We start from the raw sequence: 563322 nt of genomic DNA, 5'->3' as shown, positions 1-563322 counted from the left end.
TTTTAGGTCTTTTCCAACCTTGGTGATTCTATGATTCTATGATTCTACGATAAGGTGCGTTGCTGCCTGCAGCAGGAGCAGTTCACACCGACCCAAACGTAGAGCAGAAGTGTAAAGCATAAGGATGAGAAAGGGAAAAACAAAAACAAATGAACAAAACATACCGACACACAGAGCAACCCAACCTCTCCTTAGCAGGACAAATGGCTGTAAAAGCAGATGGGAACCTCTAAGAAGGTCCACCAACAGGTAAGCGACAGAGCCTTTGTCAAAGCAGTGACACTGGCTTGTCACATGTGAACACAAGCTCACAAATGTTTGCCTAATTTTAGAATAACTATTTCTTTTTTAAACACACCAAACCCAAAAACGAGCAACTGAAGTGGAACATGTGGTGTTCAGCTCTAACCGCAAAGGAAACAACACATCTGCTACGTATTCTCACTTGGATTTAACCCTCACCACTTTTAATGAGATGTAAAAGCAAAGAAACGTCAAGCAAAGCATTTATGAGAATCAACCACCTCACTGTTTCCTGCACTCCTTTGTATCACTTATCTTTGTTTTTGAATAAAAACACCACTTTCATATACCATATTTCAAAGCAAAACTTGTGCTATACTTTACACCCTCTCACACAGTTAAGAGACAGAAACAATCACAATACTGATAGTTCATCTCCAAGAATGAACTGTTTGAAAGCCAAATAAAAGCAAAACAATATTTCAACTGCTGTAGCACCATTTCCAGTGGTTAAGTTTAAACAGTGGTATGTTTAGGTCCCTAAGAACTAGACACGAGGTCTGGGGCATCCAATCTCATCCGCCTATGGACATTGTACAAATACAATTTACTAGCAGTTTATTACTTCAGCTTACTAGCAGCTAACTCAGGGCCAAGACAGAAGCAGATGCACAGAAGTGGAAAACATCAGCCTAATTAAAGTCTTAAGTAAGTAACTACAGTATTTCTAAACCACTGGCTGAGCTGAACAGTGCTGGTATTCCCTTCTTCCAGCTTTCACAGGACATAGCCACAACACCATATGCAAGGAGAGATGTGATCTGGACTGACAGGCAGCAAAGCATCTGCCATGTAAAACAAGGAGGTTTAAAAGAAGTCAGCCTAATGCAGTTTTGAAACACAGCTGAAGAAAAACACCAGTGGCATGGGATGCAAAGGGATGATTAAGCAGCTCTCCAAGGAAAGAACAAAAAATGACCTCACCAACTTTGTAGTGTACACAGCCTTCCAGGTCACCCACAGACACCCAGCCTTGTCGCTTCTCCACCTCTGGATCATTGCGCAGAATCTTATTTCTCAGCCATGACAGGTAATACACTCTCAACTTATTCTTCTTCCCTGGGGTTTGAAAATAAACACATAAAATGAATAAAGACATAACGACTCAATGAGGCACAAAATCTCCTCCGCATTAAAAAAAGAACAACAAACAAAGCACCTGGAGTTTTGTGACCTGAGTACAGCAGTTTGTCGTGCCCTGCCATGGTGAGAGAAGAGCCCAGCAGAACAAAAGAAAAGCCTGGTGTCAGTAGGATCCTGAGTTTTCGGCCCTCAGGAGCAAACTGGTATACAAGTAATGCCATAGCATGTGGCACATGTGCACCTGTGACTCACACTTCATGTAAGATTTTAATATCTGACTAAAATCCTTCCCCCAGGCCAAAGAAGAGGTCTCTGTAGACACATGTATTATCAGAGATAATCACATTGCCTGGCACTGGCTCTCTGATGTGAAGGAAGGAATACAGACATGACATGGGTATTTTGAATCAGTAACAAAGTTCTAATTAACTGACAATCTTCTTTACAGGTAACTGTTCTCCTTTGGATGACTTTCAGGGTGAGAATTACTTTGTCATCTTTTATCTCAGTCCTTCTATTGCTTTGGTTTGTAAGTAAGATCAACAGCAGTCTGGGATCGCAGGTCAGTCTAGAGAACCACGTCACAAGTCACTGAAATGGCCATGCAGGACAAACAGCTCTCACCATCACCTACTGCAGTGAGCCTGGCCTGTAGAAAAGTGGCAGCCATCCCCTGTTGGACTTCTGGCTTTGTTCTGTACTCTTTTAAGGCTGCTCTCAACTGGAGGCAATAAAGGCCTAGGTACTTTGCAGGGCTAAGTCCGAGCTCTCCACCAGGCTGAAGGTGCTACTCCCTTTACTGTTACCAATGCTTTCACAGTATCTACCACTCTTCTGTTAGTGTTCACACATTGCACTGGCCACAGAAGGAGGTTATTTAATTACATTCTAACAGAACTGCACTTAGATGTTTGCAAACATGTGAAAGGACTAATAGACTATAACTTGTTGAGAACCAGTTCATTTTAAGAAGATGAAACACTACGTAACCTCCCAGAAACCATTTTACACATTAAACAGGTAATGAAATATCCCAGAGACTCGTGCGAATCTGAAATGAGAATGTAAGTATTAAAAATTCAAGAGAGTTTTCCTATTAACACGAATAACTATCTTGTGATTTTCCGTAAGAGGAAATTCCTCAACCTAGTTTATAACCTAGTTCTTCTCTAATTGCTTCCAACCCCAACGTAGGTCAGATACTTTTAGACACGGAACCAACCCGATATAGTAATTAGCACATTGAGTCCTTCCAGAACATCCATTTGCTGGAATCTTCTCCTTGTAATCAGTGAATAAACTCTTCCTTGCCCACTTCTGTCCAGAAGCCACAATCCGTTTTCTGTCCCCACCAGTAGATTTACTCCTGTTGATACAGAAAAAAACACTGCCTAGATCACCCACTGATTCAGAAACCAAGTGTTAATTGTTTTTCAGAATTGATTTTTACTTAGTCCTCTTAATGGTAGCTTAATATTTCTCCCTTGCTCTGTGAATGACCTCCTAGAAAAATGAAAGGAAAAAAAAACCAGTCTCACCATTACGATTTTTACCCAGTAGAACATTTACATGCCCATGTTATCTGAAGCATGAGCAGTTCCACTGAAATCAATATTGATTTAAAAATAAATTATAACATATTAAAAAAATACAACTCAACTGGACTTCTCGGCACTGTAAGAGAGTCTAGCACCATTCTATTGCCAACACAGGAGGTCTAAGTGAAGGATCTAAGGATTTCTTCCAATTTCAAAAATCATACAATCCTTCTTTCCCCCAAACACAAATTGCAGGAGGAGGGCTAGACTCGTTGGAAGAAAGATGAGCAGAATATCTGTTTGAAAATTGTTTTTTGCAAGAATGCTTTCATATGCTTAATTAAAGGAATGAATCTATCTGAAATTCAATTGCTCCCAGGGAAGTGAAGGCTCCAGTGGGTTGCTAACATCAGAGGATGCACCCTGTACAACTGCTTCACACGGCAGCCATTCCTAATCAGCAGGTTCTAAAGAAATGACACACATTTCCTGCTGTAGCAAGCAAGCTTCTCCATTGGCTGTGCTTTGATGAGTACCCGATACTCTTCAACCTCAATGCACAGTCATTTACAGACCACGTTACATAAATCTGTTCCTAATTTAAAATCTTGGACTGCAAACCTACACTATGCAAAACTCGTGAAGCTATGAACTCGACATCTACATTTCTGCTGCATAATGTTTCACCTCCTTCATTTTCCATTCTGGAGTCAAAGTGATGACGAGTGGAAGTCTGGGTGAGACCTATAGAATGCATCTGTTCTTCACAGGTAGACAGATGGCTGAAACAACTTGAGAGCTTAGCCACAGGGAGAGTGGGAGTAGGTCAACAGTTGCTGAAAAATGATCTGACTACACTGATCTTGGTTTCATGCTATGTTGTGTTGGCCCTGTAAAAATGGACATTTAGCAAGGTTCTAAGTCCTGACTGTAGAAACCAGTGAAGTCAGGCTTTCGGGAAGGCTGATGCCAGACCTGCTTCAGTCTGCGGCGGTTAAAATTTGGAGAAGTTCTTGGAATCCCTGGTTTGGATAACTTCCACTGGTGAGGCTGCATGATTAGCTGTACTGACATGCAGATAAGACAGTATCATGAGCCTTTTTTTGCTTCACGCTACCAAAACATTTGCAACTTCTGGCTCTTCCAGCAAACACACTTTCGGTTTGGTGCTTGATCAAAACATTTTCTCATTCTGATGCACAAAATTCCTTGCAACTGAAACTCATCTGTTTGCCATCTCCCATCAGGAACGCAGCGCCATCTGAGTGATGCAGGCATGTTCTCAGTGAGCTGTGCTAGGATTTTCTGACAGGGAAGGTGCAAAACAACTGTGAAATCTAACTGGTATATACCTCCAGCCACTCCTGCTGCTGCCTTCCCTCTACACACCTGCCCAAGCACTTCTGAGCTTACCCCACAAAGCAGCACAAAGGACCTCTGAGTTGAACTTCTTCTTGTATTTACGAATTTCTGGACTGTCGCTCTGTGGGCGGATATTTGTTGGGTTAACATTGACAACAGAACCCTTCCTTGCATTCTCTCTCCTGACAGGCTCGGGTTTTGCACTCGATGCTGGAAAAGAAGACATGTGGAATCATAAAAAATGCAAATGTTTGGCTACATCCCACATTTGACCTGTTCATGGCAGAATGAAACAAATCCAGAGAGGTAAGAAAACAATTTGGGGAGCATTACATAACCAGAGAGAAGACCACACATACGGAAAACTCGTACATTCCTGAGCGAGTGAGGTGGAGCAGAGCAAGCCACATCTGGGAGAAGGGCAGAAGCAAGACACTGAAATTCATAGTAATGTGGAGTGTGAGTTTCTGTAGGTGTTATTAACAGTTTTACTGTTGCCAAGCAATCATGTTCTTCCCACCCTTCACTCCATTTCCCTCCCCTCAAAAAAACAAAGTCAGGAAGGAGATTTTGTAAAGCATACTCACAAGAACTACAGGGAGGTCCTACCGGACTGGTAGGAGGGGTGATTGGCAGAAGTCGAGGATCTATGAATGACGTGAAGGATGTTGTAGATGATGTGCTGCTCTTTGAAGGTGTACTTTCAGTGGATGGGGTCTGCAATGAAACACAAGAGCTGCTTCAGGAAGATGTCACTAGGGAGCAGACCACACACAGCAATGCAGGTGCCTCTGAGGCTCAGATGAAATGGCACGTGACATAAGTAGATGTGATGAGCGTGCTTAGAGCAGTGGATAAATGGCACAAATCAAGTGACAAGAGGAGGCCTGGGCTGGGAGTTCTGTCAGCATTTTGATCTGGCACGGCACTGCAACGAAGTAACTGGTCCCCAAAAGAACCTCCACACACATTTATCACTCCCTGTTGTCTCATCTGCAAAAGGGAGCTGCTTAAACCTCTGTGCAGCAAAGAGCAAGCTGTTGCCTCAGATAAGACAGCCCAGGGTGTGCATCATGACAGAGCTGTGAACTGCTTCCAGTGCCACACATCTGCCCAGCAGAGTGCTCACAGAGACAATATCAGTATCAGAGCTCTTCTCAAGGCATGCTGCTCTGGTCTGTGCCTTGTGCAGTCACCTGACACTGGGATGGAAAGCAACCCACAGACATGGCATGGCTGTGCTACTCATGTAGGCAGGGTGTATGGGAACTGTTGAGTCACAGCCTGAACCCCTGATTGATCACCTGAGGCAAGGACTGGGTCAGCTGTGGGAGCACAGGTGAAAGCAATTCAGATGTGTGACCTCCTAGGCCCCATTTCCACCACGATAATCTTTCTTACTGTAAGATACCATCCTAATGGTGCTACTCTTCCAACTGTACATTTGTTAACTGTACACAGGGAAGGGAGCACAGGGTACAGTGCTAGCTTGTGGAAAGGGGGAAAGTGGAAAAAGGGACAAAAACGCTGAAAGCAAAGGTTGGTGTGGAAATCAGGATTTCCTATCGGTCCCCTAACCAAAACTCTTAAAGAAAAGAAGGGTTGTGGTGACAATATCGCTGTAGAAAGATACAGGAGAGATAAATGTAAATGGCACTCAACGACTCCTGTGGGCCAGAGGGAAATGGTGGCACAATTCGTTCATTCTATAAATGTATCTCATACCTTACTCAGAGATTTGTTCTGAGGTTCCTGGTTAGTCAGTGGCACTTTTGGTGGGTTCACGGCAGCGTTTGAAATTTGGCTTTGCTGGAGGAGATCTGGCAGGAGATAGTTCTGGTTGTTTATGCTCCAGAGGCCTTCTTGGGTGCTTGAAATTTGTTTCCCTAAAACCTGATCCTGCACATGAGAAAACACAGGTGAAGTCCACATTTGGTACTCTTTGACTGCTCTGTGCACCTCCTGTCAATCAGGACAACAAATAATGAGAATAGGAGTGCTCAGCATGATGCACTGGGCAAACACAAACCCTACAGAAGGATTTAATAGGGGGTAATATAAAAGCATGTGGCAAACACCTGAGATAAGAATATTGGTTTCCAGTTCTGAATTGCTCCACAAACACCAGTCATTTACTTTACCTCAAGGAAAGAACTTCATCCTCAGAGACACCTGACACAGATCAAATGGCTTGTCTTAGCATCACAGACTTGACCTCTACTGTGGTCAAAAGTAGGTACTTCTCAGCTCAGGATCTGTGTGTAGTTTACAGTAAAGATCTTTATCATTATTATTCGCTTTACTGCTACTCTACTTACTGAATCTGGAGACCTTATTTTGGAGTGACCACATTTAGTAGGATCCAGTACCAGCATTTCCAGTACAAGCAGTTTGTGTACCGTGGCACTCCTTGAAGGACCCCAGTAGCTTCAAGGAAATACTATGCAGGCTGTGAGGCAGTGCTCAATCACTATCCCTACTAAAACTGGAACACTGCAAGTTTCTGGGAAAGCATGACCAGAAGCTTTGAGAAGAAAAAAGATGGGATTTGTAAAATCAGCAGTGTCCCAAATGGGTGAGGCAGTGCACAGCAACCTACCCCTGTCTGTGGAAGGTCAGAGTACCTAAACACCACTGGCACTGGAACACAGTGAGAGGAGCAAAGTGCTACGAAAGAAAGCACCATCAAACTCAATCAGCTTCTGGCTGGCTGAATCCAGGGCACATCTGTCCACTGCACTGACTGACAAAAAACCTACTGAAATCAGCTCAGCTTTTTTGAATGTTGGCCAGTATGTTAAAAAAATAGTACATAACTCTGAATGAAAGACATTTGCCTTTTAAAAGCCAACTAATCGACTAGAAGTATAATTGATGGTGTCAGCATTTTTACGTTTTAATTCTCATATTTTCCTGTTGCTTTTTTAAATATATGTCAGTATTTGAGTTCAGGGTATCAAACCAGTACGGTGCTTTTAAATTCAGCTCTGAGTCAGGTTCAGCTGAACTGAGACAAACCTCAGTTTGAATCACTTGGGAAGGATGGTACACCCAAATCACTTCACAGTGGGCCAGGAAAAGGGATGCTGGAGACTTGTGGTGGCTGTGGTTGGGGACACAGAGGTGGGAGGAATGGACAGGATGCTCCAGGAAAATCACAGAATGGCTTAGGACCTTAAGGATCGTCTAAATCCAACTCTTGTCAACTTGTGTCTTGGTCAGGTGGCAGGCAGTAGATCTCAGCCACCAGTTGTCTGTTATTGGTCTGGTCCCTAATATTAATCCACGAGTTCTCAACCTGGTTATGGCTGTTTCTCAGAGGCAGCTTTTCACAATCAATATATATGTTAACATAGAGGGCGACTTCTCCACCCCTCCTATCTATCTGTCCTTCCAGGGTCATTTCCCCCAGGCCCACTGGAAAACATGACCTCTCCACTCTACTCCATCCTTCTTCACTCTCAACCTGAGTCTCTTTCACTTCACCTTCAAGAAGCCTATGCCCAGCACCCAGGAGGAGGAGGAAAAGTTGGGCTGTTTCTGCCATGAGAAAACATAGGGAAGCTGAAGCTGAGAAGTCAGGGAAGAGCTCTGGCACTGCACAAGGGAGTTGGAGATGGCCTGGGGCTGGTAATGTTTTTCCTTCATCCCCACACAGATGAAGATGGAGGTTTGGTGAGAGGAAAAATATTAAATGCAGTACAACCTTTCCCATCATGCGACTACTCTGAAATGATAATCAGGATTATTCTCATCTCTAGTACAGAACAATAAGCATTAAAATTAGTGGGTTAGGCTAATATCAGGTTTGAGGAAGATGAACAGCATGGGCTGCTAAGATCCTGGCTCAGCATGGTGCCCTGTTTATAATTTCTTCTCCAAAGCAGGGCCCTTCCTCCTTGAGGACAATGGGATGCTGGTGAAGTGGAACTCCTTCTCCAGCCTGGATGGATTTCACTCTGATCTGAAGCTTTCCTGCACCAAAGGTGCAGGAAACAACTTTTCCTTCCTAGCTCTGTTGCAGCTCACACAAGCAGCTCTGTGGAAAATACCAGTTTCATGGCAATTTACTTTCCCTATCTGTGAAATGAGAATACACCCAGAAATATGTGGGAAATGCTCTGAGGTTGAGATCAAATCTTATTACTGTAATTTTTTTTTTTCAACCACAAAGAACAGTGTTTTGCTTTGTCTGTCTTCATCTTTCCTGCACCATTTATCATGGGAAAATTCACATAACTTAAGGTCTCTGCTACAAACTACAGACAGGAAAAAAACTAAACATGGCATATGAGAGGATGTGTATTTTTGCTAAGCCTATGGGGAGGGATGAAGGGTTTTTCCCCCTTTTCAGCAGTATTTTAAGAAGAGGTACTTCTCTTTAAATTGGGATAAAGAAGGCCCAGATTTTCACTAACAGCAACAAAGCACACTGGCTGTCATCAACAGTATTGCTTTCTGCAACCTACCCAGCACCTTTCACAAAACATGTTGACATCAGAAACTATGACCAGGTCAATAACAAGGACAAATAAAGAGGCACAATTTTGTACTGAGATGTAAGTGTGTTTGTAGGAAGCACAAAATCTGAAGCGGTACACAATTTTTCAAGGCTCATAGCTATAATTTAAAATGACAGAGTAGGATTTCAGAGCAAAAGTGCTGCCAAGGAGAAATGGATGCCGTGCTTATCACATACATTAACGATGTGACTCTCCTCACACTGCACCCACCCATTACAAATGGCCAAATTACCTTCTGTTCTGCGACGGTGCTTTGGGGTTTCAGTTCAATCCCATCTGGTACTGCCGTCCTTGAGAAATCTGCCACTCTGCTGCTCAGCAGTTGCCTGGTAACAAACTCCAATTAATGAACAGAACTTCGGGGAAAAACAAAAGAAAAAAAGAAAAGCAAAACAGAAATGACACACACACACACAGTGATAAAACAAATGCACAAAACCCTTCCGTATATACAAGTTCAAAACTCGAGCTACCTTGCTCTCTGAAAACCCAGCACTGGTCACACACGGGGCAAGCACTGCCAGAGCCTGCTGCCTCTGCTTCACTCTGCATCCCCACTGCACAGGGAAAGGAGCAGGAGCACAGAGACAGAATGGGGGCCACAAGCCCATGGAGTCCAGTACCTTCCACAGCAACCAGAAGCAGGTACTGATAGAATAGAAACAGTGAGACCACAGCGAGCACCTCCTGTGACACGCTCTGCGCATGCAGTGTATCTGTGTTCAAAGCTTTTTCACCCAGGTGGAAAAGCCTCAAAGCCTCTGGCCATGCCTCTGTGCTTTTCCATCCCACAGCTTATTCATTCCACTTATTAATGTACATTCCTTTATTTATTTATCACGGTGATGCATTGAAGTGCAGTAGGTTTCTGCCCAGCACAGTAGCAGAGAAGGTTTGGTGAGAGAGCTGCTGTCCAAGACAAACGTGAAGGAGTAGGAGAGTCATTTGTTTTGTTTTGTTTTTCTTATGGGAGTTGTAAACATTTGCATAGGGAGCATAAGAGGAACGGCAGCACGTGGAGTAGGATCAAGGATGGGCCTGATCCTAAACAACCTCCATCTCCCATTTGTTGGTGGGACGAAGTACTTACCTGGAAAGCACACATCTGCAGCCACCTTATTTACATTTGGCAGTGTACAAAGAGCAGCAGAAGAAACTGAACTATACAAAATGAACCACAGGAAAAGTGTTTTTAAGGCGGATGGTGTGAAAGCTGCAGGCATTGGAGAAGAACTCTTGGAAGAGTGGGAGAAATGAGTGCTAATGTAGAATACCTGCTACACAGGCAGGTAGGATGCTGGCTCACTGATACCTGTCTTACATCAGAACACTCGTGTGGATGTGGAGGAGTTCAGTGTCATCTCATTGCCATGTCTCAGTCAAAGCCCCCACAGAAACACTCCTACACAATTCTAAGGGCTTCAGCCCTGGTGGCATGCACTGCTGAACATAGTAAGAAAAACAAAAAGGTTTTGACCTGATCACGACAGTGAGACCTTTGTCTAGAATAGAGGAAGTTTCAGTGCTGGCTGCTGTTTTCATTTTGACTACTACCCTTTTTGTTTTTCACTTTGTAGCAATCAGGATAAATTTCCCAAACTATCTTTCAATGTAAACGATGCTCAGCTGAGGTGAAAGGACTTGGAGCTGGATTGGGCTGGTCTGGGGAAGTGGTAGAGTCACTGTCCTTGGAGGTGCTCCAGAAAAGTGGAGATGTGGTATGAGGGGACATGGTTTAGTGGGGAAATATTGGTGGTAGGTGGATGGTTGGACTGAATGATCTTGAAGGCCTTTTTCAACCTTGGTGATTCTATGATTCTATGTCTTTGCTAATAGGCAAGACTGTACTTCAGTTTGACTGCAGTTCTTGTGGTGACTCTTTGCATAGAAGGTAAACCTGGCAGGGATCAGCCTGCTGACCCCATTTCTTTAAGGGACTGCAAAGAAGAGATGCAAAAAACACATGCAGATTTCCAAAGGCAGCAAGACACCTTCAAATCATTACTGCATACAGGGATATAAAAACCAAACACTTATGCAGCAGAAGTCGTTGCTGCAAGGCAAATCTATATTTTTATGTATCTTTCTAAGGTCTAGGATGAGTTCTATGACCTACAGTGAATAAAACTTTTCATGAAGCAGTAAAAAAGTGGTTAAGAAGAGGAGCAGTAAGAAAATAAGGCATTGTAACAAAAATACAGATTTTTCAGGTGTCCTGCAATATTTCTTCTCCTTCCTCATTCCTCAGTTTTGAAAATGCACTTCAGAAAGGCAAATCAGGAGCAACACGTGGGTGCAAAAACTCTGCCTTCTTCAGAGCAGTTCAGTGGTGAGGTCTGGTGTCAGGCCAATGCTGCAGCTTGCCAACAGCACTACAGATCTGTGCATCTCCTCCAGAAGGATGACAAAACTGCATGTGCAATTATGTCCCATCCTAGAGAGCTCTCTGGGGCAGCAATGCACTTTGAAGTAAATCCTAGAACTCTTTAAACTGAAGTCCCTTTGCAAGGAAATTAGAAATTCTGTTCATTAATACAAAAAAAGTAATTGTGTGTGCTGTTCTAGACAGTAGGATTGACTGACTGGTCACCTTGGTCTAGCAAGAGATTTACAGTCCATTATTTCACAGCAGAATATATATTTTGCATGACAGGTAAAACACCACAAGATGTCAGTCACAAAATTGTCAAGAGAAACTGGAAAACTAGAAACAGTTCATGTGAGATCAGCTGGGTGGAAGCCACAGCATACATACGATAACTGCAGCCATTGCACAGAATAACATAAAAAACACAGCAGATTTTACAGCAGCCCTCTTTATAAGTAGTCCAGGTGAAATTATCAGCTTTTTGGTGGTAATTATTTCCACTGGAGTGAACAGGGTCTGAATAAAAGGATCACGCTTGCCTTGCTTTTTGTCCTGCAATCTGTATTTAGCACGAAGGTATATGATTTTCCCTTTTTTCTTTAAAAAATCCATTTAAATGTAGATCAATGTGAAGTAATCTCCAAAGAAGCATTGCCTATTGATACTCAGTTAAAACGAGACATCTCCTCATTGTCCCAGGGCAGCAAGTCATCAAAGCTTATTACATTGCACACATTTGACGGAGGAAACATTTACCCTCGGGAGTTCACTACAGGGAGATTAAACTACTTAATTACAGCTGACAGAAGTGACTGATAGCAACTTCAGAGGGGAGGTATTTACGCATGCCAACTTTTTCCAGTTATTTTTAAGCGTGTAATAAAAAGGAAGAAAGAGAAGATAAATGACACCAACCTGGCGTGGTTCGTGTCGTCTTCGTCACTGCTGCTGGCTTCGTCACTTGACGAGGAATAGTCTGCTGCTTTCAGGAACAAATTGGCACTGTCCTTCCCCTTGGCAAAGGAACATGGGCTCTGAATAGAGAAAACCTAGATCAGTTTTTCTCAAGCAAGAACACATCACTAAACAGCACATGCAAGATCGTACTGTCCCGGCAAATTTAGCTGTAATAATTCCCACACCAAAAGCTTTCTTCAGATGCTGATGCTTTTCTTGGTCTATCACTACCGTGTTATTTCACACAGGAGAATGTTCTAAGCTTGTACGGCTTGCAATGCAGCCCCCTCCCCTGCCCTGCTCCATTGTGGCAGCGGCCAGAGTGAATCCATCGCTCAGCATTGACCAACCAGTGGTGGGCTGTTAACCCTACCTGGGCTGAAACCAGGACAAGGAGAGGGCAGAGAGCAGTGCTAACTCAAGTTACAGCAGGTGCTGTGATAAAGGGATTTGAGACTAAGTTTCAAGATTACAAAAAAATCACCATTTTCTGGCGTATGTGCGACTCCATTTTCAGACAGCATAAATACACCACCTGCACATTTCCAAATGGAAAGGACAGAGCTGCCATCAGACAATCAACTCAAAAATCTGATCACGTCTCTCTGTCAGACTTTCATAAGCCCTGTCTTAGCAAAGAGAAACAGCCCTCGCTTCACAGTCCTGCTTTATTCACATCATTGCTTTTTGGCACTCTGTACATCTGTGAACAGCCGTTTCCAAGGATGAAGCACAGGAAAAACGAAATTTAACCAAAATTCTCTTATGAGCACCTTGTGACCTCACTAAAATTGGAACCACAACCATCAAACCAGAGCAATCCATTAGTTTCACAAAAGCAAGGTCAAATATCCCACTATTTTCATGGTCTTGTCACTCTCCTTTTTTATGTTTTCACAACAAATATCAAAAATTAAAATGTTTTTAGCCATGTAGTATGTTTTATGAGGCCTGCTCCAAAGTCACGCCTCCTATGTCATGATGTTGCCCCACACCAGAGGCGGATGTTGGTAGGAAGGCAGTAGGCAGCTCACACCAACAGAAGAGCTGTCTGCCTAAGTGTGCCCTTAGTCAAAACCAAGAGTAAATCAGAAAAAGCAGTTACACAAGAACCTACTGCCATCTGGCCCGGATGAGAAACTTGTTCAGGCTTCTTATGCAGCTGCAAGTGGTTCTGTGACAAAGCATTCTCTCCCTTGGCAGGTCCTGGATTCCCTGAAAAGAAACCACCTCTCATAAATGTGTGTGAAGAAGAGAGTGAGAGAAAGGATCCGTAAGACAAGCGTATGGAGTTATCACCCAAGGCAGGCAAGACTATCTGCTAACAAACTTTTTTTTCCTCTTTTTTTCTGTTTGTTGCAGAGTGAAGCCTTTTTGTGTTTCCTGGTGGTTCTGGATGCCACAGTGCTATAAATCGGTACAGGTCCAGATTCATGCTGCACAAGTAGGACAAACAGAACGAAACTGTGGCAGCACTCTCACTGCATACCAACAGCATTTCTATAGACTAGAAGAAGGCTTAGAAGGGCAAAGGGTGAAGGCACACAAATGCCTTCCTCTGATCCCTGCACTGAGGGGCAGCTCATCACACAGCAGCAGCTGCACACATCCTCACGCTGAGGTGCCACCAGCTGCATCCCCGTGCCTGCAGACAGAGGCTAAAGCCCAGGGTTTGGGGCAAACAGCTGCACTGAACTCCCCTCTTCTCAACACATATCGGGCTAAAAGCAGAAGAGGATTCACCGCTTCCCACAGCAGCACATGGAGAGCCCTGCTTCCCCTACACATCTTGGACTCAAGGCTCCCACTTCCACTCAGCCCCATGGAGAAGTGGGCAGTGAGAGCCTGCACCCATGCAGCACCTCGTGACACCGCCGAGGTCAGGCCCTGGTGAAGGGGAAGCTGTGGCATTGCTCTTCCCCCCAGGTGCAGCACCGTGCCTGCATGGCCTCTGAACACCCACGTAATGGAGGCAGGAGGAGCCAAGGCTCCTGCATGTGCTGCTGCCATCTGAGGAGGGGTTCCTGCAAGTGATCAAGTGAAACTTCCCTTTCAGTACCCCAACAGAGCTATGTGGGAAGAGAGAACACAGCCCTGGAGGGATGCTGCCTTCTGCACGCAAATCATGAGACAAGAGAAGAGCAGGAGGGCAGATGAGCCCCTGCCCTCCCAGTGGGACACACGTGCCTCGTTCAGCAGTTTCTTCCAAGGCCATTCCACTGCTACCGACAGGACTCCTTCCCAGACTGGAAGAGAAAATCCAGGCTCCCACAAATTAAGATTGGTATTTGGTAATTTAGCTAGTTTTATCACGGCAGCTTCATGCATTTGTGCATTTTGCAAAGCTTTTAAAATTCAGAATTCCTTATTGGTCAATGAGTACCTAAGCAACTCAGAGGCAATATTAAAGTATTTATAGGCCTTTCCTGCACATTTCACTGTCCCTGTGGGTTTGGGAAAGCAACAAACTCTGGAACACCATATGCCAGAACTGGCTGTAATTTCATGACACTTAAGAACCCAAGGAGACAGTTTAAACCACAAGGGAGGTTTACTATTCTTTCCAAGGCTAGTGAGGTTTTCATTTACCCATGCCAAAATAGCACAGGAGTTACACATCATGCAGACGCTGCAAAGTTGAGCTGGGCTGCTGCTCATTGCTCATCATCATGCTATTATTCAAACATAAAATGACATAAGAGCAAAAAGAAACAAACCCCAAGCAGTTTAAACTGTGCTCCAGTTTTCAGTTGAAGCAACGCTTCCTACCCTGTATGGTTAGGGAAAGCAAAATTGGCTTGGTTGTGTAAATTTAATAAATAAGCAATTTGTTCTGCATTTATCAAGGGTTTGCAAATTAACAATGTGAGCCTCAGTTTAAAAATAAATGACCTCAGCAACTCGCTGCTGTGGTTTCAGAACATTTTTAGCATCCACCCTGCCTTGAACTGGGCGTGATTCCCCATGTCACCCATGTGCATCAACCCGGATGCAAAGTACTCTAAAATACAGTTTTGCAAAGAGCTACACAAGAAATTGTCCTACAGCTGACCCACAGAAAAGGCATCAGAGGAATAGCAATGGAGGAACAAAGCTTTCCATTTCTGTTTCACGTCTCCCTCTGCCCCAGTTTCAGCTCAGGATTCAGGAACCAGAGCCTGTACCACAAAAAATCTGTACAACCATCAGCAAACCCTGTGCCTTCTTCCATTGCTACCACTGATATTGAGATATCTTACAATGCTGCACCGTGCTTACACTGGATGAGGTTATCTCCACCTTTTAACTTCCTGTGCCTTTTTTTTCAGTTCCACTTTCTTTCTGCAGATTAGAGGAAGAATGTTCCACAAGATGCTGAAAGGAGAGTCTTGTGCTTCCTAAGGCTTCTATCAGGCAGCACAATGTTGAAGTGCAGAAATATAGGTGTGCAACAACTGCTCATCTGTATCATCTTAGTAGTGGGCAATGCAAAAAATGGCAATGGGTGAGCATTAGCACTGAATTAGATCTGTGTATCTGCAAGGTCAGCTCTGTTAGTTTCAGTAGTGTCAGTATGTACAAGAGAACTATTTTTTTCCACTTCTTAATTGAAGTTAACTAAGTTCTTTTTTTGTATGCAAATATGTTTGTAGTCACTTATTGACTCCAAAAAATTTGAGGTGGTATTTATATTTATATCACCTCATTTACACAAACAAACCAATCCACAAAAGCATAACACCCAGCACTCCAGAGAAGCCCATTTTATGTGAAGGAACTTTGCTTGTTTTGACTGACGAACCATTGACTTGGGAATCACCTGAGGTGGGTCGGCTGTTCTGATGAGATGCCATTTCCCATGGTGTGCTGCCAGCAGTGCTGCTGCTGCTGTTGACCTTCAGAGCCTGTCCCCCAGGGGACAGCTGATGGCTGTTACTGAACAGAGAAACAGACAGAATGTCAGGCTATTTGTATTCAGGAACACAACCAAAACGTAGCTCCTAGGCCATGGAACCAGGTTCTCTGCTGTCAATGTATGATAAAGTACTTTCTATACAAAAACTGCTTCCTTGGTGCTCTAGGCAGGGCCACCCAGTAGCCAGACAAGATGGAGGGGGCAAGTTCCCTCTGGGAATCTGGGAGAATGCAGTGCCCCAAGCCACTGTTAAATACCCTACTCCATGTAATTCTCCCTTGGCCTCTACAGATCAGCCTCTCTCCTAATTCCAAATCTCATGGTTTTCACAAATAGTGAAACCTGCTCCACCCCCCTCCTGCAGGATACATCATCACCTACTTACCAGTGGAATAAGGAATGCATAAGGCAGTAAAACAAGCTGCCAAACTTGCAAATCAAAAGTGAGGCATACCCAACAACTCCAGGCTGAGAAGCCCCTCACTCGTAGCACTGTGTCTTACCTACATGTTTCTTTTCTGTTTTGCCTCCTATAATTTTTAAGCAGAATCTATTACAGGTTTGGCTTCACTTGAAGTTTATTTCAGGTGATGTTTCTGACTTTGGCTCATCAGAAGTAACCATTCCAAAGCACTGCACATTACTTGGTTATGTCAGCTGAAACTTCCACCCTTCCAGATCTCTCCAATGCCAGTCCCTCAAGTTTTCCCTGGTCAGCCATCCTGTGGCAGCTGCCCTATGCTGCTGAGCTCTCTTCCTCCCTGGTTCTTTCTCCCGGGATGTAGAGTGCACTCACCTGATGGGCATGCTGCCAGAATATTCAAGATACATCTACAGACAGCATATGTGCCTGCATAAGCTACTATCGAGCAGGTCAAGGCTGCACCCACCAGCTGTAACTACAGTGCCTAGATAGGGAGCTGGGGACAGGGCCACCCTTAGCAAAGTATCCAGGCACAGAATTCCTCCAAAACAACAGTGCAGGTGCAAATGTGCCACAGAGCATCTGCAAAAGCATCCTGACCAAGCCACCAGCAGCACCACTCCCGCCACCCCCAGGTGCCAACAGGCAGGCATCTCACAGAATCTGCATTCTCAGCAGTCACTTTCCCTGACGGGAAGGAAAAGTAAAACATTATCAGATGATAAGCAGCTGCTAAATGGCTGCACTACAGAACTGGCAAACGGATGAAGAACTTGTGTAGAAACCACTCTGTCAATCTGAGCAGGCTGAAACAAATGAAACAACTCATGGCATGATGCAGAGCAGCCTTTATATATTAGAAATATTGCTTTCCATTAGAGAACAAAATTGCCTTATGAGAAAAGGAGGAGATCTACAACAGGTTTGTTTGTCTTTAAATCGGGTCCATCTGTCATTAAAAGGAAGCTTGCTCAGATGCTTCTGTCAGGTTCAATATCAGGGAGTTTGAATAGTTCAGTGGGCAAACTGACACAAAAGGTAAAATAACTGTAACTGTCATCAAATAAGGCACGAACCCATGTTAGTTTTACTATTACTGAGTTTATCCCTTTGGTTTTAAATAAATTGGCTACAGTTTTCCTATTGGCAATAAATCAGCATTAGTGTAAGTATCAAATTCTTCGGAGCTTACCTTGAATGGCTTCTCTGTTGGCCAGGTTGATCCCTGCTGTAAAATTTGGAGGTTGTCCTTTCTGGAACCTTAAGGATTTAATCAAGTATTTTAGTGCCACTGATGGACTCAATTAATAATCTTAATATTTAACTCCATCAATACAGAAATGAGACTAACCAACACAAAAGAACAGTGCTTCAGTGGGACCTGTAGAGCTGTCTTTCATATAAACCTGGAAGGTGCAAACTAGCAGCAGGTCCTTCCAATTTGCACTGCAATCTGTCAGGGTGCAGCCTGTGAGTAGTTTGCACCTTTCCCTGGAGTCAGCACTATTCTTGGTCAATATTTAAAGCAGACAGGAAAACACATCTGCAGTCACTTAATGCAGCTTTTTGTAGGTGGTGGATTACCCTGCATTGCTATCTAACTGTGCATATCAAAAGGGGTGTGGAAAGTGGGGAGGAGAAAAAGGACATGCATACATCCCACCTGCAAAGTATTAGAAAGAATACATACATGCATGCACATACACACATCCCAGACAAACACCCCTGTTTATAGGAATTGTTTAAAAAAAAAAAAAAAACAAGAACCAAAAAACTTTCACCTGAATTGTATATATTAATGTGCTTTTCTGAAACAAACCAGTGTGCACAGAAATGGAAGTAAATCCTTACCTACAGAGTCTTCTTTTTAGATTAGTGAGACCCAATTACTGTACAAGCGATGGGATTCATGAAGTGAAGCACATGGGTAGCACAGAGTGCAGGGGAACTGAGCTGAGTGCTATCAGCTGTGCACGGGGCTGAACACCTGAGTTCTACACACCTTTGGGGGCTGTTCTCCACTCTGACTCCCACTCCAGAATACGTCATCCTGTCCAAGGCCGACCAGTGTGGTCACCATGTCTGACAGCGAGCTGCTGTGGTACACATCTCTACTGGCCTGGAAATTGTCACACTTAAAACAAACAAAAAATTGAATTGCACTTCTCCATTCTGTACAACACGTCCCAGTGCCAACAGTTATCGATGAGATCTAACTTTTAGTAAATGCATAACAAGCACTGTGATTCGATACAGCCCTACTCACCTTGTTTGGTGCAAAGTTATTCATTTACAGCTGGTTAGGCACAAACATTTCAAGGTGAAGGGCCCAATATATTAAAAACATCTGTGCAGTACATGCATCTTGTGCTGTTTTACCTGTGGAGGAGCTAACACGTCATTGGCGATGCACAGAGAACCGTTTAACCGAGTGACACAAAAATTACAGCTATGCAGACTTCAGCCTTTCTACAGTCAGTAGACAAACTGCCAAGTGGAAGTGCTTCCAACTCTCCAGCAGTTACAGGGTGCCCTGGTTCCCCTCCGTAACAGATGTACAAGTGTCCAAAAGGAAGAAAACTTGAGACTGCACTAAGAAAGAAATCAGAAACTGCCCACACTACACCTCATGCAACAGCAGGACTAGGGGAAATGGATCCAAGTTGAAGGAGGGAAGATTTAGGTTGGATGTTAGGGGGAAGTTCTTTACAAGGAGAGTGGTTAGGCCCTGGAACGGGCTGCCCAGGGAGGTTGTGGATGCCCCGTCCTTGGACGTGTTCAAGGCCAGGTTGGATGGGGTCCTGGGCAACCTGATCTGAATGTGTGTGTTTGGTGGCCCTGCTAGGCAGGGGGGTTGGAACTACATGATCCTTGAGGTCCCTTCCAACCCGGGTGATTCTGTGATTCTGTAACATCCGGGTGCCCCCACTGAGATCACCTTTGTTTAAAAGCTGCCTTCAGTGCTATCAGGTTGGGTAACAGAATAGCAAATGCCCTAATTTGGGTGAAGGGAGGAGCAAATGTGGCGTTCGTTCCAATGGAACAGAAGGTAAGCAGCGTACACTCGATCTAAAATACTCCAGAGTTGTTTGGCTAACTTTCTGTATTAAAATAAATAAATAAGGAAAGTTCCCTTGAATTCAACACATTAATAATCTATCACCTGCGAGTCTTCCAAAGGGGAAGAAAGGAAAAGAGCTAAAAATGTCAACTGAATGCACTGATCCTCCCTGAAATGAGAAATCTTCTTGGACACAAGACTGAGGCAGAAAACATGGAAATGGAGTGAGATGGGTCCATCCGGTGGGACTACAATGCCAGAACCAAAGGAATGTGACAGAAATAGACAGGCAGCAGAGCAGTGCCTGAAGCCATGCCACGCGGTGCTTCCCCTTGGCATGCAAAGAGGGAGCAGGGATCCCCATGGACCCCCCCAGCTCGGCTGACCCAGCTCTGCACACCAGCACGGGAGCCCCTGGCCTCAGATGCACTGCACACCAGCAGCCTTGCAGCCCCCAGGACAAAGAAAGAGGCCGGAAATTTTTGTCTGCATCCAAGTTTAAATGCATGAGAATTAGTTCCCCGGTATGAAGCTCACTTTTAAGAGAAGTTATTCATGCTATTAAAAAACAGCACAGAGTAACAGAACCATAATGTGAAATACGAACTCCCCGTGACTCTAAAACCATTTAAATACTAAAATTCTAAAATTCTAACACTCTTTCAAGATGTCAAATAACCATTCAAATGTTCCGTCACAACCTTTGAGTCCAGCAAGGACAAATCAGCTGCAGAAAGACACTTCTGAGGAGTTTGCCTGGTTAAATATTCAGGTGCTTCTGCTGCCTTTTGGGGATAACACGTTCTGTGGGCTTTCTTTAAAGAAAACAGCTTTTTCAGCAGTTACAACATCTCATAATCCATGTCCTTGCATTTTGTCAAAATCCTCTTTTTTGTCCGACATGATTGTCACTAATAATAGTTTTTAGTTAACCAGAATTATTTTAACAGCAAAGTGTTCCCCTGAAGTGACTCATCTTAGGGGCAGGAACAGCATTTATAGCAAGTATATTATTATCAGAATATAGGAAGATTTTTTTCCTGGCCAGTTTTTCAACAAGATACTTAAATTTCTTCCTAAATTCCAGCTTTGGAGTCCTGCAGCGTACCAGAAAACTGTTCCTGCTTATAAGTGGGGATGAGCTTTGCTGAATCACAATTTAAGTGACCGAGAAACTCTAAAACACAAATATTCCCTCTGCAGATGGTACCCACGTACCTTCTTTGGCAGGGACAGTCCAGTTCCCCAGCTCCATGTAAAACTGAGACAGGCTGCCTGTTTCTGGGATGATTTTCTAGGCTGGACGGGGCTGTGAGCAACCTGGTCTGGAGGGAGGCATCCCTGCCTACAGCAGGGGGCAGGAACTGAATGATCTTAAAGGTCCCTTCCAACCCAAACCATTCTATGATTCTGTAGGACTTAAAAGATCGTACGACTCCAAAGCAAAGTGAAAATGTCTCAGATAACAACATTACCTACCAGGTGCCTTCAAACCACAAAGGCACACCTCACAGAGCTAAGGCAAAAGACCGACTGCTTCCTAACAACCACAAGGCTATGCAGGACCACAGACCAATTAGATCAAGAAGATTTAGGAACAAGACATTTTAAAAAGAAAGTCTATGCTCTCTTTTTTGGGGGACATCCAAGTGATGAATTTGAGTTGAATCTTCATGTGGGAGTAGGCATGTGCAACTGCTGTTACAGAACAGCATAAGGAAAAAGATTGCATTAAACTTATGAATAGATCTGGGATACTGCATCAGTCAATGACCTAATGCACAGCTAATTATTCTAATACCATTAGCTTTCTTGTTCTATTTTTGCTGCATTACTCCAGACAGTAGAGAACTAGATAGCAAATCCTACAGGACGAACAAAAGAGACGATTAAAAAAAGGAGTTCCTTTCAGATGTGGGCTAAATCTCTCCTCTACTCAGACACTGGGAGACGCTGGGCAGACAGACAGACACAGTGACTCTATTCACAGCCTGTGAATCCCACGGGCTGCCCAGAATGGCTCATCTCACTGCCAGAAAGCCCCACTGCCCACCGTGCTGCAGCTCACCAGAGGCAGAACTGGTACAAAGCAATGGAAATGGGATATTCTGAGCTGGGAATATCTCACATTTCCCTCACCAGACAGAGTACAAGACACTGAGAAATCATGCTTGCTGTCTCTCAGGAACTGCGTTAAGATTTCCAGTGAGATTGCTGCGAGAGAGGCTTGGGGACCTGGGAGGTGCCATACAATCTTATAGGATGGGATCATTTAGAATAAGAAGTCTTCTTGCCTGAGCAGAGCAGTGATGACAGATGATTGCTTCCTCTCAAACATGGCTGAAAGTTCTTCAGTGTAGACATCTGTGATAAAGTCAGCTTGCATTTTTAACTCTGCGGTTCACTTTTACTTTAAATCAACAAGGCAGCCACGTACTGAACTCTGCAAGTATATTGCTGCAAGTCTTTTCATCTCCAGGTGACTAACTGGAGCATCACTCATATTGCCTTCTCACTTTATGAAGTTAACACAGGCAGCGTTTCCCAGCACAGCTATTAGCATCAACAGCTGCTGCCAGCCAGCAGAACGAAACACAACCCTTAAGAAGATTTATAAATTGCCCATCGAAGTTCATCTGGTTTCCATGCTAACACAGCAGGAAAGACCACGGACTGGCTTCTCCCTGTCCACATGGTCCCTACCTGCTGGATCACCAACCTGTGTGTGGGTAACAGGGCAGTTCCCACCAGGGAGTGAAATCACACAGTAATGACTATAAATCGCTGCCTGCTATTACCCCTAAGTAACACTATCATTTAACATAGCATTAAACTTTTATTATGTAGTTTCAATCAAGGAATGTGAAAGAGGATGACAAAATCCACTTTGTTCCTTACCACTCCCTGAACAGCTGGGAGAAGTGCTCCCAAACAGAGAAGCCCCAGCAAGGTGCAAAGGGACAAAGTGACATATCCTGGGCAATGTGGGAGGCATGGTCATAGCCATGCTAGGATGCAGCTCCTCTCACCCATAAAGTGACACCATAACAGGGCAGGACTCCCCTCCGTACAGCTAATGTGCTTCTGCAGAATTCCTGAAGTATGTGCTCTATAGCTTCTATTACAGGGCCAAAATATTCACCTGAAGGGAGCTGCCCAAGGCTGAGATATAAGCACCTTACTTTTAGACCTCGCAGCAGCTCTCCAGGGAGTCAACGCTACAGCTGTCAATTTAGACCAGTCACAAAACCTGTGACTTAAGCTGCCAAATGTGCCACGGAAAAAAAAGGATGTGAAAAGATACACAAATATTTTCTCAAGATAATGCTATTGGGTGAAACTGGGCCTTTCCTTTCCCGACAGCTGCCCATGTTGATTTTGCCTTCACCAGCAGGACCTGAGGAGGCTATCAGCCACCTATTACCTGCCTCATGCAGACTCATGCCAGGGCATGTGCAGAAGCAGGGCAGTAGAGCACTGGGCCTGGAAGCCTGCCCTGGGGGAACCCTGGCACTGGGAGCAGGAGGAGGCACAGCAGTTTATTTGTTTTCTGCTTGCTGTCTTGCTTTGCTTTTGTTTATACATACTTCTGAAAGAAAAAAAGTAACTGCAGTCTAAGCTACTCATTTCAAATGCTGTCAAAAAAATAGGATGCTGAAAGGAAGTTGAGTTTTTGGGCACAGTGGGTACTCTGAATTTGCAGTCCTGGAGCTGGTAGGAGCTAAAATGCTTCGAGGAGGATTCTAATGCAGGACTTCCCCAGGGTGTTCTCACTGTATGCGTAGAGGGATCTGCTTAGGCACCACTTTAGGTACCGTTTAACTCTGAAATTTTTGAAGTGATGTAACAGATTCAAGTGACAGATGTTGGGTGAGTTCTGTCAAGCTGATAAAAGTATACAGAAGCTGCAGAGCTAAGCACAGAAAACAAGGAGAAAACATTTAGAAGCACCCTGGAACAAGGGAGGAGTGAAAAGCTCAGTCTGGGAGGTGGAACAACATGAAAGTATGTAAAATACTTTGTATCTCAACAAGAAAGTAAGCACATAACCACATGTACAAACAAGAGAGATCATCTCAGCCCGTAGGCCCATCATAGGACAGTGTATTTGTTGGGGTACCGTGGATGTGCACAACACAGGACACAGAAGACATCTGTTTTTGCACTCAGGAGTCCCTTATGCACGTTTTGAAGTATTCACTCTTATTCACAGATGTGGGCTAGAAGATCTAGAAAATGCTGATGCAGAAATTGAAGACTAGAAACAGGACTTCACAGGCCTGCCATGCCCTACCCATAGGCAAAACCAGACTCTGCATTGGTAACTAGTCCTTATTCCATCTCCTTATACTTTTAGATTATTTCATAAGACCTCTAACAGTCTTGCTTGTGTACCTAGTCTTCAGGGATACAAATTTTGACTTTAGAGTTGTTTTGTAAACTGCCACATATATTTATGGCACCATATAAATAATACATCATCCAGGGGCTATAACAGCACAGTCATTCAGGCTTTTTATGAAACAGTGAAGAGTAATATCAGAGAGTCAGCAGTCAGGCATCAAGCATATTAAAGTAACTGTTATCTAAACCTACGCTGCAACGCATAAGTAAAACTCCACTTGTAACTTAGCAGCACAAGGTGGCACTGAAAATCGGAGGCAAGCTCTCATGGGCCTCCATCGGTTACGGCAGGAGTGAAGGGAACCAGGCACCTTCCTGCTCAGGCACCTTCCTCCCCGTGTCAGGGCAGTGATACCACACTGGTACTCACACCATACCTGCACTAAGACGGCTCTCTGCAGCGCAGGGGTGCAGGGGCTGGAGCTGCTGCCAGAGCCCACCCTCGCCTGAGGCATGGCATCGTGCCCCAGCGCCGCAGGCCACTGCAGGGCAGGCTGGATGCCATCACTTCTCTTTCTTCGGTCCTCGGCCTGCAAAGGAGAAAGGAAGAGGCGTGTCGTGCACTCAGCTTCACGGCCTGGATGCTCTCCGGTGGCAGCGCAGAACCGCACAGACTCTACGGACCTCCCTGAGGAGAGGTCAGCCCTGGCACGATACAAAGCAGCACTGCCTCTCCATTTGCAACTCCATCCTTCTCATTAAGTTTCCAAGCCACAGCAGGACAAGGGGCAGCTGACATGCCTGAGCTGCAGTCTGCTTTATTCAAGGCTATCCTGCTTGCTGCAGGCTAGGATTTTAGCTGGGAGGAACCATCTTTCTGCATTTATTTACCTTCGACAGCACGCAACCTGTTTTGCTCTGAATTTATTACCCTCTTCTACAGCACTGACTTTACTGCAAGCAGCTTTCTATGTTGAGACACTTCTAATGCTCTGTTGTTTGGTATGCTAACTGCCCTATGGAAAGGACTGAGAGACACTATCGAGGTCCAACCGAAAGACAGGAAAGGTCCTTCTATGTCCCGAGGGCACTGCTTATTACAAAATCTCCAACCCACAGTTTTGACCCTGCTGCTCTTCCCAGTTTGATTCCCATTCTCTAGCATAAATCTTTAGCTCATCCTCTGATTTAGCAGCCTAGGAACTCTAACTTTAGCAGCTCTACTCTGCAAACAAGAGATTAATGCCATCTTGTACCCAGTTGTCTTTGTCTGGATAGATGTTCTTAACGGTGCCTCTCAATATATCTGGGTGTTTGTGCCTACAGCAAGGGAGAGAGCATATTCTGAATCCAGTTTAGGACCTGCTGAGAAGGTGGAAATGATTCCCCTTAGTCTCACAGATCTTAACTGGGGGCAGAAAGCAGCTTTAAAACATATTAGACAAGCAACCACAGCCAAATACTGAGGAATTCTAGTGGTGAACTGAGAAGTTACGTTACTCTTGAGGCCAGATCTTCATTACTTGCAACTCCTAACAATGAAAGGCAAATTTTACCAAGCATATTATGATCCAGATGCAAGCTCAAGAAGACGCTCCAGGCTTCCAGCACAGGCACTGAGCACTAAACTTCATGATCCAGCACCAAACCCGAGCTCAGAGTCCTTTCCCCAGCTCACCAGCTGCGGTGCCACTGGGATCAGATACAGCACAGGGACAGAGCTCACATCTGCACACAGAAGGGAAATCTGCCCTGACCTGCCTGCCACAGGATGAGCGAGATGACAGAGATGAGAAACTCCCAAGGAAAAGTTCCATGGCTCCATATGTTAAACTTGAGGTTTTGGAAGGCTGTAGGATATTTTTTGATGGTTTTTAATGCTTCAGCTCAACAGTAATTCTGGAGGTCGTTAGTTGCCTGTATCAATAGCTGGTCCTGGAAATGCCACTGAGAACCAAAAACCATGGGAAAAAAAGAACTCACTCTACATTTATGTTGCATCTAACCCTGTGCAGACCGCTCCCAGTGCAGGAACAGGCATAGTTTTGTCTAGTAAACTGCTAAAGACCAATATTTACAGGAACAAATTCACTGAATTATCACTGTTACAAACAGTCAAAGCTTTAAAGCATTTCTGACTCCTAAACAGTTACGTCCGCTGACATCACTGTAAAGCATCACATTTCAACAACAACAAAAGCAACCTTGTTGCATTAATTAGGATTCAATAGAAGGATCTGCATCTTCCAAGAAGTTTTGAGATTAATCAGTATTGTGAAAGAGTTTGCCCTCAAAACCAGAGTACACGATGGTACCCAACCACTGTCATCAATACCAGCATCACGCTATGAACCTCAAGGGCAGATCTGTGGATGCGATTTTTGTTTTCCTACTGTTTTCCTTCCACGTGTTCTTAACTCACCTGCAATTAGTAATATTATATTTCACCATTACAATAAAAGTTAACAGTGACTGCCTACACTAAATTCCACAGTACATTTCATTCTGCTACAAAGGGGTCATTTAGAAAATGCATGACAAAACTACAGAGTGTGCTGACATTTTACAGCTCTTTTGACTTCTAGCTATAGCAAAATGGAAAAGAAAGTTAAATGAATTAAACAGAGTTGCATTTTCTTCCCCCCCCCGCCAAAACCTAGCAAAGGCAAAGTATTTCAATGACTTAGATGTCACGTATTTAGTGAAAACTGCTCACTGCTCTGTCCACACCCAACTTTCTCTCCAGCCAGAACAACATCCCACCCTCTGTCACTACATAAACAGTGATTTCCAAAAGAGCTCATTCAAATTTCAATAATGATATGTTTAATCAGTCAATGCAATAAAGCCTTAGGATCTTGGGCATTTTTTTGACAGTTAAGTTTTACTTCAAACACAATTAGACATTCTATCGTTTTCACAAACTGCTGCTCTAACAAGGGACTTAATATCCTTTGTTTTGTTGATTTCACACTGCAGATTAGCTGTTTGCATACTCCATCCAGTTACTGAAATTCATCATGTCAATAATCCTACCAAAAAGTGTTTCATTTAACTGCTTATCATCATAGAAGATTTCACCTCAGGGAGCCAGCTGCATGCAGACAGAGGTGACATCAAAGAGGGCACCTGCTTAAAAGCTGCAGCAAAAAGTTAATAAGCAGCACTCTGCATTCCTTCTACAAACTTATGCATGTGCTTGGTTTGGGTATTTATGAAAGATGCTTTGCTGCCACCCCCAAGGAAAGATGTGTAAGCTGCTGAGGATTTTGACACTGACCAAGCCAAGTTCTTTGCTCTGGTAATGTGAAATCTTACCAGCTTATAGAAACAGGTTCACAGACCTGTGAAAAATAAATACCAGGAATGGTGAGATAACATATGTGAAACGGACTTGAAGCTTTTAAGTAGAACAAGCTGCAATACAGAATATTTCGGAGTTAAAAAAAAAAAGGAATGAAACAGACAAGAATTCTTACTGAGGACTCAATGTGTACCTCTTATCCACCAAATCTAATCTACCTAAAATCTGAGGAGAAAAAGAAGATGAAAAGGCATCACAATCTGACATCAGGGACACAGAGACCCATGCCTGGGAGGCACAACACTATTCTGTGTCTGCCTCAGTTTTGTGAACCCAAAAGTCAGGCAAAGACATCTCTTAAAACCTCAGATGACACTACCTTCATTCTTAATCGGGGATTCCCAAATCTTAATTTGGGAAACAAGAGAATGACAGCTAGCTGACCAGAGGGATCATGATTCCTGGTTCACCACAGCTAAAGACTTCTTTCAATCTGAGTAGAACTGACAGAGACTTAACCATTCCTTTTCCTTATTCTCTACATTAATGGAGACAAAAGGACTTACTGCAGCCTAAATGTGTAGGAAGACATAAGTCAAGCTGTAAGTTTAAAGATCAGACTGTACTCTAGCATCTCCACAGCATAATAAACTGCACCAAAACACTACACTGGCTGAGCTGGTACCTCTTTGGTTGTGTTGCTTGATGGAAGATGTGCTGCTGAATTTGAACTCTTGGAAGGCTCCTTCTTCTTCTGCTTGTGGTCATGCTGGAGAGACAGCAGCTGTGTCTGATCTTTGGGGAGAGTTCGATGCCCCTTCCTGTTGTGCTGCACCTCTTCCACCTTTTTCTGAAAGCAGAGTGATGAACATCAGAGAGAATGATGCCTCGGAGGACAACTGAGGTGACTGCTGAAAATCCTGGCTTTTCAAAAGAGCAAAGTGAGCACAGCTGCAAGGCTGACAGAAAAGCCACAACTCTGGGGAAAAGAAAGCAAAAAACAACTCCAAATGCTCAATGTTTGGCTTTTGAAACAGCGCAACAGAAAACTGCATTTTTTCTTTTTACTTTTCCTAAAAACAGGGCTTTAATTAAACACTCGAGTGCCTCTTGTTGGTTATGAGTCGGCTCATCTGCTGCAACTTTAGCATAACATTGCAGTCAAGGTGCCAGTCTTGACAGTGAGACCTCAGCATTAAAGTAACCTCAATTTCATTTTTACTTTGTGAGTAAGAGACTATCCTTTGTACAATCCAAAGTGAAACTGTAGACTCTGGAGATTTAAGCTTAAGTTGAGCTTGTGCTGGAATCTTTCAGGGTAAAGGTACCTTAAATCAGATGGAAGTGACTGAAGATAACTTCAGCAAGGAGAAACAGCAGTGACAGAACTGCCACCCTCAAGGAGAGGAAGTGTCATTGCTGTAGCTCAAGGGGGTAACTCAGTAAGTAATTTGCATGTTGCATCCAGAAAAGGTTGTATTCGAGAACAAGAGGCAGTAAAAGCATTAAAAAGTCATTCTCTGATCCGTGACTCAGAGGATGGCAGCAACCCCAAGGGGACTGAGAAAGACATCCACAGGAACAGGGAGCTGCAAATTGCTGCCAGCAAACCCTTTCATACCTGCTTCTTTTCTGGTTTCCTCTGCCCATCTGCTATGAACCGTTCATCATCTTCCACGGCCCTTTTGTCTTCCTTACACCTCTCCTCTCTCCTCTGAGCATCCTTAGCCTCAGCCCACCTCTGCTCGCACTCCTGCTGCCTTCGGAGCTCTTGCTCTCGCCTCTGATGCTGGAAGAGAGCCAGGGAATAACACCGCTTATTTTGTTTCCCTTTTGTACCCACCAATTATTTGTGCCAGTAGTCATTAATCACAAGGCTCATTTCCTGAGGTGCAGGCAGTAATACGGGATGCCCGATCACAGCACAGCAGGAGCAGCCAGCCACAGATTGCCACCACAGTAACTATCAAATTCAAAATGAAACCTTTGCCCTTTTGGCAGCTGAGGGCTGATGTGCCATTCATTTAGACAAATACGTGAACTTCTTTTTTGTGGTTGACAGCTAATCGTTCTGTCATTTTGAGAAGGAAGGGTTTTCTGAGAGTTTTCCCCCAGTTTTGCTGGAACAGCATCATGCTTCACAAATGCCATTGCTTGCACAATGCCTGAATTTCATCAGATGCTCCCAAGAAGAGACCCATTGATGATTTAGCAATACCTGCCACACCATAATGTGTAAGACAGCTGAAAAGGCATCTTGTCTTGTAACATCTTAAAAAGAAGCAGAGCCAGAAACTCTGGATCAGGAAAAGAGACTCAGTATGAATAACGCACAACAGAAAGAAAACAGGACCTCTCTCCCCACCTGCCTGGGCTTCTACAGCCAAGCTCAAGAGAAGAGTCCTGCATCTTCAGCTCCCAAAGCTCAGGGCAGGTTGTCAGCAGGAAAAGAACAAAGCCCTTTTTATATCACTTCATATCATTATGTTCAAAAGCGATACATTCTCCCAGTGTGAAAGACTGCATGACAGGTTGTGCTGACAACTTAGCACAGCCTTCTTGCCTTTCATAGCCTACTCTCTACAGGCATATTTTTCATTTGTGAGGGGATGTGGAATAACAATGCAAGCCAGTCCCTACATCCTCCAGCCTCCTCCTCTGCTCTTTCTGCTGCTCGATGCGTTTCTGCCGCTCTGTCAGCAGCTGCTTCTTGTATTTCTCCTGGTCCTTCAGCTGCTGCTGCTGGCGTTGAGGGTCAGAACGGTTTTTGTTCTCCTGCTGCAGCCTCAGAAACTCACGGCGGAGAGTTGACTCCCCAGGGAGATTTACTATGGAGCTGAAACGAAGTACAAGTTTCAATATGACTAAACATAGCATTAAAGCAGGGAGAATACAAGGAACTGCTTGTTGTCCCGTGTCAGCAAACGAAAATGACTTGATACATCTCTGCCATGTTGACTATGCATCCGAATGCAGCAGCTTGTTATGCTCAGCATTTATATTCGATAGCTACGAAACAGTTCAAGTATCAGAGTGGATACGGTAGATGGGGGATTTAGAGTAAGGTAAAAAAGCAAATCTGCGCGAGGAGAGCTGCCTTCAGTGAGAACAGGTTGGCCAGTCAAATTTTATATTCTAATCATAAAATTAACCTTGGTTCTCCTTCATCTTCATTCAGCTCATCGTCTTCCTCCTCACTTCCACTGTAATCATAGTCTGTTTCCTCTGTCAAAAAAAGAGAGAGAGACCAATAAATGCCAGTGGAGGATATTGTTATTTAAGATGTTATCTTGAACTTGGCTTCTGAGCACTAAAACTGAACTACATGGAGCTCATCAGGAATTTAAAAGCCCTAGGTTGCACTAAGAGGCTGAGTGGATGCAGCAGAAGATATTCAAGTATGCAACACAAAGTCTACTTCAGACCATGGGTCAAAGGGCCCCTTTACGTGTTTCCACTTTTTCCCCTCACTAACTACATAGATTTTGCAAAACTAACTTGCTTTTACAATCTGCAATATAATAAGCTAAGCCTACTGCAATAGCCAACCCTCCCAACAACATAAGCAGCAGGGTCATTTCATGTATAAATTTAGATATGGTATGAAAGACTTATGCTGACCTTTTCTGCTATTGCATGTCTGCTGCGTAACTAAACTGAGGCTTTTAGTGAATCTGTGTTTCTTTTTGTACTAAAATGAACAATTTTAATGGGGATAATCAAGCAATGCTAGTTTTGACATTGCAGTTCAGGAGAAGATGACCCACATTTTTCAAGTTCTCTTCAAGAGTACCATGGAGGTAACCCATAAGGGAAGACTTCAAATTAGCATGCCACAAAGCTAAAATACAGAGCAGGACCAAAGTGGGACTCAGTTAACTTTTTTTGGCATCAGTATTTTGAAGTGTATTGTCTGGCAGTTTCACATTGTTCCTTCAGGGGAATTTTAATTAAAACCAGCACTTTCCAGGTCCAACTGTAACTAGTTATCAACACGTGATTGTTATCACCACATCTTTACTCCTTCAAGTGCATTCATGAAAACCTTTTAACAGGATGTTTTTCCATTTGAAAGTGCCCACAGCTGGAAGAGATGACAGAATTTTCTACAATGGAGTGACAGTAGGTGTGGACACAGGAAGGGCAACTGATACAGCCTATCTGGACACGTGCAAGGCTTTTGATATGGTCCTGCACCACATCCTTATCTCAACATTGGAGAGATATGGATTTGAAGGCTGGATAAAGAATGGGTTGGATGGCTGCTGCCAGAGAGCTGTGGTCAATGGCTCTATGTCCAAGTGGAGGCTGGTGACAAGTGGTGTGAAGGCCATGGGGGTCCTGGTAGACAAAGAGTTGGGCATGAGCCAGCAGTGTGCGCTCACAGCCCAAGAGGCCAACAGTGTCCTGGGCAGCATCAGCAGAGGGCTGGCAGTGGGCAGGGAGGGGATTGTCCCCCTCTGTTCTGCTCTCATGAAGCCCCATCTGCAGAACAGCATCCAGGCCTGGCCCCAGCACAAGGAAGATGTGGGGCTGTTGGAGTGGGTCCAGAGGAGGCCGTGAAGATGCTCACAGGGCTGGAGCACCTCTCCTGTGTGAAGGAAGGCTGGGGGGGCTGGGCTCATTCTGCCTGGAGAATAGAGGGCTCCAGGGAGACTGCACTGCGACCTTCCAGTACATGAAGGGAGCTTACAAAGGGAACCAGCTTTTTACCTGGTTTGATTGTGACAGGACAAGGGAAAATGGCTTTAAACTAAAAGAGGAGAAATTCAAGTTTGATATTAGGAAGAAAAGCTCTACTCAGGGTGGTGAGGTGCTAGAACAGGTTGCCCATAGAAGTTGTGGATGCCCCATTCCTGCAGGTATTCAAGGACATGCTGGATGGGGCCCTGGGTAGCTTGAACTATTGGGTGCCAACCAGGGCACAGTTGGGGGATGGAACTGAATGATCTTTAAGGTCTCTTCCAACCCAAGCCCTTCTATAGTGCTACGATTCCATGACTACTGGAGTCAGTAAATTTACACTGCAACATCAATTTCATTTTAGGCACAAATATTCCTATTGTCAAATCAATACTTAAGAGTTTAAAAATTAATTTATCATCTTTACAGCACTTTGTGAGTTTGCCCTCACAGTCACTAATCTCCACTGTGCCCCTCCCATTGGAAAACACACAAGAGAATGAGAGGTGAGAGAGTAGGGAAAATAACAGGTCAGCAGGCTACTTTACTCTCTGCTGCACATCAAACTGTGCACTGACATATGGACCATTCTCACTCCAACACTGCTTCTTCCAAGTTTTGCTCTGAAGGATAAGGAACCAGCTCAATTTCTCTCTTTTACTTCATGCATTTGGTATAAAAGCCAACCAATTATATCCGTGTGCGTGTCACTGGATCTTGGAAGCCTTTTCAAGGACTTGTACACTCCACTACAAAATGCTTCTGCCTCCAAAGAACTCACAGGCTGTAATTATTTTACTTGCTGCATCACCATATAAAGGTATCAGGAACCAAGAGATGAGCTGAGACTAGGAAAGGCTCAAGGATTACAGTTTAGATACTCTATTTAGAAAATAGAGGCCTAAGCATTACTTGGACTCTGATCACATTAGCATTTGGGTTGTGTTCAGTGAAGCAGCATCAGTCAACTCCTGAAGACTTTAGCATTACACACCACTGTGGATCAAGGCTGTTGCAGAGATTTGCACAATGACCCCACTGCCACCAGCAACAAAACTTTCTCAGTTTTTTGTGGTACCATATTTCAGGTGGATCCACTTTTTACTCCACCATCAAAAATCAGAAAAGGAGCTGCTATTTGCAGTATCTTTTATTTTCCTCTCCCTTTTTGTTTCTTTTTGCCACGTTACCCTTTTCTCCTTTCTTCTTCCTGGTCCTATCCAGGTGGTCTTTCAGCATGATGCGCACTTGCCGTTCATTCTGCATGTCTCGGATAAAAGAGTGCTTAAGCAAGGTTTCAGTGGACGGACGATGCAAATAATTTTTTACAAGGCAGCTTTCAACAAAATTAAGGAATTTCTTTGACCTTAAAAAGACAGAAAAACAGGGTAAAATAATAAACCTTTCCAATTGGTTTGCCAAGCATTACCCCAGAGTGCCATAAAGCACTACATTTGCAAGGCTTCATCTTGCCCTGGGACTAAAACTGCAGTCACTCATGTCAGCCTTCAGTGACTGCAATGGATGCTGCAGATCATCCAGAGATCAGAAGGACAGGGTTGGTTCCCAAAGGTAAACTACTTCTGCACCCATGGCTCACCCCACACTATAGACAGTGGAGGACAGACAACACAGATCACTGCAGGATTTAACAACATTGTGATTTCTTGGACAAGAGCGCTAAAAATCATCAGAAATGACACTCTGCACGGCTTTTTACCATTTTCTGGATTTCAGCTTTGGGGGCGGGTTCCGCGGGATGAGGAAGAGTGCTCTCATTGGGTGCATGTCACACAGGGCTGCAAAGGAGACCACAGAGTTCAGCACACATCCCACGTCCAACCTCTGCCACCCAGGCAGACCCAACCACTTCTCCCACTGCCTACAGCACAGCACCTGCTGCAGGACCTCACTGTTAGTCAGTGCAATTCATGCTACAGCCAAAAAATGAAGTCTCAGAGTACAAAGAAAGCTTTCACAATGATGCACTGCTATTTTACTGGTTGCACGAGATTCAGTTGAAAGAAAGGCTGCGTGGTAACAACTTTATTCTGATTTTTATACGTAAGGCTTCAAAAGGACATTATAAAAACTCACAACTCTAGTATATCAAGAGGTAATTTTTCATAAACAGAAGTTAAATTTAATATTGAAATATATATAATTTAATATGCTTTGTTTATGGTTCAAATAAACAATAAGATACGTTTTCATCAGACTCTTAGCTGTATCATTCATGGCATAAAAGAAAATGTAGGATGAAGAAATGTGATGCAAATTGGAGAGCTCACGAACCGTGTCAGTGGAGCAGAGCATAATGGCTGAGCACATATTTCATCTATTTTGTGTTTCGGGAGCAGGAGCACCATGATTAGGCAATTTGCCATAGATCCTACCAATGCATTCAGATGCTGGTTTCTTTCCAGCCCACTGTACTTCTGCTCAGTGCTACTGTTACAGAAATGTAAAACTACAAATAACTCTGCAAAAAAGAAAATACCATAATATCTCATATACCAGAGACATTTTGTGTGGAATTACAAACAAGTCCCTGTCTGTCACAAAGAAATATTGAGGGTCAGAGGTCTTTCTTCACAAAACAGAGCTACTGAATGGCAACTGAGAGGCTCTATATGGAGGCTGATCTCCCATGACATGCAGGTGTTCAGAAGTGATTCTCTTAATAGAAACAGATTTGCAGCGTTGCAGAAATAGTAAAAGCAAGACTATGGCCTGGGTATGCCATTACTGCCTCCTATTTCTTTCCGTGCCTGTAGCTGCCTGCCATCACTTCTCACATCTGAGTTGACTTTTTGTCTTTTGCCTCTGTATTTTCAACAGCTTGTGATATAGTGGGGGTGGCAGTTCAAAGAAGTCTGGTTTCTGGATAGGGGTCCTATCACCTCACGTAAAACAAGAAGAAAAACACAACACAATGCAATAGAATATAATCTATTACATTCTCCTGCCAAAAACAGTGATCACATCAATTACAAATGGAGTGAGGAATTAGCATGTGAAGCCACAAGTCTCTCTCAAAGGAAACTGCACAGAGCCCCGTCTCAGGACGAAGCTGGGCTGCAGCACAGTTTCTGAAAGTGCTTCTCAACTCCAGCTGGATTCGGACCATTGCTAAAACCAAGCTGGACAGGAAAACAGCCAAAAGTGTTTCTTAAACACAGCCTACGTGCTCTTGAGCTCAGGCCAGGGTATAATTTATTTCATCTCCTGTGCTCCCGGCAGTGACCACGTACACCCTCACAACACAGCTGTTCCTTGGGTGCAGGGATGAAACAAGCAGGGTTCTGCAGAAACAAAAGATGCACAAAAGAGGTCTGTGCGACCACCCTGCAGCCATTGATTGCTGCCCACTGCCTGTGAGACACTAACCAGAGTAGTGAGGGGACAGCAAAGGTCTCCCAGCACACTCCTGCTGCTTGGCGTCACAGACGGAAGCAATTACAAGACACAAAATTTACCTAAAGCTAGTAAGAAATCAGGATTGAAATCGAGGAGGGGAAACAGGGACTTAGATGTGGGAAGGGCACAGCAAGAGAGCTGAAATGAGAAAAATTCAGAGATTATTTCTAAGGATCCAGACAGAACCAGAGCTTTGTACATCTGTGCATTAGTCAAGCGCGAGTTATTTTAATACAGAACATGTTCAGAAAGCATAGAGCCCCCTCCCTGAACCAAACCACTTACGAGGAGCTCCTTCAGCCATTTCAATAGCAGTGATTCCCAAAGACCAGAGGTCACTCTGCAGGAAAAAAAACACTGAACGTTGCAACTTGAAACACTCATGCATTTTTTCAGTTTTCCTTTGCTTCCCTAGAACTCGCTTGGATCAAGTCATTTTCGTGTGAGAGCAATATACATTCTGCTCCCTCCCCTCCCCTCCTGAGCTTTTAGGAAAGAAACGTGCTAGTAGCCAGAAGCTTCCCATTCCCCACGCAGTTGTGAGTAGCTGAATCATCATTTAAGCAGCCAGCTCTAAAATGCAAACCTTTTGCATTCGTAAAACCCAAAAGAATTGGAGTACAGCAGACACCATTTAACTACACAGCTTACATCTTTAACCTATTGCTGCGAGGCAGTGAGACACAGCACTGGATGATCTTGAAGGTCTTCTCCAACCTTGGTGATTCTATAAACAGTGCCTCGTGCTCTGTTCAAGGCCAAAAAAATCTTTGTCTTAATGCTTGTATCACAGTAGTCATTGCTGAGTTTCTACACTGACAAAGCTTAAATTATAATCTGACTTTCTGTCCACAAAGTCTCTAGTCACATATTTTTGGGCACACGAAAGGAAATTCAGGCTGGAGATTTCATTATCAGCTTATCTGAATGCTAAATGATTTTGATCATGAAAGATTAATTGTGATCATGACCAGTGACTGTAAAAAAATACGTCACAGGCTTCTGCTTGATTAATCAAGTACAGTATTTACTACTTTTTGGTGTCCAAAAGCAGTTAGATGAGAGGCATGTGACCAAACTAACCTGCAGGGTTTATTTAAAAGCAGATTTTGTAAGGGTGCAAGAGAAGACAAAACTTCAAAGATTAGCAGCTCATATCCATCTTGGCACTCTGTCTAAACCTGACTTTACCAACAGAACCTTCTCAACTCAGCTGCTCTGAACTGCTTCATGCAAGCTGGAGGCTGTTTGTGTTACAGTTTGTAGAGACATCTGAGAATATAAATAATGGGACCCTGACTTGCTATGAAATAGATGACAGAAAGTTAGAAAAGTCTTCTAGAGGTAGCATTGCAGGCTCTGGGGATAATGGGAAAAAGAACCAGGCTGCAAAGTACTGTGGTTTCTTGTTTCAAAGTGTGAGAGGCAGACAGCTGCAGTGGAAAATGGTAGCAGTGTTTGAAAGACTGATGTGTATAGGTACACATGCATATATTTTTTCACTGATTTGTTATAATTTTAACCACTTTTTCATAGAACAAGAAGTTACAGGTACTACAGAATGGCTTCCTGCTACTTTCTCCATCGTATCAGCCATAAATCTCTGTAGAAAAATCAGTCCTGTGCCACCTTCTGAGTCACAGCAGTTTGTGTGGCTGTTTGTTAGTGAAGGCAAGGAAAGTAGATATGCACGTCCCTAACACTTATATCTTCCAAAAAGAAAATCAAGTGGTTTCAGAAAATGAAGACAACCTCATTTTCTGAGGTTTCAGAATGAAATTTACATGGTATGAAAAATAACATCCAAGAACATTCTTTGGTCATGACTGCCACTCACAACATGACTTCACAGTGCAGTGAAGAAGGTCTCAGCAAGTGAGAATCATAGCTCCTGAAACAGGAGAAAACAGAGGTAATAGCAGGCTCTTCTAATAAAATTTCTCTAGCCACAGTCAGAGCAGCCAAGTGGCAACCAGGAGAACACCAGGACCAAGGGAGTGACCAGGGGAAAGGCTGCTCAGGAAGCCATCCCTGGAGAACACCTGGAAGTCTAAGTGTAGGCAAACAAACAACAACACTGCTGGAAATAATTCAGAGGACAAAGAATCACAAGTCTCTTCAGAACAGCATCAGTCCATTAACAAAGGAGAACCAGAAACAGCATATGAACAGCTGTTGTCGGTATCCAAAACGCAGAGCATGCTGGTCATCTCAAAAGATAAATTCTTCTTTCAATGAGTAAGTTATCATTAGATGCTTGCTTAAGAGCAAAAATGATGTCAGGGACCACTGAACTAGTGCATATAACAAGAGCAGATAAGGCCTCTGTATTCACTCAGTCATTTCTGTTGAGAAATTGGTGGTGAGTAATCAGCCACATTAGGAGGGCACTGCTATGGGTCTGGAGAGCTAACAATTCCCACCTCCTTAGCACTGGTGAAGTCACCTGTGACCAAATCTGCACTGCATGTGTGCAGCAGAGGCCACAAAGATTATAAGGGGCTTAGAGCTGGGAGGCTTCAGATTGAGAATGCCTGGACCATTCAGGGGATCTTAGCACAAATTCCTCATGGGAAAAGAATAAAGAAGATCAAACCAGTCGCTTCTCTTTTCATTGTGGCCAAGTAAGGGAGAAGAGGCACCTAGGTACAAACTGAAATTCAGGAAATTCTGTTCAAACCTAAATCTTATTTACTGTGACTTTTGCAAACACAGGCACAGGTTGCCTGGAGATGCTGTGATCTCTAATGTTGAATATATTCAAAACCTGAGTGGACATAAGCCACAAGTGGGCAGCCTGCTCTGGCTGACTCTGCTTCAGTAAGAGTTTCAGCGGACAACCTCCAGAGTTGCCCTCACCTCTCAGCCATCCCATGAACAGCCAGAAATCATTCTGGGACGGAAAACCACTTGCAGTTGCATGTTTATAAATGAGCAACAAGTTATGGTAATTATTACCAACTAAATCAGGATTTACAACTAAGTACAGAGTAAAATAGCTCTTTTACAGAAGAGAGTAATACCTGGCCACATTAGCATTACATTGTTTGTCAAGCATTCCTTACAAATTTACCTCTTTCTTTCTTTTTCCATCCTGACCTGTAACCTCCACATATATCTATCAGTATTTTGTTGCACAGATTAATGAACATGTATTACAGATACAAACAATTTAGAAAGAAACCCCACTCATAGTGAAACTCCACGCTCAAAAAGAGCCACCACCCACATACTACAAGTATTCTACTTGTACAGTTACAACATTATTGTGGTTTAAAAGAAAGGAAGATTGAACTTTTCAAGAGTTCTTCTCTCAATTTGAGAAGGATTTCAGCAGCTCATGTGTTTTGCGATCTGATATTAAGTTGTAACACTTACTCTGTAATCATAGGTAGAATCTGGGTTCTCCTCACAGGCAATGACTTCAGGTGCCATCCAATATGGTGTTCCAATAAAAGTGTTTCTTCTCCCAATGGTTCTATCCAGTTGGGCGCTTACACCAAAATCCACTGAAAAGCCAAGCAAGGGTAAAGTATTTACTAAAGGGTTGCATTCATATGGCAGAGCACTTGCTTAACTACATACATACTTTTTGGATACCAAACTTTTGGGCTAGAATGTGTATCAAACCTGATACAAGTTCTCATAGTACATCTTGTCCAGTAACTGAAATTAAGTGGAAAAACTGAAGTTTAAGCCTGAGTAGGACCTGAGATCTTTTAACTAGTACTGGAAAGGAAAAAATAGTACCTATGTATGAAGCACGCTTAGATGTATCTTATATATTTGTTTATATATCACTTTGAGTTATTTCAAAGAACTCCTTCCCTGCATTCAAAGACTAGCTTACAACAGGCTGGAGAATACACTGGTTTATTCTGATCTTAGCCTCATTATAATGAGAGAATTGTGCCCTGCTCTTTGTGCTGAAAGGATATTACTTTCCTTGGGACTGTACAGCAACACAGTGTTGCTCAGATACAAAGAAGGGTCCATAAAACCAACTGTTACATGATTGTATTTTTCTTTCAATAAACCTCTAAACCACTAATTGGATCTACTAGGCACAGCATCTAGTGCTATTCACAGAGAAGACTGGGAAACAAAAAATAACAACAATCAAAATAGACTAGCAAGGAAAAGAACTGGAAGGAAGCAGTCCTCTCGTATCATCAAGGAGAAGATTTTCACAGCTGTGTTTCCTCAGTACAGAACATCTGCATACCATTACTACATACTACCATTACTGGTTGTCCCTGTTCAGCAAAATGTCTTCAACAGAAATCTGGACCTGACTTTTGGGTTCATCATACCTTCTGTGCTTCTGATGGGAAATGTGAAAAGTGCTTTTACATAACATGCTGAGATGGAATGGAACCGGACTGAGGATCTCTTGGTTTTCTAGCTTCCCCGCTTTAATTGGCACTCAATTTAAAACCCTCTGGCAATACTTCTTTTTTGGATTAAAAAAAATGTCCTTATTTTGGCTTGCTCCAGTCAAGCACCTTATCCCATACTGATAGGCTACGTATATCCTTCTTCTCCATCTCTGTAGTGATTTCTTTCAAATGAAGACAAGACAGGATAAACAAAGAATCATCCCAAATAAGAAAAGAGTTCTCAAGACTGCTCCTTTAAATCACCGCCATGCATCCTCTGTGAAATCTTCCAAAAACACCAAAGACATCCTCCTCAAGAGAGATAATTACTTGAGTTTAATCTTAGGAAGCTGGAAGTCGTTAACAGTTGACACATCATAGCTAGAAAAGGAAATGAGTAAACAGGCTGACATTGTTGAGAGATGAGTATTAGTATGATCTATTCGTGTGAGAGGGCTACCACTGAAGAGTAATTTCACCTATCCTCAGATTTACGAAAATCTCTAAGCCTGTTTCCCTTAGAGAAATGGATCAGTTTAACTTACTCTTGGTGTGAGGGTTTTTGTTGTTGGCTTTTTTTTTGGATGCCTTTGTACACTGGGAGCCTGCTGTGAAGACCTGGTGGCGATTTGACTGACTACAAGGTTATCTGTGTGACTGTCTAGAAGTAGCTGCATTTCCCACAGGCTGTGAGTGACACTGCTGTGGAATATATCACGTTTTCACCTTCTTCTAGCTGACAGACATTTTGTAAACCAGAGCATTAACAGTATTTGATACATCTTGGGTTCCTGAAAGTTCTTTCCAAGGTAAGACAGAAATTTTAAACAAACAGGTTTGTAGCACACATTTACAGAAACATACCCAGTTTTACTTCTGCATTTTCTGTGAGAAGAACATTCTGTCCTTTAATATCTCGATGGATGACATGATGAGCGTGAAGGTGTGCCAAGCCCTAAAAATAAAGCAAAACAAAAGCAAGACTTCCCTTATTCTCATTATCATGAACTTGGCATTGTTGCCTTTTTACACTTTTATCCTTCTCAGACTTCACAGAGAAAGTCCTTCACGTGTGATCAGCAACATCAAGTCCCCAGGTTTGGCAAGGAGAGAAGACGACAACCAGAAGGCACAACTGTAGTGTAGCATCTCTAAAGTAAAGTGTGAATAAAATGAGGTACCAGTATTTTTTACTTCTCTCTCAGAATCAACACCACATATTAAAAGCAAAAAAAATATTAAAAAAAAATAATTGGTGAAGAACATTGCAGAATGCTCTCAATGAGGTGCAGAGACAGGATGTATCTGGCTGCACTGGGCCAAATTTTACTTTCAACAGAACAGCAAAACTCTGAATTCAATGAAAAATTGATCACAGAGAGCTCAAAATACCATGTCAGATTATTGTTGAATGCAACAAATATTGAATAGTTGTCATTCAGCTAATATTTGCAATATTCTGTCTCCTTCTTTCCCAAACTGTTCATGGATAAGCTAGCAGAGATATAACAATGAAATAATACACTATAATAAGACGAGGGATACTCTGCTGAAATACTTGGATTCTGTAATACAGTATTAGTGACTTCAAATGCAGCTTCCACCCAACTCCTAAGTTTTCCAGAAGGAAACATTTTCAACCCAGACGCAACGAGTTATTCTCTGTTTTAACATGAAGATGATTCAATGCAATTGCTTGTTTCAGGCAAACTTGATGTTATTACTTTCTGCTGCAAGAGCGTAAATCAAAGGTTTTAATATCAACTGATTTAACAGAGATATTACAGCCACACAACCACAAGAACTTAACCAGACCATCATGATTTTCTTTTTCTTTTTTTGCATAAGAGCTCTCCCCACAATCTCCAGCTATAGTTACTGCAGTATGCAGCCTAATGCCAAATCCAGGTGAGATGGCTGATGCTCTCCACTGAACATACTTATCAATAACACCTGCAGAAGCAGAGACTTACTCCTGCTCAAGCATTACCTTGGCACACTATCTGAATTCTAGTTCCTGGAATATGCAGTTATCTTAACATTATTTAGAAAAGAAGTAAAACTCCATTACATGGAAGATGGATCAGTAAGTCTGTAATGGGTTTTGAATTTACAATGATGGGTTTCAACCATGGTTGTTTTTTTTTTTTCCAGCCCAGTTCACCAGATTACACTTTGGAACTGTTTTATCCTCTCTACTTTCTAGGAGCACATACACAAAAATAATTTAAAAAAGAATCCCAAAGCACACACAGAATGAAATATAGTTGCAAGGATTATCTTGGGGAATATTTCTGCAGCAGGGCTGCCTTTACAATTTTGAGATGATATTTAGCCAACACTGCTTTTAATAGTGCAGAAAAAAGGTCCCCTACTGTGTGCAGGAAAAGGAATTGTGAGCAGACTGACCTTACACAGCAAGAACAGTCAAAGCAGTGAGCAGTAGTAATATCACAAGATATGGAGGAGGATGGTATTTGTCACAGAAGACAATAATCAATGTGCTCTTCATACAGAAAATGGGATTAACTGGAGTACTGCAAGATGTTAAGTAGCCATCATGCAGGCTGATGGACATTTTGGCTCTTCTGAACTCAAGGACCACAGCTCACAAGCCCCATGGATCAAATTCTTGAAAAACTGTTGCTTTACATTAACGACCAAGGGCCAGGAAAGGCTTTTTTGTTTCAAATGAGCAACAAAGTTCTGGTCCACAACTCACCCTGAGAACCTCTCTGCAGATGTATGCAATCCAGTCTTCCTTAAAACAGTTCCCTTTTGTCTTTTTCACCAGATCAGTGACAGAGCCAGCACCACAGTACTCCATCACCAGCTGCAGGAAGACAAATGCAACACATCGTTACCACAGCATCAGCAGAGATAGCAAAGTGATGCCTGCTGTACCACTAACAAGGTGAAGTGAACTATGTGCCACCCTCCTGGGTGCCAAATGATGCAAAATCTCATTTCCTGAGCAATGCACACCACTGAATAAATAAATAACAAACAAGAACACAGGAGTGCACCTCTCCTATTACAGGTCAAGGGTAAACATTTTCTTTCTAGTAAAAACGTGAATCAGAAGAAAACCAAGAACAAAAATAGCACTAACAAAGGTGGGATTTTTTTTCAAAATTTAAAATATCTCATCTTGCTGCAGATCTCTTGCAGACAAAAAAAAATTGAGAAATTATTTTTCTTTGCTTCATCGCCAGCTCCTCTGTTTGCTTTTTTATTTTTCAACTGGAAAAGAATGTAGAAAGTGACAAGGAAAAAGAGGGGAGAGGAAAAGACAAGTTCTATTTCATCACTGTTAAAAAAAGACGGAAACATTTAATTTGGGAAAGGAAAGTTCTAACAACAAATCTGATCAACAACCTAAGTCACAGCTATTATACTTTATGCTCTTCCTCTTAAGGGAGGTGGGAAGCAAATGGATGAGGCCAGCCTCGTCTCGGTTGTGTGCAGTGAAAGGACAGGGAGCAGCGGCCTAAAACTTGATCATAGGAAGTTCCATACAAACATGTGGAAGAATTTCTTTACGGTAAGGGTGATGCAGTACTGGAATGGGCTGCCCAGAACGTGCTGGAGTCTCCTATGGAGATATTCAAGACTCGTCTCAACGCCCACCTGTGCAATTTATTGTAGGGAACCTGCTTTAGCAGGGGGGTTGGATTCAATCTCTTGAGGTCCCTCCCAAACCTTGTGATTCTGTGATTCTGTGTGTAAAGGAAGAGGGATGTTTCTTTTTTATTACTTCTCAGAACGATGACTTCAACATTCCACCAAGACAAGGTCTGAGGCAAGTACATTGGAGCTCTAAAGAAAGGAGCTGGACATGCAATGAACACAACACAAAGCACTTACCCAGAGCTGATCATCTTGGCCTGCAGGACTCTTCTTTACAAACGCACCATAATATGTAGCAATATTCCGATGATGGGAATATTTTTTTAGCATATTTATCTCCAACTTGATTTCCTCCTCTTCATTCTGTGTCAGAAGAGAACAGAAGGCTCTTGAAGTGCAGAGAGGCCACCAAGGCTATGCACACTCCAGCTTTGGCAACGTTTGGGACCCCAATGAAACAAGCCCCAAGCAACCCACCCTGCTTTGGGCAGGAGTTTGGGCTGGAGTCCTGAGGCCTCTCCAACAAGAATTGTTCTATCAGACTGCAGTCCAAAGACAGCTCATAACTGAGCATGGAATCATTCGGATCCTTTTGCCTAGGATTGAGCTAGAGAATCAAAAATATCCCCATATGGTTATAAGAAAATCACATCATCCCCTCATGGGACTAGACAGGATAAATAAGCCAGGATCCCGTTCGCAGTTCCAGTATGCAGTAATTTAGTCTTGGAGAAATGAACTGGACTTAAACAGATAAAAATATTTCTAACACTCCATTATGTGAATACTCAGAAAGTACTTGAGAGCACACATCAACCAATTCATCTTCCCACTGCCACCAAGGGCCCAGCTGAGAGGAAACTACAGCAGAACAACTCACGGCCACACGTTGGCCTCCAGGGCCAGGGCTTGCCCCCTTTCCAGCAGCCCCACACCCCACACAGTCACAGTGTGCCCCACATCAAGCCATTGGCCGAGTGCTGGGGAGTGGAGCCTGGTGCTGTCAGTCCAGCCAACGCTGTGGGTGCTAATGGGAATAGTTTTACAACCGCCCTATAAGGAAACAGCATTTTTCAGTGAGGTCTTTTTTCAAGAGGTCCTCTCAGAGCAGCCTGTTTGTTTTACTGTCCCTGAGAGAAATGGTGCACAACACTCTGTGAAATGTCTGTAGATTTTGCTGTCTCATTTGCTTTATTAGGAAACGCATAGCACTGCCAGGTATCCATGCATCAGTTAAAGGGAGTAAGACCAAGTTGAAAATTAATTTACCTTGCTGCAAAACATTCCAGTCAGCACTTACTAGCTGAAGGGAAAAAAAGGAAGCAGCAAGAATAGTTCAGACCCACAGGACATTCTTCTGCACTTTCTCACTGTTTTCCAGTCACTTTGCCATTGAAGCTTTCTTTTAGCCATCACAACAGAGTGCTTACAAAACTGGCTGCACTGTCCCCTCAACCTGTACCAAAACACTGAAGCCTGGCAGGCTGAAACCAAATTCCCTCAAACATCTTATTAAATCTGACCTGAAAAAAGCATTCCCAGCAGGAATAGACAAGAACTTCCCTAATAGCTTCAATACACAGGAGATGTGCTGCCAAACCAAAGCCCAACTTTCTTAAGTTTTAGGAAAAGGGAAATGTGAAATAACTCAACTTGAAGCAAAAGCAGCTATTTCTGGTTTCAGAAGAGCCTCTCTGCTGAACAAAGACTCTCAAGACACACTTATTACACCAGGTACTTAATTTGTCTTGTTTGCAATTAAGGACAAAGGAAAACCTTTAATCTTCGGCTTAATAGGACCCTGGGTGTCATACAACTTAGAAAGGGTAAGGACAAGGCTGGAGTAGCATCTGGAGCATCCAAGAGAAATCAGAGCTGTCTCCCAGACAGCATGCAGGAAACCCAGGAAATACGCAAGGTCGTATTTCTGTCTGTGTGTAGCCAGGCCCAGATCAAAGGGAGCTTGTGCTCTTGCCTTCTGGAGGGAAAACAAAGCCCTGCTCCCTCTGAGACTCCAAACTGTGCATGTGAAAAATTGAAATAGGCAGGTGAGGACAGAGCGACTGGAGACAAAGGCACCCTTCAGCTTTTCAGTGCACAAAGGTATTCGGGAATTCCACTTTCCACCACCCCGTCTGTTAGTGCCACATAAGCCACATCTCCCAGGGGTCTGGAACCTGCTCGTGACTCATGTGCTTAAGAGAAGAAACAAGCTCACAGATGTGCAGGTGCAAAAAGCTGCTGGCTTTCAAAACCGATGCAGTTCTGGGTGCAGATGACTGCAGGCACAAAGATGACAAGCTCACAATCAAAGGCAATGACACTAAGAAGCAACAAATGAGAAAGCACATGCCTCTGACCTCAGGCAGAAACAAAATCATCAGCTGGTAAGTACTCCACCAAAAGATCCCTCGGTGCTGGGGGTACTAATGACAGGTTTCTCTTCACACATTATTTCACTATCAGCAAAGCCTGAAAACAACGGCAGGGAACGGCCTGCTGCAGAAGAGCCCCTTGACCAGCTGCACTGACACCCGAAGAGAAAAGCAGCAAGGATCATCAAGGATCCCATCTCTCCATGCATCCTCTGTTTACTTGGCACAGCCAGCAAGCAGGAAGCTCAGCCTGCGCAGAGACCCAGGAAAGCACACCGCCATCAGCTCCACTCAACGATTTCAAAGGCTCTCCACCCTGCAACTTCCCCCAGCAAAATGTGACACTGCAGCACTTCCTGACAGATGTCCATAAGATCCCACAGTGACCACAGCATCCTGCTGCTCCTCTTCAGAAAGCAGCCCGGGGCTAGAACTTGCAGCAGCAAAGGGCAGATTTGCTCAGCTCCTGATAAGCCTCAGATCTCAGAGCTGAATAATCACAGCTGAAGCTGGGCAGTGGTTTTCTGATGAAATAGTTTATTGCCAGAAAAAAAAAAAAAAAACAACCAAACAACAAACAACGCAGATTTGGTGAAACATCTGGCTGAGATGTACCAGTTATGATGAAGCATGAGCTGGAAGACTCCTTGGGTTGGATTTTGTAGTGAAAACAGAATGCTGGGGGAGAAAAATCCACTGCAGAACATCGAAGAGGTGTAGAAGTGCCCCAGGCTCTCTTGATATGATTGATATCCTTGTTCAACACCCTTCTCTCTCATGTCAGATAACAACGACCAATTGCTGAGCAGTGCTGTGGGCTGCTGATCAAACTGCCACCAATCTACACTGACAAGTGTAGACCTGGTGACTGGAACTGCCCTAAGAGAGATGTCTCCTGGAGGCTTGAAATGAAGAGTCTTGAAAGCAGGCATTCAAATCTCCAGGCTGTTACAGGCATTCAGCTCTTCTCCACTTTTAGCTTTTGGACAGAGATGAAGGTAAAAAGACTGCATTTGTCCAGGTTTCTTTAAACATCTACCTGTCTTCCATTACATGAAATTTTGCTCCACAAGAAAGCTGCTCCCAGTGAAGCACATTCAGTCACTACCCAAAGATGAAAATGACCAGAGGGGCTAGAAGCCTCCCAACTCACTCAGGCAGGATTACTATGACAGCTTCCATTTCTCACAAACCAAACTGTGAGATGTTGCTCTCAGGTGCAATTTATATGCAGGACACTGAAGATGAGGATTTCAATATTTTAAAGGCTTTATTTAATGCCTCAAGCCAGCTTTTCAAGCCCAAAGGAACAGAAAATAATTTCAACCTGAGCAGACTAACAACACAAGAGAAACACTGAATCTTTGGCAGGCTCTGAATTGATCACACTGGATTTCTGCATTACAGTTCAGTCTATTGCCTCAGTGCCCACACACTGTGAAGCAGAGGAAGGCTATTCCTATTTTAGAGGCAGAGAAGTGAGGTTCAGAGATGCTGTGGACTCATTTAGCACCAGCCTCAGCCATGCTGCACCCATGCTCCTACTGCCTGCAGCAGCAGAGCAGGCACCAGCTTCAGCCAATCTGCAGTACAGAGGGCCAGAAGCACGGACCCTGATCAGACAGACCAGCTCAGAAGGCAAGCAGTGAACCAGAGCAGCCTTAGTTTATCAGCACGCTCACTATTAAGCTCTTAAACTGTCACAACTGCTTTTGTGTTAAGTGATTCAACGTGAAAACAGCACGAGCTGTCACTGCTGTTAAGCCCCTCTTGCAATGGGACAGATTCCCCAGGGAGGTGCTGACTTTCCAGCCCACAGAGAAGTAGCAAATCAAACCTGAGCAGCTGTGTTTTGTCCCCAGAATCATGCAATGTGAATTCCTGAAGCTTTCCAAGGCTTTCTTCCATCTAAATTTTGTGTCCATGCACGTAGGCACTACTGGATGCTGCATTGCGTTGCTTACATACAAAGGAGACTGTTATGTACAGCAAAGGAAATCTTCCCAAGGTTCCCTTCCTGAAGTTTTTGCTTCATTTGTTACATCAAGGAAGGGACTGTCACTGGTGTGAACATGACAGCCTACAAGTGACATCTGTGACTAGCCTTCAAACAATGCTGGCTGACCCAGCAAGGCGTGAAAGCCATCTGCACAGAAGCTCTGGCTCACTTCTGAGTCCCACATAGGATCTGTTCTGTGGATTCCTTTGTCCAACCACACGTTTCTTTTTACAAGGTAGTAGTCATAGACAAACCAGCCCTTGGACATTCCTCATAGCAGTGCTACAGCACATCAACCAGCATGCAATTCAGACCACTCGCTGTTCAGGGCTGGATTCCCATTCCATCAGCAGAGACACCTGGCCTGGACCTGCTCTACGTGACAATGCTCACATGGACTAACTTGCTCTGTTGCCTTCCAAGACAGGCAGAAGACATAAAAACATAGACAGAGCTTGTTGATGCTTGCTCAAAATGCTCCACATAGTTGTACCACTGGCAGACTTGGCCCAGAGGACCTATTTCTTATCTTGGGCTATGACCCTTCCACAACTTCCCAAGAAGACCAACTTTATCTTGGAGTTTTATGCACCACGTTCGCGCTGCCAGAGCAAGAAAATGGGGAGCTGGTCATCCATGCAAACGGGTGTACTCCATGGAACCAACATTCCAGCACACTTTGAGGAGAGGGTGCAGGCTCATTCCAGTCCTTCTGGGGCACAGGAGCGTAAGATTTCAAGAAGGCAAGCTGCTTCACTACTAGCTGTGCTCAGAAACAAAAATCAATACTTAGCTAATTTTTTTGACACCTTGTTCCAGCACTGACACCACTTTATAAATGTGAGCAGGGACAGTGCCAATTACGCTGTCTGCTTCTCTCATCTGTCAGATAACAATAAAGAAGTGCTACATTTGCATTTCTAACATGTTCTTACTTGCTTGCTGTCACGGTAGCTACACTGAGGAATGGCTGGCATGTGAAGGGAGAGGATGTGATAAAACACAATAGGGGCATTGCACAGCTACAGGAAATCTTTTACGTGCTGTCTTGGGAAGACAGCTCTCTTCATTACTTTAGAGCAAAAAAACATACAGAAATGTATTCCTTATTGCTTTGTCCCCACTGGACAGGTACAATTGAAATTCTGGTTGCACTAACACCTCAGAACTTCAAAAAACAAACTACTGCTCAGCGACCATAATTTATACCACCAGATTATCTTTCATAAGCTATCCACATTCTCACGATCTGATTCTTTATTTTCTCTTACACCTTGATAATTGCTTTTTGATTTTTGGTTCTCTACTCACCTCAGTAACATTCATCACTTTGATTGCAGCTAGTTGCCCAGTCTTAACATGGCGGCCCTGTTAAAATAACAAAATACTGTAAGCAAAACAGGCATGCAAACTAAATACACAATAGCTAATGATGCATTTAACAGGGCTGTTGGAGCATAATATCAGAGGAGTTTATGGCTCTTCATCCAACTGCAATGGAGGAGGTGCAGCCACTAAAGCTGTATGCACTTTCTGGCTTCTTAAAACAAAAGTTTTTTGAAGACCGTGAGGAAAAGGAAGGAATAAAGCTATAAAAAGAGCAAACTCAATACGAAGACTGACAACCATTGGTTCACAAGAACGTGTACTAGAAATGCAATCAGGCATCTTGCTACAAAGTGCACAGTTTCTTGGCTAGGCAAGAACAAGTTACTCCATACATGCAAAGCATAGTGCTTTCTCCTGATAACCAGCACTAATCTCACACTGAAGGATGGTATCAAAAGATTTGCATGGGCAGAGGACTGGCTATGCATCCTAATTTCTCCCTTACATTAAACGTTCAGAAATGAGTCTGAAGCTTTAAGACTGCAATTTTGTTCTTTAAATAGTGGTGCCTGAAAAGCTGTGCATTAAAACATCTAACAGGCATCAGCTAAGTAAGCAAGCCATAGGAAATCAGATATGAACGGCTGCAATTTGGAGACTAAATGATTTGCAGGTCCAATTTACACCTGCAAAATTAAAAGCTCAGTTGATGTAACTTTACAACTCAGGTCCTGCCTGTACACAACTGCACACAAGTATTATTTCAACGACTAAGCAATTCTGCATCAAAGAAAAGTGATGCCTCGTTTCTGAGTGATCTGTCACAGTCATGTTTTCTTTTACAGACAACTGAACCCTGCTGAATTTTGTTTATTTGCAAGTGCCCTCGATCTCCGGGAACACCCTGGGACTGCAAAGCTTTTTCTCAAAAAGCAGAGCGCGGGGATTTCTGCACCATCAGACGCCGGGAGGAAGGCGAATGGCAGCCTGCTTCCTCCACACTGCCACAGCCACCGCTGCAGGCCACTGTGAGCACTTCCAGGCACTGTGTGCATGGCAATACAGCGAGGGGCTTGCCACAGAACACAGGCACACACACCATGCTGGCACCACAAGGTGCCTCCAGGAGCAGGTGAGCAGGCTGCTGGGTGCCCTCAGATCGCTCTGCATCCTGCAGAGGGCCATGACAAGAATCGACTGATTTTTGTAATTACAATGCTGCATTGAGACAAATTTCTTTACTAAAAAAAAAATAAAAATCAATACCACTGCACTTCATACAGAGCATTCAGAGTCCAGTTTTCATGGCATTCAGTTTTATTTCAGTGTAGAAGACCTACTCAGATTGCCCCTCTCCATTAAGCTCCCAGGTCTGCAATGGTGCTGACTGGTGGACGAGAGGAGCTCAGCCCTTGCAGAACCTTGTCTCAGGGCAACATCTGCCCTGTACCATGCAAAGTTTCCTTTCCAGTGTGCAAAACCCATTGGCCCATACGCCACCACTCGCATGCACAAGCTCATCTGCAATAAATGCTTCCTGACCAAGTAAAGCAGCATGCTATGGTAACTATGTGCACATATGTGGAGAGTAAAGGAGCAATGAAGACACGTTCTTGTTGGTTCAATCCAGCTCTCAACTTGCTTCAAGTTACTTCCAATAACTGTTATCACATCTTTGTAAAAGAGTTTCCACGTTTCTTGGCTGCATTAAGCTAGAGAGCCTCATCCTCCACACAAAAGCTGGTGTGCAGTCACACTAAGGGCTGAAGGCTTACCCTCACAAAAAGGTTATCTAAACCTAAAGGAAATGATGTAAGAGGAATTAATTTACATGTACTTCGAGACTAAGGGAAAAAAGAAACTTGGAAAGCATAGCTAAATGCTTATCTATAGATATATATCTCAATGTTGAGATCATTTTACTGCTATTTTTTGGGACATTTAATTTCAATTACAATGCAATTTCCTTAAAAAAAAAAAAAGATTCATTATTATTGTAGAGTGATAGATGTCTCAAAAGCCCCTGTACCAAAAAATGTGTCAGAATTAGATAGCACACAGCATCATTTACACAGCACACAGCATCATTTCCGTCTGTCTGACATCATCTCAACATGCACAACTCAAACCCTTCCTTCAAAATCTGCCAAAGGAAAACGCTCAGCTTGTCACCGCCACCCAAAATGGCAGAGCACACATACAGATGCTCACACAAAGTGCCATTAATGCCCGGGCAGACTGACTGAGCAGGGCAACAGGCTGCACACTGTGCTTGCTTTAATGCACAAACCACAACGGTTCTGGCAGTCAGAGTGAAAACCTCAGGTTTCTCCCCCTTTTCTTTTTTTTTTTTTTTTTTTTAACTGTTTCAAGTACATTTTCCTAGAAATCTCTAAAAGTGGTAAACATCCTGAGCTCAGCCCTGGGGTTCTCGCTAACACACCAATATTAGTGCCTAAGTAAGGGTTTCAGGGCCCGGCCCCATACTTTTTCAGTTATCAATAAATCTCAGAGGTTAGGCAGGGTTCATGGGAACTCTTACACTGCTGCTTCTGCTGAAGCCATAAGGTTGACCATGTCTGAATTGTTTTTAGAAAGGCGGTGTTTTGATTTTTTTATTTTTTATTTATTTATTTATTTATTTGCATAAAGCTCCCCAGCAGCAATTGGCTGCTTTAACTTTTACCCAACTAAACAAGGTCAACAGATGCACTTACTTCTGGGGCCAGACATATTAATGTATCCCTCACGATTCACTCAGAGGGAGGTGAGGCACTGGAACAGGTTGCCCAAGCAGGCTGTGGATGCGCCATCCCTGGAGACATTCAATGCCAGGCTGGACATGGCTCTGGTCAGAACAGGGACTGTCTGATGATAAGAGTTTAAATGTGACTGTTCTGGAGCAAATAATCACTTTGGAGACCCAGAGCTATTTTCTGCAGGATATTGATTGTATTAAAACTAGAACTACGCAAAATGGCACCAGAGAGTGATTTGTACCACCTCTAATTACAGGACACCTCGGCTGGGTGTCAAGATTTAGTTTTTGATCATGACAGTGCAGGAAATGGTTTCTCAAGGTGGGCTTTCCAGCTTGGGGCGGTGCGGATGGGGAGCCTGCTCTTTCAGCAGAAACAGCTTTGTGAACTTCTTTGAGTTGCGCTCCCGTGATTTTAACCAAAAATGATAACGATGCAAACAGAGAGGCATTCCCTTGTTGTAAGCTGGGGGTCACCAGGAGTGGATTCAGAAGAAGGGAGCAGGAGGCAGAGAGCAGGAGGGGAGAGGAGACGCGGGCAGTGCCTGAGGGCTGTGCAGTCGGGCAACAGCAGTGACTTGCTTGAGAGTGGCCCCTCTGCTCCGCTTCTGCTCACAAAACACACCAGAACCTTGATGAGGCTGCGTTTGCTAGGACTTTCCTGTGCTTCTAACCAGCCACTGAAGAAGACGTCCTCTGCCTGCTTTTGGCACAAATGCTCTGCTGCTAATGGCAGAGGCAATTTCCAGGTCTGCATGGGAGCTAAACTACACGCCGACGGTTGCCAGGAACTCCACTATTTATGGGTGTGTATTTCCTCCGTGGGAAGACAGCAGCTAATCTGTGGGTGCCCAGCCTTTTGGCTTGCCCGGGCTGCCCCCACAGAAGAGGGGCTGCCTCGGTTTCCCACAAACCAAGGTGTCACTCGGGCTTGATGGCCATCTCAGCAGCTCTCAGGGAGCTCTCGAGGTGCTGCTCAGAGAGTTTAGATCAAGTTTTACTCCTGCTGTGCTTCACCCTTGAGAGCAGCTGCTCACGCATGCACGTCCTGCCAAGCAGCCATGGCATGAGTGAGGCGTGATGTGGAGCGGGGGATGTTTTTCTCCGGTACAAGAGACCTGATCAAGTTTTTGAGTAGAACACCTGACTGCAGCTCCATGCGCTCTGCTCACAGGTATTGCATTTCTGTCGACTGGGCACTGAGAACCAGAGACAGGCTGTAGGTACCACCTTCCAGGGTGCACACAGAAAGGGAGGGCGGGCACTGTGATGACCAGAGGGCTGAAGCAGCTCTCCCCTGAAGAAAGGCTGAAGGAACAGAGCTTGTTTAGCTTGGAGAAGGATCCAGGGAGACTTTATTGTGGCTTTCCAGTACTCGAAGGGAGCGTACAAACAGGAGGGAGAATGGCTGTTTATGGGGTGGATAGTGACAGGACAAGGAGTGGTTTTCAACTGACACAGGGGAGGTTTAGCTTGGATCTGAGGAGGAAGTTTGTCACACAGAGGGAGGTGAGGCACTGGAACAGGTTGCCCAAGCAGGCTGTGGATGCCCCATCCCTGGAGGCATTCAAGGCCAGGCTGGACGTGGCTCTGGGCAGCCTGGTCTGCTGGTTGGCGACCCTGCACACAGCAGGGGGTTGAAAGCAGATGATCACTGTGGGCCTTTCCAACCCAGGCCATTCTATGATTCTTTAGCAAGAGATGGCTTGAGAAGGTGGATGCTAGTCCAGACATGGGGGCAGACCCCCCCTGTGGGACAGTGGGAACCAGCAGCTCCAAAAACAGGAATGGAGTGCGACTGGAAGGGCACTGCTGGACGAGGGCAGCACCCTGGTGATACAGGACATGCTTTAGGTGGAAAGACTTCACCAGCACGGGCGGCCTTGAGAGAGCTGTGCCCAGTCTCGGGTGCCCAGCACATGGGAGTGTCGGAGGTACGGCAGAGCCCACAGAGGAGCACGGGGCTGAGCAAAGGGAGGCATGGCAGAAGAACACAGGGGACCCTGCTGACCCGGGCCTCCCTGTGGGCACGCCAGCTGCCATCCCTAGGGCAGCTGCGAGCAATTGGGCCTCTGTGGGCCCACAGCCACAGCCAGGCCTTTGTGATGGCTGGGCAGCACAGAGGCCATTGTGATGTGGACGGGTAACCGCAGCAACAACACCCCTGGCAGGGCCAGAGCCCTCAGGTGCTCACTCCGAGGAGAGCAGCTCTGTCAGCAGGCAGCAGCTCGACTTGGTGCTTTTCTCTGGTCTCCAGACATGGAGATGCTGAAGGAAGAGGAGCCTAAGGCTCACTCTCAGCCCAACCAAGGGCTGCCGAGCGGACAGAAGCAAGACGAGGTGAGGCTCAGGGAGTGAGGGAGAGACCAGCAGCATGACGGGATGGTGTGGAGAGCAGCAGGAGGAGGGACGTGGTGCTGGGGAGAGCCGGCCAGCTGGCCCTGAGCACCTTACAGCCTGAGCACTGCGCTTCCTGACACCTGGGAGCATCTCCACACAGAGCCAACGATGCCTGGGAAGGCCAAGGCCCACGTGGCCCTGGAAGCTTGGAGACAAGGGGCAGAGAGCAGCTTGGCCAAGCTCAGCTCTGCCATCCATGGGGCACGCAAAGCCCAGGCCCAGGCCCAGTGGGCCCAGTGGGCCCGGTGGCACAGCGGGTGCTGTCGGGCCAGAGTGGGCGCTCAATCCCTCTCCTTCTGTTCCCCGCAGGTGATCCGCAGGCCACCTCACACAACGACAGCGGGCAGCCAGGAGCTTTGCACAACTACTCTGGACAGCTTGAGCAAACAGGACGAAGCAGAGGAGAACACTGTGCAATCCCCCGTGCCACAAGTCCCGACAGAAACTGTGGCTGTACGCAACACACAGCAGGACCTGACACAAGCTCAGCAAGCAGCGGGAGCAGCAAAAGCAGACGAGGCCCAGGAGGCCGCAAACAGAGTGCACGTCACTCCTCAATCAGGGCCTCATCCCCAAGAGCTTACAGCAGCAATAGCTGCCCACAGAGAAGTTGTGCACACTTCCTCAAGCTGGGGCAACAAGTCACGGCACCATGGAGGGCCATGGGCCGATCGGAACCCAGCCGTCCTGAAGCCGTGCATCCGGTGCCAAGTGATGGGCGCTAGGCTGTGGCTGCACCATGAGACTCGAAGGTCATGCCTAAAGATCTTGTCAGAGAACACAGAGCTTCTGACAAAGATGGCTAAAAGTTGTGCAGCCTGTACTGGGCACAGCCTAAACGAATTGTGGGAAATAAAAAGGCAGGCGAGGAACACCAGGAAGCAGAGAGCAGGGCAGAAACTCCCGTGCGTTCCAGAGCACGAGCCACAGGGCACGGCAAAGGAGGATGAGCTGGGAGAAGCTGATGATGAAGAGCCAAAGATCATAAGCCACTGGGTCAACCCCAGGATCGCAGCCTTCATCCGGGACCCGCAGGCTTCTCCTCAGCAAACGCCCGGCTCTTCCAGCATCACGGACACAGAGGTTTCGGGAGAGTCAGATGGCCAGGCACAGAGCACGGCTCTTCCTGCCTCAAGGCACGCAGATGCCAAGGCTGGAAGTGATACGCACGATGGCCACGGGATGCCAGCATCCACACCAACAGCGGAAGAGGAGAACGCTCCAGCTTCATCTCTCCTGAGCGAACAGAGCCCAGCGGCGAGGGATGAGAGCCAGAGGCCGTGTCTGCATGAGCCAACAGCCTGTGCCATTCCTCTGCAGGACACAGCCCAGGCCATGGTGAGTCCAGGCGTCGGGAAGTGCTGGAGGAGACAGGTGGGCCGACCCCCTGTCAGACTGAGCCGCACCGAGCGTGGTCAGCTGTCGGGGCATGGCGGGGGCTGCTGCAGGGAGCCCCCAGGCCCAGCAGGTGCCACATGAGGAGCTGCTCTCTTCCCAGCCAGCTCTGTGGAGCAGGGTGGCAGCGGCCCATGCGGCTGCGCCACCAGGACAGGTTGCAGGAGCATTTGCAGCAGAGCCATGGAGGGCAACACAGGGAAATGTCCCAACTCACTTCTTCCTTCTTGCCTTCTCTTGCAGGCGAACAGGCTGGAAGAGAATGAGACACTGCCTGGCAATGGGGTCCCGCAGGGAGACACGGCCAGCGTGCCCACCTTGCCACCAGAGCAGGCAGAATCTCTCCCGTCTTCTGGCGCGAGTCGCGGTGAGCGCCGGCCACGGCGCAATCTGCTCAGGAGGGCACTTGGGCGTCTGTTCAGGGTTTGCTGCTGCTGCTGCATCACAAGGCAGGAAGAGTAGCGGTGTCGGGCCACCAGTACCAGGCGACTTTTCAGAGCTGGCCCTCAAGGAACTGTGCAGCACCCTGAGCGATCATCACAAGACATAGCAGGACAACACACAGTACCACAGTGAGGTGCCAGAAGAGACACCGGGCAAGAGTCCCACTCAGGAAGGGAAATATCCCATTCCTAAAGATCCCTGGTATACAGCTGGGCCCAGCAAGGGCAACCCGAGCAAGTGAAAAGCAGTGGCCTACCATCTCTCCACCGAAACAGTCTGGGTTGAAGATGGGGATGGACAGAGCAGGCTACGGGCAGAACTGCGAGCTGTGTGGATGGTTACAACCAAGGAACCCGGTGATGCTATCCTATCTGCACAGAGAGTCGGGCTGTGCAGCAGGGGCTCACCCCTTGGATTGCACAGTGGGCCACCCAACAATGGATTACTCATGCCTGACCAGTGTGGGACGGAGATATGTGGCTAGACATGTGGAATGCGGTGAAACACAGGACCATACATGTCCACCATCTTTCTGGTCACCATCCTCTACCTGTGTGCCGGACAAAAGACAACATGGGCAGCTGCTAAAGCTGATCTCGCCCAGGCATGCCGAGACTGCAACGCTGGCTCCAAGATGAGACCAAGACCTTGGCCTGAGACAACAGCCCATCTTGCTAGAGGACACAATCCTCTCCACCCATGGCAGGTCGATTTAACTGGGCCCCTCCCTCCGCCTGAGGGGGTGAGATATGCCCTCACCTGCGTCAGTCAGGTCCCTTCCAACCCAAGCCATTCTGTAATCCTACCTGATTCTACAACTGTGCTTTACAACTTCTCTGGTTTTCAGACCTTCAATCAGATTGTAGCTCTTGCTTGATAATAAATCCACCAACATTTAACACCCCAGAAAGACGTTTGAATTCTCTCGCCAACTCCTTATCTCACGAATTCACAAGACCTGGGCATAAGAACATAAAAAAGCAGGAGGCTCTTTCCCAGCTCTGAATAAGGGATCCAAATTGCCTAACTACATTCAACACAGATCAGAGGGCACTCACACCCCATGACATGGTTGCCCCCATCAGCTGTGCTAGCTCCACTCCTGCAGATTTCCAGCTTTCCTCCAGGCAAAATCCCAAGCAAGCCCCAAGTGCCACGGCTGCTCCCACAGCTGGCTCTGCCTGGACAAGGAACCTTGGGCTCCCAAGACGACAGCTGTTCAGGCATTCAAGGCCAGGCTGGATGTGGCTCTGGGCGGCCTGATCTGGTGGTTGGCGACCCTGCACACAGCAGGGGGTTGAAAACAGATGAGCACTGTGGACCTTTCCAACCCAGGCCATTCTATGATTCTATGATTCTCCCTGAATGATAGGAGGAACAATGGGCACAGCACTTCCAGTCTGCCATGCAATGCGCAGTGCTCATCGTCTGCAGACCACCAAAGGGAATCAATCTGCTGTGATTGAAGATCCAGCATTCCATATTTCCCCGGAAACTGGGCTGAGGACAGTGTGGTCCATGGGCTCTTATTTCACGAATAGAAGGTTTCATCTTTCATCCAAATCCTTGCTTTGAGAGTACCTTTCAACTCTTGAGAATGCAGCCAACACACTCAGTTGCTATCTGCAAATCACCCATATCTCCATCCAGGATTAGAGCATTAAATGTTATCAATCCCATACACAGCTCAGACTTGAATAATTCTGAAGCTCAAGGACTCTGACATCGAAGTTCCTGCCTGCATTTTGGTGAAGTATCCAAGCTGGAAGAAATTATCCCATTAGCTTTGAGTCCAACTAAATTTCTCACCCAGAAAACACTTCCGTGTAAAATCTTCCGCAATTGCCAGTTAGTTACTACAGTAACATTCTGCAAACCCGGGGCCAGCACTCAAATTTTTCAAATCTGAATGTTAGTCATTGCAGCCACATTTGCAGGTGGTGCTCTGTGCCAAAGATCTGTTTCTGATGAGGTCCAACTGTGCGTTATCTCTGCAGGGAGAGCTATGGGGAATGGGATAGATCACCAGGTGCTTTGAATACGCATTTATCTTCTTAGTTCAGATAGATAAAGGCACCAGTTATTTATGTGCTCTTCTGAGGGCCAGGACATACACTTTCCTATTTGGATGAAACAAGAATGTCAGCATTAGCAGGTAAGTTATTAGCTGATAAGGGAGCTTAACTTGCATTAAGTGTATTTACATGAAAACATGCTCAACTATGTACAACGCCTTTTCCTTTTAAATCCAAACTAATTCCTGAGGCCTTGCATTGGGCCACGTATCTCTGGAGATCAGAGGGGCCAGCCCCCCGTGACAAGGTCCTGGTCTGACAGGGTCACCTCTGCCATCACCCATGCATGTGGGATAGTAGCATACTTAATGTTGTTGGTCAGAACACGGGCAGAAAGCCGTGGGACTCCAGAGTGACCCTTCACAAAACTGTCTACTTGCTTACAATCCAGATACCACACCCTGAACTATTAGGACAGCCTCTGTGCCTTCTTTGTACTTGAAAGGCAGCCTGGCTGTCAGAGCTGGAGGACCTTGCTATGGGATGACCTCTGCAGCCGGCTGCCAGCCACCCGTGCAGAGCGGGGTGAAGGCTCAGCTGCTCAGCTGCAGGCTCTTCCTGAAAGTGAATTCAGCGAGCAGATTTCCCGTTCAAAACCTACATACGAACTTTGAAGTCTGAGCCCATCTTGGGTGAGCCAGTGCGAGGCTCTGCGGTTGCTGGTGCGCTGCCAGCTGGGCTGTCTGCACCAGGGCGGATCCCCACCCTCTCGCCCCTCTCCTCTCCACCCTTTCCACCCTGGTCAGGCAAGGAAAGCCTTTAGGAGACTACACAGCAAGCAAACAATGCTCCACAAGGGGATTCAGGAAACCCCACATTCTGTTCCACATGACCTCGATGAAGTCATGATCCTTCTGTTTCCCTTTCCACCTACACAGGGCTTCTCCACTCAGACTCAGCAATTCAGATCAGTCGAGCAATGCCTGCTGTTGCCAGCCTGCTGACAACATGAGAGCAGCCTCCTGTGCAGCTCAGCCAGGAGGGTGCCCAGGGCATAAGACCTGCTCTCAGACTGCTCGACAGAAGGCACTGCTTGGAGCCAATGCTGCCTTCAGATCTTCCTAGAGAAGTATTTTGCACTCACCCAAACTGAAAAATAATATTTTGTAGCTTTTTTTTTTTTAAATATAGTTAAAAAAAAATCACTGGAACTCATTTCACTGCAGAAGGCAACTAAGCTGGCATTTGTGTAAGACTTCCCTTAAACTAAAACAGCAACTCATTAGCCAGAGAAGAAATCAGAAGACACATCATTCACTTAAATTTCTACTCAAGTCCACACTGGCTAGAGGGGAGGCACGGACATGGGTCATTTCTATGGCACCAGATACTGCAACCTTCATCCCTGGAGGACAAGGACATTCCTTCATCCCTGCAGCAAATGTCTGTGCCACAGTTCTCATGAACAACAAAAACCCAAAAACCACCAGATGCAGTTTTTCTGTCCAGTTCTTTTTTTTTTTTAAAAAAAAAAAAAAAACACTCCTGCTGTTCCTATTTCCTCCCATTGTACAAGTGGAAATGCAGAGTGTTTGCTTTGCTTAATGTTTGTCTGTGTTTGACTGCAGACCAGTGGGAAAACAAAACGAAACAAAGAATTGAATTCAAGCCCTTGTGCAAACACGTATTTGAGTATCTACACTTCTGCAGTATCTATGTTACTCACTTGATCAGATTACTGTCCTGAAGCAAAACATGAACCACTGAAGGCTACTCCATTCTTGTGTAAGATTGGACTAGAGATTTATCTCTAGGGATTTTGAAATCTGCCTCTAAAGAGGTCATTTGTGTTGCAATTAGCAAGATCAAGGCACGCACTAAGAAACAGCAACCTGAGAAAATTCCTTGCTAGACATAACATGACAACAGAACTTATCTGTTGTCTTATCTGGGACTTACTTGAAACCAAGGGGCAGAGGAACATCTATTGTCACCTTCACCTCATTTAGAGGAGTCTGGGAGGGCAGGCATGAAGAGCTGCCTGTCCACTTCTCCTCTTTTCCTCACACTTCACTTACTAGGACAAAAATCCTGAATTCCCTGCGTCTAAACATCAATATTTACACAAATAGTGGTTCCAGCAGCCTTGCCATTCACTCTGGGTTGAACCAATTGTCAAATCTCCTGACACCTGCTGAAGCCCACCACCATTCCAGTCCTGTGTTGGGAGACAGGGATGTCATCCTGCTGAGGATGCAGCCTTGTGCCCATGAAGCTCTGGCCAGAAGCCAGTCCCTCTCAACACCTGCAGCACCCAGCAGGTCCACCATGCCAAAAATCTGTACGATCAGAAAAATAAACAGAGAAAGAAAGAAAGAAAAAAAAAAAGGATCTCACTTTGCTGACAGGCCTGTTGAGAAGCTGACTGCAGGGAGAGGTACAAATCCCTCCACCTCAGCGACTCACATCCATCCACTACAGAACTGCGGGACACTAGAGAAAACCTCCATGCTACACATCCCTGCTACATGATGTCATGGGCAGTTGGAGGTGTCCCATGGCCCCATCCTGCAGAAAGAAGGTCGTGGCAGGGCTGCAGGTTGGCTGATAGGTGGCCAGGTTTTGGAGCAGGCAGCCAAAGGCGGGACTTTTGGCTCACCACCACTGCGAAGCTCTGAAGGTCAAGCTGTGCAAAGCAATTACAGACTTTGTGCACAAGATTCATGTTTTAAGCCTGTAACACAGACTTCCCAAACACACGCCAGTAAGCAAGGCTTTAACTCTGCATGTACGTAAGACCTGTTACTACGTGACTGAACTCTTAACAATTATGATTAAAAAGTCCTTCAGCACTCTCATGAACAATAAGAGTAACTTAGTTGAATTTTATGTTCTGTACAGTGTACAGCATGGACAAGGTTATGTGTGGGTTTAAAATGCACTGCAGGTTTCTGTTTCTCTGTGGAAAGGACAGTAAGGAGGGGAGCACAGAGGGCTCCAGCCTATAGGATGAGAGCTGTAACAAATTTAAAGGTGATTTACTTTTGCACTCCAGTTCTGCTGGTACTTTTCTTACATGGGTTGCAGTGTGTGTGTCTTCACTGATTTTCGCATGAGCCTGCATTCTGCAAAAGACAGTCAGCCCAATGCTAAAACCTGTTACATGGGGGTTTTTGTAGTCTGAGCCTTTCCTCCAGTAGGACAAATCATGACCTACAGTTCCCTTTACCTAAAGTGAATCCTGAAAGCCAAATACTGCATGGAGAACCATTGTTGAGCTCAGGTCTAAGATCTGCCTAAGGAAAGGGTGCTATTTCAAACAAGTGAAAATTAAAAAGCAAGGTCTACTCCTGGGGTCTTCTCATTAGCTTCTATTTCATGCACCATCTTCACTATAAAGGTACTTAATGGGCACGATTAGTCTGTGAGAAAACACACCAGCCATTAGATTTCTCAATGAGTGTTTCAAGAGATAACTGTAAAGCACTGATCTTTCAGGCAGCTGGTTCCATTCCCTCCAAAATCCTATTGGCCAGATGGCCCACAGTTCTCAATGGAGAATGAGTTACAAATTTGAAAAGATTTTCAGCATCAAATTGTCTCCAGAATGAAACTTGACTATCTTTCTAATTATTCTTAAAAGCAAAGTACACTTGGCTTTTCTAATTAACTAAGAAAGAACAGCGCTTCCAAGTTCACTTTCCTAAAGAAAAATTTGGATTTGAGAAGAGTCCTGATGTTATTTTTTCTAAACTGACCTAATTAGCTATATAAAGCAGAAGCCTGTGCCTGGTTAAGCTGTAAGGCAAGCTGTAGGTCAGATGTGCAGCAGTAGTTCCTCCACAGCTATGAGCTGCTGCTTTCCAACACTGTGTCTTCCAATTTTCTGTAGAGAAGCATAATTTCACAAAAATAGCTAAACACATTATAGCTGAAGAACCACAGAACTTTAAGCAACGCAGATGGCAATTACCGGTACGTACAAAAAAATAAAGCAGAAGCTAACTGTAGGAAGAGCTGTTTGCAAAAGGGACCGAGAGTTTCCTGTACCAACCACAGGAGAGCTTTACCAGCGCTCTGAGCTGTGACCTGAGCTTTGCCCCGTGTGAAGGATCTGCCAGCAGTGCTCAGGGCACAGGAAGCCCTGGATGCACAGCTGCAGTCCCAGCAGGCAGGGCCGGCCCCACGCTGCACAGCCCCGGCCCAAGGCCTGCACTCCTGTGCGTGCTGCTGCCTCCGCTGAAGCCAACAGAATATTCACTGCTGGATTCACTGCATCTGGATTTACACTGTAACAGCCAAATTTCTTTAAGCGAATCCCACTTTGCGCCAAGTTTTACTACCCAAAGCTACTGCCCATTGGAAATTAGTGTCCTTGTATGGCTGTGGATGTAGGGCAGATGGAAACAGAAAGCATTTGCTATCCTGACTGACTGTAGACAGGCATGTGCTCACTGTCATATGCATAAGGGCATGTAGTGATAGGACGAGTGGAAATGGCTTTAAACTGGCAGAGGGCAGATTTAGACCAAATATTAGGAAGAAATTCTTTGCTGTGAGGGTGGTGAGACACTGGAACAGGTTGCCCAGAGGCTGTGGATGCCCCATCCCTCGAAACGTTCCAGGCCAGGCTGGATGGGGCTGTGAGCAGCCTGCTGTCGTGGGAGGTGTCCCTGCCTATAGCAGGGGGTTGGAACGAGATGATCTTAAAGGTCTCTTCCAACTCAAACCACTCCATGATTCTACGATTCTTTTTCCCTCACTCAGGATGTCATATCAAACTTTCCCAGTCAGGAAACATTGCTAACTTGTATGACAGCAAACACTACAAAGTCCAAGGTGCTGTAGATAAATGTGCACACAGACCCACATTTTCCAAACTGAAATGCATGGGCTCAGTCCCTGAAGCTACAAGCGTCAGTGAAGCTGCACCACAATCTTTCTTGTGACTCAGTTCCAAACCCAGTTCTTCATTTTCTCAGCTCTGAACACTATCTACTCATTTGGAGATTCGAATGGCAATAGGCTGTCCAGACAGCTGCAGCCCATCACAAAGCAGCTGTCATGAAAGAAAAAAACCCCAACAAAACAGAACAGCAAAACAACCTAAACATTCCACGAAGCATCCAGTGAATGCAGGCAGCTGAGGGGAGAAATGCCTCTATCAGTAGCAGCATGTGTCTGTAACCTGGTTTATGTGTGTAAGATAAACTTCCCAAAGTGGCACTCCTGCCTAAACGCCTTCCTCTAATTGTATTCACATTAGACTTCACTCTAAAAGTTTAACCTTCCATCAGTTTAAAAATAATTTCCTTTTGCAGCTTCCTTGCACGTGCTGTCATCCACACCCAGATGCAAAAATGCACCACCAACAACTCGTTGCTCCTTAGGATAAATTTGGTACTAAGCACAGAAGGAAAACTGCGCAGGGCCAGCTAGAACTCTACAGCACTGGCAGTGCACGTATTTAGATATCACAAATACCAGGTTTCCACGAACAACAAAAATGTCTTTCAAAAAAATAAATCAAAGAGCATACAGAACCAACACATGAGCAAATCTATTTCCTGAGTGCTTTCTACTGCCTTCTAGTTTCTGAACCTTTGGGGGCAGAGAGGGATATGGAATTACAAAGATCTGCAGGCTTTCCTCCTGTATCAAAGCCAGACGCTTAGCCAAGTTTCTTGCTCTCCCGAGAAAACTAGGTTTAGAGGACTGCACTGCCCTTGCGTCCACCCGTGCTTTAACCCGTCAACACATTTCAACCCCAACTGACAGACAGAAGCCACAAAGACAAGCGAAATGCACTGTACTCTGTGAGAAGTGCAGATGAGCCTCTCACCCTCCGAAGAGGAGGGCTGCAGCACGGCAGCACAGCTCCCTGCCCCACTCTGCCTGCTGGCTGCCTGCAGCCAGTCCAGCCCACCCTGCCCGCAGCACAGAGGCACACATGCAGCCCAAGCTGCAGCAGCGCCAGGCCGTGCCCGTGGGCTAGCACAGACCACGAAGGACTCAGCAAAGGAACTGGACTGTCGAGGTTAGGAGTGAACAGGGTAAGGAAGGACAAACTTCCAAGCAACTGCATTTCCCCACCTCCCCCTCCCCCCAAAAAGTATAAACTTCAGGACTTCCTTCAATGTAAAAGCTGATATATCGTCAGCACTTGCAGGCTTCTCACCCTTAGTCTTAGCAGTAACACTATGAAAGTGCTATCATGTTTGCACCACTGTAGGTTATAGAACATACGTATTTTTGACATCTGCTTGCCCAAGAAAACAACTACATACCATAACAGAAGCATTAAAGAAACCCAAATACCAGCAGGGAAGGGGTTCTGAAATCAGGCAGGAAATGGCTCATCAGCACCGATTTTCATTTGCCACTTATCTGCCCGATGAGTGCAAGGTGAGCAACCTCCCGTCACTGCTAGCATTTTACATCCACTTGGAAGAAATAAAACAAATGACATCACCGGAAAAGGACTGGAAAAAAACAAAGTTCCAAATAATTATTTTTAAAGACTTGGCTCGCAGACGTGGTTGACCCAGTTAAATCAGAAATGTATTTCCAGCTCAGTTTTGTTAAGTGTGGACATGCTCACTGCCTTGCATCACTTTTGTTTGCCACTTCCTTTTTGCTGATCCATCCAGACATCATTTTCCAAAGTGCTCTGCATAACTTTGACCCTGCAGTTTCACAGTGGCTTTAACAAATGAAGAAATGAAGAGAGAGATTAACGCTGAGTTCTTCTACCTGGGCGACCTATGGTATGGAATCTGCCTTAGCAAGGAGGTTGGACTCAATGATCTCCTGGGGTCCCTTCCATCCTCTGTAATTCTGTGATTCTGAATTTTTCCTTTACCAGGTTTGAAGATTTGTGTAGTTATTGTTATTTTTAAATAAAGAATTTGGTTTAAGAAAGTCGGCAGTTAACAGTGGTGAAAAGCCTGACTGGTGCTAGGCTATCCACACTAACAACCCCAGGCCAGAGCTGGGGGTGGATGCAGTTGGTGGCTTTGCCCTTGCAGCAGCCATACACAAGGGCATGTTTCTGTGGCAAGGCAACAACATTCTACCTGCTAATGCTTCCTATTGTTTTTGCCAAGCAAGTCAAGAATAATAACGCACGAAGCTATTTTCTGCCAAACCACAGGAGCGCTGCTGTTCTGCTTCATCACCAGCTCCATGCACACACCCAGTTATGTAAAAGCAGCAGCAGAGATTGTACAAATCAGCCCTGAGCAAGTGGGTTAGAAATGCCAGGCCTTAGAAGCACATCTGCAGCAGTGAATGGCTACACTGATGGTAAGCACAGATACGGTAAACAGAACAACGGGGAAAAAATAAAAAATCCAGGGGCAAAAAGCTCCACATCATCTCTTATACTTCATACCCTGCTCACCAATGAAGCTTCCTTCAGTGGGTGATGAACCACAAACGTAGGCATCTGCAGCCAGGCCACGAGCCAGACTTAGCTTATGAGATCCCAGCCAACCCTAGGAACACCTAGAGAAGAGCACAGTCAGCAGCCTGCTGGGGGGTGAAAAGTGCAGAAGCAGCCAGCTTCCCCGTTTCTCTTTCTGACCATGCTCCCTGCTCTATAAAGAGGTCTCTGGAAATGGAAATGCTTCAAGCAGTCTCTGGGGACTTTTTATAAAGCACAATGACTACAGAAAGCAGACAGTTTAGATAAGAAGGGCACTGTATAATGCCATTACTTGCTTGGCAGGAAAGGAAGCCAGAGAGGAAGGAAAACCCACTGCTGGCATAACATACAGCAGTAATCAGAGAGAACAACCCCTCTGGAAGTTCCAGGAGTTTATACACAGTGAGATTCTACCAGCCAGGCTTAATAATCAATAATCACAGCTTATTTTGCACAGTGACATATCCATCCCCACCTCCTCCAGGCCAACAATCCCAGCCTTGCCCCAGCCCAGAGCTGGGGACAGCCCAGCGCCACTGCAGTGTCTGTCAGAGTTGCACCAGGAGCCCGTCTCAACAATATAAAGCATTCTATACTAATAACATCAAAAAGGTGAGGCCTGCCAGAATTCTGTGCTAAATAATACAGCAACCCCAAAAGCTCAGAGAGCCAAGCTGCCTTTAATCTGCTCGTGGTGACACCCAAAGCCCATCTGTGCGGCAGGCAGGATCAGCGCCATGCGCGCTCCAGGCATCACCCTGGGCTGACAGGGTAACAGACACTTTCTTTCCTGGTCAGAGATCTGTGAATTTGAAAGTAGTCAAATGACATCAGACGAGTTAAACAGGAATTTGTTGCGCCTCTGAGCAGTGTAATGAATGCATCAGGTGTTTTGTGAACACGTCTAAATGCCCGCTCCCCAGCTGACATCACATGCACAGCTGTGTGTGCAGATTCCTGTGCAACAGGAAAACACTAATTTCAACATGCAAGCCATGGCTACATATCATGCAGAGTCTTTTACCAGGTGGGCAGCTAAAACCGATGTGAAGCAAAGAAAGGAAATCAGGAAGAGAAGGAAGGGTGAATCCTGAATCCTCTCTCTCCAACCCTTATTCTCCAGCACGCAGGATGAGAGACCTGAGTTTCCAGCTTTTGTTTTGCAACTTCCTTTATTCCAAACATTCCCGACTGAAGTCTTCCAAGTGTCCAAGAGAGAGGAAAGCTGGTGCTTCTCTTCATTCCTTCACCCTTTCTCCATGTTCAGTTGGCTACAAGACATTTCGTTTCTTCAGACCCTATCTATTTTGGCCAAGGAAACTTGGGCAGCCAGAAATCCCCTGCATCCTGTGCACATGCACACCTCCTCACCACCATGTGAGCTGGGAGCTCAATGCATCTGGGGAATGTCAGGTGTACTTAGGCTGACGTGCACGTGTACAGCAAGCCCAGCGCTGCCCACATGTACTCCACTACAGCACGTTCTGCCATGCCCAAGCTGCCCAGGACTCATAGCTTCTGGGAGCACCCCACACACCCAGTGTCTGTGCTGTCATCCCAGAGCAGCCTGGCAGCCTTCCACCAGAAGAGCTGGCAAAACAAATTCCATGGCTGAGGGAAAAAATCACCCCTCACTGTGTGGAGCAAACGGTCTGGTGCACCCACCTCACGTTTTGGTGTTGCTCGTCCCCTCCTCTGGACCAAAAAGCACAGGCAGCAGGGCACGCAGGATGGAAACCCTTCACCTCAGCAGTGGGACACCTCAGTCCCCAATACACACCCCTGCCCCCTAATACTGATATAAGGGAACCAGGCATCTGCTGATGTTATTTGGCTTCTGAATGCAGAGCATTTGCAAAGAAGCCTCTCACGATAAATATTTCATGTTAGATGGGAAAACGCAAATATTAAAGCACAGAATTTTTCTCTTGGTTCTTCTCTTTTTCCATGCTACAAGACAACATCACGGACAATCTGTGTTAATAATACACTACAGAGTCCATTACCTAAACCATAGGCATATTTATTTTATATTGTTTTTGTTGCATATTTTAGTATAATTGTTCACATGTTTTAAGCAAAGAAAAAAGAGTAGAGACAATACTCTAGCAGAAATAATCAGTATATTGGTTACTTTTTTGCCTTTATTTTTAAATATGGAAAAAAAATCATGCCAAAATGTAGTATAAACAAGAAAGCTAGAAAGTTCCTCAAGTTCAGTAACATATATTTCCTGAAGACAATATTGTGTTTCTCTTATGCTCTTTTCCTCCAAAATTTCCCATTTGTAACAAAAGAAATAAATAGAAGAAAACCCACCCAGCATCGAAACTGCTGATGACAAATGTAGCAAGTGAGTAACTGTAGTCAGATAATGGGATTTCATCAGCCCCAGTATTCAGCAAACTCAACAAAACGTCCATGTGCTGCCAATGTTCTCACATTCGGCTGTAAACAATCCGCACAAAACGGAAATTCAGCAATGTAGGAGCTCATTAATATTTACATACATCTCACGGCGATGCCAAAGTACTCCAGTGCGACAGCGCCTCCTTTTAGAGCACGCGGCACTGAAGACAACCTATGAAATATTAAACACCCCGCTACATTAAAATGCACATTCAGACAAAGGAAACAAACAAAATGCAATATTTGGATGTTTCTGAAGCAAAGTTTCCAAATGAAAGCCAACACGTCTCATAAAACGATGCCACCAACGCTCCTGCTGAGCTCAGTGTGTTCCGACTCAGACGCGGCTGTTTCTGAGCAGCGTGCTGCTCGATAAGCGGCTGCTCACCACTCCACAGCCAGCTCCCATGTATACCAACTCCTTTCAAACAGAATCACGAGACGCTTCACAAAATAAGGACTGCTCCATCAGAACAGCTGCAGTCACGTGGACAGCCCAGGTCCTCAGGACTTTTTGAGCACCCAGAGTTCCAAGGAAGCTCAGAGCCCTGGCTGATCCTTTGGAAGCCTAGACAAGTACCAGCACAGGAGGAGTTGCTCTGTGCTCGTCCTCACCTCCAAAGCCTGGCCTTCCATCAGGGCAGCAGGGCCTTTGCAGAAACACTGCCGAGACAGAGCAGGAGACAGGCAGAGGGAGGAAGGAAAGCTCCATCGTCTGATCTGCGACTGCCCACGTCAAACCTCTCCCTGACCTCCAAGAAGTACTTCTCTCACACAGCGGGAGTGCCTAACAGGACGGGCTCAGACCACAGGCTGGCTGCACATCAGCTAACACAGTCACGTGTGCAGGGGACTGGGAAGGTCACTAAGTTTGCTACGAAGAACGTCTGCTGGATCATCCATTCCCTGAGATCTCAGAAGTTTGTAAGGCTTTCTGCTTTGCTGAGGGAAAAGGAGATGAGGCGGGAATGGCCTTTGAAAATGTGCTTCTAAAACAAATCTCAAAACCTTTCAGGGATTTCACGACGCCAGTAGGGTTCCAAGGGCAGGATCAGAACACAGCAGGCTTTAAAAAATAAAATTAAAAAAAAAGCCTACTACAAGCAGCTGAAAAATAGTTTCTTTTTCAGTTTTATTCCTAAGACCTGTATTTGCAGCTCTGCACAGGCCGGAAAAATTAGCACTGGCCAGCAGACTGAGGGCAGCTGAACACCAGATAAGGTTTTTATCACATTTACGTATGTTATAATTTAAGATCACTTACTGAAAATTGCATTACAATAGAACAAGGGCCAGCCTACACTTGTGCCCATTGCCTCAGCAAGCTGTCCAACCCAGCTGGCAAAGAAAGCCAGCTTTCTGCCCCACTTCCTCACCCCCCCTCAGAAGGGCAGGATTACTGTCTGTCCCGCCAGGTTCCACTGCTGTCCACCCAGGCAGCTGCAGCCTGAATAGCTGTGCTGTGGCCAGACACTGCCCCACCTGGCTCAGAACCCAGCAGGAAGACAAATGCTGCTTTCTGCTGGGTGCTGGAACTGCAGCATCCCAGGGAACCCCCAGAAAAGCCACACAACAAAGGGGTTGCTGCTGCTGCAAATCAGCTGCGGCCCCATCCTGAGAGCAAGGATTGACCACAAAGCTTCCTGACACAAGTGCTTCTATCTGCTGCTGGATGGCCATCAGAAGGCAAAATTACATCTCTACAGTTACAAGGAGGCAGCTGGTAACACAAGTGCTTGTGGAGCACGTCCAGGGATGGGCAATGAAGCCGTGAGGGCTCTGGAGCACAAGTGTGACGGGGAGCGGCTGAGGGAGCTGGGATGGGTCAGTCTGAAGCAGAGGAGGCTCAGGGGAGATCTTAAAGCACAGCTCCCCGAAGGGAGGCTGTGGTGAGGTGGGGGTCGGCCCCTGCTCCCAGGTAACAGAGGTAGGGTGAGAGGTGACAGCCTTAAGTTGCTCCAGGGGAGGTTCAGGCTGGATGTTAGGAAAAGTGATAACGCAGTGGCACAGGCTGCCCTGGGGGTGGTGCAGGCACCATCCCTGGAGGTGTTCCAGAGCCGTGAGATGTGGCACTGAGGGACGTGGTCAGTGGGCAGGCTGGGATGGGTTGGACAAGATGATCTTAGTGGTCTTTTCCAGCCTTAGTGATTCTGCGTTTCCATGATTCTGTGGCATGCCTGCTCCACTCGAGGACAAGCTGGGTGTGAATGTGCCTCACCTCTGCAGAGAAGGCACAACAAACCACAAGGTGTGTTCCGCAGCTCGAGCAACCCCACGTCCATCCTAAAGGCGTGTGACATTCAAAAAGGTACAGTTACTAAAGCTAGCCTGAACCAGGACTTAACACCTGAAACAACACATTGACTTTCTGCTGTTTAAAATCAAGAGACATTGTCTCACTTATTCAGCCACTAGCTGATTACATGCCCAGAGGTTTTTTGGGCTCCATGTGGTCTGTTTGCCATAAATCTTCCCTTAACCCTGCCAATTCTCTTTAAGGAAGTGATAACAATAAAACATTTCACAGTAGCTAAGACACAGTAAAACCTCCATGCAAACTGCTGGCCACTGACCCATACCTTCGCGTGGGCACAAACCTGCTGAGCACTCATCTAATCATTGGGGCTCAAAGGGTCCTTAAGGCCCGCCCGGTTCCAACCTCAGTTCAGGATGGGATACGTCCACCAGCTCGGGCTGCCCAGGGCCCCATCCAACCCGACCTCTAACGCCTCCAGTCAGAAGTACTGAGACCACTGCACCAGTAGGGACTAACAGCGCAGCTGTGTGCAGGACTGGGGAAATTAAGAGGCTGAACTCGTTTTCTACCACGCTTAAATTATCACCAGTGCTTTTTTATTTTTTCTTCTTCTTTTTTTTTCTTTCTAGGATATTCTCTTAGCCTCACAGCAGCATGTCCCAGCGCCGACATCTGAGCTCAAAACGCCTCCAGTCTGTGACAGAATGCACTGCGCTCTCCCATGTGGACATTCAAGTTGAAAACATGGAGGAGCTGGAAGTGGCAGGCCTGACAACAAATTATTTGCAAGGATTTTACTATCCTCTAATGGCTGATATGGCACATCTAATCATTGTACACTGCTCTGCTCAGTCAAAGAGCATTTACTGTATTAGAAGCACACCACAGCTGAGAGGCCTTTTTTTCACATTCTTACTCTTCTATTTTTGATAAACTAGCCCTATACTTAAGAATCTTAATTGAATTCCTCTAAAATATTCACTAACTAGAACCAGGACTTCATGACTTGCTAATTAATTCCACATGTATGAGCCATTATTTTAAATTCCCATGCTGAATATTGTTTAACATTACCATGCAATTAAGCAGAGATAGCAGAGAAGCCAAGATTTAAAAAAAAACAACACAAACCCTAAAAAAAAAACTGGACTCAGGTTCTGACAACTGAATACACAAGCTATGTTACTTTTTTTAAAATATATGTTCATAAATAAAAGATATTTTCACTACTGCTTTGCTTATTCTTCAAGTCACTTACACACTACCTGGTGACACTGATGTTGGGCATGATGTATCCATTAAGATTAACAAGTCCCACACAGCACCCAGGTGTAAAAAGCCATCAGGAATGTAAGATACAGAGTACTTCAAGTCTAGAGAAAACTCCCTTCCAGAAACACAAGGGTGATCTAAAGAAATTAATTTTAGGTAAGCTCCAGCTGCTCTTCAACTCCAGCACATCTCCCCTCAAGGTCTGGAAGCATAAGCAAACCTTACTGACCTGTTACACAAGCATGGGCTTTGACAAAGCTGAGGATTGAGGAAATAAGATCCCAAATTGTTCACGATGGACAATGATGCCTTGAGAACTGGCCACACTGGAGTCACTCATGAGAAACAGTTTGAGTTGATGCCTTTAAGTAGCTTCTCAGATGGTTTAATGGGAAGTCCAAGACAGAAAATTCCAGCACTGGCATGTACCAAGCGATACCAAGTGGGATGGCAACCCCTCTAGGCACACTCAGCCTCTGAGATGCGCTCACAAGCCCCACAGCACGTCAGGTCTCATCACGATGGCACTAGCACATATCAAGGTCAGACTTTTTCCTTAACAAAGCCCCTGCTGCCAGGATGAGCAGCTCAAATCCACCGGCTGCTCACACTGCTGAGCCCAGGACACGCACACCTACCTGCTGACTTCACCGGTACGCTGCTGCAGTACTTTCTTATTCGCTGCTCTCTGCCATTAACTCATTGTGCACGATCATAGAGTCACAGAATCATAGAATGGCCTGGGTTGATAATCAACAACGCCACTAAAAACCCAAGGATAGAAATGAATAGACAAACACTGCTACCAACTGTTTGTGAAGCAGAAGCAGTGTTCTGTCATCTCTATAAAGAACAACCACTTGTCTGACCAAAATCTCAGTGCCTTGAAGGCTGAGATTGGCTTTAAAAGCATAACTGACCACAAATGTTAACAAGATGCCCTGAGATGATATGACATCTGTAATCTCTCTTGGCAGCAGTCTGGAGACTGTTTCATTTCCGCTGCGAGAGGCATCCATCATGTGGCTGCTCCTGACTGCCCCAAAGAGAGCTCTTGGGAGTTTTCAGCCTATTCACGTTCACCTTCTGGACTGCAATGGGCATAACGGTAACATCCCTTAACTTGAGCCTTCCCTTAACTGCCTGAGGCACTGCCATCACACTTTGCAATTTAGCATGGTCTTGTGATCTTCCCATGGAGTATCAGATCTTCCTGAAAAACCACACTGCTTTTCCCCTTCCCCCTGCTCTCAATTACTTCAGCCATTCAATGAAAATTAATATGAAGAGCTCAGCAGACAGACAGCAAATTAAGACAAACTGGAAAGTTGTATTTGTGCCTCACAACACCCCTGCCACCATAGCTCAACAGCAGAGTAACTCATCACTCACATCAACCACTGAAGTATGGTTCAATGCCAAGAAGCAGCCGTATTAAAAAACAAAAAGGCACTTCCTTACGCAGACCTGCTTCTTTTACATATCCAGCATCTTATCTGACTATATAGAAATAAAGGCACTGGTTGTGCAGAGAGACTGCAGGGTAGTTCTGTTGCTTCTCATCTTTGCTAATCCCCAGCAAGAACACTGCTTTGTCTCCATCAGTTGCATTACGGGGAATCCACATCTTCCTTTTTTAATTTCACAGCCCCAAAACAGCACTCCTCTCAAGTTCTCCATGCCTTCAGACTCTGTGACAAACACAACCATTCTGCATGCCAAACAGCTGCAGATCTGTCATGGTTTTCCAGCAGTCTTCAAGACCGTACTCCAAAAAGTCAGCCCCTGGATCATGGCAAAGCCACCGGCCTCTCATTCCCCATTCTGCCCAAAGATGCTGGCCCCAGAAGAGGGATAATCCACCTCGTTATGATGAAGGGAAGTCAGACACCCCAGCCTCTCCACACCAGCAAATGACCAGTGTGTACAGTTGCTGACTTCATTCAACTCATGAAAGCCTTCTCAGAAGGCTGAGGACTGCCACAGTCCAGCTGAACCAGTAGGATTAGGAGAAATTCATCTTGTTAACTCTACCTTGATGACTGAAAAAAACCAAAACAATATGGAAGCTATAAACAGAATCCTAAACATCTCTTCCAGAGTTGGACCACATGCTCAAGAACAGTGTCTGACTCAAACAACACATCCATGTCAGGTGCCCAGCTCTCCCTTTCCCTACTCACCCACCAGAAAACTGACCCTGCAATTAAAGTAGAGCACTGAAAATTAAAAGACAGAAAAGACATTAACAGGCTTCTGTGGAAGCCACATACAATGAAACTCAGAGCTGAAATCTTTGCAAAAAGTAGTATTTCATACACATGCACAAAATTACAGTTCAGTTACTACTAAACACACAAGAACAGACAGAGGCTAGAGCTGAGACTGCTCTACATCAAGGCTGACACACAATCACCATTCGGTTCTTCACAGTAGTAGAGTACAACTGTGAAAGGAAAACAAGAGCATCCCTATAATTAAAGTCCTGGAGTGGGAGTGGGCAAAGGGTTATCCAGGAGGATACACTGCTAGCCCTCCAGTGCAAGACAGAGCCTTGGGCACTGGTGAAGACCAGTCTGCTCCCCCACAGTGCTTGCAAAGGCACTCCCTCTAACAGCACACTGCTGCGTCACCATAATGCAGCAACTTCTAGCAAATGAAAAAGATGCTATTGTCTCCTACATTGCTTCCCACAGCTCCACTGCTGCCCCAGAGGACAGCAGCTTCTCTTCTGAGCTGCTCTGGGAAGCAGTCACAGGGCGAGGGGGCTGCAGCTCAGAAGGGAAGCGAAACCCCAGAGTTTGCGGGTGACACAAATCTCACTTCCTTCCAGAGGACAGCGCCAAGCTCACCGCGGAGCATGCAAAGCCCAGGAACTTCTCTTTGCAATCAATGGAGATGGTGCAGGGCCTGGATGCTACCCGACCTGCACTTCAAGCCTCAGGAAGCGGGGGCATGAAAGAGCAAATATGCATACTTCTCCAGCTGCCCCAAATGCCTCCACTAAAACAGCCACCGCCTGCCTTCCCTGGTCTCACCCAGAACTGCTCCGTGCATGGCTCTGTTCTTCAGACTTTGTCACCTGGAAGCAAGTAATTAGCTGAAAAACTCATTCGTCATGTCAAGAGATAATGAAGCCCAAGTCTCATGACTTCTAAGCACTATCAGCACTTTTAATATCTAATTCATACTTTTCCAGAGGCTGAAGTTGCCAATGCTGGCATGGTTACACCCCACTACTGCGTGAGTTGTCAACAAACCCTCTAGCTTTCAGGCAGTTATTATTCGCAAATCCTGACTTTATGACATTTGTAGACAGCTCAGCGTTATCACCGGTGCATTTATCCCCCTTCCATTTCATTTAGAGGACACTGAACTGGAACTGGTCCGGAACAATTCACTACAAACAACATCCTCCTCCAGCAAATCTGTTAAACATTGTTTTTTAAATCCAACGATAAATCTCCTAAGTTTTATTTTCATTTTTATGCAGCTGCATTTATTAAAGCGCAGAGCCTTCTGAGTCATCTTCAGAGCCAAGCAAACAGTTTAGTAATCTTGAACATACTTTATTTAGCTTGAAATACACTTTACTTTGATACTATGTGTATCTATTTCTGAACGCACGGAAGAATCCGATGCCTCCAAAACATGAAAACATGCACTAGTGACATGACATGACAATTTATGGACAACCAGCACTGCTTCATAAATTATGGTCTCAAGCTTACACTCTAACTAGATAAAGTGAAAAATAATTACAATATGCTCCGTCAGTCCTAGCAGTGAAAAAGCAAAGGGAAAATCAGTGCCCAGCTTCTTATGGTCCTTTCAGAAGCTGTGGTACTGCAGGTCAGGCCCTCGTGCTGCTGCCACGTTCCCAGACCCAGATCTCCTCATCCAGAGAGCAGACCTTGCTCTCACATGTCCAGTGGAGAGCAGCCTTCGGTACAGTTTTTAATCTTTACTGTCAATATTCCTTACTTGTTTTTCCAGTGGATGTCTAAGAGATCCACACGGTCACACAGAACATTTTCTTTGGCAGCAGAGGAGTGAGCTGCGCTGCTCCTTCCTGCTCCTGCCATGATTAAGCAGCTGATTCACTCTCGACATCCTTACAAGATGACCAGATGGAGTTTTTTTTTTCTCCTAGTATAAAATAAATCTAGGCAAAGACATAAAGGCCTCTTTCAGAGGCCACTTGGGAGTTTTCAGACCTTTTACAAGAACAGGTGTCAATGGTTCCACCAACACAGCATCCCTACATGCCTCCTGGCTTCACACAAACTATACAAACCCCCCAAGTTTCCATCTTTAATGTCATAATGTTCAGTATCTGAATGATAATCTCACAAATGATGCAGACAAACAGTTACACAAGAAAAATTCTGTTTTCTGACAGAAAAATAGAATAAAAACATATATGGGAAGGCAGAAACTTCCCCAGAAGGTCTTTCAGGTCTTTTTAGAAAGTGTCTATACTTTCACGTGGGAACCGAAAGGTGATCACAGCAGATTGCAGCCAGGAGATGGACTCTGAGATGCAATGTGTGGCCATGTGCTGGGGGCCCGGTGCTGGAGCAGCCTGCCCAATGCTGAGGCTCACGGCACAGCAGTCTGGAGCAGCAGGACTCGAGGGAAAACAGCACCAGACAGCTTCCTCCCGTGCCGCTGCTCTTCCCTCCTGCCGCCACCCCGATCCAGCAGCATGGCCCTTTCCTTCCTTCCTGTCTTATTTCTCCAAATCAGAGCAACACAGACCCAGTGCACTATTTTATCCCTTAGATTGTCTTGAACGCTTCCTTCAGGCAAGTTCTTACACCTCAAAGCATGCACAGAGCATGTAACATATTATGGCAGACAAGGTTTAATTGCTGCAGTTTCGTGGCCAGTAGGCCTGCTTTGGCACCAACATGACAAAGGTAACACAAAGCAAACACCTGGCAGCCTGGCTACTTCACACCTCTGTGCTGGAGAGCAGTGCTGCAGCAGCGTGTGCAGGGCTCTCACACACCCCAGGCCAAGTTCAGCCATCGCCAATTTCAGTTGTGCCTGTCAAACAGTTGTGAAGAAGAAAAAAATAACCACAGGACAGAAGAAGGGCAAAGGGAGTAGCAGAGCCAGCAGCCAAATGATCTGCGGCAGGACTGAAGGCAGGCCGGGAGGAAGGGCACAGCTGATGGAGACCGACAGACAAACCAGGCTGCTAACGGGACAACACAGCTCCCAGCAGAGCTCATTTCTGCTTTAGGAAACACGGCTTTATAGAGATCGCCATCATAAAATAAAGAGAAGCCCAAACCTTATAGACTTGTCCATACGTCCCATTGCCAACAACCTGCACCAGTTCAAATATTCCCGCAGGGTCCTGCAAAAAGCAGAAAGAAAAGAACATCACTTGCAGCAAAGCAAACACATCGTAATGGAGTGCAACTATTCACAATCAAAATGAAAATGTCTGTGGCATGTCTCTTAATGGTGTGTATTATACACTAAATAGGGAAGTAACTGGTAAGTAAGGGTTCAAGAAATACATTTCTATCAAAGTTTCCAGTCAGATTGCTCGAGATAACTCAGAAGATTCAAAGCACGGCAATAGAGCAGATGGAACAAACAAATGGGAATGCAGGAGGAATACGAGCATTCAATTGATTCAGGTTAGCAGTAGAGCAAGCTTCAAAACACAAAGCTAGTCTGGAGGCTGAGCTGCTGTCCTCTGCTATGAAATGCTTGGCATCAGCAAGGCAACGATGGAAAGAACCTCTGTAACGGAATAGAAAGGTGCTACACAAAGCTCAGGCCTGACTGCCTTTCAGAAAGGAGATGGAGCATCCCAAGCAACACAGCAACACCACACAGGCTGAAAATGCTCAGCTGGCTGTTCTGCAAACATAACACGGTGAAGTTGAGCAATGTACTGAACTCTTGGTTTTGAACTCAAACCAGATTGCTGTTTGTTTTCATGAAAGATCCACGTGCCAGCAGTCAGTGTGCCACATGAGCCAGTGCACGTCCTGCTGGTTTAGCACCAGTTACCCCAACACCAGCTGGTTATGAGATCCCACAGCTTTGCAGATGGAGGAGGAACATCCCATTGCAAGGCACGGGCAAGGAACTGTTTGCTCCTGCATGAGTGAGCACAGTAATAAATCTGTACCTTCAGCTGAAACTCACTTGAGATCTATATAAAAACATTAAGAAACCAGTTTCCTGGTTTCTGAGCCATTTTATCAGTCCTGCTCATTTCTTGGGACGATTTCATTGCGAGATGTATATAAAGTATTATTAGTTCCATGTGTCAGTTTTACCACATCTGTTTCAGCAATCTGTCATGCCAGTCAACGCATATCAGTACCGCTGAGGGATGCGATACAAAAAAAACAACCTTTACTTCAATTTTTGTGACACTACATGAAAACTTTTTTTTTTTAATTGCAGCAAGCTACTTCTCCACTCCACTTACATGTCATTCTTTTAATATAAATATTGCCTTCGTCATATCTCACGTGGAAATTTTTACTTACAGAATATCCCAGAGGAAATACGTGGGCGTTTTTCTGAGCAGAATCTGCCCCCCCTGGCACGACTATCATGATAAATGGCAGCAGCTTCCACTGCCAGGGCAGCACAACAGGGACTTCCACAAGCCGGGGAACCCATGACTGTCAACTTCACAAAACATTTTTTTGTACCAGGGCGTCCTGGTGCATGACATCCCTGTGCACGACATCCCGCTGCTCACACCTCTCCCCTGGGAAGCTTGCTCTCTGCTCCTGTCCCTCTCCTGCAGAAAGCAGTGCTGCTGAATTGCAGTGCATGCATGGGACACAAAGCCTGGAAGGAGCTACAGTGCATTTTTCAACTCAAAGGACGTTACCACCCCTCTCATTTAACTGACTGCCCTGCCCTGACGCTTCTCCTCTGCATTTGTTTATTATGCAAATACAATCATTTCACGTGCCTCAGAATCAGCTTCCCACTCTCCCTCCACTCAATTTCATTCTGATTTAGCATCCTAGTAGCTCATTTCAGGAGCCTTCAGACACTCCAGGAAAAACCCAAACAATTACCTAAAATAAATGACAGCATTAACTTGAATATAGCTGAAATCCTCCCCATCCTCGCAGGCCAATGGAGCACTAAAGCTGTTAGCCTCCGCAGCTCTGTGCACAGCCAAAATACTTGGCCATTTCCTTTTTAATGAAGATGCAGGAGTGAACTGAGCCTAAGAATCATAAAAGATATTAATTTGGGCTCTCACTTTGGTCCTTGGATTGTCCTTGTTTGCTTGGCCATCAGCATAGCATCCTCTGCTGGCAGAGCCCCCACAACCAGCTAGCTTCCTAATTACCTGGGAGCCAGCACCATCGCTGCTGCAGTGCTTCCTCACAGCTAGAATCTGGGACCCTTGATCCACCTAACCCTTCCCAGCCAGCCCCTGCACGTCACCAGCTTCACTTTGACAGATGCCAACACCTTGGCCTGGACATCCATCACTCTGAGGTTAATTACTGTAAGGCACAGCACCATATGGTGAGCTTCTTGCCTTCCTGCAAGTTCATGGCAGAGTGCTCCAAAGGCAGCAACGCAACTGCTGGCACAGAGGCAACACAGCCATATCCACTTCCACTGCAAGGTAGAACGAAAGCCCACGTGCGCAGCAGGAGCCTGCCCAAATGCACTACCTTGCAGGTAATGACAGGTGCCTGAAGCCCAGGTTTCTGTGCTGGGCACCTCTGCCATCAGCAGTTTTTTAACCACCTGACTGCCCCAGTGAACCCACACCTGGAAAGTCTGCAATTGCCACTGTCACAGCAGGGCAGGGCTGCACCAGGATGCTCCTTCAGCATCTGCAACTGCAACCCAAAGCGCCTTGGTCCAGGAACAGGGACAGGACACAGCAAGCAACTCTGGGGCAGGGCTAGCTGGTGCTGGAGAATGGCCTGGCTGCAGCTGGCCAGACTCCCCCAGGAACCAAGGGTGAGTGGAAAGGAAGCGGCCATCCCTGCTTGGTGTGCGTGGGCCTGGCCCCCCTGTGCACTGAGCACAGTCCAGCACAGATCCCCCCCCCAGACCTTTGCCCCTTCTGCTGAGGACCAGGCCCACACTGCACAGCCTCAGTGAGGCTTCTCCTCGTGCAGGGCTTTACACGAAGCCTGCAGGCTACCTGCAGGACATTGCGAGCTTAAACTGCTTTCTTATCGCTTACTAAAGGAGATCAGATTCAGCTGCTATGCTCAGAGACTCGCGCTGCTCCGAGCACAGCTGGGCTAAAGCCCTACTCCCAGCCGGCAGCTCCGTGCCAACCCCGCGGCCGCTCCCGACCCTGCTGCTGCCTTTCTCCCTCTGCCTCCTCTCTAGAGCACTCTCCCTACCATGTGATTTTGTGCAAAGCCTTTTCCCAACCCTCTTTCTTCGATATTTTTAGCCAGCAGCTCTCTGCGCTCCCTCCGGCCGCGTTCCGTCCCAACCCAACGCTTCCCCGCGCGGTGCCCGGAGCAGCGCGGGGCCGTCACACACCGCCGGGGCGGCTGCCAACGCGGGCAGACTTCGGGCGACATGAAAAGACAACGAGAAGCGCACGATCACAATGAGAAAAACAGAGTAAAGCGGTCGCGGGCTGACTCGTTAGCTCCATGACCTCCCTCCCGGCGCTATTTTCTCCGGCACCCCTCACGTCCCGCTCGCCGCCCCGCCCCGCCGCCCTTACCCGCAGCGCGGCCAGGTCGATGCCGTCCAGGCTGCGGGCGGCGCACTGCCGCTCCATGGCGCGCCGCGGCTAACGGTCCGCTCCGGTCCGCCCGCCTCGCCTCAACCCGCGCCCCGCGGGCGGCCCGCGGCGGCCCGGCCGTGCTCCGGCGAGCGCAGGGAGGCGGGCATGCCCGAGCCGGAACGCCCTCCCCGCTCAGCGGGCCGGGAGGCAGCCCCGGGGCCGGACGGCCGCGGGCAACTTTCGCGGAGACATTTCCTCGGGCCAACTTTGCGAGGAAGTGACGCGGCTCGGCGTGCCGCGCCGGGGGCCACCTGCACGCCACGAGCGGCCCCCGCCCCGAGGGGGGTGCGCACGCGCCGCCCCACGCCCTGTGCCGGGGAGAGGCGAGGCGAGGCGAAGCGCGCTCGGGGTCCGGCCGTGCCTCCCTCCCCTCGGAGCGCGGCTGTACGGCAGCCCCGGCACCCCGCCGCCCGCGGGCCCAGGTGCGCGCTGCCCCTCAGGCAGGGCTTTGCGCCACGCGTCCCGCAGTTCGCCGTGCGGGAGGCGGCCGCCCCACCGCGCCGCCGGGCCCTGCAGCCACGGCACTCCGGCAGCAGTTCTGACTTTTCATTAAAATTGGATACATCTCGATATGGAATAGTCACGCCTGGATCCCATCCCGGGGGCCTGAGAAGCCGCTGGCAATGTCCAAGAGCCCCATGGCTCAGCCCCCCCGGGACAGCAAGACAGCGTAAAGAAGGGCAACGAGCAAAACTTAAAAATGCTAAATGAATAATAGAGAAATCGGAGCAATAGCAGGGTAGAAGAGGGAAAAAGCAGTGCTTGCAAAGTAAAACTCAAGCTAAGGGTCACTGCTGTGCAGACACGGCCCTGCATGCAGCGGGTGTCTGGCGTGGAAAGGGAAGTGCAGTACATGAAGACTGAGCTTCCTTTACTTCCCCCAAGGAAACTCTGTGCCCAGGGCTGCAGAGGCTCCCCAGCCCGCTGCAGACTACAGAAGCTCAGCCAGCATGCTGCCTGCTTCCTCTGGTGTTGTTTGTGCCCTCGCTACAGGTGTGAGGTTGGCAGGAAAAGGAAAAAATAGATAACCCCTAACGGAGCAGGATTTCCTGTCTGCAGGAAGTAAACAGCTTCTTGAACGTTAGTTTTAGCCTGCATTGGGCAAACTGACTCCTTTCAGCATTTCTCAGTCCTCTGAACTGCTCTGAAAATTCAGAGTAACAGTTATTCAGCAGAGCTGGACACCAGGGCTGCTCCCTGGCTACAACCCACAGCTCTGCACTGGGAGGCTGGGAATCCCAGCACTCAGCTGGGGACAAACCCTGCTCCAAGCCCCATGCCTGCACTCCCCAAGCCCAGGCAGAATGGGATCCCTGCAGGCCCCAGCACCAAGCACTTCCCTTCCAGCTTTGCTGGAAGCTCTCTGACTTCCTGAGGAGAAATCACATCCTGCCCGTGCCAGAGGTGCTGCAGGCTCTAGGGGTCAGGGATCAGCACCTTCCTTTCAGAGCACAGATCCTTCACAAAATTCCCTGCAACTTCTTCTGTATAACCTGGAGATTTTGGACATATCTTCAGAGCATAGCCCTTAGCTGAGAGGTGCTAAAGTGATTCCAAAGCACACAGAACGTCTGGACTGCACTTCCTTCTTTCCCAGGAGCTCTGTGCATTGCTTAGGAAGGAAGGCCAATGCTTTCCCATCTCACACTCTCACAGACTGCTCTGCCCTCCCTTGGTAGCCCCCAAGTTGCCCAGTGCTGACCACAGGAGCTCCACATCCCCCCACCTGCAGGGCTCCTGCCTGCCCTCTGCATTCATGGTGATCTACAGCATCATTCTGGAATGGATTTATTGGTACTAACAGCCTCTGTGAACTGGAGTACAACATCTCTGCTGACAGAAATCCTGATTCAGTAGACCAGCCACTAATTTAGAAACCAATCCCTTCCATTTCATTTGTTGTGTGATTTCTTGCCATGGCTGGCTGTGGAAGGAGGTCAGGAGCAAGACTACACATCAAAACCAGTACAGGGTGGTGCACAGCCTGGGACTGGCTATGTGGTATCTGAGCGCTGTGTCTGCACTGTGTGTGGAGCCTCACTGCGTCGTGCCTTGGAAAACACCTTCATGGCTCAGCCAAGCTGCACCACATCCCTGAGATGGCTGGGGAAGGTCTGAGCTTCATGCTGGGGGCACCCGCTTGCTTATGTCTCTGTTTAAAGGGCGTTGAAGTAAATGTTCCTCCTGCCCAGCCCACTTTGTAGCTTTGCGCTTTCCAGGACCCAGCCCTGCTTTGAAACCACAGCAAGATGTCTTTGTTTGCAATGGATTTTTGGATCAGGCTCTGATGGCTCTGATGGCTGTTGGATTTTTAGATGAGGCTCATGCTTTCTCCTGTTTGAACTAAAGAAAATTCCTCTTCTTTCCAAACGTGGCCAGCTCATGCAAAACTGGCTCTGCCCTCAGCCCTGTGCTTTGCAAGTTGCTGCGCTAGGACTGAGGGACAGGGCCACTGCTGCTGGGGAGCCAGCAATGCAGAAACCCAGACAAACCGAGCAGCCACTTCCCACGCGGCAGCACATGCAGTAGTTTGCAGCCCTTTAAAAATTAAACAGCGTTGTCAGTTCCTGGCAGCCGCACTAGTTTAGCCACACAGGATATCCAAAAGGAGACCAAGCAGCTTCCTTCCCCGGTGATTCCTGAATGGATGGGGCGAGGTGGAAAGATTGCCTCTCGCTGTTGGCCTGCGGCCAGGACACCCACCACACTCCCACAGAACCCAAACGCCACTCACTGGGACTCCTGCAGAAATTCACATCCTTTCTAGTGGCAAGCAGAGGCCTGCTGGCAGCACACCCCACACATCAGGAGCCCCTTCTCCAGCTTTTCCCTGCTGGCAGCGCAGCCCACAGCACTGTCCAACCTCAGCAGTTCCAGGGCAGCAGTGCTCCTGCAGGCAGTGCTGGTTTTTATAGGCGAGCACACGTCCCTGTCACTCTGGCAGCACCAACCCCTCCAGCTAGGAGAGCTGGAGCTTTGGGAATGGCGACATTCTGCATTTTTGGCTTTTGAATTTTCCGTTTCAGAGCCAACTGAATCCCTGACTCGGTGTCGTAACACACAGATCACACCTATGGCCATGTCCTTGTGTAAGAGCTATTTCTACTGCGCTGCCTCTCCATTAGAGGTTTTTCTGCTCCTGTTTTCTTTCCTTCTCCACTGGGTATTTCACCTCGACTATATGCCTGAACACTAACACAGATCTGCACGCTATGGCAACACCAGTGCATGCAGCCTGGCTTGCAGATTTGCAACATTAAGAACATGATGATTTATGGAAATAAACTGAACTCATACATTTTACACTGCTGCCGTCTGCTGAGCCAGGGGTTATTCCCTCCTTTCATCTGCAAAGTTCTCTCTTCAGTCAAGTGGCAACTGCTGTAACTGCTTTGCAAGGAACGGTAGCTATATGTTACTGGGTCATCAGATCCCAATGGGTTTTATGAATACCATAATGAATTTCAGCCCAACATCTGTCTGCTCTCTGAAACAGATGCAATTATGGGAAAAAATAGCTGCTGCCGCTTTGCAGGCAGATTTCTGAGAAGGAGAAAAAAAAAAAAAGAAGAAACAAAATACAAAGCAAACTGACATCTCACAGTTTAATGACTACCACATTAAACTTAATCAGTAAAAATATAATGTAGCATACACCCAACTCCTTTTGTGGAAGGAGAAGACGAGATGTGACAACTTCTCTGACACACAGAGGGTTTTTTGACATTTAGAAAATCTCGTAGGCACAACTTGGATTTTGCCAAACAAATGCTGACCTCAGCTGACTCAGTCCGGGGTTCCCTTTTATCCAAGCCACTGAAGTTTGGTGGTTAGCTAAGAGGGAACTTGTCTCTGAATCACCCTTCGTTTGAGGGAACTGTCAGATTACAAAAAATCAATAAAAACAGAAAAAATGGACACGGGGCCTTGGGCTTCAGGGCAGGATGTTTGATTTTGGTTTGTCTCCTTCCATCCCAGAGGGAAGGAAAATCCACCAACTTGAGGTAGAAATGACATTCATGTACTGACAAAAAAACCCAAACCCTTAACTTTGTCCTATCTTCTTAAACTTCTCTGTGCCACATGTCAGCCTGAGTGCATTCTCAGCAAATTGAGCAATTCAACAGAGTTTTTTTTTCTGTCATGGTGCAAGCCTAACTTATGCGTAAAATTGTGTAATTTTGTGAGGCACATCTTCAACTACAAAAGAAATGCTTACATCATTGCTCAAGTACAGCCACACATCTGGAGCCCCCTGCTTCTCCTTTCTTAGAGGAAAGAAGGAAAAAAGTGTAGAAGAGGAACTGTACTTTAGGAGGCCTCCTCCAGCCCTTCGCAATAGAACCTGCCCTTTGTGACCCATCAGACATCTCCAGGAACGTCTCTCTATTTTCACTTCAAATTCCATTCAGTTCCAAGCTGCTTTTCATCTTGGTACTTTGGCAACTTTGAATATTGCAAACACGCTCGGATGCCCCAGTGCAGTGCTGGAGCCCTTTAAATCCTTTTATTTTCCTCAAGGGAAATGCATTCCCATCCCTGGGACGTTGCCTAATTTTGTATTAGAGTGTGAGTGAGACTGCTGGATAGGGAAGCTCATATGATCCTTGAGCAACAGTGTCCTTTTCCAACACTAACTCATGAATAAGAAGTCCGTGCATTTTGCTGCCAGCCCTATCTGCACGTTTGCTATCTTTGTGCATTAGCAGCCAGTGCACAGCCCCCAGCCAAGTTTCATTTCTGCCCGCAGCACAGTGCTCAGCCTGGAGCAGGCAGCGCCGATGCTTCGCTGCGCCCCACGGCGCATGGGGCGGCAGTGGGTGGCTGCAGCCACCTTGCTGCTGTGTACTGCAGCTGTCAGATGAGCCTGTAAACATTTTAAAAATTAAAAGTAACAGGTTGTTCAGCGGCTTGGGAAGCACACTGAGTCTCTGTTCATCTGCCAGTCATTTACCAATATCAAGTCCTGGATGCACTGTGGGGAAGGAACGCAATCGTGACAGCAGTTTGAGGCTGGCTGTGTTCACCGTTTTCAGTTGATGACCTGGAAGCAAACACTCAATAATCGCTGCTTCGTTCCCAGAGGGCACAAAGGAAGTGAATGCCTTGGTGCAACACTGTGCTGGGAGTTGTGGCAGTGTGAGCAGAAAAGTCAGATGCTCCCACTTGGCTTTGGTGAGATGATGCTCCAGATCCACTCTGTCCATTGTGAGAAAGGTGCTGCAGGCTTGGACTCCGTGCAAGGAAGTGGTACAAACATTAACAACCAAGGACAAAAGAGCTTATTGTGCCCTGCGCTGAAGCTCTTACCTTATTAACAGAGCAGTGACTTGATATTTTCTTCCAAGGAGAAAATGGTGGGCACTTCAATTACAAAAGACACAATGAGAACCAGGAGTTGAAGCAGAAACCAGACAAAGAACCAAAGCAGAAACAAAGGCTGCATATGCAGGCAGACCTGTTGGTTCCCATTTCTGAGCCTCTGGTTCCAGCGAGGGCAAGGAGGAGTGCTCAGAGCCCCCAAGGACAGTGGCTCCCAGCAACTGCCCAGGCTGCTCCCAAGCTTCCAACAGGGAGAGCTGTGGATTTCAGCCATCACAGCAGCTTAAGGTCTTTATGGAGTTTAGCTCCATAAACCAATTAAGCATCTTTAAGTCCTTGAGCCCTCATACCTTCTCTGAGCAGTTTGCGTGCCAACCCTGCTCCAAGGAGTGAGAACCGAGTTCTCCTCTCTGGGACCTGATCTCTGATGGGGCCATGGGCAGCAGCCTCCAGCGCAGCCCAGAACTCTCCAGACCCACTCGAGGCACTTTTTTCCAACAGCCTCATTTCTGCTGGCGGATGCTTACAAGTTTGGAAAACCACATTGTAAGGTCCTATGGGAATACCCATCACCAGCCCCTTTGGTTTCCTGTAGGACAGATCTTGCAAAAGTATATGCAATTGCATAGGAAATGCATAGGTTTGCGTGATAAGCATATAAATAAAATCACTGCACATCTCCTGCTGTGGCTTTCATAGACACTTTTTATGCAGTTACCCTACACCGTTACCTCATACTAAGACACAGTTGTAACTCCTGCACAGGCTGAGCAGCAAGCTGTGATCGCGGTGTGGCTCTGTGGGTGGTTGTGGATTAGCAGTCAGTGACCACTGAACCTTCACCGTGACTGAAACCCCCACTGACCGCCTAACCTGCCTCTGTCAGTGCCTTCCCACGATGGGCCCCGGCCCAGCACAGCACTGGGTGCGGTGTTTCACGAGGTCTAACCTCAGCCCTAACCATGACACCTTCGGCCTCACATCCCTCCCAAAAGAGGAGTGCCCTCAGCAGTTGCTCCCCGCAAATGCAGAGGACATTTTGGACAGTGAGCTCGCCTTCCATCCAAAGCTCCCCAAGGCCATGCAGCTCCCGCTGAAGCCCTCTCCACGCCCCTGCCTGCAGCCCAGCCCGCGCACACCCATCACTTGTGCCACCCTGCAGAGATCAATCGTTCTCCCGGCCCAGACATGCCTTACGCCATTTGCTGCATTCTGTGGGCTGGGGATGGTCGTGCTTCTGTGAACAATGCAGCACAGTCACATGTTTGTATTCCCACTTGCTTTTCTCCTTTTGGCTCATTTGATGGCTCTCCCATACTGATGCTAGCTGTTTCTTCAGCCATATTTAATCCCTCCCGAGGCCTCCTACACTTTTTCAGTGCATATACTGGCATTAAATTGTCTGTTATCCTGTCCCAGTTTCCACGTTACAACTGCAGGAAGGATAATCATCACTTACCTTTTTTTCTTTTTTTTTTCTTCCTCCTTTTTGCTGCGTCCCTTTCCATTGTTTATTCTGCATCTAGACTGGGAGGGCCTACAAGTCTTTTCATGACTATTATTTTTTCCACATGTCCAAGCTCAAACTGAGAATGAGAGAGCTTCCAAGGCTGATCCTGACTTGGCCGGCATTTCTGTTGCATTTTTCTTTTTAACCTTTTGAGAGCATTTTCTGTCGTCCCTCCTCACTTAGCAGCTGTGAAGCTGGAGGTGCCAGGGGTGGGTTGGGACCAGGTGCTGAGACCTACTGGTGTCCAGGTGCAGGGACATGGCTCAGCAGAGGGGCTCCTGAATTTCACTTAGGCTGGAACCTGCCTGCAGCTGGGTCCAGGGAGGTGCTAGTCATCACCCTGTCACTTCTGTGATCTTCGGTGCAGCTCAGCTGGGGCCCTTTTGGTTGACTTCAAAAATACCGGATACCTGCTTGAAATCCAGGTGGAACGCTTGGTTTTCTTCTTTGGATAGCAAACTAAAACTACACCTGGTAAGAACTAGTATGGGTACCAAACCTGTGGAGTGCAGGTGTTTTTTTGTCCTTGGTAGAAGCTGCTGGATCACCAGAAGCCAAGCGCTTGGTGAAAATGCCATCTTTTAAGCTGCTCAGATTAGTGGGAAAATCCTTATTCAGAGGAATTGGGTACAGATCCCCAGTGCCTGCACTACCTTGACTCTGGCTGTAGAGTAGTACAAATTACAGCAGAATATCATCATTAATTTCAGCTGTCCTGTTCTGGTAAATTATCATTCATCTCCCGAAATGGATATCTCAGCAGGAGACCTTTATTTTATTGCCTCAGTGTAAAAGATCCCCACCGGTACCTCCCTCTCAATTAGCAGCCTCTGATTTCTCTGGGGAAGTCAATCTTAGGCGTAGTGCTGTGACTTATGCCTGACTAACAGCACCAAGACCAGACACAGCACCAGGATACTTTCACCTTCCAACACATACCTGCAATCTCTCACCAGGGCCTTGTCTGCCTGCTCAGGAGTTAGTCACTTCCTCCAGCCTGTGGGGAAAAGAGCAAAATTAAAGAGGTTTTGCTGTGTTCCCACAAAGCCCACGGCCAGTGCGCCAGATCTCTGCTGTTCTGTATGCAAAGCCCCCAGGAGTGTGAGCTCACACCTGATCTCAGTATCATTACTGCCTTCACCTGACTGGGGGCTTCACCAGCGCCTTACCTGGGATTATGTCCCTGAATTAGCTGAATAGTATAAAATGTAATTTGCAATTGTTACGGTGAGCTCTGCTGTGGTGTGTGGCTGTTCAGCTGAGCTTGGCTTGCCTCAATTGCTTTGTGGAAAAATGCCTCCCACATTACCATTTGTGAGTGCTATTTAAGAAGCTCGTAACTTGCTACAAATTAAAATAGTTGAGGAGGTTACTTAGGGATGCTTTAGACTAATTTTGATGCGCAGCTTTGCCATTACTGCCAGTGCTGTGGTGTCTGATGGTTCTGGGTTGAGAAACAGAAACAGGAAAGACCCTGTTGTGGACTTCCAATACTTAAAAGGAGCTTATAAGCAGGAGAGAAAGTGACTTTTTACACAGGTAGATAGTGATAGGACAATGGACAATTAGCTTTAAACTAAAAGATGGGAAATTTAGGTTTGCTACTGGGGAAATTTTTCCCTGAGAGGGCAGTGAGGCCCTGGTTCTGCTGCCAGAGCTGTGGGTGCCATCCCTGGAGGTGCCCCAGGCTGAGCTGGGTGGGATGCAGGTAGCCTGAGCTGGTGCCTAGTTCAGTGGTTGACAACCTTGTCTTTGTCAGGGGTTGGAGCTGGGTGATGGTCCCTTCTAAACCAAGCTGTGCTATGATTCTATAAAATCGTACAGCTTGGTGAGGTTCTGGGGCCAGCATGGCCTCATGGAGCGGTGTTTAAGTGCCACTGCATCTCCTTTAGGGCAGGTGCCCAGGACGCCAGCCCCAGGCAATGTCCCCATGCCACCAATTGTGAGCAGATCCCTCCGCTGCTGAACTGGGACAAAAATTCAGTCTCAGGGCTTGCACTCACCTCTTGCTGAGTGAAGGGAAAAGGCAGCCAAAGGAGAAGCCCAGACCTGGCACTGCCACACCAGGAGCAGCCATCACACGGTGCAGCCGGGCACTGCCTGAGGTGAGCGTGGCCATTCCATGGGGCCATGTGGCTTCATCCCCTCCTACCCATGCCTACCTCGGCTTCTGCTACAGCCCACCCAAACCACTGCTCCTTCCTTGAGCTCTCCTGGGGACAGATTGTGCTTTACAGTCTTACTGTAAAATAACAAGAACCGGGCTTCTAAAATCAGGAAGTTTCTCCGAAAGTCTTCTGTGCTTTTACTGTAATTGCTCCATGTGCTCCTCTGACAATTCCTGTGACCTCACCTCCACCCTCCAAAAAACCAAAAAGAAAGAAAGAGAAGGCAATTCCCACCATGCCTGAGACTCAGCAGAGCTCTCTGCACATTAAAGAAGTAGAGGCTGCCAGCTCTGAGTCTGGAACTCTTCTCATACAAGATTGTTAACCCTCAGGGTACACTGGATGAGAATTACTCTCTTGCAACATTTGCTTGGCTGCCAAAATGGAAAAATGATTAGCAGCTCAAAGGTTGCACTGCTGTATTTTGCAAGAGAAGTCCTTGTCATAGTCTGCCACCATTCTGCTGCCTGGAGGCAACATTGCACAGTCCTGGCACTTGTGGTCACAGGGAGTTCCTCTGTTGCCCTGTGGACACATGCCTTCTCTTTCTCCCATGGAAGGAGTCTCTCATCTCACCCAATGTCTGCACCCAGCCCTGTGCTGCACATAGGCCCCCTGCTACAGCAATGCTGTTTCAATACCTCCTCAAGGACTTTGGCACCTGAGTGAGAAGGAGGATGATGAGTTTGGAACATACAGCTGCTGGCTTAGCAAAGGGATTTGAAACAGATTTCTGAATTGTTGTATAACTGTTCTCACGATTAGCCACTTCAGCCTCTGGTTGCTCCTCACAGCCAGCTGGGAGCAGAGCAGTGTGGGTAGCTGTCTTTGGACCCTGTGGAGCACAGGAGTTGGGTACTTGCATTTTGGAAGCCATGTCATAGAATCACAGACTGACAGAATGGCCTGGGTTGGAAAGGCCCACAGTGATCATCTGCTTTCAACCCCCTGCTGTGTGCAGGGTCGCCAACCAGCAGACCAGGCTGCCCAGAGCCACGTCCAGCCTGGCCTTGAATGCCTCCAGGGATGGGGCATCCACAGCCTGCTTGGGCAACCTGTTCCAGTGCCTCACCTCCCTCTGTGTGACAAACTTCCTCCTAAGATCTAACCTAAACCTGTCTCAGCTTAAAATCATTCCCCCTTGTCCTATCACTATCCACACTTGTTAACAGTCATTTTCCCTCCTGTTTATAAACTCCCTTCAAGTGCTGGAAGGCCACAATGAGGACTCCCCGCAGTCTTCTCTTCTCCAAGCCAAACAAGCCCAGTTCCCTCAACCCTTCCTCATAGGAGAGCTGCTCCAGCCCTCTGATCACCTCAGTGCCCTCCTCTGGACACACTCCAAGAAGTCCAGTCCTTCTTGTGCTGGGGGCCCCAGGTCTGGACGCAGAACTCGCACAACCCTTGAGACATCTGTGTGCCTCAGAGCATGCTGCAGTTACTACTGAAGTGCATTCCCACCCGTGACTGATCTTCCACGCACACAACTTCAACAGTGAGTGCTGCTTTGAGCCATGGACCCAGACATACCCATACCTGTGCTGGTGTAAGCATTTATTAAGCAGAAATTATTCAGAAAGGTGACTGAAAACTTCCGGCCCTGGACTGAAGCCTTCCCCTCAGGCTGGCAGTACCGTATCACAGATGCTGACTCTGTTCATTGTGTTGATGGGTGTCAGCAATAAAGTTTGAACTCTGTTCAGATTTTCCCTGAGATTGGCAGTGAGGAGCCAGAGTTTTGAGCTGGGTTCAGGCTGGTTGTTAGGTATAAATTATCTGTCAGTTCCATTTTTTCCCCACCATCTCCGTTTGCCAATAATTTGCTACAACAGAGATTTCCTGTCATCTCATCTTCTCGTCAGCCTGTGTTCTTCCAAAACCACTTTGTTGCCAGTGATTAGCTTCTGTCTTGTCATCTCTCTGCAGTGAGCTGCTGATCCCAAAGGAAGCGTCCCACTCAGCTCCGGGAGAGCCCTTCTGTGTTCTCCAAAACGTGCAACCCATGTACAGGACATTTGGAGGCTGCTCACGCAGACTGGAATAATCTTTTCTTTTGGTTGAGAGAAGATGTGGCCCCCGATCCAGGCTGGGGCAATTCGCAGTCTAATCACCAACCTTGTCCTGGGAATGTGCAGAGCTTGGGACTGGGTGATGGAGCATGACCCCACCTCTGCCTATGGCTTTTGTTTAGATCTTGGGCAAAATGGATCCTGACCCTGTTTTTCATTTCCTAAAGAGAGGATGAAAAGATTTCCCTAGCCCAGTTAGGTGTTAGATTGATTCATGATCATAAAGCCTTTGATATCTTTTAATCAAGGAGCTGTTAAGGGCTTTAAAAGTTGTTTTTATTTGTGGAGTAGATGCTAATTTTCTCTGCACAGTCTACAAGGAATTCAGACTAATGCTATCTGGGGTGTAGGTATTCAGTGCTCCCTCCTATGTGCTGGCAGAAGTTACCTTTAAGCCATATACACATACCGATCAGAGTACATTGTACTTTAAAAGCTTCTTCACATCTCATTAGAGCTTCTCTTCTCGAGTTCTCTCATAAGAGGCAAATTTACATTAAGTCTAGGCTATGTCAGGGTCTGGATTTCTCAGGAAAATGTCTTGGTAGTAAAGACAAAGCCCCTGACACTACCAGCATGAGAATTGTTAGTGCTCTCCTCCACATAAATCCCAGAGCCATGATCAGAATCTCAAATAATTTGAATTTAAATAGAAATGAGAAGCAATGTTCTCCCTCTGACAACTCTTACTTTCACCTTGCCTTGCCTACACTGCTCCACTAAAAGAGGTCACAAGAGACTTTGTAAATCCCTCCATATAGCACAGTCTTTACTCGTGTGTTATTCTCTAGTCATCAGCCAGCACATCAGCAGCCAACAGCCAACACCTGAGCCCATCTGTCACGCGTGAGCGCGGTGCCTACTGGCTACCCCACTGAACTCCAGCCCTGTTGGCCCTTTCGTTCTGGTGGATTCAGCTCACGCTTTGGCCATCCACTTGCAGCCAGGAAAATATTTATCACTCACTGCTTTGTAAAAAGGAATTATTTTACAGAATTGAAAGAAATAGTGAAACTCATCTAATACAAAATACGTTGTTTTCTCTTTGTGTTTGTCCTGAAGAGAAAGCTCTTAAAATCTTGCAAAGCCTATTACACTCTATCAAAATGAATTACAAAGGGTGTTTATGGAATACCTACCATAATAATCTGGCTCAGCTTGACAAACTGTATTTTTATTATTTATTTGTTTTTCTGCTTGGCCTATAGCTGTGCAATGATATTGTAATGAAGCAAAAATGCTGACAAGTCATGTTCTGCTTCTATTGGCAGTGCTGCTGTTTTAGATTTAAATGACAACAATCCTGGCAAAGCTCGGTAACTTTTGCTTCATAGTTCTTTCTTTCAGACCTTGTATGCCTTTCTGAAGCAGCCTTATTAGCCTCTGGATTTCTCCAGCAGCACTGAAATGATGAAATGTCTTTTTGCAGTAAGCAACGTAAGCAATGCAAAGCTGTCCCCCACTCACCACCCCAAACATATCATGTCATTTCTTTAGGGAAGCAAAGTACATTTCAACAACAAGAAAGTGCAAATCAACATTGTTCTCTGTGTTTCCCCAGACGTGACATGCCCTCGCTATCCATTTTCAAATTTTTATTTCCTCCTGTAAAATACAGCTTATTTCAGATTCCCATGTTTTTAACATATGCTGTGCTAACTGGAGTCAAAAAGGAACAATTTGAGCCACTGTTGCTTACGAAGTTTAAAAACCTTAAATACTTTCAAGACACAGGGCATGGTACTTTTATATGTTGGGAGTACAGACTCCCCAGCGATAGGAGCCATGGCACAGCACAACCTGTGCCCCTTGTGCTGCTTACCAGAGGTTGGCATCACACTGCTGGCATCGCGTGTGAGCTCCAAACCCACAGGACCAGCAGGAAGCACAGATTTCTACTTTGTGGGGCATTTCCACACACATAAAACAGAAGGGTTTTTTTGTGTGTGCGTATGGAATACGCCAAGAAAATTTTCTGTCCGATGGGAAACGACAGTTTAATTTTAAAAGGATCAAAACAAGAGTTCTGAAGCAAGTGAGCTGGCAAAAAATGGTATTGTTCAGGGGAACTTTGCCCAGCGACCACTGAATAGTGGACAAACATGAAGTGTTCGTGCAAGGGTCGTCACTGTGCTGTGCTGAATCGGCATTTCTGCCTGCAAAACACTTGGACTCTGTGACAACTCTTTTCTTCCTCTCCTTTCTTCACGCTCCACACTCTCTTTGCCTTCCAATAACTCTGCGGCCCCAGCACGAACCTTCAAGTGGGACAAGATGCACAAAATGCTGCACGGTGGAAGAGGCTTCCTGCATTGTGCTGCTCATCAAGGTCACAGGGAAAGCCCTCGGATGGCCCAGTGGGACACAAGAGACATTGCTCCCCACTCTGGCACTGAGCTTCCAGGGCAATGTCACTGCCAAGCTGGTGAGCACCAAGGACTGCCTGTCCTGTACCCATGATGGCAAGACTTGCCAGCTGCTCTGCCACAGCACAGCATCTATGCAGGAACCAAAATCAGACAAGCTGCTCTGAGGATCTGCATAAGGGCATAATTCTTAAAGTGCTTAAATACCGTTATTTCAGGCACTGGTCTATGAACCAGTCTTCTAAACCCCACACAGGAAAGTATTTCTCACCCAATTAAGGGGAATTTAAGTATGTCCTTATGAATTTGCATGAATTAAGTCTGTTGAATCAAAAGAAGCTGCTGAGAGTGGAGTAGAAGTCCTTAAAAACCACATGGGTTTTGTTCTAAAAGTATCTGTTATTTATTCTCAAGTCCTTATCTTGTTTATAAGAAATAAATGAACAGAATTCCTTTCCCAATGCTGGACAGTGCTGGAGCACATCCGCACCAAACAGAGACAAAAATAAGCTTGATTCAAGACAGAGTAAATAATCAAATGCTTATTAGTCTCTAGACTTACTTCTTTCTGGCCCTTTGGTCTTCTCTTTATTCCCCTGAACACAGTAAAAGTACTGCTTGGCTTTATAGCTTTATTCTAGGTCTACTGCATTTGATGGAACTATTTTTGTTAGACTGGAGGGTTTTTGCAGCAGGCTTTGCAGACAGAAGATGGCAATATGTTAATACAGCTTTCTCATTCAGTGTCTACAGAAAGGATTACTAGAACACTGGCTAAGCACGCAGTCCCATTCCCACACCCCCCTCCACAAGTGCCCATCTTCACTCTGCCTTGTTACTAACATCAAAATTACCCTGCCCTCTCTCTGAATGTTCTTTAGGAGTGTAAAATCTGTAGAGTGAATAGGTTTTCAATTTCTATCCAATTTCTATATACAACCTTCAAACCATAATTGCTTCTGAAGCACATCACACACAAAGGTAAATATCCAAAGAAACATTACAACCAAAGCACTTAAGATGGACGTGCCCCAGATCAGAAGCTGTGCATGGCTGCAGGAAGGATCTTTACTGCCTGTGAGCTTGTCAGGCTGTTGTACAGGTTGTCATACGGGTTGTCATGCAGACATACAGGCTGCATACAGGCCTACAGTCTGTTATACAGGCTGTCATAGAGGCCTGCAGGCTGTTATATAGACTGTTACACAAGCCATCACATAGGCTGTCACAGAGGCCCACAGGCTGCCATAGAGGCCTGCAGGCTGTTATACAGACTGTTACACAAGCCATCACATAGGCTGTCATAGAGGCCCACAGGCTGCCATAGAGGCCTGCAGGCTGTTATACAGGCCACTACACACGTTGCCATACGTCACTGTGGGTGGCAGGGGCTGCACAGCAGTGCAGCCATAAGCACTGCCAAGGGAGAGCCCTGTCTTCATCCCCAGTATCTCCAGCTGAATAAGTACGAGGCTTTGGTGAGACAGAGGAACGCAGAGTGCCCTTCTATTTCAGCTAATGAAGTTTGTATGAACGAGCAAAATGTTTTGGCATCCCTGGCCCCGATCCGGCTGCAGGGCAGCTACAGCACGACGCCCATGGCTGCACACTGGGAAGGCCCCCAGCCTCGGTGCCACCCAGGTCCCACTCACACATGCGTTTCACTGCTTGGCAGGACTTTTCCAGGCCCTTCATCACTACCTACAGTGATGTCTGACCTCCGGCACATCACAGCAGTGCTACACGAAGCTGAGACAGCAGAGGCCTCCTGAGCTCAAGTCCCTTCCCCGCACTGAAAGCAGAGGGGTACAGGCAGTTCTGATTCATGTATATATTGTCATCGTACTCAATACACACTCTGAAATCTTAAAGCAGATTGTGACTTGTCATCTATAACTAAAATATATCGATACACGGACACGCAGTGTGCTTTGCAAAATGACAGAAAAACTGTTCTTTTCATGTTACTTCAATACAAACATGACTGCATTTTGCTTTTGAATAGCTACTGCTCTAAGAGTAAGCCGTCAAGTAAATGAATTTGCTATCCAAATCTAATCATTGTAAGTAAAAGAAGCAGACCAATCTGTATGTGGATTTTTCTTTTTCTTTTTTTTTTTTTTTTGCAGTTTGCATGCTTAATACAGAACAAGTAGGTTTGAAATCTCACTGAACATTCTATGTGAATTAACCGGATTCTAAAGTAAAGTGGAAAGGAAAATAATGAAAAGTACAGCTTTTCATTTAAACATACGCAGCTCTCTTCATGCAGGGTTTTCTTTACTTTTTTTTGTTCTTTTTCAAAATTACATTTTGCATTAAAGGACACAGCCAGTGTAAACACAGTCCGTAACACTTATAAAACAGTGCAAATTTCATAGATTTCTGGGAGGAGGTTGAGATACATATATTTATAATGGAGGTAAAATCACTCTCTCAGTAGAAAAATATGTATATTAAACACCTATCGATATGTTCTGAACTTAACTTCACAAAAGAGCAAGTTATAGTCCTACACTGTGTAATAAATTAGTATCTTTCCTAGAGAACTGTTGTGTTGTTAGTGTCAAATGCATAATGACAATACTGGAAAAAGCAACAGGAGAAATGTATTTTTTTAGAACCTAAGGAGAAGTTTACAGATAAAAATGATGTAAGAGGGCACAGAATAAAGTACTGGGGAAAGAAGCAATGGAAAAGTATTGACCTCTATGAATTATTGCATGTGTGAGATCGTTCTCATGGCCTTTGGGCCAATTCTGGATACTTCTAAGTCTTATGTCAGTGTTTGTTTTCACTTTGACCGTAGGGTACAATTTAGGAACCACTACTAAACATTAAAGATTTACTGAGCTTGTTTGCTGATGGAACCACAGGCAGCTGAGTGCAGAATGCTAACTTTTATCCATGCAATCAAAGAGGACAATGCAAAAAACATACTGAAATACAGGCGAGATTGCCTGCCTTACAAACATTTTTGGGGACTTGCTCCAGCAGATCTTACCGAGACAAAACTCTCATGCCTACTATGTTTTCAGTGAAGCTGTGCCAAAGGCTTCTGCCTTTGTTATTACAGCTTTTTCCATGAGTACGGCTGTCTTCATGGTCTGACTGGAACCTGTGATCAGCTGGGTCTGGAAATCCTTATGAAACATACTTGTCTGAACAAAACTCAGATTCAGTGCTTTCCACGGAAGATAAATGAGAGTGTCCTCGTTTGACTGATGGGAGTGTGTACAGAAGAAATGGAAGAAATGCAAGCCTTTACCAGCTTCTTAAAAATATCACTTTTCACCAGTTGCACGGAGTGGAAATATTCCTGCTTCAGCCATATTTTAAGAGGACGTAAATTGTCAGGTAGATAGAGAACTGCCTCAGGTGATTATCACTGCATTTGAAGTCAGTTTACTAGTAAACCTGGATAATTCAGCACTTCATCTCTGAATATTGCTGCAGTAATGATTTTCTATTGCTGATGTTTTCAGAAAAAAAAGGTTAATTTGAAATTTTAACTGTTCATTTTGGAGGAAAAAAATACCGTGTAAAGTTACACTGCCTTTTTACAAACCTTAACACAGCTCTGGAGATCTTAGGAAATTTCAAATCAATGCATTCACCAACAGACAAATTCATACTTCAGTCAGTTTTAAAAATGTCATTAAAAACCTGCAAAAATAAGTCTGAAATAATCTATTAATCACAGAAAAGTTGTTTTAAATCCCGCCAAACACCTTCCAGTACCCTAATAAGCTGTTTAACAAAACCATATTGCTAACCAGCCACTGGGAATGCAACATGTCTCAACAAACAAATGAAGAGGTGCTGATGCAAGCAGGTGATTTATTCTTTAGGAAGTGTTACTGTGCACTTTATTGATAAAGCTTCATCTGCATTGTTTCAGCTCGTCATCTTCTAAAATGCATCTGAGAGACAACGATACTGGGAGGAGTTCCTCCTCCTTCCTATTGAATGATTAACCCCTCGTGGTCTGTGCAGGAGATAATTTCTGTAGCATGATACGATACTGGAATTTCAAACTGTACTGAAGTTCACACGAAAAAGCCAACAACTTCAGTGTATTTGAAATACTGTTACTTAGATACAAATGCTGGAGATCATATACAGCAAACTGCTATCTATCCCTAAGTGCAGAATGACGGGATGTGCTTTTTCTCTCCCCCTTTTTTAAAGAAGCAATCAAGCTGTACATTAAAAGACAGGAAGGACATTGCTGACTTACAAAAGAATGCCCTCTTTGTCAGTAATTTGTAAATGTAAACAAAAAAGTTCAAGTAGAAAAGCAAATAAGTGTGCCGCTGCTTCAAATATGATTTGATGCCCCGTGGGGTTTGGGCAAAGTTCTTTAAAAATGTGTCTTCATGGCAGTCATGAAGCATCTCAAAAGTCTCCTGATCTTCACTACCAAATATCACTGGTGAAGCTAAGCTCCCTTGCTGATAAAGGTAGCAATGGGTTGTTCCTGTGAAACTCCTGGGAGTCCTTCATGGTATTGTTAAGAGGTAGCTGTCCATTTAGGAGTGTCAGAGGTATGTTACAGTATGTATGATGGTTGCTTATGGAAGCTATTGGCAATGTTGCTGCTGACACATCATATTCGTATCCTCTGCAATAATGTCTCATTTGCACAGAATCTGCTCGATGGCAATCAGTTAGATCAGCCCGCGACTCTACCAGCGTGGCAGAAGTGCCTGTGACGGCAAGAGAGGGTACAGTCTGGAGGTCTCCAAAAAGGCCCTGCTCCGCAGAATCCAGGACCTGACGCCGAGACACCACCTCCTTTTTCTTCCCTGGCATTTCAAAGACTAGGCGCTTCCAAAACTTAGAATTCAGTTTGCTGCTTTTTGGTCCTTTCCACTTGACCACTGAGAGAAGTTTGATGGTGTGCTTTAAAGATTCCACTTCATGATAATTCACTTTCCCTTTTAATTCAGTACACTCAATCAAAATAACTTTGATTTCTCCACTGACTAGCATGTTATGGAGTCTGTTTTCCATCTCAAAAATACTCCATCCTCTCCTGAGAATATAGTCTGGAGTTAACACGATAATGAGTCTTCTGCTTTGCTCAACACATCTTGTGAGATCTTCAATGTAGGCTACAAATTATAGAAAGAGAGAAAGAGTAAAGAATAAAGAAGACTATTGTATCAAAACATCAGGCTTGCAATTAAGTTTAACAAAATCCTACGGCTCACTGATCCACCCCACTTAAGACAAGGGGCACTTCATTACATACTCCAACAGAAATAGGATTGTGTATCACAACACATTTCTATTAATAGGATATATAGAGAAAATGCCTTCATAACATCCTCAATCCTCAACTGTTTTTGTCTGCTCATCTCAACACGATGACATTTCCGTAATCTCCTCGCTGTGCAGATGCATTAGTGCCTAAAAATACACAGTTCACTTACTGAGAAATTCTAGGTCAAGATCAATGTAGTACTTGTGTAAATTTTAACATTAACACTGCTTATGATTAAAGTCACACTGAGGGAAGCACACTCTGGGAAGCAGTTCTTGTGTTTCGGATGGAAGGACATGAGGATGCTGTGGGGTGTGAAACTGTAACTAGCAAGAGCTTAAAAAGAAATCAACCCTGAACACATGCAGAAATTGTGCTATTGCATAGAAGCAGCAAGGCAGCTCTTTCTTCTTCGGGTACTGGCCACAAAATCACAAGAGTGTTCTTTGTAGCCCAACAGTCTGTTTTAATATTGCAACCTGTGCTTCTATGTACCCTAAGGTATTAACAGAAACTTCACAAGTGATGGGAACAAATGGAAAATTTAAGCATATTGGATGTGTTTATTTGCTCAAACATCAGTGACAAGGAAAATAATAGTAGTCTTCTTTTATTCATGCACACCAAGTAGTTGTGAATGATCAGTGTAAACAGAAATACCAGCCCATGGTGTCAGCTTACTGATCTAGAAAATAATCTTGAAGTTGGACTCAGGGTTTTGATCCAGAGTTTTATTTGTCCAGGGAGGGTAGGAAGAGATGCCAATTGTATTCTTGACATGGAACAGGATGGGAAAGAGATCTACTTACAGACCTGATCCAAAACCCATATAAATGACCAAACTTCACCACATTTTGAAGGGTTTTGGGTCAAGACCAGAGAAATAAAAATAATTAAAAAAAAAAAAAAACAAAACAGCTAGGATCAGAAAAGTGCTCACTGGTTGCACAGCGCTGTGACTGCAGGCTTAGAGACATGATATAACCACTGTTTTTTCTTTATAACTATGTGACCCTCTTGATCATGCTACTCAGAATGTGCTGCTGACAACAGAGGAGAAGCATGTGTTATAAATGAAGACTTGGACACAAGAGCTGCACAGAACAGATCTTTACTCAGCACAGGGCAGGGCCTCTCTTACACACACTGCCCTCTAGCAGGAACAATGATTACAAATAACATCATTAATCAACATCTGTTACTGCAAGACTCATTTTTATAGAGACTCATTTTTATAGCCTCAGGCACCATACCACAGCATGCTTATTCACACCACTTCCAGTAAAGCAAATAGCTACAAAATCGGCCAACAGGAACACATTCTAAAATAGCTTAGAGATTGAAGGCGTAGTTAGCATCAAATCTGCCTTTACTAATGCTTTATTTCACCACCTAGCAGCAAGAGGAATTTCTTTCACAAACGGGAAAAAAGAGGCAATTGCAAACATCCCACAGACAAACAAAAATTCAAGACATACACATACATTACAAATCTCTGCGCAACAATCCTGACTTTTAATTAACGTTTTAAGACTCTTAAATCATGCAGCAATTACAGTTATTTGATTTTTTTTTCTTGAAATGTTTTATGAAGAAAAACCCCACATTGCTCTGTGTAAGATGGCTACTCATTAATGAAAAAACACCAACATTAGGATCCACGGGAGAGGCAGCGGAGAGGGGAGAGAATCAGCAACAATAAGAAAATGATAAGCAGAACTGGTGAAACAAAACTTAAGGAAAGGTAGAAATGTTCAATACAATGGAAAGAGATTATCCCAATGTATCAACAGCTCAGACTCTTCATTTTCTTCCTTTCTTTCTGCTCCCAAAAAGAAAGAATTTAGGTGGGAAGCTTCATCATTAGAGGTTGAATCTGCAAGATACAGTAAAACAACATGCTATCATGCATCTTTCCTGAGACATATTTACCCCTCCTCCAAAAAACTCAGAACACTGCAATGTACAAGACATTCTCAGCAGGACACAATACCATTCAGTACCACGTATCCAGGTTAGAGCTAAGCACAGCCATGCACATCCTATATGCAACAAACTAAAAAGAAAAAAAAAGTCACTTCCCTTTCACATCTCCAAATATCCAGCAGTAATAATTTCAATAGAAACAATCCCTCTGTTACTCATTACATCATTTCAATCAAAAAAACTCACCAAACTTTGCTTTAGTTGAAATTAGGAGGGAAGATGACAGGAAAAATTCCCTATTTACGGGTGGACACTTCTCCCCTCTGTGCCTCTCCCCTGCTATGCCCAGCTTACTTGATGGACACTGCAACAATTTAGAGCTCTTCCTACAGACAACTGAATAGAAACCTTCACAAAGGAGCGCTCCTGCAAAGTCCAGCAGCTGGTTCAATGACAGACACAGCAAATGTACAGGAGCCTACTGGTGCACTGAAGATGAAATACGCTGTATTACAGAAAAATGGAGACCCAGATGAAAAATAAATACATTTTCCATCCATCTGCCCCAGCAGCGTTGTATACTCTCAAAAACTTCAGCCTGAGACTACTACTAAGGTCAAGTGACAGCTTCTCTGGAACGTGTGGTTCCATTGGGCAAGCTCTACAGCACGTCCAACACGTACATCAAACATTTCTGCATGGAAGAGCAAAGAAAGACTGATTCTTGTCTTAGTAAGGCCTGTGGAAATCCACACCTTATTTTCTTCAGTGGAACAAAACTGATTGTATAAATCGTGGAGTTGCTAAATCATCCTTCACTTCCAAATTAGACACTGCTCCAAAAACTGTAGGTTGAGCTATGCTGCAGTGTGGGACGGAGAAAGAGAGTTGATTCTTCCTTCCAGAGAGCTAAAAAGTAATTGTTAAGCAATGGCTGTTTCACTTTCATGAAGAAGTTAAAAAAAGACTTCAGGATTCACATCACCGACCATCATCAACTGCAAGACTCCACACAAACATATTTCCACCAGGTAAATCTCATCTCATTAAGACTTCATTTCTTTTCAAAAGAAGAGTCAACTTCAATGACATTTCATTGTGAGGGGAGAAAAAAAAATCTTCAAAACCATTGGTATGGAATAGTTAGCTTTTCTTCCCCAGAAGTATATTTTATCATAAACTTTAATACAAAAATAAAACACCAGAATCAGAATTAACCCACATGATTTTAATGAAGAACACCTAAATCATTTTAACCTTTTTTAAACCTTTTTTTTTCTTTTTCTCCTTTCCTTAAAATACCATTTTGCAATATGTTGTCAAACCAGTTTCACGTTAGCATTTCTCACAGGTCAAAAAAACTTGCACTTTAGGTAGCTGTATCAGTAACTTACTTACATCACGTACAGTGTGATGTCCAAGGAAGTATGAACAAGAAATTCCACACCCATGAACAATCATGGTTTTTTGCATGATTACCCTCATTAATGAAGATAAACGACCTGACAGCAAATACACACACACTCGATACTCAGCGTGAAGTGATGCTGAACTGCAGTTTGGAGCACAGAAGTCCAAGATACGCATCCTATTTGGAAGAATGTAATTATGCATAATTGCCTATTGAATCTTGAATGAGCTACATTAACCACAGGCTAAAAGTAAACCCAGACAACCAAATATGCAAACAATCCAAGATCAAGAAAACTAATAAGCACCATGGACACAGAGTTGCTTACACAAAGCCTGACTAACTAGACTCAGATGATCTTCAGAAGCAGTTGCGAGATAAAGAAAAGCAATTATGTCATGTTTTATGTATGTTTTTAACCAGGGTAGTCTGCAGCACCACAAAGACCAAAGAGTATGCACCATCAACCATGCTGGTTCCTAGTGCCCTGAGAACAACCATGCATTCGGCAACATGACTATTACTTGAGGGTGAATTATTTATAGAACTATAATTCAGTCCTTCCTTCTTAACTGAATATTCACCAAACCCTAACTTAGGTTACTTCCATACAACAAAAATAATTACATCTTGCTATTCCTATTTCAAACAAATTTTATATTTGTTTGTTGTTTATGTTAGCCTCAGTCAGAACAGCAACACAGTTGGTACTGCTGGAACACAGATAAGAGTGACAGCCCTGCCCCAAAGACAGCATAATCTCATATAAGCTAAGGGTCAGCTCATGAATACAATGGAAAGAAGCAAATAACACAGATCAGCTTGACACGCAACCCTCTCAGTGCTAAGGATGAGGAACAGCAGAACAGCTCCGGCAATGTCTCCTTGCAGACTGAGGTGAAGTTGATGATTTTGATGACACTGATATGGTGGTGGATGTTGGAATCAAAATTCTGGATATCTGGAATCAAAAGTTTGTAGAATCACACAAGACAGAAGTGGGATCTGGGGGTCTCTGGGTCAATCCTCTGCCCAAACCAGGAACAGATAAGATTGCTCACGGCCTTGTTCAGTAAAACTTTGAAGATCTCCAAGGATGGAAGTTTCTCCTCCAGTGATTTTGGGTATTGTTCTGGTGTCTGAACACCCTCATGGCAAGGAAATATTTACAAATGATTAATTGGAATTTTCATTGTTTTCTCTTATTTAGCAACTGTGCATCTCTGAGAAGAGCCTGGCTCCATCTTCTCTGTGTGTTCCATCAGAAAGAGAACAGTAAGATTCCCCCTTGGTTTTATCTTTGTTGGTCTTTTCTTCAAGAAACACAGCTCTTTTGGCCTCTCCTCTTATGCTGTGTGCTCCAGTTTCCTGATCATCTTGATGGCCTTCAGAAAACCAGGGTGGCCAGTCTGTCTTGGCTGACTCTAAAGACGGGTGGGAGTTTGTTCATATTTGTTTCGTTTTTAACTGCCGTTCCTCTGTATTTCATTTTTACATGCTTGTCATTAACTGTAAGATTCATATTGAGCAGACAATGAGGGACTTGTGAAAGGACTTTGTGGTGCTGAGCACTCTATTTCCATTCCACATAAATGGTGTCACATACCTGATGAACGCTCCTTGGGAACCCCAGGCACACTGTCCATGTGTCCATCTTCATCCAGGAATCCAAAAAGTTGGAATCACCAGGTAAAAAAAAATATCAAAACCCACAAGAACAACAACCCCCACACACACAAAAAAAGAAAAAAAAAACAACAACCAATAAAAGAAAACCAAACCAAACAAAAAAGAAACCCATCACACATAGGCAGACAAAACTACAAAAAACTAGAACTGTAACATTGACTGATGGGTGCTTTTTATCACATGCCTGAGGTGCTCTCTTGTTGTGCTGCCAACATCTCATTTTCCAGTAAAAGTGGATTTTCATTTTCAGTGCCTGATCTCTATACCCTGGGCTGAGCTGGAGCAAATTGCTGGTGTGTTTCCAATCCTGCCAACATCAGATATAAGTATGTTTGGAAAGCAACTAGATGATGTTCTAAGAGATTTGTGTTGGTGGAATTAAAAACAGATTGACAGTCTTGACCTCTTTACTTTCTGAGTTTAAAATAATTTGTAGAAACGACGGGAAAAAAGTATCTTTCTCTGGTGTGGACCCAGTTTTAGAAGAGCCAAGTGCAAATATATTATTCTCTTTGTAGAAACATCATCCTTAGTGAGACAGAAAATGGCTCAGGTAAAAATTTAAGTATTTCCATTTTTTTTCTTTCAACAATTCAGGCTCCTCAGGTCTTCTAACATTGAATTAAAAAGCTCAAGGGGTTCAAGAGTCTGCTTGGTTGTGGGAAAGGGTTTGTTGAAACAAAGCCCTGAAAATGAATAGTGTGGAAAAAATGATAACAGCTAAGAAATTCATAGCTACTGCAACTGTTTGTTAGTGATCACAGTGTCCTTATGGAGGTCCAACACATTCAGTTATGCCTCAGGTGCCTAAGCAGAAAGCTCCATGTGCTGTCAGCTTCGAGGGAATGAAGAGTGCTCTCTACTAAGAGCAAAGAAAACTCTTTAAGAAAAGCTGCAATGAATGTCAAACTTGGTCTTTCTGCTTACAAAACACACTGCATCTATGTCTCGTTGCCCTCTTGCTTCTTCTCCAGCCTCCATGGTCATGTGGGCTTCTGCATGAACCGGAGCAGAGGAGTAGTGGCTGTCTGAGCCCTGCTTACACCTCGCCAGCTCAGGAGCTGGATCCTTTTTCTCAGACAACACCAAGAGTGACTTCAAAGGTCCTGGCTGGCCATTGCAAGGTGGGCAACACTGAGACCCTCAGTGCCCTTCCCAGCAGTTCTGAACTGCTGAACAAAACTGCTCTGCAGGAATAGTAATTGTATTCCAGCTTTGAAGGACTCAGAAACGAATGCCTACTGCAAATGTGATGCATTTCCAAGAGTGAAGAGGTGGCCTTGGCCTCCACAGCCATCATCTTTGTCCTTGAGTTGGCAACAGCTGCTCCATATGCACCTTGAAACAGTCTCAGCACTGAGCCAGAGTGCCGAGCTAGGCTACGCAGTGGGGACACTGCCAGGGTCTCCCTTTGGCAGAGCAGCAGTCTGATGGGTGAGTGAGTCCCTGCTCAGGCACATCTGGATCTGATCTGTCCTTCATCTGCAGAGGGACATGCATAACCTATCATGGCTTTTCCCCAGAGGTTAGAGATGAACCAGCTGGCAAAAGCATAATCAAGCTTGTCCCTGAATTTTCTGAAGTCAGCTTTTCAGTTTGTTCAGGGAAGAGTCCAAGAAAGATAAATGAAATACTATTTAACAAATCTATTTTTTGCTAGCTCTCAAATCCGAATAGCAGCTGAATGTACTGCTTCATGCCAAGAAGCAAGCCCAATAATGCACACCCTCCTGTGGCAGCACCTTAACATTGCAGAGACTGTACAAAACAACCCGTCTTATAAAACACATCTGATTTGCTGGAATCACACATTTAAGTATTCAGAAAAGGTACATAAGGAATCATCAGGGCGGAGAGTGGAAAAATATAACATCACAAAGTCATTTACACGAAAAGACAGTGAAATGCAATGCATGTGAGAAATATTTCCTAAAATCAAAAAAGGTCACTAGGATCAAAACCTCATTCTGTACAAACCTGTCCTGAAGCGCCACATATTTTGTCACATTGGAATACGTTATGTTCAGCTCTAAAATTTCTGGGAGGTCAGTGCCATCCCATGATGCCTGATCTCTTCACTATGCACTCCAAGCCCTTGTAAGACTGGTGAGTATTGCATAGAGCACAAGAAACAGCCACGTTCCACCTCTCACAGGCACACAGAGAGTTTACAAACAACTGAGTCCGACTCCTCCATCCTTCTCCATCACCTCTCAAAATAAAATGTCATCCCCACATCTTTTTCAAAGCCAAGGCATGCAAATCACACTCATTTCAGATCCACATTTTATTCTGCATTGCCATTATGTCTGATTAAGCACACTTGAAGCTTCACATGCTGGTGTCAGGCCCCTTTATAACACTGGAGAAGTGAGTTTGAGAGGAAACAAGAAGTATTAAGTCTGTGAATGCTCATAAATGAGAATTGACATTTTAAGGTATCCTACATTTTCAGGAGAGTTTTAATGAAGACCCAAAGTGATGACAAGTATTTGCTGAGTGTCTGACTGACAAAAATAGACAAGAATACAACATCATGCTGGATAGTATGCCAACTGGAAAGATGAAGCTCATTTCAGATGAATTTGTGCTTCAGTGCAGTTATCCCCGAAAGACCAGATTTAAACTGCTTAATAACTTGTATAATTGCAATATATAACTGCTTCGTTGCTGGATATAAAACAACCATTTACTATAGTTCTGTGATTTTTAACACAAAAAGACGTACTTTTCCCTAATTATCCAATAATTCAGTACCGCTTGCTTGGGCTGCCTTAAATAAAAAGGCTACTTTTTCTATAACCTGTCTTTTGTTTCTGGGGACTAATGGAGTAAAACTCATACTTTGCAGGGCATGACTTTCCTCACAGAGCAAAGGAACAGAGGAAGCAGCTCCAGCCTAGGAGCTGCAAAAGCACAAGGTCTGTACAAGCCCCTACAGAGGACTGTGCCTGACCTCAGACTAGGCTCTGACTTCTCCCACTGGGACTGGAGTCAGAAATCTGCTTCCAGCTCCCTCAAACAGAGAAGAAATAGGCTCCAACTTCTAGGGCAGGCACTGGGGTTTGGCAGCAGCTTCAAGTCTTTGGCAAGCAAGCTGCTAAAGCAGTCGTGTTGTAGCTGTTTCATGTTTGGGGACATCTGCTCCAGCACTGTCACTGCTTTGTTCTCTTGTGCATATTTCCTATCCAGCAGTACATGCAGAGAGAAGAACTCTCTTTTAGCATTTTTCATTGAAATGATTTTCAGACAGCATTAGTTAAAACAATAAAGTAAGGAAAGGGATGGGTAGAATTTCAGTATTTCAGAGGAATAAATAGATACTAAACAAACCTACTATGCATTCATCGACATAGTGCATTTGATTTATCCAAAAATGAATCAGGAAGATGAGATGCTATAAACACAGCTAAGAAAGCATTAAGTGTTGATTAAGTGTTAAGGACGCCGCTGAATGTTCAGACATGCCAGTGAAACTGATTGAAATGGACATCTGTATTACACTGTCAGAGTGGAAGATGGCCATCAGGTTGCAGGACTGTACAGAGTTGTCTGAAGAATAACAATCCTGCTCAGAAATGCAACATTTGGTCAAAACTCTAATGAAAAACTGCATGTATGGCATTGATAGGGAAATTAATGTAGCTATTTACGAGACTTCAAAGTAAGGGAAAAAAGACAGACAAAAAAGAAATTACTTAAAAAAAAATCCATTTTCAATGATTATACAGAGACTACAAAATCTTTCTGGGGAGTTGCATTTTTAGGTGACTGAGTCTGACAGAAATTTTAGATTACAGCATTGCTTGCAGCACTACAAATTCCTCTGTAGAAAGGTCTGGCTTCTGCCTCCACTGAAATCAATAACAGCTCCCTCTGCTTTCAGTGGTGCAGGAACTGCCTCTAACCTAGAGTTCAAATCTGTAGCAGCAGGGAGACTTATCCACTCCCTAAAACTGCTTCACAGAGAGAAGTTTTTGTACCAAGCCCTTGTTGCACAGACTAGGCATTCGTAAAGCATCAGAAATTACATTAAAACTTGAAGGTCAGAAATACTTACTTCCACTAGGGATCAGGTCCCTATCTGGAATGAAGAGCTTATATCCATAGTGCTTTTCTAGAACATCCGGCAGAATTTCTAGTGCAAACTGCTCCTCTTCATTATTATCACAATCCAGTGCATCAGGATCCACTTTGGTGTATGAAAGATACGCATCATATTCCTTGTTATCTGTAAGGAAACAAACTCACACTCAGCCTGCTGTCTGCAAGAACACTACAAAAAGCACACAGCAGTTCTAGAAAACTGCATTATTCCTATTAATGATCATGGAATCACAGAGTATCCTGAGTTGGAAGAGACACAAGCCGAGCTCAGCCCCTGTCTCCCAGCCCACAGAGCCCACAGAGCACCGACTCAAACCCAACCCTGCTGCTGACAGCAGTGCCCCAGGGCTCTGGAGAGCTGCTCCATGTGCACAACCCTCTGGTGCAGAACCTGTCCCTTGCCCTCAGCCAGCCCTCCCCTCACACAGCTCCATGCCGTCCCCTCAGCCCATCCCTGCGGCACAGAGCAGAGCTCGGCGCTGCCCTCCGCTCCCTGTGAGGAGCTGCAGCCGCCATCAGGCTCCCCTCAGCTCCTCTGCTCTGGGCCCAACAAATCCAGGGGCCTCAGCTGCTCCTCACCCCTCTTGCCTTCCCAATATTCCAGTCCCTCCTCTGGATGCTCTGTAAGAGTTTTATGTCTTTCTTATGTTGTGGCACCCAAACCTACACGGAAATTTCTCTTTTAACTCCTAAGTGCTATGATTATGGGAAAGTTCTGAGCTCTCACGGGAGTAAATGTAAGAAATGCATGACTTAAGTGAATACTCACTGTGCAGAAAACAGTGTCAAGCACTAACAACCTAAAGCACTGTTTCAGATCTCTTTTCCCTGTTTTTAAAACTGATATAATTTTAGAGGTCACTTAACCCAGAATGATTTACATACATGGGGCTTACAACATCAGAACTAGGAATAACTCCAGGAGCAGGAGGGATTGCTCCTGCACTGTGGTACCTGCAGCTGTGGGGTGCAGGGAAAGCTTTGCTGCTTCATCAAAAGGCAGAGGCAGGAAGTGGGTGACAGAAGGGACCCCGAGCAATGCCTTGCAAGCATAGCAAGGCTGTGAACAGAGGTTTGGCTAGAAGGGACAACATAATTACTTCCTCCTGCAGAGCACTGCGGTAATCTTCAGCTCTCTGCATCTGACACACAGAGCTGAGAGCTTGGCCAAGCGTACTGAGAACAGAAGTGGCACCGCTACTGAGCCTGGGATCAAACTGTCTTAGCAACATTTGCCTTTGTTACTGCCCTGTGGTAATGGAAAATAGTGCACTGAAAGTCAACCTGGAGCAATTCAGTCTTGGGCAAAGAGCACAGCTGCCATTATTTACAGAAAATGAAAAATCAAATACTTAATGTTGTGAGGACAAAACTGAATAAATGGAGGATCGCTGAGCACCAATTATGTGTAAAGAATTGTGCACATCAAATATAATGAAAGCAGTTAAAACTCACCAACATTTTCCAATAAGAAGAAAAAATAGCTAATCATAACGCAAAACATTTGATGACTTTAAAATTATGGTTCTTTCTTATGATTGTTGACGCAAAGCCAGACTCACGAGGGTCAGAGCTACAGACTAAGCAAGTGAATAACTGTATGTCTGTAAAAGGCAATTTCCCTAGTGCCACTGGAGCTGTATGGGAGGAGGTCCACCTGGCTTGCTCATATTTCTCTGAAATCAACAGTTTACAAAAATAGTAATTGCTGAAGGAAAGATGACAGAAGAATAAACAGCAAACAAAAAAAGGCCAGTCAGCTTTGGAGGCCCGTCCAAAACACGCTATCCTGTCCATCATGAAACTTGTTGAAAGCTTTCAAGAGAAGCCAGCGACCACGAGATACAGGGGGCAGACATCCCTGAAAATACTTGAAAGCTCTGCAAGGCAGCAAAGCAAACCCTGGAGCACTGATGTGCTTGGTTACAAAGCAGCCTGGAAACTCTGCACACACAGACAGGAAGGTATGGGCTGGGAATGGTGTGCGTGCAGACTCTGAGCTGAGTCCTGCTCCTTCCAGCTGCGTGGGAGCGCTCCCTCGTCTCCTCTATTCACAATGCAAACAAGCAAGAGGAGTTCCCCAGGGCCTCCTGTGAGCCCATATGCTTGTGTTATATCTCCGCAGCCTTGGCTCCCTCCTCACAAGCTTCACATACACTGGATTTTAGCAGAAGGACCTATGCTTGCCCACTGCTTCCTCTGTGTGCTTTGGAAGCAGTGTTGTTGAGGTTATTTTCTAAATGGCTTCCCTTAATCTTCACTATTGCCAGAATGTTTTGTCTAAAAACAAAGCTATGTACAACACAGGAAGTAAATGCATCCAGCATAGCCTACATGGCTATTTTTAGAAATAGGGTTAAAAAATCTGTTAGGTTTCATGTCTTTTGTTTTAAAGAAATGCACATACAAGTGGGATATATGCAATTGCACCTACACAGATGATGGCTCACAGAACCTCTGTAGGCTCACTCCGTAGCGAGAAGAAGTAGAATGAATCACCGAAACACCCTTATATACACTTTGACTTCAGCAGCATTCTGCCTTCATCTTTCATAGTGCAGGATCAGAATAAGACGCACGGCTGCAATAGTTCTAAAATGATGTACGAAAAGCAAGAGATCGATCCCAGAACTAACATGCACACAGAATCCTCTAAGTATCACGGGGTTGGTCTAAACAAGTGAAAAATAGCAATGTTTCATAAATTAAACAGTAACAGAAGAAAAAAAGCTACATCAACAAAAATGTGGCAGCTTAACTTTGGAAAAAAAGGGAGCAGAATACTTTCATTCTGGGGGAAAGTTACTACTTTGGGTCATTTTTGGTTGGTGTCAAACAGGGAAATCACATTGGTATAATCCCAAAGTATTAGATACAAGTCACCTCTAAAACCATTCAGTCTTACTCTTTGTTTTCTCCTCTCTATCAATATAAATATTTCCCTGCATTGTACGAAAAAAGAGCACAACAATTTCAGGTTTTCCCACTCACACAAAGCTTGAGAAAGGAAGTTTCCTGACCTCTGTTCCTGCTATTTATCATACCATGTTCTATAATCCGTTGGATGTCATTCCACCCATCCTCCAACACTACTATGGATTTCATTGTAGCCAACTTTTTCACGGCTTATCCACCCAGTGCTTAACAGAACGCTTCATTATTTTGATAGTGGTGATGCTGGCCGCAGAAAGCAAAAGGCCTGTGCAAACGCACATTGTTTTTGCACAATGGGGGTAATGTGATTCCTGCTCCTTTTTCAAATATGTTATTGTTTCTGAAGATACCATTACAGACTGTCTACGTGACTTGTAAGTGCTGCAGTAGCTTTATTTGATCACTACACCTGGGATCTTCAGCAGGTACTATTTTTAATACATAATATACAATCAGTGTGCACATTATAAACACTAAGAATATGATGATATGATTTAAAGCACTTGGACTGAGTTCACCAATGCTTATTCAAGCTTCATAGGAGCAGGGAATGTTCTATATTCAGAGGAATTAAAGCTTCAATTTGAAAAACAGCTTTAGCTTTAAGCATTAAAGAAACCACCTGCCTACTGAAGCGGGGGATGGAGGGAGGAAGTGCAAAACACCCCTTGCTATTCTTAAACATACTCTACAGGCAAGCTATGCAGCTGTGTATTTCCATTATGTTTCATATTCTCAATTAACAGAGGTAACTAATTAACCTCAATAACAATTGACTCACTAACTCCTGGAGGTAGTTGGCTGATAACAGTGTAACAGAAAAGTTCAGTGGAAGATACCTGGTGAATTTATGTCAACATACAGTACGGATAGCAAAAGAAGAGATGCTGGGCACTGGGACATGCAAACACAGAGTTTTCCTGAGAGATCAGTTCAAAAATGACATTCAAACCTCTATTATACACTCCAGAAGAATTCTTCCTATTCCTCTTCATACGGAATAGACCTGTGACACTTCAGTGAACAGATTCATTGATTTAAGCAGGCTTAGCGAGAAAGTGTTAGAGATTTACACTGTTGAGTGCTTAGCAGTTTGAACTTAAACTAGAAATTTCATCACTTTGGACCTCTGAAGTATTTCCATTGTAAATATTCCATTGTATGTATAAGCAACTTCTTACCGTCTGCTGCTTCATCTCCTCCAAAGTTTTGTCTGTAGAACAGCATTAACTCTATGTTGTAGCACTTATAGATGGTCACAAGCAAAATAAGCAGAAGAAGGATGGCTCCCAATCCTCCAGCAAGTTCTATTTTGTAGATCAAATCTAAAATTAGCAAGGAAAGACAGAAAGGTTATGATCTTTCGAAGCTCTAATTGCTGTAATCCACTGTACAATTCCACACGGAATTGCACAGCTTCCTGTTATAACCACTGTAACATTAAGGATGTCTTATTTTTGTTCTTAGCCCATTATTTAACTTCAATCATTTTACTGTCTGTCCGAAATTTCAGACAGAATGCATTTGAGGCTATAGTGATAATTCTAGAAGGGAATTAGGCAGTGATTTGATACTGAGGATTAATCAACCTTTAATGAACTTGTTTGAAACTTCCACTTTGTAGGAGAGCATCAAATGTTGTATGCTGCATGTGAGAATAGGCTTACTAGGCATGTTGTGCCCCATTGGGGACCCCAGCTCTCCAAATAACATTAACTTTAGCTTTATGGCTGTGGTGCCAGTGGATGAGCTGATGTCTGTTGCTCAGCCAAAGCTTCAGCTGAGTCACTGGTAGATGAATCAGCATCCAGAATGCCCAAAACAATGTGAGAAGCAGAAAGCACACATCAGGCTGCTAAGAGCCACTTTGATTGAGCTGTGACTAACAGAGGTCTTACATGATTGCTTAGTACACATTGTACTGTAATGGAAACTAGCACTAGCTCAGATTTCTGACTGGGATACTTTTGTTAGGAAACATCACAAGCAGGCTATCTCAAAGTACTTCACAAATTCATTGAAATGCAATTATCCATCTTTTACAGCTGAGGAAACAGGCATGGAAAAGCGAAGCAGCATGTCCAATGCCATTTAGCAAGCCAACGCCAGAGCAAGATAAAAAATCTTGGGTAGCACTCCAGTGCTTCACCTGACGTAAGATGCTAGATTTAACAGTGTTGTACCTTAGCCTGAAATATCCTCAGAATGCAATATTGCTCATGCCACCTCTTGGCGTATTACATCACCATAAAGGACAAAGCACAGAAATTTGACAATAGCTACCCCCAACAATCTGTATCAGTTCAGATAAGATGACATGAAGATACCCTGTGATAAACACAGTACAAAGATATGCTGCTATAAATACAATAGGATGATCCTAAATGCAGGAGGGAAAAAGTTTTTGAGATCTTTAAGCTTCTAAAACACACGTCAGAAGAAATTACTGGTATGTCATTCGTGTCATTTTCAAGATAGAAAGCAAATTAGTTGGGTGTCTTTTGGGGTTAGTCTTGCCTTTCCATGCCTTGTATTTCAATAATTAACATCGGATGACAAGTTATTCCCAGTCTGCAGTACCTCTGATGTCTGGTGAGAAGTCCTGAGCTAATAGAAGGAAGAAGCCTATTACAATAGCTATTTAATCTCTCTGAGAACAGGGAATTTCTGGGACTTTTATTACACTGCAAAATAAAGTTGGCATGTGCTTGGGGATAAATCTGGTCAAATGAAGAAAAGAGTTGGTTAAAATTACTTTTCAGTGAAAAAAAAAAATAACCTTTCTTATTGTACTGAAACTTTTCTACCAGGAAATTGGGATGATGGCAAAACTGCCAGGTTGGAAGGAGAGAAATTGCTGAAGGCCATTCAGTTCTGATAACTGAAGTTGATCTGTGCTACCTTGCAGAATAAAGTCCCTATACTAAGCCTGTTGTGTTCTCTGATCCATACTGCAGCTGTATCCCAATTGCTGGACAATGAAAGCCTGTAGGAAAGCACTTGACAAATCCTTCAGCACCTTATGCTGCACAGCATCAGACTTTTTTTGGTTTTACCTGCTTGCTTCAACAGCATTTGAAGCTGCTGCATGGTAGAGAACTGAATAAACAGCCCATCCATGGCAGTGGCCTGCCTACACCACCAGAAGAGCTAGGCTTGTTGGCCATGCTGCGTCCTGAAGATCACGTGCAGCTCAGACTTGCACACATGTGCCAGGGCGAGGGCAGGATACTGAGCAAAAACACAACCTGCAACTCAAAACGCAAATCAATCTGCTTTTGCATCTCCTTTACCTCTCCTAGGCTCCAAACTTACCTTTTGGTCTCCTTATCTGCATTCCAAGGCAGAGGTAATGGAGGAAACCCCCAAAAGCTCAGTTTTCTTGCCTACTCCAGCTCTTACTCTTTGCCCCTGAGTTGTCCTCACTGAGACTGGTGGGAAAGGCAGTTGAGTAAACACAATACCAGGAAAGTCACAGAAGCTGAACTTTTGCGTTAACAGCGACTGAAACCTAGTGAATAATAATATTCAGGTGGGTTCTAACATAAAATAATACAGAAAGACTGAGGCACAGCCTATGACGCAGTGGATTATAATCTTTAAAATAATTTGAATCTTTACTACACCTCGTGAGTGGCTTGAGACCAAGACACTTCAGAAGGTCCTTCAGCATTTAATACTACATCAATATAAAAAGAGCACTCACTTGTTCCTGTATGTCTTGAACAAACGCAGTCTCCTGGAAAGTAAAAGCTGAGCCAACATAGCTGTAATATTTACTTTTACCTAAATTCACAGCTTCTTTCACTAGGAGTGCTGCTTGATTTTGCACTGCATTTCCTGATAACTTATTCTCTTTCCAAGACAGCTGTTCTATAGTGCATTGTGACTTCAATTAGGAAAACATGCTTTTCAAATTAATTTGAAGGGAATCCCAAGCTATTTCCACATCTAAGGATCAAGTGAATGTATACTGTTACTGCAGGTAATTCAAACATGGGAAAAAAAAAAACCAAAAACAAAGCCAGGACTGCCCAGAATTTATATGTGAATTTATATTTGAGCTACTTGAAAGTGAAGAACAATGTGTCTCAAATGAAGTCAGTGAAGAAGAACGTAACAACAGAAAGTGGTATCCAGGTCTCAGCAGCATGCCTAATTCTGCCTTTTCTCTGTTAGGTCTAGGGGTCTGAAGCTGGATTTGGTTCCTTTTTCAGTCAAAAATGAAAATCTCAAGTGGTGATAGACGCTGCGAGGTTATCAAAACACAATGTTGTACAGAAGGCACTCCTGCATTCTAAGAAAGCATTTGTGAGGTCTGTCCCACTAGTTAGCAAAAGACTTCAACATTTGTACCTTAAATATTTGTGCAATTCCTTTTTCTTCCTCAAAGAACTCCAGAGCTTTAACTTGGATCTGGCTTTCTGGCTTTTATCCCTGTTTTTAGTTAGGTTTTTTTTTTTTTTAATTCCAACCTCCCTCATTTAGCAGTACTCACAACCAATGCCATCTCGGGTACCCCTGATGTGCTGCAGTCACTCCTTAGAACTGATAAAACCTGTAGTACTGTGGCAAGCTGGAGACAAAACCGCACTACAAACACCTCCTGTTGAACAGGGATAAGGCAGCCCCAAGCAGGTTGGACTGTGGGGGAGGTGTGTTTCTCTGAAAGAGATCTGTGCTTCTCTCGTTGTTCCCAAATGTTGTTCCCAGCTTCTGAAAAACTGAGGCACATTATAATAGGAATCCATGATCCTCTGACACACATACAGGGTACTGGTAAACAGCCTTCTACCAGTCCTGGCCTAACTCTTGCCACAGGTGAGTAATGATGTAGTGCTGCCTAGCTTATGAATGCTCTACAACCAAATCCAAGCAGGAGAAAGCTAGAATAAGAAGTATTATATCAAGGTGCAGAAGGGAAAAGTTTGGTCAAGTGCTAGTAAGAATTTAATAAAACCATGACAACAGGATATGTAGTCAAAGCACAAAGTGAAAATACTGGGGGTATTTTAAATGACACTTTAATAGCTTCAAAACAAACCACTTAAAATGCCTGAGGGGAATGGAGAAATGAAATAGCAGCTGAGAAGTGATTCTGTCCACCTCCGAATTCAGTATTCAGCAGTGCTTCTTCCATAATTTCAGCAGAGGTCTGAAATGTCTGCATTTTCTTGTTATAAATAAACCCAGCTTGTTATTCTAATATATGCAACACAGCTGAACATTTAACAGTGTCAACAAAGATATCAGTTGTATATTTATTAGGTTCAGTGGATGGGAAGGTAGAATGCTTTCTGCACTAACGAGACTAATCCTTCATCATGATGACCAGTTTCCTTAATTAAAGTTGTGACATTCCGTCAATTGAGATGTTGAATAAACATTTGTGCGCGTTCTGCATCACAGCAGCAGGCCCCTGTTTTTCAGAATGGTTTTGCAGCTCATGTATTTCTATCCTGAGCATAAAGCACAGCCAGTGAGAGGCAGTGGAGTCTCCTTCCCTGAAGATCTTAAAAACCTGCCTGCATGCTTTCTGGGCAACTGCTGGAAGGGACTGCTTTCATATAGGGTTGGGCTAGGGTAGCTTCAGAGGTCTCTTCCAAGCCCTATGATTTGATGACTCTATGTTACACTCTTCTTTCTGGGAGGGCATAAACTCCTGCATGAACAGGAAACGGTTTAAGCAGAATTGATCCAGTTTTGTCAGGACTCAGTAATGTACTTTCATACGTACAACCTGTGGGTCACAGGAAAGAATAGTAAAAATAGGACAGTGACTCCAACATTTCTTCTTCCCACTAGACCTTTTTTGAAGCTATACCACTTCTCCCTCACTGTTGATTTTATACAAATTATCTGAAGGCATAAATTATGGCCATGAAGCACAGCAGTTAGCATTCAGCACGGCTCTAGGTGAACCCAGTGGCTAGGGTTGTCTTCTGGAACCAAGGTGCTGGTGGACCTGGTCACAACCCCACCTACCTTGGCTGGTCTTCCTATTCAGTCAACTGCTCTTAGTTCATTAGTGCCATGGTGGCCTCTAACCCTAAATTCAGCCTGCAGCATGCTCACATAACAATGGTCTATTTAAACCTTCTTGAAAAGGGGATATCTGTGCAGATATCCCTGCTAGGGTGATGATGGAGAGCACTGCTTTTTTTAACTGCACTAACATGCAATATTTCCTTGCTCCCTCAACAGCTTTTGTACTCACTCTGCCTTAAAGAGACCACAAACAAGTTCAAATATCACTGTACGAACAGTTAGAGGAGGTAACTGAACTAAGCAGGTAAGAACTGTAATGAGATACTGTTGCATGCCTTATAATAAAGACTACAAATGGAAGAGAATAGTAGTACCTTGTAGTATGGAGCATTCAAACTCAAAGGGTTCCTATTCTACAGACAAATTGTCAGTAGTAGTCCCAGTTCTAGGCACAATCTCAGGACAGGTAACATGAAAAGAAGTAATGATTCTCCATCCATCTATAGCTCCCACTGCAAAGTCTTCATTCCTCTTTGCATTTAGGAATCAAAATGTATGGCAATATTTAAAGATTTCAGTTTAAACACAGCTAGGAAGTGGAAAAGTATGACAAAATCTTGAGGTACCTAATCTAACAAATGCACATTTTAACTCTATTAACACTCTTACCTCTAGTCTAATCTGTCTACTCTCGGTCAGTTTCATGAATTGTTTGCCCAAAACACATGCACTGAATTTTGTAGGGCTTTACAGGTAGCTGTGTCCCAGGCAAGTGCATCAACCGTGAGGCCGATTCGCTAGTGGTAGTTTGTGACTTTTTCCCCCATAAATAGTAAACTGAAGCCATAACACAACCATACTTCCGCTCCAGCAAGCACAGAGCTCAGCTTGGCTCAGCCAGATTAGCAGGACCCCTACTGCTGGCTCACCCATGGCTGCAGAGGCAAGAGGGAGCGTGGCTAATAAAATTAAGGGTATTACCTTTCTTGCGCAGAAGGATGCTGGCATGTTTCCGTCCGTTTCTGTTTTCCACATGACATGTATAGTTAGCCAGATCTGCCTCCTCGACAGCATCAAAGATCAATGTCAATTCAACTTCTTTTTCTCCAAGATGTTCTCTGAGGAGTCTGAAAGGAAAGATGCAACCTTCTGGAATTTTCCTCTTTGTTTTTTTGGTGCAGATCCTAACTTTTAAAGGTGACAGTATCAAGAACAAGAACTCGAAAAGACAGAATGAACAAACAAAATCTCAACAAAGGAAAAAGAAAGTTGTAGTGATGCCAGAGGTACAGCCTTTTCATGTCATTGTTCTAACATGAACATGACAAATAATGCAACATAAATGCAAGTTTTTCTCGGTGACGCCATAAGTCTAAAAATAAAATGCCCTTCTTTTTGTGAAAGGTTTCTTATCAGTTGCTCAAGAAAGTGACTGGCCCTTTGAACAAGGAAATGTAACGTCATGTGTAGTCTGCCAGGTTTATTTGATCCTGTTAGTATTCTGCTGCAAAATACAGCAGGGGATAAACATAGCATGCACGATGCCCTCACGTCCGAAGCCTGTGAACTCAACCTTGCACATAGCTCTGCTGGCAGTCTGACGTGGCTTTACAGATACAACTATTTCGTTTTTATTTAATTTAATTTAGTTTTATTCTATTTACCAAAATGAAATCTCTTCTCCAGAGACAGGTGGGAGGCACAAAGGAAAACAGGTAATTAACCAGCATGCTGCTTGTGCTGGATGGAAATTGCCTCTTCCGGAGACCTTCACACTTTACATTAACAGCAACAGACACCAAAATTCTCTATAAGCCAAAGTTGTTTTGGGTTTTTAACAAGAGATGTTTCAGCTACTGCCAGGGGAACGTGGTGACAGATTTTCGGGCACCTAAGTAGCTCTTTTGTCTTAAAAGTTTATTTGCTGGAGAGAGTGTATCTCACACTGCCCTGCCTCCAAGTCATTTATCAGTCTTTAGATGCAGAACTGTTTCCAATTCCAATTACAAATGTGTTCTGAAAACAAACCACAGACAGGCTTTTGGGACGTACCACATTTCTAAAACTAAGCACTCCAAAAAGTACCTGATTTCACCTTCTCTAATGTGACCTTCTAATTCTTCTATGAATTTTTCCCCTTTCATCCAGTAGATCATGGGGCCAGATTCACCACTGAACCCAAAGAAAGCTTTGCAGGCCACAGTCAGTGGGTTGCCTGAGGACCACAAGAAGAGAGATGGTTAGAGGCATTGACACAGCTGCTGTGTGAGAAAACCCAGCACTTGATGAATCTCTCCACCTAAAACTGGGGGGGAGGGGGGGGAAAGTGTGCAACTATAAAATGGAGGAAAAACACCAATGTGGATTTGCAGCTAGGAGGAAATTGCTGTGAAAGGAAACTTTGAGGTTATGCTTCATTTCATTTTTCCCAGAAAGATACTATGCGAGCAATGAGAAGGTATGGAAACTGTGACAACGTACAGACTTGTCAAATTGGTTATTAAGGAAAAGAAAGAAAAGAAAAAGATGACTTTGTCAGACTCCTGGAATTCCTACAAGGACTGGAGAGCGTGCCCTAAAAGGCAGGTAAATCACCAAAGCTGCTCACTGCTGCCTACCCACCTGCAAAGAAAGGACAGTGGTAATTTTTTCCTCGCTTGGATAGAAATCAAATGTTAATGAAGGCTTGGAAAGCTGCTCAGAGGGCTTTTAAACATCCCCAGGTGATATGTGCCAGTAAGCACCAACAACACTTCAACAGGCTTTTGGCAAAGTAATACAGGAAAGAACTCTCCCTTTCAGCTCTTCAAGAACACTTTCAAAAGGAAGAAAATAACACTTGGAAATTAATCATTTTCCTTTTCTTTCCAAGAATTCAACATTTACATGGCTTTCTGTCTGGCTATGGCTTTAGCTGTACTAGCTAGTCAAAGACTGCAGTGTTTATGCCAGGACAGATGGTTGTCTGCCTGAAGAAGACAAAGGAAAAAAAATAAGCCAGGAAATTCAAGACAACCACCCCATTTCCTAGCGTGCAAATACAGCTGCTTCTGCATCCACTTTTTCTTTTTACCCAGCATAGGTAGTTTGGGTCACAAAAGCAGCTGTAGTGTCACCACCCTACATGGGAGCACAGGCTTCATCTCATGTCAATGGAGACTACTGTTGAACCTTCCAGGACTCGTATAAAATGGGGAAAACCCAAGTAATGCATTTTACTGTAGTTAGAAGGAATGTTTTATCATGCCACTCATTCTTAGTGCCAGCAGGAGACTCTTCTGACACTCAAAGAAGAACAGACTTACACTTTCCAAAGAGGGCTGCCCATCTGGAGCGCATCACTTGGCTGAACATGGGCTAATGGTCTCACATGCCAGACTTTCTGTGCCTTAATCAGGGCCTCTTGTCTGCTCAGCAATGATAACTGGCTGCGTGCATATCAGAGCATATCAGAGCTGTGTGTTTAAGCATCTTTGCCTAAACCCCCACGGAGCTAAGTCAACTTCTTGTATCTGCCTATCCATTACTCCAGTGCCCAATTTAAGATGCGTCAAAAGAGCCTGATTATTCAGGAAGAGCAGCATTCCCAGCCACTGAAAATCAGATGCCTTCACATTGTTTCCAAGAGCCAAAATTACAAGTCCTTTTGAAACATCAGGACACGGCAAGAAAAAGTTTAAGGGCTGTACTTGTGTCTGCGTTTCTCAACTACCAAAAGACAAAAATGGAAAGAAAATCAGTATGTTTATCCTGAAGACGTTCCACAGAAGCTTTCATTATCCTGGCATTCTCTATGATCTCGGGTCCCACAGCTGGCCACTGAGCACGTGCTGACGCTTACAGATTACGCACAGCCAGCTCGAACATCCAGAAGATGAGGAGCAGTGGATATCCACAGCAATCTGTGCATCCCAGGGCACTGATCGTCATCTCTAGGAAGCTTCAGACTCCACCAGTGAGTGACGCGTCAGACGGCTCCAGGCCCGTGATAAGGGCTCCAGGGCTCCAGGCCCAGGTGTGATAAGTGTCTATTTAAACACCGCTTAACGATTCCCAGCATGGAGCTGCTCGGTCCATGCTTGATTTTAATGGAAAAAGACAATTTTAGCAGTGTGAAAAAGGAAGAAAGGCTAGACGTGGCCTATCAGCATTGATGGTATATGCCCTTTACTTGGCACACTGTGACGGGCACGAAGCCTTACAGGCAAGATATATCACAGGGTGTGCTTCTTCTCAAACCAGCAGTTTTTTCACTTTAAAAAAAGCACCGCAAAGCCCTGAGGAAATGGAAATATTCCAAGGTGAACCTAAAAATTCTATACTCGCAGAGCAAATATCCTGAGGTAATATGCCAGTTCTGAAACAAAAAGTGTTCTATACAAATTGCAAAAATGACTAGAACATCTGTTGGTACACAGCTCCCATAATAAACCCAGTACGAGAGGCCAGTAGCCCTTCCTGTGACAGCCTCTGTGCTCTGAATGTGCTCAGGTGGATTTGTTTCCCAGCTCTGCTGCCAGGGAAAGCCCTTAAAATAAACTGACACGGCCAATGGCAACCTTTGTTAGAGGGAATTAGTATGTTCAACTCTGAGCCTGGGACTGGTCACACCTAAATCTCCCCATCCCATGCCATCCCATGCCATCCCAAGCCATCCCATCCCATTCCTTGGAGGGAAGGTTTAGATTGGATGTCAGGGGGAAGCCCTTCACAGAGAGAGTGGTGAGGTGCTCGAACAGACTGCCTAGAAAGGTTGTGGATGCCCCATCCCTGGAAGTGTTCAAGATCCAGACTGGATGGGGCCCTGGGCAGCCTGGGCTGGTACTGAATGTGGAGGTTGGTGGCCCTGCCTGTGGTGGGGCATTGGATCTTGATGATTGTTGAGGTCCCTTCCAACCCAAGCCATTCTGTGATTCTGTGATCCCATCCCATCCTATCAGAACAGCCATCACTTGGCAGAAGAAGGTGGAAGCAGCTGCCTCATAGAAACAAGTTACTTCCCTCTCAATGGCAGCATGACACACATCATCTGGGTCCAGCTGATCAGTCCTGAGATGGAAGGAGCTGGAGGCCTGATGACCTGTCCAGGTCCCACCCAAATCCCAGCTTTCCCACACCACTCCTCTCATTCCCAGGCAGACAGGGACATCCCACTCTTCTGCAGCTTCTGAAGCAGAGTATGGATTGCAGCTCTGTCATTCTTCTCTGCATCCACAAGTAGCCAGCAGGACAAAGTCAGGAAACACAACATGGGCTCCTCCTTGCAGCAGCTCTGTACCTCCTCAGACAAGTTCCTGTAAGGACAGCTAGGGGCATGTCCCTCTCTGGCCTCACTAAGATACAGCTGGTGACAGCAGCAACCTGTTTTCACTGTTTTTCTGGGAATTCCATGCAATTCCCATCTAGAAGAGGACAGGGTGTGCCTCACTGCACCACAGCCCAAGAAGTGGAATTCTAACACTGCAGCCAAATTCCCCCGTTCTTAATTGTAGAATATAGAGAGAAACACTGAGCCCAGAAAGTGCTTGTTACAGGTCCTGATTTTGGCTCCCAGAACAGAGGGGCACAGCTAGAGGCAAGAAGAATGGGCAGGCAACCTGCAACTCCAACAGCACTGCATGCAAGGCCCCATGCTTCCGGACAACATTCTGTACCACTGAAGAGCTCCACTACTGACTATTCTTATTAAAGTAGAATTCCCCCTGGCATCACCTAATTAACCACACCAGAGTTCCTAGAATGACTAGTATCCTGAAAGTTTTCCACTTATAAACTGTTTCTGTTTAAGTCAGATTGACATTTCAGCTGCAATTTCAATTAATAAAACAAATTGCTGAGAAAGAGAAAATGACTAGAGAGGTTTCTAATGAATCAGCACTGAAAGAATGTTTTAAGAAACAAGGGGAGGAATCAGAAAAGTCTGCTGCTCACAGACAGCACGGGCTCTCATGCTTTGCTGGGTCACCTTGCGACAGAAAGCCGCAGGTTCCAGCACTCTGCTAAGCCTGAGCTTTGTTCCCTCCTCTGCCCATCATGCAGACTTGTTGCAAGCTCCCAGCTGACAACACACAACTGCTGGCAATGAGAATTACTTACACTGCTGAATCTTGTTGTGTATTTTTCACCTGATCATTTTCCTAATAAATCTGTGGAACTCTGCTACACGCTTTTTTTTTTTTTTTTTTTTTTTTTTTCTTTTTCCCCTCTGAAAAAGAGAATTCTGCAGAAATGCAATTATTCAAGCAAAACAGCTGCCTGATGGGGGCAGGGGTTTTGGTTAAGGATGGAAAAGGAATCTGCAAAATAATTTAGCCAGGCATGATTCTGGGTGTGCTTACTGCAGGTCTGACATGCTTTGAAAGAGAATGACAAATACTGCAGCCCAGGCTTTCTGAAACAAGTCATGCTCCAAGCATCAGAGAAATGAAGCTTAAAATACCTAAAGTTCTTCAGCCCTCTAAAAACTTAAATGCCAAGGCTAGATGACTGACCAGCACAGAAAACAAAAGCTTTTCACAGACCATGACAAACTTTCAGTGATTTTTTTTCCCCACAAGACAGTGTATTTATCTTTTTATTTATTTTTGCTAATATGCCAGCATCCAGTCAGGGTTGCAGGGCAGTTCACACACTCTGATGTACACATTCTGCTGCTCCTCCATTCTTGCAACACATCAGGCTTTCGCTCCCGGAGCAAATCACCCCATCTAACAGCAAAAGCCATTTGTGAATCCTTTGGCTTTTCACTACAGCATGAAACGTTTGGGTTTTCTTCCAACCCTTTTGTGGTTCTGCATCAGACACAGCACCACTCACAACAATCCTGATCTGCGCTTCAGCACCCACAGCAGTGGGAGGCTGTTCATCAATCACAGCCCCAAACAGCTGCCACTCCTCTGAGAAACAGAAAGAAGCAACGACAGAAATGAAAGCCAGAGGTGACATCACTGCAGCCTCTTCTCTCACAATTCTGATTGTTGAAATTAAATACTGACTGTTGGAGCACTGCACAATTACTCTCAAAAGGAGAGAGCCTGTGCCCAGCACTGCCCTTCGGCGCTGCTTTATCATGAACTAAGTAGAGCAGGTTAGAAAGGAAGTAACTGTAGGGTGATAACCACAGAAAGGTGTGTCAATCCTCTGGGAGAAATCAGATGGCTGAGCTGGATTTCACTGCTGGGCCGAGGGGCAGAGGTGCTGGCAGAGTCCCAGGCCCCACCTGTACCTCCGGGACACAGAAAGTGGCAGACAGGGACCCTCCTCTTGAACCAAACAACAGCATTGCTGCCCACAGAGCTAGCTGGATTTCCATCAGCAGCTCCACCAGGGTAGACCAATGTATCGCTGCTTTGGTCCAACATTACCTGCAGCAGGGTTGGATGATGTACACACACAGAAAGGAAGACAACCACACTGCTGCCGCCACAGAAAAACTTATCCCATCGCTCCAAGCCTCTGCCATCAAAGCATATGCACTGTGCAGGTCCTCTGCTACCGCTGCTGTGTCTTTTTCCCTACAAGGCCGACAGAGGTGTCTGCAAAGCAGCTGCCTTAGCTCCCCATCCTGCACAAACAGATGGAACACAGGCTCTTTGCTGGCTTTGTTCTCTCACTTTGCTGAGGCAGAGGGCGAGGAAGTCAGGCCGCTTATCACAGCTCTGTGAGTGCACTCTGCAGGCTGTCAGCAGGATCGGCTCTGACTCTAGGCTGTGAGGCTTGTAAGGCAAATCACCATGTCACTGACAAGAACATTATTGCTCTAATGTGTTTTACAAGTGCTAGAAACTGGCCAAAGAGCAGCAGAGTGATTTAAATTCCTCTGGTAAGGCAGCCTGGGTTGTATACAACCACAAATAAAGAACACATTTCCTTTTCCTTCAGAAGGATGCCCTGGACAAGAAGATATGGGAGACAGAGCTTCTGCCTGCAATTTATCCACAAAACAAATGCCCGGGGCACCACAGACCTTGACTCATGAAAAATAATCTCTCTGTGTGTGGTGGCTTCTATTTGCTTTGCAGAGAACTTCTATTTTCTCCCAGTCCTTTGCAAGGACATCCTCTTCACCATTCCAAAAGATGGGAGGAAGCCAATGGCACGCCGCTGTGGCATCTCATGGGATACGTCTGCCATGGTTCACTATTGTGTTTGATCAAAAAACTGCTGCTTGTCCACTTATCCTCAACTGACATGGTAAGCAATGAATGCTGATATTGCAAAGTTTGGAGATAAGCTGCAGACTCTGGAAACGAGGGAACAAGACTGCCCTGATTCAGTATTCAAATTCTGTTTCTGGATGTTCTGAAGACCAGCACTTACAAAGAAGCCCATCTTCCACGGTTCAGAGCTGGTCTGCACGTCCCAATAGAGCACCTCCACGTACCATTTAAACTCACAACCCCTGAAGTATGACTGCAGTCCCATTCACGAGAATGAGTAACACAATTAAAAACGTATTTTCAATTGTCCTTGCTGGTTGCTCCATCCACAATCTTATGCCTATCCAGAAGCTCTATGATTAGATGAGCAGCTCTGAGCCCCACTGACCTGTTCAAGGTCTGAATTCTTTTTTTGCTTCATCATCCCGCGCTGCCCAGCTGGCTCCACACAGAAGAGGATGCTGCTATGCCTCATCCATGACCCAGCTGGGATGCCTTCCTAAAGAGGTCTTTATATTTTTCAAGACAGTAAGATTTATAAAGTCTGTGCTAATTACTATACCTGGGCTTATTCTACCTCCTCTTTCACTTGGTTATTCTACAGAACACAAGCCTAGCTGTGTGCTAAAAGGTCATCCTTTTTAGATACCATGCTCGTGGAAGCCAGTGGCTATCTTGAGCATTACTGAATCAAATGAATGTAACGTACATTCAAAACGAATTAATTTATCTGACAAAAAAACAAAAACAAAAACAAAAACAAAAAAACCCACACACAACAAAAGATCAAAACAAACCAGAAAATCCTGTGGTGTTTCAAAGCTCTATTTCAGCAGCCAGGAAATTTATGACTGAAAGTGACCCTTACAAACATTTGCATAATTAAAGATCAGCTAGAAATTAATGAACTGAAAACATTTTAAATAAAATTAATACAGAAAGAAACCTGCTTTGTGCAGTGATAATAATTGACTTAATTAGAGAAATTTATTGTGAAATCAAATCTACCTAGCCTCCAGACATTTCAAATCAGTTTACCAGAATTTAAAAACATTTGTACAGAATTGTAGAATCATTTGAGTTGAAAGGGATCCTTAAAAGCCATCTGGTGCAACTCCCTGCAATAAGTAGGGACACCCACAGCTCCACCAGGTGCTCAGAGCCCCGTCCAGCCTGACCTTGGGTGTCTCCAGGGACAGGGCATCACCACCACCTCTGGGCAACCTGTATCAGTGCTTAACCATGAAGAACTTTTTCTTATGTTCAGTCCAGATCTCCCCTCTTTTAGTTCAAAACCATTTCCCCGGGTCCTGTCACAGCAGACCCTGCTCAATAATCTGTTCCCTTCCATCTCACAGCCCCCCTAGATACCCACAGGCCGCTCTCAGCTCTCCCCACAGCCTTCCCTTCCCCGTGCTGCACAGCCCAGCTCTCAGCCTGTCCTCGCAGGGAGGTGTTCCATCCCTCACACCGTTTTTGCTCCAACAGCTCCGTGTCTCTCCTGTGCTGAGCACTCCCCATCTGGACGCAGCGCTCCAGGTGAGGTCTCACAGCACGGAGCAGAAGGGCAGATCCCCTCCTCGCCCTGCTTGACCTCACCCCAGAGCTTGGCGCCATCTGCAAACTGCTGAGTGCATTCATTTTCACTGCTGATGTCACTGACAAAGATGTTAGAGAGCACTGGTCCCAGCACTGACCCCTGATCTGCACCCAGACATTGAGCCACTGATCTCCATTCTTGGGAACGATCTCACAACCAGTTCATCACCCATCAAGCAGTTCACCCACCAAATCCACATCTTTCCAATATGGAAAGAAGGATGTTATGGGGGACTGTGTCACAGGGCTTACTGAAGTCCTGATAGGTGACATCAGTGGCTCTTCCCTTGTCTATTATTCTCTGAGTTTGTATGAAGAAACAGTCCAGTGCTTCTCCCCCTCCCCTGTTATGAACAGCATACACTAGCCACTAAAATGATATTCTCTGTCAGCTGTACTGATATATAGGAAAAAATAAATGGCAATACATGGCATACAATTGGCTGTTCACTCAAATAAAAGCTCCTTCTCTAAGGTAAAGTCTTCAGCGAGAAGAAATAGCCAAGGAAAAACTCTGACAGGAAACGTGCAAAAGCTCTTTAGGTCTCGTTTTGTCCCCTGCAATTTACGATCTTAATTCTAACCTGCTTTGGTACCCTGTTCTTATTTCTTATGCCCTGAGACATCACAGAACGCACAGCCACCAGATGTTTGTGCTCTTCTGCCTCGCTCAAGTAAGCAAATGGCATATATAAAAAGCAGCATAAAAACAGCACTAACAGCAAGTAGCAAAACCCCAAACATGAAACAAACCCAACTCAATCTCTAGACAGCTTGTTGCCAGAAAAACAAGTCAGCACATTTGCTGACTTCCATTACATTCCATACAGCCACAACCATTCTTAATTTAAACACCACAAGCATGACCCAGCGCAAGGGCTGCTTGTAGGCTTGACTGTGGCTCTCACAGAAAGAGCAAAACAAAACTAAAGCATACTCAGGGCTGAAATTCTGCTGATATAAATTCATCAGATGTTCCTCGAGCCTTTAGGAAAACAAAGCGAAAAAAACCCAAATCAATCAAGGCAAAAAAATCTCCTAGAGCAATCTTCTCTCAGAAAGACGTCCACAAACAGCTCCCCAGCTCCCCAAAGCTCACCTGAACCATCTAAAATCCTTTATCTCCTTTTCAAAACTGTCCTAAGGGCAGCTTTAGAAGGTCTTGGTCATTGAGAGCTCAGGTATAAATGATAGCCAAGGATTTTTGCTTGTCAGTTATTTGCCTGCAATGTAGATAGATGTTAAGTGGGATTTCCAGAAGCAGCTTGACAGCTGCCTTGTACTGACGACCCCGTGCTCAACGTTGAGATCCCTTTGAGAATCTCATTTCTGTGCATTTTTAGGCATAGGGATATGATTTAAGAAAAGCGCTGTGATGAAGGTCCTCTGTGAAAGCAGCGCAGGAGCCAGAACACAGTCCTGCACAGTTTGCACATGGCAAAAGCAGGCACTGTGTTTGGCTCTGCCAACTTCCAAGATGCAGTGCTGAGTGACAGGCCAGGTGGGGAGCTTTGATTTCAGATTGTCACTACCTGTCGCTGGCATCCAGAACCAGAGCGCTCTTCTCCCATGGCCATGGCCTAATGTAAGCTCTCAGTGAGCTGATTCAGAATTGCCCCACACGGATGTGCTTTCATTCAGCGTAGCAATGAATGTGAGAATGGGCTGCAGATTTCTGGCTCGTTTCTTCTCTGTTTGAAATAAAATCTGTTTTCCTTTCATTAATTGCATTCTGTGGAAGACTAGGTCTTGTATTCCCATCTGACACCTGGAAGGAAAACTGTCTAAAGACTGTTTGCTAATGACTTGACTTCTTTTTCTAATAGAAATGTATCTTCCATTTTTGCCTATTCTTGTCTCCTTTTGCTCCAGACAAGAGCTGTCCTTCATCCCTGTGCAGTCATTCTCCTTTACTCTTCTGAAAAAGCACAAAAAAGCATCAGCAATCAGCAGAAGGTCCTCCAGCATAAATGCTTTAGGAGATGAAGTCAGTGGAACAGAAGAGAAGTTCACCTTCGAGCCTTCAGGCGCACTGCTTCGGGGGAAGAGCAGGAAGGGAAAAAGTGTTTGGCAGGATGGTGAGAAGGGGAAAGAGACGAATGTTTGTTTCAGCCTCAAAGATATGGGCCAAAGAGATGCTCCTGTCTCCTCCCAGCAGTCTGCTGGCTCAAGGAGAAGGCAAGGACCTGTCCCACAGCCTGCTGTGTTTAGCCAGCCTTGGGACTCTCCTGCTCTCCAACTTGCCCCCCGTTTTTTTCCTACAGAATTCCATTCCTTTCCTCAGCAAGTATATCTTAACCTTTTCTTTCAGACATGAAATCCAGCCTCTCTTTCTGAAGGGCAGTTTAGCTTCATTAGAAGAAAGAAGTGCACGGAAAAACCAATCCAACCAAGATAGGCCACCACTGGTATGGACACATCCTCTGCTTTACTCACGAGAGTGTGAGCTGTGGGCTGCATCAGGCTGAAGAAATGACCCTAAAGCTCTCCCAGCTTGTTCTCAGAGCTGACTGATGTGCTTAAAATTCTACAAATGCTCCAGCATTTTGCTGAACAGGAGAGGTTTCCTTGCTCTTTAGATTTAAGCATGTATTTAAGTGCTGCACTGAGTCAGGGCAACAGTCAATGTTCAATACTGTATTTACTAAAACACTGCAAAAAGAAAAGTAACAGCCCCACACATTGGCATTTTCTCCAGGTTAACTCCGGTAAATGATTTCCATTTGTTGTTTGCTTAAGTTCAGACATAACATTCAGGGAGAGGAGGAATGTCATGCAGTTCAATAAATACAACTTGCATTTTGCTCCTTGAGCGAATCAATGCTGCTCATCAGTTACCCAATAAAGAATTTACAAGGAAATTAAATCTCTTTAATTTGTCAAAATTAAAGGAAACACTGTTTATTTGCCCTTCTTATTGTTAAAAGGAAAGTACTGATAAAAACCACAACAACATTAAGGTCAGCAGTATTTTTCACAGAATCACAGAATCACAGAATCACCCGGGTTGGAAGGGACCTCAAGGATCATGTAGTTCCAACCCCCCTGCCTAGCAGGGCCACCAAACACACACATTCAGATCAGGTTGCCCAGGACCCCGTCCAACCTGGCCTTAAACACATCCAAGGACGGGGCATCCACAACCTCCCTGGGCAGCCCGTTCCAGGGCCTAACCACTCTCCTTGTATAGAACTTCCCCCTAACATCCAACCTAAATCTTCCCTCCTTCAACTTCGATCCATTTCCCCTAGTCCTGCTGTTGTCAGCCCTTTTGAAGAGTTTTACTTTTTTTTTAGAAAAAAATAAACAGAATCTCAATAAAGTAGGAATAGTTTCATGTTGTTTTTTCTTTTTCCCCCTTAGAATCTCGGGTTAAGAATCTTCTCATCAAGACACAAGACAAGCCAGGGTCTTGTACCTTGGGCACAAGAATTCTGCAAGCACATAAAGATGGAAAGAGTAGTAAGAAATTTTATAAACTCAGACAACTTCCCAGTGTTCAAAGCACTCCTCAAAGAGATACAGTGACATCCCCATGTGCTCAGTGACTCGAGCCATAATCTGTCAGCCCAGGTAAGTGCCACTGAGAACGACCTTGTTTTTCTCACTGACAGATGTGATTTACAGGAGTCAGTAGACCAATTGCCCTAAACCTGTTAGTGGTGAGGACTCAGAATTACTCCAAGCCTCATGCCTTGTGTGCAGTTGATAGCCCTCACATTAACCACACATTAAATGTAATTTTAGTTGCACAGGAGTCTAATAACCCCAGATTTCCCTAGGTGACCACCAGATTAGAAGCCTTACTCAGAATTGTGTTCTGCCACACTGCTTTCTTCCCTGGCTCTCTACACACAGGGAAGGCAATGTCCCAGATCCATAACTCACCCTTCCCTCTACACTACTGAGCAATGATGAATAAACACTAAAAATCAAAGAATATTCTGCTGGCCTAAGTAGGGACCCCACAAGGGGGAACTGCTCTATTCAAATTCATGGTGATTTGTGCCCCAGAACCCCAGGCACAGAGCCTGTGTGGTAGAGAGAAAATTCTCACTAACTATCCCATCCCACAAATACCTCCTGGAGAGACAGGTGTTGGGTCCTTTTCAAGTCCTTCAAGTCCTTAAAAGATGCTCTGAATTTGAATCGGAAATATACTGAGGAGGGGGAAGCTCCCCATCCCTGCTGTGGAGAACTCCATGACCTTGTTCCATTTGGAAGAGCCTATTAATCTGAGTGACCTCCTGAGAATTTAGTCCGTGCTTATGTGGTTGATCTTAAAAAGGCAGCTCACTATTCTAAAATACAGGGCATGGAGAGCCCTGTCCCTCAGCCTGCAGCTTTCCTTTCCTACAGTCCCGGAGCCTCAGATTGCTCTCCTCATGTCTTGCTCACGGTGCCACTGGGATATAAGGCAGTACCTTAGAAGCTCAGAGAGGGATCTTAAAAACCCTTTCTGAGAGAGCAAAGTTTTGCTCTTCTTTATTGCTTATCTCTTTTTGTTGGTTGATAGTGCCAAGAAAGAAATTAAGCTGCAAAATCTAATGTGAAACCATGGGCACTTGGGTTTCAAGACAGCTATTTTAGCTCTTTTCTCGGGCCAGAAATGCATTTGCATTAACCAGGCATGTTTGCAGACCTGCTCACTCGGGAGAGCTCAAAATGGAGCGAGGACTCAGGTAACAGCGATGGTCTGGCAGCACAATGTTCCCATCACACAGGGACATGCAAGGCAGAACTGGAGGACTGTCTCCCAGAGCTGTGCTTCTGCTCCCTGCCGGAGCGCTGCACAGAGCTGTGCCTCAGCCTAGGATGGATTTTTTGGCTCAGAAAAGCCACTAATGCTTCATGCACAGGGCAATGTGAAACGCTGGCAGTGCTTTGAGGTTATTCCTCCCTCCAGATCTCTGAAGTACAGCTCTGGGATACAGAGTCTGAAGTCAGAGAGGTTCTTCTCCAGCTCTCCTCTGCTGAGTACTGGAGACAGAACATGCTGCCTACCGTGATCCCACTGGTCGAGTACCTTCTGTTGCATCACACTGAAAACTAATTTGTCTGAACTGATTTTCTCCATTTCTCTGTCAAAAATATCATAATTTCCTTACCCACTCAATTCTTCCTTGGGCTGGAGCTCAGACAAGGACACAGATTCAATTCTGTTTGGCAGGAATTGGCACAACTAAACTCAGCTCCAGAGCCAGACCTCCCAAAACCTGAATCTCCACCAGTGCCACTGTGCTGACTGATGGATAGAAATATTCTTTTCTTGGGTCTGGTTCATATCCTCTGGGACTGCACTGGAGGCCCTAACTGGAGGGTTGCTCTGAAAGTAAGGCCTCCTATTTTATGGTGGCATGGCAGTAGGGGCTGAATCTTCCCACCAACGTCCTATTACATTTTACAGCTGTGTGAAAAATGGCAGCAGAGGGGCACTGTGACAGAACGACATTTTGAAATGGAAGTGTGTATGGAGCCAAGATGTGTCGCTGAATTCCTCCATGCACCCACTGCATTCACTGATGCTTGCTGAACGTTGATGGAGACCAAAGAGTGGATGTGAGCACAGTGAGGCAGAGCGTGGTGAGTTTCAGCAGTGGTGACAGTGACAGTGAGGTGCCTCTGCTGGTGCAGATTTGTACAAGCATATCATGCAGGCTCTTCCTCAACACTGGTGAAAGTGCAGAGTTAATAGTGATGATTATATTGAAAAGCAGTGCTTTGTAGCTGGGAATTTGCCCTATTTGGTAGTGTTACTGTGCGCTGTGTATCTGTTTTAATTTCCATGGACATAAACAGGAGCCATTACTTTTGTAGCAACCTATGTATCTATATGTGCTAACAAATAAATAACAAAAATAAGTTAGCTTTTTTTTTTTCTTCTTTTCCAGTGCTTTTTCAATTCCAGTGTTTCTTATTTTCCCAACACCCCAAAAAGGCTTCAGAGAGATTGCTTCAAGGTAGGTAGTAAAAGGGGACTTCAGGGAAAGGAGGAATTAAACCTCAGAAGAGGAAACACCTCCCACATGTCTGGCAGGGGGATGTGCTGGGATAGGGAATGAGCCTTCAGGGCATGAAAGCCTCAGCTGGCTGAATGCAAGGACCCATGTGGAGATCCTCACCTGAGCCTTATCAAAGCCATCTCAGCAGCCCAAGAGTTAGCTCAAACAGAGGCTCGAACTCCCCAAAGATGTTGATGGGAGCAGGTTGCCTTTCAGCTGCTGGAGAAAGGTCTGTTCTCCCATTTCAAAGGAGACCAGAGAAGAACTTGCCCTGCGTGCCAATGGAAAATGCCAAGACATGTCTGGGGAGTGAGGGATGACACAGCCCCTGGAGCAACTGCCTGGAGGAGCAGCCACAGAGCATGTCCCCATGGGGCTGACAGCCCAGATCTGGTGCTCAGAGCAGCCAGGGAGATGCATAGTACTTCTCATCCCCTGGTTCTCTGTCCTGCCTCCATCTTCTGCCTCTCATCTTCACAGCTTGCCTTGCCTGACCCTCAGACAGTGCCACCCAAGGTGCCATCACACTTAGAGCTAGCACAGCTTTTCTCAGAGAGTTAAAGGAGATGCAGTCTCACCGTGCACAACCACCAGCACAGCGGAGCTGGAGGGCTCTGTGCTCTCCCAGGTCCCAAACAGCCTTGCTCTCTGGCACCATCTGGCCACACTTTGCCTGGCTTCAGATGCACAGCAGAGGACAATGTGACAGCCAGGCTGTAGGAGCTCCTGCTTGCTGGCACCCCACACTTTGCTTTTGTCATGTTGAGTCATCTGCAAGCTGCTCCAAGCCTGTGCCACGGTGCTTTTTGCTTGCTCAAATGGAAATGAAGTCAGAGCCAGAGTGACATTCATTACTGTGCAGAGAGACAAACACAGAGCCACAGAGTGGCACTTCCACCCGGTGTGAGGCCATCAGCCTCCCTGGTGCCTGAGGAGAGGATATTTCACAGAGAGGAATTTCACATGGAACTAAAGGAAGACAAGGTTTATGTAACCTCAAATGCAAAAGCAATCAGAGGAGCATCCGTGCTGCCTGCAGAAGCTGGCTGCTCCGCTTTTGGCTGTGCCTTCCCTTCCGTGGTCTCTGTGAAGGGCTTCACAGTGGCTGTTCACCATGCAGAGCTGTCCAACCTTGCAGTCACCTTTTGTGTGACCAGCCCTGGGCCAGGGGCTCTGCTCCCGTGCAGAGAAATCTGAGCACCAGGCAGGAATGCAAGGAAGTCACCCTCAGCTGCAAGTGTGTACCATGGCCCTGCTGGTTTGCAGCGATCCATACAGACAGCCTCTCTCCTCTGTCTCCTCCTCTCTTTGTATGAAGAGAAAGTGGCTTCTTGCACAACTCTTTTAATGCATCCTGCAACCTATTTTCTCAATAAACTGAAAACATATGCTTATTCCCCAGCATCAAGAACACTTTTTTTTTACTTTTTTTTTTTTGCATTTTGCATTTTGGGACCACAGCTAAACAGAGAGGAGAAACCATTACTGAATAGTAAAGCAACAATGCTTCTGCTTGCTCTGAATGGTAAGTCTACTGTCGCAGTGGATTTGATTCCCCATGGAAACCTGAGCAGTGAGGCCTGACATGACCACAGATGACAGCAGTGGACCAGCCAGGAGCCAGTGGTGGCAGTTCCTGTCCCATGTGCAGATGTGTAAGTGTGGGTGGCAGTGTATACTGTGCCCTCCCCAACGAAAACATGCTCAGATGCCTTCAACTGCAGAAAGAAGACCATAGTTGTCTCCTAAATACCCTCATCTGGCACAGAAATAGTTTAATTTTCTGTTGTTTCACACCAGCTATGCTCCAGATGTGCCAGCCTGGTCTCTGAGGGCTTCCCTGCCTATCGCAGTCTCCTCTTCCAATTTCTCATCAAAGCACACTGGGTACAGATTTCCTGTGCACCTCTATGCTCACTGTGACCCTGTCATTTCAATTTCTCACAACTTTTATTTCCCTCTTCCTATCTCCCTGCAAAGTCTCATCTCTCCTGCTTATTGCCATTGGCTACAAGCGTTGAACAAAGCCCTATCAATTTCATAATTTCAAACATAATGAAAAGAAAAATCAGTAACACAAAAGAGAAGATTAACCACGGAAACCACTCTCCCAGGGCCATGCCTGTTCTTCAGGTTCAGCTCCTGAACCGGCCCGGCAGCAGCACAGAGCTGCAGCGCTGCTGTTGCCCCTTTTCTCCAAGGCTGCCCCACCAATGGCTGCTGCTGGCAAGGAGGAACAGCACTCAGAGATGCTGAGAGCCCCCATGCCCTGCTGAGCAGCACAAAGGCAGTGTCGTGCTCCTGTACACCTTCCACGGGCATGCACGCAGGACCACGCATCCCCTGCAGCAGCCCAAGATCTGTTTTTAGCAAGCAGCAGTTAAGAGGCACTTAGGAACCATTCTCTCAATTTTTTTGAGATATGCAAACCCTTCCTACATTCCTGGTGGGGTTCAGGCAATGTTCACATACCAAACTTTCACTTTAATGAGCAATTTGTCATCACAAAGGGACACCTGAATGTTACATATGGTTTGTGCTGTGATTTAGAGTCAGACAATACACAGCAAAGCTGCCTTCTTCAACTGGGGGTTGCTAGCCAAAACTCTGTGCTAATTGCCACTGTTTAAACTTTTAAAGGACTTAACATCAACAATGGCTTCTCAGAAGTCAGGAGGGGAGGGGTGGACCTGAAGACACAGCCTGCACTGTGGCTGTGCTGATAAAAGCACCACAAGCAGGCTTTCTCACAGGACACTGTCTCCACATTACCCAGCGCTTCTCATCTCCTCGTTTTTCACCAGACACCTCCCAGCTGCTGAGAAAGTTCTGGAGGGGCTCCAGCAGCATCCCAGCAGACAGCCAGGGTGCTGCTTCCAAGCCACAGCCTGGGGAAGTGATTCCTGAGGGACTGCAAGGAGCTGTTCCCAACCCGTGGAAAAAGCAGATCCCACAGCCAGGACACGGCCAGGATGGAAGCATACAGCGAACGCTCCTAACAGGATGTTACGGTGAACAGACCGAGGGTCACAATCACAGATCAACGATTCCTCTTTACCAGTTCTATCGAGCAGGAGGAAAGGAGGCCAAGGTACAGCAGAAAAGGGGCAGTAAGAGCTGTGGGAAACCAGAGACCGTCCTGCAGCTACTGAAGCTCTGCTGTATGACCCCACTACTGGCTCACCTTGCTGCACTGCTTGCTGCCCACCTATGGGCTGGCAAAGGCTTGCACAGCCAACTGTATTGGCAGTCCCACAGGGCCACCAGCTGCAGGCACACTTGTGCTTTTATCCCAAAGCATTACACAATTAATAGATTTAGTTAATAAATTCCTTCAATTACTTTAATGATGCCTTGCAGGAAATTACCTTTTGATTAAAAAAAGACAAAATTACATGAAATAAGTCTCACTCCAGCTGACACAAAGTGGGTGCTACACATTGCATAGGTCTTGAAGATTATATGCAGAAGTAATAAGCAAGAACAGCTAAAGGTGGTACACATCACAATTACAATAGTGCTGACCTGAACAGAATAGGAAAAGCAGATGGACACAGCAAGGCACGTGCAACACACACAAACATGACTGGGAGCACAGAGGATGTGACAGACAGCTTGCTTTTAACTGCAGCCTTCCCTAAAAAGCTGTACAACAGGCACAGTTGAGCCTCTTAAGATAATGAGCCTGAAAATGTGGTGGAAATACAGTTTCACACGTGTCATTAGCTATGTACCTTCAGAGCAACCAGCAAAGAGAATCAATGTGTAAATTACTCAGAAAATGCTTTCCCAAGAACACGTGAGGTTTGCACTGCATGCTCAGTGACCATCAGCCCCTTTCCCTTATGCACTTGGAGGCCAGCCCTCCCAAAGCTAATGCATTTAAGCAGTTCAGAACATGTGTATAATCCTGCTGAGGACGTTAAGTATACATACATGCATTTTCAGATTAGGATCTTAGATACTACACTGCTTTATGACTTTGAAGAATGACTTAGTGATTTATTTATTTACCTTGCATTTTGCAAGAAAACACAAATTTGAACTTTATTCTTGTCCACAATGGCCTACTGTGAGAATTCTCAGTACTGGGATACACACTGACACTGCATGTTTGCTTTGTGCATCTCCTTAAATAACCCTAGATGGAATAGCCCCCTGTTGCTGCTGCACTGTGAGATGCAGACCCAAATTTTCCACACATTGTGGTGTAAAACAGGAGAAACAGCGACAGTCCATGCAGTTACACAATGGCTAGAGAAGAATTGAGTGCACCAATGCTCAGGTTGATGTAAAAAAGAGGTCCTGGAAATCCACCTGAGCCCACCATGCAGCACATCGCCTCCCAAGCCATCACGATTACGCAGAACATTGAAGCTCTCTCCTGCTGTTTAATTGGTGTTGTTTTAGTAACAGCCAGGACTCACTTGGCTAACATTGCTTTGCTCCCCCGGTAGCTGCAGGCTTTCTGCAGGCATCATGGATTTTTAAGGCCAGAATGGGCAATGAAGACCAGCTCTCCCTGTCGCTGCTCATAATGCTGTTCTTACTGACCCTCATGTTGTGCCCATTAATTTGTGCTTTGGCAAGAGCACGTCTGGAAAGAGGCTGAGTCTCTGTTTTTGGGAATGGGAACTGCTTTGTAATCTCTGATTCAGTACTCAGAAAAGCTGTGGGGTGAAGCTGGCTGGCAGGTCTGCTCGGGAGAGAGCTTAGCTGTGACAGGACGCCTTCTGTCAGGATCCATTTGCTTGGGCACAATGTGTTCAAGAAGCCTTGCAAAAATATTGCCCTCTTATAGATAGCTCTGGCTACGCCAGAAAGCCTCTTGCGTGCACTTCCCCAAGGCAAGGGTTTATAGCTTCTTTGTCCTCAGCAAGATAAAAATCATACCGAATCATCCGTTTTCTCCTTCAGCACCCCTCCTTGTCTACGCTGCTCCGACCCACCTTAAAAAAAAACTGGCAAAGAGCCATCATTCACTTGGAATATAAGAGCAGATATTTCATGAAACTTAATAAAAGTAATACCCATATTCTTCACCCAGACATAAAACATGATAGATATGGATCGGTTGCCATTTTTTATGAATCTGTTTAGAGCGTTAGTGGATAAATTATGGCACAGGGCAAACTGCAAGTTCTACATGAGTTGGCTTGTAGTAATGAGAAACCAATCCTGCACGCAGCATGTCACCAGATGACATAGTTTTTCTGTACTTATCGTTAGTATCCATCGACTTCTTGCTGGGGGAATTTTCCACATACTTAGCTGTTCCTCTGTGTCAGCGCCCTTGATAACAATTGAGCAGGTTTGGCTGCTTAACCAGAACTGAAGACCAGTGACCAGTTGTAAAGACCCTTGTTTTTCAAAACCAAATTTACTTTTAAGACATAAAGCCAAGGGGAAAATAGAAGTATCTTACTGCTTTTGAAGCAAGCCTGATCTCTATCATTACAGCATCTCCCAGAGGTAGGTTTTCAAATCCAGGTATCTTTGTGTTGAGGCATTTATGTCTTTTATTACACATAGCAACACGAGGGGACAGAACATCAGGCTATGATCCTGTAAATACTTATTGGTGTGAGATGCCCAGATCCCGAATACAACGTGATCTGCTGGGAGTAGTGGTGGAGAGGAAGAAGAAAAAAGATTCTCACTGAGACAGAACACGGCCTATGGCAAAGCACCAGTGCTTTGATAGTTCCTTCTCAACACACAAAATTGAGGAAAACAAGCTATTTCAATGTGCTTTGACCCACGTTCGTCTTATCTTTCTGTCATGAGTACATGGCTTTATTTAACCACCTCAGGAAGCCAGCAGAATCCTTGATACATGGTACCATGTTGCTCAGAGTCAGTGCAAAATTTTCACATAGACCTTTCTCAGTAGAGTCCTTCCATCTGAGGGCAGGAGAAGCATTCCAGCGTCTGTTTGGATTTGCAATTCTTACTCTCCCATCAGGAGAAAACCAAACCATTGCATCCAAAGCAGCAAATGAGAGGAGGAAACAGGCTGGGACAGCACTGTGCCTTGACCTCCCTCAGCACTCCTAGGTACCTCAGATATGCACCCTCTCCTTTACCCGCCTTGCTGACAGAGTCCGAGCAAGAGACAAGTGAGCAGAAACAGCTCTGCTTTAAATCACATTCTCTGTTGAGCATCCAATGATGCTGAAGTTTCAGAAGAGCAAAAAGAATTCCTGCGACTGCACTGTGCATAGACATGTACTCTGGTGCTCTGTCTCCTTTAGGCACAGACCCAGAGGAGAATGTTAGGTTTTATCCTGATGGTTACGGGGAAATCTGAAGCTCAGTGATCTAATTGAAATATGAAGAAGTGCCCAGCAATGCCTGAAGACCATTCAGGCATTTATGTATTTTTTCAAACTATCTCATGCATTCTTTTGAGCCTTTTTTTTTTTTTTTTTTAACTCTTTGAGATACCCATAGTAGAAAAGACTAATGTGACCTTTCAGCTCCCTGCAAGGAAGCACAGTTGACAGAGAATCAGCCACAGGGCTAGGGAATGGATTTATGGAAGGAATCATGACTGATCCCTCTCCTCTCCACTGCCGGAGTGGATGGCTGTGGATGAAGAAGTCCCAGTAGAATTCATGCCAACATGGTGTTGGTTGAGAAAATTGCCACAAGCAACCCACAGTGAACTGTAACCCAATTTACTACCTAGTCCAAGTCCCAGCATTCCCTTTTTGAAGATATACAGGTCACTTCAAAAGTAATGCCATTTATTTATTTCTTTGGAAACTGCAACAGACACAAAGAGCACAATAAGAATAATGGATAGAGCAAATTTTCAGATACAAAGCACTGCTTTTCAATACAGTCACCATCATTAGCTGTGCATTTTCACCAGTGAACAGCAGCCTGCATGATGTGCTCATACAAATCTGCACCAGGCAGGAGACCACTCTTGCCATCACCACTGCTGAAACACACCACACTCTGCCTCGCTGTGCTCACATCCACTGTTTGGTCTCCACCAACATTCAGCAGGCATCAGTGGATGTCAGTGGGTGCTGGTTTTTCCTCATGGAGAAATTCAATTCCACCCCTTTGTTTCATCTGTACTTTCATATCATGCACCACTCTACCACAGTGCCCCTCTGCTGCCATCTGTCACACGGCCGCACAATGTAATGGGACACTGGTGGGAAGGTTCAACCTCTACTGCCATGCCATCAACATCCACCTCTGCTATTGTGGGCCAGCAGAATAAAACAGGAGGCATTACTTTCCAAGCAGCCCTCATATTTCAAGAGAATCCATATCAAACTCTTCTCCTACAATGCTCAGTTTTTAAATACAGCTGCTGCATATTTCTTTATACTATTATTACTTTTTTTTTTTAACAGACCCTGGCAATGCAATGACTCTGCAGAGACTGGATGGATACATGTGAGCAGAAAGGAAGGAAAAGAGGCTCTCCTCATCCTGCACTTTCGAAAGAACTCCTGCAGGGCTTAAAGCTTCTATGAGACAAACAGCTTTTCCCAAGAGGTACCACTGAAACACTATTTGGTGATGTATTGATCAGTGGACATTCACAACGTTGTCAGTTTCAGGCAAGATAACCTAAGATCAGGTATTATATTGGGTATTGCTAACAAATGTCAGAAGCATTACTCAGGAAATTGATCTTGACTTTATGCAATTTAAAGATTGATAGAAACCAGCAAACAATTAGCAGGCTATTAGTAAGGGTGCACTGATACTGCTATTGACAGTTCCCCTGGAACTTCTGCACTCACCGATACACACACTGTGTTTACACACCCATCAGCCACAGGTTATCTGTACCCTCAGCACACACACAAAGCTCGTGCTTGACTTTCAGAGCTGCTCCAGAGGCTTATCCCTTCTGTGATTTGGACTTATTATTATTATTATCAGTATTTCATTTCCACTGTAATGCCTGTACATATTTTTCTTGGCATAGGCAATGAAATTCTGGCTGTACTCAGCAGGTTTGGGATTCTACACAAGCACTTCAGGAGCCCATTTATTAAGGAAGCTGATAAAGCCCATCACTGGGGGATTAGAGAAATCTAGATGGCTGTTTTTACAAAATCCGAAATTATAGTTTGCATTACTGTTCTGATAGAATATTTCTGAAGTATTAAGATGTCCAGGAACGCACAGCATTTCTCATCCACTTGTTCCTGCATCTTCAGGACTGACCCTAGCAATCAGAGCCCTACCACCCATATGAAAGAAGATGACCTGCTGCCTCTCTGATCAGAAGGGTGTGAGTAGGCACAGAAGCTGTCTGTGAGATTGCCCTTTATTTTCTTCCAATCTGGCTACTTGTTGGATTACCCTGTTTTCCTGTTCCTAAGCTGCCAACAGTCAGAAAATTCCACATTTTTCATCAGGGACTTTGAAAGGATTTAAGAATGTAGAAAATGCAGCTTGATTTCCTTTTCTTCTCTGAAAAAAGAGGCTCATTAGCCGAGCTGCCAGTGTTTTGAAAGCAGATAATGACTGTCCAGTTGCAGGTGAACAGAAATCTGATACACAAATCTCTCAGCTATGTTCACAGTCCCATGGTTTCATTTTGGTTGTTAAAAAAAAATCCTTAAGCACCAGTGTAAGGAACAAGATAAAAGATCTCCTATGATTCCTTATTGCCATGTTGAATCACACCTGCTCGTTCACCTCATTCACTTCTGGCCCTTTTCCATTCCCTTCCCATCCTCTTCCACGATCCAGAATACTGAAGACCATTAGAAGATTTGCCTGCAGATGCAAATGCTCTGGGTGGCTCAGATGAGACTGATTTGAAGCGATAAAGACAGGATTTTGGGAAGCTTCTTCAATGCCTTTCAACCTGACAGCAAAGATCACAAAGAATCTGCTTCTTCAGACAGGCCTATTCTCACCTTCCAGGGTGATGATTTAGAGGCTATCAAAAAGAACGAACAGAAGTACTGGTGAGAATCTCTTCGTGGAGTCAAAAGAGGCTAAGGGGAAGAACAGGAACGGATTTTTGGACAGATCCTCTGAAAAACAAATGTCAAATCAAGTGACTGAAGCAAAAATATCACTGATGCCTTACAGGCTTGTCTTCCCATTTCCTTGCTGATTTGTCAGAAAAAGCATTAACATTGAAGGGCAGACAATGACCCTCTAATGTACATGACCCAACTACACAAAGACATTCTGTCTTCAGCTCAGCGCTCCTTGGAGTAGTGCAGAGACCAGACCATTCAAAACTCAACGAGGGCTTTGGCTTTCTCAGTTCCAACTCATTTTCGCAAAGCTACAGCCACTCGTTCTGTTTCCTTGTCACTGACATTGCAACTGTCAAATGAATAGTGATGCTTCAAAGGAACATCACACATAGAGAAGAGGGCACTAAGGAAATCAGGACGCTGAGCTGGAGCCCAGCTGTCACAGGAGGCACGTTAGGGACCGACTTTGTAACTGCCTGAGAATGCAGCTGTGCGGTCAGTAAATACTGGCACAGCCTTTTCATTTTATTCCTACCGGCACAGCTGCCAAAGGAAGAGCTGCTAATTTAATAGATTCCTGCCAACTACACTAAGGGGAATGGGTGCATTTGCAGCATCTGAGGGTTTTGTTAGATGGCACCATGTTTTAAAGCTCCCAAAGATCTGTCTAACAACGAAGCGCACAAACTCAGATGCTGCTATTGGCAGGTTCTCTGATTTAAGTGTGCTCGTCCCTTTGTTGCGCTAAAGAAAACAAGTTGTGCTTTTGCATTTTTGATGTGTTTGTAAAAGCAATGTGATATGACATCAAAGCAACTCCCATAGCATTGCCCACAATCTCTCTCGCAAGAGAAGCAGAAGGCATTATCAGCACCTGGGAATAAACAAGAAAGAATCCTGCTGATGTGCTCTACCCTGTGTCGAAAAAGTTAACTTTCCTAGAGATTAAGCACTCAATGATGTGACTCAGTGATTACATTTCAGCAAGTTGTGTGCAATTTCTTTGTATGCCAAATGTGGACTGGCTGACTGTAGCAAATTTAACTAAACTGCTTGGCAGCATCCAGTGCTGAACAACGCTTCTTCTCTTTACTCGCCTGTGAAGAGGCACAGTCCGGCTCCCACTGCATCTGATAGCAATTCACACCACTCCACCTACTGAGCCAAGTCCTTGATTTACCATTTGGTCATGATTCTGTGAAAATTTCCTTAATGAAGCAGCGAGATTTGTTATGGTCACCAAGTCCTGAGATGTTGGTGCGGCTCCTGCAAGGGCTGGGGAGAGGCCTTGTGGGAGGAGGCATTCAGTACCAGTGTGGTCAGGTTGTCAAAAGGAGGATCAGGGGGTGCTGCACAATGGCGTACAAGGATTTCACTGAGAGGAAACACAAGAGATTGGAAGTACAGCAGGGAAGGCATTTGGAGAACTGAAAGGTGAAGCAAGTAGTCCTCACTGCAAAGAAAGCACCAAGGTGGGACGGCGAACACGAAGAGCAATTAGAACAGGTTACTGAGAAATAGTGGATTCTCCAGCCCTCAACAGCCTCAGACTAAAGCCTGTGGTCTTTCTGAACAATACCATTTCTTTTAACACATTCTGTTGGGCTCAATGCAGGGAGTTACTGAAAATTCAATTGCCTGTAATGAAAAAAAAGGAAAAAGAAGTCGAGTGAACTAACAATACTGTTTTTCCTTAAGCTCTGAAAATCTATGGACTAACGTTGACAGGATTAATGGCACGGAAAATATTCAGATAAAGGAGAATTTGTATGACTGCGTCATGTTCTACTGGTAACTGCTCCCAGTTTATATCATCTGTGTGATATACTCCATCTAAACAATGCAAGATGACCTATGCCTTAATTAGCAAAACCTATGAAGAATTTTAGCAAAAATACTTTTTTTTTTTTTTTTAATGCCTTTGTTTTCACAGGATTTTTTGTTACTGTTTTCTGCAGACTTGGCTACTGAAGTGCTGTTGCCCAAATCTAATCTCACCACATTTCTTATCTTGGAATTTCACACATCTAATGAAATCTTCTTTCTCATGACTCTACACACATTGTTTGATTTTTTTCCCATTTTACAGATAGGAAGAAACACTATTACCCTTTAAATGCAGAGGTCACTAATAGGATTTGGGGAAAGGTCATTTTAGTAATTTATCTGCAATAGAAAAGTTATTCAAAATACAAAACATGAAATGTCCTAAATTAGTTTTAGGTTAAGTAGAGGAACAAACAAATACAAAAGAGGTCCCCAGGCTTGAATGAAAATCCTCTTATCAGTAAATCAATCCTTTTTCAGAGTTCTCTTGGCAGTTCTGGCCTGAGGGAAGGTCTAGAATGGTATGGCTGCTTTCTTAGTGGAAGAATAAGATAAATTAGACAGATTCCCATTTGCTGTAAACAGACAGCTCTCTGGAACTGGGCTGAAGATGTAGCCCAATCAAATCATACGTACAAGGATTTCAGACAGATGAGCCAATTCTTAAAGGAGACATTAGAATTTCAGAAAGCCATACAAATATGAAAACATCACTTTGGCTGGTAATGCTAAAAATGGACTCTTTCCTGTCCTCCTCCAAGCAGCAGAGGGTAGTGGACCTTCTGTGACTCATTTCTGATTTTTCTGTTCATCTGAGTCTGCGGTGCTGCTCTGAGAATGCCTGCCCAACAGACACTGGCAATTATTCTGAACCAAGAGGATGTCTCAACGAGCTAGAACTCTGTTGCTGCCCTGTTTCCAGCTCATTAATGCTTCTAAAGTCTTTGCCATCTTTCACTTCCACATCAAGCTCTTCACAGATGCACTTACCAGTACACGTGGCACTTTGCTAACAGATGACACGGGGCACTGCTCTCAGTCTGGACGAGATCTTACACTGAAATTAAAGCCACACTTTAAAAGTATGTTTGGAATGACAGGGGACATGACCAGGCCTTGACTGCTTATTAAATCCACAGCACCTGTGCAGTTGTCTGAGTTTACCATAATTTTTCACTGATGCTGTACTATTCTAAAGAATATCTTCTATGTTCTTGAATAATTAACAGTATCCTTGAAACATAAAAACAGCCATACTAGATTGGGCCAAAAGTTCATCCATCCTCCTATCTTTTCTCTGACAGTAACTGGGACAGATGCCAAAGGAAAACAGCCTTCCCCTGAAGTGCAATCCATCCCTTCAGCAGTCAGCACGAGGAGGCAGCAGGCCACACTGCATCCCAGCATTGCTGCTGGTGAACCCCATCTGGGAACAGAATCACTTTATCACCTGAGATTTTGATCAACTGTACACAAACATCAGCAGTGTACAAAAATCAATTGCAATTGCTCTGTTAATGATCATTCTCCTTGCAGATACATAATCATTACCGGAAGTCACACACAAAAGTTAGCTTGTGACAAAGACCAACAGTCTGGCTTCCTGTTTCCCAGTTTCCTGTTGGTTTCAAATGCATCACATAAATTTTTCCATTGTTATTACCTGTGTAGTAACCTCTTAGGCTCAGTACACTTGGACAGAGACCCAGAGTTGTTCTTTCTCCCACTGAGGTATCTTTGATGTGCGTTCTGTTGCCTGAAAGAACACCAAGCATTCATTTGATGCTTTTCCTACATTTTATAAGGTAGACACCTTAAGCCTTCTGCGAGACAGGCACTCCTGGGGCTGTAAGCTTTTACACAGCCAGTAGTGCCTGGACTAGGCCAATGGTGACAGTGCACTGACACCAGCACCCCTCTGCCAGCTGCTGAGCGGGAGCTGCTGGAGCTCTGCTGCTGTGGGAGCCCAGGGTAGGTACAAATTGCTTAGGCTTGATTCTCCATAGCTGTACAGTACATTAGGTTGTGTCCTGCCTGAACAGACTACAGTGCTCTAGAAATCATACCTCCTTTGAGAAATAGATGCCACAAAGTCCATTCTGAAGGATGGAGCATCCCAGGCAGCCTTGTGGGAGAGACGGGGCTGGTTGAGGACTGAACTCTGGGGAGAATGGAGCTAGGTTATCCTGATAGGGTCCTGCATTTCCTCCAAGTCATGCTGTGAACCTGGGATGCTCCCTTCGTGAGCCAGGGGTGAGGGTGCAAGTGTGAGGCTGCTTCCTGATGCTGCCTGCTCAGCAGAGCATGAGAGATGGAGAGGTGCCTGAGTGATGAAAGAATAACACAGCGGCAGCTCTTCCCTGGGGTCTGAAGAGATTATATATAAACAGGGTGCTAAAGCTGTCACAAAGCAAATGTGCTGCGTTGGTTAAGATGTAAATTGTCTGCAGAGTTACTTACAAATACAATAACAATAACTCACTGAGTAGGTAGCTGAAGCTGGAGGTGGAAGCCATGCTAGCAGCACAGCTCGCTTGTCTTTCAGAGCTTTTACTGCTTGGATTTTAATGTTATTCCTCTTCAGACATGTCTCATGTTCTACAACAGCAACGTGCTTTGCAAGAAGATTAATGACACATTTATCCAAGAAGTGTGCTCCCAGACCTCGCAGCCATCAGCAGTGAGCCTCTCACTCATTGCACTGTCCCCTATCATAAGGAGGAGTTCATCCATTCCACAATATATTCCCATAAACTAATAGTACTTTAAGTGCGTGCTCTACCTATTGGAAATCATCAGTGGAAGACACATCTGTTGCCTTTTGCCTCCATCAGCAGAGAGCTGCCATCACTTGCATTCAAGTTAATCTACTAGTCATCCACAATGCTCTGAGCCTTCGCAGCTGAGGACAGAGCAGTTCCCACAGTGGAACATGTTCCTGCTGCCCTAATGCCTAAAATTCATACAAAGGATGCAACGCCCCCAGCTGAACATTTCCCACTATTAGATAGAAAGGGGGGCATCCAGTTTGCATGAGGTCAGAGTGCTGTTCAGTCTACAAAGCCAAAAGCTGCCCACCACCTTCCCAGAAAAAAATAGAATAATAATTTTTAAAAAAGCCTTGAATGCTGAAAATGTTTTCACCGATGCTGTCTGTACAGTGCTTCACATCACTTCTATTTCATACAAGAACAACTTCCTTTGAAGCCCCCATTCACCAGAATACTTAAAAGCATGCAAATTTGAGTGTGAATACCAGGGCCAGGTACCTGCATGCTTAAAAAACCTAAATGGACATCTTGGGCTATATCACATTGAAAAAATGGGTCCTGTCTACATTAGGACAACAGCCAACAGAAGTGCTGTGAGAAGAAGGTGCTGTAATTCTCACACTATTTTAATGAACTGAGATTACCCTTTTATGGATATGGCCTACTCTGCAACTTCTCAGGTTGGATATTAGGTAAAACTTCTTCGAAAGAGTGGTCAGGTGCTGGAACGGGCTGCCCAGGGAGGTGGTGGAGCCACCATCCATTCAGCTGTGCAAGAAATGTGTAGACTAAGGGACGTGGTTTAGTGGGTAACATCGGTGGTAGGTGAATGGTTGGACTGGATGGTCCTAGAGGTCCTTTCCAACTTTAATGATTCCATAATTCTGTGATTATCTGGACTGAGGTAAGAGAAATCACTGACTCCAGACACCACTACAACAGGACAGATCCCAGCAGGACTGCAGTGTATCGTGAGGTCCTATAGTGAGAATGGCACTGACAGAGAAAGCAGATTGATAAAACTGCCCCACTGATTGTACGAGGGAAGAAGCGTGCCACAATCATGAGTTTGTCAGAACATTTCTTCTACAGAAATAAGAAATTAAAAACTACATCATCAGGAGATTTCTGTTGGCGACAGGGAAGTACATTTTCTGAAGTTTGCTTGCCACAAGCAGAGAGCTCTCAAGGCTTCTTTTTGTAGGGTGGTCCCGTGTTCTCTATTTCAAAGTCTGTAGAAGTGGCTACAGTCCACACTGGGGATTGTTTGGGATTTGTAACCATCACTGTAGTCAGCACAGTTTTAAACACAGGATAAACGTGGTGCAAAATAGGATTTTTAAGGAACGGTTGCTATTCGGGATGAATGTTACAGACAAGCTTCTTGGCAGGGTCATTTTATAACCTCGCTGCAGAAACCATTTACAGTGCTTGATATATTTATACATGGAACCTCAGAGAACATTTTTTAGTGTCAGTGAAGAAAATCTTTTGCAGAGGGCTCAAGATACTGGTCAAACCTTGTTAATTAGTCAGGCTGTCAGCCTGTCAGATGAATTATGGGGATTTGCAGGTAATAGCTCATTAACAAGAAATAGCTACTGCTAATTATAACAAGGTCATGGAAGCAATATCATTCCAAATTTATGATGGAATTAAAAATAATAAGGCAAATGTCTTTTCATCTGAATGCAGATTAAATGAGTAGTAAATTCCTTTTCTCAGCCTATGGTAGAAAGTTCTGGTAGCTGGTGGTATAGCTGGATCTCTCTTTTACTGCAAGATGAGATTAAATTAGAGAAGCCCTGCTAATTTAACCTCACCCCATTATTCTGCTATTCACATCTATTCATAACAAGTGCTACTCAGCCTTTACTCGTTTTCCTCCTATTTTCTATGCCAAGGCCCTTGTAAACAACCACGTGTGCAATTACAAAATTTTGCTCTCCAGATCAGCTTGTAAATGAGTTTAACTGCCACTGAATATCATGTTTGTAATAAATTGCTCTACTCTGCAATTTGGTTTAGCCTAAGGTAATGACACATGTAACTTTCCCTGAACGGTTTGCTGTTTTCACACAGGCAAATGTTTGTGTACTGAAATGTTCCTCAAGGCAGTTGTCTGATGCTCTGGAACCGGCAATGCTGGCTTAGCACAGAGGATGAAGTCCTGAGTAGAGGAAGACTGTGCTTCTTCCAGGCTGGAATAGATTAACTTCAAGGTCTTTTCCAACCTTGGTGATTCTATGATTCTCGGGGGTTGGAAGCAGAGTCATCCAAGTGCCCCCATCCTCCCTCACTACACGCTGCTGCTGAACTCCTCTGAAGCACAATGCCCAACCAACGCTCGTTTCTGTACAACAAAACTCTGCAACTTATTTGATTCCATGGGAAATTTGCTGTTGATTCCAGAAGGGCACTAACATCTAATTGCATGAATGTATTTCATATCCTGCTGTGGCCAGAATCATAGATACCCTGCTAAAATCCACAACTCCAGAGTAGGTGAGGAGGTTACCTGGGCTTTGGGCACCATCACTGCTCTGGTGATAGAATGGTGGCAGGTCTATTCTGCTCTGTTATGTGTTACAGCCTGGCAGATGACTTCACTTGCCATCGGTTTCCAAGCACTTCAGTAGCACAGCTTGTGAAGTGCATGGGCTGTTCTGTCACCATTTGCTGGGGCTCTAACCTCCAGCACCAGGAACCTGGAGATTACATTTGGAACAGCCAAAATGAACAATTCAACAGAGCTCTAACACTCACAAACCGAGGAGGAAATCATAGCCTGGCCATGCCTGCTGGTAGAAGAGAAGCAGGGCAGTGAACTAGAAAGACTGATACACAGCACAGAAAATTTCAGCCATTACCATTTTCTTTTCTACCAGACAATATGGGCAGTGGTTTCTTCCAGATGGCTGTTATGGGCAGCAAGGACAGTGATGAGGCATTTTCAGAAGCAGTTTGCAGTGGTGTCTCAGCGGCCAATTCCATCAGAATTAGCACAACAAAAGACAGCTGCTGTATATATTTGCACCACTGAACTTAACAAAACGTCAAGAAGCAAATCAGGATTTTCCTTTTGCATCCAATTTAAGGATTTTTCACTTTGATCTCCTGTACCTGAAGGTCTTCCATTATATCGCCAAAACCCAGAGACAACACATTCCCTCTTTGAAATGAAAACATGAAGTCTGGCCTTACATTCCAATCCATAGCATCTGAACACAGAACTGTTTCCCTGCCAGGGAGCTTTGAAGGGCAACAAATCTAAGGCATAGCCTGTTTTGTATGGAAATGGTAACGGTTTTAGAGCATGGAACCCTACCAGATGATTCTCCATGAGGAAACAAGTCTGTTTGGAGCACACAAAATGTTTCCCACAGTAGTTGAGATAATCGCTCATTTCTGTTCCTGTGGTGGGAAGTACTCCCATGGCTCTGGTGGGTGAACTGAGTCTTAAATGCCGAAATAAAGAAGTAAAATAAGCCCACGAGAAAAGCAGGCAGTGACTGAATTTCAAAAAGACAAAAACACATACAGAAAACCAACAACAATGAAACAAACAAACAAAAACCAACAAAAAATTCTTTAACTCTTAGGAAAAGCTTATGAACATCTGCCAAAGCATGTAATAAAGCCAGAGCCAGCAGCCAAGGAAGCCTCATTACTTTCAAAGACGGAAAGACGGAGTCAATTCCAAATTCCACTTCTCTCAGTGTAACATATAAAACACTCAAGTAATAAGAAAAAGCAAAGGATTGAATTAATTACTGGACACCACACGTTTTTAGCTTGGAACACTGCATTTCTAAAGTGCTCCTGTGTGCACAGCAAAACATTCTCCTGTTATCCAGCTGCAGGTTGTTTGAAGGTCTACCTGGTTTTCTAAGTTCTTTACATGGACAGTTAGCAGAAATGTTCTCTGCCAGTGATCTCCAATGCTACAGGGCTCCCAAATCCAACTGGGGAATCACTGCTCCTCCATGCCATCCATCATGCCTCTTAAAGAGATTCAGCACTTTGCTTACAAAGCTTTCTATCTCATCTGAAGAATGAATCTCGGGGTAGGTTCTTCCATCACCACATACCACATGAGCTCACGTAACTGCAGGCAACACCAATGAAACGAGCAGGGTGTTCCCTCAGTGCCCTGCAGAGGTCCACAGGATTTGCCTATAAAGGCACATCTCTGTTCCCCCAAAAAGAAGCTTAAGGAGAGAGGCTTCCTGTACTGAAAGTCAGGTTAGGGCTGTGCTCCTGGTTTTTTTAATCTGATCACTTCGATGGTAAAAATAGTAACACATTTATTACTGCTTTTATCACAGTCTGTCAAACTACCCTGTGTCTCCTCCAAGCCTGCAGGAGCACGGTGAAGTATGAGTAGAAATAATTCTAGGTTTATTACTGAAGTCAGGGTGCGGTTTACACTTAGAGGCTCAGTCTCAATTTCCTAACAGGCAGGAGCCTGAGGCCATCAAACACCTGGCAGTCAAACATTTTGGGGAAAGAAGATGTGTGTGACTTGGGGATTCAAGGAGACATTTGCAGAAAACCTTGTGAGTTCCTCAGGGTCTCTACGTGCTGAGGAAATTTTCATCTCAGCAGGATTATAAGCACCAAAAGTTTTAACGAACGTTAACAAAGTATAATTCATGTCTCTATGATATCTGTACCATCCTACTTCACGGGAGATTTGGCATCCGAGTCCCAGACTTGGCACCAAGCTATCGCATGCTCTCTGCTCACCACGCTGCTCATCATCTGTCTGTCAGCAGCTGGAGAAGTTCCCCTGCTGCAGTCCTCGGGCACTGTGCATGATGCATGCTGCTGGCAGCTCCCAGCACACTGCGGCGCAACCAGGCCAGCAGCAACCGGACCTCGCAGCTGGAACGTGCTGGGACCCCACAGTGCTTCATTTAGTGCCTGACTGCTTATAGTGCAGCTTAAAGTGATGAAGGGAGGACCTGTGCAGAGGAAATGGGATGCAGGAATTGCAGTGAGGTTATGATGAACATTCCCAGCTTTCAGAAATCCCTAATTAAGCATTTAATGTCGCATCCTGGGAAATACAACCTCTCTGGCAATTTGATGTTTCCTTTAGTTTACAGCTCTGTTTTGTTCTGATATTTTGGTGTGCTGGTATACCTGCACAAATAAATAAGACAGACTTGGGTGGGTGTACACTAATAGTCAAGGGCCAGGGAGAAGGAGGGAAACCTGATCATGGCAGTTACAACCAACTGCCAAGGAAATCACTGATGTATAAACTAAATTAGCAGTACAGAGTTATCTGAAGTGGCTCTGTTTGTGAAAGGTGTGATAAGTAACAGACATCTAAGTGTGTGTGAGTTGGAATGAGCTCTGTGTCCTAGGGACTAATGGATAAAGCAAGACATCAGAGTGCTGGAAATCTGGGTTTTACTCCTAGCTCTGTCACCAACCCGCAGCGTGTCCTTGGACACATGTGTGGGTGCCAGTTTGCCCATCTGCACAGCACTGGGCTTCTTGCTATCATGCTCTGAGCTGCAGAGACTGGAGCAGACTCGACCTGAGCCAGCCCGTCTCCAGCACAGCTAGTGCTGAGCTGGAACGTCGACCTCCATCTGGATTCTTTTTGCCTTTGCAGAATGGCTTCACTAGCCCTGAGCCCTGCCCTGCAAGGCTCCCGGCAGAAGGCTTGGTATTTTCTGGGCTGCACAACACAGAAATACAGGAGGAGCTTGAATCTGGTGCTGCTTCCAAGCTAGCAAGCTCTTCTGAAGCCCAGGAATTGGGTGAGCAAATATAAGGGCTTTATTAATTCCTCCTCCATAGGCACCATCCCGAACCCACATCCTTGGCTCTGTGCTGCCCAGAAGCAGTAAGCTGCATGCTGCCCGGGCAAATCAGAGAGCCAGTGCTGCTCCTTGGCCTCCTCACCATACAGATAAATGGTAATGAGTGTGTCATTATTTACCTTCTCCTGCTGAGCCCTACAAACACCACTAGAGAGAAGACACACAGGTCTGAATTATTATGTTGGAGAAAGGAATCTTTTTGGAGTCAGAATCTGAGTTTCGCCCATTGAATCCAAATGCACCGGCAAGGCCTTTTTGCTTATCCAAACCAGCAGCTCCACTGCAGTCACTACATCAGACAACTGGCTACTGCTATCACGTTAACAGCAAAGAGAATGTCACTTTCAAGGACTGCAGTTACTGACTTCAACATATTAGTCCACACTGAACCTGCGTACATTTGGGTATTTTGTTTTAGTGATGGCTTTAGAAGTTTTTAAACACCTAGCTCTCTCAAGCAAAATGAGTTTAAAAAAGACTATTCATGGAGCACCATAAGTGCTCGTACAGATGAGCATGGCCTTGCTGGGCTAGCTGAGTAAAAGTCTGAGCACTCACAGAACTTAACTGCACACCTTCCCCTGGCTTCAGAGCTTAAACCTGCAGGGATACAACACAAAAACCCAGCATGGCTTTACCTACCAAGTTTTTAATCTCTTAATTTCTTCTTTCTGCCTGAAGAAGAGAGCCCTTCACCAAATTTTCAGCTTATACTTTGCACATGCTCATTTCCTACTTGGTTTCTATCCTTGTTATCACCAACAAAAGTAATACCAATAGAGATGGATAGATTTGAAAGAAAAACGTAAGATGTGCTCATTGAACACTTGATTTCTAACTGATTTTCATCTGATTTATATTTAAGTGAGCTCTGAGAACACACACATCAACCCTTCCTTAAGATCCATCATAGCTTACCATCATGTCTTTTAGATGCTTTGAACTTTGACACTCAGATCTTCATTTTAAGTTTTCAGTAGCTTGTGCCAAGGAACACTTTTCATTTGGTTCTACTAACACTGCGACAAATGAATGCAATAATGAGATTAACAGTCCAGCTGTGGAACAAAGCTCTCTGATTTTGTAGTTTTGCCAGGACAGTTACATTTTGGGAGGTGTGATCAACTGATTTGCTTTCTCCGGTATCCTCCTGAGTGAGAAAGATGAGGGCTTTTCAAACACAAGGGTTGTCTGCACGTCCATTTTGCTGTGAAGTGTCTGTGTCTCAAACTTATGAGCCCCTGAAGAGGTGGACGTTCTATTTCCTCCCTTTCAGTAAAATGCCAAAGCACGGAACAAAACTTTGAAGACAAAAGGACTCTTGATCGGCCTGAAGCGTGAAGACACAGCTGGACAAACAGGGCACAGCGATGTCAGCTGTGGGTATGAACGCTCTGTCTGCCAGGACTGTGCCCCACAGGAGGGGTTGCACCAACAGGCACAGGCACTACTGCATGCAGGGGGGCTCTCCGACACCCTGGAAGCAACCACAAGATCACTTACACTCATTTGCAGGTGACTAAGTGGTTCGGGGATGCATGGTGAGGAGATTGTCAGCAAGCTGGGTCTTGTCCAATGAAGTACAAGGCCTTTAGAGACGATAAATGCAAATCTATCTGTAGGAAGGGCAGTGTGCTTGTGACTCCAGAGAGGATCTGCACTATTGTAAAGCACTTTATACAGGTGTTTACATATACACACAAGCTCCCATTCTGATCTCAGCCAGATGAAAATGCTAATTTATTCCTTAACTGTGAATACCAGAGGGCAACAAAAAGAAACGGAGAAGTGCATACAGTACTTGTGAGACCTCTGTTAGCAAAGAGTGTGTTCTTGTCTCAGAAAAGCTGGGGAGAACGTAGAAAACAGACCCAAAACCTTGGCTATGGTGAGACTACAGAAATCTCAGTACCTTTTATTTTGTGAAAAGAAAACTGACAAGTGACAAGTTTATGCAATGTAAGCCCTTTCCCAGGGAGAAAACAAACACTGGGTACTTAAGGCTCCTGGGTTGAGCAGGGAAATTACACAAGAAGAACCAGTGGTTGGGAACTGAAGCCTGACAAATTCGTTTGGGAAACAAGGCATTACATTTAACACTGAGCAAAACAACGCAGTGTGTTTCCTGTTTCTTGAGTTTTCAGTTGGCAGATGCCTTTGCAGAATAATCGCTGCACAGACGCGAGTCTGTGGGCTTAGTTTGAGAGTATAAGGGTAAATTCGGATGTAATGGTGCTTCGTTTTATCTGACCTTAAAGTAAATACATTTGTCCATGCACATGAACTTTTTTTCTACTTTCAAAGAGATGTAAAAGCTTATTTTAATCATCAAACACTGCAGGGCAGCAATGAGGGAACTACTGGCTCGAATGAAAAATCTGCTTCTATCAGGTAGCAGCACCTTTCACAGTCACAGGTATTAAAGCAGTATTGCCACTGCTCCTGCTGTAACACTACTAAACCACATCTTTAACACTGTTCTGCAAAGGACAGCTCATCCATTACTACAGCTCCTCTCTGGTGATATTTCCCACCAAAATTCACAGGTATTTCATATGCTACCTAGAACTGAGCCTAGCTCTGTCCCACAGCCCTTATGTGGCATCCCAAGGTGCTTCTGTTCAAGTTTAGCTCACCAGCACTGCTACTCTAGGTTGGCTCCATCATCAACAAACAACAGACATTACACTGACAAGCATAGACAAAATCTACAGATTGCCACTGTAGTAAAGAAAACAGAATCCTAAGCCTAGAAATTGTACAAATTATACTGGGAAAACCTTTTCTTGTACTTCAGACAGCTAGTCTGTGGTGAACACTATAGAAGACCCAGAAGGAAAGACCTGTGGCAGCAAATACACAAGGCAGCACCTCACTGTGAATCCCTCTATACTCTGATGCATGTGGCTTTCTTCAGCAGTCAGGGATTTCCCTATATCACCTCTCTTCCACAACTGTCATCTCTCCAAAAAAAACCCCAAAAGGCCACATGAGTGAAAAACCCAGGCACATTTTAGAACAGGCCTTGAAGTAGGAAGTATTCACTTGCAAAAAGAGAAGTGAGATGAACTGTAAGCATTCCTACCACATTAAACACAAACATTCTAATGTTCCAGCCTTGGTCAAGCCTCTGAAGTCTCTTGTTAGCTGATTTCACTTCAATTAGCTCCATTTGCAAAAAAAAAAAAAAACAACCAACAAACAAACAAAAAAACATTAAAAAAAAAAAAAAGCTGGCATGAGAGATCTGTAAAACAAGAGGAGAGTTTGCTTATCCATTTTGCCTTCTTATTATGCATGAAGCCCTAAGAGTGGAACTACTCAAACATGCCTTCGACATTCTTGTCTGCATCAGCTGCTGACACACTAACAGTGGTGCTGCTCACATTCTCATGCCAGAAGCACATGTTTTACTGCAGGTTTGTGAGGAGTGTTTACATTCCCTGCTGTAGAGCTCCTGAACAGATATCCCACAGCACCTCCCCACATCGCACTGCAGCTACACATGGGGTCTGCCAGGTAAGCAGCAGCGGGCAGGTGCAATCCCTCCCACCTGCAGGTGCACGGGATGGCTGTCACAGAGGCCCCTGCTGCAGGACTTCTCACTGTGACACCTGAGAGCGATGCTGAACTCTACTCTTACTCCTGGCTGCAGCCAGGTACAATTCTGCACAGTCCTGGAGATCAGAAAGTGCTTACAGCCTGCTAGACGATTAACAGGTGGACATGCACAGGGCCAAAGCCCCACAGGAGACAGCTGTGTTTGTGCTCCAGGCTCCACATTACCTCTCCAGCTCTATGTGGCAAAACATACACAGGTTGCAATAGAAAGAAGCTCCAGGTTTGATGCCCACCAGGGTATACAAGCAAATGCTCAAGTGTTCAGTGATGGACTTCAGCACAAGCTTTGCTTAACTGAGCCTTGAAATTTCAGGTTTTAATACCTCTGATGTCACAGCAAAGAGCAAGCAAATGCATGGCACACACAGTCAGCCAGCCCCTCCTCAGCTCTGCATGCTCTCTCCCATAAACCTGTGCATCTACACACACCAAGGCAGTGGGAAATTATCAGGGCCTACTGCTGATGGAGAGGAAAAAGGACTGTATCTGAGAAGAGATGGCAAGCAGAGCCAGTGCTCCAGCTGGTTTTAGCAGAACAGAATGAAAAGATTTAACCTGAGCTGCTCTACTGGCAGTAACTCACAGAGAGGACCTGAAGTGGGAGATTTCCCCGTGGAACTACAGAAAGGATGGTGCTTCCACTGAGAGGATGTCATGGTTCCTCTCCAGGAATTAGGGTGGCAAACCAGCACCCACATGGTTCAAAAAGGAGCTGGACTAGATAAATTCCTGGAGCAGGCAGGAACTTAGCAACTACAATTCATAGAACCACTGATTTCAGCAGGATGACTATGGAGCTCCCTGGTCACTGCCCTCGTATTTTCCCCAACATTTTCCCTGCCCTGTAAAAACTGAGCTCTGTGATGTGTGCAATGGCCAGGGCAACAGCAACAGGGCTGGTGCAGCCCCAGGCACTCAAGGGGAGGGCCCACATTGGCCGTGGCCCCGTGGGAAGGTGAAGCAGGTATTTCTTGGATCACTAAAGCAGTATGGTATCACTGGCTTCAGAGCTAGCTGAGAACTATCTGTTAGATTGAATGCAGCTCTTTCATCTACTTAATGGTGCCAGTATGATGTCTCAACCCATTTTGTGACCCGAATTCTTATTTAGGCTTGTAAATCTGTGTTTAACATTTCCCATTATTATAGAAATAAGCTTCTTTAAACATTCTGTTGTTTTTTATTCATTTTGATTAGAACATTTAAATCCTCACGGGCTTAGTTCCCAAGTACACACGTCATCTCCCAACCCCTTTTTGCTTCTGAAATAATGGTTTTATCGTTCGTGACATTCTGCAAGCTGTTTCTCTCTTGCAGCCTGTTCTTTTTGGGTTACTTGTAAAGTAACATCTCAGACTGCTTCACTGCTCACCCAAAAAGATGAATTCAACAACTAAAGGGCTCATCTTTAGAGGACTGAGGCACTTCTGAACCACCTCCTTAATGACATACCAGCTACCAGGGCTCTGCTCAGGATGCCCAGGGGGGTGGTGGAGTCACTGTCCCTGGAGGTGCTCAGGAACCACGGAGATGTGGCACTGAGGGACGTGGCCATGGACATAGTGGAGATAAGCTGGGGTTGGACTGGATGATCTTAGTGTTCTTTTCCAACCTTAATGATTCTATGATTCTACAATTTATCACAACTGCCTTCATCAGGATGAGAGCAAGCACTCTAAAGTCTGTCTTTGAGTCACCTTGTCATCTTAGTCCCACACACGGTTCTTTTTTCCCCAGGAATATACTGATGCTAACACACTAGTTCTTGAAAACACTGCACTCAAAACTATTCTTGTTTTCAGCAACTTCTCAATCAAACAGGATTTTTTCATTTCTTCCTTGAGCTCTGGCAGCATGCTTTATCATCTCTGAAGAGACGATTTCTATATACCTTAAAACTACTCTTCTTTCAGTCTCCCTTCCTCTGAATAGCAAACTGTGGTTCACGTCTATGTAAGAAATAATAGTTCACTTTTTCTTATACCTGCTGATGACTGCACTCTTTCCCAGTAGTCCTTATTTAGCATCTCTCTCCCACCTACAGGTTTCTTCTGTTGTTTTTTTTTTTAATGATTATTCATATTTCTCTGTAAGGCAGTCATTTCAGAGCTGTTGTGGACAGAAGAAGTGTTTAAGCCTTGAACCCATTACTCTTATGTCCCTTCTAAGAAAGAGAATTCACTGTCATCTTTTGTACAGCAAGAACATAACCTGACTTCCAAAAAGTGGGAAGATGTTGGAAAGCAAGAATAACCCAGGACTGACACTTTTTCCTCTCTAGTCTTATTTATGTGACTGCAGTGCATCTCAAAGCTTTTGAGTTCCATTTTGGCAGCATCCAAACTCGAGGCCCCAGAATCCCTGATCTGTAAAACAGTGACAGGGTAATGGGTAAACTGGCATTATGGAGTGCCAGCAGCCAGCATGGTGGGAGTTCATTTACCCACTTTAACGGGAATTTAAATTAAGAAAGATCTGATTGTGCACATCAGTATGCAATATTAATACAGCACTATTAGTAACTCCAAGGTTTGGGCCTGCCAAATCCTAAAATTCATCATAAGAAAACACAGCACACTGAACAACGCCAGGGTAGACTTGTCACAATACAAAGCTGAATCACAACTTGGTGTTCCATTGATTTTTCCCACAGATATCTAAATTTCTACCATATATTACCAAACACCATGTGGCTTAAACATGTCATCACTGAATAAAACACCAGGCACTCCATCAGTCCTTCCAATCTGAGTAGCCGATAGCGCTCTGTTTTAAATCTGCGCAGGGAGAGATGCTGAGCAGGTGTTGACCACCACTGTCCAGCTGGGCAGAACTTTCCTGACTGAGTGTCAGGGAGTTCCACTGGGTACATCCAAACAAGCATGTAACATGTCCGGTCTTATTTAATCAGTGAGCTTTTTCACTTACTACAAACCAACTACAACATGTTTTGGACACAATACCACTTCCTTTTATTACAACAGTGAAGAGAGTGCCCTTCAAAGCCTCTTCGTATCAGCAGTTGTGTCAGTCTGTGTAGATTTTATTCCCCTAGTCGACTGCCAGCACTAGAGAGAATTACTCAGCAAAGCTGGCATTCGTTTGTTAGAGCTGACAGGTGCAACACAAAATTCTTAGGGGTGCAAAGAAGACACCTCAAAGGATGGTGCACCCTAATAATCAAATTAATTGTGTGTTTCCTGTTCACAGAATCACAGAACCTCACCAGAACATCACCAGAGGAGATTCCCCCACCTCTCCAAACAGCTGTGCCCAGGCTCTGTCACTCTCACAGGAAAGGATTTCTTCCTTATGTTCACATGAAACTTTCTATGTTCCAGTTTGCGCCTGCTGTCCTTGTCCTGTAGCTAGGTACCACTAAAAAGAGCCTGGCCCCGTCCACCTAACTCCCACCCATTAGATATGTATAAGCACTGATAAGATCCCTCCCAGCCTTCTCTCCAGGAAAAACAGCCCGACGGCTCTCAGCTTTTCCTCATACTGAAGACACTACAGGACCCAACCATCTTTGTAGCCCTTTCCCAGCTGTCTGTAGGCTTTTTCCTTTGCTAGTATTGCATCTGACAGCTAACTGACAGCAATCAGACGCAGCTCACAATTAAAGCTACGTAAGCACTGTAAGGACCACGGTTCATCTGATGTCTATCTCTTGCTCTCTGAGGTTGTAATCAGAAGTCCACTGCTGTAGGAGTTTAATAAGTTACAGCTATCTTGGCAATGGTGTCAGCTTACTGAGAGCTTCACGATGGTATCTACCATAAGATGAAAGTCAGAAAGTGAAAAGGTTCAGATCCTCCTCTACTGCGCTTTACAAAATATTTAATGCTCTTTATGTGCATGTGCATCTTGACTCTGAGGGCCTACAGCTCACTCAGCTGCTTTGCTGCACATCCTTGCATTAGAAGGGGTTGCAGGGTACCAGCAGGACAGGGCAGAGACCCCACGAAGCCAAGCAGCAGCCTGGGGCTGAGTCAAGTGAGGCAATACACAGCTCATCCATGAGAGACTGATTCTACTATTCTCTGAAAACTGGAAGACTGCAAGGGTGCATTTGCTCTTGTTACTGAGTTTTGTGGCAGTAGCAGTTGTGGTTTTCCATCATTTTTCAGAATCCAATCACTCTGATTCTGAGTGGCATGCAACCTCTCCAAACCAGCACAGCAGCACTATCATGGGGAAGAGTAATCTTCATGTGAAAGTGGGGAAAGAACATGAGGTGCAGAGCTCCCAGCATGACCACAGAGCTAGAGGCAGGCTTGCGGAGAATGAAGACGAGCAGGGATGAAGCAGGGCTCTGGTCTGCACCTATGCAATCCTGGATCTGCTTCTTCCATCACCATCATCAAGGACAGGATCTAGCAGGGCAAGTGAAGAATGGAGCATTGTGAAACTGGCTTGAAAAACTCCAATTTGCACTGTATCCTTATTTGCCGTGTTTCAGCTATGTTTTATTAGTCACCCTCAAATGACACATCAAATTCTATTTTATCTTACGATTCTCTGGGCATGACCTAATCACACAAAAAATAGCAAAGTCATTCATGTCTAATCAGATGGCCATGTGATTAACTCATCCACAAGCATTTTAAAGGCAATTTTATAAATGGATGTAAAGGCCTTTGTCTCCAAACTCGAAAAGTCTATTTCAGAGTATGTACACAGCCAGTCTGAGTCACTCCCTTTCTACCAGTCAGCGAAAAGACACGCTATTTTGGGACACCAAACTCCTCTATTTGCTGGTTACATTTATAGCTCAGAAGGACTCCAGTTATTTCTTTATTTTTGCCCATTACATGCAGCTGGCGCCTGGGGACAAGCGAGCTAGGTGACACCAGAGTCAAACTCGCCCATAACCTATTTTTGAAAACCAGATCATTTCAGCCCAACTTCCCCCCTGCAAAGAGAAGGCAGCAGCCATCCCCCAGTGATGCTGTCATTGGGAAGGCCTTATTCCAGCACGTTGGAGCCTGGGAAAAACAGATGCAGAGTGCAGTTATCCTCCTATTCAGAAATTCTGGGCCTCTTCTAGAAACTGGACTCCGCACTTGCAAGTGGGGCTTTTGGGAAGCTAGTAGCACAGAACAAAAAACAGACAGAGCAAGGCAACAGCCCCTTCTCTGGTGCTCCACTGAGGTTCACACTGCGGCTAAGAGTGCGGGCGAGCAGCAGCGCTCAGCTCCAGAGCAATGGCTCATGGAGCTCAGGAACAAATCAGTCTGATTAAGAGAAGAGCAGAAGCACTTCCGGAGTAAAGAGCTCTGAGCAAAGTAAAGCAAATACAAGGTAGAATTCTGCCCCAGGCTGAGATTAATTCTGTCATAAGAGAGAAGACAAAACTTACAGTCAGAGAGTCAAAGTGCTATAACAAAACTTGACACTTAGCAGATTTAATTAAAGCACAGATTTCCTAAATCTGTTTTCCATGATTATTGTTATTATTCTTTGGAAGTTGATTAGGCAATAGCAGATGTCACAACTGTGCAAATCGAAATTCACATGCACAAATATCATCCTTAGAAGATTTCTGAGGTCTTGCCAGAAGTTGTCTGTTGAGGAGCTGAAGTTGTTGTTGAGGAGTAAAAAAGAAAGTTTGATCCAAATATTTCCCAACATTTATTCCAAAACCAAACCAAGCTACTACCAGAATCAAACTGTAGCTCTCTACCGCAGGGATTATCTGCCTGACCCGCTCAGATGGAGGGACGTGGTGGGCCAGCTGCTCCATGCAGCACAGCAGCACACAGAGATAAGTGAAGCACCATACAGGTAGACTGAAATGGAAACAGCCCGACTGTCCCCATTTGGCTGCTTATCTCAGCTGTGTGGTTGCCCAGGTTCAGCCCTGCCCCTTGAGCTGGTGTTTAGGAAGAGGTGTATGAAGTCTGTGCTTGATTAACGCACTGCAAGAGGTCCTGTGGACATCAGACAGGGCAGACCCATGCATGAAGTAGGAATAGGGGCGTACGGAACCAGGGCTTGTACTGCTAGCCCCTCAGAGATGCCACGTCCAAAGTCCATTGAGCTCAATGGAAGGATCTCATGTTTTTAACAGGCACCTAATGAGCTAGCAATGGCACTAGGCCATGTTAGCTCCTGTCACAGCACTTGTACATGAGGGTGTGCGTGTACTTCTATATAAACATATATTTCAGTTGTATTTGCATCAGTGGTGTATGCGTTTTGCAATAAATAGAAATTCATGCAGAAACCAGTAAAAAGTCAAAGTGTCTTCCCTCTATTAAATAAATATAAATTCCTCTAGTGCTAGTGAAGTGCAGTTTGTATTATCTGCATGTCTGAGAATACGGAACAATTTTAAGACCTTTCCTTATAATATTAAATCACAACACACAAACTGAAAAGCAGATCTCCTTATTTGTGGGGAAAAAAATCCCATCAAACTCATAACAGGATAACAGAGCAACAGAACATAGTTTGATGGAAACATGCTTTGTGTCCTATGTAAATGTCTTCTAAGAGGATTTTCAAAAAACTACCCATGCAGTCTGAATACTCCTTGGTTTCCATTGAAAGACGGGGCACATTTGTACTTCTATAGGAATGGGATTTGTGTTGAAAGTTCACTCCTCTCAGCCTGCAAGTACTTCAGATAACAGCCTGCTTCATTTTTTTCGCCTTTCCTTTTACCATCATTAGCTTTAAGCAATTCCTGCCAAGTAATGCACTATCTCTGACTACTGATACACGAGCTGAATCAGTTCCTGGACAGCAACAGCTATTTTCTTTTTTAAATTTCCCTTCTCTTTTTGCTGAACTGCTTCATGCTGTTGCTCTCTTCAACAATGAGGTGGAGCTCTCTGCATCAATAGGTTTGTTGCAAAAATAAACAGTCTTCTCAAGACAGCCCATCTTCATTCAAATGAAAGACATCCACTTTGGAAAGAGAAAAGCCAAAGGTGATTATTACTAGACTTTAAAACAATAAAAAGATGAGAAACACAAAGCTCCCACGGGATACAACCGATATTTAAAAGGTAAAATTGCAGGACTGTGAATGTCATTTAAAGGAATGTCTTCTAGAATTTGACTGGTTCTGAATGAAGTCTTAGATGTTTAAATTGCACAGTGCATTTGTACGCAGGAAGTATCCAAGATTAATAACATGATGAAGACATCAGCTCTTGCCGTAGCAATAAAAGGAACAGTTTCAAATGCAAACCACTGAACGACACTGTAAGTGGAGAAATTATAACTGCATAGCAAATATCCTGACATTTACAGGCAACTCTAATCCATGGTAATGGTTAGTGTTTGCTAGGATGGGACCTGGGCTGCCAAGACTGTGTCCTTCCCACTGCAGGAGATGCTTCCCACTCAGTGCAGGGGGTGGGAACCAGGTTCAGGATGCAGCTGTGGGCAGAAGCCACCAAGGGGTGCTTTAGAAAATACACAAAACGCAGCTCAGGATTAACAACCACCCCTGTATCTATGGAATTTTTTCAGCTACATACAGGGCTGTTTGCCCTCCACCCAGCTTTCAATTCTCTCCCCCTTAAGGAAGACAAGTTCATTTCCTCACTGAAAAAGCCTTATTTGCAAGGCCAATGGGAACCCTCTGCAAACCTTCTTAGTGCTACACCAACATCCCAGAGGCTCATGGGATCCAGCAAATTCACACAGGCAGGGAAAGCACATCCCCAAGTCTGTCCTTCTGGGAGCATCAAGTCTTCTTAAGAGATACCTTGACTGGGCTCCAGACAACAGATCCACTGGTGAGATAAACCACAGCTACCACTAGCTGCTTTTGTCCTCTTCACAGGGCAGGTGTTAGGATAAAGTGCTCTTCTTCTTTGCATAGACAGAGTGAAGGTAAAAGTTCAAAGTTCAAAGCAGTTCTTTCCAACAGATCTCCTCTGGATGGCCAGATCCGACACAGAGGTTGGATCCAACTGCATTTGTCCATGTAGGCAAGCCCAAAATAAGGACAGAAAATACGAAAGCTGCAAGAGTCTGGATGTTTACGTGCATAGCTTGGTCACATTGGGCAGGTTTTCAAGTGAAATGTTCCTTAAGTTCATGTTTGCTTTCATCTCCAAACTAGCAAGCTTTGGTTTGCAAAGCTGCCGTTAAACAGAATATTTTCTTCTGCTGTGTTCCTAGATGCATTTGAATTGCTTCAATTTCAGTTAATTGTTTGCTTGCTTAGGCACACCCTCAGAATGGAAAACATCATTTCAAAGGTTACATTTTACCCACAGTAAATGAAGATTAAGAAAAATAGTGTCTTACAGTGGAAAGCATCCAGTAATCTTAACCAGACAATGATACAAGTGCTGCTATCACTGCTGAAAGTCTACAAGTACTTTCCAGCACCATTTAGTGAGGGTGAGCACCCACAGAGTGCAAGGCAAACATGTTGTTACACCAACTATCCACACCACATTTGCAGATACGAGGAAAAAAAAACAACAAAGCCATAGAACAGGAAGGAAACCTAGAAGTCACTGCCATTTCTATCAACAGCATTTGAACCTGCACCCTAGAATTGGGTTTTAGCGCACAAAAAGAAACAGGGCTGTGGTGATTATGTTTCATTTTGTACTGTTGCCTGACAGCACAAGCTATATTCCATTTTCAGTTTTCAGATAAGGGAAGATATAAGGGATAAAACACTGCATTCACGTGACCATCAGCTGAATTAGTGTTCTGGGAGTAGACACTGGGGCTCTAGATCAGGCAGCCTCCATATTTCTGAGCAGTGACTTTGAAACTTTCAAGGTCTGAAGATATTCTTTAGCTATAGCATTGCCAGCGATATTGCAATACGTGGAAATTGAGTGCCTCTGCTGTGTGGGACTTCAGAACAATGGCAGCTTTTCAAGTTCAGTCTGGATTAAGCACACCAATGTTTCCTGTAACAGCCCTGGTATCACCCACAAGAGAGCAGAAGAGGAACTGCTACAGCTCTGCACGAAAGCAAACATACTGATTGCATTGGACCATGAATGAGATCTACTTTCTGGAAAAAAACACCCAGAGGCTTGATTTATCCACAGGATTCCATCCTCAGGACTCTTTCAACATTAGCCATACAACCCTTTGCTTTTTTTTTTTTTTTTAACTGAGAATAAGCTCACACACTTACGGGTTGGTTAAATATCGGCTCATCCATAAGCAGTGATTAGATTTGTGAATCCAACTCGCAGCATCTAAATCACGAGGGTAAATGATTTGAAAAACAAGCAGACTATTAATGCTGTAAACCATTTAGCTGACTGGCACATTGTGAGAGCATTCTGCATAACTAATTCTTTGAAAGCAGTTGCTCCTACAAGCAGCTACCACTTGGCACAATGTTAAACCCTTCTGCTTTGCCCTGGGCTGTTAGCTGACTGAATGATCATTAATTCTTTGGAAATAACAAATACCTCAGAGATTACCACTTTAATGATGAAGGAAAATCTATTTTAGTACAAGGAATGCAGAGAAATACTATGCCAGCTTCCTGCAGTGTATTAATATTTCTAGTTATCTTAAATACACATTTTAATGTGGTAGACAAGGCCACAGTTTTAAAAATCAGGAATATCTATTCAGGTTTCAACACATTTACTCAGGCACCTGCTATGGCAAGAGCAGCTTCTTAACTTGGGTCATCAGTTCTCACCATGTGCGACAGCCCCAACACGCACAGCTCATCCCACACACCCTTAAAAGGTCCCACAGAGCTCCAGGAAGCCAGGGGAGCTCCATATGAGCCCTGTAGTGCACCGTGCACTATTTAAGGAGAAGCATCTCCTCTTGGCCAGACATCCAGGAGAGATTTCATAGCTTTGAGTATCCAGACTTCAGCTCTTGGGATGCACAACTAATTCACCTGGCAGGCTTTGCTCGGGGCAGAGGCAGAGCAGAACGCAGGCAGACTGCCTTTCTCCCAGCCTCCCATTCCGAGGAGGGTCAGGATACAGCCCCTCTCAATTTCAATGCAGATCTCAAATATCAAACATCAAAATCCCTTTCTGGTTTAAATTAAATAGAAACCTCCAGCTTTCTCAACAAATCGTCCTGATGACTTACATGAATTTCACAGGAAAATAAATACTTAGATATTCGGTGTCAAATCTGCAAGCATTTTGCACCTTGTTAAAAAGAGACTGAAAGGACTCACCAGTAGTTTGCCTTTGTCTTTTCTCATTACAGCCAAAACTTCTTGCTACTTGTCAGCGCAGCTCAGCGGGACATCAGTGCCGCCAGGAGCTAACACTTTCTACAACTGGTTCCTTGAAAGTCATTTGGTGTTTGTCAGCCTTCTCCGTTCCTTTGGGCTAATAAAATATGGCAGCTGAGACACAGCCATAATTATCCCATGAGCTGGCTTTTAAATTCATATAGTCTTCCTGCATCTTTTCCAAGTGCTCTCGGTCAAATGTCACAGGTGGTTGAAAGACACTTTGAGAAAGACATCCTCATTTTCCCCATGGAATCGTAGTGCCTGTGGCACAGGCCTGGCAGGTCTCAGCTCTACCAGCCCACCCTTGACAGCACTGGTGTTACATCCCAGTTCTGATAACATGCTATCAATACAGATCCAGAGGTTTCCTTATGGGCACCGAAACCATGTCCAAGTGAAGGAAGCCACAGCTGCAGGTGCTCTACAGCTGACAAACAGGAGCTCCTTTTTTCAGTGTGACACCACTGATGCCTTACAGCATATTTAGCATCAAGGAGAAAATAATCAGAACCATGAAACAATTGTTCCTGCCCCCAAAACAACTCAGAGTTTGCAAAGGACTATTAGAAATTCAACGCTTGCATGAAACCTGCAGCAATTTACTATGGAAGCGTAACAACTATTTTTACCAACGTCATAAACTATTCAAAACAACATGGATTACCACCAAATCCCTTTACAGCTCCATTCTCTGAAGTGCCAAATCTCCAAGGAGACACACACACCGTATTATCTACCACTTTCATGCAAAACACTGGAAAATAGATGCCAGAGAGGAGAACAGGAACTCTGTAATTAACAACCACTGTGAAGGAAATGGGAAAAGAAAATAAATGAGGGGCTGTTGGTGGGAAAAGTCAAAGTCGCCAGCTTGATTTGAAATGAAGGATGAGCCTTAGGATGACATTCTGACTCACGTTGTGCTAACCTGAGGGTTGTGGCTAGCCCCACTGATACCAGATACCAGCCTTTCCTTCAGCAAGTGGCCTAACTTGCAAAGTAGAGAGGTGCCTGTGAGAAATGCATCACAGCTGAGCAGGCAAGGCACCAGAGGAGTCAGCAGGCCGTTCCACAGAGGCACACACTGCACTCGTCTGCTCCCTGAAGCTATCTGCCTTTTTTGGTGTGCATGTGGTCTTCGTAAGCCTAACGCTGGGAGATTCTGCTGAAGTAGCACAGACAGAATCTAGATTATACGGCAAAGTAAGGAACCTTAAAATATATATATATATATGCAAATTAGGGTACCACCAAATAACTAAAGCCCAAGACTCACTTTGGTAATAAATAAATTTATTACCAAAACCACTAAACAGAAGCAAAATTCCACGTGTGTTCAACACTTCCTTGCCATTACTATCCAGAAAAGTAAGTCAGACTAGAAAAGGAGTTTACCCTAAATTATGATGGTATGAGATATCTCTCTTTCATATGTCAGAGTGTAATATACATGACAAATGATACTGTGTCCATTTGTAAAGGGTTTAGAAAAGAGTTAGTGGCTAAGATTATACTCAGGGATTCTAACTTCTGCCTTTATGGAGCATAACAGGGTTAGGCACCATGGCATCTCAGCCTCTCACAGCTATGACAGCCTTACAATGTACAGGATGGCATCAAATTGGAAGATTTTCAGACTGAATCAAAGTGGGACAACAGAAACAAAAGCAAAATACCAGCAAACACCTGCAGAAAAGCTGCCTAACAGAATTCTAAACCGCATGAAGCAGATGTGATGAGATTTGCTTTTAAAAGTATTTGCAGCAAAGGCTTCTACATTTAAGAACAAAAGAAGTCTTTCATGCAACAAGCAGCCTATAATAACAGTTCTTAGGCATGCAAGAGAATATCTGCTACAAGCACCACTACTCACCAGCCCAGAAGAGGAGGGCAGATTTATTTTCCAGCCATTACCTGGAACAGGATTATCTGCAGCAGCCCCTCCCGGGCTGCCCTTCCCTGAGGGAGGCCTGAATAGATGAACTTTGAAGGATATGGGATGAGCAGCAAGGTGCAGCAGGCAGGCAAGCACCAGTCAGCAGCACGGCTGCAAGGGGAAAAAGTTCCCCAACGCTGCTGCTTTGCCTGCAGGCGAGGGAAAAGCAGGCAGCAAGGTGTGGGAGCTGATATGGAGTGTTTCCTGGATGGATAGATGGATGGATACCACCTTTGGGATTAACTGAAACTCTGCCCTTCTGATGAAAAGTCTGGGCTAGGAGTCACAGCACTTAAGGTCCAAAATGAGCAGAGTGTTCTTGGTCTTTTCCTCTGCTCCTTCTTGAATGTGCTCCTGTTGGCTATCAGCTGCTCTGCTTGTCTCTCTATATCATGTCTGTCACAGAACTACCCAGGAAGCAAGAGCCCACAAAGGAGCATCCTGTTCCCCAGCCTTTCTCAACTCCCACAGCTCCACGCAGAATGGGAACCAGACTCTGCTTTCCCCACATCATCACCTTTGGAAACGTCCCACAAAAGCTCACTTCCAACTTTTTTACTGCACAACGGAAGGAGGGCAAATCATCTCCAGAATTTTTCATCTCCTTGAACATTACTGTCATTGGAGAATTACCACGCATTCCCAGTGCACGATCCCTGCCTGCTATCTGCCCCATAGTTAAGCAAAAGATTGGCACTTTCCACTTATAAAATATCGTGCGAGCTGGCTGGAAGCTGCACAAAGGGGAACTTTCCGATTACTTCTGACTAAGGATTATACAGATGAGACTGTAAATAATATCAGAGCTATTGAAATGACCTGACAGGACAGAAAGATTTATTTCACAGTTTATGTGAACACTTTTGTGAGTGAGAAGATGGAACGAAGCTTGAGCGTTCCATTTAATCTCTCCCTCCCTTTTTTATTGAGTCAGGAGATGTTTAAAGGAATTTATGTAGCTGTTTGAAAGTCAGAATTTTTAATAAGTGACACAGAAAAAGAGATTACAGTGAGCAGGAGATGCAGGTAATACAATACTGTACCTCAGAATGAAATGGCTTTGCAATGACTTTCCCTATGAGGGCAGAGGGACAGAAGATGTTATTTTTTGTGATTTATCCATTCTGTTCCCTTAACCACCAACTAGAGGAGATAAAGCAAAAAAAAAAAAAAAAAAAAAAAAAGAACTGGTTGGCTTCTTCATTGCAGAAATGCATCACATGGGTGCAGAACTTTCCAGGAGGACAGCATACATACAGGAATATACATATGTGAGGCAGTGATCACATTGAGCATTGTGACTTACTGTCTGCTCAAAAGCAGAGCTCAGCTATCCTCAGGAATATGTGGACAGTGAAGGAAACCATTTCTTTCATTTGTAGCAGCTTTGTCCTCAGCTCCTCTGGAGCCATTTCACCTCTCAGACTGAATTCTGAGCCGAAACAAAAAGGAGAGCAGCTGAGAGAGCTGCACGAGCCCTTATGCAAGATGCTTTCAGGGTTATGGGCACCCCAACTTAGCACTATGTTCTCACTATGAATGTAGATGTTTTCTCCAGTGTACGAGATGCTTCCAAAGCAGATAAAATTGCACACTATCCTCCTCCCTCACCTCAGATTTAATGTTGATATCCTAATTAAAGATTCATCTCAGATTCAAACAAGTAGAGAATAATTTGGATTTATATCTCACGTAACTGTAGTTTTAAACCCTCACTTGCAAGCAAAATATAATATTTATGCAGAAATCTGTTTCCAAGCTTCTGTGTGAAGCAGAAGCAGCAATAATTCATCTCTAAAGGACAGCTGAAATATGCACTGCTTTGAATTGTTCTAATACTGCGCACAAGGGATTGGTGAAGAGAATTAAGTGCCTTATGTTGCCTGATTGTATGTATCCGATGGATAACAATAAAATAGAAAACAAAATCATTTAGAACCCTTTCAGGACCATATGCTCAACTTCACAGGCAATAATCAACAATAACTATAATACTGTATGATTCATGGCAAAGAACCAGAGAGATGATCTGTGCTCATTACAAAGAGAGCTGCAGAACCCAGCACACAAACTCTTGCTGCCCTGTTTGCGGCACAACTCTGGGCAGCCCTGAAGATAAACACACGTGTCTGGGCTCATCCATCTACATGCGTCCAGTGTGAATTCTTTTAGCAGTCACACATACTGCCAACAGATACTTAATAGAAAAAGCATCAGGATGTGCTGTGATTTTCAAAGTAATTCCGGCAGGTTTCAGGGAGTGGGCAGCACGGATGCCAGGGTTTGAACACAGCTGCTGGACATTAATCAAACTGCATTAAACAAACAGGCATCTTATTAAACAGCCAAGCAAAGTGAAGTATCCTATTTACCTCTTTTCCTATTAGGACAGCTCTCCAGAGGCTGGATGGTATGGAAAGACATTTTACAATTCTTAAACGAAAACAAACAAAAGAACTCTCATTCATCAATCTTCTCATTTTGTCTTTCTTCCCACTGATGAATGACGATTATTTCTCTCTTCCTACCACTCTGCCACTCTTCCCCACAATGGCTTTTTCCTTCCTTCCCTCCAGCTCCCACCCTGGTTCATGTTTTATCTCCTAACATCTCTCATTTTCTTTCTCTCCTGCTGTTACCTCATCCTCAATTCACTACCTTTCACAGGCCATTCATCTCCAAATAGGGAAAACGTATTAAAGAGACCTTGTGCATAAACTTTCTTAGAGAAAAGGAGAAATTCCCCACCTCACTCATCACTGTCGCCATTTTTAAAACATCAACACCATTTTTGGGACATTTGGAAGTTTTAACACATAGCACTGGTAATTCTTCCTGCAAACCAGAGCTTATTTCTTCTCCATGGAAATGCTGACAAGTATCATAGTCAAACAAAGAGAAGTCCTAAAAGAAAGAAACAGAACCACAGTTACGGAGATCCTTGAAGAACAAAGGCATGGCTGACTGGCCTTTGTCTTTATGGTTGCAGCTACAGGTTATGTTCAAATTAAATCCTTTTCAAGATTATTAAACATTTGATTGTACATAATTATGAAGCTTTAATTCCTCGTCGCTCGTGCCTCCTTTCTTGGACAGGGAGGCTTCCATTAAACCACGTAATGCACGGACATGACAGCAACGGATGGAGGATGTTCTGCATCTCTGTAACAGTGTAATTGTTCTAATTTATAATCCTATAAACAACAACCTGGTCGTAATGAATCATCCCTTTTGTCTGAATAGCCAGTGATGACACACTGCAGGCAAAGGGATGAGTTGTCTGAATCAGGCAGTAACTGCTAAAGTTTGCATCATTCTATCCAACAGAAGGGAATGGTTGGAATTGGTAGAAGCCACTGAAACTGAGTCATTAGCAACGCTGGCCCAGACACAACAGTTTCCCTGGGAGTTTGCCATACGTTTAAAGTTTTTGACCCTTTATTTCTGAGAAATTAGTAAACAGCATTTCACCTTCAGAAACACAGAAAATGCAACGTTACTATACCTTTAAGAAAGCCACAGCCTAAAATCAAACAATTAGAAGTCAAGAAATCAAATGAGGAAAAAGCAGGTAAAAACCTCTGAGCATCTGTTTTGGTTTCATCAGGGTACCTCAGCAACTGAAGTTGCAGGCCACAGTAAAACCATCAGACAGTGTGAACACATCCATTCCTGGTATAGCTATTTACAAACTCATCTTTCAGGTATTGCAGACCAGACCCCAGATTTACTAAAAAGGAAAATGCTTGATATGTTCCTAAGTAAACCAGGGGATTTAGATATTACTTTTTCCTTGTAAGAGGCAGAATCATTCCACGCACCCCTATTTCCTTGGGAATAGCTCCAACAAATTTCTAGACTCCTTTCTTCATAAAAAAAAAACAGAACTCAGGAAAGAAGGTGGTTATTCTGACCAGTAGAAGAAGCAAACTTCCACAGTCTATTTTCCTCTCCTGTGTTGAAATGATTCAAAATAGAATTTGCTAGCAGAAAAATCAGATCTAACAGCCTTACAAGAACAACTTCTGGAATTAAATCTCTCTTTGCAGGCATTTAGGCATATGTAACTAGATGTGAGCTCTTTATTTATAGGGAAATAAAAACAGAAATAGAGTTGGCACATAAAAAGCAAGCATAATCTGGTATTTGTTTTGGGTAAATGCAAACCATCAAAGGGGGTTATTAAAACTATATGTTACTTCAGAAGCACAGAATCAATACTAAGAACAAAAAACTATTAGTATAACTGTACAGCCAGGAATGCAGTGATGTAACTATTCAATTTAAAAAAAAAAAAAAGTTTAAAAAAAAAAACCTTATTAGTTCCAATTTTCTACACAGGTGCATCTCTCAGATTTCCATCTACCACAAGAGAGTTTGCATCAAACAAGGCTGGATGGTGTAGGAGGTGTTTCAGGATGTGAGTCCCATGGTGCATGAGCCCCATTTTGTTCTGGGGAGGGACAACTACTCAGCCTCCAAGGCCTACATCTACAACAGACCTTGGATTGATCAGCAGATACAAACAAGATGTTTTAGGCTGAATTAGATTATTTTCTCTCATGCACTGTTCTTCCATAGAGCTTATATGTAAACAATGGGGCATTCCAGCACAAGGAACAATTGTAGAGCAGGAATTTCACTCCATGTATTGAATCCCAGCGGTCAAAGGGTCTGAACTCTTGCCGAGGCTGTTGACTTTGGAAGGGCTACAGATGGATTTTCAAACATTTTGAAAATGAAGTCACTGATATAACCTCAGGCTCAAGAGCTTAACGATGGACATTCAGCTTCTTTGCAGACAGCAAAGGTAGAAGTGCCCTCTGAACTCCCATTTTCAGATCCCCTTATACCAACCAAGAGGGGAGGCTCAGACTGCAGCATATCAGATCTGGCAAAGCCAGGTTCTTGGGCAGGATTCAGTGCTGATGGAGAGCCATTACTTCCCTTGATAAAAGTATGGGCTGTAAGTCTAGCATACAGTCATCAAGGATCAACACATAGTAATCAGATCTTGTTATACACTTCAGCCTAATAGATACAAGAGCTTTCCACGGGTACATTATTCCACTATTGGTCTCTTATGCTTTTCATAAAGTATTCTCTAACTTTTAGCAACTCTTATCCACAGTTTTTCTCACCTTCAAACTCATCTACCACAGCACTTCTGTCAATGCTGTGTGTGTCTTCTTTAAGGCTCTTTTAAGTCATTTTAGTTCTGCCACAGGCAATGTAAGCAGAACCTCTCAACAAAACTGATACCAGAAAGAGTATCTGAATGCAACAAAACACCCGACTGCTACAAACCTTTTGGGATGACTACAGTTTTGGAAGAATAGGAACAAGAGCAGCCACTTCAGCTTCTCTTTGCAGAACTGACAGAATAAAGTGGGGAAAACACAAAATAGCACTGGATGCTGCTGTGGAGTTGAGATCTTCCTGTGGCCAGGCCAAAAGGAAAAGGAAGCAGCAACTACTGAAACAGAGCTGGCAAACACTGACACCATTCAGATGTTGCAGGGTGATAAGATCAGACAATGGAGACTTACAATACACTGAGCTCTCTGGGCAAGGGGAGCAGAGCGTGAAAGGACCATGGTTATGTTTAGAAGGCTTTTCCACCAGTCTGGGCCCTACACACATCACGTGGAAACAAGACTGCCAAGTCATAGGTCTTCTGTGCCTGCTTAAACTCAACTAGCATTTACTGCACTGGTCTATTTCTCTTCGCCTGTCAGGATGAAGCTAACACATAAATCCCCTGCTAAGGATGTCGTACTCTGGGAGGTGTTTTATTGCTGACAAAGTGTGATTTCCAGCTCTCTGTGATGGGAATGAAATTCAACACTCTGGAACAGCTCCCCCAGCCCACAACTAGTAGAGGAAGGCTTTGCAACATGTTCTCCTTCTGCTGCAAAGTCATGGTCTGGTTTGCAGACTGCCGCCCCTTCTCCATCCTGCCTTTTCACAGCTACACTACTGATTCAAACACATGTAGCAATCAGAAACTGCTTCCAGGTTCTCAGAAGCAGCAAACCAACTTCTGACAGCTCTTAAATAGGTTATAAACAAGGATTTTAACATTCCCATTGTGCAAATCATTCCCATCAGATTTCTGTTCTATCGACTGGCTTGAATTCATACTGATTCATTAGCATTCCCTCTCTTGTTGCTCATTACCCAGGTTTCTTGCAAAGGTATAGAAAGATTTTTTCTTTTTAAGCTTACATCCTTTGGTAGTATGATTGATTTTGTTGTTCACATCTTGATTTTTGTCAAATAAGTGCTCGTATGTTCCCTTTTCACCCTCCTTTTCAGTTGCTACTTTAATGCATGCTGGACTCCTTAATTCACTCATTTTGGACTGGAACTTACAAAGCCTCCAGATACAAGAAGCTGCAGAATCTCAAATTTTTACAAAGCTCAGCTTCATTACAGCGAAGAACCTGTCTGAAATCCAAAGGATTCTATACACTAAAGTTCACTGAAAATCTCTAGAAATGGCTCAGGGGATATGAAGTCCCCCTGCACACAAAAAGGAAGAGGTCAAACCCACAAATGAGGTCTGGAATCACAGGACAGGCTGGGGGTTCAACAGCCTCTACCAAAAAAGCCTGCCAAGGTCAGGTAATACCAAAAGGCATGGAGCCATGAAGGAAAAAAATATATATCCAGACCTTGTTTCTCAAGGTTAAATGTACTAAGATCAGTTGAAATGCAGAACAAGAATGAGCAAACCTCAATGAAAAAAAAAAATCACAAAGATTTTGATGGTACAATTGTGTTTTCTCTTTGTGATCATCTGAGAGAAGCATTCATTCATATTCTAAATGGGAAAAGGCAACTGAAACAGGTGGTGTATTACTAGATCCATTAAACAAGAGATTTATGCATTACATATCCATCTTGAGGCAATTAGGCTGATCTTTTTTCTCCTCTTTTATGGCTTCATTGAAAACTTCTAGCAATAAAACAATTAAAAAGTAACTATCCAAGCATTTATCTATGATATCAAAGACAACCGGCCTTTCTTTCATCAGAAGAAGCTGCTTCACGTTCCGTCCATAGAATGAACAAATTTAGAAGCAACATTCATTGTTAAGACAGTGATATAATGCTGCCATTGTCCAACGTCTGAATGGTGAATGACAGGATATGGATCTGAGAGATCATTGTTTGCTTTCTTTCTTGGAAAATGATTCTTTGAATTGTGACTTCAATCTCACGAGGCCAGGGAGCTGCAAGCAGAGAAATGAAGCCACTGTGCAACTCACCTTGGGGTAACCTCCCTGCTGCTTGTGCTGCAAGGGCACCTGTGGCTTTCTGCTTCAGAGACACCGTCCTCGCAGGTGAACACACGGTCTGCAAGGAGCAGTGAATTCGAAGCCTGGCTTAATGTAACATGTGGAACTACTCAGAGAGGAAAACAAAAAAGGAGGGCTCCGACAAAAAGATGCAGGGTCACAAAGCTGTCCCCCAACTGGGGGAATCCAGCCTTGGATGATGGCCCAAACGCCCCACAGTCTCCTCTTCCTCATGAAGAAATGACAAAAATTTGTACTAAAGCAGAAAAACGGTAGTCTTCTTCATGCTCCCCTAAGAAATCTAAGTCTGTGCATTCTCTCCTAAACTTAACCACTGAACAAAATGATGTTCACCCTTTCTGATAGTAATTTAGATGATCCAGACACTGGGCACCTGCGGACAGAGCTGACTACAGAGACTGACACAGTTAATTCAATTCTAAGTACCTGCTACAGCTGCAAGATTGCACCTGAGCACGGCCCCAGAGCAACTCTTTGGGAGTCATGGGATGATACGATTATTTCCTCATCCTCTGTAGCACCAACTCAATCTACTTTCTGAAAGTGAAAAGGAGACCCTGGTGCCCCTGATGACTGCAGCTACAGCTCAGTGCCTTCTCAGAACGTGGCAAGCAAAGAAGGAAAAAAGCCACATTCAAAGAAGAGTGAAACAAAGAGACGCTTGCTTGGGTGAGCTCCTCCTTCCCCTAGGAGCTGCCCTTTCCCTGCCCTCCTGCACCGTGAGAGAAATGCTTTGTAAGGCAGGAGCTCTAAAAATCAGGCCAGAAGCAGTCTGAGATCAACAGTCTGATTATCACAGCAACCGTAAGGTAATTGGTTGCAGGCCTTTAGTTCACTGCAGTTAAAAGCTTCACAATGTCAGCAGTGTCCACTGGGCTCAAGCAACAAATGCAAACACCCAAACCAACAAACTCAACCAGCTACACGCACCTGTCAGCTCTGTCTGAGCACAAGCATATCTTTCTCTTTTAGGCCACTGAGCAATCATATCCTTCTGTTTGCCTTCCCTGCCTCTGATGCTTGTGACTGTATTGTTGGAAACAGCAGGTATCATCCTATGAAAGGCGTTAAGCTCAAACCCAAATTCCCAAAGCCAAGCTCTATGAAACAAGAAACTACACCTGGCACTGCCTGTGGTCCAGCTGTGTCACTGCTTGAGTCACTTGTGATTCACAGAGCTCCAGTTTATGACTTCTGAGATCCAGTAACTTCACCTACCCTACAAAGCAGTGCACAGAGCCACACAGCGTTCTGTAGGATTAACAACGCTACTGAAAGCGGCAATTGGAAACCAACTCAGTGTTCAGTTCAGGAGTAGAGTTGCATAGGTTACAAACAGAACGGTCTCATTCCACCCTACGTTAGATATGCTTAGTAAAGTTCTGGAAGCACTGCAGCAGGCTCTGAATGATGGATGAAATGAAAAATCTCTGCTCAGTACTCACAGAGTAGCCAGCTCCCCTCCATGCTTTGTCACTTGCTTTCCAGGTATTTGTGAGTGTTGGTGAGAGACACTCAGAAAATTCCAGTGCGTTCATCAAATGCCCCAAAAATAAAACCAGAAGATTGCAATTTTGTCCCAGGGTTTCACTTGTATTTATTCAATTTAAATTTTATTGTTGCCTACTGAATTCAGTGACCTCCCTTGTCAGGGTGCATTACAGACTCAAAACAACCTACCACTGCTGATCGCTCAGATGAGGCTTAAGGGTTGCTTCCTCTCTCACTGAGCAGACAGAGCTTAGACTGCATGAATATTTCTTTTTAAAGACAGAATGTAAGAAGAAATAATGTGAATAATCCCACTTTTCAACCAGGGGCCACAGAAGCACCTCTTGTTTTCTCAGCACTTCGTGCAGATCAGCTTCTATAGAATGTAAATCAAACCACAGGCAGCTTGGATTGGTTTCCACTGACCTGACTTATCACCAATGCCATTTGTTGGGCAGAATTATCACGGAGGATGAAAGATTTGGGTATTGTTATCTTGTTAAAAAGCGGCACAGGCTGGTGTACAAAAATCTGCTGCAAGGCCTAGGTGACAGTTTTACTTTCAGTAGGTTAGAGATGTGCTTCTTGCTGGCTGTACTGTACTATTTTGAGTTACTGGATTCAGAAGATGGTCAGCTGTTTTATTGCTCCTGAAAGGTTAAAACTGCATAAATCTCACTGTGTGATTGCTCTGACTTGTGAGCCCCTCAGTCCTACCTGCTTGTTTGTATCATCAATTCATTGTTACAGGTGAAAATTCCACGGCAGGCAAAACATTATTTATTACATTTTTGGCCAGAGGTCAAAAGCAGCTGTTCACTTGTAGATGTAAGGTACGATGGTAATGCCATTAGGAATGTTTAGTAAGAAAAGCAATAAATAACTGAATTCGCTTCAGTAGTGGATCATGAGAAGAAAACAAAAGAATTGGCTCTATCACCACTAAAAAACACAACAGACTGTTATCTGCAAAGGAAAAGGCAGAATGTTACTTAGAGATTACACAGTGCAATAGCTTTATTTACTTCTTAACTAGCACCAGAAGGATGGATCAGCTGCCCAGGCTCTTCTAGCTGGCAAGCTGTTTGGGACTGCCTGCTGTCAGGAGGATGTTGCTGTTAAGACAAAAGCTCCTCTAAAGCACATTATCAGCTTCCCACCCATTAAAAAGGTTTGGGCACCTTTCTGGATTGCGGAGCTTGAGGCAACATTAAAGCCAGATTCACTGTGGGAACGTCTGTAGTGTTACACTGATCCATCATCATTTCTCAGTGAGTCTATGCTGTGTTTTACTAATATCCCACTCAAAAAATGTGCTTATTTGTATGTATCCAAAGCTCTAAGAGCTCTACCTGCCCAGGAGGATGCAGACTTCCTATTTTCTATCAGTTCTCTCAAGAAGGATATTCAAGGTAGAGAGGACAACCTCCATCTCCAGATAAAAATAACTCAGACCAGTTATGCAACAGAGGCTTTCACTGATGAAGAAAGATACTGTATTCAGGTAGACAACTGGCCAGCAACAGATGTTATTTACAGGCATAAGCAAACATGAGCAAATTGGCTGTTCATTAAAACAGGTGTTTGTGGGGACTGAAGTGTCTGACTCTGCAGATGTGTCATTCCGCTGAGATCACGTCAGAGAACACTGGGTTCCTTCCCACTTACACTTCTGCTTCAGCTGAGTTGATGCAGGAAGTAAGTTAGATTTAACAGTCAAAACCAGCTTTGAAAACCAGTGATGTCAATCATGAACAAAGCAAAGAAACAACAGTCTTTACTCACCTCAGCTGTTTTGTTGCCCGATTTTGATCTCATACTCATTTCATATTGTTTGGTTAAAAAGAAATAAAATGCAACAACACAAAGTGATTTAATTCTTTTCTCTAGCTTCCATTACAAAAAGAAAAAAATATATATTCCCAGATTTTCCAAAGATTCAGAACAAACATAACCTGTCGGTACACAGAATGGCTTAGTTCAGAAGAGACCTCAAGGATCATCGAGTTCCAACCTCCTTGCTACAAGACAGGGCCACCAACTTCCAGATCTGGTGCAACCAGAAGCAGAATCACAAGGAGAGTAATGGCTTCAAAGGCAGTTGATGCTAACACTGCCTCCATTTAGGCAGTGCCAGAACAGAAACTCTGCACGTGTCGCTAAGGGACGATGGTTAGCATGCCACAGGACCGCATACCTGTTCATATCCAAGTACCTGTGCCCCAGGTCTATTTAAAGCTTACATCATTTTGAGGACATTGGCAGCAGATGAGGTTTATCAGAAATCCTGAGTTTAAATTAATTGTTTTCCATTCAGAGTCAAAATATTCTTGAGTTTCCAGTGACAAGACGCCAGCCTCTCTTACAGACACACTTCCACCCCAAATCAATTACTCTAAAAATCTTCACTTCTGAAGTTCTCATTATGGCTTTTCTTCCCCTAAAAAATCCTTCTGTTTAAAGCGATGCACTTTTGAGATGTCTAAACACAATCACAGTATTCCACTTGAAAATACTGATTATCACAGAAAATCCCCAAAGCTTTCTCAGTCATGAGATTTTGGTAAGTTTCATGAATTTGGTCAGAAACCAGATGAGTAAACTCTGAAGGGGATTTCACTGCTAGACAGATGGATCAGGCATTAGAGGAAACAATTGCAATACATACCTACAGGTTAGTTACAGACAAACTTTACATCGCACAGGAGAGAAAACCAGGATGTCTATGGGTGCACGGCAAGGAGCACTGCACACTGAAAGCAACTCAATGCACAGCTGGCAAAGGGCGTTGGGTAAGATGGGTGAAAATGAAGGACCTGATAGAACAATAGAACAGAAAAGAAGATGCTTGCAAATTCCCAGTGAGGACTGTTGGTGTCTCTTTCAAAAAAACCTACTCTAAAATAATCCAAGACGCTCATGTCTGCTGTTACATGTGACACATTGTAATTCACCTGTGGATTCCTACTTATTTTCCAAGCAAAACTACAGCCTATAAGCCCCAAATGCTTGCTGAAATTTTCTATGTTTGAGATCACAAGTTTGCTTGAGAATTGTCTATGATAAGAGGCTTTTCACATCATAAAAACTGGTCAGGCTGCAAAGGAACGCGTGGGGCTGGGAGATGCTGCAATCCCAAATTCCACAACCAAGAGAAGCCCACCTGGCTGCTGCATCTGAGCGACTGCCAGAATGCAACCAGGAGCAAGGTGCCACAGTGGGAGTAACAAGTCACTATCTACAAACCACTTGTTGTGCCAGATGGTATTTAGAAAAGCTAAATTACACTCCTAAACAGAAGTGCTTCACCACCGATGCTCAGTAATGCAGGTTTCTCATTGCAAACGGGGTGGCCTCTGGAACCTGAGCACAAAAGCCAGATGAATTCAGATCAAAATGAACCACAAACAGCCACTGCACTTACCAATAAAACCCTCTGCTTCCTCCAGCTCTTCATGCATTCACCTTACCTGATAAAACAATAGATCGCACAAGTGCTCAAATGCTCCAGCAAAGCAGCAGTCTGACTGGAGCGTTCATTAGCATCAACGATTTGAATGATAGGCTGCAGAATATGATCTATAAATTTGATTTTGAATTCATCAGTGCAGATCAGGAAATTATTAAAAAGAGTTAATGGTAATGTAATCAGGAAACAGAAAGCTTCATTTGCCGAGCCAGCCCAATCAAACCAGATTTACTTTTCAATCCTGCATATTCGGGACTTAGCAGAAAAAAAAAAAAAATCTATTTGAAAGAGTCCATCAAGTTCAGATGTATTTATGAAATGTGCTTGGATGACTGGGGAGGGCAGATCTGTGTAACACTTGAGAAGCAAAGCATCTAGCACCACTTGCACACTTTGGAACTGAGTTTCTAGCAGCGCCAATGTGCAGATCATTTAGATTTAAGATTCTGCTAGATGTAAAATTAGATTTACTTATGTCTTCTAATTAATGCCACATACTAGTACGTCAGTAAGATTTGTATTTGAGCAATATAAAGCATTGCTCAGTGACTTACATGCTTACTCCTATGCTCCTCTGGGCTGGAGGAATACACATCTGACTAAGCTCTAAACTGAAGAAATCTCATGGGATATTTTCCTGACTAATCATATTAATTTGTTCATGGGACTAGAGCCAAGCATGTTAAAATTAATAAGCTGCCCACAGTAGAAGCAGATAACAACAGCACAGTCAGTAGTAGAAAGATACAGTCTTCTACTGTGAAACCAGTTTGCCAAACTACAAACATGCTGTAGCAATCAGCGTGCCTTTAACACCTTTCCACAGCTCACTGCTTTCTATAGTTTTACTTTCAGTCTGATTATGAGCACTGAGAATTCGTTTACCACATGTTCTCAGTAGGTTGTAAAAGCATCTTTTCACTTCTAGACAAATTCTGCATTGACTCTTTCTCATTTGGCCTTTGTTGGTCTCATCTACGAACAGCAAATTGACCCAGCTTTAACACTCAGGCTTTCATTTCCTAAAACAAGCTATTTGCTTCTGTAGGACAGAAACAAAGGGATGAAGCTAAAAGCAGAAGCTGTACAACAGATTAAATGAAGCAGAGATTTGGTGAGTGGAATTTCTCCTCATTTCTTTGGGACTATGACAGCTTTGATTTTCATGACCTCCACAATCATGACGTTACAATTCTGAAATTTCAAGAAAGAAAGATTACGCCATCACTCTTCATTTTCTGTGCCACTGCCTTTGGAACAGATTATGAAGTACAATTTTATGTTATTCTTCAGTGAAAAAAGAGAAATTATAAGAATGGTTAGCCAAGATTTTAATCTCTCCTGTGCACTGAACAGCAGCATTGTGATGCATGACCCTGACCTTTTGCAGCCCTGTGTATTTTGACTGTTTGCCCACTCAGCTCCATCCCTACATTTTAGTGAGTCCATAAACATGAGATGTGGAATGGCATGCCCAGCAAATCGCAGAATGCTGAAAAGGTCAAAATAGTACTGCTGAATGCTTCTACCCTGTAATTTACAGAATATATGAGGCATTCACAGCCTAATAACTCATTCATATGACAAACACTGGAGAGGGAATGTTAAAATGGCAGAACATGAATCCCTTCCAGTGACAGTGTTTCTAACAAGCATGGAAATGGTGCAAACTTTGCCCTGTGGTTCTCTCCTCTGGAACATTAATACCGCCTGACACTCAATGCACAGCAGCATATGTCTGAGGACTGCAGAGTCAAATATCTCAGTGTTTGCAATTGTGCTCAGAAACAGAAGGGCAATAAACCCAAGGAGAAAGCTCTGGTCAAAGCCAGGCCAGTTCCCCAGGGCAGTGCACAAGGCCTCGAGATGCTGGAGCTCAGGGAGCATCTGGACACTGCTCTCACTCACAGGGGCTGCGTAGACCCTGGGGAGCCAGGTTGGTGATCCTTGTGAGTCCCTTCCAACTCAATCTCTATAGCCTGCCCCTAGTACTCCTTGCTCTTAACAAAGCACTTCTCTGATACCTCCTGATTTTATTGTTGCAACATTCCTGGAAAATAGATGAGTACTATCCTCACTGCTAAACAGGACAAACTCCAGAGCAAAGTTGGGAGAACTCTGGCAGAACAAATAATTGCTGCTATCATCAACAGCTGTAATCCTATGTTCTCCAGTGAGAACGTCTGTTCTAATTTCTGCTCCCCAAACTGAGCTTCATTTCTGCAGGAATGATCTGGTGCCTGCTTTTCAGACCCGAGCCAAATGCCACACATCCAGAAAGCAAACAGGAGCTCTGTTAGTGAAGCCCAGCAGAACAGCACGCCCGTGATGGTTTAATTGATGGCTGTATTTGTTAATGACAGCTTAGACCCAGTGAAGTGCTAAAGATGAACATCCTGACACTCACACAAACCTGCCCCCACCTGCAGAGAAGCTTTTACTGGAGATGTTCTGAGTCATTCCTCAAACTGACCTTGCACAAATGCCACTGAAGATGTGCAAACCAGTACACACTGGGGTGCTCCCTCTTTACTGTTTTTTCAATAAAAGAAACACAACAGATTTATCTGAAGTACTGCAATTGTGATGGTAGCTGCAATCACATCGATTCATCAGTATTTTCCATAAAGGTGGTGCTATTTTGTTCTCAGAGCAAATTCTTCATATAAGACAGGTTAATGACCATTGAAAACTATGGACCAGCAGCCAGAATTTGGTACTATCTTTACAAGCTAACTAAAGTGAAAGGAAAAATGTGAAACAGCACTCTGCTTCCCAGGTAGAAATCTGGATTAACCACACGGGAGGTAAAACAACGGAGGATTTATGGCAGCTGAACAACAGAACCCAGCCCCAACTCTCTGAAGTACAGCATTTTCCCATTATCCCTGAGAGAAGCAGGGATACTAACAACGCACCAAATTAGCATCAAAGCATTAGCAGTAATACACTTACAGTATTTAGGGAACTACTTCTAAACCTAAATGTCAGACAATTTGTCTCTAATATTCCCTGCAGATCAGTACAAAATGACTGTAATAGATGCAAATCCTGCATCCCTTCACACGGGCACACATGGCTGGAATAGCTGCAGAGCTGCATCCCTTGTGATGTGGATGCAGGCAGCTCTTCAAAAATATACACTGGTTTTTCTTCATTCCCTAGTGAAAACTGCTCCTTCATGTATTTCTGTACAGGTACACAAAGCTTTTGGCATTACAGCCTGCACCACTGAAAGGGAGGGATTTTTCCAGCACAGAGTCTGGTTCATTTACATAGCACATCCATAACCACTCAAGGGAAAGGAACAGAGCATGGGGTTTGCTCTCCTGTGGGAAGAAAAGGGATGTCCCAGCTCAGCTGGGGGAGAAGGGGAGTGCTGCAGACAGCAGAAAGGTCCTGGCTTGCTTCTGCAGACAGCAGGGTGCACAGAGAATGTGGGGATATGGCTGTGATATGAGGACACAGTATAGGGACAATCGCAGATGGAGGGAATTGATATTTGGCTGGGGTTGGGGTGCAGGAGATAGCACCCACATGCCTCTGCTCTCAGCCTCACCTCTTCCTGGCCACCCAGTGCACACAGACCTGTGTCCCCAGCCTGGGGTGCTGTGTCATCTCACCACACAGAGCAAGGTGGCAGGGCATGGACTGAGACAAGACTTCATAGAATTATCTGAGTTGGAAGAGACCCTTACCAGTCATCTAATCCAAGTTCCACACACTGAACAGGGACTTGCCCATCCCATACTCGGGCACCAAGCAAGGAAAAGCAACTGAGTCTCTATGGACAGCTTTCAGTCTTCTCTTTGCAGGGCACCTAATGTACATGATGTAACCACTTGGACAGAAAACACAGCCCAGTACACCATGTACAGCACCATTACTGATAGTAATATTTACAGACTATATACAGCACTAATATTTGTAGGCTGTTCTGACAGGAAAAGGAGTCATATCTTGAGAGGCTGATTTAAACAGCTACAGCAGAATTGCTGATTGCTACTTTATTTCCCACTAGAAGAGATATTGCCTACATGTTTGCTGTATCTCATGTCGAGGCTCTGGTTTCATATGGTTATGATTTTGTATTGATTGATGTATCTCAAGAAATCAAAGGCGAGAAGAAGTCAGTTACCTTAATAAGACCTTTTTTAAGCTGGGAAGACATGAAGGGGGAGTGACCTACATCTAACACCTCAAAGCTTCTTTCCTTACAGAATAGGTGAAGTAAATGAGGAAAGAATGCTATATCGCCCATATTGTTGCCATCTAAGTGATGTTCAATTTGAAGATCAGACAAATGCCTTTTCCATTCCCAAGAAAATCCTTCCAAGCCTGATGCAGTTACAAGCTCTCAGAAGAAGTACCTGCAGCAGCTCCATGCACTTAAGCAGCAGACCTGGCAGCCTGGCATGCTCCTGTGCCCATCCTCACTCCACTGGGGCCAAGAACACCTTGCAGCTGCACCTGGGCTGCCCCACCATTTCAGACAGTGGCAAGAGCTCCAGTCTCACCAGAAGAGCACGGAGCCAGCGCTTCATACAAAAAGGACCATCCACTATTATTTTTTTTTATATACTATTTTTATTCTCTTCCATACCTGCCAGCAGATACAGTAACTCTGCATGTTCCCTCATGCTTGGTTCACACTCGTACTATTGATCTTCTTAATAACTAGTCCCAAGGAATTGCACTGTTAAATCTTTTAGAAACAAAACAGGTCAGCTATCAGGAAAAATGAGAATCCTCATAAAATGCATGTCTGCTTCCCTCAGCATCTTTAGACACAGCAAATACCATGAAGTCAGTGAGGTAAATCCCCGGATATTTTCCTTGTTCAGAAAATTAACATAGATGTTTGTTGGTTTGCTTTCTTCCACTACGCTTCTTAAGTAAAGGTCTGAAAACCAAGCCAGTTCCCAATTTAAAAGTAGATGATACAACCACGCTAAATACAGACATGAACATTCATTGCAGTCTCACCTAGATCTCACTAGATATTCACAAGGAAAGACCAACTTCACATTACAATCACTGTGTAACATTATAGAATTAACACAACAGAAAGCCTTAGTTTGTAGCTAGTAACCATGTAATCAAAATCAAAGGGCTGCTCATCTTTCTTTCCACATTCACAAAGTACTAAGGGGGAACAAAGTTAGCCAGAAATGAGTTTAAAATTTAAATTAAGAAATTAGCAGAGTGTACTTACTGTACCACAGCCTGAAGACTTCTGATATAGAAAAGATCAAAATCCCAGTCGTACCAGGGTTTCCCTAGCCTCTCTGATTTAGTACGAACAATCCATGCACGTAGTTAGCTTTATATGGCCAAAGCAACAGAATAAATACAAAAATAAGTCTTAGAACAACTACTTTGAATCACACTGACATAAGCATTACTAAGTTCAAATTCAGACCAAAGGAGACAGTCACATTCTGAAAACAGAAAAGTAAGGATTTATGGCAAAAAAAACCCCAAAACTTACACAATGCTGTCTCCAGAGCCTTCTGTTGAAGTCACACTATTTCCTGCCTCAGATAATCACATTAGTTTTTGATCTACGGAAGTAACTCAGGAATATAGAATCACAGAATCATTATTAAGGTTGGAAAAGACAGCTATGATCATTTAGTCCAATCGTCCACCTACCACCAATACCACCCTGTAAACAATGTCCTCAAGTACCACAGCTCCGTGGTTCTTGAACACCTCCAGTGACAGTGACTCCAGCACCTCCCTGGGCAGTTGTAGAGAGGGAATGTCCTTCTCATGAAGCAGATGATATTATATTAGATTAACCTCATATTTGAAAAAGCATTCATTCAAGATACAAGATTCAACCTGCTGTATTATCGTGCAATAAAGTACTATTGCTACACTACCATCCCATTGCCAGAAGCTATAAAACAAACAATTCAGTGGTATTGTTTGATTCCCCCTTCTTGTATGTAACAAATGAACAATAAACAAATAAACAGTTGTTATTTTCTAGGTTTGCCCAGAGTTAGGTAATTATCTAACCTGCTCACACATCCAAGACAGTGAAATTGTTTTGGACTCTTTCTCTGGTCCTCTGGGATTCTCTTTTGTGTTCATCTCTCTTCTCTCCCCATTTCTCCAATGCAAGCAAGTACAGAAAACAAGACACACACAAACGCTAGCTTCTGCTTCTCTATAACCTTGACAAGGTTTTGATCTTTGTCAAATTCCAAAGGAAAAAGGAACAAGCAAGAAGTACATGCATGCTTCTTAAGAAGAACGAGGCAGGCTCTGGGGCACGTTTGAAGCCCAAAGAAATTCTTTTATCCACTGTTGATAAGAATTGCGTATAACTAGTTCCATTTGAATCTTCTTACAAAATGTGAAAGCCAAAAGGTGAGTTCTGAAGTCTGCAATCAGGTCAAATAAGCTGCTGAATAGTCAGGCTGCTGTTCTGAGTTCTAGGAAGATTCTGTGTGGCATTGCGCTCATCGTTTAGAATAATGCTACAATAACTATAAATCTCATAAGGCAAAGACAGCCATTTCTTTAGAGATTAGCTTTCCAATAGAAATCTAAAATAATCTCTGCAGAGCAAGCAGATGAATTAAACTCCATTTCTGTTGTAGTTTAGAGGTGTATTCGTACTTGCAGGACCTCGGGTAGAGCAAGCACATTGGGTGCCGCAACCCCGAGGTCTGCAGGCCCTCTGAAACACACATCCTTTCAAACAAACTTTGTTTTCATGCCGAATGCAGCCCACAAGAACAACACTTGTTCGAAACTCCAAGAAGCTTAGCAGGGTTTCAAAAGAGTATGCCAGCAGATGATCTTACAGAGAACTCCATCCTGTTACTTTACTGCAGCCAAATGATTCTCTTTCCTACAAAGCCCGGCGCTCGGAGTGGGGCAGCAGCACACAGCAGAGGTCAGCGTGGCTCCAGGGCCACCCACAAGCTGAAGTGTTCGCTGAGAACCTTCCAGCTCCATCTATCGGCCATTTAAAATCAGGGGCATACGGTGAATTTCACGGTATATCACAGAAATCATTTCAGGTTCTTCCACAAACATTAAACTTTTGCAGCATAATATGGTTTACTGGCAATAACCAAATGCATTATCCTGTCAGAATAAAAGCAGCATATGTAAATTCCCTGATCTTAGAGGACAACTAATGGAATACATTTCAGCACATAATGATGCAAGATTTATATTTCGCTCTGGAGATATTGCCAAATCCTGTTTTGGAGCCATATCTCCAAGGAGAGAAAGGGTTTTGTTTGTTTCCATCTTACTTATTTTAATCAAACCCTTTTTAATCAGTCAGAACAAAATGTTTTCACGTAGGAAGAAAGAAGAAACTCGGTACAAAATCAACAGAGTCCTGATGAAACTTGGAGCAGGAAATGAAGATGCAATGAAAGTGCAGGAAGCAAAGACGTGCGCTCGGAGTGCCTCTATCACACAGCTGCATGCAGGGACAGCGTGCTCCCAGGGGAAATCATTAGCAAGCTGACTTTAAAGAAGCTGCACCTGGGGACCATATTCAGCCTTTGGGGCTGATCCAAACCTTGATGACTGCTCTGCTGTTAGTTTTGGTGAGTTTCTGACTGTGGCCTCAGACCCACCATGTAGTATCTCCTCATTTTAGGGTCACTTTGTGCTCAGCTACACACAAGTCCTGAGGAAGGGCACCTGAGCGTGCAGCACTCAGCCAGCAGGCACTGGCTGCAGCCCAGATCCACTGCTACCTTCCTTGTGCAAGTCCTGCCTGCCTCCCAAGCCCATTCAGGTATGTGAGAGTAAGTTTAGGAAAGGGCACAAATTATTCACACTCTTGCCGCAATTCAACCATCACCTTCAGGAAGTCCAGCCTTGTTCTTAAATATTCCATGGCGTCTCCAGTGTTATGCTGAAAATGTTAGGCACCTAGCTTAAAAAAACTGATGTCAGAAAACCAGACAAAAGGCTTTACCACACTTACCAGCCACCTTACACGTTCCATTCTGACCCTGCTTGCCTTTAAGCACCATTCCACCATTGAATCCTAACCAATTTTTGGTGTAACAGAGGAAGAGAATCAAGCTTTAGAGGAAGGAAAACACTGCACCTTCAGCATGCAGTGAATAACCCATGCCTACAGAACATCTCTTGTAGTTCAAATTCATGGTACCACAGCCCTCAATAGCAACTCCACTTATGCTGCTTAAAATTAGAAATCTGTGTTCAGGACATTAAAAAAAAACTCTGAAGCTTCAAAGCCAAGCAACTCAGCAACAAGATACCTTGAGTTCCCCAAAGTTTGCAGAACTTTCTTACAGTCTTTCAACACAAGAGAAAATACAGGCTGCCAGCTGAGAGTCAAGGATATGCAATCACACAAGAAAATACAACAGGAGTGAGAAAAGCATACAAGCATCTTTGTCAAAAGTCCCTTCTTCAGAACAACCTGAAAATGCACTGTTTTCCATTAACTTTTAGAGGAATCAGCATTTCTTTTATGAGACTATTTGTCTTAGGGAGAACATCAGCTGATCAATACGACTCCAGTGTAGACATATGTTAGCCTATCAATCATACATTAAAGAGAACAGCAGAACTTCACATTTAGTACCCTGTGTAACCAATTAGTACTGCCATTCCCTGATGTTACACAAGTTCATTCCTTCAAATTGCAATGGCAGTGAAGTCTACAGTTATAAATGAGAAGCTGCAAATTGATTTGCATGTAATAACAGCACCGCTAAACCTTTCTTAGCACTTTCAATTTCCCCTATCTGCTACCAGAGTGGAAGCGTAGGATCTATTATTCCCAGAAGGGGACTTACCCAGCTGGACATCTATAACAGTTGGCTGATTCTCCATGGGGAACAATGGCTTTGGAGGCTTGTCTGTGAGTAAAGCTAGAAAACAAAATGAGAAAATGTAATGGAAAAATTGAGACAAATAACTGGACAAGAAAACCTCTGTCATGTAAGCAATCAAATGTTTGTAGGCTTGGTGGTACGTAAACATTTATTACACGGCATTGCTGCTTTGGTGCTAGGCTGCCAAAGCAGTACTGAACTCTTAGTGGCCGCCGATTCAGTGGGAATGAATGATTTCAAGTCACATCCTTAAACAAAGCACGAAACGAAGCTCCATTTCTAATTCTTAAACTACATATAATGTCTAGATCAAATATTTTGCAGTTAACACGCTTAACTCATTTGCAATGTCCACGTAATCATTTCAGTGTGACCAATCCCAACACGTCTTCAAGTTCTCTCAAAGTGATATTTAGATTCTTAAAGAAAACTTGCCCAGAATGTTGCACATTGAGTCCCAACAGCTTTACACCTCACCTATACTCCCACCCAAATAGGATGAGGCATCAGATGCTCATTTCAAAGCATAAGTGTCTTAGTTTCAGCTGGCTCTGAGCTGCTTTTCTTCATAATGACTGGCATGACACTGTATCTTGGTTTTAGGAGAAAAACAATACTGATAGCCCAAGTGCTTTCACATTTCTTCTGCAGACCAATGTTTCTAGTTGTTGCTGTGCTGTAGCAGCTGTATGGAGCCAAAGACAGTTCGGTTTCTCTACTTCTTGCACTGTCCAGCCAGTGAAGGGGATGAGGGGACAAAAGGAGCTGGGAGGGGACAGAACCAGAACAGACGACCTAAACTGGCCAAAAGGATATTTCATTCCATGTGACATTCTGCAGAAAGGAAAGCTGAAAAACCCCTGAGTCTGGGGGGGGTGCAGCCAGCGGACAGGCTGGGCACTGATCAACAGGTGGAAAGCAATTGCTTGTACATCACTTGTTATTCACATACACAAATATAGCACAGCTCTGAGCACCATCTTTGTGACGCAGTTTAAGAGCTCAGTGCAAGACCATGCAGCTAAGTTTTATAAGCCTGGGCTACCTTGAAATAAAAGACTGAGTATTCCTGGAGAAGTTTGTTGTTGTTGTTGCTTGTTTGTTTTTAAATAAATACGACATCTTGCATCACAGAAATCAAACACTTCAAGTTTACTAGAAAGCTTTTTCTGTTAAAAATTCATCACTATAATTTATTTGATCTGAGTTTATACACTAAATTTGAGTTTTTCTGTAAAAGACTAGGGCAAAACTGCCCTCATCTCCTCAGAAGTCTCAGCACTTACTAATTTGATAGGAAATGAGCCTGCCCAGAGCTTTGTTAGATCAAACTGACAGCTGCCATTAGCTCAGGCAGCAGCTATTTCATCAACCCAAACTTGTAATAGGAGATGGCTGTGACTTTAGGGTTGTGCCATACATAGATCATCTGCAGAGGGACCATGTTAGTGGTACACCATGGCTTGCAAGGTTCTGGTCATCCCTGTATCTCTGCTAGGTCCCTCCTGTTACAGCTCCTCCAATCCATAGCTGTGCTGCCCTTGCCCCAAGATGAACTGGGTAGGATGGCAGCTGAGATACAGGTCTTCATGATACAAGGGCACAGCATGCCTGCCAGCTGCTTGGTGTCTACCAAAAGTGCTCCCACTACTAGCAGCCCAAAATACCAACCTGCCCCCACCCTTTCTGGCCAACTTGGCTCCTCCAACCAGGGGGCGACCAGTGCCCCACTCTGCTGCCTGGCAGCATCAGCCCAGGGGCAGAAAATTCTAACATGGCATGTGGTTGATAATGGCATCCCACTCGCACGTCCTGGGGTCACTGCCTTGCAGGATCATGCCACCCATGGACGTGGAAACAGTTCCTGGAGGAGTCCATAGCTGGCAGAAGCAGGAGGGCACTTATGGGTGCACATGGAAAACCTGACAGTGCCCTCCCACCTGCTGATGTTCATGACTGCTCTCCCCATGGGGAGCCTACAGCTCCCAGTTTGACCGTATGAGTGGCACCCCAGAGCACTGGAGGAGCATCTCCTACGAGGACACGAAGGAAGTGAGGGGCTGGAGCTGATGGTGGAGCCAGGGCTGAGCACAGGCCCATGCCCCAGGCTCCCCACTGGGAGCCCATCAAGGTGGCTCAGTTCCTGGGGTGGGAGCTGATGGTGGCAGTGCTGGAGGCCATTGCCTGCCACATGTCCTTCGTGGCCATGTGTATCAACCCCAACACCAAGTACAACATGGTGCCCTCCCACCTCATGGACCAGGGCATCCCCCCTTCACGTGTGAAGGACTTCCGGACCCCCTAACCCTTCTGCTCCTGCTCAGCACCCTCACAACTCCCCACGCATCACCAGTAAAAGAGGAACCACTTCACTGCAACCCAGAGCATGTGTGTCAATCAGCATTAGGTACAGAAGATGCTGGGCACTGACCTGCACTTCTGCACACACATCTGAGGCCCACGTACATGCAGATTTCTACTTCTGCAAAAATAGAGGAGCTGGATTTCTGCCTTCCCCCACCTCCCCAGCACACCTCACACCTGCTTGACAGCTGCTGCATCACAGCATCACACATCACCCACTGGGACACACGTTCAGCTGCATTGACACTGCTTTTTGGGGGAGGAATAAAGAAATAAGGACGTATTTCCAGCACATGACAAACAAATTTTGTTTTGTAGCCCCTGTGCCACCTCTGACCTCACCAGGGGAAGGGGCGAGGTGAGTGGGATGGGGCTGAATGCATCCCTGGGGCAGCCAGGAGAGGGCTGGAGTTCCAACCTTTCCACTGCCCCAAAGCAGTGATTGCAAAAGGAGAAATTTGGAGGTCACTTAATGCTGTTGGGCTGTCAGGGACTAGCCCAGCCCCAGCTACAGCCCTTCAGCAGCTGCTAGTGCCTGGCCAACAGGATGAGGAGCCAGCCAAGTGCCAGGAACATGCTGCACCCATGTAAGCAGAAAAAATAATCCCTCTGGTAATTCTGCCAGGGCAGAGGTGGGCTCTGCTCTGCTTCCAGATTTCTAATGCAGACCAAAGAGCCAGCAGGTAAATATAGATTAACATCAGGGATAGGTAGAATTGGTGGATTCAGTAAAAAATGAACAGGGACCTCAACTTCTTTTTCATTCCCCCATGGAACTACAATGGATGTACAAATACTTTATAAGACAGAAAAAAATGTTACTGAGGGTTTAGAAATAAAAGCTTACACATTTCCACAGTGTGTTTCGACTGACTTCAGCTGCATTACTGGTGGATATAAAACTGGATTTGAGCAGCAGCGCGTGCCTGCAACCTGGAAAGTGGCCGCCTGGTGCATTGCTTCAGAAGCACTGCCAGCAGGGCAGGAAGGGGATCATGAAATCCCATCTGCTGTGGTAGCCCAAGGCTGGGCTGTGTGGGCTCTGGGCAGCCTGAGGTTGTGGGAAGGGGACAAGGGGGGGGGGGGGGGCCCCCCCCCGCGGGGGGGGGGACTGGGGGCTTTAAGGTCCCTTCCAACCCATTCTGTGATTTTGAGATCACGGTGAAACTGCTGGCTGCAAGGGCAGTTACAACATGCTAGTATTATCACCTCAAACTGAAGGTTTGGTAAGTTTGAATATTATGAACAAAATTTAAAAAACAGAGCTGTATCTTCAGACTTCTGTAGTTCCAAGTCACTGAACACTTGCCTTTATGGAGTCAAGTGCCATGCACAGAACGTTAACAGCAAGGCCTGTCCTATCATTTGCAAGACTGTTTTCTGGAGCTACCAGGGACAATAAGCCACCTACTACAGCAGGCTCTTAGGCAAGCCGTTGCTACATTGCTTCTCATGGTGCAGCCTCCTGTGTGATGGGCCACAGAGCTGGGAGCCCGGCAGGGGGCAAAGGCAAGGTCTGGAGACAGGGGGCAATCAACAAAGTCATTTTTTCAGCAGTCATTTTTTCATTATGCCCCCAGGTGGGAAAGGGAGCAAGCCTCAGCTCAGTTTCTCAAAGCCTGATCTCTACCACCGCTTTACTTTCACGCTGGATAGGATGCTCTGGACAGCATGGGAACCACAGCAAAAGCCCTGCCCAACACCATGATTTGGAAAACAGTGAGCAACAGCTAGGCAGGAGCCCAGCAATCATCATTTTTGGCACAGTGAAACACACTCGCATCATTTCTTACTGACAAATCAGAAGCGTGGCCATCAGTGAAGCAGTTTAGCTTCTGGTCCCGCTTACAGCACATTATTGGCACCTAGTGGCAGACAGGACAGCCCAAGCCTCGCTCCAAGCATGTTCTGGAGGAGGAAAGCTCACATGAAGACAGCCTTATTCTGACACAGGAGTCGCTCACTTTCCCATGCCTGCATCACTGAGCTAAGTGCACTGCTAACAGACACTCAGTGGATCTATAAAGCAAAAAGATACCCACACAGGGGTGAACGTCTCTGCTGTGAATCCAGTTGCACTTGGAACAAATCCACCTCTCATACCAAAAATAACAGACTGTAGTTAGGTAAGCACAGAAGGCAGGACAGCAAACAGGACACAAACCACACAGCTCTCCCCCCTGCTCCAGAGGAAACCCCTTCCATCTCTAGCTAGCCACTGATCACCAGATGGAGCCAGCTGGTCCCAGCCACCTTTTCCCCAGGAAAACACATCATTACCCAAGCTAGACTTTGCACCAGCTACCCTGCTTCTCACCTGCAGTGCCATGCAGGCCCACCCCAGCTTGGCTTGCCTTACTGCTCCAAGGGAAAGAAGGCCATGGGGACATTGCAAAGCACGGTAGATCATGGCTGGGGAGAGATGGCCATGCTGCAGCTGCTGGCCAAGCTGTGCTCTGGGCCTGGTAGGAAGATATTTGTCTGGGTGGTTGACAGCTGCCACTGGCTCAACACAGAGCAAGTTCTGCAGGAACTTGTGGACAAGGACATCTGCCTGGGATGTCTGTGTAGCAGACCCACTGCTGCCCAGCAGGGAGCTGCCTGTGGAGAAGCTGTGTATCCTTTTTGTGTACACCATCCGGTTACCCATGGAAAACACAGCGGAGTGGCTCTGAGGGGGCTCCCAGCACCTCCTTCCTATGTGCCAGATTGACACCACAGAGATGCTTTAGGCTCCTCTGACTTCCAGAGATGACACCTACCCTGCACATAGGACTACAAACCCAGGGCCTTGATGCTAAGGTGCAAGTTAGAGCCAAGGCAGTCCTGAATTCCTTTCCTTCCTTTAAAATCTTTTACAATTACAACGATCTGGCAGCCAGTCAGAGCTCTTCATGGAGGATGTGAAATGGCCCAAAGGGATTTTGAGTCTAAAAGGCAATTAACTGGGTCTTTAATGTTTATGAAAAACAAAAGCCATCCTTATTTTGGAGGTCAGAATTAAGATTCCTTATTCACCTCATGAAATGCACTATTGCTGTTTCTTAAGCAGTAAGAAGTGAGATATTCTCAGCTGCAAGGAATTCTAATCTAAAACAATCTGTGTACTCAACAGAAGTCCATAAACAACCTTCATTCAAATGCAAATTCCTCTCAGAGAAATTCCTTTAAGTTCTCTGTACAATTTTATAGATCATAGAGGCACTGAGTTCCAGCCTTGCTGAAGGTAAAGCTAGAACAAAAAACTAATGCTATTACTATATCAACCTCCTTCATAAACCTAGCAGCATTACGTGCTCTCACCCAACTCTTGCTTCATTTACAACTCTAAACTGTAACAAATAAATGCCTGCATACATTCTTCCTATTATTGAATCATAGAGCAGTACTTCTGCAAAGTATGAATATACCTCATTAACTGCCACAGGAAGAGCTGGGATAGAGCTGTCAATAAGTTTTTCTGATCCCTTGGAATATGACATGCTCCTGGGCTGCTGTGAGCAGCCATGCTTCTATGGCAAAGACACTGGAACAAGGATGAGATTGCTCCCCAAACATCAGCGCCCAGGGCCACACAGCCAGAGGCACCTTCAGAGGCACTGGGCCTGACAACGCAGCACTCCAGGGGGTTCTTTGCTTTCACTTTCCTTCCCAAGAAGGAAAATCCCACAAAAGCTGGGCTGGCTTTGGTTATGTTTACACACGTGTCAGCTCTATGACTCTCAATTAAGTCTGCAGGGTGCCACGCAGGGTTGCATGCTTTGCCCTCAGTAACAGCTGGCATGCTACCTTGGGCATCACTTGGAGCCACAGATCTGGGATGACAGCCTGGAGAGGCATTTGGATATGCAGGTGCCTTCTTCACATGCTTGGTGGACATGGCCAGAAGCTGTTTGAGAGCACCTGCTCAAAGGGCTGGTCCTTCCTAGGCCTATTTTCACCCCACTGGAAAGTCGAGAATAATTACTGAGTTGCTGTGATTTCAACAGCTCTCATCAGGAGGTGGTTCCTTCAAGAGGTTTCACAGCACAGCATCTTATGAATTAGTGCACTGATGCTCTGCAGTTCTCATCCTCGTGCATTCTCTTTCCCATAATACATGATACTTTCATTCTTTCTTCTCCATGGACACAGGAAATATGTTGTGCCAGGTGAAGTGCCTCAGAAAAACAGAGACCCGAGATCTGCAGCCAAGTGCCAGTGCAGCACAAGAGACTAGCAGCTCACTTCTTCACTACCATTTCAAAGATACCTCATTCCATAACCAAACATAGCTGACATGCTAATAACCTCTCCTAAAAAAATAAGGAAGCTGCTGCAGAGAAGCAGTGATGCTTCTAAGTGATGGGAATTAGCTAGAGAAACTGCCATGTACCTTTGCAAGCACCACCTCCCTCACAGTCACTTACCTGACACATCTCTATTTCCCTACATTATTTCCTACTTCCAACTGGTTTCCAGACCACGTAAAAAGCTCTTCTCAGAGTGCTGAAGGCAGAAGTGTAAAAACATACATTCATATGTCTAAGAAGTAGTTAAATACTGGGGAAAGGTTTTCTTCTTCCTTGGTGTGGATAATGACTTTTTCTCTGGTTGTGATGTACCCAAAGTACGTTAGCTAATTCTATGATTTTGCTATGAATGTACCTCCTGGACATTGGTTCATGTAATTTGCAGTGATGAAAGGAACAATTATCCCAATACGAAGCAGAATGCAGGGAATTAACAAAATTGTTTCAAATCTTCTATGAGGCAATTTGCATGCCAACCTACTTCCTTCAATCAAAGGACCTGGCATCCTCCCACCAGTAATTAACACAGAGCCTCCAGTATCATTCCAACAAGAATCTGGCTAACCTTTTGACAGCAGAACTGATGTGTTTGAATAGCATCCTCTGGGGCAAATAACAGCATGCCAAGTCTTTAATCTGAAACTAGCTCATACCCCAAGTTAAGCTTTTGTTCACTCCTAGTTCAAATACACATGCTTCCAGGCATGGCTTACATCTACTTTGGCAGCTAAAAATCTTGGCGGTGACGCTGTAACTTTCACACCATAGATGAAGCCGGAACTGCGTGCAAAATGCGAAATCAATATGTTAACCAGAGGGCACGTGCTGCCACGGGAGGTGCAGCATTACACCATTTGGAAAAGATGTACCTAACTCCCTTTGGCTCATCTGAAATTGCAGCTCGTGCCAGCAGATTTTTCAACAGCTGACAGCAAATGCTTCGGGCCTGACCTGCTACTGCTCTATCTGTTATGTTGCTGCTTACACCTATGCAAATGTGTGAGCCAACTGTGCAGATGTAAGTGTGACAGCTATAGTCTTGGCTGCCAGGGGCTGAACTGCACACTTGCAGAGTTAGAACCTTGCCTAAAGAGGCAGAGGTTCCCACTTGGGCTTGTAATGAGTATCCTCTGTGGGCTGAGGCTCTAACACATCTTCCTCAGCAAATCCCACTACCAGATCACAGCAATCGCTCCTCATTTTGTTGGCGCAGCAGTAAATTACCACACAAGGTGACAAGCAGCAGAGAACCACAAACAGCAATTCATTCATAAAAATGCCGCTTTCCGAGGCCGTGTTTACATGGGGGCAGTGTTCCCTGATTAGCCATATTGTAGTGTGTGCCACCAGTCAAAGCACTCTTCAGCATTCAGCTATTGAGCAGCCTTTCCTGCACCACAGCAGTATCAAGCTGACAAAATGATTGCACCTTCATCTGTCACTTGCTGTAACAGAAATAAAGCCACCGCAACAAAATGTTGGCAAAGGATAAATGTCTCCACCTTTGAAAATAAACGCTGAGCACTTATTCTCAATAAACTCAAACTCAATAAACTCAGAACTTGCACAGAAGCCAGCAGCCATTACCCAGTGACAAAGAGTTTTTCTCTATTTATTACTATTCAAGCAGGAAATACATCTTCTGGGACAGCAGGGTGAAATGATACAGCAACTGGCTGCCTCCCCTCTGCCACCAGCACCACAAACATCACTGTTTGCAAATTCCACCCAGGATCAAGAGCGCTTTAAGGCACCGCTTGGCCTGCCTCTGTGGGACAATTTTCTGCAAGAATGAGTTTAGCATCTCTGTATTAGCAGAAAATAATTAGCATTCATCACATGAACTCTTTTTATGATATAACACAATCACAGTTTTAAGGAACAGCCTGAAACACAGCTCTCAATGCAAATGAATCTTGAAGCACTCAGATGCTCCTGAGTCATGACTGGTGGTGTTGATTCTAACCCACTAAGCCCTCAGAGCCTTGGAACAGACCTGTGTTGGAGAGGTGATGCTACCAGCATCAAGAAGCTGGCCCTGACTGCAGCCCCTTTGACCTTGAGAGCAGGCACATCCTTAATGACCAGCTGTATTGGTCTGTCCCACCCTTACGATCTGTTCCAACAGCTCCTGCCACAAGGCACGACCTTGTAGCACAGGGTCCCTGTTTAAAACACATAATGGCAAGTGGCACTTCCAAGTGCAAAATCATCTCTGAGCAGAAAGTCTTGCTGCCAGCCTCTTCAACTGAGGTGCTTTCAGCTACTGCACACAGGATGCTCTTCGAGCACATGTAAACGATAGACTGCTAAGCAGAGAGGCACAGGAGCATCATATGCTACACAATCTTTACTGATTTTATGAAATTATTAATGAGAAAGGAACTTCATTTTTGACCTTCTGGCTCCTCCAGTTTGCAGATTTGTGGAAGACCATCTGCCCCCTTCTTACAAGGCAGTCAATTTGCAAAGGGCTGTAGGAAGTGAAATGGTGGGATTCTGCTGGCACTTACACAACAGAACACGACTTAGGAGGACTCTGGTGAAGTGGAATAGAAACAGCAGCATAGATTGCACCTTAATGAAGTACAGATGACAAAAATCCACAAGGTGCCTATCACAAAGTAATTACAACAGCACTGAACAATTAACACCACTGCAACACCCATGCCAAACACCAGTGGCAGCTGATTGTAGTGCATCTCTTGATATGAAACATTACTTGTGCTTCACAGCATTGATGAGATGGTTACTGCCAGTGCTGCCACTGCAGGTTGGGTGCGGGAATAGAAGAATTCTGTGCTCACAGGGCTCTCACTGATGATAGCAAATAACCATGCTCCTATATTTGCCAATACACCTTTGTTTCCCCTGCATTTATAAATTTCAAAGACTAGACAAGATTATACACGACCATTTTATTCACTTCCTAAATGTGGGTCTTGTATCCTCTTTTTATAAAACAAACATGAGCTTCCTGAGAAATAGAGAAAAAAGTGTAATAACTTGTTCCTAAGCTCAAATTGCATTTTCTTGCAATATAATGCATGAAAATCTCAACTGGAGTGTACTTTATGTAATGAATGGAGCATGCTGAACACAAAGAATACCTGCACTCATACTGTTTCTCTTGGACTTTGGGCAGAAATCAGATGCTTGAAGCAACCCTCCATTTCAAGGAGATCCACAGAGAACATTTTGTGACATTTTAAATCTTGGGTTTCTTAACTCTTTTCTCCTTTTCTTACAAAAAAGAAAAGAAATGGTAATGGAGAATGCCAGATCTCATCATTCATCTCTGAGGGACAGCAGGAGACTTTGCATGCAAATGAAGGCTATCATTCTTGTCAACCTGAAGTCAGATACCATAAGCCTGCAGTCCACAACCAATTAGTACCCCATGATCAATGCGACCACTTGTGTGCACAGGACTGCTGCACCATGGCACCATGGCACCCCAACAACATGAACTATCACAGAGTGGATGTTAGCTGCTACTTTATTAGGACTCAAAGTAATTCACTATTTTCTTAAACTAAAAACCCAGTATTAGAAATGATTTATCAAAGGAGAATTATTGCGGATGATGAACGCTAGCAAAATATTAAGTCACCTAATGTACTGTATCCAGGCAAAGCTGTGGCTGCTCTCTCAGAAGTCAGGAGAAGCCTCCTTCGGGCTCCCCAGCAGCTCCAGCCACACACGTCCCAACCTGGCAAAGCAGGAGCCGCTGCATCTTCCCCTCTCTTGGTTTGCTGTCTCAGGTAACCACAAGCCTCCCTGAGCTCAGGGTCAAAAGCTTTTCAAATACAAGGACAGAGCTACTGAAGATATTTTACCTGAAGTCTTGAATGCGGTAGAGAACATCTAGAACTTGTGCTTTGGACATAATGAGATGTTACATGGTGAAACAGCACAGCCTTCTTTGATGTTCAGCAGGAGCGTCACGATTTCAAAGCTGCCATACTGCCAACAGTTTTTAAATGGAATGTCATAGAATCACAGAATCACCAAGGCTGTAGAAAGACCTCTGGATCATCCAGTCCAACCTCCACCTACCACCAAACCCCACTGAACATCTGTAGCGCTGTCAGAAAAAACACTGGGCAGAATCGTATCATTATTGTACAGAGTAGAGGAAAAAAGAATAACAGCAGGCAGAATATAAGCACGTAAAAATCACTAGAGATGCACTTGTTACTACTTATCCTCCTAATGACCAAAGACTGAAAAAATGTAAAGCAGCCAATGAAAGACCATGCTTTAAGAAATGAAGGAGATAGTTCAGGTATGGAATTTACTGCCTTATTTGGGCCAAAGTACTTAAAAGAATTTTAAAAAGTAACATTCATAGAAATCTCTGATGGGAAGTGCATTTACAGAGTCAGTGGTACTGCTTTCACTGCTTCCATCAGAATACTAGCTAATGGGAAGCAGAACAACCCCCTGGTGATCGGTGTGGGACCAGAGTCTTTCATATCAGCTTCTATCAAACACAAGGTGGTTTTCTCATCTGATACTTTTCACTGAAATGCCCCAAACACAAGCAAAGCACTGCCTCTAAGATGCTGTGTGAAACATCAGAGCTTTGATAAAAAAAGCTCCAGATAAATGGTACGCATCCAAAGTCAGCAGGCACGCTCGTGACCCACATGCATCAGGAGGCAACTATGCGGCAATAATCGCAATATTTTAAGACCAACATATTACTTGAAAATGTTTAATGGTCAGTGGAGATTCGAAGAATGGCAAGCAAACCTCCAAGGGAAACGTGCCTAATGGCTGCACAGAGCTCTGTGTATGAAAAGCACAAGCACAAGTGTCACTCCAGTGCGCGCTGGTGCGGCTCGGCAGAGCCCCATTAACAAACCCAGTGACACGCTGCACAGCCAAGAGGAGCAAATACAGTTCCTGGTGACAACACAAAGGCACGGTGGCAACACTAAAAGCAATGGCAAAGCATGAAGATTACCACAAAAATGTGTTTGGGACTGTACTTGTTTGCAATTGGCGTGATCGCTGCTAAGCGGGCAGTTACAGAGGAGCAAAATCTAACCCTGCCAGCTGGATGAGCAGTGGACTGCACCTGTCCCACGGCCAGCTCAGGCACGGGTTATAATGCATGCTGCAGGAATGGGGGGGACCTAGCTGCCACACCCCCTGAAATGTGTGATAAAACAGTCCTGCAGGTGCTTTGAACGCCAGTGGTCAAGGACTTCAATATATTTCATCCATCCTTTCTTAACAGATGGAGATCATTTGTACATCAAAGGAAAAAAAAAAAAAAAAAGAGACGTAAAGCAAAAGCAACATCAAACCAAAAAAAAAAACCTCCTAAAATAAAGCAAGCACCCCATTTTTTATTAACAAGCCAGCAGTGAGTTTCCCCTCAGGCAGAGCCATGCACAGTGTGCAGAAGGCAAGTCACCTCCCCAGCCACAGCAGATAAGGCATAACGAACCAGTGAGCACAGCCTGCACAGTGATGGGCTCCCAAACACCAGCCCCTGCCCACCTCAGCCTCAGCTCCTGGTAAGCACGCAGGCTCCTGGAGTGGGGCTCTCTGTTCTCCTGCCATTTCTCCAGCTGATTGCCAGGGCAGAAATCAGCACCACTCCCACCCGTCAGCCAACAGGATCATGAAATCAGAATCACCAAGGTTGGAAAAGATCACCCAGTCCAACTGCCCACCTGCCACCAATGCTTCCTACTAGACCACATCCCTCAGTACAACAGCTACACATCTCCTGAACATCTCCAGGGACGCTGACTCCACCTCCCTGGGCAGCCCATTCCAGCACACTGCTGTTCACAGCATTGCAGACCACGCACAGTGTTGGTCAAGGAGCTCAAAGCAGAGGTTGCTCTCCCCAGCATCGGTGACCTCAGTGCTGGATGCAGGGACCATCCATTACCCAGCTTTGTGTCCCCTTTGACTTCTCCAGCAGCAGACAGACATTTTGCAGCAGGAATGTAACTTCTGAGAAATTTTTCACACAGCTGTGTCTTCTTGTTGTAACGAACCTGCCTGACACTTCGTTTTCCTGCTGAAAGTGTCTTCCGTTTGTCATGTGTTGAAGCAATTTGAGATTCTGCTTTGACATTTTCAACAAGAGAACAAGATGATTCAATCTGTTCTAAGTAGTAAATGCCACTACATTTAAACTGCATGACTCAAACAAAACTCAACATACTATTTGACTGCCATTTTCTATCTTACCTGATACATAATTATGGAGTACTCCTGCTCACAGAATGCTCAGTAAAGTGCATTGTGCCTTGTTCATCCACAGTTTTTTTTTTTTTTACTTCAGTTCTATTTTCCAGAATTAGGTGGCCACATTTTCAACTGACAAAGACATAAGAGGCACTGCTAAAGAGCATGACAGTTTCTCAGGAGATGAACACTGTCTGGATTAATAATTACAGAGCAAGTTTTTTTAACAGTGCAATACGGAGACACTATAAATACAGGATTACAGGTCTTCTTCTCCAAGATTGTAACTAATAATTAAATAAAATTCTTCTGCGTCAGCACATCGATAATTAGGCACCATACAAAGATCCACCACTTACCTACAAACCAGATGATATCTCTGCTTCACACAGAACCGCTAGGTGAAACAGAGAAAGGAAGGCTTGGGTTTGTCTGTTTGATTTTAAGTAATAAATTCACAGTGGCTCTTTAAAAGGATTGGGTAACAAAAGCAAAACCACTGTGCAGTAGTAATGTTTAATACACTTCTAAGGTAGAACATCTATCCTAATCCGTTAACTCTCAAACTGTTCCTAAAAATCACATTTTGCATACGCTTTTGTGGACTACTACCCACCCAGGGACAGGTCCTCAGAGGTGCACTACTGGCATCACAACAAAAAGGAGTGTTTAACCAAAAATGGTTAGGCTCCGTTTCAGCTAACATGCAAAATCAGAGACTTCTCCCAGCTCTTGATATTACTCTGCAACAACGTGCTCCCTACCTACATGCCATAAAGGCATCTAATACGCTGTGCTGTAAATAGGTTATTCTGGCTGAATATGTACTAGCATTGTTTTTTAACTGCTCCAGAGCTGGCATTCAGGTAATTCTGAGTTGGGGATGGAATGCTTCTTTTCTTCTCCTGAATACTCTCAAGGTAGCGTAACTCCTTCTGTGAGTAAATAAGCAATTTTTTGTTCAAAGGAAGTCTAATCTGGAACTGCTGAAAGCAGTTAAATTATCATTAACAGCATATACTGATCTTCCTAGGAATGGAAAACTCCATCGCAATTTCATATTGAAGCAATGTAGCCTTAAGCCTCTGTGTCTATGAATGATGAGCAACATTACTTCAAATGACATATTTTGTCAGAGTTGCTTGAGCTAAAGACAGAGTGAATCCATTTGTATAAATTGTGGCTTCGCTGCTGAAAGATTACAAAAATATATGGTGCTATCCTTAAGTCTCAAACCATTAATATAGTTAAAATATGCCATCTTTTCCCGGGAAGACATAGCAAGTCCTTAAAACACTATCATCAATCATGACTAATTCACTAAATATACAATTCAAACAGCAATAGAAGAAGAAAATGCAGTATAGTATATTATCTGTCACTGCATCAAACATCTCCATTTTTCAACGGAAGCTGCAAGTCAAGATTTTCAAGGTTTGTGATATACATGCTTCATAACTGAATTCCTGTTCCACTGAGAATGGCCTTTTCTTTGTTTTCAATTTGCCTGATAGATCTAAAGCTATGTATTTCTACCTGAAGAAGCAAGCCAATGAGAATTCCCCCTCCTAGCAAAATATCTGTCTGGAAGCTACAATGTAATTATTTTTAAAATATCAACAATCAACTGGATCTTATTAAAATTACTTTGATTTCTCAAATCTGTACATTAACGATGTATTAAAATTACACAGCATTTATATGGACAGGGTGCCAAAGCCACTCCAAGGCGTAGGCCAGGAACCCGCTGTATTAGACCAAGTTCCTGCCCACTGGTGCCATCTTGTTTGCTTCAGATGACTGCCTTGTAAGTTGTATTCTCATCGATGTTGCATCATGGTTTGGAGCAATTGATATTTGACTCTGCAAGACCGAAGGTCATAGTAACAAAAAGGAACATGACAGGAAGAAAATGAATATCACGACGATAACAGGTGATTCTTGGAGTCCTGTTTAATTGACCATCTTGTAGCTGCCCTTGCTTCCATGGAAGTCAATAGCAAAACTTCCGCTTCTGTGGACATGGACAGGATTGGACTCCTTAAAGCACAGTACATTTTATGAATGTTTAAAGTATTCTTAGTTACATCTTAACACAAAACTTCACCAAAAGCACCAAACTGCTACATAAAAGCACCCTATGATGTACAGTCCATTTATTTAAAACATGATACTTTCTCCTGCTAGTAATACCAAATCTAAGCCACTTTCATGTAGTGGTATCAAACAGCAAGTTTTCTCTCCCTCCATCTCTTCCTCTGTATTTTCCCCCCAGACTTTACAAACACTTCTATCAGAAATTACCATATCTCCCTTGTTGACTAGCTTACGTTGATGTTTCCTTTAATAACACTACATTTCAGGCAATTACCATCCCCCCGAGAACCCAGCCCTGAGCCTACAGCTCTAGAACAGATGACTTAGCAATAGGATTTACGTGTACTTGATATGGAAATGAATGAATTAGGATTACTTTGCAGCTGTATTTTTTAGGTTTAAGAACCTCGCTCAATGGAGCCCGATGTGTGTCACGAGGGGAACACGCAGCTCCATGCTCACTGTGACCAGGCTGAGGCCCTCTGGGCAGGAAGGTGAGACTTACGCCAGGGGCTCTGACAAGGTGCCCTGATGGAAGAGCCTGCCATCAACAGTTTTTATTCACAGCATAGCTGCAGGCCTGGTCTTGCATTACTCAGTTCATTTTAGACTGCTGCAGGGAGAACACAGCTTTAAGAGCAGGGAAAACCTTCTGATCAGGAAGCTTTCCAGTCAGAATCCCCACAGTGAAGTACGTCTCCTCCTAAGACGTTTCCATTGAGAGATGAGGCTGCAGTCTCACATGCTAGCACCGCCAGGGCAAGCAGAAGCACTAGCAGCATAGTGATAACCATCCTATGTACCTTGTTCTTTGGCATCTTTGCTCTTTCTCCATGACTTTTAGTACTACTGGGATGACTCTGAGGATCAAAAACAAAACAGCCATATCCAAGTTGCCAGATTTTGGGTGCAGTAGCTTGACAGTAGGGTGCCTGGTTCTTAGCATTCATTCACACTGCTGGGTTTGGTAAGTACGTTCTTCATCCACCCATTTCATTGTCAGATCTCACCAGGTTTTCTTTTCTTTGGTTTGTTTCTTTTTAAGTGCTTCTACATGGCTTTGTTCTATTCGAAATATAATGAGAAGGAACAGAAGCTAGGAGACTCCAATTCTATTTCAACACTGTTTGAGGATGGAGCAGTTCTCAAGTATTCAAGGCAGGGGCGTAGTTAATTTTTTCAGACAAATTAGTTTACAGAGGAGAAGAAATTGAGTTATTGGTTGTCTGAAACAATTTGTAAACTCACCTCAAATTCAGTTTTAGGTGAAAAGAGTAATAAACCTCTTATACCCAAACAGGAACACCTCGTCTCAATGCTTTTCCCTACATGAAATACACGGCTGTGCATTTTTGTTCAGAAAATTAAGGTGGCCAGTCTCTGAAACGTATTATTTTCTTCAACCTAAATCAAATGGGTTCAGGCTGTTTGAGAAGAAAGAAGTCATACTCAGTACTTTCCCCCAAATATTCCATTAAATTACTGAAGAAAGTGCCAAACAGCAGTTGCCAGAAAGCAAGAAGGTTTCTAGTGGAAGCTCCACAAGAAAGGTCCATTTCCTACAGGCAGCTCCTCTGCAGAGCCACTGCCCAGGAATCACCAAGCTCACTCTCTCTCTCCTGACCATTTCCTAACCCTAAACCCCAGGCTTCGGCTGAGCAGCTCAGAGACCTGCAGCCACTGCGTATTTGCCACGTTAAGCATGAACCATCCCTGTTCTGCAAAGGGCTGGATGTGCACACCGCCTACTGCTGAAGTGCATGGGGCACACCAATGGTTTCTCCTTTTCTCTCTTAATTTTGCACCCTCAACGTCTACACATCACCAACTTCAAGCACATGGGTAAGCAAACGACTGCTCTCAGACTGAAACACACAAGTGCCAAACCTGAGGCCCAGCCGTTCAGAGCAGCACATATATAACAAACCCCTGCCCAGCACTTTCTGCTTTAACATATCTACCCTGACTGATCCAGATAATGCTCTGAATGTTTAATAAGGCAAGGCTTATTTTGATCAATTGGTGATCCAAGAAAACAGGATAATAAATACAGGGAATTTAATTTTTAATAGCCGTAGTTATTATTATAAGTCTTATTTTAAAGTCTTTGTTGTCTTGGGAATTTTTAATAATTCTTGCCCATATAACAGATCTGCAACTCGCTCTTCAGTTTTCACATGATTTAACCTCTACTATTTTGGGAGTATGTTAGAAAGACCCCGCAGTACCTTTGGAAAGCTGACAGTACATTTAATATTATCTACTTAGGCGCACAATGCCCTGACCCACTTTCAGATCCCCACCAAGGAAAGGGCTGCCCATACAGCGCCACACAAGGGAACATCTGGAAGGAAGGGCTACGGCCAAAAATCCTATTTGGGAAGTCAACTTCACTTAAGAGAATAATATTTCAGCTAAGGGACATTACTGGCACTGGAACAAGTGGCTATAATTGACCATGAATTCATTTAAGCTATGAAGATGTATTTTAACCACCAGAAGAGTGAACATTTAGAATAAGCTTTGATTAAAAAAAGCAGGGGCAAAGAAAAAAAAAAAAAAAAAAGCAATTGAATTTAAAACAAGACTAACTAGCTTATAATATGAAATGCTTGGTGTGTTACAAACAAAAAGACCAGAACAGAGGACCTGAGAAATCCCTTATTTGTAAAAATAAACAGGAAGAGGTTCACTACAGGGATAGAAGGAATCTGCAAACACTGGGAAGCAGCATTTCCTACCTTCACCATGCCGTAATCTGAAAGCAGACAGAACTTCTCACTAAGTGGTAATTTTATGTTTCCCCACTACAGCGGTAACAGGAAGGTTAAGCTCAACTTTAAAAACATTGTAAAGAAGCAGCACAAGCAAAATAATTTTGCTTAAGGTTATGTTTTATAAAAGCAAGCTTAAGCTAAATGGGATTTCCATTGAGAAAGAAACCTCAAACAGGAAAAAAAATTAAAACAGTGAGGAGCAGCTCTAACACTTACATTCACTTCTGTGACACAGCCACAGGTTAGTGTTTTCCTGTAAGAAACACAAATTCTGTGGCAAAAAGCAGCAACTCCCTCCAGTGGGGAAGCACATCACACAGCGGCTGTTGGTTACGCTGAGGTTTATCCATCCCCACGATGTGAAGAGGGCAGTGCCTGTCCTGATTTATATGGGCAGGTGGAGACAGAGCCCACAGGTGTAGGAGCTGGCAGCACAGAGGTTTGCAGAAGGCTTTATGCACATTGCACAGCATCTCCGAGGTACAGTCAAACTCTGTGCTGGTACACCAGTATAGGAGAGAAGTGCAAATCAACCTTCATTCTTTCAGCTGAGAACTGGGGCTCTTATTTCACACTTCATTACACTGATGCACATTTTCAGCACATGGGAAAGGCGCAGGCCAGTGACTATTCTGACTTACCCAAAATTCAGCTATGATGACCAATGATCACAATGTCCTTCGATGCTGTTGACAGACTCAAGAGCTCCTGTCACACGGACAGCTTCATCCAGATCAGCATGTACCCTCTTGCCCCTCTGACAACAACGTGCATTTCCATGGCTGTTAGGGCTTAGACCTGGGAGCCTCTAACTGCACAGGGTGCACAGGCTGCTGCAGTTCTAATTAACAGCAAACTCCAGACCTGAATATGGTCAAGGGACAAAAGGAAGAGAAGGTGGAAGGAGGAAAACATTCTTAATAAATTGCCACTACGTGGCCCTGAGTCATGCTGGTTACATAGACAGTGGTTTCCATTCTCACTTCATGAGCAATCAAATACACATCAAAGCTATGCAAAAACTTGTTGGTTTTTTTTTTTCCTCCTCAGCAAAGCCCAGCCAGCCACCTCCAATGTTCTGTAAGTTTACACAAAATCTGAAGCCTGCCTGTCATGTGAGCTCGGTTTATTTCCATTTTACCCTGAGATCCCTTCTAGATTCTGTTTTTGTTACAACACTAACTATATGAATGGAGAACAGATTTCTTTGGAAAAACTGTACTCAGCACTGCACTGCTTTCTATGCCGTTCCAGGAATGGAGGTATCTGCATTTGTTGTTGCTAATTCTACCCTGAAGAATCTGTTCTTTCTAAGCAAACCAAGTGGTAAAAGATTATTCAAATTGGAAGAGAAGATGCACTAATCTATACCAGGGCTGAAAAGCCCGAGCCAAAGCAGGGAACAGTGAAAATGACCGTGGCACATTCAGATCTGTGAGAGAAAGCCACTGAGTCCTGAACAAACGTTTTCTATAGGAGAGTCCTTGTAAGGATGCAGCACAACCTCCCTTCAGCTCAAAGTACTCCATGCAGGGAGAGGGCAAGAACAGCATATCATCGGTATGAATGCTACAAAACCAAAAGCTGAGGCTGAAAGGAAAGCACCTGTCCTGTTTTCCTTCCCATCTTTGGGTGGCAGCTACATGAAAGGCCAGCTCTTCATTTTGACACCTCAATAAGTGTTATATCATGGCATACGATATAACTGTGGAGTTAGATGTTCTTCAGCTCCACTGCTGAGAAAAATTACTTCCTGAACTGAGGAAAATCATGTATTTCAAATGTATGTATTTTAACTCAAAGCATAAGACAAACATGAATTCTGTCAGCATCTTTGTTTCAGTGTGACATGAGAAGTGGGAAATAAAAAAAAATCTAATAGCCAGTAACAGATGCCATGTTAGTTACAGCAGTGTGCAGAGCTGCATCAGCTCACAGTGTGATCTTTCCAACCATTTATTTAAATGCTGTATGACGAATCAGCATAAGCCTAAGCATAATAAGGCATTGTCATGGACACAGGACAAAACCCAGAATGAAAAAAAAAAAAAAAAAAGAATTTCAGGATTGCTTTCTGAATGCATTGTCCCATAATGGAACTGCAAACAAAGAAAGAAATCCCCCCTTTGAACATGTTTCTACCTTCTGAAGCACTACCCTGCATACTGGAATTAAGCAATGATTTCCCCATGGTGATTAACGAGTTACCCAGCCAAACCTGGACTCAAGTCCTTTGGTTTTGTTTTGAAGGCTCAAGCAGAGCCTGTCTGTATCCATGAACTTTTTAATACATCAAGATTGTCTACAGGACTGCACATTTTCTGCAGTTCTAAGTCTTATAATTTTCCAGAGCCTGAAATCAAGACAGTAATGCAACACAAAATGTTTTGGGTTTTCTTTTTTTTAATTTTCTGTAATACTTTAGGCAGAGGGTGCTTATACAATCTGAAATTTAATATTTTCACATCTTCTGCTTGCTTGAGAACAACACGCAGGGTGACGTTATTGACTCTCAAAACAAACTGCACACTCAAAAGTTATTCCTGTTAGTAAGAGTTTTGTAGGAGGTAAAAGAACCTGCAACTTTTTTTTCAAAGGATCCCATTTTAAACAACCAAGAGCACATCAAAGCCAATGGTACACCTGTTGGTCACAATTCTAACTCCCAAATAGCTGGGTGACTCAGTTCAGTCAATTCCACAAAAAACTACAGCAGGTCACACATCGCCGTTCTTCAGTACTTGGAAGGGCCTCAGCACTAGAACTGATGGCAGACAGAAAAGCAGTTTGAAATATCATTGCTACGTTTTACTGAGGGCTGAGAAATCCCTTGAACAGAAAACAGCAAGGTACCCATGGAGATCTGCTTTACAATTTCCTAATCCAAAGGAGGATCAGCTCCAACACTCCTCCGCTACCGCTGCTATCTTGACAAGCGTTGATCCAGGCTTTTCTTCATCAGTATGGCAGAATACCGAAGGTGGCTGGCCATTCTTCAATAACCCATACATTTCATTCAAGCAAAGCTCAAGTGTTCTCTAACTCAGGTATTTAGCTCCAGCTAAGTACTGCAGGTGAGCTAATGCAGATAAACACACCCAGAATCAGATATAATACACACATTCGTACTCAAAACAAAAAAATCATTACGGCAACACTGATTCTCCCAGAACAAGAACAAAGCCAGAATGGACATAACTGTCTTCTTTCCCTATCTGCTGACTTCACCCCTCCCAGTGCATGTATGTGGTTTGCCTTATTTGCTATGGACCACACTGTAGTCTCATCTTCAGCCCCACTGTAACCACCAGGCCCCTTCCTGCAGTGCTCTGTGCAGGCGTAAGTGATGAAACTGTTCACACAAGGCTAAGCACTTCCAGCTCCCACTGGCATGAAACTTCCTCAGTTTTGTTGTGAGAGGAAGGTATCAGATTCCTGCATGTCTGGGTTCACTGCAAATCAGATGTTACCTGCCTTCCCTCAGGCATCTCACTGCAGCATCTCAATGCACTGAAACCTGCTTCCCCCTTCAAATGCCATCAATGCACAACTGGGAATGGGAGGTTCCTATCTAAGTGTCTTATTTTCATTTCAAAAGTTTGAGAAAGGACTTCAGCTGAAATTTTCCACTTAGCTATGATGGGAAAGAGCTGAAACTTCTCAAATTACTGAATTTCCAGAAAGGTACCTGAGGGATGGGAGGCAGCAGCTACCTCATACCTGGTGATTAAATGCAATAGCTGGGTCAAATTGCAATGGCAAAAGAGAAGGCTGGCTCCAGGCTTTCAAGTCTCTCTACTGTGGTCTTATGCCCAAGGCCTACTTTCCAGGTCTTATTAAAAGAAATCCCCTACAGCATTTCTCAGAAGGCTGAATTTCTGTCTTATTCACGACAGTCTTAAGTTCAGAATTCATCATTTTTTTTAAATGACAGGTGCTAACATATTCTTTTATAACCTTTTTTTAATTATTATTTAACAAGACTGTGACTTTGTCCTGCACCGCGCTTAATTCTTTAGATTCACTTTAAAGAGGTTCGTAACTCGTTAGATAGGCAATCATTAAGATGAAGAGTCTTCCTTTGACAGGAATGGTCCCTTGATGGCACCTTTACTTCCAATGTTAGACTATAATATTCATTTCACGCATATTCTTCTATGTCCAGAACAGAGAATAGACTCCAAATGGATACACAGGACCGGCTGTCAGCCACTCTGCGCATTCTGCTACTCAGGAGCGGTCAATCCTGCATTAAGGGCTCAACTGAAGGTGACACTGCCTATTGAACACTGCAGCAAGTTATATTTATGTACAATCACCAGAAGGACATAAAGAGAAGAGAGGCAGGACGCAGCCCCAGCTTGGTTGGGCTGCACAGCACTCTCCAGGTTCAGCTGAATCAGCCAGTGCAAGACATGTACCACTCTTCGGACACCAGGTTACTGAAGGCTTCTCGAGTTTCAAAGGGGAGCTGAAAATTATACATACAGTTCTCCAAGGGGCTGACTACACACACAATAATTTTCCCATTTTCTTCTCATTTTATGGGGAAATCTGTGAGTAGTGCAATTGGAATACTCAGTACTGGAAAGAGTTCATCCACACTGGTTCTTCCTTCTTCAGTTAGGGTCTTCCAGCTTCTAGTACATAAATAGTCTGAGCAGTTGCCATAAATTGTCTTATTAATAAAATATTCAAGGCCATAAGACAACTGTGTTGGTTATCACTATGGGCTAGAGAGTAAGCTAGAGCTAAGCAGCTTATTTCACCGGGATGCAAAGCAAGCGATGCAGACTTTTATCAGCATATTTTAAGATAATGACTGAAACACAGCTATTCAGCTGAGATAAAGGAGCACATGCACTTGCATACATGTGAGCATTTATAAGCACTGTACCAAGCCACTCTAATTTATGAGTTCTTTTGCACTAAGGGTAGAAATGCATTATTCTGACTACTGAGGCTCAAGCTCATAACTCACATTTTCCTCCTTTCTTAAAAAAATATTTCATTGTCAAAATATCTTATGCACTATTTAAATCTACAACATTCTGCATGCAGGGTCTTAAAAGCAAAAAATGAGTTCTGATAACTACTGTTATCTTTCAGTAACTTAAATACTGGAACTATTTTAGACTTTGGTACATATCCTTGAGAAATAACACAGCATTATTTTTCAGATGAGAGCTCAGACCACCACACAGTAAAATAGAATGCCCAGAGATTGGCCTATTTATAAGCATTCGATCTCTTGTTGTTGTTTTTTGTTTGTTGGCTTTTTAATTTTGTTTTGGTTTTAATTTGCTGCTTGAAATAAGTGGTAAAACTTCCAAACTCTGATGTAAAGCTTTGTGATAAGAGCACAGTTTAGTAAGTAGCCAGAGCAGCATAAAACAGGGTATGCACTTTGCAATGGAACAATCTAATTTGATGATTAAATTTAGGACAGGTTTTGTATTAGAAGACTCTACAGATTCGTGCGCAGCCCACAAAGCAGCTGATGTAAGAGTGTCAGCAATGCCTGGTGCAAGTCACGGGGATGTACTGGAGAAATGAGTGAAGTGTAGCACAGAATGGGGATATCAGAGCAGCAACACAGAGGCATCATACCCTGTGGGCACTTGAGGATGGCACATCTTTGAATTCCAGTATTTACTTACATCAGTCTCCTTGCTAAAGAACAAGCAGCTGGGGGTAAACACGCAGAACTGAGCTGTGAAGGTAGGAGCACCATTGGATTTTAGTAAGATGGAGGATTTGACCTTTCTGCAAAATTAAAAGGTCCAGCTATATGACTTAGTAGAGGTAACCTGCTTCAGGATGCACCCACACCATTCCAAAGCAATCTTTAAGTCTGATTCTAGAGAGAGCCACAGCAACGACTTTTCTAGGGGGATTATTAGAAAAGTACTTCTGTTAGTATTGTGAAATGAATGCTGTTGGACAACAAAAAGCAAATTATATATCTGTATATATTTATGGGTGAAATCTCTAGGCTACGTCCACAATGCAAGAAAATAGAAAACAAGCAATAAAGCCAATAAACTACTGGAGAACTTATCACTGGGACTAAATTCACAGATCCACTTTTCTGCTCTGCAAAATGCATGGTCATGATACACAACACGTTACCATTCTTGAGAAGAACGTACAACCCAAGGATTTCTTAAACACGTACTGCTCAGACTGACACTTCTCATCTTTACTTCCCCGCCCCCCCCTCCATTTTCAAAATTTTTGCCTTCTTTTCCATACAGCAAAGCACCCACAACAAAAGGCTCCACAGACTATGATCTCCACGTTGCCTCTTGGGAAAGGAGCGTGTCAAAGCTGTCACCCGCTGTGCATCTCCCAAGTCAGGATGCTCCTATCAGAAACATCCCCAACCCTTCTGCAAAGCAATAATTCATGTAGTTTTGAGGAGTCCTACTGAAACAAGTGCCTATGGAGAGGCAGAACGCTGCAAGAGGAAATCTCACCCTGTTACAGCAGTGAGCCCTGTATATTATAAAGAAGATACAAGCATTTAGGCTACAAACGGAATAAAAAAATAACGCAGAAGCTACACCTACATTCCCCCACCCTGCTTATTCCTGTTGCTTGGTTCAGCCATCACACCACAAGGGCCCCAGTGCCCAGCTGTAAGGGACCCTGTCACCTGAGGCAGCTCCTCACTAGCACTGGCCCACATACTGAGACCCAGCTGCACTCTAGAGCTGTCCATCACTACCCTCAGGGATATTGATATTCCCATCTTGCTGAGGAGAAAGCAAAGCACAGAGCACTACCTAGTTCAACACATCAGAGTGGGGTAGGAATGGAGGTAAATCAAGACGCTTGGTTCCTAAAGTTCTGTTTTGGTATGGATTGATACAATAAACATCTCCTCCTGCCTTCCTGTGCCAGCAATGCCAGGCAAAAGGGTTCATTTGCTTTCAGGCTCATTTCCCAGGGCCACATCCCCAGGCTCTGGGCACTCAGTATCCACAGGTTCCCCTCCTGAGCCAGCAGCAGCACATCCAGGTGAGCTGAGTGACACTGTGACGTGAGACCTTGGTCATCACCAGTGGGACCAGGTACAGAGCAACAGCTCCAATCCCCCTCCCCCCAAGTGTGCATGTGTGTGAAATCTGCATCAGCTTGAGCCAAGCAAAACTCCTACTGGCTTAAAACAGTGCTATGATTTTGTGCTTTGTTTCCTATTATCAGTTCTCCAGAAAACATTTCGGGCATTAATGCTCTCCAAAGACCCTGTAATATCCCATCTTATGACACAGCACCAAACAGCACAGAATGAAGACGAGTGTGAAAAGCAATACAAGTGTTTCCCACCAATTACAGAAGACAATTTCCTGAATGAAAAACTTTCTAGAAACAAGGCAAAGAAACCACAGAATGTAACCTGAAGATAAATATCTTGTGAAGGCAGACTATACCCAAACAAGAAACACAACTACAGGACAGAAATCTTTGCTCTTCCAGCTGCTGTTCCCAAGAAGTACTGTAGCAAACACAGGAAAACACATAAAATATTAAAGTATCATCACTTACACTGACACGATTTCACACTAAGAAATCCTTGGCAGCCAATTATTTATCATAAGAAATACAGCTCACTTCTTGTGCTACAAATCTCAATTGACTCAATAAGGAACTAATTAACAAAGATTCGCTCCCCTTTTGTGTAACAAGCCACAAAGCCAATCAAGACAAGATGATAACAAGATACAATCAAGAGGTATTAAAGACAACAAACTAATGCTTAAGATTTGGGAGAGAAATGCTGCAAGAAAGTAAATGCACACAGGAGTCTTTTTTCTAATTAACTGGTTGCTTCACATTTTTCAATTTCACTCTAAGTGTTACAGAGAGGGCAAAGTTTACTCAGATAATCAAGAGCTGTATTAACAAGATTCCTGGATTTCAGTGAAACCTTTGTCCTCTTGTCCCCTGACACCGGAGAGAGACTTACTAGTTCATTTGCCATGGGATGTAGCACAGCTGTCTGGCTCTGCCTTGCTCCAGGACACTCACCGCAGCCCCTGGGGCACGATGCACTGCACAGCAAAAGGCATCCATCCCTTTCCACACTGAGGAGCACCCAGCCCAGAGCAGGAGTGGCACAAAGCAGCTCCCCTTTTGCTGCTGAGCAAGTAGTGAAATTGCAGTGGGAAGATGATCATGATGTTTATCACCTGTGACAACAGCATGAAGTGGAATGATCCTCAGACCTTGAAGCTGTTTGTGCTGTGACACCAGGGGAGGCCTATGGACCAATCTGCACAGTGTGCACACAAAGGCTGAGTTTGGGCCAAACCCAATCCATGCCTATTTTCCTTTCCTTACAACAGCAATGAATTAGGAATAATCAGATGACAGCAATCCAAAAGCAGAACGACATACGGTTTTCTAAAGCTGTGCCCAATCAAGAAGCAAATACTGATCTTTCATTCCAAATCAATGAAGGCTAGAAGAGGAGGCACTGGAACAGACGCACCAGGTAGGAAGGGCAGTCTCATGGGAGGTTAGGTCTTAAGCTACAGCTTCCCTTCCTTCCTCCACCATACGGGGCTATGAAGTCAGTCCTGCTCTGGCCAAGGATAACTCAATTTAATAACATTGCAGTTCTCTAATAAAGGAGCTTGAGAGAGACAGGGGCAGGTCATTCGCATACAGAGTGAAAGTCCCAACTTCAAATCCCATCTTCAAATACTTTCAATTATTTACAAGGAATAGAACAGCCCCGGTGGACTCAGCTCAAAAGAGAGAGCAGTGCTTTCTGTCGTGCCTTTGCAAACAGCTAATTGGAGAGAAGAGCCGTGGTGTCTCCGGGGTGCATGCATGCATGCTCAGCTGCTCCTGTAGAGCATTCCCTTTCTCAGTGCTCCGGCATTTCTGGTATCCATGCACACCCACCAGCAGGTCCACACTGATGAGACAGCATTTCACAAACCAAAGTAAAGAAATTTCACTGAAGAGATGTATTTACAATTTACCTGTCAATTAAATACCTATCTTTCAACATAACTGTCTGCTTACCTTGTGGAGTTGTTTGAGGCATATTACAATGTAGCTGCTAATGTTGAAAGTTAGAACTCTTAAGTCCTGTTGAGTGATACCCAAAGCTTCTGTAAAAAGCAATGCTTCCATTTCATTATAAATTATACCTTACTATTTAAATGCAGATACAATAAAAAATGGGATACCTTCATAACATGCCTGTATGAAAATCTAAATCACTACAGAATTTGCATATGAATCTGAAAGTGATTTAATTACTTCTAAATGGAAATAAGAGGGGAGTGAAAAGGCACTGCATGCACTGAATGGTCAATGATCAGATCTACTCGCACCAGAACATCTCAATCTTTGAAGTACTTGCCCCGTAACAACATTAAGATTCAAATTCACAGGATGTGTTTTATCATCTCCCTTGGTTTAACCAAAAAGATGTTTCACATTCCCATTCACCTGTCAAAACAAATGCCTCAATTCTGTATTGACTTCCACAGCGATCTGCTTGCTAAACCTGTATGAAACCACTGCTGCTGTACTGGGCTGTTTACCTGGGCTATTTTTCATGTGTACATTCTCTGATTGTATGGGACAGCACAGCTGTACCTGCCCTGGGTGCAGGAGGGGCAGTGGGCAGCAGTGCCTTGTGCTGTACTGCACACAGAGGCGGATGGTGCTGGAAGGAGCTCCGTGCAGGAAGGAACACAGGGTGCAACAAACCCACAGAGGTCACACGGATGGTGCATGGCCTGCAGCACTGAGCTGCACTCTTGCCAGGAAAATGCAGCCCTTCACCTGTTCTGCAGTACCTCCCTCTCACCCTTCTGAAGGAAAATGGCTTCCCTAGAGAAAGCAGCAGCTATGGGTTTTATCACAGGGCCGTCTCAACGAATGAATAAATTACACACTGTAATTTCATAATTATGCATACACCAAATTGCATAATGAGAGATCACTTCAGTAGCTCTGTAACTACAGAGATAGCCAATGGTCATAAAAGTTCATTAAAATAAATTCAAAGGATAAAACCACCTGAAGGGACCACACCACAAATGGGAACACAGAGCCATTACAGCACATAGCTCCACCACAGCAGAACGAGGGTACAGAGCCCTTCCCAGGGTGCCAGTGCCTAGCAAAACTCATGTTAAAGTTAGTGTTAAAAGCACTATTCCTGAGTTCGAAAGCCTCTGATCCTTATGGCAACTAATGAAGTATTTTGTATGGGTGCAGTGAGGCAGCTTGTGTCTGTTGGAACATCGCACTGCAGGCGCCCAACTCTGAGCCCACACCATTTCATTACCAGGCTTTTGCAGGCTGATGGCCGTGTGTCTGTCTGGATGTGTACATGAAGCTTCACTTCTGCATGAATACTGAGCATGCAAAGCAATTGCACGTCCACTAACCTCGCTCACATGAGGGCAGAGAGCATCCAGGGAAATGGAGAACACAAAACAAATTCCAGAATTGTTACAAATGCCCAGAAATAAATGTGTGTAAATAGCATCAAGTGAAATCACTTAGAAAGACAATGAAGAAAACATGCTCTGCTCTTCCTATGTGCTCTGCCTCCCTGTGTCATTCCTTTTGCTGTGTATATGTGTAGATATCCCTGCACATAGCAGGGGGTTGGAACCAGGTCTTTAAGGTCCTTTCCAACCCAAACCATTCTATGGTAGACTGTGAAGAACAAAAAAACAACAACAAAATAAACAAACCCTGTAGTAGCCAGGGAAGTGCAGAGGGGGAGGCTGCAAGACAGCAGGACCGCATTGCTGCCATTTCCAGCACTGAGGAGAGAAAGAAAGAAAGAGGATTTTCTTCACTAAAGACTGAAAAAATAGGTTAATATAAAATCCAAAAGGCCAGAGGCAAATTTCATATTTCTTGCAGGTTGAAGAGGTAAGTGTGCTCTGCCCAGACAATAACAAATAACAGTGAGTAAACAGCAGATATTACCTGGGAATGTCTCACTGAATGCAACAGTGCTTTCATCAGGAGAAGAGAAGGGGAACTGACTTCCCATAAGCTTTGGCCTCTTAACTGTGTCTAAGCAAGGAGAAACCTTTAATTTCACAGATCATTCTTCTCAGTTTCTGCAAGTGAAAATAATCCAAACGGAACCATAGGGGTCAGGGGTGCCTTGCTGAGATTTGGGATGGCTCTCTTTCATTTTGTGCAATCAAGATTAACATGAAATGTTCCCAAAATGAAGATCATGCAGATGACCAGTGCTATACACATCTTAAAGCCTTCTACACTCCATCTCTGACACATGGGTTAAACAGACCTACTTCAATTGTGTACACTTATAAATGACATTTTTAAACAGTTGTAAAAGCACTCTTACCCCCACAACCTGAAGGAAGCAGGCACGAATGCAACTCCAACACCACTTCTTCCATTGAAAAAAAAAAAAAAAAAAGAATCCAAACAACGAAAATCTCTTAACACAAAGGTAGCTCTTAAAGAGGTTTCTCCCAGCAACTATTTCCCTGATACCTTTCTCATTATTTGAAATTTCTTGAAGTTAATAAACAGATAAACAGCAAACCAACACTTTCTCGTCCTGCATGCTGCTGACCAAGGGTTTCAAGGAGCTGGAGCATGTGGAATTTCTGAACTCATTTAGAGGAGCTGCCAACTCTGCACCAACTAAAGAATGAGCATGACAGAAACACAGCAGCCTTCATAATTCCTTGGTGTTTCCAGAAAACAAATTACACGCACAAAATACAATAAGCTCACATTCCCTCCCAGTAGCACTCCAGGTATCTACTGGGTAACAAATACACGAACAGTAGGCAGTAGGTACACAGAAAGTAAACTACATCAAACACATTGCTGTTTGGCAGAACTACAACAGGGGAGGACAGGACTCTGCAGGCAGCCCATCCAACCCACCACACCACCTAGTGAAGCAAGCAAGCCTCCATCAGGATGAGGGCTTGGCTGCTGAACAGCCAGAGGAAAGATGTCCCTGAGCTAACCCCAAAACCAGAGCAGGGTGCCACCACAAAGGGTGCTGTAAGAGAGAACGTCCTCACCAGCACTGCTGTGCTTAACGTGCTCCTTCAAGAGGGAATTATTATGCCTTTCAATGTATGAGCGTGGGCACACAAATCATTGGGATTGGATTTGCAAACTCTTAACAGGTGAGGTAAGTGCTAAAGCTCCTAGCAATGAGAACCTTGAGCCATATAAAATCTTCTCAAAAGACCTATTTTTAAACGTATTTCCTATAAATTAATATTTTAACTCAGGAACTGCTTATGTGAGAATTATTTCCTATCTCAAGGCCCTTCAGCATGTCCAAATGGACAAATCCCTTTTGTCAGCTGAGCTCCATTACTCTCTTCTGAATGAACGCCTCTGGGATGGATATAATAGATATAATTTTTAACAGCATATCTTGTCTGCTAATAAAATGATGTCAGACACCATCTGCACAGAGATTTAATACCAGCAGGACTCCAGCAAATTTTTACTCCTGTTGTGGTAGGTAACTTTTGATTCACATGGTTCCCATCCAAACCTTTTTATTCATTAGCAAGAAAAATAGCTTATATGGAACTACCTGAATAGAGAAGCCTTCCTAGTAGGAGCGCTAATGTCACAGGCACTGTGAGGAGCAGACTCCTGGCTGCTATTTACTGCAGTTTAAGCTTTCTGTGTTCCCACCAACAGAGCTGGGGGGGCCCAGCATCAGGCGCTGCACAGAACTCTGGCTGTCACTGCTGAGCCCTAAATGACAGGCCAAAACTGCTCCTGGGTGATTAACTTCCCTGAACCCTGATTTCAGGACACACTTCATTTTGGTAGGATCTACCTTTAACTCGCTCAGATGCAGGACAAACACTGCAGACTCAACAAAAGCACACTGCCTCTTTTCCTCCCCAGCTTCTGTATCTTAGGACTGGCATGAATTTAAGCTAGTCAAATACTGCCCTGCATTACCTAATAGCAACTGAATCAGAGTTATCTGCTGGGATTTGGGCTTCCTTACAACCACCTCTATACTCCCAGCTAAAACACCCTGTGAGATTACCTTACTCAAACAAGGGAAAACTTAGCCAAGTCAAGTACAGAAAGTAAGGAAGAATTAGGTAACAAGTATTATTTTTGCTTCTACCCCTCCACATACAGAACAGTGAAAGCATGAATTCACCACATGCAAGAAGTGTGTACCCTCAAGCTTTTGTTGGGAGGGAAGGAAACAGCCTGAATTTAATAAATCATTCAGAGCTGAGTCGAGTAGGGTAAGCAGCAGGAACTTCTGAAGCTGTAAGTTTTGGCAGCATCTCATAGGTCTGCAAAGATACGTACCAATCTCAGGAAGGGATTACTGTCACTTGCAACCACTTGTGCTTTTTTTTTTTTTTTTTTAATTTTTTTTTTTTTAATCATCGTCAACTCATTCTCTACCATTGCGGACAACATTTGCTCTGATGGTACTGATCACAACCACCTTAAAACAGCGGAAAATTCATGGCCACCAGAACCAAAGGCACCTACACCCTCAGGGAACGGTCATGCGTTGTTGCTTTTTAATTGTTATTTAATTTATTGATACACTACATAAAGGATATACACGTATATGCAGTGCAGGCCTTGTAACTGAACCAGAGCTTACACAGAAACTCATTCTATCTTTTCAAGCTCTGTTATACAGCAGCAAGCATGCAAACCTTTCACAGCTTTCCGTAGCATTCAGAATGCAGACTCTCAGCAAAGAAAAAATGCAATAAAATACACAACTGCTCTTTATCTCCATGTGCGAAAGCCAAGCTGCCAAGTACGTATGTTAATTACAGGCTAAAAAGCTATATGGCTTCCTTCAGATCAACTAGAATCTTACATAATTGTTTTGAGCAGATGATTATGTGTCTGCTGTAAAGGAACTCAGAAAAATTACATTATTATTCAGGAGTCAGCAAAGTAATTACATATTCACAGAAAGCTGTGCGTGCTCTAAGAATGGAACGATCATGGTCCGTCACTGCTCCTGGGCTACATGTACATACTTATTTAACACTTCTGGCTCTACTGCCAGAACTCAGAGGACTTTGAGTTCCAGTGACCACAAGAAGAATTCTGTATTTCTTCAAGCTACTTTGTATTTCATTACAAATATCCCCCATGATTTAAGACCATCGTCTTTCAGAGACAACAGAAGCAAAGTGTCTTCCTTTTACATTTACACATGGACTGTTATACCAACCAGAAATATATTTTTTAGAAAGGAGTTCTGCTCAAATCACAGTGGAAATAACCCCCAAATCATACAAGTGAATGCACACCTTTAATAAAGTGAATACAGTATTTTTCCTGCTTCCTTCCTTTGCATTCAGATGCAGTGGATTTTCCAAACTGAAAATAAAAAAAAAACAGTACTGGTCCTTACTGTGTGTAATGGTTTCCTGAGTGAGCTGCACCATTGCTTGCTACCATTCCAAAGTTATTCCTTGCACTGAACCAGTGCTGTGCGTCATAGCTAACTGCATTCATTCAAGCATACTTGCTATGCACAGGAAAAGCTAATGCAGGTGTTCAGAGCCTGGGCAAACGAACACCTGCTATATGATAGAAATTAGGTTAAACCTGCACCCGCCTGCAGACAAAGGAGCTGATCCTATGGGTATAATGCCCTGTTCCTGTGTGTTTTAGCACAAGCTCTTAGAAGGCCTGTATGCTCTATATTTCACACACTTGGAGGCAGCGACAGGCAGCCTTTTTCAGCACCCATCCCCACAGTTGGTATTTTGACCTGCTGGGCAATGTAAGTGGGAGGAACACCAGAAGAGACAGGAATGGTCCAACAGAGGGGCGTGAGAAGTCATCAGAATTACTTAAGATCTCTGAGCTGGAGGGACGGTTGTCCCTGGCACGCAGTAAAGCTCTTATCACGTCATTCTCCAATACAAGCAGGAGAGAGATAGCATTCGTAAAAGCAGCACTTTCACTGTTGAGTGAAACATGAGTGTTCTCTCACTGGACTCTAGGAACTGCAGCGCTGGATGGAAGCGCAATGCTATGGGAAGCACCAGGCACAGACAGAGCAGGCTGACCTCCTGGTTTCAGAGCCAGAGCTGACACTTGCTCCAGCACAGGCAGATGCTCTGAACCACAACCTTTCTTTCCAATATTCACTTGATCTTTTATTAAATCAGCATGATAATATCAGTGTGAATTCCTGTTGTTTTTGTTGTTGTTGTTCTGTGGCTTTTTTTCCCCTCCAGAAGAACTCTGAGAAAGGAATCCCTTCCACTGAGCAACTGGTTCAAAACCTTTTGTCCCTCTTTAGCCTTATACTAAGTGACATGACACCAAACACCCCTAAGGAACATAACAGGGCTAATGGAATAGTCTCAACTGATCAATCTGTCAACAGAAGCCCAAGATCCAAGTGCCCTTCTTACCTTGCTTATTGTAATTATGAATATGAATTATAGCTAGGAAAGAGTTTCACCCTCTTATTAACCTTGACATTATCTTTAGCTAGTTAGTTCCATGCCCACACTGAAGTTTCTCATAAATCTTGTACCTAATATTTCCTAGACACCTCCCACTATATGAGATGTGTTTTACTTTCCATAAAGAATAAAGACTCCCAATGATCTTGACTTTTACAACAGTCTTCCAAAAGCCATTTCTTCACACCTTGTACAGAATCATGTAGTAGCTTATTGTCTCCTACTTTTTTTCAAAAACTAATAAATCTACCAAATAAAGTAGCCTTTAACAACCAGAGAACTACAGAAAGACATACAGGAGTATGTATACATGTACATACAGTGAGGAACACTTCATATCTAATGCAACGTTCCTCTGCTCTCAAGTCCTTGTCAGGATGTACTGCTGTACTGGATTGCTCCTGGCAAGCAGTTTGCTAATGCCACACTTGGCAAGCAGCTTTGCAGAAGACATACAGAAAACAGGAGATACGTAACCTCAATTCATAGCTGTTTCAGAACTTAATTCTGAATTAAAGAGGTGAGAAAATGATGAGAATCAAAGGAAAGCACATTTTAACACAATGGAAAGCATAACAGTGACAGCAGAGCAGCAGTCCTATGCTGCAGTAAGTAAGGGTTAACTCAAATGCAACAGCTGTAGGCACAGAAATAAAGGATATAAGCTGCTTACCTTCAGAATGCCTCAGGTATGCAGGGATATCTAGCAAGAAATCCTTACTTTCACTGCGAACCCTTAAATGAGGTCTGGGAAGGGATGGCTCCTGGCTCCACACCTTCCCGTCACTCAGCTGCATTGCATGCACCTGAGCTCCCCTGGGTTGGCCCTGCCAGGTGCTCAATCACTGGTTCAAGCTGTGACAGCATTTCAGCTACACACATGAAGTCGGACACTCAACTAGTCTCACTTTTTGAAAATGAAATGATCAGTTAATGGGTGGTGGAAATCAGAATGAAGTTATTTCAGAGCTGAGAAATTATTTGCTCACATGTATTTTATTTTATTTTTAAAGATATTTCTTGTAGCTAAGATCACATGCCTCATAACAAGAGCCTTTCCGCAAAACTCTAGCTATTACATGCTCCCTGTGAACACACCATCTTGGCAGCAAGCAAAATTTCCTGCAAAAACTCATTCAGTAGCCTTCAGATTTCACAGACAGCTGTGGGGTTTACTTTTCCTCTATTCTTACCCTGGTGGAATTCCCTTCCAGCAACGTGAATACAGACTGTGTCCACACTATTAAGCTTCACTGTTGCTTAATAATGCAGAAGAGATCTGTTCATCAGGTGTCCAAACGAGGCACAGCCACGCAAAAGGGCTGAGTGATACTAACTGACTTCTATTGTTCTGCTCCTGTTTTGTTCCTGCTTTCTCTTGAATCAGTGGAAAAGTTCCGAGATAAGCTTGTTGCAGAAGTGATGGATGCCACCATCGTTAATTATTCCTCCCATTACAAGGCGTAGTATAAATCACTTTTTGTCTGGTGACTGTCGCACAGAATTTGTAGAGCACAAAAGGCACTGCAGATCTATGATATGGCTCTGCTCTTCTCGTTACATAAGAGATAAAGATGTGCGTATTTAACAAACACATTTATTTTAACTCAATGAAGACAGGCCTGATTCAAACACTAGCACTTTCTGAACAGTTTCTTCTATTATCTGCAGTACTTGGTACACGAGTACAAGACAAGTTTTATTTTCAACATCGCCTTAACAACAGAGCATGCTTTTTGCCATTTGTGCTTCAAGGATCTGCAGCTAAAAACACCATTCGGAGATGAAACTGCTGCATGAATACACTTTGTTCAATCCAAGAGCCCAGCATTCTTTGCTGTCATCAGCTCCATAAGAAAAGCTTCCTTATTCAGAATGTATTGACCCAGCATAAGCTTCAAACATTGTTTCAAGTATTTGGGATTAGAGGACATTAGAGAAAGGGTCTGTATGTTTTACAGTGACAGTGGCAGCCGCTGTGGTGTCACAGCTAGAAAAGCTGCTCTCTGATGCACTGGCCTCATGAGGAAGATGGACCTTGCAAAAGTTTTGATATGCACTCTGAAAACTCATTCCAAACCAAAGCCTATAGTGCACAACTGCCCCTAAGCATTGTGCCTAAACCTCATTAACTTCAAGGAGAATAAAACATTTATGTTTTGCTTAACAACAACTGACCATTGGTTAAGGGATGAACAACGCACTCATGCTTAACCTTGATCCCACAGAAATCCGCTCAGGCCCTTGAGTACCTTCCTGACATGTCTGAGCAAAGGAGTTACGAGTCACAGTGCAGACTGGAAAACAAAAGGAGCTCAGGGAGGGCTACTCCACACATGGAGCTAAGGAGTAAACTCAGGTATGTAGCATCATTTCCACAATACGAAGCAGACCAGACATGAGCACCTGGCACCACAGTATTCCAAAGCCCTACCTGTGTTTTAAAATGTGAGAACCTTCAGATTCCTAGAGGAGTGAAAAGGTGGTCCAGAATTCAAGCAGATAAGTTATTTTGCTGTTAAAAAGCAAACAACTGCTCCCTCCCCTTAGTCTACCTTCTGAACAAGCTGTTCAACACTGCATACATACTTCATTTGTTAAGTTCTTCGGGGGCATTTTTAAGTGATGGGGGATTTCACAAATGACTTCCATTTTAGAACCTGGAACTTGACTTGAACTTAGCTGTAGATGAAGGCCTTTGCTGTGATATGCTTCCATAATTATGACCATGAAATGAAGCAGCAAAGTCATTTGAGACTAGTTCACTGCATGATAGCCTTCACAAGCAGGCTGAGAATGTTTCTGTCGGACTGGAACAAAGCACGGCTCGGAGAGCTTGCTCCCCATGGCAAAAGAAACTTGACATCCATCAAATATTCACCCTTCCATAGAAATGGAAACACTTTTCAGCCTGCTCATCTAACCTGTTCCTTTCCTAATTCTTTAGCCCCTGAATCTGGATGGCTGTTCTACAGCACTGCCACATCTGCACGTAATGGACCAAATGCTCCAATGTACAGTGGCAGAAGATGAATGTGCATATATTATACTTGATTAACATTAATGGCAGCCACTATTGTATTTGACAAGCATTTGTGGAAGCCAGACCCTCTCTTTCAGATGGCTGGACCCCCTGTGACACAAGGGAGGGATCCAGGCAGGCATGCCCACAGCAGTACAGCAGAAGGGGGGAGAGAAGGACGCTCCAGAGCTTCTGTTCTTCAAATTCATCAGAGTTGGGCCAAATTGCTATTAGGTCAAAGACTACTTTCAGATAAAAACAGCTTAATATATATTTGTTTTTGCATCCCAGATTTTTGCTACTGTCTAGACCAACTCTGCTAGTTGGAAAATGCTTTTATTTCAGTTTTATTGCAATGGATTTCCTGCAAGCCATTTACTGTTTACCCACTTAGCTACTTTTCTATCTCCTACACACCTCAGATTACATGTTGTCACTTTCAGCCTGCCTCAGTAGGTACACATTAGCCCTTGTTATGATAGTTACAAGTACACATACTAATGCACATACAAGGCTGCACTTTTGTGCCAAGTCAGTGACTTATAAATCTCCCCCCTTCAGGATGAAAATTCTCAGGCTTGATCAGAGAACAAAGTTTATGTTGCTGTCACCATTACAAGAAAAATATCTGCTCGAATGCTCTTTTTTAAGGTCAGAAACACAGAACCAAGGTCAAATTTAGAAGTACTATGATAACATTCAAAGCCCAGCACCAACCTCCCATGAATTTACACCATGTTAAGTATCCATTTAAATGAATTTGTTCTTCCCACAAACCAGTATAAAGGATACTGCAGCCAACCTGCTTGCAGATCAGCCTCCCATCTCAAAAAAAAAAAAAAAACAACAAGAAAACTGAAGAGGGGCTGTAAAAAACAGCTCACACCTCCAAGTGCAATCTTAGCACTGCTCCCCTGAGCACATTATGGGCTATAGCCCCCAGTGAGCACTGCCTGCAGAATTGGCATAGCGTGCCCAGGCAGCCCACACCGCTGTGCAGATGCAGCATCAAGCCAGCACGGTGGCATCTGTCTTGTGCTGTGGGACAGCATCACACCCTCAGAGAGGGAACAGAGCACCCTGTCTTCACTGCTTTGTATTACATGCACATTCTGCCTGCAGGACAACCCTTGGAGCGATATACAGCACACAACAACCACCCCATCACTACAGCTGTGCATCTGTTATGTTGACAAATGAGCTTCGAATAAGAAATTGCAGGCACGTGTTTGCAGGTGGCTCCATCTCTCTCCCAGTCCTTGCTCCCAGTAAAAGGAAAATGGCACTTATATTTCAAAAGTGCTCCTGCTATGGAAAGGTTTATGACAAACCCTTCAAATAATGATTATAGCTAGAAATTGGCACACTAGGTCTTCAGATGAGAGGAGAACAATCACTCTTGTTGTTACTCATGTTATCTCGCAATGCCCTCTCCCGGTGCAAGGTCCTTGGCATCTATGAAGCTGAACCTAAATGATCAGGAGCAACTTTTAATACCCATCTCAGCAATAAGCAGCTGGGAATGAACTAAAAAGGCCCTAAACAGTACAAAACAACACTGTCTCCTAGATTTTTACTGCTGGCTTGCGCCAGTTGAGGCATGGATTGCTTTAGGCACCTGTTCTTGCCCCCTCCCACCAAGTCCTCGGGCTGATAAGAACTGCTGATGCTGGGTCACCGGCTACAGCTGCTCTTCTGAGACCCTCCTGCACCCTCCATGACAGCACAGCAGTAGGGCTGCAGGTCCTCAGCTAGGCACAAAGCACACATTCAAATGCAGCACCTCGAATGCAATGTGGCAATGACCTCTGCTCGGGTTTAAGTCTAATTGGGTTCAGGTAGAAAGGGCACAGCTGTGTCATGGATGTGAGGACTTGAACTGCCACTTTCCATACTGTACATGTTTCTGAGCTTCTGGGATTTGTCTATAGCTTATATTTACCACACACAAGAATAACAACATTTGCTCTAATTTAGGCATCTTTGCTTGAAGATAAGGATCTGCATTTTCATTTCCTTTTCTTACTCTCACAATGTACACCCAGCAAGCTGTTTATTCACTGAGCACGCTACCAGCAGTGAAAGCAGAAAAACACCAATGTCTGTGAATTAAAGCAGAAAAACACCAATGTCTGTGAATTAAAGCAGAATCAGAGCTGTAGAAGTACACTAAGTCAATACCAATCCTCACAGGAAAGAAACATGCCACGTGGTGCACAGAAATAATGGATAGTATTATTGAAATGTAGTATTTTTATGAAAAAGAGCTGTTTTCATATTTTGGTAATAATTTTTCATTCCACAGCTCAGCTCTTCTCACCCCTGGATACTTAAAAAAAAAATCCTAACATGAAAGGTTGGTATTTGCGCAGCATTAGGAAAAAAAATGAATTAAAATCCCTATCTGTCATAGTGAAAGCATGAGAAGGACTCAGAATGAAAGGAAGGGGATGTCGTCACAGGTCCTGGAAGATGACAAATAGCTTCAGGAAGGAAATGGGCTTAACGTGGAATGGATGTACGTATCTGGTTTGGTTTGGTTGTGCAGAGGGACAGAGTTAAGAAGGAAGGAGGGTGGGAGTAGATACACAGTACACAGCAGTATACTGCAGATCTGGGCTTGAGTATTTTCTTCCATGTTTCTCTTGAATTTTCACTGTATGTCAAAGTAAACAGCCCCAATTATGCTCAACTGGATTGACACATACAGAGCTCGAGGCTGAGGAGAAGAATGTTTCAATAAGCTGTTGAGTTACTGCAGGCACGAGGACATGGAGTTTTAGTCTCGCTTCATCCTCCCCCTGACATCTTAAAATGTTGAGCTACTGCCTGCACTGCTGCCTTGTTTCCCACGCAGTCTGCAAGTGAGCAAGGAAAAGGTACCTGTTTACTGCACAGAATCGTGGACTTTACAATGACAAATACGTAACCACATAGTTGCAGTAAAGGCACAATTACCAGGTCAGGAACTGTAACACAATCTATTTAATTCTCAGTTGGAAGATGTGAGGCTGCTGGTCGGGACAAATTGGTACGTCAGGGTGCTGCTGGATGGGGTTTATCATGGGGCACAGCAAGCTCCTCGTCCAACAATGGCTGCATGATGCTATCAGGCAGCGCCGGCACTGCAGGGAGCTTTGCACACACTGGGACAAGTTATAAATTCCTGTCGCCTTCAGCTGAAACCCACGTGTCAGCAGCACAGCCAGCGAGGAGCACCTCATCTAGATGTAAGAAGCACTTTTCTTACCCCAAAGAAAAGCTGGTGCAGCAATGCAATATTTAAACTCTACAAAGTCCTTATTAAATGTGACAGCAACAGCTGTAGCAGCTAGAGCACTGGCAGAATGGGGGAAAGAAATTAAAGCCCTTCTGAGGGCTAGGAAAAGAAAAGAGGTACAATTTTACATGTCGAAACAAGGTCTGTGCTGATGGGAAATAGAGGCAGGGGGTCAGACAGCCAGAGATCTCAGGTGCTGAGAGCTATTTGCCCCACAACACGGAATCACCTTTAATTCCTTCCAGTGAATATCTTTTACATTAAACTAATGTATAGAATTTCCACTACTTATTCTTAGAGCTTGTTAGGACAGATTAAGCTCTCCCCACATTATGAAATGCAGCTGAAACATCCCTTAGAATTTATGAAATGCACAGTGCCAGTAGTGATGCCAGAGCACTGAGTAGTTATGAAGAGAGTTATTCATGTTTTCCAGAAGAGAAAAAGCAGAAATCAGAAATAAAACTCACAAAAGTATTTTCCCTATATGCAGAACTACACTTCATGTACATTTTAGACAAGCCCAGCTTCTGTGACTAGTTTTCCAAACGAATGCACAGGCCATTACCCTTTAGAGAATGGTTGGAAATATTTCCGTGTTTTACCATGCTCCTTCAGCCATGTGGGTACAACCTACAGAAACTTGGTTTGCCCCGTATGGAAAGCCTCTAACATAAAAAAACCAAATTTTTCTTTGGTAAATATCTTTCAAATAAACAGTCCCAAGTGAATTAACTTCAATATATGAGTAAACTATGAAAACTTTTTTTCTTTTTTTTTCCTTTCCTCTGCGTAGGTCTTGTGAAACTTGACAAAGATGAGGACATAACAGGTATTTCATTGCTGGAGGTCTACTGAGACAGCACTACCATGTCTCTATGCTGATCTCTATGCTGCCTTTCCTTCCCAGCAGCAGACTTGGATCACTGTGTTTCAGCTGAGTTCCAGCTCTGTCCAAAGCGTCCAGTGCAGCTTTTCTGTCAATCGATGGAAAAAACCTTTTAGCTAGGAAAACTGACTCTCTCCCTCTAGAAAGCACCACCGAAAAGACACATGTTATTCCAGAATAAAATTTTTGCTATAGAAGGAAAGAAGTAAGATGGGAAAATACTAAAATTCCTCTTTGATAGAACAATTTTTTTCAGATAATTCACTTTCTTAATGAACATCATGCTTCAGTCAGGTTTTTCACCAGTTTCAGAAAACTCAACTAAGTACCAACCATGGGTATTCTTCTACAACAAGCAGTGTTGCACCTCCACAGCCCTTTCCTCTTGTACTATCAATGCCGTGCTAAAAGAGTATTGATCAAGCTGTTCTCATTCCTATTTTATTTACAAATTAAGTTGTCTGTTTGGAATACCCAGTGTCCCAAAAGAAGTGCAACTGAAATGACGTCCCTAAATCAGACCACTCCACTGCACCCAGTCACATGGACGTACACACATTCAGACTACAATATTCTCCTTAAAACACGTTCCCTAAATACAGCTGCTGAGGGCACTTGGAGGTGACAGAGCTGTCAGAGCCTTGGCAGGATCATGCCTCCCTTGTTCCAGATGCACCTCTTTCCAATTTAGAAGAAAAAGAAGCATGTCAGTGTATTCCAGAGAAGTCATAAGGGCATATGTAGCTTATGGCAATTTGGTACCTTCCCTGTCACAAACTATAGCTGGCGTGGCCCAGGACAGGCAACTCAATTATTCACAACTGGATTGCTGATGTGGTGTGTTCTCTACAAAGCTGAATATCCACCTGGTGTTTGGATTTAGTCTGCCCTGATATAACAAGAGGCTTTTTATTATCTCAAGCCATCAAGAAATTATCTTGGATCAATTCCTGGCAGATGTGTACCTGCTATACAAGAGAGCAGGCACTAGCCAAGATAAAATAAAATCAGAGACCATACAATGCTTAACTGGTAGAACCAGTCCTTCTGGTGCAGAGCTAGGCTGCACCAGAACAAAAACCAGAGAGGATAAGAACAACTTTACAACTATGTTGTTCATTAATTTTACTGTTTAATTAATTTGATTTGCCATTCTGCACATGATCTTTCCTGGGTGTTTTCAGAACACTTCAGCCCACAGGGCTTGTCATAAACAATACCTCTGAGCGCTTTTCATTTTAAGCTGAAGAAGATGAAAAGTTAAATCACTTACTGTTCCCTTCCCATTGGTTGCAAATTGATTTTATTTACTGAAACATGCTTGCATTGCAAAAACCACTCCACACATATAGTAAATAAGTCAGTAGATGAACGTCGAGTGTAACCAGTAGCAAGATCCTTTGAAATAAACTGCAGCTATAAACACCTAAACACAAATTTAGCTGAACACTTCATTTTTCTCCTGCTTACAAGAGGTCAATCAATACCACCAAAGACAAAAAGTAACTTGGTTGGCGCTGATAAAAGTTAAGAATTTCATCCTGCAGCACTGTATTAAAGGCAGCTAGGGTACTTAACGCATCAAACATATTTTGGTCTGTCCTTTCAACTTTACAATTGCAGGCACAGAACAAACATCATTGAGTTATTAGCTTCAGTCTTCAGGCGAGCATCATAAGAGTAACATCAGAGCCTGCAGCAGTACCACAATTGTCAGATCTCATAAGCTAAACATGGTCTGGCCAACAGACATGGAATAGGAAAACCTCTGAAAATCACTTAAGTGAAGCAAAAAATGCTGCTGACAATTCAGTAGTGGGCACTCTTCCTTCCACAGAAGAACTTGTCATCTCAGACATTCATCCACAACTGCTACGCAGCATAAACCAGCTTTGAAAGGCACCAACATTGTGCAGAGAAAACATAACCCTGATCTCCAGCTGCAGTTACTGCAGTTCACCTATTAGAATTCCTCCAGTCATTTCAAAGGAGCTTCCAGTCTGCTTTCTGTGCTCACACTTCACTTAGGAGACAAAGCATTACTCCAGATTTGCAGTTTCTCTGGGAGGATGGGAGGGCAGCATTTCTAGTGGGTAAAGCAATCTGCTCACTCATGTGTATCTATTTTACCATTAGCAAAATGTCTTCAGGGCAGTGCTGCTCTGTGCCCGTGCATCTATCTGCCTGTTTATTATTGATAAAGAAGAATGGGCGTCCAGTCTACATTTTTTGTGATGAAGGAAGCCTCCTTTATACGGGAAATGAAAATGAACAAGTTTACCTCAGTGGTTGTACTTTACCTCACTGTTGTGGGCAAAAGCCCCACAATCCTATCATTTACACTCAATCACCTCCACTAGTCTACACACAGTGCATTTTGAGAACGTGGCTCAAAGAATAAAAGGCAGTTCTTAATGGTGGAGCTCCTACCCGACATTTAGTATACAGTTTGTGATTCAGCAAGCTACAGCTGCTGTGCACAACAGAGCAGAGGATAAATGAGCAACCCATAACAAGTGCAGAAGCCTTGGCTGTCCTCATCAGTAAATCTGAAATACCAAATAACCAATACTACAAATTGCTGATTTAAGGCTGAAAACAGTAGGAAATGTTCAAGAACATGCTAGAGAACTGGGGGGCATCACAGGTCAATAAAATCTAATGCTATTTGCCATTCTAATTACTTTCCATGTTCACGAGCTAGGAAAGCAGTTTGTGAAGCTGTAGGGAAAGCGCCAGGAGTACTGACACTATATATAATTCATAGGCTGCAGCATATTGCTGCATTTCTCAATGCCCTCAGAACTTACACTTTCTCCAGGAAATACAGAGATACTTAATACTTAATGTTTATCTTCCAAAGTCATTTTTCAGAAGCCCAGTATTAACAGGTCACTCTGGTGGATGGAAAAGCCATCGATCTGGATCATGTGAGGGACTGAAAATGAAGGAGTTTTACCCTTGCAGATATATGGCACTGTCACTTCATCAGTGACACAGTTGATACAGCTTGCACAGATGGGTTTGTGCATCTTCAGACACTGCCCAGATCCCCAGTTGGCTGACTCCAATGAGGCACTCTTGAAACCAGCGCTTGGGTCAATTTATCAGGACCTTGTTGGGTGTCAGGTGAAAAGGAGATGTTAAAAGACAGAACATGACTGTGTCACTTCTTCCATGTGAACAGACACCCACACCATATTGGTACCTCACTCTCACTTGAATTTGCCCACTGACTCTTTGAAGATGGAAATCCCTGCAGATTTATATGGGAGGTACTGCGTGGTCAAACAAGTGCTCTGAAAGAGGCAGAAAAACTGCTCAATTTTCCAAATGTGGCCAAAAGAAAATGTCTATATTTCTCTTTCTGGATCACAATCTATTTTCCTGAGGTTGTTAGGAAAAATAAAAGTCACTACTTTTATTTTATTTTATTTTTTATTTAGAAATTTTTTATTTAGAAATCGCGGGAGGGCTTTGACCACAGAAATGTGCTTAGATGTCCACAGCTGTTAATGGGATGCTGCTAACAACTCAGAATCTGAGCTTTAAGATAAATACTGCAAGAAACACAAATTAATATTTGCAAAACAAGGATCTTGATAAATACTAATACAAATCACATAAAATATATCAAGAGAGAACTATTTTTTGGCACTTCCTACATGTTGCTTTAAATAGACTGTTATTTCTTCAATGTTTTGAAGAACTCAGCTGTGAAATTCACTTCCTGGTCTTTTAGTACAGCATTTGTCAGCACTTAACCCATTTCTGACTAGGTTCCTGCCAGGAAAAAAAAAAAAGATTTCTTTAGACAATCAAAATACTGTAAGATTTAATGAATCATTTTTATGAAAACTTAGCAAGAAAATGCTAAGAACAGCATCTCCCAATAACGGACTTTTAAAGTCTGGAACTCTCAGCAGAAACTCAACTTGGCTGGGTTTTTCTCTGTTTTCACATTTAATAACAAAGCGATTCCCTGACTTTGTCAAGATACTGCAACCAGGGAGGAGGGATGAAGTCTTGCTATGGATATGTGTAAGCCACAGCTGCAAGAAGATGTCACATCTGATGTGACACACATTATACCTTTTAAGATGTCAACATTAGAAGCAAACAGAGAGGATTTTCTGTTCCAATATGCGGCATCTCTCCCAGAAGTGCAAAACTTCTGCAATGTAACTTGTTCACTTTCAGATCTCTTCTCTAAATTAAAAGAAGGTACCTTGGCAGTCAGCAACCCTGCTCACAGCAGGGTGCTAGAACTAGAAGATCTTTGAGGTCCATTCCAACCCAGGCCATTCTATGATTCTATGACTCTGTGATTCTATGAGCCTTTTCATAGAACTACAGTTACAAGCAAGATGCTTTTCTCTTCCCTTTTTGCTCCTGTAAATACTGCCCTCCCCAGCAATATTTTATTCTTGATATTTTTTCTCTTTATTCTCTATTTTGAACTAAAATATTATTAAAAGTCCTGAAACAAAATAACATTAAAATTCGTTTTGAAGAAATATAGAAGGCCTTGCAGCCTTTACCACTCTAAGCACAGTCCACTGGCCCACTGCATGATTTAACACTATAAACTTAAAAGACAATAGGAACAACTGTGATTATCTCAATAGCTTCTTATCCACTGCAACTGCTTAAGCTATGTTTGATGAATATCTGAAAATGCCTAATTTATTTTGAGCTAACCTATTTTGGTTGTTTAATCACAATACTTAGCTTGTGACACTTTGGAGATGGTAGCTGAAGCCCACTGCAGAGTGCAGGCAGACCTCAGGAACCCACAGCAAGCCCCCACCTCCCCACAGCCCCTGCAGCTTGAGATGCCAAGGAAACAGGGAGCAAACATCCACCCCCCACTTACTGTGGGCACCTTCTGTGCAGTCATTTGATGTCCATATTACAGAGTAAGGGAGGGAGTTAGGGCATAAAAATAAAAATACCTTGTTAAGTACAAAATTGGGTTCGTACATAAAAAGGGACAATGGTCAGATTGCACTCGAGCAGCTCCCTGTGGATTTCTGAAGGGCAGAAGCTGGGCAAGTTGGGCCTTCATCTGGAAGCAGAACATTTCCTGCCAAGAAAGAACTCCAGATGGAGACTCATGTGGGACACAACGGACACAGGAGCCTTTGGCTAAGAGCAGAGAGGGCTGCCAGGTACCAAGAGTGCACTGAACATTGTTCATAGAGGGGAAGAAAGGGTAAAGCTGCCAAGTCAGAAGACAAGGGAAAGAAGGAAAGGCACGCTGCTGGGTCCAACAGCTGCAGAACCCTCAACACCATTTTAGATGTCTTACAGGGTTCTGGAGAACCTTCAGCAAGGGAGGTATTTTAATTGGAGATCTGGAGCTGAAAAAGCAGCTCTCTAGAAGGAGCAGCTGCTTCCAGGAAAAGGCAAACAGCTTCAAACGCAGTGTTGCATCCCAGTCAGCACTGGCCATGTGAGTATGGGAGCAAACTCCAAGGCCAGGATAATTCCCACCATACGTGTCACCACACTTTGCTTTGAAGAGCTTTCACTCCCTTCATCAGGTAAATTCACAGGCTCATTGAAGGCTCTCCTTGAAAAATTTTCTACTTTGAGACAACTGGTATTCTGATCTATGTTTGAAAAGATCAATACAAGAGAGAGGTGCCAGCATCTCTCAGCAGTACCAGTGCCCCAAAACAGCCATGAAAAAAGCTCTGCACTCCAAGCATCTCCTGGATCCCAGGGACTAGGTGAGATGCGCAGTGCTGTTAGTAACTAGAGCCTGCATTTGGTGAAAATCCTGTCATTTCAAGAGAAATTCCCTGTGAATTATTAATTCCAAACATTTTCTGGACAGGAACTATCAAAATATTTAACTTCAGGAATGAAATCCCTGAAATCCCTGGAGGCATTCAAGGCCAGGCTGGATGTGGCTCTGGGCAGCCTGGTCTGCTGGTTGGTGACCCTGCACAGAGCAGGGGGTTTAAACTATGTGATCGTTGTGGTCCTTTTCAACCCAGGCCATTCTGTGATTCTATGATTCTACAAAGGTCTCCAGTAATATACAATACTAGCCATATGTATTACTAAAAATTACATACACAAATTAAAAAAAAAAGTCACTTGACAAAACAACATTGAAAGTATAAAATCTTGCAAGATTTGTTATTTAAGTTATTGAAGAGAAATAGATGTTATTTCCATGCAGGGCTGTATTTAGCACACTAACATCTTATTCAATTGATGACAAAATGGTGTTAAAAACTGTTATTTCATCCCATGCCCAGAAAAAAGGCTCTGGAGCACAGACCATGAAGTGACAAGAGGAAGGTGATGGTGCATCCCCCTCCTGCAGGAGCTGGAGGCTCTGCGCTCCCTGCACAGCGCGGTGCCAGGCAGAGATGTCAGAGTTTCTCTGGATACCAAAAGCAGTACAAATGTATTAACTGGCTCTGTTGAAAAGCTCCTTCCGAGTTAACTTAGAAATCCCTGCAGACCAGAGCTTTGTGCAAGAGGCCCATCCTTAGTACTGTTCCTTTTCTTCAAGAAACTCTGTTGAATATGTTCAGTTTATGCACTTTTACTCCTTAGCTACCTACTCTTTTAACCTGTGTCTTATGTTGCCCCTGCTTTTATGTATATTCAGTTCCCACCTGCACAGCGATATTCAGAGCTCAGTGACCTTTTAGAGCTAAACTGGGTGGTTTTTCTTTGGCTAAGTTACTACTTAAGCAACACCGAGGCATTTTATAATTCACTGCAGATTTGCTGAACTGCTTGTGATAAAAGAGACTGCTACTGGAATAGAATCATAATGACATGGTTTTTTCAGCAAATAATAATACTCACATTTTACATCATAAAAGTAAATCCCTTAATAAAGGTGGAACTCCAAAAATGATATTTCAGTTCAAACAAACTTTTGACTTACTTTATTATTATTTTTTTCCTATGCCTTCTCTGCAAACCAACAGCAGCCAAAAATGTTGTCAATCAACACATCATTTCTGTGATTACGTTGATTATATATAATAGTTTCTCTACTGTGAAGTGTTAAGGCTTAGGGTGCACACACAGATTGCTGCAGGTTTAAGTTTACCACTGATCAGCACTCATTGGTTCCTGTCAATGTGTCATTATCTTCTGCCACAAAGGCTGTGAAATAGCCCAGTTCACACAGGGCTGAAAACACGCAGAGGAGGAACTAGCACAGAACACTGGATGTACTTTTTGGGTACCATCATTTTCTCTGGTAGCTTCGCTCTGCCCATGGTGCAGATGGAGAGTATAACCAATTGCTGGCATCCTTAAATCCAGTTCACCCCTTTCTTTAGCCATAGAAAATCACCATCAATAGCTCGTGCTGAATGGTCCCAAACACACTAAAAAATCTAGCAACAGCAGCAGGCAAAATTTGAAAATTGGGCAGTGCAATGAGATTGGAAAGAATTTAATTGAAAAACTATGAGCAAAGAGCAAACTCAGGCAGAGTCATTCAATTCATGAAGCCAGGTGGAATAATTTGTCATTTAGGACAGTCAAAACAAATATTGCCGTATAAATGACTTTTAGGAACAGCCAGACATTTTAGTAGTTTGTAAGAAGAAAATGATGGAGATGAAGATAGAGTAGGGCTCAAAAGCAACTCAGAGGTCTGCTGGACAGAATGGTTCAGTGATTCCCGCACGTCAGGCCAATCCATCACTGGCACTTTGTGAAATTGGGCAGACAGCCACCTTCTGCTGTCAAGCAAGACTTCACAAATCATATCAAGGCAAACTCTTCCACCAATACAGTCGTCCATGGAAAAGCATGGCTCTGCCAGACAGCCTCACCTGCCAGGGGGGTTCTGAGTTGTCCAAGGAACTGGGGCTGGCTCTTTGCTCACAAGGACCTGCCTTTCCCTGGCCTCCTGCTCGCATCCACTTACATCTCTTATAGGCCCGTCTCCTCACAGACTAGTGTTCCAAAACACAAAAAGGCGCTGAAGCAACAGGCAAACATAACAGGTGTATTTCCCAAAAGCTATCAAAACATTCTTATCTGTCAGACAGAAGGGGCTGGCTGGCCCAGAGAAGGCAGGAGGTTGCTAAATTGCCTTTCAACACAACATGACTTCTTCAGGTTTTCAGTAGCAGTATTAATAACAGTAAAATAATTTAATTGTTCCTTAATAAATGCTGGCATTTGTAAATACTAACAGGTGTTAAGATAATGTATCCAACATTCTCAACTATCTGGAGCTGCATTAAAAAAATTAGAAGTTTTGGTATTATTATCTTCATATTACTATGCTTTTGTTTTTGTGTGTGTTTGGCTTTTTTTCTTCCCAATTTGGACATGCTCTAATTTACTCTCTCAGTAGAGACAGACATTTTATTCACTTGTCAGGTTCTCACAGGTGCTAAACTCACAACAGAAATGCCAAAAAGTAAAGTGAAGAAGTATATATATATATTTTTAAACAGACTGAAGTTACATGTTACTTACTAAGCGATAATGCTGTTGTCATGTTTATTCAGAGAAAAAGGCTGACAAGACTTGTTTCACATCTGTCTGCACAGTATAGCAAAACCATGAATAACGAGCGATGAAAAAGCTGTTTTGTTGACAATCTATTATTCCTAAATGCACCCAAACAGCAAGATGCAGCCATTGCTTGTTAGCACTGTATTGGAGCTCAAGATTTTCTCTCCATAAATACTTTGTCTCTAAATATTTTTCAGATGTATTTTAGGCTGCAAGCCTTTTCTTTGCAACCCCAAAGGACGCTATCATTGTCTGCCATACCTCAAACCATCAAACCCACACAAGAACACTGGTAGCTATGCCCAGTACTCCATTTCTATAAATGACGTTTTCCTTTTTTGATTTATGCTCCTTTTTCTCTACTATTACAACTCTCCATCCTTTCTCAAAATAGCCAGACATTATGTTGTTGGGTTTCAGTTTTCATCTACAAGACCAGTGAGCTTTTTCTCCTGAACTGTGTCAAAGTTTTCTTACCAACCAAGAGTAAGAACTCTAACAGAGCCACTGAGATCTTCCATTTCGGCCTGCAAAAACAAAAAGGCAACACTGGAGCTGAGGAAAACAGTTCCCAAGGATTGGCACATGCTGTCCTTGCAGCTCCCTCCCTGACAGTCACTCCAACAGCTCCCTCACTTTGGTATAGGAAGGTAAGGCAGCACCTTTTCATAATTCCAATGTCTTCCCTGGAAGCTTGCTTAAATAACGATTGAATCACAGAGGTGTAGAGGTTTGCTTCTAATTCAAAGCATCACCTGGCAGACTCTATTTAACATAAATGCTTAAGCAACATAGCATGAATACCAAATAAACAGTCATTCTTTGCTCAGGCCAACTTTACAGGGCCAGCAGGAGCCCTTGCTGATGGTTACTGGGAGACTTCACCAAACAGAAGACATGTCCATTCTCCTGCAGAACACAGCAACCAAAGTCTGCCTGAAAGTGAGCAGCAACTGTTTTCCAAAGACTAGCAGGTCCTATCTGTTGCATAAAGAGCCTTGAATCTTTATATGACCTATGAATTATTTTCTGGATCTTTTAGTTTCATTAGATGCAACCTTCATCCAGTTCCAACAGCTGAACATAGTATACATATCCTATACAAGTTTTGCTATTTCTTCCTATGTTTTTCCCTTTGGACACTGAAAGATACTATCCTGAAGAGTACAAACATGGCAGCTCTGGCAACACAAGGAAAAGAACGCATGAGATCATCTTCTATCACTTGTCTACACATAATTCCCACAAAAGCAGACACTTGCAACACGCTTGCAGGCAGAGAGGACTGACATTATATATATCTCCATTAACTTAACTTACTTATTTCAAGCAGTGTACGTTTTAGAGAACACCTGAAAAGCCACAGGGAAATGAACCCAAGTTCCTCTCTATACATGGCAGAACTGCTCCCTTGCTTGAGAGAGTTGCAGGGTTGCCTGTTTCACTGTCAGAATTACTCTTCAATAACAATTTTAGGTTACCATGGCTGCTGGCAATGGCTAACAGCATCTCGCTGTTCAAAATCCATACTGTTAGTGAAACTCAGGCAGCTGTGCTTTTACAAATGCCAATTCAGGCATGTTAATAATTAACTGCAATAGAAAAAGCATTAGAAAGTCCCTGAAGAGGAAAGAGCCTCTGAAATTAGCAGGCAAGACCCTTTTCTCCACATCTGCATTGCGAGCTAGCAGAGATAATTCTACCAGGGCTTTGCTGGTAAGCCTTCAGCAGTATTTATGAACAGTGATTTACACAGAGCAGCAGGTTCAGCAGCCTGAGCTCTGGTTCCACCCCGGCTCCTCCAGGTACAGCCATGTATTTTGATGAGAACTCAGTTTTCAAACAGGCAAATAATGGGGCCCAGTGCACCATTGATTCCAGTACAAGACAGACATGGACATAATGGAACAAGTTCAGTGAAGGACTGCAAACATGATTGAGGAACTGGAGCATCTATCATACAAGAAGAGGCTGAAAGATCTGAGGTGGCTACACCTGCAAGAGAGAAGGCTCAGGGAAAACTGATCCATGAGCAGAAACACCTGTGGGAAGGTGCAGAGAAGGTGGAGGCAGACTCCGTCCAACCATCTCAGAGATGCCTGGTGAAAGAATAAGAAGGAACAGGCAGCAAGCTGCTATATGATAAATTCTGTTTAAATGTAAGAAAAATCTTTAGCCATATTGTTCAAACAAGTCCCTGGTCATGCCATGCACCTGCTCTCAGCCTGTGATCTCCCTGCCTCAGGACCCTCCAGCTGACCTGACCAGCACCACTCAAGTGACCCTCTGCAGTTTGCTTTCACACCCTGTTCCCCCGGTAAGATAAAACCACCCGCATAAAGCATTCACAGACCAGAAACAAGATAAAGAAACTTTACAAAGCACCAAGCTTTATGATAACATGCTTACACAGTCCTGTGTGTTACATCTAGCTCTTATCAGTATATACAGATCATCACTTACATAAACTTCCTAGCCTATTCCACATACAATGAGAGATTCAACTGGCAAACACACAACATACACCATGTCTCCCAAACACTTAAATCAGGAAGAAGTGTTTGGTTAAAAATTGCCTATCTTTTCTAAACATAGAGATGATTTCTACTCTGCTGCTGTGGTTGTAATGATGAGGACGTAACACATAAACACACGTGCCTTTATGAATGAGGGGAAATTTAATTTAATGTGAATTCCACACCAAATTGCAAGGGAACAAACTCCTGGTTCTCAAGCATCATGCAAGATAGAGAAAACGTTTGCATATGTCATATTTACAATTTTAATAATCCATATCATAACATCTTCTTAATAGACTGAAAAACTTTAACACATACTACAGTTATTTTAGGACAAAGTCATTAAATTGTGAAGTATTAACATAACACACTGTTCATATAATAGAGAGAACACATCACTTCTTGCAAGGTCATGATGAGAGGCAGAGCAAGCTGTTATTTAAAGAATATCCATCATCTGGAATTGAATTAGATGCATCTCATTTTCACTTTGTCAAACTTAGTTCACATTCTGGTTGAAGACCAGCACGCTACCTAGGATAGCAGCTATCCACAAGGTAGGTATTATATCTTCATCTGACAGGCCTGGGGTCAGGTAGGTCAAATCAATATTTCAGAGATCTGTCCACAGTCAAAAATGGACAATAAAGAATCACATGATATATGAGTCTGGCATATAGGGAAAATAACTCATTTAAAACAGGGAACAGTGATAAGAAAAAAAAAAAGGATTTCATTCAAAATAGAGGGAAGAACTGTATTTCAAGAACACATAAGAAATACCATACTGATTAGTTCAGTTTGATACCAAAGAGTAGATTTCTATTTGTCACTGCTTTATGTAGGACTGCATTTTAATTTGTATGTCAGACAACAGACAAGAAAACAAAAAAAACAACCATTTGTTTGTATAGTTGTGTGCAAAAGGTTGGGAAAAAAAAACAGTTATTTTCAGACACTTGCAATGTTCCACAGATGCCAAAGACAAATAATAATTATAGATGTCATACTGCACAGTGGCATGGAAAGGAATCAGGAATATACGGATAGGCAATACGTTCAATTTTGATACCTCACCAAAAGAAATGGAAAAGTCCCATTCCATTAAGTAGACTATTACATGGACTCAGAAACAAAATGCATGATCCCCCTGATAAGCATGTTCCTTTCCTCCTACAGTCCAGTGTTCCTACTTTCAGCCTAGGAATAGGTTGTGCCACACTCTGCAGTAAAGAAAACCTAGAGGAAAAACTAAAGGAGCTGACCATCATAAATTAAGCCAAAGATAAAAAATACGGAACAATAAATTCATGACTCAAGACATCTCTTTTGGCTGTGTTTAATTCCAGACAAACCTCACCAGAAGTTTCTTCAGATAGCTTCACTTAACCTCTCCTCTATGTTAATATTAAAGGTGCAACTGGAATTGGAACTTTCTCCAGCATATGGAGTGAGCTGATGTCTGTCTTTCATCTTATAATTTGAATCTCCAGGTTTTGCACGGAACAAAAAGTAGGAGCAATCTTCTGTGAAGTTCTGTAAGTCTGGACCTAAATTTCCCCTAGTCTGAAACTGCTTGGTTACTGAGATTTGGTTTGGAATTTCTTCTACCAAATATTTGCCAACATGTGAATATTGCTTTCATTTATTATAAAACTTTTTTTTTTTTTTTTAAATAGCCACAAAACAAAGGTTCTTACCAGTAACCTTCAGCTCAACCGTTCTTCGTATAAGCTTGCCTTCAAACTTCAGTTCACAGGTATAATTTCCTCCATCTTCCTCCTGGACCTCTTGTATTAGAAGTGTATTTCCCTTCTGAATTACAATGCTTCTCCACATTTTTGGCTTACATTCCTGTGGAATAAAAATTCATTGCTAAAATTACCCAGCTTGTATGACATAGGACTGTGTTGTTTGATCAGATTTTCAGTATTATATACATATGTAAACAACCATCTCAGCATATTTTGCAATTCAAATTTGAATATAATTTCAGAAGGCATAGAGATCTGAAACTGGAATTAATTTGAAGACAGAAATTAAACAGAAATGCTTTTAAAGTTCAGTAATTCCCACTGTATCACATGTGCCATGTTTAATATCTGATGCTCTGAAGCAATGGTTAAGTATCTTCTCATTTCGCGACGAACAACTGCCAACACGTTTATTTTAAGATGGACCATTAAAATACATCTCTGTTTGAAGGGAGTATAGGCAACATCTGTTAAGAGTCAGCCTGGAGACAAACTTCACGCAGTCACAGCCTCATTTACCAACAGAAGAAAAAGGAAGAACAGCAGCAGTTTTGTGAGCAAGATAATTCAAGAAACCCGGTTTCCTTCTGGTCCCTGTGTCCCCTCACTGGTTTCTCTCGCATCTAATGAGGTGTGAGCTCTGATTCAGCCTTTTCCTGTAACTGGGTTCTTTGCAGTATCACCCCCAAGTGCGTCATCTCATGGTGTGCACGGTACTGACAGTCTGCAACTTTCACCGACTTTCCCAGCCAGACCTTAGTTTAGGTTCATTGCTATGCATCGTGGTCCTGCTGCAGTATTTGAGTCCTTCTGCAGAGCGTGCAAGACACACAGCTTTCCCCTTCCTAATGTACTATGATCCTTGCAGCCAGCTCTGTTCCCATCCGCCATCATGGTACTCACGACTGAATACCTCTTGGAATGCTCTGAACCAAATGTATGGGCACAATCTAATCATTTCAAAATGGTACCTTCAGAGTATATGTTTATTCCTTCTTAGTAGCTTTAGCATCGAGAATGTACCACCTGTGAACAAAACCATGCTTTAAAGTTCTCTGAAACGCTCCGTGCTCTGGTTCATTCTGCTGCCCAAAGTACACAAAGCAACACAATTAGGACCCAAGTACCTTTAATGCAATTTATTTCCTCTCTCTTGAGCAGGCAACACAGAACAAGCTCTCAAAGCACAACTAACAATCTTGCAATACCATCAGCAGCAGGCTCTGCACTTTCAGCAGCCTCACAGTCTCAGAGATTCACCCCAACAGCCCACGTCTACGTCCCACTTTCTGTTTGTCTGCAGCAGTGTTGTCAGACACACAGCAAACAAAGCAGAACAAAGCTTTCTTTTAAGGAAACAAACAAGGAAACACAATGACGTGCAAATCTGCTGTATGACAGAAAAAGATCAAAATGACATAAATATCCTTTTTTTTTTTTTTTTTTTTTTCCTCCTGAGACTCCATATATGCTCCAAATCCTCAGTGTCAGATTGTAAGTTAAAGGAGAATAACGGGTTTGAAAAGCGAGACTGTGAGCTTCTCGCCTTGCATCTGGAGGCACCAAGACTTTTATCCTTATCTCTAACAGGTCAAATTCAGTTTCAGTATAGTCAAATAAAGAATACCTAAACCATGCAATCCCACTGCAGGTCTCAGCTTTCATGCTATCTACTGTTCTGCAAAGTCCCTAACATTGCCTTGCATGGGACCTGTAGTTAACAGCGCTGAACGGGATGATCTGAACCCGGATCCTATCTACTGTGCTAAAAATCAGAGCTTATTTTTGTTGCTGCATGACATTGATACGGTTTGAGGTTTATGTGGGAAACAGATCTGAGCAGGAAAATGCCCTTCAGACCCCTTCTGATCTACAGCTTTTAGACCTATTTACAAAGCAGAATGGAGTTGCATCAGCCACCTACCTGGAGTGACTGAATCTGAACACTGACGGGCAAAGAACTCTGTTCAACCCTAATTTAGGAGGAATACAATTCCAGGAATACACACAGCACGTGTATTTCAAACATGCATCCTTGCAGAGCAGCACTAGAAGGCCCTGTCATAAATATGTTACCAGTTTTATGTTCTGTATATTTATTTTTAAAAGTACACAGGTGAAGAACCTAAAAAAATGCATTTTTTATTTGCTAGCTGATTTTTTTTTTTTCCTGAAACTGTTCTTCCTGTTAAAACCCACTGATTCAATCATGCCTTCATGCACACATCTGTTTAAAAACAACATGCTTATACTGCTTGTCAAAACAGTTCTAATGAGTGTAAGGGAGCAGTGTGTGTATCAGTGGCACTAACTGTGGAAATCTCTCCAAAGAATTATTTCACAGCCAGAAGTGAAGTTCAAACTACTGTTAAAACAAGCCCTGATAGCAAATGTTTTATCATTCCTCACTGGGTGTGTGTGTGGAAATCTATTCAAGCATAATTATTTTAAGAGCGTATTTAAATTACAGTTAACTCCCTCTAAATTGATGCAATTATTGGCTCAGATTCATTAATCTCTCCATACAGAGAAGGCTTCTGGAAGGCAAGAGAGCCCTGCAAACCATGAGCTGTAGCATTACTGTCTTTGCTGACAGTGGTTCACCAGTCACAATCCAAATTCCCCAGCTACCAGGGACTGACGGCTTCCCTCCACAAGGAGAGAAATTCACATAGAATTTAATTTTCAGGTAACTACAAAGGAGGAAACCTCAGAACTTCCTCATATATACTTCTCTTCTATTCTATTTTGGACAACTTACACTCTCCCCTGGAAAATCTTCTCTAAACAGTTCAGCATAATGGAAAGCAATTCCCTTCCAACAACTCTGCAGCAGATTTACACGGGAAGATGGCCAATAATACCTTCATCTACACATTAAACTCAATCACAAAGTCAGAGGGTGATAAGCTGAAGACCTGCTGTAAGACGTCTGGAAACAGATGCCTTCTTTAGAAGATGAGGGTCATGCTTTATACTGCAATATCACTTTGGGGAGAAGGGACACATTTACTGTACAGTATGATCTTAAGTTCCAGATCACAGTTTTTAGGGGCTTTAGTGGTTCTTGTGTCTAAAAGTCTAGGCAGACTTCTACTAATAGCACCACAGTACCATCCAGAATGTTTTTTCAAAATGCTGTTGCAGAAATGTGTCTCAAGCAATAACCTGACATAACTTTCTACATGACATTAATACTGACATTTTACATTACTGAGCTTCCTGACCCAGGTCCAGATAATATAAGCATTATCCAAGAACTGAAGTGATAGCACCTTATTGTTAATTATGAATAAGGAGTTGTACGTAGTGGGTTATTCCATTAATGTCTCTTTACATTATCAAGCCAGACTAAAGGCTGTTGACCTCAATTGCCTCTTAGCAGCCAACCATATCAATTCACATCAATTTCACCATGGTGATGACTTGTCAGTCAGCTGGTGCACAAAACCTGTCTGAGCAACCCAGACAACACGTGTGGCTATATGGACCAAACACCCTTTCTCTCCTGTTCTCGGATGGCAGAAGAAGCAGCTTCTCTTTGGTACCTTCTTTCTATCAAGATTTCAGATTCAACTGAGCACAAATATTTTATGCATGAACAGCACTGAAGATATCCACCCATATGCTGAAAGAAATAGCTCCAGTGGCTGAAAGAAAAATTTTGTTTATACTAACAGTGGGTTATGGCATGTTTTGTTACTATAAGCTTGAACATGTGAGATTTCTGTAAAAAATAGAAGTAGATGACAACTTCAAAAATTGCTCTTTTCTGCTCCATCCCACAAAGGAAGAAAAAAAATCTGCAGCTCTGCACATAACACTTCATATTAAAAGAAACAACCTTCAAAGAATGCTGTTAAGGTTGCCAAATCAAGCACTCAAAATTTAGGATTTAACTTCTTCCTGCATTTTCTGCCAAGTTTGTCCAAAACTCATCACCCTTTTATCACTGCAATCCAAATTCTTTCCCACCAATCTCACCAAACTCTTCCCCCTGACCAAGTACTATTTCTTCTTCCCTCTGACTCCCATCTCTTCACTCCTTCCCTTTGTTTCCTACAGTTCCCTTAGCAAAATGTTTTGATGTATTAAGTAAGGGACATGGTTCAGTCCCATGTTTCAGAGAAAATAATGGTGACAGGCAGATGGCTGGACTGGATGATCTTGAAGGTCTTTTCCAACCTTGGTGATTCTATGGTTCTGTAACACCTGAGGGCTTTTCAAATACCAAATCCTGGTCCATATTCAGTCAGTGAGTAAAATTTGCCAGGATCTTAGTAAGGTCTGCATGGCAACCTGCATTTTAGTCATTCTCCTGTTCTTTGCGAAGCTCCAGTAACACATCATGTATGCATTTGCTGCTGAAAGTTCTGGGCAATTCTTGAAAGCCCTGCAGAAGGCACAGCCAGAACAGTTACCTGCTGAGTAGTACAAGTTCCTAGTAAATCTTAGTTAAAATTAACCAACATATGTAAAATTACTCAGTGAACCTCCACAAAAGTACAAGTATCTCTGTGAAATTACCCAGCAGACTTTGGTAAAACTTAACAGGCCCTGATGAAGGTACCCTACAGACCTCCTAATAATTAACTGGGTGGCACCAGCTATGGAGACAACCCATCAGGGTGGAAACTGGTAAAGAGGCACAGGTTTGGGAATATTGTTCTGCTGTTACAGAAACCACATAACCTTCAGAATAGAACACCCTCATTAATGCTGCTTTTTGTGGGTCAATGGCTATGCTGGGTAATTTGCCTGCAGTTCGGTATTGCTCCTGTAACAGTGGGAGAGCATCCTCCAGACCCAGTGAGAAACTACTGCAGGTTCAGAGAAGGCCATCTCTAAGCCTCAAACTAGAAACAGTGGACATTAGGTACAGTTTAATTACAATACCAACGACACAGCAAGAGTTACCTTGTACCATACAACATCTGGCTCTTGACTGTCTGTTTTGTAATCCTCGATATCAGGACAGGAGATTGTCTTTCTTTTGGTAACTTCTGATTTTTCCAGATATCTGATCTTGCTGTTGTAGCAAAGCCCAGATTCATTCTCAGCTACCGTCAAGGACATGGACACCTTCATGCAATACGTTGAGTTTCTGCAGGGACAGAAAGATGTTGTCATTTACTTCACTCCTTCTTTCTCTTTTTTTTTTTATACTATATTTCATCACATCACCTCGTTAAGCACTGATCTTCACAAACACTTCACAAACACTTCAGTGACACATTCAAACAGTGGCTGTCATACTGTGCATTTTCAGCACAAAGGAACTACTAGAAGACATGGAGGTTCATTTCTGGCTTACTATGAAGAACCTTGTAGAAATTTTGCTGACAAGAGCTGCCAGCACAGCAGCTCTTTCACCTTCCAAGCCTATGAACACAGGAAAGTGGTGCCACCTCAAACCTTGAATGCACTTACTCACTGTTCTTATTCCCTATACGTGCCACAAGCACACCTCCTCTCTCACCTTCAGATTTCACTCTAGTATGTAGCACTTAGCATTTGAGAAGGGTTAGGCAGCTGGTTCTGGATGTTACATCACATCAAACAGAATTCCTCCCTCTGAAGGAGCTACTCTGTAAAATCCCCCAGTGTGCAGTATCATGGTGGGCTGACCTCTTGCTGCCAACCCCCAACCAGCTACTTTCTCCCTCCTCTTCGGGTGGACAGGGAGGAGAAAAAGCTCATGGTCTGGAATACAGAAGGGCAATCCAGGCCTCTCCTCACTGAGCCCTGCAGCCCACACCAAGCACAGACACCCAGCACAGGCACGGAACAGGTCAGACTGGGTGCTTTCACCAACACATTCTGGCCTTTAAGTACTGAAAAATGCAATCCCTTAACAACTAAAACCATTGCCTGCTCCCTCACAAAAGATCCCTAGGGGTTAAATCTATGCAAGTGGCTTGTGAGTTCTCTGAGCTCAGTTTTTCTTAATATCAGGTCAGAGTAAACATAAACAACCAACTCCTGTGCCTCACAATAATGGAAACAGGATTAAATTAAATTCCTTCAGACTCACATCTTTAACAGAGTTATCAGATGCACAGTAAAAAAGAAGTTTCTGGTGGGGTTATTGTAAAGAGTTTGCACTTTGCACAGGATTGTTACAAGCCACACTGTCAGCTTCTGGCCTTCATTAGGTGTGATGGCAAACAGAGTTCTTCAAAAGCCAACTACAGAGCACAAGTGACAATATAATGAGGCTCTTCCTCCCATCATACATCATTTTGTCACTTTAATTGACTACACCATAACCAAAAAGCCCGGAGTAAGTCTGACATGCTGGGTGGTTACACCCATCAAAGGGAGCTGAGGAGAGCTCTCGCAGAAGATATTACTGCTTTGCTGTCACTTCTTCCATCACAGCTCAGCTGCAAACTTCAGCTGAGGCAAAGGCACAGCAGACTACAATTGCCCCATGCACCTGGAAAGGGATCTGTCAGTCAGACCTTGACACTAATGGTACTAGATGCCTGCTCCCTCCAATGAGACTCATGACAATGTTTCTGAATAAAACAAACTAAAAAAATCCACTACGCTCCAAAAGAGATCTTTTCGCAGGCATCGTTTGAACAACACATCACCCTGTCAAGTGAGCCTGTGGTGGGAACAAAGTAGAAAGGTCTATTATGGGCTCTTCGTTACAGCTCTATGTTTCCCACTGAACAAGTGCTGACTGAACACTGGGCAAACGGCATCTCGTCAAAGGCATGCCGTGAGCACTATGTGCAGAAGACAGTATCTGCATGGCACATCGACAGGCAATCTTCTCAAACCTTCATCTTTCAGCACTGTTAGAGCTGGGCATTCAGCAGAACCCCTGATCCCAGTGTCTGACAGCAGGCCTCCCCTCGGGGCCATCTGCCCTGCTGGGCACGGCTGCTCCTCTCACTTCTAAGAGGGAAACTGAAGCACAAAGAGACACCTGGCATGCAGGACAAGTCACAACGATAAAGTCACCTTCCAAATTTTAGATCAGCCCTTTATCTGATTTCGCACTGCCCACGTGAACAGCAAATGCCATCGACATGGAAATACACTGCAGGAAATACTGAATTTGCAGCACACTTCCCCGTCCCACTCCATTCTCTTCAAAACATCACACGAACACTCATGTAATAAAACCAGCAGGTCTTTTTTCTGTTCCTTGTCTCAGGGAGGAAGGGTTCTCTTTGTCCGATGCCATGCTCTGGTTCAGTTGAGAGAGTATGGAAAAGTCTCATCCTCACAAACTACATGAATTACACTATTTGACTTGAGAAAAAAAAAAGTTATCTGGACTAAAATAGACACATAATTTGAGCTGAGTTTTTCATAACTTTAGGGTTATTCATGCTTTAGGGAACATAAGTCAGCTCTTCCCCAAAGTACATGCTTTGGAAAAGGGCTGCCTTTTTTTAAGGAGAAAACAAAACATATTCAGAAAATTTCAGCCCTAAAATCCACAAAGTATGAGTATGACTGAGTATAATCAACAGCAATTAATCTGAAATGATTGTTTAACTTACCTGAAAAACTGTGAGTGCTATGATGGCAAATTTGGTCACGTTCTCAATAATAATGATCCAGGCTAATCAAGAATAATGACTTTGAATAGCTGACCATTACTTGGTGCTATTTAATAATGTTGTATTTTCTGCTAACAATCTTGCATTATTTAGATTGCATTTTGAACAGCGCTGGAGGGTACTTCTATTTAAAACACTTCCTGGAACAACGACCTAGAAATGTAGCATTCTTTTCACTAGTTACAATTAAAATTGAATAGAATTGAGAAAACGAAGTGCCTGGTGAGCACTATCACTTTTGTTCACGCTCCTTGACGAAGACAATAAATCTGCTCATGTTTGTGATGAAGAAAGCCCTAACTAAGCCAACAGTAAGAGACTTGAAAGCTTTATGTGAAAGCTCTGTGAATGCTCTTCCACCAGCTGCTCATTTAGTAACAGTGCTGCTAATTGAAAAAAGAGCAACTTCTGCAATTGCAAGAATTCCAGAGAATGAAACAAAAGCCTTTAATCTGGCTAGCTGAGAGTAACAGTTGCATTTCGGCCCTCTGCAAAATAAAACAGCAGTTTGATCAACCTTGCTGCTTTTCTCAGTTCTGAAGCAGAAGCCTTGGAGCTAATGTTTATAAAGGATACAAGCCATTCCTCCCCCTGCTAAGCAGGCTGTTCCCCGGGATGGTATAGATTTCACCATGCGGTCCTCTAAGCAAGTAATGGTCTGTGCTCACCTCTTCTTGGAGATTTCCATGTCTACCACTTATCTATCAACTTAGACACTGTGAGACAGAGCTTCCTAAAATGATACACTGCCTATTCTTCAACCAGAAGAGACCTATGGAATTGATCTTGTTCATTTTACATTGAAATTAGTAGATGACCAACTTCATTTTCCTACACAGAAAGAAACTTGCAATTTCAACTGTAGTTTGAAGGAATATGTGGTTTCGGTTTCACTGACAAATAAGAACATGCTGTCTCTCCTCCCCCATGGGACCTAGGACATAAAGGAACACTGGAGCAGACAAGTAAGAACTCAAGAAGGGTCAACAATGTAATCATTGGTGATCACAACATTTTGCTCCTACCACCCAGGTAAACAGTGAGGAAAATTATGGTGCAGGCCCCCATGCAGGTCACTCAGGCGATGGAAATTCACCTACAGAAGTCTTTCAGAAAGCCCATGGAGTTGCTGTGCTGAGATGGATCCAGCTCTTTCTTTCCAGTTGTTTTCATGGTGATCCTGTGTTCTACGTGGTTCTTCTTAGCTGGGTTTCATTTAGGTTGTTTCCGGTCTATTTTTCCCTGTCTTTTTTTTTGTTTAAAGGTATGCAGACTGACTGACGTGAACCCTCCATTTCTTTCTTTTCTTCTTTTGAAAGCTAAACAAATCATGGCCTGTTACTGGAATTACAGAAAGGAGAATCCACTTTTGTTTTCAGAACAAAATCTCCCATGGAACTCTGCACAGGTGAGTGCTCCCAGCAGTTTGCAGGCTAGCAGAAGAGGAATAAGGAAGCTGGAACACGCAAGAAACCACCAGCAAGGCCAGTAAACTGAGTCCTGCTGTCAGAACCAGCAAATGAAAGACCAAAAAGGATCTTCTAGGTGGATGGGGAAGATAACAAAGACCTTGTAGTAGGGATCACAATGTCAAGAGAGACTGAGACTTACATGCAACTCAAAGTAGAGAACATCAGTGACTACGTGCTACCTAAAAGAGCCTGAGAGATGCAGAGGGCACTTCCCAAAGTAAAGGAAATAAGCCAGTGAATTTTCAAGTGGTTATTTTATATAATTAGTCCTTTCTGAAAGATATGTGAACCATTCATTCTCCACAGAACTCAGTTTCCAATGGTTTCCATTCCTATTTTAGTGCTCGTGTGAGGAATGGGAAAGGGAAAAGAAGAGAAAGAATCACTGTGTGGTACAAAGAAGAAATGAATCAGTTTATATTTTCACATAAACTAAATTTTGTAACTCCCTATCTCAAGGAACTGCTTATAAGCTGGGCTGCTCTCTGGACTGGAAATATGAAAAAGAGTTTAGATTTCCCAGAGTTCACCAAGTAGTTTTCTTTTGTTCTAGTGCCAAGGCATTTGTAATTCCCAGGCCACCAGGAGCTGGCTCTGAAATACGAACTGGACTCAGAATTCAATAGAAAAACACAGGCAAAGCAAATGTAGCTTAACAGGTCTCAAAATCAAGCAAAATTGTGAGTTTTACTTCACTTTGAAGCAAAGACAAAAGGGGAAAAGAAAGGAAACAGAAATAGTTAAGAAGGACACTTGAAATTGAAGTGGCAGTTCCTAATTGCTTTTTATCTCATTTTGGATTTAACACAATCATCAGCCCTAAGGTTGAATTCAAATTAGAGGAAAAATTTATGACTTTGACAAAACTATTTTTCTATGACATTTGTTGTTTCTATCAGTTAGGGTGGTTTGTAAAAAGAAACAAGTAAACAATTGCATCTCTAGTATGAAAGAAATCTGCACACTCTAATAAAGAGGAAAAAGGCAAAGTGGTTCAATATTTTACAGCTAGTAGATTAAAAAACACTCCAAAAAATGAATTGCATATTTTTAAAAGAGGATTTGCAATGCACGTATGTTTGTTGTCTTGCAGATTCCATTTTTTCTTTTTTTTTTTTCTTTTTTTTCTTAATACTGTTTAAGTTTTAAAGCTCATAATGTAGTAGAAGATCAAAAAGCTGGGAAGTGTTTTAATCAAAGCAGCACTCAGGAAACAGTGCCTCTCAGACTTAAACCTCCCCCAACACACCTAAACACACTGTCTGTTTCAGTGACTGTTTCATTAGCTCAGTGAAATACTGATTGCAGAACTGAGTAAGTCCCAATCTTTGCTCGTTCTGATTAAAATGAACCACAGCAACACTACCACCAATCACTGTTATCCATCTTCATGTCCTAAGCAATTAATTTGTTACCAGCTACTGTAAGAGCGTGTTATCAGCTTTCAGATTCAATTGAGCAGCTGATTGCTTTCCTCTCTTTTCACAAGAATTGTATACATTTATTCCTGTTTAAAACTTCACACTTCACATAACAATCACCAAACAATTTTACTGGTACCTGAGCTTGTTCCACCCAGACCAATGAAGTCACGGTTTGCTGATCTTTTTACAGACAAATAAGTAACTTACAGCTTTTTCTGATGACACAGGTGCAGCCTCTTTCCTAAAAACATATGAATTATTCCTTGCTCTCCCGACTGATCAGCTTGAACTCTGTGCCAGAAGAGATCATGGAACAGATCCTCCTGGAAGCTATGCTAAAGCACATGGAAGAAAGGGAGATGATACAGGACAACCAGTACGGCTTCACCAAGGGCAGAGTATGCCTGACCAACCTAGTGGCCTTCTATGATAGTGCAAGTGTGTAAGTGGCCAAGGGAAGAGCCACTGATGTCATTTACCTAGGCTTTAGTAAGGCTTTCAACATGGTCTGCCATAGCATTCTTCCCCCTAAACTGGAAGTTTGCAGATCACACCAGGCCATGTGGTGTGAGAGACAGGATCCTATCCAGAGAGACCCAGACAGGCTGAGCAGTGAGCTCAGGAGAACCTCATGATGATCAACAAGGTCTGGCACCTGGGTCATGGCAACCTCCACTGCCAGGACAGGCTGGGGGATGTAAGGATGGAGCACAGCTCTGCTGAAAAGGACCTGGGGGCTCATGGATGGCAGCTGGAATGAGCAGCACTGTGCCCTCATAGCCCAGGAAGCCAACCGGATCCTGGGAGCATCCAAAGCAGCACAGCCAGCAGGGCGAGGAGGGGATCTGCCCTTCTGCTCCGTGCTGTGAGACCTCACCTGGAGCGCTGCGTCCAGATGGGGAGTGCTCAGCACAGGAGAGACACGGAGCTGTTGGAGCATCCAGAGGAGGGCACAAAAACGATGTGAGGGATGGAACACCTCCCTGCGAGGACAGGCTGAGAGCTGGGCTGTGCAGCACGGGGAAGGGAAGGCTGTGGGGAGAGCTGAGAGCGGCCTGTTGGTATCTAGGGGGGCTGTGAGATGGAAGGGAACAGATTATTGAGCACGATCTGATAGTACAATGGGAAATAATTTCAAACTAAAGGGGAGATTAAGACTGGATATAAGAAAAAAAATTTCACAGTAAGAGTAGTGAAGCACTGGCACAGGTTGCTCAGAGAGGTGGTGATGCCCCATCCCTGGAGACACCCAAGGTCAGGCTGGAGCACCTGATGGAGCTGTGGGTGTCCCTGCTCAGTGCAGGGGAGCTAGACCAGATGATCTTGAAAAGCCCCTTCCAACTCAAATGAGTCTATGGTTATAGGATTTACAGCTAAGATTTAACTGCAGTACTACACTGGCTGGAAACAAGAAGACAAGTTGAGTAGACCAAATGTGTATCGCAGAAGCCTATGTTTTACAACAAAGACAGAATAGATCATTATTCAAAAGCAGGAACTTCTTAGCAGTCACTGAAAGATAATTTTAAAAGGTTCACGTTGATGACAGATTGAGAAAGAGAAATCCAGGGATATCTGTGCAAGTTAACTCTCAGTAATATCGTTCTCACCAGGAGGCACTTAACCCCAAGACCTGTAATTCCTCACTGTGTGTTCAGTTCTGTTCAGGGAGTTTTTAGGCTTCCTGGATACTGGTACAGAGAATAAAAGATGTTTTGATCTAGCAGTGGGTAATTCAGATAACATACTTATTTGGAAAAAAATGTGGCATGAAAATGTCGGAATATGTGTTGTGCAGAGGGTGATATAGGCCACAACAGCAATGCCATGATTTGAAAAATCAATAATTATCTCTAGTATCAAGATCTCTATCAAAAATGTCAAGTATCAAAATTATCTCCAGTATTTCTAGTATTTCTTAAGTCTCTCTGAAAACAGAAGTGATGCACAGTCTAATTTGCAGACAGTTAAGGGTCAGGAGGAGCTACGTTTTTTGTGTTTGCCTTCCCAATACACATGCTGGTCCTGCTGACCTCTGCACCGTGACAGAAGCAACCGAAAGACATGAAAATCACCAGGCAGTCTTTACAGCAGGGAATACTTGGGCCCAGAGAGAAAGTCTCTCAACATTTAAGCTGAATCACACAGGTTAACTGCATGGTTTTCTTTTCAAGTCTTCAAAATTGTTAGCTTTCAGAAATCGATCACAGAAATATAATGTAGAACACAGAAAAAAACACAGAAGCCAAAAGAACACAAAGCTATCTCAGCACATCACAACAAAGTTTCCCAACTATATGGGCTCTACAAGCTTCAATACATCTTGCTCCAGCAGAAAAAAAAAATAATCCTGTAATTGTCTGGGTTTGCTGTCAGGAAAGCAATCTCTTCCCTTAAGTACTACAAGGCAGCAAGCTGTCCTGATGTTTGCCACTGTAAATGACTGAGCCCTTTTCATTCTCTTTTTAATAATTTTTTAGGGGAACTCAGGATAATACTGTTAAATTATATTCTCTTACTGAAAAGCCACCTTACAAATGACATAAATCTGAGACATAGAGACAAGAGCTGCCAGGAAAGAATACATTAAGAATTCCCTTTCCAGTGCTTTTGTATTTGCAATACCCTGTTTCTGGGAGCACTGAACGCTTAATTTCTTCCAACCCACACATGGGTAAATTTGTGTATCTACTCTTCTTTGTTTTTCATTTTTGCTTTTATTTTTATTAGACACTTAGCACCCAAAACAAAAGTTGAGTTCAGGACACCCATTAGATTTGCCTGCACTGCTCTATCTCACTGATTTTGGCACCTGAGAGGAAAAAAAAAAAAAAAAAGGAGTATATCCTTCCTCATGCATCTAAGTCCTACCTGTAGATGCAGTGAGAAAAAGCAAGCCCCCCTCTGTTTCTGTGCAGACTATTAAGCACACAAAACAATGGAACAGTTATTATCTGATGGGGGATGAAAAGAATGCCATCATGAGTAAACATGATGTGAATGTCATTATGCCAATTTGCAGGGAGAGCTGCTTAACTCCTGCAGCTGAGTCCTCCTGATTGTGTCTTACCTAGCAAAAAGTTATTTTTGCCAGAAAAGATGAAATTTTCCTGAGATCATGTACCAAATACCAGTTTACTTCCCGATAGATACCTCATGTCATACTCGATGCATTTCCTCTGTCCTCTCTTAGGACACATGTGATCTTGCCTACTGAAATGCAGGGGTTACAACTTTGATGTGGGTTTCAGCAGGAGTGGTACCTAGGTAAGCATATTCCTCTCCTTTGTTATTTGGAGAACAGCGGGGAAATAAAATGCCTTGATGTGCTGGAAAGGAGAGGGATGAGGAGGGCTGAACATCTTTTCATCAGATCTCCTAAAGGCCAAAACAACTGTGTGAGGAAGCAGTCATTCCATTTCATATCCTTTCTCCGAACCTGAAGTTTTGGGAGAAGGTTTGAAGCCCACCAGGGATGGCACTTCATCCACCATCAACCAGTGATGGTGAGAAGAAATGTTACTGATGCACTGCAGCGCATGGAGCTCTTGCTAAGACAACCTGCTGGAACTAGAGGGTCATTTCATAGTCCTGCTGGGACTAGAGTCAGTCATTTCAGTGGCACCCAAAGCTGATGAGGAAAACTAAATACACAATATTCTCATTCTCGTGTGTTGTTCTGCAACAGGTTGCTAGAAGCTCTCCAGCTACTGAGCAGCACAGGCATTGCTGCTTGAAGCTCCGACTGCTCCAGAAGCTTCTGACTGACATAATCACTGGCTTTCGGAAAGAAGGAGAATAGATATCTTCTATTTTACAGCTTCAGAGAAGGAGAGCAAGTGAATACAAATATGCACACCACTAGGGAATGGAAACAAATCTTCATTTTCTTCAATTGTATCAAAAGAAATGTATAGAACTGATTTCTCTCAATAAAGACTGTCATCAACATGATTTGCAGGAGCACCATCAGTTATCACACAATTTTAGACAGAAAAGTAGAAACATTCTGATTTGACTTTCCATTTTGATAGTGCCAAAACATTATATCTCCATAAGTTACATTTTATTTCATCATGATTCATGGTGACTTTATGTTGTATGTGTTCTGGCACCATATTCAAGTTTTAAATGCTATATATCACAGGGATTTTGTTTATATAGAACCTGTCACATTTAATGGGGAAATGTCACATACGTTTAATGTGTGACATTTAATGTTAATGTCATGCAGACCCTGGGAGTACTAAGCCCTGCCACATCCATTCACTTGCTCTAAGTGTGAAATGTTGCTGCCTTCTTCTGAAACACCTGATATGGTACAGTTATGAAAACTACTCTGTACCAGAGTACAAGTCTGAGAGGTATCTATGAGATGGGTAGCACAGCAACTACTTAGATGTGCTCCTCTTGGACATCTGACAAAGACAATTAAAGACACCACAGTGTCTTCACAGGAAGATATAATTTTTGGGTGTTTTCAGAGTAACGTGATGTTCAAGTGGTTTTAAGATCCAATTTCACCAGTGAACTGAGCACCGGTGAAAGCCAAAGCACCTGGACATTAAATATTCTGCAGTGAGAATGAAGGTGGCTGCAGGGAGGCTGACCTTACCACTGCACATTTCCACAGTGTGATTTTGTTCCAATTTTCCTGTTTGGTCTTAAAGTCCTGAAAAAACTCTTCTGTCCTTTCACTTGGAAGCCAGACTTTCAGTGCTCTGAAAAAAGCAGCACAGTTTCTCCTGGGATCCCAGGTGAATACTGCAGCCCAGGCTGTAGGCATCTGAAACGAGTTCCTCAGTTCCTCTTCACACCCACTGAAGCGAGAGCACAAAGGTTATGTTGCAAATTAAGTTTTACTGACAGCGTCTCTAGGCTGTCTAAATCTGATTTTGATTTGCTGGTCATGCGCTCCGCAGACATTCAAAACCTGAAGGCTTGAAATCTACTTTCAGTCAATTTTATTTCTGCTCAGAAAGGACTATCTCAATATTTCACTGATGGCTCGATGAAGGCTTGATTCGTCTGTGCATGTCCATAGCAATGCTGCTCTCCATTAAGAACTCTACAGACAGGGATAAAGTAAGGGGAAAGGACACACAGATTTCTTAACTCGATTTGTTGGCAGTTCTCTAGCATCAAATGCAGGCATTAGAGATCTGCAGGCTTATTTCCTCAGAGGGAAGCAAGGAACCCTCAGTCACACTTTGCACACTGCAGGAAATGGAGGCTCAGCTCCGCCGCCAGCCTGGTGACCACAGAACACCTCCTGCCTTTCCTGCCCCTCAGGCTCTGCACCCTCCCGACTCACCTCATGGGAATAGAGTCATTTTATTTCACCAACAGGTTACTAATAGTGAACAGGCACTACTGCCGTACCACGTTTTTACTGATCTTGCTCACAAAGTGTTGTGCTTCAGTTTATGTTAGAGCAGGGCCCAGGAAGAAGAAAAGGGCTTCAGAAGTGGCACCCTTCTGATGGCAAAGGTGCAGCTAAACTTCACTGAAATTTCTTCCCAACCTCATCCTCTCTGGTCAAGATAAGCAGGCCCAGTTCTTCTTCCCTCTTTAAAAAGCAGGGTCTTTTGACACAGAAAAACTAATGTATTTGTGCAGAGGGCAAAAGCAACACATGATCTGGAGAACGAACTTCTTAGATACTCTGAACTTGAAGGCCACTCCATGCTTTCAGATCAATTTTAGTTTCCCTGTTTGATTTTGGTGTTCTCATCTCTGAAACCTTCAGTGAGGATGCTTTGATCCACAGTGCTGATGTGAAAACCCCAGAAAAGCAACCTCAACAGCAAAAATGCTGACAGGTTCACCTAAAAGTACCACTGAAAGACACTGGAAGATAAATAGTATATTCAGGGCCTGCACTGCAAAGAGAATTCCAAAATGCAGCATTTCCAGACTGTACACTAAAATTGTAATATAAATATCCTAGCATTTATCTGGAAACTCTAATGAAATGGACATTCATCCATCAGCCAGCAGCCCTTGTCGGAAAGGGCTTTTCCTTTTAGGAAATCCGGTGAAAAGTGGAACTTCCTTTCTGTTAATACAGTTTTCATATTTGCTAAGTTGTTTTTTGACTGGTAAAAATGGGATCCAAGCAAACTGGGGGAGATTGCATTAGGTGTTGCTATTGCCTTTGGCATCCTTTCTGCAGAACGTGTTAAAAACCCTTCATGTTCAATTCCACTCTTCCATCAATGGAAGTTCAAACCTTTGCTCTTCACTTCAAGCCAGAAACTTCTGGGATGGGAACCTCCAGTTCTCACCTGTGACCTCACAATGCTCACAATGCAGCTGATTGCCGTTAACAACTAAAATGCAAACATCTGCTTATCCTCTGCTAAAAAAAATAACAGATTGATAAAGCTGAAATTATGCAGTTAATGGTGTGGTCAGTCTACCACAGACATGTAATCTTGTTTCTGAACACTACACCTAACCTCATTTTAATGAAATTAAAGTAAATCACTAGTGCTGTTTCCTCAGCTATTTTAAGCCACCTATAATTTCACAGACAATAACAACAAGGACACGTTCTCGAATTTTTGAAAGAAAAATAAGTTAACTCAAGGAAGAAACACGGTCTTTTATATGTAATCACTGCATATAATATTCTGCACTCCCACATAAATCTGAAAAAGGCAAAAATATCTGCAATTATATAAGAAAGTTCTAGCACAAACAAGAAAAACACATAACTGACAGGGAAGATGTTATTGCTGTACAATGCCTTCCAAGAAGCAGGCCAAGAAACAGTTTTTATCTGAAAACAAGAAGGCATGAATTATTGAAGAACTTGCCCATTTGTTACCACAAGTACTTTGTCATGTAAATGAGCAAAGGGTTTTGAAATTTCCTAGATAAAAGCAGGTCCCAGAATTTGATTTAAGATCAATTCTTCGTTGTTCACATAGGATTTGCAGAAACATTTCCAGGAGTATTAAACTAGTAACTTGATAATCACAACTGCTACATCTTATGAAAAAAGTACAGCTCTCCTGAAACACATAAATCACCATCTCTGTAACGTTTCAAAATCATGGAGTTCACGTGGCCTCAGACGTGCCATGGAGCTGCTAATAAGAGAATAATAAACTGTGAAAAGCTACAACACAGACTGAATAGTGAGCCTGGAAGACGCATCTGACAACCAGACGGGACGCTGGTTCCCCTTACATACCATGCACCACAGCACAGGCTTTGATTTTAGCACCAGTACTGAGCATCAGAGCAGACAGAGGCAGGTTGAGGCGAGGCAGGAGCACGTAGCAGAGATGGAGAGAGCAGCTTCTGGGCTCTGAACAGTGCTGTTATTTATGTGCAAATATTTCATATTAAATTCATCAAACCTGCATAAAATTTCAGTCTGGAGCAGCAGACAAGGATGAAACTTCATTTTCTACAAGCAAATTGCTTAAACACTGAAACATACATAAGGAGTGTCTGTAAAGCTCTTCTTAATTCAAAACTGATCACTTAAGGTATATTTATTCATTCATTCCTAAAGAGTTTTAATTTTTATCCTCTCATTTCAGGCATAGAGCTGGTATTGGCAATGAACACGACGGAAATCACGAGCTCCAAACTATGTGAGGCATGCATTTCAGCACCTTACCAAGTGAGGTCAGCTTCAATTTATTAAAAATCTTAAATGCATTTGAAAGTAAATATTTCCTCAGAGCCAGACAGAAATCAAACTCCCTATGGCCCAAACTCATCAGAATCATGTAACCTGCGTCTAAACTCTCGAATAACTTTTTAAAGTTAAAAGCAAAGGGTAAAAAGAAGTCATAAAGCTACCAGATTTGAGAGCTCATTTATGACTTGTCACTTGGGAGGATTGGAAGATTACTTGACCAAAATACTTAATGATTTAAGAACTATCTAGTTATGAAGGCTTATGGCAAAATGTGAATTTGCAAATGCTTAATTATAGCTCTTGAAAGAGGTAGCTATAATTACTAGAGAAACTAATTTTAAGACAGAGCACTATATGACAAATATAATTAAGAGAAGAAAAATAATGAGTATATATTAACTGCAAGAGTACCTTAATCATGAAAATTAAAGAAAACATTTGAACAAGATAATCTATACATCTTAGCCATACTTTAACACAGTACTCACCTTAGAACACATGTGTAGAAACCACTGTCTTGCAAGTCAACTGAGTGAAACCATATTGAATCTTCATCCTTGCTCATTCTAACTTCAGAAAATATAATGGGTTCTTCTAAGTCTCCTTTGTTTTTGTACCACATAAGCCTAAGACCTGTGCTTTGGGCCATGCTATAATTAGTTCTGATATAGCTGTAGAAAAGGGCACATTTCACTCGGACTGGTTCACCTGCCAAAGCCATGTATGTCTTGAGATCCACTGACCAGTCAATGCAACCATCAACTGAAAGCAAAACAATAATAAAGAAATATTAGATACAGATATATTTCTCAAGGTAGCGAGAAGCAGCCTATGAAATGCAACACAATTAATCAAAAGAAACGAATATTTGTTTCATAACAGGGTGATAAACCTGTGGCAGCTATTAGATATTAAATGGTTTCATATATTTTTTATTAGTTACATGTAAACATAAAATATGCAGGCTGTAAGAGCAGATTATTATTATTATTATAGCACATTAGATCTGCTCAACACAATTTCTTTAGAATATTGTTTCCTTCATCTATTTTCATTAATTCCTTAATAAATAAACCAACTGTTTTCACTTGCTCAAATGAAACACTTTTGAATTCAGTGATTCTTCATTGGAGGAAAAGTATGTTGGTATCTGATCCTAACACTTCCATCCATCTCTGCTAGTTACGTTACTTTAGAAATAAAAGATGTGGCCATTATTCTTTTCTCAGGCAGTTCCACTTAGCCTTTTCTTTTTCCTACAGTCTACTCAAACTACAGAGACAGTAATATGTCCGAGGAGATACAGCCACAACATGCTGCAGGACACAACTGCAACACGCTGCCAACGCCACCACGCTGACACAGATCTTGTACAACTACAGAAAGGGATTTTCTGATGTTCTGTTCAGCAAACACTTTTGAAACTGGGCTCTCACAGGGTTGACACTTCAGTTTAAAAGCGACTTTGTCAGCCAAAAGATTAATTCTCCCTACATTTTTCCTCTCGTTACTTCTAAGTCATCTTGGTTACAATATAATCCTAGAACATACGTACATATCAACAGGGAATTTTCCCTCACATATCAAAGACCTTTTCATTCCATCTTTTTTATTCCTAGAAAACCAGGAAATCTCAAAGTCAACCAAGAACATGACCAAAGAAAAAGACTGCAAGGCAGACCAGCAGCAGGCAAACACATTGCCTAAGATCAATACACTTGATCAAATATATATTTTGCAGAATTTCTAGATCGTATCCAGCTACATGTAACTGAAACATCTTTATCCTTGATGTACTATTTCACAACTTCAACCTTACATCTTCTGCATTTAGAGCATCAATTCTCCAAATCTAACTGTTGAATGCTCTCATGTACATATCATTTCACAAACACCTTCAATAGCATTCACTCTTTGTATGACTTTATTTATTTCCAAGCAAATGTACCGAGCCAAAATATGTAAATATGCAGGAATACCAGATCCAGTACTTAATGTCCTTTCCTACCTTTAAATTACATTTACCATTTCTTCAGGCTTCTCCCGAATCCTCCAAAACTAGTCATGGCAAATGAGAGGTTTTACTTTCCCCGTAACTTTGCATCAGCTTCAACTGTACCATGACCACAGCAATCAGGCAGCTGAACACTATTTTAAACCCGTTCATACATTTCTAATACATAAACTTTCACGTGACATCTTGGTAAAACCAACAAACAGCCCAGGACAGGAGGAACAGGAACCCATGACTCAGAAATGGATGCTCGGTGTCACAAGAGCAGTCCAAGGCAATGGGAGATGGGCCAGAGCCACCTTCTGCCATGCACCCAGCAGCAGCTGCTGCTTGTGCCAGCTGACTTCTTGCTTCAAAAAAGCCCCAAGGCAAAAATACTCACTGCAGTTACATACACACAGTTTCTGTTAACTTCCATTTTTACTGCCATATTTCTTTCTCTGAAAGCTCACTGAGAATTACATGAAATGCAAAGCTGGAAGCAGTTCACTGACGTCTCTTCCTTACTGCTGCAGCATCACTTCCCCTCCTGGGTTTTCCCTGTGAAAGTTTAGTGCCACACAGAACACGACAAGTTTGGCTAATCATTACTTGAAAATCACATATTGAAATATTTGTCCTCAACGCATCCCCTCTATTTTTTATAAGATCCTTTTTATCATCAAAGCTGCATGCTAGAAGTCAAACAGTCTCTTGCTAGGACCACATCACACACTGCCCCCTTCCCTCTCTGCTGTGCAGTGACACAAACACAGGCAGCTAGGAGCAGAGCTGGGATAGGAATCCAAATCCCCCAAGTCACTCCAATCCGTTTTTACAGTTAAGCACTGCTCCAACACCATGAATAATTTTATATATATAGGTGGCATTAAGGGCATTTGCATAGAATTGGTCTCAATGCAGAGCTTTGTCAAAGAAGCTCTGTGCTGTTTTGCTGCTGTTGTTTGTGGGTTTTTTTTAAGTCCTTTTCTTTAGGTAGGTGCAAGCTTACAAGTAAAAAGGATTGCAGAGTTTGCAGCCTCATTCTCCCAGTAAGGAATGTCAAAGGAAACGTTGAGCAATCCAGATTTCTCATCTGCATTCTCCAGGACATGCAGACACTCTCAAACACTTTTCTTCCCCTGTAGTTTAGCAAAGTCACAACACTCTAAGTAGACGCGTAAGCTCAAATGAACAGGGGTGTCCAGAACTGGAATTCAGATCCAAACTAATTCCACCAATCTAATTAACTCTGTCAATCTTTTGTCAATCTAATCCTGCAAATGTCATCTAAAGCTTTCAAACCTGTGCTGGCTCAGCAAAGTTAAAGCACAGTAAAGAATAACTGACGTCCAGGTACACGCAGAAAGCCTTCCGGTCAAGCAGAAATGTGCCGGTTTTCCATTATCACAAAGCAGAGCCACAATTACAAAGAGTTACGCAGTTAGGCTCTGACCTAGTGTGGAAATCCAACTTTAGAAGCTGTAAATGCCACTGTTTCCCATAAAATTTCCCCCACAGCGACACCAGACACTGCATTTTGACAAGCACAGCCCAAAGACAAGCAAAGCTCACACCGCCCTTCATCTCCCTCAGCCTCCACTCTCACTTGAAAATTTCTTCTCCCATCCGCCAAGCACTTTGCTACTCTTTTCTTCAAAATTACAACTGCTGAACTGTTACAGCTGTATTGCAACACTGGAACAGATGAAAGATACAGGAACGGTAGCAGCGAATCAGGACAATAGAGATGCAAGGCTACTGCTGGCTGCCCAGCAGTGCGAGGCTGGGCCGGGGCTCTCCGGGCTGCGGGGGCACTCATGGCCTGGGACACAGCGAGCTGATCACAGTCAGCACCTGCATCCCAAAAGGAGAAACGAAAGAAAGGAAGATTTACACACTGGGGCCTTCTTCCCATTAAAGGCGGCCAAGGGGAAGAATTCAGCATGCAGGCCGGCCCTGGGCAGTGAGCAGAGCACAGCCTGCAGTGGCTGCAGCAGGGCGCTCCTGCAGCGCGCGAGGTGCTCATCACAGAGAGCACAGCCACCGTCCTTTGCAGGGCTGATGACATCTGCAGAGGGGAGGGGGAAGTCTCACAGAGCTCCCTAATGAAATCTTAGTTTTTGAAGAAAGGCTAATCAAACAGGAGATGACTTTTTCCCCTTACTCTCTTTTTCTTGTTAAGTACGGTCAGGAATGTTCCCACTTATGAAGCTGTAGAGGCTTAAATCTAGGTCAGGCTCCCTGCGCTCACATGGAAGCCGGGATGTTTCCTCTCGCCGCGCTGTCAGTCACTGGAGCGTGTGCATTGTCAGATTAATTTGGAGCATTCTCCAGGCTGTCATTACAAATGGCTGCAGCTGCCTAGGTGGAGTTTAGCGCTCCATTATCAAGAACAAAGTTTGCTGTCATTTTGGCTGGGCTGGATCTCAACACGTAAAGAAATTAGGGTGCTAAGAAGACAAAAGCAATGGCGTTAGAGACACTGTATTAAAAAAATGTATATATCTTTCCTCTGCTACATAATAATTAGCTGATCCTTAATAAATGCCTGATTGAGAGCTCATTCAGATCAAATCCTTTCCGTCGTGAGTGTATTTCAGACAATTTCAGCTAAGACAATTCTTTGAAATACGCTCTAAAATTTAGAGCATTGAGACAATATAGAAAACATTGTCCCATTTCTAGCCTGGCTACCAGAGGAAGTAAGGCTGCCCGTCTGTCTGTCTGTTCCACATCTCCAGCGGAACACTGACTGAATGCAATCCTATTTCGTAGTACGTGAAAGGGCTGTGCTACAGGAGAGCCCTGCATGGGTGCAGGAGAGCTCTGCAGCACTCAGTCACGGTGGGCACACTGCAGTTATTAGCCAGGACCATCCCAGCTCTCTGTCCAGGCCACAGCTACTTGAGGAGATGGTGAATTGAAAAAGAAGGTTTCAAATTTATAAAATAAAAAACAGATTTAGTCAGCTGACAGTAAGTTACTGTACTTCTGTGTTAGCAATCACTCGAAGTGTGCACTGCACCTCCTTCCCTAATATTTCCCGGCTATTTGCTGCTATTCTTATTTTGAATAAATCTAGACGTCTAGGGATTCTAGATGCATTTTAACATGAACCATAATAATTTATGAGCAATTGCAAAAGAGCATGTACATAGCCTCTAAGTAATTTGTCTTTCTGCTTGCTGTCATACACATAATTTTTGCATTGTGAATCTGCCTGTAATAATTTTTGTAGGGATCTGCCACCTACAGTAATTTATATCGCAGGATTGTTAAACATGTTTGTGTACCTTGTTACCTGAAATCTCATTTTAAATTGAAATCGTCTACAAATAAATAATTAATAAATAAATATGCTAGCTAATGTATTAAATTTATTGCTCTACAAAGCGAGAAATGCCTGCGACTGTAAATATTTAGGGGGAAAAAAAAAAGAAAAAAAAAAAACAAACACAAAAAAACAAACAAACCAAAACCCAAAAACCATTCCTTGGAGTTATATTTTATTTATATATCATCCATAGAATGGCAGAGCCTGGGAACTGACATCCATAACGTTTGGAATTTGCAGGCACGTAGCAACAATGCATGAACTCAGGGAAGAAAGACCGAATCGGGATGAAAATTCTGGATGCTCAAAGGGGAGAAGTCATTTACAGCCCCTAACTTTAGGTAAGTGGGCATTTTCAGGTCTTAACCCTAAAGGAAAGAGGATTTGCTCTACTTCAGCAAACCCAGTAAGACTTTTAATAGCTTTGGTTGGATGTGATCTTCACAAAGGCTCGGGGTATTACATCAGACTCACCATATCAACTGGTTCCACATCTCTGCCCTTTTGGCTTTGCTTTAATTCAGCTAGAGTACTGGCAGATCCTGCAGCCCCTCACTGCTACAAGTCCTGTCTGTCACCTGAGCCCAGCATGAGGCCCACGGCCACCCTGCCTGCTCCACACTTCATGCCCCAAGCAGTCAGCTGCCTGAGCCAGTCACAAGCTGACTGCCATCCCCTGTCTCTGTCACTCATTCTTCAATGCTCCAACATTTGGGGGAAGATTTGCTGGTCAGAGAACACATTTCTACTAAGATTATTGATCGTGTGCTCTTCAAAACCACGGATGTCACCTGCAGTGTACAGGAAGATCTTTGCCTGTACAGCTCCCTCAGCTTAGCTGACCTATCAAACCAGGTAATCAGAGGACATAGCCATAGCAATTAATAAAAATCCACTCTCCAGAAAGACATCCAAGTCGTCTCTCTTCTCTCTCCAGCCTTGCACAACGCTTCTCCAATTGGTTCCACTGTGTGTTTTGTCTCTGCCATGCTGTTACAGGAAAACTATCAGAGGACAAAAGAACAAAAAAAGTGGGGGGGAAGAAGAGATACATTCATCTCCCTAGGCAGAAAGCAATTGAGAAGATTTCATTCCCAGACTTCATGTCATGCCCTTGGTGCTTGGGATGCATCCCACCTTAGCACGGCCTCCTCTCCTGACAGATTCCAGAAGAAGCTTGAAAAAAATTGCAGATACTGATGGCTTACAAAGACTGCAAGAAGCACAACAGCTACACAAATGATCACGCAAACACCTCGTAGGTTCTCTGCTCTCATCTCCATCTTATGAATGGTTTCTAACAAGATTTAGACCATTCAAGTTTGCTGGTGAAAAGTTTTGGACTTTCAAGGCATTTAAAAGTGCAAATATTTAAGAATTTCTATATCAAATTATTTTGAGCGCAAAGAAGCTTCGTCAGACTTAGCAATGTGCAATTATTTCTCCAAGTCTGAATTAGAAATTAAGAACAAAAACACAAAAAACATATCCTTATATTTGCCTGATTTTATTTTTTTTTTCTTCCAAATTCTGATCAAAGCTTACAGCATCTCTAACATAGGCTTCAAAGTTTTTAAGATTTTTATGTGTTCATTTTTCTGACCATTATTTCTTATAAGGCCACAGCTAAACGACCCAGCTCAAATGTCACGGATTCCAGCTGAACACTCATAATTTCCTTTGAGGTCAAATAGACTGTAAATATACACTGCCAGAGGTCCAAATAACTACGGATTGCTCTGTCCTGACTTACATATGCATATGGATGCAGAAGCATTTTATTCTCAAATATGTTTTACTCAAAATGCAAAAGAACACAGTAGTAGATAAAAAATCTGTAAAATTTTCTAGGAAGAGACCAAAGCCAGCTGGATCCTGAAAAAATCCTCAGCTTCCAGGAGCCTGGTACATTAACGAGGTCAGGAGAGGAGAAGGGGAGGGCACTAAAGCAAACTGCTTAACATGCAGCCTATCTAGCCTAAAAACAAGAGTTTGGTGACCTTGATCTCCCAATCACTTGAGTATCTGGCAGATTTTTAAAGAGTTTCTGTCAAAGTGAACAATACAGAAATTGGAATGAATAAATCGCTTTGTGTAATGCCTTCATTCTCCACTGCCAATACAGTGTAAGAGGCGCCTCAAAAATCAACAGCAGTAGTGCCAGGACACAGAGCAATGAAGATTTCATACTTGATAGCTTGATGCTCTTCTATATGTTATGAAGTCCACAACTGAGTTTGAGAGGTGCCTTTGCAGACGTTTCCCTCTGGGCTGCAGCCCCTCCTGCTCTGGGGTGGAGACATTTGGAAGAGTTGTGGGAAAGATCATTTCCAAAGCTCCTGCCTCTGTCCGTTCTGTGTCTTTCCTCCTACAGGACTAAAGTCAAGTTGCTGATCTGCAATGAATATGTTACCCAAATAACTGTGTTACTTTTCTGATTTGGAGATCTACAAATGAATTCCGCCCCCCCCCCCCCCCCCCTTTTTTTTTTTCCAACACCAGACCATGAAATAACTGGCAAGAGACCTTTACCCCACTAGCAAAGGAACTAGCAGCAAAGGAATTGAACATTGGAAGTTCCATACAAACGTGTGGAAGAACTTCTTTACTGTACGGGTGACATTGCACTGGAGCAGACTGCCCAGAGAGGTGGCAGAGTCACCTTCTATGGAGGTATTCAAGACCCGTCTGCATGGCTGCCTGTGCAACCTGCTTTAGGGAACCTGCTCTAGCAGGGGGCTGGATTTGATGATCTTCTGAGGTCCCTTCCAACCCCTGCCATTCTGTGATTAATTTAAACAGAACCTATGCCCCTTGGATTGGAGTGACCTAAACAGTTACACAGCATTACACCTCCTGCCTTGGACTGAACAAGCACCTAAAACTTCCCCGTGAAATGCTAAAACTTAAATGCTATAAACAAACAACTCAAGCACACAACTTCTCAGTGCAAACTCAAGCACGAAAGCAGTTACACTGTAATTTGGCTGTTCACCCTGCTCTGAAATCCATCTAGACCCCAACTTTTTTTTCCCCACATAGTCTAATAATTCTCACAAATACTTCCAATTTTCAAGCTCCTCAAAGGGGAAAAAACACTTTCCTGTCATTTTCCACAATGAACGCTGGCCGTTTTTATCAGCTTTTTTCCATCAACAAATGGTGCAGAAGCACAAAGACAGATTTCCCAGCATCTCCGATAGTTTTTTGGTACACAGAACTACCATGAGACAAATTAGATACCAAATCTTGTTTTCTTTTTCTAAGAAAATAGGAAATAATGCCTGAGGTAAATAACGTGTAAAACAGACTGAAAATACCACGTTGTGCTTAACAATTTTATCATACTGAAAATTTCAGGTAAGGAGCAACACAGTGAAAATATGCCCTATACATAAGGCAAACACAATTACTACTTTCAGTGTTACTGACTATCCAGGAGCTCTTTAAGAGCACTGAGAGTATTTTAATATTCTCCAGCAACATACATTAACCCAAGCAGACTTTCACGCACCCTGTTTTTAAGTCTTCAGCATCACGCAAACTTTGGGAACAAAGCTGAATTCATTTCAATAATTGATGAGTCTCTTTTCCTTAGTCCCTTTGAATAAAGCTACTGAAAGTAAAGTAAATGGAAACTAGATCCTAGATCAGGTAGTTGCAGTCTCAATAATCACACAATAAGGAAACTCTATATTCACTGCTTGGTATTCCCAGCAGGGAATTGCAGGAGAGAGCTAAGAATAATAAGAATTTAAAATTAAAGAGAATGAAACTCTGTTGATTTCCTGGTCCCTATGCAGGAGACGGACTGGTGAACACACACAAGATTGTTTTGGCTTCCATCTGTTTTTCAAGTATGCAGATAGCATGAGTTGGGTTGTGCACTCTGAGGACACAGTCTCTTGAATTCAGATAAGGTTAGGAAGATGGACTCCCTGTTGAATACAATGGGCTAAATTCATTTCCTCTCCTCTCTGCAGAGGGGAATCCTGGAGTGACACAGACCTGCTGTAAGGGCTCTTGCTCCATCTCAGTCATGGCAGAGGAGAACTGCTCAACATAAGAAAACAAGACTATCAGAAGAGCCTGTGGATAATACCACATCACAGTACAAGAGGAAAGTAGGGCTGAAGACTGGATGTTGCTCCTGTGGTTTGGCAACAGATAATATTTTGTGCATGGTTTGAGCAGTTATTCACAGGGACACCTCACTGTAGGAAACCTTTCCCATAAACACCCATCTCCAGGAGCACACAGGAACACAGCAGTGCCACTCTCCACTATACTCTCTAACTTACCCAAAACCATCCCTTGATGGTTTCTTAGAAAGCTGTACTCAGCTCATCAGAACAAAACCAAATGCTTTACAGAACTAGAACCCCATCAGAAAACAGTAGGTAAAATGAATGTCTTGAAGTTCATCTGAATTTACTTGCAACTAATAAAAACATTTGGTCCTTTGTTTTGTCTCTACACACTTGCCTTTAGATACATTCTACAACTGCTATGCCATTCCTCCTGCTACCTGGCATAGATAGTTTGAGCTGCAGTGAGCCAACTGCCATTTCCACTTGCATGACAAGTTGACCCTGACTTGAAAAGGTTGTGACCCACACTCTAACCTAGGTTGTAATTTCTCCTCTCATTTCAATACATCAGTTCTATGTGCTGAGCAGAATTTGGATGGGAACTCTCCTGGCAGCAGAACACACTGCATTTCATCTCAATAAAATGAACTCTTACAAATCAAAACAACATTGGCTTTTATTGGACAACTACAAATAGAATTGTTAGAGGGTCACTTGACTAAAAGTTTTCTGTAACCAATGAAATTACAATGTGCTCTCAAAATGAGACATTTTTAAACAATAAACTCCATTCTTCAGACCTCTGTTTCCATTTAAAATAAACAAGCACTACTGAATTATTCTTCTTATGAGATATTATAATTAAGTGTAAGAAAGAAACAGGAAGTTATGATTTAAAAACGAACCTGTGTTAGACATCTCTCCCTAGGAGAAGAAGCAAGCTGTGCTGAGTGCTGAGCTCCATAATGCAATGTTTCACACGTTTAGGATCACCTTCATGACAAACACATAGTTCTTCTAAGATTTGCCCATCACAACAGAAATAAGAGCATACTCCAGCACCAATTTGCAGGCAGCTTCACACCACTGTAATAATGTATCTAATATAAATATGACAAATTGGAGAGATGTGAATTTGATGGGTGACCACCCGATGGATAAGAAATTGGTTGAGAGGCTGCAGACAGAGGGTGGTGATCCATGGCTCTGTGTCCAGGTGCAGGCCGGTAACGAGCGGCGTCCCTCAGGGCTCTGTCTTGGGACCGGTGCTCTGTAACATCCTCATCAGTGACATTGATGACAGAATTGAGTGCACCTTCAGCAGGTTTGCTGCCAACACCAAGCTGAGTGGTGTGGTTGTCACAGTAGAAGAAAGGGAAGCCATTCAGAGGGACCTCAACAAATTGAAAGGTGGGCCTGGGTGAACCTGATGAGGTTCAACACAGCACAGTGCAAGGTTTGACACTTGGGCCACAGGAATCCCAGGCATCCATACAGACTGGAAGGAGCTCCTTGAGAGCAGCCCTGCAGAGAAGGACCTGGGGGTCCTGATGGATGAAAAACTGAACATGAGCCAGCAATGTGCATTGCAGCTCGGAAAGCAAATGGGATCCTGGGCTCCATCAGCAGAGGGGTGGCCAGCAGGGACAGGGAGGTGACTGTCCCTCTCTACTCTGCTCTTGTGAGGCCCCATCTGCAGCACTGTGTCCAGGTCTGGAGCCCTCAGCACCAGAAAGACAGGGAGCTGTTGGTCCAGAGGAGGCCACAAAGATGATCAGGGGACTGGAGCATCTCCCCTATGAGGACAGGCTGAGGGAGCTGGGCTTGTTCAGCCTGGAGAAGAGAAGGCTGGGGGTGACCTCAGTGCAGCCTGCAGTACCGAAAGGGAGCCTGCAAACAGGAGGGGAATCAACTCTTGGAAAGGGTAGATAACTGCAGGACAAGGGGAAATGGTTTTAATTTGAGGGAGGGAAGATTGAGGTTGGATGTCATGGGGAAGTTCTTTACTATGAGAGTGGTGAGGTGCTGGAACAGCTGCCCAGAGAGGCTGTGGATGCCCCATCCATCCCTGGAGGTGTTCAAGGCCAGATTGGATGGGGCCCTGGGCAGCCTGGGCTGGTATGAAATGTGAAGGTTGGTGGCCTTGCCTGTGGCAGGAGGGTTGGAGATTCATGATCCTTGAGGTCTCTTCCATCTTGTGCCATTCTCTGATTCTGTGATATCTCCAGCATGAACCAGGTTTGATGGGATCACATGTACTTCCACTTCTCAGCCTCAGACTGTGAAACCAGAGCTGTGCTGGTGGTTCTCCTGGCCTGGCAGATCCCACTGTCAAAACCCCAACCCATGTGCAATGAGCCTTGAGCACGCCTAGCACCAGCAGCACAGCTCTTCTGCCCCAGCCTCAGTGAGCAGAGCCACCATGGTGCCCTTGGGGCTGTAGCTCCACACACAGGCATGCTTCTGGCTGGGGACTTTGTCCACTTTCCTGATGTCTTCCTAGATCTGAACTCAGGAAGCTCTGTGCTTCAAATAAGAGCCATTACAGAAGCTCCGGATCAGCCCAGTTCACAGCTTTTTCCTCATGTTCCCCAGTAATATCACAAGCCAGAAACAAAGCTGGCAACAGGCAGTAGGGCTTCGTTTCTGGGTAAGCAAAAGCACCTAACTGCAAACTCTTCACTGCCAACTCATCATTTGCTCCCTGCTCAGAGTGGCACAAAAAGGCCTGGATTTTATTCCAAGGCCTGCTGTCAGCCAGGAGGGCAACAACTCACCACTCACCGGCTGTGTGTGCAGGGTGATGCTTTGAGCTGCACACTGAGGCAAAGCAAAGGCGGGATGTGGGGGTCTGGGACTCAAGGAGCTGCGGTGCCCCGAGGCCTCTTCTCAGCCCTCACCATATCCTCCCTTGGGGAAACCATCCGGCAGCCCCGTCATCCATCAGCACATCACGGCAAAACCATCACTGCTCGACATTAGAAGACAATTCTGAATAATCACCCTCAGAGCCTCCATTATGATAAACCAGAAAAAATTCTACAACTGGAATAAGTTTCTAATGTCTTTCTGCCCATCTGCACAGCTGGTTACATGAGGCGCAGTACGCAACGCGGACATTATTCTTGACCATGTTTCTTGGGCTCGTCCTCTGCCATCCCTTACTCTCTCAGCCTTAGGAAACGAGTGGTGCAGCAGCTTCAGGACAAGTGTTTAAATAGAATTTTAAATGAGCAGTACTGTGACAAAGTGCTGAGCCTGCTGTGCCTCCTAGTATGGCTTCTATGGCGGTTGACTCCAACAAACCTGTATGTCCAGCTCTACATCTGAAGCAAGAGGACAACAAGAGTTCCCAGACAGAGGGGAAAGCACACACTAGGTACAGTGCCTCAGTGCAGGAAGACCAGGCTACAGACAAGGACATAAAGGCCTCTGACAACACAACACATGTTCCAAGTGTAGAAAGAACACGGTTCGAACTGGATCTCATCAAGATCAAAACGGAACTTGCAGGCAACAACCACTGCCACCTCCGTGCCACACAGCACTGGGTGCTGATGCTCTAGGAGCACAGCCCTACAGCAAACACTTCGCAGGAGGGGAAAGGAGAAGGAAACAGAGGGAAAGAGTGTGTAAGCTAGAACAAGTAACAGGAATCAGAAATAAAGACGTGCAGACGTCATGCAAACTGCATCGGGGTCCTGCTGATAAACAGAAGTTCCTCACATGTGAAGGCACTTACTGCTGTACGTATTTCTGTTAAAAATAAGAGCATCACAAATGCATTCACATTTTTTCATGTGTCACTTCTGAAATAAATGTTAAGTCAGGGAGAGGTTGACAGTGTAAGAAATGCAATTAAAATGATTTACATATCAAAGACATTATTATGTCTTCATTGTAAATATTTCCATCACGATGACTTTGAATAGAATCTTTGCACACAGAAATATGCCAGATTTCAGATAATCTGAAATCATGCTGCGTCGAGTTTTCAATTTTAAGAATTCTCCTAAGCTGTTATAAATCTCATTTTAATCTCTCTAAAGACTTATCTGACTTTACATAATTGGAAAAAAAAAAAAAATCACTGCTTTGAATGTGTTAATTTTGATGCACAATGAATAACATGGTGCCAGAACCCTTCCAGCCAACCACTGTTTTGAAAAGCTGTCCTAAGTTTCGAATCTCTAGCCTGCCTAAGGCTGCACAAACCTTTACAATGTGATTTTTAACATTGTTTAATACAAAATATTCAAAAAAATGTCATCAAAATGATGAAAACTGGATTTTTTCCTCTTCCCTGGAATTGATCAGCATGCCTTTAATAAGAAAGAAGAGCAAATACAACCTAATTAATGAGCTATAAATTTGAGATAACAAAAAGCATCACTAAGAGCCTATTTGCTACTGGGCACCATCTGGTAGAAGACTTATTCAGCAAGCATTAAGCACCCTGCACTACTTTGCTTCTATTTGCATGCATTCAAAAATAGTCCTGGCACTACAGAGAACACTTCTGAAGGATGGGAGAAATGACATCAGTGCCCCACTAGACCGAAATCAGCAGACATGCAAAGACAGGCGTGGAGTGAGGGGACCAGGGTCACAACGCAGGGATCCTCACAGATTTCACTGCACATACACACACAAAAAGCAAAAGACTACGGCGTAGGAAAGAGGGACTTTCGACCTGCTTTTGAAATCTTTGCATTAATTAAAAAAGAATTTCTCCAACAGCCGTGTGCATCTCCAAACTTTGTGTCAGGAAGACCATTTACTTCTAAATAATAAGGGTAGGCTTCATGCAAAATATTCTGAATTTCAGTTCTCTAAACTACTGCTAACCCAACGTTACTCTTGCCTACCTTGTGCTTTTAAATGGAATTACATAACCTGCAGCCTCAAATCTAAATGAAAAATGTAGCTCCAATTGAGCCTTGGGAAAAAAAAAAAAAGGCAGAAGTTAATGAGATTTAAATTAGTAACAGCCAAAGCTTTCCCTTACAGAAAACATTATCGATTTTAAAGAGCTACCTAATGAAAACGAATGGCATTCATTTAAACTTTGCATGAGCTACATTAGAGATTCATTTATAATAATAAATAAGGATGTGCTTTACAGTGAAATGAATCAGCAGAATTTATGTACATATTTTTATGAGTTAACTGCACATTCCTTAGGCCTTTAATCAGAGTTTTGGGTGAACAGTTTACGGTAGTAAAGAAATTACAGTGTCTAAAGCCTGGATCATCCAAGATAATTAAGTATCAATTCCCTGTAAGAGCAACACCTACACAACCCGAGAGGTTATATTCTGTACCTTGCTTGTAAAGTGAGGATGGCTAATGTTTCTCTTTATTCTTTATTAAATAATGTTTCTATTTTAAGCTCAACTAATTACTGGGAAAATTCTCCTCCTATAAATACTCCTGACATTTTTGTGTGAGAAATACACGAGATGAGATGGATGTGCATCCTTTGCAAATTCCTTGCAGAGGTAAGAAATTTGTTAAGCTGTTGGTTTTCGTACATTTTCATTCAAACACAGTTTTACACAATCAGAAGACATGTTACTGTGTAAGCACAATTCAGGTATGTAATATTGTGATCCTGTGACTTTTAAATACGGAACACTGATGATCATGCACAGATTTGGCTGCATTTCATCAACGTGCCCACTGTTGTGGTTTAACCCAGCAGGCAGCTAAGCACCACAAAGCTGTTTACTTGCTCCATTCTCCAGTAAGAAAGGGGAGAGAATCAGGAGGAAAAAAAAACAAAAAATAGGGTATAAGTAGTTGAGATAAGGGCAGTTTAATAGAGAAAAGAGAAGAGTGGACACAAAACAATGCCCAATGCTGTCACTCACCAGCAGCTGATGGATGCCCAGCCAGTTCCCAAGAAAAGACACTTTCAGTGGCCAACTCTGCCAGCTTTATTGCTGACACGCCATTAGATGGCACGGAATGTCTCTCTGCCCTGTTTGGGTCAGCTGTTCTAGTTGTCCTCTCTCAGCTCTTGTGTGCCACAGAATCACAGGGGTTGGAAAGGACCCCTAGAGACCACTGAGTCCAACCGCCAGTAAAGCAGGCTCCCCACAGTAGTTTGCACAGGTCAGCATCCAGATGCCCCATAAGGGCACTTTGAATATCTCTGTAAGAAGGAGACTCCACCAGCCCTCTGGGTAGCAGCATGACAAGCTGAAAGGTCCTTGACTTAGTGGAGGCACTGTTCAGCAATAACTAAAACAACATCATTTTCATCCTAATTCCAAGTACAGCACCGCACCAGCTACTGTGATATAACGATCCCAGATGATAACAGGACACACACCAGTTCTTTCACTGTGAACTGCTAAAGAAAACAGCTTAGGTCCAAGGTCCTCCAAGCAAGTTTCAAATGACTTTTAAAACTAAACTACTTCCATAAAGAGCAAGCATTCCTGGACACAGCCCAAATCCAATTTCACCTCGGAATTAATTACAGCTTCAGAACAAAAGGAATATTCCCTTCATTTTCTGAGATAGCCCAGCAGCTCCACAAGTTGCTGAATTCCTGCTAAGTCAGCTACGAATATCAAGCTGGCTTGCGGGAGCTCTCAGCCTGGTTCTCCAGCTCCCATCCCAGAAGGAATTTACTTTGCCACTCAAACAACAGGTCGCCTGGAAGCTCCTCAAATGCTGCCATGGTGCTGCACATGGGCAGATCGAGCCCCATGTGTTAATGATGACAAAAGGCAGCGTTTAACTCCCAACAAACTCAGAAATTTCTCCCATCCATACCAAAACTAGAAAGAAAGTAAAAGTACAAATTCCAAAAAAGCAAGTGGCACAATCTCTTGTGTCGAACTAAATTCATGTAGACCAAGGTAATACAGAACATATGAAGAACCCCCACCCAGCACAAACAGGTACCACAATCCCAGCACAGCACTGTTTTTGCAATGCAGCTATGACATCGTTTTCACTTGTCAAAGCATATCCAAGCAATTGGACTTAATTTTAAAGACATGTTTGCAAAGAAATTAACTTCACCAGAGGCAAAGGTCTTCTCTATTCTTAATTTTTTAGTTTTTCTTAATATTCTTAATATTATTCTTAATAATAAAAATCCATTTTCATTAATTCAATCTACTTCAAGAATATGCTTCAAAGGGATTCTTTAAAGCAACTGAACAAAACTTCAGCCTGTTTCACAGAAGTTAGAATTAATCTGCCTGCTTGTGAGCCAATTCACAGATCTCTGCAAGGCCTCTTCCCCTGACCTTTCAATACTTCTCTGGTGTACACGATTTTGGTCATCTTACCTACATTATCCACACAACGCAAAGCAACAGTGCAGCTTTGAATTAAGTTCTGCTGCTGTCCCCACATATATTTCTCAGCTCAGTTCACAGAATGGTGTTTGGTGTACAAAAACAATCCTTCATTAGGAGAATGCTAACCCAGAATCTCCACTCATAGAATCATAGAATCATAGAATCACCAAGGTTGGAAAAGACCTAAAAGATCACCCAGTCCAACCGTTCACCTATTCCCAATAGCTCCCACTAAACCATGTCCCTCAACACAACATCCAGTCTTTCCTTGAACACCCCCAGGCTCGGTGACTCCACCACCTCCCTGGGCATCCGTTCCAGTGCCTGACCACCCTTTCTGACAAGTAATACTTCCTCATGTCCAGCCTGAATCTCCCCTGCCGTAGCTTGAAGCCATTCCCCCTGGTCCTATCACTAATGACACGAGAGAAGAGGCCGACCCCCAGCTCACTACAACCTCCCTTCAGGAAGTTATAGAGAGCAATGAGGTCTCCCCTGAGCCTCCTCTTCTCCAGGCTGAACATTCCCAGCTCCTTCAGCCTCTCCTCATATGGCCTGTGTTCCAGACCCCTCACCAGCTTTGTTGCCCTCCTTTGAACACGTTCCAGGGCCTCAATATCTTTCTTGCAGTGAGGGGCCCAAAACTGGACACAGTAATCCAGCCCCAAATGGAAACAAGCAGCTCTGAGCCAACGACTTGGAGCTGCTGCACCAAACTACCTGCTGTCATAGCTCCAGCCTAGAGTTCCTCAGTTGTGACTTTCTATTCATCTTTTGAAAGTGATATGCTTCAGTCTTCATGCTTTAAAAGAAGAGTTCCCAGAGGCAAATCAACTCTCAAATACATCATCTTCGGTAAAAGCTTTCTGGAGAGAATATTATACGTGAAGTACACCAATAGGCTTTGTGCTTCGTTCTTCCCTTTCTTTAATTATAAAGTAAATTAATAATAATCATACTGTGTTTGTTTTTAACTGTAGTGTTCCCTAAAGCACGACAAAAAAAAATTACCATGTCTGGAACCGCAGAAATTGTATTCCCAAATGGGTCTTAAGGGAAATAATTAATAAAATCTACCCTAGCACTGAGTTTTGTTTGGTTGGTTTTTGGTTTGGTTGGTTTGTTTTTTTTTTTTTTCATGAACTGTATATTTAGCAATGATCACTAAAATTCCTCGGAGCTCAACATCAGCCAGTCCTTTCTACCCTGGCCCAGTGTGACCAGAACGCATTGTACAACAGCAAGATGTGCACAGAGGAATTACGATGGCTTATGAGAGCGGCGTGGACCTGCATGGCCACCTCCCTACCCCCACCCAGCTCTGGCTTAGAGCTCAGCTGAAAGGAGTAAGAACCACCAGTGGGCACAGTGGGCAGAGAGCACCAGCTAACAGTTGAAACAGTCCTGCACTAAAGAACAACCTGAATTGGATTTCAGGGAACAATAAACAGCAGTTACTCACCTTGCTGCCATAGCGATTTGCACTTACATCCAGAGCAAAATAAGCATAAATTTTAAAATGTTTCTCCCATTTTCACTTGATTTCACTTTATACTGCATGGTTTCTCTTCTGTTGGGGCTGCCCCAAGAGTCACTTTGTGATGGATTATGGACCTCAGTTCAAGAAACCCCAATCTAAAGCCTGCTTCCCAATGAACAAGTTTGCACACTGTCCCAGGAAGCTGTGCTGCATAAAAGAGTTGCTGTTCTTGTTAACGTGCTCTAGACCCACCAATGCCCTCATTTAATGAAGAACTTCAACTTCCAAACCATTCTCAAGTAACAGGTTTCTGTAAGAGTTTTTCTTCCATCTGCAGCTGGGTTTTTCTGCATTGTTTTAACCCCAAGAGTTTAACTAGGTTCATCTGTACTCCGTACACTGGCAAAAACTTCAAAACTTGGATATTTAAGCTTTTCCTTTCTCTCCAGGAGCCTCCAGACGTGTGTTTGCTGTGTTTTATACGTTCTAGGGGGAATTCTACAACCGCCTTGCCCTTTTACTTCAGCCTGCAGGAGAAGGAAACAACTAAAAATGTTCTGGCCCCACAAACCCAAGTTTCCCTAGTGGAATACTATACAAGAGAGATGGCATTTCACTGGGGCTGCGGAAAGATGCTGTTCACAAGGAGGTGACTGAATCACTCAAGCATTTGTTATGTCTATAACTACACCAACTCTATTTTCAGCTTTGACAAGCACTGCATTCTTTACACTTTGAGCTGCAAAGGAAAGCTTTGCCAAGGCCTGCTCAGGTCTTAGTCTCTCCAGATGGTTAAGGTTACCTCAGCACAGCCTTCTCCATGAGACAAGCCGATCCACCACCCATGGGCAAGACCAGTATGCTACCAAAGTGCTCTGGCCGTTACAGGAAATGTTTCAGCACTGATCTTCTTTTCTTAGAAAAAATGATTTAATAAAGATTTTATCAACAAACCTTTGATAACTTTGACTTCTGCAAGACAACTGCGCTGGTATGACACCTTCCACCCTCTCCTTCTGTACTATTCTGCACTTAACAATGAACCATAGTGATTCCCTCCTAACCCTCAATATTACAGCCTTGTGACAAAGTAAGAAGCCACTGTCCTATTACTTCTACTATGCTAATATTTTGTCACTTATCATTTACATCGAGTACACCTGCACTTTAAACCTCACTAAATGTGCAAACCGGCCGATAGCCTTCTTCAGACAATGTTGGTTCATTAAAAACAGGTGCTATACTAGTTCATGAGTAAGTGAGAAAAAACATTTGGAGAAAGTTTACTTCTACACATGCAATGTCTCCATGCTTTCATACAAAATATGCTCTGGCAGTCATTTGAGCACACAGAGCAGCTGTTCCTCTAAAGCCTCATCTCAGCTCAAAAACCTGAAAAAGGCTGAAAAGGGGAATTCTTGGTAAACTGGTGATTAAAGGCGGTGGAACTACACTCAGAAATTGGACAGAAAGACTGTCCTTTCCTAACTAGCACTTTCAAAGTACAGCAGAGTTTTCAAAAAGCCTGAGTTCTGCAATTCAGGCATGCAGGTATACTGGTATCTGTACAGCCACCAAGGCTCAGACAAGAAGTAGCCGGTCATCTCTGTGTGATTAGCACATACCTTCAGTGCAGAATGCTCCAGCAGAACTCAGGGGCCAGAACTACCGGTTACTCAAACCAAGGATAGGCAATAGCCCCAGCAACAGACAAGCTTGATATGAAGAGCAGATAAAATGCATAATGATTCCAATTTCTCAAAGAAAACATAAATATTAAAGCTCTACGGCAAGAAAATCTTTTCGTACACAATAACGCCTTTACAAAGACGCTGCAAATGATGGACTGCTCCTGGTTAGGTTAATTATACGGGCTTGAACACCAGTCTCAGTCCATGGCTTTCACTGCGTGAGCATCTGGCTCTGTCTTCAAGTTTAAACGAAAATTAAACCTAGACTGAAATCACTGCCTTTCCACATCGGTTTCACCTTAGAGTCGTCAGAGCCTGAGAGAAGAAGCCGTCAGCAGCACACTGAAGCCGCACTGCCCTGCTGAGCCCTGAGCACAGCAGTCCATCCCCAGAGCCCCCTGGCTGAGCTGTGTGCCTCCAGCACCGCTCCTGGCACACCGCTCCCCATCCATGTCCTGCACACACCGCTCTCGAGCTTTAAGATGCTGTGATTTTGCTACGACATGCACTCATGATTATCCCTTAAGCATTTCTGGGTTTTTTCTCTCAGCATGGCTCCCCTCTTGTTCCCCACCACCTTTTCCTTTTCAGTCCAAGAACACCAATATTCCAGCTGGACTTTAAGATGCACCAGGCTGCTTCTGGAGACAGCTGTCTACATTCACCTGCTTCACCATTCACTTACTTCTAACTATTTTTAAAGTACACATGATGATGAAGGAGGCATTTAGATTACAGGGGCAGAAGTGCACTGTTAAAAAAAATAAAAATCCCAGAGGCTGTAGCTGACATCTTCATCATCAGTAATCCACACAATTTCATTTAACAACTACTGTGATTGCTGAATTTAGCTTTCCTTTTCATTAATAAGTAGAAGCATTTCCCTGATTGTGCTGGAAAAAAAATAAAATAAAATAAAATAAAATAAAATAAAATAAAATAATAAAAAAAGCATTCTATCCTGCACACAGAATCGTAGAACGGCCTGGGTTGGAAGGGACCTCAAAGATCATGAATCTCCAACCCCCCTTCCACATGCAGGGCCACCAACTTCCCCATTTAATGCTAGACCAGGTTGCCCAGGGCTTCATCCAACCTGGCCTTGAACACCTCCGGGGATGGAGCATCCACAACCTCTCTGGACAGCCTGTTCCAGGTCCAACCAGGTCCTTGGAAAGACCTGGTGCTGATGTTCCTAACTTCCTCTCAGGACCAGCTCTTCCATGATCCCTGCCTCAGCAGCTCGGCACAGAGATCTTGAGCATTTTCACTTCTGAGATGGCCTCAGACAATTCTGCAACACCAGATGTTTGTAACATCATCAACAAAAATGACACTAGACTGCGGCTGGAATGCAGCCTTGAGGGCGAGCCAGCCCACGCCAAGATAACTTCTGTCCCAACATGTGGGCCAGTGAGAAATGGTTAGTGCCCTATGGCCCCATGCAACAAGTCTGATGCTCATTAAGGCGAGCGTGGCACTTGCTTTGATCCTCTGAATAAAGCCCTAAAATCTCAAGGCTGCAATTCTGAAGGAAAAAATAAACTTGCTTATTTGACCAAGTCCTTCACAGTATTTGTATTTTAAAGCTTTCACCCACAAGTCGCACCAGCTGCATTCTACCTGCATCTGCACTGTATGTTGTATCCATGAAGTTACAGCTCAGAAAGGTTAAAGTCTTCCTACTGCTGTTATAAAAGATCCTTCACGCTACAGTGGAAAATCGCTCATCTGCACATTTTATGCAGCTTGTGGGTGAACCAGCTGTAGTACAGACCTTTCACAAAGCTAGGGAACTTTACAGCACCCCAGACAACTATTCAGATTTTCCATGGAGTCAAGCTTGCAATTTTGGGCAAAGGCTGCCAAAAATGTCCCTTCTGGCCACACTGAATGGATGCAGTCTTCTGAAAAGGCTGCCATACTTGTATCACGGCGGAGTACAAGGCTGCAGGCCAGGTCTTCATGCTTCAGAGAAATGTGTTTGCAAAATGTTGCTTTCATTTTGAGGGCATCCCCCGTTGCTGCCCCCATCCCATCAGAGCCCAGCTTAGTGGGGCTCACAGCACGATCAGCCTTGGCTCTCCACTCATACAAACCCCACACCTTGCTTCTCCCGCGAGCCAAGCTGCACTCACTGCTGCTTCAGAGACAGCAAGGAAAAAAAGTGAGCCTTAGAAATCACTTTTTTAAAGGAAATGCATACCTGATGTGAATTGTGACTGATTAAAGCTTAATTGTCTTTTTTCACCTTGGCTCTGCTAAAGTGTATGACAGCTGTCACACAGTGCCAGGAGCCAGTCTGAAAGGACACTCAGAAGCCAGATTCCAGAATATTAGGATAACTGACAAGATCATTACTCTCATTTCTACTATTTCCACCATTTTCTTTCCTTCCTGCAAGAAAGACCATCTTCATCCTCCACCAGGACGAGCAGCCCAAGGGTCATTGGGCAGGCTCTTCTACAGAAGGAGGGATGGGACACCTGCATTGGGGGGGGGGGGGGGGGGGGGGGAAAAACGCTAGTGATGCCACGCCTGTTTACACAGCAAAACCCCTCCTCTGGCAGACCAAGCCCCACAAAGCACTTCAGAGGACTGCTGCTGGAAAGAGGAAGCATCAGAGCAGGCAATCTTCTTCCCAGTTGTCTTCTTGCCAGCAATAGGTTGCAGCTATGAGTAGCACTCAAAGCAGCGTCCTGCAGGCACAGGCAGCAGTGATGAGGCTGCACGCTTCTGAGCAACATCCTGGGGGAAGAAGCAGGGACACAGGAGACATATGGATGCTGAGTCTTCTTGGAGACCACTGGAGCACACACAGCCACTTCAGACCTGCACTGCAAGCTGTTAAACCTCCTGTCTCTCTGGCTTAAAATGCCAGCACTGTGCTAAACAGAGGGGAGCCTGGGACTGCTGCCAAGGCACTGGGCCGCAGCAGGTCAGGTGTCGATCACACCACATCCCCACACATCTCATCAGCGTGGCTCTGCTATGCCAGTGGACGGCCAAGGCTTGTCCCCTCCAGTGGCAATCTCCTCCCAGGGACTTATTGGTTACAGCACAAGCACGGTACAAGGCTGGGCAAGTGGAGCAGCATTGACCCACGAGCAGCCAGTGGCTGCATGGGCTCCTTCTGTTTGCCAGGGCAAGAATAACCTCTGCTTGCTAACCAATTCCAGCAGCCATCACATGGTCCCTCCAATCAATATTTAAATAACAGTGGCAGCGCTACCAGAGCCTCTCCATGCAGTGATGCCCTGTCTGCAGCCATCTCATCTGGCCAGTGTCTGAAGAAGCAAGAAAAGATGAGCCCTGTACTGTGAATTGAAGATCAGTAAGTTCAGGCATGTTTGCAAGTTTAACTAAGGCTTCATGGCAGGTCATCTCCCTACTTCCTGACGTGGAAACAATTTTATTTAATACTTCATTGAAATAACAGACCATTGTGTAATACCCCCAACAACACTCATCAGCACAAACCTTTTGCCCCAACCAGGTATAGCTCTGCCTCAGTGCCATTAGCTGCCGCAAACTAACAGCTCTATACCACCCACCTGGAGCCAGGATGCCCTTCCTTCCCTTCCCTCCTTCCCTTCCCCCATCACTTCTTAAGACAAGTGCCCAGGCACCAACAGGGGTACAAGCTGCTCAGAAGGTTCCCTCCAGCCCACGTTCCCGCTCCATAGGGCTGCGGTGCTCTCTGAGCTGCAGCACATAACCAATGACACTGCTAATGCAGTTCCCACTGCGAGGCACAATATGGCCTGTCCAAGTGCGGAGGTGGCAAACTGCGTTAAGATAAAACATTACACTGGCTGCTCTAAGACAGCGTGGCTCCGAGGCTCCCTGACTAATTGCATATGGGTAAAGTGCCTTTCCCCTCACAACACACAGGGAAAAGCGGATGTGTCAAACACATACTGGCCTCTGCCCATCACTTCATCACTGTAGGAACACAGCCAACACCACCAGGCAAGAAGTTCCTCATTCCTCATTCTTACTTTTTTTGCTGGACCTCGCTTATTATCTTCTAATTTTCCTGATTTCTGAGGCAGCACTTGTTTACGCAGAGAATCACCATCAGAGATTCAAGAAAAAGGCAGATTGGGCTGAAATGAAGGTATCTGGAAAGTGCTGTAGAGAGCAGACACAGGGATAGAGCCAGCAATAGCTGCCCACATCCCCACAGCTGCCTCAGGATGCACAGAACCAGCCATATCTATTGTTGTTTCCAGGGAAATAAATAGGAGGCATCACCTTCAGAGCAACCTGCGTATTTTAACTCTGCTGAGACTGAGCAAGCAATTATATTTTCCCTTCAGAGCCATGAACTGCCACTTTTCTTATTTCAGGCCAACAGAAAGTATTGTACAAGAAGCTGCATTACGTACATCTTGATCAGTTTTCACTGACTGCAAAGAAATGGTTCGGTGAGTCCCATCCTTCTGTATTTGACGGGAAGGTAAAAACTGGAGCCAGTTATTAATGACAGAGCAAGATCCACATTTTTAGGATGGACAGCTCTAGCATTTAAGATCTGAAGAGCAAGCAGCTTGCAGGAAGCCCCGCAGATTCCTATCAACCTCAGGCACAGCAATATTACAACATGGGAAGTTTCAATACAGATCTAACATCTCCAAAGAGCAGACATTTGCCTCTAGCTGCAGCACACCGGGTGGGTTTCAGAGTTCCCAGCAGTTTAGCTACACAGCTGGAATTGTTTTTTTCCTCATCTAAACTCCACCTGCAGCCACCACCCCACTGGTGAGCAGGTCCTGTTACCCTTCTGTAGCAACGAGTACAACCTTCTAAATGTTGCACCGACTCCAGCATTAGCATTTTTCACACTTCCCTGTCACAGCACAAAGCACGCAGACATTATGTGCACACAGACACTCATGAGACCGAGCATTAAGCAGACTTTCACAAGGTAACATAGATACAAACAGATGGACAGACCCTGGCTCTTAAGCTGTATCATTCCACGGGGTTTCCCGCAGCCAATCTGATCGCCTCCGAGGAAGGCAAGCTTCGCACCTGATGCATCTGTGCTGAAAGACTCCCTGCCTTTAAAATGACTTTTCTGAGTGTTACTGGAAAAAACAACATTAAGATAATGGCGAGACTGACAGTGAGAAATTCACGGGGGATACAGAATAAATGAAATCAATTAGTATTATAAATATGGGCTGAGTTTCACGTCTCACATGTCAATTATCCATTCTGAACTTCCGAGACCTTATCATTAACAGGTTTGTTTTGGCCAAAGCTATAAGATGAAGGAAAAACCCAACAGCTCTATTTTAAGCTTATGCCATCGCATCGCAGTCTACCAAAAAAAAAAAAAAAAGGAAGAATATTTTTATGAGCCATCAAATGGCTCAGTTAATACCAAGAGGCATTAATTGAAACAAAAACTCTGAACAAGCCTGCTTAACAGCCACTTGTGATTAAATGAAGAACAGTTTGTACCCATAGATGAAAGTGGATGAGATCTGTGTAGTATCAGCTCTGGCAGAGCCTACATTAACCGAATGCCTGGGTTTTGAGGTCAGCTGTCATTCTTTCTGAATTGCTCCCTGAACAGATCACAGAGCAGATGGAAAAGGCCAGTTTGACATGACTCTTTGACTTAATTATAGCATTACTAGGACAGCATATGGAACGTAGCATAGAATTTTATCCAATATCTTTATTTCTCACAGAGTCGGAGATTTGCTTCATTTGCTTTTAACTGATCTTCAGTATTCGCTGCATTTGAATTACTTTTACCTGTGCATTACTAGGTCAGGCTTTCTTACCAAGAGAGAGAAATCTACATAAATGTTTAAAGAATCACAGAATTTGAATTCTGTGTCAAGTACAAGATCCTTTCCAAAACATCAGTGTTTAAACCCGTTCACTGTTTTCAGCATTAATTGTGTCAGATCCCTCGAGTTACCTACGATTGCTCTGAGACAAGCAATGCCAGACTGGTCTAGTGACAAACAGGCTTTGTATGACATAGACTAACACCCCCTCTTTCCCCATGAAGAATCATCTCATGGCATATGCCTACCCATATGCACAACACAAGCGCACAGATAGCAAAAATAGGTCCAGCAGGAAGAGAGGAGCAGAGGAAGGCCCTGACACCACCTGCAAGCTGACGGGCCGGCTGAGCATCTCGGCACCGCTCCACTTAGGCAGCCTCGCTTTGCAGAAACCACTGCAGCCTTCCAACCTGCAAAACAACAACCTATCAACAAGAGATTTAAATTCTCAACACTGATCTTCTGCTGGAAATCTTTTATAAAACGAGAAAATCACTGTTGCTCTGGTTCTCTAAATATTGCAGTTATGTGGGTTTTTCAACAGTTACCTGTGCCAACAGCTGTTCCATGTGCAACACCAATGACCTGACTAAGGTTCAGCCAGGACATCAGAGGATGTGCAGGTGCTGGCAGAACCAAATCAGAGAACTACCTGCCATCACGGAGAGGCACACGTTACCTGGGCTGCTGCTATCACTGACCACTTTTCACTTTTCAAGATCCACTATTGCAGAAAGGGTGCTTTGCTGCCCTGAGATGTATCGAAAACGGGAGGCATGCAAATCCAACTCTTACTTTGTTATTTTAATGCCCTCTGCCTGTTTTTCAAAAAGGAGGAAATGGGGAAAGGACAGGACTGTCAAACTGTGAGAGAAAGTGGTTCATTTCCTCTGCCCTCTCTCAAATCATTTCAGCTTATTCCTGCTGGGCAGAAATGGAAAGAGGCAGCTGTTTGAAATTAGGATCGGGAAACAAATAGCAGCAATGAACAACAATGAAACAAAACGAAGTAAAATGCTGTTTCGCTATGATTTCTAAATTGAACTTTCAGAAAAAAAAAAAAATAGCTTTTCTTTTGAAATTTCATCATGAAATTAAAAAGAAAACCAAGGTTTTCCTCTTAAAACGATACCTCTGAACCAATTTTTCAGCAAGATGATGTCACTTTAATCACCTTTCAGCTGTAATATTGCAGACTTTCAATGCAGTAGCTTGTCCCAGAGAAGCTAAACTTTCCACCAAGAAACTCTCCTCAAAGCTGGCTACAGGCCCCCCTGTTATCTTGGATAACTTCTGCTCTCCACATTAGCTTTCTTCAAGGTAAACCCAACTCAGATTAGAAAACAAGGGCAGAAAAGGACAATACCACATAGCACCAAAAATGTAACAGTTCTGAAGGGTTCTCACTGTCTCAAAACCTTGAAATGCCCAATCTAAGAGGCTGATCTTCAATCTACCACACTAACAAATGGTCGCCATCAAACTGCAGCTTAACCACATGCACTTCTAATCTCTGAAAATAACCAGAGGGTGGTTGGTGGCTCTTCATTTACTTTCTAGGCAGGAAACAGAGTATTTCACCAACTGGCGAGGAGGTACAAGCTCCCTGGAGCACTGCAGGGCTGCTGCAGGCACTCTCAAGCTCTCCTGAAGGTTTTCAGCACATGCACCTCTGAGATGCCCTGCAGGCCAGGCTGTGCTGCTCATGCAGAGATCTGGATACACAGCAAGCACAGCCCTGCTGCAAAGAGCAACCAGGATCAGGCACCCCTGGCAGGAAAATATCAAACAAGAAAGAAAATGAGGTAGCAAGCAAGGAAGAATAAAAAGGAATCAAACGGGTTTACTTGAGGATGCTCCTCACAAGGTGCTTACACTTGATTCTTGCCATACTCTGCATCAACTGCATATAAGCATGCAAGTCAGTATTTTCTCCAACCCTGCAGAAAACTTCCTCCCATATAATTCAAAACCACTGAAATGTCCTCTGTTGATTTTTCTTTTTGACAAAGCCGAAGTCAACTTTGGCTGTTCAAAGTTCTTCTAAGCTCTACTTGATTTTCTATATTCACTTAATGCCAACACAAAGCAAGCTACAGTTCTGCCTTGAAAGCTGCTATGGCCAAAGCTAATGGCTGATTGCGGTTACCACAACAACAAACACTCCAAATTTCATCCTGTCACAAGCTGGGATTTTAGTTTTGAGACTAACGCATTAGTTAGAGAGGGGATGTGGACAGGATCTCGTATCTTACAGGCTCCAGCAGGAGCAGCCTGTGGGCTCACTGCAACCACCAGGCTCTCGGGCATCACTGCAACCCCAGGAGTCCGTGACAGCAGCAGCCCCTTTGCAACTCCAGTTACACGTGACCCCTTCTTGAAACTCAAGTCTCTACGCTTTCAATTTTTGAAGGTACTACTCAGAGCTGCAACTTGGATCCAGATTTAGATTAGACTCAGGTTGACACTGTCATGAGGCAAAAAAAATAGGAGAAATTGAGATATTTACGGCTGTATTTTTTAAAAAGATTCAGGTAACCAAATGCCATTGGGAATTGTCAGACTACAAAATACAGTGCCACATGCAGTATGCTATACTCCAGCTTACACGACAGCATCCTTATTCTATGCATATTTCAGCTATGTTCTTAGCATTCAGAATTAAATATTATGAAATGACTTTACTAGGTAATGCTTGTTAACAGAAAATTACAATGTTCACATCAGACTTATCAAACTTTTATATATAAAACTGAGAAGCTTATTCAACCACTGTGACATATTCTCATTTGTCTTGGAGTAATTTTACATCAGCCTGTTCACATCAAAATGGCTTTGCACGGTGACATGCGTATCTGAAAGAGGAATGCCAGACTCTTCAATGAAACACAACAGCAGTTAACCTTCACTTAGCTGCAAGCACTGCAAGCTACAAACACACCTTCAAGAAGTTATCCCACACACCACTACTCCCCAGAGGCAAATAAAACTTGAAAGAGATCTGCAATCATGCCACAAAAGCTTAAGTAAAAGACTGCTTGTTCCTGCAGGTGCATCTACTCAGAAAAACTAATTTATATTTCATCTAGGGTACACATTGCAACTTCAAGATAACCTAAAATAATAATTATTTAGGGTTATTTAAGCAAGAAAAATATTTATATTGCTTCTATCTAACATCTAGATGATTAGAAGCCAACCGGAATTTTCAATATAATGAACTTTCAAAGCAAAATTTGAATGTTTCAACTTGGATGAATTAAAAAAATAAAAAGTAAGATATGTTCACCTAGTCTTTAAATGTTTTTTTTTTTGATAGTCTACCTTGACACTCCAAAACACACAATTTACCTCATGCTGCATCCTTCACAGCAAGGAAGACGGGCAGTACAGGAGGTAGGAGATGAGGTTATCTGCTCCATTACAACAGACAAGACATTTACGTACAGCCCAAAGTAAATTCTCCTGCAAGAACTCCATTATGGATATGAAAGGCAACAATGACCCCTCTCTCAACAGAAATACTGACACGAGAGCCAAGCTCATCTCTTCAAAGCAGGTCATGGCTTGGACGATCGGCACAGAGCAGTGCCCAGCAGCAGTGCTCATGCTGCCAGCTCCCTGCAGGATCCCCTCCCACAGATGAGCTGGGCAGCAGTGACAGACGTGGCCAAGAGAAAGCAACTCCTGATGCCAGGGATCCACCTGATGCACATAAGAACAAAGACGCTGCCCTTGCAGCTCAGGCACTACATGGGTGAAAACCAGGCAGAAGAGAGGAAAGGTGCCAGTGCAGCCATATTACCAAACATGTGACCAAAATCAACATAACATCTTCAGTGCTTATTTAAAAAGTAAATATATTTATAGGGGAAAAAAAAAAAAAAAAAAAAAAAAGGAAGGGTGATTACAGGGACTTAATTAGCAAATCACAGAAGAGACATTTTCTTGATGTAACATTCCCAAAGTAATATCCTCAACGAAGAAAGGTATATTCGCAATGAGAAAAACAACATAGCTGATAGCCTCATCTTAGAAGAATCTCCTCTGGGGTAAGATGGAAAATTTGTAATAGGATCACGTTAACCACAAGTAATGGTCTTCCTGCAGACCAAAATTCCTGCCATTAAACTGCCCATAGACTCATTTAACTTGCTGCAGAATCCATGGATAACAAAATTCCTGGGAAAAAAATGCAAAAAGAATTCTGTAACTGTATCACTATCATGCAGGGAGAGAACTTTATGTATAAAATTACTGGATATCAAATAATTATTTCTTGTCATACGCTTCTCTGGCTCGCATTACAGCTCCACAAAGCAAGATCAGAAGCTGCAACGAGCCACGCACTCCTGGAGAATTCAGAAATGGTTTTCTAAAACCATCTCCTTCTCTTCAGATGTGACAATACATTCTACTGACTAATCTATGCATCTGGGAGAATGTAGTGAGCAGAGAACAGGATGAATAAATAAAGTAACCCTCATCTGATGAAGATGAAAACCTTTCTAGACTAAGTTTCTCAGAAAAGAAAAGCACTTCTTGTGAAGCGTCCTTAGGGTAAAAATTCTCTTCTGGATCTTGTAACAGTCTCCAATGGGAACACAAAGAATCTACAACAGGATGACCTCAAGCTGATGCAGCGGTCGAAATGCCGGCCGTGCCCTGGGCTGCATCAAGAGAAGTGTGACCAGCAGCTCGAGGGAGGCGATTCTGCCCCTCTCTGCGCTGCTCTCAGACCCCACCTGCACTACTGCATCCAGTTCTGGGGCCCCCAGCACAAGAAAGACACGGAGCTGTTGGAGCAGGTCCAGAGCAGGGCCATGGAGATGATCAGAGGGTTGGAGTACCTCTTCTACAAGGACAGGCTGAGAGCAGGGGCTCTTCAGGCTGGAGAAGGCTTCAGGGTGACGTTATAATGACCTTCCAGTAGCTGCAGACCTACAGGAAAGCTGGGAGGGACATTCTGTAAGGGCATGTAGTGACAGGAAATGTTTTTAAACTGGAAGAAGGTAGATTTAGACTAGATATTAGCAGGAAATTCTTTACTTGAGGGTGGAAAGACACTGGAACAGGTTACCAGAGGGGTTGTGTATGCCTCCTCCCTGGAAGCATTCAGGGCCAGGCTGGATGGTGCTGTGAGCAATGAGGTGTAGAGGAAGGTGTCCCTGCCTACAAGCAAGTAGATTGGAACTAGCTGACCTAGGCTGAATCACTATGTTCTTGCCTTTTTATTTTTTTTTCTGCTCCCATTTAGAACTCAAGCCCATAGAAAAGGCAAATGTAACAACAAAACTCTGATAGGGAATTCCGCTTGAAGAAATATATGATTATACGCACAGAAGTGGACAACCTCTCAAGAGTGTGCCAAGGCAATCAGAATTATGCCCTGCGGAAATCAAGTATTCTCTTCCCATCTTCTTTAGAATGGGAGAAAGCAGACTAACCAATGCTGCTTTCTGAAAGACTTTTATTTTTGCCTAAGGAACCGGTGTTGCTGCATCGGTCTCTGATTTGAGGTTTTGTTGCAAAAATTTTATTTGATCTTTCTAGAACTATTACAATTTTAGTACATGGCCTAAATTCATCCAGAGTTTTCCCTGGTGGGAATGAAGGACGGTCCACACATCCCAGACCTAACCCACCTGCTATCAGCAGTGTGCCACTCAGCTCTCCAGAAGCCTTTACATATTGGTTTTCCAGCACATTTTCTTCGTCACCATCAAAGCCCCGTTCAGTGGCTGCACATAAAACAGTATTTCTTTTTTGTAAATAGTTTTTTTTTTTTAAGTTTTTTTTTTTTAAGTTTTTGCTTAAGTGTCAGAAACCCTCACCCAAAACGAAGCCAGGACTTCACTTTGACAAAGCGAGCTAATACAGGGGCAACGGGGTGAGCAAAGGGCAGGCCATGAAACGTCAGGAGCAAAACTCCAGGCAGGGACTTGTGTCTGGGAGAGACGCAATGAACGTGGAGGGGGACCCTTCAGGGGGACCTCAGGACTGTAATCAGAGCCCAACTGACAGCATCCCCATTTCAAATCCAAAACCGTCCGGGCCTGAGCTTGTTGAGTTCAGATCTCCAGAGTCATTCTCACAAGTGACTGCCATGATTTAAAGTGAGTAATTTGAAGGTTGGAGATGTTCTGAAGTTAAGGAGCCACGCAGAACCCACTACTTGTGCTATGTGTTGTGTTTGGAGCTAAAATTGCTCTGCACAGCAATGAGAGCTCATAGCAGGGAGGCTCGATACTGATGTGCACCTCCATAATTCTGAATAGTTCCTAAATTCCAGCTTCAGTTCAGACCCCTTCACTCATCTCAAATTACTGACAACTGGAAGATAACGCTGCCATCACTGCTTGGAAAAACTACAAGGCTTTCTACATTACTTTCCCATCATGTAAGCTGGAACACAGCAGTATATTTTACCACAACTTTTATTTTACTGTTGCAAGGTCTGACCACTAGTTTCTTAACTGTGAGATACTGAGCAATTCTCTGATCTTGTTCTTAAATACAAGTTGCGTCATCTGCGCTGATGCCTTCCAGCCAAGCTCTGCCAAATATCATTTGCTTAAAACTAAAGTCTACCAAGCTGGGGCTGGTTAAGAAACTTGTGGCAAAATATACTTTATAGATGAACCCTGTACTTTTGCATTTGGGGGAACAAAATTTCACATATGAGAAACAGAGAATCTGACTTCACTCAACAAAAGGAGACATTCAACTGCATCGATACACTCATCCAAAAGGTTCTGCTAATTAGAAGCAAATGATTCCTTACAAATGGAGCAACAGTTTAGTTGGGTTTGAGTAGGCAGCATGTGACTGTCTGCTTTCAGCTGCAGAAAATGTGACAGACATAGCAGACAGACGTTGAGTAAGAAGCCACTGCCTCCACAACGCGCTCAGGGCCAAACTTCCTCTTCCTTGCAACCACAGTGTGATTCTGAAAGACATTACAAACAGGTTGGACTTCTTTTCTCCCTGAACACAGTCATAGCCACGCTGCAACCATTCTGACAGGACATCAAATGTGGTTCTGTGGAGGAGGAGGACCTCCATTGGACTCCTTATGAAAATTACACTTGGACCAAACTAAAGGAAAAAAAGAAACAGATTTTAACCTCAATACTACAAAACTGTTTTCACATCGTCACAAGACTGTGTTCTGAATTATTTCAGACTATTTATCTTATGCTCAGGAGTTCTTTTTGATGCCTTGAACTACAGGGAAAAACCCAATTTCCCTTCCCTCGCACATGCACATCATACCTTCTAAACCACATTTGGTCCAGCTAACGTGCAGGTGGGTAAAATACCATAAGGATGGCAAACTGCTACTGGGTTCTGCTCTGACATCGACTGCTTATAAGGTTCTATTTTTCACAACAACACTTTTAATACCTTTATGTTCGTGACCTTCTCAGAGGTCAAGCTAACTATTTCAGACCAAAACAGTTTTCAGGTAATTATACCTCACTGGTGACCATTCCTAGCATAAATTTCAGGTATCCAAGTGTCTGTCAATATCTGATCTTTAATAAAAATGAACTCTTGATGTGCTCTGAAATCTGTATTGGAAAATACACTGATAGTGGAACAAATGAGAAAGAAATTCCATAATCTCCAAGGCTTCAAGAATACAAAAAGAAGAAAGTCAGTTTTAAGAGAAATTCAACTGAAAAGTCCTTGAAAATTTAGGAATTACAATAGAGAAATACAAAACTACTTTCATGAATAAAATATGTTTTAAATGAATGCTCCAGAGTCACCTAATTTTGTATGAAGCCTTTAGGATGCTATAACAACACTGTTTTGCTTGCTGCTCTACCATCAAAATAAGTAAACAAATAAATAAAAACTTGCTAACACCCACACGGCAATTCATAAAGCTCCAGGTGATCATCACTGGTTCCCTTCTGATCCTCACTAAATGCTCAGTGTGTTAGACACAGACTGTTTTTTCCTGCCTATTATCAAGTAAAAAGCACAGTTATCTGTTATCATTAAAGCCCTGACAGAGATGCTCTAAGAGACTCATTTCTGTTGATGGAAGCCAATTCGTTGGGAAGGGGAAAATCTGGGCTCTTCAAGTTCATTGAGAAAGATAAGCAGGCATCTCTATCTCTCTACTCGGTGTACTTAGAAAATGAGTTCATCAGTCCAGCACATATAATTAGGTTTTTGTGTGAGTAGGGAAGCAAAACAGAGTAGCAAGGATAGGAAGTCAAGCCAGAAGCTTTGTAAAATACACTGCAGCTCTTTGTCAGCTGGTGCTGCTGTGTGCCGAGCCCACTGCTGTCACCTCCCCAGGACACGCAGATCTGCACAGCATCATTTTCTGTCTGCCAGTCTGTCACTCAGGCCACATTAAATAAAGAAGCAAAAAACACAACAAGAACAAAGATCAGCCTATGATTGAAAAACCAACAACTTCCCAAATCAGATGCGACTGTGACCCAAATCAGGAGGGGAAGAAGCAATAATTCATCCTGGCATGCTAATTAATTATCACATAGATTGCTTATTGATTTTCTTGTGCTCACTCTGACACCTTATGAAGTACACTCATTTTACAGAAACCTCTCACAGATCAGCAGCAACTGCAAACACACAGCGGCTCAGGTCTGCACTCTGGAGATGGGAAAGGCCAGGACAGATCCATGCCCAGCAATGAACCTCAGCATCAGGACACCATTCCCAGACCAACACACGAGGTCTCTGTTTTTTATTAATGGTCTCCCTGTGAAATAAACCAGTTCTTCTAATGAAAGCTGCCAAATTCCCAAAGTCACCCCTAAAACACTTCAGCTTCCTGCCTAAGACAATAGACTCCATTCCCAGAGAAGTTACCTAAGAGGACAGTTTCTAATTATAGAATTAATTACTGCCACAGAATAAACAGTGAAAGCATGTCAAGCTGGAGGTAATGATTTGTACAATTAGCTCTTTCATATCAAATAAAGACTTTTAGCAATTTTTGCCCTGGGAATTCATAATATTAAGAAGTCCAACTGTCATCATCCCTGGAATTCAAAGTCACAGGCTCACAGAATCCTTCAGGTTGGAAAAGACCTTTAGGATCACCAAGTCCAACCATTAAAATAGGAAACTTGACAGCATGGCATGGTCTGGATTGCTGTCTTCCTGCAGCACAGGCACTCAGAAAGCGATGTGGCCCTCAGGTAACAGGCCTGGGGTGATTCCATGCAGTACAACTATTCACAGGAGAAGCCTGGGCAGCGCTGAGCAGCAGGGTGTGCCATGGGCCACCAAAAATATTGTTTTCCCAGTAAGAGGGAACTGCAGAAGGCTGTTTCTCATCCTGGATAAGCAGTCAATGGTCTCACGCCTCTGGAACAGCCAAATGAAAAGTGTTTGCGCCTTACGTCCCAAACAGAACGAACACATGCCATTTAAGTTGTTGATTTTCACTGGCATGCTCTAGGTACCAGGGAAGCTTCCTAACTGCAAAGGTTTCAGTCAGTTTTGCTAGGCTTTGTCCAGGTAGCAAACTGGTTTCCAGTGCATGGTGATAAAGAAACCTTTTGTTCTTAAGATATATATTTGTGTGTAGCCAAACTGTCACAGTCACCAAATGAAACCCTCACAGACAGCACCTCATTTGCTTGTGAGGAGCAAAGGTCTTGTTTCCACTTATTTATGCAGCCAGTACAATTGTCATTACTAGGATGAAAGCAGCCTCTGAAGATTTCCTCCTGGTGAGAGACCTGCCAAAGAAGGAGCAGAGCAGGAGGGACTTTGGAAAGGGGCTAGCATATGACAGGGACTAATTTGGTGGCCGAAAGCAAACACGAGAGAGCCAGCAAAAGCACTTCAGAAATCGCATACCTCTGAGCATGGAACTCTCACTGGATTCAGCCATGGTTCAACACAACAGAACATAAAATCGTGATTAGTCCTTTCCCGCAGCCTCCCCACCAAGGCTGCCAGCACCCCGTGCTGAACCACCCTCCAAACACTTTGGGCTCCCCTGAAAACATGCAGAGTCAGGGCCGGTGGGAATTTGGCCCATTCAGCCATTTGCTGATGTCCCTGAGCCACAAAACAAAACAAGTGGAATGAAACAATCTTACTCTGTACAAATGAATCAGCCACACAGATCTATGTGAATTCCTGAAGTCATTTCTGACTTCAGGTTACCTTTGACAACCTTCTCGTCTCTGACATTCCAGAGCTGCCTGCTGCAGGGAGGACATCTCAGCTTTGAATGGCTCAGTTAGAGAGACTGGTTGCTGATGCAACATTGCTCCCTAAGGCTTACTGAGCACCATGGTACTGAGCACAATGACTATTATTTACAGATCTATCTTTTAACACTGATGCAATGGTATTTGTAATGAGCACAATTTTTTTAAAAAAGGTTCCTTTTGTCAGGAAAAAAAAAAAAAACAAAAAAACCCTCATTAGTCAAAGAAACAAATTGTTCTCAGACCAGCACATGTAACAGATCCTGCCTGCTTCAGGATTTATTTCTTGTGGTTGGACTCCACTGTGCTCCAGAAGAAGCAGATTTGAATCAAAACTTGACATGTGGCTAATGCATACATAAGCCCACTCTGCTTAGCATTCACCCAAAGCCCTGGGAACAAGCTTACCCTTAAATCCACTCTCTGTTGGCCACACCTGGCATTCGTCTCAATAAAGTTCTAATTATCTCTGACACCGCTTCTCCCTGAGGCAACAGACTCCAAAGTTATTGGGAACAGAGAGACATGCATAAACAAGAGGACTGCATTATCTCCCTAAGAAAACAGGCTAAAACTAATTGAAGATACACAAGTTTGTGAGGCATTCTGCAGAGCAGTGGAGCAGGCAGCCAAGCACATGTTGCCCAAAAGCTGGGTGTCTCACGTGAAGCACTGATGGAGAGCAGACGATTTTCAGTACCAAAGTCCTCAGCAAGAACATCCCAGAAGGTGAAAACCACAGATGAGCTCTGGTGTCAGAGCACGCAGGCCACCAAGGAGCCAGGCACAAGGCAGGTGGTGGCTGAGTGGTGCCAGCTGGGCTGCAGTGTGCTGAGCTGCTGTGTGGAGCCTGCGACAGCGCGACAGCGCGACAGCCCAGGGCCTGCCAGCAGCACAGCCCTCCTCACACCTCCCACAAATGGCTCTTCAAGGATGGAAGAATTGAATTAATTACTCCAAATTATGGCTTGGGCTGGAAAGGACATCAAAGATCACCCCATTCCAGCCCCCTGCCATGGGGCTGCCAGCCACTGACTCAGGCCCCAGCTCAGGGCCCAGACCCCCCAGCCAGGCCTGGGGCACCTCAGAGATGGGCAGTCACAGCTCCTCACAGCTCTGGCAGCAGTACCAAGGCCCTACCAACCTCTCAGCAAAGAATTTACCACTGACATCTAATCTAAATCCCTCCTCTCTTAGTTTAAAGTCGCTTCCCCTTGAGTTATCACTATCTACCCATGTACAAAGATGGACAGCTGCATCAAACGAGCAGTTCTGCCTCTGACAAGTAATGAAGATTGGACTGTGCTTTCCCAGTTTAAGAGGAAAGCATAAGTAATCTACTTAAGCGGAAATCAATTTTAGGTGTTCCTTTATTGCGCTTTATGGTCTGTGAAGTTCCTTTCTTTTCATTCTGTTACATGAACAGTATGCCATTCCTAAACTGTCGATAGATTTTCCTTTAGAAAAGTAGTGAAGGGCTTAACTTTCAAATACAAATTACTCCTTGGGAATCCTTAGCTGTTATTCAAGTACTTTAATTCAAAGAGTTCTATTTCTCATTGAAAAAAACTTTAAGTGACACTAATCGGACCCCGCTATTTTTATTAAGAATGTACAACAATGCTAATCTGGTGTGACTAGACTGAGTATTAAGGGCTTCTTCTCCCTAAAGTGGGATTTAATAGTAAAAAATTAACTTTCTTTCATAATCTGCTTATGGCTACTGCAACTGGAGAAGATTAGCTTCCCCATTCTCTTTCCTGATCCACCGTACAGACATGCACATGCTAAAAATGTAACAATGCGTGTTTGTGAGCTCACAGGAATCTGTTTTGGAGGGCTTTCTAAAAAGGCATCAGGCCTTACCAGATAGCACAGGCTCTGTGATAATCCATGCACAAGCCTCAGCAGTTATGCAAGCATACAACAGCTGGCCATTTCCCGACACTTCACATTTCGAAGATCCAGAAATACATGTAAGCGGCAGATGTCGTTTGTTTGAAGAGCGCCTTGCACAGGCAGGCTGCACATCTGGCCGCAGTCCACGATGGTTTCAGCAGAGGAAGCAGCAAGACTTGTAGGTCACTGCTTCCTTAGGAGGCTGATAAATCGGTGCACTGAATTAACCCCAGCTCTCACTTCATCAGTGACTAAAGCACTGCAAGTAGTGAACTTTACCAGACTTCAATACAAAGGGCAATTCAAGCATATCCAAGAGCCTGCAGGAGCCCAGCTACAAAGCACTGAATTAGGTGTGAAATACCTATATTCATCTTAATTGGCTGTTGTTGCTGAAGTATAATCAGAATCCTACAGTACCATCCACTCTAATCAGAAATAGGGCAATGAAATTCAACTCCCTTCACTGTTTTATTTTGATGTGTAAAAGGTAAGAAGCAGGCAACAGATCTCGTATGATGTCTGCAGGAATCATCTTTTCCATTCTCCTCTTACAAGATGCTCTGATGCTTCCTTTTATTTCCCCTGCCTTTCTTGTGCAGCTTGGAGCCAGCCGCCAGCACAGAGTGATGCACTGACACCAGTCACACAGCACATCCTGAGTGGCACTGGGGAGCCAGGTGTGCTGACAGCACACAGATGGGAGCAGAGAAATCTCGGTCCTTGACACGCAGCCTGACCTCCCAGGAACCCAAGATCTGTACCAAGAAACCATTCAGAAAGCTGGAAATAGCGTTTTTTCAAGTCTCTTTCCTGATCCATGCTAAAGGCAGTTGCATCCCCTAATATGGTGGATGCTCCACCCTTGGCAACATTCAAGCTCAGGCTGGACTGGGCTCTGAGCACCTGATGGAACTGCAGGTGTCCCTGCTCACTGAACTACATGGCCTTTAAGTTTCCCTTCCAGTACAAATGATCTATGATCTAATCACAGCACTGCACGCCTGTAGGTCAGCAGGATCCCCACCCCTTCCTTCTTTTCACATTCTCCCTTTCTGTATCTTGGCACAGCTTTCTCCAGGGGAAACCAATACAGCTCAGCCCCCTCCCCCCCGAGCAGGGCCCAGACACAGAGCCATGGATGCTAAACGAGCTGCTGGGCCCCAACCCACAGCAGCTCAGGTGAAGCAGCTGGCAAATTCCCTCCCACTTCACCTGAAACCAAGTTTTGTCTCGACACCTTGGGCTTTACGGGCTTTTCCTCCCACAATTAATTACAAACTTTTCAGCTTTTTGTCCAGCTTTGCAATGCATTTCATTAACAGAAAGCATTTCAGAGAAAAGAGCTACTGAGCTTACAACGATCAAGATTTCAGATCACTGCATTAACACTGACAGCTTTACAACAGTAACCACATCAGGTACAGCACGGGATACTTTTCTGTGCAGCTAATACAGCATAATGCCATGATATTACCACAAAATCTAATACAGGTTTCTAGGAAAAAAACAACAAAAAAACAAACCTACAACAAAACGAACCTTCATCTAAAGAGGGAAAATGTTACTGTGTCTGAAACACATGGGAATGGTGCCATGCCTGCGGGACAGCAGGAAGCTAGGACCCCCACCTACCTGCTGGCACAGCCCCCATGGCATGGTGTTCTCCCCTCCACCAGCAGTTGCTGGCTGGGGCCTCAGAAGTGGGGTGACAAGCACTGCAGGCATGCTTTGTTGCAGTTTTCAGAACTTCATTCAGCTCTGGTTTCAATTACCAAAATGGATGAAGCGTTTCTTCACTCCCAGATGCCCCCCTGATGTAACATTGCTGCAGTTTGCTATGAACAGACTGGTGTTAGAATCACAGAATTGCCCAGGTTGGAAAAGATCTTCAAGATCTTCAAGTCCAACCACAACTTGACCATACAAACTCCAACAGCCCTCTGCTAAATCACGTCCCTGAGCACCACATCCAAATGGTTTTTAAACACATCCAGGGATGGTGACTCAACCACCTCCCTGGGCAGCCCACTGCAGTGCTTAACAACCCTTTCTGTAAAGAACTTTGCGCCGATATCCAACCTGAACTTCTCTTGGCGCAGCTTGTGGCCATTTCCCCTCATCCTGTCACCTGTCACCAGTGAGAAGAGACCAGCCCTGCTCTGCTGTAAGCACCTTTCAGATATTGGAAGAGAGCAGTAAGGTTTCCCCTCAGCCTCCTCTTCCCCAGACTGAACAGCCCCAGTTCCTTCAGTCTCTCCTCATAGGACACATCCTCCAAGCCCTTCACCAGCCTTGCTGCCCTTCTCTGGACCTGCTCCAGCACCTCCATTCCTTTCTGCACTGCGGTGCCCCAAACTGAACACAGCACTGGAGGTGAGGCCTCACCAGTGCCGAGTGCAGGGCAGGATGACTTCCCTGGTCCTGCTCACCACAGCATTCCTGATCCAAGCCAGGATGCCATTGGCCTTCTTGGCCACCTGGGCACACTGCCGGCTCATCTTCAGCCCACTGCCCATCAGCACACCAAGGTCCCTTTCCATCAGGCAGCTTCCAGACACTCCTTCCCAAGCCTGTAGGGTTGCCTGGGGTTGTTGTGACCAAAATGCAGGGCCGGACACTTGGCCCTATTGAAACTCACACAGTTAGTCTCAGCCCATTGATCCAGTCTATCCAGGTCCATCTGTAGTGCCTTTTTCCCCTCAGGCAGATCAACACTCCTTCCCAGCTTGGTGTTGTCTGCAGACTTACTGAGGATGCATTCAATCCCCTCGTCAGGATCATTGATAAAGATGTTAAATACAAGCGACCCCAGTACTGAGCCCTGGGGGACTCGGTATTGCCCTTCTCTAACAGTTAGGATGGTAGTTGACGCATCTGGTGCCCAAACTGAGGACTACATTCCTACTCACACTCTCCACATTTAAGGCAAACACTGGTTCAAAGCCTGACCTGGCCCCTCAGCCTGCTGCCACTGGAGCCCAGGATGAAAGCTGCGTTCACAGAGCACCAGCATTCCATGTAAGCAGGGCAGGGCATCCATCTCACCTCAGCAAGAACTGCAGGACAACACTTACTTTGGTAGGAGACAAGCTAGAAAGCACATGACACACTGATACACGCTTTATCTTATTCTTGCAGTATTATTTTTGACTAATACAGGCTGACAGTCTCTAATATGATCAGTCTTTCATACCTCACTAACACTAATTCAAGGCAATCAACACTAACTCACAACACTAATTCAAGGCAATCCTCATGTGCCAGGGTGGGGGAAAAGCGCTGCTGTGGCAATGAGTCCAGCCAGGTGCCTTTCAGCCGACCTTCCGAGGATAGGATTCAGGTCTGGCAGTAATTCTCTAACTGTCAGGTATTATCTCCCAAGATAAATGAATACACAGACAGATTAAGATACCTCTTGTTTTTGGTGCTCTTTTTTTGTTTTGTTTTTGCTTTTTTGGTGTTGTTTTTTTGTTTTTTGTTTGTTTGTTTTTTTTTGTCTTGTGCCAGATAAATACATCAAGAGTCTTTAATAACTCTAAGGCGGTTTTTGAACTTGAAATTATTTCCCTAATTTTCTCAGTATCTTCCCACCACCAGGGCAGAACGGACGGGCTGTCCCTTCTCAAATGACATTTCAGTGCTCACATATTCAAACTCTGCCACTTAACCACGTTACATTTTGGGGCACGTTCAATAGGTTCTCACCAAGACGAGCTCTACAGTGTTCTCAGAGCTGCTGCTCTCCCAGCACAGACCTCTGCCCACTTCATTGCGAGGTGCACGCTTATTCCCAGATGACTCCTGCAAGTCAGAAACCTGACCTCAGCACTGGTTTAAAACATGTGAATCCAGTTTACCGTGCCGACTTGCCTTTGCATCAACTTCTATTTACGCTTCAATGATCAAACAAACTTAATCAGAAGTTTTTATTTAACTTTGCTGAGCAACTGAAGGGCAGCGGGACAGGAAGGAATCCCTGCAGAATACTGCAGCTGATTGCTACTCTCCATTAACTTTTGGTCTGTTCTGAGAAAAGCAAAACGTGTATTTCTTTAGTATGTCATTTCATACAGCCACTGATCCGTAACATACTCCTCCATTAGTAGGAAGAATATATTTAACAAGAATTTTTAATTTTAACTTGCAAACTAAGCACGGCAAAGGATCCTTCAACACAGGACATCCCATTGGCAAAGACAGATGTCACACTGTATTGAATACACTGAAGCAAGACTTCAATATTTCAGTGTGGTTTCATTAGAGAAGGATCACTGCTAATCCTGGCAGCACACAGCACACCAGAATCATAAGCTCGAGAATGTAGCATTTCATATTTCTAACATCAAAAGAATTACCTTGCATTAATATATTGTGTAGATAGAAAATGTAATCATAATAGCAATATCTTTCCTATTTTTTATTTTATGTCGTAGCAAAGAAAATAGAAAAAAAACCCTCCAAATACTGATTATCCTCACACCTTGTTCTCAGCCTGGGAGGAGGACAAATACTAATTAGTGATGAGATTGACATTACTGAAGTAACAGGACACTTTGCTTTTGCAGATTATAAATCATCACTTCATTTTTTTTCATAAGAAGACCTTTTCTGCATGAACAGAATCTTATATTTAAAATATAAACTGAAGGAAATGTATACTGACTGTAACAATTCAAGGTTCAGCTCAAACCCTATGTTGGTCTGCTCTAGCTTACAAGAAAATGTAGAAACACAACACTTATAGCCACTCATGCAACATCCAAGTCAGTCTGCAAAGCCTCAAGTCCAACTGCAGCAAAGCTGATGTATGTCTCCTGCTGCAGAGAGCAGCTGTAACTGACCTTACCAAGGCACTATGCATTTGTGCCTTATTTGAGAGCTGTGAATCACAGTCACGTTTGCATTTCTCTCCAGGGAACAAAATCATACACCTATTGCATTTACCTATGAAATACGTAACGCTTTGACAGTAGGGAAAGAGCCCTTCCTCTTGCTTACCAGACATTTAGTGCAGACCACATGGCCGGGATCATTGATTTCTTTGTATTTGCAGCAATCAGCTAAACACACTGCCCAGGTTATACCACTTCTCTGTGCATGTGGTTTCCACTCTGTAATCTGCCAGCTCACTCACTCAAGGTCGGCCTCGTTCTGGAGCTTCCTTCTACACTCTGTGCGTCAATGCCTTCGTCTGTATTGCGCCTCTTGAGTTCCTTCTGCTGGGCAGACCTCACTGTGCCTCCATGCCTTGGTCTTGCAGGTCTATGCACGCCATTTAAAAGTTCTTCCACGAATTTAACAGACTGTGAGTCAAGGAAGAAGATGAGCAGGAGCTGCAGATGACTGATCAGACAGAGGATGGCAGCCAGCATAACGGAACTAATGTTTTTATTATGAGAGCACACAGAAGTGCCATGCAGGCACAGCCCAGCTGTGCTAGATGCTACGCAGCTGGGAAATTGGATGCATAATCGTTCCTGTAGCAGGATTTAATTCTATCCTGAAGACCTTTAGAACAGGTGTGGATGAGGACAGGAGGGAGGAAGAAGGAGAGGTGCAGAGAATGAACTAAGGCAGGAAAGCAGCACGTGAAGGTGATCTCACAAGCCTCCAAATCCAACACTTGTCTCCAGGTCCCCCGCTATGTGCTTGGGGACATCTTGTAGAAACTGAAGATGCTGAGTTTTCTTCAATTAGCCACAAAAAGCCAGGACACACGCTTCCTCAGAAGAGCCTTTCAGTGACACGCCTGGGAACTAGCAGTCCCATGCTCTTGTCTCCTGAGTCTTTTTGTTCCCCCTGCAAAGTGAAGAGCTGGAGTGAGGAGGTTCCAGGGGAAAAGCCTCTTGTCCATACGACTGCTTGCCCGCGGCAAAGGAGGACATGCAGCATGACTGCCCGTGACAGCCCAAGGAGCAAAGGAGAGAGCGTAAACCAGTAGGGAAAAATGCCTTAAAATCAGGCACTAGGCATAAAAGCTTACATAGGAAAAAAAAGCTGAGACTGTCTGGGCATGTTCCTTCACCGTAAACTAACAATGAAATATTGAACGTTCTGAAAAGCAACAAGAAGTTTTTAGGCTTGAGTTGATTTAACCGAATGTAACAACACATTAGTCATTCAAACTCCCACTCTCAGAAATGTTTATTTTTCACCCTCTGCAATGAGGTAATGATAGAAAGATCCATTATTTGGATTTGTGCAGTTTCGCCTATTTGTCAATTTTATTTGTCAACTCTAACAAGCAGGCTCATGGGACAACCCTTTGGATACTCCCAAACATTTGGTCTCTTTACAGAAGAGTTTTCTGGTGGCATCATAAAATGAAGATGGCCATCAGTTGGGCAAGTCGAGCTTCAGAAGATGGCTGGTTTCCCCCTGTGGCCCGGGGGACCTCAGACAGAGAACTGCATAAACAGGGCAGAGAACCCCAGTATTCTGGGTATGGACTGCTGCACGACAAGCAGCTAAAGACAGGTGTGGGATGTTTAGGAACAGACTTTTGTTCCTAACAACAAGCAGCATGCACCCATAATTTCTGGACGAGAACTTCCACTCCTTGGAAAAGCACAAAGCAAACCTCCTGGGAAACACACACACACACCATGACAAGAAATGTCAGGTACAAAGCCCACTCCTTACCAAGACTGAGGAAGCAGCATTAAATTAAGGATTTAATTTCCCATTTTAGGAGCCTGGAAACATGAAGTCTTCCAAAAGACCAGACAGACCGGCCTCTTGCACCATTTCTAGAAGGCTTGTCATTTCTTTGTCATTTCAAGAAGACGCTGTCTTTGGAAAGACTTGCTGGAACAAGCCAGGAGACGAGCAACTGACAGAAAGCCATGGTGAGAATTTCTGCCCATCTGGAAGTCACTGCACAGAGCTCAACCCATTGTAACATCTTACAGCCTACAGAAGGCAGCAGAAGGCAAAGTATGTCAGGTCTGGGCCCTCGTATTGGAAGCGGCTCTTGGCAGCTCCTCCTCGGGGCTGGGAGGGCTCCTGGTGAAGCCCAGTTTGCTGTGGTACAGGGGCAGCTCCCTGGGCTCACCAGAAGGGTCGAGCATCACAAGCCCTAAATGCAGGTGGCTTTGCCAGGTGCAAGGAAGAAGTCTCCAGCATTGGCAGTTGATCAAAAGGTGTCCTGCAGTGCAAGCTCGCAGCCAGAGGTGCCTCCAAAAAATTCACTGGGCATCTCCCAAAGTCTGTCAGCCCCCGAGTGCTTACAGCAGGTGGTACGTACTGTTAACAGAATAAAATACAACGGCATTTTTATAACACATGTATTTACAAATATTTGTTTTACCATTGTGGAAATAGTGTTTCCAATCATCACCATTACAATCGTAAAATCAGCCTTTAAGGAAGATCCATAACAGATTTATTTCCTTAAGTTAACGCTTCTCTGTACAGGCTGGTGCTGCTTCATTTCCAAAAGCTTTGTACGCTATTGATATTTGAGCTATGCAGGCATAACTTTATTTACTGTAGAAAAATATATTAATTCTGATTTATTTAAGCACTTTGCCAAAGTGGCAGTTCAGTTTAATCAAATACTAAAGTAACTGGGTTATGTTTGATTTTAAACTCTGAAAATCCAACACAAAGAATTACCAAGGGGTGAATTTAGCAAAGTTATCATCATCACAAACTGTCACGCAGTGGGGTATGTAGGTTTGACAGGCATGTGGCCAAGCTGCTCCGCAAGCTCCCCACAGCTCGTGCCACCAATTCTCAGCCACCAAGACGGAGCAGGGCCAGAAGCACCAGGAAGAAAATGCTTTTATAGAAGGGGGGAAGCACGCTGCTCTCTTAGGGTGCAAAACTTGCTGCACTGCAGCCATTCTCGTGCTGTCAGCACCCAGCCCATCCCTCACAGAATCACAGAATGGCCCAAGATGGAAGGGACCTCAAGGATCATGACTCTCCAACCCCCCCCATCACAAGGAGGGCTGCCAACCTGCCCATTTAATACTAGGCCTTGAACACCTCCAGGGATGGGGCATCTACAGCCTTTAGGTACTGCAGGCTGCACTGAGGTCACCCCCAGCCTTCTCTTCTCCAGGCTGAACAAGCCCAGCTCCCTCAGCCTGTCTTTGTAGAGGAGATGCTCCAGTCCCCTGATCATCTTTGTGGCCTCCTCTGGACCAACAGCTCCCTGTCTTTCTCATACTGGGGGCTCCAGACCTGGACACAGTGCTGCAGATGGGGCCTCACAAGAGCAGAGTAGGGAGGCACAATCACCTCCCTGTCCCTGCTGGCCACCCCTCTGCTGATGGAGCCCAGGATCCCATTTGCTTTCCGAGCTGCAATGCACACTGCTGGCTCACGTTCAGTTTTTCATTCATCAGGACCCCCAGGTCCTTCTCTGCAGGGCTGCTCTGAAGGAGCTCCTTCCAGTCTGTATGGATGCCTGGTATTCCTGTGGCCCAAGTGCCAAACCTTGCACTGTGCTGTGTTGAACCTCATCAGGTTCACCCAGGCCCACCTTTCAAGTCTTTTGAGGTCCCTCTGAATGGCTTCCCTTTCTTCTACTGTGACAACCACACCACTCAGCTTGATGTCGGCAGCAGACTTGCTGAGAAGGAAAGGAGCGAATTCCAGTGGATGGATGCCCGCAGAGAGCTGCAGGAACACCTCTGCAGCCTGCAGATCCCCAGCAGCACTTCGGGGCAATGGCTGCCATGGAATGTGCAAATGCAGCAGTAGGAGGAACTCCTGTACCTGTAAGGGGGATGGCCCACAAGAACCCACCCACAAGGAGCTGCAGCACAGTGAGGGAAAGCAGCAGTGCCAGCAGCCTCACACACGCTGTGCAGCTGAGGGAACTGCAGCCAAGTCCTACAGCAGAAAAGAGAGTGACAAAATGGTTTCCGTGCATTTCAAAGAAATACTTTCAAGCAGTGATGGCAGTTACTGGCATTTTTACAGTGCCGGCCCTTGTGGTGATTTAATGACTCCTCCCAAGCTCCACTGCAGATTCTCCTTCCTGTTGGTTTGCAGCTTCCTGCCCATGGAGACCTCCACCACAGACATTTCTGACCACACTCCACAGCTGGGGAGCAGGCAGCACTCTGGCTGAGGAGCAGCAGCATGCAAGGAGGTGAGGTTTGCAGCAGGAACACTGGATCTGCCTAATTTAAATAACCCAAAGCTCTTGATAGGAAAGGCTGATAAAGGCACACTCAATTATTTGAAAATATTTTCTCAAGAGTGTAGGAACAAGAAAGCAGTGACAGCTGGAGGAAAACCACTACATCTAACTAAACATTCCAAATCATCTTCTGGAAGGAAATCTGTCCCACCAAACTTAATTTTTCTCACATTAAGAAAAAAACATCTTGTCAGAAGCAACTAGAAGACAACTAAAGGAAAAAAACTGCAGTCTTTGTGACGGCTTATCAAGTTATTCTGCACCAGTAAACGACCAGAGTATTTGGGTTTACAGAAGGGTCAGCTCCTACTCCTACAGGAGCCACTACTCCAGCAAAACATCGGCCAGTCAACATTTTTCACAGAATGTCAACAGTTTCCTTAAGTAAAAACATTAGAAGAATGCTGGTAAGGACAAGCAGAAGTGACAACACACCTCCCACCTCAGTTAGAGCTGAAAGTACCATTTCACAGCACCCATTCCCAGTCACAGCCCTGACACAAGGAGAGCCTAGCAAACCTCCAGGGCTGGCTGGTCAGCTGCTCACCCCCAGCTCAGCTCAGACATGCCACAAAGGCAGAGCTGCGAGCCACCTTGGCCAGGGCGGTGTTGGCCATGGCCCCCAGCTGAGCCCCAATCTTCCCTTCACAACCTTCCTGCCTCCGGTGAGCTCTGGTTTGAGAACCTCGGCACCAGGACTTCACAAAGGTGTTTCAGTGGAGCTGCAGGGCAGATTGATGCCTCACCCCTTCAGAAATAAATAACCTGAACTCTCGGAAGAGTTCAGACTACCACATCTAAAAGGTTTATGATGGACCCAACCTCTATTTACTTATCCAATAAATTTTAGCCGCTCTGTACATTCATTTAGCATTCATACCGTGCAGTGGCATGGAATTACATGTGGAAGCTTCATGACTTGTCTAAAATACATTGGGTTTGTCTAAAATACTTTGGGTTTATCTATTCTAAGATGCTGTCTCACGCCCCATCAGGTGCCTTCTAGCTCTTGCAATGTAAGGATAACCAATGCTTCCTCCCAGTCACCTTCTCAAGTCAGTTGTTCCCAATGCCAGACACTACATTGAAGACAACCATTTAAAGCAAATAGCGTTTACAGCTTTTTATCACGACTGTGAAGCTAATGAGAATTCTGCTTGAGGAACTGTGGATAAAACTGTCAGATTTCTTGGCAGAATCAGTTTTGCCTTATTGAGACTTGATTTTAATGAAAAAGCCTCATAACCCCTGAGGAGTAGTCAGACTGTGACCTGAACCCCACAATTTGTGCCTAACTGTAATCAAACCTAATTAGCAATTTGGGTTCCACACCCCACATTCTCCCAAGCTGCCTGTGCTGTTTCAGGGTACTGCAGATTTCGTGAGTTTCTGATACCACAGAACAGAACCCAGCTGCCCACTCGCAAATGATTACAGCAAGGCAACGTGCAAAATACCTGCTTAAAAATCAATTTTAAAAACAGTATGCATTTCGCTCCAAGTGTTTTCATTACGGTTCAGGCATCCTACTTCACATTCACCTATTTGTATCAGCAAGCTAATCAAGTGTTTTTCAACTGATACTGTAAAAATACTTCAATGTTTATGTAGGACAAATAAATTAACTTAAATTTAACTTAATTATCCTACTGGCAAACGCACCCTAAACTTTGATAAGGCTCTACCACTTCTTGTTTGTAGAGATGTGCATCTAATGAATGAAAGCTTCCCCTGCAGTAGACCCAACAGCATGGGTCTCCCACCCAAAAGAAAGAGCAGTGAGTCTCCAGGCCCCTCAGTGCTGCCTTGTGCTAATGAGGGACAGGAGGCAGTGCAGGCTTTGCAGGCTCTCTCTGCCCAGGGTGAACTTCAGCACAGATGATTATCCTGACGGTTCCCATTTAAGTCATGTTATTGACCTCGTGATGCTCATCTCCCCACAGGAGCCATCATCATTAATGCAGTAACTAAAATGAAAAAGAAAGAAGACTTTTGAGCACCAGGTCTTGCCTTGTAAACAAGAATGGATTTCAGGAGCTATTAAAGGGAGCGTTAATAGCGGGATCACATCTAACAGCTTCAAACGAATCACCACAATGCATCTCATACAAACCTGTGAAGACCTCTCTCAAGTTTTTCCTCTCCCATGGTCGCAGCCTGCCACGCTGTGAGAGCTGCAAGCTGGCTGGGTGGACTTGTGACACTGAGGTCGAAAACGTTTTATGACCAACCATAGAGCTGGTTCAAACGCAAGTGAAACGTCATTCTTTGAAGTTCTGCATGCTGCCCTGCTCAGACAGGTTTCGTGTACTCAGTGGTGCTCAGCCACTTGGAGCCCAGTTCATCCCACAGTTCATCCCACAGTTCATTACATACCCCCAAAAATAAAAAGCCTGAAAATAGTAAATAGGAGATGTGTCCTCCCAGCGCAGTTACCCATCCCCAGCTGCCCCAGCTGTGCCTGCAGCTGATGCTGGCTGCCAGCATGGAAGGCAAGGCCACGGGGAGCCTGCAGAGCTGTGGCAGATGAAAGGGCAGCAGGCTTGTGGGCAGTGCACCTGGTGTGCTCACACTCACAGTGCTTCCTGGGACAAATGACTTTGTCTCTCCACATTTGTTTCCCAATATCTCCACTTTGCATGAGGCACTGAGCACTGATGACCCATCACGGGACAGTGCACTGTATTAACTTTGAGTATAATAGCTCAATGTATTAAATTTGAGTATGAAAAGGCAAGTGTAAAACCCCTGCAAATCACTCCTCTTCCCTTGGAAGCGTGAAATTGCAGGAATGGGAAATCCTTTCCAGACATATCTCTGCACTCTGTTTACTTTAACGATTCAATCTCTTGAACACCTTATGGTCCCCCAAATAAAATAAAAATAAATGGCCTCCAACTAAATGCTGTGGGTTTTCTCTGCTAAGTCTCAAAATGATTTCAGCTGTTATAAAACCCCTTGGAAGGAGGGGTGATTTTTAGAAAACTGTTGATGGCACAACAACGGTAATGACACAAATAACGGCGTTCCAACTTGATTGTTCATGAGGGTCATGAGAAGGTACGATAGGCCCTCTCGCATCTTTAGATTCGTTTCCTGCTCAAACTAATTACTGAGTACCACACCTGTGGTGCTGGTCTCTACCCGGCCTTGGAAAACAAGCCAACAGAAAAGCACCAAAGCACAGGCAGGAATATGCACGGCACCCACTGCTGCTCTAAAACAGCAAGAAGTCTGATTGCAGCGTCTTCACCTGGGGACAGCCTTGGACTCAGGGCACATGGCAGCTCTGGCAGAGAGGAAGGTGGCAGAGGGGCTGATGGCAGCAGTAGAGCTGTGCCCCCGGCCCCCGCTGCAGCCAGACGTGTCCCCACTCCATCGGGGCAGCACCTCACAGCTCCCAACAGGGGTTACTGAGCCAAAGCCAGGGGTTCACTGAGTAAATTGCAAACGGCCTCGAATCTAATTCCACTTTTCTCGCCACAATGAAATGTTTGACTGCAGCTCCTAAAGCAAACGGCTCCGTTTTAAATGGGGAGGAGGGGAAGAGTGAGAGAGAGATTGTGGTTCGCACGAGGAACATGCAATTAAAACATTCTGAAAAATAGTTATTAGAAGTGCCTGGGAAATGATTCGTACTTATTGAGTACTTGGATCACGTGGGCTTTGGTCAGCCCTGTGAATACACACTTGATTTTAACACTGCCATCAGTAGTTTTTAAATCTACAGCTTCCTAAATTGCGGAGAATAAATGAAAAGCTTGAAATGAAAAGCTTGTAAATACAACAAACAGCCATTTAACCCCTCAGCAAATGCATACAATTAAATATAAAAGCACTGGAACAGCACTTCCCTTGCTCAAGTTGGCACTTAGAAATGTAGATGGGTATAAAGGTTGCATTATCTAACTGACAGCTAACACATTTTGAACTGCACAAAGTAAGAGCTAGTGGCACCTTCTGTTCTCCTGCAGCTTCTTTCAGTACGAAGTCACCTTGTATAAAAACCAGCAGTGGGATTTCAAGTGTGTTGGGAAATATTATGTATTTCCTAGAGTATGACTGAGTTTAATTTGATGCATTAGAAGTAAGAAACATATGATTTTTTGCTGTATTTCACAAATGTTCATCCCGGGGGTTTCCCAAAGAATTTTCATTAGCTAACGAGGCATTTCTACCACAGGAAGTCATTACGGTGCCTTAAGTAGCAAAGGAACATCTGAATTGTAGTAAAGGAACGTCTAAATTCACACTGACCTTAGTAGTTATCTCTGTCAAAAGGATGGTCTGTTGTTCACATCTTCACTTCCCTGACTTCTTAATTGCAAATATACATGTGACCATGAATTGTACAGTAACCTCTGTTCAGTGATAACAAGTCAAAGCTTCTTGAAGAGTTCTGGTTGTTAAGGCTGCAGCAACAACACAGCTTTGTGTTGCAGCACGCAACAGACCACAATGAGCAGAGATGGAATTTCTTTCTCCCAGTCTACAAAAGGCCAAAAGCTCTGCTCTGGGAGGAAGGAGCGGGCAGAGGAAGGTGGTCAGTGGCTGCCTCAGGTCCTGCAGCTTGCTTCGTGGCTTCGGCATGGCAAGAGGACTTACGGCCATGAATGTCTTCTGCAGGCAGCACAGCCCCACTCTGCAGCTGGGACGGCGCTGCTGCCAGGACTCACTGCAGGCACTGTTTGCAAGGTGCCAGATTAGCATTTCTAGGTTAGGAAATGTGAGGTAACTCTCAGGGACAAACACATTTGCAATTCATTACTTCTTTTCTCAGGCCTGCCTGCTTTTCAAAGGTTTAAAAACCAGATGTGGAAAATAAGATTGCTAAAATCATTTGGCAACTTAATAAAGAGGTACTGCATGTTCCCAGGGCAGATTTTCAGCAGCTGTATGCAACAAACACATGAGAAAATTCTGTCAGGACATGGGGAAAACGCTTGAAAACGGCATCACAGGAGAACGAAAGTCACCATTTCATTTATGTGATTTGTTCTGTCCAAAAAGTAATTTGGTCTAACTTCAAGTAAACACTTCTGTGATGTTTAAGTACCTATTTTCTAAGGGGAAAGGTTCCATTTCAGGTGTACATCTCACCGATGGCATCTTGTCTCATTCCTATAAAAACAGGCACTGCAATGCATAGACAATACTTCAAATAAGAACAATATCAAAATCCCAATTACTATTTAAATAAAACTAACCTATAAGCATGGAGTAGAGCGAGAGCAGAAAAGCAAAAACCAAGAGCAGAAAGGTTCCAACAGGACGTGCTCCCATCCACATCAGAGAACGGTTTGGGTTGGAAGGGACCCTTCAGATCATCTAGCTCCAACCCCTAATGTAGGCAGGGACACCTCTCTCTAGACCAGACTGCTCTCAGCCCCACCTGTCAGCACCTGAGCACAGATGTGCACAAAAAGCAAGGGAGAAGACATAGAATGCTGCTGCAAAAGGGCTCCAGCAACCCCACCAGCTCGCCTTGAGCTCTTGGGCAAGGTACAAGCACTTGGTGTTTCAAGAACAGTCAGAAATGGTAATGTTCCCTACAGCTATTTTGCATGCCAATTAAATATTTCAAGTTTATATCAAGATTATTGCCACCTATTTAATGGCTCATTGATTTTACAAGCCATACCAATTTTCTCTTTCCTTTCCACTGAGGTAGTTACAGTACCGACTAACAGCAGAAATTAGGTAACATGCTGCAACCTGACTTAAAAACATCTCTGCATTCAATATCCACACGTCCAAGTGCAAGACGAGCTGATGCCCCCCGCCTCCCCCACACCACCACCTTCATCCTCATTGCTTCAAAGCCAGAGCGAGATCAATTGAATTACAGCTAGAGTGACATTAGGAACAACAACTAAAAAATCCTAGAAATTCTCAGCCATCCTTTCTATGGCCTTCTGATGCACACAGAATCAAGCAGTACAGTGCTTTCTGCAGCTGAAGAGCTGGCTCCCAGGGAAGGGCTCCAGCCTTCTCCAGACCTTCCAAAAGACACCACAAAAACACGCATGCTCCCGGCCATCCCCTACCTGTCCCCACATCCATCCTTCAGAACATGCCAAAAATCGCTTCACTGTAACATTGTACATCACATATACAAATGCACAGCAGTAGGTTTGGGCAGCACTGCATCCTCTTTCACATTTTCCCTTAGAAAAAAAAAAAAAATGCAAACTTTACACCAAATGAGCAGCAGGCTTCATTTTTTCTTTTCAAGTAGATGTTATTCACTTCACTAAACACCTACATGAAGTGTTTTGAAGAAAATGAGAAATAAGAATCTCAAGAACACAATGGAAGTTTACTCAAACCAAATATTCCAACTGGGAAAAAATTATTTTGCAACTAAAGTTCTTCATAAAGGTCTCTTCATCTCACCCAAGGTAAAAAAGCTAAAAGTCTTGAAAACTCTTTTTCTCACGACACAAAATCTTTTTGAACCAGGTTAGCAATGTCACCCCTTGATTCCCACATTCCCTTGATCTTGCTGTTCTTTCTACCTGCCTTAGCAAATCATTGTTTTCAAGGATCTGACTCAAGAAGAACACGGGGTTTGTGGTCCCTATGGAAGCATCCTGTCCTTTAGCAGCACTACCCACCATCTCCTCGGTGCAACAGGATTGCATGGGGACACGTCTGCAGAGACTGCTGCCTTCAGGTTTTCAGCTACTTTCCTAGCCAGTGTAGAAGAACCCCTAAAATGCTGCTGCCGATGGCTAGAAGGGTGACCACTAGCATTTCTGAGATGCCGAAAGCAGAATTTCATTTCTTGCCTGTTAGAAGACAGTCAGTCTCTTTAGAAACACGGCGTGACTTTCCATCAGAAAGCAGAGCAGCGTGACATCCCACCCAGCCTACAAACGCGCCCCAGTGGGACTGGAAGCTCCCTCAGGAGCACACTAGCACTTCATTGCTCATCTTCTCACCTCCAGCTGTCTTATGTGGGTGCTTTCATTCTGTAGTACTTTCAATGTTTACTCCTTTAAAATATGCATCCTTCTGTACTTGATTGCTTTTTGCGTATCTTTGTTGAGATCCACAAACCTTTTCCTTTAACTTCCAGTATTTTCACTGCCAGGTAACACGGGTGACCTCTGGGCATCTGTTCAAACATCTCTGCAAGCTTCCCTGACACACTTTGTCAGGATTGTCATGTCCTTAAGCTGTGGCTCTCCCTCATTTGGTTTTATGTAGTTGTCTTAACTGTTTCATCTGTCCTGCAACAAATTTATCTGTCAAATCTAATTCTGATAGCAACTACTGGGGCCCTGGGCAACCTGGGCTACTACCGGACCTGCCCTTGTGGCAGGGAGGTTGGGAACTTCATGATTCTGGGAGTCCCTTCCAACCCAAGCCATTCTACAATCCTATGATACCGGAGCCAAGTGATTATTCAAACAGCCCTCAGTGCACATCTGCCTCTCCTCCAGTGCTGCACATCCCCTGGCCATGACTTCTCCGAAACCATCTGGGAGCAGCTCTGCAGGACCCAGGCTGGTCAGAGCACAGCTTCTCTCATATCCCAGCTCTGAAGTGATATATTGGCCCCTTCCAATACAAACCCGGCACAACCCAACACACTTGCACAAAACTCATTTAAAAATGTGCTATGAGCCCAAAGCTATTCACTAAAATAAATGGTGAATGCTCTTCAGTGAAACTTAGAAGAACACAGCTCTGCACTGTCAGGCATTTCACATGCCCCCAAGTCAAATCCATTCGATAGATGAGTAATTACCTTTAGTTGTGTGACAATTTGCTCTTGATTGTGATTATTACTGATTAAGCACTACTCAAACGCAACCCTTCAGCTCAGTACAATATCTGTGATTCAGGAGAGGAGCAGTGCCCGCTGCTCGTGGCAGTGCTAGCACACTCCAGCCACGGCAAAAATAAATGGGTTCTGATTTGACGCATTCCGTTTTTCAAGCAACTGGGTTTCATTACTTTCATAACACTGACGCTGGGTTGCAGGCTTTCAGACGTGCACCTTCTGCAGACTGCAAACAAGTGTACAGCACAAAAGTGTGCAGTACTTCACTTCAGCCCTGACCCAGACAGTCTGGGTAAGAACTGCCTCTGTTCACAGACTCTCCTGCAGATGAGGAGCAAGCCCACGCTCAGCCACTGGTTTACCTGTCATCAAAGGGCATAGGTGGCAAGATACCTGTTTGTGATGAAGGACAAATCCATATTGTGTTTGTTGAATATTGTTCTTTCATTACCTGCTGTACATCCCTCAAAAATTAAGTCCTCTGTGAATGAACTTCTCTGCAAATGTGCAATCAAAGCAAAATATATTCGTTGAAACACAGCCGGCAATTAACTATTAGCTTCACTGCAAAGAAGAAGCTCAATTCTTGGTATTTGATTTTCCTTCAGGGTAATGAATAGCGCCTATTTACGAGACCTATAAATAAATCATTTTTCCAATTATCTGCTGGTAAAATACAGTAGCACATACAAGCATGATTTTGCTGTGTTATTAAAAAGCAGGCCGGTATTTCAGTGTCATTCTTGTTATCAATAAGGTTGCTCAGCAGTCACGAAACAGAAGCTGAACATCCCGTGCCTCTGAAATGTTAAAACACATCATTCCAATCATTCTTCCGCTCCTTGCTAAGTACCACTGCAACTCAGATTGCAGTGTCAGCTGCACAGATAAGGGTTATACAACCCGGTGAAAAAATAGGGCCGGCTTCTAACTGCAAGTCAGCATGAAGATAAATGACTCAAACATGGAAGAATTCAAAGAGCAGGATGAAGGATCATGCCTGAGCCCATTTCTGTGCACAAAAAAAATACACGTTTATTACCAAGCATCAAAAAAATACAGATACATTTTATTGAAATATTTCTCTCCCAGACAGATTGTGGTGTCAGCCAAGAAATGGCAGGAATATTATCAGGAGAGAACAGAGTGCTGGTAGCTCTCAACAACATTACAGTGCCCATACTTTGTTCAAAAACAACTGTGTTAAAAAAAAATGAGGAAAAAAAAAAGAGAGAGAAGCAGTCAAGAGACAGCACCAGAAATAAAAGAAATAGAAGTTGTGAAGTCCTGCAGCATGAAGTTTTAAAAGACAGAGACAGGATTGTTTTGAAAAGAAATTGATAGCAAGTTACACAAGACAGGCTCCAGCCACAGGATAGAAGAGGAGGCAAACACAGTTGTTTCCTCTGTCAAATAATATTTGACGTTTTCAAATGCACGTAACAAGGAAATTCTAGAACAAGACAGAAAACTGCTTAAAGAGCCCCATGCCATTATTATTAACTTGTGAAAAGGGCTGTCGATACAGATGGCAGCTCAAGAAGAAAACTTGGGCAGGGTAGTCACACTTCATCTAAGATCCAGGCCTCCACACTGACATTAAGAGCCACTTCAAGAGCCATTTTGACACTGAGCCATCAGCTCAACAAAAGTCCAGTCAATGCTGTCACCACAGCAAACAGATCACATTCCAAAATGGAAGCCAGTGTCCCTTGAAAATGGTGCTGTTCGGTCCCAATCCTGTTACCAGTCCAGATATCTTTGCCCTTGAAACTAAGCCATAAGCTAACACTCACCTGTATGAAAGTAACAGCAGTATTCACATGTTTTCAGAATTGTAGGTTCCAGAGAACACCTTTATCTACAGAACTTACTGTTCTGTTACGTGGACATCACTGCTGAACCTTCCTAACAAAAGCAGCACAGCCCAAAGCAACAGACTGGTTGGCAACTGAAATGCACAGAAAGGCTGAACTAAGGGATCCACAGAACCACCACAAGAAAATAGGACAGAGAAGCCAAGACCAGAATTCAACCAGAGGTGAGGATGGACAGAGGCTGATAACTGCTATCTTTGCACAGCAATATTTGTTACGGGGAGCACAAATGGTTTACAGAAAGTGTAATGGGTGTATTTAGCTACTGAGGTTAACCTCATCCACTAGAACAGTTTGATGCTATTATCTACAGCAGAGTGATTTTCACATCCAAACCCATTTCCATAGTTAAACTCCCAAAAAATTCCCAAGAGCACCAATACCAAAACCTTAGTGGCTCCTCAGAGGAAGAACAGATGAAACACCTTGCGTTCTTCCACGATAACAAGCCTTCAATGAAAAGCTTTGCTGTCACCACTCAGAAGCAATGTAATTGCTCAGCCAAGCATAAGCCTTTTGTCTGGTCTCACAGATAAAGTTTAGCTTCAGTTTTGAACTGATGCAGAATTTGACCTGCAAGTAAATACTAGTTCTACTTGGATTGGTTCATAATCCAAAAGAGAAATCCAGGTTCACTCTCCTAATATTGTACAGAAAATTGGCAAAGCTCTCTTGTCTGTGACTCCATCACAAGCCACCAAGGTTGACCTGCTCAGTCCAGCCCAATGTTGAACAAAATCAAGCATTTCAATCCAATTCTAACTCTATCACTAGCTCATATACTGACATGGGAGGAGAAAAAGAAGAAGAAAAAAAAACACACAAAAAGCACACACAAGAAAAAGAAGAAGAAAAACTGGGGACGTGATTTTACTGAAGGCAAAACCAAAGGCTTTACTCACACTCACATGAGCTGACTAATTAATTTTCACTGGAAATGAGTCTGATAAAACCCTACAACACCGGTGCATCAGTAATCCTCCTGGAGGCAATGGATATTTTGCCCAACCAAAGCGAACACAAGGCAGAGAAGGGAAAAATTGCACACTGAAGCTGGTAACATTGCTTCAGCATTAAGCATTGACTGGACCCAACTGGGAATTCAACAGGCAGAGGCAAGAGCAACTCTGCTGAGCTGGAAGCTGGATCATGTGGGGGAAACAGAAAGGAGGGGAGAGACCTGAGGTGAGCTCCCAGGGGACCAGACATGCAGTAAATGGATTTGAGCAAGATGTTCAGGTCTTCAGCTCTGTTATGTGCTAATGAAAATTCAATGTCAGGCAGTTCACTGACTTGATGCAAATCCTTCCAAGAACAAGGGAGAAACAAAGAATCATTTGCTTTGTTTTGAATCAGCAGGGAGTTTTGGGAAATGTTTCCTGAATCCCTACCTGCAGCACAGTGACATCTCCCTCCAAGGACACGAAGGACCTTGGGGCAGCCAGGTGCAGGTAGATGGCACAGCCTTATCAGGAGCTTCAGGAGGCCCCAGAAAGGCAAGTTTAGGGAGGGACAAGAAAGGAAATAGTCCCTGAGCAAAGTCCGAACAAGAAGCACTTTAAAGACCTAAATGAAACAATGCAGAATACATTAGGAGCCTCACAGAGAGCCAGTGGGCAGGATCTGATCCAGCAGAGCCCTGAAGAAGCAGCAGGCCCACGGGATCCCTGCTCTCTGGGGACTGTCTCTTTGGAGCACAAGGAGAGCCCATCCCAAAGTGCAGAAGCCTGCACAGCTGAGCAAGGAACCCCATGCCAAGCTGGAGCCATTCCTTCTGGACAATGTTTGCACAGCTCCAGCTCTCCTGCTCCTTTCCCACTCACCGCACGCTCACTCCTTACAGAAAACCCAGCCATCCTCTCTTCTCCAGTTCCTCTTCTGTGCCTCTTTTCCTTTCCAGCACCCACCTTTGTTCCATGCAGCACAGACAAGCTCAGACTAGAGCCAGCCATGCTCGAAGAGCAGAAAGAGGACCAACCAGACCCCAAGTGGGAAATTTGGCATTTTGCAACGGCGCATTTTTACAGACAGTCGAATATACTTTGGAGAATAAAATGGTAGCGGAGAACAACGCTTTCCCCAAGTTTTATGAAAGAGTTATTATGGAAGTGAGTAAAACTTAGGTTTATAATAGAAATGCTGACATGAGAACAGCATGAACACAGCTGTTGTAATATAGTAAATTTGTAAGAAATTGTATAGCTAACAAAGTAGGTCAACAGCTTCCGAGGAAACGCTGTGCTTCAGGTGGCATGCTAGCTTAGGACGTCGCAGTGCTTTCTCAGCATAACAGAGGTGTTCTCCATTCTGTGCTAACTCCTATTATTCCTTATTCTTAAAAATATTCATGCTGATGATGGGGCCGACCTCCAAACACCAACAAATACAAACCCAGCCCCTTCAGTTAGGGGCCTGCCCCTGCTGGGTGCCACCAGCCCAGCCCTGCCCACGGCTGGACATGAAGGAGGGCGAGGAGGCGGCTGGCACCAGGCAGGTTTGCAGACTATTCTCCTAGCCACAAACAACTCGTGTTTGTGGAGACTTCCCACACCAGAAGGGTTGCCTTTGGATGTAACAGTCCTTAAGGTATTTCATCTTCCATGAGTTTGTCCTCTCTCTTTTTTGAACTTTTGTAGACTTTCAGCACATTCCAATGGAAAGGAATCCCAGAGCTTGGGGAGGAACAGCAGGGAAGGAAGCATCGTCATGTAGACCACAGCACTGTAGTTGCACTTGGATGATCTTTAAGGTCCCTTCCAACCTGAGCCATTCTATGACTGTGTTTTCTGCAGTATTTCACTACATAGGACAGTGAACAATTGCTATTTACCTTATCCACACGGCTTATTTTATAATTCTTTGCTGCCTCCCCCTCGTTGTCTCTTCCCCAGCCAATGATGTCCTCCTAGCATGAATTAAAATCTTAATGTCTGCAAATTAGTCACGATTGTCTGGCAGGATCATAAAATCATAGACTGATAGAATGGCCTGGGTTGGAAAGGACCACAGTGATCACATAATTTCAATCCCCCTGCTGTGTGCAGAGTCGCCAACCACCAGACCAGGCTGCCCAGAGCCACATCCAGCCTGGCCTTGAATGCATCCAGACTAATACCTCGTGATTCTCTTTGGCTTCTGACTACAAGGACTCTCACTGTATAACTCGTGGTAATATACAGAAGCTAAATTAAATTCTACAGTTCATTGTAAAACGTCACAGAAAATATTTTATCTGCTCATACCTTATTCAGTTATAATGAACAAGGGAAAGAACTTAGCTTTGGTCTGTCAGTGGATTGCCACCTAAGCATGTATATGACAGCTGTCAATTCAGAAGTAGTTAATCCCAACAGAAAGATGACGGGAAAATGCTGAGTTGATATGACAGCAACGGCAAAAAAAAAATAAATTAAAGCAGGCATCCCTGTAGGAAATGTTTCTGCACTGTAACAGATGGCCAGTAGTTAGAGGAAACCATTAAAGCCTGAACTGTGGAAATTGGGTAAATTTCTCACAGCAAAGGACAGCAGATAGAAATAAAGGAATTTTACCAATGTTCTAGGAAGAGCCAGTCCTTTGATGGAGTGCAGCTATGAAGCAGCAGCACAGCAAAGGCACTGTATTTTACAGGCACACTTCTGTTGTGCAATGATTTCATCACCATACAATGACATTCAGTCATTACCGTACAGCATGCAAACAACACGGTCGCACAAGTGTCATAATTGCCTAATTACATCAATACACAGGCAGCAGCCAGAGGGACACTGGTAATACATATGAGTATTTTCTTTGTGCATACAGAATTTTTGCAAAGATTGATTCTTAAGCTGGCCATCTCCAAAGCGCCTGTCCTCTGTGAGCAGCCTGGTATCTGGGCAGCACACATCAGGCTTTTCCCCTTAGTATTAAAATAAGCACTAAGCAAAGAAAATGAAGTTTTCCTAAGAAAACCCCCAACTAGGAGGAGCTGAAGGTGTATGAGCATTGTAGCAAGTCTGGGCTGAATTCCAAACAAAAAAGGCTATGAAAGGGGACTGGGGAAATTAAAGAAGCCACAACGTAGCCGAGCTTCCTTTTGGGACCTGTTTAAATGTGAAACTCAGGGCCTGCGAGACTGTGGGATTCAGAGAACAGATGCCCAAGTCATTCCCACTTCTGAAGACCCTCTTTGCAAAAAAAAAAAAAAAAAAAAAAAAAAGTAAATAGAAATAAAAAAAAAAAACCCTTGGGAACGCACAGCAATACTTGTTTGAGTGAGAGCATCTCAACAGCTGCAGTGCTGAGCTGAGCACAGCTTGCCACAGCTTGCTTTACTCCCTGTCCTGGGGATTTTCTTGTGCTACAACAACTGCTGCCAAGTCTATGGATATTAAACCTTTCCAGTCTCATTCTTTGAGCAGAAAACAGAAGTGAAGCAGCACAGCACATCCAGCAGCTACGCGTGGGCATTGGGAGCCGATGCCGCAGAACAGCCAAGTCAGTCCCAGCTCTGAGTCTGATCTAGGAAGACTCTTGGGTCACTGATAGAAAATAAGGAGATCCTCTCCCCCTGGAATATGTTAAGACTGCCTATTTTATGACTATTTGAAGATCGATTGGCTGATTGAAGCACAAAGGCTGTTCCTTTAGCCTTAGCAGACATTTCTATTTCGTGCATATTATGAACCAGAGCAACTAAATTAAATCTGTAACAATGAAGCAGCATGTCAAGGGGAAAAAAAATCACCCAAAAAACCTGAACTAATAACTGTGCAAAGTGAAGATACATACTTTCTCATAAGAACTCCATAATCTGAACCAGGACAGCCATGCTTCCAGCACATTGTTCTCACTTATTTAATAACGGGATACAATTTTGGGCTGCATGTTGACAGAAAGCAGAAGTGACAGAAAGCTCAGGAAGCTTTGCTTTTAGCATTTGCCTTTTGGAATGGAAATACTCTAAGAGAACCCCCAGGCTGATAAAATCTGTCACTTCAATATCAAGTAAAAATAAATAAAACCAACTTTTATCAGCCGCTATAAATAAATAAATCTGTTTTTTTGTTGTGAACTGCAGTAATATCTATTTTAGACCTTTTCCATTTCAGAAGTTTGACAGCCTCCCTTGTGCTGCTTTGGGATCCAAATGTTCTGAACCTGCCAAGGAAGATAGCAGCATTACTTCAAGACAGTGTCAAACCACCTGCACAGCTGGGGCTGGAACCCCACGAGACACCAGCAGGGCTCGGTGCTCAGAGGCATGAAGCAGGATCTCCTGCACAGAAGCTTTGCTATCCCAGCACTCAGCTGAGCCACAGACAACACTGCTGCTTCCCTGCAAAGCTTGTTGCGTCTCTAAGATGAGCGCCAGCTCTTAAAGCCACGTGAGCATCCATCCATCTCATGGAGCAAGATGGATGAACGAGGGTTAAACGCTGAATTCCTTATGCACTAAGACATGTTGTTTTTTTAAGACTCACAATAGTAGTTCTGATGAACACAAGCTATTTAAACTTAACTTTGACCATCTTGCCTTTCTCAGTAAATACACAAATATGTGTGTGCCTTTTAGACAGAGGCAGTAATCACAGCTGACAGCTGTGAGAGCATTTCACATGTTTCAGTAATAAACCTATCTATCCCTATTAAATATTAATACACCATCTCTCCCTGTTACCTATTATATCATCAGTCACATCAGTTTTACGAGGAAGGTCAGCAAAAACAAGATTTGGTTTTTGTCATTTGAGCATTTTAGGGATGTTTATTGAACCCCTGACAAGAGGAGCACTATTTATTCTAAAGGACGAAAATGTAGGCAGGAAAAAAAATAAACAGAACGTCTTCCTGCCTTCAACTGTTGATCTACTGAGCAAGTATTTCAGAGCTCACAGTTCAGCCAAGATAAGGAGGGCATGGAGAAGGAGGTGATCATCTGCAATTATTATTTCCCGTTTTTTATTTAATAACACAGCTTGGCGCTCAGTTCTGGAGCTGACTCACTTGACATTCAGACTCTTCTTCTAACAAACACTGACCTGATCTAAAACGAGATGTTTCAGAGGAACACGCTTCTCATCAATTACTTGCAAATAGTTACACTGAAATTTGAGTTTTCGTGTGTGGAATTTTTGAATTCCTTGTACAGTTTTCAAGAAAATTCAAGTTATTAATGACATTCTGGTTTCATTTTCACCCTTTGTTTTTGCTCACAGAGCTTTAATTTCTGGTTGCCAATCTTTACCGCTGTTCAACTTTTTGTTCCACTTCAGCCACTCCTCATCCTCCTTTCCACCCCAACAGCCTCCCAAACCTGGGGAAGCACAGACAGACAAACTGAGAGATGAAGAAACTCAAACTCTTCGGTCATCTGTTGATTTGCAGTCCATTGGGAAGCCTCTCATTCCCCAATCCTAAGAACTCAAGCACCAGTACAACACTAGCCCTTATATTCCTCAGATAGTGCCTAAACTTCTCTGCTCTCCCCCTCTAATGCTCAGAAGCTTTCTCAGCCTTTCCAAAGTCTCTGAGTAATCTTTGCATTTGTTCTTTATCTTCTTTGAATGGCAGAGATCAACAAACAGAGGATTCCACCTTCAGTGATTTTTGCCAATATCTTTCTTTCACTGCATCCATCAATAGGTGGGGATGGCCTGACCTATTTATTTTGGACACCTTTTCCTGAGAGGGGTCTGTTAGAAGTACAGAAGAGTCCTTCAGATCATAAAAGCCAGAACACAGGGTGAAGTTTCTCTCTTGGAGAAATTATTATTTTTTATTTATTATTATTATTATTATTTTATTTTGTAATTCAAAAGCAGTTGAGACCACTGATTTTGAGTCAGCCTCAGTGCTTACTATTGGCTTCTTCATCCAGGGGATGTAGAGCTATTAAATCAGTATCTTCAAGACCAAAGTTCAGGAGAATTCCATTCTATTTCATGCTTCATTATGAAAGATTCATACAGCCCTCCTCATCGTGTTTCTACAGTCATCTACATCAACTCTAGCATACTAAAACGTTGTACAGTATGAAATGACACGCTGAAATGATCAGTCAGGTTCACCAGGCTTAGCCACTATGACAGCGATATGTAATCGTACTTGGGTTAAGCATTAAAAAGAAAGTCCTAATCGGCGTACGAGAGCAGCCTTTACTGCAGTAATTAGCATTTACCAAATTGTAACATCAAGCTCACAGCGCTGAAAAGTGCCCTAGAGGCAGAAGTACAGGAGCGAGATTACTGAGAGGACACCAAAAATGGAAGCTGCCTTTGTGCTGGAAGAAGCCCCGCAGTGATGTGAGCACCACATGCCACAGCTTATTTTCTACAGGAACAGTGGTAATAGGATTAGTTTCTACAACATGACATGTTAATAAACTGTCTCTCACAAACATAACACCCTGAAGAAAAAACAAACTCCTTGGCAAGAAAGACTGAATTATTTAGCCATTGCAGGAGGTACCTGGAAAGCAGTGCTGAAGAGCAGAGTTCAACATTTGAACTTCTTGGTCAAGTAAAGCTGATTCTTTATTTCACCTTGGTTTTGGTGCTGTTGGTTTGGGTTGTGGGCTTCTGTTTTGTTTTGTTGTTGTTTGTTTGTTTGTTTGTTTCCCATTGCATGTAAGATGGCAAGTGAAAAACATGAAACAGGATGGGAACTAGAAGATAGCCAGAGCACCAGCTCTGAGTCTCTCAAGCCTGGGTTTTGCCATCGAATTCTGATTCTTTGCTTAACAACTGATGAAGAGCTGTAGAACAAGCTCTACACATACAGACATGCTAACATCAAGCTCAGCAATCACTACAACTGAAGGAACTGTAGGTGCTACAAAGTGCAACTCCCAAACCAGAGCAAATTCTTTCAACCACCGCCCACCACAAAGACCTTGTAAAGCTTGTGAGAAAACCACTTCCAAACTACAAATTGCCAGGCCAGCTTGGCCTTCTTGTATTTCTACATTCTGTCTTCCCAGCCACTCTGGGGCTCATACATACAGCAGGTAACTGTATAGTTTTCATAGGGTACCTAAACATTCTAGGGATGTTTAGCTTCTTACTTGCTTGATCTCATTAGAGAAAGTAGATAATCTGCTCTTTCATCTACCACTTTCATCACCATGCTATTTCCTGTTTCCAGGTTTGCTACCCTGTAGTGATCTGTTTGCATTTAGACTTTCATGCCACTATTTTAGCAGGAAAAAAAAAAAAAATAACCAGAGTTTCATTTGCATGTGATGGTTCCACTTAATAGCCCTGTGGGCTAAGAGCCAACTCATGGAAGTTTTTAGTTCATGATGGCAGTGGAGGATGTTAGCCCCATTAGCATCAAAAAGAAACGGCCAAATGTCAAGACTGTTTTCACAGATCCATCCCTGTCCTTCCAGACCAGTTAAAGCTCCTGGAATCAGGTTAGTCAATGGTGCACACTAGTTCCTCAGTTAACATTTGTGACGCTGCTGTCAGACATTATGTGTTCACTGCATCACTCATGCTGCTGGACCCAGCCACTGGAAATCTCAGAAACAAGCAAACTGAAAGATGCACAAGCAATTCTTTGCACATAAAAGCTCTCCACAAAATAACTAAGTAAATAAATCGTCTTTATCTTTTCCCCATTTAAAATGAGTGCACTAGAATTAAATGGATGAGATGGGTAGGATAGGTATTTTCAGCACTGTATCATTTGTCCTTTTCACTATAATGACACGGGAAAATTAAAGCAGCTTTGTAGCACTCTCATCTTGGCAAAATAAATCACAGGGTAAGCACAGAGGTTTAAGGCAGTCCTCAGAGATCTGCCCTGTACGTCTGGCTGGATCCTCATCTCCTCCTCAGACTCATTTCCACAAAGCCTCCCTGCTAACCAAGGAGTTTTACCAGGCTGGCAGACTCACTGGTACGAGTCTCAGTAAGACCTTATTGGGTCTGTTTAGATCTTTCTGAACATCTACTCTTCTTCACCTCTATCTATTAACTTCAGCAATGCACAAAAGCTCCACCAACAGAGCAGCCAACGGCGTTCAAGAATTAGCTGAGGACCTCTACAGGACATGCTTCAACACCTGGGGTGAATAACCAGAGGCACAGCAACGTTCTGACTCCTATTCCTGAGTGAAGTAAGCAGCTACACTAACATCTTTGGCAGCTCTTATGTGGTGTGCAGTTGCTGTGGTCAGTAGCAATGTTTATGCTCTGGAGAGAACTGTGAAGTGGAAGGGAAATGAGGGATGGTCCCTCCGCAGTCCCCAAAATAGCTGAAATCCATTTTGAAACAAGGACAGAATCCTCAAAAATACAGGTCAAGGAAAAGGTTTTTTTAAAAAGTCTCAGTTAACAACAGTATTTTCCCTTCCAACCAAATTCCAGACTTCCATCTTAGGCAATCTAAGACTTTTCACTCTATTAATAGCGTAATGCATGATAAATAATACATTATTCAAAAGGAGCTTGTACTTTCACATTTGGCACAATACTTGTAAGCTACCGGCACTGCCTTCCACTTGATAGCAAGTGACATGCCCAAAGTCTTTGCAAGGAAAAATAAATCTGCCCATTCAGAACAGATCCTCTGCCCAGCAGAACGCAACTCCTATTGAAACCAAACAAAGAAGAAATGCTAAGTTCAAAATGTATTAAAATGCCACAAAAAAAGATGAGGTGTCCTATTCAATTCAGGTCACACCACTTCTAAAAGGATGTAGCTGAATTATAAAAGATTCAAAGGTGGGCAATAAAAATGATTCAAGTAATGCAGGTTCTTCCAGCAGAGATTGAGGATGTTGGGATGAGAGAAGCAAAATCAAAGGCGGAGATGACATGAAAATAAAGAAGACAATGTGATAAAAGGTACATCACACACAAATCAGGTCTGCAATTCAATCTCCTTCATAATACAAGATCAAGGATACACTCAGTGCTATCAGAATATTGCAGAATTGACACCGTGCGTTATCCACCTCTGGGACTAGCTGTACATGAGATCGCCGATGTCAGGAGTTCAGGCAGAATAAAAACCAGTCAGGTTACGCACATGTAGTTCCAGTGGCTTCCTTTTAATAATAATGGTGTTCTGATGTGATGAAACTTTTCTTAACCTTTTACAAGAGAAATTCCTCGACTCCAATTTTGATGGCCAGAAACATTCCACTTTCAGTTTATCATGAGGCTGAAACCCTTCACTTTATATTCAGTCATAATTAACAACAGAACAGGAACTGAAACAAAACATTTTTACTTTCCTGCTGTCAGTAATTCCATGACGAAATGCCTGTACCTCACATCGGACTTTTCAATAATGCCTTTTCCAGCCTGAAAGGCAAATACACCTTTCAGAAGTGAAACCTGCAGTTTTGGCTAGCACCCTTCCATAAATACTGTAAATAACAATATCTCCAGCACGTCTTTACTATGAAAACAACTCACACTGCCAGGAACGTAGACTGAAATAGCATCTAATACGAATTAACTGCAAACACAAACAATACAACAGAAAGGTGCACACTAACACCTGCTCTGACAGCGGAGCTCTATCACACAGCTAACAGGCCGCCAGGAGATACTGGCACTCATTCATTCCTCAAGCATACACTTCAAGTCGGAAGCCAATTTTAACCAAGATTTGTGAGCCAACTTTTCCTATCTTCTGCTCTTCTGGGTTTACTGGGGAGGCACAAAGTTCAGTGAGTCTGCTGCCAGAAGAGCCTCGTGCCAGCAGCGGCAGGTGGCCACCCCCAGCCTGCAGCCACGTGCACCACGCTCACTGAACCTCGCGGGCCTGCAGACGTCCTGTTCTGTTAGTGAGGCTGCAGGCACTGCGCCGCAGCAAGCAGCATCAGAAACCAGGGGTTCACGAAGATGTGAATGTCCTGCAGTAGCTCTGAGCTACAGAGCCTACGAACAAGAGAGGAGGCAGACACTGCATGGCAGCAGAGAGGAAGAAAGTCTATCCGCAGGAAAAGATAGCAGGACTGGCACTGATACATCAGTTTGTTACTATTTTCTTGTTGCTATGGGGATATGGGAGAAAGCAGTGTGCATTTTGTATTCAACGACCCGTGCGAAGTCTAGGTGTGAACAGAATCGTTTGTTTACAGCCTATAATTTTCTCTTGCAAGTACAGTTAAGTAGCTTTGTTTGGGGGAGGGTATTAATAATATTCTCTCCTCTATTCACATGTTAAAATTAACTCACCTACCTGCTCTGGAGAATGTCCAAGAAAACCTAAAGTAATGACAAGTGCTAACTTATCAGGGTTAAACAGGTCTTTTTCCTATATAATTAAATTTAACTGGAATACTCTTCATAGAGCTGATGTTATCTTGCTTCTTATGATGAGGCCATCCATAAAATTAATTCCATCTTATTTAACCTGAAAGTCAAGAAGCAGGGCTTCAGAGCACTTCAGAAGAAACAGCTTTGCAAATTTTCCTAAGGAACATAGGATAGGTTGTTTTCTCTAGGATGGGATCAGAGATCAAAGTCCACAAAAACAAATACAGGAATTTGTTCTCTTGGTTGCGTCAACACAGAGCAGGAGGAGAAAGCACACACACAGCACTGCTCTGTGTTTGTATACTCACATGAACGACCCATCATTTCAGCTGGAAAGAAAATGGTTCCTGGTGGTCAGACAACCACAGGGAGGAACAAGCAGCTGTTGAAGAATGGGCCTATTTTTTAGCTTTCAAAGCATTTGGATTGCACTCAGCACCACGGCAGTGCAGCCAAGACTTTATTTGTGTATTTCAATAAATTGCTTGATGACTGCTACCTGGAGACTTAAATCACACAGGACTAAGTGTGCATGCCTAGCCAGCCCCTTCATATTTTGGTGAAACTAAGCCCTGTAAGGTTTCATAATGCAGTCAATCCTTCTCAGGAGAGCGTTTTCTACATAGTTTATGTACAAGGGCAAAAGACATAGTGATGAAAAAAAATGAAGGAAATGCTAATTCTCAGTCTCTAGACTGAAAATAAATGCTTGAAATTCAGCCTAAGTATCAAATGGAGACAGTTCCACAGCATCAGGAAAGCGCCATGCAGAAAGGTTCAAACCACTGTTTCCCCAGCACTACTATTTAGTTAGAAACTCAAAATTAATTCTCCTGAACTGAAAGGGCCATTACAGCAAATGGTCTGCCTAGAAATCTTGTTAAGGGTTCAACATAATCATCGAGAATCAATGATCAGACTGATCTGAGCACAGACAGGTGCCATCCTACATTCTCCCATCTCCCTCGGTCTTGGTCCCACGCCAAAGATCAGCTGCAAGGACCCACCTGGACTCAGACACTCATGAATCAGTTCTCTTTGTGCCTTAAACAAGCTCTAAAGACTCCAAAGAGGCAGTCTATGTTGAAAACTGAGTACACCAAAACATGCTGTAAGTAGGTGTATAAATACACTGAAGGGATCCCAGAGGGAAAAGCCATTTCCCCAAAAGCCAGAAGAAGGACCCTTAACAAAAGGCTACTTCAAAAAACTACCGTTCCGTTCCCTATTCTCTTAAAAAATACCATCACCCATCATTTGAGATGAATGAAACTGAGAGGGGAAAGACGTCCTGGATTCATTTAAAGACTGATACGACTTGTAGAAAAACGAGCTGGAGGCATTTGATGCAGCACCAAAACCTGAAGCAGCGGTTAAAATTCAGCTGCTATAACCAGAGCGTGTGTGAAATGCAGAGCTACATAATTCATAAATAGAAAGCTACATTAAATAGCACTAAAGAGCCTGCTTATGCAAAAGCAGAGACGTCCAGAATGGCTGCTAGCATTCAGTGCCTTCCTCTCGCAGGCACAGGTGATGCAAACAAACATCACTGCATGGTTTCAGCAGCACGAGGAGAGGAGCTCTCACAACGCGAGGAGGTGGCAGCGAGAGGACACCACACTGCTAACAATTAATTCTTGTGGGGAGCCTGCAGTTGCTACGGGTGTGGAGAAATTAATTCTTCAGGCTCAGGAGCAGATTCCTTCTGAAGGCTGCGTGCTTTGCAGAACACAGGGTCAGCTCAGCACGGAGACAGCTGGTGCTGCACATGCTTCCGAACCTGGCAAATTCTCAATCACCAAATAGTCATTATTGCCAGGCACTTAATTTGAGATTAACTGGGAAAAAAAAAAAAAAAAAAAGGCTGTACTGAATCTGGGCAATTATAATTTCATTATAATGAAATAACAGGCCCAGGTCTCTATTACAGTGACTTACCTCCCCTGAGGTCAAGGATGAAATTTTGCCCCAATACAACAACCTAAGTAAATACTTCAGACTGAATCATTTAACTAACTAATCTCATTTCTTCAGCGTGGATGCAAACAGGCTCCAAAGCTTCACTTCCTTTTGCTTGTACTTATTCACCCCGTAATCCACGCTCATTACACAGCTGCTTGAATCCACCAAAACCAGGAGAATGTCTGACCTGTCCCAGGGTTATGCAGTGCATGTCTGCCCACCAGGAATGCATGTTTTGGAAGGAAAAAATGGCTTTCCACAATTACTCTGTGCCATTTGCTGGAAAACCAGTGCTATCATTTAACATCTTTTGCCAACGAACTGACTTACTGAAGTGCTCAAAAGAGCCAAACACTACAAATTCTGTGAAAGAATGCATAACAAAGATCATTTACCACAGCTCCTCCGTTGTTTTTATTAAAAAATAACTAGGAGAAATAATCCCTTTTGGTTTTCCCTCTCTTAAATAAATGCAGGGAGTTGTATGGATATGAATAATTAAATAACACAGTGATTTATAGCTATTACATATTTATATGTTCTCTCTCTTTGTTTTTTAAGGGTGTTTGGTGTTTTGCTTTTTTTTTTTTAATAAAGTGTTCAGATGAACTGCTGAATAAATCCCCCTCCATGCCCAAGGCTCATTTTTCACTCGCCATACCATGTAAGGACAGCTCATTCATTACAGTCACTCTTTAAGGGTGTCCTTCCAGTGCTCCATTGGTTCCTGCACAGCCAGGAAGGACCACGTACCAACCAAACTGGGCACTCCTCAGCCTCACTGGAGCTTTAGGCACCCTGGGCACGTGCCAGAGGTGCTGCCTGGAAGGTGCTGGGTGGCTGCATCTGCAGGAGACAAAGTTAACTGTGATCTCCTCCGGCACAGTCACCAACCCAGGAAGGTGCTTCAGGCTCTTCTGAACAAAAAGGTGCAGCAAAAAGACAGGTGACAAAACAATGTCACTGGGGAGCTGCTGAATCGAGACACAAAGAACATCCAGCCATTTCTACTGGCTGGCAGTTGTCCACAAAAGCACTGCAAGAAATGTTGCAAAATGCTTCTCAAAACATTAATGTTACTACCAAAAATTGCTTATTGTTGAGTCAATGGCCACAAGCGTACATTACCTGTCATTTCCTTATTTCCAAACCACCACATTTAAGCACTGCAGGAGTCCAAGCCCTTCTGTTTTGTTCCCTGCTGCCTTTCCTGGTGAATCTTCCCGCATGTACTGGGGTCGTGACAGCACCAACCGACAGAAGCATTTGGAAACATGTTCTTTTCTAAAAGGCACAACCCTCACCCCTTCCATGTGAACAATAATTTGTTGACTGGAGGAAAACAACAGGGTTAACAGTTCTCATGCTTCCAATTAAGTGCTTCGGCCTTCCCTACCTTGATTTTTAATCAGCGGCTCAGGGGTCCATTCCTTGTATAGCAGCAAATTTAATATTAGCTCTTAACGAACCAGTTACTGATAGCCAGGAATGAAAGCTGCAGAGTAGAGGGAATTACTATAGAAACATAATTTGCCTTTCAAATGGCATGCAAAACCAATGACAACAGCATGCCAGTTTGTTTGTTTGTGTACGCCTTACCTATTTTCTCTGATTATTACATCAGCTGCTGCTGTGTGTTGGAAGGCCTGCTGTTTCTAAAGTATACAGGAGATCACTCTGCTGGGGTGAAACAAGTTCTTTCACCGTGCTTAGCTCCAGAAGCTCTGCCTTCCTCCTGCTCAATGACCCAGGAGGTCCTCAGTCCCAAACATCACATCCAGCGCTGACAAAATCCCACAAGCCGCGCCAAATGCACTCAGTGACAACTAACATCTCCGTTTGCCTTTCACACCAGAAGCCATCCTCTCCGCGGGCTTCTCGTTTCATCACTTTCCAGGGCTTTGAAGGCTGTCATCAGGTCTGATGCAGAAACTCCCATGTTCCCCATCACCTACACGTTTGCATAACAGAGCCCTCAGACTCGAATCCTGCACACCCCTGATGAAAAGGAATTGCTCAGGGTCGCAGAAAGCGTGTCCCAGAGCGACCTTCATCAGCAACAGCAACGCTTGCATCACTTTGGACCCTAACAAAATGAGGAAGAGTGTAATGAAGGCAAAACTACACAGAACAAACTTCCTTTGCTTTTTTTCTTTCACTTTATTCCGGCAGAGAGGAATCCCAACAAGACTACATCGAACGTATCTCACAATACTTTCTTAATTGGCATTAACCAACATATCAGAAGGTAGGGTGTCAGTAATTAAAAGAAAATCAGAAGCAACTTATTATAGCCAGCTTACAGTAATAGTGCCCTTCAGATTTTGGCAGTAATGAAGACAAAGCAATAATGCATTCAAAAATAATTGTTCCCCACAATTCTGAATCACTTGGATACTATTAGCCTAGAGCACAATCAATGCTCAGTAGGATTCTCCAAATAATAAGAACAAACACGAGAAAGACTCCTTGTACAGAAGCCCACATAATTTGTCCAAATCACTGAAGTGCTCCAGTGAGATGAAAGCTGCAACGAACATCTCAGGTTTAAATGACTTAAGCCATCTTTAAGGCTGGAGCCCCCCAAAAAAGAAAAAAAATCTTCAAAATTCTGCTCATGTGATGCTCTGGTTCATCTCCTCTCTCCTTTCCGCAGGTTCTTCTTTTTCCCCAGCCTCTTCTCCCAGCTCTGCCTTCACCTCTCCAGCACTCCTGCTATTCCTTCAGAGCCCTCCCAAGAGGGAGAGAGAGTGATGGAGGCAGACAGACATGAAACACACCTAACAGCAGCCCCAGACAAAAGCATGAAGTGAGCAGGTGAGGAAGGAGCGTGGCGGAGCCACGTCAGGGCACACAAGTCTCTCACTGCTCCTCCTGTTCCTCTCCAAGCAGCAGCACATCCCAGGAGGTGGCGAGATGTGTTCCTACAGACAGAGCAGTGATGTCAGTGCTGCACTGGGACAAAACCTTTCAGCATGCTCTAGAAGCCCACAGCAAACAGTGGGATACTTACTCATTATTCCCTACAGCACAGCACTAGAGACTGAGTACTGCAGGATGCAGCACTTGTTGGAAGCAAATCAAAAAGGCAAAACAACTGTCCAGCTTCAGCAAGACAGAACACATACATTAATTCCCAGGATCTCTCTTCTATATAAACCTACAGGAAAACAGCAAATAGCCTTCCCACCACATCAACTCTAAACCTAGCAGAACACTGTCCAAGGGTGATCGTCCACTACCCGGCACAATTCGTCCTTCCACCTTGGGAAGCTGCTGTCCTTCGTCTCTCTGTGATGGATAGACAGAGACTCATTCTTTCCACTGAGGACATGGATAACCAAAGAGGTTGGTTGTCCTGGAAGGCTGAAGAGCAGAGACACTCTGAATGGAGAGAATAGGTTTGGCTCACTCAGGCTGAAATACTGGTAGCCAAGAACAGTGCTGTAGTGTAAAAATCCAACTTCTCATAATCAAAATCAGAATGATGCCTGGGGGGCTGTGAAATAAGGGAGCTGAGCAAGGAACAAGAATACTGTGGGCTGGAAGTCAAAGATCTGTATTTCACTCCAAGCCATGTGATCACAAGCTAAAAGCAATCTAGGCCTCCAGACCGTGCTGCGTCACATCCCTTCCCTCCACCTTTACTCGCCCCACGGCAGGGATTTGCCCAGCATGGGGCACACATCATCATCTCAGCGCTCGCACAGCAATATTATAAAGCAAAGGATTTTAATAAGTCAGCCAACCAGTGTACAAGGAAAACAAATCTTCCTTTGCAGAAAGCACAGGTTTCTTCTTCCACCAAGAATTCCTGTGAAGGGGCTCACACAGAGAGGCAATGCCAGAACAAATACAGTGATTAAGATTCTCCCAGTCTAGTCTTGGTAAAAATTGATAAAAATGTCAGATACACTTGTCAAAACAAGATGAAGAATTGCTGCACAAAAATCCACACCAGTTAATCTGCCAGAGCAAACAAAACTACCTGGAGTCATATCAGATAAAGACAAAGATAAAACACTGTCAACAACATAGACAGTAATACAAAACATTTGGCTGGGGAACAAAAGGTGCTGCTGGGCTGGGAAATCATTGGCGCACACAGCCGAGAGGAGCACAGCAGGACGGCACAGCTCTGCTCAGCAGCCGTGCTTGTCCCCTGTCCCCTTTACCAAGGAAGTCGGTAGGAGACTCACTGCAGCAGGGCCCCCACTTGGATCAATGTTACACCACCAGGACAGAAAAAGAAACCACAGCGGTGTAGGAATGGGGCTGCTGTGGCTGTTGCCAATGGTTGGCACTGGCATGGGACAGCACCACTGACCAGGTGGCTGGAGAACTACCATTCAGCACAGGACATGGGAAGTCTGTACACAAGTCATGTTTCTGCAGAAATACCTGTGCCTATGCACAGGAAGGTTTGAAAGGAATCACCACTTTTAATTCCCCAACTTGTGCAGATAGGTGTCAATTCCCAGCATGCTTGATGAAAACTTTCAAGCTTGTTTGTTTTTAGGATTTCATAATCTTTTCAGGATTATTTTTGCCACTTGCCTTCTTTTACCTCTTATTTGAATAAATTCATTCAAAACCAAAACACAATTTTAGCTAGGTATTAAAACAGCACATGAGCACAATTTCGTATACTACAACAACATCTCTGCAAAATTTTTAATGGTTATTTCATGAAAGAATATCTCCATCAGCTCCAACAGCAGAGCAGGCATGTATGTACAAGGAAAACAAACTTTAAAGAAATACATGAGAAAAAAGGCAAGATGGGAGAGAGAACTATTTTACAGCTACTTCTGTCACAAAGAATAAAGTTGATTATCTCTCTTTGATAAGGAAGAAGAAAGCTGCCTAATGCTTCTAAAGCTATGGCACTATATAATTTCCCTTTGAGTTCTTTGACTTTCCTCACGAGCCTTTCTTGTGCAAGGTTAGTGAGCAGGCAGTAAGCAACCACAGCTCCCTCTGAAACCCCAGCAGCATGCACCCCGTTGGCCCTCCCAGTGCTCCATTCCTTAGCAGTATGCCAAAGCATGGCTACACTTGCAGGCTTTGCTCCCCAGCTCCCAGGAATGCTGCATCAGGTTCAGTGCTGCAGTACATCTTCAGTGACCTTCTAGCCCCACAGCCCTCTTTCCTGGGATTGAAATTGATTTTTCTCCTTTTTAGCATATAAAAAACTCACGTGTTATCCTTGCTTTACTATTAGACCACAGAAGGTTGCACCTGAGCAGAAGATGTGAAAGCAGGCTTTTGTCTAGCCCTGACAGCAAGGAGCATGCAGCCAGCACAAAGCGATTCAAGGGCAGCTGCAATTACCTGCCCATGACCAGAGGTGCAACATCAGCTGCTCTCACCAGTGGCAGCAAGCTAAGCAGGGGGACCTGCCTGGTGCCTGCATGAAACACAAGGGGAGTGCCTTGTATGAACAGGAGGAAGGAGCTTGAATCAAGGTTTAACAATTAATCCTACAAGAAACAAAGATTAAAGAACTCTTAAGAACAGAACAAGCTATCAGTAGCCTCTTTAAGGCATATTCTGCACATGGGAACATCTGATTTTCAGAAGGAACACAGGTCCTTTTCCTTTGATGATGAAGAAATCACAAGCAAACGCTTTCTAAGATTTACATGACTTTCTTCTACAGCACACTCTGTGACCAGCCTGGGCGCACTCTGAGACCCAGCAGAACTTGTAAGCATTTCACTGTGCAGAGGAGACAGCGCTCTCACCAGTTGCAGGGCAGAGCTGGAGAGGGGGCTGCTGCCCTCACTCTGGCTGTGAGCACAGTCTTTTTCTTGTCTCTGACACAGCCCACAGTATTGGGTGGAGAGCACATCCAAGCTCTCTCTTGTGCCCAATTTCCTCTCCAGTGCCCTGCCACCAGCCATCACACAGCTTGTCCCATTTCCCAGGTGGTTGGCGACCCTGCACATAGCAGGGGGTTGAAACTGCGTGATCACTGTGGTCCTTTTCAACCCAGGCCACTCCATGATACAGATCAGTGCAGTTATCTCCAAGCAGCAACTACAACCAAAGATGTCCATCAGCGACATGGAAAGCCATTCAAGTAGTGAGCATGCTACCTCAAAGACAGTTCATCTCAGTTGCAAGCACAGATACCAAATACTGCTGGCTTTGCTCGCCTAGTTGGGAGGCTGCATTTCCACCAAGACAGAACACTATTTAATACTAGGCTATGAAGAGGTAACAGGCTCAGGAGCAGAGCCTTGAAGCAAGGAGAAAAATGTGTCGTGGAAAATGAGGAATACAGATTAATCTGAATTAAGAGGCTCAGCCAGCCTAGGGAAGCCATCCGGTGGACTACTACCAGCGTTACAGCAGCTAGTGTATTGGTCTGTGGTTGGGAAGCAAGCTAACTCTTTCACCATCATTTCTATTTCTCACATCCTCACGGCCCTGGCCCCACCACCTCCACCAGGAGATGGACACACAAGAATTGAAATGCAAACAATATTTATAATTTTGGACTTTATAAAAAGATTGAAACATTGCCTTTGAAAGTGCTAAGCTGAATGTCCAGGGGGCTTATATTTCAGCTAAAGGAAAAACACAGTAGGAGCTGAGAATTCTTTCTGCTCTTCTAAAAACAAAATAAATTGAAAGCAAGATACACTAAATAAATTTAACTGCAGTACAGCATGAGGGAGTAAGGGGGATTCAACCTGTACCCAAGATGCTTCTAAGCAGACACACTGGTTTCCCCCAGGTACAGCATCCCTTCCACACATTATTTTCATTCCCAAACCATTCAACATAAGCATTGCTCTACTTTTCCTACATCCATCAATTCAAAACTTTTGATCTAAGACTAAAAAAAAAAAAAAAAACCCTCCAAAAAAACGCATAGGACATCTCAGTGGAGCACTGTTCTTCTTATTGCATGGCTTTAAGAGTGAGCTGCCCCCGCCTCTCCCAAAAGAAGTGGCAGCACATTGGCCACAGTCCATACCAGACTGCAGGATCCATTACTGGGCTTTGATGGTTATCAACAAGTTGCATGGGAGCTCTATTGGAGAGCATGGCGTTCAAGTACAAGATCAGATTTTTAAATGTCTGAAAATCTGGCCTTAAACAAACCCTAAAGTGGTCATCCCCTCCAAAAGAGGTTTCTGATGGGTCCTTCACAAGTAACTGCATTACTTCTGTGAAAAAACAATTGGATGAGAACAGAACGTCCTCAGGGATAAGAGATAATTTTGTTTGCATACAGGAGCAGTTAGAGTTTATTTAACGATGGTTACCAAACTGAATTATTTTTCAAAAGAAGTTCCTTTTTCAATGCAGTGAACTTCTTTATGACAAAAAGAAGAGGGAAACATTCTAACTTCTTTCTCACTGTTTCTTTTGGTCCTAATTTAAAATAAAACCCTTCTTTGGATCTGGGAGCTTGCTTACCAGTGTCTCATTTTGCTTTTACAGCTCCGTTAAGGTCATGATCATCTCTGCTTCACTCCTTCACTCAACAAATGATCTTTTCTCTGTCCCCCTGGCTAAAATGTCACTCCAGTGGGCTGACCTTCAAAGCTTCCTGTTTTAAAATAACTTGCTCAAAGCAGCAGTTTCATCTGCCGTTCTGTTTCCCACTGACTGAGTAAAAGCAGTATCTAGGAGCAAGTCCTCAGATCCAAACGCTCTCCATAACGCTGAACTCAGACTTGGAAGATCAGAGCCTGGTTGGGCGTTACAGATGCTCACACGCGGCCAATACACATTCACCCCACTACATCCCACCCTTTCTGCCTTTCCCCACTTTGACCAAGAGCTCAGGGTTCTTTAGCCTTAAGGTACATGCTGCTGAATGAATAAAAGGGCAGGAGCACGACACGATCTATCATCAGATGATTCTAACTTCTTTTGACCACAGCAGTGATCTCTTCCTTTCCCAGCTTTACATTTTGGCTAGAAATGAAGAGGGCTCACTTTTATCACACACAGGCAGATGACTATTTGGGATGCACGGACCATGCTAGCATCCTCTTCTAGGCACCAGACGGGAGCTACAGGAGCTGGCTCCAGCACAGGCAAAGCAGCCCAGCCTGTCCCAGCCCCACACCTCCACCCACATGCAATTATCAGACTTACATAAGAAGCAGCGTGTAAGAAGAAAGGCTTATTTATTAATTCTAATTAGCTTTAAGCTAAAGGGGATTTAATGTAATTTGCTCATCCAGTATTCATGTCAAAGGGGGAAAAAAACCTTTTAGTAACCATTCACCTAGTTTTGAGATAGAAAATTTTGTAAATAGGCATCTTTGCAGGAAAAGGGGGGCCTCTGGGATCAGAAGACACCTAAAGCTATTTTAAAGTTCATTGGTAAAACGCTTCTTCAAATGGTTTACATTAGTTAAGATTTCTTTTTGAACAAGAGCCTCACGACAGCCCTCAGCATCTCGCAGAGCACCTTTCAGGAGCTCTTATTTTTCCCCAACAAAAGAGGTAGCAGCAGATACTTCAAAAATAACTCATGCTTCATCCTTGCTGATATTTCGGGCTTTCTCAGCTTATGGTTGGTTTTGTGCCAGGTTGTTTTTCTGTTCTACGGCTTGAGAAACATGAAGATGCAGAGGGTTGAACACCCCAGCAGCAGACAAACCAAGGAGCAGAGTCACTGGCAGCAGAGCCAGGTGGGAGCCTGGCACTGCCACGCGGGGCTCTGCATGCCACAGCACAAGGCAGCCTTCCAGAGCCCTCACCAGAGCACCAGACACACCAGGTCTGCCTTTACAAGCCATTAACACCTCCTGCTTCTCAAGTGCTTCAATGGCTTGGACAAAAAGACAATGATTCAATGTCAGAAAAAAAAATAAAATCCGAGGGAGGATTCTGGCACTGAGCACACTGCAATTGTACGGGCAGATACCACTGGTTCCTTCTCTTCAGAACACTGAACTACTTCCATTTCTGCCTGTACATCTCCACCGTTTGGACCATGCATTCTGTATGTACACATAATGAGATTATGCCACCTTTTTCACCTTTTTCTTCAGGGGGAAGAAGACCAACAAATGAGAATCATTTTTTTCTACTAGATCTGTATATTTAGAATACTCGATACTAAACATGACTTTTAAATCCCATTTCCTTTTAGAAAATTATTTTGATATTCCTTCAGGGAAAACAGAATGGACTCAGACACCCTCCTGATGTGTGAAGAATACAGATTTCCAGTGTTACCTCATATAAATGTTTGTGTTTGCCATCAACATATGGACACGTGTTAAATACAGAGTTTGCTAAATATCAAATATTTCACCCATAAAAACGACAAAAAGCTCAATTTCTGGACTATCATTGGAATCATTTAAGAACAAATTGGTTTTCAGATGTCAGTTGGTCAGCAGACTCTAACTGGCTCCTTTGAATTTAGTCCCTGCTCAGCGCAATGGAAGCATCTCCCCCCAAAATGAGATTAAGCTTCCATTTGTCACTGATACCTTATTTATTTTACATTGTCTGAGACTTGAGGAACACCACTGACTCAAAATGTTCCCTGGTCTCCAGCACAGCAGATTACAATAAAACCGCATCAAATCAAGGGAGACACGACGAGGTTTACCGAGTTTCATAACACTGATAATCTCCTTTCATAATCCAGATTTCACATGATAAAGACCCAGAAGGATTCCCTAGCCAGAAGCTGCTGGAAGTTTCAGGCAGCGTTTGAATCCTTCGCTGAGCTCAACAAACAACAAGTAGGTGCTCGCAGAGATGCTCTTTTTGTCAGCAGCCGAAGCACAGAACACCATGCACTGAGCACGGCCTGCTTCCCAAATCATCCCAGGTTCTGACCGCCCAATTTGAAATCACTGCACTTACAGAACAACCCTGCAAGCTTTCAACCTAGCAAAGTCAAAAGGAGCTTTTAAATTCAAAGCTGCTGCATTTCTCCAAGCTTTCCTTCCCCTCTATCTCACCTCTATCCACATACTTTGTAATGGGACTCTGCTCTCTCTTAGGGCACACAGAAGTCCTTGCCAAGTCCCCGGGAAGCCCAGCTTTAGCCATACAAAGGCCATTTTATGCAACTCACTCTGCATTCATTTTTTTCCCCTTCTTTCTCTCAGAGCTTTTCTTGATAAAGAGTCAAATTAAAGTTCACTCGAGCAAGATGTGGCAGAGACGGCTGCTAGCCCGAGGCCAGTTTCCACTCTTGAGATTTCACAAGGCAGCCACTCGGAGCTGATTATACGCTTTGAACAACGCATCTCTGACTTGACACTGGGTCTCAAGGAGTTCTAAATTTAAACCCTGCAGTCTCACAGTGCAAGCAGTCCTTGCCTTGCACGGCCACGCAGGTCTCTCCGCACCTTTGGCCACAGCTCCCCTTCCTGCAGCGCCCCGAGAAGCCCAGCATGGATCTAAGACCTGTATCACAAACACAACAGGCTGCAATTACAACTCCCTGCCTAAAAGAAAAGCTTGCTCTCGGTATAAATACGATATATTAATTCACACCATTACCTTAAGTTTCCTCCCAAAGGGCCACACTATTTTTAAACTCTCTGTTGCTACAACTGCAGCTTGGCTAACAATAGCACCTACACACTACACACTCAGCATTTCCACATACAAAGACTCACGTTTCTCTTTACTAACGCACAAACCCACAAAGCCCAGACCAAGAAGTTGCAAACTGCAGGCACTCTCGCTGTTCCTAAAGCTGTTTCTCCCACTTGACGTGGACGGCTCACACATCAACCCAGCCACCTCAGGCGACTGGTGGCTGATGCAGCTGGAAGGCTGGGCCATGCTGTATACACTGTTTGCTCTCAACCTCCTCTGGCTACTGCTGGAGGCTGCAGCAACACCTGTGACTGCATTAGTCCATACTCATTACCCCATGACTGCCTGGCCAGGTTCATTCCTGCTACAAACAGCGCTGCCTCGCTCAGTCCTACTGCCTACAGCCGCCAACTGAATTTAGCACAGCGTGTCCGATCCTCGTCTACATCACAGCAGACATTTTTAATTTTTTTGAGACATCTGCCAACTAACTGCTGCAAGCATACTTGTGTTTTCTATTTTGCATTGTTTTGGGTTTTTGTTTTTTATTTTTTTAAAATCACGCATAGGAGAAAGGTCTAAAGAAGCGGTAGGCTCAAAACTCAGAAGAATTACGGAGGATTACTCACTGTTTTTGTTTTTGTCACAGCTGATGAATGATCATTTGGTACTGTTGCTGCATGTTTACATACTGCAGTTCTTGGCTCAGGTTAAACACCAAATCTAATAGTTTTGATAGGTGATCATCTTCTCCATTTTAACAGATTCAGAAGCAAAAACAGCACCAAAACACTCCGTCCATTAAATTGTGTTGGAACTGCACAGCAAGCAGCTCCTCCTGCACTCACAGACCTTCTGAATCAGAGCATGAATGCGTTCAGGCCACAGACAGACAAAGGAAGCACACTACATGCAGACATGCACCCAGCCACCTAACAGCTAAATGCTTTTTGGAACTGAGCTCTCAATGCCAAACCTGAGTTAAGCTGAACTCAAATGGGAGCGTGGTCACAATCACAAAGAGGATTTGGATTTCTTCATAATCACTGAAATTAGTGGCTGCTCACACCGCTGATATTAAGCATGTATCATCTCCAGTTCACTCACAGATTGAACTCTGAGAAATATAGCTCCCTGGATTACCCAAGCCAATGAGATCTACCATATTCTTTACTTAATGGAACATTTGTCTCATCAGAAGCAATTACATTTTTTATCATTACTTTTGATGACTCTAGTAAATGAGGTGGCATTTTAATTTTTAAAAGCCTTCAGTGCCACAGGCTGACAGCCCTTTGTTTTCATGTTACATTTTTGAATGTCCTGGTCCACAGCTTTACTGCTTTATATCACTGCAGTCAGAGAATAGGACAGAGCCTTGCAAATGTAAGCCTACAGCATCCACTTCCAGCTCTCTTCTCAATGCTGCAAACCCGCTGCCCTGACACTTATTTAGTGTACTGTGCAGTGGGCACCATCTATGAGCAGAGACTCTGACAGGTTCTGCTTTCCTGCAGAAGCATTTAAGACAACACAGTCAATTACATCGTTGAATTACTGGGCAAGCTTCCTGGCTGTTTCAGCACCAACAGCCTGCTTTGAGGAATGCAGAACTGTGGGCACAAGCACTCCTCCCAGTGCAGGTGTGCAGGCATGCAGGGCAGCTGCCTGCTCTACAGCTGGGCACCAGGGCGGGTGAAACCTCGAGGCAGGGGCATCCATCCTTCTGTCGGTGTGGGCACAGCTCTCTTCAGACACCATTCTGTGTGCAGGAACCCAGCAGCTGGGGACAGGGCTCAGCAGTCCCAGCCCTCCTGCCTAGAGCTTTGGGAAGAGCACAGCAGTTGCTGAGGAGCCCACTGCTGCAGAGGCAGCCAGAGGATGTCCTGTGCTGTGTTGGACCTCACTGCAGCAGGAGGTGGCCATCGCAGTTGACCAGTGCATTTTAAAGAGTAGAGATAAAAAAGAAAAGCTCATTCTTCATGGTGAGTGGTTATTTAACATCCTGCTGCTCCACAGCCTCCTTGGGATTCCTGACCCCTAAGGCCTGGCCTGATGAACCCATCCCCACCAAGAGCCGTTTCTCCTCTTTCAAGCCCTTGCGCATGAGCTGCAGAGAAGTCACAGCTCGTCCTCAGCTTGCTGCTGGTGCCCCACTCACCCCAAGTATCTCAGGGAGTCCAGAGTGAGCAGGGCTTGCAGCCAGAGCAGAAGAGCTGCTGGAAAGAGCCTGGGGCAATGGGCTCAGAGCACGGCCCTAGGAAACGCCGCTCTGCATCACTCTGCTCCTGCACAGCCTTGTCCAGAAGGAGGGGAGTAATCTCTGACTTACGGCTGTAAGCCAACGCTGCAGGAACACTGCACTGACAGAGGCAGCTCTGTCGGCTCTCCCTTGCCCTCCCCAAACGTGAGGGTGAGATGAGAGCAGCCTGCACTGCCAACATATCGTGCCCTGCACACTATGGGGGATCCAGTGGTCGCCAAGCCAATGCTACCAGCCCAGACACTAGCATCACACCTCCAAAGCGTAACTTAATCTATGAGCAAACCATGGGGAACCAGTGCTGCACAACTCCTGACACAAGCACATCTGTGTCATACAGGTCAGCACACACCTTCCTGGCACCGCCACCACTCCCAAAGCAATGGGAATCGTACCATGAAAGGACACAGCTTGCCATAAAGCCATGGTGGATCAAGCAGAAAGCCATTCATTTCCCATCTGATATTATTCCCCTCTGCACGCCATGTACCTGAGGAAAAGCTGAGTCCTTTGCAACAAAATCTCACAGATTTCATCCTGCTGCACTGGAGTTTCATTGCCTCAAATAAGCTGAGATTTTCAGCTATTTCTTTAAACTACAGCTTCTCTCTTTCCACCCAAGTGTCCCTTTTGCATGCAGCTGCAGCACTTGTCATTCCAACACCCCCTTGCAGCCCTCCCTGGGCTGCTCTCCCTGCCCCATGGGGTGCCCAGACCCTGCTGTACTCTGTGCCCAGCTGTAGTTACCAGGGTAGCGCCTGGTCCCATGGCAGTGACCCAAGGGGCAGCTCCCTGCACCACAACAGGCTTCCGAGCACACCACTGTGCTGAGGGTACCAATTCCAAGAGCCAGCTCAGAGCACGCAGCCTTTGACAGAGAGCCAGAAGAAAAATGCTCAGTAGCAATAACCTGTATGTTAAATAAATACCGGTAAAGCTCATAACAACATTACAGACAAGCAATTCGACTTCTCTTGAGAGTCTTGCAGACTTCAAGGAAAATATCTCCCAATTATCATAAAAAGCTATCTCCATTTTTCACAGTTCATCTATAATGTGCTGATTGAGAATGTAAAACGTACGGCTCAGGCATTTCTGTATAATCAGCTGTAACCATATCCTCAAGCGTAATGATGAGCAGTTGGAATAGCAAGACCAACGCTTCAGCTACTTAGAGCCGGATTGCCTGGTGTTTACACCACTATTCCCACCAGAGAAAGGAAACAAAATATTTGCAACAAACAAGCATCTCCTCTGTAATATTAATCTTCTCTCATAACAGAGCCCTGGTGGAAGAACAGATTAATCAAGCCGAGAGCAGAAGCAAACGGCCATGAAGTTCTCCACACTGCTTCCAAAAACAAGCAAGAGGCCAGCAGGCAGGGAACAAATATTTCACATCTCCAGGAAAAAAAAAAAAAACAAAACAAAACAACACTAAAGATGCAAGGAGAATGCCATGGTTTGGGAGGAAGCTGCAAGTAGGGCACCCATGGGCACGCTGTGCTGCAGGGCTGGTGGCAGGGAAAGGTCCTACAGGTGCTGGTGCAGGGCTGTAGCAGTGATTGTTCCCAGGGCTCCACAGACAGGTGCTGCCATGTGTGCACCAAAACTGAACTTGGGAGCTCCAGGAGCTGTCATCAGCTGTGTTTCAGTGTGCAGCTGCACAAACTTAAACACTCTCTAGGTACAAAAGGCAGCTCCTGTAGAAGTAGGCCTTTCTATTCATGCGTACGCAGAAGGAAATCTAGCACAGGACTGTTGTGCTCCCTAATAACCTAGCATGTGAAAAGATGAGGCTGAGAACATCCTCTTAGCAAAGCATCAGCTGCTCTGGTAACTAAGAGGTTGTAGGAGTGTAAATGTAAAAACAACTTAAAGGAGAGCATCAGCAAGAAAGGAGGAAATGCTGAAGCACAGCCACCTCTTAGCAGCTGCAGGGACAGCCCTGGTAGCCCTATTTCTCACAACATACCTCTGCAGATCACAGAGGGCATTCCTTGCTTTCAGCTTTTTGCTACATGCCATCTGTAAAACAGCAAAGAGCCAAAAGACATGCCAGACTGCAGCCAGGTATCAGACAGAAGCAAAAATACGTCAATGTGAATTAAACGTTGCTGTGAAGAGGTTTCACACTTCGCAGGCCCACAGATGTGCCTGTGTGCACACAGCTGTCTTTAATAACCAAATAATGTCAAAAAGCCAAAGAAGAGAGGTGTTAAAGCAGCCCGTTCCCAAGCATGGCCCTGCGCTATGGCAGCACGAACCTGACAGCAGCGCTGGGCCGGGAACAGCCAGGCGTGGGCAGCATCCAGCCTGTGGTAACTTGTGACAATGTATTCAGAAAGAAACATTAATTTTCCAAGAGAAAAGTTAGTCCAAAAAGTTGGGGGTTATTTGCACTCATGCAATCAGTTCATTCCAGTGCTTCTCCAAATATACAAGTCAAGAGAAAGTACATTATTATTTCACAAAGAGTTTTCCCTCTAAAGCTGAAGCATCTTCCCACTTCTTTGTGTTTTGTCAGCTGTCGTGGGAGGCACATTATCCAGGAGTTAGGCACAGTTTCCAAAAGGAATAGCAAAGAGACTGAGCAGACAGTCCACACAGGAAGGGAGAGGCACTTGAAGCTTCACAGGCATTGGATACACAGATAGAAGAACTGCTTTCCTTCAGTCCTTAGCGTTTCTTTCTGCCCCTCCTCACCATCGCCCATCTCCTGTTTACCTCCGAGAACAGAACCGACTCCGAAATCGCTGCAAGTATTTCTAATCTTAAAGTGTGTGCTTATCTCCTCTCCTGAAGTCAGCCCTTTGAAGATAAGGGGCTGAGAGGGCTCCGCAGGCTCGCGGGGAAGAATTACTGGGAAATAAGGAAAAGGAGAGCAGGGACCAATGCGTTTTGCCACTGGGATTCCTGACACGCTGTCATTCATCCTTCCCACTGACACAGAGCCGCCAGTGCCATCCACACCCAGCACAGAAACCTCCCTCCAGAGCTGCAGAGCACGGGGACACGCACACAGCAGAACCACCAACGTGGTGACACACGCACTGTGTGCAAGAGATCTCTGAACACACAGCTTCTGTGCAACTTCAAGTCTAATGAGATTAAATACCTGTAATAAATCGGCTGTGTGATCCATATATGCCGCTACATTAATGAACTAAACATGGCACTGATTATACTGCAGTAGGAACTATGAAAATGATTTCTTTGTCCCCCACACAAGAGCATTAACTTGATAATCTTTAAAAATTGAACACAGCTGGCATAATCAGATAAATTATTAGAAGGCATATAAATCATTACCACCCAATGGAAGCGCAACAGGATTCAATGTAATTTGCAGATAAATTTGAGGAATGACTACTGCTTTTTACTGAATTAAAACTGGCCAAAGTTCTAAGAAGACAAATGACATGAAATGATTCTACCTTCATTTGCAAACTAAGAAGGCCGAAGGAAACCAGCAGAGAGATAAATCTTAATTTTTCAACTATTTTGTAGCTTACCCTGAAAACAAAAAATTAATCATAGATGGGAAAATCTGTATTTTAATTAGAGCTGTGTGGGTGGGAATGTGAGGACAAATCAAAGCCTTAAGGAAAAGGTCTAACACTTCTGTAAATGAGACGCCCTTCAGTGAAACAGGGGTGCAGCCTTCCAGCATGTCCCACTGCAGCCTGCTGCATGCATTGCTCTTGTCAGTACGCTGTGCCAGCCCTGGGAACATAACGTTTACCCACAGGCTGACACTGCCTTACAGAATGGATCTTCTCTGCTCTCCTAAGCTGGATGCACAGCTAAGAGCTGTACATGTGAATACTGCTTCACTTCCTGCAGGGTGTAGAAGAATTCATGGACAAAGTGTGGCACCAAAGCAGGATCAGGAGCAAGAGAGCAGCTCCTCCTCTCACCAGCACAGGCAGCCCGAGAGAATCATAGAATCGCTCATGTTGGAAAAGACCTTAAAGATCATCCAGTCCAACCATGACCTAACCATACCGCTCTAACAACCCTCCACTAAATCGTGTCCCTGAGCACCACAAGTGGCTTCAGTCCTTGGAATTTCCTCAGGATGTTACTGAAGTTCCTCAAAGCGAGGCTTTCACAGACACCCACTCACCTCTTCATGCTCCCAACGCACAAGACCCACCAGTACCAGCTGCAGGAGCAACAAAACAGATACCCCGAGACAGCCCCCAGCCACTGCTTTCCCCAGCAGGGCAGGAAGGCAGAGCACAGCAGAATTTCCTCAAGCGAAGGAGAAGTTAATCACCATCTGCAAAGCATCACTCCCTGTTACTGGAATCAACCCCTCAGAAGATCATTGAGGAAACTGGCAATTCTGTCCAAGTGTGCACAAGGAATCACAGAATCACAGAATTGTAGGGGTTGGAAGGGACCTCCAGAGATCATTGTGTCCAACCCCCCGCCAAAGCAGGTTCAGGAACAGTGCGCACAGTCCCAAACTGAACAAGAGGAATCCGAAGCACCCAAAACCTGCTTGTGACACACAGATTGGCGCACCACCATCTATGGCATCTCTGCTTCTGTCCCTCCCCACCTTTGGCACATCCTTCATCATCGCTCAGATCCTGAAAGACCTTCCACAGCACTAAGCAGAGACTCACAATGGATGTGAAACCTGAAGCTGATCCCCAAGCCTCCAGTCACTACGCCCTGCTCATCCCACCAGAACTTCGGTCATTTGCATCTCAAATCTGAACAGTCTTAAGTGTCTTCCTCCTTTTGCTTTAGTTCCATAGTCAAGAGTAGAGCAAGGGCAGAGGATGCATGCAAAGAGAGTCTTCAACAGTGTTCAGTCCAAAACTCTTTGTGCGATTTATAATTGCTCTTTAGCTCATTTTGTCTGAGTCAAAACACACACACAGCTTCCAACCCAGGCTCAGTAGGTAATATGTTTGTGTTCATATGTGATATATCCATTTACCTGCCAAGGCAGGAAAGAAGATGGGTGAGCTGATCTGACGAATGAAATGCCCCAGGAACCGTGACCTTACCATAAATCCTAATCCTTTCCACTTCAAGAGTTCCTTGGACAAAACCATCCCTATAACACACACATACTTCTCAAATACACACTCTCCAGGAGGAGAAAACAAACCAATATGAAATAGGAGTGTCTTTAGCTTACTAAGGGAACAAAAGGCACTTCTATATCATGGCAATGAGTGCTCTACGAAACAGAACAAGGGAGATTGATATCCCTGTGGGGGACCATGCTGTACACACCTTGTGTGTGTACATGTATAACACGTGCATAGACATGTAACACTTGTATAACACATGTAACACCTCACCCAAAGACTAGGACTTTGATCCTAAATGCAAAGCAATCCATTAACCCATCAGCGTGGCTTGCTGCCAGCACAGTGCACAGCGATCTGCAACAAGGTGCACCTCCAGCAGAGTGCTGTCACTCTCCCCGCAGACTCTGCCATCCCTGCTCATGTTCTAAGGCATTAGAAGTTTCATGTGACTTGGCATGAAGTAATCATCAGTTTACAAATTCTTCCAAAAATACAGCAGTTGCCATCATCACCATTAAATGAAGGCACTTTTCTGGCTCCACCGTTCAGTTTTACAGGTTATTTCCAGTTCTTTGACTTTATGCCTTACCTGCCAAGCCCAATTAAAATACGGGGAAGACTACCGAGAGACAAGCAGATCATTTCAGATAAAGTTAAAAGCTCACAACTGACAGGGCCTGGAGGAAGGGGGCTGGGAGAGGCAAAGAGAGGAGACAATTGTTCTTTTTCCCCTCCCTGCAGCCCCACAGTTTCAAAAGCCTCTCCATTTCAAAGTACAGATGCAATCTTTTAAGTGCTTGTGCTGCTGCTCTGCCTTCTCTGCATGTGACATGCGAAGTTACACTGTTGTAATGCAGCCCAAAGCCTGGATTCTAATGCAGACACTTGTGCTGGGGTCAGGATTTCTGCAGCTGACATGACTCTAGGGAACAGCTTTCATTTCAAATAAAAGCCAGAAGAATGTTTCTTTCCTCCAAAGGATTTTAAGCAAGCATGATCCACTGTAGCACAGCACATGCACATGACTAAGACGTCGCTATGAACTAAGAGTCCTAACAGGCTGATTACAGATGGAAGTGATGTACAGGCACCTGCTGGAGGCTCCCTGTCCTGTTGCCTCATGGATCACAACAAATGCTCATTGGTAATGGAATTAACTGCACCTCAACAGCTCTCTGGAGAGGAAGGGGCTTATGTACACCTGTAAGTACAGCTCCTAAATAAACAAATACCAGAGCATGCTGCTATTTGGCATCAAAGAAACCCCAGACTAAGTATTTCAGAAAGCACAATTCACATCACTGTCAACCCCCTGCCATCCCACCAGAACAGAACTGACAGAGAGGACAGCAGCAATTTGAGATGACTTCAGTTGAAAACTCACAGGACTGGTACTAACATCTGGGGACAGCACATCCCTTGTGCTGCCCTGCAAGAAGGGCAGTGTGGGAGCAGGGAGCTCAGCAGGCACAGGCAGGAGCAAAGTACTTGAGGAGGCAGCATTCCCCAGACCCTGGTCCTCGAGGTACAGGCAGAGTTTTCACTTCACACTTACTTCAAACAAGGCCAGAAATCAGGAGATCTGATGGATCCACTTCTACCTGCCTTTCTCAGGGACAACAGAGGGTGAAGCAATTATGTAGTATTCAACTGGATTTTACAGCACTTGCTAAAGGCTTCTCAAACAGTGAACAAAGCTTAAAAGCCTCCCAATTCATACACATCTTCCTTGATCCTCACCCTTTGCTCACCCAACCTGATTTGCTGTGTGCATGGAGTTGACATGCTCCATCCATAGCTCAACTGCTTGCTCACTCTGGGCTCCAGCAGAGCGCTGCCTGGCAGGCTGTTCACCTGGACCAGGAGACAAAAAGGGACAAAGGAAAGGTCTGGCTAATGCCAGCAAGCACAAACGGGTTCTGACCCACCAGGTTAATGGATCCAGTAACAGACAGCCATCATGAAAATATTCACCCAAGGGCACCCTTCTCAAAGCCAGCTGTGCTGCTGCAAAAAGGAGGAACTCAGAACTGGCTGCACGCTACAAACATTTCCAGCACCATTTTCCTGGTTTCATGTCTGGGAATTCAACATAACAACTCAACAAATAATTCCCAAACAGTGTTTTTAAAACGTGGGTGACTTCAAGCATGTGGAATCTTCTGAGAGCTTAACAACATCCATATGTCAGGTTTTTATATATAGGTGCTCCATACGGCACGCAGATTATATCATTCTTCACAGCTGCTGATAATTGTATAAGAAAAAAAAGCAAGCCCATCTTTCCTACAGCCAAAGTACTATCAGGGCCTTTTGCAAGGTGTTCATGGAGATCCCACAGACCAGCATCACCAAAGCACTGAGCTGTGGGAGCTCAGCTCACCTAACAGCTGAGGTGCTTCAGTCACTTGGGAGCATTTCTAAATTCTGTCCATAGTCCTCAGGAGAAAAGTCCAGCCACAGCAAGGGGCACTAATTCTTAGTGTCTCCCTGAGCAGTCATGGGAAGCAATCCAGTAATTCTTTGTTTGCTGCAAAAACAAGTTACCATCAGGCACAACTCCTGTTTTCATTTTCTCCCACCACAGCTGCTGATCAGCATTTCAGTGGACCAAGTCAGACATTCCCCTGTTCCCCACCTCTTCCCTTCCATCTGACCTCAACAGCCTTGAGAAAACAAAGAGCAAGTTCTTGCTCCTCCTTGCATCCTACCACCCCACGGCCTTCTCAGAACCAGGATAGCTTCTCAGCCTCTCCTGCAGAGCCAGGCACAATTCTCTAGCTCCAAATTCTCCCACATCTCTCCTGACAGATCATCAATGCAGTATCAGAGTCCCTGGCTTGCTTCCTCACTGTTTTAAACTCCCAACTATTTAATCAACAAGAATTGAACATACATAAGGTTTGATGTCTAGAGAGAATTTTATTTTTGTTATACACCAAAAAGGCATGTTTCTGGTTCGTCAGGCAGGTTTCACTTACAGAGGCTTACAGCACTTGCATACAGCTCATTTTATTCTCAGCTTGTCTCCAGAGTGGCTGTAGGAGTACATCCATATGGTCAGGGCTTTACAGCTAAACTGGAAGTACCAAAACAGAGATGCATCTTAACTGCAGTGATATGCACTGCTTCGCTTTCTGCACTGGGAAGCGCACAACACCTCGCTCCCAATGCACCAGCAGAGCAATATGTGGGAGCGAGGAGGCCGATGGCAAAGCAGCTCCTCTGCCCCAGGGAGTGCTGCTCCACCACATCCCCATGGGATCATGCCTCAGGGGCACATCCACATCACAGCTCCCTCAGCCACCAGTCAGAACAGCTAGAGAAATGCTGGCACCATCCGTCAGCAACATAAGGTGCACGGGAAAACAAAAGCTATGGAGTCCCTGTGAGCTCCTGCTTCTCAGCAAGCGGGCAATTCACTCTGCTGGCCATCCCTCCTAAATGCTGGCTACTGCAGGATGGAGGAGAGCCGGCTCAGTGGCAGGCTCACCTCCACAGCAGCCTGCAGAACTGCCTCAGGGCTCACCCAGGCCAGGACGACAGGGCCCTACAGTGTGCAGTGATGAGAGCTGTACATACACACACATGTAGATGTGCATTAAAAAAAAAATAAAAATTGCTCACTGAAGATTAAAAAATAACTGAAGATATCCAAGACTACACAAGCGCATCACAAGTCAGTTCATTTCCTCAGAACTCGAAGTGCAAAACCTCCAGGAGCTTGATAAGTAAATGTAATGCCTGCACACAGACGCACTCGTCTCCTTTCAGAGTGCCTGTGATCAGACGACAGGCACTCACACTACTCGACTTTTCATGTACTTGCTCACTCACATGCTCTCCAGAACAGTCCATTAAAAGCAGCCTCTTTCGGATGAGTTTTTGCCTCTTCTAAATGGCCAACCCTACCTGCCTTACTCCTGACAGCTCAACTTCATTAATCTATTTAATTTATTGATCAAGCCTGCAGTAAAGGAGCATTCCCCATTAAGTCGCATTTTATCATCCTGACCTGTATGACTAAAAGCCTTCTTAAAATCTGAAATTTAGTTAGCAGTTGACACACTGCCCATCCAAAAAGCCACATGCAACAAGGGGGAGTTGGAGATTAGAAATTACTTGATTTCGAATAATTACCTGCAGGTTAGGCTAGAAGTTGAACAACAGCCTTGTTTGCTTATTTTACTAGAAAATAAATTGAAATTGCCAAAAAATAATAACAATAATAAATCCTTAGAAGTCAATTCTGAAGATTGACTGGCGTTACCACTGGTCTATACATTACTGTATTTGTGTCATTTGTAGACAGTTCTATTTCTGCCAACTGTGATAATTGCTTCACCAAGGAAGTGTAGGTTCTTTGGCACTACAGCACCACTTGGATTGCTTACAAAAAAACCTTGCAGTTAAAAATAAAACTAACAAGGAAGCAAACTATAGACTTAAGCACATAAATAGAAGATCAGAATAGCGTTTACGCCCCAAATGAACAAATCACATCCAGATGAAGGACATTCAGATAAGTCATTTCCCCCTGCTGCCTAAACCCTCTTTCCCTTTACAATCAAAAAATCCAGAAACAGTTACAAACTGGCAGGAAATGAGACGCCGAAGCAGCCATCATACTGCACATCCGACATGTTGGCCTTACCATCTGCAATCCTACAGCTCTCTGTACATCCGCATCTGTGTACAGAAAGTTGCAAATCAGACTTAAGTCTTGAGGCACTGCAGCCACTGGAGGATAAATATAATAAATGCTGTTTCAATGCTAATTACTATTTGCGTTTTTGTTATAAAATTAATTTGATCAGGGAAGCTTGACTGAACAGGTAGAGACAGCTAGAATGGTCTCATTCTAATTAATTTCTAGATATTAAATGGAAATCCTCATTTTATGGAGTGCCAGCCACATCATTTTGGCATTAGCATACCTGATACTTTACACCCATTGCTTCATTCACTTGCTGATGTTCTTACAAACTGGTGACAAACAGGATGCAAACATTTTACATAAATGTTTCCCGTGCCTGAAACCACGGTAGGCCTGCGAGCAGCTGGGGGAGAGGTGGCATTTTTGAGAGACGCTGGTTGGACCTGCACACTGTCACGATGTTCTCAGAACGGCACGGGCTGGGAGGGACTTTACAGACACCTAGTTCTAACCCCCCCAGTGCCCACGGAACGGGGAACTTGGCTGGTCAACCCATGCCAGGGTTTACACCACCTTTACAGTAAAGAATTTCTTCCTTCTATCTAATTTAAAGCTGTTCTTGTTTAGTTTAAAGCCACGGCCTTGTCCCACCACCACATTCCCTGATCAGGAGTCCCTCCCCAGCTTTCCCACAGCCTCCCTTCAGGGGCCGGCCTCCTCCAGCAGCACAAGGAGGCAGGCAGCCGCTCCCAGAGACAGTCTGCAGGCGAACTGAGCAATCTCATCCAGACGGAAAAATCAGATGACAATCTTTTTTTATCCCAGCCTTGAGTCTGTCTGACTCTGGCAGGTAGCAGCCTAGGCTAACGCGTTATTACGCTTAATTCCTCTCACAGAGCGGAACCCAACTATTAAAATTGACCCTCGCTGGAGAAGTTCCACAACAGGAGGGTGCAAAGCTGCTTGGTGTGGACCTCCAGCCCCCGTGGCACAGATGTACACAGTCCTTTAGGTACTGAATCAGCACAAGAACAGCCTGGTGGGAGCTCTGAGGTCCTGAGAGCACAGGAGGGCTGCTGGCCTCAGCCACAGGGGGCTTACAGCATCCTGCAGCTGCCACAGTCAGCACCAGTGCCAGAATGGAAGAGGCAGGGGACCACAGCAGACGGGAGGCTGGGCCATCAGCGACCACAGGAAGTTCAACAAGTGACAGATTGTGTTTCTTTGTTACATCTCTGTACCTGAGCCCCCGAGGACAGACTCCCAAAGGACTTTTCTGCACCTCTGGTGCTGTCCAGGAGCCTGGAACCCCAAACTGCCTCTTTTAATGCAATTATACCTAAAGGCTGAAACAGCATGGCTTAATCTGTGACAAGTACACTAGCAGGAAAACTGGCTGTGAACATACCAGAGACCATGGGACGCTGCTTTGCAGAAAAATCAAAATTAATTATTGCTCACCTCCTCCCTCGCTTCCTGCAGCCCTTGCTGAAGCAGCTCCACACAGAAGCAAACCATGTGTCAGTCAGGACATCCCTATTACACACAGCCAACAACAGCCATCAAAATAGCACACTGTGCTTGTTATCCCACCAAGTGGAACCCTCGTGCACGGGCAGACAGTCCCCAGCCCACACCACCAAGTACACCCAGCCCCACTCGTCCCCTCGGGCAGAACGGTGCGTTCCCACGCCTGCCTTCAGCCAGTCCTGCCCAGCAGCACGAGCCAGGTATCAGACGTGGAGGGGCTATGCCTTTCACTAGAAAAGGATCCCTCTGAGGATCCTTGCCTCAGAGCCAGATAAAGGTCGGCTCTCCTTTGCGAAAGTTTTACAAAGTGGGAAAACAGCATCTCTGTCAGTGCACCACATACAAAGCACAAGTCACTAGCTGGCTCAACTCGTACCGCTGTAAACATCAACAATCACCCAGAACACAAAGGCCTCTGTGTCACATGGAGCTCCCAGTGATTTGCAGGACCTGAAGCTGTCCCACAGCCAAGACTCCAGCTTCAAGCGCAGCCTGTCAGCGGTGTGCAGCAGGACCGTGCCCCGTGCCAGCTGAAACATGGCCACGTCTGTACGTGTGGGGAGGCAGGCTGGACTGATCTTCCTGTTGCAACATTCCCCTTTGGTACACAAAGCTCTCTTATCACTTACGCGCAAGAGAACAAAGCAACTCAGACCTAGGACTCAGGGAGACACGCCACTTCCCTGATGTTAACAAGTGGGATATTAACAACAGCTACAAACAACTGCAGGCCTTATTTGGCTTCACTGTGCCAAGGGCAAGGCTGTGGCCAAGATCACGCATCATCACCACCTGCATCCTAGAGAAACATGTGAGATGTTTCCTGTATGAAAACATCTAACCCAAAGAAAAGGACAGAAGTGCCACCTCAACATCATTATTTCAAAATCTTCTTATTCATTGCCAAAGCTGTACAACATAGGTGTTTTTTGGTTTTTGTTTTTTTAAGCAGTTCCAAGTTTAGATCATCTCCTGCTTTCATAATAACATCTGATTTCTGCTCGCAAGCAGCATAAGAAATACTTCCATGCCTCAGCCGTATTTAAAGATACCTGGATCCCCACTTAATTTAAGTAAGCACCACAGTAAGTCAGGTTCTGTCAGCTGACACAGCCAGTACTGCAGCTGCTCAGACTTAGCCAAGCATAAGTAAGTGTTGTTCAGACGCTGGTTAGCCTGAATTCACAGCACCATCGTGTACACAGAACCATTATTTTTAATTAAGACAAAGCATTCTGAAACAAGAAAAACATTCAATTTTTGCAAGTAAGTGATGCAGAAAAGATTGTCTAAATGATTTCAGAACTAAATCTTACAATGGTTATGCTGTTTAAAAGTTGCAGAGCTTGGAAACTAGGCTGCACTGTTTAAGAGGCTCTTTAATAATTCAAGACCATTCAAGATCAAGAGAAAGCAGTGATACAGTGATTTCTCTTCTTGAAATTTAACAGCAACCTCAGCTCTCTCAAAGGCATGCATGTAAGTTCGAAGGGCTACCCCAGGATCTGAAACAGTCAGGGTCAACACGTCAAGTCAGTACATACAGCCCACTACTTACATCAGCATGTTGACATCAAAATATCACTTATTTTAACACTCAGTGTGGTGCAGCCTTAACAACATGGCCAGATAAGTTCTTCTTTCACAAACTCAAGGCAACACATCATTCAGAAATAGTTGATATGACCAAATTGATCTGTAATGAAGCCTTTAATGCTACTCGGAGAAGAATCGGTAACAGTACCTATGGACTGCAGAAAACAGAAGTAACTCCCAGTTAATTGCTACTAAAGCACAGCTCCAATTTGAGATTCAGCTGATTGTGTAATTTGCATGGCAATGTCCCTCCTAAGCAATCCATCTGACCATTAAAAATTCACTTAGAAGTAGCAAGAAATGTTTGACGATTACATAGCAATCAGCTGCACCACTAAATGTGTAAATGAATAAATAATTTTTTAGAGAAAAAAAAGTCACGTACTTCATGGAAAGATGGAGAGCAAAAGTATTGCTCTTACAACACTAGGCTAAAGTACAAAGCACAGACAGTTAGAGATTTAAATGAGCACTGTGACACTTGCACACAAGTGCTGGACCACAAAACAGGAGGAGCAGTGCAACCCTTCCTCATCTTTGCCACTCATCGCAACATCTGCTCTGACCACTGGCTTTTGGAGAAACCTTTCTCCCATCCACCCTGCACACACTGGATGGTCCCTGTTAAAAAAGGATCGCTCTGAGAACAGCTTCCTACAGCCCAAACATCCCAGCTGACATTCATACAAATAAAATTCAATCTTTCCACTGTGTGTAGACACAGACTAGAAAAAGTGCTGTGATGCCTCAAAGCAAGATGCAAAATTACTGACACAACACCTTGCTCACCCCTCAAGCAGATCCTTACCTAGCTGGATTCTCTTCTGCATCTAGAGCTAACACAGCCAGGTGTCCACCCCACCCTGAGGTTCAAAAAAGTCCACTCCTTTGCAAAGACGAGACACAACTCCAGCAACTCCCTCTTTCCAGTCCTTTATCACTGTATTAGGAATATAGGCTATGAGCAATCTGTTAGTTATTTGGTGTCTTCATAATTCTTTTTCATGTAATTTCTGGTAGGTTTGTTGTTGCACTGATCTGTCAGCCTGTTGCACACAAAATGCCAAGTCAAGTCTCAGACTCTCAGCCCCTCTCTGTCAAGTAACAAATGGTAGATGCTTAAAAAAGTTTTGTGGCATTCCAGAGAGCTAAAGGACAACAACACACAGTCTGCAAAAAAATTTGAAATTCTTCTTTCTTCTCTCATTCCCATTCTCTCTTCTCCCCATCTCCCATCAGCCTATCACAGAATCATGAAATCACAATGTTGAACAGGACCTACAAAATCATCCAGTCCAACAGTCCTCCCATCACCACTGCTGCCACAAGCACTAAACCACATCTCGCAGCTCCTCATCCAGGTGCCTCTTGAACACTGCCAGGGACGGTGACTCCACCACCTCCCTGTGCAGCCATCCCAGTGCCTGACCACTCTCTGAGAGGAAAAAGCTTTTCCTTATATCTAACCTAAACCTCCCCTGGTACAACTTGTGGCATTTCCTCAGGTCCTGTTTGTTGTATAGGAGAAGAGGTCAAAACCCTCCTCATCACAACCTCCCTTCAGGAAGCTGTAGAGTGCAATGAAGTTTCCCCTGAGTCTCCTCTTCTCCAGTCTAAGACCCGTAAGACTTGTGGACAGGGTTCAAAAAAAGCATTTTTGATTCTGAGCTTTAGCAAGGGGTTGAGCAACAGGAAAACCCCATTTTCACTTTGCATGGAACGTAGTGTTTTGTCATCTTGCTCAAATTAGTGGCAAAAGAGTAGAAAACACCCCCACCCCACCTAAAGCTACTCAGCTGTTGGATTGAAAAAGCCAGGTAATCAAAGCGCCGATAAAACGTTAGCTGTGGTTCTTCTCACTGTGTAAAACACACTTGTGCTTAAGCACTAGCCAAGAACTGCAGTTTTAGAGGAATTATACCAAATCTGTGTTAACCTTTATTCTTTGCTTTTAATTACTTCTTCGTCAAATTCATTTTTAAAAGGTCTTATTCAATGTATAAGATCTCTGCAGTGATGGGGACAGAGATATATCATAACAAATCCCACTGTGACCACACTTTGTGAACGCACGCAGCTCTGCATATTTGGGTAGATGCTAGAAGACAAGGAAAAAATACAAAACATCTGTCAGATGTTTATCACATCTCTAAGGCACTGAAAAAGTGTTTCAAGTACTGAGTCAACGCAGATTAATTCTGGAATCTGAATGAAGAAAGCAAAACAATAACAGCACAACAAACTCATACATATTAGGAATGAAATCCTCCTTGTCCTTTGTCCTGGCAGCTCCTTTCACAGCCACCGTGCACATCACTGGTGCACTCACACTGCACAAAGGCAGACAGTTTCCTGCATAGGGTGTCAGCACAGTGTGTTCCCCAAGTCCAGCAGCCTTAGCAGCTGAGCCTGCTGAAGCAACAGGCATCCTCCTGCTCACAAGGAGTTTCAAATGCAGCCTTGCACTTTTATCTTTTAGACCTTGCCCAAACAAATAAACAGTTGCTACCTGGCATCCCCATAGCGTCTGTCCCTGCCAAAGAAGGAGGACCCTGAGAGGAGCTTGTCCTGGCTCCAAGGAGTTTGCACACCTCCTTTTAGCAGGAAAACTCCAGGCAGCCATGGGCAGGTAACTGTCATACAGGCACACTTCAGCACAGAGCCCTCTCCTGAGATGGCTCAGAACTGCTTCCAAAGAAGGCAGCGAAACAAGAGAAGCAAGGCTAAAATTGCAACAATGAGAGCAATGTTTTGGGTTTTTTTGCATCATCACTTCCATGGGACAAGGGCCCTGGGCTGGGCATGCTTGGCAGCCGCTCACCAAGATGGGAAAGCAACAGGAAAGCAAGTACCTAAGTGCCACTGTGCTGCTCACTGAGGGAAGCTGCTTTCTGCAAGGAAACAACTTGTTACACTATTGCTCTCACTTGTGAGCACCCCAGTAATGAATCACTAGCGACCCATCCCCTGTGAGGTCCACACCGTTACCCACAAGTTGGGATTCAGGTCCCTCACACATCCAGCCTGGAAAGAAAACCGTAATTAAGAAGCGAGATGACAGAACACGTGGAGAAAGCAAAGAAAAGTGCTGGTGAAATTCAAGAGAGGAGGGAAATTAGACCGAGGGAAGGGGAAAAAAAAGAAAAAGGTTATTGCTGGAAATTTTACTGCAAACGCAGAGGTCAAAAATATTTTCTTCACTATTTCAAAAAATATCAGACTGTTGAACTTGAACCTTCAGTTGAATAAAACATAAGTGGTTAACAGCAGATGAATCAGCCAGAGAGGGAAGCATCTCCTCGGTGTTCCTACGAACAACAGAGCTGTGAACCTGCTCCTCAGCTCAGCGCACCAAGCACACGCACTCAGCAGAGAAAGCAAACCCCTAACCTTCTGAAACTTACAGTTTCTGAACAGAAATTGTTTTTAGTAGTTAAGTAGAGGGAAAAAAAAGAAGAAAAAAAAAAGAGAGAGAGAGAGAGAGAGAAAGAGAGAGACAAAAAGCTGAAGGGAGCCAAATTAACCTTTTTCTATCAATAAGTCATTTGTAGGGGTAGGCACATTTTTAAGTTGTGAAATTTCTGACGTATGCAAGTCACCAAGGCTGGAATCAACAAAAATTGAAAATGAAGTGCTTGTGTTGGCTGATTTCAAAAGCAAAACAATGCATTTATTCAGAAAGAAATCTGCCTACAGTGACTTGAAAATGGAAAAGTCTGAAATTTTAGGCCCACCTGAACATTTAAGACAAATCACGCGGTTAAAATGAGCTCTGGTTTAGCTGTGCAGAATAAAGAAACCCAGTCTTGCTCATCCACCGATAAACTCTAATGCACACATTGCAGGGTTGCAGCGTGCACACAGGCAGCAAGGCCCTCCTCCTCTTGGCTCGAGACAGGCCGAATGGATGAGAAAAGCAACTTCACAGGAAAAATAAATTAACTCCACAAAAAAAGCCAGATATGAGCATTTAAAGCCTGCATCTTCCATACAAGATACTTCCTCAGACATTAAGAGCTGCCTTCAATAGCCAGACTTCAAACTCATCATAACATTCTTGATGCTGCAAGCAATCAGTTTTCTCAGCCAAGTTCTCTGTCGCCAAGACATAAATTGGGTTCTCTGGTCACCCAGCGGCGAAGCAAAGGCTGCAGTTTCAATGGAGCAAGATGCCCAGCTGATCTGCAGGGCATGCCCGCTGCTGAGGGCCGCAGCCCCATGGCTCAGGCGTTCAGACCACCGTGCTTCACATTTGAGCTGAGCTTGCTTTTCCTTTTACATAAGTCGGTTGTCGATTATTACACTCAAATTTTCTTAATCTCTATTTAAGGAGTAAAACAAAAAGCAATCCAGATTAGAAAAAGTAAGTCGTCAAAACCTGCAGATAATACAAGATTTTATAGGGAAGAGGAGAAAAGCAAGAGGAAGCTGGAATATAAAAAACGTCAAGAAGAGAGCTCGTACAATTTCAACAACATCCAGCTGCAATTCAATCCCTGCTTCAGCTGCTATCTCTAAATCGATCCAGATCTGCCCAGAAATGTTTTATTAGCTATATGGGCCCACAGTTATATATAGGAAGAACAGGAAATAGCAGTTTCTATTTCTTTACCATTACCACGGTTCAACTTTTAAACTTATTTACCTTGCAAGTGCTTAGGGATTGCAGTATTAATTATTTTTAAAGGACATTCAATGCAGTGGTGGCCAAGAATTGATGAGTATATAAAAAAATAATAAGGAAAATTAATTGGGGATCTTGGGACCTTATTAAACTCTATTCTTGATTGAAAGTTTCTTGACTTTCTACTGCTAAACTTCTTTGGATAAGCTAACTACACCTTTACTTTAAGAATACCATTTGGTGGAGCTTAAAGATGTGTAAGAACACATCTGCAAGAAAGAAGAGCCGGATAGGACTTTCCTTCCAGAGCCCCATGCAGGGAATGGGGCTGCACACACAGACAACTTCTTCACATTACCAATCTCATAGGTCTGAACAAGCTTCTTAAAAGCCTCAGCCAACACCACAAGCTTCAAACGGAAAATTCAACAGGCAAAAGAAATGGGTAAATCTTCAATAGCATTGTGAAAAGCAGTTTTGACTGCTGATGTTAGCAAGAGCTCCTGTTTCATCTCACTGACAGCCAGCTTCAGCACTCCTTTGGCCACAGAGCACCAAGAGCCTTATCCGTTTCTCATCATTACAGCTCCCAGCTGCATGTAATTCATCCAACTTACCTTTATCAGTTGTTTCTTCTTTCATTGGCATCACACAACCAACTTCAGAAGTTTACACAGCATAGCAAAACATTCATCAAAACTACACTCTGCTGTCACTTGTTCCATACTCTGCTTTGTTTCCAAGGCCTCTGTCTTTGACCAGACCAAACCACGTCATTCCCTGGCAATATGTTTGCTGACCTTTTCCATAGTGACGAAAATCTCCTTTAGCATCTCCTTTCATAAAACTCCAGGTTTCCCACCCACAATCAGAAAGGAAGGCAGGAACTGCTGCCTGATGCTGGGCCTATGAGAGGCACAGGGATCTTTCTTTTCATTTTCACTGTATTCGTAACAGAAGCAAGGAGGAATAAAACACTTATAAAGTACTCTGAAAAGAGCACATACATCTCATAAGCAAAATCCTTCTGCTCTGAACTAATGCTGGAGGGTAACAGAGGGAGTTGAATAACTTACCCTGAGCTGGTAAAAAAAAAAAAAAATAGAAATAACAAAAGGATTTTTTCTAGTGAAAGTTTTGTCTGAATTCTCCCTCCAGCTAAAAATTTAAAATCTGATTCATTTTTTCACTCAACCCAACAATTTATTTTCTTTCTTAATAGACTGATGGGCAGCAGCAAACAGAGCAAACCCAGTCCCACTGGGCAGACTCGGTTGCTTACTACTTGTTTAGGCTTCGCTGGTTTTCTCGCTGCACAAAGAGGCACAGGACCAGGCTGGGCTGAAGGACAATCCCACACCTTTAGGTCACATTCTAAACATGAACTGTGAAGCTTTGCTGCCCACCAGGGACTCAGCCAACACAGAAATAAAGCTGCCTTTCCCGAGGTCACAGAACGACGCTGCTGACGAGTTTTCCCCTTCTCCTGCCTGCTGGCCACCAGGGAGCAAAGGCCACCCAGAGCCACTCTTCTGCAAAACGTTCTTGAATGTTTGAACAGGAAAACAAAGCCCTCTTAGAGATGGGAATAAAGTAAGCTCGTCGAAAAAACACTTCCATTTTGATCAAAAATTAAGTTCTAGCTTTGCCGAGCTTCTACGTGGGAAACAGACCAACAACCCACAAACTTCCACAGAGCGCTGAGTTCAGCAGGACCAAACAGCTTTAATAAGCAGACCTGGCAGATGACTGGAACGAAACCATCCTCCTCCAGGCTCCTTCCACCAAGACAAGCCCTGTACTTTAACTTCAGACAGAGATCTGTTCCAAACTGTGCAGACTGTCCTCTAAAATCTCTAAAACCTCTGAGAAGGGCAGATGGAGATAAGCAGAGATCCAATGGGACCAGTTTGAGCTCATTTGTAGCTTCCACACAGGGGATGCATGGGCAGCAACAGCTCAAACTGCAGACTTGCTGCAAAGGAGCTTCACCTGAGACCGAGGAACTGATACAAGACAGAATTATGGCCAAAGCTCACGCTGCAGCCAAGCAAAGATAGCACTCCTTCTGACACAAGACTCCACCACTCCACCACGGTGCGCTCTGGTTTCAGCTTTCACATGGAAGAGATCAGACCCACCACAACTTTACCCACCCTGAGTAAGCAGGAAACTGGTTTGGCCATGATGTTGAGGCCATGATCCTCAAGCAGTAGGATGCAGTTCCATTCTCTGTGTCAGCTTCCCCAGACCCAATATGGTAGCAGCATATTAAATAAAAGCAACCCAACCCAGGAAAAGAATCTCTGGAGAACATGGTCACCAAAACGGTATGGAAAGAAATCAGTGCAGATGTGGATGCATATTATGAATGGCAACAGCAGAGTCTCAGAATGACCGAGGCACCACTGGCCAAAATGCAGCAGGGCCCCTGGAGTGCTAAGAATATGACAGCTGTAAGTAAAACGAGAGCAAGCAGAGGAGTTCATCTTGCTTCAACTACAGATCCTCATTTTAACTTGAGGAAATTCAATTAGTTTCTACCCAGAAGCAGTTTAGCTGCCATTGTTGGCAATCAATGGTCCCTAAATGCTGAGAATCTGGCAAGTGTTCAATGTGCTGGCAGAGAGGCTTTCCTAATTAAAGATGTCACTTTTCCAGCTAATTTAAGTCTGCCATCTCTTTAAAGCACCAATTGCCACAACAAAATATGAATAGGAAATTGACTTTCTGTGCATCTGTTTTTGCAAAATACTTCCTCCGAGTCATATGTTGCAGCTTAAATGACTGAGGTCACTTGCTGGGAGGCAACAGCAGAGCTTTGCTCTACCTCTCCAGTATCTACAAAATAAAGAAAAGTAAGCAGTGGCTCAGTAGTCTCCGGGTACGAAAAAGCTATTTCTTGGTGTTCTCATCTTCAGCCAGTTGTACTGCATTGTCTGAAACTGATTTTGTTAGGATAAAAGAACAACAAAATCCCCACTGAATCAGTCAGCTTATCTAAACAGATCGCTGCGCTCCGTACTTATCCCTTATCCTCACAACGACCCTGGGGACAGGGAAGCATGCTATTCCTGCTGCAAGGAAACGCGCAGGGATAGGGCTGAGACACCGAGATTTGTAGATTTCAGACTTCCAGTAAGGTGAAATTTCTGACTAATGCCGTTTGGCTCCTTTCTGTAACAGCTAAGCTACATGTCATTTTTTAAGAACTCAATCTACCCCAAGACCTCAGCCAATCATATGTTAAGACTCTTCATGCTTTTGGGGAACAAATGGAAAGCAATATCTACGCTTCTGAGAACAGAACTCTTACATTCAATAATAAAGCAATGTTGCACTTTTAGCGCAGCATGTAATGCAATCCCGGCTACACTCACTTCAATGGCTTCCACGGCCCCATACTCCACGGCACCTTTATCATCCAGTCCGGGACAGCTGAGGGATGGAGCACAACGTGTCCCTGCAGAGCTGCTTTCTTCTGAACAGCTTTGGCTTGCCTTATTCCTCAAAATCTCTTATTTCATGGCCCATTTGTGAAACTGCATGGAGCAAACCATACTGCGTGCACTGCTGATTCAGACAGAGCAATAGAACCCGTATCTACAACAGTTCCCTTAATTCCCCAAGTCTGACCAACAAAACAGTTGCAAGCAGGACTTGATATCTTCCTCCACTTCCAAAGAATGAAAAAGTCACTGAATTTTCGCTTTGCAGAACATTCGATACAACTAGAGAAGAACTACCCACTACCTAATATCCAGAACAATAAAACCCTGATTTTTAACTGGGACTGTAGATCTTATTAGCACACACTGCAGTTAAATTCAGCACGGGCACTGCAGTTAAATTCACAAAACACTCACCAGTCAGTGCAGGTACTCACATGGGTATTACTGACATGACGCTGTGCTTAGAAGCCTGGAAAGACTGTCTGGTTAAACAGAGTTCGTTAAACAGAAACAAGTCCTACATTATTTATAATTTATTAAAACTTACTTTAAATAATTCCTCTCCCACACCATCATTTGATCAGCTCTGTTTGCAGTCTACAACTGCAGAGCAGAGGCGTGTAGCAATAATTAGGCCGCGGGGCTCTCCCACCCCCAGGTGCGTCAGAACAGACCCACACTTCCTTCCTGAAATGGAAACCTCCCATCATTTGGTAGGAAGGAGGGAACATTTTATACTTAGATGCTTTCTCACTGCCAGTGCAAGTTCAGCTATTAGCACTGCAGCAGGTCTGGGTCTTCTTCTCAGGAAGGGCTTCTGGCAGGGTGACAAGTTGCTCAGGAACTGAAAGGAGAGACTCCACACCAGGCTGAGGAGAGAGGCTGGATACATCCTTTCCTCTCATCCAGTTCCTTAAAAGGGAATTTGCTGGGACTCTAACTCCTCTTCTAACTTCAAAACGCATTGGCTAAGTTCAGTAATACCAGGAGAGGGTGTAACTGCAATGCCAGCCCCAAATTATTTGCAAATTGTTCTTCCAGGCTGTGACAAGGGCAAGTTTTTCCGAACTCAGTTTGGCAATGTCATCCTTGTGCCTGACTCCAGCCCTGGGGCTGGATGTGACCTCCATAGCCCGCAGCCAAGGTCAATGAGGCTTTCTTTTTTTAAAATTAAGTCACAGAGCACTGGAATGAACGCTATGCAGAACTAATTTGTAAGCCCAGCCACAGTGTCGTTATGTCTGCATATTTGTCGGCGTCCTCCCACCCTGCACTCCATCATCGCTGGAGTCAATACTTGGCCTGTCTGCCCCGACCCTGCTCCTTCCAGAGGAACGTTGCCTTTGCCATCCCTCCCTCCACTCACCCAACCTCTCTCCAGATACCGTGCAAATGCTCACACCAGACACCTCCAGCCCTTGTCCCCCAGCACTTGTGGCCATCCCCAGCCAGCCACCACCCTTCCACGAGGCCAAGGCAGAGGTACACAGATGCTGTCAGGGCACCCCATTGCCAGGCAGGAGCCTGCAGTGCAGGGAAGACAAAATGGGATGGCCCATGGCTCCGGCAGACCCTGCCTCATCCACACTGCATACAACAGCAGGGCCAGCTGCTTGCACACATCGGGACACGACAGTGCCACCTGTGGGCATCCACCCAGCAAGCGGCACCCAGCAGCTTCCTGCAGGACAGCCACGCACAGAGCCTTTCCATGGGGTCGCACCTGGGAGAGCAGAGAGCAAGGAACCGCAGCTCCAGAGCAGCCCTTGTGATCAGTCAGTCCACTAACAGAAACACTGTGTGAAAACATTCATGGCCAAGGAAACTTAAAAATGAGTATGATTCTATATACGTATGCACAAATGTGCACCTACACTCCAATGTATAAAATAACATGTTTAACTCTGTATTTTTATAAGTATATTTCTTTTTAACTCGGGGATAAACTGCACTTATTTTAAGTTCATTTGTGTCCATAACAACTACGCATCAAGGCTCCCACAGGAAAACTGCTGTCTGCACCTACCTCCTTGCTAATGGGAAATCACCTGCACAGAAACATCTGGCAAAGGACAGGAAAGAAGTTATCCCGTGAGGTGACAGCCACACGGCGCTTGGCCTTCCAGGAATGTGCCACAACTCTTCTTCACCAGAAAGGCTCTGTTCAGGTTAGCACTTGAGGCAGAAATAAGCCCAAACTGTGGCAAGGTATCCCATGCCACTGCTGCGTCTTGTTCCCTTTGCTGTCTTCTCTGCGTCGCCCCAAGCCCTCACAGTGCTGCTTTAGTTCCCAGGGGGTGGAAGAGGCTGAACTATACCTTTTCTATGCTGCACAAATGACAGACCAAAGCTTTGTGCCTTGGCAGCAACACTTGGTGAAGGAGCAAGAACCAAGGCAGTTTCTGGAAAGATTAAGGGAATCTCCACCCTTCTGTGCGTGGCAGGGACTCCACAAAAAACAACGAGCACAAGGAGCAGCAGGACCAGCCTCCCTGCTGCACACAGCCTGGCAGCACCGGAGCAGCCCCCAGGAACAGCACTGCCAAACCCCCGGATCTGGGCTGCTTGCGCAGGGAGCATGCTGGCACACAGCCCCAGGAAGTGGTGGCAGGGATCTGGTTATTTCTGTTTAAACTATACCCAATTTAATACCGTGATTTGAAAGAAGGGCCGGCAGGGGGGGAGGGAAGGGGGGAAGAAAAAAGAAAAAGAAAAAAAAGAAACACAGAAACCCCAGTGTGGTGGCTTGTTCTCCAACCATCTGTGCATCTGGCAGGAGCCATCCTGCTCCTACACACCCTTCTGCTCCCTGAAGTGTTACACAACTGTACAGCAAAAGAAAATCAACAGAATGAGTGAGTGGCCAAGCACAGAGCCTCCAGCAGGCTCACATGGCCCTGCAGAACCTCCAGCCTCCCTCTCACCAACCAAGCCACGTTTCGCCCTCCAGAGCTCCCCAGCACTGGCTCTCAGGCAACAGCACCACGCCACTGGCCCACAGAGCAGCAGGACACACTGCTCCACTCCCCTCCAGCTGCAGGGCTGTCTGGCACTGATGCCAAGCTGTAGCCAGCTCCTGATTTGCTGCGTGACCCCCTGCAAACCACTTTGCTTTGCCACAGCTCTGCTGCTCCCTCATCCTTTAATCTTCTGGATTAACATTGCAAACTCTAGAAAACTGTGGTTCATCTCAGCTGTAGCCCTTGGCTACCAATCGAATAAATCATTACTAATTGCTTAGGAGAGCAGTGAAGAACACCATGAAATCAAGGGCTATTGTTGCTCCCAGCTCCCTCTCCTTTCTCCACCCCGTTCCCTGCAGTTGCAGAGCATCCTGCCCAGCACTGCCGTCAGTGACATACATCCAGCCGCTCTCCATTCCTCTCCATTCTCATGGGTGGGCTGCTCTCCATCTCTGCATTTTGTTTCATGAGGGTTTTTGTTGATGTTGTTGCACAAAGCCCATTGTAAGCCCAAGTCTGGATCCATAATTTTCATACGCTCCACAGGATCCAGGATCTAAAATTACCTTGGCTGCCACAAAAATAGGAGCTTACAATTCCCTTTTGCCTTGCAATTAGGTCTCTAAATCACTTAATTGTGGGAGCCAGATTTTCTAGTGGAGCTCATTCATAAGCAGAGTGAGCCAGCTGCAAAATATTTATCATGGTCCAAATTCCCTCAGATTTTCAGCATTTGGATCACAGGATTTTGTTCTGATCCAGGTCTAGGACTAATGACTGAAAAAATCATAGGAGACCAGATAAATCAGAAACCATTTCCATCAGAGAGCACAGTTTCTCCCTCAGCAGAAGAAGTGCCGTACTCTGCCAGTTCTTGCACTAAAATTTAGCCCTTTAAACTTCCTCATTGCTCTGCAAATTGTCAGACTTGAAATTGAAAGATGCGGAAGAATTATTCAAATGAAGAATAGCTGGGTTTGGGTTTTTGCTAATCAGCTAGTTGAAAAATTCATTAGCGTAAAATTTATCAGTCTGGTCATTTAAGCATCTTCTTCAAAAGTTGGCTGTTTGGAGTACCTTTTGCCATAACCTTCCCTAACGTGGCAGTTTTATCAGTTCTATCAAAACCGCATGCCTGCAGCTGCAGACTGAGAAGCCTCCAACTCCATAAAACAAGCAATATCTGATGAAAATGTCTCCCCCCTGCCCCACACTGTTGAAATTCACCACCCAGCCCTCACTGCACTCACATCCACTGTTACCGTACGCGCCTGCTGACAACAATCCACTGTTTGGTCTCCATCAGTGTTCAGCAAGCATCAGTGAATGTCAGCGGGTGCATTTTTTCCACACTGGGAAATTCAGTGACACCCCTTTGCTCCATACGCACTCCCACGTCAGACATCTTTCTGTCACAAATCATCCGACCATAGAATTGCTCAGGTTGGAAAGGATCTTTAAGATCCTCAAGTCCAATCACAACCTGACCATACGAACTCCAACAGCCCTCTGCTAAATCATGTCCCTGAGCACCACATCCAAATGGTTTTGACATGCATCCAGGGATGGTGACTCAACCACCTCCCTGGGCAGCCCATTGCAGTGCTTAACAACCCTGTCTGTAAAGAACTTTGTCCCGATATCCAATCTAAACTTACCCTGTTGCAACTTGAGGCCATTTCCCCTCACTGGTGACAGGTGACAGGATGAGAAGAGTCAGTGTCCCACTGCTGCCATCTGTCACACGGCCACACAACGTAACAGGACACCAGTGGGAAGGTGCCACCACTACTGCCACACCACCAACAGTCGCCTCTGATGACGTGGGCCAAGAAAATAAAATAGGATGCACTACTTTCAGAGCAACACTCATATACCATGATCAATGCTCTCTGAATAAACACTCACATTTGTTATGCTTTCTTAACTAACTGTTTCCTAAAAAATCACAATCTTCTAATAAAAACAAGCTTATCTTTGGACCTAATTAGGAGTTTTAAAAACCAGTGACAACACGTGCTTGAAATCCGTGATGGAGCTCTGCAAAGGTGAGAGGGCAAAGTATCACACAGCGGCTGGGTGATTTGTGAGAGCGTGCTCCTCAGGAAATCAATAGGATTTAAGTGCTCAGGAACCTAACTCCCTTTTGAAAATGAGATTCACGTAATTATTTTCTCTAATTATTGGGACACCACAAAGAACACTGCAATCATCCAAACAAATCCCTCTTGCATTTCTGGCAAAGCTTTTTTTCCTCTCTCCACATGCAGAAAATACAAGTTAATAACCTGAAATACATCCTAGATTTCGATGAGTCCAAATCCTAAAGGGAATTTTGGGGCAGGTGCAGAAGTTGAACACCACAGGGTTGAGAAAGAGAACAATTCTTTACCTGCAGATGGTGAGTAGTCAGCCTGCCTCGTGGCTGAGGATTTCTAGGATCAACTCCCAGCCATCAGCTGTACAACTCTTCCTTTGTCATCGTGCATCAGAGGTTTGACATCTTTTAAACACCATTTCTTCATATTTATGACTGAATTACAGTTCAGTAAGGTAGCCCCACTGAATCGCTGCACCTCCTCGGGATAAAATTCAACAGGCACCTTCATCCCCAAAAGCCCTTCAGGCAGCAATGAAAAATGAAGGAGGCTGAAGAGTGCTCATAGTGATGGCATGAGCTACCTCTCTGAATGGCCCTTGGTGCAAAGCAGGGCACTTACAAGAGTCGTGCAGAAGAGGAGGGAGACATTTCAATTCACTTATTATATGCCGTAATGACTTGTCTTTGTCACAGCAATCATCCAAACTTCCAGGCACCAATACCCATGGCAATGTAAAAGAGTAACTTCAGGAGACAAGGGAAACCTTGATTCACAAAACAGCATTTGGAAGCTTCCAAAGTCTGATTGTCTGCTTTAAATTAAAAACTCTTTTTCTACTGCACAGCAGATCAGCTTCTGGCTACAGAACACAGCATTCCAAAAATGCCAGTTACTGTAGCAATGCTTCAAGAAATGAACTTGCTGGCTGGTATTAGAAATCATAGGAGTGTTATTTACCTCTACTGAATACTGATCTGTATGCTCAGAAAATAAAGTGCAGCTTAATTAAGCGATTTCATCTAAGAAACTCTGATTTGATAATAAGTAGTTTAAATATCAGCTAGTATTTTCTTTTTCAAGCTACTTCAATTACTATTAACAATAGAATGGGTGTTATTGCAATAGCAATTTCTCACGCCAGTGGAAAGGACTTTTAATATAAATTCATAATGATACCATTGTGAGAACCAGATTCCAATCTGGAAAGCATGCTGTGCATCTGAAATTGGTGGTCATGAATCAGAATCTGGCTTCTTCCTGGGAATACTGCGCCTGTTTCTGACATCTCTTCAAGAACCACCAGCAGTGCTAACTGCATGCTATCAGAACCAGCAGTACACACCTGTGAGGGCTGGAGTCTGAATGTTTTCAATTGCTCCATTCATTATCAGCTGATCTTCTTACTCACTCGCGCTCTCTTAGATCCAAGTCCATCTCTCTGATGGTGGAAATCACACTTTCTCCTGAGAGTTACATTAAAGACAAATGTAGAGCTACAGGTAGTAATGGTGTGCACCACAACAGCAAGTTCTGCAAATCCTGGCTCTAACAGGGCTTCTCCCAGTGCCTCTCTGCACACTCTCAGTTCCTGCCATGCGATGTGCTGTGGAGCAAGCCGGGACAGGACTGCTGCTTCACTCAGAACTGCCACTGTGACGCTTCTGACCCCTGCTTTGAGGACTTCCTGGGTAAATTCATCAGGAAAGAAGCATTCAGCCAAAGGTAGACAGAGGCATGTCCTATATCCATACTACAGCTGATGGGGAAAAACAGATAGTTGCTTAAAATGCAGGACAACTGGAGATTTGTATTCACAGTCCCACCACTGGTGATGGTGATTAAGAGAGGACCTCAGGCCCACAACGTTCTGTTTGGCTCAGATAAAGCTTCACAAATAGCCCAGAACCCAGAACAAGTCTAAGCACAGCCCTGGCCACGGGTTCCTGCAGGATTTCTAGACCACCCTGGGCTTCGAGGCTTCACAGAAAGGTATCTGTTGCCTTCTGCATGTGATACTAAGCAGTCCTGCAGAGCTATTTTCAAACTGTGAAGCTGCAAGGCAGAGCCCTCCTGGTTAACGACCCTGCGAGCTGAGGGAAAAAATCTCACCTGTCTCATCCTCCAGTACAGAAGCAGCAAATGCTGTCTGAGCTTTATTTGCAGAAATGGGACAATCATGGCATTCCTAGGTTTAGAACAAATTTTCCATCTAAAAATAGCATGGCAAATCATCACTGTAGTGATTCTGCTTTCTCAGATACACAGAATTCCAGAGACTAAGAGCACCTCTGTCCAGAGAGCTGCACCTGCTTGTCCCAGGTTGCAGCTCATTGTCTGCAAACAAAAATGATTCCGTGCATTGTGTTTGTACACGGTGTGTGTGTGTGTGTGTACATTTCCATGCTGATGCATCTGTATAATCCACACTTCCTATATGAATTAAGCCAAACAGTGATCACAACATGTTATTTAAATATTGCCAGGGATCAGGAGTTTCAGAAAGACTCCAAACCCCATAAAGTGATGCTAAGCAGGATTACTTGCTGGCAGTGTGTGGATACAAGTGTAAGCTGATTATACATTTTCATGACCTACATATGCACATAAGGAAGAGCCACTGTCCTCCCCCTCTTCAAACAGAATCAAATCAAATTGTATACCTGCCAGTGATGGATTCCAATTCACTTTCCTCCTTCCTTTCTCTTTAACAAACAGAAAGGAACGAGAGATGAGAGACAGACTTCAGCAGCTGAAACAAGGTGGAACTGCTGAGCTGCACAAATAACCACAGTGTTGTGTCAATGGCATTCAAAGCACTAACAGCGGGGATCAATTGAAAAAATGTAGGGAGAAGTGTGAATCTGGAGGCTGATGCAAGGTCAGAGCAGCTGGTGGGAGAAAACTGAGCAATAGACGGGGGGAGAAAAAAGAAAAAACCCACCAGGGACCATTCACATTCACTGCATAACAGCCTTGCAGTAGTTGGTACGCTTCTACCTACTTAATGGTAATATATATTATACTGCATACAACTAAAGGAGGAAAGAAACAGCTAATTATAAGAAGGTGCTACATACACAGAGCAACGCCATTGCTTACAGGTCAAGGGCAAGTATCCTGCGTTATCCTGCTCAAAAGAGGCTAAATAATGCAGTAACTCTGTTTGCAAAATCATACAAGCAAAACAAATGTCATTTTTCATGCACAGAGCAGTTACATTTCTTCACGCATATGATCTTCAATTATTAAAGGCACTGTGATGTCAAGAATAAAACTGCAAACACAATAAGGGGCTGAGGACAGCTTCTATGTTCAGACTTGCAATTCGATTTACATGAGGACTGCAATAAGCAAACACAGCCCAAGAGCAGAAAGAACATTAAGCGGCCTGTGATACGTACCTGAGGTGATACAAAGGCCTTTAATTAACGCTGCTGCTGGCTTTTATTCAGTTACAGGCATGCCTGAGAGCACAGGGAGCCCCTGACTCTTCACAGCGATACATTTTTAGTGTGAAAAACTGAGTGGGTGTTGGACTGTTTGCAGCAGAACACTGGCTCCTGCCAAAAGGGGCTCTAACACTGCCATCAGGGGATAAAACACACTGGTTGTAGCATGTTTTCCTCTGCCCAGATTAAGAGCTGTTCAATAGGAATATAATAGAATCTGTAAATCTACTTTGACGCAAGAGCAGTGTATCTGACACTGAAGATACAGAGCTGTCAGAGTGGAGATAACCCGTACATCGAACACTAAGCATCTGGGTATGGATAGCACAGCATCTGGCAGCATTAAAGTTAAAAAATAAAAAATTTCAAACCCAAGTAAAATAACTACAGGCCACACTGCAGGCTACCCCAAACTTTCCTTTAAAATAGGCACAGGAATGTTATTTCCTGTGCTCCTTCTTAAAAAGCAAGATCTGAGGAAATCATGTCGTGCCGTGCTGCCTCCATAAATGAACATCCCGGATGTTTCAGGGCCAGGTCCTGCAATCCTGAATGCAGAAAAGGTGCCAGTTACTGGTTAGACACATTTTACATTGGCAAGAAGTGAGCCCCACAGGGATGGGAATTTCAGCAGCGCAGGTGGATACAAAACCCTCCTCTTGTCCATTTCAGGGCAGTACTGATGATTTCTAAGCACAGGAAAGTCAGACAGAGTTGAGGAGATCAACTGCAGCATGGAAGCAGAGAATCAGACCCAGTCCTGCAGCTCTTCCAAATCTGGGCAAATAATACAGAACAGGAACACTCAGTGGCTGAGAAAATTAACTAAAGAGAAGAAACCAACCAGAAAACACCATGTGCCAACAGAGGAAGAGGCTAAAATTTAAGAGCAGCTGTAGTCCAGACGCCAGCACAAAAAAGCCTACAGCCAGGTTTCATCATTAAATATGATGGGACTGCATGTAATTACTACCTCCGTTTTTATAGCTCCTTCAGCAGCCCTGTCCTATTCAGCATTAGCTGAAGCTTCATTAAAACAGACACTGGTCTAGCTTTTGCAGTGCCTTGCAGAAGGAAAAGGTGGAAATGTGAGCTGATTAAGATAACGTTTAACCCAATAACCGTAGTATAAAAAGGGTCTGAAGGTTTGATCAAATGAATTAACAACTTTACTTTTTATCTAACAATGAGAAACCCACAAAGATCAAAAGCAAGCTCTACTTAGCTCCTCAATTCCTGCAGCTTGCTCTAAGACACCAGCTCTTCTCACCTATATTAGACATGAATCACAAATGCTATTCAGCTGCCAACATTCCTCTGAGGAGGAGGAGGATTTCCTCCCCACCTTGCTAGGGAAAGATAGCTCCTGAGAATACACATACCAGAACAAATCAGTGCAGTACTGACCTGTTTGGATGCCAAATCATCAACACACAAATAGAATGCCTCACAAACACTGGAGAAAAGAAAGAAAAAGATGGTTTGCAATAAAGGCAAGGATGATCTGCGTCGAAAAAGGTCAAGCTCTTGTCAGAATGAGAAAAATTATGGAATATATGTAAGCGGTAGAATCTTCAAATTAAACTGAGGGACATGTGTTCATTTTAGCTAAGGGCAGGTGGACTATGCATTTTAGGCATAAACAGAGGAAGATGTTTGCAAACAAAGCTGAGGTGACAGTGGCGAATGCCAAAGGTCTCATCCAGAGGAGGGACCGGCAATGAATGGAGTGCCGGAGACCTGAAGGCAGGGTAACCAAGTGCAAAGGCACAAGTTGGTTTGCACACTTACACCACTCCCAAATGGCCAGGTCAACTTCTGCTGACACAGCATCGTTGTGGGCATGCACTAATACCTACTGGAAAAGCTGCCAAAAGCACGGGCTGTGAGGGGGCTGCAGCAGCACAGCGCTGCCGTGGCTCAACAGCAATGGCAGAGGTGGGAATGGCACTCTTACTGCAAGCCAGTTCCTTGCTTGGAAGCCAGGCAGGTGCACTGTGACAAACATCTCCCCCACCACAAGCACGAATGCACACAGACACGCTCCACAGATTTCAAGATGCACATGCAAAATGCTGCTTTTCCCAGGATTTCTATTATTTTCTCTTTATAAAACCATTGCGTTCAGCATGCTGCCTGCCAGTTGGCCGCATTTCTGAGCTACTCCAGCCCACACAGCTAGATTTTTTAAGGCATGAAAAAGTTTATTAATAAAGTCTAAACAACGCCATAATCTTGATTAAACATAAATTATCCCAATCCTTTTCTATTAGGAAGGAATTAGTACTCTAATCCCAATGTTCTGAGAACCATCAAACGTGAAGGCAGAATTCAAGATGTTTTTATCTGCCTCAGCCTACTGGCATGTATTTTATACAGCAAGAGCATTCATAGGCATGCCTCCAGAAGGCAATCTCTCTCTTTCCATAAGAAGTAGCAGTACCAAGCTGGCTACCAAAACCACCTTCCCCTCTCCAGACTTCAGCTACATCCCTCTGCCAGCTGCCCAAGCAAAAGTCAATGCATTTTTTGCGGTTTGGATATGGAAGAAAGATACCACAACAACCCCTCTGCACAGTGCAGTAATGCTGTTCCTGTGCTTGACTGATGGTTCACCACCTCCAAGAACAGGAGAGGACATTCCAGAGTGCTAACACTTACACACGGCCACCTGACATCAAGTGCGTGCTGGTACCAGTGCCCCCAGAAGGTTACAGAACATGTAAGGCAAAAGCCATCTCCTACTAAAAGCGGCCTATCACCAGCGGGCATTCACAGAAGAAAACACATGTATGCATTCCCACCTGCAGTGGCCCAGCTGACAAACTAGACCCTCAGTTTCTGCAGAGGGGGGTGAGACTCCTCCCCTGCACCTAGCCTGTTCTAAGCTGGTATCAGCTCCAAAACCCTGGGCACAAGGGCAGCCTCAGCCCCTTCTGGCACAGCTTGCTCACCTTCACCAATCTGAAAACTAGAAGCAATAAGCAGAGTTAGGGTCTAAGCAGGCAGCCTGCACCAGGCACCACTGACCTCCAGCTCCTGGGTCCCCCCCCATCACTCCTCCATCTCTGTGCTACATCTGCTACCAAGATCTACACGATGCAGGGCATCCCTCAGGAGCAATCCCCATTCCCCTGAACCCACTTTATCCCATAGCAACAAGGGAGCTCTGCTAACAGCCAGAAGAACCAATACCTCACATGCCCAGTGAGTGACACCGTGTCTGTCACTGACTGCTGCCCATCAAGCACTGCTGGGCACAGACTGTCCCTCATCCTGTGTTCCTCTCTCCATCCTTTCCAGTAACTCACGGACTGCAACACCAATTCCCTCCCGTTTGCCTCCATCAGCCCCCTTAGTGTTGCCCAGCCAGCAGAGCTCCCCACATCTGTTCCTTGCCAGCAGGCACCCCGCTGTGTGACAGGGACTGGAGATAATGTTGTCATAACTACACCTTTGTGTTTGCAATGAAGTGCGAGCTCTTACTCACCTCTCTTTTTATTAGATAAAAATCCTTTCAAAATTGGTAAATTAATGGCTACATGCCCTACAGACATGAGCAGAAATCTTAGCAGGCTTTGTTCCAAACCTCCTTTGCTAGTAATAACCCTGATGAAACTCAGCGATGGCAGAGACTTTGAAAATGTTATACTTACAGCACTAACAGATCTTAAATTTACTTTTTATGGAGTATTTTTAGAGCCTTCTCTAAAACAGCATATCACCAGCTCCCATGGTTGCCATTAAATGTCAGCTTTTGACAGTTTCCATACAGTTGCATGTGAGACAACAGTTTCTGTCTATAATTAGGACAATGAGTGCTGTAAACCTGAGGTGGCTGTTGGTGAATGCCAGCTTCTTAAGGCAGGTCACCGAGCAGACCCAAGGCTAGATGAACAAGGTCTGGAGGGTATTGTTGCATCTCTGTAAAACCAGAACACTGGTCAAACAGAGCTGGGAAATAGAAGAAGAAAGTTAACTGACGCACAGCTGAAGCCATCTTCTTATTTCTGTTGTTTACACAGGGCAAATCTTGCCAAAACACTGTCTATTCATTTGTTGTTTTTTTGTTTTGGGTTTTGTGTTTTTTGTGGTTTTTTTTTGGCAAAGGAATCTCAAGACAGCCAAATGAAGATATTTCTCTTCTCCTTTTCCTGCAGGAGCTGGCAGTTGGTCACAGAGTTTCTCAGCAGCACTGACAGATGAGGAAAATCAGGGTATTCAACTTTTTTTTTTTTTTTTTGGCTGCTATATCCTTTCTCTTTTTTGGCTATTTATTCCAAATTCAAGATAATCCCAATAAGTTCTCATCAGAAGACATATTTCCTAGCCGGCAAAACCTCGGAACAGAAAGAAATTACAGAATCATTGAATGGCAGGGGTTGGAAGGAAACTCAAGAGATCATCGAGGCCAACCCCTACTAAAGCAGGCTCCCTTAATAGCTCAGCACAGGTGGGCATCCAGACAGGGCTTGAATATCTCCATGGAAGCAGACTCCACCACCTCTCTGGGCAACAATGCACCTTGCTCTGCCCCAGCAAGGAATAAACATACATCCACACGTGAGCATGAGCCCAAGACCGGTGCTCTGTAACATCTTCATCAGTGACATCGATGATGGAATTCAGTGCACCCTCAGCAAGTCTGCTGCCGACACCAAGCTGAGTGGTGCTGTTGTCATGGTGGAAGGAAGGGATGCCATTCAGAGGGACCTCAAAAGACTTGAAAGGTGGGCCTGGGTGAACCTGATGAGGTTCAACACAGCACAGTGCAAGGTTTGGCACTTGGGCCACAGGAATCCCAGGCATCCATACAGACTGAAAGGAGCTCCTTGAGAGCAGCCCTGCAGAGAAGGACCTGGGGGTCCTGATGGATGAAAAACTGAACGTGAGCCAGCAGTGTGCATTGCAGCTCGGAAAGCAAATGGGATCCTGGGCTCCATCAGCAGAGGGGTGGCCAGCAGGGACAGGGAGGTGAATGTGCCCCCCTACTCTGCTCTTGTGAGGCCCCATCTGCAGCACTGTGTCCAGGTCTGGAGCCCCCAGTACGAGAAAGACAGGGAGCTGTTGGAGAGGGTCCAGAGGAGTCCACAGAGATGATCAGGGGACTGGAGCACCTCCTCTACAAAGACAGGCTGAGGGAGCTGGGCTTGTTCAGCCTGGAGAAAAGAAGGCTGCAGGGTGACCTCATTGCAGCCTGCAGTACCTACAGGGAGCCCACAAACAGGAGGGGAATCAACTCTTTGAAAGGGTAGATAACTGCAGGACAAGGGGAAATGGTTTGAAGTTGAGGGAGGGGAGATTGAGGTTGGATGTCAGGGGGAAGTTCTTTACTATGAGAGTGGTGAGGTGCTGGAACAGCTGCCCAGAGAGGCTGTGATGCCCCGTCCATCCCTGGAGGTGTTCAAGGCCAGGTTGGATGGGGCCCTGGGCAGCCTGGGCTGGTATGAAATGGGGAGGTTGGTGGCATTGCCTGCTGTGGGGGGGTTGGAGCTTGATGGTCCTTGAGGTCCCTTCCAACCCAAGCCTATGATTCTATCAGCCAGCAGACAGGAGGACTGTTACAGGATGTGTAGAAAAAGGGCATACAGCCTTTGGTCATACCAACGTTCAGCAGCTCTGAATTTCAGCATCACCTCAGGAGAGTTGGGAAAACTGTGTTTCTCGCAGCCCCACACACACACCTGACACTGTGTGCCCCTCACACTTTTTTCTTTTCTGCTAACATGCAGCCTTCATCCATGTAGCCACTGTGGGTTGACTGTGCTGTTAGTCAGAAGCGCCAAAGTGCTAGAAATAAAATGTTGGTAAGCCTTGAAGCACAACAGACATTGTTTTCTATACACCATGAGAACCCACCTCAGGTTTAACATGTAAATCTCCACCACCTGCAAGTGTCTCCAGCCTTGTCTGAAAGACAAATTGAGGGCTGACATCTGTCCTTTAGGAACTGCCCCAAGTCTCAAGAGCTACCTTTAATGTTTCTAGCACACTTCAATAGGATTTTGTACTTGCACTTGAATTCCACAACTGAATTCAAATATACTGACAGAGCAGCTGCTAGGGCAAGCAACTTCTTCTGATGCTCAGAAAGCAAAGGTATTTCAAAATATAAGAACCAAGCCCCAGTTTAATGACTTCTCAACGTTCTTTAAAGAATTGCAATTTTGAGAATGTATAAAAGAAAATATTCTGGACATGCTAATTGCATCCTCTGTCCTCAAAGACCAAAAGGGAAAGCAATTATCACATATACTCAACAGGCTACAGCACCAAAATACCCACCAGCATCAGGCAGCAGCTCCACCAGTACATTAGCTAACGCCTGTTGTCTTTGTACAGTCAGCAGCTGAAAAGAGTTTGCTCGAGGACATAGCACACAGGAGGGAAAACATAGAGTACAGCTGGCACGACAGCCTGAGCTCACTGTGTGCTGTGCAGCCAGGAGTGGGCCAGAGCTTTTTACATGCACTCCAATGACTGATGGCAATATACTTCCATTCAGCCCAACTCTTCTCCTGAAAGCACTGATAATAATTAGAAGAAATAACACATTTTTTACAAGAGGTGAAGGACAAGGAGCGAGAACAAAGGAGTACCATCTTGCCCATGTTCTGAGGAAGCCCCTTTCACTGGGGTTGTGCTTCATGAGAGGCAGCAATTAAGCAGCACGTGTGGAGAACCTCCTCCTCCAGCCCGCACATGGGACACCCCAGTGCTGGGGAGGGCAGCAGCTGCCACACAGCTCCTGCTCCAGGCCTCCAGTCGTGCAGGCAAAATTGAATTTTGCCACCCATGAATCAAGACTGGGCTCCTCCAGCTGGTGGAAGGTGCACAAGGAGGCAGACTTGCTGTTCCTGCAAAAAGAGATTGGATAGCAGAAAGTCAGCAACAGCCTGTGCTGTGACCAAGCCATCTCCTCCATCAGCTGTATGCCCAGCCACTTTCCACAAGCCCTGTCCGGCTCGTTGGGCCTCTGACACCCAGGAGGCAGCAGAGAAGCAGCTCAGATCTGTTTGTTTTCACACCTCACTTCAGGCACCTGCAAAAATGAGTGCAAGTCAGAAAGGCACATGAGGTACCAATTCACCCAGGTAGAGAAAACTCTGATACCTCTGCTAAGGTTAAGACACTCAAAGCAGTGTTTTCCTAAAAAGCAGGAAATAACTGCTATCAGTACAATGTGAACAAAGCAGGGAGAAGCTGGGTCTGTTATGAGTAGGAGCTTAAACATTACCAGCCAGCTCCCTAGGTCAAGGAATGCAGCCAGCTTTGAAAAGGTAAATGAGAGTCCAGCTTGCTCTGGGACAAATCATGCGTTTTATGAAAAACAGAAGAATCCATTTGCTTTTAACCTACTCCACTGATTTACTGATTCTTGCCAAGGCAAGGGACAGAGAGCCAGGCATGGGGCTCCACTCCTGCAAGCGTCCCACTGCATACACACTGCCACCTCAATCCAGCTAACATGCACCAGCTCCTCTGAGTTCAGGCGAGTGACGAGGTGGGCAGATCGTGTCCTGCGGATTGATGCTGATGTTTTTCTCAAGCTGAAGTTTGCAGGCTCTCCCATACTGCTCTGCTTACACACCACCTAATGGATGCGACAGCCCAGTCAGCACGCCAGCATCGCTACACCTCATTCACGGGGAGCCGATCCCGACTTCTTCCACCACAAAGCATTTTTTGGCCAATCTGTCATCTCAGAGGGACGCTTGCAGAGCAGATGTGCTTAGAAAGCATCAGCACGCAGAGCACTATTTCACTACTGCTGTGCCAGTTTTGGACAGTGTGATGAATTCTGTAACTTTCACGTCGAGCTCTGCTCTTCCAGAGATTTGAACTGCCTGCTCTTTCCAAGCAAGGGAAGGCTTGGCAGGCTCAAGATTCAAGAAGCTGACTTGCTGAAGTGGTTTCCATCAGGGGTTGGACGAGATGATCTCCAGAGGTCCCTTCCAACCCCTACAATTCTGGGATTATCATTAAAATTTCCAGTAGCTGAAGCCCTGTTTCATAAAGCAAAACACTTGCTACAAAATAAGTACAAGCACAACCATAAGCAAGGTTTTTCTCTGCCAGGATGGATCCCATCACCTGCTTTATGATCAGAAATAACACAGCAATAGCCTTCTCCCTAACGAACGCCTTCTGGTTTCCTACCAGTGCCACAACTGCCTGCAATGAGAGACACCCCGAGCACGCATCTGCAGCCCTCCATTAATGCAACACATCTGCGTTTGAACATTCGCAGACCAAGGCAGCATCAAAAGGAAAACAGCAGTGAGGTTCCGCATGGAGTCCAACAGGCTCTGGCACAGAACGCCTTCTCAAACAGGTTGTATTTTTATTTACATCTAACACATCTGGAAGTTTCATCAGTATCTATAAGTTTCTCTGAAAAGCAAATGGGATGATTACCCGTTACCTCAAAGTAAAGCTGAGATTAAAAAATGAAAATAAAAAGATGCTGAATTGTCACAGATGGCCATTTGTTCTCATTTTGTTTGTTTTACACAGCACATATTATACATTACAATAGTTAATTAAATGTAACAAAATTAATTCCATGCTCAAACGTTAAGCCTGCCTATTCTTCCCACCATGCCCTTACCCTGGGGCAGCCCTGCCTGCACAGAGCAGGGGGCACTTGGCAGTCCCACTGCTGACTGGCAAGGCACTCGGTGACTCAAAATGCAGAGCAGCTGCCTGCTGCCACTGCACCAGCACACGGCATCACATAGTAGCAGCTCCTCGGTTCCTTTGCAGTACGAAAAGTATTGCCTATTTATTTCACAAGGGCTTTCACAGAACTGTTCACATTCATATATTGTCCTCTTCCTCCTAAGCCGCATTTGAAGATTGTGTTATTCAGATGCACTCTTATGAAGGTGAAAGATAACAAGTTGAGCCAGCTATGTGGTACTTTACAGGACAGAAATATAATTCACCTCGATAGAAGATGGCTGCAATGGCTCTTAAAAATACTCTATTTGCAGAGTCAGCAAATCTGCAGTTCTAAAGAAAACTTCAACAATAGGCACTTATAACCCACTCCCCTACAAGAGTGTTAGTGGAAGGAAATAATGGAAATAAATGGGAAATGGAAAAGGTACCTGCAGTGTGGAGCACTGCTTCGTGATCTCCATACTCTTTGTTGTTGTGCCTTGAGCTTAGCACTTCCACACATTATTCCAGCAACCAAACCAGGCCTGAGACTGTCCACACTGCTTTCTGCAGAAGTTGGGGCAGGTGGAATTTAGGGCATTGGGGGAAATGTAGCTGTGATGCTTTGCTGCTGGCCAGCTGCACGAGCCCAGGCTGCTACAGCACCCAGCTGCACCACACAGAACCCAGCAGCGCCCTGCAGGAAAAACCGCCTGGCTGCTCCTTTCAACACTGACAAAGCAGTTTGTGAACATTAGAAACAACAAAACTAAAACAATCAAACAAAGCCAACCCAGCTAACACGCTTATCCATCTACCACTGCGAACAAACCAATTTCAAAATCAGCCTGCATTCGGCAGAAATGCAGATGGCAACGACCAGCCTTGCTGCATGCATCATCCCAAACGAGCGCAGATCATAAGGGCGGAGTGCAGCACCTCCAGCAGCGCACAAGGACCGCTCTGCCCGGCGAGGAGGAAACAACTCAGAGCCCAACAGCCAACAGCCATACTTGCTGTTCCTCACCGAGATGCACTTGCTTTGTCAGTCATCACTGAAATGACCTTTCACGTTTGCTGTACAATCTAAATCTTCTGACCAACTCATCTCTAAATGTATCTCTATTTAATGTATCTCTATTTAAGCATCGTACAGCTAAAGATTTTGCTATAAAGCTGCTTTCTCGCTGCACTTTTCTTAGTGTTTACTACTATGCACATGAACTGCTTGCAGCTTTCATAAAATATAGCAGATTCCTCTAGGAGAAGGCTGGAAAGGGGTTAACACATTAATGGATTTCTTGAATATTTTTTTTGGGGGGGGGAGTGGAGTGAGGGGGAAAAGCTGTTTTGGGGTTGTTTTGGTGTCACATTTTCTTTGTTTATTTTGGTGGTGTTGGTTGTTTGTATGTCCAGACTACTTATTTTCATCTGCACATCATTTCTCCACTGGAATAAAAGCTCAACAGCCCATAGGTTTTAAGGCACCATTTTAACAGGATCCGAGCAAGCCATGATAGAAAAGCTTTCCCATGTTTGATGTAAAACTGTCCAGTTTTACCAATACTTCACTATTGTTGCAGATGCTGCCCTGAAACATCCCAGCAGAGACTGGCTGTCAGAGAAGAAAACCCCCAGCCACCTTTAAAAGCTCCAACCCAGAACCACCCCCACCCCCAGAACCACAGCATTCACCCTATGCACTGCTGGGAGTTGGATTTTCTGCTCTACCACTACTTACATAATACTTGATGAATATTTCTGCCTTATTCATTAATCATGATGAACACATCATGAAATTCTCTAATGTATTCATTACTCAGTATTATCCAAACAATTTGTCAGCAAATAATTCTTGCTTTATCGGTCATCTGAATTGCAAATTGTGACTGCTACAGTCATAGTTTGCTGCTTATTTTTTAACATATGTAATTTATTTAAGTAATACATACAGCCAATTTAATCTGTGTGCACTGAATTACAATTTGTGTGTTTGACTTCAACATTCTCAGCTATATAAATCACGCACTCAGGAAATGAAATAATAATATAGGACTTAAGTGAATAGCTGAAACCACATGAACAAGTTTCCTGGAAAACACCAAAATGCAGTAACATACACAGGCAAACCTAAATTCCACTTTTCCAAACACTATGAGCACTTGCAACTGCTGGTGTTTTTTTCCCCCCTTTCTAATTCACTCTGAGACAGTTAATTTCTAGCAAGACCGTGCCAGCAGCTACAGCAGACGTTGCCAGATTGCTTTCCACTTCCTCCCCTGTATCCTTATTTAGGATATTAAATAACGCTGCTCGCTATTAACTTCTCTTCATCCAGTATCTCAGAAGCTATCTGTCCACCACAGACAGCAAAAGACCTTCAACTTCCTCAGCAATTGGGAGGCAAACTGCAATTAGTGGTTACCTGAATCAATTATAAATAGCCAAGGATAGCTCTCGTTACTTAATGCTTTTGATTTTATTATAAGACCAGAGATAAAACTATAATGAGGGCTCACCGATAATAGGAAGTTGGTCCTCTGGGACTTGAAAACTGAAGTAAGTCGGCAGAAATTAAATGTTTAGCTAGCAGATTCCTGTTTGTTCATGTTTTAACGTATACCTCCACCTATGCTTCCACTGCCCAAATCAGTCTGATCATTCTCCCTCGAGAAAAAAAAAAAAAAAGAAAATGAGAAACCAATCCAACCATCAATTTCTATTGCCAGAATGACTTCTCCTACCGAGAAGATTTTCCTTGAAACTGTCAGTGGTCCAAAAAATGCACCATCTCCACAGCACTGAGGCTTCATCTGCCTACCGTACCCAAGGCAGAAAACACAACACGTGTAATGGATAAGCAATTTGGAACAGCCCTGCATCTGTTCACCTGTACCAATACATCAGATGGCCTACAAATAAGCAGATGATCTGGAAGCAGGAGCAAAGATACGCTGCGTTCTATTGCTGGAATCAGGTTCCAACAAAAAGCACCAGCCTTACCCTCTGCTGCTAAGCCTAGAAAGCAGTTTCAGACATCCTAAATTAGTGCTGAGATGCAAAGAGCTGGGTTAATTCTAAGAAAAGAATCAGCCACAGACACTCAAGATCAAAAAAGTTGCGTTCCCTCCCATCTAGTTAAGCCATGGAGCCGTTCAGATGTGCAGGGCGTTGCTTCAGGCTGCTCTCCAGTTATTAGAGGATTTGTGTTTCACAGATGTCAGATCATATCCAAGACAGACTGACATGTAAAAAAAACCCTGTAACTGCTGCACTAGCATTTAGATGGACCAAAATGGGCTTTTATGAGTGGAGAGGTAAAGTAACAGAAGCTTCTGTAGATGGTTTTATGCGGATTTTCACAGATGCTGCTGTTGTGTCTCATGCCAATGCCAGGCTCAGTAATGACATAACACTTCTGCAGAATACATCAATGGTCAGTTCTGGAAGCAACATCCATCAGAAATATTGATCTCATGGAAAAACTCTTCCGATGGCAATTACAGAAGATAAAACAGACTTCTGAGGTTGCCCTGACATTGAGGTTTTGGATGTGAGAAGGAAAGCAGAGGCAAGTTGAGCTGCCCTTCCAAGGGGCAGCCAGGCCTATAAAAGATTAGATGAGAAATGATAGGATATAAATATTCTGCTCATTTGGTGACAAAACAGAGCTCTTTAAAGGGTTCTGGAGCACAATGTGTACGGTCAGTTCTTGATATCATAACCCATCCAGGCATTCAAGCCTGCTGTGCAGACGAGTGAGGTGCACCGTTGGCATACCATTAACTGAAATGCAAGGGGATACACAGAACTTACTGAACTCATTCCTAGATTTCAACACTACACTCCTACCCCTGTTCCAGGTGGTGCCATCACTCCACTCAGCTCATGCAGGTGGGTGAATGCCTAGGTGAGAAACACAGCCTGCACCTATCAATTCTCACCCACAGCGCTCTGTTTACAGGGCAGGGATGGAAGAACACAGGCTTTCATGAGCTATTTGTAGGAGAGGTTTAACAGGAGAGCTCAGAAAGCCTCCAACAAAAAATGCAGCAATGGCCTGTTGTTGCAACAGAAACAAACTGCCCCTGATTCCATTCAGCAAGCTCTCTAACTAACACAGCCCAGTTTTTAAGATGGGCAGAAGGCACACAGGCAGTGCAAGAAGCACCCCTTCTGTGTGCTGTGCAACCAGTTTTAGCTGCAGTTTCTGCAAGCCTCTCCTAGGGTGATGCTAACCTACACTGCTGCCCACTGCAGTCCTTACTCCCTCTGCACTTGAATCTTTCTCCCCATTCTACGCAAAAATCCGAAATCCTTCCTAAATGCCATGACACACTGAATTGTTATTAACAAGCTTATTAGAGCTGTGAAACAGGATTTCCATTACACAAATCTCTTGCTTCCCCCTTAGTACACCAGGGTACCACCACAAGTATCCTACAATGCCCACTGACCTACCTACTCCCTTGTAACAGAAGCCATCATCTCTGATGCTGCCCTTTATGAATTCTCCAGCTGTCTTGGTTCATTAGCATGCTGTTAAGTGTTCCTTGTCTAGTAGAGAAAATGTCCTGCTCTCCCATCTCATAAGTAGCCTCTCGCCATTCAGCTCCTTGTTTAATCAATGCTAATTACACAGTCCTGTGATCATCTCCTGAAATTAGCACAAATGGTAGCAAGTTCTTTGATTGCCAATGTTTTCGTAAATGTTACATTAAAAAACAGCACTGAAATAACGGCGTAGACAAAATTTGTATTAGAACCGTGCGTTCTGTTGCACAATTCACAACAAGGGATGGCATGCAGAGTGGGAGTCCGCTGTCATCCACTTCAACTGATTCAAATAAACAGAATGCAAAGAAATCCAACTACTTCCAGTTTGGAAACGTGCTGGTGAGGAAAAGAAAATCTACTGTGAATATTAGCAATAAAAGATCACGATGCCTAGAGCTGTAAATTCTCAATGTGCCATTTTTAAGACAAGAATAATGGTTTAGTTTTCTAAAATTTTGCAGTATTTGGGAGCAAGGAAAGGGAAAAAAAAAAAAAAAAAAAGCAGCGTGGGCAAGCTTCTAAATATTTGTCAGAGGTTGCTCAGAAGCAAGGCAGTTGATGAACACTGCTTCACCATCGTGATTCTAATTGCAGCACCATGCACCAGCTCCTGCACAACGCTGCCACCAGAACCAACCAGCTCCCAAGAAAACTCAGGAAAAAGACCAGACTGTGTCCGTTTCACAGTGGGAGTCAAACCTCCAGAAAATCCCATTACTCTACAAGAGCTAAATAACTAGGAAAATGTAGGACAGGTCATTTCAATATACAACGAGATGGAAAATAAATGACTAAAGATACTAAGAAAAATGAATGAGGAATGAATTGTGTAACTGGGTCAAGCCATTAATTCTGAAAAGAACAGGGAGCCTGAGATTATTTAGACTGATTCCCCAAGACAAGCAGCAGCTCATTGGAGGAAGTTTTTATGAAAATGATATATTAAGTATTTTACTGTGAAATATTAAAAAATAAAACAACAAAAAGCCAGCAGAATGACCAGGTCCTTCAAAGACAGGAGTTGATTGGCCAGCACACACCTACCAGGCACTCCACAGGATCCTGCCCTAACCAAGAGGAAACAAAATAGGATGAGACTCCCATACCTCTCAAGCTGGGGGCAAAATCCCCACTGGCTTCACTGTAACCCAGCTCTCACTGAGTGTCCAGTCACAGGTTTCCAGTCTCCTCAGCCAAGTGCTGCACTGAGGACTAGTTTTACATCACAGCACTATTAAGATCTTCCCTTTGGGCTACGGATGGAAATTCATGACAACTGGATTGAATTTCCTAATTTGAATCTAAGTCCATTTTTTTTTTTTAAATGGTCACCCTATGGTCATGCTTTGCAGGAGTTAAGAAATAGCATGCCCTTCCTCCCATCTGCTTTTATTCCTCCTCAAATTCTCCACAAAGTTCTGAAACATACAGAAGACCTTAGCAGACATGCCAGAAAAACAAACATGATGAACCTCAGCCCAGCTCAGTATAGCAGCACATTTTCACGCTGGCAATACAGGTGGCCTTGCTTTTATTCCACTTCCAAAGGAATAGAGAGCACTGTTAAACATTAAATACTGCAGTGACAAAAAGCAGACTTTAAACCAAGCAATTGTTCTCATCCTATGAAATTATTTTGCAGCACAAGTGACTGTGGCTTCAACATTACAAATCCCTCTGCAAGGACAGAAAAACTGAGTCTAACAATTACCTAAAACTAAGGAATTCTCTAAGTACAAACCGGGTTACCTTCTGGTAGAACTGGCCCCAGCAATACTTGCTCACCAGCCCACCTGAGGACCATCCTTTCTGTCTATCTTTCTATGAAGGTTTTTCTGAATACTGAAGAATTCTGGATAAAAGGCAATTACTTGCAGACCCATTAGCATCAACAGATCTTCAGAATTGCTGTGTTACAAACACATACAGAGATTAATCAACAGCATTGATTAAATGTGGTTTCTAATCAGATACCAAGTCTCTGTCTCCACAGATGATCTAAAAGAAAGGCCAAGCACCACTTGCAGTCACACCACCTCGCTTGATTTCTATCTGCAGCATCCTCCCCAGGCAGGAGCAGAAGCTGCAGGAGGCCCACTGCCCCATCAGACTGCAGCCCAGCAAAGAACACTTCTGGAAGGTTTGAGCTCTGCATCTGAGTTCTAAGCACCTACAGAGCTCCCAGACACCCTGGTGTGCCAGCCACACGCTGCAGTGCCAGCAGAACACACAAAGCTCTTGTGATGCATAAATGACATCCAAAGGCTCTTCCTTTTAGTTCTCTCTGCTCCTCTGGAACAAGATGAAGACACAGAGTAAATACTTTTTTAACTAGATGAATTGCTCAGTAAGCATGAGGTTATTCATGGTGCAAGAAAGAACTGGCACACACCTTTTGAAGAGACATAATGGTTAAAAGATGCTCAACGCTCCCCTAGCACCAGGAATGTGAACAAATAACATTTCTGACCTCCTACAGAGGATACCTGAGAGAACATTTTTCAAGAAACTCAAATACAAACCACCCTGAATCTTTTCCTAAAGGGAAAACTGTTCTTAGCCCCTGGACTTGTCCACTGTAAGAGTTCGTGCATCTCTGGGATGTGATGAGCAGATGGGAGAAGAACTCCACAGAACTGTAAGGTTCCACTTACCCACGACTGACAAATTCACACTGAAAGGAGTACTCAGAAGATTACCTAGAATGCCAAGCAAATCAAGATTCAACTTTACAAGACAAAGACAGCAAAATAATTGACTCCTAAGTAGATGAGATGAAAGCACCAGCGAGGCAGAAAAGCTGTTGCCACAGCCGTGAATAACTACACAAATCCTCGGTGTGGGAATAAGAAGTTTTCCAGCCAGCAGATCGCAGCGGACAGAAGCACTGGGAGCCTGGGTCCAATGCTTTCACAAAGAGATCCTCATACAGTTAAGGAAGGGACTATGTGACATGTTTGCCTTCTACAGGTACATTGGCCAGAAGAGACAGGCCAAAACGGGCGTACCTACTTTGGTAAATTTAAAAGGAGAACTGGCTTCAACAGATGAAGAGAAAGCTGAGGTGCTGAATGAGTTCTTCACCTCGGTCTTCACTGGTGGCCAGGATTCTAGTCTTTTTCACGTCCCTGAACCCTGCATCCCCAAACCTCTATGTGGGGACCAAGGAGGTAAATCCCTCCCCACTGTAAGGGCAGAGCAAGTCCGAGAGTGCCTCCTTAGACTGAATGAATTCAAGTCTATGGGGCCGGATGGCGTGCATCCCAGGGTCCTGAAGGAGCTGGCTGAGGTGGTTGCCGAGCCGCTCTCCATCATATTTGAGAAGTCGTGGCTGTCAGGTGAGGTCCCGGATGACTGGAGGAAGGGTCACGTCACTCCCATATACAAGAAGGGGAGCAGGGAGGACACGGGGAACTACAGGCCGGTGAGTCTCACCTCCGTGCCTGGGAAGATCATGGAACGGATCCTCCTGGACAACATGCTCGATCACATAAAGAATGAGCATGTGATCCGAGACAGCCAGCACGGCTTCACCAAAGGAAGGTCATGCCTCACTAATCTTGTGGCCTTCTATGATGGAGTGACGGCATTGGTGGACGAAGGGAAGGCGACTGATGTCATTTACCTGGACCTGAGCAAGGCCTTTGACATGGTCCCCCACCACATCCTCATCTCCAAATTGGAGGGAAGTGGATTTGATGGGTGGACGACCCGATGGGTAAGAAACTGGTTGAAAGGCCGCAGACAGAGGGTGGTGGTCAATGGCTCTATGTCCAGGTGGAGGCCGGTAACAAGTGGTGTCCCCCAAGGGTCTGTCTTGGGACCGGTGCTCTTTAACATCTTTATTAATGACATCGATGAGGGAATTGAGTGCACCCTCAGCAAGTTTGCTGACGACACCAAGCTGAGTGGTGCGGTTGATACGGTGGAAGGAAGGGATGCCATTCAGAGGGACCTCGACAGGCTGGAGGGCTGGGCTCGGGTGAACCTAATGAGGTTCAACACGGCAAAGTGCAAGGTTTTGCATTTGGGCCGGAAGAACCCCAGGCACCCGTACAGGCTGGGAGGAGTGGTCCTTGAGAGCAGCTCGGCAGAGAAGGACCTGGGGGTCCTGATGGATGAGAGACTGAACATGAGGCAGCAGTGCGCTCTGGCAGCTCGAAAGGCAAATGGGATCCTGGGCTCCATCAGGAGAGGGGTGGTCAGCAGGGACAGGGAGGTGATCGTCCCTCTCTACTCGGCTCTTGTGAGGCCCCATCTGGAGTACTGTGTCCAGGTGTGGAGCCCTCAGTACAAGAAAGACATTGAGATTTTGGAAAGGGTCCAGAGGAGGGCGACTAAGATGATCAGGGGGCTGGAGCACCTCCCCTATGAGGACAGGCTGAGGGAGTTGGGCTTGTTCAGCCTGGAGAAGAGAAGGCTGCGGGGTGACCTCATTGCAGCCTATCAATACCTGAAGGGAACCTACACCCACGAGGGGAGTAAACTCTTCAAAAGGGCTGACAACAGCAGGACTAGGGGAAATGGATCGAAGTTGAAGGAGGGAAGATTTAGGTTGGATGTTAGGGGGAAGTTCTATACAAGGAGAGTGGTTAGGCCCTGGAACGGGCTGCCCAGGGAGGTTGTGGATGCCCCGTCCTTGGATGTGTTTAAGGCCAGGTTGGACGGGGTCCTGGGCAACCTGATCTGAATGTGTGTGTTTGGTGGCCCTGCTAGGCAGGGGGGTTGGAACTACATGATCCTTGAGGTCCCTTCCAACCCGGGTGATTCTGTGATTCTGTGATTCTGTGATTCTGTGATTTGCCCACCTCAGGGGAAGACTTGATTCAAAGACATCCTCATCCCTCCAGACATCTACAGCCACTGGACACCATGAGCATCTCCATTCTGATTTCTTGGTCACATTTCCACTGTTTCTCAAAACGCTCAGTCTTTAAAGCCTCAGGAAGCATCTATGGTGACAATTCTGTCACACATTCAGTGCATGAACGTTTCTATGGAGACTTTATGCACCACATTGGATTCTTTTCCCTAAATGCTCTAGGTACTCCCACACCACCCTGCAATCCCAATTCTAGGTAAACCAAAATGGAAAAAATCAGTTTTTCTACATCCAAATGTAAAGTCAAGCTCTAAATATGCTTTTGCTGTATACCCACGCATCACACCTCCATGGCCTGAACATGTTCTAGGGCAGTGCAGGACGATGCCACGTCATCCAGCTAGTGGCAGTAACAGACCCAGAGCTATCCTTTGCTATATATATGCACCATGAGCTCACTTGAGCCTGGAATACCGGACTATGTTCACTTGAAATGCCATTCTTCCAGTGGAGCACTTATAGTCACAGGCTGTTCATAGATACTAAAACACAAAATCCACCTAATCCTAATATACAGAATATTTTCAAAATAGACAAGCCTTCCTCACTGCCTCCTCTGTTCTCCCCTCCCCCCCATATAAACTTCCTTCCCCTCTCCCTTTGTATTTAGAATCCTCCCCATCCTGCTCAAAGGCCCACTCACCTCTCTAAAATAGCAGCCTGATACTAGCAAATGCCTCCTGCAAGGACCAGAGCAATCTGAGATCTCACCAGCACTCACCTAACACTGTCTGCTCAGAACTCACCTGCAACACTTGAACATCTTCATTCGTCTGGTTTTAAGTCATTTAGTCACTTGCTGATGAGCCATTACAGCTCTCAATTAGCTCACAGACCCTGTCAGTGGTACTGCAGCATAAAACTTCTTCCCATCAATTCACCTTCTACCTGATCAAACCAGATGACAACCAGGATTTGCCATAGCACTGGTAATACAGTTGGATACTCTGTTAGTGTACGAGTGCACCAGGCATTTCCCCCACTGCCTGTTATTTTCTTATGAGACCACAACGTGAAGTTATTTCTTTATAACTCAGTTAAGCCCCAATGCTCACAAAACCTTCCCCTGTGTTTGTGAGCATTGCCAAATCATGCCATCCTTCCTTCCTGTGGTACCTCTTTTAACACATTAAAGATTAATACCTTATCTGCTACAGAATCCTATTATTCTGTCTCCCTCCATCCTGGCACCAATGTGGCTTCCTGCTGAGTTGAACACAGCATTACAGATACTTTATCTTCCTTCCTTAACATTTTCTGGCAGAGGTGTTCACAAAACGGAGGTTCTTGCAAGCAGCATCTGTTAAGACAGCACATCCCTGTGTAACTATTTAAGGAAAATAATGAGGGCTGTTTTCTCTTGGGAAATACGTTTAAATGGAGAGGCCTTGGGTGCATAACTTCAACAGGTATCTGAACCCAAGATTCCTGCTAGAGTCATTTTGGAATATTTTTATTGAACTAGGGTAGGCTCAGCCTAGCAAGGTTCGAATCACAAGGTCTCTCTGCATCACACAGCTTTCAGTGAGCAAAGCTGGCATCAGGGCTTACAGACTGCTGCAGTTCGAGCCTTCTGGGCAAGACGCTTTTTTAAGTAGTTCACTTTCCAAGGGCTCGCACATTTACCTTCCACAAAACCACTCCCAAAACAACACTAAACACTAGGATTATGGGCCATTCTCACAGCACTGCAGCCTCTCAGAGGAAATCCTGACGCTCTGTGCTTAACCCACGCCACAGTGCTGCTTGCTTTGGCATCTGCTAATGCACAGGACAGAGCGTCAACTTCATTTTTGAAATTCTGTGATGCTGTCACTTTGTGTCACAGTGTTAAGTGCTCTTGATTATCTGATGTCAGCTCAGTTTACTTACAGCATCCTCACTAATGGCAGTCGCTTTCCATCAAAATGTGTCAGAAATCTCTTTATAAGAACCATTCTCAACCCAAAAGGGGCTACAGGGCCCAGACGCAACTGCTGGTGTCACCGCACATGAGGCTTACCCAGCCGGTTCAGCTGTCCTCATCGTAGTGCCACTGCCATCACAACAAGCCAGCTCTTGGATCTGCTCTGGTCCCACTTACCTGGAAGCATTCCCACGAGCAGGGGTGCCGGCAATGCAAGATGGCAGCAAGCTGCTTGCTCACACCTTCCCATGTGGGCAGAGCAGACACTTGCTTTTCCCAGCACTGAGTCTTCACAGTGGGAAGGCTTTGCTTCGGTCTGTAACAAAACCTCGCTCAAGCACTGCTAGTTTTTCAATACAGCGGTGGTTCCAGACAGAAATACTTTGTATTCACTTGCTTCATTATGAAAATGACACGTGTGTGCGGTGCATGCATGCAAAGATGAGAACTGTAGGGCTGGAGTTGCCCCTCCAATACAAGCTCTAAGAATGAGAAGCAAGGGATCACAGCTGACTTTCAGCTTTTCTTCTCATTACTCATTCATTTCTACAACCTGAATTCACTCTCCACTCCTCACCATGGAACATTAACAGCCTTTGCAGAGCATCCACGAAGCAAGGAACATCACGCAAAAAGCATTTCCACTGACATCCAACTCCTGGAGCATAAAAACCTTCACAGCCAAGTGATACACTCTAGCACTGAGCTCGAAAACAAGCTGCGGGGCTGGGTGAATGAGTCATTGAACAACACCAAAATTATTAGGAAAATCACTAAGAACATTCCTTAAAGCTCTCCCAACACTAAGGCCTAACCTCCCAGCACACCATTAGCACTGACAAAGCTTCCTTTATGTCAAGGAAACCACATTCATTGCAAACTGACTCATGCGTGGTCAGAATCAATCACCTGCGTTTTCAGGGTGATCCTGGACATGAACTGAATGCCATTAACGCTGTGCAGCCAAAGGAAGTCAAAAGTGAAAAGCATGCAGAAAGCAGGATTATTGGTTGCTGTGGTGCTTTTTTTTAATAAAGTAAAAGTTAATTAAAGAATAACATTGTTCTTAAATTACTGAAAGGTATAATTTACCCCCAAAACACCGGAATCATCATTAACAGTATAAAGATCTCTGTGCATTCATTCCCACCCAAATTCAAGCCTGTACATTCTGTTAAGCTTCTGTCTTCCAGCTCGTATTTGTACCCGATTAAACCTCAGTACAGGTGCATATGGGTTAGTAATCACATTTTTATATTTTGCATGCAGATTAGTCCTATTCAAATCTGCATAAATTTGTTATGCATCACCGCAAAAGTGAATGCTCAAGCAACTTTTATTTTTATCTAATCAAATCACTACCTAATGAAAAATGAGCAACTGTGCAAAAAGGTGCACTGGGGCACACTCCAGGGACCAGGAGCATTCACTGCTGACGACCAGCTGTGGGCCTCACTGCTCACAGGGACGGCAGAGTCAGGGCCAGCTGGGTCCCGGCTGCCAAAAAGCCTTCAGCAGAAAGATGAAAGAAGTTTTTCATCGCAGCACGGACCCAGAAGGAGCTTCTGCAGAACTCCTCCGTGCCGTTGATTAAGATGTGATAAATCACGACCAAAACCTCTCATCCAATACGGAAATGGACAAGACTGCTTTGTATCCGAGTTTGTTGGCTGCACAGTGAGCATCACATCTCTTCTTTGTAGGTGAATAGCTGCAACAAGAAGAGCTAAGTCTCTACATAGAAAAACAGTTCAGTACTAGGTAACAGTAAGTAGTTGCTTCCAGGGTAAACAAGACAAAGCAGACTCTTTCCCCTGCTAAAAATGTATTAAACAACTGCTAAAAAACACTCTGCAGTGAACTACATATGCACAAACAGGTGTGGCTTCTTAGCCCAAGTGGCAGAATCTGGTCCAGAAACAAGCCTGGTGGGATGGTATGGTTTTTTTTAAAGCAAAATGAAAACATTGCCCTACAGAAGACAGCAGCATCCTGATGACCGACACACATGGCTGCCTCACTTTACGCACACCCACGCTTCAGGCATACCTATCTTTCCTCATCCCCAGAGCTAAAGGAATGTGAATGCTGGGATCTGCAAGAGCTGTGCAAAGCAGCACGGGGCTAGAGTAAGGTGTTATCATGCATTCACGTGGACAGCTGCAGCAGAAGCAGCAGAGTTGTTACAGATATGGGTCTCCATCACATGCAGATAATTTTAACATCTGCCTCTCTGCAAGAGAACATTGTGCACCAATCCCATCTCCAAACTCACACAAATTGTACAAGCATGCTGCCATCTCAGAAGCACACTCTGTGCATTTCCTATGACGCAGCACAAATAAGCAGGGCAGAACGGCTGCACTCGTTTCAAGTTCAAAGCAGAAATGGAGATGCCTAATGAAATTACTCCAGCAAAACCAACAGAAGGAAGTCCTGCAGCCTGCTCTCCTGAGGCACAGCCCTGGGGTCCAGAGAGCCTGCAGGCATCCCTGCTCACCTACTCAGGAACTCCAGAACTGCCATCTCTCTTTATTTCATATCAATCCAAGGGATTTTCAAAAAAGGAGTTTGAAAGGAATTAAATTAAGGCTCAAGAACAAGCAGCAACTCGCAATAAGCAAGTCCCCCAAAGCGCGCCAGTTTGTCCTCCTGGCTCACAGCACATTTCAAGGTCAATTACACTCCCTAACAAAGTGCTTAGCCACAGCCGGGCTGTGAGAGCTGCTCGGGCTGCAGAAAGCACACACAGCTCACATCCATGCCTCGGCCAGGCTGCACCACCAGCTCACTCCCTCCTGCAAGGAAGGCCGCGAGCCCACAACGGAGGTCAACGCTCTGCAGCTCACCCCTTTTCTTGACACAGCAGCCACTCTGCTTACCCAGATACTCCTTTCAAAAGCCTTTTCCCCTCATTTGTATTTTTTTAAATAATGTTTCTATTTGCATTTCCTTTCAAAAGTGCAGCGTAACGCTCTGACTTTCCCATCAGACACCCCTGGCCACAAAGCACAAACCTAACTGTTGGCGACACTAAAAATTTCAGCACAGGGGTAACTGAAAACCTGATACCTGGTATTAAAATATTTATGGAATATGGTCAGGATAAAAAAAAAGATACTCCACCAATCTCTTTTCAGAGACTGCATGCAATTTTTCAGCTTTTTAGCTCCCTGTGGACTTGAAGGAAGACTTCACATCAGTAAAATCCTCACTAGTCCATCTGCGCAGCGACTCTGACTTACCCACCTTCCTCAGTATAAATGACTTTTGTCATTCTTTTATCACTGAAAGTAACCTATTTCAGAAACCATGTGATTGGATTAAGAAGGAAAAAAAGTAAAGCAGCTTCCCTTCTCCACCACCAAAGAACACGAACACATTCCTTTGCTCCTGGACTGCACTGCGACCCTTTCAGTGCTGCCTTCAGATACAGCTTCTTTCCCCAAAATCTTACTTACCCAGAGATTTATTACCTGCTACAGGGCCACTAAAAACAGACAACTTTTATCAAAAATTGGAGCATCTAACAGCTATATGTGATCCACTGATCTCTAGTATGTTTTAAAACAGCTTTCTTACCGGGGTATTTAAAAGGACAAATGTGGATAAGAATCTGTTTCAGGCTGACTTATCACACAAAAAATCCCCAAGAGAAAACATTCTTGCTGATCGTTAACACCACTATTAAGCAGCTAAATTATTGCACAGGGTTAAAAGCATCCTCCTTGAGGGAAAATAGAGCAGTATTGACATGAATGCATTAAATCTGATTTTCACTATTGTGGTTGAATACAATGCCAAAAATATATATAAGTAACTCTAACAGCTCCAGTAAGTTGTATTTGTTTTTAAGAAGCACCACTTAAAGGACATTAAGAACACAATGAAATTAGCTTTTCCTTTCTTTTTTTCCTTTTATTCTGGGGAAAATAAAAGAAAAAAAAGAGCATAGCTTTCAAATTATCATCAAGTTACCTCTATCTGCGACCTACACAGCAGTCAAAGAATGTTGAGTTTCCGAACACCAGAAACACCTGCCATCTCAACCCGCACCTAGGTTAGTTATTCCACCTCCTGCCAGACAGGAGGTCACCAGGAGCCACCTCACCCTCCCTGCTGACCAAAATTAGCATACAAAAATCTGGCAGAGAAACTCAAATGGAAACCAAACCCACCCACATCCTGGAACAAAGCGGCCGGGAGGCAGGCAGGGCTGGCTGGCAGACAAGGAGAGCTGCAACGCCAGCTGCCCCGAGCTCTGCTGCCAACTTCACCAAGGCTGAATATGAACCCCGGCATTGCCTTCTGTAATCTGCGGGATGCTCTGATTAACTAATAATTAGCTCATTTTAAAATGGCATAATCTTCTTTGCAATTGACACCCATTCTAAAAAAGGATTAGCACAGGGTCTAATGCCGGAGCCTCTCTAGCATTAAAGGATTACAGGACATTGATCTGGACCCACAGCTCATTGGGGGAGCTGCAGCCCCTCACCAAATCCTCTTTTTCCGCTCACACCACAGGACTGCAGGAGCAAGTGTGGCAGGGCACACGCCTGCCCTCCTCCTGTGCAAATGCAATCGCTTGTGCTGCAGCCGAAGCAACTGCTTTCTGCAGTGCTGCTGTTCTGAAAGCCAGGCACAAGGGCGTTGGACTGGACATCGCTATTTAATAACCCCAGAGTCACAACTGCAGCTGTCTGCATTAGCACGAGGTTTGAGAGGGGAGCAGATGGTGAGGAAGCTCTCGCTGTGAAGGCTCTAACGATTTCCAAAGGTAAAACAGCAAGTAGCTTTTATGTATAAATGATATTCACCATATGGTAGGCACGATTGAAATTTTAAACAACAACAACAACAAAAACCCAACAAATTATTATAGATAGGTTGAATAGAACCAAACCCAATTAGAAGTTGAGCTGAGCGCTACAATGAAGAATGGAAATGGTTTACAATAACATCAGTGTTGCCCAGAAGAGGAGTGGAGCTCCTCCAGAAGAGTAACTGCTAAGCGCTACACACGGGTGCCATTAAAATTCAGCTCATTCCTTTGATGATACAGAGATGGAACTGGCATTTCCAACCACTAAAAGCAATGAAAAGACATTCAATCAATATAAAAAATATATTTCATTGAGATTCATTTCTAATTGATGTATTAATTTATTGATTGCAATTATAGACCATGATTACAACCTGATTACAGGTGGTGAATAAATATTATTAATACCTATGCATTCCACAAAAATAAATAAAACACGACCCACGCATTCCCTCAGATGATCAGAGCACTCGCACACGCATCTGGAGGCAGGAAATGAAGAGGCATCTGGGTGAGCTCCGGCCAGCAGGTCACCTCCTGCTCCACACCTCTCCCAGCACCGAGAGAAGCACGTTCAGCCTGTCTTTAACTTCACACAGTAAAATCAAAATAGCCACCTGTGGATCATTAGATTACCCGTTGCCTCTTCACATAATAAGCAGTTAGATTACTTGGCATCCTTCACTTCATTAAATTAAGCACACTTGATGGTATGTAGGCTGGCTCTCAGAAATTCGGTAATTCTACCGAAACCTGTCAGTCATTCTTTAATTTGTCACGAGCCTATGCTGAAAATACACCCAACGTTCTGGTTTTATGGGCATCAGTCTGAAATTTCCATAGACTTCAATGCAGCCAGGCTGTTGCTGAGTGTTACACGAGAGAGCCAAGCCTGACGGTGGCCCGGCACTGTTACAAGCTGGCATCTCTGCAGAGACCTGTCAGCAACCCCGGATCTTTTCAGCAGGTCCAAGGGGAGCTGAGCACAAACCCCACACATGTGGTACAGAGCCTCTGCAGATAAACCCTGCTTTGATCTGTCACGTTCACTAAAAACCAGAGCGGCTCAGGAGATGCATATTAAATCTAGAAGGAAAGATCTCTGCACACACACACACACGGCCCAGGCTTTCCTTCTTCCCCTGTCCTCTGCCAGTCCCTAAATGCCAAATCCCAGCACACATGGATACATCACCCAGCAGTAACACAGGATTCAGCAGGAAACTATGGGGTGACATTGGGCTGTTCACAGTCCCACTCCTCAAAACACACCAGTCCTGGGGAGGCTCTTTGGATGTGGGCCCCTACCCCAGGCCTAACCCCACTGGTGCCACACAGCAAATCGCAGGAGCTGCAGGCAGTGCTCGGAGACATCTGGCTCCATATGGACGGGCAGCTCTCTCCTCCCAGCACAAGCATCAGAGCAGAGCTGCCCTTTGCTACACCCCCACCCTGCTGGAACAGGTGACAGCCAGATGAGACCCCGCAGGCTCCGGTGAGCAGGGAGGATCTGGAGAGGCTGCAGGTTCCTCCAGCACATCTCATCCACCAGGTGCAGGACCTGAACTCACTGCCTTGCTGTAGGTGGGAGATGGGAAAAGTACGTTGTATTGAGTTTTTTATTTTTGAACGTAAGTGGATAAGAGATTTCGGCCTCCAGGCATTTCTTAGTCACTGCTGACTTCTGTGTTTTATTCCAGGGTTCAGAAGGTTCACTTCTTCGTTCTTTCCCCATGGTGTGTGAGAGACAGGGAGCACTCAAGAGAGTAAGCAGCCAGCAGCAAATTGCAGCCAGGCCCAGAGCTGCTGTATGTTTTGTTGGTTTATTTTAGGCCAAGCTCCATTTGGAGGAGAGGCTATTCCCACAAAAATATGGGTCACCAGGATAAATATTTTGCAGCAGTTTAATGCTGAGGCAGAACATTAAGAAGACATGTGCATCCATCTCCAGGGTGTGACAGATGGGGCACTCTCGGTGTTACTAAATCCCATTCCCTTCCTTTCAAACAACCTGCAGTGAGTCACTGTTGCTGTGCCATCCCATCACAGCGTAACAAGCCTCTCAATAGCAGCACTGGGTACCAGTCACACATCCTCACCCTGCTACAGGAGTATGCAGACAAACAGCAAAGCCTGCAGGAGGCCGTCGTGCTTTGCCATAGGCATTTCAGTAACCCAGAAGTAATGCTGACACCTGAAGCACTTGGTCCTGATGTGAGGGCAGCCACTGATGCTCTGGCTGCAAGACGCTGCTCTTCTTATTCCCTATCTAGATCCATGCACAGGAGAGAGGAGCACTAAACAAAACATGCCATAAGGATCTTATACTTCTAATTATTTTATCATAGCCTTCACATATTCTTTTTTGGATATTGTTACCTGGAGAGTATGCTAACAACGTTAAGTTGCTGACTAATTAAGTTCTGGTATATTCCAAAGCTGGATTTTGCACACTAATTAAATTTATAGGCAGTTAGATCTGACAGGTACGACATTACCTGCCAACACGCCTTCATAGTCAATAGTGAGTTATTAACTCCGAGGCGGCAGGGCACACCGGGCAGATAGGTACTGCCTGGCACAGAGCCTCCTATGGAGAGCTGAGGTCAGCAAGCCCACAGCACAAGAGGTAACAGGCTGTGGGGCAGCACCTCCTGCCCCATCTGCTAGGGAGCCATCTGAACACTGAGATCCAGCCTTTACAGGATAGAAGGGCTGAGGCACACAGGCTGCACCTCTCACTTCTCCTACTCAGTGACGGGCAGCAAAAACCTGCAGAGGCCAGGCCACCTTGGGGAGCAGACAGCAGCCCTCAGCTCCTCCTGCGGGGTACAGGAGAGCACGCTCACAGAACACACAGCAAGCAGTGGGCCTCACCACTTTTATTACCACCACATTACTACCCACACTGCCCCGCATGGCGCTGCCAGAGCCACGCGGTCCCGTGCAATCATAGCAGTGCAATCACAGCAGCCAAATCCCCTCACCATCACACCTCCAGGCCCTCTGCAGACAAAACATTCATTTAGCAATCTATATGATATGCAATGTCAAACGCCTCTTTGATAGCTCCCTTAGGACAGCTGCTCCTGCTATTTCATCTGTTAAATATTTCCAGAACCCAAGAGTCCTGAGGGAGAAAAGCAGTTATTTTGACTAACTGTTCCTCCTCTTCAGCTAGTTACTGTGCTAGCTCCCTCCCACTCAAACACCACGAGTTGATTAAGACATATGGATTATCTCAACACTACCAAGAATTTCAATTTAGAAAGTGAAATATTGACATTCTTAATGTCACATTCCTCTTCCACTTGGGAGCACTTCCTCGCAATTGACACCGATCCGCGCTGAAGCACGGCAGTGCCACTCAATGCCTATTCAGAAGGCTTTTTTGTCGGGTTTTTTTTTGGTTGAAGTTGCTGATGGAGTCACGGTGGGTTCCTTAATTCTACAGAGAACACATCTTGCAAGTCACTCTTATTTATGGAAATCTGGGGGTCAAAAAAAGAATTATTCACGTCCCTGTTAAATTCAGAATTCTAGAATTCTATTTTATAGCCTTTCTTCTTGTTTAAAAGACTAATTTGTAGTATGTTGGGCCATTTTTAGCATAAAAATTTTAAAAATGCCATAAAGTGGAATTTTACATTAGGAAACCCTTTGGAAGTCCTTTAGGAACAGGAGTCTCAAAAGCAGAATCTTATTTCCCACCTGTAAACACTTTGAAAGTTTTGTTTCATTTACAGCAGAGGAAATGTTGAGTTTTGTCTTTGAACAGGAATGGAAACTGAATTCACAGCGTACAAAGCTTACTGTTAACCAGAAACCCCAAGTCTGAATTTCCCCTGCTGGGATCCAACAAGCTCCCATACAGCAGAACCACCATTACCCCGTCTGCTCTTGCTGGCATCTCATTTCAACGAGTTTCTATTTAAGATAGATGGCCTCAAGCTACAGCTATATATTTAACCAAGGCAAGAAGAAAATCAGAGTGAACCTCACTGACCTTTTATAGCTCAATGTATTGAGCAGACCTATTTAGGTTAACCAAGTTTCTGTATTGTTTGGACTCGCACAAAATAATCTCAGAATAAAACCACGAGCTCTCCCACTCAGAGACCACCCCACAGTTAGAGACAGGATCCACAGCCAAGAAGAATTTTTAAGGGAAAAAAAACGCAGGATTCCTAGTTCTGCCGTCCTGTGCTTAATATGTGACAACACATGCTTACCAGCAGCCATCAAATTTACAACTGCAGGACTTTAAAGACAGTAGCAAAGGGCAGAGGACAAGCATCTTGGCTGACCTGGCAAGAGAACTTGTATAATGATCTAGAAAGCAGGCATTAATTAACAAGAATGATGGAAGGAAACTGAATGTGATTCCGTGCTTTGGGCAAATCATAAATAAGCAAACACTAGCAAAGGCATTATTTTAGGCAAGATACAACAGGGTCTTACAAACTTCCAAAAACACATGGTCTCAAGCAGGACAACACAAGATGGGGAAAGGCTGCTGTCCTTACTGGTAGCCCTCAGTATCTCAGGCCTACAAAGGTCTTCTAAGAGGAAAAAATATCACAACAGCTACAGACTTTCAGAATACTAAGTTCAAAGCAAGTACAAATATAAATGCAGCAAAATACAAAACTAGCCATGGTTCAAAATGGGTCGCCCATCTGCCTCCCCTGAATATTCCATTCGATTCAAAAGAATAATTCACTGGGATTTTGGGGGGGGAAGGGAGATAATTCCCCCAGACTCTCTGCTGACCAGACAGCATTCTCACCCTTCAATATTTCTCAGGCAGTTTAGCAGCTTCGGTTAAGCCTGTTGCTCAGCAGTTCTCAAAGCAATGTCAGCCTTATCTTTGTTTCTATCAGAAACGTTGGAGGTCTATATTTACACAAATACTAAAACAAAAGACAGAAAATCCACAAACAGTAAAGGAACACACATCACTTTTCTCTGAACCTGAGCGGCAGTTCTCTGAACTCTGTACAGCAGTACATGCACCTGCACAGAACCAGAGCAGTAACAGAAGGAAAGCAAAAAGAAACAGCCCAGGAGATAGCTGTATTTCAGAACAGCACAGCCTCTGCCATCAGACACGCGCACCCAGAAGGACTAACTCTTCCTACTGCCTATGCTTTTGTACAGTTCTGTCTCAAAAAGGAGAGCGATGGGCCCCAGAAGTACCTGTGGGTGATACAGTCGGTGCCCTGAGCCACTTCTGAGGCACTTACACATCAAAGAGGCAAAAGCAATTGTAAGGTTGAGGCTGGCCATCATGTCAGAGTTAGCAAAGCAAGACAAACACACACTGAGGTGTATTGAAACAAACTAAAAACGAGCCAGAGGAAAAATAGGAGAAAAAAAAAATGCTTTTCTATATTAATTATAGCCTGGGCTTGATTTCTGCCTTGAATAGTTAATAATATAACAGAAGTCAGCAAGCACTCAGGTATTGCAAAAAGAAAAAAAAGTGCACATCAGTCAAATGACCTCCCAGCATCAGGTCTGAAGTCTTCAAAAATACGGAAAACTTGCCTGAGGCAAGGAGCCAGTGTTCATTGTAGCTTTGCTGATGCAAATCCTCTTTACCTTGACAGCCATCCCTCGGTTTCAGAGGTACTGCGGGTGACAGGGGCCGGAGCTGAGCACTCAGTGCCACCACCAAACACAGCTTCACACAGCCCCCGTCAGAGGGCAGCCAGAACCACACACCCACCAGCAGCACCGTGACCCGAGGTGAGAAGGTGAAGCCTGGCACAGCATCCTCGAGCAGGGCCTCCTTGTTGGCAGTCTGTAGGTTTCGCTGAGACGCAGCTGCAGTTGGGCTGACAGAGCACTACCTGCCTCTTTAACTACATTACGATTCTGTGCATTTTTAATTGTTACCTGTCCTTTATTTGTGTTTGCTGATCGCCTGAGGGCCTGTGCAAAATTATTTATGAAGACAGGCTGAGATTCTGGAGCATCCTAAACTCCGTGGGCATTGGAGCTGCTTTCAATTGGAGGGGAAGTTTTGCCGCGATCCCCCCTGCAGCCCAACACGCACACTGCAAAGCACACAACGTGAACTTTCTGCTTGAGCCCGCTGAGCCAAAGCCCCAGATTCTGCAGGGGGAAAATAATCCTCTCCATGTAGGCTGAAAACACAGAAGGGATTCAGTGGCTTTCTCACCCCCTTTTTGTTTTTAGCAGAGAGCTGTCTCTGCCTGCTTGACATTTTCACTTCCCTCTCATCCCCTCCATAGCAGTTCCACGTAAAAACCAGAGCCCCACGGATGGCCCGAGGAGCGCTGCAGCAGCCCCAGCCAGCAGCACAACGAGGTGGGCTGCTTCTGCAGTCCCCGAGGCTGCCTCCACAACTTTCAAAAGAATCCAGAGATCTCCCCGTTTTGTCATACAAGCTTTATTTTCCCCTCAGATTGTACTCATTTTCTCCACCCTTTGGCTCTTCACAAAGTTCTCCCAGGGAGAAAAAGAAGAAAGAAAAAAAGCCCCCATCCCAAGCCCTAGCTAGCTGGGAGCTGCCTGCTTATTCCAGTTAGCTTTGAGCCAAAGCCCCTCTGCTTGGTAGGCACCACGAGGACACAGCTGAGGATCAGGGCTGTGGGGAACAGCATGCTGCACGAGTGGACCACTCTGCCCCGCTGCAGCTGCATCCTTCTATCCAGCTCTGAGTCCTGGTAAAGCTCAGGGGCTTTGAAAAAAACTTTTACCTTCCTCTCCACCTTCCTTCTCTCTCTCTCTCTCTCTCTCACCCACCACACAAAGAAATTCAGCTTTGCCAAGCTTGTAACATGTCCCTGCTGTACACTGGTTAAACATTTCCATAACTTCAGAGAAGCTAATTACCCCCCCAAAGCTCTGTGACTGCGCAGAGCCAAGCAAACCCTATTTCCTGGGAAAGAGCTAGCTTACAGAGCACAGGAAGAGGTGGCTGTGAATGAACTGCATGCAGCTCCAAGCACACACGTGGCTCTTATATTCCACTTGTTAACAGTATCACTCTTTCAACATATGTTATATGTACTAAGATGCAATGCTGCAAATTCAGTCAGGAGGTCTTTTCCAGTCGGTAGTGCAATTAGATAATAGTGCAATTAGATAAAAATAAAACCACTTGATTAAAAATTAAAATATCTAACTCTGAACACACATGCCACAGCCTCTTTTACACAAATCAGTCCACTGACTTGTTCCATTTCAGTCCTCCCATCATGCAATGATTTCAAGTATTAGCATCACCCACATACCAAAACAACAATGGTTGAACACAACCAGATACACTGTGATGCATGTTATTATTTAAAGACTTAAAGCCACAGACCAGCAAAAGAGGAGGTGCAATCTGTTAAACTAATGAGGATTCCATCCCGGATTACTCTTCCTGCCCAGACAAAGAGCACATTTATTTCCTTCCCAGATAGAAGGGTTAATTTATCTCATTAACAGTAAGTGACAGGCCTGGAATGGAGCAGGGTTCAATCCCAAAAGACTCTTCTGGGGTCTCAGCCTCAATTTGCTCTGAGGAAGATAACCTGGCAAAGGGATCCCTGAGGCTTTCACCAGCCTTCACAGGCACAAGACAAGAGACAATGGGACATCTTCAGCATCTCCTCCCAGAACTCAGACCAACAGGTTTTCTGGCAGAAGTCCCCTATATTCCTGCTCAAGCATGATGAATTTGCTTGAGATAAAATCATTTTGCTCTATCTGCTTAGAAGTATGCATGCTTTGGCCTTATACAGGGAGACAGATATGCTGCTACCTTTTTAGCAGAATCCAGCAGTAATGCCCCAAGAATTAGTGGTCAAACACTACACAGCACTGGGATCAGGTCTCTCCATCCCAACAGAATTACTCTCAAAAAAAGTACCTCAAAAATACACGCATATATATTTATTCACATATTTACTTTCTCCACCTTTGAGCTAGACTTGTAGACTAGTTCTTTGACCCTATGGATGAAAGGAAGTTACTGGTCTCCATTTCAGCCCTCAGGTGCAGAGTCTAGAAAAGCAGTAGCAGCATGGAGAGCACATGCAACTCTTCAGATGCCAAGGGCCAGGTAAATCCCACAAGGAGGGAATATGCCAACAAGATTTGCTGCCAAAAAAAAAAAAAAACTGAACAGGTGGGACAGGACTGCAGCCACCACTGGACATGTGGACAGGCAATTCTGTGTCTTTACTCACAGAGAAAAAAGCTACCTGAGCAGCCTGCTGTGCAAGAATGGCACCCAACCCACAGTTGAGGAATTAGCAAGCCACAGGCATTTTCATCCACAGCGTAGTTCTTAGCCACTCAGATGGCAAGCCTGTTAAAAGTTGATGATAAACAGTACCAATTCAGTAGCTCTATTTCTGAATTAAGAAAAAAAAAAGTCCTCCCAGGAACAGCGACACATCTGCTCTTTTGCACAGAGAGATCCCAATGTCTGTAAATCATATAAATTAATGTTCTGGGTGATCACTATTTCATCACTGTTACTCCAAACAAGTCCTTTAGGACAGGCTACAGCCTTCAAATAGCACTACTGAAGTATTCCCTGTCCTTTGCTCTGCTGAAGTACACAAGCTCCAGCAGGAGACAGAGAGAGTGCCCATCCAAGAGAACTTAAGGATAAATGAGTCAACAATTTCAGAGGCAGTTTTATAACCACATGTACTTAACAAAGGATAGCTGCTTACTGATACAGTCAAACTCTATTTTAAGATTTCATTCAGCCTTACAGGGACAAAGGCTGCTTCATGGGGAGAAAGCTCAGCTAGAGACCACCAGAGCTTTGTTTCTTTATGCCATACCTAATTCAGAGGGTTTCCAAGGATAATTGCTGCTGAGAAATGTATTGATTTGTTTCTCAGAAGCCTAAGGATGCTTGAGGAATTGCAATTGGGGTTTCCTCCAAATGATTACACTTCAGAATTAGAATGGAAATATATTACTTTACTCTTGCGGCTACAAAACTTCACTTAAAACTCTTAACTCTTAAAAAACAGTTAAAAACTATGTATTTGGAAACAATACTGTGGTATCCAAACAAATTAGCACCAAAGGGCCTTTCAAGTGGAGGCACTGAAGAAATCTGCAGTGTGCCAGCCTGCACTGAGCTGTGACTGGTTAAAGTACAGGCAAGTCACAACGTTAGGGGGGTTCTGCTGCTGCTTCTCCTGCATTGACAGCCTTGCTTTGTTTTAACAAAGAGCCAGAGCCCTTTCATAAATCTACATCAATGCAATTTGCACCACGGTACAGCCCAGAAAAGACAGATTCTTCCTGAGGATTTCCTGTGGCACATTTGTGCTTCTCTCACTTGTTGCAGTGCCTGAGGTGGAAGCAGGGCAGGGAGCAGTCGGACTCCACTTGCACTGATCCCTTGATTTCTTCCCACTTGTGTTCTCACCTCAGCAATTTGTGGCACGCACCAAATTACACCGGCAGGGAAATTTAAGCTCCAAAACGTTTCAAATTTACAGAGTACAAACATCCAATTAAGTACCCATTACTTAAATTGTAACTGCTGCCCATTTGCATGCACGACAGTGAGCGCAGAGGCAGCTACGTGCGCAGAGCCGGCCCCGCAGCCGTATCACAAGCAGGTCAATGGGAGGTTCCAGCAGCAAGAGCCAGCACAACTGTGCACCACAATAAGAACTGTGTTGTTGTAGGCTAAATAGGCAGGCACTGCTGCTTGATCCTGTGGGTTACAGGGTAATTAGCTTCTGAATAACTGAAATCAATGGATGTTCTGCAGAATCACACCAAACAAGCAGAAGCTTGGCACGCAGATGGGAGAAACAGTCCCACTGCTACACAGTCGTGTTTGTTAATTCCTAGTTTAATTCCATCAACTTCAAAAGCTTTACTGCAGGAAGGAAAAAAAAACAAAAAAAACAAAAAAAAACAGCCTGGGGTTACTGGTAAACCCAATCAAATTACCCTGCAATTTGACAGCTAAAATGAAACGCTGCTCCTCCTGACTCACCACCTCCACTGCAAAGCCCTCCTCCCTCCCAGCAGCACGTCAAGCACTCACGGAATTCCATTCCATCACTATGTAAGTCTCACAGTTTCTTTGGAAATCATACCACCTCATGATTTCTCATCTCCCCGCTTTTCCATCAAGCAAAATCTGCAGTCAGGTAAACGTTTTACAGAGTGATCTCCCACAGTCCGCTCTTAAAGGTTACAATCTCTTACACAGGAAAGCCCACATGCTTATGAATTCACAGGCTGGGTGAGGAAAGAGGCTCACTAATGGACTGCTATAACTATAAGATGGGTTCAAACCCTGCTGAGGTGTAGCATGAAAACACCTGAGGGAAGGATGGAATGGCCGTCTGTTCAGTGGTTTATTTGAGAGGAGAAGAAGAGAACAAGTCTGTCAATTGACAACTAAACCTCAATTATGATCACCTCTGAATTCCAAATTCAACCTCGATCCCAGCAGAGCCCTTCCCAGGCCACGCAGCCCCAGCAGCACTGCAGGACTGGCGCTAACAAGGCAGAGCTGTCCTTGCACTCACAGAAGGAACCTGGCCCAGAAAGCACTGCTTTGAATATACTTTTAAGAAAACTGCATGCAGGTCGACATCGCATGAGAAAGAATGAAAAGCAAAAGCCTGTATGTATTCCAAATGAAAATTAAGGCTATGAGTCAATCCCTCCTTCTATGCAACTGTATGTGCAAATGAGCTACTGAGTAAGTGAAATTTCAAGTCTCTTCTTGCAAGGTAACTTTTTCAGAAACAATATTTTGAGAATCGATCATAATCTGCAGAAATGTGAAAACTAAACAAATTCATGAAAATGCCCTTAGCTAATGATATTTACCAATTGACACCGTGTCCTCTGCTGCTTGTAGCAAGCTTAGTCACAGAGAGTAAGGACAGGTTTGCCTTATTAGTACAGCGCTCTGCCTGTGTATTTTAAATACCTTGAAGCACAGTACCATCTGTGTGTAATCTACTAATGAGCTACTGCTTAGACCGAAGAAGGCCAGCCAGCTAACACCAATTACTCAGATAGAGGCTGCCTAATTTTTAAGCAATTAATGAGCCGCTCGCACTTTACAGAGAAGCTTCCTCTGCTTAGTTCTCCAGATACATTATAGGAGATACTCATCTGAAGAAAGTTTCTTCAAGAAGAAAATAAGAAGGGAGCGAGGCACAGCCCAGCCACACCGGGCAGAGCCTGAACCCTGCTGCAGGGACAGGAGCAGCCCTGCTGGGACCAGCACAGCCTGCACGGGAACTGCAGCTTGGCTTGAGAGAAGCGTGCTGCAAAAGGATTGATCGCTCAGCCCACTCCATCGTTCCAGACCGTTTGGGGCACTAAGATGCCTCTATTAATGCTGAAAGAGCAGAATAGCCAGAGCCATGCTCAGCCAATAGCTTTGCTGGTTCTCATCCCGTTTGCCTCCTGCTCACGTGGAAAAGCCTAATAGGGAGCATCCCCAGATGCTGCACAGTCGCTGAATACTTAGGAGGAAGACTGACTGCTCCATTCACTGACTGATGAGATCATCAAAGGCTGGCCTTAAGGGGCTATTAGGTTATGCAAAAATAGAATTCCCACTTCTGATGTTAAAAAATATTTCTTAATAACCTAAACAAAGTTTAAGGAGATCAAAATTACCTTTTACAGCTCCCTGTTGCAAAGTGCTGTAGTAAAGCATAGAATGAGTAATAAATTATCTCACTAATTACACTGATAATGCACAAGTCTCATGTACAATAAAAACATTAAAGGAGACCTAATTTTTACAATACATTATGCACTACAATTAGGGAAAGAGCAGCATTATGTCCAAGAAGGGTTTGTGCCTGTCTTGCACAAGCCTGGAAAACATGCCACCTTCAATCACAGCAAGAAAACTCACAGAGGAGAGCTTTTACCCAGCAGCAAAACACCCACCTGCATTGAGGATACCTGTATTTGCACAACAGCATCGGTCTGAAGGTGACACTTTATGTTGACCTACATCAGAAATCAGCTAAAACACTTCAGCTTACAATCTGCTCCAATAAAGCTGAGATGCTCTGCTCCTAAAAGTAGTTTCCACTGTAATCCCGATTTGCCTAAAACAACACATACCTCTTGAACAGAACATTTCTATTTTGAATAGAAATGTTACATCCAAAATGCCATTAATGATATCCACTTTTCTCCCCGTAGTTTTGGTTGTCTAAAAACAAGCCAGTATTCAAGCTTCTCTGGCTCTGTACAATGGGAAAGATTTTCAAGGTCTTGTTGAAAATAATAATAATAATAGATCCTAGAGCTAACCCTGCAATACATTTTCCACAACTTCAAGTCAGCTTTCTAAACCGCTGCTTCTACAGCAGCTTGGCTTGAGAAAATGTCTTTAAACCCATGTGTTTTCCCAACAAACCCCACCCTGCACTAGCAGCTTGCAATGAGAGAAGAGCAAGCAGGTTCAGAGGGTGCTGCCCATCCCACGGCCTCCCAGAGCCCCTCCACCTGCACCCAACCAAGTCTACGAGATCCAGCTGCTCTCACTGCCTCAGTTTTCAGATCTCTTCTGCAGGGGGAACCTGTGAGATATGACACAAGAAACTGCATCCCATCAAGAATTCCAGAACCAGCAGGTCCCTACCATTACATGCTCCAGGTCTTCCAGCTGCTTCACCGACATTCATATCCAGGATTAGAGGTGCTGGCTTTCAGTTGCCACTCCCGACTGCCCCAGATGCAGAGCCTGGGAACAACCCTGCCTGTGATCCACATTCCAGCAGTTTTCCACCTATTAAATATACCCATCTTGGGGAGCTTCAAAATGAAATCGCGTCACTGAAAAATAAATTCCAACCAGCTCTATTCTCCAGAATGGGACCTTTCTGTGTCTTACCATAAGCTCAAAGACACCAGAGTGGTTGTATCTCACATTACCCTTCCTCTTCCAGGAACACCCATTATTTATTTTGCTGAAAACGTAAGACAGCAAAAGCATGCATGAGATCGCTTTGCACACTGATCCAAATAAGCTCAGGGCCAGAAAGTAAATTAGCAACAAAACAAAAAAGAGAAAAAGCCCATATTAAGACCACACAGTTTCTGTTGTCTCACGAAAAATCTGACCTGCTATATTATCATCAGTCTTCATAAATATTAACTCAGCTCTACCTCCAGCATACTGGGCAAAATCTATCAGCTCTCAAATAATAAAACAAAACTTGTCAAATTTGAGTAAACAGCAGCTTGCACATGTGGATGAAAGAACCAGCATTTCTTTAAACAAAAAACATCTGGATAGACTGTACACCAAGGTTTCCTTGGAGAAAGCTGCTTTAAGCTATTTGCCCACCTGACCATAGAATTCCAGCTCCTTCTACTGCTAGAAATCTGAAGGCAGATAGTGGGCAAGCACAGATGCAGTGCACAGTAGCTCAAATGCAGATGGCTGCAGAGTTGCATCACTTTATGGCCAGCACTGGTTGTTTAGGTCAGAAGAGCAATAGATGCACGGATTTTTGGTTTTCTTTTCATAAACTAGTCACCCTACAGACTTGAGGCTTCTCCAAGGCTCTCAGTCCCTCAGCTATTTCTTCTGCCATCTTACAATCTTAAGTGGTTTTTGCTCCCACGTGTCCCAGTACAAATTGTGAGGACAGTTTAGAGCCAGAATGCACAATATACTTGTGGCATTCACAGGGAAAAGCTATTCTGCTACAGCTGGCTTTGTGCACTAGCTGCAGCCTAACTTCTCTGCTCCTTCCCCATTTCTAGATGATATCTTACCATCTTTTACTGAAAAAATAACAGAAATTGCTAACACTTCTCTCCTTCTCCCAAGGTCTTCCAACCACATTCTTCACACATATTTATTTAGCCTCTGAACTCATCTAGGAGATAGGATTTTTTTCATCATCCTTGCCTAAGGTATAAACGGAACAGAGGGAAACGTGCTTTCACCCCCACATGATGTTTAGTGTGCTGACCAATCTGAACATTGCTTCATCTCTTTGTTTCCATTTGGGTGTTGGTTTTTTTGTTTGTTTTTGGTGTTTTTTTTTTTTTTTGTTGGAGGGCCAGTGAGAAGGAAGGGATGGCAGAGGCTGGCATGGGGCAAGTCATGGCATGGGCTGCTTGGTTAGCTCTTGGTTATCTCTTGGAAGAGCCAGGTGCTCAAGTCAGAAGTTTAACTTTTCCCACCAGTCTCTTTCTTCAGAGCTGAAGCACTGAAACCAAAACTCAATCTACTGTATCCTTTCACATCAGTATATGTTATAAGTACTAATCATACATACTCTTTGCAAGAAAGAATCAATTGGATTTGAAAGAGTTTGAGATAAACAAAACATACACTCTAGAGGTGACACCACAGATCAGATCAATTTTGCTGAGCCTTGTTTATGTTCCTTTAATTGCACACAGCCCATAATGCCTGCCTTAAACACACACACGGGTCACAAAAACCCATGCACATAGAGCTGGGCTGGACTGGGAGCTGACCCCAAGCCCAAGTCACAGCATCACCACAGCATCACAACATCACTGCAGCCCTGGCAGTCTGCATCCTGCTAGTGACCCCTGTGCCTCTGTGCCACTACAGCTCCCAAACCCAGCAGATGCGTTTTATGCTTTGGGCATGGTTGCAACTCATCCTACAGGAAATCAAAGGCAGCAGGGAGCAGCTTGAGAGCTTGCTGTCTTCTTCTAGAGAAGGGCCTGAAATAACGCACCTATCTGACCCCTACGTATCACAACTGCAGAGCAACGCAAGGGCTTCTGGCCTTGAGGCTGAGAAGAACTTGTCTCAAGGCCCCAAAGCCAGGAACTGCCCTCGTAACACAGCTGCCCCCTCAGACAGACACCCATGGGGCAGTGTGGATGGCTGCTAATGTTTCTGGGCTACTGTGGACCCACTGCTCCCCACCCCCATGCCCACACTCTGGGAACTCTGCCTCCAGGCTCGGTGCCCCTGGCATACAACTTACACTTCAGGAGCAACGGTCTTTGCTCCTTCCACAAACCCAGTGCAACCCGTAGGCATCACCTCAGGTCCTCTCCTGAGCCATCAGATCCGCTCCTCTGAAGTCCTTCCTCTCTTCCTCAAAAATTCAGGCTCTGCAAAAGTGAGCCTCTACTCCATAGAATTTTCCTGACACCAGGAAAAGAGTCGCAGAGGAGCAAAGCCATTGCTACCACCTCTGCAGATGGTGCTGGCAAGATGACACAGTTGCCTTTATGCCTCCAGGCCTTACTTAGCAAGGTGTGAAATTAAAATAAATAGATAAATAAAGCCTGCCTAATCCCATATTTCCAAAGCCAAAAGCACTGAAGGCTGCTCCCAACATGCAATGTGCCAGAGTAACTCACTGGAAGGAAGATACACCACCTCTGTGCTGCAAACGGCAGATGGGTTCAAAGAGGTGGTTGGGCTCCCAAGCTCCTTTTTTGCTTTTTTAAATAGCTAAGTGGAAGGAGACTCAGCAAACATGCTCCCTGCAATGTGGGTAAGTCGGCAGCTGCATTATTCATAATTTTGTTCAAACCTTATGTAAGACAGACCTTCAAAAAATATGAACAAGAGAAAGGACAAAACACGGCAGAACAACTGCCCCTGTCCCTCAGGATGGTTTGTTTCAGAATAAGGGCAACAGCCTACGACCCACATCCTCAGAGCCAGAAATACTGAAAGATCTTTGAATTTCCATTAAAGATCTTAAGGAAAGCAAGGCAGATACTTTGATCTGAGACATTTTTTTTCCATTTTATAAAAGCCTCATTTTGATTCCAGTTAAAAGCACAGGGTTGGAAAATCTCTCAGTCATGAAGGTGTGCCAACTTGAGAGGCTCAGACAGCATTAATACTGCAGCTAGATGCAGAACAGCCATCCACACAACTGACAGAAAATCTTCTCCAGGAGAGGAAGAGTATAGATTTTTAACTGAGGAAATGACATTTCTGTCATGTGTCTCTTACCTTCCCCATCCCTAAAGATCCTACCTTTGTAATTTACTGTTGTCTGAAACAATTTAATTGCCTCCATTCATTTTATTCAGATACAGTTGTGGCTTCTCTTTTGGGAAAGAAGTTTGGCTTTAATATTTAAATATCGGCTCAATATTTTAATTGTTTCAATTATACATGAGCTCATTTTAAATGAGTGTAATAGCTAAAAATGTGTTTAAATAAGTTCAATATTTAAACCCTGTCAGGCTGAGGTCACTACAAATACCCAAACTGCCTGCAGATTCTTTCCCTTTCTTGTTCTTCTCTGTGCATCTCTTCCTCTCCAGAATGCTGCCAGCTGTCACCCAGGCCTGTCTTGCAGCCACATCTCCGTCTGTCCAGGGCAGAGAAGCCAAGGCTGAGGCTCCCTTCTCGAGGTGCACTGAGTTCCCATGCTGTACAGCTTGCTGAAGCCCCCAAGTCATGACCGAACACTGGAGCGCGTCCTCTTCTCCTTCCCCAGTAAAAACCGAACAGATGGAAAGGAGCCCTGAACCAGTGCACAGACATGGCTGTGTGCAAGAGGGGCTCTGTGCTCCCGCCTTGATGACAGCTTAGAGCAACATCCATCTTGAGTTATTTTTGTTTGCTGAGGCTGTAAGTTACAATCTTCAGAAGAAAGAGAAAGAAAAAAGGTTGGTGCACACTGAATGCTGCTGCTGACAAGCTCCCATTTTCCTCTATGCTACTGCATGATTTGCAGAAGAGAAAAGCTGAAAACCTCTTTCACACTGCTCGTATCTCAGAAAATGGGAGAATTCATAGCCATGCATTTTACATGATGGGCAGAAATCAGCTCTTCGGGCAGATGCAATTGCAACAAAAACCAAACACAAACGAGTGAGCACAGTGCAGCTCCCCTAGGGGCTCATTCCAGCAAGAGAGATGGACTTTTAAGAGTTAGGCTCCTCCAGAATATCCCATTCCAGGCACAAATCCACACATCACCTCTGAAGCAAAGGTAGCTCCACTTCCATATATGCTGCAGTTTTTCAGAGCCAAAATGATCAGACAGCAACATCAGAAAAAGAAGCATTCTTCCCAGAAGGGAGCAGGGGGAAATCCCAAGCTAGAGCAAAGACGATCAGTAGGAAGGTGAAGGGCTCCTAACACAATGCAGCAAAGGCACGAGGACTCTGGCTCTGCAGCTTGGAGGACGTAAAAGTGCCAAGCTTGAGCCAATTAAGCTCCATCAACCTGGAGCAAGACTCTTCTCAGCTCTGCAGCCAGAGGCATACAGCAGCCTCAGGGATACCTGCTCATGCTCTAGTGCACAAGGCAGGCATGCCCTCTGGAGCTCAGGCGTGCTGAGAGGAGGTATTTTAGCTCAGCAGATAAATGCAGCAACAATAAATGGCATCAATTATTCACTAATGGAATTATGCCTAGTAAGTCAAACAGAACATATAATCTGAAAAATCTTTTGCTTAAGAAATGCAATGATTTTTAATTGGTTTTATATCCCCTGCTATGAGTACTCAAAGCACTACATACAAAAGGCTTGGGAAGAGAAGTCACTTAATCAGATTAAAAGGAAGTCCCTACCTACGGGAACCTAACAGCTCCCACATCCTCAGTTTATTTGTATAACCTCCTCCTGTAAAGCCTTTCCAGGTTATTACTAGGGCTGCAGTCCCAGCATTAGCTGTTTGCTCCCTTTCACTTCCTAAAGCAGGCAAAAAGGATGATTTGCAGCTTTCCAAAAAGCTTCTTAATATTAAGAAACGCTTGTGAAACTTAAATCAACATTACATTCACACAGATGCTCGAGGCAAACTATTCTGTCACCACCACAAACAGTAATCATTACTCTGCAAACATGACAGATTTCTTTTGGAGCACCTGGAAGCTGCTGCATGTAAAGAAGAATCTGACTAGCATAATTAAATTAACTCACCTATTTTAATTCTTCTGGCACAGCATCTGAAGCAGGAAGAAGCCAAACAATGTTACTGCGGTACAAGTTTGTGTCATTTTTGCAGCATTCTGTAGCCCTCACATGCATTCCTGTTTATCACCTCTAAATGGAAACAAGAACACCTGAGTCTACAAGGTAGGGCAAGCAAAGGCACCTGAGACCATTTATTTCGGTTCTGGTTTGCTGGGCTTTTTTCCTCCTTCCCAGAGCACTGTTTCTTCAGCAAACTTTAACTCTACACCTCCAGCTGGAGCACCGTTTTGTCACCTCCTTCTTGACATCCACTCCCATCCATCTCCTCAGTGCCTCCCGCTGTTGGCCAACTCCTGTGTTCTGCCTGTATTTGCTATTTAGAGTTTACACCCTCAACTTTCTCCCCCTTAGGTTTCCATTCCACAACTTCAAACATACATTTCTCCCCATTAGCCTCTGCCAACATCTTTCTAGCCAAACCCCTGTGCCCTGTAAGGCAACTCCAGTTTGACTGATAGAGCATTTCTGCACACACTGCTTTCCTTCGGACAGTCTCTGCAATACCTGAACACAACACTGCACCTCCTCATTGCTCCACCCCAAGTCCCATTCAACTTCACTACTTGAGGCTCTTCCTACCTTTTAAGCAATATATAATGGATTACATGGTTTTGCACACGCACTAATCAACTTTGTAATTGCTCTTGTACTCAACACTAATCACAGTTTTTCCTCATTCAGGCTTATAATTCTACATACTGCTCAGAAAGATGACAGTCTATGTAAGTCAAAGAAGACACAGACACCTCAATTTTGTTGGTTTATTGCCCTAGTAGCCCAGATCTGTCTTTAGCATCAGCACTTTCCACGCACTGCTTCACAGAAGTGTCTACAGAACAGTCTGCACAGCTTCCCCTCCCCTCGTAAGGACACTCACCAGCTCAGACATCCCAGTGCTGACAGCCAGCAGGATGAAGAGCTGCACTGCCCACACCGAGCACAGCTCCACAGACCCTGTCCACATGGCATCGTTCGGGCACCCCATCCACCCCTGCTGCTAAACCAGCCTCCCTGCTATCAGATATGCTGCCATTCTGGACAACTGTACACCAAAAAAAAAAAAAAACCAAAAAAACACAGTCACTTTCCCCTTCTCACTCTCCTGTACCACAAACATCATTTATATATTAAAAAAAGAAAAACTACAGAACCACAGCATCAGCGTGGAACCATGACCCCACTGAGCAACAAGGCCTCACTGTTCCCTGTGCCTGCAACCAAACCAGCCTCTGTCTCCAACCTTCTACTCAAACACTAAAACTCAGAAGCTCCTTGAGCACCCGTCCCCTCAAGCACCCAGTGAGGCCCCAGGCAATCAAGTGACAGCACCTCATATCTGAAGACCACTTTCAGAAAGGGAGTCAAATTATCAATTTCACTCCAAGTGCTGAAACTACAGAAACAGAAAATGTGTTTCATACACAATGTACTGGAAGAAGAAAATAAAAATCAATAGTTTGTTCCACACAGCAATCTAAAAGTCAGCACAAGAGAGAATGAATATTAAAAGGTAAAAGCCAACTACACGATCACATACTTGCAAAGAAACTGTTTTTACTTTATGTGCTTTTTCCCCTTCATCTTACACTGAACATATACTGGCTCAATTAAATGAAAAGAACAAACTATTCACTGCTGTGGGCTATATTTAGCCATAAGCAGGCTAACATACTAAAGCATTTTTCCTACCAGTACTCAACCTGTATTGATACTGTCAACAGCTGCCAATAACGTAAGGCATTCTGCAGAGTCAATCAAAGAAAGCAGCTAAATGTAACAGAATACACTAAAATATAATTAAAGGTAAACTATCAGCTGAATGACGCTATAACCAGACATTTTATTTCTATAGATGTGTACTTCTGATAAAGGAGATGCAAAGGCCCTTCCTTGCAGCCGCTGGTATTGCCTGGCATCAGTGAATCAAGGCAGCTCAGCTATACAGATTATGGATCTCGTAGGGGTTCCTAGCAAGGTCAGTGATAGCAGTTTCATAAAACAAAGCACCATCGTCCTTAGCAGGCTTTAGATCAAGCTCTATGCTGTAGCCAAATCCTCATCTCCATGCCTGCTCTCACAGGGCAAACAGGGCCCACACAACCACACCAAAAGACTGTAAACTAGTTTGGCTTAGCAACATCCATTCAGCCACTGGGCTCAGAAGGAATTCAGCCTAAGATCTGGTGATTCACAGAGTAATATTTCCCAGCCTGAGATGGGAAATACAGGGTTTTTTTTATTATGGACAGACCAAAAAGTCTTTTCCTCCTTTTCCAAAAAACACAGAAATTAAATTTAAAACCGGCCACATCAACTAAGCCAGTAATTTGTTCATACTGCATGTAACATGCAAGGGCAGCACCACATTGGTTACCAGTTCATGTACATAAGAATAATGCTATGTTAACACTGAAGGTAACCCACCTGCCTGCCCAGATCCTTGAGATTACCTGAGAAAGGCACATGTTTCCAGATTACTTTGCTCCCACTGAGCAGGGAGAGCTGCACAGACCAGCAGTCGCCTTGCTCTCAGAGAACTAATGGAACATTCCCTACATCAACCATCTTTCCCAGAAAAGGAGAGATGATTCAGTGCTTCTTTCAAGTGTTCTGTTATTATCAGTGCCTTTCAAAAGCAGCTGTAAACATAAACCAGCTCTTGTTACCTTTCACTGCCAGAATAATCAGAGAAAGCACTTTGCTCTATCCAGGGAAGTTCTTCCCAGTGAAGCTCACGTGTGATCACACATGTGGCTGGCATGGTGTTTTGGAAGATGCCCTTCCAACATCCAGTAAACCCATCCAGACTTGAAAATCGTCAGGAACCACATTCATGGTTAAGAAAATCTGTTAGCATGGACACAAGCACAGCTTTTAGAACAATGCCAAATCCATCTCTACTTCAACGGACTCTCAAACAGATCAACTTTTTTTCCTTCTTTTCTTTTTCTTTCCCTTACGAAAGCACAAGGACATTTTGGGACAGCTTAAGACATGTCAACAGAACATTACAGAGAAAAAATTCATCCTGTAACATCTGGTAAGCAGATCTTATGAATTTTTTCTTCCCCCAGAAGAGAACAAGGATATATGCAAAACAAAAAGCAGCCATTTAAAACACTTGTTTCAATGAGCATTAAGTCCAGATCCAAAGGTAAAAACATTTTTTCTGTGACTTACCAGAATTTCTCTTCGACACGAGCTTCAAATTCATGCTGACTACAGTACAGATCACAAGAACCAAGAGAACAAGAGGCTTCATCTTTCACTTTCTTTGGCAGCTGAAATGCAAACATAGTATGAAGTCTGAATCATAGGTCTTCACCACACCAATGCAGCAGCTACAATTAAATATTTCTCAAAGAGCCATTAAGGGCAATGCTTAACCTAGTGACATCTGTCAGCTTTTGGTTTATTTTTTTAATGCAGAGGTAGGAAAACATCACGGCTCAAAGCAACTGCCCATGAATAATTTACCTGAGTACCACACAAGAAGTTATTGGCTTTGTTTTTCAAATATTCTGAACGCATTATTTTGCTTTAAAAAAAAAAAAAAGAAAAGAAAAGAAAAGAAAAAAGAAAAAGAAAAAAAAAAAAGGACAAATTCTTATTTGAAACAATCTAACTTAATCCGACAGATTTTTGTATGTTGTAGAAGACTAATCACAACAACTATAACTCATTTTGTTTCATACTTTAAAAGAACACTTTACATTGTTTGGGAAAGTGTAAGAGTAGGTTATTTGTGCCATTCCTCCCAGAAACCTTATTTTCCCCACTGGTGACCTTATAAAAGCTCCTACAGTGAAATGATACTACTCCAGAAATTTCTAATATAAAAAGAGGACAGCTAAATGAAAACCAGAAATCAATGGAACCAAGCCTTGAGACTGTTATTAAAAATACAGTAAAATTCACAGGAGAGACTAATGCCATCTACTTTATATCATAATTGTTTTTAAAAAAGAGAAAACCCTAGTTTATAACGGTCTTTTGAGTGGTACGTAATTACTGGAACAAGTTATGTTTTCATTCACAAGTCCAAAGTCATTCAAGAAAAGACAGCAAGAGCTCAGTGAGGCTCCCTATACGTGATTAAAAAACAGGTGCAGTGAAACTGAAACCAGCAAAGCCCATCCTTCTCACTAAATGAAAAAGGAGAGAAATGCTTAATTAGAAGCTAGAGTCCCCAAATACATGCTTAGCATGAAGCCACAGGACTTTAAGTGGCCTGCACTTACAGGAATTCACCACCATATCAGATATAGAACCCAGATCAGGATCCTTACCCTTGGATACAGAGACTAGTTACCTAGATCAGTATGAAGTTTTTATCTATCAAAATAATCAGCTGACGCTCTATGGCAGCTCTGTTTAAGCAGAAAGGTGCACAACCACCTGCATCAGCAACCAAGGCAAAGACCAATAAAACAGAGGAACCCCAACTGGCAGAGGCAGCCCCCAGCACAGGCTTAATATGAAAAGCCAGCAGGAGAGCATCATGTCCTGCAGGTCTCAGGAAATTATTCCATTTAATTGGAGCTTATTACATTAACCATCCTTCCTTTGTCATTTTACTGCCAGCCTACTGTTGTGTGAAGAAAATCTAAGGAACCACATATAATTTTGTACACGAAGGCAATTACGCTGCTACTCAATTATTTCAAAAGTACTGCTTATATCTGAAGTTTTCACCCCTCACCCTACTGCACTGCAAGCTACAAAAGGGCAGCAGATTTCTTCTCGCTGCATTTCAAGTTCCCCTGGGCACTCACTGCCTGCTGATTCCCCCAGGTAACGACGCTAAAGAGCTGAAGGGATATTCAAGGAGCCGTACGCACTGAAGGCTGTCTGACAGTGCTTAATGGCAGAATCCGTTTTTGTTCTTCCCTAACCTCTCCTTGGAGTACCAAAATCCTGAAACGAGCAAGGCCATCTTGACAAGAGAGCGAGGAGAAAGTAATTGAACTAAATCTTTTGACAGATAATTGTAATGATGATGTTATGCTAGAACGATTTTCAAGTGTAGCTTTGCAAGTTGCTTTCTTCACTTCCTTCCCTTTGGTTATTACAGCTGAGGTATGTAACTCCAGGATCCTTCCTCATATGGCCCCTTTATCCTCAACCCAAATGGGCTATGCTGCATTAAATAAACTTAAAAACTCGAAGCAAGTTGTGACAAGCAACATTCACTCTAAATATAGGGGAAAACTCTGGGTTCTGTCAGCACCAGATGCTTTGCTTTTTGAAGCCCATGCCTCACTAAAGCAGTCACTGCCTGTACCTGCACTAGCAATATTATGAAAACACAGCAGGAGAAGGTCAAGAATCTACTCCACCACCCAGCCATTCCCAGCCCAGCCCAACACCATCCATTCATCTGACACAAGCTGAATGCAAACACACAGCAGTACTTGGAGTGCCTTCTTTGTATACAGAGATGTCCCAGCTGAAGGCAGAAGCACTCACAACATGCAGGGCTGCAAGCATCCCAGACAAGATCTCTTTGTTTGCCAGGGAGGAGATATCAAGGGCTGAGCCTCTGAAGATCGCCCTGATGTCTGCCAGCCTCACAGTTCCCTGCAGTGGGCCATGTACTCGCCTGCCAGGCACAGGGATGCCCCAGAGAGTCAAGATGGTCTCACTCCAGATCTACCAGCGCTTTGGGAAATAAATGAGAGGAAAAGTGTCTACAGTCTGATCAAGAATGTGAAGAAAACTGTGCTATTCTGTAGAGATACTAGATGGGACGCAATGATCATTATTCAAAACCATTTTCCACAACTGAGGCTTTTCTTCCAAGTAGGACTGATCTGGAGCACAACTACATCCAAAAGCCAAGCAGTCGCTTAGTGTCCCTGGTGTCACCTACTGATCCACATGAAAAGGAAACACATGAGGAAGGGATTACCCCCGACCCTACTTACCATAAGGGAAAGAAATTCAGCCTCAAGGCGTAACACTCCTGTTGATTTTAGGCTGTTTATTCCATATACACGTAGTCAAAGATAAGATCACATTTACAGGATTTGATAGAAATAACTGCCCATAGAACATGTGGATAACAAGGGATTCCAGGTAGCCACAGAGACTCCCATCTCAAAAGATGAAGGAGATTCCAGCCACAAATTGCACTCCTCAATACTTACTACACTTCCCAACAACCAACTGCAACACTGCATTTTTAGCACTGCCAAAGTCCCAGTTAGACTCTGACAACACTGCCAGGACAGCCCTGCACCTGGGGTAACACACTGCTTTTTCATCTACTGCAGCACTGTCCCAGAAGTTCAAATTCTGGCTTCCCATGAAGAGCTGAACCCAATCTTCACCTTCTAGCACCACCTATCCTCAATTTACTTTAACCTCTGATGGCAGCATAAAACTCTCCTGTTTGAAACACATTTCATAGAAGGCAGGTTACAGCTAGGAGTTTGTAAGATTTCTAAGTATTGATTTTAACAGAATTTTATATTAAAGTTTCTTTACATGCCAGGCAGCATCTTCTCCTCCCCATTTTCAGTTAGCTCTTCATGAAACAGCTAAAGTTAAAAATCCCCAAGTTCCTTCTCCTAGTGCAAAGACATGCTTCCTTAAAAACAGCACATGCTTCCATTTAGGGTATCTATATGCTACAAAATTATTGTTATAAAAATGCATCTGTTACTTCTCTTCACCTCTTTATTTCAAATGTGAGGACCAAAGATAATTTTGGTCAACTTCTCTTTTTAAATGGTTATGAAAACCATCTTCTTTGCCCACCTCCCACCGCCATGCGTGACAGCTTCTCAAACACTTTCAGCATTTAAGAACTGTGTAACTAAAATCAAAGACTTAATGAACTTAGGATGGCCAGAACACATCACAGAAACAAGCGTTCTTGTCAAATAAAACTAAAGTACAATTCCCACATTGTAGTTGGCAACAAAATTAACCTTGCACTATGCCTGGAAGTTGGGAGGTTGAGGCTGACACACACAGGGTGCATCAGACAGATCTTCACATCATGCAGCTTGGACATCAGACTACTGGATACAGCTCAGAGGAGGGTAACAGCATTTAAGATCTTTCCCAGAAGAGTGAAGATGTTTCCCTTACTAACTGTACATAGAAATGCTGATAGCAGCTAACTGGCTCAAGATCCCTGAGATGAAGAAAGAGAAAGGCAGGATAAAGTGCTCCCTGAGAAGGCTGAAAGAATCCAGCCCTTGGCGTGACCTACCAGGTTACGTTTGTATGGAGATAAGCAAAAGGAGGTCACTACCATCAGAGGGAAGACAAAGAAGATGGAGCAGTTTTGTTCTCAATTGTTCCTTCCCTCCTCATGCTGCTGCGATGCTGCAGAGGACAGATTTCAGACCGCCCTCCTGACCTCTGCTGTAAGCACCCAGCAAACAGGAGGGCACCAAACTGCCATGAAGCACAAATTCTGTTCTTCTAAAAGCAAACCAAGAAAAAAAACCTGACTTCCACATGCTGCCTAACGGCCTTCAGCAGCACTGACAAAACAAGGCATTTCTTCAGGGCCCTGAGGAAACAAGGCTTGGGAAACTGCAACAGCATCCAACACTGCAAAGATCTTCACTCAAGTGTCGAGGTTCCAATAAAGCATTTAGAAACAGGAAGGCAATTGGTGCATTAGTATTCTGCACAAACCTCAGCACTGAGATTCCCAAATCTCTGCCTTACACGCAATTCAGTTTTGCTGTAATTTCTACCATAAGCTTTGCTTATACCACATCCCTTTGTCAGAGAAAGCAAGAAGAGAAATGCAGTGTGTGTGCACTCGGCACACGCCTGTGCACAGACCAAGATCTGCTGACACACCGTGAGGATCTGCAGGTTCTGGCTCCTCCACAGAAGCTGTGATGCAGAAGGTGCTCATTAAAATCAGCAGCCCACCTCTTGAGTGGTTTCCAGTTGTCAGGCTTTGTTGTTCACAAACCTCAGGGAAATAAATGACTGTTTTCACCCCCCCACACAAAGTAAGAAATGGCAACAGCAATTCTTTCGACATCTTTACAGTATGCTAGATGGCGACTTCTTTTCACTCTTTTTCAAACCATTTGCCCACTCCGCTTCTTAAGGTTTTCAATTTTAATGAGAGTTCTCTCTCAGGTCTCCCATTCTGTTGCCAACACACCAAATGTTGAGCTGTGTATTTCTGAGAAGTTTTCAGCACGCACAGCATGGTGGGTGGAAGCAATCCGCAGTGGGCACAGGTCCCTTTTTGTTGACGCTCTGATCTCACACACACACAGCAAAAAGAATTAAAATCAGAGATGCCTGCTAGTTCAAATATTGTACCTTCAGCTCTACTTGATATGAGTCACGCACCACTCTTCACTCCGCTGCTCAATGAGCATCACAGAATATTTATATATAGGCTGGATGTGGCTCTGGGCAGCCTGGTCTGGTGGTTGGCAACCCTGCACGTAGCAGGGGTTTGAAAGTGGAGGGTCATTGTGGTCCTTTTCAACCCAGGCCATTCTATAATTCTATGAATATTTGATTTTTCCTAATCTGCTGTATATCCTCACCATCGTAACCAGTCTTTTAAGATGCCCAAATGTGCAATGAATGTTGTTCTACAGTGCACTCAGCATTCACCTTGCTGCATCGGAGCCCCCATGGCATCCCTGTTCCATGGGCTCAGGCCCTTACCTGAATTCACACCTGGCTAATTCTCCTTCTTCAGATGTAATTCTATGAGAAATTCACAGCTGCGGTAAGCTTAGCAGCAATCCAGGCAGCACTTGTGTTGTGTGAACTGAAAGTAACAACAAGATGACATCTAAAATGCCTGAGATTCTTACTGGCACAACAGCACATCAGTTGCACGAAAGCAATACAAGGACAGACTGAAGTAGTGTCCTGAACAAGTGCAGCCAGCCGATAAGGTCACAACACCAATCTGTGTGTTGGGGTGTGAAGCTTCTTCTGCCTGAAGAAGAGAGGGTTCTAGTGAGACCTCACTGCAGCCTACCAGTACTTGAAGGGAGTTTATACTGGAGGGGGACAAATTTTTTTTACAAGCGCAGACAGTGATAGAATAAGGGGAAATGGCTTTGAATCGATAGAAGGGAAATTTAGGTCAGATGCAAGGAGGAATTCTTTACTCAGAGGGCAGTGAGGTACTGGCACTGCTGCCCAGAGCTGCAGGTGCCCACAGCCAGGCTGGGTGGGCCCTGGGCAGCCTGAGCTGTTGGGGGGCAGCCAGCCTGCAGCAGGGGGTGGAACTGGAGGGGGGCTTAAAGGTCCCTTACAACCCAAGCCAGTCTATGCTTCTATAAAGGCAGAGTCTTATCAGTTATGTCAGAAGCAATACAAAGCATGACCCCTTAGGTGTTAATAGTGAGGTTTTATTTGAAAGGCTGTAAAGCTTCCATCAAAAAGTTGGTGTCTTCTGGGTCACCATTTGGAATATTTTTAAGTACAGCATCTTAGCACCTTGAAAGGCCTCTTACAGCATAACTTCAGAACAAAAATTGGGCTTTAGTGGAAGGCAGAAAAAAAATCCCAGGGAGGGCCTCCCCTCCATAGCTTTTACTGTTAGCACAAGATAGTGGAGGTGGGTTTAGTTACGTTACAGCAGCAGGAACAACACTATGAACAAACTGTTGGTTTGTCCTGTCTAGAGAAAGCCCTGCACGCATTAACAAGAAACTTCTCCTGCAGGAACCTTCTGATTCAATAGCTACCTAAAACAGTGCTCATTTACAGCAAAAAATAAAGAGCAGAAAACAGAAAAATGTCCTCTGATGTTCCAATCACAGATAGAGATTCCAGTGTCAGTAGAATCAGAGCTAACCAGGGGGGTCAGCACCAGACCTGCAATGAAAGCACTCATCCAAATCTCTGCTAAAACAACAAAACCTGAGCTGCCCATCTGAACAGAGGGGTGAAGCACAGCTACACCTGCCCAGCCTGGTGGGCATGCCAAGGTCTATCAGCTCACACTGCACACAGACCTTGATTCCCTAGGCAACTCAGGAGGAACTCAAGTTCATTACGTCTTCACATTGCATTTTCAATCTATGAATCGTACTCCTCACTGCTGCAACTCTTGCAGCAAGAAACACAGCACCCAGAAGTAGTTAAAAAAAAAATAATAATAAATAAAAAAAAAAAAAAAAGGAAATAAGGTTTTGTTTGGTTGCTTTCGGGTGGGATTCGTTTTGAAGCCTCACGCCCAGCTGTGCCATCACGATGTACTGACTCAGCACTGCCCTTTATTCTACAGAGAACCACGATTCCAGCCTCAACTCTGCCACACACTAACTGCACATCACAAGATATATAGATACACTTGTCCAGTATCACAGCATTTAAATTTGAGCAGTCCAGGCCCCTTACAGACGTTCAAAGTGAAATACATGTTGCGGGAGGAGAATTACCGCTGTACTTCAAACCCTCATGGTTTATTAGGTCAGCATAATGGATGTATTAATTTACAGCCTTTTTTTTTTCCCCTGGTGTAGGAGCTATTAATATTCTACATATATTTACTTCTGCAGATGGTGGTTTAATCAATACAGTACCTTGGGCAACACGAAAGCAATGTAAGGACTGTCAGCCCCAGGGAGCTGATGCTTATGGCAGGGCTCAGCCTCTTACCACAGCCTTGCAGAACTACCTAGAAGGCGACAGAGTCAGCTGAGGGAAGAGAAGAAAACACAAAGTCTGCACCTGCAAAGCTAAACCAGCCCACTAGCACTAGGGAAAGCAGAGAGATTATAAGACTCAGATTGGCCTAAATCCTAAAGCCTGTGGAAGAGCTCTGCTGAGCCCATAAAGATTCTGAACCTGGGGACTCAGTTCTCTGGGGGGGTGGGAAAGAAAAGAACAAGCTGCTGCTGAGACCGCTAAGGGCGCACCAGCACACAGCAGTGGCAGCACGAGCTGCACCTGGCTCAGGCTCGCCTCTTGCTGGCTGACACCCAGAGCAAACATTGCGGCCCAGGTCACGGCCTCTGGTGTGCTTGAGGCGTCTGTGCCGATGATCACAAGTCTCCTCTGCAGCGTCAGACACAAAAGGAGGACATTTCATACAATCAGATTAAAAGAGATGAGAAAACTCCATTCTCACCCACACCAACTTCTAAACTCGCTCACTGCACTAAGATCATAGGAGAGGTTTCCAATTCACAGCAGCCTATGCAAGAGCACTATTAAGCCCAGAGATTAGATGCTTTGCTTCTTTGATAGTCATACCAAAGCTTGCTCCCCGAGCAGCTTTTGTAGAAACACTATTAAAAATGGAGAGAAAGACGGTTCAAAGAGAGGTCTCAATCCTGAAATACAGCACATCCCTCCTCTCCCCCTCCCACGCTCTTCCCTCCTTCCATAGCATTCCTCAGGGCTGCTGAAGGAGGTGCTCAGCACAGGTTTTAGACTGGGCTGCCATCTGCATGCTGAAACGTTCCCTGCTTTTGTAGTGAAGCCGCTTTTACTGTCTTAAACTTGCCTGGGAGCACACAGAAGACAGACTCACAAGCATCAGCCGGACTGAGTTTCATCTGCTCCTGCGTACCTTTACACCCCTGCAATACTCACAAAACATTTTCACTGCTCACAGTAGATCCTGTCACTCCTGCACATCAAAGGAGCGGGCAGCAGGAGAACACAGCTCCACATGCAGTGTGCCTGGAATTTCGTTCCTTGATCTCATTCATGGCCACATGCTTCCTTAACTAATACATAATGCTCAAAGCAGACAGAATTACATAAAAAAAAAAAAAAAGACAACATACCAGCTGTTACACTTCTTAGAAAACACACTTTTACTCATTCCAGAGAAGTGAGACGGAGCACTTTGCTCTGCCATCAGCAGAAGGCAAGTTGCTTTAATTGCTTCGTGCTACCTTAGAGAGATGAACACATTCCTGGTGCGAGTTTCTGTCCCTTACACAACCAGAGGCCATCCTTTACCTGTACACATTGTGCCAGGCTTGTAGGTGAGAAAATAAACATTTAGTTGACACACAAACACCGCCACCCCCTCAAGTTTGAGAACTACGAGAAACTCCCTAGAAAACAGCATTCCTTTCAGTTGCGAAACCTTGGGAACAGTGTGGTACTGTACTGAAGCAGGACAAAAATCAAATTGAAATATCTATTTTCTGTACCCTGGAATTACTCTGTCAAATAGATATCCTCATTAATTTAACAGTTATATATAGTGGTGGGAAGAGGAGTTTGGGGAAATCCCTCTTCCTGCAGCGCTTTTTTTGTAGAAGGAGGCCAGAAGGAAAAGGACCAGCCAAATATGCACACATAACTGCAGAAGTTTCTCAGATGCAGCCTCTCCCCTAACAGCACGGCATCGTGCACAGCACAGCCTCTGCCCTTCTATCCCAGGGGATCTCACCCAGGCCAAACACCAGCTGCTCAGAAAGGTGCTGGAAGAAACCCTGCCCCATAAACACAAGCAGCACGAGTCTCATTATTTGCAGCAAGGGCAAGGTCTTTCCCTTTGTTTTCCTTTCAAGGGTGTTTAAAGGAAGATTTATCCTTAGTCAGACGCCTTGAAAAGCAAATGGCCACTTGAAGTGCCTCCTTATTTTGTGATAGAGTTTAAACGCTCACTTCCAGCATTAAAGACCTTCTGACAAATAGGGGACGCACGCACTAGAAGAAGAAAGGAGAGAAGTTCCAGACAGGTCCTTAAGGCTATTTAATACTTGTTTGGGGTTTAGCATTCCTGGATACTTTCAGCTTGAGCCCGTTTGAAGCGAGAGATTACTCACAGCCCAAACGTACTGGAGATCAGGGAACGCCTATACTTCAGAATCGCTTTCAGTGCAGTGACCACGAACACAAGCGCTGAGCCGCCCCTGGGACACACGCAGGTGCAGCCCTGAGCCCCAGCCCTGCCTGCAGCCCACGGGAACCGCCGCTCCACAGGTCAGTGCTGCTCCTTCCCCACCTCCAGTCCTGCAGCACATCTCAACCCAGGACGCAGGAATAGAAAAGACCTTCTTTCCCCCCAAATACAGCACAGAAGGCAGCATTCTCTGTAGCTTCAAAGTGATAACGGTAGCACGTATCCCCCTCTCACCAAGAAACAGCTCCGTGCAGTCAGGGAACGAACTGCCCCGCATGTGCAAACAAACCAAAGCTTTTTCACGGGACCGGAGAGCCCCACCGGGATGCCTGCACTGCTCCTGTAGAGCAAAACATCTGAGGGGTGCCGGCCCGGCACGCAGCGGCCGTCCTGCCCTGCATACGTGTCCCTTCCACGGAGAGCCGGAGCCAAGAGCTGCACACACGCTCTTCAACCCTTAGCGATTTTAGTTCGCACGGAGCAGCAAGGCGCGATGCTCGGATTTCTAACGCTTTAAACCTTTCCGCTAACGTTCCTCAGCACAAACGACAGCCCGTGGCCGGCAGGCACGGCCGCACCCGCCCTCCCCTCCTGCTGCCGAGCGCAGCCTTTCGGCCCGGACCGCCACGCACCGGGAAACCCCTCCGCGCAGCTGCCCGCCCCGCAGCGCTCTGCCCCGCTCACCTCCCGCCGCCCTCCAGCTCTCTCGGCCCCTCTTCGCGCTGACTTCCCCGCGGAGCAGCGAGGCCGGGCTGCGGCACCGCTTCAGCCGGGCTACGGTTCCCGAGGCGCGGGGCTCCGGGACGCACCGGCGCTCCTCCAGCCGCGGGGCGACCGCGGACGCCCACCCGCGGCGCTGCCACACCGGGGCTTTCTTCCTCACATCACCTGCGAGCGCTGCCCGGCACGCGCGCCGTTCCGCCGCGCTGACACCGATCGCCGAACGATTCGGAACGAACCTCCTGCGAGTTCCCAGATACCGTGCAAGCAAAGGGGAGCTCCGCGGGGACCTCTGGAGCCTGGCAAGCAAGAAGGACGACCCGCGGCGAGGCCCCCGTCCGCCCGTCCCTCCCGCAGCCCACGCCAGCCCCGCGGTGCGGCCGCAGCCCGCCGCTTCTCACAGCCCGGCACGGCGCGCCCCGCGGAACGGACCCAACTTCGGGAGCTGACGCAGCGGGGCCGCCCGGAGCAGCGCCGTAACTTTGTAGAACTGCGTTCCAATATCGTCTCCCACCCGCAACTTCGCGTTCCTTGAGAAGTAGCGGGGCGGAGCGCAGCGCTCGGGCACGCGTACCGGGCTGTGCCGTGCGGGGCTGCGCCCCTCGATCCCGTCCCCCTCAGCCCCGTCCCGTGGCGGCCGCGACCCCCAACTTTTTTTTTCCCTGCAGGAAAGCAGAAACCGCCGCGGTCCGCGCGCTCACCTTTCGGCTACGTCTCCATGCCGGCGCGCCCCGTCCCACGCCGCGGGATGCGGGCGCTGCGCTGCGGCGGAGCGCCACACGCGGGCGGTGAGGGCGCGCGGCGCTGCTCTGAGCGGAGCGGGACGGCGCTGCCCGCGCGCCCACGGCTCCGCACCCGGCAGGTGCGCCCGCCCCGCGCCGCGAGAGTCGCAGCGCCACCTGGCGGCCGCACGCAGACACGACCGCGGGAGCAGCGGCAGCGGGAACCGCACCCGGCCGGACCCCGGAGCGGCAGGAACGGGCAGCCGGCAGCGCGGCAACCGGCAATGTCAGAGCCGGGAAACCGCTCCCCTCTGCGCACAGGGCTGCGCCATGCATGCAGGGCTATGCTAGGAGACGTCGTCTTTTTACCTGTAACGCAAACGGCGGCGTTTTTAGGCGCTCCTCCGCCTGTAGCCATCCTCTTGGACTCGAGGAGGAGTTCGGGACAACGCACCCGCTGTGTGCGCTCTGAGAATCGAGGCCCTTCCCACCGCTGGGTGTCCTGACGCACAGCAGAAGAGCAAAACGACGGCAGCGCAGATCGATAAAGCCGCCCCGTCTCTGTGCCTGGTCGCAGCTTTTCGCCGACGAGGAACTGGCAGGATGTGGGTGCAGCCCTCGCTTCCCCCGGCTCACACCTCTCCCGGCTCCTGCGCTACTCCTGCCGGGACTGCAGCATCAAACGCTGTCAAATTGTTCATCAATTTGCCTACTCGAGTCGCTTTGTAGCTGAATTATGAGATGAAAGCCTTGAAATAAAACATCCCACGGACTTTGAATTACACTTACGCGGAGTTGTATTTCACAACACCATTGATTTGAAATGAACAGATAAAGCAGTATCAGCAGACATACTTCAGCCCTTATAGTAAGTCAAAAAAAGGTGATTATCATGCTACACTATGAGAACGTAGACATTATTCATAAAAATGAGGTGGGTATGCCACAGACCGATTCTGTACAAAGCTTATTTGTTCCCCTTGCTCTGGTCACACCTCATGCACCATCACAGTAACGAGGCCCATCTGGCCTTCATCTGTGCCATTATTTCCTTACAATGTGTTATGAAGCAGTGAAGGGACCCCAGCTGATGTTGCAGGCGCTCTGCGTGTTGCAAGCACAGAGAAAGAGCAGAGGAGAATGCAGCTGACACACTGATAAAAGCAAGGGAGAGAGATTTCTCAGTCATTGCTGTCCGTATCGGCAAGAGATGCCCATGGAGATGGATTAACACGGGTGGTATCAAGCAGTGAGTCTGGGTGAGCCAGGCACTCACTGCATCACCTCAAACCCACTGTGCTCCCACCTGTCGGTTCATTAGATCTCTCCACTCCTTCCACTAAACCAGATTATCCTGTGATGTGTTTCCAGAGTTTGGATCCAATGTCACAGAATTCAGAAGAAAAGACTCTTTCCCACAGACTTCAGTTAGGTTTGGAAGAGGCCCCAGACGCACTTTCTTGATCTAATTTAAATCACTGTATGCACGGATTCCCCCAGATCGCTCACACTCAGCAGTGCCCCAGCACTCCTCTGGCTGCCACCAGCAGCAGTTCTCTCCCAGCACTCATTTCTCACCCACCAGGGGTTGATGGCTCTGCCCACTGATCTCCCTGCTGCAGCATCCTGCCTCAGTCACACCAGTGGTTTAACTTCTGCTATTTAAAGCCAAACACAGAGCTCACAATGAGAAGCTTGTTTTCCAGAGCTGGAGAGCAGGGCGATTTGGGGATTTGACATTGCCCCAAAAAGCATCAGCAGGGTGAGCAGGAGACCCCCAGTCCTGCTGTTAGGCTCTGCTTCTGCATCTGTGTGATTCTGACATGTTTCTTGCCTGAATAGGAAGATGACAGGGTGAGAGAATTTATGGCTGCACAAAGTCCCATTAATTGACTTTGTGTCTTCTGTCAGCACAGACTGCGGTCTGATCTTTGGGAGCTACAGCCATGCATGGTCGCCCAGTGTGTGCTCACACTGCTGCATAGAACAGACCATGCCACCGTGCAATGGCCACAGTCCAAGTTCACCCCTACAAAAGCACCACTACCCTTCCCCAGCAATTCCCCAGCATTTGGGCAGTGACGCCAAGCTGATGGGTGACCCCACTGCAGTCAGGCCACACAATCAGCCCTTCCAAGTGCAGGTGACAGGGACAGACCCTTAGGGTACAGACACTCACCCTGTGCCCTGCCCACCTGTGCTGCTGCCCAGGGCTGCTATGCCAGCAGCATCCACGTGGCTGGAGCAGAGAGGCGGAAGCACTGCTGCGATGGATGCGAGATGCTGAGGCTGCAACAGCAGATCACGGGAAGGAGCTCAGCACAGAGAGACTTGGCAACGCTGCTTTTCCCTGGGATAAAAGCCAAAGCCAAAGCAAGCTTGTTGTGAGAGGAACGAGGGGGGCATCAGTGGGTGGATGAGACCGGATGAAGGATTCAGTGCAGAGGGTGTAAACAGACAAGGGGAGAACCCTGCCTGGCTGTGGCAACACGGTTCTGATCACTGCTTGTCAGGAGATAAAAACAGGGCTGTGCTGTAACATTTCCAGTTCAGCTCTGCTGAGAATGAGGTTTAATAGGGTGCCAATTCCCTGTGGTTGGAGGGACTCGCCCAGTAACGTCACTGCCGCTGTCTGAAGTCAGACACAGTATAAAGCAGCAGTAAATGCTGCTTCAAAACTTCCAAAATCATTTTGCATCTGACATTCTTCCTGCGTTATTCCAAGAGAAAGATAACCGCAAGGTAGTCTTCCACATAGTAATCATATTTCATACCAACAATACTCACAAGTAGTTAAGTATGGAATAGGATAACTTTCCTGCTTTTATGCTTGAAAGCTGAAGATGAGATTATGAAGCACTTCGCGTGTAAGAGGAGTAACTGCTTTGTGTAAGTATATGGATTAGAAAATAAGAATTCCCTTCTCCAAAGAATAACGTGACAGGTTTACAGCACAGGTAACATCTTCATGCAGCAGGCACGGCATGATGTAGTCAGAGCATACTGGCTATCCACCCGCCTCTCTTGACCGGCCAACAGCAGAAATAGAAGCACTGCCTGGGATTAATTAAGATCAGACAAAGCCTAACTTTGCCTTAATCCAGCCAGCAGCCAAGAAGCTTGTTAGTAGAACTGCTCAGATGGAGCTTTTTTTTCATGTGCAGAAGAGTTTGTTGAGCGGGAGAGCAAAATCCACCAACAGACAGTGGAAATGCTTTCATTGCCCGTCGGGAATATCTCAGACAAGACAAAGACAAATGCCTCCTTTGTCTGTTTCACTTTCACTTTGCAGGGAGAACCAATAATCAATTAGGAAAAAGTGGGAGAGGAGTAGAAATAATTACCACGCGGTGACATGCAAACTCTCTTTGCAGCCCTCCAGGCTGGACGCAGCCACACAGGCAATCAGTGAGCAGCAAGAACACCCTACAGCAGAGAGAAGCCCTCCATCAGTCCCCCGCTCCTCCTGTTGTCATCCCCTCTCAGCTGTGAGATAAAAACAGAGATAAAAAGCAGAATGCAAGTTGTGCTCTTTCTAACCTCCTGTGGGACTTCGGGATGCTCATCAGCACTGCATTCACTTGTATTCCACAGATCATTCTTCTTTGGCAGCATCTTATTGTAATTGCAGAAATCCCACTGCAATACAGAGTTTGGCAAACTCATCTCAGAGCAACTCATTTGGTGCAAGCTTAGATTATATTTTAACTTCAATGATAAGAAATTACTGAGAAGATGACAAGCACAGTTAGTTTTAGATGCCACAGGCTGAGGAAGAAGAGGTAAGTTACCTACGACGATCTCATCATATTTTGCAACTTTTTCCTCATAAAATGCAAATTTCTGCAAGTGGATGGTTTGAAAATCCTCATTTAAAAAATAAAAAGGAAATAAAACCTAGAAATCAACAAGTACTGGTGCTGAGCTTTATGTTTTTCTATTACATATTTTCTTTCCCATCTCCTTTTTCTTTTTTTTTTTGCTGGTGCTTCTAGAAAAGAAGAAATTAAGACGGCGCTTTGTTTCCTTTTCTGTGTTTGCAGCAAATAAAAGTTTTAAATCGGGCCATAAAAATCTTCCCCTTTTGCAGTTCTGTTCTGCTCAGATTATCACATCTAAGGCCACAGAACAGAGCAAATCATAGCAATGAAGAGAAGGGGTATAACAAATGGACTGATGGCAAAAAAACAAATTACTTCTCTGGACAGAAGCTCTGTATTTGGGGTAGCTTAGATTCAGTTGAACAATGGATTTTCCAGGTCAGTCGGCAAAAGGAAAAGAAAAATGTTTCAGATCAAAATGAAATGGAGTTTCAGAGCAGGGGAGGAACGTGGTGAAAATAACCATAATCAACCTCCAGCCTTGTTTACGTCTGCATTCAAGGGTAGAGAAATCTTACATCGGGCCTAACTGCCCGCGTCAGACCATAAGGAAGCATCTCCTTCTCAAGTTGACCAGCACCATTACTGATATGTAAAGTTCAAGGTTAAATGGTATATGATAGTCCGAGTCTCTGATGCTTCCCAAAAAGATAACTGGCCTTCAAATGAAGCCAGAGCACAGGGCTAGCCTGCCATGCAGGGGAGTAGCAGCAAACAAAGCAAAAGCATGCCAAAGTCATTTTTCCATTCTTACCTTTAATACATGGCAATAAACACATTTGTGTTTATTATCAAGACATTTGTGTTCAAGCTTTTTCATCCTCTGCTTCATCCATGCAGCTATTCTAAGGGCACGAATTCCCCTCTCCCAGGACATCTGTGAAGAGAAGCATTTATGGATTCAAAGACTGCACGGTGGCTTTAGAACCAGCACTTTGGAGTGCTGTTTTGTTCCAATCTGCCTAAGCCAGTCCTGCCCTCCAAGCTGTCAGTGAGTTCATTTCCTCAACAGCAATGAATGTAACCAAAGACAAAAACACAAAACGAGTCAGTGAAACTGGAGCTAATGACTTCAAAACACCTCTGATTGCCAGCGCTTCTGGCTTGTGATAACATGGTAATAGTCTAAAATTGGCTTCAATTTCTCTAGGAAATGGCTCGGTGTGTTTCAGACGTGAAGGTTTCTCACCTATGCAGAAAATGCCAGTACTTGTAAATATCAAATGCAGTAGCGCTACACCCTGCATTAATGGGAACAGAACATCCACGCTGACACCCCTTGATTAATTCCTCTGTTGAGTATTAATATTCCCTGGCAGAAAGCAGGTGGAGGCCAAGTGCGGAGCTACGTCTGTGACACACAGGCGCAGATGGCCGTGCTCTTCAGCCTCCACCTCCCTCTGATGGCCACGGAGCTGCTCCGCCAGACTGCTCGCAGCCACAGGCATCTTTCTTAGCTCTAAAATATAGAAGTCACTATTTGGAAATCGCTGAACAGCAGCAGTTGCCTGAGCTGAGCAGACATATGTCAGTTGTCCTGGAATTTAAGTAACCAGAGCTTTGCAGCATGCACATTGCAGGCAGCCTTAGCTCAAGCAGCAGAACCATGGCACTGACTCCAGGCACCCCGTATAACGTGAAGTAATACCCTCTGCAGTGCAAATTCCATGTCCCAAAACTTCCTGAGGAGGGAATGCATCCCAGGAGTCAGGAAAAGGGGTGGAGAAAACAGGGAGCTCTTTGCTGAGCTGGGGAACAACATGAGGAGAAGTCAAAACAGTTGCCTAAAATGGTGGTAACAAATGTGACAAAAACAGTGGAACGCGGAGCACAGTCTGCATCCTGGGGAAAAATGCCAGTCAGCATCTCCTGTGACCAGGAGAGGGGGAGCAGATGCATACTGGGTGTAAAAGTGTTGGGAGGATGCCAGTGGTCAGCATATCAGAGAGCCCTGGGCTCATTAGGAGCCTGCAGGCGCTGCCCCAACACCCCACACCATGCAACGAACCCAGCAACACATCTCTGCAGGGCTGCAGTTGCAGCCAGGCACTGAGCTCTGCAAACACTGCATCAAACATGAGAGTGTCTGAGGGCAGGTGGGAACAGGGGCAGGAAAAGGAAGCACCGTAATTTAGACATGCTGTGAGAAAGACTCCTTTTAAAGACTGCTGCAGCACCACATTCAATAGCAGCAGCCTGACTTAAAAGCAACAGACGATTGACAGCTTTCTGAAATATATTTCTAGTCCAATTTGCTTCCTAAATCCTCGCTTCAAATCCCTGGACAAGGTGCCCAAGAATGGCAATGCCGTGTCTGTTGGGGGTACCTCGGAGGTCACTGTCATTTCTCCATTTCTGAGAGAGGAACTGTGACAGGGCCACGGTCTCTGCAGAGGTCTGAGGGCACTGACTCATGGCCTTCCCTGGAACCATCAGCACCAGGAGAAATATTGGAAATAACACAGCGCAGTGAAAAGGGAAGACGATGAGTAAGCAAACAGCAGTGACAGTTCCACTGCTCCCCTCCCACACCTTGCCATTCCTCTACCTTATTGTCACTGCAAATCCATCACTACTCAGACAGCAAAAGTAATCCACTAAGGGCAGCAAACACGATATCTGAAGTTCCCAAAATTTCTCAGATCAAGGTTTATTAAAAGTAAAAATTGTAGAGTAAGAACGTTGCTGAATCAACGTCCCAGGCACTCAGTCAGACTGAATTATGTCTCTGTCCTTAAAATATACGCTGGATAACAGTTTTAAATGGCCTCTGTAAAAGCCACTGTGTGTGCCTTGACATTAAGTCTACAGGAAAGTACCTACCTTCAGGATTTTCCCCATTTATAGGTCTTTTGTTCTGCTTCAAACTAATCAAAGTAGCTGCTCCTGGATGTAAAATGGAAAAAAAGAAAAAAGCTAATACATGATTTACTGCCAGCCGCCCAGTGAGCAAAAGGGCACACACCCATCACTGCAGGTAGGCAACTGCAAGAGGAAGAAGAATGATTCAGAGCAGCAAAGGGATGCAGGGTGTAAGCTGGGCAGGGAGCTGCATGAGATGGCTCATGGCTGCGAGTATGTGCAAGGCCAGCCCGACACCAGGGAGGTTGTCAGAGGATTGCAATGAGACTACAGTGTACTCACATACAGGAGATGCCATTAGCTTTGAAGAACCACTTATTTATCCCTTTCAGCAAAGCGGTGGGCCCTGATCTCAGAAAGCACACAGATACGTGCTCAGCTGCTTCTGTTGGCAGATCAGACAGAGCACTTGGTCCCAGCTCTGCCTGGGGGCACCAAGGTCTCCTACACAGGCAGGACTCCTCTTTACACCCAGACAGGGTGGACTCTGAGCCCACAGTAAAGAAAAGCACCCTGCACAGTTTTTATCTGCTACTGCACTGCTGACAACAGGGCAGAATGCTGACAGAAGTTGGCAACAGTCAGGTCTATTAATTTCTAGCGCCTCACAGTAGGTTCACTTATTTCTTCCCACAGGATGCAGATCCTCCTGTGCACTGGGAATCACCTTGTTTCTGCTGCAATTGCTGCTCCTGCCATCACCACTCACACCACAGATGATAATAGGTAGTGCAAATTTTCCCTTCTTACCTTTCGAAGGGAACCTGCGTTTTCTATGTGTCCCTTGTGGACTGCTGCCCTTGGGGCTCTTTGTTCAGCCTGGCTGCAACACAAGAGCTTCAAAAATCAGCACAGGTTTTTTCTGATTCTAAAGGTTTTACTTACAATTGCCCCAAGACTTTGACCAGAGCTCACGTTTCACTGATCAGTTTCCTTACGAATTTCTCCACTTACCGGCTATTCTGCACACCTACAGCACAGCCTGTTCCCTCTCCTTCCTTCTCATTTTTGGGCAGGCAGAAAACAGTTTGCTTTTGCCTGTAACACAAAGATCTCTTCAATTTTACTGCTAAGAAGTTTCATTCCTGGCAGATTGTTGGCTAAGCCCAACAGCTGACCACTTGTCCACTTGCAGTATGCAGTCATTGCAGAGGCAGGCCTCTTCTGAATGAAGTTGCCTTTGGGGACCACAGAGGTGCTTCGGCAAATAACAGCACCTCTGGGCCTTACTGTGCTGCTGTGGGGCAGGAGTAACTATTCTGTTAGCAGCTGCACCTCTGGCATTTATGAAAGTGAAGATTCAAGCCACTGGGACAGCAATGAGAGAAGCGGGAAAAATGAAATCTGCCTATAGAAGAGCACCCAGGAGCCACAACAGGGCAGCTGTGAGCTCAGAGGATGGAACTGCTGAAGCACCCTTTCACATTGCCCAGGAACAGCACCGCAGATTCACATGCATTTGCTTTCCAGTCCATCCTCCTGCAGTAAGCCTAGAGGACAAGCTAGGAGCTCAGCCTCCTGAGAGAACATAGCTTTGGCCCCATGCATGTCATCTCATGTTTTTCAGTAGGAAATTTATCTTGCACATATTTAATTAATGGAAACAGGGATAAACAAGCAGATTGCTTACTTCAATTATGTGCACAGCGCCTGCAGGGTTACCATTTAAAAATCACAAAGAAAGTAAACACTCAAAATGGGTAGAAAGCTGCAAAGAGGAATATACAATCCGCAGCTTACCTTGATGATGACTAACAACATCTCTGCACTGAGAATGAGGCTATACTTAGCAAATGAGTATAATTCAAAATTTTTCAGCCATCTGTAAATAACACTTACCTGGAGCAGCTTTACATAATTAAATGACTCACTTATTAGTGTTGTATAGACCCATCTGCATAGAGAAAACAAAGGCAGGGAAAGAAAGAATCAGAAGCTCTCCATCATTTATTTAAATTTCTCCCAAAGGCAATTTCTCCAAAAATTCCCAAATTCCATGAAGTCAAACATCTGCTTTCTTCACAGCATAACACGCTGAAAGCGGCATTACCTGGACAAACAACTCTCTCTCTAAGCAGCTTAGCAAGTTTGTGTAAGTGCTTGAGCTGCTGTAACGAGGCAAGAAAGTCACTCCATATCCTATTTAAAAAGGTAAATAACGTCCATGTTAGTCTGAGTCCCTCTGCACTTTGCACTGCAAAGAAAACACTTTGGTCATTTCTGTTTCCTTCTTCACTCAGTAGATGCCCATGCTCAGAGCTAAGCAGAACTGGATGCCACACTGGGCATTTCTGATTCCTCATTTATTTTCCTGAGCACCTGTGGGAATATTTTCCCCTTACAAATGGAAGAAGAAAAAAAAATTAAAAAAAAAATCATTAAAAAAAAAAAAACAGAAAACCACTGTAAATTTCTGTTCAGAGATCTCTGTGGGACTGAAGAAGTCTCGCTGCCGAAATTTAGTTGTAAAATACTCCTCTAACGCAGCTGTATTTTCCCACTCAGCATAAGCTGGAAGAATCAAGTTCCTGTCTGGTTTACACATACATTTCAGCCATTGAATCAGAAGACCCCAGAGGAACAAGATTCAGTTTCATTGGATCTTCCAAACCCTCTCTGAGAAATGGAGCTTTCTGTTGCACCACGTGCCCAGGCATTCTATGATGCTGTGCAGCTATTTGTGACCACTGTCTCAACTTTAATTGTATCAATGAAATGAAGCTAAACGAACTGCTGCCTTACAGATTATTTGCATGTAACACAGAGGTGTTACACAACTGGAAATAATTCAGTACCGAACACTACAGAGGCTAAATTCACCAGATGTGCCAATGGTTCTGACACCCACTACAAAACACATCCCAGAAGAGAGGAATAAGGTTTATGCAACATTCAGTCAGAATGTGCAGCCCTTCTTACACACTAACTGCTACTTTAGCAACAGAACAGGTATGGGACCAGACATTTCTGACCTGTGAGCAGCTCACACCAAGCTGGAGACGTCAGTGACCCTCTAGAGAGCACCAGGCTCCTGACTGCAGTTGCTTGCCACACAGGGCAGCCAGCTGTCCAGGTCTCACACTGATAGTCCATGTCACTGAACACACAAAAATCATCATCTAAAGGGACTTACAGCTGAAACAATGGTTCTGCCTAAATGAATACTGCTATCTATTGAACAGAGCCAGCACTAACGTAACTGAGACCAGAATCTGGTCCTGGGTTTATAGGAGCTGACACAAACCACATCAAGTAACTCGACCTACTTTAGTTCATTAACATGAAACTCGTCTCTATTTGCCAGGCTAGCACTAACGCTATCCAGTTCTTCCAGCTGCAGAGCCGCAGGTACCTCCCAGTGCTGTCACATAACTAGATGATATGCATGACTGAAATCCCCACAGATAAGATCAAGCGTGCAAAAGAGATGTAATCGACTTTAGAACAAAGTTAAATTTGCAGTCATTATCCTACTTGCACTAATTTCTAAAGGTAAAAAATGGCATGCATTAAATACTGCCATCACTTTCTTTCTGGTGATGAGAATCTTCTAGCAAGTCCTAGAAAGCAAAAAATAAACATCAAGTGCAGTGACTATCATAAAAGCAGAACAGCTCCTAATGCAGTACGTTTTGCTTTCAGGAAAGATTTTCCAATCAGCTCCTTCCCAACACAGGCAAGGGTGAACTTTAGCAACTCCACCATGCGAGCAGAACAAAAGGAAAGGCAGCTCCTGGCTTTTTTGTTTGTTTGTTGTTGCTTTTTTTTGCCTCAGGAATCAAAACTTCATCATCTATATCCCAAATACAAACAACCTAATACAGCTCCCATCTAATGGTGAGTATCTCCTCTGATGAAAAGAGTATGACAACTTCTACATCAGAAGAAGACTGTGAGCTTGCTTTCTCAAACTAGCTGATTCCAAGGAAAAACCTGGAAACAAAATATTTAGAATCCAGTCCTTCTGAACCTACACAGCAATTTCAGTCTTATCAACTTTTACCCAGCTTAGCACCTCTTTTTCCCATGCGTACAAAGACAAACAGTTTGGAAAGCTAGATGTTCTGCTTGGTGTAGCCTTCACTTTATGTTCTATAAGGTTTTTTGAAGGAAGATGCTTGCTTCTACACCTGAAGCAAAGCTTCCTCTTTTCTTTCTACTAACATTGCTTTTAAATGAACTGAATGGATTTAAATAACGCACCATGTAAAATCCTGACCACTTCTGTTTGTCTGTGCACCTCGTAACAACACAGCATCTTGTAAAAGCAAGGCCTACAAGGTTAAGTTTTGCACAGAGTATAAAAAGGTACCATTTGTCCACTTCAAGTTTGTCGCCTGCGAGTTTCATTCTGCATCCCTTTAGCATGCTGAAAATACACACAGTGAGGAATAACCCCACTAACCCTCTCCGTGCTGTTCATTATTACACATCCTTCTGTCATAGCCCTGTTCATTAGCCTGCTGTAAGAATTAAGCGGGGTTTATCTTGCTTAATACTGTCTCAAATGACAGTCCCCCTCTGTTTGTAGTTATTTCAGCTGACCCTTCTGGTCCCTTTCATTCTCTGCTCTAGACTTCTTTGAAAGATGATTTTGCAACTATTTCTTCAGCTACAAAGAAGCATCAATAAGAGGATCTGAAACTGCAACATGGTATGCAGGGAGGCTCCCGTGTTATTAATATTTATTTCATGCTGGTGTCTAGAGGCATCAGCTGAGGCAGAGCCCTGTGTGATAAGCTGCACAGCCATGTAGTACATGACAGTCCTGGCTCAGAGGACTGCATTGTGAAGGCTGCAGGGATCTCAGACGGAGAATTCATACTGCAAGTTTACTTGTCTAATGCAAACTCATTGCCTTTCAACTTCCCAGCAGACACAGCCTCTGTTCAGTGAGGATGTGCTGCATGTTTGATAATGAGAGCACTTACCTTTCATCCCCAGCAAAGGGAAGCGATCCCTGCTGTCCCACACAACCTTTACAGCGAAGCTGCAAACAAATCCTTCATGACACCTACACGTGGTCAAAAACAGCACTAGGCCATCACATTCCAAAGAATGATGGCACTGACAACAGCAAGGAACAGAAAAGCCTGGGGCTTCTGAGACAAATCTGCCCTCTGAGCAGACACGGAGAAGACGCTGACCCCAAACTCACATGTAGCAGTCACTTTAAAGTCTGAAGCATTTCAGAGACCAAAATCACTTCAACCCAGGCCCTGGGGAGAATGCATTAGGCATTACACAGCCTGCTTCCAGAGCACACCAGTGTTGCTGATGTAGTAAGGGAGAAAGCATTTCAGGGGCATCAAGCAGATAAATGAAATGCTTTTGAAAGTGAACAAAGTCACCTAAAATGCCTTGAACACAACCATGCAGTCTTCATTCTGCTGCTTTCTGTTCACACTAGCAGTGTACAAGTGCCAGGACAAGCTATGCCCGTACCTAGGCTCAGCCCTTTCCTCCCACCCAGCAGACAGCTGCTCTGCATTTCTCCAGCCACCTCCTCCAAAACAAGCCCTTTCCCCTGTGCTGCAGGGGCTGCCTCCTGCTCAGCTTTCTGCTCTAAGCCAGAGCCTGCAAGCACCCCTGGAAGTACACAGGCATGTTCACTTCCTTGCATTTCTCTGCTGGGAGCCGTTTGCTGTGAAATGTGTTTTACCACAGGAAAACAGAATGCTTGCTTATGGGCGTGAAGGTGGCTCTGCACAGCTCTGATCACTGTGTATGCGACCCTTCCAGCAGGGTAAAGAGCAAGGTGGAGAAGAGCACCTGGAAGAAAACAGCTTCAGCAGCGAGCACTCAGTCCCACGGGCTCTTTCATCCTTTGAGTACATACAGGTGAACATAAAAGCAGCCAGAGCGAATGAGCAAAAAGGGCAGTCGAGGAGTTCCTTGAGGAGGTGTTGCAGGATGGCAGACGGTCTTTGACTTTCTTTGCTTTTCACTGATAAAGAGCTAACACTGGAACTAGTCACTTACCCAAGTTGCAAGCAAGAGCATTTTAACTAGTACCCACCTTTGCTTCCACTGTTGATTTCAAGAAACAAAACAGGGGCCCAATGACCATCCAGGCATAATCATAACAGAGGGCTCAGAAGATGGAGCACTGACTTCCAGCACAGACAGGAGGGCAGAGGACCCAGGCAGGATGGCTCAGTAATACCTCCTGGTGAAAATTTCAGCAACTCTGAAAAGTTATCAGAAAAAGTGAACTCTCATAAAAGCTGCAATCACCGTTGTTTCATTGGCCTGTTACTCTTCAGATACCAGCAAGAGGAAGAAACCCCAATGCTAAAATTGCTCAGAGCAGTTCTGAAGGCTCCACCCAAGCTGCTCAGGCTCTCAGTGTGGTTCACCACACTAAACCTGCAAGCACTGCTACTGTGTTCCAAATCCCTTCTGCTTCCCCAGGGTCTCTGCGGTGCTCAGGCAGAACCACCACAAGCTCAGATCTAACACCTGATTTCCTTCAAAAAAGAAAAGGTTTTATCTCCCCTGCTATATAGGTCAGCTATCCACAACAACACCCAAGTTTACACATTCCTCTTCATCGCCTTCTAATTCTCTTTGTGATTTGGGGCAGGCCAGTCTCCCTCGCCCCTAGCATTACACCAAGGGCACGTTTTTGAATGTGACATAGCACGTGGGTTCCTAATGTCTGACCAGAAATGGAGCACACACAGTCACAAAGCTGCAGTTCATCATTCCTGCAATGTTTCAAGGTCAACAGAGCTTAATGTGATTTTAATACAATTGCTCAATTATAAACTTGTCTGATTTTTGGCCTTGCACGTGCATTTCCCATGGCACAGCCAAGCCAATCAGATATCATCAAAAGCAGTAGCAGAGGGGTATATTTATTAGATATTCTGAAGTGGAACATAAACTTTAAAAATCTCAGCTTACTGCAGAAGAAAGTAAAGATGGAAAAACTATTGAACAGAAGAACGCCTGTGCTGTAAATAAGACACAGCACTGCAGTTAATTCTCTTTTAGAACAAATGCATTAAACATTTATTACACCAAATGTTAGTTTAAAACAATCATTAAAATCCGTTTTCTCTCTGTCCACTGGAGATGGGTTATTCATTTGAAGTTGATGAAGCTTCCCTAATTTCAACATCATTATTTCTATGGGCACATAACAGGAGCCGTTATATTTTAGATTCATGTAGTAACGTTGCCCAATTTCTTTCTCACACTTTGCAGCTCCTGTTGCAAGCCTTTGTACTGAATAGGAATATTTCACTTAAAAATGAGTCTCTTAATGACCCTTGTCTGGAAATACAAGCACAGCATGTACAAGAGGCAGAAGTCAGCTCAGGGTAACGCACGCAGACTGATGAGTTAAACAAAGAGTCTGAAAAGAAGAAATGAGCTGAAATGATCTGTCTCACAAATAACCATTTGCCATAGGGTTTTTGCACTTTATTCTTTGCTAGGCTATTTATCCCCTTCCTAGCTGAAAACAAGGGCCCGCATGTTTTGCCAGCCCTGTGTCAGCACCCAGCAAATCCCAATGGAGCTGGAGGATCTCCGTGCTGTTGGGCATTGAGCAGCCCCATACTGCGGCGCTGTGCAAGAACTGGGCATGGGCCAGGCGGGCTCAGGCACTGCTCTCTGCTGCTGCCCACTGTGGGACCGACTCCCCTTCTGATGTTCTACAGAGGCCACTCATCAGAGGATGAACAGCCTCCGATGCGTTCCTCGTCAAGGGAAAGTAGGGATCACATCTTAGTTAATAACGAATGCTGAAAAGGGCAACTTTAGCTTCTAAAATACATTAATTGACAGTAATTAACATGCGGATCTTGTCAGATTAGGACTAAGAAAATTGCTGCCATCTACTGCTGGAAAGAAATATGTGAATGCTGAAAGCCTCTTCCAAAAACAGGCTACGAGCTGAAGGGAAGTGTAATTCAAGGGCATCTCAAGCCCTGGGAAGGGAGGTTGTCATACATGAGAAGGACGGGACCCTGCAGCCAGAGGTCAGACTTTCAGGCTGGGCAGATAAAGCTCTTCCTTCTCTGTGAACAAACACTTCTTATTTATAAAGGAGAGAAGCAGGGAGGCTGCTAAGCACCTTCTACACTATGCTCTGTGCAAAGCTGTACTTAAAATACATCCTCAGGTGTCCCAACAACTCACAGTTGTGACATACAAGCACATTTTATCAAAGGGATAATTGTTTAAACCTTGAGAAAACCTTTTCTTTTGGATCCTCCATTTGTTTAAAATTTAGGAGTTACTTTTCTCTCTACTCCAAGTACATTCAGCTGTACTCACCACAGTAACTCCAATGAGCCGGAGCAGATGAGGCAGTCATCTCTCCACCTCTCTGGTTTGGGACAGGTCAGCCCAGTAAAGATGCTCCTGTGTCAGGGATTTGTAGATTCAGCGTTCAACAGAAACTCTAATCTACAATGCAAGCAGGTGTCCTGCTGAGAAAATGCAGGGTGGAAAAATAAGTCTTAGAAGGGGAGCATGGAAAGGTCTGAAACAGGTTTGTATTCAGTCAAAGCTCTGAGGGCACAGCAAGAGTCTGCAAAGCAGAATTCCCAAGTCTTGTTCCCAGTCCCTGCACCCATCAGGTGTGCTCATGCTTCTTCTTAGGCAGGGTCACTCCAGCAATGTTTTGCTTCAACAGTGCATTTTTCCATCCAAAACATCTGCTTTGGGGACAGAGAAATACCTCTGTTACACAGTGAGATCCATGCAGCAGGTCCAAGCCCTTTACATGGACCGTTGTTTTCTCTGTGCTTTTCCCGGGACTGTTCATCTAGCAGGTGTTACCTGCTATATTCTGCCCTGGGTGAGCTCCACTAGATTTAACGTTTCCCTCTTTGCCTCACACCATTCTGCAGAGAGCACAGCAGCGTGTTTCCACTATCCTCTGCAGCAACCACAGCCTTTGCTGAGCCACACATTGAGCGCATGGCTGACACAAAGCGTCTTTGACAGCAGTGTTCACAAAGGCCTTCAAGTCTTGGTCCCACGGAAAAAAAAAAAAAAAAAAGAAGAAGAAAAACAACAAAACAACGCCTGCTGTGTTCAGACCAGCTCTGCAGTGTCTGCAGAGCAACTGCTGCTATTCAGCTCCATCGTGAGGGCAGAGATGCCACCAGTCCTCAGAGCAGGTGATTCCACTGGGACTTTCAAGGAGGGAACAGGCTGACAGAAAGGGATGAGAGCAAATCAGACCTGCCTCAACTACAAAACATTTTCCATTGCCTCTTACTTCTCAGAACTCTGTCGTGGACACAAAGCAGCTGAGAAGCAGCACTTAGATCTTTGCTGAGACCTCAGTGCAGCAGTAATTAGAAGGGTGAAAAGCAGTAATTTTCCTGAGTAGTTCACTCTCTCCCGTACACACATCATGCTTAGCACATCGATTTATCAGCAATTAAAGCCTACTCTCTAATCTCCAACACTTTCATTATATAGCTGGTAGTCAGAAGTATCTGAAATGCCTGAAGTAGTCCCTCCATTCCCCAGCCTCAGGCGCAAAAAAAAGGCTGGAAGTAGAAAGACTGTATCCTCAAGGTTAAGCAAAACCACACTCAGAAACAAGACACCCTCCTCTACCTGGCACGTTCTTCCGGCCCCTCTCATCCCAGCTCCTGCAAGCACATGGCAATGGCTGTCACACAAGTGGCAGGCAGCAGCTGGTGTTTGCACGGAGGCACAAGCAGCCTCTCCCCTCCCAAGCGCAGCACCCAGCCATGGGCACCGCAGCACCAAGAGCCCATGCTGCCTGCTGCCCCCAGGCACAGCACTGTGCATCGCAGCACCATCCTGCTGCAGCTGTGGACAAAGACAGAAAGGCTTACTTGTAAAATCCTGACAGAACCGGGTGCCTGAATAATGCTTTCCCAGGAGGAGGAAACAGCAGAAGGTGGGTGTTTCATCCTAGAAAATGGCGAGCAGTCTCTCAGTCTCATGGAAATCAGCCTAAACAGAAGCATTTATCTCGGGTTATCCCACGAGGAGCACTTCAGCTGTACTATCCAGTGAAGAACATCTGTACAATATTTGCCTGCCAGGAAAAAAGTCTCTACTGCACTTTCCCAAAAGGAAAACTTTGATAGCCTTTCACTGACAGAAGTAATAATTATCCACATAGGAGCATACCATTAGAGCTCCCTTGACAAAGATTTATTTATTTATATGTCTGTGCCCTGGAAGAAAACAGATGATGAATGAAGCACTTTATTTTGCTAACAGAGCTGCAGAGGAAGAGAAAGGGAAAAAGTCACAGGGCAAATAGAACACCTGAAGGAGCAACTCTCACAGCAAGGCAAGCAGAGCACAAGAGAGACACTGCCAGGTGCAACTGCAGTGCTGAGGTGAGCACCTCACGGCAAAGACAACCTTCTCATCAGATGCATGGCTGTCACTGCCCTCACTGCCTCCAGTCTGATGGCACTGGGCCTCCTTTGGCAGCCAGAGCCTTGGAGGAGTGTGCAAAGGCAGGAGGAGAACAAAAGAGAGACTTGCAGTTAGCAGTTATTTTCCTGGCTCTGCTGTAGTATTCTTCCCACTGTTCTCCCTTTCAAGAGATCTTAAGAAGCTGACAGAGGGAGGACACACAGTGTCAGATATTACACGCGGAACGCGGCTTAACGTGCTCATTAGTCTGCAAACAGGAGAACACCGCAGCTAGTCACAAGGCTACCACTGTGGTGAAAAGAAAGCAAACACTGATTTCTCTTAAAATGTTTTTGAATCAAGTCCTCTAGTCCTGCAGCTTTTATAAAAATACAGTATTGGTGTTAGAGGTTCCACATAAATGAACATGAGCCCTTCTTTGTTCCGCAGCTTCCCCTGATGGCTGCCCCTCCCAGCATTCGTCAGCTCTGTTAGGCATTCTCCTCGGTGAGAGATGAGCACAGCCAAGCACTGAGGCAGCAGCCCTGCAGAAAGTAAGGATCTCGAGGTCAGCACCTCACTGACCTGCAGCCTGGAGCCCTGATTCTAGCATCCATACTGTGCGCTGCCTTATCCAGGACAACGACCTCTGATGGGAGCAGTGCCTAAATGAGCAGAACCAGCTTGAGATTTCCATAAGAATAGGAACACAAAACTTGGCAGAATGTCTCATGGCTCCACTACATCAGTTATTTCTTTGATTCCCGCTAACAGTCTTGTCAAATGAGTATAGATTTATTATTGTAATTATCTCAAGCTTGTAGAGATTCAAACATCTGTTATAGGTGTTCAATAACTATTAGAACAGCAATCAATTTTTTTTCTCAAGCAGGGGAGTGATTCATGATGCTCTGTGAATAGATAAACTCGCTGTAGTCTATACCAGAAATATACTTCGAAAAAAAGAAAGAGGCTCTTTTAATTAGCTTCTAATTAATTCTGTTCAGGAAGTCGAGATGAACATAAGATTCAGGAGCACTACAAGTCATTTAATTACAGGGTGTGGTGTGTTATCCTCAGATTTCTCATTGCCAAAGTAGCAGTGTTTTCTGTTCTGTTTCCCAGCGGGACAGTGTTTATGGATTATCTATACAGCTTATGCTGAACATCCTCTGTCCCACATGGCTCTTGCACTTGTGTAATAGATTTATGGTCAGTGATGGACCATCAGAAGAATTCAGCCCAGAGCTTTGTCTGATGCCATTTGAATTTCCCTTGAGCTTTACTTCATGCCAGTAAAATCAGAAAAGGAGGAGACTTCCAGGTTTGACTTGGCACAAAGGGCACCATTCAAACAGCATGCTGGAGAGCACAAATAGAATACCAGCCTTTTTTAGGAAAAATTTCTTCTCTGAAAGAATGGTAATGCATTGGCACAGGCTGCCCAGGGAGGTGGCGGCGCTGGAGGTGTTCAAGAAGAGCTGTGGCAACTGAGGGACATGGTGCAGGGGGGTTGTGGTCAGATGGATGATCTCAGAGGTCTTTTCCAACCTTAAAGATTCTATGTTTGTGATCCACCAGGCTCAGCCATCGTCCCTTGGAGCTACTCAGCCTAGAACAAGCCAGGTATGCACACACACCCACAGCAACTTTAACGTTGCCCCCATTCCGTCTCTCCCATTCCCAACTAACCCACACGGCACCATTTCCACAGACCTCATCTGTTCAGGACCTTGTCCAAACCAAAGAAGGAAGGAAACTGAAGGCAGAGAAAACTACTGAACTCCTGCTGCTGTCTTCTAACTGCATCTTGTCATCTATTATTGTCACTCTAGCAGCAGGTATTTTTGCAGGTGCCACTGAGTGCAGAGCTGACATCCCATGACATCCCATCCCAAATGTACCATGCAACAAGCCTCCAAGAAGAATCCCACTGCATCCCATGCCACCAGCACAGTGCATATACAGTTAAACACAGAAATGTTCCTCATATAATACTTTGAGCCACTGCCCTGGAAAGAAAAGAAGTAGGTCTTTGAAGGTAGCAGGGTTTCATTTCATGCAGAACAATAAGGAACCACAACAATAACAGATGCTTATGCTCTCTTTCTCGGTCTGTCCTTGAAGAATTTTGAAAGATTAAAGACCTGGAAGTTGAGCTTGCTCAGAAAGTGCAGAATGCACTAAAGACTGAAAGGATGATAATGGTCCATTTTACCTTTTTATACATGGAAGAGAGCTGCCTCAGGATGAAATTTAAAATGAGGGAAGGAAATTCCTGCAGTCTTTACAATAAAATCTTGTTCTTAACTTTGGAAAATAAAGGAGTTTCTTCTAGTTGCCCTAGATTTCAAATCCATCAAACCAGAGTCACAAGTGACCCAACGTAACTAGGAAATTAACAGTTCTCTTATGCCAGCCTTTGATGTTGCGTACCTGGAAGAGGGAGCATCTCAGCACAGCAATTTTACCTTTCCAGAGTCCGACTCAAAGCTCCAAAAAAAATTAAACATGTTTACATCTGCCAGCTGAGGTGCTTACAAAAAAACTGTTATTACTTTACTCACCATGGGCAGACTCAAATGAATTTGCTGACGAGATTTATGCTAGGAAGGAGGATAAATTTGTAGATACGCACACATCCTATGGAATGAAGGCAGCAGAAAAATGAGACGGGAGGAATGGATCATCAAAGTTCATGAAATTGATGAGACAAAGCCAGTTGTCTAAAGAGCGAAGGGTTTTTAAGTAGGATATCAGAAAGATGTAGTGAGCGAAAAGAAATACCACAGATCTGATTGCTGCCCTCCAACAGAAACCAGATAGCTTTTAGCTCAAAGGGGAATATTGTCCTCTCCTCTACAATAGATTTCTTTAGTTCCTAAATCTCAAAGTCATTCCTTTATGCAATGAACAAAGCCAAAATTTCTAGCAATGAAAACACAGATGCAAAACCAAAGAGCAGCTATCCATCTAAAAGCATCCAGTTCCAAGAAATGCTTGGCTAAGTACTGAATAGATGAAAATTACAACAGCAGACTTGTCAATCAGTAGAAATTTAATAGTGGATGTAAAACCCAATTGCATTCATTGCACAAGTACTGATGCAATGTGTTTACCCCACTGCATCACTGACATCCCGTGGGCTTCACAGACCTTGCATTAAACCAGCTGTACCATCACACCCAGGAAAAAGCCTGTTCCTACAATTTTCAAGTACCTTCCACAGCTATAGCTAGCACTCAGTGTGTTTCTACTATCAAATTTTCATTTGGTTTTCCAAATAAGCAAATAGCTTGTTAGGAATTTGGTCCAGAATTAAAAATAAAGCTCTGAGGATAAAAATACAGAACAAAAGCCGTGTGTCAGCAGCAAGAGGTAGAACCAAGATTTCCTCTTCTTTTCAATGCCACCCATTTTTCCTGATAGTGTCCTGGGTGCAGAACCACAGAACCTTCATTTTTTAAAGCTTACTCCGAGTTCGCAGAACCAGCAGCTTTGAAAAATATTACAAGACTGAGCAAATATGACAGAGTTCATTGAGGAAAAAAAGGTGGAACACAGAGATATCACTTCTATATTGCCTTCTTAAAAAATAACTGCACACATTTTCTTCTTCGACCTTTTTTTTTCTAACCGAATCTAATCCTTCCAATTCAACATCATAACAGTTAGTGAAAAATAGAATCCTCAATTACTAAAGGCAAGAAACAAACTTTACACTTAGCCATACTGGTTATAGCAATTTCCATGGTAATTATCTTATGCACATCATTTAACACCTTGTCTAGAGTGATTCTCTACTTCATTTATTACCATTATAGAAAGATATATTTAAGAAGTTAAAAGAAGGAAAGAATTGCCTTGGGGAGTCACACTTGCTACTGTGCTCCAAATTCTAAAACAATACTTCTAAGAAAACAGATCTTGCTTTTAACGAGCAGCATCAATTAATTGAGAACCAGAAACAAAATAAGAATTCTTTAAATTAGCCTCCTCTTCTAAGAAGGGGTATGCACTGCTTGTGCCCTCTGGCACCCAGGAATCACTGCACTTGCTGACCAATTTTATTTAAATTCAGCACAGAGATGTTCCAAAAACAGCTCCCACAATTTTGCTACGAGTGAATGCACTTGCCAGGTGGAGTCTCATTAAGGCACATAAAGGAAATAGAAAAGCACTGCAAAACTTAATAAGAGAAGATAATACCTTTCAGGAAGAGAAATTCCTGCTCCTACCCTATGCAGATCTCTGTCACCTCGTGTAATTCAGACAAGAAGTCAGTCAACTGCACCAAAAATGTATTTGTTCTATCTAACTTAACAACTGGTAAGGATTACAGAAAATGCAGCCTAGAGACAATTCATGCTCTCAAGCTTCTAACTCTGACAATGACTTAGTTAATACACTTGATGAGCCTCTGGCTTTTCCTACCATTGCATGGGCTGAATGTGCACAGCTTCCACCTTGCTTTGCGGGGTCCTTGAATTAGTCATCGTTGCTTTTGGTCAACAGTTCCAAATAGTAACGAAAAAAAAGAAGTATCTTGGTGATTGCATGGAAGCTGACTTTACTGAGTGCTTCCCAAGTGCTTGCCTGCAGTGCAACGGGGCTGCCAATGGAGAAAGCTTTTCCTGTTCTGTCTAATGAGTGTACATTTAATCAAGTTGTGCCAAAATGCAAGCTAACTGGTAATGAATTAACTTTGTGATTGTTGACCATTGTGTACTATCTCTTAATTTCAATGCATTTTGCAGATTTGTCAAGACTTCCTCCATTTCTGGTGGAAAAAAGTCCCCAGATAAACTGAAATTGCACAGAAATGAGGCCAGTCACAGGTCACAAAGACCTGCAGTCCCTCCTTGCTATGCACAGCTGAAATGGGTATTTCACTGCTATTGAAACATATTGTGACACATTACAAACATAAATATGCAGCTGCCTGACATTTAAATTATTAGCAAAGAGGACCTGAGGTGACATAAAGCTCAGTCCTGCATTTTTAACAGACTTCCAGATCTCCCTGTGATGTTAGAAGGCACTGGAGCTACAGAAGGAATGCAAGGTCAAGGAGCACTGACTTTGCCTCTGGAAACCCAAGGCACACTATTACAGAAGTCTGAGACTGTGTGCCCATGCCATGGGATCAGCCTTTTGTCCTGGGGTAAAAGAATCACTGGGCTATTTCTGCTGATCGCTTATCTGTCTTCCCAAGCCCCCCTTGCCTTACTTTCTATTCTCTGAAAGAGAAAAAAACACACACACACACATATATATATATGTATATATAAAGAAAGGCTGGTGGAAAAGAATCACAACTGTGAACCACAAGTAACACACTGTGTAGACACTGCACCTATGCAGCAATCATGCCATGTTTCTGCTCTTTGCCGTGGAAAACAAAGAACAAAGAGTAGCATGCAAGATGTTTGTCTAAGTGTTGGACGTCCAATCTGAAGTCCATCATGGCAGGGACTCAGACCTGAACTAGTCATGTAACACAAGCTCACTGGCAGTTCATAGATGGACTAAGCTCTCTTCCAGAATCATGCAGTGGCTAGAATAACCTTCCCCATCAGCTATCCCTGAAACCTCCTAACACCTAAGCATACACCTAACATCCTGCATTCCATCCTGTTCCATCCAGACACTGAGCCATTGACCACCACTCCCTGGGTTCACAACCAATTCCTCATCCATCAAACAGTCCACCCATCAAATCTGGAGAGAAGGATGTTATGGGGAAACTATGTCAAAGACCTTACTGAAGTCCAGACATATGACAGATATCAGAGGCTCTTCCCTTGTCCACTTGCAGTTACACCATCATAAACAGCCACAACATTGGTCAGGCAGGACCTGCCCTTGGTGAGGCCATGTTGACTTATCCCATATCACCTCAGTTTCTTCCATGTTCCTTAGCACAACTTCTAGGAGGATCTGCTCCACGATCTCCCCCAGCATACAGGTGAAGCTAAAAGGCTGGTGGTTCACTGAGTTGCCTTTTCCTTCTTAAAAATGGATGCAATGCTGTCTTTTTTCCTGTCACCAGGGACCTCACCTGATCACCATGACTTTTCAAATATCGCTGAGAGTAGCTGGGTAACTACGTCAGCCAGTGTGCTCTGGGATACATCTCATTGGGATCCATAGACTTATGGATGTAAAGTCTTATGCATGGCCACAGACTTACGGACAGACATCCTCAGAGAAGGATCCAGCAGAGAAGCTGGATACAGAACTCAGATGTCCTGGCTCCCAGCCTCACACTTGCAGTACCATATCTCTATGCCAGGCACACAGATGCTGCAGTTTTAAGCCTATCCATCTTCATGTCAGGTGTTACCTCAACTGACATCAAGTAAAGATGCTGTGGAAATTTCTCCCAAATTTCTCTCTTTTTTTCTTTTTGCCTTGCCAGTCTCATTAGACAGCAGTCCACAAATACAGGTGCATTGGGACCATTCTGCTTGCTCCTTTTCTTTGGGCTTCTGCTTCATCTTGTTCTTCTGCACATAAACATATCTCACCAAATTACAGGTGAACATAAAACCACTCACATAGCATGGTCCTGGAGGGTGTTACACTTCCCCTAGCCCCACCAGCCTCAGGCTGTCCATCCAAGGATCATGCTAGATTGCTTCACACTTGAATAATTTAATTTAGTTCAAAACAATCCTCACAGCAAAACATGACTTTGAAAAATCGGTCAGCACACTGCTGTCAGAAAGCTTACCTTAAGTAACTTCTACTACCAGGCTGCTTCCAAAAGTCTCTGCCAGCCAGCTGTGCGTACATTAGAGGAAGCCAGTATCCAGAGAAATCGGCTAAAATCAGAGAGGAAGGTTAAGAGGAAAAACAGCAGACAAAAAGAAGATGGTAGCTGAACATCCTAGTTAGTTACAGGAAGTCTACAAACACTCTTAGATGCTCTCTGAGAGAACAGGTCACTGAGAGGTTACAAAGAGGAACAGAACTCAATGAAAGATCAGCAGCATGAAAGAGGGCTGTAATTTCTCCTAAAAAAGAAGCTCTGAATTTGATGGAGCTGCTGGGGCCAACACTGTCCCCTGTGAGAACTTTCGACCTTTCCTGTGGAGATCAAATAGGTTTGCAAAAGCTCCACAATCTTCAAAATTCCTCTTGTAATAAGGCACAACAATGTCTGTGGCACAGCCAAGGAAGCCAGCATTAAGGTTGCCACAGTAGCTTCCTTCAGAGATGTTACAGCTTGGATTTTTCACTGAAGCTTGAGAGACAAGGGGCCCAAATAACATGGACAAAAAGCACCAGGAACTAAGTGCTTCGTACTTCTCAAGCTTCCTTGGGGAAGGAATCCAATTAGCCATCCACAATGGGACCAGCTAAGCTTCGTACACGAAGAGCCCCAGTCAACCACTCTGAAGGTCTCAGTTCTGCAAGGACTCTCCTGGAGGAGCATGGAGCACCCTCAGCTGCTGAAGCTGCAGGTGTTTTCCTTCTGCTCCACATATTGCAAATTTGTACTGAAGAACTGTATTCCTGTCCAAAATACACAGCCCAAACTCTCAGGTGGAGGTATGGTACACTGCAGGAAGCCTGTAATCCTTCAGCACTGGAGGATCTTCAGAAAAACCACGACCAGACAGGGCACACCAAAGGCTTGGCCTCTTCATGGCCAACACATGGCTCATCCATTAAGCAGGATCTTAATACATTACAGAAACTCATCCCATCCCTCTTGCTTTCTAAGTTTCTTATACAAGAAAATAAATAGAAATACAATTTAATTAACTTTTCTCCCCACCCCATCCACTCCTTCCTTCTCACTCTCTCCTCAATCCTTCATATTTCACTTAAGCATTCCTCATGCAGAAATGGCAGTGGCACTAGCAAAGAGGGATTGTGGCAGAAACATGCTCAGGTGACAAGAAAGCTCTCAGACTCCTTCATAACCCCCAAGAAGGCAAAAAATGCTATGCAGACACCTGCATGTTTTATACAGTGCCAGATGGAGACCTGCAGAGTACAGACCTCGCTGCCACCAGCCCCATGGAGGGCAGAATACGCAGCGGCTCCTCACACTGCCTTACATTTGGGCAAGAGAGAGAGCAGTCTCCAGAAGCAAGAAACCAGAGCAGGGACAATAAAAGCTGAGGGACATGAAAGATCCCAGTGCCAGTTTGGAGAGGTATTTGCTTTACTCCACGGCTGCAGTTCAGCACCATCAGAGCAGCACTGTACTAAATTATCATGGCCAACATTTAAGCAAATTCAAATACCTGTTTTCTGAGAAAAATACTATTAGCATGGTTCACTATGCAGAGATTGAAACATACATCCCCTAGGCTTCCCTATACACAAATACAAATGAGTGCTTATGGTGAGGTCCCACACATCTACACAGGCACCATCATTTGAAGAAGTGATTCCCTGTTTTGATATTCTAACAAATGTTCTTCCCCTAAAGTGCAGGAAAGACACATGCTGAGGAACTGGTATAGAGCATATGGTGCTGCAATCGCAAGCTGATAAGTCTTTAACAGCTTCTGACAGTGGTAAAAGATCAATTATTGCACCATAAATATTAAAAAGTCTCTCCAGCCTTTTGTTGCAGTGAATGTATATTTAAACATCAGTGTCTCCCCTTACTAGCAGCCAATTTGCCTTAGAATCTGAAAGTCATACAGCCCCACAAAGTTAAATTAAGTGCTCAATTGCTGCATGCTTACATCTCCAGCTGCTAAAGAACAGGCCTAGCATTCACAGCACAGATTCTTGGAGCCCCCTAAACCACAGGCCATCTGAAACCAGCCCTTGACACCTCATTAAAGGTAAAATGGAATCGTCATTGCCTTCCTTTCTGTATAATTACAGAAGTTTACAGCAAAAATAACCAAAGACACTCCTAGAAAGCATTAGGGAAGAGGGGCTGATCTCCCAGGTCCTCTACCTCACCGCCTGAGATGCATAAGCAAAATGGATTTTGTCCTTGGAATTTCTTCACCAGTGAAATTTCTGCCATGCAGAAATGGGGACATGGAGGAAGGGGGGAGTGTACAGACACACACATACTTAATAGCCTCAATTTTAATCGTCAAGCAAATTGGCAGCTCCCAACAGTTCTCCATGGAAAGTCACTGAGGTTAAACAATTATGGTATATGATTGCTACTGAAATTAACAGTATACATGGCATTTTTATGGAGATTTAATGACAGAACCACAAATAATGACCCTTGGGTCCAGTTCAAAGCAGCACTAAATGAAAATTGACACCAAGATGCAGATCTTGGGTTTGAGTCCAGAGCTAAAATGTCCTATTATGGCTCTGAAATCATTCATTTGGATCCACTCTTATTGTTTAATGGTGACATACTCCAGTAGCACATCCTCTTCTTGCTCTGGAAAGCTTCCCATCTAAGGGAACGTATCTGAACATGCCTCTACCTTTAAATGAACACCTGTCTCTGCTGACTGCTGTAGTCATTGTTGGTACTAGGCACTATTTGTGTCAGTGGGACAACCCACTGATAGCAGTGGAGCTTAGGGCTCCTTTGTGTACCAATGGACAGACATTCAAAACCAACGGGGAGAGGGGAAAAGAATGCAAAGGGTAATGAACTTGTGAGTTCCAGCACTGCAATGGAGAAAAGCACAGAATAATTCCCTTGCTCCCAGGTCGGTGCATCATCGGCCAGGCCAAATTACTGCTTTATTTCTCACATGTTTCAACGCTTGTCCACAATCCAGATTCCCTTGTACTGTGGGCAGGGTCAGTAACACACACTGCAAGAAGATCTCATGCAGTCACTGGTAGAACATTTCTATCCACATTGGTGTTATATATATGGCCATGAAAGTGGTTTATTTAAAGTCCCCTGCGTGGGCATCTCCTATTTTTCCTCTCTTGACTGTTCTACCTGGAAAGAAACACACTGGCATCAGGTCTTGTTGCCTCTCCTCTCCTTTTCACCTGTACCTTCATACCTTTATACTAACTGAACTTCTTCATTCTTCTTCATTTTCTGTCACATTCAAGGATGATGGTCATTCAATCAAGTGAGTTGTTTTATCCCGTTTCAAATACATAAATTCAGTTTCTCCTTTTCCCTGTGACATTTTGAGTACACATCATTGGATAGCACAAGGACAATAGCTATAGCAGCTTAGCACTTAATCGCAGCTTTGTCCATCAGTTTTAAGCGTGCTCCCTTTCCTTCATAGCAATCACACTTATCGTAGTTGGAAATGCCACCCTGAAGTTAGAACCATCTGCTGCTCCTAAGCATCCTCAGCTCTGCAGCCTTCTGTTTTTACCCTCATGTCAGACCTGAGCCAAGGTTCAGATCTGTCCTAGCAGACTGCAGTGATCGCAATTTGGACTATTTTTTAACATCTTCAGCTAACCCTGCCGAGAAAGTAAGTTTGCATGGAAAAGTCAGAGTGCACATGTTTGGGGATATGACCACAGCCATCGATGGGGTAAGCCAAACAAGAAAGGAAATCAAAGCAAAGTTAAAAATTACAGTGATGCCCTTGGGAAGACAGTAGCATGAAAAAGTAGAGTTTTCATCTTCTTTCCAAATCTAAGACATGCTGTCCATGCCATGTCTGAAATGACAATCGATTGCACAGAGCACAGTAAGCATGCCAGAGGGGACACCATCTGACTAACAAAAGGCTCAGTCAAAGACAAGGGAGCCAATCTTCTCCAACCTGGGATGACCTTCTCCACGTAGGGACTACGCAAAGCTGATTAAGATCAGCCAGCCCAAAGGTGGAAAGAGTGCTTGTAACTAGCTGTCAGCAAACAACTGCTTGTAGCAACTAGAGTGAGTTGTAAAACAAGCCTTCCCCTTGGTTACCGAACGAAGCAAGAAGTCAAAGAGCAGAGGGAGAAAGAAGTCCCAACACACATACAGAAAACATAGAGAGAAGCAGTGGCAGCAAACATGGCTCTTGGTATCTGCGAAGCTGCCTGGGCCACACATGGCCGATTTCAATTCTCTTCTTAAATTCTCAAATTTCTTCAATACTAGGCATTTTTTCCACCCCTCTCTAACATTTGCATCATTTCTGAAAACAGTATGCTTGTCTTAGTCTGGGTAATTTATTTCTGCAGTTTGGCTCTGCCTCAGTCCTAGGGGTATTTTTTTGTTTGTTTGTTTATTTGGGATTTTTAAAGAGGATTTTGTATTCATAAAATATCCCAGCCTCACAGCTCCAAGACTGCAGGCTCCCACTGAGCAGTGCGTTGTTGTGTCAGCCACAGCAATGCCCTGCACTGTCCCTCCTCTGCTTCAGAAGGTTGCTCTGCTGCAACACCCAGCAGAGCAACAGGCCACTCTGCTACCTGCTGCCAGGTGAGCCAGGTCTGCAGCAAGGATGGCAGCCCCAAGGAAACCAAATGGAGATCACACACTGTGAGCTGACGCCCCAACCAGCAGACCTGAACTCAAAAACCCAGAGGTGCCAAACGTCTCACAAGTTCTGCTGTAAATCAGACAGATCCCATGTTGATTAATCACCTGATAAAACTTACAAGCAATGATTAATAAAATTAATCCCTGATGTAGTTCAGCTCCCTTCGCAGTTAGCCACAGCACAGTGGGGAAGAGACTGAACAGAACAGCTCAGAGCAGGACACAGCAAGGGCTCAGCTTACAAAAGTTCCAGTTTTAATGAAATACATGAATTTATGAAGCACCAAACTCAAAAGACAAATCAAACCAAGACATATTAATCACAAATACACCTTAGTCTGCACTAGCTAACAGGTTTGATACGATAAACCAAAAGGAGAGAGATAGACATTAGTTCAGGAACATAACTTCATCTTTGCTCAAATATTAACCTTCACTGAGTTTTATACCCTAATATTATTATTCTATTTCATATCCCTTCACACTGCTATAGTTTTCTTTCTTATTCATTTTCCCATTTTTGATACCTTCTTCGTTACAATATCCTCTGCATGCTGTTTCACAGATGCAGCTCACTCTATACAAAAACACAGTTATAATCTGCTTACCAGTATCTGTTATAGAAGATACGTATTTCATCCATTAATTTCAGTATCAATGAAAAAATCAAGCATGCTCTTTCTTTCTGGTTTGTTAATAACAGACCAGTGTTTCCAATTCAAAGCCTATCACAGCCCATGTGCTGCCTGCACACACGTGTGTAAAACAATGGCAGATCTAACAAGCTCAGCTGTGATTGTGTCTGTTGCTAAACTTGGCTGCTTGTTGGGCTCACTGGTAAATGCTTCTTCTGTACTGTATGCATTTTTATTGCTCAAGCTAAGGGAATAGGGAGCTCTAAACGTGCAAAATATTGAGGCCCAGGCCTGAAAAATTGATCGTAAGAGTATCTGAAGTCGGAAGGGACCTGTAAGTATCATTGAGTCCAATCCCTAGCTTCACACAGCAGCACCCAAAAATCAGTGTCACACCGACCCAGCAATAAGGCTACCTTTGCATGCATTAATCCAGTACTCCTAGTACAATGCTTGGGACAGTAGACAGCTTTCTAATGCAGCTGCTGCACTGTTGTTGGCTTCAATTTCTGCAATAATGGAAGCTGCACACCAAAAAGTGAACGCAGCAGCATCTCCAGGGAATGAAAATACAAATGATTGCAAGCAGCATATCCAAGGACATGGCTGCAAACTCCTGCACAGATCGAGCAACACCTGCTTAGCAAAAGCTGCAACAGCTTCACACTGCCAATTGCCACGTCCTACGGCAAGAATTCACCTTCTGTGGCACGGTGGAGAGAAATCTTGCTGTTCCTATTCATTTTCCCCACTGACCCAACTGCAGTGCAGGTTTATCTAAACAGAGGCCCAGCCAGCTAGCACATACTAACTGCGCACAGTGCCAGCTTCTGGCCTTGGTCCAGCCAAAGAGAACACAGATGAAATTATCAGCCTTCTGGTGACTCAACACTGCCCTTCCAGCTCCCTAGGAATACTCAGTGCTGAAAACTCAATGGAAGGCTTTTTGTTGGAAAACACTACCTTGATGGAGGCCATTTATATAACTTTGATTATGGCATAACTTCTGACTCCAGCATACTGAAAAAGTATTCTTATTATTTGGAACATTTAATTCTCCATCCTATATCTTTTACAGTAATCCAAAAGTCATCATGTCAAGAATATGACATATCATATCATAGTGAAAAAGTTTTCAATGTTTAAATACTTTGATTTCAAGCCTTAAATCATCATCAGTGAATTCTATATGAAACACCTTAACAAGATCACGGCGTCTCATTCTGGGAAGATACCAACACCATTAATGATGCATTAACAGTGACTATTAATAATGAGCTGGGCAACACCACCTAACAACATGAAAAATGAAAACAGAATTACAAAGTGTGCAAAATAAGGATTTATAACACCCTATCAGCTATAACTTTTTATTTGGTGATGAGTTAACACCTTTGGCAATCACTGCAGGCCAGGGAGTTGTGGATGCTGGCAACTGGAACAGGGGAGAGTGATTGGAGGCTGGGACTGGAATCCTTGAGAAAGTTAGGAGAATCTAAGTCAACTTACTATTATCCTTGTGAACAATCTCCCCACTTTTTGCTGTTGGCAGGGATGTCTCTCATTAAAGATTGAAGACCATAATTTTTAGATTCCAAACCACCCAAACAACACAATTAACATTGTATGAACTGAAAGTAATCAAGCGTCACTTTAAGATGGCTGCAGGGTGTTTGGTATTTTGCTTTGTTTTGTTTTTAAATAAGCTGTGCGAGAGTGTCCAGGAGAGGAAGGAATTGGTATCTCTGCCTTGAACCAGTCAGGTGAAGTTCAGCTCCTGTTTGTTCAGATATCTCAGTCACAATTGCAAGGCTGCAGCTCTTGGCCATTCCTTTAGCTCCAGTTGCAAAATGTGCCAGGCTGCAGATTTCAAATGGGCATAAGTGGAGATGCTAATGCCAAGGAAATCAGACTTTGCACGTCACTTAGCAAGGGAAGGGCAACGCATTAATGAAAGAACTCTGAGTACAACAACTTATTTCTTGAAGGAATCTAAAATGTCAGGGGAAGCATCCAACCACTTCATACAAAGCAGAGATGATGAAATTCAGGCTGAGACAAGAGGGGGTTTTGTGAAACAAAGTTCTTGAAAGGGAACAAAGTTTCTTGAAAGCAGAGTACGTTTAGAAGCTATTCAAACATTAATCCTGGAAATGTCATGCAATGAGGTAAACACAAACTTCCAGGAGAAACCCATTGCATCTAAAATACTTTCTAGTCAATGAATTCAAAATACATTTCTTGAAACAAGCTTGACTGACTTCAGACAACCCAAAGAGAAGATCCAGTGATTAAAGCAAGGCTGCAATTAAGGGCAGAGGAACCAGGAACTTGCTCAGTGTGGTTCAGCAAGTCAAGGCCACAGATATCAAGGAACACAGCAAAGTGTGGTGACAGCAAGTGTGTGTGTAGTGGACAGGTTCAGGAACCCAGCACTTTGTACTGACAAAAGGGGTCCTGATTTACAAACAGGTAAGACCAGAGCCAGCAAGAGAAGAAACAGCAAGAGAAGCAAGAAGCCAGAAAGAGAAGAAACTGAGTGAATGAGGGCATGATAGAGAACCAAAGAGGAAGCAGAGCAGGGTAGCCTCAGCCATCAGTGGCTTTGTCGTGACACCTGGGAGCCACTTTGAGCATATGGCACAGAACAAGCGCCAGATTATCAGACCCCCAACTATTCCTACCTGTTTCATGGCTGCTGTCAACAGCAGTGATAGTGAAAAAGAGAAAACCATTTTGCCCAGAAGCAGTTTGGGCCAAGGGAAAAAAATTTACAGTGACATATTTCAGCATTTCCAAAACTATGTTTTGCCAGGATATCCAGTTCTCAGGAAGTGTCAAAATATTTGGAAGCAGCCTGATTCAAACTGACACAAAATATAATTAAAAAAAAACAAGCTGTTTTACAACATGAAAAATCTGCCTTTTGGCCAGCTCTAACTGATAGCCCCATGTCAGCACAAAAAGAAGCCAGGCATGTGTTTCTTCCTTCTTATTTTCCCCATTACTGCATGGCACAACTGTAAGAACAAGGGGGTTGCTTGCCTGTTGGGTCTCATCTAGCTGATACGAATCTGTCTCCCATTTTCAATCAGCAGAATTAGCAGTCAATCAGTCATGTTCTCTTCTACCATCGTAGCAGAAAATGCAAAAGGCTCAAATTTATTTTATGGCTTTATAGCAGCTAGGCTACCTTTAGAGATTTATGTTTTGCTTTTATGCTTTACAGCAGTCCTTGTAGCATTAGTAATATCATCTAGGCAGAAGCAATAAATGCCAGGATCCTTTACCACGTGCAACTCTGTCCAACACCAAATCAAGTTTCTCAAGTGAAATATAGATGCAAGAAAGAAGTGGCTTGAGGAGCGGAATCAAATTCATCTCAGTTAAGCTCATGCTACTGATGTCAATATATTACATCCCTACTGAGCTAAACCAAATATTTATTCTGAAAGATGCAAGAGTGTAAGTACAGCTTTGGACCTGACACTAGACTGATACAGAACTCCATCTATTTTTCATGCTACGTAGTTTCATACTTTCCAACTCTGAATCAGGTTGTTTTTTTTTTAATTTCAAAAAATTGTAATAATTTCTATCCTTTTTATTCAAACCTATCTAGAAGATTTAACAAAACCCTAGGAAATACGTACTGAGAAAGAATAACAGACTGATTTTAATCTTTAATCTTTGTCAGTGAAAAGATTTTAGACAAAAGACTGCAGATAACTAATAGTCTTTTCATTCTCTGTCTTCAATTCCCCAGGTCTTGTGGGAGAATTAAATGTGAATTACAGCCACAGCCTGGTGATCCACACTGCCATTACCCTCTAGTGCTGTCCAGTTACTTGTTTCTGTAATACCCCTCATCATACTAAAGAGTTAAATCACTCCCTTCTTAACACACCGGTCCAGGGGGACCAGAAGCTCAGAATACCTCCAGACAAATACATTTATTGATGTATTCTTCATTTCTTCATTAACACCTAAGTTAAAAACTTCTGGTTGCCAAAAAGTTCACGAAAACGGGACTCCAGGAATGACGCCTTCCAAATGGAGAAACTATGAGTCAGTAATGCCAAACAAGGTCTGAAATCAAAAACTCCCCATAAGAGGCTCTCCTGAACCCTAGCTGTGGGGTTGACGAACAGATCTGAAGGATTGCAGCCATAGCAAATCCCAAGCTCAGGTAGTGTGTTTTTCATGCTTTGTAAGGGCCATAACCACACATTCTCCCTCAGCCCAGAATATCTGACCAAAGCCTGCCTTTCTCATGTCCAACTGCCCATGTCTCTTGTTACACCAACAAAGTGATGAGTGACAGCAGTTGATTGTTGACAGAGGGTCACGATGGCCTAAGTGGGCCATGGTGTGCAAACTTCACATCACACGTGCACCGTGGGCTGGAGAGCTTCAGTACTTTTGGTAAAGATATTCTGGTGGCCATGTGAGAGCAAAGAGGTGCCTGTAGCCCATTCTATGATTAGCCACAACCACCAGGCACGTTTTTCCCTAAGCCCAGCCCCACTCAATGCCTTACGGCCAAGCCTTTCTGCTTGCCGGGAAACACTCAAAACTGATTGCTTCTGATGGCTATGAGGCAAGGACCAGCCACGCTGCATGCTCCCAGGAGCCTTGACTTTGAGTCCATGCACACCGAGAAGCGATGCTTTGCCTGTTCTCTGTGCAGCAAAGATTGGGAGATCACAGTCAGAATTCATTGCCTTCTAGAGACGATTAGTGACAATGATTTATGGCTTAATAGCAAATTCCCCTTGAGTGCTTAATAATACAGATTAAACCCTAATAAATATGTTTCCTGCAGGTTTAAGTGACTAACTCTACGACCTATTAGACTTGTCTCATTATATACATAATTTTTCTTGGTAACCGTGGAAATTCCTGAAGAATTGGCAGCATCTGCCCCCAGAGTATTAAACAAACCTATTTTTCACCAGTGGAATTTTTTACAAATTAATTCCAGCCTTGAACATAGAAGTGCTAAATTCCACATTCTCTTGTCTACTAGAAATATTCAGCACTAATGCAAGCATTAAGAGAATTAAACTGTTAAATACTCTACGTACATTATAACAAATCATGTCAAGCTGCAGTTTTGTACTTCATTCTCTAGCTATTTTATCTCTTTCAGTTACAAATTCACAGCACATAACATACACTGTGTAATTCCTCCCATTTCCTAACAGTGATGCATGTTGATCACCAAAGGAAAATTTCAAAGTACAGATGCTTTTAGTTAGCATTTGTCACAAACTCCAAAGATTAATGGACCTGGTGCTGAGTAACAGGTCCAAACTTCACAAAGCTCTGCTAATGTTTTGATCAGTCTGGAGCAAAAGGGTATTTAAGAGTCTGTCTGACAGCTAAAAGGAGGGAAATAATCACTTTGAATGAAAAATCCAAATTCACTCAACCAGCAATGAAATTGCACTGAATATTGATTTGAGGCTTTAATAAGCTCAGAAGTTCAAAGCAAGCACTGGAAGGCAAATATTCCCTCCTCTTCTGTCAGACAAATCCACAGTACTACCACAAGGTAGGATTTAGCTTCGTTCTAGATATATAGGATTATAAAAGAGGTCTGAAAGCAGTCCTGCAATCCCTCTCTCCCCTGCCTGCCCCCTGCTTTTTTATTTTAAAACTGACAAGTTTAATGTTAGCTAAATTTTAGCCCACAGAGCAGCGCTTTAAAGTGATTAAAATCTAAATGAATAGATTTCTGTCTCCCTTTGGTTTGCAGAAATTATGCAATTCCTGTTCTTTTTTTTTCTTCTTCCCCTAAAACAGACTGATCTGAGATCAGCATTCAGCTCAAACTCAGCCTTCCTTCCTCCCAGCCATGCCAATACTCAGAGTCTGCTTTGCAGAAGATTTCAGACACTGCTGCACTGGATGAGAGTTACTCCTGAGCAGCAATAGGGGATCCCCATACTTTTGTAGATACTTACCAAACTGTCTTTTCTCAGGAGACAGTAGGACATGCTGCACTAAGAAAGGGAAGGAGAACACTGGTGTGGGTGAGTTTTGCCTAAGGAGTTGCTCATATGAGATAATGATGTGAGGAGAGCTTCCACTGGTTTGTCTTCCAGGCTGCAAAGCACAGGCAGCAGCGTGTGCCTCCAGCACCCTCTTTCTGCCCACTCTCTTGCCCTGTGACACTGCATCTATAATCCAACCTGAAAGTCAATGTCCCTGAAAAGGTAAGTGGTGCCTGAGCGTGCTGAATACCTCCAAATGAATGAAATATGCCACGTAATCACATGATGTTTTAGACATTTAAAAGCTTTTGTCCCCATACCTTCCTTAGCCTGGTGTAAAAGCTCTGTGTGATAACAAATGCCTCATTGTTCTCTTTCACAAAGGAGAAGAAAAAGAAAAAAACAGATGGCTTCAAAGGGAAAACAAGCCCTCCATTACAGTTCTCCCCAAATCCAGCCAGGTGCGACAAGGTCATGATTTCAATAGATCATCTGAGTACAGCAGAACTTCTGCCTTCCCTTCTCTCCTACAGTAAAAAGTCTGATTGTTTTCTTTTGGCAAAATATTAAATCCCAGAGCTTGATCCCTATGGGACACAAATTATGGCTGTCATTAGAGGCTCTCTGAGCTTTAGGAAAGAGAGAGATAAGAGCAGAAAATTTCTGGATTTACGTGCCTGTCATCAGAACATCATTTTACGTATAATCCAAAAAAAGAGGTCAGGCTGGTTCTACTATTCTCTTCAGCTAAAGTTCAGAAAACCCACACTAAGTGTAAACAAAATAGCCCTTATTTCATTCTTTAAGGGCCTAAATAGATACACAAAAGCACATGTTCTCAATCCACACCTCTCAAACATGTGCTTCACACTCCTCAAGGCAGCAGCCCTGACAGGTGACCTCCACCCATTTTCCTGCAGCTGAACGTCATATGGATCACTTGCTGCTGTACAAGCACAGATGTTTATTCGTACCTACACAAACCTCAAAAAGGAGGGGGGAAAGGTACGCATGGTGGAGCAGCATGAAGGTTTCCTTGGTATGGATTTCCTCTAGTGTAACCCAGAATCACATTAGAACAGATAATTGGGAAGTCTTTACAGAGCACAGCATCCCTATGTGTTCTGCATTTGCAGTGGTGCTGGGAAGACAATGTGTGAGTGGTGCATCACACCAGTGCACATTACCATGCCCACAAAAAAACGCTCCCTGGCAGGATTAAATTTACTAATACAGATAGAGACTTTGCAGGGCGGGCACTGGCACCAGTATAGTTGGAAGAAGGAAGCAATAACCATGTGAACTGCTACATTAGCACAACCACAAGACTCAGCAGCTCCGCTCAGAATGCAAGTAAACAGAGGAGCTCTCCTCAGCAGAGGCCAAAGCATCTCAGAGTTCATCTAAATTTTGATCATGTGGAGAGAAAGCGTTGTCTTTTTCACTCTCCTCTCCAGCAGCTTTTTATATGAAACCAAATCTGATACCAAAAGCACCTTGAAGCTCCAACTAGCATATACACCAGAACCTCCTCAGGAAAGTTTTGCTGTTTAGTTTCTTTCTTCACCAACTTTTAAGTTGGGTGGAGTTCTTTGCAAAAGCACTATTTAAACTCTACCAAGCTGTAGCAGGACTATTAGGTTTCATGGTCACTAACCCGTCCCTGTGTCTGGGTGGGCACCTTAGTACTTTGCTGTTTGTGTGCAAAGCTGGGCTCTTACACAAAACTTTAAACTATGAAAAAAACATCTGACTGTTATCTTACCATACCACAGTCAGCAGAAAGACCATCAGTAGAGAGTTAGAGATGCTCTGTCCCAAAAGATTGGGGACTGGGAATTTGATCTGGTGAATGTTGGTGACATTGGGCTAGAAAAGCCTTTCCCACCATGGCATCTTCACTGTCTGGGAAGTTCTGGAGCTGACACAGTCGTCCCACCTCTTTCTGATGCCTTCTGTCCACCATGGGTGGTAGTTTCCACATTTTACCCTGCAGAATTCAGGCTCTGCTAATGCAACACAGCCACACCTTGACATTCAGGAAGTTCCAGGCTTGGGGCTGGCTGCCAGCATCTCCCTCTTTCTGCACAGCATCACACACCTCTCAGCCCAGCACACAGCTCCCAGTTTGTTTGTTGTTATAAGTCACGACCCTCTGTGCCTCAAGGACATCACAACATAGGGCAAGTGAAAGAGAATGGCCTATTGAATCATATCTTCTGCTGTGCACTGAAACAAGGTATTAATTATCACAGTACAGCCTGTGATAAAGGGCTGAAAGGGTCAGCTGGGTTATCGTGACCCATACTCTGCCTCTATTTGTACCTTTCTTCATCTGAACAAACTGACTCAACAGCAATCAAACTCTGGGAGGGCTGAGACATCTTTTGGGTGCATTGGCCCGAACTCACCAATACCACAAAGCATTGCTATGGCAAATTGACACCAATGGATGTGCCTTGTCCCTGGTAGACAGTAAGGCACACAGTATGTTGCAGACTGCATGTGCTCTCAGATAGATCAGTACAGTCACTGGGAAAAAACACTTGCCAAATCCCTGGATGCAGCCTGAATATTAGGGTAGCAATAAAAGGAAAGCATTGCCACATAAACTAGTAAGTATGCTTTCTCCTGTACATCTGCAAAAAGAGAGAAAAAGAAATTACTGTAAGGACAACCATAGGTTAAACCCCACAGGCACCTCAGGACACGACTGCATCTTCTGCTGTTAGGTGCTGTCTGGACAAGCACAGCCCTTGCCTTGTAATGTCTGCTTACTCTTGCTCACAGCCTGGTTAGCTTCAGGGTCCGCCTTCAGGCCACAACTCCACAATCAGCGATTTCCAGTCTAATTATCCTAGTAAACATCAAGGTGCATGGAGCTTATGGGAAGAAAATGTGTACATCAGCAGAGCCCGGAAGTCAAACAATCCTGAAACAGTCTTGGCTCACATTCATTTTCAGATTTTCCCTTACAGTGTCACATCTGCTACATATAATGAGAGGTGGAAGAATCAATTTATACATGGCCTAGGATATAGATTAACTCTGACGACAGGAAGCATCTGGCATTTAAAGAACAATAATTCTACCTACTAATTTGTAAAGCTCTGACAGAAAGGATACTATGTGAAACAAAACTTGATCCGTGGTGCATCAGTTGGGATGCAGAGACACACATCTTTGCCACAGCAAGTGCTTTAATTTTAACTTCATGACCATTTGATTCTTTGTTACTGCCTTGGGACAACAACTTTTCTCTGTTTGTTCATATGCAATTTTGCAGAGAAAAGTAACTACGATCAGTTTGTTTTTTTTCATCACATACGTCGCATGAAACTAACTTCTCAGAAATCTCCTCGCACATACAATGTCCCTGCTGCTGCAAGATAAAATGTGTCACCGCTCCATCTGCTACTCATTTGCTGAGGAGTCTGTATGGCAACATGCTGCTGAGCAGAATATTCCAAAAAAGAAGAAACTGTGCAACCCAACAGATCTGCATCTGAGGGAGCTAGGGCAAGGTCTCATTAATCATTTTGCTGTTCTGCTTACAGTACCTGGTGGAACATTAGGACTGCCTGCACGATCCAATATTTCATGGTACCATCATACAGTAGACAACACTTCATTTGGTGCAAGAATGGAGAAGCAGAGGCAGCGGGAGGCTCTCAGTGCTAAATGATCCCTTGTTTCAATGCTGTTCTGATACTCACAGTCAAAAGACCTTAGTTACTGGGGCTTGGAGAGATGGCAAACCAGGTGCATACCCACTCTCCCATGTTAAACCTACATCAGAAGCACAAGAACACTACATCACTGAAGTAGAGCAGATTTAGATTGGATATAAAGAAGTTTTTCTCAGTAAGGGTGGTGAGGCACTGGTACAGGTTGCCCAGAGAGGTGGTGGTGTCCCATTCCTGGAGACACTGCAGGTCAAGCTGGACAGGCTCTGAGCACCTGATGGAGGTGTGGGTGTCCCTGTTCAGTGCAGTGAGTTGAACTGGATGGCCTTTAAGGGTCCCTTCCAACTCGCACAATTCTATGATTCCAAGACACTCACACTGTAAAAACACAGTAGTGAGGTGCTGCCAGCTACATAGGATTCCTGTCCACTGCCTCCTTATCATGAGGAAGTCCTACATCATGCTTTGGAAGAACAATATCAGCCACAGAGCAAAATTCAGAGAAGCGCAGCAGGAGCTGTGCAACCTCCAGCCACAGTGGTTAGAGTTTCTCCCCCACAGTGTCCCTTGACCTCAAAGGGCGTCCTGAGATTTCAGAACCTTCTCAGCCCTTACAGAGATCCAATTGGTGAGAAGAAAAAAAATCTCCTTCCGCTCAGGGGCAGACTGGAGAAGCAAAATAAATGGCTTTTCCATTCAGATCATTCATCCAAGTCTGACTGTGACACCCACTGCATCTGAGTAATGACTGTCCCATTGCGTAGGGGTGGGGAGGGCTCTGCCACCCCATGATAATATAATACCTGTTTATCCACTCAGAGGCAGTGATACAATCAGGGCTTTGTCCTCTTTATATCAAATTACCTGGAAGCCACACATTTGGAAAAGTTTCCTAATAGCCATGACCATTTAAGTTTTAGGTGCTGGTTTTTTTTAAATTTAAGAACGTCATTTTCTAAAATATAAACATTATTCTATTTTTCTAAGTAATTAAGGGAAGGAAATGATGATTATTTGCATTTCATTTTCATTTCTCAAACTAGCCACAAATCAAAGAAACGCCTGATCTCTATTGAATTACAGCCTGCCTTTGAACTCATAACGTACGGCTCTTTCCTGTGCTTTACATAAATAATGCTGTTACACTACACGCCCAGGCAACAGACAGATATGAGAAAAGCAAAGAATCTGAAAGCAAGTTGGTAAGATTTTCAAGGCAGAAACATGTTTTAATACTCACCATTGCCTAAGGATAAGACCACCTGAAGCACAAAGACGTGCATCTCCTCACGTTTGATGAAAAAATTACTGAAAAGAAGAGAAGAAGGAATTTTGACATTTTCTCCATTCCTCTCTGATTTGAGTCAGAAGAGAAATCAAACATGCCTAAAGGGGAAGCAAGGCAGCTGCCTTAAGATACTTTCTGAAATTCAAATGTTACTGAAAAACTATGTGGTGAAATTACAGCCTAGGCTGAAGTCGGTGACACAGGATCCTTACATTTGAAAAGTCCGGTTTCTAAGGCAGCTGGTAAAGAAGAGCCCTAAAAGAAAATTGTGAAAGAAAAGCTATTACAGTATGGTACAATTTCATTACAAACCTGACAACCTGACAAAGGAAAACATCCCTCACCAACAGAGATGTGGGAATAACCGATCCTTTCAGATCAGTCTTTCAGCTGAAGGGAGAAAAGATCATTTCAAGTCGACCTGAAGCTATTTTATTTTATTTTTCAAATATATATATTTTTGTGTTTGTATATTTATGTCATAAAATAGTAATGGTTCATTCTGGCTTGAACTATTCATTTCAACCCCAAACACTTGTGTTTCACTTTGCACTATTCCAAGTAAGAGAAAGAGCAGAACCTACCATCTGCACGCTACCACAGAATCAGTAAGGCATCACACCAGCTAATGCAGCCAGGAAAATAAAAAGCCATCAGATAAGAAAAATCCTTTTTCTACCCACCTCAGAATAGGGTTTCAAATTTGCATGTCAGGGCAGTATTTTTAACACCACGGTCCTTCTGGACCAACTCAATGCTGTTGAAACTGGTCCACTCTGTAATCAACACTTGAGCCTGCAAGATTCTTTTTCAACAACAAACAGACATGATGTGCTGATGACAGACAATCTCGTTGTAGTTGTTCTTACCCTTATGAAATGTTTACATCACTTGTAGAGGTATGGACTATAGCATCTTCTTTGCTTAGAGGTTCAAGCATTTGCATAGCACACAGGAACTACTCAAGCTATTTTACCATAGTCATAGCAACCTTCAGGTTTGAAAAGACTGGTTCTGTTTCTAATTGGAACTTCCCAGCTTAAAAGTTCCTTTTAGCTAAATTTAACAATTCGAAGTAAAATGTCTACAAACAAATACCAACCGATGGCCCCACTGTCATCACTGTATGTGGAGCTGCCTTAGAATGAAAGCATCTTGCTCCAGAATCAGAACCATATGCCTATTTTGCATCTCCTACTAAAAACAACCTTGGCCACAGCTGGAAGTTTGCTACACCCTTCAGTGAGGGCTGATATCCTCAAGTCAGTCTACTTGTCCTAGATCTCAAGACTGCCTCAGTATGCTTCATCCAGCTCCTCTGTACTCACACTGTGAGTACAGGCTCTTCCAAACCCTCCAAGGCAATGAACGTCTAATAGCAGCTACCCAAAAACTTCAAGACCTCGTAACAAGGCAGATGATAAGGCAAACCATAGTGCACTGAACAAACCAGGACAAGCAAATAAAGCTGCTCTGCAAGTCCTAATTGCTCATTACCAAGATGCAAAGGAGAGCAAATTTGGACAGCTGTAAGCAACAATCTCTTGGTTATCATTCCTTCAAGCAATCACCCTTAGACTTACTCATGCTCAGCAATTACCACATCAGCCTCAGCCCCTGTCACACTCTCATGGGAACTCATCTACCAATTACACTTTCAGCCACTTCTTCAAAACTGCAGATGATGGCAAATTTTGTTGGCTGGCCACTTGGTGGTTTGTTTTCATTTGGTTGGTTTGTTTTTTGTTGGTTTTTTTTTTACAGAGAAAAAGCAGGAGAACTGAAGGGCATTTATAAAAATAACCAGAATCCTTCCCCCAGGCATTCTGAATGAGACATCATTACAGCCTTAAGGTTTAATGTCAGTAACACGAGGGCTGATGAAGCATTGAAAAGGTACACCTCACTCCATAATTAATGGGTAACTTCATTTCTGATGACTTCAGTGGAGTGACAGCGATTACGTGATTATCTCAATATCCAGAGGACAACACACACAAAACACCCCAGAAGTTAAGCACTTACAAGTCAGAATGAAGATGAAGAATTTCAACTGGAAGTTCAAAGGATTGAAAAATTACAGACAATTTGAAGCTGTTACTCAGTGAGAAAAGTTAAGTAACAGTAAAAATAAGGGATAATACCAACTTGTCAGTAGTTCTCAAAGGACTCCATTTTGAATCTGTTCTGACATCAGCTACTGAATCTCTTCATCTGGGTACCATCTCCCCAGCATTCACTACGTGCTGGTTTCCTCTTCTCATCCTCAATCTGGAATAACTTCAAGCAAAAGATCTAGTCAGTTTCTGCTGTCTCTCAAAACCTGATGTCAGCTACACACATCTCAATGATTGAGATTTAAAGCAGAGACATGCCTCTCGAAAAACACAACGGGCTTCTAAGGTAGGAGACAGAGATATGTCATGTTCCTGTTTAACAGATGCTTTAAGAACCATACACAGCACACAGTAGCCCGAGAGTGAGTCTGAGGTCTGCTAAAGCTACTATTAGTCTCAGGAGCACTTCACTCATTTTATAAGGAGCCAAGCTTGAGACACAGGAGATGTCTCAAAAAACAAACAACCAAAAAAAAAAACCTGACTGCTGAATAGAAGTTCTCACTCTGGAAGTTAGTAATGGGCTCTTTTTGTACTCATAAGATAAGCAATCCCATCCAGTAACTTACCCCCAAAGGTGATAACTCAAGTCTGATCTGAATGCTTCATTCTCTCAGACATCACAGCTAGAGTTCAACTCCACGGAGCTGAGAACATTCCCTGCCTGGCAGTGCTTAGCATCCTGTTTGCCTCCCTGCAAATCTCCCGTTAACATCTCTACCTTTGCCAGAGCTGGTCTGTGGAAAATCACTTCATGGATAATGGACCCAACCAGCTTTGCAGCTGTGCCTTCGAGGATTTTCTGCTCCAGCAGTGGACAACTGTCTCCAGTACTGCATTCATGTAAGAATGTTAGGTAGAGTCTTTGTTTTGTTTTCTTTTTGGCACTTTTTTTCTTTTTTAACTATTTCTAAAAATTGAAATTCCTTTCAAGGCCTCATTCACAGCTATAAAAGCTTTACATATCAAGAGATAAGTTCTTGCTTTTATATTTAATATAGCTGATTTCCATACCTCACAAGCCCACTTGTTCCTCATCCTCCCCAGCCAGGATACACTGATCTGTTAATCTTTCAATCTTGCAGCATCCAAGGCAACACAACTGTACTTTCATTCAATTTATCATGCTCTTTTGCCTTGGCCACAGCTTACATCAGCCCTCTTGCTTCCTTCCTGCTCTGTCCCTTGGGTCTTTGACCATCCTACCGGGTCTCATTAGCTTAATGACTAGAGTGAAAGGATTCTGTTCTTGCAGGTTTTGACAGAGTCTCCCTGGTTACACACAGCTCTCTCTGAATAGAACAAACTCACAGAGGAAATTCCAGTCATGACATAGAGGTTCAACTCAAATCAAGAAGCCAGGTGAATTACTAACTTCTTTTTTCCATACTAAACATACTTTTGAATAGGGTACCACATGTTCTCATTTTCCAGTAGAAAGAGCTGTAGTTTGTATGTAGATTTCAACCCCAGAAAGATCCCAGCTCAGCTGCCACAGCTCCACACAGTCCCTCTAGAGCCACTGATCCACACGCTATGCTGCACAGATTGCACTGATGTGTTGCCTTTGGGGAAATCTCAAATTGCCCTTGAGGGTGACCTCATGTCCAAACACTCACTGACAGCTTAGCTTTTGTACTGACAGACATGGTTTAGTGTGGAAATACTAGTGATAAGTGGACAGCTGCACTACTAGGTGATCTTGGAGGTCTTTTCCATCCTTATTGATTCTGTGATTCCACTCTATTCCTGAGTCTCCGGTACATAAGTTGTCCAATTATTCTGCTTTTGCAGGACATTAAGTCTGGCAGGCTCCAGTTTTTGCTAATTGTGCCTGAATAAGCCTTCTGTTCAAGAGGGATCCCAGCATCCTCATGCTACCTGAAAATGCCAGTCATGCTCTTGTGCAAACCACAGGCTCTGCAGAGTCAGAGTCTCCTCTCTACAGAGGGGCCAAAAGAGCCAGTACTCTAGCAGGAGCTTTGTGCTACACAGCAAGCAGCATGGCCACCTTCTCCACTCATTTCCTGCCCTAAGCAACTCATACTGTGCCCATTCCTGGGGCCAGCCCTTAGCAGGTCCCTTCCAGCTCTGGTTCTGTTCCTCTCTTCTCACAGACTTGTGAAGAAGTGAAATCTCAGCTGTCGGGGGGTTGGCGAGAGGAGCAGGGTTTCTAGGTGAGAAGAACAGGCCAAATGCTCTCTTTCTATCACCCTCCAATGTGCCAGCTTCACAAACCTGCTGACAGTCCTTGAGAGCTGATGACATTTTTCAAAACATTGACAAAAATAGACATGCGCTTCCCCCCACTATTGAAAAAACCTCATCAACTATTTCCACAAAGCTCTTCTGCTCTCTACTCTTTCTCTGACCACATTCACAACCAGCTCTTCTCTACCAAAACACTTACGAAGAACCACCCTCCATTGCACAGTAAAAATTGTCTTCTAGAGAGCAGCTATCTGACCCTGAAAGCATTAAGAGATGCTAACATTTTAAAAGCAGTTCCATAAGGATGTAAATTCTGGTCCTGTCCCTTTATATAAGACCTCCTAGGGACTCCCATGAAAAGATCTGCTGGAGTGGAAATTTAATGTAATGATTTATAATAATGTAAATGAAGCCATCAGTACCTGTAACTAATACTGGCAATAGAGTTAAGTGCTCATCGGGCTCATCATTTCTAATTAAAAGGAAAAGCAAACACGTTTTTAAAAACTCATCACTTGTATCTTGGTTGACTGTTAAAGTACTTTTGTGTTTTACATTCATTTCTGTTTAACAGCACTATTAAATCAATTTATTTCTGTAACCTGAGTATATACACTTGCAATAGATTCAGTGTCCTTTGGCAATATGCAATAAATTGAAATGAATAAATGTAATTTCTTTTTTTCTTCTTTTTAAATATCTATCAGCAGTTCTTGTACTGATCCTTTAAAACCTACAAATAAGCCTCTGTGTTGGATGTAAATGTACTAAGCTATTTATTCTAGCGGGGTAACCAAACACTTTACATAATCAGGGATTGATGCACTCATGATGAGCCATTGGTAGGCATGGGAATAACCTTACAAGACAGGAAGCTCTTATACAGCAAGAGTTTAATACATTTACCTCCAGCACATGTCTAAATCTCTTGTAGAACTGGGACCAAATTGGCTGATCAGATTAGGAGCATGAAGTCCAGCATCTTGAAGGATAAAAATCTAACAGATAAACAGTGTTCTTGTGGCAGGACCTGAGGTGTGTGTGAACTATCAGGTACCACAAGCAGAGTAAAGACACGTGGTTCTACTGGAACCCAGAATCCAAAGGAATTTGGATTTGGGCTTTTGCAGGGACCAGATCTGTTCATGAAAGACTGGCCTTCTTCCCAGGCTTCTTGGAAGCTCGCTTTGCTTCGGACAGCTCCGATTTTGATTTCCTTTTTGCTTTTTCTTGTGTCCCTCCACATTCAACTAGTTTTTCTCAGGCAAGATGTTAGTGAGCTGAGAGACACTGACCCCATGTTCCGCTAATTAAACATCCAGCATGCTAAGGCAGAGCTCTGCTGACCATTCTGAAGAATTCTGTAGAATTCACTTAACACACACCAATTTTGCTTTCCAGCTGAGGCAGGCGAAGCTTCAGAAGCCTCCAAAGGTCTCATGTGCAAGCAAACGAGAGTCAGTGCTGCAAGAGCTACAGATGAACTGCTGTTCTGCAACCTGGTAGCATCTTTGCACTCCTAGGATTTGCTGTATGAGCTGCCCAGCCTGCTCTAACACGTCACTGACAATATTACCTATCGTTAAAATAAAAGGTCACAAATAAAAGCTATCTCTGCTGCAGCTCACAAACCTAAATGCAACATTTCTCATCTCCATGTGAGCTGGTACCATCTTCTGTCAGAGGGAAAAGAAGGAGTCATGCCAGTTAAAGAACAGCTATGAAGTTAGATAGAGAAAGCTAAGAATACATCAAGATTATCTTTTGGGCTTAGAGAGCACTGATTCTACTTTATTACTGTTAGTTGGGTAGGTTCCTCAGTATATCTGTTTTCTTCTATGTTGAACTCTACCTGCTATAGCTCTGTTTGAGTCATCTATAGCTGAGCAAGAAAGAGACTCAGAAGAAAGGAAAGGACAAGATGAGGGGGCTGTTATAGAGGAATATTATGATGCAATAAGTGATGTCATATAATTATTACCAGAAATACTTGTAAAAAAGCACTAAGGGAAGGTAAAGATTTTCTTATTTAGAAAGAAACAGCATGAAGTTAACATCTGCATCTCGTTAATACACATGCCAACCTGCTGTCAGATGGATAACAGCATTCATGTAAACCATTTAATATAAAAGCAACCAGAGATATACAAGAACCAATTCTTGTATAACCTCTTGTTGAGGTTTTCATTTAATGTTTACATCACACTTTTGACAGCTTAAACTGATCATTAAAAATAAGTAATTATCTAAAGTAAATGCTTACTTTGGTTTAATCTTTAAGAGATAAGACAGCCTGGAAGAGATGGCCAGAAATCTGGGGCCCGAGGCAAAAAGACCCCCCAAAATTCAGAATTTCTGTAAGTGGAAAATTATCTCCATAATCAGTACAGATTACAGCTTCTACAGAAATTATTACTTCCTCTGTATCCTCACCTATACACCCTGGCTCTACTGCTTCTATCTTGCTGCTGACCACAAATTCTTTCCAGTACAAGAAGTGAACAAACTGCTGTGGTGAACATAAAACAAGTACTAAACAGCTGGCAAACTTCACATTCATATTAAGGTAGCCAGCTGGCTCAAAAGCTTTCATTTAGCTGTTTTTAATAGATTTATATTAACAAACAGAACAAGATGCTGTAGTAAGTCATTTGGTCCACTTCCTTTCCTTGCTTGAATTCAGTGAGGAAAGATACAGAACCATGGAATGTAGCATGTCCACAAATAAGACTTCTTATTTGAGATTAGAAAGCCCTTACTAACCCAAAGCGAGGTATGTAATTCCAAAAGGAGTGACCAGAATTGGGATTTCTGTTTGTGTGTACTTCACTGGAACATTTGAAATCGCAACAAAAATCATCCTTGAAAGCTCAGTTCACCCAAAGGAAGGGCAAAGCACTCTCACCTCCACGCAGCAGTAGAAAGAACTGAGCTGGAGACAATATTAACAGCATCAGTAGTAACTCAGAGAAGCCAGCCTGACAGAGGCGAAAGTGGCTGTGCATCCAATCTTCCCACAGCTCCTAATTCTCCTTGTCACACAGTGCCTCATCATCACATAGCATCAACCACCGTCCTCAGCATAAATACTGCTCCTGCAGGATCAGAGGCAAATGGCCAGAATTTTCACACTGGGTTTTGTTTTGTTTTGTCTTGTTTTCCAGGCCCTTCATATCACATTTCAATGTCAACTGTGTATTTCTGTTTCTGCTCTTGGAGCTAAGTTGTTCTTGTGCGATTCTACAGCATCTAAGAGGGCTCTGTTTGCTCAGCCTCAGCCCCTTGACTCTGGGAAACAGTCAGATCCATTTGATGTACTAGCTAGGCATTATCCTTCTGAAGACTGTACTAAAAAATAATATGGAAATCCCACTACACTGGGTAGATCAAAGTACTGTGGTACCAGTGCTTATACATGGAAGAACAAGCAGATATTGGCCTAATTCTTGGCATGCTGAAAGCAGAGATACTCACATACATTCTGAGCATATGACACTGAGGATTTAGCTGGTGAAAAACAGCTCAAGAATAAGATCATGAATTTAGCTCTTCTGCCTGGTCACAGTAGGATTCAAGCACTAAATTTCACCGTACACCTATTTGTTCACTCAGAAACTCAAGAGGAAAGTTGACTGTAGTGGGTATTTCAGTCTGACTAAAGCAGATTCATGGATTTCAGATGAGAAGCAATTTTCTATATGGCTCTTTCTTCTGACCAGGACTACACAGAATTTTCATTGTTCTCACTATTTTTTACCCTAAAATTGCAGGTTTTGCAGAAAGACACAACATTAAGAGAGATGTTCCCACTAAATTTTGTATCTAATTTTCAGCTATTATATATGTAAAGCGAGAAAACAGTTGGCAAATATCACTGCTAGGAGCTCAGAATTGCCTTGACTAAGAGTGCATCTTTATGAAGCAGATAGATGGATCTTGCATTGCCCTCAAGTGCACAAGCACTATAACTGCTTCTAGCCCAGCAGCCAGGAGGCCTTGGGAGACAATAGATGAAAACTGACAAAAGCAACAGAGACTTCTGACAGACAGCTGCCTTCTTCAAACCTCAGTGCCAAAATCTGTGACTACTGTTACACCACAGACAGGTAACAGATGGAGTACTGCTCAAGTCAGCTGTACTCCATGAGCTAGGGCAGTCAGGTTAAAGACTGTGGCAGAGCTAAGGATGTGTAGTCAGACCATGAGGTCACATTAAAGCTGCAACATCTTGTTGTTTTTTTAGGATTTTTCCTTGAGTTAACAGTGTAAAACATTATAGTTTTCCTCAAAAAACAAGGCCGTGAGGAAAGGTACTTTCATCTAAATGAACAACACTTCAGGGACAGGAAAGCTTAGAGAGGGAGAGACAGAAAACAGCAGGTCCTTTTAATCCAATATATAAAATCAAAACTACTGCAGCTGTGGCCGTGGAAGCAATACAAGAGAGGAGCAATCCTACCACCTTTTATGTGTATCTCACAGCCAAGCACCGTGTTGCTGTGCCAGGGTAGATCCAGCCCACTGCACTGTTTACAGCTTTCCACATCTCCATCACCTACAGACAGAACAGTTCCTGCTCCCATTGGTGAACCTGAAATTCTAAGGACAAGGCGAGCTCATTGTTCACTCTGGGCTAACAGGAGAACCAGGCTGATGCTGGCCCTCCCAGCTGCTCTACATGTGTATATGGGCTTGCCCTCACAGTCTGCCCATTATTGCTGAGTCTGGGCAAAGCAGCAGATTCTGTCAGAAGTATAGCTTTTAAATCCAGCATAACCCTTCATTGCTGGAAGATAACATCTCTTTCACCTAAGAGACATGTTTACATATTCTGTCTTTCTGGGACATCGCTGATATATTTCACATATCTGTAGTTGGCTTTCTCTAAATTGTCAAGTGGTGGCTGCACTGTAACTCCCTAAGACTTGGCTAAATCCTTCAGGGTAGCACACCCTCTGTGCTACACTTCTCTATCTGCTTCCCCTCTCCTCAGACCTTAACTTCATTCCCTAAACTTAGACCCTCCCCAGATCAGGCCTTGAAGTGCCATGCAGATCCTCAGACATGAATTCATTCTCTTCCTCCCACACAGCCCTCACCTGCCATCACCTCCCTGAATATAGTTACCTTCGCTCTATCTTCTCAAGCCTTTACTCACACCTTGGACTTTTACAGGCTTAGCAAGATGCAAATCTGCTTTGAAACGTGGTTCTTGACATTTTTCATAGGATTTCATGCTTATTGCCTCTGAGTGACTCCAGATCAGACATGCTCAATCTATAGAGAAGGTGAGGGGAAAAATAAAACAGGCAAAGTGAATGCTAGCTCAAGAGTGAGGCTGCTATCCTGCCTTCCTCAAAAGTCTCTGCAGGGTAAAGTATGCATCTACCTGAAAAAAATTACAGCTGCTCTCCAGTCTCTCCACAGGACAAGCAGGGTCAAAATCCAATCCAAACTGAGTATGTTATTATTAAAGTCACTGGATCTGATACAACAGTCACAGAGAACAGATTCAGTGGAAATGAAAATAAGGCATTCACCAAAGTCTTTGCGCTTTAAATTCAGTGGACCTAAGTCTTACCTGAGCTCACTCAGTGATTCTCTCACTGAGACTAGCTCCTAATCCTATCCACCTTCCCACTTCTTCAGTGATAGCAAAAACAGCGTTAATATTAAAACCTGTCTACAGACAAGCTCCTATCAGGTCTCCCTACCTGCAACCTAGGCATCCTCTGCAAGCTCCTTCCTCTTCTCACCCTCACCTCCTCTGTGTCACCTTCTGATAGTGGGGGCTGCCATTTTAGTGGTACTGCCTTCTAAACTGTCTTCCGAGTCACTGAACAAAGCTGCGAGAGGGGAGCAAACATACAGAGTTTTCATGTCTTTTCTTCTGAGCAACATCAAGGCTTGGACTGCGCAGTTTTGCGATGCTAAGGGGTTGGTGGGCCATTGTGAATGAGATGATGCTCTCAGGAGGTGCAAGGCCTTTGTATTGCTGAGGTGAAAATGAAGAGTTTTGCAAGTCACCGAGAACTAATGAAACCAGACAGAAACAAGATCTGCACAGTACTCTCAGAGCAGAGAGACAAGTGGACTGTAGGTACATGAAAGGACTCAGTGCTAAGAACGTTTTCACTAAGTGGGTTTTCCTTGAATGTAAAAGAAGTACAACACAGACTGATGCAAAACTATATGGAGCCTTAGAGGCAAATGAACACCAGACATCAGGCACTGGTAGCTGAGAAGGCTGAAGGCAGCAACTACAAGAAAATAAGAAAAATAACAAAGGGGTAGGATAGATGAAAGATGATGCAGGATGGTCAGGCAAATAATAAGAAGAAATTCAAGTCCAAAGAAGACATGGGGTGCTACGAGGGAAGATGCCTCAATGGCTTTGAGAGGTACAGCAGTCAGGCTAATTTACTGAGATAGGAAAATGACTTTTCCTAAAGAAAGCTAAATTAATTACTTGCCTCAGCACTCCCAAAGGAGAAAAGAAGCTGACAGAAAAAGACATGTCATATAACTCTCAGTGTGACAAGGAGAAGTAGCAGAGATGCAAGGCTTGGGACCTACGTATCCCTCCAGCACTACTTTGCTGCCAGGGCAAACACTGCAGTTGAGGAATACAGTCAGCATACAATAACATGCAGAAGTGCTCCGCAATGGGGAAGGGCTCTGTCTGATCATGAAGCACAGGACAGTCTTTAGGTCTGATTATCCTTTGCCACAGCCTTTAAGTCTTCATTTCTGCCTGCACAGGGACTAAGAAATTATTTGAAATAAAAATTCTTTTTTCTTGGTGGCAGCTCCACACTCTCTTCACAGGTAGAAATATTTACACAAGGTGCAAAGAAAAGAATCAGGCAGGAACTTATGTTGCTAATTCACACGGAAAACAGGTCACGAGCCTTTTCCAAAATCATGTGAAATTAACAGTGAGAAGATTTGGCTACCAGTCAGGCGTAGCACTGCTGAGCTCTGCCTGCCATGCTGCCTTGCTCCAAGCTGAAGGGGCTGCTCACTTCACTGTACCGAATGGACCTCAGCGATAGATAATTGTTTAGAAAATAAAAAAGCTAGATCACAGTAAGATTTTCTCTCAGCATCAGCATCAACTCTTGTTTTTTTCCCTCTTGCAACTCACTTCCATTACGAAATAGCTCCTCTTAGCGACTGAGGGCAGCCAAGCACAACCCCTGTGCAACGTGCTGTAATGATGGATGCCTGGAGATCAGAGACCAACTCCTAGGGCCTCACTTTGTTCCAGGGCAACAGCAGCACTCCCACTGCAGGACACTGCAAACACAAGGACATGAAATTAGAGGAGTTACTTCAGTATAACCAGTCTGCTAGTGCTAAAATGGGTTAAATAAAAGAATTTTGATTAATAAAGAGGGATGTATCAACCCACCAAAAAGAAGGATGCGAAATTAAGTTGTCCTACTTTTCCATACTCTAAGTACTACATTAACATTCAAAGCTTGAAATAAAAAGCAGTGAAACTAGACTTCCATATACACTAGGTCTTACTGTTTTACTTTCCAGATGTATAGAAAAGCTTCTAGATATCATGGTACATGGATAACATAATTACAAAGTACAGTATTATTTAGAGTCATTAAGAAGCAGAATTTCAGACAAGCCTGATCAAAACCAGCTTGACTGCATGAGCAAAGGAATCCTGAAGCAAAAGAAAAATTACAGTGAAGTTCTTGGATGTTCTTATAACCCAGAAATGGTCTGGTCTTGCACAAGTCTGACCAATTTATTTCTCAGCTGCCCATTTTGTGCCTATAGTGAAGAAAATCACATTGCACAGTATAATTACCACACACAGCGTAAGCAGGCATGTTTATTAGTGTTTATTAACTACGAGAGGGGAAATTTAGGTTAGGTGTTGGGAGGAAATTCCTTACTCAGAGGGCAGTGAGGCCCTGGCACTGCTGCGCTGTGCTGCGGATGCTCATTCCTGCAGGTGCCCAAGGCTGGGCTGGGTGGGCCCTGGGCAGCCTGAGCTGGGGGGCAGCCAGCCCATGGCATGGATGGGGCTGGGGGGTTGAAGGCCCCTTCCAACCTAAGTCATGCTGTGATTCCATGATAGCTCTAGTGGGTTTTACACGCATCCCAAACTATGATCACTGCAGGAGAACCTTGCTACATTCACAAGTAGAGAGAATCCCAATTCCCAGACTATGATATAGTGATAATTCAACGGGACCTTGACCCTCTTCTGTGATTTCCCCTCACGGAAACATTTCTGGCCACATGTTAAGCACTTTTATGTTCCTTCCTAGTAGTGTCCATTTCTAATCTGAAAACAGTGCTGTAGAATTGCTACGGATCAGAGCTGAGCTCTGTTTTGCCTGATTCTCCATGGGTCATAAAGAAATTATGAGAATTTGGACCTGTGGCTGTGGGTGCAGGGGACAGAAAGTAAACCAGCTGCCTCTCCCACCACTGGGTTTGCCATGCAGTGTGGGCCCACATTAGCAAGCCAGAGAATCACAGGGTGCAATCCCCCATAAACTCATGCCAGTTACCTGCAGGTAAGAATGAGTTCTTTTCTTATAGAGTCTCTCTGGGCCTCACTGTATTTGGAGGACATTTTATTTGTTCTCTCAAGGCACTGGCACTGACAGAAATCTAGAGGCAAGGTCTTCTCATTCATCTCAATCACAAACATCAGATTTTGACTGAGTAATTTACATCTGCCTACCACTTTTCCTGCTTTGGTCCTTAGAGCTACTAAAGGTTAATTTATATCACTGTGAGAATGCCACTGCCTCCTCTAAACACATCCTTCCACACGTGTTTTGATTGTTTTGTCAGTGGCAAGGCTGAGAGAAGATCTCATTGTTATTTTTGGTCAAATCACTTATCATAGGCAACTGTCAGCTTCCTGAACATTGCAGGCTACAGCATTTGTGTGCTTATGAGCAATTTCATTACCCAGGATGAAACAGGAACGTACTTGAAATGGCAGCTCCTAGCTACAGCAATAGGACAGCAAGATGACAGATAGCCAGCCAGTGTACTAAACCATGGTGTCCACCATAGGAGACTGGGCAAGCACTCGTTTGCCCAGCCACAGAGGGCAATGAAAAAGGCATTGAAATGGAGCTATGCTCAAAGAAGAACCATGTTGTTCAATATCCCATCACACAGAGCTGCTTTCTGTTAGTATAAGTTCAGTTTCCCTGAGCCATGTGCTAATGGCCCAGTCAGAGTGTAATCTGTTTTTCTTATTTGTCCTTATCGCTTCTTGTTTGTCAAATCCATTTCACTTTGGTAAACAGAGCAAGTGTTCACAAATCAGGCCACTACAAAAGCTGTGCTGGAAGCAGAGCCCAGTCCCTGCAGCATTCTGCTGTACTTTGCCATAGCCAAGGACTCCTAACAGAACTTCTTAGGTTAAAGTGCCAAAATCTGTGACAACAGAAAGAAAACAAGCCTTATAACTAAAACAGAGGGTGACAGACTTTCACTGGGGTTGTAAGAGTTCTAGGCAATGGAAACAGTTCTCTAATTCAGGTTAACTTAACGCTGTCAGGGGGCAGCAACATTTCTACCATTCTGCATTCATTCATTCTTCAACACCCTTCTCATTTGCTTACAGAAAAAGAGCCATACCTTCTATTGGCAAGTTTAGCAACAGAAATCTTCTGGAGAAGCTGATCACTATGGGGTAAGGAGCAGTTGCTCAGCAGAATGAACAAGGCCACCAACGACTAGACAGCAAGTTAAAACCTCAGGTTTCTTTCTGATATGAATTTAGGGCTCTGCTGCAGAAGCACTTTCAAGCTGAGCTGCAGCAGCTGAAGGGGTCAGGTATTCCCAGCAAGAAAGCTTTTATCTTCAGCTGTTTCAGACAGTTCCACACACAGCTCCCAGTGCAGAACATTCACAGGGCTGGAACCAGTGGTGGTTTAAGTTACAGTACAGAACAGTGAGGGCTCAGGAACTGAATCATTGCTCAATCTGTTACAGGTGATGCAAACTCTACAGAGGATTCAAGAGCGATCTTGTATTCCACCAGCACAACTCACTGGGCTTGTGGGACCTTGACAGCTGGATTCCTGCAGCAAGTTAAACAGATACTGAGGCCTCACCTGCTCAGTCCCCTTAGAAAATAAGATGTAGCGTCTTGAGATGCACAGAGATTTCTGAAAGTGAATTTCCTACAAATGCAATGCACAGAGGTTTCGGAAATGTGTCAGCCCAGCCAGATGCTTTTGGGACCCAGATGTGTCTGGCTGGCTGAAGGCTGAATGCTCAGTGGGATCACTCTCATTCTGAGATTCACCTTTATAAGAGCTACTCACGCGGCCCTGTGAAGTTCTACCTAAGATTCACACGTGAGCTCTACCAGACCAGTTATTTTTGCCTGTTTCCTCTTCAGACTTTCTTGGCCTGTCTGCAGGCACCACACAGGGTTAGCCAGCAGAGGAATCCTCTGTAAGCTTTCCTTATCCATCACAGCCTCAATATGATGTAGAGCTTCCAGTGGCATTAGGAAGCAGCTGCTGATGAGTGCAGAGCGCTCTTTACGGAGCAGCCCAGCTCTGCCAAACTCCAGCCAGCATGACCTCAGCTCACTGTCCCTCCATGTCTCTCCCTGTCATGATTTCTCTGAGCCCCATTCCTGCTCTGGAAAGAAAAGCTGCCTAGCCTGAAAGTGAAACAGTGAAGAACTTCATCGTGACCCTGTGCCTGATGGCTGTTTGCCCACTGCAGCTGCTGAGCTTTGGCCATGGCCCCAGAAGAGTTTCCTAGCCAGTCCTGACCTGTGCATGTTAGGTGCACCCAGAACCAAGCTGGTGCATTCTGGCTTTTAAATTCAGCCAGTGGAATTCAGCTGATCTTTACTGATGTGCATCCTTATATCATATTCAACATTTTCATTAAATGCAATGGAATTCTCTAAATTCAGCTCTCCATCACAGAGGCAGTGCTGGTCTCAGGCAGTGGCAGGCAGTGCTACTAATACACGGGAGATCTGTTACATTTTCAGTAAACTTTTTTGGGCATCCCTAAAATGGGAATCCTGCCCCAGACAAACCCACCAGAGATCTCCAGGCCAGGAGAACCATAGTGGAAGGTAAGCTGGGGCAAAGCAGGACAAGCACCAAGAGAGGAAGGAAGGTGTCTAAGAAAAAGGAAAAGTGGGGAAACCAGGGGAAGAAGAAACCCTCCCTAAGGCTACATGGAGCTCCCATCTGAAGGGGAAGACATCCCACTTATTCTATGCAACGGTGCTACTGTGTTGTCAGACCCAGGGGACAAAGGAGCTTTCCAGCAGTGCTGTTGTACTTGGAAAGCTACAGAGAGGTGCTGGCAACACAACACACTTGCTTCGTCATGACAAGGGGCAAAAGAGTGGGCTGAATTTGGGTTGGGTTAGCTCAAGACTGTAACTAATGAAAAGCAATAATGAAAATTCAACTGCAGCCCTAAAACAAAACACAACTGTTGGAGTCCAATTCCAATCGCTGAACTACACAGCAAAGGGGATTTCAGCCTTAGTTTAAGTGAAAAGTTCAGTAGATTCAGTCCAGCCACTTCCATAAGTCAAGCAGTGGCTTAGACCACCTCAGTGATGGAGAAGACTGACTACCAGTGGATTGCAGTCCAGAGATCAGCTGTCTCCAAGGCCCACAACCAAAAACGTTCAGACAGTAAATCACAAGCAGAGAGTTCAAAGTCATCTTCTATTTTTAGCAGGCAACGGTTCAGCAAAACTTCTTTACTGACATTGAAAAGCAGGATCTTTGTCATCCCATCTGCACAGAAGTGCAAACACAGGTAATCCATGGGCACAGAGGCATGTGTCTGCAGTGGCAACTTACTCACAGATCTGTCAGTGGCCCCACTCCATTTACCCGGCGTGCAAAATATGCACAAGCAGTTGGATTCGAGCCAGAGCCAAGCCTGCTCTGCCAAGACATTTGCTATAACACTGACCTGTACAGAGGTCACTTGGTCACTCCAGCTGCCAGACCTCCCCTGCACCCAAGCACAGCAAAGAGCTCTGTGTCCCTGCGAGCTGACAGCACTGGGCAGCTGAGCTCATTTGGCTGCTGCCATCTCATGGTCCTTTGGGGGAATCTGTCAGCAGCAACAGCCACACCTGCAGATTTGCTATTTGTGTGCTGGCTCTCCAAAACATCATTCCAAATCAGAGGTGTGGGTACGTTTTTGACAGGGGATATGGTCGAGTTCTCTCTTCAGGTGCCATTCTGGGCAAGAATTCCTTCACCTTTACAATACTGGGAGATAAGGAAGCCTCTGCAACCCTTGCACTCATCAGTTGGCTCAAGTGAAAACAAGTAAGCTCTGAGCACGCAAGTCCTCATTCATGGGAAACCCAAACAGCTGTTCAGGAAAATTCATTTTCTTGTCTATTCTGACAGAAAGTCTTCACATAACTGAAGTGGCAAGTCTGTTTGATGGATGCTGCCACAAGCTTTTGCCTTTTCACATTGAAGATAAATGGCTCCTAAAACCAGGTAAATGTCACTCACCCAAGAAGTGGAATTCCTGCTTCGATGGAATAAGCAGTCCTCTCCCACATCTGTGAACCCCTGAAGCAACTTCTGGACACAAGAGATTCCATCAGTGCCGAAGAGAGAAGGTCAGTACACACAAAGACTCCCCAAATGGCAGCAGGTACCAATAGCAGCCAGCTTTGCTCACAGAAGCAAAACAACATCTCCTACAGAGGATCCCATGTCTGGGATCAGTTGAACTCAGAAGAAAGCAATGTTTTATAAAATCATCACAGCACTGAAATTATCAGGGCTACTCCTACATGCGGCAGATCTGCAGAATCAAACCCATAATTAGGGTCTTATTTGAAGAGAGCTCTGAAAGGGGCAAGATTTTTTCCCTGGTGACTGCACTGCTATCTGCGTTGCCCCTCATGTTTCAGCACTTGTTCTGCATTCATCAGCAAAGTTAAAAATCACCATTTGACCAAGTGCTTATCTGCACAACCACACAGCCCATACCATCAGTTAGGGAAAAACAATTTCCCCAGGCTACTAGAGACAGCCTAATTACCTAATCTGACAGGTTATTAATGCTTCAAGTCAACAAAAAGTAAAATGGATGCTGATAAGCACAAGCTGCCTGGACATTTGGCACGTACAACACAGCTAGAAATCACTGCTGTGAAAAGCTGTCCTGGCCACAGGACTAAATTGTCTGATCTCTCAGGGTTTCATTTAACAGGTCTATCAATATGATAAAGAGACAAACTGGCAAGTTTAGTCCATTAGAAAGGAGCCTAACAGGATGAAAGATATTTATGTTCCAGGTTCATGTAAAAATAAATCTCTGCTTCATTTGTCTGTAATCGCAACACCTTCCCATTTTACAGGGCTACTCTGGGACAAAAATCATATTATCGTCTGGACGAGGAAGGAGAGCAGTACACATAAAGATTCACAAGGAAACAGGCAGGGAGAGCCAGTATACAGACTCTTTTTTTTTGGTCAGACCTCCCATAACTCATCATCAGAATACCTCAGCTTTTCATTTCTGAGAGCAAAAAGAGCCCTTCCCTTGTAGTTAGTGGGAGCAGCACACCACATATGCAACCTGAACGGTTCCAAGCCAGAAATCATACAAAAAAAGAACTCATGCTATCAGTTACTACTGTAATTTCAGGGTTTTCCAGGTCAATATTGTAACCATTCGGTACCTTTCACACCTGAAGCTTAAATGCCTAGAGCTAGCAGCACTGAGGCCATTTAAGGATGAAAAAAAAAACCAAAAACCCTGACAAATATGTGCCATAGGCTTCAACTTCCAGTTAGCAATTCCAGCACTGGAACAGCTGCACCACAACAGCCAACAGGCAGCTTGCATCTCCAGTACTCACCCTTGAGATGGGTTTTTCACAGACTCCTATTTAACTTTGGTTTGGCTCGGTTCATCACACTTTTTTTTCTTTTTTCTTTCTATTTTTTTCTAGTGGTATCTTTTCATTCTGTTTTATTACCCAATCCCCCATGAAATCTTTTACCCACTGCTTCACCATGTAGTCAACTTCCCAGCATAACCATCCATCTTCTATCACCCATGCAATGAGGGTTAAAGGGGGCTGCTTGACCTGCCAGACACCAGTACAACTTGTGCAAGCTTTGAGACATGTCCCATCATTAAGCAAAACTGAAATACAACAACAGAAATACATATCTCCACATCTGTAGACCTGCAACATAACCAACAATTGGAAATGTAAGTAAGGAGACATCTATCTGCATAAATGCACCCAGGAAAACATGTTTGACTGAGGTTTGACATAAAGTGATTTCAGTCAAGGATGTTCCACTTTTACAACAGCTCGTACTTGCTGAAAATATAAGTCCTGGTGCTTGCACTGAGTGCACTTTAGACAGCCCAGCTTCTAATCCAGATAAAGCAACTATTGATTTCCTTGGATAGTTTTTTCCCTATGCCAGCAGTAAGACTACAGATATCTACATGCTCACTCTGCAGTAGATTCTAATTCTTCAAACCACTGCAAAGGGAAATGAGAGGGAAATTTTACTGGAACTACAAAGAGAACCATCTTAAAATCAGAGAGTTTCATTAACACTGAAATCTTTCACCACATTCTCAGAATCACAATATACCTAGTGAATACCAGTGGTTCATACTGTCCTTAAGACTACAGATGATACTGAAATTTGCAGACACTAAATGGATGTGGTTAAGGCCAACTGAGAGGGTAAGGCACAACACGAATTGCAGGATGTCACCAACCCAGGTGCTGCTGTTTCGGCAGTGGAAAATGACGATTTCAATTTTCTAATATGAGACAGAAGAAGCTGCTTCAAAACGCTGTGGGAAGTCTGCAAGTCAGAAAACTCATGGAAAACAGTCCAGTGCTACCACACAGAGCCTCTTGCCAGAACACTTCCCCAACAGGCAGCTGTCGTGCTCAGCAAGCAGACTGCATGTTTGAACACCACAGAGCAGGCAGCTGATATTAAAGCAATTCAAAGAAGGCCTACACTGCCACGCAGGAATACAGGTATCTTTTCTAATTGGGTGAAAGAAGCAGGCAGTGATAGCATCACTGCTTAATACAAGATTACATAAACTTACTCTCAGGCCAAAAAGGCAACAACTCTACTGTATCAGTTTCTGTACAAATGACCTACACCTATCTCCCTTGTTCTAATAAGTCAATCAGCTTTAACCATCACAGAACTGGTCAGCTCTCTGACATTCCTCACTTGCCCCTCAGTATCTTCAAATCAGGCTTTGCTCATTACTGTGGAGCAGCTGGCTATGCTGGAGGATTCTCCCACTTGCATGCAGTAACCTCTCAGCCATCACAGAGATGAGGCTTACACTATGCACCACGAAAGAAGTCCTCATCAAACCAAGCTCCTGGTGCCACAGATGACATCCTATATGACATCCACCATAAAGACACACATGAAAAATTATTCTCTAAGTGCACAAACATTTCCAGCAGAACAACATTGGCAAATATGATATTAAAAGTCCGAGAAACATCTTTACACAGCATACAGCAACCTGGAGTCCTGCTAATCCTGTTCTCATTTCGGGGGTAGGAATTAATGTAATTTCCATCTACGAGGAAGGATCTTCAGGTTTCTATCTAAATGTTCTGTATGCTCTAAAGCTGAGAAAGCCAATAAGACACAGAATGAATGCATCGCCTACTACTGAATTACAAAACTGCAAAAGACTTGAGAACACATGATGGTAAAAAATATATCAAGCAGATTAAGGGTACCAAAAAAACGTAGGTAGCACTACACAAATAGCCTTAGGCTGTTGTTTCTCCTGTAAGAAAAAAAAAAATCAAACAAAAAAAGCATATATATAACCGTATTTCATCCTTCTGCATTCCCTGGCTGTCTAAAAGGCAGAGGATGATGTACCATTTAGGCTTCCTTGTCAGAGCTACTTGCTTTGGGCTGTGTTCTGATCTCGCCAAACCCTTTACTTTCATTCCATTTGAGCTGGTTTCAAAGTTCTCATTTTAATTTGATCACAACACGCTAAGATAAAAAAAAAAAAAAAAAAAGTACATTTGCTCATCAATATGGGCAGCTTTTCCTAGAACTGCCTTTCTATTATTCTTACTTGTACCACGAGAGGGAGCAACGAGTTCACTTTGCATTCCCAGAAGTGCACAAGACATTGTCATCAAGCCCAAACTCGGTCACAGGAAGAGTTTGTAATGCTTTTACACAGCACACAGGTCATCAGGCAGCTACAAGGGACCGTTCTTTGGTTTGAGAATGTGTTGTCTCACATCCATCCAAAAAAGACCCACATCTGGTGAGTGTTTCTAATTGTACTGAGTATACACATGGAAGTGGGAAAAATGAGATGCTTCCAGCAGCACAGACTGCTTTTAACTGCCACGTACTGCAGATTCTCAGTAAATACCCGACCCTGAAATCAGGTCTCTACAACATCCTTCTGAACCACCGTTGCTGCTTCAGTAGAAACACGGCCCCAAATAATGAGCAAGCTCTTTGTACAGCTCATTTCTCATTTGTACAGTTAGTGTATTGCTCATTCCTTTTCTCAACACTCAAACCATCCAAACTCTTTATCTGTAGTGTTATGGAAGTGCACAGTTACAATGGAGAAAGGAATCTCAAGCCCAGGCAGTTAAAGGTTGTTGCCAGCACTTCCATTAAATGCTAAAATCCCATTACAGCAGAGTACTCTCACAGATGTTCAGGTCTATTGACTTTTCATCTTATAAGAGTTTTAATTGCCATTTTTAACACAAGTATTAGACACAGCAACTTAAATATCCTCACACACTGTTGGGTAAAGATGGACTATAAGTAGATGATTTATGAGAGGAAGTGAAGAAAACAAAGCCCTCTGCATCACACATTCCTCCTGGATAAGGTGAGATGCTGTAGTTATCCAGCTTTGCCAGATCCTAAAACTAGCTTCAAACATGTGCATGAGGGCTTTGCTCAACTCAATCAGCCACTGGGTCGTTTTCTCTTAAAAATTCACTTTGTAACAGCATGACCCACTAGCAGGCCAATACATATCAGACCCAAATTGCTTTGCATCTGCACTATTACCAGCTAGAAGCCAAGCTTCCATGATCAGACAGGCATGGGATAGCCCAGAGCTCAGTCGGGCTCAGCACTCCAACAAATCCAGTAGAGGGAGTCCCCAAATCACTCAGTGATTAAATGAAAGGCTCTTCATCCTTTTCCTTAAAGCTGGTTCAAAAAGCAAGAATCAGACAGAGAAGCAATGCACAAAACAGTGCAAAGGTCTCACTGCAGCTGAATACAGGAAAATCCCTGGCAGATAAGGAATAGCTGCAAATAGAGCAGTATGCACACAAGTAAATACGCTCTCTTCTCCAGACTTTTAGCTACTGACAGTCTGCTTTGCTTAGTTTTTGACCAAATAATGGACGCACACACACTATGGGTTTCCACAGTTATGCCTACTAGAACATCTTTCATATGTTATAAAGTCAGTGCCCTTAAAGGGACATTCTAACAGTTCACCCAGCAAGGCAGAGCACAGGCAGCACTTCACATGGCCAGACTTCCACAGCACCTTTCCAGTATCATTCCATCCCTTCACGCCTTGCTTCCCCATGTGAAATGTCAGCAAAGCTGCCATAGAGAGAAAGGATGAAGCAGTAATGCCCCAGCTGTGGAAGAGGCACAGAAACAAAACAGTTTGTGTAAGAGCCTTTCCACCTTACCAGACAGCTCACGTTCTCTGAGGGGTTGTGTCTTTGGTCCCTGTTTGCAAGCAAGCGAGTTGAACTAGTCATAGCACTGCCATGCTTGGGAAGAATTGAGGATCCATTCCTTACCTGAATAAAGGAACCCTGGAGGACCAGTCAATACTGAAGAATATCATCTGGTAAAAGACATTTCCTAACAAAAATTAAACAAATAAGATAAATCAGTCGTTTTTATTTTTTCTTTGGACTTGTGGTTCCTACATCAGCTCTACCAGATTTTTATCTTCACTTCTAACCTACAGGGTTTGAGAAATAGTCCGTTATGCCAGCTGCTGGAAGAACACTTAGTGCATTACGTCTAGGCTGTTCAAGCTCTCTCTCACAATCCTTTATCATGTAATTTCAAAAGGAACCTCTTACAACTTCTTGCATGCCAGCCCTTCATGAACAATCCCCGTCAAGAACCAAATACTCAAAGAGAAGACTGAAGCTCCCTTTATTTTCCTGTCTAAAAGAAAAACCCGCAGGGGGAGAAGTGAACAGCTCTAAAATTCAGATGGATGGTGACATAACAGAAGGCTGCTCCAGGCTGGTTGGTCACAAAGCACACGGTGACAACGGTGTTCATCATCCCAACACAATGACTTCTCTAGAGGGAGCCAGAAGAACCACAATTAGCATTTGTTTTCCAACCAATATTTTTCTGTGCTCTTGAATATGCAGCACAGAATGGGAAGCAGATTTGCCTTGCACTGCACGCATCTTTTTCCAAGCAGTCAGGTGTGCCTCATCAGCAAAAAGCACTTACATTATTTTCAGAAGTTATTAAGTGAAATGGGAAACCAGCATACTGTGATTCTATTACAAAAGAGTTACTGCACTCAAGCACTGCTGGTGTAAGAGGTATCAGTTGACTTCAGGCAATGTAGCTAAGCCAAGCAGGGCTCTGTCTAAGTTCAGTCTCCCATTTCTCCAGTATTTGCAGGACTGCCACATAACCTAGATGTAAACCCACAAAACGAAGAAGTGCTGACCTTCCAATTCAGAAAGCTGTGTAAAACAAACATAATGAAATATCAATTCAACTAATAAGAATATGAAACAATATGGAGAGGTACCTTGGCATTAAAGATGCTCAGCATCCTTCAGGATCTAGTTGCTAAGGCATCAAGTTGATCCAGAGCTCTTGTCTGAGAGGCTTCTCCTTCATCCAAGTTCTGCACTGAAGTATCTAAGGAGGCGGTCATCACCTTCAAGCCACTGAAGATCTATGCTAAGCTGGTAAACAAACTCCTTGGACATTCAGGAAGATTCTCCTGTTAACCCTGTCAAATATTCCATCTCATAATTTTCTTGTAACGTGATTATGGACAGGCTTTGCTTTACAAATCTAAGTATTAATCTTTAAATACAAGACTACATTTTTACGAGGTTCAATAAAGAATGCTGGCACTCATGATGTGTTCTTAAAACAAACCAAGAAACGTTTCAAATACAGCAAGTATCAGGAGCCTCTCAAAGTTCCAACCCCACTGTCATCTCCAAACACACACATACGCTGCCTTTCATCTTTCCAACACTTTCAAACAAGGAAAAGTCATAATTTATCTCTCACATTTTACTTTGGGAGCCAAACAAAAGCAAGAAAGCAGTAGCAGCAAGGTTGGTTAAAAACACAAAACTATGAAAATATCGCTTAGATCACTCTTTCTATGGGCATTTTTCAATGGCATTGGGCAGCAAGTATGAAACAGGCTCTCCAGCTCACAAGAAGACACAATAGAACTACAAGATACTACGTCAGAAGTCTAATCAGCAGGATAAATGGGACTTGCCTGAAGAATCCTCAAATATCCAAACAGAAAAGGAAGATTCAATTGTATCTGAGAAATAATGGCTAAAATACATTCATCCTTGAAAGGTTCCAGGAATAGTATGATTCACCTAATCGTAAACAGGGAATGCTAGAAAACCAACCTAATTGAATGAAGCACCTTGTAGCGATGTGCAAAAACCCAAAATAGGACTAACTGCCTCATCCAGCCATTAGTGACAAATACTATTTTTACCTCAATTTCAAAAGAGAAAGCACTAGAAAAACACATCTGTAGGAAGAAAAACAGCTTTCTGGTAAAGAGCTCTGCTGAGAAAAATACTTCTCACAAAAATCAGCCTGCATTGGATGGCTGTTGCTAAACTAGCAAGGAAATAATGGGGCTTTATCTGCTGTTTTGTGTATTCTTGTATTTGGTTAGTTGAACAAAGTTGCAGGAAAACACACTGTTGCTCTTGGCTTTGGGAGATCTCACTGGGGTTCCACCATCTGGTCTCCAAGATTCAGGATCTTCTCTCTGGGCAAAGAGATGTGTGCAGATAACACGCAGGGAAGGAGGGTGATGCAGGTGTTGTGCACATAACACATTCCTCAGTGAGGTTCTGACAGATATTCTTGAGGCCAGAAGAAATTCAATAGCTCAAATTCTGTTTCCTGAAATGGAAAGAAATCCTATTATAGACATTTTTATACAACCAGTGTTCTTTCCAACATGAAAGAGGACCTAAGCCTTCTAGCACAGATAAGGTCTTCAACACACAAATCTAAAAGCTGCTAAAAAAACACAGTTGCAAACACTGAAACACAGGCAGTTCTGTAGTTCACTGAAGTATGAGGGAGTGCATTAGGAAAAAAGTACAGATACACAGTACTTCTACCACGTATAGCACACACATCCTGGTGACTTACTAGTGGAACAAATGTATGGCACAGTCACTAAAACCAAAGGAAACATAATTGCACAAGAACATGCAGAAATTCAGTACTTCATTTTGTTTAATCTGTATGGAAAAAGAAAACTTTTAATGTAAGCTCTCCTGTGTCAAACAGTGTTAGCTTCCCTCAGCCCACACCAGCCAGGCAATTCATGCAGAGAAGCTTTTGTCTGTAATCCAGGTATGCTGCTCTCCTTTAGAGTGTCTGATGAACTTGTGGCAGTCAGACTGAAGGTTTCTCTCCCCATTCTAAGAGGTACAAGTGTCAATCCCTCTGCCCCCCCATGAGGCTACTGATGGAACTTGTGCTTTTCACGCACTTCTCAAAAAGGAAAGATAAGTTCCACACTCCACACTTCTGAAACAGCCTCAGTTGAAAGCAACAGCCTCATGCGGGGTCTCAGGAATTCAGCTGCACGACCTCTCTCCTGCTGAGCTCCCTTCAGAACTTACTCCCATGAAATTGCTCTGTGACTTCCCTCCAGGACAGCCCAGAACAAATCAGAAGCCAAACAGCTCCATTTGCAAGCCCTGCTGCTCAGAGCTTCATCCAGCTTGCTGGAATCATAGAATTGTTTGTGTTGGAAGAGACCTTTATAGATCATGTGGTGCAACTCCCTGCACTGAACAGGGACACCCACAGCCATCAGGTGCTCAGAGCCTGGTCCAGCCTGACTTGGGTCTCTCCAGGGATGAAGTACCACCACCTCACCAGGCAATCTGTGCCAGAGCCTCATCACCCTTAACATAAAAGAGTTTTTCCTTGTATCCAATCCAAATCTCCCTTCTTTTAGTCTGAAATCGCCTACCCTTGTCCTGTCACAGCAGACCCTGCTCAATAATCTGTTCCCTTCCATCTCACAGCCCCCCTAGATACCGGCAGGCCGTTCTCAGCACTCCCCACAGCCTTCCCTTCTCCATGCTGCACAGCCCAGCTCTCAGCCTGTCCTCGCAGGGAGATGTTCCATCCCTCACATCGTTTTTGTGCCCTCCTCTGGATGCTCCAACAGCTCCGTGTCTCTCCTGTGCTGAGCACTCCCCATCTGGACGCAGCGCTCCAGGTGAGGTCTCACAGCACGGAGCAGAAGGGCAGATCCCCTCCTCACCCTGCTGGCTGTGCTGCTTTGGATGCTCCCAGGATCCGGTTGGCTTCCTGGGCTGTGAGGGCACAGTGCTGCTCATTCCAGCTGCCATCCACCAGCACCCCCAAGCTCTTTTCCAATGTGACACTGCAGACACAAGTTCTGGAAATTGCTACAGCTTTAATCAAGTGGTAGCCATCTTTCAGAAAAGCATGTTTCCAAGAGTAGGCATCACTAAGTGCTGTAAGAGCTTTCCCACAGCTTCTCATGAGGGCGCTGCAAGAACAGGCTCACTGCTTCAGGCCAGACACAATTTTTGCAGCAAAAAAATGAAGCTGAGAGCTGCCCCAATGAAGAACTCAGCGGCAGAGTAGAGCAGTAGAGCACTGTGACAGCAAGGTGCTCTGTCAGACAGCAGAGCTAAAGCACGCACACAGCCCCAGAGAGGTGAGAGAACAGAGGGGCAACAGAGCAAGGTGTGTGTTTGTGGGCTATGAACCCAGGCGGAACCAAGAGCTGACTCAGTCACTCGTGTGGGTCACAAACTCGGGAAGCATCTCCCCATCGACAGCTTTCCAGAGACTGGGAACCTAGAACCCGCCAGCAATGACACCCAAGGGTTGGTTTAACATCTATGCTTCGTTTCTAACAAGTCTGTGCGGCTTCAACTTTCAGCCACTGATTTTTAGATTCGATTTTTTTCAATCCCTGTTTTGCTACATTCCCTTAAGTCCCTAGGGACTGCGCTTTATTCTCATCCTCCAAAACCTCGACCTCGGGAGCGTGTCACCAATTTATGTCGCTGTCCAGCTGCGCACCGCAGCAAGAGCACAGAGCCTCTGCGGAAACAGCGTCCTCCTTTCGGAGGCCCTACGCGCTCACAACTGACTTGAAACACAAGATCCCTCGCATGCTTTTGCGCACTCTCCCAGCACCTGGCGGCACGCTGAAATTCAGCGCGCTGAAGTTCAGCAGAAACAACGGAGCCAAACTCCGACATCCGCCCTCCCTTTGCGGAGCGGAGCCGCCTCCCCTCGCCCCCTCCAGCCCGCACGGCCGCCGTCCCGCCGTTCCGCAGTCCGGGGGCACTGGCACGGCGCCGCGCACCCCGCGGGGACCCGAAAAAGGGCCGTGCGGCTCTCCGCCCGCCCGGTGCCCGGCGCGTCCCACCCCCGGCCTTGACGACAGCGCGCTAATGAAATGCTAATGCCGGGGCGCGGAGCCGGGCGCTGCCCGCGCCGATAAAACCCAGCGCGGGGCCGCCCCGCCGCCCGCCCGCCGCCATGCAGAGCGCGGCCCCCGCCGCCCCGCCGGCGCTGCACCTCCTCACCTCCTACTTCATCGACGGCATCCTGGGCCGCGGCCCCGCGGCGGGACGGCACGGTGAGGGACGGCGGGGCGACGGAGCGGTCCCGACGAAGCCGTCCCGCCGCGCTCACCGCGCGCTTCTCTCCCCGCAGGCGAGGAGCGCCCGGCGCGGCCCGACCCCGCGGAGGAACCGGCGGCGTCCGAGCGAAGCGGGCGGCCGCGCGGCGAGGCGGCGGGGAGCGGCGAGGCGCCGGCGGCGCTGAAGAGGAAGCAGCGGCGGTACCGAACCACCTTCAGCACCTTCCAGCTGGAGGAGCTGGAGCGCGCCTTCCGCAAGTCGCACTACCCCGACGTGTTCACCAGGTAGCGGCGCGGGCGGGCCGGGCGGAGGGCCGCGGGTCTCCGGGGCGGTGCGGCGGCTAACGGTGCGCTGCCCCGCAGGGAGGAGCTGGCTCTGCGCCTGGAGCTGACGGAGGCCCGCGTGCAGGTGGGTGGCTGCCACGGGGACGCGGGGCGCGGGGTTGGGGGCAGCCGCGCCGTCCTCCCGGCTCCCGGAGGATGGAGACGCGGGCGCGATCCCGCAGCGGGGACACGGACGGCGTCCTGGCAGCGTCCCACACCGCGCTCCGCCTCGCGTTCACGGCCGGGGCTCCAAAGCAGGTACTGTCTTCCCGAGCTTTAAGGTTACGAGAGCGCTGTAAAGCGAGGGCGCCGTCGGGCGAGGTGTTGAGAGTAACTCGCACCGTTCTCGCGTTCCAGCTTAGCTCAAAAAAAAAACGCATCACGCTGCTGAATTATCCTTCACAACAAGTACGGGGTTACTGTAGCATTCAGGTAGCAAAGCCGGGCGGGGGGGGGGGGTTACAGCCGAGCTGAGCCGTGCAGAAGTACACCCGTAGAAAATAAGACATACAGAGGCCAGCCGTGGCAGCCCACAAACACCCCAGCACATTTCCCCGACCAAAGCACTCACATCTAGAACGTTTTTGAGAAGTAGCTCATTCAGGTTAATGACTAGCATAAGGTAGAAGACCCTTTTTACGCAAAAGCGAGGTGCTTTGGTTTGCTTTTTCTTCTTGAAACCGTTTCAAACACTGAAGAGTTGCAAAGTAGTTTCATGCTCAAAACTGAAACTGCACTGCACCTGACTTGGGGGGTATATCAGATAATGAGTGAGCTCCTCTTCCAGCACAGCCCTGGCTATGGCTTTATTCCTGAAGCATTGAGAACTGGGTGACAGCCCTGCTTACTGCCACTTAGCTTTGATACCACCAATGCTTATATATCTTGCCATTGCTTAAATCACTGCACCTGCAGTGCTTGCTGACATCTGTAGGGTTCCATTTCTCTCTCTCTCTCTTTTTTTTTTAGCTTTTTATTTTAACATGTACCTTAGAAGTATTAACAGCACTTCACAGATCACTCATCTGACAATACCTGGATATGCTATTAGTGTCTGTGATGTGGACTTGGAGGAAACAATGTGCTTTTCCCCGTCCTACCACTAATCACTAGAAGTTCCAGTCAGTGAAATACCCCAATATCTGGCACTGACATGCGGCATCCACAGACAGAAAGGACACGGGTGGGAAAGCTTTCCCTGTCACTGTCACAGCTGCTCCGTAAGGCGCTCACTCTGTAGTCCGTTTGACTGGTGAAGGAATGGCACAGTGGTAGATGGCAAAGAGGAACTCACCTCCTAATGACTCATCTAAAAGACATGGAAATGGTAGGTTTGATGGAGTCAGAATGGCACTGACAAGGAACATACCACAGTTGATGTTAGAAGGGATGTCAGAGAGCTGTTCCCTGTATCTACAAACTCCTTGTCTGATTCAGATCCTAACAAGTCTCCTGGGCACAAGCACCCAGTCAGCACAGAGTGAAGTTGCAGGGCACAGTGCTTCTGCTTTGTGCAGGTGTTCTTGTCCTGTAGTGGACAGAAGACAACTAAGCCTGGAGGTAAGAGGATGAATAGAGACAGTGATGTACCATTACTGTTAATTTATTCTAGTGTAACTTCAGGAAACTAATCTTATTAAATGCAATCAGACCAGTTCTTCACCTCAACATTTTCAAATTGGGGTCTGTTTCTTTGGGGATACTCCTCTGTTAGCTAGCTGAAATGGGCACAAGCCGCTGTGCTGTCCTTTACTCTTACATCTTTGAATCTTTTATGAAAATGAACAAGTAAGGAAGAAAAATACCTATTAATATATTCTCATTTCAGCATCACTTCAAAGAGATCAGCCCCCCAGCCCCCATTATTTGCTTCTACAGAGGAAGGGAAGAGATAGCAGCAAGCATCTTTGCATCCCTTCTTACCTTGGAAAAGGAGTGGTGTGAAAGTCTGCAAAACATTTCTGTAATCTCAACATCCTGTGTTGGGAAGCTCCTCAGTCCTACTCATATCTGTTCTTACCATTCAGCTCACAGTTCATATTGCTGCTAGGGGAAGAAAATAAGAAAAGGTGAAAGGAATGTTTTGTTTTCTTCACATGTAGACTGAAGCATTAATTGGGTGTTTTAGTTCTGTAAACTAGATCAGTGTCCAAACATGAGCTTACGTGTGTCACTGTTCAAAGTACCCTGGTTGTATTTTCTTGATTAGGATCCTGCATTCGGGTACTGCAGAAACACAGCACGTTCAGTCACCTCTGGAAGGCTTTTTAATCCCTGCAAGCTATTACATCAATTAAATATGATACATTTTTAAAGGAAATTACAACAAGAAAGCCACCACATTTTACATGCTTACCTTTCCTTTTGAAAGGAAATGTTCCTTTTGTCACATACGTGCAATTCTAGTAATTGCAAAATGATTTGGGTGGTTTTTTGTACAATTTGAAGATGTTCAAAACTCATCTTTCTTTGAGATTTGAGAATTAATCAAATACTTAAGTGATGCATTTTTTTTCCCCAAAGTATTTGTTCCGCTGCTATTGCACTCATACCATAAAGATCTCAAGACCAGCACAGCAGTTTCTCTTACATTTCGCTTGGCACTTCAGATATCTATGAAAATAAAGGCAAGTTAAGCCTTTTAAAAGAAGCAAAGGAGAACTGCTTCAAGATGACTGATGTGAATGATAACGGCCATGACATGCACACTGTGTACGAGGTGTGTCTGTGCCCCTTTTATCACTTGAGTTGATGAATACGTACCAGCAAGAAGCTGAAAGCCAGCTTTTTTCCTGAAGGTAATTACCAGATATCTGTACTATATTTCCTTACCCTTCAATGAATAAAAAGTCTGAGAGATGACTATGTAAGTTTAGTTGTAAACTCCAAACCGTCTGTAATCATAAGGTTGAGTCATCACATGGATTTGCTTTAGGACAGAAGCAGCAGAAAAGCCCACCTTTCATCTTCTTTACGACGAGACTGAAGAACAACGCTAAGATTTAGTAAGGAAAGGAAGGCCTTTGCAGCACGTTATTTCTTTTTTAGGAAAGGATTAATTTGCACGTGTGCAGCATTGCAGAGTGCACTGCCTTTATAATTAGATTGTTCTAACAGAAAATGCTTTGAATCTGTGATCCGTAAAACCTCAGCTAGGCTCCACTTAAAAAATTTTGGAAATGCAGTTACAAATATAAGATGACTTTACATTACTTTTAAGCAGTAATCTGTTGGCAGTGATTAAGCTCATTTCTGGCACCACCTGCTGCCAACTGCCTGTACATTTACACATCTAACCTGAGCAGTACAAATTGCTCCTCCAGGAGGACAGCAATTCCCCAGTGTGAAGGCAATAAAATACGTGCAATGAAAGGACCATAGCAGTAATTCTTCATCTGACTCTGGAGAGCCCCACAGCAAGTAAAGATATCATTGACGTGTGTAGGAACATCAGCGTCAGGACAGCAAAGCCACAGCATCCTGCAGCACCCTGCTTTGTGGGGGCTTCCCTTCCAAGCACCTGAAGGTCAATGAGTCACTGCAAATGGTTATTTGCCATTTCTGATTATTGAAGTACAGCTGGGAACCTCCAAAACCCAATTCTCAGATGCTACACCAATAAAAACCTAGATCTCTTAAAGTACTTTCTGACTGAAACATAATTGCAGATATGCAGTAATACAATAGTAATGTAATCCAACTACTAGAAAGCACAGTTCCACAAAAATTCAGAGATCTTCATAATAGATTGTCAATGTAGAATGACTGTGTCAGAAGCTAAAACCAAAGGAATAACTATTTTAGCCTCTGCTAACCTCTGCAATGTGCAATTTTTAGGGTTTTTAAAGTGGCACTGATAGATTCTTATTCTGAAGATAACTACCTCGCATGGTAAATGACCCTCATCTTTAAAGCCCACCTTTGTCTTACATCAGAAGTAAATTTCAGAGAGCCCTAATTGCATATAGGATATAAGACAGTCTTTCCAAGAACTCTCGTTCCTGCTATTACCATCCTCTCCTAAATACACTATCCTGATCAGAGCATTTAACTATTATTTACAGATCACTTCCACTGGATTTCAACAGTAATTATACGGAAGTGAGACGAATGAGTTTATGGGCTAATGACTTTCTTCCAAGTCCAGATCCAGTTCAGAATCCAGCTCGAGTGGCCCTCAAAGCAGAGGGGATGCAAAGACCCCAGCAGCTGAGTCCATCTGGATTTTGAGTGTGCAACCTCAGCAGCATATGCTTACAATTTTATTTTCTTTTATTTTTTTTAAAAACCCTCTCCCCACTGTTTTACAGCTGACGCTCCTCACTCTGCTCTTTCCTACCATCCTGGGTCAGCACAGTGAATGCTTAAGAATAACACTGAGAAAAATCAGTTTTCTGATCTATAGATTGGATTGACTGCATTCTTTAAAGATGTTCACCAGGCTAAAATAATGACTAATCAGGCTCAAAGAGGCTGCATGTTCAACAACTTACTGCACAAAACCACCACCAGTTCAAACTCCATTAGCAACAGCTTGATTCCCTGTTCTGATACAACTTGCTAGATTTTCTACTTCTGTATCGGCTTCTACTGCAATTCTGTTAATTGCTGCCATAATTAAATGCTGTTTACATTCACAGCAGATAACAGGAGCTTTACTTCTTAATCTCCTATATAAAAATGGAAGTCCTGGTCATCAAGATAAAGGCACACACCGCCTATTTGGCCTGCTTAGTCTTACAGTCACAATTAAGGTGCTTTCTGAGGTATCTCTGCAGAAATAGCCACCTTTTGAAAGGCTTTGTTGAAATTTAATTTTCAGTAACTACCTTAGGAATAATAATCATTTTAATAACTGATCCCAGGTTCACAGGTGATAGGTTTATATATTACCGTGACTTGAAACTGCATGGAACCACTCAGTCAGAGCTAGAGAAATCAAATCTGTAGTGTTTATAACCAATTTATTTATTAATTAACCCACTAAGGTATTTACAAATGGATCTTTAATGAGATGTGTTTTAGCTTAACAAATATTTTGCCATCTCTGTCGCTGCATGCAGTAGTAGCCGGAAGATAAACTCCAGAACAAGTTCAGCTAATGCCTTTATCATTTCTTATTCAAGGTCTGGTTCCAAAATAGAAGGGCAAAGTGGAGGAAACGTGAAAAAACTGAAGTTCTGGGGACTGTTCCAGGAATCTCCTTAACACACCCACTTGGACTGGTTTTGGACGTTCCGCTCAGCCATTCCCCCATCCTCGATCACACATGGAGGTCGATGCCTTTCTCAACACTGGCTGTGCCATCTGTGTCTCCGGCCTTTACTTCTTCAACCTTAGGGCCATTTGGCCTCAGTAGCCTTACCTGGACTTCTCTCTTCAGAAATCCCATTTTAAATCCGCACTTTGGAAGGTATCAAGCATTTTTTCCCACAAAATCTCTAAGTGTTTAAAAATATTGTGTGTTAGTTTGATACTCACACGTTCTCCAATGAATGTGCTCTCAGAGAAATAGGTTCACTAAAACAGGACTGGTGTTCCTGTGTGGGATCACATGATTTGAGAAAAAACAAGATTTAGTTTTAAGTCACGCTAGTAAAAACTTAACTCTCAACTGCAGTTTGAATAACAGCTGTGAGATGCTACCTTGCACACTGACCCAGATAACGCACCATAAAGATGTGACTGTAGACAGACATGGAGATGTGTCAGCAAGTCTTAGTCCTTTATTTGCAGGATGTCAGGAGGCAGTCCTTAGGATACGAAAAGGCGTGTTGTGTGTGTATGTGCATGTATTATACACACAAACGTGCTGTGCTCTCCTCCTGCTGAAGCTACAGCCTATGCCATAGTTCCACATCAGCAGGCAGAGCTTTCTGCCATGCACAAATGCTGCATTTCACATGAAACAACTTCTCTGAACAAACTGGCTGCATAAACAGCTACATACGTTGGTCTTCCTGTAGGATATTTTGTTGTTTTCACAGAGCAGGCTGATCTCCAGCATCCCAAGTTTGTTCAGAAAGGATTTAAGGTCAGGTCAGTATTCAAGGTACCTGCGTGCCGTATCCGATCAGCTGCCTTATTTCAATTAGAAGTGTTTGTTGGTTTAAAAGCAAGAGGCTTTGCTGCAAAATAAAGCTAAAATATATCCTGCAAAACAAAATGTACATTTGGAAGAAAGTGGAAATTATAGCAAATTATTTTCTAGTATTATTTTGTCTTTTTTTTTTTTTGCCTGCAATCCATTACAGATACTTGTTCTGCAAAACGCTTCTTAGTTTGGATAATATTGACTTCTTTCATATACAGGTTTCTCAGTGCTTTAAATCCTCTCATGACAACAGCTTCAGTGCTCATGAAAGCCCCCGGCCCCCCATCAGACCCCGCTCTCACTGTCTTCGCTGATCCAGCAGCAGTTGAAAGGAAAACATCAAGCATCGCAGCGCTGAGGCTCAAAGCGAAGGAACACTCAGCACAAATCCCTCAATTAAACCTCGTCTCAAATACCAACAAAGAACTCTGTTAGGAGCTCTCCCGCAGGCTACAGCCACAGAAGGAAATGCTTTCTCCAACAAGCAGCGCCTGTTAGAGACGTTTAAAAAAGAAGGCAAACACACGCACCCAGCTGCACTCCCTCCACCTGTAATGGACAAAATGGAATGGGCAACAAGGAAATAACCTTGCTAAAAGTTGTTTTTCTTCATCACAGTGTGAAATCATGCAGCAAGTTGACTTCTGTCATCATTTCTACCTACAATTTCGGACAGTAAAGGAAAAAAAAAAAATCACAGGAGCTGTCTCATCTTTGTAACTCAGGCTGACATGAAACTGAAGCTGTGAAATCCCCGAAGTGACTGGATGCTGGTTCAAGGATTCAGAATTCTTTGTAGGAATAACTTCAGTCGTAGAAGTGATTCTTAACTCGTTTCTCAGGAGGAACTCTTACATACAGTACATAAGAACTGGTACATAGTATGTTCTTGACTTTGAAACCATGCTTCACGTTGAAGTGCAGATGCCAGTGAAATCTCGCATGTTAGGCTTAGCAGGAAGGAGCTGTCGAGTATTTTCAACATAGGCTTTTGATTCAGAACCAGGTTTGTATAAAGCATATCTTGTTTTAAACTTTAAAAACGTTTATGTCCAGTGGCAGTGGTTAATAATTAAAAAAATCCTTTGTGTATGAAAACTGTCCTGTGAAAATAGGCTGTTAACGTGCAGTAAATGCTGTGTAGTTCTCTATGTGCATTTCTACATATCAGTAAATAGCTAATACTGTAAATATTAGTTTACTAAATACTCTAGCATGACTAGTGGCAGTTATTAACAGACCACTAAGTTAACAGGTTACTTGTGCATTCCCATGTCTCATGCCTTGAGTAGATTGAGAATTCAAGTGAAAACTAAACGTGAAATGTTAAATTCTTCCTCGAACTGATTCTAGCATAGGTATAAACAGAAGCCCTACTGACCAGACATCTGCAACTCAGCAAAATCCTGAACTCATTTTCTGGCCTCAGACAAGTCATTTCGGAGTTTTCTGCTGAACCTCCCCATCTGTGAAATGGGACTGAGAACAGCAATCCTATCTCTTGGTCTGGTTCGTGTAAAGCAAAGATAAGCATCCTCATTTTGTAGCTTACTTGCCTACCTCACAGGGCTGTTGTGAGGACTGATTAAACCATCATGACAGTGCAAATGGTAGTTATGTAAGTGCTAATTGTTGCTTAGCAGTCACATCAGAAAGGCCAACAGCTGAGGACACCTGCAGGTTACCTTGCCTGCATCTGCAGCAGCAGTCCTAGCAAGCTCCATTTCTGTGGGTTGATGGAACAACGTGGAACACTTCCATTGACACTGTCTGGTTCCTAAAAACCATTCACAAATGCTAAATTCAGAGGAAATATTTTGTACTCTTCAGAACTTCTTTCTCACAGCAACTCTGGGACTACTCTTGAAGCTATCAAAGATGCTTTCTAGGCTGCAGTTTGAGTGCAGAGCTCCAGATACCTAACTGCTGCTGCTTTATACTTCCCTGAGTTTGTCCTTCTCGCTCACAGACCTAAACACAGTTGGCTGCATCAGGCAGATCCATTTTTCATTTCCTCTGAACTACTAATTGCTTTGATTACCCTTGAGCTGTAAGCAACCACAAGTATTTCTGGATTCACAAATCTCATTGTGGTTCTCGCTGGGAGAAGGCACTGGTATTTTACTGTTAGGAAAAGCAAGCTTTCTATCCAGAGTACACTGCTGTTGCTGAGCCTGACGAGCAGGACTAAGCTTGGGCAGTGACATAACCACGACACTCACAAGTTTTGTTTTCTTTCACAACAGCCACTCGCTTCTGCCAAACCACTCCCTTCGCCCAGGCTGCCAACTGGCAGCACAACACAGGACCCACTGGAGCAATGGGTTTGCTCCACATTAACCTTTCAGATGGGTCAATGGTTTGAAAACTCATTACACAGTCCATATTTGTATATCTTTTTTCCTTGCCAGTGTCATTCTTGCAACATGAGGAGGCTCTACAGGACAGCAGACTGTGCCATTATTTCATTTAAAGAAGCAGAACTGTCTTGCATTCACTGTGAGCCATTTGCAATAAAAATAAAACCTAGCTATTTTTGCCAAATTACATTTCTAGACAAATTCACTAGAAGCAGCACATGAAAAACAGCTGCTGAGGGCAGTCCTTTGCACTCATCAGAAATTTTATCATTGACTACAGGGCCAACAGTATTTCACCTAAAAAAAAATAATAATAAATTCACAAGGTGAAATTCCTGTAGTTGCAGCAGTTACGTTCTGAGGTAACTTATCTATCAAAGTTCTTCTAATAGCTATGGGCACAAATGATTTAAGAGACAGCAGTTTGCATGCTTTCTTGCACTAAGCTCACAGCAGACTCAGACCTACCATTACATAGTTACAGCCACTTTTAGAAATGCCACAGACCCCTCTCTGGAAACGATGGGGTTGGATAGCAGGGTTGGTTCCCCTGCCAGGCTGATCTGATGCTGTTCTTTACAGATTCTTCCTATAGGAAGGCACCCCTCCTCTAAGACGCTCTCCTCTCCTACTGCAGCGCTGCATTCTTGAGCCGTTTGGGTGGAAGATGGTGTCAGCAGGCATTAGCAGAGAACACAGCTTGCCAATGCTTCACTTGGGTTTAGTTTGCAATGCAGAGACATTTTCTTTAACCCAATCTCATGTTTTCTGCTGCGAGTCCTTCCAAGAAATTTCCATTATTTCACGTGAATTGAAAATCCAGCTGTGAAAGCTCATGGTATTACGAAAACAAACAGGCAGGACAACATTGAAATCATTCTAAGAATCAAAGCGCATCTGTATCCAAAATTCAACAAGCATTTTGTGTTAAATACTGCTATTTTTAACAAACTATTGCACCAAGAGGAAGGATTCCTTCTTCAGAAACATCTCTCCATTTTAAATGTAAGTAGAAAGGTACAACTAAAATTTACTGCGAATATAGCATTAAAATGACATTTAAGAAACGCTGGGGGGAATTTCACTGGAACACCTTTGGTCTTGCTTCACAGTGACACGTGGCTCAACACTTAAACAGACCAAGCAGGAGCATTTGCTTTCCTGCCTTTTCCCACTAGAACCAGGCCTGTAATTTTACAGAGAGCTTCTCACGCACTGTTATTTCCAGACACTTCATTCTGCCTTATGGGATAACAAATCCACCGCAATTTAGGCAAAGCCTGCACTGATCTGGATTAAGACTGCAGAATTTTTGCCAGGATTGCAGCCTAATTCTTCTCTGTGCGACATCAACACAGCCTCCTGGCACAGGCTTCTGCTGAAGCAGGCCTGGAGCCCCGCTTTTATTATTATTATTATTGGGTTTGTCTGATTTTCCTGAAAGCAAAAATCTGGGGGAGGATTTTCAAAGCAGCACAGTAGATCCAAGCGCACTGCCGGCCCTCTTCTCCCTTTCTACAGGCTTTAGCCCACTGTGAGAAAAACTGTGGCTGAATTAAACCTCTTGACATTACTCCCCACATGTCAGAGTTTGTTGAGGTGCTTTGTGGGAAGATTCTGCAGGATACTGATATCTCTTCATGAAGCACTCAAAAATATTTCTATTGCAGTTTGCACGTTTGGCTCAATTGTGAGTTTTGTTTAGTTTTCTTTTTTTTTTTTTTTCTCTGCTCCACATTCATAGCCTTGGATGTTGGGTAGATCTCTGTATTTCCAGCAGCATAATATCATCAGAACCTCGCCTACAAAGAAAGAGCAATTTTGGGGGGGGTGGGGGGAAGAAGAATAGGCCAGGTGTTTGAAGAAAAGACAAAAGAAAGGCACAGTAGGGTGTTCTGACTCACAAATCTGTATTGAGAAAGAAGTATTCATGAAGAAAATTAATTTAAGAAGTATGTAGTTCGGGTTTTGAGCCCACAGTTCCTTTCAAAAACAGATTAGCGATTAAAAACTTTTTTAGTCTAGCAATCTCTTAAACAATTAGCACAGTAATTGGAAAGGGACTACAAATTCAAATCTAGATAGACATAAAAGAGTTTCCCCATAGAGCTTTGCCTTGGTTTTGTGGGCCACTGGCATGCACCTGCCTTTACCATCAGTAGGGCTGAAATACTGAAAAAGTACTTTGAATAGGGATAGAAATGCCCCAAACAGTAATACCATACAAATTACTTAATTCATGTAAAGTAGTGGTAATTGTATTGATTATGAATGTGTGAGTGATTCCTTTATTTCAAGTTATATGAGACAACATATAACAAATACCAGCAGCTTGTAATGGGGTCCTCACTGCAGATTTGCCAACCATAGGGGGTGCGATGTCACTTTCCTCCTTATTCTGAAGGATAAATCTGGATGTGCTGCCACTTGGAAAGAGAGAACTGCTAACTTTAAACAGGTAAATAAGAATTTCTCTACTTATAGGCTTTCCATCTATAAACTCTTCTCCGGTCTGGAAATAATCCTGCTCAACTTGTTTACCAAAAGTTGCCTGAAGTGAAAGGAAAAGGAAGGTAAGGGAACAAGACTCCAACCTTATGATGTTTTTTCCAAGTCTGAATTGGTTTTTTTAATTTTCCTACTATTGAGGATTTTAACAACTCATTTGTTTTCAACCCTTTATTTTATACGCCATGGATCACAACTAGTTGAAGCTGAGATTGCCAGAAGAATAAAAAAATTATATTAAAAAAGATTGCACCACATAATTATATTTACTTTCAACAACTTTCTGAGTTTTAACTTCCCATGAAGCTGCACGAACAAAATACATGTAAGAATAGGAAGTACAGGATGATATGCATGCCACTTGTACTTCACCTACGCAGTGGCCCAAACTACACAAAATGCTGGTAAGGACAGAGCATTTCTATCTATTCTATGTTCAAGCAGCTCTACACACACGTTACAAGGAAACCCAGCCAGCAGGTCGTGCTACAGCCCACCCACACCTGTGTGGAGCTGCCCACAAACACACAGCTGCATGAACGCACCCAGGACTTCAATTAAAGTCTCCACGCACACGTGCAAAGTATGAAAGTGAAATTACACCTGAGCCACTGTCAGCATGAAGAACAGATCTGAGCTTCTCACCTCACATCGCAAATGCCTCCCATGGCAGAGGATTGCAAGTGCCCAAGCCATTTCTACTGCAGGGAAATGGAAGCCATAGGCAGGGGTGGGCAGGAGGCCCAAGGGAACACAAGTTGCAGAGCTGCCACTGAAGGTCCAGTAAGGCTACTGCCCTCATTTTCTCTTTGCTATTTTTCAGAGTCAGATATCTCCGTTCAAGAAAAACAAAAAACAAAAAACAAACAAACAAAAAAAAAAACGAAAACACCTTTTTAAACATGGCATGAAGTTTTGTCATTTATTGGAACTTCAGGGTCCCTTCCAACCCAATTCTGTGGCTGCACTGAACCTCTCCTGGCCAGCTGCTGGGAAGCCATTGGCTGCTCACTCTCTCCCCTCATCCTCAAGGGAGCAAGGGGAGAAAAGCAGGGCATGAGGGCTGTGGGCAGCCCCAGGAGAGCACTTCTTGACTGCTCCTTCTTCCACAATGCTGCAACCAGGGCCTCCATGGGCCTCAGCCATCACAGAGCGCTCCAGCACTCCCCACAGCTGCATTCCTTTAAGGCACATCCATTACTGCACCTTGGGGTCTGTAGGGGCCAAGGGAGCTCCAGGCCTGGAGCATCTCCTCCCTGACCCCGCTGCTACATGGCTGTTCCTCACACTTTTTCCTTTCACCTCACTCACTGCAGAGCGAGTATTTTGCTTCATCTCATACTTGCCTTTGCTGAGGCACCCCCAGCATTTCTGCTGATCCCAGCCAAGCCCTGTGTCTGGGCCCTCTCCTTTCATCACATGGCCACGCTGCCCCCTCATGCATTTGTTTTATTAGCAAACACAGGGACAAACATCAGAGGACCAAAGACATTTAGTCAAGCAGTGTGCCAAGGCACAATTAAGGGGTGATACCCTGCATTATAACTTCATGTTAATTTAGTTTGTTGGCTGCAAGGCTTCTTACATCCCAGCTGGAGAGGAACTGCTTCACGAAGGCCGGTGGGAAGTCACTGAAAGATTGCAGTGAGCTGCAAAGTCACACTGATGGAGTAGAGAAACTTTGACATTAAAATATATATACACACTAGAATGGAAGGTTGTGGATTTTATTATTTTAGAGAAGCTACCTTATCAGTAATGATCTGCAGAAAAACTAGGACAAAATACTTGATGTGGCTGTCCAAACAAAAACTGAAGTCTTTGGTGTGAGCTGCATGGTGACATTATTGTGAACTAAAGCAGAAGCAGACAAGACAGCTTGAATTACAGTTTCATCTGGTTCACAAGGGTTGCTAGTAAAATGCGTTTAGGTGATCTGCTAAAGAAAAGAATACATTGCATTTTGTAAGAACCCAGTCACAGCTAGAGATTTTGACAAAAGTTGACTTTCACACACAATTAAACATAATAATTTCAGTTTTCTAGTTTCATACAAGCTGATCCACAGACTGCCCTATCTCCAGGGTTATTTTGTACTGATAAAAAATCATGGGATTAATGTTTGTGAAAGAAGACAAGAGAGGACAACATTATTATAGCCTTATTTTCTGTGTATCCCAAAGAGAATACAGGAAAATAAGTGAAGCAAGCAGCCATGTTAATGTATGAGAAGAGCCTGAAGATGGTTTCTCATCAGTAAGTTATCAGAAGCAGCTAAGTCTTACTTCTGCTGGCATGTTCTCAAACTGATCTAGTGGAGAAGTTGCTGACTGAAGCAATAAAACTTTTTTCTGGTGTTTTAGCAGTGGCAGCTTTCACCTTCTAACTAAGACAGAGAAGGAGCAGGGAGCTGCACACGGAGGACACAGGAGGAGATGGAACACATTCACACACTGTGGCTTCTGCTTGGGGAATTCATGGAGTGCACTCCTCTGAGCCCAGTTCTTCAAACAAGCAATCCTCCTAAGCAGAGCAGAAAGGAGTGCTAAGGACAGCAGTAAGGACATGAAAACAGCAGCTCAAGGCACTACTATAGAGCATACAGGAAAGTCTTGATTTTAAAAACAAGAACACAACCTGCATCTCAGTTTCTCATCCCAAGCCCAAGTGACAGCAGGAGAGAACCCCATTGGTTGTTTCTAGCACAGACATGGCCATTACTAATGAGTCTTAGATTTTACCTCATTAAGCTGCCATTTCAAGAGCAGCTACTCTTGAAAACATATAAGACAAGCACACATCTATGCTGCAGATCCACAATGACCACAGCTGCCACAAGCTGGTCTTGAGCTTCAGTTGAGGTCACAGCCAGGAGGTGTGCAGATGTGGTATGAAGGGACATGGTATAGTGGGCAGCATCGGTGGTAGGTGGACAGTTGGACTAGGAGACCTGGGAGGTCTTTTCCAACCTTGCTGACTATACGAGCTGGCCAGCAGCAGCCAAGGTTCAGGAACTTCAGTCACACCGTAAGGACACCAATCATAGCCCAGTGGAAATAGAGGGACAATTCACTATTAGACAATATCACAATTCACTTGAAAACATCCTTCAGTTCACTGCTTCACCCCTGCTCTGCAGGCTCCTGTGAATATATAGTTAATTCTGAAACTTGCAGTTGTGAAACCCTCCAGTCTGTAAACTGAAAAAGGCTCACAGTGCTCATCTGAAGCAAGCACCTTTCCACTGAGGGCAGAGAAAAGCAGCACACACTTCTGCAGTAATTTACCTAATGCAGGTCAAGATGCACTTCTCACATGCGACAGGCAAAGGAAACAGAGTCATACCTCAGGAAACGATATAAATATTCATTTCTCGATGTCAACAGAGGTTTTCAATATTTAACATCTGTGAAGCAACCCCCTTTTGTGATTAAAACTAATAATATTATTATTAAGGTTTGTTTTGTTTTCTGCTATCAGACCCTTTGCAAAAAAAAAAAAAAAAATGCAAAGGCTTATTGACACGACTGTTTACAGCCTCAAAACTGAAGCATTCAGCAGATTTGCTTATGGAAAAACATTTGGATCCAACAGAAAGAAAAGACATTATCCCCATCCTGCCTTTGACAAGGTGGCGTCCATTCACATCTCCCCAGCATCCCCAGCAACACAGTGTCTTTCATGAGAAGTTCTACACAGCAGTAATGACTTAAGTAGAAAGACAAAAAACCCAATGAACAAGAACAAGCTCCACACATGCCAGGGATTTGCACCTCACTCTGTATCACTTCAATTAGAGCTAAAACAGCTCAACCTGTTAGTGAGAAACAAGAGGGAACCATGCTGAAATAAGCCTGAGTCCACGAGCTTACACACAGCAGGGTGCAGAGATGTTAATTATTCTACCACACTTGTAGTAACCAAAAATTTGATTTTTTTTTTCCCCTTTCTTAAATGGACATCTCCAAAATTTAGAAGCAACTGTTCCTCATGGGTGTCTCTGCTGGAATTGCCTTTGTGCCACGACACACAGAACATTACCCTTCCCTTCCAGAGCTTGTCAATTTTTAATGTAAATACATTATAGATCTGTTATATTACGCCTTGCAAAAACATTTTGAAAAGGTTTTCATAAATGGAACCAGAATCATGGCCACACAACAGTAAGAAAACATACCATCTACAAACACTGCAGTCTTAGATCCTTCCTACGTGCCTAGAAGGGAGTAGAAAGGGGATCGTAATATCAGAACATGGCTTCTCCTTTCCCTTTATAGTTTAAAAAGTGGTGCAGAGACTTTGCAGCTTGGCAGACACTCATCAAAATAGACAACATATTCAGTTCTCTGCAACTATTTTAATATGGAAAGGTCTCATACACATTGCAATAGATTCACAGCGGGTCCTTCAGAAATATTGTACCTTTAGTACCTTTGAGTAAACAGCGGACTTGAGAAGGAGAAAAATGAATACAACAAGCAATCCAAACAAATTTTAAAATAATTTCACGAATGGTTTCCCTTTCAGTAGGATAAAAAACTCTGGCTACTCTCTAAAACACTCTCAACTGATAGCTTACCTATTAGACAAAAATTAGTGTCCATTCAGCCATGAAAGAGACAAGCCATTATATACTATGAGAGATCAAACTGACATCAGCTACCGTACATCTTCACACTTGCTACATAATCAAAGTAAACTTTGCTATATGTGTCTGATCTAATGTACCTGTCAGTTATCGCTGTCTCTGCTCAGATGAGTCCGTGTGTCACCTATATACGTGGGACAAAACAAATAAATAAATTGCAATGTTATCTCTTCAAGCTGCTCACGCAGCCAGGGGAGAGTGCTTAGTATTCAGTAATGGAGTTAGGAGTAATTTACTGAGAGATAATTTCTTCTGGACCTAAAATCTCCTGCCTCCTGTAGTGCAGACAAATAGAACTATCTAACAGGAAATGGGGCATGATAATACCGCTCTTTAAATAGAGCTAACAAAATGGAAATACAATAGGCATTACAAAATACACAGCTAACAGTTATCCAAACCTTTGATGTTTTTATAGCTATTTATTGCGAGAAAGCATATTAGCTGCCCCATCCCATTTTAATACAAGAAAGTTTAACGTGCTTTTTTAAAACTCCTTTAGGAGAGCTGCCACTAAAGTCACGGTCCAGAGTATCTGGGGACAGTTAGTACAAGGAGGAAAAGCCACCTTGCTGACAAAACAAAGCTCAGCAATCCGCTCCAACAGCAGTGTCGCGTGGAAAACCATAGCTGTAAAAGCACCCATTGCTTAAATGCCTGTGTATGGGAATTGTTGAGTCATGGCCTGAACCACTGATTGATCACCTGAGGCAAGGACTGGATCAGCCATAGGAGCACAGGTGAAGGCAGTTCAGCTGGGTGATCTCCTAGACCCCATTTAAGGGCTGACCACCACTGGGGAAGGATCTCTTTCTGGAGAGCCCTCCTTTTTGGAGTTTTCCAGTGCAAGCCTACATCTCAGATACAGGTAAGCATTTCTTCTTCAGTTGTTTCTTTCCAACTACGACACCTGTGATGTCCCATCCTAACCATACTACTTTTCCATCCCCACAGCCCAGCTCTAACCTCCCCGCACCTGAAGAGAGATGCTGCAGGGCGCAGTGCCTGGGATGCTCAGCTGGGCCTTGAAAAAGTGATGGTAACTGTGACTCGTCCCCTGCACCTCCCACACCTCGAGCGACACATACCATCCTTTTGCAGCACTTAGTGCTGCCCACAGCACCCAAGGCTCAGAACTGCTGGGGCACACAGCGCTTCAGGAGGCAGCACCCAGGGTGCCCTCCTGCCTGACAGAATGATCTGCTCTGTCAAAACAAGGAGAAATGGCAAAATCAAGACTGACGGGGCCCTTCTCACTGCAGCGCTGTTTCTGTATCATCTCTGGCATTCTGGGAGAAGTTGTAGATTTTGGAGAGCTCTGTCACAGAATTGCAAATCCAGTTCTTAAACAGATCCAGTTCAGCACACTCCTCTCACTTGCTTCCTGGCTTCGTTACAAAGAACACAGTCTATCTATACTACACAGCCAGTAAATGACTTTTTTTCATAATATATGTGTTATTCATGCAGTAGACATTCTTACTGCAATAGGAGTCAATTTTTCCTCACCTTCTATTTAGGCTGTATTTTTGGCACCAGTTCCTAAACTCCAAAAGGAGCAGAGCAAGTCTGGAGGGCTGGGAACTGTGGCACAGCTCCTTGCTCAGAGTGATGGGGGGGGGGGGGGGGCAAACTTTTTCTAAAAGCCTGTCCCATCACGCCAGCACACCTTTGTCTCTTGCCTGCAGCCCTGAAGACAACAAATCAAGGTCTTATCAGACAATTACATTTGTCAAACTGCTTTTATTTTTTATTTCCAGTCCTACTTAACCAATAACACCCTTTTTAAATTCTGTTTCACTGTATTCCCACAATTGATCGCTTCAAAACCAGCTTGGTTCTGCCCTCCTTTTAGTCTTTTCTGTCCCAGGTCCAGTGATACCTCTAACCCAGAAAGAGAAATTATCCAGAAACAAAACTGTCGCCATAATAGGAACTACCCAAACCTGGCTTCACTCCGTGTGTTAAGGACAAGTTCAATCACCAGAGCCCCAGAATGCTGCTTTAAAATCAAAATCTATGGGGTACTCATGCTGAACTTCTTTCTAGAGCATCTCTTCTGTGCTTTTGGTTGGTGTCACTGCCTTCTCAGGAAACTTCTTCAGTAGAACAAAACACTCTCTGGGAAGTAAGAGGGGGCGTTCTCTTCAGTGGCAGATATTTTAAATATTTCACTTTCCAAGTAGCTCTGTGAAGACAAGGAAGAAGTACGTAACTTAAACACAAGGAGTCACTGACCCAAAAGTGATTAGCATTAGCTTAAAGCTTTCAGACCCCTTTTCATCTTATTGATTCTAAGCAGAATAAATCCGTAAATGATAATAGGGCTCAATTTAAATTACCTACAGCAAGTGCTGCTTTTCAGCTCTCATCAGACAATCACGCTGTTCAATCAGCTCCATTCTGTATGCACAAAGCAAATTAATGCGTATAAAACAGTCGTAATTCAGGCCGGTTTTCAACAAAAGGCCCTTTTATGTAGCACACAACTGCCTTTTACTGACATGCTTTTAATTGAACCGATCACGTTATGGCCATATTCTACGCAATTATAGCAGAAAATACATACATCTTTCAAAAATACTGACCATTTCTTCCCCTCTGTAAGGCTCCCAGAGCATTTACCAGGTTCTCAGTTGAATCTGGACGTGCTTAGGAACAGCAGCAGGGCAGAAGACCACACTTCTGAGTACCGCACAGCCAAGCGACGTCTCAAGGACAATTACCACAATCACTTTAACACAAGGCCTATTCCTACCCCTTGAAGCCAGAGTCTGCAAACATGGCTCTCAGAAGCCAGTCAGAGACACTGCAGCATGCAGAATTCACAGAGAGGCTCCAACCCGGAGTAGGGTTTTTTCAAGCAACTCATTTCTGTTCCAAAAGGAATCCTTAATTTCTTTGCTTGTGCTGTGCTTGCATGTGTTACCAGCCCGTAAACCGTTGACATGCTGCTGAGATTACCAAGTAACAGGCACGTCCCAGGAGGCCAAGGCAGTACTTGTTTAAAGAGTAAACTCCTAGGACAACAGAAGCAGCAATGGCCAGAAAGAAACTATTAAAAGTTGAGCCCTGGCAAATACTTCTGGGTCACTTCAAGATGTTGCCCAATGGAATTCTCTCTCTGATGGACAGAAGCACCAGCACTCAAGGAGGGCAGATGTCTGTGCCATTTCAACCTGGTTTAGCAGAGCCAGCAGGGGACCAGAGGTGATGGAGCAGGACAGAGCACAGGTGTTTCATTTCCACTTTGACATTGCCAAGTCCAGACCTCACCACAGGCAGGAAAAATCCCATTAACAATTTCCACAGTCTTTGCAAAAAGGCCTCAAACCAAGACAATAGCACTTGTTCTTTAAGAACACACGTGCCATACCATACATACATACATACAAACAATAGCAGACAGCAAACTGCATCACATCTGAAATTAGCTATGCCTTTAGGACTTATTTTGGCATGGGGAGAATGCCACCTCTAGAACATTTCCTGACAACTAGTCATTTAATTACCAGGCTCTTCTGACAAGTTTGTACGCCACTGTGCACAGTATCCCCACCAGGGGTTTTGCTTGAAGCACTGTCCCCCCATTAACCAACTCTTGGAAAGGGTTGTTAATAGCAGGACAAGGGTTTGAAGTTGAGGGAGGGAAGATTGAGGCTGGATGTCAGAGGGAAGCTCTTTACTATGAGAGTGGTGAGGTGCTGGAACAGCTGCCCAGAGAGGCTGTGGAAGCTCCGTCCCTGGAGGTGTTCAAGGCCAGGTTGGATGGGGCCCTGGGCAACCTGGGCTGGTATTAAATGTGGAGGTTGGTGGCCCTGCATGTGGCCACCATGGGGGTTGGAGATTCATGATCATTGAGGTCCCTTCCAACAACCCTGGCCATTCTGTGATTCTGTGAGCACCATGAATGCAGCCACTCTTACACACACAGCAGCACACAGCCAGGAACACCACGCAGAAAAGCAACTTCTTTCACCATAGACAAACACACCTCCTGACCGACACACACAAAAGAAATCTAGAGTTTAAACGGCTCAGCCGTGCCTCCTGCTGTATGTACACACTCGTGTGGCATTCAGATTAGCAGCTGAGGCATGCTCCTGCTCGGTGCAATGGCTCTGTGTGCAATGACCTTCCTTTCCTCTTTCAGCACTTTCTCTTTCTCAAGAAATCCGTCAGGTGCTGCAATTGAAGTCTGGAGTCCAAGTAAATGGAAGCTTAATCTCTAAAGAGAAATATTTAAGAAGTACACTAAGATGTATTTACTGAAGATTTCACTAATTCAAATAAATCAAGATAAAATTACATACTAGACTGGCTACTGTCAGCTTTCTGAAAACCTCTCATTCAAAAAAAAAAAAACAAAAAAAAACCCCAAAAACAGGAAATAAAAACAGAAAGTTCATTTGCCCTTCACTCTGTGACAGGGAGCAGAGCTGACATGGCCACTGTGGTGAAAGACATCACTATTTAACTACTTGAAGAAATTCACATTACCACAGCGTCCTTTTAAATCGCTGCACTTATGTCCGCCACATGAGTTGCTATTAGCAACTATAGAAAAAAAAAAAAAGGTACTCCTTACACTGCTGTCTTGAACACAGCAAAGGTTTATTGGGTTAAATTATTTGGAGTTGCTTTCACCTGATATCTGAAATAAAATTAAAACGTTACCCCTGAAAAACTACTACTGCTTTCAATATTTTTATCCTCCACTGTAGCTGACCTTCCAAGCTATCAGAGCTGACAAGCTATCTCTAAGTCTTATACTAAAAAGTAAAACAAATCTCTGCTAGAATGCTGGCTTGCCACTTACATTTCAGCTCCCAGCACACTGCTAAGATCCTTATGTTGAAGTGACTGATTACAATTCTGTGGTTGTGATGTTCCTGTTTGCCTTCCAAAACGGTACTCCTTCATATACTGCTCTTCCAAATTTGTACCTCCATCAAGACCTGAAGTAGACCACTTAGATGCTATGTATTCTAAGACAAAGCAAACATCTCATCTAGGACAGATCAAACACTAAGAGACATTGGCACAAATACTTAAGTAATGCTTCCCTAAGAATAAGAAAGCCCATCTGATGCTTACAAAAGAACTTCTAAAAATGTCTGCTTTACTAAATAGAAAACTATCACTGAGATTTGGTAGGCAAAGCCCTCCGTTAAAAAATATATTACTGAAATACCAAAACGCTTGCTCCTGAAGCAGTTACACGTTGTTAACAGAGTGGCAATGTGGCACAAATACAAGAACTTGGGAACACACCTGCAGACCCCCATTTACCCTACTCTTCACACAACACTATCAACTGAACAACTTGAGGAAGAAAAGGTGTAATCTGGTAGCGCTGTAATGTTAAGAAAAAAAGGAATAGATACAAAAAGCCAAGTCAGGAAGAAGGATGGAGGGTCCTGCTTCCCATTCTGCTCAATATTTGGCAGGCTCCCCTCACTGCACCTTCAGTTCCTCCTTTTATGAACTGGGGCAAAACCATCTCTCAGGCTGGCAGGGACAGGTATGGGATCAGCCAGCTTCAGCACACAAACAGCACTGGGGCTCTATGCACTGAGATATCTAAATACACCCACCCAGCCTCATTTGACTGAACAAGTTAAACAAAAGCTTCAGACAATGGAGTTCTTTCACTGATCTCATTACAAAATACTTACACTTGCTCTCCATCAATTTATGTCTAAAAACTGAACTTCTCACAGCTTCCCTTTACGAAGTTCCAAATCTTTTGCCCTGCCCCAGCACAAAGACAGAATCCCTTGCACAATCTCCAACAGCAATAACATTCTTCTCAGAACATCAGTCAGCAGGACACAGCTCCTCAATAAATAACCACAGGAAAGGAACAAGGGAAGCGATGAGAAAAAGTCAGTCTGACTGACAAAAATATTGCTGATGTGGGGTTTTCAGGTCTGTTTAAAGTATGAAATCCTACTGAGCGGCATTAAATAAGCACCAAAACTTCTCTCCCTAATCATCAAGCAGTCTTATTACCCATGCCACCTTCCAAAACCCAAAATAAGATCCCTCTCAACTTTTTTCTTTTTCGACAGTACTACTAAATGGCTGCCTAGATCAGTAGATCCCTCCTGCTCCCGTTAAGTTCCTTGTCTCAGACCCTGGATTTCAGTGCATTCCTTGCTTGCAAGAACTGCTGTGCTCTTCTGCAACAGAAGACCTACATTCACCTCCACCATTACTGTTCATCTTTCTAATGCATTCCAGGTCCCTGCAGATGGCTTGTTCATGATGGAGAGAGACAAACTTAGCTTCTTCCCCACGGAGCACTCTGTTGCCTCTGGTTTCCAAACCCAAATTAAATAGTTAATGATTTATGTACACATTTATGGAGCACTAGTATCTTCGTGCCACGCTAGCCATCAGGTCACAAGTGGCTCTAGAGAGACTTTAGTCAAACAAATGAACTTTGGGTTGAATGATTCAGCTTGAACAGATCCAGCATGTTCATACTGATCATTACAAAACTGCACAGAAAGTGGGCAGTCTGAGCTGTAAAGTTAAAGAAAAAAGGCCTCCCACAGAAGCTGCAAACAAGACTTTTAAATTCAAGATTTCTTACACTGACAATACAGATAATCCCCCAGTGCATCATCCAAGCTTTCCAAGTAGATATTGTTTTTATTAAAGCGTCAGTGATACCATTATAAAATTGCAGGAATGTGTTTCTTCCTTTAAAGATAAGTTTCAGCCTCTGGAGTCACAAGAAAGCCTGAAAGCACATCTCTAGATATAGAACCAAAGGCCAGTCATATTTATGTATGCATGCAAGTATTAGTGATTTTAAAGTAATTTCCTGAGGTAGAGATCTAACTCAGATTATTATTTTCAGTAAGCAATACAGATGTGTATTTTTCATCCACACTGGACACCCTGGGTGCACATGTTGCTCATTCACCAAAGTTTCCCAGGATCTTTCTTTCCTTCTCAGATCCATTTTTTTCTCCTCCTATGATTCTATGATCTGATATTCAGTGTGAATCCTTTTATCATCTTACCACTATACAAAGATGAGCAAAATGATCTTTTTGGCTAAAACAGCACCTAGCTAATCAGCGTTTGTAACTTCTCTTTTTCCAGTCTTCAGCTTCAGAGATGGCTTGCTCTGCATGCTCCAGGTTCTGTTTTGTTGGGAAGTATCTCTAAAGCCCGGAACAAAAATGAGGAATCTGCATTACAAGTAGCTACAGCTCTTTTCAGTACTGCCCCACGTTGTGATGTGATGTTCAGCTTTAGTACATGCTCCATGTCAGAAAACATGAATTATACTTTGCTTTCTGTCTGCTCTCCTGTGTGGCACGAAAATTACTTACCCATAGACTATCCAGAGAGCACTTTCCCCAGTATTTGGATATTTTTAATAATGCTACCTAATCAGGACATACTTGGCCAAACAAAAGCTTTCCGGACTTCTGTCATGACCCACATCCAATTATTCTAAGACAAAACATCCAACTCTTACAAGTTTAGTCTCACTGGGTGTATGGGAACTGTTGAGTCACAGCCTGAACACTGATTGATCACCTGGGGAAAGGACAGTCAGCCCTGGGAGCACAGGTGAAGGAGTGGAGCCTGGCTGCACCTCTCTTAGACACTGAAAGCCACTGAAAGGACCTCGGTTTGAGATCCCTCCTTTGTGGAGTTTTCCCCATAGCCCAGATCTTTGGAGAGGGGTGAGCATTCTTCCCCTGTTTGTCCCTTTTGCCATTTCACCCCTGCATCACCTTTCCACCACACTAATCTTTCCAACTGTAACACTGGGAAATCAGTACAGTGTTTTCTGCTCTTAAGAACCTCATCCTTCTCCAGGCACGTTCACAGTACTGTGCTGAAGAATACAAAAATGCTCACGAGGGTGATTCATCTTCAGTTTTCACTTTGGCAATGAGCAGAAGCCCTGGTTAAGATCTTGGTGCTGCAACACTGACTGCTGTAGAAAGACATCTGAAGAAAGAGACTTTACTTTGAACACAACAGCTGAAATGTAGAAGAGGAATAGCAAAAGACAAGAGCACTGCCAACAGTTAAGGCACAGGAGTGTGGCATCACTCGTGAGACATCAGGCATCTCCTTTCCAGACCAAGTCTCTATTTGCTGGACTGGGAAAGGAGATCTTTGCCATCATGACATTGTTGAATAGGGAAGGCTATAAAAAAAAAAAGTTTTTAATGTGTTCATTCCATTTTTTGAGCAATGCAAGTCTTAGCAAAGAACAATATAGTTCTTTTCAGACTTCTTTAATCTAACGAAAGTAAACATGAAGGGTTTCCCATATTTCTTAACACAGAGCCATTAACAGAATAATTCCTAAAGATGACGACTATCACTTTCCATAAACACTTTGTCAGAGCATTTTCAGAAAAGTCATTCTGAAGGCATCTAACTAGGAATGTCATAACAACATGGCAAACTAGAAGTAACGGGCAACAGTCGGGTTTACTTTGCAAAATACAGAGTTGAGAGTATTGTTAACTTACACAGACAGCCCTAGAAAAATAATAATAACAGAAGCAACTACAATAAATATAATTTTTAGGGTTAAATTAATTTGCTTTTAATTTGTTTTTTGCACACAATCATCGCCATAAATGTTTTGGCTTGATCAAGTAGAACAACTAGTTCTCAAAGAAGGGAACATTTATCAAAAAAATTATTCTTTTGTGTGGTCTAACTTCTGTTTTAGATAAACTGACATCGTAAGTCCTTTAACAACAGCACTGCTCAGCTGTATTCCCAATCCCACATTGACAACCCAGCAATTCTCTGAATGCAGAGAAGATAAATGGAGTTAATGCCACTAAACAAACATGACATTTTTGTTGTACCGTGATCACAGATGAGTCACTAAGTAAAATGATTAATCACAAATCAATGTTACTAGGCTCATTTAGAGATGATTCTCCCTTTGCAAAGCAGGTAGAAGCTCTAAATTTATAGGCTAATGAGTTTATTCTAGCTGTAGCAGTCTTGTTATTGGTCTTCAGCATCAGAGTCCGCAGGAAATTCGTGCGCAATTAAGCTAAAGTGATGACCTCCTTATACACAGTTTGGCACTCTTTTATCAGATAGTGTCCTGTGCAAATATATAAATGAATTGAAGCATTACATAGAAATTACAGCTAATGCAATACCAAGAAAAACAGACATACTCCAGAATTTTAATACATATGCCAATAAGGTATCTCGACCATAAATTACACTCATTTTATCTGCCTGCAAATGGGTTTATCTGTCCACAAATGGGTTTGTACTGAGATTTTAGACTGCTTCATTTTTGGTTGGCTAACATTTGTAACTTCTACAAACAGTTTTATGAGCTAAATTGTTTCAGGAGGAAGTACATGGACTTTTGTTGAGCAACGTGTTTATAAGTCATACATATACTGTGAATACTTTCTATTTGGTAAATAAATTCACCTTATTAACTACTTCACAGAAAAAAAAAGTTCTTTCAAGCTTCATAAAGATTTGTTGGCACCATAGCACCTTTTTATTCACATTTCATTTAATGAAATTAAATACTTGCATGTGCTTACACATGTATCTATCTGCCTCCTAAATCTGCCAATATAAATTGTTTCTGGAGTGATTGCTTGTAAAAAATGGGTAATTTTCCAAGGCAAAAGATCTTAACCAAGCCTACATCCGATAGGCCCTGGAACCCTGTACTGCCAGACAGGGTCTATTGCAAGCAGAGTTGGCTCAACATCAGATATGATTTAAAGAATGTTAAATGAATATGTGACAGTTCGATCGATTACCGAGCAAAGTTGATCACTGAAGTTGAACACAGGAGACATCATATCTGAAAAGTGATCTAAACTACATCCAACAGTGTTGTGCACTCATGAAAGTTAGCCAGCTGTTAAAAGGAACTTGATTCAGCTCTTCCTTGGTTCCTAGTACTAAAAAAAAAGAAAAAAAAAAAAAAACCAAACAGGACAAGAAAGTGAAACAAAACCCCACAACTAATCATTTTCTACATTGAAAAAAGGAAGCAGGGAATAAATCAAGTGCCTTTTAACTACCTAAGAATGGCAACAAATACAAAGAAATGAGAATTACTTAAACAAGTAGGAAGGTCTATGATTAATTAAAAAACATCTTTTCAGTAACTCCTAAGCAGTCTTCATGACCGCCATGCTGCACTTATTTTCAGGAAATGTAGACAGGAACTAGATAACAAGAAATACAAGACAGTTATGTAGGCTTTTAGGAAGCCTATGTGTATCACACTGTGGAAGGTCTGTAACTAATCGTGTTCCCCAGGAGTCAGTGCTGGGTCCAGTCTTGTTCAGCATCTTCATCAGCAACCTGGAGGAAGGGATAGATCCCACCCTCAGCAGGTTTGCTGATGATACAAAGCTGGGAGGAGTGGCTGACACACCTGAGGGCTGTGCTGCCATTCAGCGAGACCTGGACAGGCTGGAGAGCTGGGCAGAGAGGAACCTGACGAGGTTCAACAGGAGCAAGTGTAGAGTCTTGTACTTGGGGAGGAATCACTGCACACATCAGTACAAGTTAGGGTCTGACCTGCTGGAAAGAAGCTCTGCAGAGGAGGACCTGGGTGCCCTGGTGGATAAGCATTTGCCCATGATCCAGCAGTGTGCCCTGGTGGCCAAGAAGGCCAATGAGACATTGGTATCAAAAAGAGCACAGCCAACAGGGCAAGAGAAGTGATCCTCCCCCTCTGCTCTGCCCTGGTGAGGCTACATCTGGATCACTGTGTTCAGATCTGGGCTCCTCACTTCAAAAGAGACAGGGATCTTCTAGAAAGACTTCAGTGAGGGCCACAAAGATGATGAAGGGCCTGGAGCATCTTCAGCACAAAGAAAGGTTGAGAGACCTGGAGCTGTTCAGCCTGGAGAAGGCCAAGAGGGATCTCATCACTATTTATAAATAACTGAAGTGTGGAAGTCAAGCTATGGGAGCGGATTCTTCCTTGTAGCAAGCAACAATAGAACAAGGGGCAAGAGGCAGAGACTGGAACACAAGGAAGAACTTTACCATGAGAATGACAGAGCAGCAGAACAGGCTGCTCAGAAAGGTGGAGTCTCCCTATCTAGAGATATTCAAGACCCACCCAGACACCTTACCTGTGCAACCTGCTGTAGGGAACCTGCTCTATAAGGGGGTTGGACTCGATCTCTAAAGGTTTTTCCCAACCCCCACAGTTCTGTGATTCTGTTAAAGCTCTTTACTCTGCAATCATCATTTAAAGGTTTACTCCCTTTCAAAATCAGCCAGGCACACATTTTCCCTACGAGAGAAATTCCAGAATGACCAGAATCTGCTACTGAGAGCCCAGGAAGGAAGTCTCCACAGCAGCCACCTTACGGATAGGCAGCTAGGCAGATGTTGCAGTGCTATTCTGAACTCGGCATCTTAGCTTTCAGACCATTTGCTCTGTAATTTTTCCCATACATAAACAGCAATAAGCAATGCATTCACAAGAAACTGCACACTGTAGTCACAGCAGAACCAAGCGCCCTTCAGGTCAGTTCTCCATCTTGAAATGAAAAGTGCATTTGAGCAGCATCACATCAACTGTCCCACAGCAGATGTAGCATACAGCTCCTAGACATGAGGCAGCTTGTATTTGGAAGATATACTGGCACAGTGCAACTCATTAAAGGTGTTAGACTCAGATGACAACATTTAACCAATCAATACAGTCAGAAACATCCCTTCTTGCAAGCAGTCAGGAGAAACACCCATGTTTCTGAGCACTTCCAAGCCCAGGATTTTCTCAGCACTAGGCAATGATACCAGTCCTCCTGACAGTGAAAAAACAGTGGCCAAGTATGCTGTGAAGGTGAATGCTAGTAGGTCACGGGATTTGCAAGACGCTGCTTTCCTATGAGAAGCACTTACAGAAAGAAGCTGCACTTCCTTACAGGAGCTCAGTGGACACAAGGACCAGAAATACACTTGCAACAAGAAGTCTCAGATCACCCACAACCAGTCAGCACACAAGGCCTAACAACAACAGTTTTCCAACTGATTGTGAGAACGCATCTCTCTGCTAAGGTATTTTGATGATTTTGAATCAAAGAACTATATATATAACCTACAGATATTTACATACATTTAAATATTTCTGTTAACTTATAGTGGCAGGTAAGGTGTAGCTGGTTTCACTAATGCCTTGCTTACAGTTGCTCTGCTTTTGGATTTGTGTGGAGCACTGCTGTAAGGCTTCTGTATCTGATAATGGCTTATGTACTTCTATTGATATAAATGGCTCTCGAGAAAGAGCCACACACTGAACAAACATTTGCCTAAATAAGTATTTCATTCAGTGACTAGAACTTGCATTTCTCTTTGCATTTTCTCAGTGTCTTCCTAACCCTGTATGAGGCCAATAAAAGCTTGGCTTCAATAATGAACCTGAGATTCCAAGGAGAGGTCCTCACATTCTCTCTGTTGTAAAGTCCATTAGTGAGCTTTTTAGCACTAGCAAGAACTGTCAGACAAGCAGAGGAAAAAAAATAAATGAAAACTTCACTACAGAACAGCTCCAGCTGAAGCAGCACTTTCCTCTGCTCCAAAGGAAGCCCCAAAGCCCCATGCAGAAGGTATTACTCTAAAAAATAATGGCACAACTACATGTTCTCCCTGCTGCCTCCCGGTGATACAGTAGGCATCTATATGATGAGAATTAGTGCATTAAGAGCTGCCTGCTCATTTTCTGTCAGCACACAGTCTTACCAGGTGTAAAATCCACAGCTCACACTGAGGAAGGCTGAATGCAAAACCAATTGGGAAGTTTAAAGCAGTGGTACAGTATACAATCAGCTTCCTCCCCAGAATTACTACAAAATTTAATTCCCCTCATATTTTTTGTTTAAACAGGACGTAAAATAACAAAAAAAATCATTTGCTGCAAGCAATGCAAGCAGCTGGATTCTCGAGAACTACAATGGCTACAGTGCTCCCTCTGGTGGGACCGAGTGAATTAGTTATCTTCACTACGCATCAGTCACCTCCTAGACACATCCATTAATCTTTCTCCCACATAAACTACCCAGAAATGCAGCAGGTACTTACACCCAAGTAGCACTGGAGAGACTCCACAGCACAGCTAATCTACCACATTTTAGCTTCAGGAAAGTAGTCTGCATTACAAGAGACAAGCTGTCACACAAGTGATGCTGCTGATGGAAGCCTGTGCAAAGGAGCATAAAATGAGATTGCAGATCAGAAATGTGGATTTGAATTGAAATTCCAACTCAGCACCAACAAAACTATTTAGAAAAGATGGGTGTTCTGGAAGGGAGTGAAAAAAGTCTTCTATCTAATAGGACACAAGACACTGAAGCTCACATACAAAGGATCTCAGGGAACCAAATTATAGCTTCTTCTGTACTAGTAAATGTTTGGATAAAGCGTATAATGCAGGCCAGTAGCTAGAGAAGGCTGAAGACAGCAAGATCATATCCAGTGCTATCTTTTCCTAACAATTTAATAAAGGAAATTTATCAATTGGTTTATTTTGCCAGTGTGGAAATTTTGGTTCAACTTATGCCCAGGTCGTGCCTGGCCACCAAGCAAGACAAGTGAAACTTGTTACACGTGAGAGAAGGATAAATGAAGAAACATTTAAGTAGTGATAATGAGTTCCACAACACACAGTGTAACACACTCACTTCACAGTCAAACCAGAAAATCCATTACTGAGGTAACAGCTGAGTGGCTGAGCAATGAACTGCTACAATGGGACCTCCTGGGGAGGTTCAGGAGTCCACAGCACTGCAGCTCAGTGAGACCACCTGGTTCAGAAAACACAAGCAAAAGCTTCTGTGCAGCTTCTGGTTACCATCCATACAGCAACAAATCCTCAGTGTGAGTGAGCACCACAAGGAGCCAATGACCTTGGAAGCACTTCCATTCATTTTGCTGCAAAGTACTTTGCACGCTCACTCACCTTTGGGTAAAAGCATCCTATGAGCACAGCTGTTAAGTAAAGGCAAAGCACCACCACAGCAGTACCTTCACAGTTGTATTCTACATTCTCTCAGTCACACGCTCCACAATTACGGGTTTCTGACGTTTTGACAAGATTTGCTGTTATGTGTATTTCCATCCCCACCCACCCTCTACCATCCCACAATAAGTACAGAATTAGGCCGGTGAATTTTAGCTTTCTGAACACTGAGGAACACCAGTGAACCAGCTGTTCTCACCTCTTCAGAGAGTGCTTGTTTCCAGGGTGGGGGGGAAGAAGAGTAATTTTCATAATGCAACACACAAAACTCCAAGGTTGCTGAGACAGAGAATATGAAAGGAAGTTCAAAGACAAGACAGAACACACAGGCGGACAAGAGCATCCTCACAGTAGCCTACTCAAACTCTGCTTATTGCAAAGCCACCACCGTGTCCTGCCTGCTGCTGCACAGCCTGGTGTGCATCTCCAGTTTCTGGAATCTCCACCATACCTGCTTCACTGTAGCAGATGAGAACTGATTTACAATACAGACACGTATTCACCATGCATATGCCTTTAAGAGCACGATAGGCCAGGAGTTTATAAGGCAGTCTCGTTAGGGATTTTAAATATTACAGGATAGGTGATAGCTTGATGGCTACAGACACTGAGGATGACAGCAGAAGACAATCCAGTTATTGCCAGCAACAGAAGTGATCAGGTTTCCTACATCCAGGCCCACAGCTACATAGCATGCACCATATATCTCAAAAATCCTCCGGCACAGAAATCAGTAACAAAAGAGACAGTTTTCAATACAAAATACTTGGGTTATACAATTTGTAATTTTTTCCCCTAAGAAAGGATTCTGATCAAGTTTTATAGCCAAACTACTTTAGTTAGGGAGGGACTGCTGGGCCTTCTGTCAAAGAAAGAGTTTGCATGCTTCATTTTACTTCTTTCTCCATGAACAGTGAATATATAAACCCAATGTATGAATAACCCTGTTCTGAACAAGACATCACATAGTTTAATAACTTTGCTACGTCATCAGTTTTAATTCCAACCTGTATTCCAATATGCACATGACTATTTTCAAATACAACAAAAGTTTGAAGTAAACAGCATCAGTCATCAGCATGGCAATTGGTAAATCCTTCACAACTTCAGAAAAATCTCTATAAACATTGTGGGAAGTAGATACAGAATGTACATAAAACAGTTCTCTATACAAAAGTGCATCTTAGCAATAAAATTAGCAAAGAACCTGAAAAAAAGCCTCAATGTAAGCAGTACCACTTAAACTATACCATCCATCTCACCCCCCAACTCCAAAAAAAAAAAAAAAAAAAAAAAAAAAAAAAAAAAAAAAACTCACTTTCTCCTTGCTTTGGTTATTAACTGTATTCAAGGCTTCAACGTCACTTTTTTTAACTGAAGAATTTATTTATAATTTAGAAGTACTTTAAAGTTAGCCAGATGAGAGAGAATGCAGGTATGCTTAATCAGAGTTAATAGTCAAAACAGTCAAGCATTGAATATTATTAACATTTGCACTTAGAAGATTAATAATTGAACTTTGCCATTCTTAGATGGAAAACAGTGGTTAATTAGGTCCTTTCTGCACCCAAAAACCGCAAGATTCATAAGCACAAGAATCTTAAACCAATAAATCTAACATCAGCCATGAAAAACTGGCTTATGAGAATGAACCTCAAGAGCCCCAGAACAGCCAGGTTTGTTAGTATTTAGAGACCAACACACCAACTGAATTCAAAGCTCAAAGAGCATTAAGAAAAAAGGAATGGCTTCAGGCCATTCAGCATAGATGAACGGTAAATATTGCCATTTTATATGCTTCTATACCATATATGTGCTCTGTTGTAAATGCATATGAATAAATTCAAATAGCTGTGGTGGGGTTTTGTTTTTTGTTTTTTTTTTTTTTTCTTCCATTTTTCCCCCAAAGAACGACCATGATCTTCACAGGTTTCAAACCACAGTATGAAAACTAAAAGTTAAACCTAGGAAAGCCTTGCAAACACCTTGATTGCTCCTTAGTAAGCACCCCTTACTCAGCATATGCTCTTTTAATCAGCTTCCCACATAAAGAAAAATAGTTCATGTCTTAACAAAGGGCAACATCAGATACACACACAGATTAGACAGGTTTGTCAGGCAGCTAGCTTTCTTCCTTATAGTTAAAATTATATTAGAAAAGAATGTTCTCTATTGTTTACAGTCTTATTGCAATCAGACTTTCAGTGCTCCTTCTAAGCCTTTTTAGAGAAAAAGTTACCATGGAAGCAAACCATTAATGTTACACAGCTTAAATAATTACATTTGTATTACAGTGGGTACAAAGCACATAGTTGCACAGCTTCAGTACCATGGAGCAATACATCTATTATTTTTTTTCCCCCTATGTGTCTCTATTCTGCTTTTAAAGACATTTTTCTTCAATGAAGGAAACGTAGAGTTTTGCTGTTGGTTTTTCTTCTTTAGACACACTACAAAATAAGTCTGAATTTTAACAGTCTACTGTTGTTCTGCACCTATCTGAACCCAGCAAGCTGTAGATAGCCTCCTGTAAAAACAAAGCAGCAGCTGCAGTGGCTGAACACTTGAAACAGCAAGATGAGGTTTAACAACAATTTCAATGACTAACGCAATAAGAATCCAATACTAATTTTAAGCATACAGTATTTTGCAGAATCTGAGAACAACACCTCTCCTCTCACCCCTACTCAAAATTAGGGTGTCATTAGAAACTAAGAAGGATGCAAAAACAGAAGTGCACATAGAAGTATATGATACAGTCCGAATCCCACAGCTATTCCTAGTGCAATTCTCAGAGATGCCAAGTACTTAGCACAGAGGTAAGCAAGCAGTCATGAAGGATCTGATCAGAGCATTCCTAGTTTTGTATTCTTAGGTTAAAATCACTCTGGAACCACAAGATCACAGAGCTGTAAGTTGGCACCCCTGTAAGCCCATACTTTTATGTCCATTTGTCTGAACTGAAGCAACAGAAGCATCCAGCTGGAGAAGACCTACCCCAACCAGCTACCATGGCACCAGGAACTTTTCTCCAATGCAGCAGGTGAGTAATCAGAACAATTTAATCACTTGGATTAATTTGCACTCACTTAGGATCAAGCTGGAAATACTATCCTCTCTCATTTAATAACCTCGGGAAGCAAGCAGACAGGTATCAAAACAAGGAGTTCCAGCTCTCAACACAGCCTGAGGAATTTAAACTCTGAAAGGCTACTGAGACAGACTAAAATGACACCCCTCAAACTCCATCGCCCTGAGGCACTGCATCCTTGTATGCCACTAAAAACTTCTTAGTATTATTTCTACAGAAGGAAGAGAGGTATCAACCAGTTATAGAGCAGTGCAAGTGAATACTGACAGGAAACAGCCACTTCTGGTTAGCAGCCAAATGATGGGCAATACAGAGTAGCTAACATCCAAGTTTAAAATGACATTACACAGCTTTTTTTAATCAATGGCTAAGTCTGGCAGCAGTGAGAGTGACAAAGTCCACATGTACTAGTTAGAGAATGGACCTCACTTGTATCTCACCAAAGCCCTTTCAGAAGCCATTGTTCAGATATTTATTTCAGGGCCATAGGGAATGCCACCCCTAAAATTAAGATACTTGAGCTGTCACAGCAAACAAGTATGTGTAAGACATGCAAAATGAGCGAGCAAGTCACCCCAAACCTATATAAAGTGGACTGTGCAATTCTGCAGGATTGGGCTACATGCTGAACTTACAGGCACCTGTGACCACGTTGAACTCATCAGTTAATGAGAGCAAAATGAAAGCAGTAAAGCATTAGTATTAAAAAAAAAAGAAAAAAAAAAATCACCTTCTGAACTCAGAATTAGAAAATGCTTTTATAGCCCCTTACGTTTCACACTGAAATTTAAAAGTATCAATTTTATCTCAGGTGCTGGTGGAAAGAATATCGTAACCATTAGTTCCAAGGCAAGGACAGAAGTTGCTTTACAAATAGTCATGATGAGGAAACAGGTTAAATCTACTACTTCTACCTCCCCACCTGTCATCTGAATTTTAAGAGATACTTCAAAAGCAGGATGCTGAAGCACATTCGGAACAGCGCAGCAACTCACACAGAAGACTCAATCCTCAGCTAGGGGGCAAGTATAGTAAGCATATAACTAAAAAAGCAGAGCTGTTGTCTATGCCTAAGCTTTCTTGCCTACAAGATGAATTTAGATATAAATTTAGAAATAAAGGAAAAAGAGACACCAAAGCTGTGCGCCTCTTGTTTGCAAGTCTGTTTCCAGTAGCATTTTTAACTATTCTAAAAAGGGTCCTAGACAACTTTAATAAAGATTAATGTACTTTTAATGCATAACAGTATTGCATTTAAATCTCTTTACAGCAATCCTTGGGATGTACTGGTCAACCTTTACTATTGATCAGACTTAGACACTGAGCTGCAAAATAATTTTTTAAAGACTAAGTTTGCAAATTGTATTTTTTTTTTGTCTTTTTTCTTTTTCTTAAACCTACCTGCTTCCTAAACAACTATACAATTAGGCATTATTTATGTACACAGATTTTCTGCTTTAGAAGTCCTGCTTCTTACTTTCTATGTACTTTGAGGTAATCAGCAACTATTAGCAATGGGATTTATCACAATATTTTGATTTTGTATTATCCAACAGAAAGACTAAAGAAAGCCTTACAGAATTCAAGTCTGTTTGGTACCATCCCACTCACCCCCTCCCCCAAGCTAAACAACTTTCCTAGCAGGAAAGAAAGAGACAAAACCAGCCAAGTTTAATAACACAAACTATGAAAACAAAAAATGCTGGAATATAGAACTGCACACTTAGTGTCATCCATAAGCATCCCTAGGTATGTGCCTTGCAAGAAAGTAGCATGTTAGCCAAGTTCAGTTTTCCGTAACAACTATCTATCAGCAGCTTTTCAGAAGTCAATTAAGTTTCTGAAGTCTTACTTGCAAAATTAAATCTCAAAAAGCTGAAGTTACTCAACTCTTAGAACATCTTACAAAAATTATACTTGAGGAAAGACCTGGTTTATACTGTTAACGTTAATCAAAATTTGGTCAAGAAATACATGTAAACAATAATACATTTAAGGCTTAGAAAGAACACTGATAATTTCACCCCTGTCACATTAAAACATCCACATCTCCTTCATGGTCCTCTTCAGTCACTTTTAAAGAGAGCACTTCTTCATTAAGAAATAATCCACTCAGTCTTTCCTTACGAGCTTGTCTCTGCTCTTTCAGCTGTCTCTTGCGTAAGGCTTTTTGCTGTAATTTCCGCTGCTTGGAACGTTTCTGTCAAAATACAGACAACAGACAAAAATGAGATGTTGTTCAGCATATTATTTAGCAACTTTAAAGGTGGCTTCTATGCTAAATGGTATATTAAGGTCTGGTCTGAAAAAACTTAATGAAGCTAGATAAATCATTGAACTCTCACTCACCTTACCCAAAAGTAATCAGATGACCTACTCTACAGATGTCATGCCAGAAGAAATGGCCAGTACTGACTTGCCTAAATAACATCAGCAGATCCACAGTTACTAAACACATCCTTTCATGTTCCACTTAGGATCAATTAAGCAACAGTAGTAAGATACAAAGCTTAAAACATATGTGTGTAATTAGAAACTTTTACTTTTGAATCCCGGATTCTTTCTGCAGCGCTTGCAGACAAATTACTGTCGCTGTGTGCTCGACTCATGTTGGCACTTGAATTTGAAGCAGAGTTAGCAACACTGGAACCACTGCTGCTCGCCGAGCTGACCATGCTGGCGCTGCTGCTGCTGACGCTGGCACCACTCACACCACTGGTACTGGCACAACTGTAGCTGCTCCTCTTCCAGTTTTCCCTTGCAGATCGCTGACGAGGTCCATGTTCTTTGATATAGTTTCTCACCTTTGGAAAAGATGCAATAGAATTAGTAAAGCTTGATAAATACTGCACTGAGACACACCTTTGCATGTAAAAGAAACCAAACTGCCTATCAGTAACGATGAACAAGTTCAGCTAATCTCTTAGAACATTTTGCCGTGGCTGCTTAAATCTTAAGTCACCTTACAATCACCAAGAGAACTAACCTAACTATGTATTACCCTCATTGCAGAAAGAAGAAAAATGAGTAACAAGGTTCTGTTTACCTTCTCTTCTGCTCATTCCCCTCGGTTTTCAAGTTACAGTAATAACACAAAACAGAAATGCCAGTAAAGTTCATCTGAACTAAAATGTTTACCCAAGTATTTAAACCATTTATTTTGCTACATACAATCAAAAAAAGGAGAAGTAGTACTTTAAGATGATACTTATCTTGAAGCATAAAGTAGCCCAAATCCACCAGAGTGGTGATTGTTTACCCTTTTCAATCCTTACATTTACCCTGTTTACCCTTTTCAATCTTTACATTCATCACAATCACAAACACAGAGCAACACACAGGAGCTCAGCCTGCCAGGATTCTGCATCTCTTCCCAACAATACCTCACAACATAACAGGCTAAGCAGGCAGTAGCACATACCTACCATACCAACCAGTCACCATTCTTCTTAGAATCTGTATTTTGTAACATCTTTAAAATATATTGGTTTATATCTTTTTACATTAAGTTTACAGACTCCTCCTTAAGGAGAGGATTACTTCTCCCTCTAATTCCTTTGAATCTGAAATACTTATTCATGTTCTCTTGGTAAATTCATCTCCACAACCAGTCAGCAGTCATGAAACTGAATCAGCTTTGTCATAAGCAGTACTGGTTAACTCATTACACACATGCCAGCATTTCAGAACTGACTGCTAGACTTCTAACAAATACACGACCAGTCTTTTATGTAAGTTTAATACATATAATACATTTTTGAATTGGTTTCCTTCTTGACAGCACTAGTCTATTTCCTTGTACGTTACAATGACAGAGAAGAATTGATCACGACTCTAAGAGTTTGCAAGACAAAACAGATGCTAGAGGAACTGAAAAAACCAAAAAGGCATACATACAAACCTTAACTCACCTGTTTCAATTTTTCATCTGTGAGACAGTTTAGCTCAATAATGAATTCACTATCTGTAGGGGATATCTGAGCAGTAGGGTCAATAATTTTGATAATGTCAAGTTGCTCTCGAAGGCCCATCTCTGTACTGACTTTGCGACTTAAATATTCAATATATTCAACCTACAACCCAAAGAAAAGCAAGTAATTTTTGAAGTGTACTAATTTTAACAAAAGAAAAAAAAAAAAAGACCATCAGAATAAAATGTTCTCAAATATTGCTTCCTGTGATCCTTGGCTCACTGAGAATCTGCAAAAACTCAAGGTAAAAGCTTGAGAACATGCAAAACTAGCCATTATGGTTGCAAAAGACAAGATTTAATGCCAAGAACCAAATAATACTGAAAATAGTTGTGTTTACACCTACACAACCACTACGTCTTTAAAGCCATTGCATTGATTCTTCTCTATCTTGCAGTTCTCATGTATGGAAAGAGTTAATTTCACCTGTTCATCGTTTGTCATTGCACTCCATGGAAGTTCATCAAGATTCCTATGCTTGTTTTTCTTTCTCGGAAGCAGACATGGAGAGCTTGGAATACTAGGTATAACATCAGAAAGTACATCACTCCCACTTGTAATGTCACTGCCAGGCAGCTTGTAATATGCAAGAGAAAGAACAAAGCCTTAGAATACAGCAGACACATTTACAGTCATTCCAACACAATCAACAATTCAAAACAGAGTCAAATTAGCAAACCATTATTATCTGTATGCTCTAACAACTACCTAATAATTACTGAAAAACCTACAGTACTTCTTTAGCCTTTCTGCAATCTGCAAGCACAGCAAACTCAAATCACACTACTCTCAACATAGACCTCTTTTTTTTTTTTTTTTAAATTACATTTAAATAAGAACAGAATGATGTGGCATTTCAGTATTTCCCTTCTCTCACTGTAAATTGCCCATTACATTCTAAAGCCAAACCTCACATACTTACTTTAGGAAAGGTCTCTTCAGAGTAGGTCTGTAATTTATACCACATCCCATAATTACATGATACAACTGAATTAAAATTGTCACTTTCCTGGAAGCAACTGCAAAATGTTAGCTAACTTCATATGTACAACTGACATATAATTTCTGAATGCTTTTCCAGTTACAGTGTGACAGCTGGACTACTCAGACTCAGACTGTGCCAGAGAACACTGCACAAAACTGCAAAAGTCTTTCAAAAATGGTACAAGTTGAATCAATCATGTCTCTGAAAAAAAGGCTTGTTAAAAAAAAGCTGGTTACTAATCAAACATGTTGTCAGCTAACTAAGATGTGAGAAATTCCTTCTTTTCAAAACAAACCCCCAGTTCATCAGGCAACTAAAATTTCACTCCTCTGCAAAACACTGAATCATTGGGATCCAACCAAAATTGCTCCTCCAGGCTGCACTACACACTTGTAACTTCAAAACCTACAGACACTAACAGACAAAAGTAGTAAGAAATTCAGAGCAAATTTCAGTCCATGTTATCTTATGCTTATTTGAATCTTTCAGAACAGAATTTGTACTTTCTTAAAAGCTGTATTCAGTCCCTATGCTGCATTTACAAGATGCTTTGTCTAAGCTTTATGACAAAACAAACACATTCTTCAATGTATTCTGATGCACAACATTTCCTATTTCAAAGTTATGCACACATTAGAAGTTGATTTAAGTCTACAAAACAAGAAGATTTAAGTGCTGGAGTATTGCACCCAGGCCTAAGGCCCCCCAATACAAGAAGCACCTGGAACACAACCACAAAAGGGTCACAAGGATGCTCAGAGGACTCAGAGAGCACCTCTCATATGAAAGCAGGCTGAGGGAGTTGGGCTTGTTTAGCTTGGAAAAGACTCTGGAGAGACCTCACTGCAGCCTTCCAGTGCTCCTGTTATAAACAGGAGGGAGACTGTGATAGTGATGGGACAAGGGAAAATGGCTTTAAATCAAACGAAGGGGAGATTTAGGTTAGATATTAGGAGGAAATTTTTTACTCAGAGGTGGTTGAGGCACTGGTACTGCTGCCCAGAGAAGCTTTGAATGCCCCGTCCCCGCAGGTGCTCAGGGCTGGGCTGGATGGGGCTCTGGGCAGTTTGAGCTGGGGAGAGGGGGCAACCTGCAGACAGAAAGAAGTTGGAACTGTGTGGATTTTAAGGTCCTTTCCTACCCAAGCCACACTGTGATTATATGATACCATTAAAAGACTGATAAAATAGTAAGACCAAACTAGACCACATTATATACAGACTAGAAAAAAAAACTGTTCAGTTTTCCACATCCAGGGAAGACAAAGAGAGCTCCTAAATTTAACCCCCCAAAAAAAGGAAATAGGCTATAGCAAGACTTCTGCACTTTATCAAGCTGCCAGCTCGATTTCCACAGAAGACTCAAGATGGCCAAGTCAGTGAAAACAGACACACAGATCTGGTCATACAACACCTGCTGGGCAGACCCTTAAGACATAACTTGTAGCTGTGAGGTTATTTCCTGTATGTTGCTCACAAAGAAACCATAATATGTAACCACTCATCTCTGAGGAGCCAACTTTCAGACTCTCCTCCAGACTAAGTACTCTGGGACAAAATGGAACAAAACGTTCTCCTTATCACTGAAGATTCAGTTATCTGCTCCTAGGTTTCAGCAGTTATCAAGGAAAGAAAAACATGGAGGATTTTTCACTGAAAGCAAAATCCAGCCCTTAATAACCTATATAGAATTTTACATTTACAGAGGAACATTTACAGTTTACCTGCCATTCAAACTCGCTGTCTGACCAGTCCCAGTATGTGCTGATAGAGGAAGAGACATCACTGCAGACACTGCCTTCAGGGAACAAATCAAAAGAGGTGAACTCCTGGTCATCCAGCAGAGAATAGCAGTCATCTTGGTCGCCAACTGAAACCGAGGAGAACAACTCCTCACTGCACTCTGAGCTGGCCACGCTAGTTCCACAAGAAGTCAGGTTCCATCTGTAAAGCAGGACAAAACAATCAGGAGGCAGCAACTATATTGCCATCACGTGTCCTGAAAAACGTTTAGTTCCCCTAGGGCTCAAAACATTAACCCTGCTTTGCTTGTCAGCAACATGACTGCATTCACATTGAAATACATTTTAATTATTTAAATGCAAGAAACCTATTTTTTTCAATATTTTAAAAGGTCCATTAACAACAGAAAACAGCAAGGCAAAAATCCAAAGATATTTATATTTTCATTGTAAAGTGTTAACGCTTTCTATCTCAGAATGACGAATCCCACAGCATGTACATTTTTTGCCTGTTTTATTTTAATTTTTAATATACTAAAGTTTCCTAAAACTATCACAAAAACTGAAATAAGAAAATCTAAGGAGGAAATCAATTAACCTTTTGGAATGTACAATACTCACTAATCTACATTCCAAATTAGAGTCAAGAAGTAGTTCTAGGATGACAATCCCATACAAAACTAATATTTAACTGGCAATGTAGCATAGAGATAGATGAGGCTTCGTTATTCACTGTTTTGAACTCTGAATGGCAAAAACAGACACATCCAATGAACATGTTGTTACAATTAAGTACAAGATGGAAACCTGACGTATGAAAACGCTGCTAAGCCAGATCAAAACACCTTTTTCCTCATAATTTCTTTAAAAAGAGAGTTAACGTTGCTGCTGAATAAAACGACTGAAGACTCAGATTTCACAGAATGTATTTCCTGGGAACAAGTCAGAATTTAACAAGCTCACAAAACCAGCCTCCATCTCTGGATTTATATTACACACTGGTAAAAACTAGGTCGAGACAACTGTGAGTCAGCACAGCTTTGCAATACAGCCAAAGCTATTTGCAAAAGCTTTTAAAATTCACCATGCAAACACGCACAATAAGTTGTCATTCTATCAGTATACGCACTTCAGTCTGGCCAACCAGAGAAAACACTTTCTTACCCAATTGCAAAAGCTGAGCAGTGCCATAATGCAGACAGGCTGCTCCCCACCACCATTATTTATGCTGCATACTGGCTGGCTGTTTGCAGTGGACTCACTTCACATCTATTTGGCAAGTATGAATTCATCCGACATCAAAGGCATTCCACAAAGTTCCCTTTTAGAGGATCCATGAGATCCTACTCTCCCTTTCTGCAACCCTTACCCATGTGCTATTTCACACTGGTACAGACCTTTGCAGGCAGGATAATCAATCCGTGTATAATAGAAGAGAGGTGATAACAACATAATTCTGAACATCGCAATTTCAATATTCATTAAACACTGAGGAAAGGAGGGAGAGCAGAGAGTTTTTAGACCTACCAAAGCACAGGGAGAGGTACAGGCACTCTAACACTAACCAACCATGCAGGCACCGCAGGTGTGCTGTAGCACCACTGCAGGTGTAGGCCGTCATCTCACACACAGGGAGCCTGCTCTACCTGCTGGGATAAAGCAGGTGAAAAAGAAGGGGCTACTGCTTTACAATGACTTGTGGCTTTAAAACATGGAAAGCCCTTGAGAGCAACAGTTAAACCCAACACAACACAGCACTGACTCAAAATGACTTTTGTACCTGAGTTTGTAAAATGAGCAACACTGAAGACAACACTCAGAAAGCACAGGCCCACAAAAAGAGAAACATGAAACAAATGCATGGTATCCCCCAAGCCAGCATTTAGTCCACAAATACCAAGCATCTTACCATTCTTGTCACTGTTAGGTCTTAAAATAAAATCACTGTATCACAACAACTATTTGATCAGTGTTTCTCATACTGAATCATTTAAAAACCAATAATTAAGAAACTGCCTCTTTGAAAAACACTGTTGAAGTATTATTTCACACTTCACATTGTCACTTCACACAAATTCACTTGAGAGACTGTTTATTCGTAATGCTGTAGTAGAAACACTAACAACCAGTGCAAGCCTTTTGTAACACTGGAATGGGAACTAAAACTACCACACACCTGCCAAAGGCTGAAGTCTCACAAACAATTCTCGTAAAAGATACAGCTGCACTCAAATTTAGTTCCACACATACTCACACGTGAAATTAGGCAAGCAGGGCTGCTTGGCTTTTATTTTTCAAGTACAACCGGTTTCTTTAGAACAAGCCATCTCCACGAACTACAGACCGAAGGATTTTCCCTTAATTAGCAGCACAGGATGGGATCACTACAGTCACCGAGCTCCTGACTCACTCGCAACCTCCGGAGGCTTGCTGGTGTCCACGCCTCTGCCGATTTGAATTACAACCACCACAGCTCACCCCAGGTGCCCGCTCACAGCGCTTTTAAAAAAAAAAAAAATCGGGAAGAACCCGCGCGCCTCAAAGCCCAGCAGAGCCCACAGCTACGCGGCTGCCCCGGCCCGCACAGAACGGGGCACAGCCTCAGTGCCCGGGCAGCGCGTCTCGCCCCACAGACCTGTTGGAGTGGAAGCGGTGCAGCGGGTCGGTGCGGTGGCAGGACGAGAGCTGGCAACCGAAGTCGCTGACGTCCAGGCACCCCTCCTCACTCAGGCTCCCGCCCCGCGGAGGGTGCTGGTGCGAAAGGAGCGGGCACGGCTCGTCAGGGGCCAGGAACTTCTCGTACAGCTCTTCGGTCATGGCGGCGGGCAGGCGGGCGGGCGCCTCACGCACGCAGAGGCCGAGCCGCAGGCGCCGCCATGAGCGGCCGCCGGCCGGAAGTGACGGGGCGCCGGCCGGCCAACTTCCGGCGCGCCGCCACAGTGCAGCGCCCCCCACCGTGCTGGAGGCCGAGCAGCGGCCCACGAGTGGGGCCGCGCTGCCATGGCGGCGGTGGGCAAGGCGGCGGGAGCGGCCTACGGCCACGGTGAGAGTGGCGGCGGCGGAGGCGGCGGCGGCTTCCTGGGGCCGCGGTTGCCGGCCGAGGTGGAGGCGATGGCCCGCGGCCTGCAGGAAGTAGGCAAGGAGACCTTCCGCCGCCTGCTGAAAGGTACGGCCCGGCACTGGGCCTTCTCACGCAGGGAAGGGGGTTCCGTGCAGCCGAGCGCCGCAGCCCGGCCGTTCCCCGATGCCTTTCTCCGCGTTTCGGTGCCACGTATTCCGCGGTTCCCTGTATTCCAAGAGATTCGCCTACAGAATCAGAGTCACAGAGTCATAGGGGATAGCAGGGTCCTCAAGACCTCCCCCATTCCAACCCCCCCGATGCGATTCCCTATAGCAGTGGCACAGCAACCCACACAGATGGGTTTGAGCATCTCCAGGGAAGGAGAACCCCACACGTCTGTGGGCAGCTGTGCCACGCTCAAAGTAAAAAAGAGTTATCCTCATGTTTGTATGGAACTAAATGTGTTCCAGTTTCTGCTTGTCATCCCTTGTTCTGTTGCTTCACATTACTGAAAAAAGCCTGAGCCCGTCAACTTGACTCCTGCATTTTTTATGTATTTATGGGATTTATAAAGAGCAAGGGGATCTCACAGTCTCCTCCCGGCTGAACTGGAGGCTCTCAGCCTTTCCCCAGAAGGAAGATGCTCCAGGCCCCTCGTCATCTTTGTGGCCCTTCCCTGGATTCTCTCTAGAAGTTCCCTTTTCGGACTGAGGAGTCCAGAACAGGACATGGTTTTAAGTTGAGGGAGGGAAGATTGAGGTTGGATGTCAGGGGGAAGTTCTTTGCTATGAGAGTGGTGAGGTGCTGGAACAGCTGCCCAGAGAGGCTGTGGATGCCCCATCCATCCCTGGAGGTGTTCAAGGCCAGGTTGGATGGGGCCCTGGGCAGCCTGGGCTGCTATGAAATGTGGTTGGTGGCATTGCCTGTGGCCACATTGGGGGTTGGAGATTCATGATCCTTGAGGTCTTTTCCAACCCTGGCCATTCTGTGATGCAGCTCCAAATGTGGCCTCATCATGGTACAGCAGAGGGCAAGGATCACATTCCTTGACATGCTGGCCACTCACTTTGTAATGTACCCCGGGGTCCCATTGGCCTTCATTTGGCCACAAGAGCATGCTGCTGGCTCCTGACCAGTCTGTTTTCCACCAGAAACCCAAAGTCCTCAGAGCTCCTTTCCAGTACGTCAGCCCCTAACCTATGCTAGTAGGGCTGTGACCCTGCTGTGCTCATCCTTTCTACTAACTGCCTCCCAGGCTTTTTCCTCATTTTAGTCAATATGAACTCAAAGTATCTGGTAGCTGGTATGTTTTTTGTTGTTGCTGTTTTTTGTTTTTTTAAGTCTTTAAAAGCATTACTGCATATTGTCAGTAATGAGGCAGTGTAGCCAGGATTTCCTTATGGCATCTGAACGCGATAAAGCTACACATAGGGGCAATGGGGACAAAAGTTTCTGCAGACGTGGAACTGTATTTGCTGCCTACTGCTGGGGCAATGGAGAGTAAAAACTTCTATCGGTGCTGGGAAGCCTGGCCGTCCCCTAAACGGTCCTTTGCGGGATGGCTGCGATTAGAGCCACGTTGTGGTGTGCCATGCCTGCTTGCTACCCTAGGGGGAGCAAACAGTCCTTCGAATCTTAGGGTAGAGCAAGTAAACAATGCCGAATTGGGTCATTATAGTGCCCGTGTCCGCCACTGCCGGGAGGGTGGGATTGCCTGTTCCTGTAGGACTGGCGGAGGCATCCACGTGTCTTCTGTTGGTGATGGTCTGTGATGAGCAGCTCGCAGAACGCTGCAGGTCTTGGATTTCAACAGGCTGTGTCGAAATTGCTCCGGTGCTTGTCTTTTTGAGGCTCTTGCTGCCAATTTATTGCTAAATAATAATTAATAAAACAATTAGATGGTGCTTCATGTGCCTGCTTGGTTAAAGACATAAGAACTGTATACACCATTATCTCATGGTTACCCAGTATTGTACGCTCTGCTAAAATAGAAGTTTGTGACCTCGTGTATCATCTACTGGGAGCAAGTGGCTTAGCAGAGGGACTTTGGGATGCTTTTTGGGTTGTTCTCCCTCCATTTGACTGTTAGAAATGCTAGATCAGCTGATATTTCTGAGTTCCTCGAACAATTCTGAGTTAAAAAAAAAGTCTTGTATTCTAGGGCAAAGTGAGTAGCTTTTAAAAGAAGACAGTGGATTTTAACCAGTTGTTAAGATTGGTCTGTAGGAAGAAGACATTGTCATAAAGCTGTCTAGACAAACTGGAGCTATATTTAAATAGGTGAGTAGTAGTCAGCAACCTGTCCTGCTCTGCACCTGATGCAGCAAAGAGGCCTCAGTGCTGATATGCACTTGGCTTTTGCAGAAAATTGGATTTTCTTCCTCTTCTGAAAGGAACCTTCTTTGTCTTAGAGCAAAGCCTTTTTCAGGCAATGGGGGAAGCTTGGTGTTAGTAGCTCCCTGCCCATCCTAGCTCATCTGTGCAAAATGTGCACTGTGATGGCACTGGGCAAACTGAGTCAGCCATGTGAGTGGTTCAGGGCTCATCACTGAATTTGACGTGCCACGCCAGTTAGTAGTATGTAGTATTGCTGCATGGACTAACAGTCATTTCCCTCAGAGCACTATTGTTGTGCAGACTACAAGACTTGAAGGTTTAGTTTTGCCTCCTTGCTGTTTAATCATTAGTCTCTACTGCTACTGAAAGATAAATTATGTGAAAAGCTGGAAAACGATGTTGAATTATTTACTCTCTTGTTGCTTTCAAACCCGTGTATAAGATTATTAAGTTGTAAGCAGACTTCAGATGTGAACAACTTTAATGATAGAAGCTCCAGTCAGACCTGAGCTTGTGAGCAATGAATTTTTATTAATCTTTATTCCATTGTCCCTCTGGAACATATTCCACAGTTAAAGCGTCTTCAGTTTCAAAATGCAAAAGCTTAGTATGTTGAAGTTCTCTTCATAAAGTGACTGACTGGTGGAAGATGATCAGATAGAAGTCTTTACAGTAACTTGAAGTGATAGTTTCATATCTGGAAAAATGTCAGCACATTCAACAAATAAAATCATGGGTATAGGAGGTGTTCACTGTCACCAGGTCTTCCACTTTTTAAAAGGATCTTGCATTACTGTCTTATTCTCAGTCACTGTGAATGCACTGGAAGGAAAAGACTGCAAAGAATCAGTCAAGCTGATTGCAGAAAGCACCGACCTCTCTGAAGAGCAGCTTGCTTTCCTCATTTCTGGCATGTACACCCTTCTTCGAGAAGCACTGAGACTCCCCTTATCGACTTTCAAACAGGAAGTAAGTTGTGGGAGGACCCAGAGCCTTAATCAGTTACAGTCGTGCCACATGTGAGTTACCACTGAGCTGCTGTTTGCCAGAGTGAGGAGCTCCACGTGAAAATGTTGCTCCAAGTTAGAGTAATTAGAAGAAACTCTTAGAAACACAGAGATGTTTTTGTTTGTATAGATTTACAGTAAGCTTTTCAGAAGAGTGTTTCTTAAATCTATAGGAAAGAGATTACTGTATCTTTTTCTGCTTAAGCATCTTGGTTACAATGCATGTTAACTCCTAAAGAAACCTTTGCAAAGTGTCATTTCATTGGCATCAACGCTCTTTCCTACCCTATGTGCTCACATATACTGTGCATTTTTTTTTACTCTTACAGACAAAGAAATAGGGGAAATTTTATGTCTTCATAGCTCTACTGTAAGGGAAGGAAGGAGTTACAGTCAGAACAATCTAGTGGGAACTGGGAGAAAGTGCTATTTCTGTTTATGCTGTAGATGTTGTCTGTGAATGTGAATATACCTGCCATGGTCCTGACTCTCATTCCCTTTTCATGGCTATTTTCTTTTTTTTTTTTTATGTTACATTCTCTTCTGCTTTTCTAATTTTGTTTTTATGTGAGCAAACCTCTTCTGAGCTTCTGACACTTCTCCCTAGTATTGACCCAGGCATATTGGGAAAACACACATTGCAGGAAACATTGAGACAGTGCTCATCTTTTGCCACTGCCTTTACCTTGTCGTAGTTCAAACAAGTTGCTGCAAAGCATATGTGAGAATAAGGTCATGTCATTACTCTGAAGACGTGTTGTGAGTAACTACATGAAAGAAATGGCTGGGGTGCAGCTTTCAAAACATCAAGCCTTCTGAGAGAGCTTGCCTTTAAAATTAATTTCTCACAAATTAATTGAATGCTTCTGGAAATTCTTTTCAATCATTTCAAAATTACTGGCATTGACATTAAAACTTTTGGGTGAGAGATAGGAAGCAAGTAGCTACTGTTAGTTCACTTGGTAAGAAATTGTCTTTCACTGTATCCTCTAAAATTTCACCTTCTTTGTCTTTCTAGGTTTTTAAGGAAGACCTGAAGGAGCTCAGGTATGCCTGGTAATGCCTGTTTTTTCCCCATCTGTTTGTTTTTCATAACTTTTATGTAACTGCCTTCCCAAGTCAACTTTTTTACACAACTAAGTTGGTATGGAAATTACCTGTAAATAACATAATGCATCTGTTGCAAAATGTCATAGAAAGCCAGAGGAAAAAAACAGGTGTTGTGTAAGACTTGATTTAGCACTGAGCATGAGCAGTAAATTTTGCATGCTGAGATCAGTCTAATTTAGTCTGTAATGTAGGCTATGCAAATGTGAGTGACCTTCTCTTTGCCATCCTCACCTTGCCCTGCAATATTTTTTAACATGTTTGGTAGGACAGTGATAACATTTCAGAAGCTAAGAAACTGCCCTACTTTTTTTCTTCTTTGAAAGACCAATGATACAACACTCAAGAAACGCTGCCACCTTGTTCAGCTATGATCTCTTCTGCCAGTTACCCAACAAAACGTAACATTTGTTACATCAGTCTGTTCAGAGTATCTGTGAATAAAAGTTTGTATTCTGAAAGCCAGCCGTCAGGTAGTGATGATCTTTATAGGTTATTCCTGTTTCTATAGTTGGTTGGAACAAGAGAATAACAGCAGTTGATGCTTTCATCTGTAGAGAAACTTCTGCACCAAGGTTCAAATATTTTAAAATGTTAATTTTCTCCAGTTCTTTGCATTCTGATTGCTATCTAGGATATAGAGATTTCTATTTCCTTCTATTCTCATCCTTATTTATCCGTTAACCTACAGATTGCCTTCTTTCTCAGATCAGTCATAAGCATAAGTTACTTCGTGAGCAACTTCAGGTAGCTCAGATTAGATGGATGCAGGTGGTGAGTTGGAATCAAGGCCATGTTGAACAGTGTCTTGTTGATTTTGTCTGAAGCAGAGAGCTGGAGTTTGGCTTTCCTTTTGGCTTGTGAGCTAAAAGACAAGCTGCTTCCTCCAGCACGCTGCAGCGTTCACACCTTACACAGGTTAAAGTCAGTCAGTAAGAAACTGATGAAATTCTTCTGGCCCAGTGGAAGTTGGTGTTTTTTGAGGCGTGCACAGAATGTGTTCAATGTGATTATGGAATAATGAGGAAAAGCTCTATGGCAGCTTTCTGGAGGTAGGTGAATATTCCACTCTTGAACAGTGGAGAAAGTAGGAGTGTCAGAAATCACTGGCTGGGCTGGCTTTGTACCCTGTATCTGGAAATACAGATTCCTGATCCTCTGTCTTTGTCATCTGACCATGCTTTAATGCCTTACACTTTTGTATTGTTTTTTGAAGTTCATGGATTACTCATGGGAATACAAAAAGGCATTTCAGTCTGAATGATCTTTTTTCTCTCCGCTGTATTGTGTTAAATCTTTTGTGTTTTGTTGTTTTGGTTAACCTGGCTGATACAGCAGCAATAGGTCAGGTATCTGCATTTGTGCTGCTTGCACTCATATGTTTTATGTGCTGCTCATTGTGGCTTATATGCTCCCATGATTGTTAGAGGTTATTTGGACTCTGATAGTCTTTTTTTTTCTCTTGATAGCTCTCCTCATCTTGTGGCTGAGCTTGCAGAAGAGTAAACAGCTTATTCTACTCTTGAGTTATGGCACTCAGTAAATGCTACCACCTTCTGCACCTTTGATTCTTCTGGGAAATGTCAGCTTCTCTGTTTCCCAATACAGCTGGGCCTGAACGTGAAATGTTTGCATCTACTAATTACATTCAGACTTTTATCCTCGTGCTATGACTCCTGTGGGTCATCCTGTGATCATGTGCACAAAGAACACACACAATTAACTGAGAAGCAGTGTCTTAGCATTATTGGCATCCAGTGTTTAGGCAGGTATTTTGCATTTTAAGGCAGAAAAATGCTTATTTCTTATTTTAATTTTCTTTGTGAATGTGTCTTTTAAGAGGATTGAGATCTGAGCTGGGTTACCTGTTTTCATTTCTCATTCGTAGTTTGTTCTTTTGAGTGAAGCTGAGAATTAGCCTGTCTAATTCCATCCATACAAAGTCTTGTCATCCCCAATTTCCTGGTGATGCAGCTGATTTTGGCTTCTAGTTTTATTGGAAAGCGAGAGGCTGGGAACCACACTCACTTGTGCTGAATTAGATCATTAGTACTGGTTTCAAAGGGTTGCCATACTGTAGCCTATATTTTTTTGTCCTGACTAACTCAACCAGTGAGAATGAAATACTAAATTTTGGATGCTATTTTTTTCCTTCCTTTACTAACTTTTTGGCTCAGGACAATAACATGGGGTTGAGGCATCCTTACGGTAGATCTTATTCTCGGAATGTTCCTTTGAGAAACTGATTACCACCTGTAGCTCAGGCCTGAGCTGCACCATGTTCTGTGTCTAAAGTGCTTTGTATGTGATGAGCTGCTTGAGTTGGGAACAGAATTTTCAGCAAAATCATTAACTTCAGGGCAAAAATAACGAAGCATAAAGGTAGCATTAGTGCTACTATCTTAGTGACCTGCAGACTTGACAAGCATTGTGATAGTTATCACAGTAATTGTATTATAAGCCTCTTTCTTCAGCTTTCTGCTTCTTTCAGAGGTTATTTGGTGGAATTAAATGATATGCTTGTACAGGTAGCATAGGTAATGCTTGCAGAAACTCTCATCTCTTCAGAGAGGCACATGCAACTGAAAAATCAGACCAGTCTCCCATCCTCAGTTCCTGGTTTGCCTCAGCTGACTGGCTTACTACTATGAATTCAGTTCTATCCAAGTACTATTTAAAAACCTGTTTAAACCCCATGTTTTCTTAAAAGGGTTCAAAGTCATATAACTGCCATTTCATTTTCCCACTGTGTGAGTTGATGAGCTGTTTTTTTTCCCCACACTGTAAACCCTTTAACACAGGTAACTTCTTTGTTTGCTTTGATTGTCTTTGATAGACTGCTGTGTATCTCAAGGCAGTGGTGAGTAATGTCTCAGGGCACTGATTGGATTTAACTGTGGCAGCTGAAGCAGTTACTTCTTCCACTTGTCCAGCATGCCTCTCTGCAGGAGGTTACTGTCTCTGTGCAAAGGCAGCTGATCAGATAATGTTTGCTCTGCAGTATGTTTGCAGCTCACAGCCTGATATATTGAACTGGAAATTAGCAGGAGCTTATTTGTAAAGCAACAGCAGAGGAATGGTAAAGTAGTGGAGTGCAAAAGGCAGATGGAGTGAGTTAGTCTGTTCAGCTTGTTTTAATGGGCTCATCAAATTTATCATTGCCCTCCCCACAAAAGGATATGGTTCCTCTTTGTAAGTACTCTTAGCTACAAGGGCTTCTGTTCTTACTTTTAAGGGAGCAAGTCATTCTGTCTTCTTTTCATTGCTCTTTTAAGGTGAAAGTGAAATGAAATGTATAGGCTTGGGATGTTTATAAGCATGTGTTGTCCATCTGCCTTCTGTGCTTGTTAGAGACATCAGTAAAACTTCTTTATTAAGAGAAATGAGTCAAATACAGGGTTCTTCTGAAACTCCTTGTTGCCATTTTAGGTAGCACAGGAGGTTGTAGCACAGCTTTTAGGGTTCTTGTGAAAACAGCCTGTCCTCCTGAGAGCATAGACTGAGTCAATACTGAAGTGCTTACATAAGAGATGATGGCAATTTTAAGCAATGCAAAATGGAAAATGCTGATACTATTTTTGTGTTCTGCAATAGGTTTTTGCAGCTAAGCCCATATATTTGTGGTTACAAAACACTTATCTATTTTCTGTTGCTCTTTTCTTTAAGGATACCAGAAGATTTCATCACAGACTTTTCCAGTATTGTCTTTGGTAACAGGTCAGTGTTTTTGTGTATTATGCACTGTGCAGCCCTGAAGATACACATATTGCAGGCCTCTTGAAGAAACAGCAAAATTCTCTAAACACACGAGAGGAAGATTTGTCCCATTATTTGGATTCAGTATAAATATCTATAATTCATGGCTATGTGTGCAGTAAGTAGCTTTCGTGTCATTTTTCCATTTTTTTCTATGATCATCACCAGTTTTTATAATGTTCTATATCCTCTGTAAAATGAATCATTACCTACAGATGAAGAGTAAATTGCAGAATTAAGTGTTCTTATCATCATCACTGCAAGTTAGAGCAAAAGTGAAAGGCTTGCTTTGTTGAGAAACAAGCAACAAGCATCCTTCTACATGTTGTGATTTGTAGAAACTTTCTCGGACAGCATTTATCATGTCTTAACTGTACAGCTGAATTCAGACTGAGTGACTTGATGATACATATAAGATATCATCTGCTCTACTAGCTGTTACTCACTCACCAAGCAATATACCTCCTTACCTTCAGACTGTGACCGGTCAGAAACTTCTTGAAAAGGCTCTCTGCTTTTCCTTAGAGGGATTCCCTTTTTTTCCTATCCTTTTCTACTCAATTCTGTTCTCAATTATATTTATGTTCCTCCGTATGTTGAAATTGCTTGAACTTCTTGCATATGTAGAGCTTTCCTCCTTGAGACGTGAGGTCACTCAGAACTTGGCATCACCAACGCAGAGCTGTTTCAGATATGCTGACAGTCATCGTTGTGGTGTCTCACTTTCCCTCACAAGGGTCTGAATGCTGTTACCAGCATTTAAAATATTTTTAATTTCCTTGATTAAAATCTTTCTTTAAAATGAATCCCTCTTGGGATAAAAAATAAATTCAGCCTTCTCGTGTTTTCTTTGTTATTATATTTGAATTATAGGTGTGAAAGAATGCAAAATTCATGGTTGCAAAATGGAAATATTGTTTGCAGTGGAGAATGAAGTTAAATATAGATGTCATTTGAAGCATGCATGATTGTCTGTTTTCTACTGTGAAATCACGATGCTGGAAAATATGGCTTTTTCTCATTTCAGAAGCTGTGATTATCCAGAGTAATCTTGCTCTGTGTTTTGAGATCAGAGAAAAGCACCTCGGATTTGATTTCTAGACAGATCTGCTTTTATAGTTTTAAGTGTAGTGGTGAATCATGCATATGCTTATTGAATTGTAAATATATGTGACTGTGATGATAAGAGAAGTATTAAGCAATGGCATCTGATAAAAAATTCACTATGAGCTGGATAACCCAGAAAAACCAATTTCAGAGTTTTTAATACTTTTTCTGGCATCATATTCTATTTTTGACATTTTGTTCATTAAACACCAGCTCTGAAGTGCTGAAAATTGAGCATTCTTATTTCTGTTTCTCCATAGTTCCATCAAACTATATAGACTGAAAGGGAAATAAAACTTGGCATATTCACACCATAAAATAAGCGTATGAAATTAAAACTTTTTTTTAAGAGACAGCATAGCCATAACTTCCCCCACTTTGAATGTTTATAGTAAATGTACTGCATGTTTTTTTAGATAGCATAGCTTTAGCTTCTTCCAAGAGTGAGCATTCCATGTGCCATTTGACACTACTAATTCATACATTTTCTCTGTTCAGTGGCCTGCTGGCCTATAATGATTATGTGCATCACAACCCATTCCAAATTTGTCTCCGGTTTTGATGCTGTTATGTCAGTCACTGCTCCAAATTCACAACTCTTCCATCTTCAGCTCTTTGTTGTATCCTTTGGCAGGTGATGTTCTCGTCAGCAGGCATACCATTTTGGATGTTCTGTCACTGATCCATATTGCTTTACTCATTCTAACCTCTGCCTTAGGCACTGTACGTGAGGTGACAGTGTATTGCAGCTGTTGAGAGTTTATGAAATGTAGTTAAATTGCATAGGTTGTGGATTCAAGGTTCCTTGAGTCTTTTTCTGCTCCGTTCTGCTATTCCTCTTGGAAGCTGATGGTTTGATTAAGGTTTTTTGTAATATCTGTGTGTATGTTGGCCATTATGCACACTGTCAGCCTTACAGGATTCTTGCAGTTGTAATCTTCTGCACTCTGAGAAAGTGCTGACAGAAGCCGAATCTGAGATATAAAAACTGTGACTCTGAGGAGCTGGTGTTGAGGTGCAGTCCATTTTGGCGCAGGAATGCTGTAATTTAACAGCCTCTGGACACTGCTGACCTTTCCCATCACTGCTAACTGTAACATCTTCCTGTTATCTCTGTTCATTCTGTGCCCAGTGCTGCTGCTACGCTGAATGGATTGTCCTCCATTGAAGGGAGTTAGCGTGTCTTAAGGATGCAGCAGCAGTGTGGCTGTTTTTAGGCATTTCCCAAATTAAGCAATGCTCTGGCAGCAACTCACCACTGAGCGAAAGGCCTGTTCTTATTCTTTAATCCTGCTAATGTCCATTCCAGTCTGTGACTCCTTATGGTTGCACCCAGCTGTGTGACCTACTTCCTATTCAGTACTGTACCGTGTGTAGGAACCAGCTGATCTATTTTCTCTGCTCATTGTACTGCTTTGTTGTACCATTGGGATGTATGTCACTTCTGACCAGCACTGCCCCCCAAAAAGGAACACATTCTTTCTTATATTACTTTCGCTAAATGCGAGAGTATTGGAGATCCTACCTATCAGTATTTGGTACCTTATCAAATCTTTAATCTTTCTCAGCAGTTTCTAAAAGGACCAGCTCACTTCTTACTAAAGAATCCGAGTTCCTATGATCTCTGATTTGTTCAGAGAGGATTCTTTTCTGAGGTAAACTCTGTAATTAGATTATGTCTAGCACCATGGATAAAGGATGTAATGTTTCTTATCCTGCCCTTAGCTGGAGTAGCTTTGAAATGTACCGTAAATAACTACCAGAGACATGGGATACTTAGCAAAAAAATAATTATAATGTAAGTAACACTTAAGTCCAGTCTGTCCTCTTAATGGACCAGCTGAATGATCTCATTCTGAAGGTATTCTCTTTGTATATCAAAAAATGGGTGGTTGTTATGTCTTGGTGTTAGATTTTGCTTGTTAATTTACCTGGAGTTTAAGATGCTATTAAAATTTTAAAGACTGTCAACCACCTGAAGTTTAATCTAAGTCGACTGTATTTGCTCACAGAATGAAACTTAGGCTTGATGAGCCTGATTCTTCCTGTAATATAAGTAATAAAGGAAGTATGGGCCTTCTCAAACAGTTGTCTAGACAGAAGTCATGAAGGTTGTGCTGGGGTTGACACGTATATTACATAAGGAATTTGGAGTTTATAAAGTATGCTGGATTAGCAAGAGCCACTGTGGGATTTTATTTTAAAATGTGCTTCAGAGTAAACTCTAATATCATTACATTTAGAGCACTGCTGTGAGCTAATACTAGGTGCTTTCTGTTGAAGGAGCACAATGAGCTTAGTTCAGCTTTGTGGCTTGAGTCATCTGTCTTCTGTTCCTGCTTGCTTATTCCTGCTGGATTTGTGCGAAGATGTGTCTGTAGGTCCCTTTCTCTGTGCCTTACAGTTGCTTGAGAATCGAAATAATAGATAGGCCAGCCACCACAATGACTAAAATCTATAATGACCTGAGTTTACTGGAATTACACAGACGAGCTTTGTCTCTCTTGTTTTGACAGCTGCCATAGCAGTTAAACATAAGAAAAATGGGTAATTTGAGTACAGCCATCTTATACCTTCAACTCAGTCAGACCCATTGGTCATCTGTGTGGGTGACTGAGCTCTGGCACAGGTTGCCCAGAGAGGTTGTGGAGTCTCCCTCCTTGGAGGTGTTCAGAACACACCTGGACGTGTTCCTGGGCAACCTGCTGTAGGTAGTCCTGCTTGAGCAGGGGATGGACCACATAGCCTTCCAGTCTCAACCATTCCATGAAATCTCTCTAAGTGATGATAGATTTGCAACAAGAAACAAGTTCCAGACAGATTTGTTTTGAGGAATCTTATTCTCCCTTTAGATTGTTGTTGCTTTTGTGAATTTGCATTTCAGCCTCTTGTTTCTGATTTGCTCTACAGACGTCCTGTTTCTGAAAGCACAGCTCTGACACAAGCAAGTAGGCTGCCAAATGTCCAGGACTTCAAGTGGAGAGTGGATGTGGCTATATCCACAAGGTAAAAAAGAGAATTCTGCATGACCACAGAAGAAATTTTGTCCCAGGTTAAACTGACTTCCTATGCTGCCTAAAATATTAAGTGCTGAAGTGTATCTTACTGTGTTAAATGGTAAGATAAGGGGGATTTCTTATAACGCTGTATGTCAGATGATATGCAGAAGGTTATGTGCACTTACCAGCAGGCTGCTGTCTTCATCTTCTGCTAGTGATATATTTTTTTTCATGCTTCTTATTTGTTTACTGTTTAAAACCCTTGTGCTGGAATCATTTAACTCCAAGTTTTGGTCTCTCATTATTTTAAAACCTGATAGATCCGATGCAACTTCACAGTCCTCCCTAATGCTGGAAGCAATTAGATGGATTGAGCCACAAGCAGCCAGCCAAGAGAAGGGGAGGGAAATTGTCTATTCAGTTTCTCAAGTAGGCTATCATTTATGTTTAGTGTGTGTTAAATAAAATTTCATATCCTATTTACATATCTGCTGCTGTAGATTTGGCAGAAAGGCTTCAGAAGGGCATCTTCACACTGCCATAGTTATGCAATGGTCATTGACCTGCCTCCTAATTTCTTTCACAAAACAGGAATAAAAGCCTCTGTGTGAGCATCTTGTCTATGCTTGCAGTGAATGACTTCTTGCTGTCTGCCACAGCAGAGGCAGTTATGGGATGGATCTTTGGCTAGACAGGAAGTAGAAACCTTTTGTGATTTTTTCCTGATTTTTGTTTCGGATGAAAGAAATTAGAAGTTGATCCAATCTTTGTCAGTAGCTGAAATTGTTAGCACGAGTGACTTCATGTTGTGTTCCTGCATTGCAGGATCTGAGAGAGGGCTCAGTCTCACTGCTGACATAGTTGAGAGAGCAATAAGTGACTGGGGGGAATCTTTCTAAAAACGAGAAAAAGGTCTCCTAAGTGAAAACTGTGATGGCCACAAGTTACAAGTTCAAGTGACTCTCAGATGAGCAGTGCTGAAAGCACCACACAGGTATCATGATGCAGAAGAATCTATGCTTATAAAAGAACAAAATGTACAGATAAACATCCTCAAGCACAACTCTTGCAAGCTTTGGGTAAATCCTATGATTGCTTTCCAAACAACACAGGAGCAACGTGTTACCCTTTTCTGTTTGCCTTCTTATTTTCCTTTACAGTCATCCTCCCCATGGGAATCCTTGTTTATCATTCAGCAGCAGCCTTTGTGGAGAGGCATGGCTTCTGGCTGGAACACCTGTCAGTACCTGAGCAGGTTTTGGCAGCATCTGTTGATGAATGCTGCACAACGATGACTCATTTCCCCTCTTTGGGTCATCATGTAAAATAAATAGCAACCCAAATTTGCTAATTTAGCATGAAGACTGGGAGAGCTTGGTTCCTCAGATGAGATGGCAGTTGAAAGAATGAAGGGATGGAAAGAGTTAGTACAACATAGGCAACTGCATTAAAAAAAAATGCGCATTATTGCTAGCCAGACTTGGTCAGCTCTTACGCCTGTCATAGTTTGTGTAAAATGAAAATCCTCTTGTTAGCATTTTCTTGCTGTTATTAAGATATTCAAACTTTTTAGTCTAAATTGTGAGGTAAGTTTGACAGGACTCCCATCTTCGTGGCTCTGTAATAAAAATTATTCAGGTAAAACCAGTAGGAACATTTGAAGTTGTACAGTGTACAGTGGTGTACCTGTCACACTGCTGATGTTTATTGTTGTAATACTAATATTGTAAATAATTTCAGCTCACTGGCCCGTGCTCTTCAACCATCCATTTTAATGCTGATGAAGCTTTCAGATGGGACAGCTCATCGCTTTGAAGTAAGTCTGATTGCCATAACAAATAAGAAAGCACTTACAGTTCTTTTCAGGAAGTTGAACTACAATTTAAAACATTAAAGCTTTTGTAAACAGTGCATTATCAGTTTGCGTTCCTCCGTGTCTGCTGCAACCACATGCAATATGTAACTGATTGCCAACCAAAATCATTTCATACCTCATTCCTATGCACATTTGGCTGAGAGCTCGTTTGTTATACGAATATTAGTTATATTAGTTACTGTAAGTAACTTACAGTAACAGTACTGAAAGTACTGTTGCATAACACCTAGTTTGTTTTAAAATGATAGTTTTGATATCAGCTCTTACCTCCAGACTTCATGATGGCTTTTTAGAGAAGGAAAATTACTGGGGTAGTTTATATAAGATATGATGCACTACTAGACTTCCTGCCTGGTAAAACATTCTTTTCTGTGGCAGAGATAGTTTTGTTTTCTTTAGCACAGATCTCGCTGCTAGAAAGAAAGTAAAAAGCTTATTTGTTTCTTTACCTCAGGATCAGTCAGCAGCAGTATTTCTGATACTGTATGTAATGGCTTGGAAAAAAAAAAAAAGCATACATTCTTTCATATTTTAACCTTTGAAAAGGAATGCTATTTGTTCTATAAATAACATGGTAGCACGTACAGGAGTTCAGTGCATAACTGAACAGCTGTTGTCACATTTGAACTCCTAAAAGATTTTGGCTTCAGTACACATATTAGTAGTAGTCTGGAAGAAGCACCAAAGCACTATAGGCTCATAGAGTTGGACTGACTTTAGTGTAATGTTTCACAGTACAGCTGTTGAGGAAGGTATAAACTCTGTGCTACATTGCCAGGTGTTGGGGGTTTCAGTTCACAGAAGATCAGATTCACCCCAATGTGGGAAGTCCTCATAGCAGCCTGTTAGCACCCTCTGAGATCTTAATGGAACTTAAGTGATACCTTGGTCTTCAGGCTGACTCTTCTCAGCATGATGAGTTTCACTTGATAGAAGTTAGCACATGCTCTTAACTGTTATGATTTGGGGCTTTGCTTCCAGTCTGCTGTGGAGATGTGTTGCTGTGCCTGGCTGCTGCATGCAGAAGTGCAGATATCTGATAGCAAACGGAATGCCTCGCTTTTCAAGTCAGCTTTTTGCTGCGAAGATCTGAATACCAAAGATCTGGCTGTAAACAGGATTTTTTAATGATGAGTGATCTTCCTGCAAATAGTAGCTCTTTGATCCAAAACCAAATGCAGGTAAACATAGTCCTCGTCTCTTCAGTTTTCTTTCATTCCAACAAGTACTGGATGTCCTGTTAACCTACAGGGATTATGTAAAATGATAAAACAGAAGATAATCTTATTATGAACGGTTTTTAAAGTGTATGTCACAGAAACAAGTTGTCCTGCTTGGTCTCCTAGGTTTTGTTTTCTTTTTCTAAGCACATTGAGTTTTCTGACAATGAATGTTTTTCAGAAAGCAAATAATAAACTGAAGCATTTTGAGTTTTGTGGTATGACTGTGGCTGGCCCCAGAGAGAAAGCTCAGCACTGCCCTCCACTCCCTGTAAGGAGCTGTGGCTGCCACGAAGCCTCCCCACGACCCCCTCTGCTTTGGGCCCAGCAAAACCAGGGGTCTCATCCGTTCCTCATACGTCTTCCCCTGCATCTGGAAATTGCAAATCAGGTGCTGGGTTCCTCTCATATGGTTGATATCAGCTGCAGTGGGCAGCATGCTAAGGGACTCTGTGAAAGAACTGTGTGACTTCAGTGTAGACAAAGAAGCAGAGTAAATTAGCCAGTGCTCTGCAGAGCGGTCTGGGCTGCACCAATGCAGACACAGGCATTTGTGCACTGCGCTGCTGTGAACCCCTGCCCCTCAATCTAAGCCATTGCTCAGATGTGTTCTCTGAAGGGCCTTAACAGTGCTCAGTGTACTTCCTTCCATTTGGCTTCTCAAGCTTGAAATGGTACAGGAAAATCTGTGAGTTTTCTCTCCTCCTCTCGACCCTCGCAGTGAGTCATCAAATATATGTACAAATCATATCTGATGGGTGCCATATTTGCATGATCCACAGAGAGCAGACATTATACTTCCATAACCTGATTTGACCTCTTAGCCTTTGAAAAGCTGATCTCCTTAGCTCTGAAGCTTGTGCTTAAACAAATGCCTGCTATCAGTTTGTCCAGTTACTTTTGTAGCATTTACAGTGCTGAATTGTAGCACATTGTTTTTCGCTCTCTCAGGCTGTCATCTCTTTGAAGATACTATCTTGTTAGCTTCTTAATTGATAGTCTAATTTATGAAACTAACTGTGAACCTACAGTCAGTGCACACAGCCATAAAAGTCAGTGCACAGTGCCATAAGCCATAAGTTACTCACCATTAATCCCTTGTAAAACCAGGTTTTAACCAGGATAGGTGGTGAGATAGGGAAACATGTTGTATTCAGTTTGAATGGAAAGCTGCTGTGTTCATTAGTTAAATAGTTTTTTGTGGTAATATTCTCTTCTAAACAGCAACTTAATTCTTTATGCTTGTCTCCACTGGCATGTACGTATCACCTGACACAAGTGTTTAGTTGAATTCAACAGTTTTTAAATAAGTTAATTGAATAGCTTTCTAAACTGAAAGCCTCTTGCTTTGGGTGCACCATTTGCAAATGGAATATACATTGAGGCCTACAGGAGTGTGCTTGCTCAAAGAATTCATATTTAAGACATGTAAGTGTCTTTATATATCATGTTTATACACTTCTTCAAAAATTGAATCTAATCTCTTCCAGTTAGCATCCACAAAACCTCAGCATTCTGGGACCCCAGGGTAACAGGGAAGCTCAATTTTGAGATGTAACAAATCTGAAAAAGTGACTAGTATACAATCTGGGACTGGATTTTTATACCCAGAGCATTGTCTCCCTTCTTACAGCATTTCAAAAGGGGATTCACCCAAATAATCAGAATTTTTATGGTTCTGACCATGCTATAAATATAACTTTGCAGAGAACGTGGCAGGGTATCACTTGTTTATGTAGATTAGATATTTTGGATTTGCTTATTTGAAAATTTTGACCTCACATTGTAAGAGGGATTTGATGGCAGCAGTTGTTTCATTGCCACATTTCTTTAGCCTAGAAAAAGTAGATGGTCTGACATTCCCATCTGGGTTAAATAGTGGTGGAGAGTTAGGGCAGTCCTGAGCTAGCTAAGCCAGTGCTCTCAGGACTTGGTTTTCTGTGCACTTTTACTGCACCAGTCCGGCTCAGACTGCTTGCTCAGACCTTCATCTGGTGCTTGTGATGTCTGGATACATTTGTCTGTCTGATATTCCCATGTTGGTTACAAGCACTGTATGAGTGAGAACTGGAAGTTTCCTTTGTGGAGACTTGCACTATCTTGAAGTCACCACTGCAATTTCTGTTATTTAAATTGTGATTTCTAGTCAGCTAGCAGGAGCTCTTCTGTCATTGGCTTTAGCTAATTTTGGCCATCCTTAAGTTGCCATAATTTTTTTCTAGTGTTGTGATTACATCTGTTTTCTCTTCTTGTTTAAAATGAGAATGTCTTGTGGCTGCTTTCCAGGTTGATTTCTGTCCTCTCATGTCAAAGCAAAAATAACAACCTCTTGTGTGGCCTGTCTTTAGCTGTAGCATTCAAGTGCTTTAAAGACAAAGGCAGCTGATGGTTTGACAGAAGTTAGTAACAGAACTGGGTCCAAATTAAAAGGTCCACACATCACAAACCCTGACTGAATCTACTGAACCCCCCTTGTTTTTCTTAATGGAAAATAAACAGTGGGAAAGAATTGCTTTGGGAACTGTAGACTAGCTTGTAGATCTGGCTGGATGTTTATTTGAGTGTTCTAAAACCTACAGGAATATCAGAAAAAAACCCTCATTCTTTCAGTAACAGAGAAGAGCACCTAGTTTCATGTTTCACAATACCTTCTTAGACTTAACATTTTTATGTGGAGCCTTGGGATTCTGCAGGAGCTTAGTGTTACCGAGATCCAGCTTGTACAGTACAAGAGATACCTGCTGGTTTTTGGCAGCAGAAGCTTCCCTTTCATTCATACATTACGAAGACAAACAGCCTCAGTGAGATTTATTAACCTGCAACACTTTGTCTTAACTCTAACATATATTTGTTTATTTAATTAATTTATTTATGTTAAAGAGAGATTGGACTGACACTCCATAGGCGTGCCCTGCCCGAAGTTTCTAAGGTGTATCATGCTTGTTAAACTGAACCTTCTGTTTCAGGTACCAGTTGCAAAGTTTCAGGAGCTGAGATACAACGTAGCCCTTATCCTGAAGGAAATGAATGATTTGGAGAAAAGAAGCATACTGAAAATCCAGGACTGAACGCTTCTGAGCTGGGATGTTAGCAGAACAGATGTGAAACCTTCAGTGAATTTGGTGAAGGGTAAAGCGTGGGACCATCACCACTTTGCCTGTCTTGTAACTGCCATGTAGCATTTATTATGTCTGCTGTAAATATTTTTTCAATTCAAGTATTAAAAGCACAAGCTTTTTTCTTAAGACTTAGAAAAAAAACCAAAAAAATATATTGATAAAAAAGCATAATCCTATTTGCAAGCATTTTTTGCATGATTCATCAAAACATTTTTAAAATAACTGTCTTACATGTAAGAACCATTTCTTCCCAATTATGATTCATCACTCTAATTATTTTTGAAAGCCTGCTACCAGAAGCACCATCAATGTGTATCAGAAGAAAGCCCTGCAACGTGTCAAATAAAACATACAACTACTGTTGTGTTGTAGTATGACAAATGTGAATTTGCATTTGAGTTTGGCGTAAGTAAAATTGCTGTCTGACTTCTTGATAAGTGACTCAAGTGTAGGTACATATATTTAAAAACGAATTTTGAAGAAAAGTGGGAGTCTGAGAAAGAAGTATGGATTGAGCTAATTGAGCAGTATTGCAGAAGAGGAAATGTGTGATCTAAGTCTTCACCTGGATGATCACTATGCACTAAACAGGACTAATCTTGTAGATTTCTAAGTGGGAATGCCTGCTTTGTTTCACGTATTTCCCATGTTTGTCAGCTGAATTGTCTGAGACTGAATTGTCTGAGCCTTATTACAGGGCAGAAACCTCTGGCACGGTGATGATATCCAGCAGCAGAAGACAGGAGCCTTGTAGATCACTACAGCTAATATACTTCTTAGCAGCACAAGCCAGACCCCAGGATGAGGAGGCTGTGTGCAGTCCCTGGGATGAAAGTCAGAAGTGAAAGCATATCCAAACAATACCCAGGTCAATAAAATAGTCCAGAATGGGCTGAAGGCTCCATTGCTCCATTTGTAAAGCTTGAAAGAACTGCCCTAACTGGAAGCATATGTTTTAAGTCTCATTTAAACTCAATGGGACCACAAATATGTCCCTAAGGGCGTTGCTAAGAAGGGATGCATTCCTGAGTCTGTGCCTGGAAGAGTTTTCCCCCAAGAGTAAGGACATGGAGATTGAACAGCTAAACAGCACAGCTCATGGGCCTTGGCACAGGGTTTACCCACCTGTCGCAGGTAGTTGAGAACACATATACCACTACCATTGTCAAGCATTGGATTTTCTAGCTGCTTGCTGAGGCAGTAGTAGTGCCACCCATACTTCTCTTGTTTGTCTTGTGTAGAACTTGCTTTTATCGCCCTCATTTTGGGAGGGAAAGAAAAGAAAAAAAGGCTACTGAATATGACATCATGGATTCAGGAGGACTTTCACACTTCCACAGGTGTTTTTGTAGGAAAGGATAACTTGGCTCTTGGATTTTACAAACCACAACAGCCACAAGATATTATTGTCCTGCTTTTTAAGTTGAGTCTTCTCTGACGGCAGTGCATACCAACGTACAGACAGCTGAGTAGCCACAATCCTGAAAGTCTATCAAACCTTTGCATGAAGCGTCCTGTGGATTCACATAAGCACGTTGTGATGTCGAGCTGTTCAAAAGCCATGTGTTCTGTTTGCTGTCTTTGTAGGCCACCCATCAACTTCCCAGTTTGATTCATGTACCTTAACTGCTCTGTGTAGCTCACACCAAAACAAATAAAAACAAATTAGCCCCTACAACTTCAAGAGGACTGCAGATTGCATTAATGTGGTGTTTGCTTTTTGCTTTTGCTTTCCGAAGTTTGTTCTACTTTTTACTGGAATCACATTATCACAGAGTGTGAAACAAAACATATTCTTGTAACTTTGCCCTTTTAAATGATTACATTTACGTGTTTTTGAGCTGGAGAATGTACCTCCACTGAGGCTGTCAGTGAAGTCTTCAAGACAAATGGAACACTGAGTGTACAATGCATCCTACTGCTCAAGACATCTGCACAGTACATTTTTATTGGGCAGCATAGAAGAATCAATACGTACTTTCACGTTCTAGATACAATATATTTGTTTGGTGGTTCTCCTGTGACAGCAGTGATATGTGTGCACCAGAAATGGACCTGCTTCCTGGCTGCATGCTTGCGTTCTCTGGAAGGGATGATGGACCTTACAGTCTCCTTTGTCTTGCTGCACATTATGCAGGAGTTTGCTGTTATTGGTCGTTTACTGTGCACACTGACAGGTACTTAAACATTTGGGCTTTTCTTATGAACAAAAGGAGCTAATTTGAGCGTTGCTTTTGACAGATGATCTTTTCACCAAAATGGCTGGTGAGAATGGCTGGCAGATAGTCCCTCACTTTTGATAGAATAAGCCTTCCAATTGGCGAAATATTCGTTCAACATTGAAACATCTCAATTTGGTATAAAAATGCTCTGGAAATTGAATTCCACTGAACTTCACATGGGAGCATTGTCATTTCATTACAGAATAAAAATAACCTTCTGAAAGTCTGGGCATGTCTGAGCAGAACTGATTTCACCCAGCTCGCTTTAGGTTTGGTTACACTCCAGGGTCATGGTGTGAATCCCTCGTTCTTTATCACACAGGGAAAGATCCAGTTTGAATGGGATACTTGTTATGTGCATCCCATCGCTTGATCAAGAGGTGACAAGGACCTTTCCTGGCTCATATCTGTAGTTTTCCCTGAATAAAATAAACCCCTGGGGTTGGTGGGTTGTTCTGTTTGTCTTTTTATTTGCTGGTGCCATCCATTTCTTTAAACTGGTGGATGTATTTAATATCTTAATTCTAGTGATTTTTCTAACCATGGCAAGTGGACCATAGTAAATGTGGTAAATGTGGTAAAAGTGGACCATAGTAAATTCCCCCTTTACAGCTTTATTGCATAGGGAATGTTAGGCCTCCTCTTTTCAACTGGCTCAGCCACCAGTCCAAAACTGTTCTCACCTATGGACTACTGCAGAGTGTGAGAGTACTTGTGTATAAAACACCTTTATTTGTTACATGGCTTTTAACATCCCTGCTGCCAGCAGAGGAGGAGCTCTGTCAGGAAGGATGGTGGGTCAGAATGTCACATTTAGGGTAGTTGTGTGTGGGAAGGGAAAGAAACAGGATTGCTCGCTGGCTTTGTGGTCTCAGAGTGTGATGCAGATTATAGCTCCAGAAGAGGGCTGAAGAATGCAGTCGTGCTCTTACACAGTTCTGCCAGCCATTAACTGCTGGAAGAAAACCAGTATTGTGCTCATTGTCATTAAAAGGAAGAAATTAAACCTCCCTTTGTAGAAAAATCATAGAAAGGAGATGTGCTTCTGCGGAGTGAGTCACCTCCTAGCTGTAACTTCTGTTTAAGTGAAAGATTAATCAGCTCCCAGTCTCCCAAGCAATGCAGGTAGGTAGGGGTTTGCAGCCCCACTGCTGTTCCAAATCCACAGATATCTGTGTATGTGAGTATAGGAAAACTCCATGCTTTCAGAATATGACATACAACAAAACGAAAGCAGCATATGCAGCTGTCTTCACTAGGGCAGCATCTGTGGAGCTGAGCTGGCTGTTGGAGCAAAGTGTTCTACAGTGGTGTGCAGCTGAGAAGTAGAGCAGCACCTTGGCTTTAAAGTGCTGTTGAGGTAGTGGCTGTGATGTTCACTCTGCACCTGGCACGCCCCACGCAATGCTCACATTCACCAAACAACACGCACCAGGAGCTAGCAGAGGCAGAGCTTGCTGGTTTCTCCTGAGAAGTCCTGTTGCCCACAGGCCGTCCACGAGATCTTTGGATCTTTGGGCTTTGGATAAAGAGCTGTGGCTCTATGCCCTTCCAGAAGCAGACAGCTCCCACCACTAGCAGTTTGCAGGCACCACTGCTGCCCTTTCCTCTGAGCCCGTCCTGTGCTGCGCAAACCGCCCTGCCTGTCTTCTCATGTGCTGTAAACAGAAGCTGTGGAACTTCCTTTCAGAACACAAATCTGATTACATTTTCTATGATAATCTACTTCCATTCCCTAACCTGAATTCATGCGCTGGTAGCAAACCTCCCCTTCTACCACGGCTCTTATCTCTTTAACTGCTATGTAACTGTGTAAATACTGCTGGCATATCCCCGATAGAGGGATTGTCATCGCATCGCTACTGGTAATCAGCGGTTATGTCACTTTCCCTCGCTTGAATAGGCTTTGACTCATAGTGGTTTTCAGGACAATGGTTATAAAATAACACACAGAAAGGCTGCCGAGACGGTCGTTTTGCAATAGAGACAACTGTCGACTTCGAGAAAACGTTTTTCCTTTGGTTAAGGCTGTTGTTCTTTCATAACAGGAGGCTTTCTCGCATGGAAGTTATAAGACGAGCTGTCTGTGTGCTGCTAGCATCGGCTCGCTCAGGAAAATGCCCGCCCCTGCGTGCCGGATCCTGCTCGTGGTCCCGCACATCGCTCCACCTGGACTTCGAGTAGTTCAGCGCTCCTTTCCTGGAATCAGCCCGTACCGGGCTGTGCTGTGCTGTGACAATAGGCCAGACAGAGCCAGTAGCGGAAGAATGTCTAACGCCAGCGGCTATTCAATAAACCCTTTTATTCGTTTACTTAAAGGACTCACTTGGGAACTTTGTGAACAGAGATAAAGGTGTACATATCCGAAAGCCTTAGGGAGGGAAGCCAAGTTTTTGGCAGGTGCAGAAAGCCTCAGAACAGGGATGTCAGCAGGCGGGATCAGACAGGTGCACCCCTGCAGCGCGGCCACACGGCCGTGGCCCCTTCCCGCCGAACTCCCCGCTCCGCCGTCCGAAAGCCGCCACGAGCAGACAGTGAGAAAGCTTCAGCGTCGTTAGGAGAGCGACGAACCGCGGCTGCAGGAGCGCCGCGGGGCACCTGCGGAGCGCGGGCGGATCCGGGGCGCGGCGCAAGAGCGATGCCCAAGGATGGCGCCGCGCGGCGCAGACGGGACGCCCGCCGCAGGACGGCGCCGGCTGCCTCCAGCGCAGACGGGCCGCGGGTGAAGCGAGCCGCCCCTCTCGGCGGGCCGGGCCGTCGGCAGCGGTTACAAAACCAGGCGGTTTTGTAACAACCTGCGGGAGCCGCCCAATGAGCGCGGCCGTGCCGCGTCACGTGCCCCCCTTTATAT

The 563322-nt window shown here is 43.9% G+C and overlaps 5 protein-coding genes and 1 long non-coding RNA gene across 7 annotated transcripts; 2 read left to right on the top strand and 4 right to left on the bottom strand.

Annotated features, from left to right (window-relative positions):
• Nucleotides 1-1105: 1105 nt before the first annotated feature.
• NRK (Nik related kinase) lies at nucleotides 1106-80147 on the bottom strand. Its single transcript, XM_042825056.1, has 26 exons — nucleotides 80064-80147; nucleotides 76656-76721; nucleotides 48960-49016; nucleotides 43512-43637; nucleotides 42367-42477; nucleotides 40509-40599; nucleotides 38644-38774; nucleotides 35551-35605; nucleotides 33566-33644; nucleotides 33036-33211; nucleotides 30315-30387; nucleotides 29803-29998; nucleotides 28784-28951; nucleotides 27848-28012; nucleotides 24296-24448; nucleotides 18456-18587; nucleotides 17646-17713; nucleotides 15934-16049; nucleotides 13252-13349; nucleotides 12093-12211; nucleotides 9042-9135; nucleotides 6012-6185; nucleotides 4874-5003; nucleotides 4338-4496; nucleotides 2609-2752; nucleotides 1106-1362 (listed from the first exon to the last, which is right to left on the bottom strand). The coding sequence occupies exons 1-26, from the start codon at nucleotides 80118-80120 to the stop codon at nucleotides 1121-1123; spliced, it is 3180 nt and encodes a 1059-aa protein (XP_042680990.1). The 5' UTR covers nucleotides 80121-80147; the 3' UTR covers nucleotides 1106-1120.
• A 17087-nt stretch (nucleotides 80148-97234) lies between these two features.
• On the bottom strand, nucleotides 97235-429921 carry IL1RAPL2 (interleukin 1 receptor accessory protein like 2). Its single transcript, XM_042825057.1, has 11 exons — nucleotides 429860-429921; nucleotides 418403-418503; nucleotides 260805-261078; nucleotides 247095-247281; nucleotides 242124-242277; nucleotides 188927-189001; nucleotides 118971-119100; nucleotides 117867-118012; nucleotides 112079-112222; nucleotides 107917-108087; nucleotides 97235-98678 (listed from the first exon to the last, which is right to left on the bottom strand). Exons 2-11 carry the CDS (start codon nucleotides 418482-418484, stop codon nucleotides 97981-97983), a joined length of 2061 nt encoding a protein of 686 aa, XP_042680991.1. The 5' UTR covers nucleotides 418485-418503; nucleotides 429860-429921; the 3' UTR covers nucleotides 97235-97980.
• A 3115-nt stretch (nucleotides 429922-433036) lies between these two features.
• Nucleotides 433037-436800, bottom strand: LOC122163793. Of its 2 annotated transcripts, XR_006170046.1 has the most exons (4): nucleotides 436516-436800; nucleotides 436195-436257; nucleotides 434126-434248; nucleotides 433037-433129 (listed from the first exon to the last, which is right to left on the bottom strand). It is a non-coding gene; the product is annotated as an uncharacterized LOC122163793 (long non-coding RNA). The 2 variants fall into 2 exon arrangements; XR_006170045.1 differs by lacking the exon at nucleotides 436516-436800 and having other exon boundaries at nucleotides 436195-436499.
• A 60009-nt stretch (nucleotides 436801-496809) lies between these two features.
• ESX1 (ESX homeobox 1) lies at nucleotides 496810-504929 on the top strand. The gene is made up of 5 exons (XM_042825408.1): nucleotides 496810-496909; nucleotides 496987-497197; nucleotides 497276-497321; nucleotides 502363-502649; nucleotides 503549-504929. Exons 1-5 carry the CDS (start codon nucleotides 496810-496812, stop codon nucleotides 503763-503765), a joined length of 861 nt encoding a protein of 286 aa, XP_042681342.1. The 3' UTR covers nucleotides 503766-504929.
• Nucleotides 504930-527846: 22917 nt separating this feature from the next.
• On the bottom strand, nucleotides 527847-539485 carry FAM199X (family with sequence similarity 199, X-linked). Its single transcript, XM_042825197.1, has 6 exons — nucleotides 539296-539485; nucleotides 536643-536862; nucleotides 534361-534510; nucleotides 533875-534036; nucleotides 532507-532767; nucleotides 527847-532163 (listed from the first exon to the last, which is right to left on the bottom strand). Exons 1-6 carry the CDS (start codon nucleotides 539475-539477, stop codon nucleotides 531993-531995), a joined length of 1146 nt encoding a protein of 381 aa, XP_042681131.1. The 5' UTR covers nucleotides 539478-539485; the 3' UTR covers nucleotides 527847-531992.
• Nucleotides 539486-539660: 175 nt separating this feature from the next.
• COMMD5 (COMM domain containing 5) lies at nucleotides 539661-559927 on the top strand. The gene is made up of 7 exons (XM_042825407.1): nucleotides 539661-539826; nucleotides 542867-543027; nucleotides 544084-544112; nucleotides 547839-547889; nucleotides 551946-552041; nucleotides 553775-553850; nucleotides 558097-559927. The coding sequence occupies exons 1-7, from the start codon at nucleotides 539661-539663 to the stop codon at nucleotides 558196-558198; spliced, it is 681 nt and encodes a 226-aa protein (XP_042681341.1). The 3' UTR covers nucleotides 558199-559927.
• Nucleotides 559928-563322: the final 3395 nt, after the last annotated feature.

This window comes from Centrocercus urophasianus, unplaced genomic scaffold, assembly GCF_019232065.1.
Source record: "Centrocercus urophasianus isolate 14NV4802_14NV808 unplaced genomic scaffold, USGS_Curo_1.0 seq_24, whole genome shotgun sequence".
Taxonomy (NCBI): Eukaryota; Metazoa; Chordata; class Aves; order Galliformes; family Phasianidae; genus Centrocercus; species Centrocercus urophasianus.
The sequence above is the reverse complement of the archived record's forward strand: the minus strand, read 5'-3'. Positions and strand labels throughout refer to the sequence as shown.

Coding starts and splice junctions, on each gene's coding strand:
- NRK (XM_042825056.1), bottom strand. CDS start 80,120: ATGGAGCGGCAGTGCGCCGCCCGCAGCCTGGACGGCATCGACCTGGCC. Junction 40,600..42,366: donor TCTGCAGAGAGGTTCTCAGG/GTGAGTTGTGGA, acceptor CTTTATTTTTAG/GGCTTGGCACACCTTCACGC. Junction 28,013..28,783: donor GGAAACCAGAAAAGAAGCAG/GTATGAAAGGGT, acceptor CTCTGCTTTCAG/AAAAAGGTGGAAGAGGTGCA.
- IL1RAPL2 (XM_042825057.1), bottom strand. CDS start 418,484: ATGAAGCCTCTTGTTCTCTTGGTTCTTGTGATCTGTACTGTAGTCAGC. Junction 247,282..260,804: donor TTCTACACATGTGTTCTAAG/GTGAGTACTGTG, acceptor CTGTCCCTGCAG/AAACTCAACGTATTGCATGA. Junction 119,101..188,926: donor TGTTATAGATGTCCAGCTGG/GTAAGTCCCCTT, acceptor TGTGGTCCTCAG/GCAACCCACTGACTGTGGCC.
- ESX1 (XM_042825408.1), top strand. CDS start 496,810: ATGCAGAGCGCGGCCCCCGCCGCCCCGCCGGCGCTGCACCTCCTCACC. Junction 496,910..496,986: donor CCCCGCGGCGGGACGGCACG/GTGAGGGACGGC, acceptor CTCTCCCCGCAG/GCGAGGAGCGCCCGGCGCGG. Junction 497,322..502,362: donor TGACGGAGGCCCGCGTGCAG/GTGGGTGGCTGC, acceptor TTCTTATTCAAG/GTCTGGTTCCAAAATAGAAG.
- FAM199X (XM_042825197.1), bottom strand. CDS start 539,477: ATGACCGAAGAGCTGTACGAGAAGTTCCTGGCCCCTGACGAGCCGTGC. Junction 534,037..534,360: donor CAATGACAAACGATGAACAG/GTGAAATTAACT, acceptor TTTGGGTTGTAG/GTTGAATATATTGAATATTT. Junction 532,164..532,506: donor AAAGAATCCGGGATTCAAAA/GTAAAAGTTTCT, acceptor GTATTTTGACAG/AAACGTTCCAAGCAGCGGAA.
- COMMD5 (XM_042825407.1), top strand. CDS start 539,661: ATGGCGGCGGTGGGCAAGGCGGCGGGAGCGGCCTACGGCCACGGTGAG. Junction 544,113..547,838: donor GAAGACCTGAAGGAGCTCAG/GTATGCCTGGTA, acceptor CTTTTCTTTAAG/GATACCAGAAGATTTCATCA. Junction 547,890..551,945: donor AGTATTGTCTTTGGTAACAG/GTCAGTGTTTTT, acceptor TTTGCTCTACAG/ACGTCCTGTTTCTGAAAGCA.